Source organism: Vicugna pacos, chromosome 5 (assembly GCF_048564905.1).
Source record: "Vicugna pacos chromosome 5, VicPac4, whole genome shotgun sequence".
Classification (NCBI taxonomy): domain Eukaryota; kingdom Metazoa; phylum Chordata; class Mammalia; order Artiodactyla; family Camelidae; genus Vicugna; species Vicugna pacos.
In genome coordinates this window covers 72,724,980-73,254,776 of record NC_132991.1, presented here as the reverse complement: position 1 = coordinate 73,254,776, position 529,797 = coordinate 72,724,980, and the positions used below count along the sequence as shown (strand labels likewise).

The following is a 529,797-nucleotide window of genomic DNA, read 5'->3' as shown; positions in this document are numbered from 1 at the left end:
AATCTGATTATCAAATTAAAGAAGAAAAACTATGATTATCCTAACACCACTTGACAAAATTCAACGTCTAGTCACAATAAAAACTCTCAACAAACTACAAATGGAAGAAAAATTCTTTAATTTGATAGAGAACAACTATAAAAAACCTACAACTAAAATCAAACTTAATGGGAGCAAGGCAAAGATAATCTCCTTTCACCATCCTTACCTCCACATCATAGTGAAAGTCCTAGCTAGTGCAACAAGATGTGAAAAATAAAGTCGTTTCAGATTGTAAGGGGGGAAAAAATTCTATTTGAAGGTAACAAGATTTTTTACATAGAAAATCCCAAAGAATATAGTAAGACAAAGTTCCTAAAAATACTAAGTGAATTTAGCAAAGTCACAGGTAAGAGATTGAAATATAAAAATCAATTACATTTCTATATTCTAACTTGGATTTAAAATTTTTAAGATAATATTATTTATAATCGCACCAAAAGATGAAAACATAGATATAAATCTAACAAACTTTGTATAGGATCTACATGCTGAAGACTACAAAACACTGATTAAATCAAAGAAGACCTAAATAAGTGAAGAGCTATATCATGCTTATGGACTGACAGACTCAACAATGTTAATACTCATTCTCTCCAATCTGATGTATAGATTCAGCATATTACCAATCAAAATCTTACCAGAATTATTTTTATAAATGTCAACAATACCTACAAATTTCTACAGAAAGGCAAAGGAACTAGAATAGCCAAAATAAATTTGTAAAAGAAGGACAAATTTGGAGGACTACACTTCCTGATTTCAAGAATTACTACTATAAACGACACCAGCCAAACACAGCGCAGCACTGGTAGAGACATATAGATCACTGGATCAGTATGGAGAGCCCAGAAATAGGCTCACACAAAAAAGTGCAAAACAATTCAATAGAGAAAGAATGGATAATCTTTCCAACAATAGTGCTAGAATAATTGGATGTCCATAAGCAAAAAAACAAAAAACAAACAAAAATCCTAAAAATCCAATCTATACGTCATACCTTATAAAAAAAACCTTTAATTAGATCATAAACCTCAAGATAAAATATAAAGTGATACAACTTCTAGAAGAAATCATAAGAAAAAATCTGCATGACCTAGGGTTAGGCAAGGAGTTTTTAGGTATGACATCTAAAGTACAACCCATAAAAGAAAAAACGGGTAAGATGGATTCTATCAAAATTAAAAACTTTTGTCTGCAAAACACTGTTCAGAGAGTGAAAAGACAAGCCACAGAATAGGGGAAAATGTTGTCAAATCACATGTTGATAAAGGACTTGTATCTCCAAAAATTCATCAGGAAGAAAACAAACCACCCAATTTTATTATTGGGCAAAAAGTATAAACAGACATGTTCTTATAAAAGATACATTCATGTCAAATAAGCATATAAAAATATGTTCAATGTCATTAGCCACTAAGGTGATGTGAATTAAGCCACAAGATGCCACTGCACACTTACTAGAATGGCTAAAGAAAAAAAAAATACTGACACTATCAAGTGTGGACAAGGGCGAGAAGTAACTGGGAATGCCACACGGCATTGATGTATATGCAAGACGGCAGAGCCACTTTGGAAAGCAATTTGGCAGTTTCTTACAGATTTAAACATACACCTACTATATAATCCAGCAATCCCATTACAGGTATTTATCCAAGAGAAGTGAAAAATTTATTTTTCCACAAAAACTTCTATGCAAATATTTATACCAGCTTTATTAGTGATTGCTCCAAACTGGAAACGACCGAGATGTCCTTCAACCAGTGAATAAATAAGCAAACTGTGATATATCCATGCAGTAGAATGCTAGTCAGCTACAAAAATGAATTACTGATTCACACCACAACATGGGTGAAACTTAAACGCATTTGCTAAATGAAAGAGGTCAGAAACAAAAGAGTATGACTCTATTAATATGAAGTTTTGGAAAAGCAAAGTTATGGGTACGGAAAACATATCAATGGTTGCTGGCGACTGGGAGGTGGGGTAGGGGGTTTATCATAAAGGGGAAACATGATGGAATCTGGAGGGTGAGGAAACTTCTGTACACAACTGTGGTGGGAGACAGAAGACTCTAATAATTTGTTGAAACCCACTGAACTCTACACCACAAAAAGTGAATTTTACAATACGGAAATAAAATAAAATCAAGCAGGATGTGGGCAGAACACAAGTTGGAATACAGACTAGGACACATGAATCTAAGTGTATTATAAATATATCAAAGGAGGTGAAGGAGAAAGGACTAACCAAGTAACTCTGGAAAATGGTGTTTGGACTGGATGCTGCTAAGTCTAAAGACAAAAAAGTCCTGTGCCCAAGCAGCATGCTCTACTTTTAAATGTGTTTCTATCCAGTATGGATTAGCAAGTTTTAAAACTGCTTTTTATGTGTACTAGAACCGAACAGACAAGCAGATATATTATAGATAATGAGAGCCCAGTTTCCCACAGTCACAGAAAAAAGTTAAAAGGGCAAAAGTTAGAACAAACTGGTGCTGGATTTGAGTGGGAATATTAGTATGAACTCATGTTTTGTTTATTTATATATCCACACATTTAAATATATGTAGGTAGATACAGAAATATAGATATACGTATGTATACACATGAGGTGGTATTTATACATATATTTCCTATCTCCTGAGAGGAATCAGAAGCAGTGATACCCTAGCATTCAGATTTTAAATTCCATTCTTTAATAAAAAGAAACAGGGCTCGTTGGAGAAGTGGCTGAATCCAGGGCTTCCCAAGAAAATCCAGATGAGCCTGGACACATGTCTATGCACAGAGGTGAATAGAAAAAGACTGGGACAAACAGAAAGTGAAGAATACTTAATTCCAGAAAGGGGAAAGAAGAGAGGATAGAGTATAATGGTCAAATGGCCATTATACTCAAAATGTTTTAATGTATCCCAAAAGAGTTTACCTATACTTTGTGTAATACTTTTAATAATAAAATTTTTGTAATGCCAAAAAAAAAAAAAAAGATGAGCCTGGAAATCTTGCCATGACAGAAGTAGGGAACTGCTAAAAGAAAGAAAAAAAAAAAGGAACATAGTAGCTCCTTAATAGTCTCTGAATGGCCAAAGCTGGAACAATGTGAACAATAAAAGAATAATAGTATTGAACTATAACCCAAAGAATAAAATAAATACCCATAAGCTCACACTGATATAAATAACTGAATAAATAAATAAATGGGAGAAAACATGCAACTCCTTTCTACAAAAGAACTCCCAACTGGTGAATGAGGAAAATACAAAGCTAAAGGTAAAGCAAAAGGTAAAGCAGCTAAATGTAGTGGGTGAAAGTTTAAGGAGAAACAGAATATTTGCATAGTCTCAAAGTATCTCTCCCCAAATACGTATTAGTTGCAGACAGGAACATAATAAGATCAGTGGAGAAATCTAATAGACATCACTTTAAGCAATCGATGAATGTTAACCAGTAATAAGACAGACATGATGTACCTCCGGATATGAGGCTTCAAGAAACACACAGTATCTCTTCCGTGGTATTCTTCCCAAAATGCATAACCACGATATAGTCATGAGAAATCATGACAAATCCCAATTGAGGGACATCTTACAACATAACTGACCAGAAGTCTTCAAAAATCCCGAGGTCATGAAAGACAAAGACTGAGGAAGGAGACAGGACAAGTAAGTGCAATGTAGGATCCTGGACTGCATTCTGAAACAGAAAAAAGACATTAGTGAGCGAACTGATCACCCTCAAATGAAGTTTGTTGATTAGTTAGTTGTATTGTACCCATTTTAGTTTGTTTTGATCATTGTACCATGATTATGTAAGAGATTAATATTAGTGGAAGCTGGGTGAAGAGTATATAGGAGCTCTGTGCTGTTTTTGCAACTCTTCTGTGAATCTAAAATTACCTCATAATACAGTTTGTAAAATTTATCTTGGTTAGGATGAAAAATTACATAATCACCCTTTTACTTTTATTGGGTTCTCATGCGTACTCCCAGTTCATACAAATATAAAATTCTTACCCCCTCTATATTCCCACAACACCTTGTTTTCTTCACTTAATATATATCCTGGAGACTTTCCATATAAGTACATGGAGAGATTCTTCATTTCCCTTTCCAGTTTTTGATTATGTAAAATTTTTAATATAGAAAACTGATAACAATGGTACAGACACCCACATACCACCACCTGTATTTCCTCTTCTTCTTTTATTAAGCATATGATATTCCACTGTATGGTGTTAACTCATGTATTTCTCATCTCATAGTTAGAGGCTGAAATTTCTGTCTTGACCCACTGCTGTCAGAATGGAGTGGAAAATGGGTAGGAGATGAAATCAAATTGAAAAGCATGGGCTTTGAAGTCAGATAGACCCAAGTCCAGATAACCATTCTGTCACTGGCTGTATGGCCCTAGGCAAGTTCCTTAACTTCTTCAAATCTCAATTGCCTCCTCAGTAAAATGGGATTAGAACTACTACATGTTAAAGCTACAGCCAGGATCTTACGAGGCGCTATACAGTCAGCCCTCCGTATCTATGGGCTCCATCTCCGAGAAGTCAACCAACCTCAGGTCAAAAATTTTCAGAAAAAGAAATTCCAGGAGACTCCAAAATGCAAAAATTTGCTGTGGTGGACAACTAAGAGTGCCAGGCAGCTAAGAGTAAGACACAGCCTCTGTCAGCAGAAGTATTGCAAATTTATTCATTAATTCACTCACTCATGTATTTATGTAACATTTACATTGTATTAGGTATTATAAGTAATCTAAAGATGATTTAAAGTACCCAGGAGGATGTGCATAGGTTTTACCCTTGGATTTTGGTATCCTTCCCCCACAGATGGGGACAACTGTATATAAAACAGCCAGCACAGTAGATGAGATTTGATAGATGATACACACTGTTACTATTATTTAATCAGAAAAATTTCAGAAATATATGGCAGCTGACCTGTGTAAACTAATCTAAAGAACACCCACGTTCCTTCCTTTCGCTGATTATGTGTCATCCTATTAAGACCAAAAGAATACTCTAATTTTCGGGAAGATAAAACAGCTGGAGCAACACTGCCATAACCTTGATCTTGTCCTTAAGTTTGGTCAATAGAATAATATGAAAATCTACTTAACCACAAAGTTTAGTTGGTAAAGCTAAGTGACAGAGACCTTATAGGAAGCACTGTTACTCTAGACTGATTCAACTAACATTCATCTTTTCAGCCCTGGGCTGATTCACCAGTTTGGTAAAAAGTCGGATGCCTTCAAATTTTAATCTCTATATCCAGAGTCAATACTTGACCAAAGGTCCAGACTGCCCACATCAGGTGAGGAACCAGTTAGTGAATTTGCCATTCTCATTCCTCCACTGTACCAACAACATATGAACACTTTTTTGTGTGTGTCTGCATTTCTTTATCCACAGAATATATTTCCAACTCCAAGGGGAACCAGGTACAGGTAATTCTGCTGTTATTTGTGTAACTGCAATGTCAAATCATTGCCAGCTCTGGAAGAAAGCAGATACCTTTTCCTGGCCTACAGAGTCTCTAGTGAAGACAGTGAGACAGTCTCTGCCAGTAGAAGCATTCCAAATTTATTCATTATTTCATTTACTTAATAAGGATTTACCAAGCCTCTACTGTCTGCCAGGCATTGTGCTTACTGTTGAAAATTTTAAAAGATCAAAATAAAAAGAACAAAGCTCTTATCCTGGAGCAGCTTATAACCTGATCAAGAGCAGTTAACACATACTAACAATTATAATACTGTACAGCAAGTACTTTGGGAGGGAACAGAATAGCTTTACAGAAAAGGTTAAATTTCTGTTGAGTTCACCAGATTGACAAGAAAGAGGACTTGCCCAGCAAACAGCACAGAGCCTGTAAGCACAAAAACATGCCAGCAGACCTGAATTCAAGGTTCCCTTGGGGAACCAGGTGCAGATGAGACCGGTGGATTAGGCTGAAGCCATTACCAGCTTGAGCTTCATCCTGTTCAATGAAAAACTACAAGTTTCCAAATGGGAAACTAATAAATGTTTTTAAGCAACAGACTGACATAATCAGATTTACTTCCTCAAAAGATCATTTTAGTAGCTATATAAAGGATGTTTTGGGAAGAGTGATAAGAAAACCAGAGAGAAGGCTATTATAGTATTATTATTATTATTATTATAGTATTGTTGTGAGAGACCGGTCCTCATGGAATCCCTAGGAATTCCGTTGCTGTCAAGACCTTGTTTTTTGAATGTGGTCAATAAGTATGAAAATTATTTATTAATAGAAAATCAAGAGGGAAATCAGAAAAAAATGTTTAGGCACTTAAAAGAATAAAAACAGACTTTTATTACAATGAATTCTCAGGTGACCAGAAACTGGTTCTCTAGCAGATGAATTAATTTACTGAAAACTTCAGATTCTTAACTTTGTAATTGCTTGACTTAAGTTCTTGTGTAGTTTGCCAGGTGGTAGACAGAGGAAAATAAATTAAAAACACTAAATTAATCAGTTTGGCTCCCTGACTGCTGCTTAATACGGAGATTGAAGAAGGTAAAAACTCTCATTACACTTAAGTGTGTAGATTATCTGTGGAGTGCATACACATATCCCTCATCTCCACCGATAAATCAGAGGTCATCGCAAGAGGAAATGTACGTACTGAGAAAGTAATTGGCTCTTTGAATTGACGCTCTGAAATACTCTCCCAGTTTTCATATTAAAAGCTTGTTTGGTCCCTTCACCTGAATAATGTATGCGATGCTGATTTATCTTTGACCGGATGGGCTCACAGTTTGATGAATATGTCTTACAGCTGTGGCTTGATGGACAATCTCTCCTTTCACGATGAGGCTCGGCTATCAGTAGAATGAGAATAGCCAGATCAATTCAACCAGCCACTTGCTAAGCACACGAGGACTCATCTCAGGTCCTACTGCAATCATTTGTGGGCTTAAATTATTCTCAGCTGCGCCCCCAGGGAAACAAGACGAACGCTTTAATTGCCCTGGTGGTGGTAAAAGGCGTTCTGAGCAGCGACCTAAGGCAAAGCCGTGCTGTCTTTTCACTGTAGGAGACTTCGCAAGTGTGAATTCCGGCTCTTACAGCAAAACAACTCAGAAACGACTGCAGTTTTATTTTCAGTGCTCTCTCGTTTCTTTGCTACTCACAGTCTAATTTAGAAACACCTAGTCACTTACCTGTAGACAAGGCAAGAAACAGATTATGCTGAAGAGACAAAAGAGGAGAGCAGATTCCATATGTTTTACTCTCAGTCTGGCCATCGTGAACGAGGATGAAGAGGGGCTGGGTTTTTTCCTTTAAAGAGAAGAATGAGCTTGGTATTTTTACCATTTTTTTATGCTCCTTAACAAAATCTTACTTTCCTATCGTTCAGAAGTTACTTGACACTTTCGTCCTTTTAAAACTAAATATGTCTTCTAATCTTGGACTCTGGCCTGCTGTCAGGTGAGCGTTTGTCAATTTATCCGAACGCCGCAGGGTCACCCAGATGGGACTAACTCGGCAAAGCGGACGCCGTAGGACCTCCGGGGAGCAGTGGGCGGAAACTACCTATCCCGGCATGCCCCGCTCGCGAGCACAATGGAGCCGTGTCGTCATCCGGGTCACGGGGCCGCGCGTTCCGTGCGCGCCGCTGGATTCCGGCCTGGGTCCCGCCCCGGGCGGAGGGCCCTCCAGGGCCGGGAAAACTGCGCTTCCCGGCATGCCCTGCCACGGCTGCGCCTGCGTACGGGAGCTACCGCGCCGGGGAGCGGGTTGGTTTAAAGCGCTGTCTTAGTTCCATGGAAACCAGCACGCCTGCTGCAGGACAGAGCCACAGGCGGACAGGCGGACTGTGGGGTGAGGCTGCCGGGCCCCGGGGGAGAGTCGGCGGCTCAGATAAGCCCGGGGTCACCTCTCTCTGCCGCCTTCTCCGCTCGCTGGCGGAGTTTAGTCTCGCCCTCTGGATCCCGGGTCCTGATTTAGGGCGTGTCTGCACTGGTTGCCGGTGAAACCGTTTTGGAGCGAGGTTTGCATTGGCCTCCAGCGGAAGGAGGAAGGCTAGCCGCCGGCGATGGTCTTCAGATAAGTCTCCATCCAACTTTTCCTTATTTATGTTAGGTTGGAGGTTATAGTTTCCTGGGAAAGCCATTTCGACGTTAATAGTTGTTGGTTGGTTGGTTGGTTTGCTACCAATTAATCTCTGTGGCCTGTTTATTAGAATGCAGCTGTCAGGAATTAACATTCGTTCAAATTATGCTAGAACATTAAGTTTTTGTTGAACTATTCCCCTGTTTGTTAGCCACTCGTAATGTTCCACGTACTGTGCAAGTCTCTAAAGATACAAGATGATTAAGAATCTGACCTGAGGCGAAGCTCTGGTTAGTCTGGCTTGAACACACAGACACTCCTTATGTTCCTGACTCGTTAATCCTGGAGCGCCCAGGACTAGGTCTCTGAATCGTTTCTGTTCTCTACTAACTAGCCTCCGTGGCTTTAAAAGCCATATATATTTTGACAGCTTCAGAACTTAACGTCTCCAGTCCACCTTTTCCCCCTACTTCCAGATCTACAAGTTCAATCATGTATTGGCATCTTTCCTAATTTAAATTTAACATTTCCAAAACGACTCTAAATCTTCCCACCTGAAACTAGTTCTTCCTAACAGGCTTCCATTGTCTCAATTAATGGCAACACCATCCTTCCAATGCTTCCTTTCTCATCTAATCTGTCAGCCAAACAAACCTATCTTTAGAATATGTCTGGGTTCTGACCACTTCTTGCTGTTCCATTGCTGTCACCCTGATCCTAGCTGGCGGCATCTTACCTGGATTCTTGTAGTAGCTTTCCAACAGGTCTTCCAGCTTCTGCGATTGTCCTTCCACCATCTTGGTCCAGCTACTATCTAACCAGAGTGATTCAGTTAAAAGGTAAGTTAGATCACAGCACTCCTTGGCTCTAAACCCTCCATTGGCTTACTGAGAGGGAAATGGCCTTTAAGGCTCCATGTAGCCTGGTCCTGTTATTACCCTCTGACTTCGTCTCCCACTGTTCTCTCCTTCACTTTGTCCCCTCTAGTCAAACTGACCTCCTTTCTGCTTGTGGATCCATCAGGCATTCTGACTTAGGGCCTTTGCACACTGTGTCACTCTTTCTGGACCTCTCTGTACCCCATATATCTGCATGTCTCACTCCTGCACCTCCTTCACAGGTCTTTGCTTAAATGCCATCATAGTGAGGCCTTCTTTGCCCATTGTTTAAAATGGAAGCCTGCTCCACAGCTTCCATCCCATTCTCTTTCCTACTTTTTCTCCATTGCACTTATCACCAGCAGGGGTATGAGTAAACTGCAGTGAAAATGAGAATCTCTCCTGACTCTGAACCCCAACTCAGTAGAGTCATTACTTTACTCTTCCTTTAGCAGGCTCCCAGGTTCTCACACTTCCTGGTGGGTAGGGAGGCTGCCCTGCTCTTGCTGCTGGGCCACCCTTGCTTCCTTCTTTGTTTCTGAGGACTCTCCTGACCTTAACATTGTTTGTTTTTTCCTCATGTGCAGAGGTGTTGGGGAAGAAGAGTTTTCAGCTAACCCTGAGACCTGTTTTTAGTAAATCCTCAAAGGGTAGATTGGCTTGTTTAGTTTTTGAATTGACTTGATGACTTGAACCTCAGTGATTGACTGAGAGGGTATTTCAAGGACAACACCATGAATTTCACTCAAAAAGCTCTGTCCCCTGCCCACCATCAATCAGTGTCCCAGGCACCTCCTCTCTCCTTCGTGAGGGTGAATTTTGTATAAACCTCCTCCCCCTCAGAGGCTGGGGGCCAAGATTGTTATTCCTTTTTGTCTGAGTGTATTTTTCTCTCCAGAAGCCTGAGAAGCACCATTATAGATCAGGTTCAGGTGGGCATAAGTGATGATGCAAACCAAATTCTTACCCACACATTTATAGGCTTTCTTTTTTAAATAAATGAAGCAATTTGACTTGAATCGTTTTTCATCTTGTTTTTATGGCTGAATGCACACACACACACCCTGTAAAGTAATGTAAGCATTTTATGCATATTATAGGTACCTTAGGGAAATATTGACAAAACTATGACATTTCAACAATTACATGAAAACATTTTAGGTGGGAATCTGCAACTTATTAAAAACATACGGGAAACTTGTACTCCATTTTCTGTATTTTTTTCCCCAAATGGACTTTGATATATGTGTTAGTATTATGTGTCAGACTTCTGACATAGATCAATAGAGACAATCCTTTAAATCATAACCAGCTTCCTGGGCCTAACAGGTTGTCACAAAAATTGCCCTCCCCTCTCCCCTCTGGCACTGCTTGTCATTTCCTCTACCTCCTTCTGGTTTCTGTACCAATGGTTGCTTGGGACTACAGTGTACCAGGAATGCTTTTGTTGCAACAGGAAAGAGTGACTAAACTAAAGTTTATTGTTTCTCACATAAGCAAAGTTTGGAGGTAACTGGTTTTGGTGGGGGGAGGGTTAATCTAAGCTTCCTTGGCCTTTTTCCTTGTTTCTCAGGTGCTGGTGATCCCTGGTTCTTTGTTTATATTTAAAAGTGAGGCGCTGCATGGCTGACTTAAAGAGAGCCCTTAGAGCTGTGGGCATCATACAGGGAAGGAAAGGAGAGGTGCTATCATTTCTGTTCTTTTTATCAGACAAAAAGAAGTCTTCCCAGAAGCTTCTTACAAACTTCTGCCTAAAGTCTCATTTTCATGGGGGCATGCCAGCTGTAAGAGAGGGTGCAGACGTGAACTTTCAGCGTCTCTTGGAGAGAGGACAAAGGAGCCAGCTGTCTGTCGCAAACCCCACTGAACGCCGTTTCTGCACTTTTTGTCCCGATCCCAGGCCTGGTTTACTTCTGTGTTGAGATTAGCCAGACAGCAGGTGACAGAAAATGGGATGGAGGGTAAACCCATGTGGTGTCTCTCCATTGTTACCCCTCCGTTTTCTCCCCACCCCCTACAATTGGTGTTTCACCCACCTGAGCCCTGGTTTCATGGCAGCAGAACCAGCCTTAGGATCGGCCTTAGAGGCTCTTCTTCCTCTTACCTGAGGAACACTGTCCTGGCCCATGTAGTAACTTGAGCAAGAATCTCCAAACCTGGCTTTTTTCAGAAATGTAGATGAACCTTATTTCAAATCTTTGTGCATCCAAAGGTTCTTTTAACATTTGCGTGTGCCTTTGTCTTTCTCTTCAACAATGAATTGAAAACATGAAAAGGAATTAATAGAAGATAACTTCTTTAACCCATGTCCTTAAGCTGATTGCTAACAAAATCTGTTAAAGAATTCGAAAAGATTGAGTGTGTCAGAAATGCATTCTATTTTATAGAGGCGCATAAAGGAGAAAAATCTTGGCCAGAAGCATTAAAATAAGAATAAAAAAAATTTGTACCCTTTGTACAATCATTTGTACCATCATTCCATTTGCCCCTCCACCCAGGCCCTGGCAACCACCATTCTTTTATTCTGTTTCTATGAAATCAGATTTTTGTTTGGTTTTTAGATTCCATACATAAGTGGTACATTACACAATTTTTCTTTCTCTGTGCAGCTCATTTCACTTAGCATAAAGCCCTCCAGATTCATCCTGCCATTGGCAGGATTTCCTTTTGTGTGGCTGATTAACATTCCATTTATACGTAAATCACAACTTTATCCATTCATCCACTGAAGGACATTTAGGTTGTTTCCATATCTTGGCTATTGTGACTAATGATGCAGTGAACATGGGTATGCAGATATCTCCTCAAGATACTGATTTCAGTTTCTTTGGATATATTCCCAGGAGTGGGATTGCTGGATCACATGGTAATTCAATTTTTAACTTTTGGAGGAACTTCTGTACTGTCGTCTGTCTTGACTGTAGCATTTTATATTCCCGCCAACAGTATGTGAGTGATACCTTTTCTCAACATCCTTGCCAACATTTGTAATTTGTGGTCTTTTTGATAATAGCTATTCTAACAGATGTGAGCTGATATCTGTGACTTCGATTTGCATTTCCCTGATGATTAGTGATGTTGAGCCCTTTTCATGTACCTGTTGGACATCTGTATATCTTGTTTAGAAAAATGTCTGTTCAGACCTTCTGCCCATTTTTTAATTGGATTGTTTCTTTTATTGCTTCTGACTTGTATGAGTTCTTTATATAATTTGGATATTAACCCTTTATCAGTTGTATGGTTTGCAAATATTTTCTCCCATTCTGTAGGTTGCCTTTTCAAATAAGACATTTCTGAGGATGTAATGTATAACATAGTGACTGTAGTTAATAATATGGTATTGTATACTTGAAAACTGCTAAGAGTAGATCTTTAAGCATTCTTACCACACACAAAAAAGTTAACTATGTTAACTATGTGACATTGTTAATTATGTAAATGTGTTAATTATTTTGATCTTGGTAACCATTCTACAAGGTATATGTGTATCAAATCATCATGTTGTGCACTTTAAACATATACAGTTATATTTGTCAACTATTCCTCAAAAAAATTTTTTTAATATAAAGAGAGAAATAGAAAGACCATTCTTTGGGACTGTGGGGGAAAGACAGAATGTGATTGAAGAGCCATTTCAGAATGAAGAAATGTCCTCAGTGGCTGTAGCAGTGTTATATTGGCAAGAAGCTCAGCCTCTCCACAACCCCTAGTCATGCTTCTTGCCCCCTTAAATCCTGCCACCAGTTTTGACTTCTTTAATCCCTTCCCTGGGGCTCTAGGGACCACCTTCAGTGACTTGAACATGAGGGATTCCCTACTCCCATTGCCTGGGAGGGAGGGGGGAGGAGAGATACCTGATTACACAGCATGTGGGGGAGAAGGGTTTGTTACTAATATCCCAAGTGGGGCCTTTGTGAGCACATTACCATAGGTAAACTATTGCTAGTGATGGTTAAAGTTTACAGTTGGATTAGTGTAGAAATGTCCACAAGATAGAATTGCAGGAAAATATCCTTAAGGTTTCCACCAACGATCTTGTCATTGAACTTTAGGCACATGATTCATTTAAATTCTGGGACTACCTATAAGCTAATTCTGCTTCTGTCGCTAATACCTAAACAAGTAGTCTCCCTATTCCCATTTATTCTCATATAGTCTTGGGGGAAGAGTCAGGAAATTTGATGTCAGTAGCTATAGAAGAGTCTTTGCTATGAAGTTAAGTCTGGAAATCATTTTTAAAAGTAACTGCTTCAAGGTAGTTGGTAAATTATTTTATGACAGCTGCTCAGAGATCCAAGTACTATAGAGCCCCCTCCCCCCAGAAATGTTGGATGGGAATATGTTAAAATGAAAATGGCTGGTAATGAAAGAGGTAATAACTCCCTCAGCCAAGTCATAGGTGCAAGGGTATGTCTAATAGTAGCAGACAGGATAGGCTGCATTGTGATGCAATAACAAACTACCAAACAATCTGTGGCTTGTAACAACATAAGTTTCTTGCTCGCTCACATTGTATGTCATGGATGTGTCATGACTCTGCTCATGTCATCTTTACTCTGGGATCTTGGCACATGGAGCAGGCCCTATCTGGGATGTTGCTCATCTCATGGAGAAGGGAAAAAAGAAAGATGATGAATGACAAGTTGGCTCTTAAGGCTTCTATCCGCATTTAATTGACCAGAGCAGAATACATGGCCATTTCCAAGCTCAACAGGACAGGGGTGTATAATCCTCCACATGAAGGAGCAGTGACTATTTTGAACAGTAATAGAACCTACTACACTAATATTGTGACTTTAATCTCAGGTGCAAATGGAAACTACAATGTCCAGACCAGTCCTCTCTCCAACCCACATCAATGCTACAGCTTCTGAAACATTCACGGTACTTCAGCAAAGGATGAGAATAGTTGAGGAACAGACCAGTTCTCTGAGGGATGACCTAATAATGTTGGACTTTGGTGAAAAAAGGTAACAAATGAAAAATGAATAACATCTTTGTAAGTTGAAGAATTTTGCTTCGTTGGTTACCAATAAGGAGTCACAATGTGGGTGGTTTGGCAGATGAAATAGATATTTAGAAAAGAATTGAGATATGTTTCCATTAGAATATTAATTAGAAAATACATGCAAGTTAAAGAGTTGTCCTTCTGTATTACAGCTACTACCACTGTTATTCTAAGCAGATACTTACAGTGTGTTAATTAGATGCACACACTTTGATATCCCACTCATCCTTAATACTTGATTAAAAACAAAATATAATTTTTTACATAATTAGAAAAAATTTGGTCCTTTTTTAAAAATCAAAAACAAACTTTGATATTAGTTAAGGTGAACATCTAAACTTGATTCATGCCAATAATGTCTGTATTTTCTTTCTCCAGATTTATTGTAAATTAAAAGAGAGGTGTTAAGTCTTAAAAAAATTCATAATTTAGAATGTGGTACTCAAAAAAAGAACTGTGTTTTTTTATTTGTGCTGCTGAGGAAGGTTTTGCAATTAAAAGTTAGATTATCAATGGCCTGAGGAATCTGGGTGGTTAAGCAGCCAACATTGAGTTTACTGGTGTGATTTTCTTTAAAATTACATATATGTTTCCTGAATGTCCCTTATGAAGATCTAAAATTTGTATAGTTAGTATTATAGCACCCATAGAATAATAACTCTTCAGTTTAAAGATTAAGTTTGCGACATTGTTCATGTTAGAACAAAATAGGAATGTTTATTGTGACCTTGTTTAAAAATTTTCTAAAAAGCATGTGAATATATTGTCTTCATGCTAAGTTTAATTCTCAGTTCACTATTACAGAATTAGCATTTAACATGTATATATCACTTGTTTTTACATACAAAATAAGTTTACAAAAAATTTAAATTAAAATAACCATTAAAAAGTCAGTGATCTTTACTCACCCCATGTTGGTCTCATCCTCTTTACCTAATAGTGCTCTCTATATTTAAATTTGGAGGTGGTAACATACTTATTAACTAAAGAATCTAATTTTTATTCTCAGTAGAAATGTTACATTGACTTGATGATTGGGATTACCATGTAATATTATTATATCGGGATCTTTGTCCAGAGGCCAGTTGGAAACTGCAAAATATGTGGAAGAGCCTATGAGCCAGAACATCATTAGTCCTATCCAGAATGAAATAATTTGTTCAGGAAAAACAGATATTTTATGGAAGAACTGTGAATTTCTGGTAAATCGAATGTGCCGTCTAGAAGGCCTCATCCAGTCCTTGAAGATGAACATCTTTCGTCTGCAGACTGAAAAGGATTTGAATCCACAGAAAACAGGTATGGAGAGGAGAGAATCATCAGAAATTTGGTCCTGTGTGGGTGCTTGATGAGCTTATGATTCTTTTCCTTTCCTGACCTCCTCTCAACTGCTCGATGACCCTCCTGTGCTGTCTGGTAGCTTTTCTGAAGGATCGACTGAATTCAATACAGGAGGAGCACTCCAAGGACCTGAAGCTACTGCAGCTGGAAGTGATGAACTTGCGCCAGCAACTGCGAGATGTGAAAGAGGAAGAAGACAGGGCCCAAGACGAGGTGCAAAGGTTGACCGCCACTCTGGAGCTTGCCTCAGAGACCAAGGTTAGAGTCCAGGGTTCTGAAATACAAATTCATTGTTTTGTGTTGGCTGGAGGAGGCAACAGGCCCATAAAACTGACTTTTCAAAATAGGTGATGTTGATTTGAGGATTTTTGACATTTGAAATTTATCTACTTCCATAACCTACAACATTGTGTGCTATCAGTAATTGGGTATTTATAGATTCCTTACCCTTTACATGTGACTGAGGGTCCAGGGATATGAAGGGGTCTGTGCTCTTCAGGAGCTCATATACTAGCTGGGAAAACAAGGCATAGCAGGAAAAACTAAAGAGAAAAAATAAGGTTATAAGAAGTGTTAAAGGACGGTATAGGACAATAAGTGAATATTGCCAACTAAGTGTTTTGTGTTCAGGGGGTTTGAGAAGTTAAATGTGTCCTGTTGAGAGAAGGTACATGTGTCCTGTCTAGAATAGATTGGCTAGGCTTCAAGAAAGAGACAGGACTTGAGCAGAACCTTTAGAAGCCAAAGAAGAGAGATGAGAACTTTTCAGAGAACACACACACAGGCAGCAAAAAATAAAGACTAAGGAAAGAAACTAATGAATCTGTTTTCTCTCCAGGCCAGGCACTATAATAGATGTTATGTTGTTTAAAATATGTTATTTTGTTTAATCTCTGCAAAACCTCAAGGGACGAATATTATGGTCCCTATTTTAATGATGAGAGTACTGGGGCCCAGAGAGAAGTCACTTCTCCAAGATAACACTTCCCTGTCTTCTTCCAGTAACTCAGATTTGAACCTAGATCTTTCCACTAGGTGCAGTTCGGGGGAAGGGCATAAAGTAGCCTCACAGAATAAGGCTTTGATTGTGTGAAATAAGTTGTAAACTAACTCAGGATAACATCACAGAGGATCTCAGAATCAAGAATAGTCAGTAGCTGGGCCTGATCCTACAAGGAGTGATTAAGATTTTTGATAAGGAAGTGACATAATGAAAACAGGAAAAAATAATCCAGTAGCAGTATAGAGCATCAATTACAGAAGAGGCTGGAGAGAGGAAAACCAGTTAGGAGTCCATCACATTATTTGAGGCATAAACCTTATTAGGTCTTAGCTGTGGTTGTGGCATTTTGAAAGGAATGAGGGCTCTTCTGTGAAGAAATATACTAGAATATGGTCCTGAACAGGGGCTGAAGGGAGGGAAGAAGGTAAAGACAGCTGAGGTTTTACATCCGAAGTTGTGGTGCCACATTAATGATAATATAAAAGAATAAATAGTGAAAGCTGTGTTTTTTCATCCTCAACTCCTAAGCACAGGTAATATTTGAGGCTAGAAGAAATAGTATAGTTTAAAAAAATAGGAATATACCCTGTAAGAAAAATGTCTAGCAATTACCAGGTTTTCCTCTGATTATTGAATTTTACATAGGAGGTACTTGTGATTAATCTTTTTTTAATGATCTAAAAGGGGAAATGATAGAAGTCATGAATCAAAGTAATAAAATAACTTTAAATAGCTCATTGTAATAATTACTCCAGACTCGGTCAGAAGTGTTTATAACCATAGTCAGAGTAGCCTTTATAGGTTGCCCCAAAAAAGTCTAGATTTGAACTGATATACCTATAGACAGCTTCTTCTTATTATTTCAGATTATTTAGTACCTTTTCTCCTATTTTTAGAAGAATTCAGCCATTATTGAAGAGGAACTGAAGACCACAAAACGTAAAATGAACCTTAAGATTCAGGAGGTAAGGTTAAAGAGGATGCTGGAGGGGAGGATTACAGTTGCAGAGGGGAAGTCAAGAAGGTAGACAGAATGAAAAGAAACCATAGAAGAAAAGATGTGACTGTTCATTAGGAAGATTTTTAACATATGTCACACGAAGTTACACCTGCCCTTACGTGACATTAAGACTTCCTTTCACCTCAGAACTGCCGTGTAACCAGAAATAAAAAATAAATGCCCTCTGAGCCAGGGGGGAAGTAGTTACCACAAAACTCATGCGGTTGCCCACATACCAGGGTTAAGTGGACGCCTTCATACAAAGACCTTTTACACTAAAGTTGTTTAGAATAAAAAGCTTTTAACAAATCTGCTTGTCTAATTTTACCTTGAAACTTTTGTTTCAGCCTAAATTTAAGTAGATAACAGATTGGGAATTATGAAGTAGGTGGCTGCCAAAATTTGTTGGGCTAAAAATTTGAGCTGAAAACAGTGAAAGAGTTGGAAGAATCACTAAATCAGTATACCTGACAATGGCCTGAAAACTTCAATATTCCTTGACAGAATCCAATTATATCTAAAATAATCTATTATACAAAACAGAGAAATAGATATACTTTTTAGGAAAATTCTCATGCAAAACTATTTCAAAAATTTTAAATTTCAGTGTTTTTGAGGTGGTAACTATCTGGAATATTCTCTTATGTAGAGTACTTTATTCGCCAGTAATTACTGATAAAAGCATGATTGTTCGTTGTCGGTTGGAATATATTAAGTTTAGCACTTTTTAAAAAGTATTTGGGATGTTTTAATAGACTCTTTTTAGAGCTATTTTAAGTTTTTAGAAAAATTGCACCGAAGCAGAGTGCATATTCCTTCTTTCCACTGCTAGAGTTCCCTCTGTTAGTAAAATCTTGTATTATTCTGGTACATTTGTTACATTTGATGAGCCAGTATTGATATATTCTCACTAAATCCACAGTTTACATTAAGTTTCACTTTTTGATCATTACAATATTGTACAGAATGGTTCCACTGCCCTAAAAATGCCCTGTATTCTGTATACTCATACCCTCCCTTCCCCTGACCCCCTGACAACCCTGGTCTTTTCACTGTATCTATAGTTCTGTTATAGTTGGAAACACACAGTATGTAGCCTTTTTGGACTGCCTTCTTTCACTTAGAATATGCATTTAAATCCTCCACATCTTTTCATGATTTGAGAGCTCATTTCTTTTTATCACTGAATAATAGTCCGTTATATGTATTGATAAACTATACCATGGTTTATCCATGTACCTACCATAGGTCATCTTGTTTGCTTCCAAGTTTTGGCAATTATGAATAAAGCTGCCATAAACATTTATATGCAGAGTTTTGTATGGACGTAAATTTTCAACTCATTTGGATAAATACCTAGGAGCATGATTAATGGATCATATGGTAAGCTTATGTTTAGCTTTCTAAGAAACTGCTAACCTGTCTTACAGTGGCTGTACCACGTTGCATTCCCACCAGCAATGAATGAATGAGAGTTCCTGTTGTTCCACACCCTCACCAGCATTCGGTGTTGGCAGTGTATTGAATCTTTGCCATTCTAATAGGTGTATGTATAGTGGCATTTTGTTTTAATTTGCAGTTCTGTAATGACATGTAATATTGAGCATCTTTTCATATGCTTATTTGCCATCTGTATATCTTATTTGATGAGGTATCTTAGATCATTTGCCCGTTTTGTAACTGGATTTTTTTCTTATTGATGAGTTTTAGGAGTTTCTTTTTATTATACTTTGAATACCAGTCCTTTATCCGATATGTGTTTTACAAATGTTTTCTCCCAATATGTAGATTTTCTTTTCATTCTCTTAACATTGTCTTTTGCAGAGCAAAAGCTTTTAATTTTAATGAAGTTCAACTTATTTGTTTTTTGCATGGATTGTACTTTTGGTGTTATATCTAAAATGTCATTGCCAAACCCTAGGTCACCTAGATTTTTCTGCTGTGTTATCTTTTAGAAGTTTTATACTTTAGCATTTTACATTTAGGTTTTGCGTTTTTTGTTTGTGTGAAAGGTGTGAGGTTTGTATCTAGATTTTTCATGTGAGTGTGTGTATATGTATGTCCATTTGTTCCAGCACCATTTGTTGAAAAGACTGTCCTCTCTCCAATGGATTGCCACTTGTCATTATTTTTTTTATTGGGAAAGCCTCGTTTCTTGGTGCTGTGGTGAAATCTTGAATTTTTGTTGAACTCAGCAAGGACCTGCAGAAGGACCTGTCATTGTCAAACAGGGACGTTTTGAGAGTATGTGGAGCAGGGATGGCATATTAGTCAGCTGGGGCTGCCATACAAAGTACCACAGACTTGGTAGCTTAAACAAAGGAAATTTATGTCTCACCATTAGGAGGTAAAAAGTCCAAGATCAAGGTATTGGCAGGTTTGTTTTCTTCCTGAGTCTTTTCTCCTTGGTTTGAGGGTAGCTGCCTTTTTGTTGTGTCCTCACATGGTCTTTTCTCTGCACACATCTCTGGTGTCTCTTTGTGTACAAATCTCCTCTTCTTTTAAGGACTCCAGTCACATTGGGTTAGAGCCCACCCCAGTGGCCTCATAACTTAAATAGCTCTTTAAAAGCCCTATCTCCAAATACAGTCACATTTTGAGATACTGGGAGTTGGGGCTTCAGTGTATGAATTTTGGGGGGATACAATTCAACCCAAAACAGAAGGCTATGCAAAAGTAGAGTAAATGCAGTATTTAGCTTTCTAAGAGATGAAGAATATGTATGTATATATGTACACATCATGTGTATGTATATATAATATTAAAAAGTATGATTCTGATGAACATGAAATAGATTGATTGCCCTTAATAATGCCTTAAGAATGAATATCTCAGCAGTATAATTATCAAATAAAGATTCCCTTTATAAAGCACTTAAATTATATATTGAGCAAATTATACTATATAGTTTGATCCAGAGCTTAGAAAAGTGTATGATATTACTTTAAATTTAAAATGATTGTAATCTGATATTAAAATAAAACCTGAGAAATACAGCCAAAACCAAAAACTATGGCTCATTCTTAAAAAAGATTATTTGACTGATCATTGGATAAGGAAGGAATTTCTAAGCTTGAAAAGAAGGAATAGGATTATAAAAAGCTCAGTAGGCTTGACCATACAAAAATTAAAATCTTATACATGTTAAAAAACCCAAAAAGCAAAACTAATATAACAAAATTAGAATTAATAATCTTCCCTTTTAAAGATCTTAAATTGACTTAAAAGGAAAACCCAAAACAGAGGGCAAAGGATAAGAACTAATAATTCAGAAAATATATAAAGAACTAATAACATATGAGACACTGTTTAATCTGAGAACTAAATAAATGAAAAAATATTAAGATGTTCTTTTTCATTTATTAAATTAGCAAAGACTTAAAAGTGTTGATCCATAGGGCTGATGAGATTTAGTCAAATACTACTGGTAAGAAAGTAAAATTGGAAGGAAAATTACACATGTATCAAAAGTCTAAAACATGTTTATACCTTTAACCTAGTGATTCCTTTTGTAGGAATTTATCCCAAGGAAATAATCAGGAATTCAATGAAAAATTTATTCACAAGCACTTTCAGCAGAACATTATTTAGAATAGTGAAAAACTGGAAATACCCAAACGTTCAGCATTAGGGGTATGATTAAGAAAATCATAGAACATTTCTAAAATGAGGTATCTTTTAACAGTTTCATGCCAGCACATTCTTCATCTTTTTTCAATTTTTAAAAAGTTTAAAAATCTTTAAATGTCATCCTTTGAGAAAACATAAAATATGTATGTACAATGTAGAGAAGTGTTATAAAGTGTGCCTTATGTCATCTTTAATGAGGTTTAAACATAGAATTTCTTTCAATTTAACATCACTTTATAAAAGGAATAGCATATTTTAATACCCATTTAAGTTGAAAAGGATTTCTTTACCTCATGATAAAAGAAACTCTTAACCTTCTTTATATTTTTATCTGACTCATTTTATAGTCATTTATTGGTAGAAATAAGGACAGTGTACCCAAATTCCTGAGTATCAGTTTTGTCTGCTACTTAACAATTACTTCATTATTTGTTTTGACCTTTAAATTCTGATACAAAATTGAAACAGCTTTCAGAGGAAAGTTTATAATACTGAGGGATAAAAAATAGAGATAGATAGATAAAGAAATCAAAATATAGAAAAATAAGAATTAAAAAATAAAGTCAGAAAATACATATACTAAGATGTATTAGCATTTTTCAGACTTTTTTTTTGGCAGCAATCCATTGTATGACATATTTTACACTGCAACATTATACACACATACATATGCACAAACATTTCGTCAAGCAGTACTTACCCTTCCTTCCTTACTATTTGCTATATGCACTGATATTTTCTATTCTTTTTTTTTTTCCTTTTTCAAGTGCTGCTTGCAATTTACTAATGAGTCTTGACCCACAATTTGGAAAACAGACTTATACTTAAGGAAGTGAGGGTAACAAATTTGACTCTGCATTTCTTACAATGTTACCCATTAGGGAGAAACAAAGGCATGTTTCTGAGTAGTCATAAATGAATGAAGAATGGGGGTGAGAGGGCATGTCTGGTAAACTTTTCATGGTGACTTTGATCTTTATTAAACTGCTGTGAAGTTCCCTTGGTCTCATCTAACTGCAGTGTTGCTCTGTAGCTAAGGAGACAGCTGTCTCAGGAGAAGCACCTAAGGGAATCTCTTGAGAAATCCGGATCAGCCATGCTACTCAAAATACAAGAAATGGGATCAACAGTGGAGGTGGAACGGAAGCAGGTAGAGAGATTGTCTCTCCTTGTTTATGTTGAGAAAGTGAAGCCAAAAGAGAAAAGCTGATGTTTTACCTATAAACCTATAGTTTCACTGAGTTCCTCCAGATTTATAAAATTCTTTGCTTTTCTTTATTAATCTTCTGTTAATATTCTTACTACAATTTTTAAAATTTTAGTGCAGAATAAGAAAGGACTCTAATGCCATTCAGTCCAACAGTCTGAATTTATGAATAAGGGAGCTAAGGACAGAGAGGTTATTTTGCCTCAGGCTTTAGAGAGGTGAACTCTTCGCTCCTGGGAAGGAATCCTTCCCCCTGCACCATACAATCTCTGTTTCAAGAATTGATTTTGGAGGGCATTGCCCTAATCTCATGTTATAGGTATGTGACATGGGTAGAAAAGAAAGATTAAGCTGAGGTAACATTTGCAGCAAAGAACACCAATAAGTAAAATAATCAGGAATGCATTTTTACTACTGTTTTCAATTCTCCTTATTTATTTTAGCTTAATATTTTTGTCTTCATCAAAGTTGTTATTTGAAGTACCTACATGTAATTTAGAATATTTAAATTCTAAGTATCTAAGGCAATTAGTAGTTTCAAATCCTAATATCTGTAATTAGATCACATAATCTTTATTATTTTAACCAATGCTGTCCTTTACAGTGGAATTATTAAAAGGATTCTACTTAAGGAATTTGCAGATGATCCTTTATTTCTATAGCTTATACTTCCAGTGTAGTAGCCACTAGTCACATGTGACTATTTAAGTTTAAATTAGTTAAAATTAAATAAAACTAAAGATTCAGTTCCTAACTCACTCTGACCACATTTCGAGTGCTCAGCAGTCACCTGTGGCTGGTGACTGCTGTGTTGAAGAGTGCACAGAAAGTTCCTCTGGATCTCTGTTGAGATCTTTAACTGGAACATATAAACTCCCCTTCTTCCTCCAGTAACATTAATATTGGAAAAATCTGCCTTACACATGTGCTGTAAGGTAATCTATTAGAAATCTTTACCTTACAGAAAAGGAGTTTTTCTTACACAATTTCAGGTGCAAATTTTGCAGCAAAACTGCATTGCCCTACGCAGTTCTATTCAGACCACCCAAGAAGTCCTGGCCCAGGAACAACAACAAAAAGGGGAGTTGGAGACTGCTACCTCACAGCTCAAGTCTGATCTAGGTATGAAAATAGATGCTAGAAATTACACTTTGTTAGTCTTTTGAGATTTCATGCAAAAGCTCTGAAGGTGCCAAATGCTCGAAGTGGCCAGTGTTAACTGATACTTCCTACAGACCTGAATATAAAAAATTGCTGACTTCCCTTCTATCTGGCACTGAGACAAAAAAGAGAATGTTGGTAATAAAATAGGATTTTACCCTCTTAATTATAAACTAATTATTTAGATTTTTTTCAGGTTTATTTAAATGTTTGTAGACTTTGGAACATTTGGATTCTAGAACTCTAGACTGAATATTGGTAATAGAATGCTAATAAGGAATTGAGACCATGGGTCCTTGCTCACCTACTGATTCTAACCATTTGTCATGTCAAACTATCTCTCCATTCGTCAGGTTATCAATCTATTTTGGTTAACTTGTATTTGTAGAAACCGATGGTTGTAGGGTACCATTAGAGAGAGTTTAGATTAACTCGTCATTTTACAGATAAGTAAATGTCTGTTTAAAAAAAAAAAAAGTCCTTAAAGGTGATTGAGTAGGAAATGGAAGAGTCTAGACTTGATCCCAGGCTGTTCAGAGTTGTGCTTCTTCCAATCCAACAGTCCTTATCAGTCTACTATTTGTTAATGCATACTTGTAAAGCAGTTTTCAGTTAGATCTCATCATAGAGATCACACAGAGTTACAGTGCAGTACCTCACACGTGAATAACACTTCAGGGTTTACATAGAACTTTCACATAAATTATCTCCTGTAAAAAACAAAACTATCTGCACTTCCCAAAGTTACAAAATGAATAAATGGCGAAGTGAGGCCTGAACCTGGATCTTCTAACTTGGACCCAGTGTTCTTGCCAGTATGGCTTCTCTGCTCTGTGACTGTAATGGGGGCAAGGGGATACCAAAAGGGAAATGAAAATTATGAAGGAAAAAAAAAAGCATGGAGCAAAGAGTAATTCGTTCAATGTTTTGACTTACTGCTTTTATCAGAAAGTACTTATTTTCCTTATAGTTGTTGAGTAGTGAATTAGTCTGTGAAGTTCTCACTGATAATGCCCCAAGATAATTCTCTGTCTTCCTGTGATTGCATGCCTCCAAAAATACACATTATGTTTTATGGTACTGACACATTATCCCATTTGAGCCTTAAAACAAACTTGGGAGAAAGATAAGAAAATATACCCCATTCTACCGAAGAATAAAAAGATCTGTATCAAAGGACCCACAGTAAATAGGATAGCTGGGACTAAAACACAGATCTTTCTGTGATAATTAATTGTCCTTCTGACTAAGTGGTTTTTTGAAATGTTACTTTCTTAAAGGATTAATGCTGTATTTTTTAATTTATAATAACATATGGAAGACTATTACAAAATTAAGGTTAGAACAGCAGTAATTCAGACTAACATGAGGAAAAAGAAGCCTGTCTAAATACCAACTGTATGCTTCATATTGAATAAGAGATTCTTTACATGCATGCAATTTTATTAAAGTACAAATAGTTATTCTAAGTAGATTAATAAAAGGAATGCCTTTAGATATTTGCTTCAATGAATTTTAAAATGCAATTGTTTATTAACAATTGTTTATTGTATTTATTAGCAATAAGCATATGCATATATGCATATATATATATATATATATACACACACACACACTAAAGCGATTAAACTGTTCTAAATAAACACTCCCCTTTCATTCTTTCTTTGATTAGTGGAATTTTCAAATAGATCATATAATTTATCTTTTTGATCCTTCACATGTTTTAAATTAGAATTTATTTAAAATGAGTCTTGAACTCATGTTCAAGAAGTACAGTTTTTCTGAGTATATCATAACATAAAATGTGAGGTTTTTGTGTGTCTTATAATTTTCTGGCTTTAGAATATTTAGTGAAACAAAACTGATAGATCTTTATGAATTTCCTAGGAAGCCAAAAACATTAGTCTCAGAAAAGTTTGTATCTTTTGGCTACTAGTATACAGTGACAAACTGTTCCCCTATTTCTGTCTTTGGTTTAATTTCCCTGTGTACACATACTCTCTGAGCGGTTTTAAATCTTTTTTTCCTGCCATGTCATCCTCTTGAGCTCCAGACGGTGTCTTACTGCCAACTAAACATCTGCCTTTGGATGCCTTGCAGGAACCTCAAAACACACGATGAAAGCCTGAGTGCCACAGTCACTCTCACTCATCTGCCCCCAGACCTGCTCCTCGCCCCCAGTTCCCTGCTGAGTCAAAGTCCGCCATCCACCCCACTGTCCAGGTCTGCACACTAGGTATTTCCCTTGGCTCATCCGTTGCCTTTACCCACCAGTCAGCCACCAAGTCCTGACAGTTCTCCCAGCTTGCTTTTCACAAGTCTTTTTCTTCTGCATCCCTATGGTCATTACCTTGGAGCCTGTTCTCATCGTTTTACACTTTGGTTACTGCAACAGCTACTAAACTGGTCTCCCTGTCTTTATCGAGCCTCTGTTAGAGTAATCTCTCTAGCAAAAGGCTTTTGATTGTGTGCCTCCCCAGCTTGAAATCCCTTAGAAACCCATCATCATCTGTGCGTGGAGTAAGATGTGACCTCGTTTACCATTGCATGTGACCGTGGACTAGTTTCTTGATAATTCAGTGATTTAGTTTACGGTCTATGAAAATATAATAGGAATACTTGTGTTCCCCTTATTTTTGAAAAATAGAGGCTAGAAAAAAAATTTTTTTAAATCAAATCTCAGGAAAAAAAAATTCCGTGTAATTTCAATGTAGTTGGAGTAAGTTATTATCATAGTTACGTGGACTTTTTTGTTTTTAGTTTCTAGAGATGACCTCATTTCCAAGTTGGTTGAAGAAAATAAGGTAAGTTTTGAGGTTTAGTTTACTGAGGTGTTCTTTCTTCTCTTCTATATTCCCTCACTCATGTTGATTTACAGTCCTTCTTAGTCTCCTAAAATCTTTATTAAAAAAAGTTTCAGTGTAAATGAGTTGTATATTCAGAACTGTTGTCAACTGGATATTAGGAAATAAATCACTTCATACAGATTATTATAGTTTGAAAAAGATGAATTGGCAAAAATGAGACTTATTTGTATTTTATACCTATTGCAAATGAAATGTTAAAGTAACTTTTTTATGAAATGTAAGAAATTTAACTATTTTTGGTGATGGTTGCACAACAAGTTGAATGTATGTGCTTAATACCACTGAACTTAAACTTAACCCTTAAATATTTTTAAGTGAACTGTATGCTTAAGGATAGTTAAAATGATAAATTTTGTTGTGTATTTTACCACACTTAAAATAAAAATAAATATTACTACTTTTATATCTTAATACATTTCTAAATCAGTCTCATGGTGTAGATGTTATGTGATGTTTACTTTTCCTGAGATACTTCTGGAAAAATAGAAGACTGGTTCCTTCCCTATTTGTACCTGTCAGGTACAACCCAGCACACAGCTCACATCCTTATCATCTTTCTCTCATCTCAGAGAACATTTGTTTTCACAGACCAAAGGTACTTTCTTCTGTTCTACCCCCCGGGTATTCCTTGATGATAATATCTTCACCTGTTTTAATTTTAAAAGATCCTTGAATGTGTTTCTTTGAAATCACAAGATCTTGCTCATTGGAAGAAATGTGTATATAAAATAAGCTAACAAATATTTCATCTTAGTAGAACCTTTTTGAAATAAGGATGTGAGGTAAATATCTAGGTTATGGTTTTAGGCAAATTCTGGAACCCCAATATAAGACTATTTTTAATAGTTTTGATAAATAATTTTTAAATAAAGAGAATTTTGGGAGTTGAAGATATCAAAAAATTTTTTTTAATTCTTTGTAAGACACTTACCTATGTATATCATTAGAACCTGAACTGGTACTGGCCACAATAGAATTAAGTATTTTGATAGAGACACATGTAATAGCTCTTATGTGTAGAAAAAGAGAGATTCTTTTTTTTTTTCTCCTATAGAATTTGCAGGTGTCTTTCAACAAAGAACATGAAGAAAATGCATATTTGAGATCTGAAATAATATCCCTTCATGAAGCATCAGAAAAAGCACAAGTAAATCTTCTCGTTCATCTAGTGTTTAGATGTTAATTTTGTTCAATTAAAGAACCAAGATTAATCCTAGTTACATAAATTCATACCATTGCCATCATCCAAAATTTTTATTTCCATAAGATTTATTTCACTTATAAAACATCATCAAATTAATCACATTTCCCGTTTCACTCTCTTAAGTTCCCGTGACACATAGGTATATGGGATATACTGCTAAGTCATGTGCTAGTTCGCACTCTGCCTTTGTTTGCTTTCCAATTTACTCATTAAATATATATCTTTATATATGCTTCCCTAAGAACTTCTATTTCGAGGGCTATGTCTTACACTTTCTTTGTATCTTCTATAGCAAAGCACAGTAGGAACCTAATAAACACTTGCTGGATTTTGAAGTTAAATGTAATCATTTTCTGTGATATAGTGATTCCCAAATTCAGCTGATGTTTAATGTATATGCATGTATATGGATAAGAGTCACCAAATATGCAGGCAGCTGTGTTATTTCTCATAATAATTCAATGAAATACTATTGATCACTTAAAAAAATGTTTTGTTAGTACAATTTGATTACTTCAGTGTTAGGATCATAGTGTTGCTATGCTCTCTTTATGATTAAAAAAATACAAAATGTGTCCTTTCATAAAGTAATAACAGTAACTACTTCTACTCTTACTATAAGTAATAGTTGGCATTTACTGAACCCATTCTACATTCTAGGCACAATTCTAAGCACCTTGTGTTACTAACGAATTGTAATTCTCTCAATAACACTGCTATAGAAACTCTTATTATTGCCATTTTAAAGATAAGACAGTTGATACACAGAGAGGTTTAATAACATAGCTAGTAAGTTACAGGGTTGCAGTTTTAGCCCAGGCAATTTCACTCCAAAGAAAATTAGCTATTTCTTTTCAAGGAGCAAGGGTTCTCTGTTTTACCCCCAAGTATTAAAGTGCCCCAGAATGTGTTCCTAACTACTGTGCTGTACATACCACTTATGATACTGACCAGATAATCTTATACATTTCTTTCTTGTTACTATTTTTTGAGTGTTTTTTCTATTAATCCTCCAGAGTTGTTTGCCCCATCCTTAAAATGGCAGTCATCTTTATTTTGCTTTTATGAATATTATAATTGGTGATGAAGGAGCTTAGATATTTTGTGTTATCAGCCAAACAATTCTGAAAGCTCATCATCTAATTTTGGGAATGGATTTCTATAATATTGACCATGAATCTACTGTGTAAGTTTCATTCTGTAGATGTCTTGCTCTAATTGACCAGCATTCAAAATTGTGAGGAGTAGAAGACTGGCAAACTGCCAAATTCTTCAGTTGCTCCACCAAATCAACAAATTTCCCTTTTAATTTAGAATTATTTAGGGTGGTGGCTCCAGACATTTGAAAGTATTTTATAATTAGTGAAATATCAATTGAGATTAGGTTAAATCAACTAAGTTCACATATATAGTGAAATACTATGAGATCATTAAAAATAATGATACATAAGTAAAAATTATTTATTGGAGAGATCTATGATTTGCTATATATATTGTCTTAGGTTGTGAATGACCAGCTAACTAGAAAATGTTCAGAGCTGAACAGCATGCTTCAGACTGTTAGAATGGAAAATACCAGAATCATTGCTGACCATCAAGCCATTCTTCAGGTATTCATATTTAACACTAGTTAATTTCTGGGAGAGTCAGCAGGAAGCCTCCTTAGCTAAGAGGTCAGGAAACATAAATAACAAACTGGGTAAATAAAATATTCTAGCAATTAATTTCCGTGATTTTTCTGAATTATTTTATTTTTTGATTAGTTGTTTTCAGATTTCATCAGAGGAGTCATTTGGCCTTACGCTCAGTGCTTTCTTGATGGTTTCTTCTCAGATAACATTACTTTAGGAAAAGAAATTACCTGTCCCAGTATTGACAGAATTATGGAGAATACTTATGACTGATCCTAGGTATTTACTTTTCCCCAGACACCTGTGCTGTTCTATTTTGCTTGTGCCATTCCCTCTGATGAGAATGGTCGTTACTTCATTTTCAACTATTTGAAATTCTAGTCATTCTTTAAAAGTTACACTCATCAAGAAGTTTGATCACTCCAACCAGAAAGGATAAATTTTGTCTTTCAATTTCTACTCTAGACACTAAACAAACAGACTGTAATAATGAAGCTCTCATTTTTTTTTCAGCATACTTATTATATACCAAGCGAGGTGCTAAGGATTTTACATACATTACCACCTGTAATCCTAGCATCTGTTATATAAAGGGATGTTTGTTATCCTCATTTTACAGATAAGAAAAATAAGGTTTAGAGAAGTTAATCAGCTTACCCAAAATCACCTAGCTAGTAAGGAGTGGAGCTAGAGTCAGTGGTTTTAATCATGTTATGCTGCCTCTCTATTCTGCGTTCTGTGGTAGTAATTTATGTACATGGCTCATTTCCTGTATTACATTGTGAACTTCCTGAGACGTTGTCTTATATATCTTGGTTGTTACCCATATTGCTAAGCATATTTTGCACATAACAGGTACTCAATAAGTATTTTCATTAATTCAACAAATATTTAGTGTTTACTCCGTTGGAAGTATGATGCTAGATCTAGATAGAATTATGGCAGTGAACAAGACAAAATCTCTACTTTCATGGAACTTACAATTTAGTAGACTGAATAATGTGTCTTATGTATATAACACTTTCACAAACATTTTAAAACTTTGGAATAAGACACAAATGAGATCTCATTTTACTAAGTGTGAAGGTGTGAAGGTTTGCTTTAAATCAAATATTGTTCAAATAAAAGTGCTTTAAAATATGTTGGCAAAAGTAACTGTTGATATGTACTATATTTACAAAAGCTTTATAAACTGTAGGTAGGGAAGGTGTGTATAAAAATGCTATGTTTTGATAATTTCAAAATGGTGAGCCAGAGAAAATTAATTGTGCAAAACAGTTATAGCACTTATGCTGTAACAGTATCTGAGTGCAATTTCAGATGCTGTCGAAAGAATTTAAACTGTGATTGCCCCTGGAGAGTGGAATTATTTGGAAGAGGTGGGGGAAGATAGAAGTGGAGTGATTTTTCACTTTATATACATTGATATTATTTTACTTTTTAAAATATAGTATCATATTGAAATTTTAAAGTACCCAAAATATACTTAATATAGTTTTATATCTTAAAAATTTGTTCATGTTAGGAGTTTAATAAATTTTGCAGCAAACTAAGTAAATAATGCATCTTGATTATTGACTGGAAGAGCTATAAAATGATAGAATTGTGGCCAAGTCAGGGTAGGGACAAAGAGAGAGCTGGACATTAAATTTTTTAAAAGAGTTTTACTTACATAAATAAAATTTGTCTTTTGTAAGCTAATTCAGTATCCTTGATCAGTTATTTAGAATTAATACCCTATCAAGAGACTTCTGGCATCTCAACTTTTAATATTACTTCTAACACTCAGGAAGAACAGAAAATGATGACACAGACATTTCAAGAACAAAACTTACTGCTAGATGCAGCCCATGCCAGTATCACAAGTGAGCTACAGACTGTTCAGAATGAGAAAACACAACTCCAAGTGCATCTGTAAGTAAATTGTGGGCAACTTCTGCATCTTTTGTTTTTGCATTTGTCTTCCTTATCTTCAATGAAAACATTTAATACTAGATTTGCTGGGCCAGCCACAAAAATCAAATAAAGCCTCTGCCCTTAAGAAACTAGTTTTGTTAGAACTTTTTTGTAACTGCTCTTAGGCGAGAGGTATGTTTTATAAGGACATTTAGCCTTTCTGTTAAAGAAGAACTCTCACTTAGCTTTCGTATCTCCTTGTTCTCTTCCTGCAGAGACCATTTAATCCTTGAGCATAACCAGTGTATCCAGAAAGCACAGGATATTGAGAAGAGGACAGCTGTGCAAAAAGAGCTGCTGGAATCAACAATCACAAGATTGCGAGGTGAACTGGAAGCATCAATGCAAGAGAAGAAGTCTCTGCTAGATGAGAAAGACAGACTTCAGAGAGAGGTAGGTAGAGGCAGATTTATGTTACCTCTTGGTTGTGACCTTGTTTTAAAATTGTATTTTAAGTGCAAAAGAGAAGAAATACAACCCTGATGCAGTTGTCTGAGTTACCCATTAAAGAAATCTTTAGGTGGCTAATCTGTGTCTTTTAGCACATGCATAGTCTGTGCCAAATAGACCCTTATACAGCGTTAGTGAATGTTAACAGTTCACACATCCTCATGTTAGTTAAGGGGTCATATTTTTTAAAATCGATTTCCCCTGTAGGAGTGGGACAGTGTAAGGGAAACAATGTAAGGGGAAACAGCCCTGTCTTCCTAGTTAGGAAAGAACCAGTAGAGTCTGACATGCAGACGTGTCTTTCTAATTTCAGGGCTATTTGTGAAGTCTGCTCTGCCTCAGAGACTCCCCGAGTGGCCCCTTTTCTGAGAGGATGTGCTATCTCTGCAGTGTAGGTATTAATTGACATGCAGGGTATGTCTGCTATAATAGAGTCTGTAAGCTATTTTAAAACTGACCCATTTCTTCTTTTTACTCCTTTTTGGGCAGGTTACTAAAACAGAGAAAGAAATAGCACAAGAAAAATGCAATTTGGAAAAGGAATTAGCTAAAACCAAGGTATTCTACTTTTTTGTTGTGTCATTGTATCTTATTTCCTTCTGTTTTGCTGCCTCCTGTATCAGCTTATCTTACTGAGGAGATAGGTTATTTTGTTGAAGACCAACATGCAGGAGAAAAGAGAAGCCACAAAGTTGGATACAGCTCAGAGCACTCCAGTCACTTCAGCATAAGGCTGCTTCTGGGGAATGTTTGCTTGTTGAGCATCTGGTATTTGCCAGTGAATCATCACTGCCTCTGACCCCCGTGTTCACCAAGTAGTTTAGCCAGGACGTCCCCTGAGTGTGAGCTCATGGGCCTGTGGGAGGCAAAGGGATGATTTCTGACAATGCTGTTTAAAAAAGAAAAACAAACAAAAATAATTTAGGCTTCCTAACATGTTAACACTTGCCACTTTATTTGCAAGGTTCCCTTTTCTGGGTTCTATGAAGGTAGAATAGCTAGAGAAACAAATACAATCCTTTAAAAATGAAACAAAATTTTTTAAAACATTATTGTTTGCGTTTCAAAATTTGAAGAGAGTAAATATGATGTATCACTGTCATGTACAGAATGTATGTGGAGCATCAAGGACTACTAACCCGCCCCATGCAACAAACCCAGCAACAGTTGTCGCATGAAATTGTCGAGCCTTGACTGTTTCTTGGCTTCTGGCTCAACTAAATAGCATATGTATTACCACATGTGGGGACTTTTAACTTAAGAAAAGCAGAGAGAAGAAAAGCTAAATTCTGAGCCCAAGCTCAAAGACAGTTCACCAAGCCGGCAGGCACCTTCTGTGATTCAGTCCACTCATATCTAGTGATTTGAATACAGTCCACCCTAAAAATCTTCAAAGCTGAATTCCCATGGATTGATATATGCTTCATATATGCTTTTTAAAATTTAGAAAATTGATGGATAATATTAAATTCATTAATACTTTTTGCTTGAAAATATTTCATGGCTAAGGCAAATGCCATTTGTGATTAAAACATGGCATTATTATTTTGCTTATCTGATTTCCTTTATCTTAATGTAGACTAAGGGTATGTTCATGGGGCTGAAAGATACTTGTTCGTTAGAGAGGTTGTATTAGGCCAAATGATAATGCTTATACAGAGTACATTTTTGTCCAACTTGATATTTTTTACATGTGTTTTCATTATAAAGCTATGTTTTCTTAAAGTAATGCTTGTTGTTATAATTTACAGAGTGAAATTCACCCTTTTTTTAGTGTACCACTCTATGAGCTTTGATGAACACAAGCATGTAACCACCACCACAATCAAAATACAACATTTTTATCACCCCAGAAAGTTCCCTTGTGCCTTTTCATACTCAACCCCTTCCTTTGTCCCCATCCCCTGGCAACCACTGGTCTGTTTTCTATCCCTATAGTTATATCTTTTCCAGAGTATCATATAAATGGAATCATATAATATGTAGCATTTTAAGTCTGGCTTCTTTTATTTCACATAAAGCATCTGAGGTTTGAGATTCATCCATGTTGCATGTATCAGTAGTTTATGTTCCATCATATAGATAGATCACAGTTTCTTTACTTGTTTGCCAATTGAAGAACATTTGGGTTGTTACTAGATTTTGGCAATTATGAAAAAAGCCTGTATAAATATTCATATTTAAGTATATATTTTCGTTTCTCTTGGATAAATATCAGGAGATAGATTTCTGGACCATACAGAATAAATGTTCAACTATTTTCCAAAGGATGTATGCCGTCTTGCATTCCTGTTAGTAATATATGAGTTCCAGTCTCTCCAGATTCTCACCAGCACTTGGTATTGTTGATTCTTTTAGTTTAAGCCATTCTAAGTATGTAGTGGCATAGCATCATGGCTGTAATTTGCTTTTCTAGTAATGGGTATCTCTCCATTTGCTTTTTTGCCATTGACAACTTTAAAGTAGTTCTTCAAATCTTTTAACCATTTTAAATTCAGTTGTTTGTTTTCTTACTATTGATTTTTCAGAAATTTAATAATAGCCATTAATTCTTATGTGAAAAATTCTTACTATTTGTATATAAGCAAATTTTATATGTACTTTATGTATTTTTCTTCTATTTTATGCTTTGTCTTTTCATACTCTTTAAAAAAGAGCAGAAGTTTTATATTTTGATTAAGTCCAGTTTATCTATTTTTAAAATTTTATGGATGATAGTTTTTGTGTCATATCTAAGAAGTTTTTGCCTAATATAAGAACACAGAGATTTTTTCCTTTGTTCTGCTCTAGTTTTTTGAATTTAGGTTTTACAGTAGGTCTGTGATCCACTTCAAGTTAATTTTTGTATATCATAAAAGATATAGTCCAAGGTTCATTTATTTTTCAGATGAATCATCTGATTATTCTAGTACCTTTTATTATTGATATAATTAATATACCATAAATGTACCTTCTTAAAATATGCAACATAGTGGTTTCTTAGTATGTTCACAGGTTTGTGCAAACACCACTACTATCTTACTCTAGAACATTTTTATCACCCCAGAAAAACCCCAGTACCCATTAGGAATCACTCCTTATTGCTCCTGTCCCTGGCCCTGGTAACTACTATTCTTCTCTCTATCTCATTGGATTTGTCTATTCTGGACATTGCATGTAAAAAGGATCAAACAGTATGTGGCTTTTTGGGTCTGGCTTCTTTATTTAGCATATTGTTTCAAGGTTTGCCCATATTATAGTGTATATAAGGACTTCATTCTTTTTTATGGCTGAATGACATTGTATGAATATACCACATTTTGTTTATCCATTTATCAGTTGATAGACATTCAGACTGTTTCCACTTTTTGGCTGTTAAGAATAGTGCTATGAACATTTGTGTACAGTTTTTTTTATGAGCATGTATTTTCATTTCCCCAGGAATAAAACTACTGGGTCATCTGAAAATTCTGTTTATCACTTTGAGAAACTGCCAAACTGTTCTACAAGGTAGCTGCACCATTTTATAATCCCACTAGCAATATATGATTCCACTATCTCCATGTCCTCGTCGACAATTGTTATTGTCCACTTAAAAAAAAACTATACCCATCCTGATAGGTGTAAAGTATCTCATTGTGTTTTTTTTTCTAATTGAAGTGAAATTCACACACTACAAAATCAGCCATTTTAAAGTGAACAGTTCATTGGCATTTAGTACATTCAAAATATTGTGCAACCACCACCTTTGTCTAGTTCCAAAATGTTTTCATCACTGCAAAAGGAAACCCAATACCCATTAACCCAATACCCACTAAGCAATCACTCCCCATTCCCTCCTTCCCTCAGCCCCTGACAACCAGAGATCTGCACTTTATCTATATGGATTTACCTATTTATGGATACTTCACATAAATATAATCATACAATATATGATCTTTTGTATCTGGCTTCTTTCACTTAGCATAATATTTTTATGGCTGAGTAATATTCATTGTGTTTGTATGTCTATATATACACAAAATTTATCTGTTGATGGATATTTGCACTGTTTCTATCTTTAAGCTGTTCTGATTAGTGCTGCTATAAACATTTGTGTAAGTACCTGTTTTCAGGTCTTTGGGATATATATCTAGGAGTGGAATTGCTGGGTCATATAGTAATATTATGTTTAACTTATTGAAGAACCACCAGACTGTTTTCCACAGTACTGAACAGTTTTACCTTCCCATCAGCAATTTTCAAGGGCTCCCGTTTCACCACATCCTCACCAACACATGTTATTTTCCACTTTTTTAGAATAGCCATCCCAGTAGGTGTGAAAGTGGTACTTCGTTTTGGTTTTTATTTGCATTTCACTAATGACTAATGATGTTGGGCATCTTTTTATGTGCTTATAGGCCATTTGTGTATCTTCTTTGGAGAAATGTCTATTCGGATCCTTTACCAGTGTTTAAACTGGGTTATTTAATGTCTTTTAATTGTTGAATTGTAAGAGTCCTTTATATATTCTGGATAGTAGACCCTTATCAGATATGTGATTTGCAGATATTTTTCTCCCTTTCTGTGGGCTCTCTTTAAATTTTTATGAAGTCCAGTATAGCAGTTTTTTTCTTTGATTGCCTGTGCTTTAGATGTTACATTTGAGAAACTGTTGCCTAATCCAAGATCACAAGATTTACACCTGTTTTTATTCTAAGAATTTTATAGCTTTACAGATTATATTTAGGTCTTTGATCCATTTTGGGTCAAATTATATATGTGATATGAGGTAGAGGTTCAACTTCCTTATCTCGCCTAGGGATATCTAGTTACCCCAGCACTATTTGTTGGAAGACTGTTTTTTCTATTGAGTAATCTTGGTTCCCTTGTCAAAATCCAGCTAACCGTAGATGCATGAGTTTACCTCTGGACTCTCAGTTCCACTGCATTGACCTGTATGACTGTCCTTATCCTAGTACTACATGCTTTTGATTACTTTAGCTTTGTAGTAAGTTTTTAAATTGAGATGTGTGAGTCCTCCAACTTTTTTTTTTTTTTTTTTGAGATTGTTCCGGCTATTCTGGATCCTTGCATTTCTATATGAATTTCAGGATCAGATTTTCCACTTCTGGGGAAAAAAAGCAGCTGGAATTTTGATAGGGTTTGTATTAAATCTGTAGATCAATTTGGGGAGTATTGCAATCTTAACACAATATATATTTTCTCTGTATAAGATTGTGCCATCTGCAAGTAGAAATAGTTTTATTTCTTCCTTTCCAATTTTGCTGCCTTTTATTTCTTTTTCCTGTGTAATTACCTTGGCTGGAATCTCCAGTATAATGTTGGACAGAAGCAATGAGAGCAGGTATCTTCGTCTTGTTCCTGATCTTAGAGGGAAACCTTTTAGTTTGTCACTACTAAGTATGATGCTAGCTGTGTGCTTTTCCTAAATGCCCATCATCAGGATGAGGAAATTAGTCTCTATTCCTAGTTTGTTGAGAATTTTTATCATGAAAATGTGTTGAATTCTGTCAGTTGATTTTTCTATATTTATTGGAATAATCTTGTGGATTTTGTCTTTTATTCTGTTGCTAAGGTATAGTACATTGATTTCAGATACTGAACTAAGCTTTCATTTGAGCAATAAATTTCACTTGGTTATAGTGAAAGGTCATAATTTTTTTAGATGTTCTTTGATTTAGCTTGGTAGTATTTTGTTGAGGATTTTAAAATATATATTAATAAGGGATATTCTGCAGTTTTTTTCCCCTTGTGATGTCTTTGGTTTTGGTATCGAGGTAGTATTGCCTCTTAAAATGATTTGTAAGTGTTCCCTCCCCTTCTATTTTGAGGAGAGTTTGCAAGGGATTGGTTTTAATTCTTGTAAGTGTTTTGTAGAATTCACCAGTAAAGCCCTCTGGTTCTTGGTTTTTTATTGTGGAGAGTGTTCTGTTTGTTTATTATTGTTGTTATTATAATGAATTTAATCTCTTTCCTTGATATAATTCAATTCAGATTTTCTACTTTTTTCTTTTTGAGTCAGTTTTGGTCATTTGGGTCTTTCTAGGAATTTGTCCATTTCATCTAGGCTGTCTAATTTATTGGCACACAGTACTTCATAGTAGCTGCTTTTTTATTTCTGGAAATTCAGTATCTTGTCCCTTCTTTCTAATTTTAGTAATTTGTGTATTCTTTATTTTTTTCTTGGTTAATACAGCTAACAGTGTCAGATTTGTTGATCTTTTCAGAGAACTGACTCTTGGCTTTACTGATTTTCTCCAGTGTTTTTCTCTTCTCTGTTTTATTCTATCCTTATTTTCTACCTTTTCCTTGCTTTGGGTTTAATTTCTTCTTTTTTCTATTTCTTAAGATGGAACCTTAGGTTGTTGGTTTGAGATAGTTCTCCTTTTTTAATATAGGTTCATACAGCCATAAATTTCCCTCTAAGCATCACTTTCACTGCATAGGATACATTTTGTTCACCATGTTTTCATTTCCTTTGTATTTTCTATGTCCGTGAGTCTGCTTTTGTTTCATAAATAGAATTTGTATCATTTTTTTTTTAGATTACACGTAAAAGTGATATCATATTTGTCTTTCTCTGCTTGACTTACTTCATTCAATATGATAATCTCTGGGTCCATCCATGTTGCTGCAAAATGGCAAAACTTCATTCTTTTTATGGCTAATATTCCATTGTGTGTGTGTGTGTGTGTGTATACCACATCTTTATCCATTCATCTGTTGATAGACATTTAGATTGTTTCCATGTCTTGGCTATTGTGAATAATGCTGCTGTGAACACTGGGGTACATGTGTCTTTTTGAATTATAATTTTCTTCAGATATATGTCCAGGAGTAAGATTGCTGGGTCATATGGCAAATCTATTTTTAGTTTTTTCAGAAATATCCATAGTTTTCTACAAAGGCTATCCCAATTTGTATTCCCACCAACAGAATAGGAGGGTTCCTTTTTCTCCACAAATTCTCCAACATTTATTATTTATAGACTTTTGAATGATGGCCATTCCAAGTGGTGTGAGGTAATACCTCATTATAGTTTTGATTTGCATTTCTGTAATAATTAGTGATATTGAGCACCTTTTCATGCACCTGTTGGCCATCTGGATGTCTTTGGAGTTGTATCTACTTAGGTCTTATGCCCATTTTTTTTATTGGGTTGTTGCTTTTTTTTTTTCAATTAAGCTGTGTGAGCTGTTTGCATATTTTGGGCATTAGTCCTTTGTCAGTCTTGTCATTTGCAAATATTTTCTCCCATTCTTTAGGTTGTCTTTTCATTTTTTGGTTTCCTTTGCTGTGCAAAAAAAGCTTTTAAGTGTAATTAGGCCCCATTGTTTATTTTTGCTTTTATTTCCATTACTCTAGGAGCTGATTCAGAAAAATATTACTGAAATGTATGTCAAAGAGTGTTCTGCCTATGTTTTCCTCTAGGAGTTGTATAGTATCCAGTCTTATATTTAGATCTTTAATCCACTTTGAGTTTATTTTTGTCTATCGTGTTAGAGAATGTTCTAGTTTCAGTCTTACATGTAGCCGTCCAGTTTTCCCAGCACCATGTATTGAAGAGGCCATCTTTTCTCAGTTGTGTATTCTTACCTCCTTTGTTGTAGATTGATTGACCATAAGTGCGTGGGTTCATATCTGGACTTTCTATCCTGTTTCGTTGATCTATATGTCTGTTTTTGTGTCAGTACCAAACTGTTTTGGTTACTGTAGCATTGTAGTATAGTCTGAAGTCAGGGAGCATGATTCCCCCCAGCTCTGTTCTTCTTTCTCAAGATTGTTTTGGCTATTCAGGGTCTTTTGTGTTTCCATAGAAATTTTAACACTGTTTTTGTTCCAGTTCTGTGAAAAATGTCATTGGCAATTTGACAGGGATTGTACTGAATCTGTATATCACCTTGTGTAGGATGGCCATTTTAACAATATTGAGTCTTCCAATCCAAGACATGGGATATCTATCCATCTGTTTGTGACGTCTTCAGTTTCTTCCATCAGTGTCTTACAGTTTTTGGAGTTCAGGTACTTTGCCTCCTTAGGTAGGTTTATTCCTAGATACTTTATTCTTTAGTGTGATGGTAATGGGATTGCGTCCTTAATTTCTTTTTCTGCTATTCTGTTATTAGTGTATAGATATGCAACTGATTTCTGTATATTAATTTTGTATCCTGCAACTTTACAGAATTTATTGATGAGCTGTAGTCATTTTCTGGTAGCCTTTTTAGGATTTTCTATATATAGTAGCATGTCATCTGCAGACAGTGACCATTTTACTTCATCTTTTCCAATTTGGATTCCTTTTATTTCTTTTTCTTCTCCAATTGCTGTGACTAGGACTTCCAAAACTATATTGAATAGAAGTGGCCAGAGTGTACATCCTTGTCTTGTTCCTGATCTTAGAGAAAATTCTTTCAGCTTTTCACCATTGAGAATGTTAGCTGTGGGTTTCTTGTATATGGCCTTTATTATGTTGAGGTATATTTCCTCTGCCCACTTTCTGGAGAGTTTTTATCATAAATGGATGTTGAACTTTATCAAAAGCTTTTTCTACATCTATTGAGATGACCATATGGGTTTTATTCTTCAGTTTGTTACTGTGGTGTATCACATTGATTGATCTGCAGACAGTGAAGAATCCTTGCACCCCTGGGATAAATCCCACTTGATCATGGTGTATAATCTTTTTTAATGTATTGTTGGAGTCAATTTGCTAGTATCATTGAGGATTTTTGCATCTGTATTCATAAATGATATTGGCCTGTAATTTTTTTTGTCATATCTTTGTCTGGTATCAGGGTGATAGTGGCCTCATAGAATGAATTTGGAAGTGTTCCTTCCTCTATAATTTTTTGGAACAGTTTCAGAAGGATAGGTGTTAACTCTTCTCTAAATATTTGGTAGAATTTGCCTGTGAAGCCATTTGATCCTGAACTTTTGTTTGCTGAGTTTTTAAATTAGTGACTCAATTTCAGCATTGGTAATTGGTCTGTTTATATTTCCTATTTCTTCCTGATTCAGTCTTGGGAGATTGTACCTTTCTAAGAAGTTGTCCATTTCTTCTAGGTTGTCCATTTTGTTAGCGTATAGTTGCTCATAGTAGTCTCATGATCCTTTGTGTTTCTGTGGTGTTGGTTGTAACTTCTTTTTCATTTCTGATTTTAATTTGGGCTCTCTTTTTTTCTTGATGAGTCTGACTAAAGGTTTATCAATTTTGCTTATCTTTTCAAAGAACTAGCTTTTAGTTTCATTGATTCTTTCTATTAGTTTTTTAAGTCTCTGTTTCATTTATTTCTGCTCTAATCTTTATGATTTCTTTCCTTGGGTTTTGTTTGTTCTTCTTTCTCTAGTTGCTTTAGGTGTAAAGTTAAGTTGTTTGAGATTTTGTTTCCTGAGGTTAGCTTGTAATGCTATAAGCTTCCCTCTGAGAATTGCTTTTGCTGTGTCCCATAGGTTTTGGATCATCATGTTTTTATTTTCATTTGTCTCTAAGTATTTTTTGATTTCCTCTTTGATTTCTTCAGTGATCCATTGGTTGTTTGGTAGAGTATTGTTTAGCCTCCACATGTGTGTGGTTTCTGCAGTTTTTTTCTCTGTCATTGATTTCTAATCTCATAGCATTGTGGTCAGAATAGATGCTCAATATGATTTCAACTTTCTTAAATTTACCAAGGCTTGCTTTGTGGGCCAACATGTGATCTCTCCTGGAGAATGTTCCAAGTGCGCTTGAGAAGAATGTGTATTCTGCTGCTTTTGGATGGAATGCTCTATAAATATCAGTTAAGCCTATCTAGTCTAACGTGTCATTTAAGGCCTATGTTTCCTTATTAATTTTCTTTCTGTATGATCTGTCCATTAATGTAAGTGGGGTGTCAAGGCCCCCCACTATTATTGTGTTACTGTTGATTTCTTCTTTTATGTCTTCTAACAGTTGTCTTATTTATTGAGGTGCTTCTATTTTGGGTGCATACATATTACATCTTTTTGGACTGATCACTTGAGAATTATATGTACCCTTATAAATACTATCTTCTTAATGGGTTGATACTTTTTTCAATATATAATGACCTTCTTTATTTCAAAGATTTTTGTCTTAATGTCTACTTGGTCTAATGTTAATGTAGCAGCTTCAACTCTTTTCAGGTTACATTTACATCATGTATCTTTTTCTATCCTTTTATTTTCAACCCATTTATGTCTTTGTATTTAATATGTGTCTCTTATAAACAACATTCAGTTGGGTCTTTTAAAAAATTCATTTTGCCTATCTGCTTTTTAATTGGAGTGTTTAATCCATTTATATTTCACATAATTACCCATAGGTAGAATTTACATCTGCCCACTTTACTTTTTTTTTTTTTTTTGATGTATCATATGCTTTTTGTTTCTCCATTACTGCCTTCTTTTGTGTGAAGTAGATATTTCTAGGGCACTGTTTTAATTCCCTTAACCTTTCTTTTATTATATATTTTTGATTTACTGGTAACAAAGAGAGTTACAAACAAAAATACATAGTTATATATATTTTTCCATGTACCTGTGTTGCTACATTTTCTTGTATCCCTTATTTATTTACATGGATTCCAGTCATTATCTAATGCCCTTTTATTTCAGCCTGAAGAGCTCCCTTTAGTGTTTCTTAAGGCCATTTTTCCTAGACTCACAGTCCAGACTCCACCAAAGGGTGTACACTGGTAAATTACTCTGCACATTTACAGTTGGAATTAGAAAGTTGACATCTTAGCAATATTGAATCTTCTAATACAGGAACACATTATGTCTCTCCATTTTATTTAGGTTTTTGATTTATCTTGTTAGCATTTTGCAATTTTCAGCATGTCAAATATTGGACATGTTGTTTTAGATTTGTATCTAAGAATTTCATGAGTTTTTGTACTGTTATAAATATTACTTTTAAGAAATACTGATTTCCAGTTGTTCGTTGCTAATATATAAAAATGCAATTGATTTGAACTTGCATCCTTCAACCTTCCTAAACTCATTATTCTAGTATCTTTTCCGTAGATTCTTTTGAGATTTCCTATGTAGACAATCATGTCTGTTATAAGTAGAGGCAGTTTTATTTCTCCCTTTCCAATCTCTATGCCTTTTTCACTTTTTCTTACCTTACTGCACCAGCTAAGGCCTCCTGTATGATATTGAATAGGAATGGTGAGGGCATATATCCTTGCCTTTTCCTCAGTCTTAGGGGAAAACATTCATATTTCACTAATATTGATATTAGTTGTAGGTTTTTTATAGATATAGCTTATCACATAGAGATGGTTCCCCTTCATATCTGAGTTACTGGATTTTTATCACAAATTAATGTTAAATTTTGTAACATTCTTTTTCTGCGTCAATTGAGATGGGTCATATGGTTTTTCTTCTAGAGTTTATCGATGTGGTCAGTTATACTAATTGATTTTAAGTGTTGAACAAGCTTTGTATTAAGGGGATAAACTTCACTTAGTCCTGATTTGTTAGCCTTTTCTATATTGCTGGATTCATTTTGCTAATATTTTGTGAAGGATTTTTCATCTATATATATAAGCTTGAGTTAATATTTAAACAAATACCAAGTACTAGAGGGACTTCCGCTACTAGTAAATGTTCACTGTGTAATTTGTAATAACCCTCCTGCTGAAGAGAACTAGAAAAGCAGGGGAACATGTTCATAAGATACCATCTATTTTACAGTTAAAGATACTGTTTTAAAAACAAAATAATATTTTTGGTTCTTGGATTTCTTTTCTCCATTTGTTTTTCAAAGGTAGACATAAATGCATTAACTCACAGCCTGCATACTGCAGAGGAAAAGAATAAGCAACTGGCAGATCAGATGGCTTCCATAGAACTTCAGCAAGCAACTTCTGATTACCATTGGGTGGGTATAAAAAGGTCAGTCTGAAGGAGTCAGTTAATGACTAGTGAGTTTTAAAAAATCAAAAGTCAGGAGATAAGTTTTCTTCATTTGTTCATGTTTTGATAATTAGCACAAGTCCTGAATAACTCAGGCTAAATATGTCAGAGAGCTACATATTCAAACAGTATTCAAACAGTAGAGAATTTAAGAAAATAAGAATTTAAGGCAGCTATTAAATATCTGCCTACACAGATGATCTATAATGCTGAAAAGCACAAATATTTCTAATGTTTTAGAGTATTTCCTCTTTCATAAATTGTGAAGAAGAAACTTGTATTTTTTCCCCTTTCTGACAGTTCCCTCCATTAGGAAATCAGTAGTAAGTCTGATTTCTAAAAGCTATTTGGTAAGTCAAGGCATTACAAACAAATGGTAGAATTCTTAAAGCATCTCCAAGTGAAGGGGATTTAAAGACATGATTGATCTGTTAACCAGCTAATAAGTTTTTTGTATGCTTTTGAATATTTGAAAAAGAATTAGTTATGGCTTCTGTCACATGCAAATCATCTTTTAAAATTCCGTAGAGGGCCCTGATGTGAGTCTTTCTTAATCTGAGCTAAATTCTTTCAATTTCTGTCCTAAGCTGCTCGTTACTTCAGCTATGAAAAATTGCAGACACTAAATCTAAATCCTCTTACATTTTCATGGCTTTAGAGCCAGACTACCTATGTTTCAGTTTTGACTGTGACCTTGAGTATTATCCTTAACCTCTCTGAGCCTCAGTTTCTTAATCTGTCAAAATAGGGATAATAATGCTATGATTAGGAGGTTGTTAAGATTAAGTTATTACATGCAAAGCATGTAGCAGATAGCTGACATTTATTGAATTCTTTATATCCCAGCTGTCCCAGGATGAACCTATAAGTTCGTATCAGAGCAACAAGGTACATTAGCTCCAATTTCTGGTACTCTCAAACTAGCCCTCCCTCCCCCAAGATTAAAGATTCATCCGTGTCCTTTGTTGTTGTCCAGGCCTCAACTGGGCTTATCTGGAAGACCTCGTGTCAGTCTGTGTGATTCTTTCATGCCCCCACTGCCAGTGAGCAGGCCTGTGGCCCTACTTTATTAGTGACTTTGACAGATCTTGCAAGTGATTTGGTCAGTGTTGATTCTTGTCTGCTCACCACACCTCTTGACTAAGGTCTCCAGTGATTACCCACACCTCACTTCCAGTTTGCAGTTCTGTGTCTCTGCGTAGTATCTTCTCTGACCAAGCCTGCCTGGAAGTGCTTCATTTGGTTGTGAGAGTCTTGAGCAAAGAGGTTGAGATTTCAGGACTTTTTTTTTAATCTGAGCAATATCATTAACCTATTGCTATTCAGTGCTGGCAGTGTATTTTTGTTTTTTGAGAATTAACACTTGGAATTCTCAATAAAAACTACCCTCTCATAAAACTTCTTAATGAATTTTAGAGATATACATATGAGTGTGTATTGTGTATACCACACCACAGATTTAAACTCAGACCTGGTTTTAGTCCTTGGCTTCATTTACTGTGTGTGACCTGGTCAGATTCTTAACCTCTCTGGCCTTCAGTGCCAAGGGACTCTCCCCTAACTGTGGGGTTCCCACAGCATACTGTTCATACCTATATCAAAATAATTACTACATAAATTAGAAATTGACCTGTTTCTGCATCTACCTTCACTCTCTTCTAATGCTAGAAGAGTAGTTACTCATCTTTATACTCCCTTGCCTGGCATGTATTATGCCAAATACGTAATATCTGTTTAAGAAACACTGATTGGGTAGAACACAAAGGTAAGGTCCTGTTTACTGCCAGGCAGTGAGAATTAAATGGCATATTGTGTGTAAAGTGTCCATCATACGGCCAGCATACTGTATCCATGTATAAATATCATTCTCTTTTTTTCCTCACAGTTTCTAATTTTAGGTTTATTTTTGCCATTTCAGGCTTTAATGATGGTGTAATTTAAGTCCATTACCACAGGCAGTCATTTGGGGAACCACACTGAGAAATAATCCTAATGTGGAAAGATAACTGTTTCTTGATTCAAGTTAAATAACTATCTATCTTCCCACTTTTCTTTTGTATTTTAAACATATATTTTCAAATGGTAGCACCAGACAGAAATAGAATTAGTTCCATGCACAACTAGGGCTTTAATGACTTGAAATTAAACAATAAATTAAGTGCAATATTTCTTAAAACTAGGATGACATCCAGTCAGTGTACACTTTGTAGGGGTGTCAGTTGATTCCATTTGCCGGGGCGCAGGTAATACTGATTGTTAAATATTTTGAATAAAATTCCTACTTAACAATCTGCTTAAATTATGAAATATCTTTACCAAGATGCCATTCTCTTTTAGTTTTATATATTCTTCTAACAGCTTCTGCTAATTTTTACAGCTTAGCCAGATTTTTTTAATGATTTTAGAAGTCATTTTGTGGCTTACTATTGATCCTTGTCAGTCTGCCTTTCGTATCTTAAGGTAATTCTGTGTTAGCTTCCTGCTTTTCCAAAGACTGATATTTTTGTGTTTGAGTTAAATTGTATATTCTAACCATTAGCATTTCTTTGTATGCTGTTTCTCAGGTGATTCTCCAGTTTGTTATGCTCTGCATATTAATAATCTTTGTAGTATATTGTCAAGATTATTTAAACAAAGGTTAATCTGAGTTCTGCATTCCACAACTCAGAACCTGAGATACTCACTCATTAAGTGGTCTCTCTCTAATTTCTAGTGTTCCATTGATTTTCTTAAATACAAGTCCTATTTAAATAATCTGAAAACAGTCATTTAAGTTACTGCCTTAATATCTACTTTCCTTTAGCAACTGGAACAATTTCTTTTTGTTTGTCATAAATTTAAATAAGTTATCCTGTGTCAAATATTAGCACGTTTTGATTTTGCTTAGAGAGTTTTCACTTATCAGTGCATTAGTGTTCCCTTTAGTGGCAAAAAAAGGGGAATTTATTTTAAAAGTGTACTTGAAAGATTAGTAGAATTCTTTATACCTTTGCCTAAAAGAGGGAATTTTATTGAGACAAAAAGTGCCATTATTTTAAAAATTCCTTGACACCTTTTGTAAGAGATTCAGACCATCTAAGTGACTCCAAAACAAACAAAAAAAAGCCTTTCCACATTCCAAGAAGGCAAGCAAAGTTATTTTTGATTATTTTTATTTGTAATAGCTAGCATATTTTAGGTTAAGTCTAGCTCTTGATTTTTTATAAGCTATATCTATACTTTGCAACACATTGGGCATCTCAGTTTATAGGACTTGGAACTGAATTTTAAATTTTAAATAATTAAGCTTTTATAGATATTGTGTAGCTTTGTTTTTGCAGCATTATTGGCCATCTTTGTAATATATTTTCTGCTGAAGGCTTAATCAAAACATAATCCCAAATGTTGCATTCATGGGATGATTTTACATCATAGTTCCCAAAATGGAATATACTTTGGCAAAGGGGGACTGTATATCTTCCACAGACAGAAAACTAACTGACGACTCATATTATGATAATATTTTACTAGCCTCCTATTTATTGATAGTCTACATTTCCCTTAGGTTATTTTGAAACCAATATTTTATTGTTCTGAATGCTTTAAATATATATATATATATTTATACATATATATATATAATCATCCTTTCTTTGCCTTAGTGAGAGCAACACACAGTGATTGAAAGTGAAACTTTAAAAAACTGAATGTACGAATATGTATTAATAAGTATGAGATAAATATTGGTCTAATAGGACAAATACCTAGATCGCCATAGTAGTTAATAACCCACTGATGCCTAATACTGAGTATAAATTCTCTATTGAATGTGTGTAACTTCAGGGAGAACTAATCACTATTTACAGTTTTTCCCTAGATTTTGATCAAGTCTAGAAGGTCCAAAGTGGCTTAATAGCCAAGGCACCTATGAAGGAGAAAGCAAGGCTCCAGACTAGTGTGGTCTCTCACAGAACATATGGTATCAGGAAAACATTTTGAACAGAAGGAAAAATGAGTTACATATTATATAGAAATCTAGTTTGGAATGTGTTTTTGCTTTTATCTGGAAAATATTCACAATATTTTAAATGAAATAAAGTGCACTACAAAGTGACGACTGAAGAGTAGCTCTAACTATGTCAGAGATAGTGAAGAACGTCTCTTGTGTAAATTAATATCCCTACATGTATGGTTTCATCTTTACAAACTTGGCTAAAGTTGAACATAAAACAAAAGTCTAAATTCTTTAGCTTTAAATGTTGAAAAGGGCCCTTGTTCTATTATTCACAGATTAAGCAAATGTAAACCAGAAATAGTGATTATGTCAATGTAGGACATTTGCCAACATTAATAAGACTTTGAACTCAGGATTTACTGCAAATGATCCATTGTGCAGCTAGTAGGCCTGTGTGATTAAGAATTTGTATTCTCAGTCACATTTGCTTCTGTATTACCCCAACAGTGGATTTATGATGATTTTGACATATGGCAAATATCAGTATTTCCTGTTAAGATATAACACTGAAATTGATTATGGAAGGTGAAAATTTCCATTTTCAATCACTAGTAGTGTTCCTAAAGTACCAGTAAGGCCCAGAATTTAATCAAGAGAGAACTATTTTATACTTATTTCTTCTGACAAAGTCTGAGGAAAAAGACATACGGAAAAAAATAACTGTCATTATTAACGGCTGTTTGAGTGATTTGGTATGTAATTTCATGACATACAGAGACCTCAGTAATGTTTATCCCAGATAACACTGTTTTGAGTACTTGATCAAACAGTGTTGGTGTTTCCAACAAAAGTTTCTTGGTTGTTGTTTTTTTTTTAAACTGCCTTTTACTATGGTAACTGAAGTGTCTCCTATTGTCAAAGTAGAGTGATCATTTGCAGCTCCTATTTTCTAAAAGAACTACAATCATCCCTCAGTATCCATGGGGGATTTGTTCAGGACCCCATAGACATCAAAATACGTGAATACTCAAGTTCCTTAAATAAAATAGTGTAGTATTCGCACATAACCTTTGCACATCCTCCCATATACTTTAAATCATTTTTAGATTACTTATAATACCTAACACAATGTAAATTCTATGTAAATAGTTGCCAATTGCCAGTGGAAAATTCAAGTTTTGCCTTTTGAAACTTATGGGAAATTATTTTTCTCCTGAATATTTTCATTCCATGGTTGGTTGAACCCATGGATGCAGAAGCCGTGGATATAGAGGGCCGACTCTATACAATCTTCAAACACTATGTTTGCAACCGCTGATGAAACCACCCCACGCCTGGGTTAGATTGCACCTACAAAGAAATAATTGATGTAACAAAAATAGGATTAATAAAGAACAACCAGCTCTGGGACTCTTGAGGCACTCAGACTCCCCTTAGCATGTTGTGTATTAGCAGTATGACCAGCTACCTAAAGAAAGGCTAAGAGGTAGAAGTAGCAAATAAATATGAATCCTAGATTCATTACTGTAGAAATACTAAGAGTATAAGTACTTGTTTAAAGAGGAAAATGATTATTCATTCTCTGCCTAAAGATATGATACCTGTGTTTGCTTTATCAGCTTGCCCAACAGCAGGTGGAAAATGTCTTGGGAAAAATTACTGAGAGTAAAAATAAACTGGCCTATGAAAAAGGAAAACTCCAGGTATGAGATTTCATTTTCTGATTTTTGTTGTCTAATTCTTAATGTCAGTTGTCAAGCTAAATATCACTGGATTTTGAGAGGACCTAGCTCTGTCATTTACTAATTCTGTAACTTTGGACAGGTCTTTCGACCTCCCTAGGTTTGTTCCCTCATTCAAATCCAGGTGACTTCTGCTTGCACGCCTGTAACATGATGCTGAAACCTAGAATTGTGAAGTCAGACTCATTCTGTGACACAATCAAGCTTTATTAAAATTATTTTATGCATGGTGATTTGCTGCCAATGTAGAGAGCCCATGTTCTGTCTCTTTTTATTGAAGTATAGTTGATTTACAATACTATATTTGTTTCAGGTGTACAACAGAGTAATTCAATATTTTTATAGATTATACTCCATTTAAAATTATTGTAAAACATTGGCTATGTTCTCTGTGCTGAACAATAGATCCATGTAGCTTATTTATTTTATACATAGTGGTTTATATCTCTTAATCCCCTGCTCCTATCTTGCCCCTCCCTTTCCCCTACTGATAACCACTAGTTTGTTCTCTGTATCTGTGGGTCTGTCTGTTTGTTATTTTCATTCCTTTGTTATACTCTTCAGATTCCACATAAGTGATAACATACAGTATTTGTCTTTGTCTGACTTATTTCACTGAGCATAATTCCCTCCAGGTTCATCCATGTTGTTGCTAAATTTCATTTTATGGTTAAGTAATATTTGAGAGTGTGTGTGTGTGTGTGTATGGATGGATGTATATGCATATACTACATCTTTATCCATTCATCTATTGATGACACTTAGGACACTAAGGTTGCTTCTGTATCTTGGCTATTGTAAATAATGCTGCTGTGAACTTTGGGGTGCTTGTATCTTTTTGAATTACTATTTTCATTTTCTTCAGATATATACTTGGGGGTGAAATTGCTGGATCATATAGTAGTTCTGTTTTTAGTTTTTTGAGGAACCTCCATACTGTTTTCCATAGTGGCTGCACTAATTTACATTCGCACCACCAGTGCACTAGAGCTCCCTTTTCTCTCCATTCTTGCTAATACTTGCTATTTGTGCTCTTTTTTATAATAGCCATTTTGACAGCTGTGAGATCATATTTCATTGTGGTTTTGACTTGCATTTCCCTGATTATAAGCAATGTTGAACATCTTTTCGTGTGCTTTTTGGCCTTCTGTATGTTTTCTTCCCCATGTTTTAATTGGGGTTTTTTTGATACTGAGTTGTGTTAACTGTTTATAGTTTGGGTATTAACCCCTTATCAGTTTTATCATTTGCAAACATTTTCTCCCATTCAGTCTTTTCCTTTTGTCAGTAGTTTGCTTTCCTGTTCAAAAGCTTAGATTCCATTTGTTTATTTTTTATTTTGTTTCCTTTGCCTTAGGAGACAGATCCAAAGAAATATTGCTACAGTATATGTCAAAGAGGGTTTTGTCTATGTTTCTTCTAGGAATTTTATGGTTTCAGGTTTTAACATTCAAGTCTGTAACCCATTTTGAGTTAATTTTTGTAAATGCTCTAAGATAATGGTCTAGTTTCTTTCTTTTGCAAGTGGCTGTCAAGTTTCCCCAACACCGTTTATTGAAGAGAAAGTCTTTTTCCCATTGTATATTCTTGTTCCTTTGTTGTAAAATAATTGACCATATATGCATGGGTTTATTTGTGAACTCTCTATTCTGTTCCATTGATCTATGTGTTTCTTTTTATGCCAGTATCATACTGTTTGGATTACTGTAGCTTTGTAGTATGCTCTGGAATCAGGGAGCATGATACCTCCAGCTTTGTGTGTTTTTCTCTGAAAGACAACAATTTCTGTTGGCTGTTTAGTGTCTTTTGTGGTTCCATATACATTTTATGATTATTCTAGTTCTGTGAAAAATGTCATTGCATTAAATCTGTAACTTGTTTTGGTAGCATGGACATTTAACAGTATTAATTCTTCCAGTCCATGAGCATGGGATATCTTTCCATTTCTTTGTATCATCTTCACTTTTCTTCATCATGTTTTATAGTTTTCAGAGTATAGGTCTTTCACCCCCTTGGATAAGTTCATGCCTAGGTATTTTATTCTTTTTGGTGCAATTTTAAATGGAATTGATTTCTTGCTTTCTCTTTCCGATAGTTCATTATAGTGTATGGAAAAGCAACAGATTTGTGTATATTAATCTTGTATCTTGCAGCTTTACTGAATTCATTTATTCTTTTTTTTTTTTTGGTGGAGACTTAGGATTTTCTATGTAAAGTATCATATCATCTGCAAATAGTAAGTTTTACTTCTTTCCCTCCAATTTGGATGCCTTTTATTTCTTTTTCTTGCCTGATTACTGTGGCTAGGACTGCCAAAACTATGTTGAATAAAAGTGGCCAGAGTGTATATCCTTGTCTTGTTCCTGCTCTTAGAGGAGAAGCTTTCAGCTTTCACCATTGAGTATGATAGTAGATGTGTCTTTGTCACAATGGCTTTTACTATATTGTGATATGTCCCTTCTGTTCCATCTTTATTTAGAGTTTTTATCATGAATGGATGTGTGTAGCTACACATAGACTCACCTCGGGAATTTTCTAAACTCCTCATGGGGGGAAGCATATGATGTCTGCCATTTACTTGGAAGTGAATCATTAAAAAAGAAAAAAATAGTTTCCCCCCCCCCCACAGAGGGAAACAAGAAAAGATACTGACAGAGGGAAAAGTTAATTTAAATAAAAAATTTGGATGCTATTTTTCCTGATTCAGGAATAGGTTCAGTAATGTTAGTTGTTGATTTGTAATGAGAGAGTTGGAAATAAGAGGAAGCCCATGTCCAAAACATACAATTTGGAGATTTGTTAGTAAATATTAATGATTTTATTCTCCCAAATGATCATTTGCTTTAAAGCAAAAGATGTGAATAGTCATCTTTATGAGTTAGTTTTCAAATATACTTCAGCATGTTCTGTTAATTCAACTTTTGTAATTCTCTGTTGGTGAAACACAAGACTCTATGTTTCCTTCTTACACATTGGCAGCTATCCATATTCAAAAAGGCTTTTGAATGCTAGATACCACAATTCCTATAAAAGTGAAGTATATTACCCATGAAGTCTCATTCTTATATTCACAAGTCATGTTAATTTGGAGTTTCCATGAACAATAGAAGCCAAATGAGTTATCTCAGTACATATAAATGGCCATAGCCTACTTTTAGTTGTTAAAATAACTATTTTAGTTGAAATAGCTTTCTTTGCAACATTAGAAAAACTTAGGATTGCTTTTTACAAGTTTTAAGAATTTTCTGTGATTTTTCTGCAAAACTCGTAACATCTTTATATAAATATATATTTCATTAATGAGGATTCTTTTATTATTCTTCTGTCTTTCTTCTAGATAAAAGTTAAGCAGCTTGAAGAACAACTACATTCTTTTACTGAAACCAGTTCACAGAATGACCATCTACGCAAGTTGAATAAGGCACTAGAGGGCAAATATGCTCAGGTGTGTTTAAGAGCTACAAAACAGATTGCTCTTATTATCGTTTTAATTACCTTCTAAGAAATCTCTGCCTTTCTCCCCACCTCACCATACTAGCGCAGAAAGATGAATATTCTCTCACTTAAGTTAACAAACATTTTTTAAACATCCACTATGTGCAAGTTTCCACTCAGCCATAGAGGAATTTCTAAAGATGCCTAAAGCAGGACTGGGACCTTCAACTTGCTTATGCTATAACTGGCAAATTAGGAATGTAGTCAGTAAACTTTATTCTGAGTAGAAGGTGATGCCTTTCAGAAACAAGCATAGATTGTGTATGAGCATCCATAGGGAGCATCATTATGATGGAAGTGTCAAAAATTGCTTTCATTGAGAATGTGGTTTTTCATTTTGAGCCTTAAAACTTTTGGCCAATGTGAAGAACAAGTATCTTTGGTTTTTGAATTATAGGCAAATGCATAACTCAGTGCCAACAAGAAACACCTGCAGCAGTCAGCACACTTGACAGAGGGCTTACTTGTCAGCATGGTGGCTATTGAGACTGAAAATCTTTTGTAGATCACATAACATTTTAACAGATGAACAAGATACATAAAATATTTAGTGAAGAAAATAATCCAGGAATGTTTCTAAAAGAACATGATTCCAATGATTTACAAATTTACTGTTATTTATTTTTTAACACTCAGTATAAGCGTGTGTAACTTCTGTGTCTATAACATTTATGTATGTGTATGCCTGGTAACCAAGGAACTAGAATGTGTCTTCAAATAGAATACTGCTAGGGTTCTAACCATCTGGCTGTACTGGTAAAGGGTGCCTCATTAGATGGGCTTTGTTTCTTCACTAGGACGTACTTTACACTGATATTTTCTTCATTCGGAAGGCAAAGGAACACATTTTTAAGTATTTTTCCATCACAGCTTCATTTAGAATACTGTGTTGTTTCTTGTAGTAAAAGGGGCACTCATTGAAAAGTAACTCTAGGTTTAGGTGATTTCATTTCTTTTTAATTGATGATGCCTCCTAGAAGAAGGAAATCTCCAGAGAGGCCTGTACCTTCAAAATTCCTTGAAAGCTATAGGCCCCATGTAAACAATGTAAGGGAACGAACTTCAGTTGGTTTGCCCAGTGTTTCTCCAAACCCTGTGCGCCGTGTGACCTTTGCACCTAACCTGACTTCTGTGAGATCTTCTCAGGAGGTTGGAGACTCTAGGATCTCTCTAAGGACTCTCTTGAATGCCATTAAAACCATGGAGGGAAAACTGGAAGGTAAAATAGACATTCTTGCCTCAAGACCATTATTAAGTGATGAGTCACCAAATTTTCTTAAACGGGATTCGGTAAGTGAAGATGACAAATTAGATCATACGGATTTTTCCAATTTTTACAACAATAAAGAGAAGTAATAACAATCCAGAAAGATAATGTTTGGAGGTGTGGAAACAGGAAAATTAGGTTCTTTACAAATAGGAGAACCTAATGTAGATCAAAACCATCATTCTGGCTATTGCAAACTTAATTTTTATTTTGGCCACAGAAATAACAGATTTCATTTAACAGTAACTGCTGAGATTTTTTTAAGTCTAATTTTCATTTCTTAAAAGTCAATGTTAGTAATCTTAACATTTATTGTAAAATGTTTGGGTAAAGTCTGATTTCAAAATAGAAATACATAAATAGAAGCTCTAAGAACTTGAACACTGGAAAATGTTTTCCAAAGAAAACTTACTGGAGTATTCATCTTTGTTTGATATTTAAAAATAGAAAGTAATATAGCTTGTCTTCTGGAGTTGACTACTATTTAGACCCTTTCTGTAAGCACTTTTGCTAGTTGCCTCTTCATATTTATATATATCTTATAAAACTGATAAAATTTTAAAAACTGTTCTTTCTAATGTACTTCTCTAGAATAAAATCTAGTAGGTTCTCAAAAACCTGTAAATTGGCATCCTTTGTACTATCTTTTTATCCTTACAGAAAAAGTTTTTTAACAGTTATAAGGAAACATTGAGGAAGATGTGGGGAAAAGGCATTCTTCATTGTTGCTGTTGGGAGTGTAAAATGGTACATCTTCCTGTAGAGTGCAATTTGGCAATATTTATCACTTTACCCCAACAGTTGTCTTCTAGGACTTTATCCTACAGATGTACTAACTTGTATATAAGAAATGTTTATAAGATTACTTTCTGAAGTATCGTTTGTTAATGGTGAAAGACTAGAAACAACAAAAATTCATCAGTAAGAGACTAGCTAAATAAATCATGGTATATCCATGGTTTGGAATACTTTTTGAAGATATATATATATTTTAATAATATACATATATATTATTAGGTTAAAACAATCAAGGTTCAGAAAAGTATATGTAGTATTTTACTATTTATGTGCAAAGGGGGTGGGAGGATGAAGACTATATACATATGTCTTCACTTGTAATGCATAGAATATCTCTAAACTGAATCATAATGAATTGACATTATTTTTGAGGGAGGAAATTGAGTGGGAGACTTTTCACTTAAGACTTTTGTACCTTAAGAATAATCTGAATGTGCTACCTATTAAGAATAGTTTTATGAACATTTTATTTTCAGCAAAAGTAGAGAAAGGATGATCTTTTCAACAAATGGTGCTAAAGCATTTGGATATCCACATGCAAAAACAAAAACAAAATACCTTTGGTCCATACTCCTCACCATATATAAAAATTAACTCAAAATGGATCAGAGCCCTAAATGTAAAACCTAAACCTGTAAAACTTCTAGAAGAAAACATAGGAATAAATCTGTGTGATCTTGGATTACAAAAAGATTTCTTAGATTTGACATCAAAAGCATGATCCATAAAGGGAAAAAAAAGAGAAATTGACAGGTTATGCTCTTGAAAGACATTAAGAAAATGAAGAGATAAGTTACAAGCTGGAGATAAAAATTGCAAATCACATATCTGATAAAAGCCTTGTCTCCAGAATTTATTAAAAAGTGTCAAAACTTACTAAGAAGGAAACAATCTAATAAAAAGAATAGGCAAAGTATTTGAACAGATATTTCACCAAAAAAGATATACGGATGATAAGTAAACACTTGAAAAGATGTTAAACATCCGTCAGTAGGTTTAATGCAAATTAAAACCACAAGGAGATACTACCACACACTATTAGAATGTTTCAAGGTGAAAAACTGATCATACCAAATGTTAGTGAGGATGTGGAGCAACTGGAACTGTCCTGCACTGTGGAAAGGAATGTAAAATTATACAACCACTTTGCAAGATCGTTTAGTAGTTTCTTTAAAAGTGAAACATGCAACAAACAACCCAGTCCCAAAACGGGCAGAAGACTTAAACAAGCAATTCTCCAATGAAGATGTACAGGTGGCCAATAGGCACATGAAAAAATGTTCAATATCACTAATTATCAGAGAAGTGCAAATTAAAACTACAATGAGGTATCACCTCACATCAGTCAGGATGGCCATCATTAAAAATGATAAATTATCCACAAATGATATAAATGCTAGAGAGGGTGTGGAGAAAGGGAGCCCTCTAACACTACTGGTGGGAATGCATTTTGTGCAGCCACTGTGGAAAACAGTATGGAGATTCCTCAAAACACTAAAAATAGACTTACCATATGATCCCATGATCCCACTCAAATGTCCAGAGGGTACTCTAATTCGAAAAGATACAAGCACCCAATGTTCATAGCAGCACTATATTACAATAGCCGAGACCTGTAAACAACCTAAATGTCCATCGACAGATGACTGGATAAAGAAGTTGTGGTATATTTGTACAATGGAATACCAAGCTGTAAAAAAAGAATAAAATAATGCCATTTGCAGCAACATGGATGGACCTGGAGATTGTCATTATAAGTGAAGTAAGCCAGAAAGAGAAAGAAAAATACCATATATCACTCATATGTGGAATCTTTAAAAAAAAAAAAAGACAGAAATGAACTTATTTACAAAACAAACAGAATCACAGATATAGAAAACAAATTTACGGTAACCAGGGAGGGAAGAGGGTGGGAAGGGATAAATTGGGAGTTTGAGATTTGTAGATACTAACTTCTATATATAAAATAGATAAACAACATGTTTCTTCTGTATAGCACAGGGAACTATATTCAATGTCTTGTAGTAACCTACAATGAAAATATGAAAAAGAATATATGTATGTATATGTATGAATGAAACATTAGGCTGTACACCAGAAATTGACATATTATAAACTGACTATACTTCAATTAAAAGAAGTGAAGAATGCTCCTACTGTATAACCCAGCCATTCCACTCCTAAGTACTTACCAAAGATGAATGGAAGCATATGTCTACACAAAGATTTGTACACAACTGTTCAGAGCAGCTCTATCTGTAATAGCTTAAAACTGGAACAACTCAGGAATCCAGCAGGTAACTGTATAATAGAATACTGTTCAGCAACAGAAAGGACTGAATTGTTGATAGATGCAGAAGACTGAATTTCAAAGTAATTGTGTTGCATGAAAGAAACCATACAAAAATAAGTACGTAAAATATGATTTCACTTATATAAAATTGTAGAAAATAAGTTTATTTTGACAGAAAACAGATCAGTGTTTGCATTGGCTGGATGTGTAGAAACGGAAAGGGAGATTACGAAGGAGCATGAGGGAATTTTGGGGATGATGGAAATGTTTATTATTTTGATTATGGTTTCAAGAATTTGTATATCAAAATTGTATACTTTCAATATACACAGCTGCTTATATGTCAATTATACCTCAGTAATGCTGTTTAAAAAATAATGTGAATGTATTGTATAAAAATTAATTGTATTAAATGTTTAAAGTAGCATTCTTGACAAAAGCAATGGAGTTTACTATTTCATGGTTGCCAAGGCTTTACGGGGAAGGGTGTGAACACAAAGAAGTAGCACAGGTGAATTCTGTGGAAATGAGGCAGTTCTGTGTCTTGATTGTAGTGGTGTTCACAGGAATACGTAGATGGGATCAAACTGCTTAGAGCTGTGTGCATATGTGCATATACAGATGAATGCAGGTTTTTTAAGTGCTGAAACTGTGAATTCCATAATCCAGTTAATCTAACAGTCACGTACCAAAGTCAATTTCCTGGTTTTGATGTTAAACTACAGTAATATAAGATGTCACCATTAGAAGCAGAGTGAAGAGTACAGGGACTACACACTAATTTTGTAACATCTTGTGAGTCTATAATTATTTCAAAATAAAATGTTTTTAAAAGGTAGTTTTTAAAACAGTATGTCATCTGAAGTGATTGTGTAGATATACTTTTTAGTATAACACTTTGTGTTTCAGGGATATAAAATTGTACTTCTCATTAGGATTCATTTTTCTGCGATACTATTTAGTACTTATTCATCTCTGCTTTTATTAATTTGTACATTTACGTTATATTTTCAAATCCCAAATATGACAATCATGTGATAATCATGATAATCAGTTTCTCCCCCATTTTCCTCTTACCTTCATGGTCTTATCTCCCATCTCCCTCATTCTCTGCTTCATGGAGATTGACATATATTAGAGATTTGCCCATGTTTATTCACACGGATTTTTTTTTTGCAAGTTTTCTTTAAGAGGAAAAACAGCTGAAGCTGGTTTTATTTATAATAGTGGATAAGCATATTTAATTAAACATTTTAAGTTTGATTTCTAAATTGCTATGTCCTACTCTGCTGATTTATTGTGCTTTGAAAAGTCATTTATCATTTCTTTCTCTCTCCTAAGGTGAAATCCATTCTTGAAAAGAATGAAGAGGAGCTCTCACGAGCAGTGAAGGGTCGTGATGCAGCGCTGAAAGAGAGTCAGAAGTTGAAAGGGGACCTCGAGGCTTTGGAGGACAGGGAGAACAAGAAGGCACGGCATCAGTCCTTCCTGCAGTCAGTTACTGAGATGAAGCGCTTCCAAACCTCCACGAGCCATGTTCTCTCTTTTCTTGTTTACTTTAGTTAAAAAGAATGAGGACGAATCAGAGGAAGATTTTTTTTTCCTAAAGAAAAAACTTTAGAAGAGCTTTAAAATATTTCCCTTAAAAATGCATAATTTAACTTTTTTTCTTATTGTTTTAAAATAACCAAAAGAAAAAGTCCTGATTTTTTCTGTTGAAATACATCTGATCTTGGTGATAACCACCACCTACTTATGTTTTATTAATGTGGTATAAGACTGCCATGATTTTATGTTAAATCACCAAATGCTTTCTGCTTAACAGTGTGTGTGCTTGGTGGTAAGGGAGGTCACATCCCAAACTTCTACAGCAGGTGCTAAATTTTGCCTCTGAAGAGGGCTGTGAGTTGCATCATTCGTCAGCAGCTTCCGCTTTCTCTTATGGCCTTTTTCCCTGAGATAATTCTGATGGGCTTCAGATGTGTTACCTTCTTCTGACCCTACCATAAGGTAGCTGAGCAGGGCCGGCCTGGGAACACTCTAGACCCAAGCAGCTGTCGATCCCGATGTCTCTGGTTAACATATGTGCTGGGACATGGCAAGAGTTAGGAAGCACTGCAGAGTCCTAGGATCCAGGGTCTAGTGTTCTTTTTCTCAAAGACATAATAACTTAAAATAGAAAGAAAATATACTTTAATTATTCTTCTTAGCTTTCTACCAGACGGGGTTTCCATGCTCTTTCCTAGAAGTAACGGGATTCAGCAGCAGCAGCAGGATAACCAGAAAGGATCAAATATCTTTGTCTTGTTTCATTTTCTATTAGGTGGGGAACTTTCAGCGACAACTGGCAGAGGCTAAAGAAGACAACTGCAAAGTTACAATCATGTTGGAGAATGTGTTGGCGTCTCACAGTAAGATGCAAGGTGCTCTGGAAAAAGTGCAAATAGAGCTTGGACGGAGGGATTCAGAGATTGCAGGCCTCAAGAAAGAAAGGTACCAGAGATGATTTTTTTTCTGTCTTTGTACTTGTATTTTTCTGCTGCATTGCAGCGAGGAACGGGGTGCAGTGAAGAAACAGTCACTTTATATTGCTCTCTCTGGAAAAATTAGTCAAATGGTATTTAAAGAACTAGCATTGTGGGGAAAATCTGTAGTGATGTAAATAAATGAGTGTGCATTCTAGAAATTCATGTATATTGCTGTTTTATCCTTATACCATTTAAACCTGCCCTTGGGTCTACAGAATGATAATTGTTGAGATAATTGAAGCTAAGTGTGTACTTTAGTTTGAATTAATTATCTATTTATTAGTATCCTATTTAAAGATTAGTAATTATTTTAGATGAATCATCCTTTATAAGTAAATTCTTTTGAATGTTTCAAAAACTTCATAAAAGTTTCCCTTTTAGGCTAATTTTAATAAGTCCTCTGAGATATACTATAATGCATGGATTGGTGGTGCATACTGCCTCTATGTTATGACAGAACAAGTGACTTTTACTCTTCATTCTGCTTATTTTTCACATTACGTATGTGGATTACCTTTGAACTTAAAAGTCAGTGGGATGGTATTAAAAATAGTTTATTATTCACAATAAAATTCTAGGTAAACAGTAAAAATCTCAATAGCAAACCAGTCTTCTTAGAGGTGTGATATATTTTTGTACTAGTGATAAATATACAGTATAAAATTACTAGTCCAGAAGTTAGTCATTAACATATATGATAGTTTAATTATTTAGCCAAATTAAATCATAGCTAGGACAAATTTCTAATCCCTAGGAGCCTTAGTTTCTTAACCTGAAGCTGTGGCTAATTGTCACCTACCAACTCCCAGATATTCTGAGCATCTGTAACCCACTCACTACACGTGCCATTTGAGCTTCATGGAAGAAGGACACCCTGTATCTCCCAATGGTATCATTCCTAGATGGTTCTTTCCTGTCGTTCTCTGTGCTTTCTGTTTGTAGGGCTCTAAATCAACAGCGGGTGCAGAAGCTGGAAGCAGAAGTGGACCAGTGGCAGGCCAGGATGCTTGTCATAGATGCTCAGCACAACAGTGAGGTAGAGGCTGGGATTTTTTTCCTTGGGGGCGGGGGGGGGCTTAATTAGGTTATTTATTTATTTTAATGGAGGTACTGGGGATTGAACCCAGCACGCATTCTATGACGGAGCTGTACCCTCCCCCTGCATCTGGTTTTTATATACGATAATGTTATTTTTTATTTTATTGGGATAGTGCTGTTTTGGAAAAATGGAGTAAAACAATCAGGTAAATTTCCTTTCCATTTAAGTCTGAGTTTTGGACAGTCCAAAATTTTGGACATATTTACAAATGGGAGATGGGTCTACAGTCTTACAATGAGTCATTGACTGGCAAACTAGGACCACAGTTACGCCTAATTCTCTTTGTCTTATATGGTCTATATTCTTTTCATGTATTAATGCATAAATGATTACAGAAGTTAAGGGGCTTAGAGAGTAACGTATAACTTCAGTCAGAAGTAGCTAGACTGACCCCACTAAATAGGGAGACACATCCTCACAGGTGTATGCACACAGGATCATGTATCTGCACATAGGCACATGTATAAAATACAAGGGCTATTTCATATGAGTAAGCTTTTTCAGGAAGGATATACAAGGGACACTTGCCTGTTCTTACCACTCTAGGCGGTGAGACCAGAGGGTGACAGAATCAGGAAAGGGAATTTAACTAGTTTAAAATTTTAGAGCCAAATGCATTCATCCTATTTTCTATTTCCCAAAGTGGTCTAGTGACCAATGGAGCATACCCTTCCCGTCACTTTCTAAGAGTCTCCTCAGCACTGTGTGTAGTAAGTTCTCACATATAAAGAGTGATATACAGTGTTTGTGGACTTCTTGCATCTGTTACAGTGGAATTAAACTCTGCTTTCTTCTTTCTTTCAGATGGAGCCTCTACAGAAAGCTCTAGATGTAGCTAGAGAAGACAACAGGAAACTGGCTATGAGCCTGGAGCAAGCTCTCCAGACAAATAATCATCTGCAAACAAAGCTTGATCATGTTCAAGAGAAATTGGAAGGCAAAGAACTCGAGAGACAGAATTTGGAAACTTTCAGGTAAGGGCAGTATAGTCACAGTGAGATTAGAAGAGAACCTCTGGGAGAGTGAGTCTGGCTTAGTCACAGAAACCAGTTCAGCCCTTTTCCCTACTTTGCACTGGTGCTCCTAGCAGAGCCGTGTGAAGGAAGCCGGCTGGGGTACACGCGCTCATCTGGATCTCTTTTTAAGCTCTTCCCTCATCTAATGTCAATCTCCTTCTGTACGTGAAAGTGAAACCAAGTTGGGACACTTGCTTTTAAAGTGCACATAAATTTTTGATAGAAAAGTTTTGGCAGAAACATGTATGATTTGGAAAAGGTAACAGCAGCCTGGATGGGAGTTACCCCTTCAGGAGTGGGATGATTCCATCTAACCAGATGCTGAATCATCATTCATTGTTTTCAGTTTTGGCCTGAGATGAGTTAGGTCAGACCCATCAAGTTCAGGTCGAGCCACTAAAGTGTTTCCTTAAACTGTATCTAGGTAAATACGATTTAGGTATTAATAACATTCCATGAAAATTTATACCCAAGGGAAATGCGTCATGCACATGGATCTTTTTTCAGGTGGTGAGCACATTGATACAGCAGACAGGTAAAAGCTAAAGCAGAGAACATATTTTTCATATTTTCGATCTGTACACGTTTTATGTTCTGGTGAAACGTTGCTGGCTCAAGGCTACTCAATATTGGTTAAGGCAAGAGTGTGTGTTTCACTCTTTCTGTTTTTTAATGCTATAGGCAAATGCTTATATTTTCTTCTGTTAATGACTTCCAGATCAGTGAGTTCACCTGGTGACTGATCTGCTCTCATTTATAAATCACACAGCTTTGGACAGTTTGCCTTTCTTACCTCCTAAGATTATTTCTAAAGGTGATTTATCGTCTTTTTCAAAACAGAGAACGGATGAATGAAGAATCCAAAATGGAAGCCGAGTTGCATGCTGAACGCATAGATGCTCTAAGAAAGCAGTTTCAAACTGAGAGAGAAACTGCAAAGAAAGCAGCACAACGGGAAATGACTGAGGTATGGAGGCAAGTGGCAAAGACGTCTCTCTCTAGGTGAATGCCTTTGGAGAGGAGAACCAGTTACGGAATTTCTGAGAATGGCTATGGTTGTTCTTTGGCTCTTCCAATCCTCCCCCTTCCCCAACAAGCCAGATGCATCTCTCTGCTATCTGTAAATCAACACACAAAAAAATTTCTGATACACAGTTATCTGCCCAGCAAAGGAAGAGACTGCCGTCTGATAGATACCAAATCATCTGTCTCCTTAGTTCACGTAGCTAGCATCCATCCTGCCTCTGCCTTCTCCTGCGAGGCACGTGTAAAAGCAGCAATAGCGGTACTATTTATGTAATAGTTGTAAATTGCAAGTCTGACCCAGTAAAATTACCCCAGTAATTACAATTGCAAATTTTGTAAAATTTTGTAAATTGCAAAATCACTATATAAATCTTAGCAAGATTATAAAAACATTCTGTGGGAAACAAAAAGGTACACTGAAGCTAAAGGTACCTGCAGTCAGACTTGTTCAGAATATTTAAAGTTTAAATCCTTTTAACAAGGATCAGTGAAAATTGTGAACTTGTGCAGGAGACCAAGGGAATAGTAAGTGATGTTTTAAGCAGCTAGCAACAGGGTGGGCTCACGGTGCACTAGGAGTCCCAGTTCTGCCTCTTACTAGTGCAGTGCCAAGGCTAAGCCCGCACAAGGGCTGAGCAGTTTAGAAAGAAGGAGAAAGGCAAGAGGGGGGACTCACCCACCAGTGGCTTGTACCTGCCATCACAGTTGGAGACAGGAGACTCAGCTGATGTTGCTGAAGCATCCTGGTCTCAGAGGCAGGCTCAGGAGAAAGGAGATACAAAACAAGTCTGCAAGTTAGGATTGACATAGAGACCAGAGAGAGCAGGAGGAGCGTGCTGCTTGGGGGCAGGACTTTCTAGCGCTTTTACCGGCTGAACTGGCCTCTCCCTCTTACTGTCTGGGTCTAATCAGGAGACAGGGTCCTGGGTGTCTCAAAGTACCAGATGACCAGTCCTTATGTGTGCCTTCCCCGGTGAGATGCATAGTCCCCCTGACCCAGGGACAACATATGTGGTAGCATGGAGTCAAAGGCTAGAGGTATTTAGAAGAAGAGATGCTCCACGTGTGCGTTCACCACTCCAGGCCAGGGCATCATTCTCCTTTGTCAGACCGAATTTCAGAGCCCACTGAGAGTGGCCCAGCCAGAGTTCCTCAATCCTCGGCAAGAATTAGGAGAAGTCCCAAATGCTAGGGAGTGGCAGAAAAGTGTGAGAGAGAACAAAGCAGGAAGGGGAAGAGGGAAGCCTTCCCTGACAGACGATGATCTGACCTCCTGAAAGGAGCATCCGATCAAGCCAAGGGGAGCGGCTCCCCTAGGAAGGGGAGGGGAGAGAGAGAAAGGCAGTGAGAGAAAGGGAGATCCACCCAAAGGGCTCCCCTTACTTTGGGGGTCCCCCTATGTTTTGGAGTCCCCTACAGGCCACCAAATGTTGGGGGACACAGAGGCAGAACTTACCAAAGGTACACCGCTGGAGGCAACAGCGGCCACACAGACGAGAAGAGCCTATGTGAGCCCCGAGTGTGAACGTACAGGGTCTTTTATTGAGGAAGGGGCTGTGAGCACAAAGGGATAGGAAAGCAGAGTTTTTGATTGGCTGTAAGTGAGGGAAGGGGCTTTGGTATGCGGGAGGATAGTGGATTTATGACTCCAGTAAGACAGAGACATGAGCGACAAAGCACAGCAGTGGGATTTATGACTCCGATGAGGAGATGTGGGCTGTGACAAGTCGGCCTGAGCTATGGTAAGGCCAGTCTTACTGTATTAATTAACAGGGCTGTTAATTCTGCTAAGGCAAACACCTGTCAGGACTTCGTCTTCTGAAGAGGAGCAAGTGGATGCCTAAGGGCTGGAAGTTTGGGGGCCACAGGGCATCGGCAGGCACCAGCTGGCCCTGTGTTTAGCAGTGTGTTAATTTACTGTCTACGCACATGACTAAACTTCTGAGTCAGTTTCCTCAGTCCTAAAATGGAGATCATCACAATGTTTCAGGGTTGTTTTGAGGGTTAAATTGGAAAATATATGTAAAGTAATTATCATAGTGCATAAACATAAGTACAAAGTAAGTTTTTTTAGGGCTTACACAGTTTTGACAAAGCTGTGATTGAGGTAACAGTGGAATATCTCAGAGGAAGTTAGCTGAGTAGTAATGAAAGGCTGACCCTGTAGAGTGTGGTGTTAGGATCTGAAGGAATGAGCTAATGTAGAGAAAAGAGGTACAAATCATTTGGACCTTTTTCTTTGACATGTTAAACACTTACCAGCCATAGAGAATGCCACTTTCCTGTCTTCTCCATTTTCAGCTGCCTCTTCTTCCTAAAAATTAAGTGGCACTGATTTAAGGGCACATGCGGAGAAGTGGAACCCTGTAAGGTGATTTAAGTAATGTTAAAAGATAAACTGAGGAATATTAAAATTTTAAGTTTATTTGAACAAAAATCAATTTGAATTGGGCAGTATGCAGTTCATTCCAGATAGAAAGGAGCTTCAAGGAGCCTTACAAAATGGAAGGCTTTCTATAAGGCAGAACAAAGAAGTTACACTAGGCAAAAAAACGGATTAGTTATTGCCAGCTTACTTCCTCTAGGGGATGACAGGTCAGCCAGGCAGATTATCCAATGCATGCTGATCAGTCAGGCAATTCCTGATTAACTGGTTCAAGAGTCCATTTCTGGGAGAGCCAAAACTAATTTTACAGTTTCAGTTTGGTTGACAGAAAATTGTGAAAATCACTTAATGATTCTCCACAAATCTATTTATTGCCTCACTTACCCTCCTTTTTAAAAGAAAGGTCCAAAAAGAATGAAATACAGGGACCGAGCTAAACATAAGCTTCTCTGAGTGGAAGGTAAAAATGCTCTGATGTTCCCTCTGTGTTCCACAGCTGAAGAAAGCCCTTGATGAAGCCAACTTCAGATCAGTGGAAGTGTCCCGGACCAACCGAGAGCTGCGGCAGAAACTCACAGAGCTGGAAAAGATGCTGAACAGCAGCAAGGAGAAAATAAAGACTCAAAAGGCCCAAATTAAGCTCCACTTGTCGGCTAAGGCGAATAATGCTCAGAATATAGAGAGGATGAAGGTTGTATGAGAAACCCCAAGCCTCCCCTCACTCCCCTGGTATCTGATGAGGATCCTGGCAGGCAGTGGTGTCCGGGGAATATGGTTTCAGAGCACTAACACTACCGTGTGTTCCCTGGGAATTTCAGCCACACCTGGGAAGTGGGCAGATAGCCTTGGTGGGGCAGGGTAGGGGGGAATGCTGTTTTTCCAGCAGAGATACTGCTGCGTCAATGTTGTCTTTCTCATTAGCTGCCAGTGTCACATTCTGGCTCCCCATCTGTCTCTTCCACAGTGACTGTACAGGGCTTTGCTCTTTCAGGGTCAGTGGGCTGGAAGTCGAGAACCCAGCAAGAACTGATAACTCGGTCTTGTGTGGGATTCTTTCTGTCATCCTTCCCGTCATTCTGCAGGCAAAAAAGCAAGTCAGTTTTTCCACTGATCATCTTTCTATGTTATTTCCACATTTACTTTCAGCAAATAGAAACAGAATTGAGGCAAATGGAGATCATTAAGGATCAATATCAGAAGAAAAACTGTGAACAGGTAGATGATTTCCACACACGCTGTTTACCGTTTGCATAAAATTCCAACCTTGGACAGGTTCACCCACTGTCTCCCTCCTTGTGCCCTATCAGTCCCTGAGTATCCAGAAATTTGTATCTGAAATGACTAACCTCCAGAAGGAGATGCAGCTGTTGGCCAAGAGCCAGTATGACACCTCAGCACGGAATAAACAGCAAGAGCTGCGCCTCGAGGCAGAGCGGAAAGTACGGCAGGAGCTGGAGAACCGGTGCCAGGTACGGGCCTTCCTCAGCTTCATCTCAGGCTGTCAGCAGGTGCCATGTGCAGAACCCAGCATGAGGGCACCCAGGTTTTCCAGGTTCTGTAGAAGAAAACCAGTTTACAAGTTGTTCATCTTAGCTGAGCCCTTAGGGTCATGTCTGGGAAGAAGCCTGTAGTTTTGAATGTGGTGCATCATCTTCACTTTCAATTTAAAAATGAGTATCATCCTTATTGAAGAGCAGCTAAATCTCACATATGCAGAATACTAACGAAGTGAGACTCAGAATACTAGGTGAGACTTCTGAATTTCACAGTCTTTCAGTCTTTTATACCCCTTGGTTCTTCCCTGTAGCTCATAAACATCTGTTGTCATTACAAGATTTTTAGCTATTCCCAACCTAATGAAAAGCACATTTTATCACTGAAAAGGGACTTCAAGAAATCGAGTTCTTGCCTTTCAACAGAGATTGTCTGCTACAAAAGGTACCCCCTTAATCTGGAAAGAGATGTGAATCACCTTGAGTCAGGAGAATCCATAAGTCAAAGTCAAAGTCAAAATCAAAATCTGTAACTGTATACACATATGTATACTGTAGGTTAAACTCAAAGTAAGTTTTTATCTTGTAGTTTGGTAGCACCTGGAGTTAGAAACTACCCCATCAGATTTTCATAATTCGGTTGCTCATTTATTACAATGTTGAGACTCTTTGTTCCATATGTAATGTACAGAGTTTGTAAAAAATCATTTTCAGGAATTGGAAGAAACTGTCAGACACCTGAAGAAATGTAAAGAGGCAACAGAGAATAAACTGAAAGAAGCCAGTGTGGAATCAGAACAGGTAAGTCAGACTCATGGACATAAGGACTTAGACAAGCTTCCTCAGACACAACAACCCTGAACCACAAAAGTCAGGGTACAATCTTCATTAACACGGTTGTCAGGAGTACAAAGGGCAAGAACCAATAACCTACTCAGCATGGCCTCCGTTATAAAGAACAGATAGTTTTACATCAAGATTTTGTGTCTTGATGAGAGATCACGGAAGCTGAAGTACTGATTAACCCTGGTGTCCAGGTCCCTACCACTAAATACAAGAAGGGAAGACCAGCAGGTGCGTGCGTTTTAATGCATTATTGTTTGATATGACCTAAGAAAAGTGGGACTCTGTTCCATTAATAACCAGAAGTATAAAGTAGGCCCTATCAATGAATTTGATTTCTCTGTTCTAATATCTTAAATTGGCCTTTTTGAAGGTATTTAAAATGATAAATTTTTAGAGTTAGAAAAGATCTTTGAAATTATCGGTCTATCACAACCAGCCCTTATTAGCCAGATAAGAAAACAGATCCTTAGGCTAAAGGCATCACAGTGACATTGCTGCCGGTTTGTCCCTTTTATAGCCATTAAATTATATTAACAATATGACTGTCAGAATGGTATATTTAAAGGAATTTGGACTCTGACAAACATGAGTTTGCCAACTGTGACCTTAAGGAACATTTACTTTAACTTACCAGTTCCCACATTCATAAATCAGGAAGCTGTTACCTCCTGTTTTCTGAAAGATGGCTCAGAATTTCAATGAACGTTAGTTCCCTTCTCGTTCACCATACAAGATGAGACATGACGTACAATGCCACTTCAGGCACCTTTCCCTCCACTTTTGACAGGGTGCTGGAGGAAAGTGGGGCTTGGTTTAGGAGGGTGGGAGTGTCTCTGTCATCAGGATGCACAAACAAATTATTTTAGCTTTGTAGCTTTCTAAAAGGTAAATGGCAAGGGTAGTGCTATTTTCTTATCTCACTATTTGGTACCCACGCCATGACCTGGTTTCTACGGGACAAGGACATAGTAGCACAGATTTATTAAGGACCAGTTATACGGCAGGCGCCGTACTGGGTAATGGAGATACAAGGCGAACAAGGCAGGTGAAGCCTCTGCTCTCACTCTTGCCTTCTCCCAGGCAAGAGAGAGATACCAACACGCTCAGACCTCAGTGTCAAAACACAAAAATGCTGTCCAAGAAACAAGCAGAGGAAATAGTCATTTTACTTTTTATTCTAGAAGATACGTTCTAGAGCTGTTTTGAAGCAACCTTTCTATAAAATAAAAACCTGTTGGCTCTACCTCCAAAATAGCAAAGTATCCCTAATACTTAGAGAAGTGCCAGGCATATGTAGGCACTCCATAAATATTTGTCAAGTAAGTGAATACTAATTCCAGACCATCTTCAAAGGCAGACTGTTAGAGGGACTTGCAGCTTGTTTTCAAGTTTAACAAAGGGGATTTGAAAGTTTGTGTTTGAGCTAAAATATAAGATATTTTGATAAAGGAAATAAAAATACAACTTACACTAAACTGGTCCAGTTTTTTTTTTTTTTTTTTTTTTTTTTTTTTTTTTTTTTTTTTTTTTACTAATTCATTCTCTTACTGTCACAGCACAAGAGAAAAATCTAGCCTTTATACAGTTTAGGAACTTTGGAGGAGTCGTCTTAGAGAACATAAATCAACATATGGTTAAGTCTACCTCGTTCATTTTCAGTGCCATCTTGTACTTTCATTCCTCTCTCACCTCAGTTCACATCCAGGAAATATTAACAAATGCATGAAAAGCAACAGGCTTGCATGCATTCATAAACTCCCCATTCAGAAATTATTCTCTCATCTGTAGGATGTGTATTATGCAAATAGTTTGCAAAGACCATGCAGTCAGAATCTGAGTCTTAACATCAGAGTAAAAAGTCTCTTGAACTAATACACAGAAAACTTATAACTGTTTCTTTGTTGTAATTTAATGACAACGCATACACGTTAGATAACAGCTAACCTGGAAGAAGCTCACCGCTGGTTCAAGTGCAGGTTCGATGGCCTACAGCTGGAGCTGACAAAAAACCGGCTGCAGAGGCTTCCCCGGGAGGACAGGTGGCGGGAAGAGGTAGAGTATTTGACCATCTTAAGCAATTCTGGATTCCTTCCTTCTCAGACTTCTAATTACACAAGTCCCATCTTCTTCCAGCTACTCTCTCCTAATCTGTAGATTTCTTTAAAACTTCTGCTTAGAAAACCAATTTACTGAATTTCTTTCTTAAAAGTTCTAACTCTCCCAAGCTGTCTAGATTAGAACCACCTACCTTGATAAAAAAAAAAAGATTCATAAAGGCAATATAAGTCCTCAGCTCCACAGTTAGTTTTGAACAGTTTGGGGTGTGTTTTCTTTCCAGCAGGACCAAGATAAAAGGCACGATGGCATGTCCAGCCAGTCTGCTCTACATCGATGGGAGAATAAACAGAATCTTAGACTTGTGCCCAAGAAGTGTCACTCTGAACTAGAGAGAAAGTGATGTCCTTGACAGGGGAGCTTTTTCACTTTCAACAGCGACATCACCAGGATTCCCCAAGCCCAGCAACCAGCACTGGCCTGTGTCCACAGTCCTCAGAACATGAAGTCTTTGATGTGGGCTGAAGGTTTTGGACCTGAGTTTATCCTTTTATGAACTGTTTGATTTCAGTACAGAACCACCCCATCTTTTTTGTCCCTTTCCCCATTTTTCCACCCAATAAATTTATATTAATGTGTTATATGATAGGAGACAGTGTTGCATGATACTTGGCTATTTTTCTAGGTAATTCTTATCAAAAAGCATTTAGTGAGGTACTGGCTGATATGGCAGCTAAATGATATGTTGCTTTATTTCAGAGAAATGTCCTGGTCTAACATCTTGCAGATAATCCCTGGAAATACAGTCACCTGGAAAATGGTAAAACCTCTCCCACTGTCTTGTAAACAAACATACACCCTTCTTTGCTCAGTAACTACCAGCACACCTTTAGTAAGACCTTCTCTCTGTTCTTACATAAGGTATCTCAGAGACTGTGTGTGCAGCTTCCTTGGACATTTACAAAGAAGTTCACTGACCTCTGCTCCGGGAGATTATGCCTGACCAGTTATGCCCCCCTTACTATATAGTCAGCAATAAATTCAGCTCTGTCTTTTAAGATACTGAGTGGTGGATTATGTAATTCAGACTTTATGTAAACATAATACCTGGCTTAACTGAACTGAAGCTGATGACAGTATTAGGACCTAAGTCAAGTGAGCAATTATGAAGTTGGAGTAAATATCAAATATAAGACTCTAGAGGTTGATGAGCCCACCACTCAATATTCGATTTAAAAAAAAAACACACAGCTGAATTCATTGCTTGCTGTGGTAGGCGAGCGCTTTGTTGGTCAGAGTCCTCCCTGATCAGAGCAAACTGCTCGTCTTCTGAGGAAGCCTGGAGTTCCAGTATTGGGAGACTTTCATGGGCTTAAGTGGATTGACGACATCTGTAGACATGTACTTACCTGGGTCAGACTTGTGTGGATTCGCTGGCATTCAGAAGCAAATTTACTAGTGTGTCCACTTCTGTATGTCTGACTTTCAAGAGTGAGGGACTTACTTTTTGGCAGGCTGGTAAAAGCCTCCTTAAGTTATCTAAACCCTATAGTACTTACCCTTTGGACTCTTTATAAGGAAGTATAGTCAATTTGAGGGTACCAGGGAGTCATAATCTTAAAACAGCCCAACCATGAGCCCCAAAGAACAATCAGCCTTGATTCTGGGATGGCACTGAAAACCTTGGACCTGAATTCTGCATGGGAAAAAAGACCCCAGGTACCACACAGGAGAGATGATCAACCCCAATGGATTGTAAGTATATTGTCCCTGAGTGTTGTCATAGAAACAGTCACAGCTACATGCCAAGAATATTTATGTCATCATCATGCAGAACTAGGGCTTTTTTTCCACTTATATATTGTCCTCAAAGGGTATCATTATTGATAGTTAGTGTAACGTGCGTTTATATAATTTTTTAGATTGGCTATAGTAAGCATTAGCCTAGGAGAAGTGAATTACAGAGTTAGATATGATCATTGCTAGTAAAGCTTAGTTAGAACAGCCTATAGTGCAAGTTGCTGAAGTATTTCTATGATACTTTAAGTGTTTCTATGATACTTTTATAGTGTCTAGCATATACACTAGCATATAGTGGGCCTGTACATTCTGAAACAACAAAAAAAATGGAAAATATGAAACAGTGGTTTTAAGAGGATAACATCATGCAACAAAAAACAGTAATCCATGAAAGGGAACACATGATGAGCCCTACGTTGCCCCAGCTTACAGCCCTGAGGGGGTCCAGGCTACAATGCAAGGAGTAGAAATCAAGGTGAGTTCCCTGAGTTAAGGAATGAAAATTGAGAATCCAGGGAGACACAGGTTGCTAGGGTTCCAGGACAGAGTATGGGAGAGAAGACAGCTGCACAAAGGGAGAACTTCAGAGCTGTCTGAGGGGCCCTCTGAGTATTGCACTGAGTACTGGTCAGCATGTGCATGTGAGGAAACTACCTGAGGCTGGAGAGGAAGCATCCAAAAAGGTTCACGGTGACAGTGTCCAGCACACACACACAGTACCAGTTCCCACCAGCCAGAATCAGAACCCTTCTGATTCATGGGGCGCTGGGGAGAATATACAACAGGGTCTTGTCTCAGTAGCAGAGAACGATTAGCCCCAGAATCAGCACTGCTCTGGTCCTAACTAATCTTAAAGCAAGATGACCCATTTCCAGGTAGCTGCATACCCAATAGAGCTTAAGGATGTTCAGAGGAATACAAAAACACACAGCACCCAACAAAGAAAAAAATCACAATTTCTGGCATCTAAAGTTATCAGGCATGCAAAGAAGGAGGAAGGTACAACCCATAATGAGAAATTAATCAAATCTGACATAAAACTAACACAGATGTCAGAACTGGCAGGCAAGGATGTTGAAACAGCTAGTGTAACTATTCCATACGTTCAAAGAATAACACCAGTAGATGGTGATATGAGAGAAAGCGACAGTAGTTTACTTAACCAGTAGGAAAATGATGGGTGATTTCCTTTAGTAAAAGATATTTACCACGTGGTCACGTCGGATTTAAAGGTGATCCTAATATAAGACCTGAAGCTGCTTTGACTAATTGTTTGAGGACTAACTATTCTTACGCAAGGAGACTAAGCCGTAAGTACTAAATTAAGGGACAGACAATGATTCTTCCATGTGGGCCATGTTGCCAACACCCCTAGAGTCTGGCCTAACCTTTTGCATGTTAGTACAAAAAGATGCATGAAAATCTGGGAAGAATTAATCTGGACTCTAATTGGCTTTGCTCCAGTTAACCTGTCTGTGAAGGCTTTTGCCCTCAGGGATTCTGAGACCACAGCTATTTGCTAATTTTTTCGGTCAGCTTTATTGAGGTATAATTGACAAAACTAAACTGTATATTTAAAGCGTGCATCGTAATGATTTGATAAACACTGGAAAGATTCCTTTCATCTAGTTGTCACCTCACATTTAAAAAACCTTTGGTGAGAACATTTAATTTCTACTCTTAGCAAATTTTAGTTATACAATACAATGTTACCAATCATAATCACCATGTTACACATCATTCGTCTTACAACTAAAAGTTAGTACCCTTTTCCCAACAGTTCCCTATTTTCCTTACCTCCCAAACACTAGTAATCACTTTTCTACTCCCTGTTTCTATGAGTTTGATCTTTTTTTGGCGGGGGTACGGGGGTGGTATTCCACATTTAAGATTCTTTGGTAATTTCTTGAGTGCTTTTCTTTTAGTTCTAATAAGAGATCCAGGATTGAGTCTCATTGGATGGACTGGTCACATGCCCACTCTCAACCAATCAGTGTGACTTGGAAGATGGATTATACACTGACTGGTTAGGTCTGTATGTGAGATGTGTCCATCTCTGAAACTGAGCGGTTTCCCAAAGGAAATCTAAGTGACATTCCCAGAAGAAAGCAGAAATGGAGGTGGGTCAGATCAAAACCACGGTGTCTATCACAACAGTCAGGACTGTAAGCTGAGAACATACACCAAGGTCACTACTGAAATGCATCCACACCAGAGAGCTCTGAGCAGGTGCTAGGTTCCACTTACACTGACACTCCTTTTCCTCCAGAGCATTTACTTAAGGCAGCCGGGGCTTTCAGATAGCTAAAGACAATGGCAGCTGCTTAGCTAGCTACCTCCTAGTACTTCCTTGACAAGCAATCAGAAATAAGAAAGGAAAAGTAAATCTACACAAAACCACACTCTGTAACTTGAAGAGAGACTATGTCAAATCTTTAAAATAACTGAGTAAATGAGAAAAAAAAAATCACCGAATCCCCACCTGAACTTTCTCACACTTCTACGCCAGCTTCCTCACTGAAAGGTTTGTGGCAGACAGAGCAAACCAAAAAAACTGCCACAAAGACAGAAAAAGGAAACTAGGGAAGGAGTCTAAGGTCGCTCTGGAACACAGAGACTAAATGCACCCTAATCTGGAAGTACTAAAAAGCATCCAGGCAGATCAGAGCATGAACTGCAGGAAAGGAACCTCAAAGTAGACATGATTTAAAAGGTTCAGGCGTGAGTTAAGGAGGCACTCTTCAAAATGCAGCGCTTCTGGAGGAGGTTAAAAAAAGGCAAAAGGAAGTGAGAAGCCCCCTTTTGAAACTGTTAAGGGGAAAGAAAAAAGGAACTGAAAATTCCAGGGACAGTAAGAAAAAAGAGAAGTATAATATTGAAGGACTCATGGCCTTTCCCACAACCACCAAATCATCCCAGAATAAGTACCTGGACTTTGCTGTAAGGACAGAAGAAGGTATGATAAATTTGAAATACTTCAAAACAACACAATACCATAAATGTGAACAAGAGGAAAGTTCTACTGCAGAAATTCAAGAAATTAAATTCCCTATATCCCAACTAAGTAAAATTTCCCCCAATAAACATTCATGAAGGAGAAGACACAAAGTGAACATTCCAAACAAATATATTTCAGGTAAACTTTTGAAGATATGGGAAATCACTGTGAAGCAAATTGAAAAACTAAGGCTGGAAATGGACAAATATTAGAAATAAAAGGAGAGTTGTTTAAACTCAGGAAAGAAATGGAAGAAAAAGACAAAACTATCTCCGAAATGAAGAATAAGTTACAAGATGCCCGAGGGAGAACAGATTTGGCTGAAAATAAGTCATTGAAGAATAGCAGAAAACAACCAAGAAAATGAAAAATGGCACAAATAAGTTAAAAAGATCAGAGAAAAAGTAATGGAATGGAAGCCAGGTAAAGAAGGAATAATATTCATGTTACTGGAGCCAAGCCCCTGAAGAAGAAAAAACAGTAGAACAGAAGTAATATTTAAAACTACAGCCCAAGAACACTTTACAAAAATAGAAGAAAATTTATATCTGAATCTATGTATTAAAAGGACTCAGTACTGGGGGAAAACTGATCAATTTTGAGACATATTCTAATAAAACTATCAAGACTATAAAGACAAAATATTATCAAAGTCTATAGGCAAAAAGATCAAATAACCCAAAAGGCAAAAGAAAGTGGCATAAGACATTTAAAAACCAACATGCTAAGCAAGGCGACAATGGAGCCGTGTGTCAGGCCCCGAGATGCTTGTCCTCTGGTAGGCATGCCTACTCCATCCCTGGGACTGTGACAATGACAATCTTACCCCCATGATTACATTATATGTCACAATTGACTTTAAGAAAGAGAGATTATCCTGGCCTAATTGCCTGAGTCTTTTAAATACTGCTTTTTCTCCACTTCGTTACAGAAGGGAGAAGTCAGATTTGAAGCACAAGATGTCATGTGCCCTTGTTGGCTTGAAGATGGAGGAGGAGCTCAGAGCAGCCCCTGGCTGAAAGCCAGCAAGGAAATGCAGGCCTCGGTCCACAAACTACAAATAACTGAATCCTGCCAACAACCAGAATGAGCTTCAAAGGAAACTTTCCCAGACCTCCAGAAAGGAGCACAGCCCTGCTAATACCTTAATTTTGGCCTGTGAAACCCTGAGACTTTTAGCCTCATTGTGTCTGGATTCGTGACACACAGAAACTATGAGATAAGTTCGTAAGAATGTGGGTTTTGTTCATCGTGGGTTTTGTCCAGCAAAAATCCCACCACAGAAGAACGAAATTATTCAAGACTTTATCAGATCAAGAGAGTGAGAGGGAGCTGGAGACCAACTCTCCGAGCTCCTCCAAAGCTCTTGTACTCACTGAGAATAGTCAAAGAGTCAAAGTGAAATACATCATAGGAATGAATAAAGGGCGTGGTATACACGCAGGGATGCAGGTCAGCAGTATCAGTTCGTGAAAAACAGAAACATTATAATCTTAATTTAAATTTAGAGAGAAGGTTACTATATTGATGGTACAAATAGTTATTTTAAGCCTCAATCATGAACAAGTTTACAGTGTTCCGAACAATTGATAATGAAAACCCAGACCACCAGGGTCTCCATACAATGATCAGAAATCACCTAAGCATGCAAAGCAGCCCAGATGTTCCCACCTAAGGGCTAAGGCAGTCTTCTCTGAGCAAGAGCAGCCTGCACTTTCCGCCTACACCTGATAAGCGAAGCCTTAGTCAAACAACTTCTATTAAAGTTGAGCCTTATCCAGGAACCAAGTGGTAACTGGGCAAATTTCAGGCAAAGGACTGATGGGGTGTTTAAAAATGTATAAATGTATATAGCAGTATATGAAGCAAAGGTCAGAATGAGAGTGGGAAACTGATGTACAAATGTTACATATTATGACAAAGAAGAAATGCCACTACAAAAATGGCAAAGCAGAGAGGGAAACACAAAAGCAGAATACCACTATTGCTGTACAGGCCACGGGGGGGGGGGCATTAAAAGATAAAACAAAAACTTAAGAAGCCAGCTTGTCAAAGGTTAAATATGTAAATCGGATTAAGCTTTTTAAAAGTATAAGTGAGGGCTGCAGTTCAAGAGGATGATGTAGGAAGATTCTGACCTCACCTCCTCCCAGGGACACACTGAATCACACTGAATGGAACAATTTTCTCTCAAAAAGACCTGAAAACTAGCTGAGCATCTCCTTTCACATCAGGAAAATGAGAAAAAGGCCACAGGACCCAGCACAGAGGCAGCCATTTGAAAAGCACCCAAACTTCACATGAAAGAGATTCAGCTTCCAATCTTAAAGCATCCCTGAGAGGGGTGGGGTGTCCTGGAATACTCTCCAGGGACGGAGGCTGCTGGGCACCATCTTCACACTCTCTCTGCCTTGCTGAAGCCAGGGGGTGCCATATTTTCCCACCCCTCAGCAGGTGTCATCTCTACCCTCCCACCAGGGACGCTAAAACTTTAACTTCGCTAAACCCAGTGGCTGCCCCCTTTTTCTCCACTCTAGACTTCTTTTGTTCTCTTCTCGGTGGGCGCCACCTTTGTGCTCTCCCTCTGCTGTTCTCCAGAGCCCCAGGATCTCCCAGAGAGGAGCTTTTATATACATCTGGTGCCCTGGTTTTTGTGGCTGCTGCCCACAGGATGCCCCTTGATCCCTTGGCAATGGAGGCTGGGAGGGGCTTGCATTTCTGGGTTCCAGGGGACTGTAACAATCAGAGGCAGTTCTTGGCAGACTGCTATCCCCGGGACACTGCATAGATGGCCAACTGAGACACACCCACAGTCCTCCTGAGAAAGAAGTCCATTTGCTTGTCCGGGAGCTCTGGCCTGACGGGCAGGCTTCTGGTCTGGCACACTTCTGGGGGGCGTCTCAGGGAAAAGAGCCCAGCAGGCACAGTCTGTGTGCTCTCCCTCTGCCTTACTCCAGCTTCCTGGTATCTCCCGAAAAGAGTTTATACCCTTGTCTGGTGCCCCAGTTTTTGCAGCTGCCACCAGAGAATACCTCTACATTGCCTGCCTCTGGTGGCCAGCAGGGCTGACACTTCTGGGTCCCACAGGAGTAGAACCAATGGAGAAAGAGCTTTGAAACAGCTACAGCAACAGGCAACAGACCCGGAGCACAGTCTTCCTGTGGAAGAGGCCCAGTAGCTTGCCATCATTGCTGCAGCATGAGGGGCAAGGCTTCTAATTAAAATCACATCTAAGGGCTGACTGTGAACCTTTCTGGAGACTGCAGAGGGCAGGCACTGTTCCACGCTCTCCAAAGTGCCAGCATCGCTTGGAGAGGAGCTCTTACGTGTGTCCAGCGCCCCTGTTTTTGTGGCTACCACTCAGAGAACACCCCTCGATCACCTGGCTCTGGGAGCCGGGGGGCTCACGTTCCTGGAGTCCGTGAGACTGTAACAGTGGAAGAGACAATTCTTGGCAGACTCCTACCCCCAGGGCACTGCACAGATAGCAGTACCCCATCTTTCTATGAAAGGGGCATTTACTTGTCTGGAACCTGACCCGAGCGGCAGGACTCCCGTGCAGCACACATCTAGAGGCCCGCGGGGGTGCTCTCAGGGAGGGCAGGCAAGAGGGCGCCGTCCCTGCGCTCTCCCTCCACCTCACTACTGCTCACTGGTCTCTCCCAGACAGGAACTTATAAACTCCTCCAGAGCCCCAAGTTTTACAACTGTGGCCCAGGGGAGACCTCCAGACCACCTGGCTCTGGGGGCCAGTGGGGCTTATGCTTGTAGTCCCACTGGACTATATATATTTGCATACCTTAAAAGCTGCTGCCTGAAAGTCTGGCTTCTAAATCTGCCTGAATCTAGGTGCTGACTGAAATATCCCCCTTTGGAGCATTGACAGGTTCTTGGCACACCCTCAACTACTGGGAACTATTTAAAACATAATGGGCTGCTTGGACGATCACAAAGATTTGAGAGACAAGAGCTAGGGCAGGGCTACACGAGGCCACTGCTTCAAAACTGAGAGGTGACTGTTTCATCTACTGTATAGAAACCAACACAGAGAGTCAAGTAAAATGAAGGAACTGAGCAATATGTTCCAGCTACTCTTAAAACAAAGACTGTAATAAGAGGCAATGATAAAGGGGTCAATCCAGCAAAAGGCTATACCATGTGTAAATATTTATGTTCCCCTTTTGCATCACTGAAGCTCTTATGCCTTTAAATCTCCCTTAATCCAATCTAGTGTCACATTACTGCAAATAAAATTGTGCTAATCCAGCAAAGACAAGCAAAATCACTCCCTGCACTGGCCAAAAGGAAGTACTTCAGGAGAAGAAGGAGAGGCAGGCAGCCGAAGTGAAAAAAATCATAGTTGGTTTCCTTAGCACTGGTATGGAGTTTGGTGAATTAAGGATTTATCAAATGTTTATTAAATGAAAGATTAATGAAAATATGGTCATAATTCCTTGTGATCCTATTGTCTCCATGCCTGAAATGAAGAGTGGGCCCTAAAGTAAAATAATAAAGTAATGCCAGAAAGAAAAAAAATTGTATGTTCCCAACATAGGAGCCACCTACATATATAGAGCAAATATTAACATACCAAAAAGGAGAAATAGCAACCCAGTAACAGTAGAGGACTACAATATTACACTTACATCAGTGGAGAGATCATCCAGACAGAAAAGCAATAAGGAGACATAAGCCTCAAATGACACATCAGCTCATAGAGACTTAACAGATACATACAGACCCTTCCAAGCAAAAGGAGAATACACTCTCTTCTCAGGTGCACTTGGAACACTCTCTAGGATAGATCATATGTTACGCCACAAAATAAGTCTTAATAAATATAAGACTGACATTATATTAAGCATCTTTTACAATGATATAAAACTAGAAATTAATTATAAGAAGAAAACTGGAAAACTCAGCTGAATAGTTTTACAACTTGCAGCTCTATCAAAGCTTTACACCTCATCAGAACCTAGAAGGTGGTAAAATTGTCTCATGACAGCCTCCTTGGTAGAAGCAAAAGCAAGTGAAGAATGGCTTTGTAGCAGTTTTTCATTAGCATCCCCAAGACTCAGAGCAACTGTGTTCAGTGAATCAAGTTCCCATCTCAAAAAACAAACAAAAAACTAGAGAACAAAGTCAACCAAAAGAAAATACAAATAAGGGAGTAATAAAGATAAAAGAAGGATTGATAGGGAAAAAAGAAGATCTAGTAAATAAATTAAATTCAATTTTGAAAAATTAAACAAATATAAAAACCACTAGCTAATTTGATCATTAAAAAGAGAGAAGGCATAAATATTTTTTAAATGACAAGGTGGAAATAATCATTGCAACAGAAGAAATTTTAAGTCAAAAGGGACCACTTTGCACATCTCCCTGCAAAGAAATCTGAAAACTTAGATGAAGGGGATAATTTCCTTGGGAAATATAGATGACCAAAATTGACCCCCTCAGGTAACAGAAAGCTTAAATAGACTGATTTCCATAGAAGAAATAGAGAAAGTTATTAACAGAAAGAAAGTTATTACCTAACATAAACACACTAGGCCAATATGCTTTCACAAAGGAATTCTACCAAACCTTCAAAGACTGGTACCCAGATGCTTCATCATTATCCCAGAGCAATGAAAGGAAGGAAAACTTTCTAATTCCTTTTATAAGGCAAGTGTAACACTGATACCTAACCCTGCTAGAGAAGATGCAAAGAAAATTACAGGGCAATATCACTCATGAATGTCCATGCAAAAATACGAACATATCAGCTAACAGAATCCAACATCATGTCAAGAAAATAACATACCATAACCAAGTGGGATGCAAACGCAAAGCTGGCTCAATATTAGGGTATCTGTTAATATCATATACAATATTAAAACCTAAAAGGAAAAATATTTTAAAATCTATGGTAAAAATCATAATTATTTCCATAAATGCTGCAAAAGCCTTCAGTAAAGATCAATACCCACTGAAGATAAAAATACTCAAGAAAATAGAAATTGAGTTTTTAACAGGAGAAAATATATATAAAATATAGATTTCATTTTATTTACATATAAATAAATATATGATATATTTATAAATATAAATATATAAATATTTATATAAATAAAATGAAATCTATATTGACCCTTGAACAGCACAGGTTTGAACTTCACAGGTTCATTCATATGTGAATTTTTTTTCAATAAATGTAGTACGTGTATTTTCATTTTGCAAATCTAAGTGTGGGGAAAAGTTTGTGTTCAATTAGAGATCACAATATGTGAAATTAAAAAAAAAACAGGGTTTGAGCCCTGATTCCTGTTTCAGCTTCCTGCCCTTGGGTGAGTCATCTAACAATTCGTTTGTTTTTGAGATAGCAGTCACATGGATTTTCAACTGCAGTTTTGGAGTGGGGTCAACTGTATACACATATAAATTATAATCTTATTCCTGGAGCCAAGGCAAGGATGCCCTCTATCTCCATTACTACTCAACGTTGTACTAACAGAAGTATTAAACAGTGCAATTAGAAAAATCAGAGGTATAAGAACGCATAAAGAAAAAGTAAAATTATCTCGAACCTTTCCACAAGTACTGAGCATGTAGTCGGTGCCAGGCGCTGTTCTAGATGCAGGGAATAATGCCATTGGCAAGCCAAGGCTCTTGTGGAACTTGCATTCTAGTGGGAGAGAAGAGACAGACTACAACCACGTAAACAAAAATTTCAGGAAGTGATATAAAGCCGGGAATGGGGTGACTTTAGAGCTGGTATGTGGGGGCGAGCCGGGGCGGGTGGACAGCCCTTCCAAGCAGAAAGGAAATTAGCCATAAGCTCGGAGGTGGGAATGGCCTGGCATGTTCCAGAAACAATGAAAGGCCAGTGCGGCTGAGTGTAGTCAGCTGGCCAGACAGCCGTGGTAGTTAGGCTGGGAGAGAGGTGGGTGGGGAAGAGATCAGATCCTATGGAGGCTTATAGGCTGTTATAAGACCAACACAAAGCCATGGGAGGGTGAGAGGAGGAATGACTGCATCTGATTTACGTTTTAAAAGGTTAGTCTTGTGAATGTGTGAAATACACAACAGGGAAGCACGGATGTCCACAGGGAGACCACTAAGGAGGCTGCCTGTGGTAGCCTGGGCTCGGCTTTGCATTGAAACGGATTTGGCAGAGGGTGTGAAGGAACAGAAAGATCGTGGATAATTCTTAGGTTCAGGGCCTAAACGATGGGTAAATGGTGGTACTATTCAGTAAGAGGGAGAAGGCCTAAGGAGGAGAAAATATGGGGTCGGGGGAATCAGGAATTCTGTTTTGTACATGTTACATAAGGTACTTGTTCTACATCCGAGTGGACATGTTGAGTAAACAGTTGGATATATGGGTCTGAAGATATGAATTTGGGAGTCATCACCACATAGCTGGTTTTAAGCCTTAGGTCCACATAAATTCACTTAGGAGGGAGAGTAGCTGGAGGCGAGTACGAAGATGAACTCCAACATTTGGAGATTTCGTAAAAGAGAAGGAGCTACCAGCCGATGCTTTCGTATCCGAAGCCCTGCTGCCCCCGGCTGCACTGCCTGAACAAACTGCATTCTGAACAAGCAAAAGCCGGGGCCCAGGACACTGCTGACAAGACCTCAGAAATGCACAGTCCAATCCTCTTGCCCAGTTTTCTTTTCTCTTATGCCAAGAGTATTGCCTGTAAAGGCATTTGGATTTCTGGCCGCCTCAGTGACCACGCTGGACACTCCTTCTTCCCTCCACCAATTTTGAGAGAGAAAAATATCCCTAACAAATAACCAATGACCAATTAATTCTAAGCATTTGGGGGACTCAGGGTTCTGCTGTTCCCCTGCTCCTTATCACATTTCATAAAAACCAACAATTTAGTCTGGCCATATTTGGAGGAAACTCTAATACAAAAAGATATATGCACCCCAATGATCATAGCAGCACTATTTACAAGAGCCAAGACATGGAAGCAACTTAAATGTCCATCGACAGATGACTGAATAAAGAATAAAGAATACACACACACACACACATACACAATAGAATACTACTCAGCCATAAAAAAAGAACAAAATAGTGCCATTTACAGCAACACGGACGGACCTGGATATTGTTATACTAAGTGAAGTAAGCTAGAAAGAGAAAGAAAAATACAATATCACTTATATGCAGAATCTAAAAAAATGAGACAAATGAACTTACAAAACAGAAACAGACTCCCAGATATAGAAAACAAATTTGTGGTTACCAGAGGGGAAAGGAGAGGTGGAGGGATAAATTGGGAGTTTGGGATTTGCAGACACTAAGTACTATATATAAGATAGATAAGCAGTCAGGTCCTACTGTATAGCACAGGGAACTGTATTCAATACCTTGTAATATCCTATAATGAAAAAGAATATGAAAAGGAATACATATGTAGGTATAACTGAATCACTATGCTGTACACCAGAAATTAAAACAACGCTGTAAACCAACTGTATGTCAATTAAAAAAAAGTATTAAAAAAGTAAAATTATCCCTTTTTGTAGGTGATATGATAGTATACCTGGAAAACCTCAGGGAATAAATGATAAAACCAACTCAAACTGTAAAAGAATTAAGCAAACTAGTAGGATATGAAAGGAACATACAAAAATCAATATCCTATATATAGGTTTAATTAGGAAAGAAGAAAGCTGTATTAAATAAGGACTAAGACCTCACACAATGTAGGAGCAGGGAGGGAAGCAAAGGTCCAGAAGGAGCTGGAGGATCAGAGCACCCATCCCTCAGCCTTCCTGAAGCCCCAGTGTGGTTTGCAAGGGAATCTGGAAAGTCAGTCGGGAAAACAGGCTGGTCAGTGGGCCTTTCAGTAGAACACAGGTGAGTTTCCACCTCACCTTACCCCAGTACAAAGCCTTGATATTCAGGCGGATTATACATTTAAAGGGGAAGAACACCACTTCTAGGTAGATACCAAAAAGAATAGAAAGAAGGAACTTGCACAGAAACTTGTACACCAATGATCATCGCATTATTCACAGTAGCCAAGCCAAATGCCTGTTAATGAGTGAATGGATAAACAACATATGGTATATAATAGAATGGAGTACTGTTCAGGCTTTAAAAGGAAGGAAATTCTGACACATGCTACAAACGTGGATGAACCTTGAAGACATTATGTTAAGTGAAATAAGGCAGTCACAAAGGACAAAAATTGTATGATTCCACTCAGATAAGCAGTCAAATTCAAGTTCATAGACAGAAAGCAGAATGGTAGTTGCCTGGGGCTGGGGGAGAGGGACTAGAGAGCTATTGTTTAATGGGTACAGTATTTCAGTTGAGAAAGATGTAAAAGTTCTGGAGATGGTGGTGAGTCACAAAAATGTGACTGTACTTAATGCCAAATGGCTTAAATGGTCAATTTTATGTCATGTATATTTAACTACATTTTTAAAATGTGGGGAACAAAACCATGAAAGTATGATATTGTATGAGTGGAAAGTTTTGTCATCTTGTGGAGAGAAAGGCATTTCTAAGAATGACATCGAAAAAAGAAAATCTAAAGGAAAAAAGACTAGGTAAAAAAAGAGAGTCCTCTCTTTTATAAACAAAATTAACAAGCAAAAAACATACCCACTGAGTGTTCTCCTCCTCATCTACCTTCCTGTGTCTTGCACCTGTGGCCCACCTGGTACAGGGACGAGGTCCTGCTCCAGGCCATCAGCCAGCACCCCACACTTCAGTCTACACCTCACAGAGGATTCACAAGGCCTCCTCACTGTCAGATGAGCAACCATGGCAAATACCGCAGCTCTCTTTCCCCCAAATCCTCCTGAAATAAAATAGCGTGTGATATGCAAGACTTTGGGGGGTTTGCAAAGGCTCCAGTGGAACTGGCCTTGCTCCTTAGCCACAGCACAGGTGCTCTGTCCTCTTTCTAGGTCTGGGAGAGGTCCACATGCTGCCCAGTGACTTTTGAGTCCAATTCATGACTGGCTGGTGATTTCAGGACTGTCTCTGACAAACCACCTATTATTCTCATTAAACTCAAAACATACACTTAGTTCTTAGCAGCTGGTGGACCAGGGAAGGAATCTATTTGAATTCAATGTTTATTAAAAATGATGTGTTTCACATACTTCTCTGAAGCACAACAGAAATGCTTTTCAAGTGACGGAGCATTCCCTCCTTATTTCCTATAGGAGAGCCACCACTTCGGGGATTTGTTTCTCATGCTCTTCCAAAGCCCTTTCAACATCACTGAATTGTTACTCATACTAGCACCACCATCTAGTTTGTATCCCAACCACTCAGCAGCCAAAAGACAGCTGGGTGTCCAGTGATGCCCTGTACTGGCAAATGCTGTCTTTCTTCTTCACCATGAGCATCTCATAAATATCATTCCTAGCATGCTAGTTCCCAGTTAGCAGCTAAGGACATCAACTCAGGGCACAGTGAACTGATCAACCTAAGTTCGTTTATTCAGTGACCTGAAATTCATATACAGCCTCCAGCTCTTGGGAACTAGTTAAAATGCATAAGAACATTAAAATTCAGATATAATGGCATTAATTAAGAATTCCTTAATATGGTCCCTCAAATCCAATATGGCAGCTAACAAGGCTATTTCAATTTTAATTTACATTAAAATTAAGTATAACTTAAAACTCAGTTCCTCGGTTGCACTAGCCACATTTCAAGGGCTCAACAGCCCCCTATGGCTAGTGCCCACTTGTTTACATCACAGGAATTTCTATTGGATAGCACAACCTTAAATCATGGATCTCTGACCAAACTCTTTCCAACATTCACCAGATGTCTGTGCTTCTGTCATTCCCAGGTGTAGCAAGACAGCATGCCTTGACTGCAGCCTTCGGTTTCCGTATTAACCTTCTTTCCTTTTGTAGATTGGGTACTGGGGGAGCACAAAGCACTATCCTGTTCTTAATATCCTGACCTCACTCCTCCCAGGAATTCTGGGGAACACTGAAGGGCTGAAATATACAAAGGGTACATAAGCATATGTGTGTGACATCTTTCTCAGCTGACTGCCAACACTAGAGAATTCTAGGTGCTGGCTGGAACCAGCTCACCTATTGCTGTGAGCCCAGGGATCCGCGGCCCAGCAATACAGCACATCTACAACGTCTCTTACCTCGATAACATGCTCTGGGAACTAACGGGCTCATCACAGGATATCCCAAGTATTAGTGACTTTCTGTTTTCAAGCCACAGAGACCTTATAAATATCAGCTTATAGAATGAACAATAGAACATAATTATTTGGGACCAGCAACTCTTGGCATGGCTCCCCTTGTGACCCAGCTTCCACCACCCCTCCAGTCTAGAAATAGGCCAGGAGTTGCTTTATGGCCTGGAGCCACGTAGAGATTGAGGTGAATGCTAGGTGAGCCTGGACCCCTAGTCCATCCCTAACAGCCCCTCAACACTTCTGTACCTTTTCCAGGACCAAGGGAGGGTGCCTTTGGGCAGGTAGACTCTGCCACAGGTAATAAGACTCCCACCAAAGACGACGCCATGATCTCAAGTGGGAGGACTCTTGGGGACCGGTGAGGCTTATAAGTTTCTAAGTCCAACTACCTTTAGAGCAGGTGCCAACATTTCTGCTCACATTTGCAAGGCCACTTCTGCCTCAACTGCTCTAAGGTGTTGTATGAGCTGATTAAGAGCTGCCTTATCTTGTTTTCTGATTCCCTACAGTCCCAGCTTTCCCTCTTTCCATCAGGATTAACAATAAAAAGACTCTCACGAGTTTCTTTTGCTTCTTAAGATGCCTGAGTTGGCCCACAGGTGCCAGCACTCCTCCTCATCTCTGCTGCCTTTAAAAACATATGTAAGTTCTTAATTTGTCCTAGAGACGACTTCTGACTTCGTGATGAGACTAGAATCATTTTTGTAAGGCAAAACCAAATCTTGCTAGAAAGCCCTTCAGCAGTCAAGCACCTGGGCCAGGTACCCTCTCTGCGTCTTTAATTCTTACATCTCCTTCAGGCGGGCCTGGTAAATCCTTCAAAACCCACCTCTGCCTCTTCGTCTCTGAGAAGTCTAGCCATATTTCCATAGATGCCTCTTCCTGCCCCCCACCCCAGCACCCACTTTCTTTCCAGAACCTGCTAGCTTCCCATCCAGGCTATTTCACGACCCTACTGTTTGTTCTCCACTTCCCATCAGTCCAGATAGAGGTGGGGCTGGTCTGCCTTCTACTGGGAGCTTCCTAAGAACTCCACTTTATCATTCAGGATGTTCCTTACTTTCCCAAACACAATACACCTTTCTTTTGAAGTTTTGTGTTGGCCATAAAAGGGAAAAAAATGATCAATTTGATTATACAAAAATTTAAAACTTCAGTTTTACAAAAGACACCATAAAATGAAAAGAAACAAGTGAAAGACAAAAACTTAATTTCAGATTAAGTGAAGAATGCCTACAATTTAATAAGAAAAACAGAACGCAATTTTTTTAAAATGGGCAAAGGATATGACAAAGCAATTCAGAGAAGAAAAAAAAATCTAAAAGGTTTATAAACATTAGATGGTAGATTTCAATCTTGCTAGAAAGCAAATGCAACAACCATTTCTCATCTATCAACTGGGGGAAAAAAATCAAACGTGAAGTGGGCATGGGAGACAGGTAACCTCATACATCAGCACAGCCACCTGGGAGGGCAACTCGGTCATAAATTAAAAAGCGTGCACCCTACCATCCTGCATTTCTGACTATACACAGACAGGCAAGCACAGTTTTCTTTTTCCCCTGGAAGAGTTAAATCAGTTCCTACAATTTCTTTGCATTCTCAGAGGAAAACTTAAGGTCTTTCCACATAAATCATCTGTAAGACCAACAGACCTTTATGTTGGTAATACTGGGCTCAGCAGAACTTCAATGTGTCAACGGGCTAACAGGGTCTGTCTCTTTTTTCAGGCTTTACCAGAGACCCTCCAGAAAAGAGTGAGGATGGGGGGAGAAGAGATCAAGGAGAGAAGAAAGAGCCGCCCTGTCATTTAACACTGCTGAAATTGTCAGAATGTTTTTGGATTTTTGATAATCTCCTAGAAATAAAAAGTCAATATGAATTGTTCCTTACTCACCCAAAGCTGGTTTTAATCTGCGCCTCGAGAATGACTCGAAAGTAGTGCTTTCCAACCTTTCCCACGTTGTGGCACGGATAGGAGGCAGAATTCATAGGGCACCCAGGCGGCTCCAGCACTTGCTGGCCCCGCTCAGGGCCGGATGAGGTATGGGCGCCGCTCCCTCCCGGAAGCCTTCCCGCGGCTGTGAAGGACTGTGAGCGAGTATCACGCTCCCTCTAGTGGTCACCTTTCTCTTCCTTCATCGGCACAGAAGAGGAACACCTGAGACGGGGCGGCTGCGGTAGCGTGCCTCACCCACGCACAAACTTAACAAGCATCTCTGCCAAACAAGAGAGAACAAATTCTGCAAAGCATGTTACTAGAAAAATACCTCTTTCAACTGCCTGTAGTTGTGCTTAAATAAGAAACATTCAAACCCCTCTGAAACTAGAATCTGAAATTAGTCTACAACACTAAGCAGCTTTAGAAAGAGGCAACAAACAACGGACACCCTTAGGACTGGCTATCCCAGGACTGGCTTCCTCCTGCCCTCTTGACGCAGCTGGGGTCGCTGATTCAGACGACTTCATCTGTTTTCTCCTTCCTCTCTTCGCTTGCTTGACCCCTCTTTTCTGAATACAAACACCTGATTGTCTTTACTAAAGTGGCGAGTGATCTTGCTAATTCTCACTCTGATCTTAGCTTGCTTATCTTGAGACCAAGAACAGGGTAAATTTCGAGTCCGATCTTCAAGGTGTGAAAAAAAACCTTTTTGTGCAGGATGTAGGTAACTTGGTAGCTGCTAGACTTTTTTTTTTTTTTTTTTGCTCAAGGCCAAAAAATGTGCAGCAAGAAACACGTTAGGGTTCCAGCTGTCCTCTTGCTGATGGAGAGCAGTGCAAGACAGTAGCTTTGGGGATATGGTTGCCCAAATGTGGAGAGAGAGAGATTGAAATGTTTTATCTTTAAATTTAAAAAGTTAAGCTTATTTTTTTGGAAAATGTTAAAAGCTGGCATAACTGTATTGACAATGAAATGATGAAGTACAATTCTAAGTTTATAGAATGTCCTACCTCCTACTGCATATAAAACAGATCATTGCAGGAGTTTGTTCCTCCCACTGGAATTATTTATAATCAAGCCATCAACGCCTTGAAATAGAAATGAATTTATAAGATATAGTAACTGCCACAAAGAACTTGTAATTTAGACTGTTTTGTCAACTTTAATTTTCTTATCTGAAATTTTTTCATCTCTTCAATGTTCCATTTCATCTTTGTTTAATTCTATTTTCCCCCACCCTTTCTTTGAATGAATTCTGGCAGTTACATTTTCAATTTCATAAAGCTCTCTTTTATTCTTTGAGTATCCCTTTTTACAGCATTTCTTCTCATGTATACAGTATTTTCTCATCTGGGAATATTAATTATATTTTCTTTATTTTCCTGCTTCCTGCACTAGACCTGTTCCGAGTTCCCCCACCCCCGTCACTTACTTATATGGGTCCCTGTCATTCCAGAGGCTTTCCTCAAACTCTGATGATCATTAGCTGCCTGTTCAGACGAGCGGCAAGGTGCCTCCGAACTGACTGGGTCTCAGTGGCAGTGAGAGGGGTTTGTCCACGGGCAGGCTTCCAGAAGGACCAGGGGTTTCACTGGGAAGCTCTCAACTGTCAGTACCTACAGGTCTGTTTCCTTGGGCCACGTTGTCCTCTGAGAGGAATCCTTGGATCTCCTGCTTGGAGGTTATTAGCTTGGCTGTCAGTTTTCTGGAAGTTCAATAGGAGAAGGAAGCTGAGATTGTCGTTTAGTGTAGACTTTGACTTAATCCTCTGCTTTTGGTGTAACCTCTGCCTTCAGCTCAGCCTGGTATTCCCGAATCCAGAGGCCTTGAATCTAAAGCTCCAGAGAATAAACCATCGGCGTTCTGCAGGGCAGGGGTGAAGTAGTGACCTGCTCTATATGAATAGGGTAACTAGGAGGACCTCACAGCTTCTTAACAGACTTTCAACTGCTCCATCCATTTCTAGCCCCACCTCACTTACCTTTGGAAGCGCCTAATGTTTTTAATGCATGAGCCTCTCAGGGCTTGAATCAGCCTGCTTCCAGCTGCCTCCCCACCACCTCCTGTGGGCACTTAGCTTTCATTTTTCTCTGGCTTGTTAAGTTGGTTACCAACTGCCCATTTGCTTTTTACTTTCCAAAATGATTTCACTTGCTTGTCTTTTATTCTCTGTAGTCTTGAGTTTCTTCTGTATTTTTTGTTTGGTTTGCTTTTGTCTTTGGGGGGGTTTTGGTCTTGAAACCTCTGGGGTGTCTCTGTAGACCAGAGGTGTAGCTAGTTGATGGTCTTCAGCTCTTAACGACTTCAAGCTGTGCCTCAGCTTCTGAGCCAAGGTCATGCTCTTCTCAGTCTGGCAAATGACTGAGCAAGGTGGAGGTAAATAACCCAGATTGTGCTCTTCTCTGGGGACTTCAAAGGCAGTGACCAAGCAAGAGGCTGGAATACAAGGGCCTACTCATATCCACTATTAGGGGACCCTTCCAAGAGGCAACCTGGGGGGCGCCCGGCTGAGCTGGCTCAGCCTGCGTCAAGTCTGCATCGAAGTCTGATGGCTCCCTCGCCTGCCCAAGGCTGCGCCTCCTTTCCTCACAAGTGTCACTCATCAGTACACCTTCGTACTCCTCAACACCTGCTTCCTGGAGAACCCGATGGGCACGCTGACTTATGTAAGGAAGAGAACCTCCTGGAAAGATACAGTTAACTCAGAGAATCAAATGAAGAATTGACTTGTGATGGAAGCACTCCAGTAGCCTCAGCAGCAGGGCTCTGCCAGCCTTTTTCTTAATGTATTGTGCTGGTGTAATTTAGTTCTAAAGACACTCAATGTAGCCATCATCTCTCAAGGCTAAGCTTCAAAATATCAGAAGAGAATATGATTGGCCCAACTTGGGTCAAGTTGAATTAGGAGTGGCCAGGACTTCGTCTTTATTGAGGGCCATTTCCAGAGGAGGAGGAGGTGTGAGCTAGTTGTCATCCAAAAAGACCTCAGTGCCGGACAGAAGATGCCAAACTGCCAGTGATTATACAGGTGATAAATGGGGGACAATATTACAGAAATGTCTTATTATCTAGACTAAGAAAAAAGGAAATGCCATTTATTCTGGGTTACCCAGAGTAAGAGTAATCACTATCCTGCATGTCTTCCACTTACTATTTGAAAAGAATCATCACGTTCCCTTTTGGATCTTCTATATTCTAGGCTAGGCATCTTAATTTCCTTCTAGAGTTCTCCATCTATTATTTTTTAAAGAACCCTCACTTTCATTTGTTATTTTCTGGAGAGGTTTTATGTAAGTGGAATCTGACCAGAATGAAGGAGACTCTTACTTTCAATGAGCTACCAGTAAACTAGCCACTATCTGCATTTTTAAAATTGATGTTATTGAATTTAAGTGCATGTTTTTTTCCCCTAAACTGTTATTGGTAGCTTAGTTGTCATTCTTGATTCATTAATATGGGTAGTTACTGTTTTAGTTTTTTCACATGTAAATTTGACAACCTCTTATTATCTTCATCTAAATTGTTGATGTTAAGGAACCTGGTGGCATATCATTTGTGATTTCTCTCCAGTTGACATTAGTCTATCAAGATTCTTTCTTTGGTTTTGATCACTCTGCTGGCTGAAGGTCAACCAGCCACGTTTCTCCATTCAATCCACAAGAATATCACAACAGGCTTCCTCAAATACTGTTAAAATCCAGATACAGTGAACCTATAATAGTCCCCTCAGCCATCAAGTCCCCTTCCAAGGAAAGGGAGCATATCTACTGAAGAACATCTCCTACGTGCACACAAATTGGCTAGAATCATGTCAAGATCAGTATCATGCTCAAGTGGTTTCTAGTATCTTTTGCCTGCTTCAAAAAATTCAGTTTATTTGATTTTCTTTAGTATGCCTCAAAAACTACAACTTGCAATTTCTTAGCATAGCAGCAATTGGTTTGGGACTATGGGCCTGGAGATGAACTCACTGATGGTTATCCCTTATCATATATCCCTCAGCTACTTGGGCATTAACCCCTTCTTTTTCATGCTTTTCTACCTTGATGACTATTATGCTTCTTATAGAATTAACTACTGTAAGAAGCATAGTGATCGAACAACTCCATGGTCTTACTGACTTTACACCACCAGACAGTAGGCACATTTCTACTGTTCCTGCTCTGATATTTTTAGAAGTCCCTCTATTGTGGACTAGACTTCATAACACTACTTATAATTCAGCAACATCGTCCCTGGTTGCTACAAACTTCCTTCTTGTGAAAAAAGTTAAAAAGCATGAGTGCTAAATGAAAAGGAAGCTGGAGTATTCACAGATCAGTCAGGACTTTGGGGCACAAATAAAGAGAAAAATTCAAGCTAGTGTAAACTTTAAAGTGAAATTTGTTACAGAATAGGGGATATCTTGTAGAAAGAACCCGAGGGAAAGAAGAGTCTTAGAAAGGATGGGAATGGAAAACGGGGAAATCCCCGGGGACCCCGGGAGTGCTCTCTCCATCCCTCATCTCTGCTTCTCTCAGTGCACAGGCGTTTTCTCAACGCAATGGGTTAACTGCTAGTTGGGCCACAAGGGAAGGCAGAAAAAGTTCTCATAGCTCTCAAGTTCCAGTCCCACAGAAAGGCTTCATCTCAATTCTAAAATTCCCGGAGAAGGAGGGTGCAAACTCTTGATTGGCCCAGCTTAATTCAGGAACAGGTTCCCTGCTGAATCAACTGAGACCAGAAGAAAAGAACCTCATGGCTTTAACAAAGCAGGTGTCAGGACCCCACGGATGGAAGGATGTGAATTATCATCTTTTTAAAAGACACCCCAATAGATGTTTTCTACAAGGGCTTTTAATAGGTGGAAGGCCTGAAAATACAAACAACTGCTCATCTCCTTTTTCTTTAAACTTAATGCTCAATTTTTATGTGGTTACTCTAAACTGGAGCAAGTGTATTCCTCCAAAGGAATATCTCTGAGCAAGGAGTAGCTTGCTAGTGATCTCGAACATGCTATTTAATCTTTCGTTAATAAGATGGGGATGATAGCAACAACAGTAACACTTACCTCGCAGGTGATTCTCTGAGAAAATCAGAGATAATGTATCTAAAACATCTGGCATTGTACTCAGCACGTAGTAGCACAGGAAACACTGAGCTAATGGCAGCTTTGATCTTAAATGTTAAAAAAACTCATGCCATTACCAACTTTTTCTCTTAGAAGACTGCCAGAGAGATTTATTGTGTCCTCTAAGACTATTTAGCAGATACTGGAGTTACAGCCCAGTGAGTTTAATTCAAGAGAGAAACTCTGAACACAGAATACTCAGTTCCACAGGATTCCAAGACACAAATCTATCTTATTACTCCAGCGGTTAGCTTTATCAATACCTGCAAATGGCATGAAATAAAATACATATAAGCATATGAAATGACTGATTTAATTATAAAAAATGAAATTTATTTAAATTCTATATAAGCACATATGTACACACACATACATACAGAGTACACTATACATTTACTTACTTACTACGAACACATTCTGCTTCTCTCAGCTACAAAGTTATGGGTTAAGTGTAAATAGTGGTCAGAATGCCTACAAAGCCCCACTGTACTTCTTTGATCCAAAGTCTCGTATTTGTCTTCCTCCCACAGTTGGACTGGGTCTTATAATCTACATGCACATTTATTATAGCATTTGTTAAAAAGAAACTCTAAAAAGCTCTTATTAAACCAACAGTGTATCTAACACGTACTGTTACCTTATACTCAAGAATACACAACATCTGAGGTAAGTAAAGGGTTTTTATCCTTTTTCACTTTGTCGGCAACACTTCCCTCCACACATACAATTCCCCAGTGTTCTATCAGGGCGCATTACTGCACAGAGTGCTCTTCTCTATTTTTCTGTCAGAAAGCCAAACACTGATGATGAGTTTTTTTTATTTGCCTCAGAGCAGGGTGTTTGGAGTTAAGCCCAGCATCTCAGGTCTCAGTCTATATAGCTAAGATACATGTAGGTAAAAAGTAAAAGATTAACTCCATTACCTGTCTCCCCACCACATAACCACTTAAAATAATTTTAAAGGAGGTAATTAAGTTACACAATTGTGTTGAGATCAGAAAGAGTCCCAATCTGTCTTTCCTTTACTAAGCAACCCTCTCTTCTATGTATTTGAAAAACTGCCCAGGTGACAGGGCACTAAGAAATGGATGACTGACAACAATGGTGTACATAAAAATGTACCAACATTTCTTTCAAATAAATATATGCTCCAGGTCTGTATCTGAAGAATTGCACTGGAAGGTAACTATCTTACTATTGTATTCCAAACATCTATCACAGTACCTGGAACATAGCAGGTGTCTGATATATAGTATTAAATACCCAGATAAATAAACGATGTGAGAAAAACTTAGTGTATTCAACTTCATGCTGGCTCAATGGCTAATATCATCCACTTCAGTTTGAGGGACAACTTACCAAAAAATGGTAAAGGAAAATGACAAAACAATGTAAAAGTTCTTGTAGAAATTATAGTTTTGTTTATCTACCAAAAGATCATTATCACATATTAAAAATGAAATAGGTAATTCTGAAATTATCATTTCCATTTTGGGTTAATAGTAAGTCCTGAGACAGAAAATACTGGTCCATGCACACAGCTGCCCAAGGCTCCTTTCCCAGCAGAGGGCTTTATATAGAACAGTAAGTGTATAAAAGCTTTTGAGCCATCCCAACATTCCCACTGCTCTGATAGATGAGAGACAAGTTGTAGGCAATATCTCTTCGTAAGTCTAACTGGTCAGCTTCTATACCCTGGGGGAAAAATACATGAGTTATATTTCAAACTGACAACCAGGACAATTTTACAGCAAATAAACAGTTTCATAAGTGTTCAAAATTTATTAACAATTTTCATTATACTAAAAAAAATTATAAAACTAGACATATACCTTGGATCTAAATTTTTATCAGACAATGTTGAGTCAGTTCATCACTATAGTAATTGTATCATCAACTATTTCAAAATGTCTAATCAGTAAGTTGAAAAGTCTCTCCCACAAGCCATGGCAGAATAAACTCCAGATGAATTAGGATTTAGGAGTAAAAAAATGAAACCGTAAAAGAAAAAACAATACATCGTTGAATAATAATATAATCTTGGGTAGGAAAGGTCTTTCTAAGTATAATAGCAAAATAGAAACTATAAAGAGAAAGGTTGGGGGTAGGGAGTATAGCTCAGTGGTAAGAGCACGTGCTTACCATGCACAAGGCCCTAGCTTCAATCCCCAGTACCCCATTTAAAAAAGAAAAAAAGAAAGATTGATACGACTTCACAGAAAATGTAAGACTTCTGAATGTTAAAAAAAAAAAGAAAAATCATAACAAATGACCAGATCAGCAAAAAATACCTGTACTATATAACAGAAAGGCATATACAAGAATAGGTCTAGGAAGGCAAACACCAAATTGATTATAATGCTTACTTTATGAATGGTATTACCTTTTTTCCTACTTAAATAACAAGGCAATGAACTCAATGGAGTAGATTAGATCTATGTTTCTAATTTTCCCCAAACAAAATTTTGGACAACTGAAAAAAACATCTGTAAGAATGAAAAATGATACCTGTAAAACTTAAGGAGCAATACATAAAGGTATTTATGAAATAAAGAACACAAAAGTGTATATATTTCATCAGAATAACTATAAAATATGTATGCATTTGCTTATTGAACAAGAATAATAGAAAACAGTTGTGAGAGAATGTGGTAATTATGAGTGCAACTCAAAAAAATAATATACACTTTCTTTCAGAAATTAAAGTAAAAATTAGACTTTAAACAGATTATCATAGCATTGGCAACACTTCACCTATATTACATTAGCTTAAACTAAACTACATTAAATTACTGGTTTCTCATCTTTATGAAGAAATGTTTGTTACACTTGAGCTTGAAAATGAATAATGGCTATTTTCTCAATACTCAGACTTCCTGTCTAGCAGCTCACACCTGTAAACCACAGGGACTATTTAGGAAACTGAAATGGTCATAACCACAAGTTACACGTGTCCACATGGTTGCTGATCAGATTACACGGTCAGGATGTCAAGGAACTACTTGTTGCCGAACATAATTACATAACTGCATTCAATAAGGGAAAAGTACATTTTAATATATAAGCTATAATTAGTTTCACTATCTGGACCACAACCCGGAGCTAACAGCACTTATCTATAGATGAAATGAAGTGACTCCTCACTTTTTAAGGTAAATCATACATACCTCTGCCACAAGTGGAGGGAGCCCCAGGGCCTTCTGATAATAGTGAATTGCAAGATGAATCAACCCCAGCTGGTGAAGGCCACGGCCCAAATTATAGAATGATTCCTGGCAAGGCCCACGTAGACTGAGGTATCGATTAAGAAAGGAAAAGCCCTGCCAAAAAGAGCAAGATAAATAATTCAATATTCACTCATTTGATAAGTTTCTGCCAAGTGGTAGAAATAAAAATATTTTTTAAAACACATAGTCCCAACCTAAAAGAACATATGTCTGTAATGTAGTGTCCTATCATTGTGTAGTCCAGATCTCTTTCAAAGGTGTGAAGAGGAGATGTTTATACACTGAGGACAAAGGAATTCACAGAAAATAAAGCTAACTATTACAACTAGCTGTTAAGGTCCATAATCTGTAAGCAAGTAGGATATATCTTTTTATGGTTTCAAGTTGGCTTTTGTGGCATTAGGAGCCAAGTAACCTTTTTGGTTTGAGATGCATGTCTGAAAGCTTGAACAAAATATAAAATCCAAGCCCTTATAATGATAATTTAGAAAGTTTCCTCCTCAGGAGCAAATTCACTTGAGTAAATCTAACCTTTCTGGGTAAATGCTACCTTTCATATACCTCTCAGAACCTTAACAGCCCCTTAACCTAAAAACACTTGATCTTTTGTCCCCCTGAAAGCTTCTGACTCAAAGGCTTTATGGAGAAGCTGATTACTTCAGAGCATAGCTGTGATGATTCAGGCTCCCTGTGTGTCACAGAGTCCAAAAAGCAATTTGCTTCTTTGCCTCTTCCTGTATTCACTTCGCCCTTAATGCAGTTTCAACTTTTATCATGCATAGAAAGCTATAAATTGCAAAGTGCAAGTATTTTATGCAAGTAATTAAATAAATACATTACCTAAGAATTAAGAGTACATCAATTAATTTGTGTGTATAGAAAATAAAATGCAGTTATTCCCTGGATGATCTGCTATGTAATAAATGGCCATAAATTTTGCTTCATAAATAAAATTAATAAAAAATAAGAAATTCCTCAGAATTAATGAATTTTAGGAATAAAGATAATTATGTTCAATAAACAAATCATACTTCCTGCATAATAAAAAAACTCATTTGTGTACATGAATATGAATTCTACTCCACTGAAAAACATAATTCTGTTAAGTAACAGCAGACAAACTGTTAATCTCAGAGAAATATCAAATCTTCATATTTAAAAATGAAACATTTAAAGATAAAAATCTGAGAAAGAAAGAGTATTGCCACAACCCAAAGGAAATTGTAGGTCTTCTGATACAATAATAGGAGTTACCTGCAGCATCTTATGAAATTTTTAACAAATTTAGGAGGGTAATATCCCTCACGACTGAAAGACTATTCAAATATTTAGTGAATAAAGTACTAGGTAACGTGGGCAGCTGTTTTATTCTTAGGTACTATGAATCATCAAATATAAAAAATTACCCAAAAAATGACCAAAAAAAAGTTACATGTTTTTGTTACAATAACATGTTAATGTTACAATTCAAACATTTTTATCATATTAATCATTAAAAGGCCCAAGTATATAATGCCTAAATAATACTAAATAAAGGTAGAAGTAAGGAGACATGATTTTACTCCTGTGGTATGATATAAAGGTAGGAAGACAGTAAAACATATGAAACTAGTTTTTTTTTAAGCTGTGCAAAAGAAAACTAATTATAGTCCTATAGCATGAATAGACTCATAAGAAATTAAAACAATCCAAGAATCATGCTATTTATAATAAAACTTGCTTTTTAGAAACAGTTTTTAGTGGAAAATGTTTAATACACACAAAAACAGAGATTAGTACAACAAACTGCCACCTACATGAACTAAGAAAACTTTAAAAGAACAGTTCTCTGTGATGATGTAAGTCACACAGGCACACAGGCACATATTCATATATTACTGTATGTATAACATAATGTTGTATTTTTAAAAACTAGTTTAAAAATCTTCAGGACCTAGAAGGCTCCACAGTATAAGGAAGCCTGCACAGGATTCAAGGGTCTGCCTGTGTCTTCCCCTCTTATGATCTGGCTGTCTACCCTTTCTATATGCTGTGTAAATCTGAGCCACGAGCCCCACTGGATGTTGATCCACGAGTGCTGAACACAGGGTAGGTGTCGGACACTCCCAACATGTGTACTAAGCAGGTATTACTTTTGAAGCAGGATAACAAAAGCATTAAGTATTTTTAAGGAACATAAAATCAAGTAATGAGAAATCCAAGGAAATTACCTGCACAATAAGAGCATGTCTCTTTAATACATACTTCTGAGATGCCATATGAATAAAAGTTAGGCCTATACAGAGGCTATAGAGAGGTTCATGGGGATGAGTGCGAAAGGCTTGCACATACTGTCCTGAAAAATGAGCAGTGATGTCAGATGGTGTGGCAATAACATTGTCCCTTATTTCTTCAACACTTACTCAAATATATTTTCAAGCTAAACAAATATTACTGTTATTTTAACATATGCAAGGTGTACATTCTAAAATACCCACCAGATGCACATTCATTTGAATTTATAATAATGTATAACAAATAACAAAATTAGGAAGATTTACCTGTGAAAGTATCTTGACCATGAGATTAAATATAAGTAACTAAAAGTAACTTTCTTTTAGACACAGCCATTTCCATGTAGAGTAATACTTCCAAAAAAAACAATATATCAATTGTGATCATGTATCTATCTTATGATCTTAAATCTATTTAAAAACCAACAGGGAAATGTGTCTTCTGGTAAATTCTTTTGTAAAATTAATTGACCTGTCATATAAATTCAACTGTGACAGATCATGTAGGTAAAAAAATATAGTTTTATTTTGTTTTTCAGATTATGGTGTTATTTTCTGAATTCTAGCAACTACTTTGTTTTTCCTGAGAAGAGCTAAATGTATCTAATAATAAAATAAGAGTTCAGGGTTTTGTGAATTCCATGTATTCTATATATGTAATTATCTCATGTCTAAAGCCTAACCATATGAGATAGGGGAGTTTAAGCAAATATTTCTTATAAAGGAGTGATCTATATCTTAAAAAAAAACTTCTATTCCAGAAGGCACAGCACTGCAAAATCTCTTTAGTAGCACAGATGGTAGACTGCCATTTATTTTTGCCTTGTATAAAATTTCTAAATATAGGAAAATAAAATAAAATTTCTATTTTATATTTTCTTAATATAAGCTAACAATTCAAGAAGCACACACAGTGAAGGAAAGTTTCAACACCTGATGTTCAAGATTACTAGCTGAACAATTATAAAAACAGCAGCCATACACAAAAAAAACCCATTAAATAGTTTTAGTATTAAATAGGTAAATCACAGTATATCCAGAAGTGAATTTAGCAATACTAGCTCTTAAGCAGTAGGAGATCCGTGCCTCATTTTAAGTTTAAACATTTGGTTAGGTATTTTTGTACTTGTTTGCTTCTGATATTACAGAAATTTCCTATAAATGATCAATGAGTTTTCCCTACATTTAATTAGACTTAGTAAGAACTATGCAAATAAATCTTGATATAAAGACTTATCTCCTAAAGGTGAACTATCAGCAAATTTTAAGTCCCTTTTTGTTACTACAGCAAATTAAAATCAGGTAGCATAGCATCCATAATTAATGAAATTATTTTAAAAACAAACAAGTCTTAGCAGGGAGAATTATTGACATGTAAAGTGAATTACAAGACTTATTTTAGCCTTTTGAAACCAAAGCATCATAAGAAAAATAAATATTAATTATTACCATTATTGCAAACACAGCAACTTATTATATTTGCCAGGCATTATTTTAAGTATTTTATATTACCTCATTTAATTTTCACAAATTTCTACAAGGTAGGTCCAATTATTATCTCCATTTTAGAGATAATGAAATTGAGGCAGAGGGAGGTAGACAAAGTCATGTGCCAAGACACTTACCAAGGGCATGCTTAAAACTACCAGATACAAATGCATTGTGTCCATTTAAGACACACAGGGCATGATTATCTGGGTTTTTCAGCATTAAACGGAGACAAAAGCGATGATGCCTTACATCTTGGGAGTGCATGGTAACTTGATTGAAAATGTTCCAGAGCTGGGGTTTATTGACATGTTCCATTACCATTATCCTAAAATTGCAGAAAGACAGTGAGGATAAAAAATAATGAAAAAATGAATCTTCCTGACTTTTAAGATTGAAACCCTTCAGTGCTGTCCTACCAACATTGAAATGTACCATGCCTCAACAAGGGTAGAGATCTATTTCTACATCTTGTTTCTGCTTTTCAACAAAATTTTTAAACCAAAAAAACAGAATCAAGTGGTTTAAGTTTCACCTTTTTTCTCCCTGCCCAATACAGCTGCAGTACAATGAACATTGAATAACAACAATAATGTGTACCAGACATTGTTAAAAGGCATTATACATAATAACTCACTTTACCCTAACAACAATCCTTTAGGGTGGTGGTATGATGATGTTAGTTTTATCAAAATAAGTGGGGAGACTGAGGCACATAGGTTAAGTACATGAGAATACATGCTCTCATATATTGCCTCTGAGAACCACCAATGACCTGAATTAATCAGTAAGCAACAGGAGAGTTAAAATAAACAGTTTACTGATTCTTCAGAATGGGAGACTAAGTCAAAATAAATATACATGCTTTATCAAAGAATCTAATCAAAATAAGTTACTGGAAAATCACCTGATATAGTTGTATGCCTTTCTGAAATTTTTGTCCAGAATTGCAGCAGAGAGACCAAAGTATTCTAGCTCTTTGCGTTTTTGCCTGTCATCATAAAATGAATAATATTCCAATGAAGAATCGACAAGTAACTCAGCCTCTTGAAATCGGGACAGGTCACATAAGGAGTATATGGCCTTCAACAGAAGGTTCCACCAGTCATCTTTTGTCAAGACACTCGTGAGTACAGCAAATATTGCTAAAATGAGACCAATGAAAACCAGTTAGACAGTTCATTTCCAGAAATAGCAGTATTAGAAAGAAAAATTCACATGAAAGTAAACTAAAAACCATACTCCTGATGGGATTAAATTCTTGCCAACATCCTTCTGGCAATGAAGAGAAGGAGGCAGCTGCTTGTTTACATCCCTCAAAGTCACCACCTTCTGCTCTGTCTGCCTAACAATCTGCAGTCCCAGGTAATTCTTACTTCTGATCTCTTCTCTATAAAGGCCAGCTACCTCACTTGTGTTTCTCAGTGTTAGCTAGGAGTACACGCTCCTCCAGGGCAGGATGAGCATGCTTTCCATGACTGAGGTCAGATCCAAGGCATTCAAATGTTTGTTCAGCAAAGGACTTCAAATTCATGCTTTGAGATTCAAATTGTTCTTGATCTTCTTATAATCGTAATTTTCTTCTCTCTGCCTCAGAATTTCTCTCTTGCTTTAACAATCTTCTCTTCCTTATTTGTTTGTAAGAAACCTCCTTTTTATAGCCCTTGAGAAATATCAAAAGCCAGAAATTTTTTTTTACTGTCTTCAACCCAGTTACTCTCTTTCTGGGAATCTATCCTAAACAACTAGTCAAAAATATGAATAAATCTATAGACATGAACATGCTCACTACAGTATTATTTATAAAAGAAAATTATTGGCACCAACTATATAATCAAAAAATAACAATGACTAAATAAATTATGGAACTGCTATCCAAAGAAATAGCACACATTCTTTAACTATAAGAGCTACAAACGGAACAAAACATGAGAGAATGTTAAGTGAAACAATCAGAGTACTGAGATGCATGTGACATAAAGAGGCCTGGATTATGTTATGATGCACCAGTGTAATGTGATCCCCACCATAATGAAACTAACAAACAAAACCAAACCTTATGAGCCTAAGAAAAACCTACAATGGACCTGAAATGAGGAAATACTGAAAGAGAAAACAGGCAGCATCAGATGAAGAAAAAAACACAACCTAAGGAAACATAGTCCAAAATACATATTTGCAGGCAGAAGCCATTGGGATAAAGCCCAGAACAAGTGAACTGGAGAGATGGTAGGGCTCTAAGCAGCTGAGACCCCGTAACTTTCCTCTGATTCTCTTCCCCCACAACACTTGGCTTATCTTATGTCCTTACATTGTGCTTACAGAGATTTCAGCTCTTCTGGATTTTAAAACCCTGTCCATTGCACACGGCCGTGCCTGTAACAATGATTTAATTAATATCTGTGGAATTAATTAACAATGAAATAATTTTCTGCCAGACTGACTTCTCCAGTTTATAGCCTAGGTCTTTTCCAAAGTTCTCTGAGTAACAACGTTACCCGAACATACCTGATCCTTTTCCAGCTAAAAATAGATGGCTTTTAAAGTCATATGACTTGAGATAGAGTCAAAGCAACTTATTTTCAGAGTTTCCATGACTATTCCTACATTTGTCAAAAATGAATTTAACAGAGGATAGAATATGTGTAATTGAAGTGACCAGACAAATAAAGCAATCTGTATTGTCATCTAATCTTCACAAATTTCTTAAAGTAGGGTATATTTTCTTCTTAAAATGTCAAAATTTAAAGTTTTAGTTTTTTTCACAGAAAGATCTAAGCAGATGCCTGCTGTTTAATTTTTTAAAACTAAAGTAATTACATACAGCTTTTCTTTCTTTCATTTTTAGAAATACCAAATGCATTTATTTTACTTGAGGGATTTAGAAAATATCATTTTATTTAAAAAGAGTATATTTTCAACTAGATCACTGTCAGGTGTTACTTCATGTCTTTTTTCAACTTAGTCAAGTTTTATGCAATAAAGCATATGAAATGAAATGAAAGAAATTAATTACCTTTTGCATCACAATTTGCTGTCTCCTGATCACTGCTGTCTGATATTTTGTCTCTCGACACTTTAATAAGGTAGAGATGCCTCTCTCCAGATTTGGAACTGGATATCAAACAGACTTGGGCTCTATTCATTGCTACCTGAATTAAAGATGATAATCTGAGATTCAGTACATACTTTATTAAAGAAAATCTATGGGACACAAGTACCACCAGTGCACTTGAAAGCTGCTTTAGTAAAGAAAAAAGACCAAATCATTGTGCATATAAACACCTAAAAGAGAATAAATACACTTATTTTTCTCTTACCAAAGGAATTTGGGTCACATTACTTACCTTAATAAGAAAAAGGAAGGCAATTCACATTAAATTTATAACACATACACACACACTCACACACAACCACCTCCCTGCAAAAAAAGCCAGACTCAGAAAGGATGTCATACCTGGAAAACATGTTTGCAAAGTGAACAATTTTGGCACATAGTAGTGTCCACCAGGCCAATAACTGATACAACGGTTCTCACTTTTCTAAATATGTACCAGCAAAGATTTTATTTTATCATCTTATAGTCCATTATACAGTTTCATGTAGAACTTTCAATTACATACTGTTAATTTCTAAGTGTTTTGTCTTTATCTGACATTCACTTTAAAAGTCTGACTTTAACAGAGTAAAAGAGAGTTACAAAATAGCTATAATCTATGTTTAAACCAAATTCTAAACATTTAAAAAGTCAACAAGGCTAATAAAAAGAAAGATCATTACCCACCTTCAAAAGCATGGCTAACATGGTAAGTAAGGTATCCACATAACCATACATCTTGCCTTGTGAAAACAACAGAGTAGAACGATGAAGCAGTAACTTCAGTTCCTAAGTAAAGAAGCACATGATAATGAGCATGACAAGATTACTTTGTTGTAAATTGTTTTGTCTGCATAGAAAAGTTCCGTCCTAGAAACCAAACCTTAAGAACATTTGCTTTATGCTCTCTCACAATAATTAAAATCCAGTGTTTTAGGAACAATGAATTACAATGTCTAATGAGTTCCTGTAACTTAAGATTCAAAATCATTTTTCAAAAACACTGAATTTAATAGACTAAAATAAAACTTGGATATAAGCTGTAGAGCCATCCTTAACTGAAGAAGAAGTTCTAAAATACAGAAGAGAAAAACGTCCTTCTGTGTCACCCAGCCTACCTGCTGTGCTGCGTTTGCGTCTTGTGCTAAAGTATCTGGATCATACATTGGTTCCAGGGCTTCCAGAGCTCTCTCAGGGCGGCCCAGCTGCTGCTGGAGGGTGGAAAGCGAAATTCTCGCATCCAAATGAAGAGGGGCCAGGTCAACTACCTTGCCATAGCTTTCCGCTGCACGCTCCATGTAGCCTAAGGCCTTTAAGCACTCTGAGAGGACGTTAAAACAAAGCATTAATACGAACTACAGATGTGTGAGCTGGCCAAAATTATTTCTCCGTTTTAAAAGAAATATTACAGCAATTTTAAAAACTATAACAAAAAAGAATGTATGCATATTTCCAGTATCTTAAAACAATTATCCCTTCTAATCTCTAACTACTGATTAATCAATCTTAATTCAAATTGCTACAAGGATGTAATCAGTACATATATAAAAGTTGGGGTTCTGTCTTATTCATTTAGGATTATACTTTCAACATTTTCCCATGTCATCACTGGCATTTTGAATGGTTACAATACTCAATTAAATTATTTACTTAACCATACTATTTGACATTTAGCTTATTTCCAAATTTTTATACAAACAAATAACACTGCATTAAACACCTTTATGTATATAAGCCAGAGTTCACAAACTGGTAGACCAATTTAACCCACACCTTTGCTTTGTTAGGCCACAGTTCTGTTAAAAACAATAAACTGTCTATATATTAAAGAATTAGGATTTTTATGAAATCCAGCTATTGAATTCTTTTGAAAAATCTGGATTTGGCAACAGTGGGTCCCCCATTTCCACACGGTGCACAGCCATGCTGAGAAACAGCAGCACCCTTTAGACGGGGCTCTCCAGTGCTCACCCGACCCCAGGCCTCGTACTTGTCCACTTTGCTCACTTTTGTTAACTGTAAGGCTCCTAAGTTTCATGATCTCCAATACAGACTACCTCCTCTCACCTCACTCAACTCTTTCCTAAAGATAAGTTTTCAGAAGCGAGGCTACTGGGCCCTGTTCCTCACACTTTATGCCAATCAGCCATTAAGTCTTATCATCTGAACTTGAAGATGAATTCCTGCAAGATTTCTCTTTCCACCCTAAGACCCCAGCGCTAGTCTACGCCCTTTCACCTCTTTCCTTTTTCACTGCCATGATCTCCTAAGACGGTATTTTACCTCCAACTGTCTTCTCAAATCTCAAATTTCTCAAATATCTCCTGACCATCATCTTTAGGTTAACTTTGGTAATCAGAAGATGATTCTGAGGTTTTACCTTCCACTCATCTCAAGCTGCACAGGCTCAAAACGGAAGAAGCCTTCATCAGCATCACGTTCACAATTAAAGAGGATTTATATAATATCTACTATTAGTAACAGGAGCACTTTCACACCACAGCTTTATGGAAGGCAATAAAAACTCCAACTCCTTGTTCGTGTCTTTAAAATGCAAATACTACAAATAGTGTGACTTTTTACGATGGCATTACATTTGAATTTATGTTTACTCATCCTAACAGTAAAGTGTTACCTTAATCATTAAGTGCTCTCTTTGACATTTCGTATCTGTGATATGTCCCAAAATATCCCAAAATGTCAATTAATGCTCCTCTAGTTATAGAGAACTTTCTGCCACTGTGTAATAGTTTAACTATTAGAACTTTCTGCCACCATCCAATATTTTAAACAAGATTATTCAAATTTCAATGCATCTCTTATGTTGATTCAATAAAAAATCCTATCATATGATTTTTGGCTTTCATACATTTCTGTAAGAGATTTAGTTTTTCTTAAGCTGCTACTTCTACACTAAATGATTTATTTCATATTACTGTGGATTTAGACGCAATGAAATAAAATTACAGATAAAACCCAATCTTAAACATATTTTCAGCTCAAAGGAAACTGAAAATACATTAACTTTTTTCTCAAAATAACAAATATAAACCCATAAAAACTCTTCAAAAATTAGATTGCACCCTAAGTCTGACAGTCTACTACCAGGAACCAGAGCCCATGGTTAAGAGACAGGTAAAAGACAGGTAATTATGGTATTTTTAAACTGGAACATATTAGTCCTTCTACTTCACTCTGGTACCATTATGTGAATCATTCTTCCAAAGCATTAGTGAGGGAAAATCACTTAGTGGTGAACCAAGACAATTTAAAATACTGACTTTCAAAAAACTACTCTGAAATCAGAAATACTTTCACTAAGACATTAGTATTTTATAATAATTATTACCATCTTAAGGAAGCAAGTTTTTGCCTGCTTATGTGATTAAAACTTCTTCCCACAAAAAGGATTACCTGCGTGTCGAAGCCAAACCACTGCAAGGTTGTATCTTTCAGAGCAGACGAGTGCGCTAAGGAGGGGAAGCGCAGAGTTATATTCACCAACATCCAGGAAAGCTTCAGCAACATCTAGATAGAGGTCCCCCATGTCTTCAGGATTCTGCTCCACAAGTGTCGTCAAGAGAGGCTGGACCCCAAAATAACAGCCTGAAGTCAAACATTCATTACGAGGACACACATCTACTTATATTTCTTTCAACTTATATACAAGTCATCTAAGGCAAGTCTAAAAGGAGCAAGGCTTCATAAAAACAGCTTTAAATAATAATTGTTAATTCATTTCTGTATCACTACTAAAAGAAACTCATACTGCCATCATTCACTCATTCAGCACATGACTTCTGAAGGCCGGTTACAAGGCAGGCCTTGCCGGAGCTAGGACAAGCTGACCCCTGTGCTCTTCCTCTGACAAGTCTACCACACCCATGCCTCCGGGCCTCTGTGCCGGCTGGTGTCTCTGGAAAGCTATTCCCTCAGGTACCTGCTGGGCTCGCTTCCTCACAACCTTCAAGTCATTATTCAAATGTCATTTCGGGGGGAGGCTTTTCCTGACCACTCTACTTAAAGTGGCAACTCCTCCCACATCCTATATTCTCTAGTCGTCTCGGTTTTTCTCCAGAGCACTTATCACCAACTAACATCCTGTACTTTACATACTTATTTTATTTATTATCTACCTAGTCCCGTTAGACCAAAAGATCCATGAGGACAGGGATTTGTGTATTTTGGTCAATATTTTATCCTAAGGTCTGCAAAGTCAATGCCAAACACATTTTTTTTATTCAATGAAATACTTAGACCAAAGTCTACAAAAGAGAATAGCTGTCAGAAATTGTCAATTGTCTAAAAGGCCCAATCTCAAATTCTGATCTCTGGATTATTCTCATTTTAAAAGAAAAGCAAACTATTACAAGCCCAGTTCCAAACAGTTTTAGCTTTTATAACACATGCACACAAAGATAATTTGACTTATTGTGATGTCCTGGTTATGAAGAAATGTAAAATCTAGGGTCAACTTATAATTTCTTGTCATCTCAAGAAAACACTGTGGATTTGGTCTGAAGTATCTCCAGTACAGATCTTAATGTTACTTACATTAAGTGGTTCGAGGATGTTGAGATGTACAAGGCAGACCATCAGCTTCACCGTGATGTCTATTGGCACACCATCAGGTATAGTGCAGGTAACATTCTCACCAGCTGTGGATTAGACACAGACAAAAAGTTTCCATATGTAATCTTAAAAGGTGGGGCAAATGAAGCACACTGTCTCTTCTATGTAAGATTTCACTTATTTCACTCAAAGCAAGTGATTCTACTGTCAATTCTAAGCTTGGCCAGCTCTAGCCCTAGGTTCTTACACTCCCTTCAGCTTGCGCTTCGATAGAAATTGTCCTTCCTATTCTTTTCCTACTACCTTATCCACTTATTCCAAACCGACATAAACTCCCACACCTATCAAAACTGCAAAGAACTTAAAGGACAAAAATGACAAATGAGGATACATGAACTTTCTCTTTTTTCTTCTTGAGTTCCAAAGCCTCTTTTTAGTCTTCACTACAAGGGGCTGAGAAAGGGATAAAGTAATAGTGTGCTTAAGTCTGTAAATGCTTAAGTTTGAAGTAGAATTTTAGTTTTTCAATGCTTAAGTTTGAAATAAACTAGTAAAGAGCATTTTAAGCCCTTTTTGAAAAGTAAAATGCTGTAGTTCTAAATTTTTTGATAAGCTGCTCAGTAACTCATTCTTTTTTCACACAGCACTAAAGAAACCGTGGGTCAGTTACAAATGCCAAGTTCAAAGGGATGCACTGGAAAATAAAATGGACTGAAAAAAATTTTTTAAAGATTATCTGTGAGTGAATATTCACAAGAAAAAGACATGAAATCTCTCTAAGAAAAAAATGCTTCTTGGGATAACTTGTCATGAGAAAATTAACCATCAATTTCAAGATGCCACATTATGAAAAAGCGATGATTATGCACTCTCCTGTGCAGAGGAAACTACAACCTTTATTCTCTTTTGAAGTGCCTTCTTCTGTAGTTTTTTTTTCCAGCACAATTCCAGAAAAATCTGTAATTACCTAAAAGAATAGGGTGGGGGGAGGAAATAATACAATAGGTATGTATGAAAAACCTCTTCACAATGCAAAGATTTGAACAGTTAATTCAGATAATCCTTACAACATATAAATGAGCTATAAAAAGCAACATCTTGTCTCTTTAAAATAAGGAGCCACGGTAACATTAATTAATGTTTTTATATCACATTAACTAATGCTCAGCTGAAGATATACAATTTCTCTGTATCAAACCAATCTAATTTTCCCAAAAGATTAAGAAATGAATCATAGCAAGTAGACTGGCTGCTGAGTCCTGCGACCTTGAAGGGCAGATCTACCACCTGTGATGACGGCAACAGCTTTTCTCATGTGGCAACTACATTTTTTACTTCATATGGGATTACTAGAGAATCTAAATCTGTTTTCACATGGACCTTAAGTATACAATTTAGAATATAAGTAATGTAATATATATAACGAAAATAAGGAATTGTCGAGGAATTTCTAGAACACAGAAACATGCTCAAAACCTAACAGAGAAACACGCAAGTGTTCCTACCTCCAAAGCTTTGTCATATTGTTTGTTAGAAATGTACAGTTCAGCTGCTATGTTAACATCTTCCATAGAGACTAGGCCCTGGTGCTTTGAGAACGCTTCTTCAATTATATTAATGGCTGAAGTAACATCATTGGCTTCATAGTAACTCCTAAAAAAATAAATGACAAAATGGACGAGTGTTTACTTACGTTAATCACAAAATTCATTTTCTTACTTAGACTCTCTAACGATTAACTATGATTTTCATTTTCTTAAAGTTTGAGAGGAGGAAAAACTTTTAAAATCATAATCAGAGCTAATCCAGAGGAAAACGTGCCATGTCATTATAACAACATCATAACATCTCCCTCTCCCAACACTACCTCACACATTCTAGCTCACTCCCTCTGTAAGCCAATACCAACAACTCTTCTGCTTCAATGGGATCCACTAAGCATTGATCCTACCACTTTTTCACTGTCCCTGCACCCTTCCTGTCCTCTCTTTCCTCCTTCTCCATGACCCAGCATTACAATTTCTGTCTTGTCTGGAGAATGTCATTCTAAGTGAAGTAAGCCAGAAAGAGAAAGAAAAATACCATATGAGATTGCTCATATGTGGAATCTACAAAAAAAACAAAACAAAAAAACCCCAACAATACAATTACTGTCTTGTGCATCTCAGTTCTCCTGCCCCTCTCTCCCTCTATCAAAATCATCTGATGAAACTCCAACCTTGGGTAATCCAAGTATGCCTTCACCTCCACCTGCCCAGCTGACCATGCTGATGAAACTCACTCTAAATTAATGACCATTACCCTCAAGTGAGCCCATGGTGCTGATCACCAATCTTACTACAGTTACCTAGCCCAGTACTTCTCCAACTTGAATGTGCATACAAATCAATGTGAATCTTATAAAAAGGCATATTCTGATCCAGTAGCGCTTGGGCAGAGTTGAGATTCTACACTTGTGACAGGCTCCCAGGTGATGCACATGCTTCCGGTCTGTGGGGCAGCAAGGTCTCAAGGACCTAGACAACTATTTCACATCTTCTCCTCTCCAAACCTCCAGCACTCTCCCGTCCTCACTCTTTGATAAACTCGTTTCTTATTTTACAAAGAGAATCAAATCAGACATTCCACATATTCCCAACACATCTATCTACTTACCCATACCCATGGCCATATCTTCCACCTTCTCCTTTTATCGTAAGGCCAGTCCCCAACTAGATCCCACTCCCTCCAATCTATTCAAGGTTACTGATCAAGGAACTGTCCCTTCTCTTATGAATCTTCAGTATCTCCCCTGGTTGTGGATCATTCCCACCTGAATATAAATATACTATAATCTTCTCCAACTTAAAAATCATCTCTTACTCCTACAATCCATTCCAATTACCTCCCCATTCATCTGCACCCCTAAAAAATTTCTCCAAAGAGCTGCCTATCCCCCAGGACTCCACCCTCTACACCCATCTCCAGTGTTAATACTTGGTCCTCATTTTGTGACCTATCTGCAGTATTTCACACAGATGGCCATCCCTCCTCCTTGATGGGCTTTCTTTAGTAAAATTCTAGAATATCGTTTTCTCTTAGTTTCCTCCTACTTCACTATCCATTTCCTTACAGTCTCCCTGCTGTTTCCTCCTCATCTTCCTGACTTCTAAACACTAGTTCCTCAGGGTTTAATTCTCAGAACTCTTTCCTTCTCTGTTTCTACTCCTTCATGGGCCAACCCCCCTTCCCCATCTCTCTCTCTCTCTCTCTCTCTCTCTCACACACACACACACACACACACACACACACACTTATATCCAACACATCAGAAAATTCTGAGAGCTCAGCCTTCAAAATACATCCCGAATCTGATTATTTCTCACCACCTCCTGCTGCTTCTCCCCTGGTCCAAGCTACCTCACCCCTTCCATAGATTACTGCAATAATTTCCTGACTATTCTCTCAGCTTCTATCCTTACCATTACTTAATCTATTCTCGAAAGAGCAGCCAGAATTGATGCATCTAAAATTTAAGTAAGATCAAACCACTCTTCCAATGGCTTCCAAACTCATTCAGATTAAATGCCAGAGCCTTTACAATGACCCACAAGGACCAAGGAATCTTTTCCTGATCCCTCTCTAACATTGCCCCCTGCTATCCTTCCCTTAAACCTCAGCATCCATGCTGTTTCCTGGACACTTTTTACCTTTGCACTTGCCATTTCCTTTGCCTACAACAGTCTTCCCTAATATCTACTCCCGTATCTCCTTCCGTTCACATCCAGATCAGTATGACCATAACACAAAGAGTTAAGTCCTTCTCTAAACGCCCAATTTAAAATAACACACTCCTAGTCCTCAACTCACCTCCCTCCCCTGCTTCATTTTTCTTAATATCACTTATCAACATCTAATATACTACATACTTAGTTGTTTATTTGCTTATTGCCTGTCTCTCCCATCTAGAATGAAAGCTCCACAAGGGCAGAGAATTTAAAAACTCATTCAATCCTGAATCTCCTGGTGCCCTGTACAGTGTCTAGCACATAACTTACATTCAATAACTATTTCTAGAGCAAAAGTAGGGAATGAGAGAAGGTTTAATCAATCAGAAGTTACAGTAACAGAATTCAATGCAGGAAAGACTTCTGCAGCAGTGGCAGAACTGTTCATCACCACCCTTTCCCAACAAGATTATAAGTAATGCAAGTAGAAAACAAATGTACTATCACAGGCCATCTAACAGTTCATAAAGCAGAAGCCTGTGGGCAAACCAGCATGACAGTGAGAGATATGACTAAAAGCAAGAAACCTGGGAAGATCCTCAATGCTCATCATACACAACAAGGATCAATTTAGGGTTGCTGCTCCTCAACAAATTTCCTATAAATGCTTCCAGTATTCCTACATAACCCATCCTTGGGAATACAATGGGTGGTTTCACAGCTAAGCATCTTCATGACAATGGCCATGGAATAGGGTTAACCTAAGATATCCAGATCAAGATGGTTAATCTTAGGCTGAAATACTGTAATAAGAGATATCCCAGAAGAGAAAGATACCACAAGGAATTTTATAGCCAAAATGTTCCCTGCTTTGTTTCACTGTACAGCATAACAGAGAAGAGAATGCATTTGGGCATAATATTTTAGAATAAAATATATACCATAGCTGGTAGCATGTGCCAACTCTAAAGAAAAATTTTCATCTTAAAATGTTACTGTAGCATAGGCTAAAGATAAAATGATTACAGAAGATCTCCAATCACAAACGTTTCATTAGTATATTTGCAGTAAATAATTTACTGCAAGTGGACATAACTTCAACTAAGTTACAGAAACCTGGGAACCTAGTCATCCTTTCAGAACATGCTCCATTTTTAAACTTCTGAGCATGTGAAAGGTAACTGTATATTCAAAAATTTTAAAACAGTCACACAGCTGACTTGGAAACAGAAAAGTAATGGGGGAAAAAACCCTCTATATTTAAGCACAAAATAAAACAAAGGAAGTAAAACACTTCCTCGAACCTCAATGAAACGTATATTCTACTTCAAATATATGCTTTGATTTCTAAGATGATTAATAAGAATATTTCTATATGGTATTTCACTTCAAACTTACTTTGCCATATCTCTAGCCAACTGCATAAATCGTTCTCCATCAGATGGAGACAAAAAGTTTAAAATACGCCTATAACCATCCATTGCCATCTTGTGATCTCCCATCTGCTCATAAAGGCTTGATCGTTCCCACAGATAACGGACATTAGTAGGTTCATATTTAAGTGCTAAAAAGAAAAAAAGGAATATAAATTATACATTTATCATAAAAAGGGGTTCATGGTATCTGGGTGTGACCCATTTTTTAGAAAATCTATTAAACACTCTAAACCAATTCTCCAATGCAACCAAGTGGGTTATTATGGAATAAATCTACCTTCACAGGAACTGTAAGCTAGGACAGACCCAAGACCAAATAGAACCCGAATCTCAATATTAACCTTCATTTGGTCACTGTAGTGTTAACATTAACCCTCAAGGAACAGCTTAGAACCAACCCTGATCTCAGTGGGAAACTGAAGGTCCTACCAACTTTTTGTTCTACCAACTTTTTGCTGTATTAGCTCACAATTAAATAAAGTTGCTGATAAACATGAAAATAGAGGGACCCCAAACACTTACTTCTGGTATAACAGAATATAAGGAGTAAATATATTTCAATAAACATCACCCCAGAATAGCAAGTACAATCATCAAAAAACCTATTATATAACATCTTATCAAACAAAATGAGAAAAACATTTTAATTACCTTTTGTATAGCAAAATATAGCCTGCTTAATATTGTCTTGTTCCAGGGACATTTCTGCCAATCTAACCCATTCTTCAGTGTCACTGGGATTTAAATGTGCAGCAATCAACTCAAACTGCAGTGATTTCTCCATGTCACCTTGGTCCTCATATATCATAGCAAGAGTAGAGAATGGCTCATAAGCCAAAGGAGCTATAACAAATATAAAGAAACAAATTGCATTGGTTGAGGGAAGAGGCTTAAGCTGATGTCAATTCCATGGTTCAAACTATGGATCCTTTCTCTCATACTTCTTTCTAAGTAAATTTAGCAAAATTATACAAACCACTTAATGGAATTTAGAATACACAGTAGATTATACTTGCTTTAGTATATTTTCATATATTTTTGGCATTTTTAAAAGCATTCTTTTCTCTAAGCAAGTGTAATTTCATGAAAAACCCTACTCTCTACCATGCCCTCCTCATGAAAATCTCCCTCTGCTAAGGCTAAACATGGCTCACTAACTCAGTAAGTTCATCCCACTGAGCACCAGCTACACCAGTGGGGATAAAGCTTCATGACCCAGCTCCCACCCCGAGGAGTATAGAATGAATGGACAGAGGATACCAAGTGCACCTAAACCCAAGATTACCAAAGTGAGCATTTAATTCACATTCCTGAAATAATGTTTCTGAAATGAGGTTCTAAGATTACAAGGTATTAAAATCAAAGGTAATTAACAATTTGTTTAATTATAAACTGAAATAAAAGAACAGATAATACTGAAAAGTAGAACAAAACAAAATACCCTAAAGGAAAAAGTCTGTTAATTTAATTTCTGATGGGGTGAAAAAGCACTGTCTTCAAATTGTTCTTATGCATAATCCAGGAAATTTATAACAAGATTTCTAAAAGGACCTTAGTCTAAATGAAAGGAAATGCGAAAATAGTGAAAAGAAAAATTTAAAGTTCACCGTAGTACAACTACCCAAACCATTATGCAGGGAATCCCTCGGCAACAATCAGGAAAGCAAAATAATGTAAGTGATTAGTCAAAAAGTCAGTTCTGCAGCTATCCTTCGATATGCCCACGATTGCAGTTTAATGGAAAGATGACAAGTATAAATTGTATCTTTTACCAAAAAGTAGATTATAATAATCTAACACTGTCTGATTTCAAAAATGGAAGAAAAAGAATACTCTTCAAACGGTTTTAACATGTGTTTGCCACATTTTAAAAAGACTAATACTACAAAAGCCTAAAACCCCTAAAATGAAACATTAAAAAACAAACAAATAAAAACAAAAAAGAAGCCTTTATGAGTTCAATAAATATTAATGATATTTCACTGACTCATACTCTGTTATTTTCATTTTCTTGGTAATGACTCCTACTCAGTGTGAAAAGTGGCAAATCACTGTGATCACAATCACCTCCAAGCTTCTGAATATATTTTCCAAATAGCACAGTGAGGTGCTCCTCCATTTGTTTTAAGTCAGATCACTAAACTGCTACTGTCAGTAATCCCCACGGAAAACACCTTGTCTTATGATTTCCATGCACATCAGTATCGCCTCTTCACGTTCTCCCCGCGCGAAGCGGATGTTGGCTTCACCCATGAGACCTCGCAGAGCTCTGGGAAGTTTACTCCGAGGCCTTTTCTCCTGTACAGAACAAAAATTGACATTTAGAGTAAAATAAAAACAAACCAAAAATCTTTTCTACAGTAGAAAGTTCAAAGCACAGCACAATATTTATTAAAGAAAGCAAAAATTAAACTGGTCAGGAATTACTAAATTACTAATTAGAACAAATTAGATCTGGGTGCTGCAAAATGGATTTATATGCCAGGAGATTTATGATGCAATCTACTGAAGATTCTCACTCTTTCAAATTTATTTACTCAGAATGAACTTGGTTAAAACAGTATCAAGTTACAATCGGAACTTATAATAGCAAAACCATCATACATTTTGACACACACAATAATTAAGGTTTTACATTTAAACAATCTTCAAAATGAAACATAAGAAACCAGTAATAGCAGCTGTCTCATAGAATATCCTTTCTTATTGTTTGATTATTTCAGGATATATGTATAATTTAAAGATTCTTTTTCTATTTCTATGTCACATTTTTACATTCTGTTTATAAACAACAAAATAAGAAGAATTTACTTTCATCATTTTCTTGGTTTCACGATTGAGAACCATCTCCAGTACAAACACGTCGCCTGCAGTGGGTTGCTCAGGTGTTTCCTCCTCTTCCTCTTCCTCTTCTTCTTCTTCCTCCTCATCGTCTTCATTCTCTCCAAGCATGGAAGCAAAGACCTTGTGAACTGACTTACTGACTCCATCTGACGTCTCTCCTAAAGAAAGAGACATTGAGGTTGAAAAAAAAAAGCTTTAGCACATTCAGCAGTCGAAAGAAAAAACAAATAGTATTTTCTAGAATATAAATTTCTACCCCAGCAATACCATATTTGAAAGTAAAACACAGACAAATGAACATTCCCAAAAGCAAACCAAAGAAGAGGCTATCACTACAGTAAAATAATTTTTCATAATGATTATCTTTCACAATGATGATCAAAAAAGGTTAGTCAATTTCTGTTAAAGAAGAGACATGTAACATATTTTAGGAAAGCTACAACAAAAACTCTTAAGCTTATTACTTGTGAAATACCTCAAACCTCAGAGATGCTAGATAAGTGAGATAGTCAATATATTTATGGAAGAAAAGAATGAAAAAAAGCCCCACACATTCTGAGCAACAAATAAGTAATTATTATTATGAAATCAACAAAATGATCATCTTCAGGAATTCTAAACACCCAAAATAAACATGAAAAGAAATGTATAAAATAAAACACTATCAATCAGTAAAATTTATTACAGTAACAAAAAAAGGAGAAAAGTCATGTGATCATCTTGATAGATACAGAGAAGCATTTGATAAAATCCAACACCTATTCCTAATAAAAATATTTAGCCAACTAGAAATGGAAGGGAATACCTTTAATTTGATAGAGAGCCTACAAAAAGTTTTCCACAAACACAGTCAATGATCAGTCATTCAAAGTCACTAGGAATGAGACAAGTATGCCTATTATCACCACTCATTTCAATATTTTACTGGTGGTCTTAGTTAACGTAATAAGGGAAGAGAAATAAAAGGCATAGAGATGATAAGGAAGAAATAAAATTGTCATTATTCACAGATGATATGTAGAAGAGCCAAAAGACTCTATGTACAAAAACTATCAGAATTCGTGAATTTAACAAGGTTCCTAGATACAAAGTCAATACACAAAAATTAACTGGAGTTTTTATATCAGCAACAATGAACTGAAAATGAAATTAAAAGAAGTCCCCATTTGTCTAGTATGTAGGAAAGGTGCTCAAGAATAAGAATTTGGCAGTGGAATTCATCAGTGTACAGGAGGAAAAAGACAATGACTCCAGTGGCCTTATATTCCAATCAGCAGACTTTGCCAAAGCTTCTTCAAAACTGACCCCTTCTGCACTGAATACATGTTCCACTCACCAGAAATCTTGGTAAAGTTCTGGGACAATCCTTCCTGGGAAATCAGGAACTTTATATCTTAAAAGAACTGATGGGATTATCTGAGCTGAGGCCATCTAGTCCTTGGATGCCTGACTGCTCATGGTGAGCTAGAATTGGATTTAACTAACCCTCCTTTTATGGAGGGCCTAATGGCCACCTCTTAGGGTCAGTTTTAGGTAAGAGAACTGGCATGCACCCCATGGTGCCTGTTACTACAGTTGCACCTCAAAGACTTGACTATAGAAGAGCAACTCCTTCCCTGAGCAGCTAAGGAAGCCTAGGTTTTAGAACAACCTCACCCCCCTTTTCTACCCTACTTGCCTGGCAAAGTAAGAAACTGTAACCCCAATTTCTTTCCTCTTTGCCCTTTCTTCCCTACTTGTTCCAAGGGGGCAGGAATAAAGCTTGTTTGTTTTCTTTCCCCCCTACTAGTGTGTTTTGTGTGTAAAGGCTTATTTGTTTAAAGGGGGAAAAGACCAGCCTCTATTTCTGCCGTCTTGGACTAGGAAGTTTAATTTAGTTCTCAATCAGACCTCACACCCTAAACTGAATTCTAATTGATAGTTTAGCATCCCAGGTTACTTGACATGTGTAAATGGATTCCATGAACTATTATCAGTATTCTGATCACCGGAAAAGTATATTGATCACTAGAAATTAACAAACTTGCATAACAGTTCATCAGTTAGGCTGTCATGAGTTTAATTAGTCTGGGTGCACTAATCAAATTTAATACGTGGTCATATAGAGCTGATGACTGGATCCTGGAATTAGGTAACATACCAAGATACCTATGCTGTGTGTGAGGTCCCTTGTGGACAGCCAACTGGCCATCCACTCTGACATTTCTATCTTATCTCTCACAATTAAAAAATGCAAGTGATTTGGAAGCCACATTGTAGAGAAGGATAAGTCATTACAATTTGGGGGAGGATAGTTTAGAAGAATTAGTAACCAACTGAGAGGGTCAATTTAAGAAAAAATGATTCTAAAAGGCTCTCAAACAAACACTGATGTCAATTTGAAACACTTCTTCATGAAAATAACCCACTAAATTAACCATCATCATATTCAATAATTGAACAAATATTTACTAAGCATCTAGTCAAGCACTATGCTCCTAATAAAACAGGCAATCAACAACAGAATACCACTGCAATAAAAAAAATAATGTTTTCACTAAACTATTAGGCATCCTTAACATTTAATGCAGGTAGCAAGTGATCCTAACATACCTTCCTGGACATCTTTGTCCTGAGATTTAGTAGAGTCAATTCCTGATGATGATGGGACTTCAGAGTCATTTGGATTTTCTTCAGTTGATGCCTTTCCTTTTTCCTGAAGATTCTGTGATTGAAAATTAATTAATGAGTCCAAAAACGAATGCACATTTAGCTCTCTCCAGTTGAGAACAGAACATCGGCCTCATTTTCTATTCCTATAAAACTTGAGCTCTGAACACATATGTAGTATGTGAAATCTAAATTTAAATATTCTCAAAGCATTTCAGAGTACTTAGGTCTCATCCTTCAATCTGAATCAGTCAATAGTAAAAAAAAATTTTTTTTTAAATCTTGACAATTTCATTCATCTACACATGTTATCCTTTTTTTTTTTTTCAAATAAAAAGAGATGGGGCACTATCAGTTGTATGATTTAGGAAAGAACCCACCAGCTAATTTCAAAATCTGTAATTGCTTTTCTTTTCCCTCGGACAGACAAGAAAGTTCACCTTTTTCTGTGGAAGATTACATCACACCATTGGTAAATTCCTCAAAAATGGAAGCTCAAATCGCTCCGTCCAGAAACAGAAACTAAGGCCTAAAGAAGAGAGGTGAGCTGTTCCCCCAAAGTCACAAAAAGTGCCAAAGCTAGGACTACAGCCAGACACTGACTCCAAACTCTACTTCCCACGCCCCTCATTTAACCCACGCCCCCCATTTAACCTACTAGCGGTAAGTTACTCTCAAGTCAAAAAATGTACTATTTGGCAATATAAAGAGAAGTGGTTATCATCGAGGCAAAAGCTTTCTGGTGGGGGAAATGTTTTAAAGAGGAGCTTAGCACAAGGATGAGGTGAGAACGGAAGTTTCCCTAAAGAGGGGAAGAGACCGCTGGAAGTACTCGGCCCGCCCCATCAAAGCGAATGGAGTGAAAAGACAGTGGGGAGCATCCTGGCCTAGCATCTCCTCACTTTCTTCTCACGCGTTTTTCTCTCTTCTCTCCGCCTTTCGAACTCCTCAAAAGAGATCTTCCCTTCCAGATAGTCGATGAGCTCTGGGCTGAACCCCGACATGTCTGCGGGGTTCTGATACGCAGTTTCAGGAACGGGGACAAACAAACGGAAGAGCACCGCCTCCCAGACTCTACCCCTCGCCGGGGCGCTCTGAAGAAGGACCCAGCGTCCGCCCGGGAAACCGGCCCGGCCTGCGCTGCAGCCGCCGCTCTCGGGTTCCGCCGGAGCGTCTGGCCCCGCCTCCTTCCTGGAGGGATGAGCGTGGACAGGGTCGTGGACGGGGCGGGCGGGGGGCGGAACCCTCTCCGCGCGCCCTCCTAGCGCCCGGATCCATCGTTTGCTGCTGGGCTCAGCCCTCCAGCTTAAGTTTATTAAGGAATTGGAAAAAAAAATTGCTTAAAGGAAATTCTCGTCATCTGCATCATTTCCCTCAATTCTCCTTTAAAACTCTCTCTCAATACATTTCTTTTTTCAATGTTTGCTCTGCCATGGGAATGTTCCACTTTGCAGTTCTGCCCTGCCACGGAAAGCTGAAGTCCTCCTCCAATTTATGCACAATCTCATCTCCACCGATCAGTGGCACCATCAGTGTTCCGTCTTCCACAAATTCTGACTCTCCCCTTCCACAGGCTCCTTCTCAGTCTGTAAATAAGTTTATCTAGATTTCATGTTCCACCTCTAACTCCTATCCAAGTTTTTTTCTTTTTGTAACAGTCAGACTTTAATTTTAGAATCAAATGTTTGCCATGATTAGCATATACTGTTGCCCATTTACTATCTAGGTCATGTACTGTCTTATGCATACTACATAATTATCTCAAAATAATCCTTAAAAATGGATTGTATTTATTTTGTTATTTTATCTTGTTATTCCTAATGCCAGCGTCCCATATCTAATAAATAGTAGAGCTAGAATTTGAACCCTGCTCTATCTGACTCCAAATCCCATGCTTGGAGTTAATATGATATACTAGCCTCTCCTCAGTGGAACTGTTCTTCACCTCCTACACACTCCTGTGGTTTATATTTTACCTTGTATTGTAACTATCTCTCTGCTATCCTCTTCTAGAGACACTGGCTGTCAACATCTAGAGAACAGCTCTACCAGATGCATCCTTGTGAACTCTCTTTTGTAGCCTAGTAATCTGTGCTGAAAACACATTTATGAATTAAATTGGATGGAACTGAATGCCTTGGAAATGGGCAAAGGAGTAGGGGCATGGAGTATGCAGTTCCATATGAACTGAGGTTAGGGACAAGTTACAGGGAGCCTATCACTTGAGTTGGCCATTGGTGGTGCTTTATATGATTATCCAGATGAGAAAAAACAACGGTTTGATGGCAGATCATGGGCCAGGGCCTGCAAAAGGGGGACTTCTAGGTGAAGAAAAATTATCTTACAGCTAGAAGTCATTCCTTCTGGTGATAAAGGATCCTCAGGGCCTTATCTGGGTATAAAATATGGAACACCAGCAGGTTGGGTTAAGGTAGTCCACAGAAATCACTTATAGGAAAATTCCCCCCTGAATTTCTCCAGGCTGTCAGGAAAGTACATTTGAGATGAGGTCAAGAGTCTCTATCCTAATGAGACAAGAGGGAAGGAGGTAGGACACAACCATTTAAAGAATAACACAGCAATTGAAGATAGGACATAAACTGGTCAGAACTCACTAGGGCCAAGATGGTGGAAGACTTGACTTCCAACAGACCTTGAGCCTCATACGCTTATTGTAATGTATAAGCATGGTAAATGGTCTATCCATAGGCACCATGACAGTTCTGAAGTTAACCATAAAAGGCCAAAAAGTGGGCAATGGCTCAATTCCTGGAAATCCCCACCCCTTCCCCAAGTAATTGGAATAATCCTCCCACTAGTTAGCATATTAAATTATCAAGCCCATAGAAACTAATCACCCCTGCACCCCAGGACCTCTCACCTCTTGAGATGGCCTGTATTCTGCCTATGGAATGTATATCTCCTAAGCCATTCTCACTTTCCGAGATGACCCCATCTCCCGGGGCCTCTCGCCTTCTGAGATGACCCACACTCTGTCTATGGAGTGTGTATCTCCTTAAATAAATCTAACTTCACTTTACTATGGCTCACTCTTGAATTCTTTTCTGCAGGACGCCAAGGACCCTCACGTGGCAGGGTGTTCCCAGGGACTTGCCCAAGACTGAGGACATGACCATCGTCTTATGCCCCATTTTCTCGCAACACTAACTCTCCTAGGGGAAAAGAAGGAAATCAAAGGGAGGAAAGATGGTCACCTGGTGAAAAGAATGCTCTCCTAAGACCCAGATGCCTTAAACTAGCTTGTTTTCATATTGGCTGCCTGGAATATGGGGATAACAACTGTGAAGATGTAGATTCATGTTGTGGAGAATTGGAGCAGATGGAAGGATTCATTTTCTGCTGTGAACACTTTGACAAGACAGTTCTTGTACAGGTCAGAATGTAGCAACATGTCTTGAAATTGTAATCTTTCTGTTTTTCTTTCCCCTACTTCCTGGTAAGTGCTGTGTCCCCTGGTGAGTCAGAGGTATCCACATTACCCTGAGATGAAGTGGAATTGTTACAACAGTAATGAAAACAGCAAGAAGAAAAGTTTCAGACTTTTAGGCTGATTTTTGAGAATCAAAAGGTAATGTCTAAAGAAAGCGGAACAATTGAATTTGTACCATGATGATAGCATTGAGTACACAGGGAGGCTATGACACCATCCTTTCTCTCCGTCAAAGGAAAGAGCCAGAACAGGGTGTGGCGCTTTGGGGGAGACAATTTTTCCATGGTTCTCTCACTTTTCTGCCGAGGCTTGTGACAGCTTTCATTCTGGACTGTCTTTTCAAGGATGTCTGGAGCATGAACAGCCTTAACAGACAGAGGTTTTGTCTCCTTCTGGGGCAGAAGGCAGATATATTTTCCAACCAGTATAATAAAGATAATGTTTCCCTCTGGGGCAAAGGTTGGACATGTTTGGGCATGTAGCCCCCTGTAAGAGTTGGGGTTTCCTAAGTTTGGGGTTCCTCAGCTGTGGCACAAACCAACTTGAGTGCAGCAAACACCTGGCCCCACCTCCATGCAGCCTCCATGATACTTGGAGGACGAGGAGAACAAATGTAAATGTAAAGCTCATGCTGCCTGCTGCATCATGGATAAAAAGTCCATGGCCTCAGACCCAGGAATTTCAGTCCTCCACCAGGATCTGCGAAACTAGCAGCCAGCGTGTAGCTTGCAAGTCGGGTAACACCTCACACCCTTCATAGTTCTTGATCACACTAGATCTGAGCTAGGGAACAACAGACCATGTCCTGGGGATGGGGATTGGGGTGCTCATCAAAGAGGAGCAGAGTCAGTGTCGAGAGGCTGTCAAGGACCTATACAGAGAAGGAAGAAGGGCCCCTTGGGATTCCCAGATCGCCTACAGAATACTTCTTTTCATTGCAGGAAACACGACACTTCTGCTGTTTTCCTAACAACAGTTCTCGGCCAAGAGCAAAATCACTTCCCCAGTGAGCTGTTAGAAATGCGTGGAGGGAGGTTTTGGTTGTCCAAATAATAAGGTAGGGGTAGAGAAACCACTAGTATGCCATGACACAGTGTCTGGGGACCAGGTACGCTAAATGGTCACCGTGAAGACTTGTCCTTCCCCAGCTGACAGTAGCGTCACAGTTAAGAAACTCTAGTCTAGCGGAGTGTAGGCCTTCCATCAACAGCTACCTGCCCTCTGGGAGGAATTTTCCAGCAGGAGGACGCGTGCTCCTGCCTGAATCTTCGCATGCTCAGGGCTAAAAGCCCCCTGTGGATGCCCTTCCTTTTTGAAGGCCCTGAAGCAGATAAGCACGCCCCATGTGGAGGTCTTGACAACAGGGCAGGAGTTGGGGAAGGGAGCGGGAAAGCCAGTCCCGGGACTTGAGTGGACTGCACAGTGCTGAAACCCTCCCTACCACGCTACCATTTATCCGAATGGGCTATATTTTTATGAGAAGTAGCTCATCAGTAATAACTTGTATCTTTTATTTATTCATTTTTTGATGGCGGCACTGGGGATTGAACCCAAAACTTCATGCACGCTAAGCACTACCACTTAGTGTACTGAGCTCTACCCATCCATCCTCCCAACTTAACATCTTTTAAATGGTAAGCCAAAAACGTCTTGACATTAACTAGAAGCAGCTTCCGTTACTGTGTAAAAAATAGCAAAATAGCACACATTCACTTCAATTCAACAAGTGTTTATCGAGCGCTTGCTACATGTTCGTCATTGTACTAGGCGCCAGAGAAATAAAAATGGCTTAGGTATGAACTCAGCTCACAAAGATCTCACAATCCTCCAGGAAAAACAGACACTTATACAACTAATTACAACAGAACATATTGAACAAGACACCGAATCTGTTCTTGCATAAATATTTTATTCTTGATATTCAATATTAATCAGCCACAGAAAGCTATTTTGGAATGTATGGATGTATGTTATTAGGACACCAATGGTTGCTTTTAATACAATGTGCTTTTTGTAGGAATCAGAGGAAAAATGTGCAGCTCCATAAAGAAAAGTAGTTATTTCAAATAAGAATGTAAGAAAAGAATAATTCAGCCTGGGGTTGGGTGAAGGGCAGGGGAAGAAGGTTGGTTATAAAAGAAGGGAAATCCACCCATTTCTTCTCTCCCTTCTTGAGGTTCACTGAGGTGTGGTTAGGGCATTTGTGTAGCCCAGCGTTCCCCCCGAACATCGCGACAGAGAACATCACCCAGAGGCCTGAGCACCTTCTAAAATCCCACGTTGCTTTGCCTTCCGTTTCAAATTAATTGTGTCTATTCAGCTCTTACTCTTCCTCGAAATGAAACGAAGACTGTGAGGTCCTTCACTAGCATCTGCTGACAGTAGGAATGCACCTTCTTTTTAGGCAAAAGATAAATTTTAAACCCAAATTCTGGTTACATATAATAAACTAAAGTAAAAATGAGCAATGTCCCTTTCAAATAAAAATACTGATTGACAAAAGGTAATAAACATAGAAGATAAGATTAAAGGAAACATGAAACGTAGAAGATCCTCATTTCTTTTGACTTTATGGTGTTTTGCAAATATATCCAGTGCTCTATATTGGTATCTATGGTTACTGAATGGGAAAAAAAAATACATCAGTCACATATGTCCCAAAGCTCAAGCTATTTATTTGTAAATCTGGAAATGTAAAATAAAAGCACTACAAACTGACAAAAATGAAGGGGAGGAAAACATGCAAAATTTAGCCATGACCATGATTGAATTTTTTCATGAGAAGCTTCATCTTTAGTTTTAAAACAGCCAGACACCTGAAAAAACAAGAAAATGTTACAATGAAATAGAAAATGAAAATGATAAAAATGATACAAATCAATGCAAAGACCCAAAGGTGAACAGATTTTATTGAAAACTCTTTTTGTCTTCATTTTCTAATCAGAGTTGTTAGGAAAGAAGAGCTTACAATTATGAAATATTCTTCAAATCAGAAGCTTTGCTTCCTTCACAAAGCTGAATATTTCTTATTATATTCAATACCTCTAACTGGGTGCTTTCTCTGTTCCCCGCCCTCAAACATTATCTCATTTCATGCTCACGTGAAAGTATGTATTTGATGTTTTTTCTGGTACTTTCTATGAGTTAGAGTTTAGCATCTGCAATTTATGACTGAATAAACCAAGGCTTACAAGTAACTTGTATGCAATACTGTCTCAAACTGAAATAGGTACTTTATAGCAGTAATTATTCTCTGTTTTAGCGTCTGGCATCCTGAACCTGAGTGTGAAAAATAGTCTTTTAGACTAACAATGATTATTTTAAAAAAATCACACATTTTTTAAAAAAATCATCGCATTTAAAAGAAGTAATAATCAAAATCCTTTCACAATAATAATGAAATACAACAGTGGTTTGCTTCCTCACAATTTCACCTATATGCTCAGGACAGAATGGGGGTAGATTTTAATTATGATCCGGTTTCCTTCATTACTCAGTCAAACAAAAAACTAATTGACTAGAATCATAATATATTTTCTTGGACTGCACCATGCCTGTTCCTTTTTAAATGGTAGGTATTTATTTGATAGGAATGCTAAAGTAGTAAGAATTTTAAAATTCAAGCCTTACACACAAATAAATTTCTAATAATTTTCCTATGAGAAAAATGCCATTTTTATTAGTCTATCTTTTTTTTTTCTCTCTAGGTGAGGAAGTTCAAGCTCAACTATATGCTTAATACTTTCTTCCCCAAAGAATCATTCTTTTAACTTCTACTTTCCATTTAATCAAACTGTGCAATTCAATATATTTCTTTATATGTGATTTTCCACATAACTTATCTCTATGATCTGGTCTGGAAAAAGATGTATGTAAAAGTGTGTGGTATTTTTATTATGTTTCATAATTCTATTAAGAATGATAATTCTCCTATTTTAATATATCTCTCCCCAGAAAGTTATGCTTAAAAAATCATAACTGTCATTTCTTTTTAAAACCAGACTGAAATATCTGAACCAAATTAGAATGTTAACAATGATGAGCATCATCAGAATTGAGCACTTATTTATATGAGGAAATAAAATCATTTTTCAAATAAATACTCTCAAAATCTCTTTATGACTTTATGACTGAGTTGTATGTTTAGATAGATCCTGGGAGTAAGGGGATGAGTTATACCTGCACTCAGAAGACACACTCAGTCTTTGTTAATTGGGAAGGAGTTTTTCTGTTCAAAATCTGCAAATGCAGAAGCAATAAGCTCTGACTGGAAAGAGAGAGGTCTGGGATTCTCACTCACAGAAAAAGTATTTGAAAATCTCCCAAGATCAAGATCTCTTCCCTTAAAATATGCTTGAAGGGTTCTGAAAAACTGAAGAGAGAAAGAAAATGTTCAATGACATATATAAACTATACACCGAAAATATTTAAAGATGAATATTTTCCCCCTCTCATTTCCCTCCCTTAATTGACTTTAGGGCTAATCTAGGAGGCAGGAGGTGGAAAACCCAGAAATAGATATACAAGCTATAGTTCTGTTTCCCCTCCTCTCTCCACTGTCCTCCACTGGGCCTTCTGTCTGACATTTCAGTCCTACACAAGATAATTCACTGGTTTTGGTGGAAATCAAGAAAGGAATATCAATTCTTTAATAGCACCCCAGTCAGAAGATGCACTGCCCATCTCTGAGTGCCAAAGATATGGTTTTAAAACAGCAACCATTCATCACAGAGGATGAATCTCTCTGACGAATGATGAAATAGATCCCAGTCATTTTAGACATGGAGTTTCCAGTTGTCCTTTAGAAAATGAATACACAGAAGCTGTGCAAAGTGTATTTTGACTGTTTTAATCCCATATTGTTACATTTCACATCATTTTCTTTAGAAAAACTATATTTTGAAATCATGTCAGTATGTTTAGTGTATTTATATTTTTAAAAGAGAATTTTTTTACTGATCTTTTGAATTCTATTTCCTAGACAACTTTATGATAAAAATAATGCCTAGCAAATTGACAAGAATGTGGGTCAACTTTTCAGTTTTTGCAATTGAGCTTTGCAAGTACTGATTATGTGAGAAACTGTTTTGTTATCAGTTCAACCTAAGCTGTGCAAAATGCTATTCCTTATTATGCTCTTGATTTTGTTTATATGTATTAGAAATCAAAGCTATAAAGTTAATGTATATAAAAGATCATTTACAAGTGTAAGGTGCTATGTGCATATAAGATCATTTCTAAATATAAATTTGTTTATCCTTACAGAAACAAATGTAAATTGACCAGAGAAGCAGTAGAATGCTAGCCACTAGGCTAGCAAAATTCTTCTCTGGTCCTGTTGGGGAATCTTCTCAGCCCTTGGTCACCCCCTCTCCACTATGCTCTAACAGAGTGCAATGTGTATAAATCCAGGGGAGTGCCAAGTTCACCTTGCAGCCCAGCATGTCTCAGTGGCTGTTCTTACCAGATCCCGGTTCCTAGGATTGTTGAGTGGCTTCCATTTTTCTTTGTTTCTCAAAATAGCTCCATGCACAAGCCCAAGGAACACCAAGGCAACACACAGCAGCAGGAATGCTCTGAGCATGGTGAAATGAAACTGAGTAAAAGGAAGGATCAGGGAAGTGTTGATGACCAGAAAGAGAGAAAGATTGAAGGAGAGAGAGGGAAGGGAGGACAAAAGTAGAAAAGAGAAAGAGGAAATATTTTTAAAGGGAGACATGAAGAAGAAAATAGTATATTGGTTCACTTGAATTTCTCTAGATTTATTTTTTCCAGCCCTCTTTTTTCCAGATTTATTTGCTGATGAGACCCCCGCACCAGCCAGTTGATTAGTAATAAAGGAGTTCATGATAAGGAGAATGTTATACAATGATAAACAAAGCAAATATGAATACAACCTAGAAAGTCTGAGCATGACTTTTCATCTGAAAAAAATATACTTTGTTATCTCCAAAGAAAGTGCAATTCTTAACAATGACAACAAAAAGCAACCAACCTTAAATTACTTTTAGTGTCAAGACAGCAGTCTCAAAAAAAAAGAAAAAGAAAAAGGAAAAGAAAGAAAGAAAAGAAAAGAAAAGAAAAGAAAAGAAAAGAAAAGAAAAGAAAAGAAAAGAAAATATATCCTAGACTGAGAAATGCATCTTACACACAGGTCTGAGACAGATGAACACTACAGCAGTGTAAGTCGAGATTGCCTCCCACCCCGAGGTGTGAAATGGAAATGAAACACACAGAAAGAGCTAACAAAGCTTACCAGAAGGTTGGCTTTGGCTGGCCCTGGTTGGTTACCCTGCCTACAATCTGCAAGGCAATTCATGGCTACTTATAACCAGTGGATCGGCTGCTGGTGGGAGTCATTGACGTGAGCAGGGGGAGTTCAAAAATAATGATTCCATTTTCATTCATGGCACAAAGACCCTTGAGAATCACATCTTCAAGCTTCTTCAGGGCTAACAGTGAATCTATTTGTTCTCAATACAGCAGACTCTCCTCCAACCAGTGAGCATTTATTTGGATTTTATAAAACACACAAGGCACTTCCACACAGCAAAGTGGCTTTCTCCTTTTCCACTTGTAAGAGAAGGAATATACACAGCAGCTGGGAATACAATGATGATTATCCCACCTAATAGAATGCCCTTTTGGAGCTATCAGCCTCTCAAATTAACAGTGCTTTTTAAACAGAAAATTCTATTGCAAGAGACAAAATTGCTCTTTGTGACCTGTACTTTATACTTCTTCTGAAAATCTCAAGAAGCTTTATGAGTTTTAAATAGTCTCATGGTTTATCATAATACCCCTTCAAAACAGAGCACAAAGATAGAGTGAGTTTTGTGGAAGAAAAGAAAAATTACTATACCTGCTGCATCCACTTGCTGAATAAATCTGATCTGCAGATGGTGGGGTTGAGAAATTGGGCATGATGAGTTGTGAAGTTGCTTTGGGTCCAGTAATTCAGAACAATCCAGGACAAGCTTTTCGTTGTGGAGGCTAGTAATCTGGACTAGAAATTAGAATACCTGGTTATGATCTCAGTTTTGCCATTTTGACCTTGGGTAACTCACTATGACCTTCATTTATTCATGCCTTTGTTCAGTCACTCACCAAACTTTTATTGAGTGCCTACTATGTGCCAGGCACTGCACAATGCTTTGGGGTAAGAATGGTAAAATGGTAAGAATAGAGTCCCTGCCCTTTTGAATTAACAGGTTAGTGGGGGGAGGGAGGGTATAAGCTCAGTGGTAGAGTGCATGTCTAGCATGCACGAGGTCCTGGGTTCAATCCCCAGTACCTCCATTAAATAAATAAATAAATAAAACATAATTACCCCCTCCCTCCCCCAGAAAAAAACAAACAGAAAAAGGTAAAATAAAATAAAATAGTTGGACAAAATATTTTTTTAAAACAGATTAATGGGCAAGACAGAACCATCATACAATAAAATATATAAATGATGATAATTTCTATAGAGATTATGGTGCTATGAGAGTGTAGAGCAGGTGGATTTGATGCAGTCCCAGGGATCACAGAAGGCTCTGTGAAGAAGTGACCTTACATTTAATAGATGAGTAGGAGTTACCGAGGCAAGCTAGGGAGGACAGATGGAGAAGAGTTTCAAGCAAGGTGAACAACTATGCCAGACCTTCTGACTGAAATGAACATGGCACATTAAAAGCAACTGAAATTCAGTTAGTATTTGAGGACTAGAGGAAACAAGGTGAAGGGCTGATGCAATATGGGCCTTAAGAGGTAGTCAGATTACGATCTTTCTGCTGCAAACAATGGTAAGTGATTGAAAAGCTCTAAGAATCCAGTGGCTTGATCAGACTTACAATTTTAAAAAGCTATTCTGGTTGCAGTGAGGAGGACAGATTGAGCTAGAAAAGAAGAATGTGGGAGACCAGTTAGGTGGCTAGTGCAATAGTCCAAGCAAGACAAGACCTTAACTTAGATTAGGGCAGCATCACAGATGCAGAGCTGTGGGGGTATTTAAGAGAGATTTAGAAGGTATGGGTTATGTGTTGGATACTCTGGGAGGCAGAGCTAAGGGGAAGAGAGCTACAAGACCAATCCCTAGGTCTCAGGATTATGCAGCTGAGTGGACTACAATGCCGTTTGCTCACATACCAAATACTGGCATGAAGAGGTGAGGACCATGAGTTCCATTTGGGATGTGTTGAGTTTGAGGAGCCCTGCAGATCTCCCAGTGGGGATGGAGAGTACACAACTGGATACATGGGCCTGAAGCTCAGAGTGGAAGTCCTGGAAGGAAATGGAACTATGGGGATTGTTGGCATATTAAGGATGAGACTACCTCAGTGAAGATTAGGGAAATGAGTAGAAAGGGTGGCCGAGGACTTGAGCTTCAAGAAATTTTAATAGGAACCAGACTTATACAGGAATCTACATGAAGGAGACCCTGGAGGTAGGAGGAAACCTGGAGAGTATGGGAGAAGGGGTAAATTGGGTAAAATGAGTACTGAAAAGCGTCCATGGAACATTAGAGATGTTTTGGTAGATGGAGGTGAAACTCAGATTAGAAGTGATGGAGAGGAAGGAGAGAATGAGTTTACCAAGGTGTAGAGAAATTTAGCCATGAAAAGAGAAAGAGAGAAGGCAGTAACTGGAGGGGGACACGGAGCCAAGGGAAGTTATGGTTGTCATAGGTTTTAATGCAAGATTTGAATCTGTTTAAATGTCAGTGGTCGAGTGAGTAAATGAGTACCCTGGAATTTCATTACTTCAGCTGTTGTTAAAACTCCAGGATTTTGAAGTTAAAGCACCTAATGGTATTGAAGTATTAAAGGGTTAATAAGATTATGAACATTGTGAACTCCTTGAACAATGCTCACCCTTACCTTCCCCCAATACCAGCAGGTGAGCCCAACACATAGACAATGAACTTTTTAAATGAGAAAGCATGAATAAAGTAGAATAGTTTTGCGTATCTATTTATCTATGAATAATTTCTAACTTTAGTTCCATTCATATAAAAACACAATTCACTTATTTCTCCTTTCAATAGTTCCCCATTTAAGAAATAATTTAGTTTCAGAAAGGAGCAATGGACTAAAAGCAACATAAACATATTACCACCTTGTTCACCAAGACTGGAGTTTTCCTGATTGTTAAAAGAAATTATATGTTTAAATAAAACTATTATTTTTAATTCCTTTAATTATTTCTCAATTTCAAATCTCTGTTTTAAAAAGTAGAATATTATTGATAAAGCTGATGACATTTTCTTTGGAATGTATCAACACAGCACTAAGGAGATATTTTGCAGTTATTTGGTTAAGTTCAATCAAAAGAGAGAGAAAAAAAACAGGATAGTTTAGTTTAGTTTCACCAACCATTAATTTTTAGTCTAAATTATCCCATTTGGCCTCTTCATTAAATATATAAGCAGCAGTTGGGATATTCGGCCTTCTGCACCTAGAGACATATGAATGAAGGACTTTGCTGGTAACCAGAAATTGAGAGGAAAACAGAGTACTCAGCAAAGGACTACCGCATAAAGGAAACAATAAACACAGGTTGACTGAATCACAAACTTAATTAGAGTATAAATTTAGAAAATAATGGTAAAGTTGAGGAGAGGACACTAAATGAAGAGGATATTGTGGGAGGCACAGAGAAAATTGAAAACTATTGGACTTTTGGAGTATCTAACCTATTTAAATCCTGCCTGTCTTTATTAAGGAGAAAAAGCACTGATGTAGCCCTGTATCATGAACAGGGATGATAATTTAATGTCCTCTTTCTTCCCCCTGGTCTGAGTTAAGGAAAGGGAAAATTACTGTTGATAGAATGCTTCCTCAGTGATGATGAGAACTTCAATGACAGCGGTAAGGTTACTCACATGATTAACCTAGTATACCACGCAGCCTTCTGCTCACAGCACTTGTACTGCTTTTCGTGGCAGTGGGCCTATTTCAGTTCGAAAATAGGTTAAGGAGAAGATGGGAGAAGAAGGATAAGCCCCTTGCCAAGCACAGAACAGAAGCAAAGAGGACCCACCGTGACTGCGATGGATGGCAGAGGCGGACCCCTCCTATCTGGGGACCACACAAAGCTTCCAGATTCTGGGAGACCCTGAGGAGGCGAGGAAAGGCTCAGAACCCACTGAAACTGGATTTCTGCTCCCCAACCCCATTCAGAAAAGGCTTAGAGTCAGACAAGTTGGTTTTTTTTAAAAAAAATAAGTGACATTCTCAAACACCTCTACAACATGGCTGAGCATTTGTTCCCTTCGGCAGTATTGGTGTGGTGTGAGGGCCTCTGATTGCAGAGGGCTGATCCTCAGAATCCTCTAGCCATTCACTATGGAGAAATCCATTCTAGTCTTTGCTATCCTTGGCTTTGTTTAATAAAAAATTTAAAGAGGTGTTTTGAAGAGGAAAAAAGTTCTTCCTCCAAAGACATGTTATAGCTGTTTTTACCTCTTAGGGACAGGATGTGAGCCAATTCTAGAAGCCTGGGCCCATAAAGGAAGGAGAACAAGGACTCATTGGGGTGGCCATCCTTTCCTAAGAGCGTTTGCCCTTAAGTCCAGCCAGTCTCTGCCCTCGTCGGGTCTTCCTTTCTCCCAAGGTCCCTTCTCTGGTTGGTCTTCCTCCCTGCCACCAGCCTTCCTGAAACACAAATGCCGTGATTTGGGCAAGTCAGAGAGGGACAGCCAGCATGTATGTTTAAAGCCACCCTCAGTTCAAGGTAGTACTACTAAAACTAAGATGAAGGAGGAGAGGCAACAAAAGGTAAAAATGATGGTAATCATGCTAGATCTGAAGCCAGGTCGGAGACCCAGAGCAAGAAAATGGACATCTAGATTCTCAAGGTGACTGAAATATAAATGAAACTCTCTCAGTCTGGATTTGAGAACCAGGTCCCAGCACCCCATCACCTCAGGCCATGTGGGTATCTTCAAAGTCACAATAAATGTGTAAAGAATGCTTCCTAAAATCTAGAAGGCTAAATTATTTCTTAGGACTTTGCAAACAGCCTTTCAGCAGGCAGTCTGCTTCTGCAGAAGAGGACCTGAAGTGGCTGGTAATGGGTTTAGCTTTGCAACTGACCCTGGAGCAGAGACAACAGAAAAACAAGGTCACATGGCACAGAAAAAGCTTCCTAGCATCACATCCAGCTCTAGTGACTTTGGGATGCCCGTAAGATAAAGTTTAAGTTCTTGACCGTGATGTAAAGACCCCTCAGTATGACCCATCCTACCATTCCAGCCATTTGACCTCTCCAGTGAACACCATCCACACTTATCCCTTGGTGCTACTAAACATGCTGTTGCTTCTGCCTGGAATGACTTCTCTAACCCTTGTCTCTTCTCAGAACTTCTCCCTGTCCTTTGAGGCTCGCCTCAAATGTCACGTCTTCTGAGGAAAAAAAAAAATTTAGTCACTTCAACTACTTTTACTTTGTTGAATTTGGATGATTATTTTGGCTTCCATGTCTCATTGTTCTAAGGTTAGCTCCTTAAAGTTGGCACCATGTCTTTTTTATTATTGACTCTTCAGAGCTTGGCTTAATGCCTGGCAGAGAAAAGGCTGGCATGTCACAAATAATTATGGAATTAATCATTCTTTAGGTAAAACTTGAGCTTAGATTCTTATCATGTTCTTTTGAAATTTGAACCTTGCTACATTTCTATTCCATATTGTCCATTTAAGATTTACATAATGCCTTATTTTAATAAAGAGGGAAGAGATAATTGTAGGTAGCAGATAAATATTTGTTGATTTGACCTGAGTATTCAATGGACTAGTAAAGTTTAAGTTAACATTCAATCTAGCTGTTACACACAAACCAGTGGAGACTGGGGGAGTGTGTCAATTTTATGATCACACACATCTTTCTACTTAAATTCTTTTAGAGGTGAGGCCACAAGTCAAGGAATGTGGGCAGCCACCAGATGCTGGAGGAGGTAAGGAATAGATTACGTCAAGGTGTCAGGCCAACCGCAAAAGAGAAGGACCCACACTCACCGCAACTGCTTTAGCTTCTCCCGAGTAACTTGTACCACAGGCAGACCTAGAAGCTGGATCTACAATCTTTATTCCCTTTTGAGAAAGGCAGAGCTTCTTCTGTCATCCAATTCACAAAATAAAATGGACTTGTGTTGAAACATCTATTATGAATCTGAGGTTTTACATGAGTAAAATTATCCTTTAAAATGTCTTTTTGATACAAAAGGGATGAGAAAAGCTTCTATTTTAGACTATTAGATAAGACACAATCTCAGAATCATATAATTTTGTAATGGCCCACATATTTTAAGTCACTGATAAAATTATTCAAATATCTGGAAGAAACACCATTCTTAAAATAATACCTAAATTTCCAGGCATATATTTTGTATAATAAAGGAAGTAGTTTCAGAAAAGGGAAAAATTGAATACAATTCAGATGGGCATTTCTTTGGATATTTTTGGGTATAATGGATAAATGAGTCTCTTTCCTAGTGCTATTCATCAATTGTGAGCTCTGAATAGAGCCAGTGAGCTTTTATCCAAAAAAAAAAAAAAAATCAACAAACCCTCTCCCAAAAAGGAAATAAAACATAGCACTCCTAAAATCAATGGTTAGTTCCTAGTATTCTGGGAGCTCTTTAGTTCTCTAGATGCATAAAGTATTATACAATTATTTTAAATAGAATAGATAGCAAACCCTTACCTTCTCGCTTCAAAAATGCATTCTGTAAGTCTGGCCCTAGGAAAATTCTCAAGGAATCTCAGTAGCAGAGATGATGTCATCGTAATCCTCCAGGAATAATGTGCTCCCAAATGGCAGTGGGGACATTCTGATTTCTGCCAAAAAATTACCTCCTGACTTCCATTTTTTTCAAATTCCACTTCTAAAAATTGAGCTGTTTGAAGTTCTATGATTGAGTTGAAGTATTTTATATATTCTGAAAACAAATCCTTTGTCAGAAATGTTTCTCTGTCTCTGGTTTGCCTCTATTGTTTTCTTAATGTTGTCTTTTGATGAACAGAAGTCTCCAATAGTGATGAACTATAACTTACCAATTTTAAAATTGTTGCTTTATTTCTATCTATGCACCTTTTCCTACCATCACATCTCAGTTTTCTTCTATATTTTTTTCTAGAAGCTTTATAGTTTAGCTTTTACATTTAGATTTAAGGTTCATCTCATTAGTTTTGTGTATGATGTGAGGTAGGGTCTAGGTTTATTTACTTTTTCCCCCATATGACTATCCATTTATTCCAGAACTGTATGTTGAAAAGACTTTTCTTTCCCCATTGGAGTATTTTGGCCCGTGTCAAAAACCAGTTGACCATAAACACGTGGGTCTATTTCTGAACGCTTTGTTTTCTTTCATTGCTGCACCTATCCATCCATTTGTCAGTACCACACCGTCTTGATTACTGTAGCTTTATAGTAAGTCTTGAAATCAAGTACTGGCAGGATTCTTTTCCAAAGCTGTTGTGACTATTCCAAAGAAATTATTTGCCTTTCTGTATAAAGTTTAGAATCAGCTTGTAGATTTTTTTAAAAAAATAGCCTGCTGGGGGTTTTATTGAGATTGCATTTAATGTACATATTATTTTGGAGAGAAATGACATCCTAAAAATAGTGAGTCTTCCAATCAATGAATATTCTTAGGACTTTAAACCTTTCTCTAAGCAGTATTTTTAGTTTTTGGTGGAGAGGTCTTGTACATATTTTTACTTATTCCTAAGTATCTTATATTTGTGATAATATAAATGGCATTTTACAAAATTATTTTATGATTATTTGATGTTTGTATATAAAAAATTATTTTTATATTAACCTTAAATTGTGACCTTACTGTATTAAATGACCAGTCCTAGTAGTTGATTTGTACATTCCTGTAGACTTTTATGTATTGCTGGATTTGATTTGCTAGTATTTTGTTAGGGATTTTCACATTTATATTAACAAGGAGTGTCGGTCAGTAATGGTTTTTGTAATTGCCTTGTCATGCTTTGGAATTAGGTAGAGTAATTGAAAAAAAAAAGCTTTTCTTTTTTTCAATTATTTCTGAAAGGTTTTCTAAATGTATTAATATACTTAGTAAATATAATACCTGGACCATAATTAAAATGTCTTTGTTATCTAAAACTCCAGTACATACAAAAGTAAAGAGAACAAGATAATGTGAGGCCATGTACTTATCACTCAGCTTCAACAATTATCAACACAAAGGCAATTTTGTTACTGACATAATTTGTTGTTGTTCTTAAATCAGGATTTTGAATTATCTTGGATCACTTTTATAATTACTCACCTGAAAAACATTTAACAAATTTCTACCATGTAAAATATGCATTGCTAAGCATTGCTAAGCATGGGAATACAAAGGGGTGTATGAAAAGGGACCTGATCGCTGACCTACAGAATTGTGAGTAAATAAAAAACACACACTGATGAAGTGGGAATTGAAAAAAGAAAAACTAGCAGGAAAGTCCTATGAGGACTTCATGCTGTTCACTCCAGGGCCTCCATACTGGACTGATTTCAAGATGCTTCTCTAAGTATCCAAGGAAAAGGTTTAAGCTTCTAGTTGCATATTTCTCATCTTTAAAAATTTTCTCTTTGGGGTATATTTAATAATAATATATACAATGTTAACACATGCGGATAACTTATAAATGTTCATCTATTTAGGGATGCTGGTTAAAATAATTTAGAAAACATTATTCTAATCAATGTGTAAGAAAACACTCATCCCTCAAAAGATGCCCTACCCCCTTTTCCTCCGCTCATCCGTTATAATAAAGTTGAGATCTATACTGAATCATCAAACTATGTGGTCTCTTTTGGCATCTTGTAATTCTAAAGACAATTGTTCTAGTTGCTTCTAAGAGCCCTAACAAACTAAATTTTATTCACTAAAGCAATGTTTGAGAATTACTCTTTGAGGCACTTGTTAAAACAGAATCCCAGGTCTCCTCCCTACAAGATCAAATTTACTAGTTCTAGGATGATCAGGGAATCTGTTTACAAAAAATGTCCAAATCATTCTCATGTAATTTGGAAAATGGAGGTATCCAAGAATATATATCAAGTTAGCATAAAGAAAGTGGAAGTTTGGTCTCTGGGAGAAACATTAACTATACAATTCCTTAAAGTAGAATGTGAACCATAAAATGTCCATGAAAATGCATGTGAGAAGCTACAAAATACCAAGTTGGGAAATACTAGAATTTGTCTTGCTTCCAATACTTACCTGTGATATATCATGCCCCATGCTTGAACTTCTGAAATGCCAGACACGCTGTAAAGAAATGATTTTTAAGGGTTCTTCCTGAGATGGTACTGTGGAGTACGTGAACTGGTAAGCAATTTTGCATCACATGTTCTTGTTCACCAAATTTATTGACCATTCAGAACACCAGATTATGACATTAAAAAGAAAGCACCAAAAATTGCTACACATTAATACCTGAGCAGAGACTGAAGGCAAATATTCATCTATTAAACCCGACACCATGTTGAAACACAGATTAAAAACAATCACAACACCCTACAGAATACAATAAATAGCACTTTTTGTGAATTACAACCAGTTAAATGTAATAATGTTAATTATACCATACAAAAAATGTGCACAAAATTACACATAAATGTATTTAGTACATCACACACTATACAAAGTACTGGAGAAGATCATGCATGTTTAAATCGAAAAATCTGCAAGGTGACAATCATTTTTCAGTATATATTATAGGACAAGTTCCTTTGCACTGTTAAGTATTGTTACTATGCACTGCATTTTTTTGGATGAGAACAAAATTATCAATTTGCAAATAAATGATTACTGAGTCTATCTCAGCATAACACATAGTTTGTCCTCTATAAACTTTTAACTATAATATAGAAACTGATGCAGGTTGACAGCCATGAATTTTATTTTATTACATACCCTTGCCCAAACTATTTCCATCTCAATTTGACCATGTTTTAAGGAAAGACATGTTTTCTTTCTACACACTTTTAGAGAAACCTGTATTTTTGTCTTTGATGGGAGATAGTGGAGGTGAAATGAGAAGAAAGAAATGTGTTGAGTTTATGTTAAAAACTGAAATTGAAAAATTCACAAAAAATTCTGAGTACACAGAGATGTGGGCATCTTTTAACAAAGACCATGAATGTCCTAGGAATGGAATAATCTGTTTTAATAGAAATTATATCCATCATTTTAAATAAGCAGAGTAAATATGCAAGTCTTTACATTAAAACAAAACAAAACTGGAGCCAGTTCTCTCTTGATACCTTAAAAATAGGAAGGGAAAAGTAAAAGGGAAAATAATGTTTAAACATATACAACATGAATCTGAGTTTCTATGTAATTACTGAAAAATCATTATTGACTAAACTAACTTTATTTGATATACAAATACAAGCCTCAATAATCTAGGGGAAAATAAGTATAGCTCTTAGGGAAGAATTCATTATTCATTAAAAGACAAAAAAATTATTTTTTAAGATTAACTTTTCCATGTGTAACAAGTTCAGAAGTGCCACCACCTTCTCATAAAATAAATTTATTTTCCAAAATGTTAGCTAAACTTTCATTTTCTACATCTATGAAGTGTAAGTCAATTTTAATTCAAAATGGGAACTCTGGAAATTAAGGGAGACCTCCAGAGCAATAGTTCAGCAAACATTAAGAGAAATACTGACTAACTTTTATTTTACCAACCTCAAAGAAAAGGATTTGGGGCTGATTTGGGGCTTGAGAAGACCACCCATAATAAGTATGCAGTTATAAAATTGCAGGGCACCCCTTCATTATTTTAAGGCACAGTCTGTTTTATCCCAAATGACTATAAGTTCAAGGTCACAGTGATAATATGCATTCAATTTTGGTCTGGTTTCTCACGGGTATGTTGCTACATTTACAGTCAGTCGTAAGTTTAAGAAATGGTAATACAATCACTTCAAAATTATATATTGAAGTCACTTTTATATTTTAAAAAATGTAAATATACACTACAACTTCCTAATTTATATACACTAAAATACTGGGTATTTTCCCCCTCTATAGCGGTAGACTATTTCTACCAATATTTCAACAAAAACGTATTTGATTATGTAAAAGCTTGGTTATGTTAAACACAGGCATCTCCTACTTAGGATAAACTTATTCAAAACAAACAATTCATTCCAAAAATGATGTTCGCTGATATGTAGGTCTTGTATATCATCTTTTTAGCAATATCACCCCCACCCCCACCAGATAATTGGATAAACTGTAACTAAATCAAGGTCAAGCATTTTAATATTTGGCTTTCTCTGCTGCCTCTTTACTTCCAAGGCTACTTATGCAAATTGCATCAACATTACTGGGCAGAAAAAGTTAAGTGACATTAAATGATAGGGAAAACTTTAACATGAGGGACTGAAATTTCCTGTGAAGATTTCTATAGGAGAAATGAAAGAATTTCAACCAGATAAACACCAGAGGTTCTGAGTCTATTGTATTTCTGCTTTTCTTTCATGAGTGCACTACCATATCAATGTTAACACTATAGCACTTACGTTCTGATTGTTTTTATATTTTCCTTTAAGATGCATTTTACAATGTTTACTTTGTTATGTTTACCTCATTGTACTATGCTAGGTTCTAGGGGATAATTCTCCCCTGTGAAACATGATTGTATAAAGGGACTGAACGGAAATGCACTGAAAACAAAAAAATTCCACAGTAAACTCTGTATTACATAAATGAGAGACACTTGTACTAAAAATGATCTGGGCAACAGAATTTAAAGTTTTACAGAATCAATTGGAAGCAAGATTACTTAAGTGATTTCTTCAACTAATTACTGAAAGGTCATTATTGGGTAAACTAAATTTCACCCAATAAAGCCAGAAAACATTATTCCAGAAATTAGCCAAAACAGAATATACTATAAGCCTTATATATTTTCAAAGAAAAATTAGGGTATGGAATATAAGTTTTGATGATTTACGTATTTAATATGTCTTAGATGAAAAATACTGAAAAAACTATTTTTGTTTTAATCCCAATATGGTAAGAAAAGTTCATTGGCACAAATATCTGGAGGTATTTTACAGTTTCATTTAGCTTTGGTGGCAAAGTGTGTTTTGCTAACCATATAAATACAGTTCTATTTTCCAATGTAGAGTTTTACGCTAAAAAATTCAAACGTGTCTTTTTTCCTGAAAAAAGGGATGTAAAAAGTCCAGTATGAGACAAAACAAGTGCAGCATGAAATACAAAATATGCCTATCACTTAGGCTTTCGAACAGTTAATAGTTCTATGCTTTGTCTATAAATCTTTTACTAGTAACATTTCTACTGTATAAATACTAAAAACCAAAATAACACTAAAAATAAGAGCATATGAACTTTACAAAAATGGCTACTTTTAGACCTCCTAAAGTAAGATTAGAATTCAAATATGCAAACAAATTTACACTAATCAAAATATATCAACAGATGCAGTTTTTCCTAAGTGTTCAAAGTTACAATGTACAGAATGAGCGCAGACTAAATCTGACTCACATGTATCAAGTCCTATACAAAGTCATCAGAAATCAACTGGTTACTTGGTATTTCAAAACACATTTTTGACAGTATAACATGCCGAACACTTTTAGAAAGTACTGTACTTGATTTAAAATTTTTCAACTATAGCAACGTAATCAAGATGGAGCTTAGAATATAATCTAACTTTTGAAAGTGGTATTGCCAGTTCAGGTGTACTGTTATATTTCTACTATAAATGAAATTAGCAGTCTATTCTCATAATTCCCAAATTTTATTCCATTCTTAAAACTAAGTTATTAATATATATAATTCAGTCATCATGTATTGATGATATAATTTATCAAAAAAAATGTTATTTCTTGAGCATTTACAGTACACATATTTTGATTTGGACTACTGACCTGACTTTTCTTTCCTATCATCCTTATTAAAAGTAAAGAAGGCGAGTAGCCTTACAATCTTTCTATTTCCACAGGCTGTTAAAATACATTGTGAAAGAACGCGTAAGTAACATATATAAGTAAGAGTTCAGTACAGAACTTGAAATGTCCATTATACAAAAACACTGGGATAAAATTTTAGCTTTCAATCATCTTACTATTTCGTAAAAGTATCTTCTACATTTACCTTATGTGGCAAGAAGTTTTCTATCTGAGTTTAATTTCATAATACAAAGATAATTTTATTGCTTCCTTTATCCTGGAGAGTGCCATGCTCTCCAAATTGACTTTTCCCCCAAAACTTCCCAAGGTATGTTGTTTCCTATGGTATATAAGTTCACAAAACTAAACTACAGAGAAAACAAAAAGTGATGATAAAAAATAATCAACAAATGCCTTAGTCATAGTCTCAAAACATTTTTTTATTTTTCCCAACTGAGTTTAATAGTTACTAAAATTGCAAATGCAACAATGTAATGTTCTGCACTAAATCTCATAATAAAGCAAGATAATTACATTAATTCAGACCTAATGCTTAAGGTGAAAATAGAGGCCAACTGAAATGTCTGGGAATTCGGGGATCAACAACCCTAGTTTCTCTCATTATCTTTGTGTTTTCCCCATTTTTCCCAGAGCTTTCAAGAACTAAACTGAAAATTGAGTTTTATCTTTAATTAAGTTTATTTCCCTTGACTACCTTCTGTAAGAGGGGCTAATGAGTAGTGAGGTGAAAAGAATACACTATGCTGTAAGTGAAAAGACTAAAGAGTTAAGAAAAAGATAATGATAAAGATAACCTCACGTAAGAATGTGTGTTTAGGGGAGATGTGTACCATCTGCATGAGTGATAGGATAATCACAACAAACATTTACTAGACCTACTAGTTGTTTCTTCTTCCTAATTGTATAATCATGTAGATAGTATAGTAATTCAAACAAGAAAACATACTCCATCACAGACATTTGAATTTACCTGATCAAAATATGAAAAAAATTGAAGATTAAGCAATACATGATCAATACATATTGAAGAGACTTAAAATGAATGTTAATTAGGCACAGATTTTTTTTTTTAGGACTACTGTTTAAAATATTTCCATTCTGGTGACAACCAAGAAAAGAGCTACCAGAACCTTTGTAATTTTTGGCATGAAAAAGATGCTGAAAAAAAGAGCATTAATGATTTTTATCATATTATCTGTTCCAAATTATAACAGCAATAACTCCAGAGGAGTCTTTAGAAACACTGAAAGTACTCAGGGTTTGTCCCTGTCCAGTCCATATTTATCTAGTAATAGAGTCCAGGAGTAATTTTTTATAAGTACAAAACTTACTCTAAACTCAAAAAATTCTAAATAACAATGTTATAACAGTAGAGCTCAGAAGTTTGTTAAATTAGATAACCCTTAACTGCCTATAAACAAATTTATTTTTAGTAACATTGCGAATAAACCTGTGCTGTTTTGCCAGCTAATAATATAGGTTGCAAGCATGGTAGAAATAATGTGTAATTTAAAGACAAAGTATTTTCCTTTTCCCAAGCGACAGAAACATCAGTTTTGCTAATCTTCAGACAGAGGCTACTTTCTCATCTCTGTAGTTGAGTTTAAAGTGCAGTAGGACTTGATGAAGACCCTGTCAAAATATGTGTCTGTATTTTATATATACAAAACCCCTAAACACTGTTGTTTATAGTATGTTTAATTAGAACGCTTTTTGTAGTCCTAAAATGAACATTTTGTTGAAATAAATAAGACTTTGGAACTTCATGATAACTACACTCACATGAAAATATTTTTGTGAAAATTAGGGTGCCTAGTCTGCTGCTTTAAAAAGCTAACGTACTACTCACAAATGAGAAATTTAAGCTTGTTACATTTTATTCAGCAATGACTAAACAAGGAGACTTAGGTCAAATACACGTAATGATTATGGCTGTCAACAGAAGATTCAAATTAATGAATTTTCTTAAGTTCTTTCAGTGTATGGACCTAAATTCAATTTCAGAAATAAATGACACATTTAACCTGTAACTTGAAATACAACTATAACAGGGGTGAAAAAAATAGGACACCTATACACAAAAGTTGTTTATGAGTGTCCGTACAGCTAAACCTAGGCAGATGCGTCCTTACTTAACTATATATGTGGTACGTCATGGGAAAGTATATAATCCAATAAATTCTCTTTCCATTTAGATATTGAACACACAGGCATTCTGTATTTTATGCCTTTTGCCACTTCCCTCAAACAAACAAGAGCTTAGTATGCTTGCCATGTCTATTATGAGGCTACCACTTTCCTTTAATGACCTCAGTAAGTGAAAATACCAATACTGAACACGAATTGGGAACGACAACAATGGAATCAAACTTACAACCCACAGAGATGACAGCAAGACCCTCTTCAACTGATGCCAAAACAGCAAGGACCTGAGGAACAACTGAGAAAAGAAGTGAGGTAACCTGCTACAGGTAGTAAAGCAGGGGTGACCCTCTAGTAGGCAGTAACAGCTGAGAGGCTGTAATGGAAGCCAGATGCAACAGCAGGTAAATGAACCTGGTACTCCAGGACACCCCGGGTACTAACAGGGACACAAGTTCCAGGTGCAACTGTGGAGTTACTGGGATTTAAGGACTGTTCTTCAGAGGTTCGGGGTATTCACAGCACACACATGTAAAGGAAGGGCTCTGTCACCTAGGTACCCCCCAGCCTGAGTTTATTCCACCTTAAAGCGAAGATACCTTGCTCCATTACCTACCTCCTCCTTTATAGCTAAAAGTGAGCTGAAATCTGAACTAAAATAGAAATATTACTCTCTTATCAAACAGTAATCACTTTGGCAAATTAAGATTCTACTGTTAAACCTAGTGGCTAAACCCTCCAATCTGTTTAGGTATATTGTTTATACTTATGCTATTAATGCGGTAACAGTCTGTCCATCGTTCTTCCGTTAATAGTATAATATTATACATTGACCGTGGCACTGCATTTGATCATACTGATTTCTTCCACAGTGGATAAAACTGCGTATCTAGAGTTTTTTCTGACCACTGGAATTTAATTATTTTAACAATCCCTCATGACCCGAGGCACTTTTGGCAACCATGGGGTCAATGAATTAAAGAAAATGGTATAGAGACTGAACAACCGAACTGCTCCAATGCCAGTAAGTAGTATCTATGAGAATTTTCTTTACATTTAGCAATTGATCTTTTCAATAGTCTCCTGATACTCACTAAGTATACAAAGTAAGATTCTTATTTGAGAAGTAACAAGAAAATTTCACTAAGTTTTGAGTTTGAATTATGTTTCTATTCATCAATCTTGCTTGGTTACCAAGAAAACATGTCTCCTTAGAATTGAAAGTTCTATTTTCATAGATGTAAGAAAACAAAATGTCTACTTTGTTCACTGCAGCTGTCAAAAAGTAACTATAGACTGTAGCTATTTCATTTTTGAGAAACCAAACAGTTGTAAATTTCATTAACCTTTTAAGACTTTTTTTTTTCCCAATGTGTATACTGTAGCAAATACAAACTAACCCACTTTTCAGAAGAGAGTTTGATGAAATGAGCAGAATGCTTGAGGTGAGAATACAAATGTTACATTTACTGAGTATTTAGAAAACCCCTGGCATGGCCAGTCAAGCAGACTAGCTAATACACAGAGGAGTCCTCAAAGACAGTGGCCACCTTATCTTTTTTACTAATTTTTCAAAAATGACTAGTACACAGATGTCACATCACAAAACAAAACCATGCATCAACTACTTTCCTCAAGCATTACAAAACTAATTTCCTATTTTCAATATTGTAAAAATAGACTTGTCTTCTCCAAAGGATCTTGCTGTCTACATTGATGATCTGTACGTTCCCACTTATTACTGGCCCTAAAGACAAAAATCATCTTTATCATTCCTTAAATCCAATCTTACATAAAGTTGCATAATGCATGGAGTAAAAGTGGAATGAAGACAAAGCATGGAACCCTGTATAAGTGTGCCGACCCAAAAGCAATCACACCAACAGCCAGAGGAAGTGGAAACTGTGAAGTAGTCTTCAACAATTTACTGTAAAGAGACAGAGAAATACATTATAACGTGATCTACACTGTGAGCAAAAACTGAATATGTCAATCTTTTATAGTTTTGAGAAAGTGTTCTAAGTGATTTTAGATAAAGTAATTTTTCATATAATGAGTTTAATTGTCTGTAATTTTACAAAGATCAATACAATTTTGGCCACAAAAGAGAAAAATATTTCTATTAAGTAAATAACCAGTTTTATTCAGTCTTTTAAATTTTAACAACAGAAAAATACTAGTTGGACTATTACTCAGCAATTCTACCTCTAGAGATTTATCCTAACAACAACAATGACAAAATCAATAATGTTTACTATGACGCAGCTATAGAAATATTTATTTTCACCATAATTAATAACAGCAAAAAACCTCAAGCAAATAAGGAACCATCCTTAATTCCTAACAGGAGCATAAGACAAGACACTAAACATTTTTAAAAGACAAATACTACCAGAAAAGACTATCATCTTTTTAAATAGAGAAACTAAGGGGTTAAGAAACTTACCTAAGGATACAGAGCCCTAGATTTAAACCCCATGTCTGCCTGATTTTAGAGTATCTGCAACTATCTGCCAGAATCAACTGAAAAAAGCTCCCAGAGCAAATAACCAGTCAATGAAAAGTAAAGTTTTATTATGAAAAATTAAAAACATAAGTACATTAATAGTGTAATAAACCTCATATGTACCCATTACCCAGCTTCAAAAATTGTCAAGTCATGGCCAGTCTTACTTCACCTATATTACTACCCACTTCCACTTCTGTAGTTTTGGGAAACAACCTTTAGATATCATATCTTTAAAGGGTTAACTTAAAAAAATATTAAATCCTAACAAATAAAACTCATAATTAAGAAAACAAATATATGTACACATAAACTATATTTGCATATGAACTATAATTACTATTATGGCTTTACCTTTAGGAACAGTCCAAGTAATTAGGAACAAAGAGCATGTTTCAGGTATAAAAGAATGATAAAAACTAGGAATAGACGTGAGAAAAAGTTCAAAATATTATACCTTGATTTTATTGAAACAGTGTAAGTATTTCCAAGAAGTGCCATAGTTGGAATAAGGATAAATGCCAAAGGTTTGCATGGATCAGGACTAAGTTTAAAGTAATACCTATGTCAAAAAGAAAGAAAAAAATAACACACAAATCAACAAAGCATACCCAATCATTTAAAATTATCAGTTAAATCAAATAAATTCCAAACATTCCAGTAGCAATATGGATATAAGAGAGCTCTCAACAGCTCAAGAAATCCTTGATAAATAAATTTTGCTCTACATCACCTTTATTCTCTAGGTTTTATATGGAGAATTATGTTCAGGAGCTAAAGGAAATAAAAATATCCAATATGAAAGCACTTTCTTTTTATAATAGGTATACACCTAAAAGAGTCATTTATAAATAATATATTTATAAAACAAATTACTTAAAATATATTTAGGCTGGTCTATTTTAAAAAGACGAAAAAGATGAAGGTTTACACAAAGTAATTGTCCCATATCTTTTTAAAATCCAAATTCTTAATTCTTGCATTAACAGTGAGATAGCTACAGCCTTTCAGAATCATAAATTTGTGCTCCTCAAGTAATTTTCTCCCCAAATCTGTGAACAAAAATCTGGACCGTGATTAAAATAAGGGACAAAGGAAGGATATTAACCTCTGGTAACCTGTGATTTAATTTATTGAACTTGTTTTGATTTTTGTCAACTGTTCAAAAAAAATTTCAATATTTAGATAATCAGAAAGTTTTACATCATTTCTAAAAACTATATTGAGCAGGGGTTAACTATTAACTATATGAGGTGGCTTTAAAAAAAAAACAATTAACCAATAACTAAATATTCTAGAAATAATCTTGGAGGACATTTTTAGGTTCTCATTTAACCTAGTACATTTACCAGGTAGCAAAGCAAATGAGAGTTTTCAGTAGTAAAACAGCTGATTATTTATTTTAGTTCAATGTATAGGACACATTAGAACAGGACACACTTCCTTCTTTCTAATATTTTGAATGTAAGCATTTTTCTTCCCCCCAAATTTAAGAAAAAATAAAACTGATCATGAATTGAAAAATGCATAAAGCACTATCATTGTGAATACCTTAAGTCAGCAAAATAAAGCACATTTTCACATTATTTCTAGACTCAAAGATGGTTAAAGGTAAATTGAATAAAATACAATTCCTTATTTTGGGGGCAGGTTTTGAGAGAGTCTATATTCTCATAGAAAAGAAGAAATATGAAGATGCTGAAAATAAATTTCAGGTGACAGCTCCTTGTTCTTGAGAAAGGTTTATGAATGATTAGGAATCTAGGAAGTCTCTAGTTACAGTTATTGTTTGAACTAAATAAAGTATGATTATATAAATAAAACACACCTAAGGTTCTTTAACCAGTAAATTAAAGATGGCATGCTGAGTAACACAGTCCATGTCAGTAAGTTAATCACAGTGCTGTGCATGCGAAGACTGTCTTCAGCATCACTGGCAGATAAACGAAGAGGATGTGCTGTGGAGTCTTTATGGTGATTGGACTTTTTTTCACTTCTTCTAGAGTGTTTGGGATTCTATAAAGCAATAAAGTAAAAACAGCAAGATAGTAAGCAAAATTAAAGATTTTTTTTTTTAGAATCATACTCAGTTACACCTAACAGCTAAGTAAATACATTTTTCCATTACCAAATTGATGTAAAATACTGAAATTATCTTGTTTAAAAGTATTTTAAAGCCATTATCAGTTATAAAACTTTTATTCCTTTGATTTGCTATTTCCACTGCTGAGAATATATACTCTAATCACTTTTAAACAAAATTTAAAAGCTAATTTGTAATAACAAAAATAAGTACTGACAAAGATCAAGTTAAACTTAATGTATTTTAATATTCATTGGGTTCACTTTTCTTAAAGTTATTTAAATTCACAATACCTTTTAAACACTATAAAATCCTAACCTTTTATTTAAAAAAATGCCCAAACTTTTATATTTTCCCCATGTTCTTTCATACTACAGTGATGTACAGTTTTGAAAATAAAACTTACCACAGTCTGGCTATTTTTAAAAATTGTTAGGCTGGCTTGCAAGTGAACAACCTATGAAAAAGAAATGACCTTAATTTTACTTTTATTTTGGAACAAAAGAATAATCATTTTTATTGAAATTGAGAAGCACTGTAATTTGCAATTTAAAAAAAACATAAAAAAATTTTTTTTGGTAAATAAACATTCATTTAAACACATCCTTTTAGAAAAGATATATAATAACTACATGTGCTTGATATCATGGATTACAAAATAGAAACAAAAATAATGCATACTTCCAGAGTACACCAGGGCCGGATATAATGCTATATACCTTCTACAATGTGTAAACCTATGTTTGCATGGTGCCTTGCTAATGCAACTTAAAGTGTCATGTGAGTCAAAAATTTGATCATATTCAGCATAATATAAAGAGTTTAACATGTTTTATATATTCTAAATCTTTGAAAATCTGAACTCAGTTATATAAGGTGGTAAAATGTTTGTAAGAAACTGAGAAAGTCTATACATTTATCAGATTTTCTTAAGTATTTGAGAAAGTCTTGCTGATTGCACCAATTGTCTGAAATACCCATTTAAAAAAACTAAAAATATAGTATTTATAAATCAAATTATATTTATAAATCAAAGTAGATCTAAATAGTTTTTATCTGATGGACTTATTTTTCTTTTGAAAACTGAAGTAATCTATAATGTGTATGTATTAGTGTTAAATGCAGGTGTAAACAAACCTTTGTTAAAAAAGGAAAAAATATATAAACAAGGTCCTACTGTATAGCACAGGAAACTCTATTAAATACCTTGTAATGGCCTATAACGAAAAAGAATATGAAAAGGAATATAAATGAATCACTATGCTGTACACTAGAAATTAACACAACATTGTAAATCAATTATATTTCAATTAAAAAAAAGAAAGACCAAATGGTAAAAAAAACGAAACAGTTTAAAAAAAAAAAGGAAAAGATTATTATCTTTTCTGGTATCAACTGCCTCTACATAAGATTAATGTGGAGAATGGCAGCTGTATAACCTAGATCTTCTGACAAAACTGTCAGCCTTCTTTGGAAGTGTTTTTCATTTCCTCAGTGAAATTATCAGCTTAATTATTTTTATCTCTGTCTTGTGATTCTTCAGCAAATTTGCAGCATTCTACATCATCTCAACATGACTGACAGCTTGATCCCACTGACATAACTTTTTGTTTTGTCTATTATCCATATTCAAAGGCAGATGTGAATAAAAACTGTTCTAGTAAAACGTTTTTTAAAAAGTTAACATTACCTGCCAGAGCATGAAGCAACCTGAAACAGATTATATCTCCTCCCTTCCCTTTAACTAAGAAACCCAACTCAGATTAATAACTTCAGTTCTTCAGGTAACTATATATATTTGAAATAGTTAAGATGTTAAAACACCTTTACACTTAAACTTGTTATATAACAGGTTACTGCAGCAGTAATCACAAAAAATTTTAATACCTATGCCTGCCTGATACAAAGCTCAGCCCATCTGCCATTATTGATTTGACATACCTTACACACATAGTAAAGATAAGTAAGAAGTATGGCAAATGCTCCACAAGTTGTCCAACTAACTATGATTAGAACAACTGTCAAAATGGGCAAGTCTGGTGATATTATCTTGATATCTTTAGGAAGTTCAGAAGGCCTGGAATAACAAAAGTAAAGCTTTCAAAAGCATTTGACAGTTATTTATAGTTACATATAAGAAGAAAATACTACAGTCCTCTGCCAGTCTTTCTTATTAATATGCAAGTATTACTATAAGGTAAACAATAAGATTTTTTAAAATACAGGTGAGGGGAGACACATACTTGTAAATTTTATACTACACTGGATAGCTCCTCTCTCATTTAGACACACTATGGGTGATTGTACAAAGGAAGAAACAACACTGTTAAAGATAATCAGTAATTATAGGTCCCCATGTCATACATTCCTGATCTTGATAGGAAAGGAACCGTTTCTCTATTTCTTAAAGTCTCGAGGCCACTCAGCAATGTGATGGTGTTAATGCCAGAAGCACCTCAGAAGGGTAGAGGAAGCAGCATCACACCACAGTCCCCTCTGTGACAGGAAGTTACGTAACGTGTGTGGCAAGGAGAGGTAAAGGGAACTAGATCACTGGTTTACCAGAAAAGCCTACCAGTAACTTCAAACTGTGTCTTTGCACATATGATAAAACTCTAGGCAATGTTTTTTTTGAGCTCTTACATATTTCATCTAATCTGATCCTTGACTGGAGTCTCTTGCCCTCGGGTCTGATTGAAAATCAGCATATAAAAGCATTGCCAGAGAAACACTGTACCCTTGGAAAGAGTTACAAGAGTGAAATTTAAAAACACTTGTGTAATCTGTCAGACCTTTTGGATTAACTCTTGAGCACTAAGGTCAAAATCAAATGTAGCATTTAACTTGAAATAAATGATCATCTATGACAGAAACATAACTTTGAGCACTAATACCATGTTTTGCTAGGCACACATTTTCCCTTAGAAATTATAGTTTAATTACAGTGAAAGCAAATTAAATTTTAAGGTTCCCTATCAGATTACATTTTTTTCTTACTTAAGAGCAATAAGAAAGCTTTTAGTCATTCATCCTTTACCTTTTCAAAGCTAGCCACAATGAAGAAAGGAGTCTCACAGATGTAGAAGAGAGAAGGCCACCCCAGTAGGCAGTACATGTTCCAAACAGAAAGAGAATCAAGGACACAAGGGGGAAACACATACTCTGACTAGTTAAAACGATGGCATCTAATTCTGGTAACAATAGCACATCCCATAATTCTTTAAACCATTTATATCTGTGGATAAAAGAAAACATAAAAAAAAGCAAACAATACAATAAAAGCAAAAAAACCCAGCAATTGTCATTCAAGGATTTATTATTTGAGGTGTTTGACCATTCAATCATTAGAGCCCCTAAAGTCCCATGATATTTAATTTATAATTATACTAAAAAAAGAAACTTCAGTTCCTTGTAGGGAACAAGTGAGTCTGCTGATCTTCAAAGATCTGAGTCCTAAGTCTCAATGAAGCTTTACCACTCTCTATTGACCCTTGAAATGAAGTAATAAGTGCCCTTTTTTTAAGTTAGAAAGCCAATAGCTAGTTGTAGACAGAGGGAAAGACATCTAAATAATCTCTTAACCAAAAAACCCCCCCAAAACCAAAAACCAAAACAAAACAAAAAAACCACCCAAAAACAATAAATTAAGAATGCAATGTTAAGTAGGGTAGAGAGATCTAAAATATACTTTGTATGGAAAGTAAGAAAAAGTGTTCTGAGGCACTGTTTCATCTATATCCTATAACGTTTTGTGTCCATAAATCCGGGATACCCAAAGATCATGGACCACATACATTCCTTTGCAAATGTTAAAGGTATTTAACTGGTATAATGACAGCATAAGTTTAGACTGATAAGTAAGTTCAGTAGTTACTTTTAACATGGTTAAACTACTGAAGTAAATGCTGATATTCCTATCAGGCTTTTGCCTAAGAGAACAATTTCATTTAGTAAAACAAGTTTATTGCCATATTCATCTGAAAATTTATATTCCATATTGAAACCAAAAATACTATTTTATATATAAAACAAAATTAAAATCATTATCATAGATAATAAAACTTACCCCAACAGAAACTTAATCATAATTACAAAAGGATCAACTTTGTATGGTTTGGCTTCTTTATCCAACATAGTAGCATATTCTAAGCAATGACCTAGTGATTTAAAAACATTACATGTAATACAGAATTCACAGTAATTAAGTACAAGACATGTTATATCCTGCATTGTTTGTAAGAGCAACATATTTCATGTCAGACAGAAAGCAAGGATCTTCATTATATCACAGAGACTCTTCTCAAAAGATTAAAAATTATTCTAATTCAGTGGTTCTCATACAAGAGTACACATTCAACCATTTGTGAAACAAATTCAGGAAGCTAAGGCTGAAGTTTCATCATCTGTACTTTTACAAAGCTCCATGGGTTATTCTGTAAAAAACAGTTTTACTGAGATATAATTCTCCTATCTAAAAATTCACCCACTTAAAGTGTATGGAATTTGCTGGTTTTTAATATATTCACAAAGTGTGCATTAACCACCACAATTCAGTCTTAAAACATTTTCATTACTCACAAAAGAAACTGTTCCTCTTAATTGTCACCTCCAATGCCTCCCCATTCCTAATCAACCATTAATCTACTTTCTGTCTCTGTAGACTTGCTCTGAACATTTCATAAAAAAGGAATTGTATAATATGTGGTCCTTTGTGACTGGCTCTTATTACTTGGCATACTTCCAAGATGCATCTGTTGTAGCATATATCAGCACATTTATTCATTTATCAGTTAATGGACATTTTGGTTTTTTCTACTTCTGGCTATTATGAATAGTGCTCCTCTGAACATCAATGTATAAGTTTAGTGTGGATGTATGTTTTCATTTCTCTTGGGTCTACACCCAGACTGCTTTCAAAGGAGCTATGCCATTTTACATTCCTATTACCAGCTGACAAAGGTTCCAATTTCCCCACGTCCTCATTAACACTTGTTATCATCTATCTTTATTTATTATAGCCATTCTAGTGAGCATGATCTACAAGTGACTTCTGATAAGCACCTTTGGTTCAGAACCAATTTTTTTTTAACTTTTTAAATTGAGTTACAGTCATTTTACAATGTTATGTCAAATTCCAGTGTAAAGCACAATTTTTCAGTTATACATGAACATACATATGTTCATTGTCATATTTTTTTTGCTGTGAGCTATCACAAGATCTTGTATATATTTCCCTGTGCTATACAGTATAATCTTGTTTATTATTCTGCATATGCCTGCCAATATCTACAAATCTTGAGCTCCCAGTCTGTCCCTTCCCACCCCCCTCCCTTGGCAACCACAAGTTTGTATTCTATGTCTATGAGTCTGTTTCTTTTTACATTTTTGTTCTTTTTTTTTTAGATTCCACATACGATATTTTTCTTTCTCTTTCTGGCTTACTTTACTTAGAATTACATTCCCCAGGAACATCCATGTTGTTACAAATGGCGTTATGTTGTCATTTTTTATGGCTGAGTAGCACAGAACCAATTCTTTAATAAATTTGAGACATAATCCCATACTTAAATCCTCTAGATTAACCAATATCATACATCCCTGTGGTTTCTGTGGACTATCTAGACATAAATTCTAAATGTCTGAAAATCAATTATTGTCACTTGAAACTAAGAAGAATGAGGCATCTTTCAAACTTGGAAAAAAATTATATTCAAGTATAGTTGATGTCATATTGTCAGAATAATCTTTTAAAAGATTGGATCTGAGCAGATCACACTGAATGTTGCTTCCTTCTTCCTGGAATATAGGTTAAATCAGGTTAAAATGAACACTAAAGGCAGACTTAAACTGCAGAAAGTCATTGAAAGGAAATGAGGAACTGTGGAAGGATTTGACAAGATGGGAATGGTAGAGGGGATTTCTGGACTGCTTTTACCTGCTTTGGCCCACTCTCTTTTCCTATCTGTTGTCTCCTCTTGCCAAGCCCAGCAAGCATGTGAGGCTCGCTGTTCTAATTGCTACACTCTAGAGAGGGCTTTGTCCAATGTACAACATAGTCTCCATTTTCTTCTCCAGATCCATTCTCTACCCTTTACTTTGCTCTGAATTCTGGGAGGCTGACTTATGGACTGGCTTCTGGTTGGGTTCAGTAAGTGAGAGGCAATGGCAGATAGAGGACAGGAGGAAATCAAGTTAGTGTGTTTATCTCCCTGCCTTCTCCCTGCTGAGCCACAGGCTGGCAGTGGCTGTAGCACTCCTGGACCCAAGGCTCAGCTGCAGTACTGCTGCCTCTCCTACAGCTCTTTAGGTTTGCTCCCTCCCTTACCCTATCACCTAGGAGGACTAGATGGCTCTGCTGCTAATCTGGTACTTCATCGTTTCTTCCTGGTTTCCCTTAACCCTACACATACCTTTGAAACAGTCCCTCCGTGTAAACTCTTGATAAACTAAATGATACAGCTGATAGAGCCCAAATATTACACTGAACGCCTACTCTGTGCTTGGCCTATGTTAGGCACTGGGAGTAGAATGGTGTGGAGAACAAGATCCCCAACAAGCTTCTACCCCTTAAGAGAGCCTCAGCACAGAGGGAAGGAACTTTAGACACAAGGGTATAAAATGGAGAAAACAAGTAAGGAATTTTCTTGGGAATTTCTTAAAACTTTGAGGATCTCAAATCCCTGTAAACTTGAGAGAGAAGGGTCGGGAATTTTCAAGAAATTGATGTGTCTTTATCAGCCAGATGTAGGATAAAGAAGTAGTAATGAAGCACTGAGGAAGGAAGGGAGGGAGGGAGGGAGGAACAGGAACATTCTTACCTGCTGAGAAAAGAGAGTACAGCTGTCCTCCATAAGCAAGAAGGATACTAGATATAACGTAAGCAGGAAGCGCTCCACCATGAAACCTGACTACCTAGAAAACAGGCACATCAACGGGCAACTTCTGAATATTCATTTTAATGAAATAAATGTACTTTCACATGAAATAAAAATGTTGTTCTTCACTTCATACATTTCCTGACTAGCCACAAAGACATCTCCAGTAATGGGTATCAAAATTCTAAGTAAAATAAATGCTAAGAATATATGGCCTATTAGAATCATGTTATCTGAATTTTTCATCAAAGGCATATTATAGACAATATATAATTGTGTAGCATATGCTACAAATTCTTTTACAAGGTGCATTTTTGAGCATTTGGTATGTTCCAGGTATGACACTAAACATCTTATATGCATTACCTCACGTTCTCCTCCCAAATATCCTTTCATGAAGTTCTTATCCCTATTTTACAGAGAAATTCAGGCACAGGGAGCCCAAGTAACTTGCACAATTAAAAACATAATAGACAAGCAAGTTAGTTACTTGTTACCTCTCTTTGTTCTCATGAGTAAAACAGGGACAATAATAGTGCTTACCTTTTAGATGGTTTTAAGGATTAAACATGTTCATTGGTGTAAAGCATTTAGAATATTAAACTCGAATGTGATAAGCTATCGAATATCAGCTGCTGTTATTAGGCTTTTATGTCCTTCACTGTCTTTGGAAATCTTGTAAAATGGGACTTAACTCAGACCCTACGTTTATGACCATTATGTATTAGCACCTCAAGTCATTCTATGAGGTGATCCAATCTCTGTAAAAAACATACATACAACAAAAACATAGTGTTAAGTTCTTGTTTTAATGTTGAGGTTTAAAAAGGAAATTACTTTAAAGTATGTTCTCTGATCCACAGAATGTTTTAGAAAACGTACAGACTCCTCTGTCAATCTGATGAAAGCTATGAAAACACATGCTTACACAAAATGTTATGTAAGATTTCAACAAGTTTACAGTCTCCATGAAGCTCCTCTGGATTTCCAGATTAGAACTGAGGTGAAAGACTCAAAAAACTTAAAGCTCATACTCATGATTTATATTTTGTAGCTTTGAGTGGAGGGAGAGAAGAGTTGAGTAAAAGAGAAAAGGTTATTTTCTACCTATTACTGAATGGTACTGCTTGCTAATGACATGCTAGGAAATACACAGCATAGAGTATCAGAAGAGTTAAGTAGCGTAACAGGCTCAGACCCAGGGTTCAGGCTATGCCTCTCACTAGCTCTTTGCCCTTGGACAAGTTACTTTACCCCTCCTCCCTAGGCCTTTATCACTAAAATGGAGACAAACAGCACTTATCTCACAGGAAGCTTAAGGCTTAAGTGTGTCCATTTTTGTAAAGCATTTAGAGCAGTAACTGGCACAAGCAGGTGATCAGAAAATATTTACTGTTATTATTAACCTTTAATACCCTTCACTGTCTTCAGAAATCTTGTAAGAGGTCCTACACAGAGCATGATGAACATAGAATTTCTCTTTAATATTGTCACTGTTATGAGTATTAAGTATTATACTGGCCATAGATACAAAAGTCAATTATAATCTGGCCTCCATGGGTCATATTCAAAAGGCAGACATGCTTCATTTGGTTTAGTATTTGGCATTAATATTTCTTTACATTTTAAATTAGATGTCAACTTGAAAAACTAAAATATTTTATCTAAAAATCCAGACTTCCAGTTTCTCTTAAAATCTAAAAATTGAGCAATACTGGACTACATTCCTATACAGACATGATTTATTAGAGTTTAAATAATTCTCTTGAGAAAGTAACTTTCAGTTTATTTTTTGTCCTCTTTTTCATAAAAATAGACAGACTAAAGAATATGTAAACATATTTTTCTCTTTTCTTTCTCTGAAAAAATATTAATTTTATGAAAAATTATCTAATCAAAGGATAAAGATTCTCTCAAGTGGTTTCTCTTTATTACTCTTCCCAGTCTTCTTTGACTGAATTGGTGACATTGAAAATACATACCATTTTTAAAAGACAGATAAGATACATAAAACTTAATTCATTCTCTTACTGTTCTCAACCTAAATTTTTAAATAAATACAAAGGGAGAGCATCTTATTATCTTTCCAATAATTTGAGGACTTAACTCAGTTGCCACAAATTCTTTAACATTTAAAAAAAAGGATCACCTATGATCTTTTAACACTCACACATCCTCATTTTTTTAGAAAAAAAATTCCATGTCCAACAGTATTAGTCTGTTTTTTTCTGGTTACATATAATTAAACCTGACTGTAGAGTATCAAGCTAACTTGCCTTTTCTTGTCACTAATCTGAATTATGAGCCCAGGGATGATACGGATGAGAGAGCATGTTATATCCACAGCCGTAACACCATGTATGGCCAAATGTCTTTTGGACAAACTAAAAATACCATAGCATGAATTCTTCACCTTTATTCCAAGAAATAAGTTTTCTTAATAATTGATCCCTTAACATTTTAGAGTATTTATTAAACTATCCATGATGGTATTTTCCAACTTATACTAACATTTAATCTTCTCTTTCTAATGTAGCACAAAATTTTTACAAATTAACTTAGAATTTTCTAATGTTCACAAATTTAATGATAATAACAATCTATTTCTCACCAGGTTGTTGTGAGGATTAAATGAGATAATGCATATAAAATTTTTTATTTAATTTTAATTTGTGAGTTTCATCATAATTATAGAATTAAATGACTTAAAAATCCTGTTATGTCTAGATTACAAAACATAACAGACCAAAAAAAATAAAAGTGAATGTAATAAAAGGCAACAGAATTTTTAGTGAATTTTAAAATTATTTCTCTGATTAGTCAATATCATCTATTTATGTCCAGATTGTACAATTCTACAAATTATAATGATGTTGAATAACAACATAACATAGTAGGACTATGAAAATTATTTTTGTAACATTATTTGCCTATGAATCATAGATACTCCCCAAGTGAACTTAAACTATTTCAACATATTTTTAATATAATTTACTTTTACCTTTTACAAATTGAGTTCCTTGAAAATATTCATTTACATGACAGAGACTACAGATTTTATTGGACTATAAATTTTAGTAGCATATGAGGAATATAAAATCTTAATATGACATCCATTTAGCCAAAAATATTAATTTGCTTGACAATCAGGAATCATCTCTCATTTCTAGAAAGTATCCAACATGAAAGCAGCACCTTAAAGCCAAGGGTGGACAACTACAGCCTGTGTCCTGAGAATGGTTTTCAGATTTTATTGAAGTGGGAAAAAGAAGAAAAAAAAGAAGAAAGAAGCAGTAGTGGCAGGAACAGCAAAAGACCATATACATAGTCTGCTGAAATATTTATTATCTGGCCCTTTACAGAAAAAGGTTGCAACCCTTGCCTTACAGTATCTGTTCACAAAGCAATAAATAATCAACAAGGAGTCTCTCTTACCTGTCCAAGTATCTGTGAAAAGGAAGTCTTAACTGTCACCTAGTTTAAAACAATCATTAAACAAATGTTATTTTCCCTAAACTCGAGTTCACATTTTATTAAACTGAGCATTCTGCATATCTCTAAGCATAATCATTAATATTTTTATAATGATGCACCTAAAGATATCAAGATCTTAAAAGAATTCTCTGAACCACGAACATACAATTTGTATCAAATGCAGTTTATATATTCAGTTTAGTATATTTTCCTACAATCTAATTCTTTGACAACTAGAATATTTAATTAACCAGAATATCTTATTATCATATCATACAAGAGAAAGGAATTTATTGACTGGGCAATGGGCAGGATGGACTTGCTGGGTACGGGTAGCACAGGCAATGCTAGGACAGGATTACGGAAACACAAAACCCCTGTGTTGTGATGGTGGGCTTCATAAGCAGAAATCCACATAAATTGTGATATTTACATTCCTTTAAGCCATGAACATGTAAAAACAAACTGCTCATAGCCATCTTAGGAATTCAAAAAGAATTTTGAATGAACGTCGATATTTTGGGTTTTATGTATTTTATATCAAGTGTTGCTTTTTAATAAATTTTTTAAAATATAGAAAGCATTGTTTTAGTTGTCAAGGCACCAGCAGGACATTTTGGGGATCTGAAATGTGATTTTTTTGGAATCTGTATTATCTACTTAACATTTCAGGCTGTATTTAGTATAATAAATAGGTATTTGCCATTGTGACAAAAAAAAGAAACTATACATATACGTTTGCTGAAAAATTAAGCACAAATTAATCAACTTACTATATAACTCGTACTTTAAAATCTTAAACCTGTAATTGTATGGTACTAAATATAGTTAAGCTAAACCACTTCTGAGTCAATTCCATAAAAACAGGTTTTACATGATATAATACCAGGAACAAATAAGAGTACATTTAGTAAAATCTGAGCCAAGACAATATTTTAAAAAGAAATTAGTCATTAATTATTTCTGCCATAAATATACCTCTTTGGATATCAGGAAGTCTGAGAAAAGGAAATATATCTTTCATAGAGAAGTTGTAACATGACTATATTTTGCCAAAATACGGACTTTTTTTTGAAAATATAAAGTATTTGCAAAAACATGGATATTTTGAGAGTGTGCAGTATTTTGGGCCAAATTATTAATGCAATTCTTACTATGTCTATAGTATTAGAAACATGAAGGTACAAGATGAAAACTGTTACAGCCTTGAAAATCCTTCAATGTTAGAAACAGAAAGCAAGATATCAAAGCATTAATGAATTCTATGAAATCTAAAATAACTCATAGTTCAAACTGAAGCTTGGCTGTAGGACAGATTCTATTCTCTTGAGCTATCAATTCTAGTTTACCCTAAGAAAGTTAGTTCTAATAAAAAACCAGTATTTAAAATTAGTTTAAAGTAGTCGAGTAGAAATAAGATATTTTATATAAACCAAAACAACCACTGAAATGTATACCTAAACCACTTAAATCTGGAATCTTTAGAAGCTGGCATGTTCTGATACAGAGAGGGGTCTTTTAGTTCATGAATCCATATGCAAATAAAATATTACTCTCGAGTCTACTTCTCTTAGTGCAAAGAGATCTACTGTGCCTGTAAAACAAACACAACAGGCACTAAATTGCACATTTTAATGACTAACAGAACTTCAAATAATGAGTGAAAAGAAGACCCTTAAACTTATCCAGTAGTGGCTGGAAAATAACACACGTTAGCTACTGCAGTAAAGCCACATCAGCTGATTTCATGACGTTCTTCAACTTATGGAGGATTCTGGACTTTGGGCTTCCAAATTTAGAAGGTTCATCTACAGTCTCAATTTTTATCTTATTTTCTATTACTTATTAAGATGTATACTTTCAATGGTCCAGCTAAGGAAATACCGAGGTGGTGCTAATAGGCAAAATGGAGGCTGAAGTATCATTAAGTATCTATTTCTTACATTAATTGGCTTTCACATCACCATATATCTGAGGCTAATATAAAAATGTATCTTCAGTTTACTCTATAATTAAATCTTAGCTAAGCAAACATACAACTTACCTCATACTGACAGTCTGATGACGTGTACATTTTTAATAATGCTACGTGGCTGTCATTTTCTGGTTGAGCAATATGGAGTTTCACAGAAATTTCTGTGGTAGATGGAACCCTGAAAAGATAAGTATCACTTCTCAAATACAAAATCCTGTGAAATAGCCATGGCTAAGTCAATCCCCAGCACAACACAATGAAACAATGTAAGGAAGCTAGATGCCACACACGTTATTATAGATCGACACTTTCCAGTTGTAGCACGGCTGCCTGAATGCTCCTTGTAGGACACAGGAGCTGGGCGAGAGGGTGAAAAGCAGTTCATGTTTGAAGCAAGTAAGGTTTAAATTCTAGATCATTTAAACAAGAATACTGTATTTTATCTTACAATCTTACCTTATGGGCACAATGCTACCTACATAAAGGATACCTACATTTTACTAAGAGGCACTGTAATAATTTCATTAAAATTTTACTACGATTCAAATAAACGAACTAAGTAGAATATGTATTATTCAAAAACACCAAAGTTTAGGGTAAATTCTTTCATATACTTACTGTGCAATGGTTAATGAATCTTCATAAGACCAGGGAATATGAAGTTTATAAATACTAGTAATTTCTTCTGTGAAAACATAGATGAAATATTTATTACCAACTTTATGTTACTAAATGTTATATAAGCTACTATAATACCTGACTATTTACATAACTATCCATTTCATTGAAAATAATCAGTGAGAGTTATACCACATAATGAGAAGTTATGGAGAATTATTTAATAATAATGTTTAATTAGACTTACAAAAAATATATTAGAGCATATGGGAAGTACTAAGAAACTGGAAAAACATTAAACAGCTAAATCTCAGTTACTACTACGATAAGACAGGAAGATATGCAGTATTTTTAAAATGTGGATATTTAAACTGAAATAGATGAAGATGCTTACTGTTAAGAAAAGGTCTATGTTAAATCCATTGGAAATATGAACAGCTTTCTATTATCATGTATTTAATTTTAACTTACTTGAAGTATATGGAAAAATAAGTATTACAGAAAAATTCGAGAAGACCTAATGATTCTTCAAATGACAATATTATTTATCCAGAAATTACACTTACCTTTGACTCCTGAGCACTTGCTTACCACGTTGATTTTAAAAGCCTGGTATATCTAATAGAGTTTGACCACAAAAATTAAAAAAAAAAGTTTGTAAGTTTAATTAAACAGTAAAGTAAAATCAAATCCTTGTTACTGTCAAGATAATTAGTTACCTGTCCAAAGTTCAGAAGCTCTATATTATAAAACAGGCCGCTTGTATTTAATATCACTTTCCTTGAAGATAATCCTGTTGAATTAAAAGTACTCTATTACTTAGAATACCAAATAAATTTTCTAAAAAGTATAAAAGTATTGACTGCTTAAACAACGTCTAAATAACGACAACATATTTTTAATATTGAAAGTTTATAGGTTCTCGCTTCTGGCATGGATGAGTGAACTCCTAAAATTCTGATCCTCCAATAAATTCTGGACAAAACATAATATTTATAATGACTTTCAATCACATTTGTGTGTGTTAAAAAATCACTACTTATTTCCAATTTCAAAATTCTTGATTTCTTCTTGATCTCTTTTTAAAATTATGTTAATCAACTTAAAAAAAAAACACCCACTTGGATACAAATGCCTTTGGATAAGAATATGCAAGTGTTCAGATGCTTCTTTGAAAAGAGAAAACAATAGGATAAGCACCACTGTGTAACAGACAGAGATGGTTTGAAATATTTACCAAGTATATCACTGACATTCTATCAGTTAAAAAATAAATACCATATGATGTAAGATTCTGTCAGGCACATTTTGTACCAGTTCAAACACATAACTATTTTTTCATAATGCTGCATTATCATAAATATTTTGTAAGATCAATAACTGGATTTAAGAAAAAGACTTAAGAAATTTTATCAACATGTAAATAAATTTGCTAAATACAAGGTGTACCATAAATCTGCAATTAATAAATCACTTTTTAAAACACAATGCTAAGTTAGACATTCAACTACAAACCATTTTAATGACTACCTATAGTAACCAATATTTTTAAAATACAGCACTGAATTTAAGGCAACTCAAAATGAACAATGGGAGAAAAACTAGTAAATATGAAGTGACCTTTACATTCTACTTAATCTAATTTAAAATACCATTTATTGTGTTCATTTTTCACAAGAAAGATGTCTAACTTCTGGCTATTTTTAAAAAAAATCTAACAGGAGGTAAGAAATAATTTAAAATTTTGCTTTCTACATTGGCAAATAGGAAACTAGAAGTTGAACATTGTACCTAATTAAAAAACTTTTTAAGTCTGACTCACATCCTAAAGATTTTAGATAGAACATCTTCATTATTAAAATGCTGATAGGTCTGTTTAGGAGACTGTTTTAACATAAGCTTAAACACATCAACAAATTAAACACAAGCACTTATTTGTGTTGTAATTTAAAATGAGACATTCACCAATGATCAAATCATAAATTTCCCTGAATATTTTCACTTTTGAAACAGTTAAAGTCTTAATTTATTATTAAATCTGAGATATCAAAAGTATTGGAGGAGGTCAGTTACATAATATCGGCAGAATATTTTTTAGCAATGATAAAAATTTCATTTTTGTCAAATGCTCAATATCACTAATTATCAGAGAAACACAAATCAAAACTACAAAGAGGTATCACCTCATGCCAGTTAGAATGGCCATCATTCAAAAGTCCACAAATGACAAATGCTGGAGAGGCTGTGGAGAAAAGGGAACCCTCCTACACTGCTGGTGGGAATGCAGTTTGGTGCAGCCACTGTGGAAAACAGTATGGAGATTCCTCAAAAGACTAGGAATGGACTTACCATATGACCCAGGAATCCCGCTCCTGGGCATATATCCAGAAGGAACCCTACTTCAAAATGACACCTGCACCCAATGTTCATAGCAGCACTATTTACAATAGCCAAGACATGGAAACAGCCTAAATGTCCATCAACAGATGACTGGATAAAGAAGATGTGGTATATTTATACAATGGAATACTATTCAGCTGTAAGAACCGACAACGTAACACCATTTGCAGCAACATGGATGTTACTGGAGAATGTCATTCTAAGTGAAGTAGGCCAGAAAGAGAAAGAAAAATACCATATGAGATCGCTCATATGTGGAATCTAAAAAAGAAAAAGAAAGAAAGAATGAAACAAAGAAAGAAAGAAAGGGAAAGAAGGAAAAGGACAAATGAACACAAATACAAAACAGAAACAGACTCACAGACACAATACAAACTTGTGGTTGCCAGGAGGCAGGAGGGTAGGAAGGGACAGACTGGGAGTTCGAAATTTGTAGATACTGACAGGCATATGTAGAATAGATAAACAAGATTATACTGTATAGCACAAGGAAATATACACAAGATCTTGTGAGCTCACAGTGAAAAAGAATGCGACAATGAATATATGCATGTTCATGTATAACTGAAAAATTGTGCTCTACACTGGAAACTGACATAACATTGTAAACTGACTATAACTCAATAAAAAAATTTTTTTTAAAATTTCATTTTGTCACCTGGAAAAGTCAAGATCCATTTCTCTTTTAATAGGTTAACTTTAAAATTAATTGTTTAACATATTCCAGAAGCACCTACATCCACTGTGTCTAGGAGCCCAGCATTAATCAGTTCAGCTGAGCATAAATTAAAATAAGGAGAACTGCCCACTAGGCTCTCTTGCAGTTAAAATATTAAGCCCAAATCTTTGCCTCTATGAAGATGGAACTGCATATGGTATGTATAAACATGGAGTCACAACTATAAAAATTTGGGCTAGGGAGGGTAGATCTCTTATTTTACGAGCTTGCTATCTTTAATGAGATAGGAGATTCAGAGTTGTCTTTTCTGTATTGTTCTGTGTATTCTTCTATCAAAAAAAAAAGGTGGTGGATGGATAAAAATCTTAAAGGAAGTTTCCTCTCTCAAGTAACACAGATTCTTTTCATGAACTGAATATTAAAAAAATATAGTAAAAGAATAGGTCATGCCAAAACGGCACAGGAGCCAACCTAAAAGAACTCCCTATGTCCAAAGCTGGAGCAATTTAAGCAAAAAAAAGGAAAAAAGAAAAAAAAGGTAACAAAAGTACTGAATTATAACCCAGTCAAAAAATAAGTATCCATGAGTCCAAACTAACATAAATAAAAACTGAATAAGGGAATAAATGGGGGAGAAGAGACAACTTTCCTTTAGGAAAAGTTCCAATAAATATAGAACACCAGTAATAATTGCTTCAGACTAGACAAATCAATGGATGCTAAAATTAGTGGATTATTTGAAAGAAAAACAGGATACTTACACATTCTCAAAGTATTTTTCTCAAGATATTTATTAATCATAAAAAGGAAAGCAGTAACTTTACAGTGGACAAACCTGGCAGATTCCACCTTAACCAAGTGATTAAGGTTACGACCACCAGTAATTAGACATCATGTATTTTCGGACATGACACACTGAGAAGTACACATTGCTTGATATTCTTGCCCAAAATGTATAACCTCAATATGATCATAAGAAAGCATTAGACAAAGCCAAATACAGGGATATTCTACAAAATAACTGACCAGTACTATTTAAGGATGTCAAAGTCATGAAAGACAAGGAAAGACTGAGGAACTATCAAAGATCAGAGGAGATATGACAACTAAATGCAATACGGAAACCTGGAGAACACTGGTGGAAAAACCAATGAAAACCAAATGAAGCCTGTAGTTTAGTTACCAATATTGTACCAGTGCTAATTTGTTAGTTTCAACAATCACGTTAAGGTAAATGAGAGATACAAAGGAACTCTATAGTCTTTCTGTGATTTTTCTGTAAGTCTAAAATTATTTCAAAATAAAATTTAAAGGAATATTAGTTACGTGTGCTTTATCACAATAAAAAAAAATTGGGAAAAAGTATTTAGAGAAATCCTAAAACCTTCATATGGCAGATAGCAATTTATATCTCATAATAAACCTCTTATAAAAAGGGTCAATACATAGTATAAGTTCACGTGAACACACACACACTCAACTACCTGTAAATGTATACAATCATAGGTAAGTTCCTTTTAAAGTTCACTTCTCAGAAGATGACTGGTGGCCCAGTATTAAATAAGAATCAAACCACTGAGCCATATCATATGGTTATTCTAAGAACTACACTTGAGATACATAATGTACAAGGCTCTATTTTATTGCAACTAACTGGCAAAATAAATCAGCACTCTAAAATTAAAAGCAATTCTTAAAATTTCCAAAATCGAAATACTTACCAAAGGAAAAAAGATGAGTTACAGGAAGTTGTATGGATCTTGTCTCTTTTTTAAAGAATTCACAATCTACAACAAACTGGAATATAAAATATTGATTTATTAGGAAAAAATAGAGTTAAATTTATAGTAAAAGATCTTCACTTGATGTTTGAGTAGAAAATAAAGATCTATAAGCTCCAGTTTTGGAGAAGGTATTATCTATCACACTCTAACTATGGCTAAACTTTGGTAGCATGAGTTCCTTAAGGAGAGATGCGAAGGTAAGAAAATTTGGTGAACAAGCTTAATTTAATAAATTATTACAGGGTCATTTCTGTAACAAAAGAGGTACAGCAAAGTTTTCTTATAGTTACTTTTAGGTGTTTGTAGAAGAGGGGCCATAAAGGATAGATCAAAGCATTAAGAGCTAAGGTTAACTCGAGATTAATTAGTAATTTAAATAATGTATCTCTGAATATTTTCATAGTCAAAAGGAAATGTAATTTTGTTACCTTTTTTAATCCCATATATATTACTATCTGATTAGACTACAAAAAACTTTTGGAGACATACTGCCATTCATCTACAGATGGCTAATGTTATTCAAATAAGATTATTTCAGGCTAAGCAGTGATTATAGTAAATGTGAAAAAGGTTCACTACGTATAAAGAAAAAGAAATGCTCTCTCAAAAAACGTAAACCTAAAATGTGACATCTGCATCATTATAATTTCTGTAATGACATTTCTTGTCTAATAACATTTCCATAGCAGCATAAGGAACTTTGTTCTCAGCTGTCTGCAAGAAGTTTCATTAAAATCATCTCCATAATGATCTACAGGAGCTGAGGAAGAAATCAGTCTGATGCCTAACTGTAACTAGCAAGTAGTCAGCTGTCTACAGAAAGCAGAAAACCAGTGGGGTCTATCCTACGCTTTTCCATTAACTACGCCTTGGACTGTGGTTAACGCTGTTACTTTGTTTGCCTCCTGGGTGGAATTCTGAATGTTTTTGAAAGTGAGAAACAGATGAGGGAAAATGCTATTAGAAAGTACATGGACATGAAGGAATGAAAGAAAAAACTTGTTAAGGGACTCCGCTTTTATTTTTCTCTATTTACTTAGAAGGCAAAGAATACTGTCAGATATTACAAAAAACAGCTGTTATGAGATTAAAGTAATCACATATTGAACAGGATTATGCATTATATTTTTACAAAGTATTTTTTGGGTGAGACATTGCCTGAGACAGGGAAGCAGTTTTAAATCACCTTGAACAGATATTTAAAATATTACAATTTTTATTACTGCTAGAAAATTTGGCTGTTCCTTTATAGAATAAACCCTTACCTAAGAAAGAAAGAATGCAAGGGTCTGTCTCTGAGACATCCAAGGTAAGTACATTTCTAATGGACTTAACTATTTTGTTTTCTGTCATCAAAAATTGTAGGTAATTTCATATTATATTTGGAAAACTCTACTATCAGTGGACTCAAAAAATTTTTAAACTGCCCATTCAAATATATGTATCTTTCTGATGATGAGTTATTAACAGACATGTAGAAATTATGAAAGGCCTAAATTACCTTGTGAGATTGGGTGTGAAACACTAGAGTCAGCAGTGTTACTTTCCAAAGAGCACTGAGACATATTAAGTATTTATTAGGCTGCTAAGACTGACTATTTGCAAAAGGCTCATTAATTTCTTGGAATAACCAGAGAAGGCCTTTCCAAGCTTGGGAAAGATGTTAAATTCATTCAAAACCAACTTACCTGAAAGAAAAACCCTTAAAGAGAGCTTTTAGTATTGAAGATGCTGAATTACCTCTCACTTGAGCTAAGCAAAACAAAACAATGAATCCATTATAAGGTACTTGTGAGACTCGATCTTTGAGGTGACTCCCAACTACATCCCCCTTTTCTTTTCCTTTAAATTCTCCTAATGATTTTGGCCCCAAATCTTATCAACTTTCTCATTCAAAAGACATTTTTTTGAGCATTTACGAGGTCGTCACTAAAGGTTGAAGATGCAAAGTAGGATAACACCTATCTGGTCTTTAATCTCAGCGAAGTCATACTATGATGATGGCAATGAAGACATAAATAAATTATAATTTAGTATGAGAAATTCCTCAAAGAAGTCATAAAGTATCATGGGAATAAGAGGACGTTACCAGAGCTATCTGGAAAAGGAAACTAGGGGACACTTAAGCTGGGTCTTAAAGAGTGAGAGTGTTGGATGAAATGTGTTCCTCTTCCATCTTCTTTCCTCTCCTGTTTCTCTCAAAAATCAACATCCTTCTTTCTATTTCTACTCCCACTTCACTAGTACAAGCCTTGTTAACCCCGTATGAGATGCCTGGTCTCAATGTTTCTAATCTATACCACACCATAAATAGACTCACTTTCTGAAATAAATAGCTCCCATTACTACTATGGCAAAAAAAAAAAATCTTTTGGCTCCCTACTGACTGAATTATATGAAGTCCTGAATCTTCCATTCAAGGCCTTCCACAATGTGGCAATGAACTACTCTTCCAGTCTTTTCTTCCACTACTGTTCTATCAACGGTTGCCACCCTTTTACAATCACTAATAACTTATTCACTATTTTCCAAATACATCCCATACCTTCCATGTTTGGATCTCACTATTTCTTTGTCTCAACAGTGCTGTTCATTAGAACTTTCTGCAATGTAACTATTGAGCACTGCAATGCAACTAAGGAACGGAATTTTTACTTTAATTTTAATCAATTTAAACTGAAATAGCCACATGTGCTAGTGGTTCTCATATTGGATACCCCAGGTCTAGAATGTTCATATAAAAACTCCAACTATCCTTTAAGATAATTTTAAATATCATCTCATAATAAAGCCTTTATTGGTCTCATCAATCAGAGATACCTTTCCCTTTAACACTTTTCATGTATTTGCTAAATTCTGATTTGTATTACACATTTTTGGGGACCTCTGTAATTCTCACTCTTCCACTGGCTACCAGATACATTTCTCTCACCCTACCCGACAGTATGTAGCTTTTTGAGAACAGGTACATGTCTTCTCTGTCTGTGTGCCTCGTGTAATTCCTGGCAGAGTCTTACACAAAAAAGCATACTCAATAATTAAAAGATTTTGAAAGACTGTTAGATAAAGTAGAATTAATTCTCACTTGAAATAATGAGACTTGGATTTATTCTGCTTAGTTCAAGTTAGAGTAGATGATTCTAATGATTTGTACAGTCTTAGGAGGATCCCCAAACTGGCCACTGGTTTAGATTAGCCCTAAGATGAAGAATTCATCAAAAAGCAACTCAAATATTTAGCATGAGTATCCCCAAAATATTCTGATAACAACCTTAATTTATTACCTTGCTTCCATGAATAGATGGTACATAAACAACAAGATGAGACAGAGATGGATAGTCTTGAAGTCTTAATGTCAGAGACTAAAAAAAGATGGGAAAAAAAGCTGATTTATTTCTTTATATACAGATTAAAGCATACTAAAAGATAAATTAGAAGCACTTATTTCTTACTTAATAAGTTATGAAAAAACTGATTTCAAACTTTATGTTCAGTAATTCATAAAATGCCCATGTTTACAATTTCAGGTCAATGATCCTTCTAAGTCAAATTCCTAATAATTATGTAAATATGGACTGCCAGAAATATTCCTTGAGCTGTATCAACCCTTCATGTAAAACAAACGACATTCAACACTAAATTTAATTATTTTACATAATTATTGCCAGGTATCTTCTACAATTTGTCTATTTGTTTTGTATACTTTTGCAGTATGATTTCTATATTTTGGTAGTATATGACAAAGAGCACTCAAGAGCTAATGAATGAATGGATGCTCAAAATGATGGAAGAATTGCAACTTAATCTCAAATGATTCTGATCTAGCCCAAGTAATAAACAGTTGCTGGCTCATGACGTGTAAGAACATCATCCCCTGGAACTTACTCAGTAAATAACATGAAGATGCAATAAATCTAATAATGCACCTCACTAAATGTACATCTATTCCCTTGTCAAAATTAAGACCATATTTTATAGTCTACATTTTGAAGAATGAGCAGATAGGAGACTGGTCTGTTTAATGAAAAGCCAGGCCACCAAATACAGTTTTCAAGTTGGTTTTTCTTCTGAAAGTAGATGTGGGGGTAGGAGTGGTTATATGCTGTAACAATCTATATGCATTAAGAAACTTCTGCACTTAACACTCCATTGTTCTTCAGAAGCACCAATGCGGGCAAGTTGGACAGAGGTTCTGAAGTTAAAGAACTGTCAACTAGTGGCCGTCGAACAACCTGAACAGATTTACCTGGGAGTGCTTGTTAAGCTTCTGGGCTGCACCTCAATTTACTCAGCAGAGTCTCTGTAGTGGACTTACATGTTCTCATGTAAATGAAAGGGTCTTAGAAGGGCCACACAAACCAAAGCTACAGGGAACTGAAACCAACCAGACAGTCAACAGCATGAAAGATTAGTTAGAAAGAACCATGGTTACTCTGTGTGGCTACCCACTATTAGAGCTGTTGTTATTTATTCTCAATAATAATTTCTTAGGGAGGGTATTGCTCAGTGGTAAAGTGTGTGCTTAGCATGCATGAGGTCCTGGGTTCAATTCCCAGTACCTCCATTAAGAAATAAATAAATAAACTTAATTCCTCCCCACTGAAAAAAAAAAAAAAAGAAGAATTTCTTTTCTCAAGATTTTTTTTTTAGGATCAGAATACTTTAATAAGATAACAGTGTCAAAATACATTTCCTTATAAAGTTAAGTTCCCAGATAGTTATAATGTCAGCAGGAATTTGGCAATATCATATTCATGAAATTGTTATGTTGGCAGGTAAGGTTAATACGAAGTTTGGAAATTTTTCAGTGTTTTAAGGATAAAATGGCCTTAATAATGAGGCAACACACACAGGAAATCAAACACCAGTGTGTGGATGTCAGAAACCCTTCAAGTTCTGCTGCTGTGCATAGGGCAAAGCTGTGGTGCTTAAGTATGATTTAGGCAAAATAGTGACCAGGTAGTTTTTCTCACATAACTTAAGATTTCTTTTCAAAATTAATTGTTTGTTTGTTGCTAGCAGTAAGTCCATTTGGGCTCACCAAATTCTTGTCCTGCTGTGGTGTATGTGTGTCTTAGAACCTTCTTTCCTGCGCCATGACAGAAGAGTTCCATGTGACCAGCGCTGTGAAGGCCCTGAAGTGCTTTGCTGCAGGACTCCAGCTACTGACAGTTCAGTCAGCAGAGCCGCCAAAAGTGGTGTGACTCTCATCCGACAGGACTTTTGTTGAGATGATATAAATATGAATAAAACCCACAAAATGTTTGCTTTAATCTTTCGTTTCCCTTCAACTTCATGGCAAGATAATTTTGTGTGCTTTTTATAAAAGGCTAATAAACACATATATATAATTTTGATTTTCATTAGAATGGAAAAGTATCTGCACTTTGGCCCTCTCGTCTGGTATCCGCTATAAAAAGTAAGCAGCCGGAATGACTTGTTCTCCTACTGCTCAGTAGCTGTTTCTTGCATTTAGAACAAACAACACAGGGGCCTAGAACTATTTGAATACACTGCTTAATCTTTGAGATTAAAAAAATATATATAAGGATTTTATAATTTAAGAAATAACTTTTTAAAAAATAGTAGCAAAGTAACAGTTTATCAGGTTTTTAATCATTTATTTCTTTCCAACTCTTAAACTACACACTGGATAGAATACCCAAACTGGAAACTCAAGGAAATATTTAATACACCTTATGAATGCTTGATCAGTAAGTATATCCTAATTCTTTTGTTTGCTTTGCTTCTGCTTAGATAGTTAGGATAGAACCAGCGAGAGACCTTAACAAATGTTTATATAAGTCAAATCACTTATTTTGTCTCATAAATACAAAGCCACATGAATGAATAAGCACAAAATAAGACAAAATAAATAAAACTGTAGTTGAATTTAAAAAAAGAAAGAACATATTCTATAATGCCGTTAGGCTCAAGTATTTTTTTCACCTGGATATTAACATTCTAAAAGCCATAACTTACCTTAATTGTTGGCAGCAGCTCAGCTTTCCATGATAAATCAACCCCTTGCCGGCTTTGAAATAAACATGAAAATATAATTAAAGAACAAATATATTAAAGTATTATAACCAAGCTTTAGAAGTAAAAAACAACTACAGAACCATCTACAGAACTATCAGAGTGAGTTCTAATGAACTGAAGTCTAATAAGTCTAATTCAATATTCTTTATCCAAATACTCCCTTTGAGAACAAAAAATTGTTTTTCCTAGCAACCAACTATCAGTGTTTGCAAATATTAGTATGTTAATTTTCTTCATTTTTAATTTTAAAATCAATATTATAATTTAGTATAGTAGCAAAATGACCTTATTTAAGAATGTCTGAAGCTATTCTGAAGGTGTGATTTGAATATTATTTTAGATTGAGAAAAATCAACAAAGGAAGGCGTTGTTCAAAACACTTACCACATAGAAGTGCTGTTTATGCAGCCAAAAATCCAACTATTTGTATCCTATTGAGTAACAACAAAAAACAAAGCACACTAAATATCATAGGAAATAATTATATAAAATAGGCATCTTCAACATTTCACTATTACATGATAGGGTCAGTAGGCACAATGCAAACATAAAACAGCAACTTGTTATTTAGAACTGTTTTCAAGATGTTCTCAAAAGTCAAATAGGTCAAGGCTGGGCAAAGAAGTCTAATGTCAACACAGAAAGGTAAGCAAGTAACCTGGAGCAGCAGTATGAGAAAGAGTGACCTGACAGGTTACCTCTCCACAGCATACTGCTAAGCAGAATTTCTGAACCGACACTTTCATAGTTTGACAATGTCCACACATTAATTAGGGAGTTACATTGAGGGTAACCTACATTTTAACAAAAATAGAATAATGAACAACTAGAGGTGGGCTTTCATACGAACTAACAACAAAAAAATCCAGAGCCAAGTAATTAAAAATAACAATTAAGCTAAGCACATCTTTTTAGTATATCATTTGAGTTCTCATTTGATTACTAGGGAGATAACTTCTACGCAACTGAGAATGTACTTGGATTGAAGCACAATCCCAGGGGTTCAAGACTAAAGTTAGTTATTGCTTTATTAGCACAGCCTGGGAGTGCCACAGAGATGGTTGTGGTACTTTAACAATACTGTAAAAATGATGAATCAGGCAGACAAAGCCTCTGCCCTTACCAAACTTAAAGAAAATTTAAAGACATTATTCAAGAATAGAGAAAAGCAAGCTGAAAGAAAACAAACAGAAACAATGTGGTGTTTCTCTGCTCTCCAAAGCTGGCAAAATACTTGTGTGACTTCTTTATTAGTGACCTGTGCATCCCAGAACAATAACATGACATTATGAAGAAAGGCAACAGAACAGATCTGCACAGCCTAAACAAAGAAAAGCTAGCAAGCTCTCAAAATGCAACCTACTTCTGTAATGGGTTCTTGTAGCTATTAAGGGAGGCTGTCCTCAAAGACAGCCCTTATTATGAAAACTGCCAATATTCCAAACTGTTTACTTTGGTGTATAGGGATCTGATTCATTCATCAACAGATTGAGTAAAGTATTATTCAAACCCACTCTAAACCACTGTGTTGTTATAATCTAGGTGTTGAAAGAACAATTTCAGGTCATCTAGTAAATATCCCCAACTCAACTAATTATAAAAATTGACTGAAAATCTTAGAAGAAGTCACACAGGATTTGCTAACTCCTGAAGTATACAGGAAAGTAAATGCTACTTGATCATAAAATTTGTAAATCTGTAACAAATCTATCTACAGTAAAAAATGATGTCCTCAGTGGCTGCTAAAATCCCCAGGTGAAGACTGGTTGGGAACTTTGTCATGGGTGGGTCATGCTGATACCATCTGAGACGACTGATAAGCCTTTGTCACTAAAAGTGGGACAACCAGATATTATATACTTCCTGATGTGGTAAGTACGCAGCTCTACTTGTAAAACATTCTTACCAAAGGATTAATCTGAATGTAATCAGTATTCTAGATCTAACTACCAGTTTACAGACAATATAATGGATATGTTAAAAGAACAATTAACTAAACCCAGAACAAATAAATGGCATGGGGTGGGGGACGAAGGGGGCGGTTATAAAAGAGATGTAAGATCTGTGAATCAAATGCAATGTATGTACTTTTTGGATTCTGATTCAAATAAACCAACAGATTAACAGAGAAAAACTAGACATAGACTGGATACCACATGATATTAAAAAATTAGTAAGTAATTTTGTTGAATAAAACAGTATTAAAGTAAACTGTAAAATTCTTATGTGTTAGAAAAAGATATAGAAGTATTTTGGATAAAGTGGTAAAATGCCTGGATCTTGCTCTAGAAATGCATCAGTCAGAAAAAGTGAGTAAGGAATAAATGAAGTAGGAGTGGTAGAGTGTTGATAACTGTTAAAGCTGTATAATGGTTATATGAGAATTCATTATTGTAGTCTCTCTACTTTTATATGTTTGAAAACTTCTATGATAAAATTGATGATTTAAAAAAATTCACCACACGACCTTGTGTTAGTTAATACCCACGGACTTAACTTACATAAAGGGATTCTCCAGTAAGCCAAATGGATAATTTGTATTTTGGCAAGGATTTTTCTCAATGTAATACTGACATTATCATGTGGAATTTAGTATAAGTGAGTGCGGATATTTTAAGCCATCACTCTCAGGGCCAGATTTCTTTGATATAAACCCATCCTGATTTTAGGCTGAGAGATGGTAGTCTCCCTGAGAGATATAAAACTGTGGTAATTCCTCTAAATTAGTATTCATTAGCATGTACCATATAGTGCCTGCCTACCATCTTTTCTAAAGACTTTACTGTGTATCAAATGGCAGTATCAACCAACTAAGTGATATATTAGATCCTAGTCCTAAAAAATACAAATAATACAACAAAAGGGAGATGAGGGAACTTAATCGTGAAAGATACAAATATAAAGTGGAAGAATCCAAGGACATGACAAAAAAAAAATCAGAATAGAAAGAAAAGAACCCAAATTGGGAAACAAATTCCTGAAAGTAAAAAGTGTTGATAAAATAATTAAACATTCCTAAAAAAACATGCTAAAGGATATAAGATATTTCTAGCATACATAGTAGACATTCATTAAAAAGAAATACAAAAACAAAATCATCACACTGATAGATAACAGTCTAACAGAAAGTTACTATACTATTTTAGAGAACATTTGGTATAAAAATTACTGCAAATTTTAGTATGGAAGCCAATGAAAAACAGGATTTACTTCATAAAACTCTTACAGAACAGCTGTGCTTAAATATACCTATTCTCTAAAGTACTGATAGAATTTTAGAATTAGAGCTCTGCAGTGAATTCCTTCATCCTAAACATAGTGAAAAACTAAGGTAGAAAGACAGGACTGACGACCTAAACTAGAGGCAAAGGTACAAATTAATAGTATATTATCAGTTACAGAAGCATTCTGATTAGTACTTTTTAATCAAAACGCTGTTCCAGAAAAATGTTTTTCAATTCATTAGATTTATTAATAGTTCATAGCTAAAGATAAAATCTACCAGATATTAGTTGAATCTTAAAGAATAGCTAGCCTTTTAAATTTACATAAAATGTACCAGTTATCTTACCAGCATGGTGCTCTGACAATAGACATGAGTGTAGATTTTTCTATGATTTGCAAGGGGAAATGTAAAATATATCTTATCAGATTCCTAAAAAAAGAGGGAAAACACAATAAAACTATCATAAGAATAGATAATTTCATCATTAAAAAATTCAGATAAAGCAATGAGTAATTATTCTAATTAATTCTAATTAAGTATTTTAATTCTATCATTCTTGCTGTTGCTGAGAACCAATATTCTGGGAATGGGAAGAAGATACAGACACAAGTACTGAATTGGACTTGGAAGTATCAGTATGAATGTATGTTTTTGTTTGGGTTTGGTTTTTGACCTCATGAGCAAGATAAAATACATTTCTTTCTTAGCTCTGTTCACTGAAAAGCCTAGATACTCTAACTCACTAGCTATAAACATCCCTAGTGCCTAAATTACGGTTTTTAGACACTGTTTCCCCAATAATAGGAAGAGATCCTTAGAGAAAAAGCAGATTCAAGGTCTGGGACTGCAAATGTCACACAGTGAGCTAAAATACGTTCTCATACTAGACAGCGAGGAGAATACCAAAGACAACTAAAGAGCATCTACATCAAAAAGAGTCAGGAGCCTACCTTGCAATGGCTTCCACTGGTCAAAGACAGAACAATTTTAGTATCAATTTTAGTATCAAAGATAGAACAATTTTAGTATTTTAGTTTAGACAGAAACACAAGTATGTCTAAGTTCATCATAATACTGGAGGAAAATCCCCCCAAACATTCTATGGTCACTGATGGAGGACGCTTGTGAGCCAACTCACTACTCTGAAAACCAGTAAATATAAGATCCTAAGATCCAAACAGTGATCATTTTTTCCCTTTGTAATCTGTTCCATTTTTGATAAATTTAGTAGGTGAGAAGTTTTTCTACAGAGTTCCAGTTAAAAAATGAGGAAGGAATAATCAGAATACCATTCCTTTTGCATCCCCCAAATGAATTAGTCACTCCAGGCCTTCTTTACCAACAGCTGCTAGCATCACAAAAAGAGAGAGAGAGAGTCTAGCAAAAACAAAAACTAAACAAAAACCTGAATCTGATGAAGCACCTAGATAGAACTACTAAGTCACAGGAAAAGAATAGGCAAAGGAATATACTGAACGACACTACAGGAGTGCAATCAGCAAAATCAAGACTGTGAAACTCTATAGGACAAATGCCTCGGTTTCTTCAACAAAAGTGCAGGGAAAACAAGACAGGTGGAAAAAGTATTAAAAGAGGAACAAAAGACATATCAACAAATAGTATGTAGACCTTTTTTGCAGCTTGACTTAAAAAACAAAGAAACAACAAAAAATTTGACAGTTATGATAAAACTGAAAAATTGAACACTGACTAGATATTTATTATTAAGGAATTATTATTAAATTGATTTAATATGGGAAAATGACATGGCTATCTTCTTAAAAGAATGTAACTTTGAAAGATAAATACTAAAACATTAAAAAAAAAATTTAAATCCATTGGTGGTATACTTACATTGTAAGCCACATAGGTCCATTTGGAAACTTTTACTGGAACCCACATAGATGTCCCTAAGGTAGAAGAAATTAACTTATTTGGCCTTTTTTTAATATTAAATGATTTCTTTTACTGAATACTTCTCAATCATAACAGGATTTGAAGAAGAAGCAGTTTCCTGAACACTGGCTATTTTAAAACAGAAAATCTCGTGAGATGTTCTCGACATGTTCATTGTCAACTAGCATTCACACCGAGTAAAGTATTTAAAATCTATTTGGTGTCTAACTGTAGGAAGAATCAACAGAAGGAAACACAGATTTCATTTTCCAAACTATGTAAAGTATGACAGATACATTTAAAAGCAAAATTTACCAGCAAAAGATATGCTGTTAAACCAAAAGACTGAAGAATGATACTAAGAAACTAAATCAAGAATATAGCATTTTATTTTATTTTACCTGGCTGTTATGAAAACAGAGACATTTAACTCTTCAAATTTTTCTACTGTCATGTTACTTTCAGTACAAAATTTTTATCAGCAACATCTTACAAATGGCTTTTTTACTTTTTCCCTCCTTAGCCAAGAACCTCATAAGAAACCACCATAGAGAAATTAATAAAATATAATAGGATTATTAAACATGAAGCACGGCAGCTTTAAAGACTGTCTGCTAAAAACAAATTTACCTAAAAATAATAATCAAAACTCCACTTAAAATTAAAATATATTTATACCACCAACCTGTTAAGTCAGAAATTATTGATGGATTTTCCTCAAAGTGTTTTGCTGGGTGTCTTATAAAGTGGTGATTCAACACCGACAATTTCTTCTTGGGATTTTGAGTTATCTAGAAAGAACATTGATACATTCTGTATCCTTTTATAACCACTGTGATGACTTAATGAAACTTGGTTTCAAGTAATAATGATAAGAGCCAACAGTTACTTATGCTGGACGAGGCACTATTCTAAGTGCTCAACATGTTATTAACTCAATTACCACCAGAACACTAGGAGATGATAATCTTTTAACAGCATTTTAAATATGATGAAATTAAAACATGAGAAATGAAGGAAAGTACACAAGATCAAAGAGTCTATGCCAGGATTCAAACTCAGGCAGCCTGGATCCAGAGCCCATATCGTTAACCACCATGCAATAGTGCCCCTCAAGTACCAGTTAAAAATAAAAACATAAAGATGTATAAAATCAGAAGAGAACTTAAGAGATCCTCTGGTCTAGTGATTCCAATATTCTAGTTTCCAAACTCAAATCAGTGCCAATCTCGTAACACAGAATTCACTGGCCATTAGAGAAAATATGAATTGCCAACTGCCTCTTCTTGGAAACTACTTTGCTTTACTCTGTCCCACTTACTTTCTCTGCATCAAAACATCCTTTCTTTCATGAAATGAAAATGAGGATAGACAACTGAATTTTTCTGTTGTCTGTTTTTAAACAATCTAACATAATAAACGTTGTCAACTTTTTATCAATCCCTCCCTTAAAAGAAAATGCACTGGAGTATAAAATCCATTTAAAATCTACCACTATTCAATATTCTAATTTAAGTTTTGAAGCCCTGACAGGTAAGTGATTTTCTTAATAACAATACAGCAAGAGAATGACAAAGAAATGACAGTGAGGACTCAGGTCCACTAATCATTTCAATTCCTTAGGAAGTCATCCAGCATTTGCTTGAACATTCCTAACTTGCTACTTTGTAAGACAGGACATTTCAATTTTAAGAATTCTTACAAGGAGAGTGTTCTGCCCTATTCAGAGCAAATATCTGACTCCCTGTTACTTTGATGTATTAGTTCAGGGGATAGCTCTTCAAAAATTAAAGACCGTTATAATATCCCCCATCCAAATGAAACATCTCTTCTACAGATCAAACAACTTAAAAAATATTAACTGTTTTTCATAGGACTGTTTCAAACCCTTCACTACTCTGCCTCCCAGGATAAACTGAAGCTTGTTGATGTCCCTCTTAAAATACAACATACTAAACAGAATACAGTTCTGTAGATATTGTATAACTAGAGTGGAGAAGAGTGTAATTTTATCTTCACTGATGCAAGTCCTATACTCTAATCAACTCAGTCTAACACAAAATTAGTTTTTTGGGTTTTTTTTAAGCAGCCACATCTGTTTTGTAAACAATTAAAATCATAGGTGTCTCTACCAAAAGTTCAGTTAAGTCAGACTCTCCCTTTCTTATTGACTTTCTAGGGAATCCACCCATTCACAAGTTTTCAGCTCTGACTTTTACGCTGATAACCATCAAAAACTACTCTCTAGTTCTGATTTCTTAGTACCACATGTTTGAGACTAATTACACTTTGAGTTATAGTTTCCTAGTATATATGCTTGCTTTTCCTCTTAAACTATGTGCTTCTTGAGGAGTAGGAATCATATCCTAATATTTGATTATCTAGTATTTAGCCTATCATAAACAGTGAGTTGTGAAATAGAACTTAGTTTCATAATATTTTGATTCTTGGCAGAATTATCAAAAATTTTGCATCTGTCTCTTAAAATGTGTCTGTAAAATACTTATCCATTCAGAATTATAATTTATTACATGTGAGTACTAGTTTTGTCATCTTAGAATTTAACAGAAAACAAGATTTGATTTATTATAATCAGTTTTATGTACAATTTTTAAAAATATATCTGAGATGCACTTGTTCTTCATTGTTTCAAATGGGTTTTTTCCTAAACCTACTGAATGTCATTTCAAATACAAACTGGTCAAATACAAATTCTAAGTGATCCTATTATGGTATCTAGTCAAACAGACTAAAAAGATTTGCCATAGTTAAGACTCATAATTAAAACAAGGTTGAACACCTGCAAAATGTTTGCATTCATGACAACATGATTCCACAGTGTTAACTCTATGAAGCTGATTTACTTTAATAAATATACTAACTTAAATATAGTATCTGGTGGTTTAAAATGTGGTGAAAGAACAATTTGGGTCTTTTATTGCATTCTTCAAGAAAGAGCTAAGTATCTATTATTGTCTCTAATAATTGTTATGTAGCTTCACGAAGGGTTAAGGAAAAAAATGCAGATAGTACCCCACTCCCAAAAGAGAATGCTACAGGAGCAAGGTTAAGACAAAGGATAAGGAGAGCATTACCTAGAGATCTACTGAGAAAGAAACCACACATAATAAACAGTCTCAAAGAACTGAAGCCTTCAGGGGAAAGAATTAAAAAATATCTGGGCTGCAATACTTTGCCATAATGGAAAAAAATTACCTAAAACACAAAGAATTTTTTCCCTAAAACGGGAAGCCAGAGCCATAGTCATCAAAACATACTTCCACGGCACAGTGATGCACTGCAAAATGACCTGAGGTGAGGTGAAAGGCTTCATACGATGAATAATGGCCATCTGTTCTCAATTCACAGAAAAAAAAGTTAATAGAGTTAAGTTAATAGAATTCTCAAAATTTTGCTGAAATCCTTGATGCCCATTACTGTTTATCTGCTAGCAGACAAGAAAGAGATGAAAGAAGAATATGATTTCCAGGTGTCCTGCTAACTGAACAACTCAGAAAATCACTGGTTTGGAGAGTTTATATGTAAAATCTCAATACAGAAAGTTGACTCTAGAAGTACATAATTTAAGTTCTGATGAGCTTGTGTTATTCAATGAATGTAGATATTTTGATCCTATTGCATAAGGATACTTGCAGTAAGTATTTCCCTTAAGGTAAAAAAGTTAGAAGGACACATACCAAATTTTAAACAGCATAGGGAAGGGACTGGGGGAAGATTTAAGGTATCCTTTCACTTTTTCACTTTTATTGCAGTCTTAATTATTAACAGTGATCAAAGTATTATCAGATAAAATTATTTCCATTCTGAAACCAAGTTCAGTCAATATAAAGTATAGACTCCTATTTTCATCAAAGTAAAAAAAAGTATTAAATCTATCACTGCTCCAACAAAAGCTTTTACTTCACTGAAGTAATTTTTAGTTTAAAAATACATACTTGTTTAGTATCAGCATCAATAAGATCAAAGAATGCTCGAATTGTGGTCAACTGCAATTGTTTACACCTGAAGAATAAAATAAGTGTTACAAACAAAACTTTAAAAATATACTTTTGATACAAACATGAACAATTTTATCATTTAATGGAATATATGACTTTCTCTTAATGCTGTGAACTCAAATTATTTAAGAGATCATTATTTTTAAGCATGTATTTCAAAAGTTGAAACATATAAAAATAAAGTAAATTAAATCTTCCTGGATGTTTGAGAGCAAAAGTGTCAGGGCCCTCTCTGTCTTCCCTAAACCTCTGTGCCCACCCCAGCTATAAACATATTGTCTATCCCATCTTCACATGTCTGAACTGTTGTGGTTCTTGCAGACACCACTGCACACAGTCAGAGGAAGGTGAAAAGAGAATCTTTAAGCCAAAATATATAGAGATAAGATACTAGGTTCTATGTATCTCTTGACCCCTCTTTAATCTATTTTTTTACTTATATTAAGGGACTTGGTTTCCCATGTGCTGCTCTAGAATGGTCAGTGCCACATTATTCAAGTCCCTGAGTCTGGTGACTGGCCAAGAGCTCAGAAAGTCCTACCACAAGTGCCTTTGATTCTGCCCAACTATGACAAAGTCTAAAATTTTGATATTTGACACTACTTTCATTTAAGACTGACACTACTTGGTTCTTCAGGAGATGATTTTATAGGTTGTCAAGGGCACCTTGGTCAAACTGAGTCAAGAACAAAGGCTGGAGTTTTAAGCTCCTAAATTAATATTTTTCCTAAATCTCTGTTTACAGCTAAAGCTCTGAGAAAGCTAACAAAACAATTCATTAATGAGAAAAAGAGGACCACCAAAAATTACCAAAATAAGTTATATTAACTTACCACACAATGGACAGGTGGTCTGTTGAGACCCAGGTCTTAGGCACTGCTGAACTCTAAAAGAAAAGGAAAAAAAAAAATCATACTTAAGAAAAGCTTTGTTATTCTCCAAAAGGTCTGAAATTCTTATAAGCTAACATTAAAAACATGTAACATTAACTTCACTATTTTATGATGCATAGATATTTTTAAATGATGCATTCTTATAAAAAGGTGATCCAAAAATATTAAGATATTTCCTGCATAAAATAATCCTGTTTGTCATTACTGGTTAGTCAAGCTTAAATTAACCTTTAAAAGATTATTAAAGCATTCACAGATAAGTTACTAAAGTTTAATGTCTAACTTTTCATTATTCTAATAAGATGTCAAGTTTGATTCTTTAACGAATCATACTGCATGTATAAATTACAGTATTTTAGTAATTTTAGTTCTGACTATACTATCACTTGATAAACTCTAAAATGTTAATTCTAACCAGGGTATGCCTGAGAAATACCTAAGCCTGGGGAGACTTTTCAAAATAAATACGCCTGATCACAAAACTACCAAATCAGACTCTCGTAAGTGAGGTCCAGGCTTACATAGTTTGAAGAAAAAAAACTCCCTAGATGATTAGGATACATACTACTGGTTAGAGACCAATGGTAAAAGCACACTAAAACACATAACTACTTGCAGAAGGCTTCCCAACAATGGTACAGCACCCTCCAAGCACTAGAAACTCCCTTTCGTGCCAGGTAACGACATCCCTGTGAAAAGCATCTTACACACAGCAGGGGAACATTAAATAAATCTGATACTATTTTTCACAGCATCTCTCTCTGCACTGTCAAAGGCACAATGAGATGCCCTTGCTAGAACTGTTAAAACAAAATGAAAATAGGAAATATCAGCCCTATATGCAAGAAATTTTACAGAGGCTTAACATTCTCTTTAGATTAAAAAAAAGGATTTGTAACTTTAAAAAGGTGGTATCTATAACTTCTAAGGAGTCATCGAGTCATTGTCACCCTTATACTCTGCAAACAACAATGTGTATTTGGACTCCACACACACTAAAGTTGGAAGAATCTATAGCTTACTTAATGAACTTATAAACATTAGCTACCTTACTTAGGAATTACTGCTGACAACTTAATTTAAAAATTGAGACAACCAGAGTTCACTGTGGTTCTAAGGTTATATTAGATGCTCAGTAGAGTAAGAACGCCAGTAGACAGTATCCACCATTAACAAGAACATAAAACTGGTTTTCTTTCATTCAGTGTAATGAATGCATCTGCACTACAGCTGAAAAAAAGGAAAGTCAACACAAATAATAAAGGCTGTTGCTCGTGATCTTTGTGGTAAAGACTGCTGAATGTCCGCCAGAAACTTCTCTCTTTCCTGCGCACTTGGCTAGACTGCACGTCTCAGCCTCTCTTACCCTAAGGTGTGACTAGGTTTTCTCTAAGGTATGTGAGCAAGAGTGACGCGTGCCCTTCCCAGGCCTGACTGCTCCCCTCAATGCTCCTCCCCACTTCCTGTGGGTTGAAACAGTGATGATTAGAGCAATCTTAGAAGTAAAGCACTGAAGAAGAGGGAGCACTGTCAGCCTGGGTCCCTTCACGAGACCCCTTCAAAAACCACCCACCATTTAAAAGCACATCTAGGGCAATCATGAATAAAACGTTAAATTCTATTGTGTTTAAGTGCTGCTACCTGTGTAAGGGAATATTACAGCAGTTCAGCCTACCCTTCTGATACATCTAAAGTGTCTAACTTCAACAATTTCTCCAGCCCCAATGGATGTGAATGTCATTGAACCATTCTTGAGATAATCATCAAAAAATTACTTCTTAATAATTGTTTTTTTAAGAAGAACATACATGTAGATATATAAAAGACTAGATTATTTAGGGACTAAAAATTAAATATTTAAAAGCTAAATAAAACTCAAATTATCCAATAGCCAGCTTTGAGAAAGTTCCATGAGTAAAACATATTTTCATCAGAGATTCAATACATAAGCTGCCTCGAACACAATACATTATCAAACGGATTAGAATAGAGGGAAGCGTGCACACGCACTCACACACACACCATTAAAAAGATCAAATTCTTTTAAAGCTGCAGGACATGGTGTCAATGCAGCATCAGGTTCCAGACCAAATCTAGGAAATAAGTTACATCCAGTTTTATATGACTAAAAACATCTATGTTTACTAAGGAGTTCACATTTAGAGTTTTGAGAACTTCTAGCAAATATCTGCCAAAAATAAACAGCATCAAATAACAAGATTCATACTAATAATGAGGTATGAGAGATTAACCACTTTAGTTCCAAAGCTATTATGGTTATATTGCAGCTCCTTCAGTTATAAGCAAATGGTGGGTAAGAGCAGAATAGCTTAATAATTTTAGCCCTATGTATGGCAAGCATTCAGTATGAACATCAGTGTAAGGTAGGGCGACAGTACATGAGCTGAGCAGAGGAGCATGTACGAAGACAACACTATGAAACAAAGAACTGTCACCTCAAAAGCAAAGGAAATGCTATGAATTTTCTTTTTAGAAATTAAGTTATATTTGAAGATGACATGTATACTGAGTTAAAAAAGTTAAGATCTTAACTGAAGGCTTCAAGGTTAAAAATACAATAAATAAGTCCTAAAAGGAGTATGTATGAAATGCAGGAGAAGTATGAAATGTTTGATCTTCCACTCCTATTGTATATAGAATACCACTGAGATATAACAAGGGGCCCTTGGACTTTAGTCCACATTTTCTCATACTTAACCTCTAACCAACAGACAGGCACTTATTTTGAACAAGAAACAATCACTCCTCATAAATAAGAGTTATTTTCACAAAGCTTCTAAGATCATGTTCACTTTCTATGGATGTAAGTATCTATGCTTCTGCCTTCCCCAAATATTCATATTCATTTCTTCATATTCTCTCTCTCTTACATAGACACAACACACACATGCACAACACAGCATGCTACAACAACTCAGCAATCATTTCCAAGCAACTACATATTACTTCTCCTTTCATGCCCCACTGTGTCCATCATGTAACTATTTCAGTAGAATCTTAAAAAAGATTACCACAACAGATAAGGCACTGGTATGATGGCTTAATTTTGGTAGAAAAGTCAGTCCTGAACGAACTTGGTAATCCCGGAATCCTCCAGCTACAGAAAGCGTGGTTAAATTTATTTGTCTAGCATTTAGAATCCAATAATTGTTTACAGTCATATAAAAATCTGGTAGGAAACAAAGAAGACATATATTAAAAATTAGTAATCATTCCCTGCAACAACAACATATCTTTAACACTAATATTAAACTGAATTTCTGATTAAGTCATCTGAACTGTCTATAAGCAATGTCACCCACATTTCTCTATTTTGAATAAAATCAGTATCTTTACACATATTCTACTTTCCCCATTAAATCAGAGTACAAATACTAAGAGTTAGTAAAGGTATCAATAAAGAAAAAAGATACCCAAATTTTATCAGGTTTGACAAGCCCATATGCAAACACGTCTCTACATTCCACAAGGATGCTACCTGTTCATGGGCCACACAGATAGAAAGAAACCCCTGAAATTCTTCCAAAGATATGAGTTTGCCATGCTAAGAAGTTGTAGATCTTCCTAATCATGGCAGTGTCCCCGCTTATGAGGGCTTAGCAGTTCTCTTCTGCAGCCACGGTAGTCCTGGTGATCATGCAAAGTTAAATAAAATATAAGTTCTTAAAATATAATCTGCCAGGACAATGACATTCACATTAGTCATGTAACTCTATGCTGTGGGAAATCTGATATTTAAGAAGGTTCTATCCATTTAGTATAACAAGTTGTTCAAAGGGAAGAACCTGCAGACAATTTTTCCACTTTATCTACGGAAGATGAGAAAAATTTAGTGTCAAACATTTGAGGTCAGGACAGGGAGTTCTCATTTCCTGCTCTGATTATCAAAACTTAATGCGTTTTTATCCTCGCATTTGATCCCACTGATGGCTTTTAACATTCTGGAACAGCAAACTCCTCCCATTAAATATCTCAGCAGGATTCATTTAGACTGAGACCAAGCAGACCCGTTCTTAACATCTCCAGGTCCTGGGATAAGAGTACCAACGGGGTATACATGCCATATATCTAAATATTTAAAAGTCAAAATTCCAGCTAACAAACTATTAAGTCAAATATATTTCCTCTGCCTACCTTGACAAACATATCATTGAAATAACCCGGAAGGCCAGGTTCAAATTAAGAATTCTAGGACACCTCAGAGTTGGACACTGCATTATGGCAGCACAGGGAGAGCAGATCACTGTGCTGGCTTCCTTTTCTTCCCACCCCAACTCCATCCTGCATCACATGGTCTTTCTGTGCACATCCAAGCTCTATCTGTACTTCATGCAGAGCCATTTCCTGGCCACAATTCAAGCTTAGGGCTGTATATAACTTCCCTGAGGACAGATCCAGGAAAGAGGTCCACATAGGATGAGGATGTGGGCTTGGAGCATAGACACAAGAAAAGTCTGGAAGATTGGTTACCTGGATCATGGTCCAGAAGTAAAGGTACAGACTCCTAAGTGGGGAAGCTGTGGGAATGGCAACATGACAGCAGGGCCTTCTAAAGCACAGAGCCCAGTGCAAGTTTACTTTCCCCTGTTTAAGGATGGTGTTTCCACCAAGTATAAACAGGGAATCTACTTCTGGAGGTCACACGGATCTCCTAAAAACGTAAAATCCACCACCTGTTGAACTTTAAGTTTTTTTAAATTCTAATTCTGACTTAATGAAATAAAAAATAAATATGGAACAAATGGGGACAGAGGTTTGCTAATTACTGGAAAGGTACCCTGACCCTAAGAATCACCTTCAGCCTAAGCCTTTTAGAGACAGACCATCACTATCCTTCAAAAACAATAAAACCTGAGTCTCTTGAAAGTTCCTTTCTCAAAGAGATTTTTAAAATGCATTTTGAGTAATTCTAATTCAACCTGCATGGCTCACCTACATATTCCATATAAAATGCAGTAACAGAATAAGAGTTTTCAATTGTAATGACAAGTATTATGACTTGTCTATGCCTTTAATTTTTTCTAAACCTATTAAAAATAATAATTTCTAATTATTTAATAGTAAAGCAGATTTAAACAACTTCAATAATAAAACTGAAAATTTTTACTACAAGATTTCCATAGGCAAAGTTTTAAATGACGTAAGGGGAAAAAATCAAACTTCTCTGTAAGTACTGCTGTACCACATAGACCAGCAAGTTTGGCAATGTTATGTTACGATGGGTGCTTTGGAGAACTACTTTGGTTTGGAGTTACTTGGGTGTATTTCTCACTTATCTATAAACAAAACTTTCATCACAATTAAGATAATGCAAATTCTGATAGGGTAAGAAGTATAAATTTACTGAACAGGAAAATACTTATTTCTAAAGATTTTCTTCTACTCATACAATATTCCAATAAGCAGTGAAGATAATACTTGGCTTTCTTTAATAAAAAGTTGAAATACTAGGCATTTAACTCTTATTCTGTGACATTATTGCTATTTAACAAGACAACAGCAATCATAAACTCCTACTGTTCACTCAAAATTCCCTGCAACATAATTTTACTTTCTCTGTTAACATAATGTGCCTCAATTCAGAGACGGCATGTACAAAGGTTAAGAGCACAGGCCCAGGAACAAGCTTTCTAGGGTCAAATACTGGCTCCATTATGTTCCTGCCATGTGACTTGGGGCAAGAACTTTATCTTGGCCTCTTTCTACTATCCATGAACACGGGGATAACAATGGTGCCTACCTCAAAGGACTGCTGTAAGGATCAAATGACATAATGATCATGTAAAATTCTTACCACAATACCCGAAATACAGTAAGACCTCTATAATTAGCAAATCTACCTCACCATATAAAGTGTTAGCAGACCTATTTATTTTCTTACTTTTTAAATGGAAGTACTGGGGATTGAACCCAGGACCTAGCAGACCTATTTATTTAAAAATAAGCCCTTGAAATTCAAATTCAAGACAGCTATGACTGAAAAGATCTATTAAGGAACACAGTGAAATGATGAAATGTATTTCAGTAATGAAAACATTTGTGTGGTGCATTAAAACATACACATTTTGTTCTAGATTCTGCATTTAATATTTACTGCAACACCACAAATAAAGCGTAATAACTAAATCAAAAATCAAATAAAAACAAGGCATTTCTACTATTTACTTAAATACAAGCTTGTTTTGAATATAGTACTCAGAACAGTTAACACCGTTAACGAAACACAGGAAGTTTAAACACATTTTGAGATAGAGGAGTCATCCTCCAGAATAACTAAACTGAAGCCCAAATACCTAGAGACTCTGAGACACGTGCCCTCCATGTTAAGATGCTACAGAGGAGAAAACTAACAGCAGTTTCAATTATGAGCCTAAGTTGAAAGTCACAAAAAGAGAGATACTCAAAATTAGCAGTGCCAGTGTAAAGCAAAGCGGCTTCACACATGGATAAACCTGCAGCGTATTCTAAAGGGAGCAGCTGCAAGGATTTGTCTGCCCTCAGTAACAGTGGGGGAGTCAGTCAGTGTTTATGTAACAGCACTCACCTGTAATGAAACGGTCTAACGGCATCACAGGAGCAACATGAGGTGTGGCTTGGGTAATAAGAAGATTGATCAGATCTTGTTTAAAATTTTTCAGTGTAAGCAATGCTCTTGCAACAAGGCCACCCATAGAATGACCAATTATTGCCACACTTTTTGGAGCAAATTCTTGACCCTATTGAAAAAAAATCACCAAGGCATGGATTAAGGATTAGTATCAAAATAGATACACTAAATACTTCTCTATACATATGAACAATTTTATAGACAAAAATTAAATGATTTATATAACTCCCCATCATAAGATAATAGAAATACACTTTCATATACTCGTAACTAGTATATATACCATTTTGTGGTTTGCATTTTTAACAGCTAGGCTTCGGTTTTCTGAACAAAAACAGGACACCTTGTCTAGCAAATCATGTTTTTACCATTTCTTATATTGGATATAAGAGGTGCAACTGTATTTGGCATATACAAGAATATTAGATTTTATATGATATATGAAGTCAGATCATTTATTTGAAATTGGAAATATCACAAAACCACCAGAACAATTATGGTTGCCATAGCAATATACTCCCCATCATACTGATGTATCTTATCACATTACCTTGTGCACCTGGGTTTAAAAAGAAACCAGCATTCCATTTATTCATTGACAATTACATGTATTATTTTAAAAATATTGCTTTTTAAAAAATCTTTTGTCTCCACACAGTATCCTCAGTCTCATTACCAAACTTTTGCTTATCACCCTCCAAACTGATCCTTCCTCTCCTCTTACTATGAATAAATTGGACCTTGTGCAGAAAAGAGTCAACAGAACAGGCCTGAGATTGCTATCCTTAGAGTGGACTGCATATAAGGTTGGCTCTGGGCTGCAGTCTGAGACCTTAGATTTTGGGAGGTTTCCCATCATTTCCTAAATGGTAAGAATGGCTCATTTTGCTGAAATTGTATTGCAAACAATATGGTTTATGCTCAACACCTTCATCCTTTGGTTGGGATTCTAGTACATGGAAAGCACAGAGGCACACGATGTCTACATGACCAGCCCCCAGTATAAACCTTGGCCACGGAATCTCTAATAGGACTCTCTCATGGACAACATTTCATACATGTCACGCTCACTGCTGTAGGAATTAAATGCATCTGGTGTGACTCTCCTGCAAGAGGGCACTGGGAAGAATGCACCTGGCTTCTCTGGACTTCACACCATGCATTTTTTCTCTGTGCTGATTTTGTATCCTTTCACTGTAATAAATCATAGCTATGAGAACAACTATATGCTGAGTCTTGTGAGTTCTCCTGGAGAATTATGGAGCCTGAGGATGGTTTTGGTGATCCCCAATACATATCTGATTTTAGCAAAAGCCAAACCCTACATATGTGCTCTGAAATCTATCGCCTTGGCCTTTTAAAGTACATCACTCCAGCAGTTCTCACTTTCTTCTTACAATAGTTTTCCCCTCTCTACTACATCATTCTCACTAGTGTATAAATATACTGTTATTCTCCCTTAAAAAATAAAAACAACTCTTTTTACTTCTAATTTTCCTTAGCGACCACATCTATATGTTTCTTTACAGCAAAATTCTTTTAAAACAGTTGTCTACATAAAACTTGATGTCTCCAATTTCTCAACTCCCATACATCCTTAAATCCACTCTGATCAGCCTTTCACCCAGCACATCTTTAAAACTGTTCTTGTCAGGTCACCAAGGAATCTAATGACCAATCCTCAATCCTCATTGTACTTGACCTATCAAAGGCATCTAACAGAGTTGATCACTTCTTCCTCTTTGAAATGCTTTGCTTCGTTTCCTTGACAACATACTCTCCTGGTTCTCCTCTTACCTCACCAGCTGCTCCTTTTTAGTCTCTTTCTAGTTCCTTATCTCTTCTCATCTCTTAATACAGGAGTAACTCGGGACTCAGTCCTCAGATCTCTTCTTTCATATCTTGAATCCATTAGTGATCTCATCCAGTTTCATGGCTTTAAATACATCTACATGCTATTCATCCTTCAGTTCTTATCTCCACACTAGACCGCTTCTCCTGAAGTCTAAACATAAACTCCAGCTGCATCCTAGCTGTATCTAGGATGTCTAAGGTGCAACTTAAATCAAACCTGTCTAGACTTGTACTCTTAATATCCTTCCAATCTATTCCTCCCACATTTTCCCCCACCTTAGTTAATGGTATTTCAGTTCTTCTTGTTTTCCTAGTTTGGGTCGTCCTTAATTCTTTTTCTCTCACATTGTCCCTCCCTACCTGAACTGCCAGTAAATCATGTTGCCTTTACGATTTACACCAATCTGGCCATTTCTTATCACCTCCATTAACTAGATCCAAACCACCATTATTTCTTGCCTGAATTACTGCAATAGCCTCCTAATGGGTCTCTCTGCTTCCACCCTTGTGTCCCTTCAGTGTATTCTCCAAAGTATCCAGAATGGTATTGTTAAAACCTAAAATAGAACATGTCGCTTCTCTGTTCAAAGACCTCTGCAGTGGCTTTCCATATAATTTCAAATAAAAGACAAAATTCTAAAAACTGCCGACAAGACTCTATAATCTGCCTTCCCCCTCAACTCTCCTTCTAACTCTGTCTGTTCCAGCTATACCAGTGATTTCCTCAAACACAGTATGCATGTGCTTGCCTCACAAATTTGTTTCTTCTGTCTAGAGTACTCTTTCCTAGATATCTAAATGGGCTACTCGCTCATGTCCTTTATTTGTATTGAATTGCTTCTCAAAAGAGGTCTTCACTGGGCACCCTGTTTATAATTGTAGTCCTCTACCCTCAACTCCCTATTTCCCTTTCCTGTTTTATTTTTCTTCCTGGCATTTATCACCATATAAGATGATACATATTTTTCTTATGATGTTTAGTGTCTGCCTCTCCTTATAGGAACATAAAGTCCATGAGACTTTGGATTTGTTATATTCATTCTTATATATGCATGCAGACTCATATGATGAATGAATGAGGTTTTCTCCATCTAAAATGTCCTCTCACTTGCCCACATCCAAATTGTATCCATTCAACATGAGTCACTGTCTCTAACCCCTAGGAGACTAACTTGTAGTAGAAATCTTACTCTCTACAAGCATCAATTTAAAAGAAAGTTTTTTTAGTTCTATTATAAATTTAGTATATATTCATTAGAGAAAATATGACAACAATAAAGAGAAGGAAAAAAACTGCCTAGCATGTAACATTAAAGACACAATTGTGTATTGTGAATGACATTTATTTCCATAAATGGAAATAATGTCATCTCATAATCACATCTTATTTTTCTTACCCAATAAACATCAGATATATAAAAGGTCCTGTATCTAATATGGCTTGTTTCATCCTATAATAAGCATAGATTTAAGCTCAAAAAATACTTGCTGTTGAAATAATTTTAAAATGCTGGCTTATGCAAAGATTCACAGTATCTAGATTTCATTTTCAAGATGTACAGGAATACCAATGCCTGGATTACTACAGCTTCACAGTTAAGTGTTGAACTCAGGCAGTGCAGGTCCTCCAACTTTGTTCTTTTTCAAGATTGGCTTTTTTGATTCTTTGCTTTCTTTCTACATAAGCTTTTGTCAATTAAAAAAAAAAAACTGCCGGTAACTGATTTGTATTGCATTAAATCTAATGGTCTCTTGGGGGAGAATTTAATCTTAATTTTGAATCATCTAACCCATAAACTTGGCCTGTCATTGTATTTTTGGATTTCTTTCAGCAAGGTTTGCAGTTTTCAGTAAATAGATCTTGCATCTTTCATTAAATGTATCCATAAGAATTTATTTTTTATACTACTATAAATGCATTTAAAAATTTCACCCTCCATTTGTTTACTGATTTTTGAATACTGACCATTTTTCTGTGACTTTTCTAAATTCATTTATGAGCTCTAAACATTTCTGTAAATTCCTTTAAATGTTCCTGTATATTATGTCACCTGTGATTACAGATAGTTTTAATTCCTCCTTTTAAATCCTTATTAATTTTATTTCTTTTTCTGGCCTTATTGCACTAGCTAGACTTCTGTACAATGCTGAAGAGGTATGGTAAAAGGAAACCGGAGATGAAAAATGGGGAAAAAAAAAAACTACCTGTATACAACATTAAAGACATCTGATTTATTGTGAATAACACTTCTGGTATCTCACTTGGTGATCACATCTTATCTTATCCAGTAAGTATCTTATCAGATACATAAATGGTCCTTAACATGGCTTGTCTCCTCCCATAATACTATGCATAATACTCATTTATAATCCCTCAAGTTGAAGAAGTTTGCTCCATTCAACTGTGCTGAGTTTTGTGGGGTTTTTTCCTTAAATTATGAATAGGTGCTAAATGTAGTCAAATGAGTTTTCTCCATTTAGATAATCCTATGATAAATTATATCGACTGATAGTTGAATATTAAACCAACTTTGCATTCTTGGGATAAATCCTATCTGGTCATAATGTATTACACATTAAAATATTGCTGGATTTAATAGCCTAATTCTTTGTTGAGAATTTTATATATATGTTCATGGGGATACTAAGTCTTTAATCTCTTTTCAAATAATGTCATTCATTATCTATGATATGATAATCAGGATTTGGTTTCTTAAAATGAACTATTATCTATTTTCAGAGTTTGTGTAAGATGGGTATTATTTTGTCTTTAAATGTTTGAAGAATTGACCTCTGAAGCCATTTAGCTCTAGATTTTTCTTGGCAGTAAAATTTTTAACTACAAATTAAAAAAATTTTAAACAGATATAGGGCTAGTTGAAGATTTTGTTTCTTTTTATGTCTGTTTTGTAATTTATGTTTCAAGGGATTTGTGCATTTCATCCAAGTTGTCAAATGTATTGGCATAAAGTTGTTCATAACTTTCCTGTTAGCTTCTTGGTATCTGTAGGCCCTGTAGACACGTCCCCTCTTTCACTCCTGATATTATTTGTGTCCCTCTCCTTTCTTAATCAGTCTACCTATGGGTTTATCAATTTTATACACCTTTTCAAAGAATCAGCCATTGGCACCAAGTTTTTCTGTACTGTTCTCTATTTAGCTGACTTCCATTTTCATCTTTATTGTTTCCTAACTTCTACTTACTTTTAGTTTACTTTGTTCCTCTTTCTCTAGCTTCTTAAGTTGGGAGGTCAGATGACTGCGTTTAAACCTTGTTCTTTTCTAAGATAAGCATTTAAAGCTATTTCTTCTAATCACTACTTTAATCTTAAACCTGATGATGTGTTTTCATTTTAATTCAGTTGGAAACATTCTCAAACTGCACCTGTGATTTACTCTTTGACCTCTGGGTTACCTAGACATAATTTCCAAATACTTGAGGATTTTCTAGATACCTTTTTGTTGTTGTTGTTGTTATTGATTTCTAATTCTGCTATGTTCAGAAAGTAAACCGTGTGATTTCAATCTTTCAAAACTTACTGAGAGTTGTTTTATGGCCTAGCATATGGCATATCTCAGTAAATGTTCCATGTGCATTTAAAGCAATTATAGTTTCTACAGCTGTTGGATGAGTTCTGTAAATATCAATAGGTAAAGCCAGTTAATAGTGTTCAAATCGTCTATCTTGATTTCCTATTTATTTCATCAATTACTGAGAGAGGACTGTTGAAATCGCCAACTCTTAACTGTGGATTTACCGATTTCTCCTTTTAGTTCTGTTCGATTCTGCTTCGTGAATTTGGAAGCTCTGCTGTTAGGTGTATACTCACTTGAATTCTTTTGCCTTCTTGATCAGCTGACTCTTTTATTATTATGAAATGTCCCTCTTTATCCTTGTAATATCCTTTGTCCTAGAATCTATTTAACTGATACTTACTTATATATATTTAACAAGATAGTCATGCCAGCTTTCATATGATCTGTGTTTGTACATATATTTTTTCCATTCTTTTACTTTCAATCTATCAGGATCTTTAAAGTGGCTTTAGCTTTCTAACACTCAGATTAGCATATAGTTGGGTGGGTCTTGCTTTTTTTTATCGAGTCTGACAAGCTCTTCCTTTTCATTCAAGTGTTAATCCATCTACAATTAATGCAATTACTGACACAGCTGGGTTTAGCTCTGTCATCTTGCCATTTGCTTTGTTTGTCCCATCTGTCTTTCTGTTCTTTCCTCTTGTCAGACCAAGTACAAGAATACCTCATTTTACTGTGCTTCATAGATACTGTGTTTTTTACAAATTGAAGGTTCAACCCTGTGTTGAACAAGTCGATCAGCACCATTTTCCAACAGTATCTGCTCACTTTGTCACTTCGTCACATTTTGGTAATTCTCACAGTATTTCAAATTTTTCCATCATTATTTTACTTGTTATGGTGATCTGTGATCAGTGATCTCTGATGTTACTACCATGACTTGAAGGCTCAGATAGTGGGCAGCATTTTTAAGCAATTTTAAAAATTAAGCTATGTACATTGTTTTTTAAGACATAATGCTATTGCAGTTAATTGACTCCAGTATAGTGTAAACATAACTTTTATATGCACTGGGAAACCAAAAAATTCATGTGACTCGCTTTATCATGATATTTGCCTTATTCTAGTGGTCTGGAACTGAACCCATGATATCTCTGAGGTATAATTGTATTTCTCCTCCATTTGCTCTTTAGCTACATCTTTTTTGTTGTTGTTACTCCATAAATTATAATATGTAACCTTATCAGTCTTGTAACCTTAACTTACCAGTCTATCATGAATTAGTATGTTTCTTACTACAGTGGAATAGTTCTATTTATTCCTCTTCTCATCTTCTTCACCATTACTATGTATTTTCCTTCTAAATGAATTATAAACCTCAATGCATTTTTTTACTGTAAATAAATTCTTTAACCTTGTAACTTTGAACCAGAGAAAAGTTGTAAAATAGCACAGAAAGTTCCATAAACCTCTCCCCTAATTTCCTCTGATGTTAACACTTTCTATAACCATATTACAATTATCAAAATCAAGACATTAACATTGGTGCAACAGTATTAACTGCAAACCTAACTTAAGTCTCACTAGTTTTCCCCCTAATGTACTTTTTCTAATTCAGGATTCTACCCAGCATCCCACCTTGCCTTCATTGTTATTTCTCCTTAGTCTCCTCTAATCTGTGATAGTTCTTCAGTCTTTCCTCATTTTTTTATGAACTTGTTACTTTTGAAGAATACTGGTTAGTCATGTTGTAGCACATCTCTCAATTTGGGTTTGTCTGAAGTTTTCTCATGATTAGAATGAGGTTATACATTTTTGACAGCAATGCCACAGAAATTATGTTGCATCATGTCAAGGGGATTCATGATATCAAAAGGTCCTATTACTGGTAATGTTAGCCTCAGTTAAGATGATGTCTGCCAGGTTTCTTCATTGTGAAGTTCTTTCCCTTTGTAGTTGATAAATATTTTAGAAAAGATACTGTGAAACCATGTGAATATCCTTTTCTCCTCAAACTTTCATCCACTGATTTTAGCATTTGATGGATGAATCTTACCTCAGGCAATTATTACTATGTTGCTCACCTAATGGTAATTTTTTATTTCCCTCTCCCTTCTACTAATCACAAAACTGCCACTTTTGTTACTCTGACAATGTCTTTATTTTGCCACAGTTTTGAAGGATATTTTTGCTGGGTATGTAATTGTAGGTCAAGAGTTTACTTCCACCCCACCTGCTCCAAAGACCTTTAAGATGGTCTTCTGTTGTTTCTGGCTTTCATTATTTCTGATGGAAAACAGTGGTAATTTTTATTGTTTTCCCTGTAGGTAAAGAGTCTTTTTTTCTCTGGCTGCTTTAAGATTTTTCTCTTTACTTTGGTTTTGAATAATTTGACTCTGATAAACTTCAGTGATTTTGTGTTTATCCTGCTTGACATTCATTGACCTTCCTGATCTGTGGGTTGAAATTTTTTACTCAAAATTGGAAAATTTGGGACCATAGGTTCTTTGAATATTTTTTCCTCCCATTTCTCTCTTCTCCCAGGGTTCCAATCACACACGTTAGACCACTTAGCACTGTCCCACAGGCTCCTATGGCCCTATCCTTCCCATCCTTTCATTCTCTGTGCTTCACTGTGGACAGTTTTTAATTGTCCTGTCTTCAAATTCAGTATCTTGTTCTGTAGTGTTCAATCTGCTGAAACTCTAGCAGCTGAATTTTTCTTTTCTGATATGTATTGTTTCACTTCTAGATTTTTCCCTTTTTGTTCTTTTTAGAAATAGTTTCCATGTCTCTGCTGAGATTCCCTATCTGTTCCTTTGCTGTAGGCACCTTTTACTCTAAATCGTTAACTTCAAAGTTTTTGAGGCTTACATGTAAGCACTAATAAAGTAGATCCCAGAGTAGCTCTTACTTTAGGGATAGAGTAGTCCTTTCCCTAAATCATAACCTTTCTGGGGTCTCAAATGAATGTTCAGATAGGTCTTTCTGAAGTAGCTGGTCAGAACTCCTGTTTCCCAGCACCATGTGGCCTCTGAAATATCAATTCAGCTCATAATTTCCCACTGTGTTTTGCCAGGACTTGAGCAGTGGCGTACCAAGGGAGAAAGTGACTCACGCCAGCCGGGAGTAGTATTTTATCTCTGACACTGTTTAGAATAGCTGGCACAGAATGATTTTTAGTCTGTTTCAGTGCTCTTTTAAATTTCTCTAAACATTTATCTCCCCTTATTCCTTGTACCTAAAGTACCCACACCTCACCATTTCTTCCCTGGTATGCCCTCGTCTTGTAGCTTCTTGCCCTGTGCATATGCAGTGCAGCACTGTAGCAAAGATGGAAAAATGCAAATTTCTAGGGCTCCTATCTCTGTCTAGTTCTCTTCTTTCTCATACCCTGACCACAAGCCTAGCCATTTCAGTAGCCCCAAAGTCCAGTCTCCGCCTTCTCCAATTTAGTGCTATCAGTGTGCTCTGCTAGATCTCTAAGGTTTACCCCACAGTGTGGAAAAGGCTTCCAGGTAGAAGGCGAGGGCACCTGTGTAGCTCACTTGACACGTTCTCCTTCTTTCGGGGATCACAGTCCTCTACTGTTTGCTTGTTCAACACCTGAAAGCAGGTGCTTCAGATGCCTTAGCTAGTTTTTGAGTCGTTTACGTATGGAAATGGTCTGTTCTAGTACCAGTTATTTAGCCAAAACTCAAAGCAGAAATCCATACCAATGGTATTTAGGAAAGGCACTGCAGTCCTATTTTATACATAAAGTTAAAATAATTCTTTTTCCAAAATTCACCACAAGAAAGAATTCTTGTAAATTCAACTTGAACTTCAAAACCTACCAGAGTTCAAAACAGGCTCCCAGACACACAAAAACTTTGTGCCATCTTTTTGCTTCATAAATAGACAAATGATTTAAAATAGGCTGAGTCCCTTCAACAGTAACAAAAAAAGTGATGCTAACAGGTTGATCACCGTTGACCTGCATGATTATCTCATACCTTGTAGAGTTTGAGAATTGTTTTAATGCATTCATGTACAAACTTGGTCTGCTTCTGAAGACTTCCACCATACAGTGCCACTAGTTCTTCATTGAAATTCACACTGAAGAAGTCAAAGTGGTACTTGAAGTCAATGTCTTCTGCTTTTCTAAGTGCAATAGAGCCAATAGAACGAACTGCAGAGGAAAAGGGCAAAGTGCACATTAAGCAAAAATTTTTAAAGCTTCATCTATTTTTGCACATTCTGAATATAAACAGCCTATTTCAGGGTGACATCCTTAATAACATTAATCAGAAGAACCAACTAACTTAGCAGTTGTATGTCTTGTCTTTAAATAAATAAAATTTAATGGTTCATTCATTTTCTAGCTGCTTCTCCTTCAGTAGGGGCAAACAATAGCTAAAAGGGAGGGGAAGGATTCCTAGAAGAAGCTGGAATTTTGTCACACTTCAGGATTTTAAGAATGAGAAAATTCCTACAAGAAATGTCTGCTCATCACAGTGGTTCAGATACTCACGCTTAATTTGTCTCTCTTCCTTACTCATGATGTCCAATCATCAGTAAATCCTGTCATGCTCTCCCTTCTAAATATATCCCCAATCAGGGCTTCTCACTATTTCCACCACCACCTTCCTATCCCAAGCACCACCATCTCTCGCCTGAACTACTCTCACAGTTTCCTAAATGGTCTCCCTGCTTCCACTGTTTTACGTTCTGCTTTGTAAACCCTTTCACAGATTTGTGAATTGATTATATTATCTGGCACACTAAAAGTTGCAGTATATGCTTTAGTAAACAAAATGTTTGTCATTCCATTTTTTAACATATGTAATTCGTGTACTATACAATTCATCATATAAAGTGTACAATTCAATGATATTTTGTATAGTCACAGAACTGTACAATCATTTCTGCAATCTAACTTTTGATATTTTTAATCATCCCATAAAGAAAACCCTGTACTCACTAGCAGTCACTCTACATTCCTATTCTCCTCCTAATCCCTGGAAAGCACTAATATGCTTTTGGTCCCTATGTATTTGCCTATTCTGGACATTTCTATAAATGGGATCAAATAACACATAGTCTTTTATGATTGGCTTCTTTTACTTATAATGTTTTCAAGGTTAGCCACACCATAGCATGCAATTCATGTATCAGTAATTCACTCCTTTGTATTGCTGAATAATATTCCATTACATGGATATATCACATTTTATTCATCCATTCATCAGTTGATGGGCATTTGGATTGTTGCTACCTTTTAGCTCTTATGATTAGTGGTGATATGAACATTGTATACAAGTTTTTGTATGGATGTACGTTTTCATTTTTCTTGGGTAGATACCTATAGTGGAATTACTGGGTCATATAACTGTGTTTAATATTCTGAGGAACAGTCAAACTTTTCCAAAGTGGCAATATCATTTTATATTCCTACCAGCAATGTATGAGAATTTCAATTTCTTCACATTCTCAACAACACTTGTGATTACCTTTTAGATTACAGTTACCCTAATGGGTATGAAATAGTATCTTATTGTGCTTTTGACTTGCATTTCCTTGATGATAAATGATGTTTAGCATCTTTCCAGCTTCTACTCTTGCCCCTTTATAGCATATTCTCTACACAGCAAAGCCAGAATGATCATCTGTCAAAAATAAATCACACTTACCAGACTGGTTAAAATCTTTAAATCTGGCAATTCTAATATTGTCAAGGATATGGAACAAAGGAAAGTATAACGAATGTATTGTTTCTAGGAGCATAAGTTAACATAACCAGTAAAAATAAAAGGATACATATAAACTGTGACATGGATTTGTGCTCCTAATGTATATATCTTGCAGAAACATGGGCTTATGTGCTCCAAGGTAAGGAGAATGTTCATTATCGTAACTGCCAATAAATGTAAACAACACAAACGTCCAAAGACAGAATGTTTAAACTACGGCATAGTCATACAACAGAATAATACAGAGTCAGGAAAATGAATTAATCACAACTCACAACAACTTGGATGAATTTTAAAAACAATGTTAAGTGGAATAAGCCAGACACAAAACAAAACATGCTAAATGACTGTATTTATACTGCAAAGTTCAAAAATAGCCCCACATAAGCAGACTGACTTGAGATGCAGACTTAGATGCTAGAACTATAAAGAAAGTCAAGAAAATTATTATCTGAAAGTTAGAATTGTGGTTCCATCTAGAAAGAAGGGAGAGAATTTTAATCAGGAAGGGGCACAGATGTGGTTTCCAGGGTGCTGATAATCTTCTATTTCTTGATTTGAGTTTTGGGTGTTCACTTTTATAGTAATTTTTAACTGAATATGTTTGATGTCTGCACTCCTCTCTATATGTGTGTTATATTCCAAACACAACGATTAATAATAAACAAAAAAAATTAGAATACACCATTTCCTACCCAAACCCTGTAACAGTTTCCTATCACACCTAGATCAAAATTCTAAGTCTCTTCCACAGTTTTTGTGATGTAGCCTGTGGCAACTTTGCCATTCTGATCTCTTTCCAATTTCTCTAGTCTCAGTGGCCTTGAATGCCCCAAGCATGTTCACACCTTAGTCCCCGGCTACATTCAAGCCTCTATGCAAATGTCATTTCCTCATACTGGCCTTTCCTGGCCACTTCATCTACACTAGCCTCCTCTTGATCCCGTTTATCCTTTATCCCTTATGCTGGCTTATTTCTTTCTCCTGACAGTACTGGTATACTTACTTGATAGCTGTCTTCCCAACAAGAAAGCAAGTTTGATGAAGCGAGGAACTCACTCTGGCTTGGTCTGTTTCGGATCCCTAAGATCTAGAATACCGCCTGATCATGGCAGGTAAATAATATTTGTTAGCTAAATAAACATGTGAGTAATAATACTACATGTCGAAATAATTCTCTTCTCATTATATAGAAGAATATAACATTTAATAACAAAAAAGGGAGATTTATCTGAAATTACTTCCACATCACTCGACTATTTCACCAGAAAATAACTGCTGTATCTCCAAGCCAATATTCAGTCTGGAATCTGTACATCTAACTTCCCTACCTGACCTTTCAGAGTTCCCTTCAGTATTTCTAGATCTAATTTAAGTAGTTCCAAAAGAAAGAAACCAATCTCTTCTCTTGTTCAGCATAACATAAACCACTGATTTACTACTCTAATCAATGCCTTAGGCTGTTTTCTGTACCCTCTGTTTCTAACATAAACCTCTTTCGTCTGACTCCTGAATCCCTGTGTCATCCACTTATTCCACCCCACTCCATCTTATTCTTTTTCCCTACTTACTCTTTGCGAGGTGGTCTTCAACTATCCTATGTGTTCTCACAGGCATTTCTCTCAGACAGAACGTCGCATCTGTCTCTCAGTATGCCCAGTGTAGTACTTAACACAGAGTATGTGTCTGATAAATTCTTCAATTGAGTTTTACAGCTTTCAAATTTTACTTTTGATACTTACCTTGCTTATAACTTCCAGCATTACCAGGAAGGAAGAGAACAGGAATACCCGTCAAAGGGAGAATTTTGTGCTCTTCAGCATAGGATCCTTCCCCATAAAGATATAATTCATATGCGGGATAGCGTTTTGCCAGTTTCTTTGGAAGTTCTATTTTCTACAGGAAAAAAAAAAGCAATTTCACTTTAGTCAGTTTTATTAATACAATTCAGTCTCACTGTACCCAATTTTAAATCATACAAATTTGAAATAGTGCAATATAAAAATACTAGATGAAAAAACTACATGTAATGCACAATTTCTACTTTTAGTTTATATATATGAAGCATTAGTCTTGAATTACGTGAGTTTTGAACCACATAGTCTTCAGAAAAGCCTAAAATGGCACTACCTAAAATTCTAAATAATACAAATTACTCAAAATAGCCACTAACAAGAGAAAAATACTGGTATATGTTAGCAAGTTCCATGTTAATGTAATTGGAAATGCATTTAACTTAGTACCTGTTATCAATTATACTTAGAAATGATAAAAGCTTTCCATTAACAAATCAATTCTTTTTTTGCTATTTTAAACTGTTTTTTAATGTTTCTCCTTTTACTGGAATATATACCGAACTATATATTCCAGATGTTATATCATTCAAAGGAAAGTTAGTTTTTTATAATGCAGCTTTCTTAGTATGCTTTGACCTACAATGTGCTTAACAAATTAATTTGAACCTATAGCCACGTCTTGATCAAGAGAAGTACATTCTTCTCACCAAAAACATTCCAATGAACTAACATCTGTTTCAGTTTTCATGGAGCAGGTGCATGGTTTGTCAGTAAGCCTGAAATTACTCTGAAATTCATATTATTGTATACCAAATGAGCCAGTAATTCACATTATATTTTTTCAGCAAATATAAATTAAATCTTAAAGTCATTCCCAAAAGGTAGGCATCTATAAAAGTGGTAGTAAACTATGAGCTCTTCTTCTGCTCCTTTTTTTTAAGGACAGAAACGATTAAAAATGAAACCAGTTACATTGAACAGATTTTACTTAAGCTGACATCAATAGATTTAATGATCTGTCAGAAATGCACAAAAGCTTGATAAAAATTTTAACTACTGAATGAATTTTGAAAACTGTAAATGGTAATGACTACTGATAAAAATCACTGTTCTAAAAAGTAGAATTATGATCATTCATGCAAATTCCTGAATATTCCTTTGAGGATATTATCATAAACAATCTGTGCCAGTAACACCATGAAAATATCTTGAGACTGAGAGCTTATTGTTTAAGATACTAGAATCTTTATCTCCTCAAGTACTCAAAATACGGATATACCAACATCACTATACTTAATATGTGTGCATGTATTTCAACTCACATTAGTCCCAATATTAATTACACACAGTATACAATAAAAAATAATGTGGTATTTTGTTTCTCTAGGTACAAATTAAGCAAAGAGAAAATGTGAGAGAACAAGGAAACAGTTATCTTAACTCCTCTCAATTTAGTATACCACTTGATATAACGGTACAAGCATATTAGATTTTTTTTTTTTTAGGACAGTAACTAAACAAAGTTCTGAACTAGTTGAAAATTAACTCAGAAGAATAATAATTATCAAACATATCAAAAAAGAAATAGTTAATTCTTTGGAAACAGAAAAACAAAGGAATATATTTGATGTATTTCATATATACTATTATTAAAGCAATTTCATAGTGAGAAAGTATACATTTAAAAAAATGTGAATGCATATAACATGGAGTAGAAAAAAGTATAAAGATGGAAAAAAAGAATAGAACAAAAATAAAAGGTGGGAATTGTAGTCAATGGCAAAACTTGCATTTCCAACAGAATTCAAGTTGGGAGTGACTGGCCTGAAAAGACAGGAAGAGTATTGGCTAGACTGAGGACAGAAAAGATGGAGGCATATAAAAAGGATGCTGATGAAAAAAAAAAAAAAAGCAGCAGCAGCAGCAGCAGCAGCGAGTCAAGGGATTTAAAAAGAAAGCATTTATAATAATAGACTCCAATATATTTTAAATTGATTATTTTATACTGATTATTTTTTAAATGAGCACCCTCCCCACGAAAAGACTTCCAACAGCTCACAGTCCACACTGCTATCAAGAAATAACCTTGTTTAAAACGTATACCTTATTTGTTTTCTCACTGCACACACAGATGATAAAAGAGAGGCCCTTTCAAACCTGAATGTAATTATTCTCAGCTGCTTCCTTATTATTTATACACGCCATCTTTTTAATTTTGTAATATGTTCCAAAATTTAAGATTCAATAGGGTTTATCTTGAAAAGGCTCTCTCCTACCCTCGGTCTTTTAGCCTTCCAGTTTCCTACCCAGAAGGCAACCAATGTTAGTCTGTGGTTCCAGAAATATTTTACATGTACACAAATACAAGCAAATGTGTTTATAGGTTATTTTCTCCTTTTCTATCTCCATAAATGATAACATACTATACACACTGCTTATGCAATGTGTCCTGGTGCCTTCTCACCTTCACAAAAGCTATTCTTTATTCCTACAATTTTCTTGTTCCTGCACTTTATGAACTATATACGTATCCTCAACTGCCCAACACATAACCTCTTCTCTGTAGCTTTGACTACCCAAGACGAACATGGCTGCTCTCTTCTGTAAAGAGCCTTGTACACAGTCCTATAGTAAAATTATGACATTTAGCACATTATATTTTAACTATCCATCTCATTCCTGTCTCCCCTATTGTATTCTAAGAACATAAATTTAAAGGCACAAGGTCTGGTTCATCTCTAATTCCCATTCACCTGTACCAGTATCTAGAATATATATGACAGAGTAGTCATTAAATAAATGATATGCCAAATAAACATCACACTTAGCACAATACCTGATTAAATTTTCCAATATCAACGCTTCCTTTCAGAGTGCAATTGCCAGGTCATATAGCCAAAGAGAGCCGAACAAATTACTGTATGAAAAAATATAACACAGGTGTTTTCTTCTTGAATTCTACAATTTGCCTAAAACTGTTTGCTATCAAATAAAAGCTTTGCCTTGGTGTCATAAGGCAACAGCTGTAAAGGATAATGTATATTTTGCCTGGTAGGTTGGTGAGATGTTCAGTTAACTCTGAATAAGTGAACTAGGAAAATCAAAGGTAGACGATTAATAAAGACAATCAAACAATTTTCAATCCAAAACTTAAATTTTACAAAGTTTCAAGTTCCTGTCCCACATTTTGTTTTTGAAATGGAGAATAAAATTAAGCGTGTTTCAACTACCTCTCAATGCCTTTAGAAGTCAGCTAATGACTATGCAAATGAGCAGTACGAAAGAAGAAAGGCATCAAGAACAAGAAGAAAATCCAGCTAGGACATCCCATATGCTGGATATCAACCTGTGAACAATTAGAGCATACTACATACTATAATTAAAAGTAAGCAATATATAAAATATGTTTAGAACATTTTAAACAAGACTATTGGTTCTTAATAGAATGATCCCGATTGTCCAGAAATCTCACGAATCATATTCAAAATGACTCATCTCCGTGGCCAGGTTTTTACTGTATTTGTAAAATAACATGACCCATTGCGTACAATAAAAGGACTAAGAGTCAAATATAAATACTGCAGTGAATAAACACTTCTTACACCACAAAAATAAAAGTCCACTAAAATTGTGTATCAAACAGTCCAGCCACTGTAGTTATCACCACACTAACATATTAACAGAAGTGTAAAACCTCAACAAAAAAAACCCAAAATAACTAAATACAGACTATTCAACAACAAAAAAGCAAAATAGCTCTTCTGCATTAGCTACACTAATTTTCTGTGTTTTTCCAGTCAATTTTATGAGGCATGAAGTGCATCTGTGTGAGGTCCATATGCTCTGTAATTTCTACGACTGCAAATATTAAAATAGCTTCAATAATAGTGGGCAATCTAAAAATAAATGCGAATTAGTACTGTATTGTTCCAAAATGATTTTATTTTAGCCAAACTTCTCAATGCTGTACAAAACCAAAATGACCTACTTTAATCTATTGGGAGTTGCCTAATTACTAAGCCATAGAAAAATGAAAGATTATAAGGCTTCTATTTTCAGTTTGAAAAAAATCTAAACTAAAAGACCACAACTTTAACCATATACAGCTACCGATAAACATAAACCAACATACTCAATTAGATATTAAGAAACAATAGTAACATTAAAATCTGCTTTCAATAGCATTTAATAGCAAATGCTTCCACTTCCTTACAAGCATGAATACAAAACCAAGGTAAGGATCTCAAAACAAATGAAATCTAAACGCGAATTTTGCCCATGGGAAAGGATGCTCTTCAGCAATTTAAATCGTAAATAGTGTTAAGACCTAAATAACTGCATAATCAAATAATAGGCTCCTCCATAAGGACCTGTACACAGGAGCACTCAAGTTCTGCATCCTGCACCTTAAAGACAAAATGTGCTACGGTTTTAAATGCATTTTATCAATATGTATTATAGTACATATACTTTTTAAGGTAGGAAGTTACCACTACAATATGTATTCCATAATTAGGAGATGCATTTGGAAAGAAAAGAATCTTTCGGGAGAAATTTCTTCGGAGGGCTGTGTAATTTGTCACCTCCGCCTTACAGCTGGCCATGAATGAAATTCTAGAGTCTACTATGCTTAACTGATAAAGCGATTGTGATTGAAAATAACTCAAAATGGAACGAAGAGGGTGGGCAGAAAGATGGAGAGAAACAAGGGCCAGGTCTCTCTTAAGTTGCAAACACGGTGAGAAAACAAAAATAACACCATGAAACAGATTTTGTATGCAACTGGTAAGAGGCGACATGCATAAACACAGGCATGCCTGTACACGCACGGACCCATGAGCTACAAACAGGAGGCTCCGCAAAACCTTCACAGGAGGGAACTGCACTAGTTTCCATGTAATTATTCATAGGTTAGCCTTTCACACAGGTAAAACCCTTTAATCTCCAAGGCAGTCTTGGGAACTCTCGGGCCAATACACGCTCTGCAGAACCTCGGTTCCCTTCTAGAAAAGCCAGAGCCGATGCGCAAATCACTGGGCGGGAGGGGAAGTATCTCGGCGCGTGGGAAGCAAAGGAGGGCCGGGGTACCTGTTAGGGCAGGAAGGCGGGGAGGATGGGGTCTGGGTTTCGGGAGAGGGGCTGGGATTGCGTCTCTGCGGATGAGGGACATTGGGCCCGCCGATTCTCAAAGAGCCAGGGCCACGAGAGGGGCGGAGGGGCAGGGGAGCGACCTCGAAGAGGGAGGGGAGAATGCTCGGGGAACCATCTATCAAACACCCCACCGTGAAGAGAGGACACAAAGGGCAGGTGAAGGGGGCCGCGGGGGGCTGCGGAGTCTTCCGGGACGGAGAAAGCAACGAGACGAGGTTAGGAGAAGGCGGCGGGAGAGGCGCAGGGAAAGCCACAGAACAGCCAGGCAGAAAGGGCCCGAGCCTGGGAGCGCCCAGGTGGAGAGAGGGCGGAACCTCACCTGGTACTCCGGGTACTCAAACATGTAGCTCATACTGCACTTGTTCTCCTCGAAACCGAAGAAGACGTCCCACAGCCCCAGGGTGGCCATGAAGACCATGAGGGCATAAAACGCCAGGTTCCAGAGATTGACGGAGTGGAGGAACATGGTGCCGCCGCCGCCGCGGGGTCGCGAGCCCGGACCGAGAGCCGAAGAACGCCCGGCTGCCGGCGCCGGAGCGAAGCCCGAGCAGCGCGCGCCTGCGTGGACGCCCCCCTTGTCCGCGCGCCCGCCGCTCAGTGCGCCTGCGCGCAGCTTGTCCGCTCGCCTCCCGCGCAGCGCCTAGCTGGGAGAGCGGAGGCGGCGTCTGCAGCGAGAGCGCGAATCCGAGGGCTGGGAGGGAAGAAAGCGGAGTCGGGTGGGCTGGAGGGTGCGGGGAGAGAGGGGAGGGCGCGAGGAAAAGGAAAGGGAGGGAAGGGCAATGAGAGGCAGGCTGGGAAAGAAGAGGTGGGCGACTGGGGGAGGGGGGGCGGATGTCGCGGAGGCGAGGGGAGGGGAGGGCTGGCGGTGGGTGTCGGGTGGGCTAACCTGTGGAGGGAAGCGATTAATGATGGTGAGCGGACCGGGCGGCGGCGGGGGGCGGGGGGAGACACACACCAGAGCCCGGAGACCATCGGCTGTCACGTCGCAAACACCTTTCCTTGTGCAGTTTACAAACCCTAGCGATTCAATTTCGAAACGCCTCAGGCCTCCTCAATTTCGGTTCTCCCAGCAGTGGTAGAGCACATTCACAGTTCTTTGGACCAGTTAGCTTGAGGAGGGAACAAATGGCTTTTTCTCCCCTCCCTGACCGCCGACGTCGACCCAGTAGGAAACATCGCTTAAAAGCACCGGCTCATGAAAAGCAACCAGCAGGTCGACAAGATTCTGGTCTTGGTATAACATTAAAGCCCGAATCACAGAAAGCATCGTTAGTCTTTAAGTAATGTTACCAAATTTTTCCGTTGACGCTGACGCCCCCAGTAGGTATCTTCGTGATCAGTTTGTCTCTGACTTGCCTTGTTCCCCTAGAACCTCCACCTCTTAGGAAATTGGTTCCACACTAACATTAACGTGTGAAGGCAAATTCGCTCAAGCTTCCACTCAGACTCTCAAGTGACTTAATTCATTTGGAAGAATTTCGGTTTGGTTTTGCATGGGGAGGGGAGGGTGGTGAAAAGCAGCTGAAAAACCATTCATATCACGTATTCAAAATACTGAAATGTTAGGAGTTACAAAGACACGGTAGGCACCCTTTAGAGCTGACCCAGCAGTGGATGGTGTGTGTTTGTGTCTCACTGCAAAATTCTTAGATTATTGGCACTGACTGAATTTCATTTCACTTGGGCTCCAGTTTTTGGTTTCCGTTTTTGTTTTTGTTTTACTATGCAGGGGAAGTTGGGCTATGACACATAAAATCAAATAATTTTAAAACTAAAAGGAAGCTTATGATTTATCGTATACAACACCCTTACATTCAGATAGGAGAGCACCTGGGGTATGGAGTGGAATTAGGGAGGAGTTAGTTTGGAAGATGGCAAATCATTTGGGAAAGGATTTAAATTATACATAAAAAGGGAGCATACACTGAGTCTGGGAGCTGGAGAACACCACAGGCAAGATATCTGCTCCTTGTTTCTCCTAGCGTATCATGACCAGCACAAATAAACCGAAGGTGAATCTATATTCTCTCATCTGTTTATCCCAGTGCTTCTTAAATTCAGGGTACATACAAGTTACTTGGAGATTCTATTTTAAAAAAAAAGGCAGATTCTGATTCAGTACTTCTGGAGTGGAACCCAAGATTCTGCCTTTCTAATAAGTTCTGGGATGATGCCAGTGATGCTGGTCAGCGGACTGCAAATTCAGTTGGGAAGATCCATCCTTCCCGATGACTCTGCTACGTGGAGAAAAACCTGAACCTGAAGATGACAGTGTTTACTCTTCTGGTGGCTTTCATGAGCTCCGGCAACCTGTTGCCTTGATTGTCCACCAGGAGTGGAAGAGAGAGTAATGGATTCTATGTCTGTAATCGTTCTATTCCTTTTCACTTCCTTGTTTCCTATCTACCATTATCCCTCTCCTGGCTTTACTTTATTTTATGTCTAACCCAACCCTACTGAGCATCACTTAACCACCCTCTGCCAGTGCTGTCAACTTCCTGAACTCTTGTCTTTCAATCCCACTCTGCTTATAAACTTCTAACCTTGGGTTGATAATAGCCTGGCTCTGAGCTCCGACACCAGTGTATCTGAGCACTATTGGAGAAAACGACACAATCATTTGAATTACTTTTCGGAAATACCTTTATACATTTCTGGTCAACTTCCTCTCCTGTCTTCAAACCATCTCTTTTTAGGCTGTCTACACTAGCTTGTCTTTCTCTTTTAGCAGATTATCAGTACATAATTTTATCTTCATATTCATATTCACAGAGATAATTTTGATTTTTAGGTGCACATTCTTTCAACTCTTCATTCCCAAGTTCATCATCTCTATCCGGTCCTAATTCAGTTATTACATCTGAAGTGCTTGGAACAATGCCTGGCATGTAGTAAGCATTATTATTGTTATTACGATGTCATTAGAGGACATCAAAAGCAAATCCCTCTAGTTATGTTTTAGTTCCCATTCCTTCTTTTCTCTTCAGGAAATTAGTTCTATCAAAATAAAATCTCTGTCAGTCTCTCTGATTCTGTTCTCTCTCCCCTGAAACATATAAATATGCTTAGGTCTTATTAGTTTTATTTTTTCTTCCAATTTTATTGAGATATGTTTGATGCAGCAATTTTAAGTTTAAGGTGTACAGCATAATTATTTAACTTAGATATATCATGAAATGATATCTACAGTAAGTTTAGTGACCATCCATCACCTCATATAGATACAAAATTAAAGAAATAGGAAAAAAAGTTTCCCTGTAATGAGAACTCTTAGGATTTACTCTCTTAACAACTTTCATACATTAACATACAGCAGTGTTAATTATATTTTTCAGGTGTACATCACATCCCTAGTACCTTATTTATAATCGGAAGTTTGTACCTTTTGACTACCTTTGTCCAATTCTCCCTCCCCCAACCTCTGCCTCTGATAACCATAAATCTAGTCTCTTTGTCTATGGGTTGGTTGGTTGGTTTGTTTTTGAAGTACAATTGACCAACACTATGTTAGTCCCAAGTGTACAATATAGTGATTCAGTATTTCTATACATTTCAAAATGATCACCATCTGTCACCAAAGACATTACATTATTATTGACTATATTCCCCACACTGTACGTTTCATACCTGTGACATTTATTTTATAACTGGGAGTTTGTACCTCTTAATTTCTTCTATTTCCCTCATCTCCCCATTCCCCTCCCTCTGACAACCACCTGTTTGTTCTCTATATCAATGACTCTATGCTTTGTTATGTTTGTTCATTATTTTAGATTCTGCATGTAAGTGAAATCATACAGTCTTTGTCTTTGTCTGTCTTATTTCACTTAGCATAATACCCTCCAGGTCCACCCATGTTGTTGCAAATGGCAAGATTTCATTCTTTTTTATGGCTGAGCAATATTCCTGTGTGTGTGTGTGTGTGTGTGTATCACAACTTCTTTATGAAATCATCTATCGATGAGAACTTAGGTTGCTTTCATATCTTGACTATTGTAAATAATGCTGTAATGAACATAGGGGTGCATATATATTTTTTGAATTAGTATTTTCGTTTTCTTTGGATAAATACCCAGGAATGGAATTGCTGGATCATAGAGTAGTTCTATTTTTAGTTTTTTGAGGAACTGTTTCCCATAGTGGTTGCACCAATTTACATTCCTACCAGCAATACATGAGGGTTCCCTTTTCTCCACATCCTCACCAACACTTGTTAGTTGTCTTTTTGATAATAGCCATTCTGATAGATGTGAGGTGATGTCTCATTGTGGTTTTGATTTGCCTTAGATCTTATTAAAATAAAAAGAAAAATATTTCCTGCAACTATCACCTGTAGCTCTTGGCCTCCCATCTCACTCAGGGTTCTTAAAGGTTTGGCTTTTTAAACTTAAAGTAATGCAAACTTTTATTAAGGACAAGACCATATTATAATCATTTGACAATCACCCTTAACTGAAATATTTAATATCAGTATTTTAGAAAACCTTTTAGATTTGCTTAAGCTCCCCTTAGTTTTTTTCTGTTTTATTTACTGGAGGCAAAAACTGTCCTCTCAACACATAGTAACCACTCGCATATTGCCTCATTTTGAATACAGGAAGAAAGAATCATGCTGTTTGGTGTGGGAATTGATTTGTTTTCTAAAATTAATTTCAATAAATTATACTGGTCTCAATGTACCACCCTCACACTACTGGTTTTAAAATAAGCTTTATTTCCTCTTCTTCTTAAAAAAAAACTATATAATTGGCTCTTAGAAACTAAAATTTATTCCATTCACTTGGTTTAAAGCTTTTTCTCAAACTTGTTAGTTTTACCTCCTAGTACTTTATATGTAATAGGCATTCAATAAATATTTGTTTTTATTTACTTGAAAATAAGTCAGATTTTAAAGATTACAGTCATAAAACCTCACCTTTTCCTTGATGCTTCAAAGCTTAGAAAGAAAACATAATGCCAGCAACTCTGTGGCTGCCAGCTGTGTTTCCAAGGAAACAGAGAATAGATCATCAAAAACAAAATAAGGATTTTCAACCTGATTACCCTTTTTTCATCAGTTCAGTCTCCATTGCTGCAAAATGAAAGGCAATATAACCTCAGCTTTGCAATCCAGATTTTTAATTCTGTTAGTGCTCTCTCTCACTATTAAAACCAGGCAAAAAATTTAATCTCTGGATTGTATGCTGGTTTTCTCATAGAGAGTTAAACTCGTTCAAAAGGCTGAAGAATGCCTTTTGACTATAAAGCACTATGTACATTTGCTGAATAACGTAATATGTTTTAACCTCAAAGCTCTGAAATGTTTAAATTATTGAATCTCAGATTTACCATCTCTTGGGAATAATATAAGTAAGTAATGAGAATTTATAAGAAAAGGATAAAGACTTCTAGAATGAAATGTTTTATTTAAAGAAATAAGAGAGAAAGGACAGAATGAAAAAATGATAGGAGACAAGGGAAAATAATTGGATTTCTGTTCAATAGAGCAAAATACCACTATAACATTGTTCTTTGTTCCACAGATTTGCATCTACTGTGGATAAAATCATGATCCGGAAAAACACAGATGGCAATAGATAACAACAGTGTGGTTTAGCATTATTATTTTACCTAGTGGTTCTGTGTATTTTATAAAAGCAGTATTTCTCTCAAAACAACACATTTTACACCTTGAGCTTACACAATGTTATGTATTAATTATGTCTCAATAAAGCTGGGGGGTGGGGAGGGGAAGCAGTATTCCTCTGTTTAAAAAATTTAGTTAAAGCCAGAGGATTCTCTTCAGGGTGAAGTGTACAATAGAAACCTGCTTTAATGGAAGCACAGTTTACGAGGCTTTAGATGGCATATTAATATTTTCAGATAATGAATACTGAAATTCAAATTAATGGGAAAGAATGATTAATGTAATCAGTGTTTGGGTCAGTTTTCTGGTTTTATGTATTTCCCCCAAAGGATTACAGCTTTTCAAAGGCATGGGCTCCACGAGGGTCTTGGTCATTTTTAATACCTATGCTCAGTACACAGCCTAGTAATTAGAGGTTTTCTTCCATAAGCATTTTTGAATAAATTTTTCTTTTATATTTACTAATACCTTATATTTTAAATAAGGGCTTTAGCTACATTTGGGGCTTTTACTGTGAAATGCAAAATTTGTGGTATTCCAACACATTTTGATTGTAAACACTAATAGCCAAAGTAGACTACTTATTGTAAAACAACTCAATATTTGGAAAAGTTTATGAAAAAGACTTGGAGAGTAAAATATTAATTCAAAATTTTAGCTTAGCTAACAGAAAAGACTTTATATTAAAAGAGAATATAGCACCAACATGTAAAACGAATGTGTACTTAACTTGAGAATAGTAAGGCACATAAGAAAAGATGGTGAGTTTTGGCTAAAGGACATGTTCATGTATTTAAGCAAAATATGGAAATTGGTAAGACCTATGGAAATATTAGCAAAGGATCTGGAAATGTGTCCTCTTCTGTATTTTGAGGAGGTTGGACTAAGTCAAGAATCAGAAGACTTTCTGTAAAAGGCCAAATAATAAATATAACTGGTTAGTTGTATAAGTTCACAACTAACAGAACTTAAGGACCATCATCTTTCTATCTGTCAAAGAGGCTAACATGATGTATGGCACCAAATGGACACTCAGAAATATTGACTTAAAAGAACTGAGGAAATCCTTAAAAGAAGAGATGAGTATACTTTACTTACTACCTTTTAGTATTTTCAGGAACTAGGGAGTCCCTCCAAGGGAAGCACATTTCAGTGAAGGCAGTTTCTGTGGGTTGACTTTGAACCCCTGTCACACCTGTGGTCCAGAGCAGCTAACCCGCAGATGTCTGTTTTTCTGTTTAGTGGTTCTTCCTAAAGCTATGTGACACTGTACCCCTCTGCTACTGCAAGGCTTACTGCAAACCTACAGCTGCTGCCACGCTTCTTAAGTCCTCTCTCCCGGGCAGCTGCCTGCTGCTAAAGCCCTGCTTCAAAGACCCCAAGAAATGAAACACATGGAAAGAGTCTAGGCTCATTTGCTAGATGTTGCAGAGACCAACGCTGAGGTGGGTACACAGAAAGGTCCCTGTTTCTGCTGTTCTCAAAACCCTCAATTCAGTGAGTCACATTATAAAGGCTCTAGGAGATCCCCTCTGAGACATTCTGTGTGACTAATACCCATTTGATGCTTTAAGCAGAGCCAGAGCCAGCAGAGAGTCTGTCTGGGCGGGGTTAGCCTAACTTTCAATCTGTTATTTCTTTTCTTGTATCTCGTGGGTGGGTCACATGCCAGGGGTTTTGGGCTGACAGGTATGTACTGGTGCCCATGTCTGCTCAGGCAAAGCCAACAGCTCCTACACTCCAGTGCTCCTGACTTACCCTGACACCTTGCCCGATGGAATATGACAGATCTCCCTTCCTCATAACTGGTGCTGAGATATGTCCCTTCAAGCAGTCTGTGAAAAGAATCTAAAAAGTAGGGGCAAGGCTGAGGTCAGAAATTGAGGAGGTGACACGTTGCCAAAGTGTAGTCAACAAAAGCAGAGTGAGGAGCAGAACAAAGTCAAGGAACCAAGACAACAACCAGAGGCTTCAAGTCTGAACAGAAGAAAAGGAAAGAACAAGAGTCTAAGGAGCAAGATGAAGATGACTGCCAGTGGGTGCCGGCAGAGAGACAAGAGCGTGGAACAGAAAATATACTTGTAGTCAAGTTGACTATAGAACATTCCAATGTAGTCAGACACCAGCATGTTCTGGAAGCCCTAGATATGCCTCTGTGGGCCTGGCTGCTACCATTCCTCATCCATATCTATCTCTCCATTCTAAACATAGGGAACACTTGTGGATTAATGGTGCTAATATCATGTGTAAAAGTGGGTGATGATCCTCAAACAGATATGTATACACTCTTGTTCATAGCAGCATTATTCACGGCAACAAAAAGTAGAAGCAACCAAGTGTCCACTGATAGATGAATGGATAAACAAGATATGCTCTGTGTATGTGTGTATAAGTGTATACACAATGGAATATAATTCAGCCTTAAAAAGTAAAGAAATTCTGACACCTGCTACAACATAGATGAACCTTGAGGACATTGTGCCAAGTGAAATAAGCCAGCCACAAAAAGATAAATACCATCTGATTCTACTCATATGAGGTTCCTAGAGTAGTCAAATTCCTAGAAATAGAAAGTGGAATGTGGTTAGCAGGGGTTGGGAGGAGGGAAGAGTGGGGAGTTATTTTTAATGAGTACAAAGTTTCAGTTTTGCAAGATAAGAAGAGTTCTGGAGATGAATGGTGGCTGTGGTTGCATAACAATGTAAATGTATTTAATACTACTGAACTATACACTAAAAAATGGTTAAGGTAGTAAATTTTATATTATATGTATTTTAATTTTTTAAAAAAGGGTGATTGCTTTCGAAGATTATCACTTTTCATAGCAATGGGTAACTGGTATGAATTATACATAAATTCTGTCCTTAAAGCATTTTCAGTTTGAGTGAGAAATCTAATGATTCTTGTTCTCAGGAAAGAGATAGTACAGAAAGATATTTTTAGGAATTTTTAGAATTGCTTACAAATGGAAGTGTCTTCCTTTTGGCACCACCAGGAATTCAGTACTTTTCTCCCAAAACGATAGTTTCCTGAGGAGTAATTAATAGCCCATCCTACTCTGAGAGAATGCGGGAGAGGAAGAGGAGGCAGATTAGGGCAGTGTGTCACAGAGAACGCAGTGTGCTCAGGAAAAATCGGAAAAGAAAAATAGAAAAAAGGGGGAAATGGAGATAACGGTCATGAAAAGTAGAAAGCAACATAAAATCTGAAGAAAAGAAGAAAATGGAGCAGCAGCTCTCTACTGAAGTCTATCAACCCCCAGCAGCAAGCATCGCAACAGGGACAGTGAAACTCTAAGGCACGATGATCTGACAGCAGAAGAGCTGGATGGAGAAGGCACTGTGGGAGCAAAACTGTGCATGGACCTCAGCCCCCCTCGACGCATGAGCTGCTGTAATCCTCTGTAGGAGATAGGACACCTAGCAACATCCATATAATTTCTCTAGAAAAGTGCTCCTTTAACTTTTGCATGCATCAGGATCCCCGGGAAGGCTCGTAAAGATAGAGAATGCTGTGCCCACACCCAGAGGTTGTTCTTTAGTAGATCTTGGTTGGGAACTGAACTTTTGCATTTCTAACAAGTTCCCAGGTGATGCCAGATGCTATGGGTTTGGGGCCCACCCTATAAGAACCACAGCTCTAGAATTAAAAAGGTATAGGATATTAGTGATTGGTTGCATAAGTTTGGGGTTTTTTTCCCTAAATGCTTAAAAAGGAAGGCCCAAAGCAAGAACTGTAGTAAGAGACTGTACTGAAAATATTTAAATCCAGGTAGGTAGTCTCTGTCCACCATTTGGTCTCTTGATGCAGTGGTTAGGAGTGTGAACTCTTGAGTCAGACAGACTTGGACTATGTCACTTTCAAGTAGCATGCCTTTGGGCAAGTCTCTTAACTTTTACAACACCCTATTTTATCTCTAAAATTAGGATAATAGAGCACCAACCCAATGGAGTTGTAGCAAGATTAAATCATTGATGCATTTACAAGGACTCAGCATGGTACCATGGCACATGGTAAATGTAGTAGGCATTTGTTCTCAGTGACCCCACATCCCTCTCTGCTATGTTTGTACTTGTCCCAATTACCTCTTTGCTATTGTGTATTGCCTTTTGAAATCTGAATCTTAGGAACAAAGCCAAGACAATAACCTACTGCACTGATCCTCCCAATTTACCATGGAAACCGCTTCATCCTGTGGCAGGTAATTGATAGGAGAACATATAACGATATATAGTGTCTTTATAGAAATGTTTAATCCTTGAGTATTCCCTCCAGTGATTACTTAGAGAAGGAGAAAGATAACTCCAGGGGTTTCCTGAGTGAATTAATTGGTTTTCAATTGCAATATTATTCAGTATCTTGCATTCATAGTACTGTGTTAGAATTGTTGCAAGGGAAGCAAAGGGTTTTCGTCCTTTAATTTGTGATGAAAAGCTGAAGCCAGCTGACAGTATGAAATGCAATTTTTAAAAATTATCTGTAAACTCAATAAAGATTATTAATTTAGGAAGATAATAATTTTAATTTCAATAAAACAATGACCAATTTTAGTTCTCTTCTGTCGAGGATGTACTTACAATAGTTAATGACTGGGTTAATCAATTCTCTTACATATGCAGTCCTCCCTTGTTATGCGTGGGGGATAAATTCCAGGGTGCCCTAGGGATACCAAATTCTGTGATGCTCAAGTCCCTTATAGCCAGCAGCCTTGTGATTGGTTGAATTTGTGGATTCAAAATTCGTGGATAAGGAGCGCCAACTGTATCATGAGGGAATACTCTGGACTATGACTCAAGGCTAGTTTATATGCTATAACCTCTTAGGGGAATGCAAATCTTTGCCCCCTACAGCTGCCCCTTAATCCCTTAAGAAAACAAACTCTGATATGGTTCTATTACATAAGCACACTCCCCAGGAACATACAAGAGGGCTATGTGCTCTAAGTGTTGGAATTTGGGGGTGGTTTTGTTTGTTTTCTAAGCTTTGCGGGGGGAAGGTAATTGGGTTGGTTTGTTTGTTTTAACAGAGGTACTGGGGATTGAACCCAGGACCTTGTGCATGCTAAGCACACACTCTACCACTGAGCTGTACCCTCCCCCTTGTTTGTTTTTTAATGGCTCCTCTTACTATCTTTTGGATGGCTTCATGTAGCAGACAGCTTTAGTTGCTACCTGTAGTCCTCTCCTTCTTGCCTTAGGAACTGTCCTTTCTCTTGCACATAGCCCTATGCTTCAGGGAGGCCAAACTCAGTTCCAGCTCTGTGAAGGGAAGGGCAGGGGTGGTATTTCTTCCTAGATTGGCATGTGACAAGGGCTTGTGAAGGTATGTGAAATGCGGGCAAGTTTCCCAGACATATGGGAAACTCTCACTCTCAAAAGGGGCACATAAGAATGAAGTGAGGTCTTCTTCTGCTGGGCTTCTTCATATCTGCATCTGAACTGGGAGAAGGGGCAGCAATCAAGTAAGTAGGAAGGGAGCTAGCCTAAAAGATGGAAGGCTAGAAGGATATAAAAATCCCAAGAGCATGGTGATGCTGCTGAGCTGCTAAATTCAGTAGCCCGAGAAGAACCCTTCCTCAGGACTCTGCTAAATAAGATAGTAAAATTTCCCTATTGTTTGACCTGTTTTAAGTTAGATTTTTTTGTTACTTGCACACATTATCCTAAGTCATCTGTATGATACCAGTCCTTGACTGAGTGAAGTATTCAAAGAGACTGCTGTTCTCAAACCCATCATGGTGGTCACCTTTGTTTGCTCCATGAGAAAACTAACTCCAGAGGTTTCCTGAGTGAATTAATTGGTTTTCAATTACAGACGGAAACTGACATACCATTTTGCTTACTGATAAAGCAGATACTAGAGAATGTGGCTTATGTCTGTGAGAAAAACTGAATCCCAGAATTAGACTGACACCTCACTCAGGCATGGACAATCACTGGCTGCCTACATAGGGGCTGGTCTTGTAGCACTGCGGCTTGGAGACACGAGTGCTTCCCGTGGGCAGATGGCCCTCAGGAGGAGGAGGGCAGAGTGGAAGCTCTGATTGCTCAATTCCTGCTCCCAAATTCATGGATAGGTCACTTCTCCTTCTAGGGCAGAGTATAGGAATGGAAAGAATTACACCAATTGATGTCCTTCCAACTGGAAGAAAACATCAGGAGCGGGGAATAAATGATTCCGCTAAAGATAGCCATTTTTAAGTTAAAGAAAATAAATTACCCCCACAGTGGTATAGTCATTTTTACAGAGAGGGGTGTCTGGCTTATAGAGTAATTTCTACTGCAATAAGGTGAGGCTTTGCTGGCTTAAGTGACATGGGATGGAATGTGGCAACAGGTGAATCTGGAGGCTCCAGACCATCAAGAATGTATACACTACTGCCTGGCATTTTAGCCCATCCATCACAATCTTCCAGAAACCTATTTTTTTTAATTATTAGCAATTCTTATTCCTATTACTGTTTTTTAAAAAATCTTTATAATCTTGTTAATAATTCAAACAAAATGCTATAACTTGAAAAGCCATAGTTACTCTCTCCACCTCCATACCAAATCACTTAGTCCTACTCACCTGTGGAATTTTTTTTCATTAATGGAATATATTATAAGACTATCTCAGCAATACATACAGGTATCAACATTTCCTTTCAAATTTATTTGAGGTCTGTAAAATCAGAAACAGATCTGTCTTATATCCTTGGAAATCTGGTATTTGTTTTCTAGTGTGTGCATATTTATAAATGCACACACATATATAATTCAAACAAGTCATTTATCAGTTATGGAGACTGGTGTTTTAAAAAATCTTATTTCATAGAATTTTTCAGACCTATACAAAAATGGAGAAAATAATGTAGTGAATTTCTGTATTCTGATCATCCAGCCACAACAATTAGTAATGTTTTCCCTTCTTAATTCTACACTCTCCCTTTTTCCCCAGAGTTTTAAACAAACCCTGAATGTATATTATTTCACTAACAAATACTTCAACTTATATCTTTCACAGATAAGTATTTTTAATATATTCACAATGCCATTATCATACAAAGGAAAATGAACACTTCCTTAATACCATAAATATTTATTCTGTGTGTAATTTTTCTCCATTATCTCGAAAATGTCTTTTACTTTGATTTGTTTGAATTAGGATTCAAGTAAGATCTACATATTGCATTGATCTGAGACACAACTGGTAATATTTATTTAATTTCTATCTCTTAAAAAAATGTCTATCATCACTTGCATCTATTTCGGATTTGCTTCCCATTTCCATGGTCTTTCTGTCTAATCATGTACCAATATAACATTGCTTTAATTATGCAGATTTATAATATGTTTTTAATATTTAATAGTACCTTTCCCCCCCTCAATTCTTTTCTTGGGGCTTTCTGACACTACTTTTTGTACTTTCAGATACACTTTGTGTAGTCAACTCATCTAGATTAAAAAATAAAATCTAGAAATTAACTTAGGGAGAACTTAATCTTTGTGATGTAAGTCTTCCTGTCCAAGAATACAATGTATCTTTTAATTTTTTAAAATCTATTTTTGTGTCATCAGGAGTGTTCATAGTTTTTCTTTGTCTTCTTCTGACTTTTAGTAATGTTTTCCCTTAAGTAAGAAGCTGGCTTGTGGGCTAAACTATCCCCCAATTCCTATTTAACTGAGTATTTTTAACATGAAAGGATGTTGAATTTATCACACGTTTTTATGGCATTTATGAAGATATTATGATCTGACTTTTCTCATTGCCTTTATTAATTTGATGAATCATATTAATTAATGTCCTACTATGGAAAAACTCTCATGTTCTTGGAATACAATTTGCAAGTATATTATTTTAAAATACACTGTTGGTTCTCTTTGCTAATGTTTAAGATTATTTGATCTCATAAGTGGGATTAGTTTTCTTTCTTTTCTGTGCTCTGGACTGGGTCAAACAGCATTGAAATAATCTCATCTTCTACGGTTTGATAGCACTCCCCCTGGGCATTTATCTGTTTTGTTTTTTACACACATTCCTTGGCTCTGTCTCTGTTCTACAGTGTGGGTCCCAGAAAAAAACTGAAAGCTCTCCCTTCCCACCCTTACTCTGGTGATACTCATCCATAGATTTTGCATTTTGGGACCACCATAGGATATGTGGATGCTAATTTTTTTAAAAAATGAATACAATATTAACACCTAACCTGACAAAAATCACATACAAAGAAAATTATAGATCAATCTCATTCATTTTGTGAATATACTAAAAACCACTGAATTTTATGCAATTTAAATTGATGAACTTACTGTTATGTGAATTATATCTCAATAAAGTTGTTTTTAAAAGAAAGATTACTACAGCATAATTCCTAGATATATCACTTAGGGGACTGAATGGATAGTGGTGTAAGTTACCAACACTGAGAGCAAAGGAAGACAAATAGGTTTGGAAGGAAAGCTACTGAATTCAGCTTCAGACAGGCCATAAATAGGAATTAAAGCTACAGAAGGGGATAAAATTACATAAGATGAAGAGAAGCACATAAAATTGTAGAATCAAAGGCATATTCACCCTCTAGCGTATTTCCTGAAATTCTATATGAAAATAAATCGAGCTTTCAAGTTATTAAAAGCAAGCTGAAATTTCCCTTTATTTTCCATTTTGTCGTTAAAAAGATGTATTAGTTTATCACAAGCAATAATCAATGGCATACTCTTTTTTTTTTTTTGGTTTATCTTTTTAATAGAGATACTAGGGATCGAACCCAGAACCTCAAGCATGCTAAACATGCACTCTACCACTAAGCTATACCCACCCTCCTGGAATATTCATCTGAACTCAACATCATGGTCATTATCAAGTACTAAAAGAATAGCAAAGTTTAAGTATATTAAAAACCTTTATCTGGAAGTTAATGTTAAAAATAATCACCTTCTGGCAGCAATGAGAGGAAAAAACATCTCTATGACAGGCTTCCCTCTGAAGGTTTATGGAAGTATGACCTATTTGTAGGAGAATGGCTGTGATCATTCAGAGGGTACATTAATTAAGATGAATGAGTTTAAAATTAAGTCAGGTTAAAACCCCAACTTCACAATGCATCAGGCAAACAATGGAGGATAACTTGTTTCATGGAGCTGAAGCATTTGTTATATATATATATATATATATATTTGTTATATATATACACACATATATATATATATATATATTTTTTTTTTTGGTTAAGGCTTTAAATTGACTTCTCACAAGGAGGCTGCAAGCAGATTCTCTAGCAAATTGGCATCCTGGGGAGAGCCAGGTACTTTGAAAATTTCTAATTAGGAGAAGTTAAAGGTTATATAAGCCCAGCTGCCAAACTGACTGCCTGACCTTAAAAGCCAAACAGAATATACCTTCTTTTCCTTCCTTCTCCTCCTTCTCCAAGACCTGGTCTGGAAATAAATTTTAAAATGCAAACACAAAGTTCTGTGATAAATCAGATCTGAGAATTAGAAGGGAGCTTGTTACAGTTTAACAGACTCCGGTTATTTATTCAAAGTCTTTACATCCAAGCACTCCTAGTCCTAACTAGTCCCACATTTGGCTTCAGTTTCAACTAATCAAGAGAGAGGATGAAAACATTCAGCAAGTTGTATTATTTCCACAGAACTTTTGTCCCTTAAGCATATTTACTACATTTTTTGACAGTAGGATAATTTTAGTCTAAAGTTACAGATCCTATTGCCTATAGAAAACCAAAGACCACTCAAAGGACACTAGCCAATTTTATAAATGATGCTATTCCTGAAAAAAAAAAAAAGCCTGAAGATCATCTATTTAATAAAAGTTATTTTAAAAACTGTGGTTTAGAAAATATTCCTAACTCAATTTTCTCTTGTCTTTACCAGCCTGTAGATATAAATGTGGTCACACTGTAGCCATGCATAAATTATAGTGGATCCAAATTCCATCCTCTTTGGACAGGAGCTATTTTTCCCTCAAAATGATCCTAGTTATATCTGGAAGTCCCCAAACAAGTGACTTCCCCATATTCAAAAACCAGTCATTTAGTTTTCATCACTATATTCAGTCATTCAATTAGCATGTACTGAGGACCTACCATGTGTGAGGGGACATAGCAGAATCATACAGGCATCTCTGCCCTGGTCCTCTTGGGTCATCAATATTACTGCTCCTGGCCTGCTCAGTTCTCAGTTGTCAACATTCATTGAGGACAATCAGCTGGAAGAAATCTTTATCACTTCTTCTGCTAAGGAAATCCACCATGAAACACTTGGCCAAGAATGCGCCAAGAATGCTGTCTTCCAATGTCCCCAAAGCCTTCAATCCCATGTGCCAGAACAATACTGGATTCCATGAGGAGAAAGAGGCCCTCCTCAATTTGGTGCCATTCCTTGACATCTGGGCCCCAAAGCAGGGCTGCTTCTTCACGAAGAGAAATTTTCTGTACCAGCCCAAGGAGCTCAGTGTCATGTTTTCACTTCCATCATCCTCATTACCCCTCTCTCCTGCTCTCACCTGTTACCAAACTAAAGCACTCAGGCATGTCAATGAGCGTAAACACATACCAGGTGTTGGTGGCTGTGTCTTTATTAGGAGTGTCTGGACCCCACCTGAAATGGCCTGTTGCATTATGCAGCATACTTCAAAAGCTTGGCCAGCAGTCTAGCATATAAACTGCAACCACTTAAAGATTTTGCCTAGAGCTATGGCAAAAAAAAGCACATAACAGCTCAGTGAACTTTGTCCATTCTTCAGCCTGCCTGAAGTGCAAGCTGATATGGCCAGATTTGGGCATAGATTGCTTTAATTACTTGGAGGTACATATGAATAGCAGGGACCTTGCGGTTGTCTAGAGCTGGGTGTGTTTCTAGGTTGAAAGTGGCAACTGATTCTCAGGGGAATTGAAAACAGCTTGCTATGGTTACCTTTAGAAGGTCCAAGCAAAATGGGAAATGTGGTCAAGAAAAGGATTCAGCCCTGGGCTATTGAGTAATCATGTTGTCAGGCAGAGTATGCAGCAACTTCTAAGGACAACCAAAGCAAACCAAACCAAACCAAACCAAACCAAACCAAGACAAACAAAATGAACAAAAACCAGACACCAGACCAATCAGAAACTGTTACTGAGAGGTTTGCTCTGGGAAGGTTAAGTATAATAACCAAAATAAATCCACCAACACCAAGTCTTGCCTGTCATGTGAATATCCACTGTCACCCTGTATATTTAAAGAATGGTCTAATTCAAAAGTTTCTGAACTATTGTAAAAAAAGAATCCAACACCAAGGCTGTGATGTCTACAAACCTGGCACCAGAAACTATTATGGTATGTAGATCAGGTAGCTCAAATTTTGAAATTTCTGGTATTTTGCTCAGTGGTGTTCCTTCCATCATTTAAATTACCTCAGAAGGAAATATTCACAATCATAAAAGCTTTCTAAAAGACCCAAGAATAGGTAACTTCTCAGTCTAGGACTTGAAAAAGTAGCAATTACTGCTTTTACTTTTAAAATGTTTATGTAAAGGGTAATAAATATTTGCTAAAAATACTTTTTAAAATATAGAAGTAACTACATAAGAGTAAAAAAGATGTCTTCCACCCCTACTCCGATCCCCACTCCCCAGAGGCAGCCACTGTCAAATCTGCAGAATATCCTGTCTTTCTCCTATGCATATACATCTTCTTTCTAGAATGTGGAGTCATACTATGTAAACTGTTCTACAATTTGGCTTTCACCACTAAATAATTTAAATTGGATATCTTTGCACGTCAGTAAATAAAGAGCTATATCCTTTTTTAAATGTCCTGTATCATATTCTGCTATATTGATGTAACATTATTTATTTATCCAATCCCATACTGATGGACATTTGGATTATCTCCAGTTTTTGATTATTACAAATAGTGCTTCAATTAACATTCTTATACATTCATACCTATGCACTTATGCAAGCATTCTGGGAGATAAATCCCTGGAAATGGAATTGCTTGGTCAGATGGTATATGCATTTAGAATTTTGATAAATAATCCTAAAATCATCTCTAAAATGGTTGTGCCACTTTGCAATGACGACTAACAGTGCCTGTTTCCCCACCTGCTCCCCACGCTGTGTACCTATGCACTGACTAGTGAAAATGGAGACTGTGTCTCTCTTCAAAAAGACATGGTCATAACAGCCTTGCCACATGGTCTTATTTTCTTTTATTTTCTCTTTACTTTTCAAAACTGAGGTTTAGTCCCAAGAAAGGAAAAGAAGAATATGTTTCTTTGGTTTTCAGGATGTTTCCCAAAGACACAGGCATTCTCCAAGTTACGAACACCTATCTTACAAGCACCTACATGGTACAAAGTGCTCACCTAGGTGTAAAACGTAACCTCCCTGAGGCAGGAAGATGCTCCCTTTCCGATCCTAGGTATGGAAAAATACATTCCCCACGTGCTCTCCTTATGACTACGCATTCACTCACTTATTCATTCATGGATACACGAATCCATGTATTAGTCCCTGCATTCATGCATTCATCCGATATTTACTCTAAGTCTGCTGAGCTCTGGGTACCACACTAGTCATTGTGGCTGTAGGGATGAAATACAGTCTGCTGTCACGGAGATCACAGTGCAGCCTAATGGAAAAGATAGAAAAGGAAACCAACAGTTAGACTAGAGCGGGAAAGCGGAGCTTTCACGTTAGCGCAGGGCACCTCGGGAACGATGGAGTAGGGTGTGCGCTCAGCTCCGGGGGAGGGCTGCAGGGACGACCAGGAATGCGGCTCTGGGAGGGCCCAGGCAACGACCACATCTAACCCAGTCAGGGAGGGGGGGAGGAAAAGGCCAGCACCGGGCACCGTGGAGGCTGATCTCTGGCTAGGAGTTCTGTTAGCAGCTGAAACTTACATTTTGTACATACAGTTGTGTTTTCTCTTAGTTTTTAAATGGAAATTCTGGAGCAAACAAAACAAAAACTCAACCTTACCTTTGGTGAACAGAGAGAGGATGGAGAAGGTAAGATTATTACCTATTAAAACTGGCAAGAGGCTCAGTGCCTCTGTGTCGCTGTGGGTAGGCAGCGGAACTGTTTCGCCTTGTTGACCTACACGAACCCTAGGGAGATGGGGGTGGGTCTAGGGAGCCTAGAGGGTGAGAGTCAGAATCAGCTCTCTCATTAACAGTAATCCCATTGCGTGGTATTTATCCTAAGTATGAAATTTACCCTAAGTCAAAGCTGTGGACAAATATGTTAAATTGATAATTTACCACAATCAGACTTGGAAACAACTTAAATGTCTGCCCATGGGAGATATATTAAATAATCCATGATGGTAAATCCAGGAAATGGAATAATACACAGCCATTATTGTACTGGACTATATTGTATCATATTGTATTAAAATCATAATTTCAAAAACTGTATTGTAAGCTGGGAAAATTTTTATAATAAACTGTATATATACATATATATATGTATATAGTGTAAACCACCTTCATAATAAAAATGAATTTTATGTATTTGTGTATATTTTTCTCTCTGTGCATTTATGTACACATACATGCAGGTGTCTATTTATCTTTTCTGTCAGTGCAGGTAAGCTAATTTATGCTTCAGTAACAACCTGCTTATAAACAAATAAATAAACAAAGTTTATTTCTCCCTCATGCTGCCTATCCTTCCCAGGTCACCAAGGTTGCTGTATTTTTCACAGACACTCTGGAACCCATAAAGATGACAGAGGCTCTATCTTCAGACAAGCTTCCATGATTGCAAAAACATGAGTAAACTCTTAAACCTTCTGCCCAGAAGTGACACACGTCATTTCTGCTCATATTTCATTGGCTGAAGGAATATGGCCTCATCTGAGATCCAGAAACCAGGAAAAGACACCAAGTACCTGTGAACACTATTACAGCCCACCACATCTAAGTATCCAAACATTAAGGGAGGCCATGGGGCTGGGAAGGAAATTCACTGAAAGAAGTGGTTATCACAAGATGGTGAGAATATAAACAATTTGATTTTTTCCATATGCTTTTCAATATTTCCCACTTTTATAAACAAACATATATTACTGCTACTTTTTGCTTTCTTTATTTGCCTAAGTAATACATGAATATATTCTGGAAATAACTGAGACACTCTAGAAATACAGAGTGAACTGAAACTCCCCATTCATTTCACCTCTCTCTAATCCCTCCCCCGCCCCACTGCCAGAAGTAATAATTGTTTACAGTTTGGTGTCTCCTTCCAAATTGTCTTCATATATGCATTCACAAACATAAATACGAATCTACATGAACTGTCTTTATGAGAGAAAAAAAATTCAAATAGCATATAAATTAATCAATCTGCATACTATTTAAATAAACTATTTTCTCATAGTAAACGCACAATTCAGCCACATCAGTGTCCTTAACCCCTCCCTCCCAACTCGTGAACTTATCCATGCTGTCTACTTCTCAGTACTTCCTTCCCTTCTAGTTTTCTTTCAGCTTTCTGCCTCTGCCCTCCACTGCCTGCCTCGCCCTCCACTGCTGACTTTTCACATTGGAGCTTCTGTGGACTCCATAGTTTTACTTCCTTGGCTCCCTCGCAGGGACTGGGGGCAAGGGCCTCATCGCCCTGATTTACTTGTTGGCTTACAGTGTCCAGCCAGCACTGCCTGCTCACAGCCCTGGCTCCAACGTCACCAGCCCAGCAGCTCACCCACCTGGGAGAAGTGTGCAGGGAGCTTGTTGGACTTAACTGATAAGACCACAAACTATGTGGAAGCTCAGCTATCTATGCTCAAGGAAGCTTGTAGTAATGACTCTCACGGTGGGGTATTGGAATTTGACAGTTTGAAAAATCATATTTAATACTATGATTTTAGCTTGGAAAATAATAACCATATTGAATTTCATAACATATTGTTTTACATTAAAAGTAAAGCTTTCAGACAAGTGTACCAAAGTGATGTTAAGAATAGGGAAAGTTGGGCATGAGGTATACAGGAACTCCCTGTAACTCTTGTAAGTTTTCTGTGAGTCTCGAATTATTCAAAAATAAAAGTTTATTTAAAAAACACTAAAGCTTACAATATCTTATTGACTGGTGGTGATTCTAAGAAGTCACAGAGACTCCTAATCAGGAATACAGTCTCTGTGATTCCCTGCAGGAAAGCCAAGTACATAACCTGAATGCAAATATTACACAGACTCACAGACTCAAAATTCAAAAATAGAAGAGAAAACTAATTTGAACTGGAATATACACCAATAGGGGGGAAATTCCAGGTGTGAAATAGCAAAGGAATGGAATTTAGATTCAGATGGTGGGTTTCAGGAGGAAGGTATAGCTCAGAGGTGAAGTGTGTTGCTCAGTGTACACAAGGTCTTGGGTTCAATCCCCAGTACCTCCATTAAAAATAAACAAACAAATACACCTAGTTACCTCTGTCCCCCCAAAAACAAAACAGATGAAATTTTCTACAATTTCATATATTATTTATATACACTTGCTTCCAAAAGAGGTACAAAATTTGCTTATAAAACAAAGCCTTATACAGTGGAATAGTTAAAATAAAAACATTGGAAAAGGGCATAACAGCATTTTCATAGAATGGGAATAGGTGTTATATGAAAAATTTCTGTGTTCAAATAAGCTGGAGAGATGCTTAAACAAAATGAAGCAGTATTTCCTCCTTTCAGAACTTTGCAGAACCTTCAGATGCTGGTGAACATGGTGAATGAGCAAGAGGAGGAGGGTGTCTGCAAACCTTCCGCAGGGCCCTTTCTACTATGATGAAAATGTTCTGTAATCTGCTGACCACATCTGGCTGTTGAGCACTTAAAATGTGGCCAGTGTGACTGAGGAACAAAATTTCAAATTTTATTTAATTTAAATTTAAACAACCATGTGATACCATACCACTGGCTACCATATTGGGTAGCGCAGAATTAGAGCATCTCCAAGGCCAGCCTGCCCAAGAGCACACTTTGGGAAGCATTTACATAAAGAAGCTGTTTTCAAACTTCTGGTCTCAGGATCTCTGGATACTCTTAAAACCCAGTAAGGAACCGGAATAGTTTTGTCTGTGTGGGTTGTATCTATTGATGTTAACCATATTAGAAAAGTAACACAGAGATTTTTAAAATATGTATTCATTAATTCATTTAAACACTTTGTCAGTCATTTCTCTTGAAGTGACAGGCTCGCTTCATTCATTTGCAAGATAATTACTGCCCAACACCCACGTCTGGGTAACCATGGTTGATCTCATCAGTTGCACTTTCAAGTGAAAATGGTTTTCCATGAAAAAGCAGCTAATTCAGTTAGTACCTCCAACAATCACACAGTGCTTAAATCATCATACTTCATTATGCAGCCCAAGTGCCGTATGCCTACATTCATTTCTTCAAGTACTAAGGTTTAATAAAATTGATAATTTTTACTGCATCATTATTTTTTTTCCGGCAAGCATGTGACAGTGTAGAATATAGTGACAACCAATACAGCCCCATTACACTGTCATTTGTGCTAAGACACCAGCAGTTGTACTAACTATAAATCTTGCTTTTGGCACCGTCAGTGAAGAAGGAAGTTATAATTATTATGAAAAAAGACTTTTCATCTCATGATTCCCTTGGAAGGGTCCCTGGGATGCCAAGGATCAGCAGACCACGTTTGGAGAAGAGCTGATAGAGAGTAAGGGGAGGAAGGGGGAGTTTGACTAGGAGGAGATATAATTTAGGAACCTGGGCCTTTAACTGAGACGGATAAGAAAACTGGTGAGAGCATCTGAACTGTTTATTACACAAACTTAGGGACACGGAGGGTCATGGAGAGCTCTCAACAGAATCCATCTCTGGAAGCAGGTAGTTGTAGCAAATAAAAAGGTGGTACCAAACATTATATGCCCACAAATGTGACTGTCATTAGTTATTCATTTAAGGTCAATTTCATAGTATAAACCAGCTAACAGGGGTTTCCAGAGCTAATTCTTTACAGATGACATAACCTAGATAATGAAATGGGAGAGAACCCCATTTTTCCCTAGCATTGGTCTGCAATGTGTGGTACTAGCTTAGAGACTAATTCAAAATAAAACCACATTCTTTCCCACATTTCTTTCTGGAGTTTCCACTTTCTGATTTCCCACATTCATTCTTGAGTTTCCACTTTCCAAGTCAGGACAGGATTTATTTTTTTCTTCCCACACTAGTGGACCTCATTTTCAAGAGGCATGTCTTTTTTTTTTTTTTCTTCCCCCAGTTAAAGTATAATCAGTTACAGTATGTCAATCAGGCACATCTTTTTGTCTCCATACCACACTTGGTTTCTCCCCTCCCTTTCAGTATGAGCTTTGGGGCTTCCATTTTGATCTTTTTTTCCTACCTCTCCATCCACCCTCTCCCCCTTCACTTTTTGTCCAGCCAGCAGCATACATAATCTGTGACAGGAAATGGGGGACAAAAGTAATAGAATCAGAGACTGATTTCTGCATGCCTTTGACTCCTCCCCCATGGCAAATTTCTTTCATTACTCAGTGATTAACAGCATTGAGCCTTTTAATAAAAAAGGCTATGTTTGGAGAGTTATTGATGATAGGAACATAATTTAACAATAAAAGAAATAACTTGTGTTCTTATTACACTTACCCTGAAAGAATCCCAAAGTGCTCCAGAAATACTACCCAGTTCTCATTCCCACAGCAAGCACCCTTGTCTTCTATTTTATGAGTAGAAGAGGAATTTCCAGTACCTTGCTCCAAGATAAAGGGTGAGTGTTCCCAGGCATAGAAGGGCCAGGAAACCCGCTCCCTTCTCCCACTGCGGCCGCAGGGGCTTGTGCAGTGTGTAACCCTTTGCATTCCATGGCTGGGAGAAAGCACACTCTGATTCATAACTAGTCCCTCAGGGCTCCTGTTCTGCAGCTGACCCATGTTCTTGGATCCTGAAGGGTTAACAGCTGTTTAAAAGATGAAAGAAAGAAAAAAAAAAGAAAAGGTGAAATTATGTTAATTTTCTCAAAATGGGGTGTGGGGAACGCTCGAATAAGAAAAATATGTACAGAAACATGATACCAGTGCTTGATTTAAATTGATACAAACCAATTTTTTAAAAACTAAGTATACAAATAATTGCATGCAATAAACAATATAGAACTCAGTTTTAATGGCAACAAAAACTGAGCCTGCAACAGAATTATCTATATTGAAAAAGAAATTCAATAGATTAAGAGTACTAAAATTAAGAATCTGAAAAATAATTCTCACGGCTTTATGTTGTTTCCTGTATCAAGGCAATAGCAATTTAAAACACTTACCCCAAGAGGAAAAGTAACTAATGAAAGAATAGATAAGATCAAATGTGGAAATGGAGTTGGTTGACTGAGAATATTTGATTTCTTCAAGGATCCTGCTGAAATCAGTTCCAGAAACTGGCCCCATGAAGGGCCATTGGCTGGAAAAGTGGAAAACCAGGGGGTTCGTTTCTTATTTCAGAGATAACTTTTACTGTATCATCTTTTTTTCCCCCGTGCAAGTGTGTGGTGACACTGTAGAATCCAGTGACAACCAGTATTACACCAGTATACTGACATGGGGCACCAGAGGTCTAACGCACTATAAAACTTGCCTTGGGTACCCTGGACTGCCCTGACGGCTTGTCCTTCCATCTTGAGCTTTCACTCAGGCCCCTCTGCCTATGTTCCAACTGGTGAGCAGTCTTCTCATCTGCTGGCCTGGCCTCAAGGACCACTTGTGTTTGAGCATTCAGCAAAGTGACACCATCTGGACATGTTCATTATTGCTAATTTGAAAATCTGAGGTGTTTTCTTGGAAGGGCCAGAGATAACGTATGCATACACAGGTGCCACTGATTCATCCACTTACTAAGTCATTCAAGCACTGCCTTAGGTACTGAAATAAACATGGAGTAGAATAAGAGGCAACAGATGTATGTAACTCAATGAAACGCTAGGGCTCCATGTGGCTTAGTCTCTGTGTAGGAAGCATACTCCAGTTTCCAAGAAGTAATTAAAACTATATTTCAATATTTATTTATGTTTCTCAAAGAATATTAAAGTGGCCTCAATTCAATTCCCCTTACTTATAGACTTTGATTACCCAGAGCCTCTCATATGATGAATCCTCCCAAATCCCTTCTAGCCCTGATGGCAACAGCACCTTTCTCTGGACTCTTTGTTTATTGATAGATTTAGCTGCTTTCTCTAGGCTCCTAGGTTTTCCTCCTCCCTTTTCATTCCTGTTTTTCAACCACTCCTTGTTCTTTCACCCAGAAAAGATCCAAACTATCCTTTGGCGTGTGGTAGGGAGGAGATGTGGAGGAGGAGCATAGACACACGAATATTTTGTTTTCATCACACATACAATCATAGTTATAGTGGAAAGTAATATGATCAGCACTGCTATTGGCATGTTCAGGGGGCCTTGGAAACACAGAGGAAGAAATAATTATTTTTGCCTTTTGTTTGTAGATGAAAGTTCAGGAAACACTTGAGAAAAGAGAAAAATTGAGTTCAACAGGCATAAAAGGGGAGGCATATTCTCCGTAGAAGGACTAACACAAGTGGAGACAGGAACATATGAAAGAAGAGGACCTCAGTCCTTCCCAAATGTCTAAAGTGACAGGAAATGAAGATGAAGAGACGGGGCAGATGCTTCTTCAGGTTAAAGAGCTTGAACTATATAAATAGATAGAGATTTGGCAGCAATTTTGAAAAGAGATTGAAGAAGGGCAAGACCAAAGGCAAAGAGATTAGTTAGGATATTCTAGCAGTATCCTACAATGAGGGTCTGTAATAGGATAAAGACATGAGGTAATTGGTTCAAAAGACATTTGGAAGACACAGAAGGAAGAGGACTTCCTAATCAATTGGACAAGGAGAGCAAAGGAGAGGAGTCTAGGATGTCTGTCTGGTTTTCAGCTTGGGGACACAGCATGAATTTTGATGCTACTGAATATGATAGCTAATATAGGTTATTCAAGGGAAAGAAGACACATGTTTGAATATCTATGGAACAACAGACTGGTGGAGACGGCTGTGTATGTGGCGTTTGAAGGGTTCTAAGCTATGGAGCACTTTGGCCATCTGACATCTAACACCATCCTGGATTGATGAGTGACCACCTTGATTCTGAAAGTCTCTAGTGAAGGGGCTTTACAATCAGTCTTGTATTAACCAGGTCTTCACTTGCTACATATTTTTCGCATAGCTTCTCATGATCTAGTTAAAGACCACTGATTTTCTTGCTCAGAGGGGACAGGGCACATCTCGTTAATCTTTTCAGTCTGATAGAAATTCTTCTTCTGGTAGAAGGACTATTAGTGCAGTCAGCCTTTAACCATGTTTATTCCCAAGCATATGCATATGCTTAGTTTACAGCTTCAGATGCTGTAGGTAGTTCGCAGTTACTCTATTGACTAACGGATCTAATCTAAGAATTTAAAGTCAGAGCTGGAAGGATATGAGAAATTACTGACTCAAAGCTCCATATTTTACAGTTGAGGAAACCGTTAAGCTGTTTAAATTCATTCCTTTTACTCTTCCTAAAAGGATGTAGTCTTCAATTCTTAATGTATCTGGTTTTTATTGGAACATCTCCAAGTTTTCTTCATTCCTCTTTAACCGTGGGGCTTGGAGCTGGTTCTAACGAACAGAATTAACTCAGCACCAATTAGAATGACCGATTTACCTTCTGGTTCTTATCTATGCATTCCAGTCTCTTTTCTTTTTAAAAACTTTATTGCAAAAACAATAAGCAACATAAATTCAGAGCAAAAGTTGCCCACAATTCTGTCACTTAATTAAATCAATGTTTTGTCTCTGTTACTTTCTAGTTTTCGCTCATAAACAATTGCTCATAATCAGTTCTTACCTATTTTTGTGATATAAAATAATTTTATATTCTACATTTCATATTTTCATAATCTAATATTATGTCTTGTACACTTTCACATTTATCTGCCATTTAATCCCTTCCTTATGCCCCCCTGCTTTAACATTGTAGGGTTAAGTCCTGCCATAGCTTTGTCCATGATCATATAACCAACAGACACCTAGAAACATACATATGAATTTTAACAGATGTCCTCTGCTTTGCACCACTCAAGTCACTATCAGATCATGAGGCTGGCAGCAAGGAAGATGAGGATGGATCATTAATATACACTAGAAAATATGTTCTTATCTTGAAGAAATATTATTACCATCCTGAAAGGCTTTTTTTCAGTACCTGAAATATATTATGCAAAATTAATTAGTTCTCTCAATCTAATTTCTAGTGTCAGCTGTGACATCACAAAGCAAGCTCCCAGATGGCACCAACTGAACCCTTTATCAGCTTTTCTTGCACCGATGCCAAAATGAAATGGGCCCAGCAGCCTAATCAAAATGTACATGCTGATGGGTAGACCCTTGCAGATGAAGTTAAGCAGAAAATCAATCAATTATCAGGTAACGTTCCTCTAACAAAGTTCTTATAGACTTTAAGAAATAAAAAAATAGCAAGGAATAAATCTCAGGCCTAAAGAACATCAAACATGGCAAGTAACATAAGAACATGGCACGGACTGAGAAATGGAGAAATCGTATCTGAAAAAAGAAATTCAAAAGGGAATTATAAACCCAAGTTAGCTTTCTATTTTTTTTTTGTTAAAAATTGAGATTTCAGGATAAGTTAATATTTTAAAGCAAATTCAGTTTTCCCTTAAAGAGCAATACAGAATTCCAGTGATTTTAGTCTTTTGTCCTCCGTGGAAGGCCCACTGGGAAATATTCAATTTTTCATTGTTATCACTAAGATGTTTGTCTGCCCCAGACCACACACTCCTTTTGTTCACTCTGCAGCTCTTAGCCATCTGTCCTGTTTTCTGGAGAGTCTCATAAACACATTTAGGTTAAACCATATGGTCATAAAACTTGTCATTGTATTACAGTCAAGGTCTGGGTGGGTTTTTTTTTTCTTTTTTTTTTCTTTTTAACAGAAATGCACTTGACCATTCCTACTTCTTTAAAAGCTTCATCTTAATCCTGGAACCAAACATCAGTCTGATAATAAGTCAGCTCTGAGTGTGCATTTTAAAGTAAAATACCTGAATAATAGATGTTCTGAAGTGGCCAAATTTTCTCATCAGCTCCTCTCAAATGCTATGTTAAATGGCTTTTGAGTGATTCATTATGTGGGCCTCCTCAGTTCTTACTTCCTCACCTCCAATGCTTTTTTCCTTCAGTCATCCTCAGCCCCACTCCTGTCGTTATATTCTTTACTTTGTCAATATCAAAACTGTACTACCTCACAACATTTTAAAATTATTATAAATCAATAAAAAATGTTAAATAAATAAATAAATAAATAAATAAATAAATAAATAAAATTAGTAGCAATAAAAAAAAAAAAAGAACACAAAACCAAAACTGTACCACCTCTAAAATCTTTACTTTAAAAACCCCATGTTTAGCTCACCAACTCAGGAGCGACAGCTCAGCAATTTTTCCATCTTACCAAGACCTTCAGCCGAGTGACTGGGCCACTTTTTCACTATCTACCACCTCCCTCCTGTCTTCATTTCCCTCCTTACCCAGATTGGAATCCATGATGTATATAATCATGTCTACCGAGTGCACCATACTTCCATAGCTTCCCTTGGACGCATCTGGCAAAGCTCTATCCCTGTTTAAGTCACACTGTGCCTGTACCAACACTAATGAAGAAACTCACCAGGAGTACTGGTGTCGTTTTAATCCATGGTCATAAATCTCAAGTGTATTAAGCCCTACTCAGCAACCCTCCCCTGCTGCTCTAAGATGTTCTTTCTAAAAGTGCCCTCCCACCCCTTCTGCCTGCTCACTCCCAGACGTTCCCCTCAGTATCAACATGCTGCAGCATCTCCCATCTTAAAAAACAAACAGCCTCTCTGGTCTCCTCATCCTCCTCCAAATACCACATTTTTCTTCTTCCCTCACCTCCTCCCCTTTCTTTCTCTCTTTAAACCATCCTCTTTGGATTGTCACCCCACCACTCTGATGCCTCTGTTCTTGCAAAAGTCCCCAATAAACTCTAAGTTGCCAAATCCAAAGGTCACCTTCTTCATATCGTATTTGACCTCCTGGAAACAAACGAGGCAGTAGACACAACCGACACTGCTTCCTCCATATTTCTTTCCCAGGTTTTGGGGACATAGTCTCTTGCTTTTCCTCCTGCCTCACTAGCCACTCCCTTTTGGTCATCTCTGCTAGATCTTCTCTTCATGACAACTAAATGTTGGAGTGCCCACACTTAGAGCTCATCTCTCTCTACATTTACTCCCAAGGCAATCTCCTCTGGTCATCTATAATTTCATATGACCTCAACCCCAGCCTCTCCAGACTGTTTGCTTGACATAAAACCACTAACAAGGTCAACCATTCTGCCTTCAAGAGTACTCAAATTGTACCTCCTTCTATTTCCCTTGTTCCCATACCAATCTGAGCCACCATGTTTTCACTCATCTAGACCACTGCACTAGCCACCCAATCAATCACTAGGGTTCCTCTCTTGCCTCTCTACAGCAGTCAGAGTGAGCTTTTAAAAATGAAGTAGTAACTACTACATATAAAAATAGGTAAACAAATTTCTTCTGTACAGCACAGGGAACTATGTTCAATATCTTGTAATAACCTTTAATAAAGAATATGAGAACAAACATATGTATGTATGTATGACTGGGACATTGTGCTGAACATTAGAAATTGACATATTGTAATTGACTACACTTCAGTATAAAAAAAAGTGACATAGGACCACAACCATTTTTCTATTTAGATTTCTCCAGTGCATTTTTATCACATTATGAATAAAACAGAAACTTCTTCTCCTGGCTCAAAAAATTTTACAAGACCTGGCCTTAGACTGCTCATGATCTCATCTCATACCACCCTCCCTACCCCACAAGTCTCCAGCCACACCGGCCCCATCTCTGTTCCTGGAACACGCTACGCTCATTCCTGCCTTCGGCTGTTGGCACTGGCTGTTCCCTTTCCCTCTTTTCTCCTCTTTATATGTCTGACAACTTCTAGCCATTCAGATTGGAGCTTGGATGTTTGTAAGTCTTAAGAAACCCAACTATAAGGAACATGAATTATTTAAGTTTTCAAATTTGCTGGGTGCTTTAGCTCGTGAACATAAACACAGGTAAGACTTTTGTGCTCTAAGTACTGCTTCAACATTTTTTACTTTTGAAAATTATAAAATTCCTCTAGATGTCAAGAATACTTCATACAATTAAGGCAGAAAATAGTATTCTAGAAACTTTGTTGACCAGTGCCTAGAGAACCACATGAGTCAATAGTGCTGTGTTGCCAGATCTTGCTATGGGACTGTGGGCCAAGTGTCTCTGTCTTTAAGAGCAGGGTTTCCCCACCTGTAAAGTAGATGCAATCATCCTTTGCCTCAGGCAAGAAATATACATGTGCAGACATGCGTTTATATATTTAATAACAAAGGAATTAAATATTTATCTCAAATCTTTTCCACTCACCTGCATGCGATCTCTCTTGGGAAAATACACAACCAGGGAACATGTGCTCAGCATTGCCTTCTGAAGTTCTTTCTCTTAAGCTTGTGAGTGCTCTTTGGGAGGGGATGTATATTGGAGCCTTTTTATGCAATTCTCTGTGAAAACAGATTTACAAATATGGCTGGCTTCACAAGTAATAAATGAATGGAGAAATGAATCAGCAAAAAGGAGAGCAAGTAGACGAGCAGGTAGGTGGGGGTGCACTGGCATTGGGGTGGGGTAGTGGCACACAGGGCTGGGTGGGACATTTGGTGTCCCTGGTCCAGCAAATGCTAGTACAATACGTGCTAGTAGGAAGCCCTCCCACTGCCCAGTCATTGTGCCAACCACAAATGCCCACACATGTCCAATCACCCTCTGGAAAGCTTGAAAAGTAACGAATGGCACAGCCATTATCTCTGCTGCCTTATATTTTATAGCGTATGAAACTTCACTATGAAATTTGCTAAAGAGAAAATTCATATTCATATGGTACTTTCACCCACAATATTTTTATGTTGTGTTAATAGCCTTTTAGCTTAATGCCTCTGTGCCTTTCAAGCTAATTCTGGGACACGTTAAGTGCGTTAAGTGAGGGATAGACATACAGTGATCTAAACCTACTGGATAGAATTAGAGAGAGAAATCCTTTACAAGCCGTTTGGGGACGAAGTACCACATCAATGTCCAACAATGTAATTACTGCAGTGGAGACCATTATCCCCTTTCTGCTTGCTTATGAGAGCACAAGGGATATTAGTGAATCCTTATGTATTTCTTAAAAGGGTGAATTTAGGAAGTCAAGAGAACACTTTCTTTACCAACGACTGACAAAACATTATCCTAGTGTCAATGTACTCTCTTGAAGGACCCAATGGGTAAGCAGCTTCCAAAATGGCTCCCAGTGATTCCTGCCTCCTGGTCTTCACACCTTTTGGTGGGATGTGACCTTACATGTGGAATGGACTTAGTGACTTGCTTCTAATGAATAGACTATGGGAAAATCAATAAATGTCACTTCAGGGTTCAGTTATAATCCTGTGAGCTCTGTCTTGCTCTCTCTCTCTGGCTTTTCTCATCTTGCTCACTATCACGAGGCATGCACCATACTGTGAGCTGTCGTATGGAAAGGCCCATTTAGCAAGGAACTGAGGGCAGCCAACAGCCATCCAGGGACTGACATCCTCAATCCAACAATCCATGAAGCATCTTGCCAATAAGCATATGTATGAACTTAGAAACAGAGGTTCTAGCTAACACTGTGATTACGGCCTCCAAGGGACCCTGTGGTGGAAGACCCAACTAAACCAGGCTGGGGTCACCAACTCACAGACACTATTAGATGACAAACATTTGTTGTTTTAAGTCACAAAGTTTTAAAGTAATTTGTTATGCAGCATTAGATAACTAACATACCCAGTCTGCTACAAACTATAGGAAATACTCACCTGTAGTACAATTCATGCTTTAGTCTTCAAGACTGAAAGATACTCAGCTTTGTATACTTGAATAAGGAGTGAGGCAAGGCAGAGTGCAAACCCCCCTGAACATCTCTAGCAGAAAACAAAAACCAAAAAACACCTCTACAAAACACTGCATGGCAGGACAGCATTGAAGACAGAACATCTGTCAGTACAAATGTGTGTTTAGATCACTAATCACACAGATTTGAGCAAATTACATAACTTCTCTGGGATCTGGTGTCTTCATGACAAAGATGGTAACGAGGCTGGGCTGGACTGTAAGAACTGCTAACATTCTAGGACACTGTGATTTGAGGAACTCAGGAAGCCCTCCATCCCCCAAAATCTTTCATCACCTGGAAACTCCATAGTTAGGAATCTTCCTGCTTCTAGGGACTGTCGCTTAAGTTACTACTCAAGGGGAGACATTTCAAATGGTGAGATAGATGGAGAGGAAATTCTGTGGATGCCTTTAGGGAAGTGCTGAGAAGCAGGTTCTTGTGTTGCCATGAAGCAGTTGATGAGTGGGGGTGGCAGCAACAGAGATAAGCATGGTTGATTTCACAGTTTTAAGGACCTCTTTTCTGATATATGTGATCCAAATAATTAATTACAGTTCCTCTCTTACTTTGGCTGTAGGGAAGCTTGGAGCAAACTCAAGTTCGGGCGGAGGGTACAGCTCAGTGATAAGTGTGTGTGTTTAACATGTACAAGGTCCTGGGTTCAAGCCCCAGTACCTCCATTTAAACAAACAAACAAACAAACAAACTTAATTATCTCTCCCTCCCTGAAAACAACAACAATAAATTTAGAAAAGAAAAAAAAAAAGAGATCTCAAGTTCAGTTATAATCACTGTGTTAAATCGTATGATTCCCATGTTTGTTTGTATCCTTTTTCCTCATCCTAATTTTGCTACTTCTAGTTTATCACATGTCTTTTGTTGCAAGCCAGCTCAAATCCTCTATGGAAAAAGTTGGAGGCATCAATAGATAAACATAAATACATGTTTAAAATTTTTTGCTCTAATTGTGATGATACAAACAGAAATAGCAAATATGGAGATACACTTCTATCTTGATTATTTTCACATTTTAAGGTTAATTTTGCTTCGGTGGCAGACAAAGATTTAAGTTAGCAAAATAACTGGTAAAATGATCATAAATCAGAAAAATTAAAGACAACACAAGTTGCAACAATATTTGTACCGCTTTTATTTGTAAAAATAACCATCTGAATGCATTTCCATAGTATATTACAATTAAGTACTTCATTACATTATTGGCATTCAGTAGTTGAAAAAGTATTAAACTGTGCTTGAGAAGATTCAGACTGGTTCAAAGTCATTCACTGAACTAAAAGTCATTTCCTCATTTTTACAGTCATGACATTTACCAGAGTCATTCAACTCCAATTTACATAAGAAAACATTACAGACAACATCCCACTGAAATCATCAAACAATATTTTATGCCGTTACAAATATGTTATGCAAAATATAACACTGGCACTAGATTTGTATCATCGCGCTCTGCAAAGATATATTGCACATGCTGAAGCATAAAATATATAGACAAAACTACCAAACAAAAGATATTTGCATTGAGTTTTTAGATCACTGCATAAGAAACGCATAGAATTACATTTTATACGCACACTCAGATTGTCACTATCTTAAAACACTTTTCTCTGATAACACTGACCTATGGTTTACAGTTTTTGTAAGAAGAAAGCATTTCAGCACTGCAAATTCAAACATAATTCCCATAGAAAACGTCGGGCATCTTCATTTTCATTTCAAAGCAGGTAAAAGGGGAAAGAGGAAAAAAAGACACTTTACACACTCAAAGAAAGGCTGAAATGAAAACTCACTGGTATTATATTGCTCTGATAACACTCAAATGAAAATAATACAAAACATTCCACAGAACGTTTTCAGAATATACAAATATAAAAAGGCACTCTAACTTCATATTACAAGACCAAAAAAAAAAAAGGGATGAGTTCTTTAACCAACACAACAGATAAGCAAACCTAGTTGCTCAACAGTACAAAGAATTACTAGTGCAGCAAATCCATTTGATGTTCTTGTTCTAATTTAATAATAAAATAATAAATCAAGCAGCTGTTTACTGCCTAAAGTACCAAAACATACTATGGTGCCCTTTTAGTAGTGATAAATAGAAATCCCCTGAGCTATTTACTGTAGAATCATAGCAGATTTTAGGCAATTTGGAGATAGTAACGTATTTACCAAGGATAGGCAGGCACGGCGAACAGTTAAGTGCAATGAAACATGATCCCTGTGGCTGTGGTTAAAACAGTCTAAAAATAACACATTTAGGTAAAAGCAAGAAACAACCAAGGCTCGATTAGAAGCACAATGTTTTCTGTTTTTGTTTTTCTTAGAAAGCTATGTGGCAAATCTAGATAGATTTCTAAGAGATGTATGTGAAAAACACAGAACTCATAGTTTTTAAAGTCATTTCTTAAAGGAAAAAATTGGGTCTTGGAAAAGAGAGAGTGGGGGAGAGAGACTGATTCAGTGAACAATGCTTCATTGCATGATTTCATTTTGTTCCTTTGTCCTCCTTTCTGTCGGGGAAAGGGTGGGGAGAAGCCAGATGCAGCTCCATGGAGATAATGTCGCAGGGCTGTCACTGCTCTGCTGCTGTGTTTCTTGTTCTCTGCGCTACGCTACAGGGAAAAAAAGGTGAACGCTGCTTCGCTGCTAAAGCGGGCGTCGCCCTTCCTGCTTTAAATGCCAACTGAGCAAGATTTCCATTCACTTCTAGAAAAAGACACCGCAGTATATCACACTTCTTCAGTGATGGAGCGCCCTTATTTTCAGTGTTTTGGTAAAGATAAGGTCATTATTTCTCATTAGCAATTTATCTACTTTTCAAAAATTCATCTTCTCGAAACAAACAAAAAGGACAAAGGAGGGGAACCCAACATCAAGAATTAAATAAACAGTGTTCGTGGTGTCACAAATTTACCAATTCTTCTAAGTCCTTTGAACAAGTTCTGATTTGTGAAGAACCCAAGAGTTTTTACTTAAATCCAGTATATTAAAGAGTAAGGTTAACATCTTTTACAGTTAGATTAAAAGTATAATATAGTTTCTGTATTTGATCCAGATATGATAGAACACTGTTTTAAAAATATCTCATATACATTATAAAATAGAAACTTCCAGGGTGAAAATGGAATTGATTATAAAATGCTGGAGAGCAATGCCCTAATGCAACACATTTCTTCCCTGTCTCTTCCTCAAGCGGAAAATAGCACTTGAGCTGGTGATGTTTATTCCTCTTCTTGGTACACGTGCCCACACACTGACACAGTTTCCCATTAGGTTACTGGGACCATGTGAGATTTTCAGCGATACAGAATAATTTCTGTATCTCTCTTTGGGCCACACTTGTGTATATGACCCACTACACACTTCAGTTTTTACCTTGCAGAAGAGCATAAGGACTGCAGTATCTTCTAAGCTCTGAGCTGGCTACACGCTGGGGCTGAGCCATGGCTGCTGTACCCCTTTCCAGCCAACGTGGAAGAACCTGAGGGTCGGCTGGAAACCTTAGCGGTGGAAATGCCGGGTTTGGTCCCAGGGCCACTGGCCAACCCAGGGAGACGCCTGTGTGTTTTCCTGCTTTTTCGTTATTCCAAGTAAGACATATAGCAATTAAAACAGAGAACAAACATAGATGTTTCCTCGGCATTTGTTTCATTTCAAATAAATATAAACACATTCACACCAAAAGTATATGAACATTTTCTCCGGTTTGGCCCCAAAAAAAAAAGCTGTGGTCAATACATTATCAGTTACAAAATGTTAAGCCATCAACTAGAAATCTGTGTCGTAAGAAATATAAAACACAATAAAGATGGTGATGCAAAAAAATTACTTTTTAACTTCATAGAAAAGCTATTTCAGTTCTCACTTCCATTTTGAAGGAAAACAATTTAAATCTTCCATTTTAGACTGAAGCATTTTGGTCCTCATGTATAGCTGGTTGATGAATTACAGACATATATATGTACACATATGTGTGCTTGTGTGTGTGCATAATTTAAAGAGTCTCATTCTTCTTTTTGTACAGCTATTCCAGGTGCGGGACGGGGTCCATTTGACCTAGAAGCTTTGGCAGAGGGAGCAGACACAGGATTCACTATGTTGATTTCAGCATCAAGCAACTGTCAATTGACTTTAATTTCCACATCACCTATTTCTACCTCATGCTTTCACTTTCTTTGTTCCCTTCTGGAGTCACACTTCCACTCACTGGGCATGACTTTGACCGAAAAGCTCATTTAATCTTTTGTTCATACTACTGATGAACAATGCTGATGGTTCTGATGTTTTTATAAAGTTAGTATTTTAATTTACAGATGTATTAATAAAGGGTAGTCTCATATTAAAATTGCATATGTCTCCAAGTTTGGGTGCAATACAATTTTCACCTGAAACGTTATTAGATAGATTTGATTTCAATCACTCAGGTGAAAATGAGTCACAGGCTTGTTACGGGGAGCACTGGGTGCTGTATTTGTGTTAAGTGAAAAAAAAGCAAGTTAAATTTTCAATGAATTTTCCCTTTCATCTGGCAACTTTAGCAAAAATCCTCAAAAAGAAGTTCTGGATATTTAAGTGCTTACTTTACAGAGGATATGAATCATTGGACTCCCTTAAAAAGATTATTAAAGGCATTATTTCTGAAGATGAACACCTTTACCTTTGGCTTCTAGTGAGGAAGTAAACATCAAAGTGAGAAGAGGTTTGAGGCATTTCCTATCCACCCCTTTCCTCCCCTCCTGGGGGACATGAATGTCACATTGATATAATTCTGAGAACTCACTGCCGAGTGAGTGCATGAAAAAAATTTCTTTGTACAGAACAGCTCCCTCTCAGTTGCATTATCCCCAAAGAAAAAGAATTAAATGCATTTTTTATTTCTTACTTAAAATGAGAGGTAGACTTTCACAGAAGTATCTTAGATCTAAGGAAAACATGAAAAAAATAAAACTCGAGGCCCAGCGGTGTGAGTGCTTTGCCCTACAGCCTCGCTGTCTTTCCTGGGTTTGACAGATTCCTTCTCTACTGGCTTCTGGAAGCTCGGGCCCATAGTAATACTTGAACACATCAATCTGGAATTCAAGCTTCTTTCCTCTCCTCCAACATGGGTGATCAAGGAAAGGCTTCTACAGTCCAAAGTCAAAATGTTTCTGAATCAGAATCATTTTCATTGTACCCATCCTCCGAGCCTACGTTGTTACTGCATAGGCTAACCATGCTACCCAGGTTGGAGAGGGTCGTCCTGCTCAAACTGTCTTTCTTAAAACAAACGAAGTTGACAGCCGTCATTGTACTGGAAGGAGAAAAAGTCATCATGGTAGCCAGAATGAGGGCCAGGCAGTCAGCCACGTCTTTGTTAGGAGCGCAAGCCAGGGCCGGGGTATGACCTGGGCGTAAATGCAGACAAGGCAGTGGTTAGTCCGGGCAATCCAGAGGCGGCGTGAGCATTCCACAGTACATCTCGAACGACCTCACACTCAGAGATGCATGTTGAGTTAGAAACCATGCCAGGCAAGAGGAGTTACTTCCCACAAGTCATGCTTGGGGTGAGGCTGGAGGGGACCAGAAAGGGGAGACACTTGATGGAGGGTTTTGGGTTTTTTTTTTTTTCCCAGCTTACATGACAACAACAAGCACTATATTATCCAAAGTTAAGCAGAATTCCGTCTTCATCTAGTGAACAGAAACACGAGGGGGTAGGGGCGGGACACATTTCCACAAAAAACAGCCACAGGACAACCAGAGGGGTGTTTCCACTTGAGGGCACCCGCACACACCATGCACCTCGGGCTGGGGCCAGAGCACTCTCATTCTGAGAACAATGACTTTTCCACTGTAGCTAATCGTGTGTCAGGTTAGAAAGGATGTCGAGAATCAGATGTCTGTAAAAGTCAGTAACATCGTTTCGTCACTTTACACGTACTTTAGATAGAGCACACACCAGGTAACTGGTTCTAGAGAAACTGAATCATTTGGGTAGATCAGACACAGGAAAGTATTGGTTGTTGGTGATGAAATGTACTGTCATTTAAAAGAAACTTGAACAGAATAAAAAAAAAAAAAGCAACACCACTAGCCAAAGTCCCAAATCCTAAATGTAACAGATGTGGGGAAATTGCAGTGTGCCCTAGAGTCGTGTCATTCTCTACCGGACTTGATGGGTCCCAGTCTAGAAGAGAAAATGATCTCAATGCATGAAGCGGGTGCCACAGGGAGGCAGAGATAGTCTTTGACTCAGTCCACCCTTATTCAACCTTTATTCTACTGGCAGGAAAGGGCCAGCCTGTCCTCTCTGCAGGCTACAGTTCCTCCTCGCCACTCATTTATTCAGAGGCACTGGCTCAGTAAAACTTAGTTTTTTGTTGTTTTGTTTATCGGCACTTGACTTGATTTCTACCCTTTCCGCCCTACTCCTGAACAGATTATTCCTCTCTCTAATATGAAAATAAACAAGGATGGACAGATATGTTAACATTCCATTCCACAAAGGTACATGGTAAGTAAAGGAACCATGATTGCAGTGCTGTAGAAAACTGCCCCAAACGTTCCCAGGCCTTTGCGGTGCAGCTAAGCTGACACAGGCTGCCATTCTACCGGCCCAGGGCTCTTATTCCAACAAAGGTTTCTATGGGCTGGACAAGCCTCAGATACAGCAGGCTGAGATACCGGAGAAAGGCAAAGCTAATTACTCTGGTCTCTGGTCATTTTGGAGAAAAACTGTGGGCCTCTGCACACCCACCCTAAGGTATAAAAATAGTGGTGATTAGAAGGTGACAGAAGGTGAGGCGGGAAGACCAAGGAGATGGAGTAAAAGAGAAGTTTCTGCACCTCCTACATGAGTCAGGTTGGGGACAGAGCAGGGTACATGCTAGGATGAATGGGGCTGCAAAACCAAAACTAATAGGAGTTAGCTAAGGATGTCATATAGCTGCTTACTTCTGAGAAATAGGGATGAGCTGCTAATTCCAATACCTGTAATAAGCAGTTAATTGAGTTATGTTAATACATTTTATAATACCTTCATTAAATGCCACAATTAATGCCACATTCAAAAAAATTCTTAATTCCTCAATATCCAGAAGTTCCTCTCTTGCTCCCCAAGGTTAAAAAGCATGGGAGTTTAATACAATTTTACTATTAATTCATTAGCTTTCAGAGTTTCTTAGGAAGCAGAGTAGAAAGCTTCTGTTAAGAGTTAGTTCATTTAGAAAAGGACTGTGATATATAGATCAGGAGGAGCTTTCAAGGCTAGATGTTAATTTAAAATTTTTACTCATGTTCCCCAAATATCCATATTGGAAATATGAGTTCTGTTCTTTAAAATACAATGAAAATAATAGTTTTGATCTCAGAATGAACTGAAATAAAAGAATTTATTTTAATTTGAGCCCATGAGCATGCACGAATGACATGTGTGCTCTCTAACTCCTCAGCATCTGCAGTTGGAAGGTCCGGGTACCAAGGTGGAAGTTGTTCAGGGCGTCTAAAACATTTTAACCACCACGCTGAGGAGTTGGAGACCAGCTGCTGACATTACATGCAAATGGAAGGCACTGGGGTGGGGGGCTGCAGGTCGACTATGTGTTTTACAAAGACAGACAGGACAAATCACCCTTGTTTGATTGCTCACACACAGGGAACTTCCAAGGGGGAGAGAGTTCTTACTGCCTTTTTAACTAGCTCCTGTCTCTCTCATTTTCCTCTGGCTTCACAGCATGTGGATGGTACCTACAGTCACTGTTTACTTTTTCCACTTACCATTTTCATCTACAGCAAGCACACAAGCCCCTTTGGCCAGCAGCTCCTCGACCACCACCTTCAAGCCATTGCGCGCGGCAACGTGGAGGGGCCTGAAGAAAGAACACTGAGTGTCAACTGTGATATGTATTTGTGTGAGAATGTGCCATTTTGGGTAGTCTGCATGGCTAAAAGGAAGAAAGTACTTACAATGTATAAACAGTCCATGAATATTTTTACCTTTTTATTTATTTATTTTTTAACATTTTTTATTGATTTATAATCATTTTACAATGTTGTGTCAAATTCCGGTGTTCAGCACAATTTTTCAGTCATTCATGGACTTATACACACTCATTGTCACCTTTTTTCTCTGTGAGTTATCATAACATTTTGTGTATATTTCCCTGTGCTATACAGTGTAATCTTGTTTATCTATGCTACAATTTTGAAATCCCAGTCTATCCCTTCCCACCCTCCACCCCCCTGGCAACCACAAGTCTGTATTCTCTGTCTGTGAGTCTATTTCTGTCCTGTATTTATGCTTTGTTTTTGTTTGTTTGTTTGTTTTTGTTATTTTTACCTTTTAAAAAAAAGATATTTGTTCACCAGTCCTTTTCCAGGTGTTAATGATCTAACTCTTCTTCCCCATTGGCCCAGATTTCTCTACAGACATTACAAATTCTCTGTACTTCAAACCACCTCAGTGACAGTTTATAGGAAGTCAGAGGGAGAACTCAAGCTCTGTGTTTTCTAGAAGGTTCCTTACCCGTTGCTTTCTGCTCCAGCATCTGAATCACTGTTTTGCACAGTTCACCAATATGGCTGGTATTAATATCACCCCTATATATAATCTTAAACCTCCAGTTTTTACTAACTGCACTAAATGGTATTTTACTGAATTTAGAATACCTTAAAGAATAATGTTAAGCCCAGTATACTCTGCTATATGCTGCTTAAGAAAAAAAAAAACAAATATCCTTTGCCCTTAAAACAAATGCACAGGTAATTTCCTAAAATGGAAAATGAAGTAGCTTTTAAGTCTTTCACTCTAAGGATTACACTGAATTATATTAAAATATAATTAAGACAAATAGCGTAGAAATGCATCAAATGTATTCTGGGAACCTGATTTATAAAACTCATTTTCTACTAAGAATACATAATGCTAACACACTTATACAAATAGTTTCCCCAAACATGGTAGCTCATAAGATTTTCTAATAGTCCACTAAATTCATAGTATTACCATAGAAATATCAGGACAGAAAAACAGACCTCACAAAACTCCATGAAGGCATACCGAAAGAAAGGTCCTAACTAAAAATGTCTGCCTTTCTCAACGTTGCAGATACAGGACCGTAAACTTTAGGAAAAAGAAACCAGGTCTGTGTCTCTCACCACCGTGTTTCCCAGCTCTAGCCTGGCAAACAGCAAATTCTTATTATTTCTTGAATAAACAACTAGGAATCTGGAACTTGGTCAAATTTCAGTAGTCACACTTACGTCTGCAGTGCATTGTTTTTTGCATTAATAAGGCTCTCATCTTGTATCTTGTCAAGTATTAACAAGGCACATTTTTCATGACCCTAATGAAGGAAAAAAAAAGATAAGAAACATGAAACAGAGACACAGACACACTTTATTACGCTTTAAATTTAAAATGAATGTCCTGCCTAACAACATTTTATAAGGCTATTTTCGGAGTAAATTTTTTCTAAAAGTAAATAGTTAAAGAGTCCTAGATCTTCAAGGATTCTCAATAAGGCCTATTAGGACTTGATTCATATAAAACTGATCTAAAATGTTATTATTTCTATGATAACTTTTAGAATTAATGTCCAGAGAGCTGAAGTAGACACCAGTTCAGTTAGGTCAGCTGATAAACAGAAAGTAGAGTTAGGACTGTCCTTTAAATCCTTCAACTTTGCTTTTTAAACACAAGTCAAGTGCCATCTCCTTCCTCAAGCCTTCAAACACCACCTCAGCGCCCCCATCTATCCTTGGAATTCCCATTGTACCTACTGTCCGTATCATTCATCGACACTCGCTGCCTTCTACTGTGAAGAGAATCTTTCAGCAAAGGTCATTCTTTTCTTCCTCATCCAGGGGAATGTATTTCTGTATCTAATGATGGTTGATAATATTTTAAAAAATCAACCAATAAGTCAGAGACCCGTTCACACTTTCAGGCTGGTGCCATGTTAAGCGGTCACGCTCCCTAAACCCCTGATACCCAATATGTGGCCCACACTCTGGCAGCGTCAGCATCACCTGGGAGGTAGAAATGCTGACCCTCAGACTCCACTCCAGACTTACTAAGTCAGAATCTGCATTTGAACCAGATCCTCAGGGGATTTGTTTACACAATAAAGCTTGTAAAGCACTGCACTTATAGTCACGAGAAAAACTGTACATTGAAATGAACTTCATAACCTGAGTACTTTCTGTGGTTTCTATGGGCTTCTCAGAGCACGAAGTAAGAAGATGCAAAACCAATGAATGGAACAGCTCAGACTTCTGGTGCCACTGAGTACAGATAACACCGTTAATACTGGAACTATAAGGAAACAAACCACCATCACTGGTGGCAACTGGCATCGTATTAGGACGCTTTACAAGGGAGACACCTACATATAATTTTAGAAGTATCCATGGAGTTTTAATTCTGATGCACTGCTGATGGAGTGTAAATGGCTGTGACCTTATTACAGGGCAATTTGGCCTTAAAAATGTTCTTAGCCTTAGACTCAGTAATTTCACGTTTAGGAATTTATTTAGATGACTATATCTACAATTGGCATTATTTATAGTAGCACATATCTGAAAACAAGTAAATGTCTAACAATAGGGTTTGGGGTAAATAAAGGACAGCACAGCCCTAAGGCAGAAAACCACACACCTTCCACAATACTGCAAGATGTGATGTCCAAAAGAAAGATACTTACAATATATGGTTCAGTAACAAAAGCAGGTTCTCAACTATCTTTTACAGAAGCAGGAACCTTGAGCTATATGTGAACACAACGCTATTTAAAAAAAAATACCCCAAACCAACACATTATTTATACTGAAAAGAAGTGGGAGAGAACAGAAATGCACACGAACACATTTATTTGTTTCATAGGAGAGTATGGACAGTTCCTTGGCTGTGTTATTACAATGTCTTCAAGTGGAATAAAATGAAAACATGTGGGACTGCGTGTATTTTAGAAGCCCTGTAACTAAGGTCCTAACCTGTGTTTAATGCCAAAATGGGGTACCACCACCATGAAGACAGATACAGTGGTCGCATCAACACAGACTGTGGCAAGAATGCAAGTGGCCGATGCCATGAAAGGCATACCTCATCAACTCCCGCACGGGTCTGCCCTTTGCTTCCCCCCTTCCATCCCACTGAGAGTGATAACATCCCAGGAAATCATACAGGAAATCATACGTGTTAATTAAGAGCCATGATACACACTTACAAGGTAGATAGATTTAAGTATTATTATTATTATCATTATTATTATACTAGGCAACAATGTTTCAAATTCAACTACATACTTTACTACTAGCCAAATGTAAGGGTGTGTTCAAGTCCTTATCCTTTACAGTCAGGTCAGCCTGGGCACTGTTCACCAAAATATCTGCAGAAAAAGCCAAAGGAAAGTTACTTAGTCTACATGCTAATTACATGCCTTTTGAAGAAGTTACTACCAAAACAATAACACATTTAAATTTCTACAGCTATACTCTGGTTTCTCTTTAGACCATATGAATCTTTCACATTTTAAATTTGTACAGCTCACATGATCATATTTAATATTTTTTAAGAAAAAAGGAGCCACTTATTCTCATTGTTGTTCTATCCAAATCCAAGGTCTACAGGCATTCATTTCAATTGTCTTTACAGTTTTGTTATTTCCAGGTAAAGTGATTCTGTTGTTCTGTTTGGAGGCTACATGCTGAGAGATTTCACTGCAGAAGGTTGGTTCACTTTGACAAGGTCTACCAGTAATCAAGTAGCAGGGGACTGAAGATGATTAGCAAGTAGATCGGGTGGCTTAAATTAAATGTTGGTCTTTCATCATATGTATACACCAAGAGGCTGGCCAGTTTTACGTTCCTTTGGTTTGGGATAGGCATAAACTCAGGGTCCACAAGTCCAGCACATACCCACAGCGCCGGCCTGCCCGTTCTCAGCAGCCATCATCAGTGCTGTTTTCCCTGCATTGTCTGCTGCATTCACTTGAGCATTGTGTCTCAGCAGAAGCTGCAAGCACTCCACGTGATCAGCAAATGCAGCTGCATGAAGTGGTGTTCTAATGATACAAAACAAGCATGATTTTAACTTCCTGTAAACGTAACACACTCTTCTTCTATAAATGCCTGAGAAACATATGCATGGTGTCATCTTAGGGGTTTGAGACTTAGTTTACAGAGATACTGATCAGGTTCCCTCAAAGGCCATGCAGGGTGGACACTGAAGTGTCAGCTTTGTGAATGGCACCCCCTAGATTTGGGGAGTGGGGTGTAGGTAGTGACGCTGACAATAAAATTAGCATCTTCACTGACCCTTTAATCCTGAGTTCCAATGACTTCTCTCTCATCTTTGTTAAAGATACTTTTAAAATTAAGTAAGCCTTAAATTTGTAGATAATTGGTTATTTTAAAACGCCTACATTATCTAGTATGAATAGTTGATTTCTTTGGGAGGACAATCTGACATTATTTATCGAAATTTGACACTATGATGTTTTAATCAAGAAATTCTACTTCTAGGACTTCGTCTCCCAGATACACTTGCTCATGTGAACAGACACGTGTATTAGACCGTTCACTGTACAGCTCTCTAAAATACCACAATACTGAAACAACCTAAATATCCTTCAGAGGAGGGCAGGCTAGTTAAATTATAATGTATCCAGTTAATGAGATAACATCAAGCTTTAAAAAGAACATGATGAATCTATATGTTCTGATATGGAAAGATCTCTGAGATATACTGAAAGCAGAGCATTGCTATAGAACATTCTTACTTGCATGATAGGAACATAAGCATATATATTTTATATATTTTTATAGGTATGTATAGAAAATATTTGGGAGAATATAAAAATTACGGAAAAACAGTTTAATGTGGCTTTCTCAGTGGGGGCTCCTGGGCTAAGAGGGTAATTTCTTTTAATTATATACCCTTTATTGTACTTAATTTTTTAAAACTGTGCTTATATATTACTTTCTCAATTACACAAAACATAGATATCTGGCTACTCTACAATCACAAAGCAGAGGCTAAGATTCATCAGGACAAGAGGCATGCCATCTTAGGATCACTTACCTGCCTTTGTCATCTCTACAATCGACAATACTGGAATCTATGGCCCCGAGTAGCAGTGATGCACAATTCTCATGATCATTTATTCTAAAATGAAAATATATTTCAAATTTTAAAATCTTGCTGTCTAAAAAATTATATATCCCGTCCCTACCCCATCTTCCTATGCACTGTAGAACAATCAGATACATTAAAACAATCTGATGCAAATATCTGGTCTGCATTTAATTTATGATTAGAGAAGACAATTTAGGGCATACGAATAAACTTTATCTAACACCTCATGAAGTGGGCAGTCTCCACTCTCAAGAGTTCTGAGGACCACTTGCTTTATGGAGTGTTAAGTAAACTTTTTATCACCTAAGTTGTCTTCTTTAATCATTTCAACACTTTTGGCAATAAGGATGACTACAAATCACCGGCAGAATAAGACACAAGGCAAGGCACCTTCTGAACCCTTTGAGTGCACTGTTCCTCTCATCATTACCAAGGATCCATCTGTAAGTCACTCTTGGATTTCAGCTCTGTTCCCTCGTGTGCAGCTCCCCAATTCAAACAAACTTTATCCAAACATTTTTAAAGAAAGGGGTTTCATTAAAGTTCCCAGAAAGTTCTGGGATCCTGGCAACGTTCTGGGACAGTTATTTTAGGAATCCAGAGCAGATGGCAGCAGCCAAAGGACTAACATGGATGGACCTTGAGGTAAGTCCACAGCAGAAACCACTGGGGCACTTGGGGCAATAAATTAAGACAAGAGATTCAGACTGTTTTGACCAGTGGCATATCAAAGTCTAAGTGGGCATAAGTCGGACCATTAAAAGCCATTAGGGCATCTGCCACTATAAAGAAGTCTTCATATGAAAAGAGCGAGAGATTTATTGTTAATGAGAATCTCAGAAACCAAAGCTGCAAAATTGGCAGGCATGGATTGAGCACCTAAAAGCTGTTAGAGTGCTTGTACCTACATCTAAGACTCCTGTGTTAGGATAAGTTGGTCATGGAGTGGTTTAGATTGACACTATGTCACCCAACAACCTCAAGAAAATTTCTGTGCCACGAGGTGCACTGTAAAACACCACAAAACCCCCAGCCCAGAAGCACATCTCCTAAGGATTAATTTGGCTCCAAGAAGCTCAGGCTTAGCTAAAGAAATAGGACCCTCAAGTTTCAAACAATTGAGCTTTCTACCTTCTGGCACAGCTGTTTATTTTATATGTGGTCCTGAATGCTAGAGATATTTACTAAGATAGCAAAATCTTACAAGACAATCCAGAATTATAATGGCCATTACAGGGAATGTTCCAATTACACAAGATCATTCATTCAAGAAGTGCACTGAAAGCAAGCGTTCCCAAATCACCAGAGTGGGATACCTATTTTAATTGGTATGCAAAGCTCCCCAAAGGCTTCAAGTTTCCATAAAAAGCCTTATTGAAAGATTCATTGCAAAAGGCTAATAAAAAATTAAAGATACAGAGGTACCTAAAACAACAGACTGTAAGAGGGCTGTGACTCCTCCTCCCTTCTGTCCTCCTTCACCTGAGTACTCATGGGCTCTAATCCTCCACCTGAACTGCCTTTCCATTCTGAAGAGGCCTCAAGACCATAAGCAAAAGTCTTCTCAAAGACTGCAACAGCTCCAAGGCCAAAACCAAAAACCTAAAACAATAGCCGGGCCTCCCCCATTGCACAGTCATTAAAACACTGGCCCAGAAATTGGTGTCTCATTTACAATAAACAGGGACACTGGAAAAAAGACTGTCCCAGGTTTTATTCAAATTCTTGGTTTAATTAAAACAGGCATGTCATCAGAGTTACCAGCATTAAAAGAAAAGGCAGACATACAACTTTTATTCGACCTAGGTTTACTAAAAGTCAGATTAGCTCATGTTATCTCCGTTACAGAATTTGCCACCAAAAAAACAACTTATGATGATGGTTAGCTGTTTAATGTCTCCTAAAATTTTCATGAGTAATCTAAACATAGTTGTTAAGAACAGCAAATTAAATAGACATAAGTAAGATAAAAGTTTATAAATGAACTTTTCAACAAGTATGCTTTATGGTATGTCTACTTTAATAAAATAGTTCCCAAAATGTTTTTGGTAACTTAAACCGTAAAGCTACAATGAGATAATAGATAAATGATAGATATTCATTGACTATCTAGATCATTTCCAAATAAGATAAAATACTGAAACTTAATTACTCAACATAACTTTATTCACTTTTGGCTTCCTTTCACAGAGGAACTAAAAACTTTAGTTCTATTAGTAAACATGTTTTGTGTCATGCTGAAAATTTACTATGAGGAAAAATATACTTCTAAAAACTATGAAATGTATTTATAAATTTGTCAAACCACAGAGTGCTAGTGTAACACAGCCCACAATTGCTTATTTCTTAGTTTTAAGATTTAGAATGAAGGATTCTAAGGGCTAATAATTTCAATCAATTAAAACTACTTAGAAATAATAAGGTTGAAAGAAAACAACTGTTTATGAAAAGTAGGCAAGAAAAGTAGTTCACCTTTTTTTGGATAAGGAAATGTATGAAGGACTTATTGTTTGTTTGTTCATTTTATTTTGTTTTGGTAAGGAAAAAGAAAAAGCAATTTTGTCCCAAAGTAAAATGACTGGTTATTCTAGAATGAGAAAGAGGGGGAAAAACAGGACAAAATCTGAATGGATGTAAGAAAGCTGTAGAAGATTTATGGAATAGGCATCTTGGAAGAGGAATTTTACGTGTGGTCAAGCTGGCTAAGATTAGAATGGATTTATTTAAATTTTTAGAAAATGAGTTTTAATATCAAAATACAGTAATGTAAAATTAGAATTTAGTTTTCTCTCTCTGTCTTAAGATTATTCACCTGCTCTTAATAAGAAATTATAAACAAAGGTTTTTCTTTACCTTTTAAGTAAACTGTCTGGAAAGCAAAGATTTGGTGTTTCACCAAAAATAATTTACTGGGCTTCACACTGTCTTCATCAGGTTTTTGCTTACTTAAGAAAAACCAGTCTTCTCAATATTAAAAGAACTAAGCGCTTTTACTTGTTTGTTTCTTTTTGTTTTTTAATGACTATGTAATGTTCTGTATTTGCCTTTGCAGTCTTTGTCATTTTGGTTAAATGGATAACTAAGCATTATTTCACAGTGACCTATGATTCTATTTGATCAAATGTTTTAAAATCTTTTGATATTTTGAAAAACTTCCCCAAAATCAAATTCTAAATAAAGTCCTGAACTTCATTCAACTTTGGGATTTTTCCACCAGGCCCCTGGAACATCTCAAAAGATTTGTTCTTTTTCCTTATAAAAAGAGGAATGTTGAACTAATTAGGCTTATTTGACATGTTAAATTACATAGGAAGCATTGCCAAATAAGAAGTGACGTTTAACCTTTTTAGGTTATATTTATATAAGTGTTGTAGCAATTGTATAAGATTCCTAAAAAATCTGCAATGCCCTGGTATAACGTTATCAGTCATAATTCCAGTTATCCAGTTATCCCAGTTAAATGTTGTACGTGACAGGAATAACCAAATTTTCCTGTCAATTCCATTATAACGAACTCTTATCAGATCTTTAATCATAGGCATTTTAAAGTCTTTTGTCATTTGTAGACAGTTATTGTTTACTCAGACGCTTTTGCAAAAGTGAGATTCACGGAAAGGACCCTATTGAATACTTGGGAACACCGACATGGCTACTAAATTACTGTTGAATCTTGAGTGCGTATTTCACCACTAAAGATGGCTCCACCTAATGTCTAGTCCTGTGCAAATGCCAGAGACCTCAAAATCAAAGTGACCAGAAGTAGCTGATATTAAAGTAGACTGCTTACTCCAAAGATGTTGGATCAAGAACATTTCTTTCCATTTCTCTTTCCCTCTCTGGCCATCATTTTCCTAACTGTTACACCACGGAGGTCTTTATGACTTTTTTGTCCACCATTTGCCTTTCCCTTGCCTGGAAAGATGTCATTGTTCACATATGTCAGGCCATTGCAAAGGGGGGTAATCTAATCTCTAACCTGTTGAATTTGCTACAATGCTGATGATCCTGTAGTTGTGCCCGTCACAAATTTTCCCTGATTGCTAATGCCTCAGTTTCTCTGGAACACACTCACTGAATGAATAATTCTGAGGAAATGGAGACAGAGTTACAAGAAATACATATACAGACCAACTGGCTTAAAGAAGTATGTTCACCTTTGGGATCATATCTTGACTTATTTGATTCTAGCTGGTTTGGTTCATGGGGACCCTAGTTCAGGACTGCTTTGAAAACCTTAGGAATATGTTTACTATTATTAATAATAATCATCTCCCTGTCTATTGCGTTCTCTCAAGGGCTTCAGGTGAGCATACATAGCTATCAGCCAGCCAACAAATGGTCTTCCTCCAACTGGAATGATGAATCTGGACATTGTTCCCTGTGAAATATATACTGGAACCCAAAAAGGCAATGGTAATTGAGAATAACTTACAACACTATCTTTCCTCAAACCTCTTTCCTCAGTAGGCCAGGTGCCACTGATCCTGGGAAACCATGTCAGCAAAACAAAACTTAACTTGTAGTTTTCATGTTCTTGTAAATGTTCCATCTGCCTAGAGGTCAGATCATCCAGGTAACCAATCCAAGTTACATGGGTGATTATCTTTTCCTATGATACTTCACCTAAAGCCAGATATGTAACCCCAGCCAATCAGATATTTTCATTCCTGCTCTTCCTTGTTCCCTACTCTTTATTCTGTAAAAGCTTCCTGACTCCTGTCCCACTTTGCAGCTCTCTGAACTCTTGAGAGTGGAGAATGCCTGCCTTATGAAGTGTAAAATAAAGTTTGCATCACTTCAGTTGTCTTCTTTAATAACTTCAACAGTTCTAATGGCACACACTCTGTTACCCCTAGCATTTCTTCAGCCCCTCTACTTCCAGGAAGGAGTTCACTGAATACCACTTACATCATGTTAGGTGTTTTGGGGATACCAAAGTGAAAAAGACATGTTTCTTCAGATTTAAAATCACTCTTACTCGTAATCTCTTATTGCTTCTTTATTGACCCACTTTATACCTCCAATATCTTTCAAATCAAATGACCCAGCTTCATGTGAAGCCCAGAGACAATGTAAAGACAAAGCACTCCCAAGTCTTGGGTCCCTAGGCTGTTCATCGTTGCCCAGGTGAACATGGACCTCCCAGGTAAACACAGGCCCCAGGTGACCTGTTTCTCCAAGGTGGCCATGGAAGTCTGTCTTAAAGTCACTGGATTCTCTGAATAATAGTTCATATTATGAGACTGGAGCAAAAATTACATTTATCAAAAAAATTTACAGCACTATGAAGAACGGAGAGTTACCATGTATGAAAAGTCTTCCTGGCATAGAAGGTCTTTCTGAAGTCCACAGGCATTACAGGCATATTGTTGTTAACCCTAGTTTATTCTCAGAACTCGGCAGACAGATGTGCGGTGTATCTGAAGAGCTCTTCACACAGGGTGTAACCTATTTTTCAGTCCACCCTTTACACAGTTTCCTAAGGTGGTCTGTGAGCCACCTTGGAACCATGAGACTCCACTAAAAGCTCCTGGATAATCATTAACATTAGAGACTGCACTTTGTTATCAAACCTATTTGCCTTTGGCAGCAAAATGGAATATATTGGTCTTATCTGTAATCTAAAAGCTTTTTCCTTTATCCAAAGACAATTTCTCTATGTGTAGTTAAAAGAATTAAAGCAACACCAGTCACTTCCAGCATTTCTACTTACATTGCACAGTGCAGGGGAGTGAAGGGATTACCAACAAATTTTCGAAAACATTTTTGCTCCAAAAGTACTTCTATACAGTTTTCATTACCTGCAAGGAATTGGAAGAGTTTAGGGAGTTTCCAAGAAAGCAACTTTGTTCAATACAATCTAGTTTTCTGATTAAGTATTGAATTCTGGCCTATGATCTATTCTGATTTGGCTGAATTGTTCATTATCCATGGAATAAAATTCACAAAATGCCAAAGTGTTCTTAACTATGCTCACATGTGTTCTGAAACATAATGAATAAGTAAAACAGTGAGAGCCATATGGTCTGGTGGAGAGAAAGAGGAAGAGACCTCATTTGTAAGCAGAATAGATTCTATGTTACACTCAGCTCTTGACAGATAGATGCCTGACACAGGTATGAATCAGTTTGCCCATATTTACAACAGAAAATTTCCCTGTCACCCACTTACAATTATACACCCGGTGGAAGGGAAGATGTGAGTGACAGAAAATAGCATTTGAGATAAAATGTGTGAAAGGGCTTTGACTGTAAAACACTACACAGGATTTAAAATACACCAAAATAGTATGCACTCAAAAAGTACTTTTAAAATAAATAGATGAATAGATTATTTTCAACAAAATGACAGGCAGTTTTTCAAATCAATTGAATTTAAGTGAAGTAAGGCCCCAGCTCTGTCAGCTTATTTGTTATGTGACCTGTGAGCGTCAGCTTCCTACATATAAAAAATCAGAGTAGGAACTAGTGATGTCACAGGAGGGTGAGAACTTCACTTGACAAAGGACCTAAATGAAGTTTGTGAAGTGATGTACAATTAAGGCAAGAAGGTAAAGCTGTTTTGCTTTGGAATACAGTCCTGGAACCTCTTCTTGGCTGACTTCAGTGCTAAATTAGAGGTCTCATTTTTTTGTGGGGGTGTGGTGGAGAGGTAATTAGGTTTGTTTATTTTTTTTTGTAATGGAGGTTCTGGGGATTGAAACCAGGACCTCATGCATGCTAAGCATGCACTCTATCAATGAGCTATACCCTCCCCCTAGAATTTTCTTATGATCTACCTAACAATGATGTAGATTGGACAACTTTAAGTATTAAAATAAAGTCAAACCTTTCTTGTGCCTATTAAGAGAAAAAGTGAAATTGCTTTTAGGAGGATTGAGAAGCATATAAGTAATGAATATAAAAACTCCCTAACTTCACGTAAATTATACTGTTTAGCTTTCCAACTATATCCAACTGTCACTCAAATAGTCCCAGACAGTTCAACCCCTCTGTTAGTACAAATTTCCACAAAGGACCTAGCTCAGGGCAGCACCTACACATACCATTTCTTGGAGACTACATGAATCCCAATCTAAAGGTCTATGTAGGCAGGACTGCGGATCCTGGAATGACTTTCAGTACTCAAAGGCTCAGTGAAGGGGATTCTGGGAGGAGGGGAGCTTGAACCTTGGACCTGGAAGATTGCACTGAAAGGCTGATCTGTTTAGGAGAGGACTGCTCCCCTCCCCTGCTTGTAACTGGAGAGGCCAAAGAACAGAGAGATCTGCCATCCTCACCCCCACCCAGCTCTAGGGGAGAAATTGTGGTCTGTGGCAGGTTTGCTACCTGCCATTATAACACTCTTACTGCATCCTCCCCTTTCTGTAGGTTTTCCAGTGTCAGACAGATCTCACAGCTTAATTCAGATGAGGGTTAGGGAGTCCTTACCCATTAGTATGTAAATTAAATTAAAAAAATTACAACCTTCCAATGGCAGAGAGGGAACAAAACCAAGTTTTACAAGCAGAAAATCTGACTCTTATTGAGATCAGAACTAATGAAAAAGGAGGAATATAGTAAAAACACAATGAAAGTTCTTGAATTGAAATAGAGGACCATAAAACCTTTGTGGACGTAATAATCATAGTTTCTGAGTGAAAATTTTAATAGAAGAAAATGAAAAAATAAAACAACAGAAGCAGAGTAAGAAATATATCGGAAAATATCCATGTAAGCTTAGAGGTGGGAGACCTTCTTAAGCAAGACTGGAAACCTCTGTATCATTAAAGAAAAATCTGACAGATTCAACTATATGAAAGTTCAAAACTCTGCATGGAAAAAGACATCACCAACAAAGAGCAAAGACAAATGGTAAACTGAGAGCAAACATTTGCAACACACATAACACACAGAGGATTCATATCTCTGAGACAAGGTGCTCTTACAAACGTAGAAGAAAAGATAACCGAATACGGGGAAAATGAGCAAGAGATGGAAAAGGTAATTTCCAGAAGAGGAAATGCAAATACATAAGTCAATATGCTATTAGACAGGGAAACACAAATGAGAACAATTAAATACCCTTTTTTTGCCCTTCAAGTTGACAACAATTAAAAAGATCATATCATCTTGGGCTGGTAAAAGTTTGGGAAAAATAGTAAGTTCTATATTCATGTTTAATGGAGTAACAAATTATGATATACTAAAGTATTATGGTATAATTCATTTAAATTAAAAAAGATACATGCCCTCTTATCAATTATTTCACTTCTGGAAATTTATCTGACAGAATTTAAGGTACCATAATATGAACACACACACACTGCAGCACTGTTTGTAATAGGAAAAAATCTGAAAACAATCTGAATGTTCACCAACTGGGATCTGGTTGAATAAATAAAATCTGGTATACACACTCATACTCACACATTTATATCTATTTATCCATCTATCTACTATAAAATATAAAATATAAAATATACTAAAAAACCCAATGTATATTCATATATATTGACTTGTACCGATATCTGCAATAGAATGTAGAATACACACAAACAAAAAAGTTATAGAATGATATTTGTTATATGATTCTAGTTCTAAAGAACAGATGCACATACATCTGTATTTATTTATATTCTCAAGGGAAAATAATGAAAGATACACACCACATTACATGAGAAAGTGAGTTTAGAAATGGAGACTTAATTTTACTTCAGATGCTTCAGTATTTTTGAAATGTAACAATTAGCATGCATTTTCTTTTCTACTCAAATAAATGAAACACAAATTTTTAAATCTCCTAAATAGCAAGTGTAACTAAATAAATGGGGAATATGAGACATAAAAAGGAAATGCTGAAAAGTAAACCATGCATCTACCAGTAGTCAATTGTGACAGATTATTACATCATTTTATGTTTGTTTGTTTTTAGCTATATTATTTTAATTCCTTACAGGATCCCTGGTTATCTCATAAAGATAAGAAACCCTGATTAGGACTGGTTATTTCAGTTCACCAGAAGTTCTGAATAGGAGTAATATGTAACTGATTAACAAAAAGAGGGAAAGTGAATTTTTACTCCACTAAGGCATCATGGTAGCCATGGAGGGGAAAATATTAAAAAAAAAAAAAAAGGTATCTTGGATACAGAAAGATTGGAAACCATGGTTTACAGCTTGACACTATGCTCTCACCTCCTTTGAGATCACAGTGGTATTGCGGTAGGAAGTCTACTGGAATCAGCGCAATGACAAGAACTCACCATTGTAACAAGCCCAGTGCAGTGGCGTGTAGCCTTGGTTATCTTTGAAAGAACAGTCTTCCTCGGAAAGCGCCATCTGGAGCAGCTCGCTCAGCCACGTGGCGTGGCCACGAGCAGCCGCATAGTGCAAAGGTGTTCTCCCTCTGGAATCTTTACAGAGAATCGACACTTCTTGTTCCAGCAGCATTTGCACACACTCCTCGTGTCCCGTCATAATCTGATATGTCATAATCAAAAACACAAGACAAATCTCAGAAGGGCAGAAGACTCAGGAAGCAAAAGGGGTGGCTGAGAGAGGCTGGGCTCAGAGTAAGTGGATGTCCGCCTGGGTCTTCAGGAAACAGACTCTATCCTACTTCAGGGAAGAGAAGCAGGACAACCCCAGAAAGATTCATAACAGAAAGGTCTGTGTGAGCACCAGCACTTTAGAAGCATCTCTTGACTCTCCAGCATAACCATGAAAGGTATCATGATACAGTAGAAACCATCAGCTTTAGAATCAGGAAGACGTGAGTTGAATTCTGGCTCCCCCTTATAAAACCTGGACAAGTCAATGTGCCTCTTTCAGCCTCACTTTATCCATCTGTAAATGGGAAGACTAATATTATGAGTTCAAAGTTCCCAGCCTGCTTCATGGCTCGTAGGAAGTACCCAAGAAATCAGATCCATGATTATGACATTAACCACTGAGAGCTGCTCCTCTTTTCATTGGTCATGGTGGTCAGCACCATCTTCAAGGAGCAATTTGCTGATTTCTGCTTTTGTTTCATTTAGATTATCTGATATACTAAAAAAAAAACAGTTTAACAGATGTGTATGAAGAATTACCCACATATTTCACCAGGAGACATATTTCAGGTGTGGAACAGGCCTACATTTGTCATAAACAACGATTAAAAACAGCATGGCTACTCAAAACTAGGTAATCATTGGGATAAATTATGACACCTGCACACAATGGAGGATTAAAAATGATAGGGCAGAAAAATATTTAGCGATATGGAAAAAGGTAACTGATATACCATGAGAAAAAAAGGCAGGTTCCAAATCGCATCTTCAGTATTCTCTCTTTTTAAAATTTAAAATGAATCTACATATAGAAAAAAAGATTGGTGATGTATACACCAAAAAGGTTATCTCCAGGAGTGGGGATGACAAGTGATTGTGATTTTCTCAGTTGTCCTAAAAAAAATATTTTGTAAGTTTCCTATGATTTGTATGTAATCAGAAAGCAGAACCAATCCTACCAACAGTACGTGTTCATGCATCTATTATCACAATGAAACGCGACATCTCAAGAGCAGGACCTAAGAGTACCTGCCGTTATTTTCACCTTCGCAAAAGATTTTGTAATTTCTTTTTGGCTGATTGAGGTTAACTGGTTATCTTAGGAAACAATCTTCTTACTAAAAATTCCTATGGGGAAGAAAAAGAAGAAACAGGCTCACTACAAAATTGTTCGACTAAAGCTGAGGGAGAATATACACACCCCTCTGTGTAAAGCTGTGCAGCCCATGATGTCAACAGCATCTACATTTGCTTCCTTTTCAAGTAACAATGAAACGGCATCAATGTGTCCATATGCTACTGCAAGCATCAGCGGGGTTCTAGGGAAAGAGAGAAATTAGCCTTTAAAAAAAAGATTAAAAAAATACTTATCACTTCCAGTGGGAGGATCTCCCTCTCTGTGTTTCTGTCTCTTTGTCTCTGTCTCTCAGTCTCTCTGTCTCTCTGTCTTCTTGACAATTGCTTAATATTTTCTGAGTCCCCAGTTTGCTATCTGCTACTTGGAACAGGCGATCTGCCTCTGGTCTCTAACGGCCACGTGGAAGGATGTCAGTGGAATGATCAATACGAGTTGGGTAGAGGAAGGTTCCTCCTCAAATGTTCATTTGAATCCCTAAATATTTTATTTATTTTCTGTTTGTTTGAGGGGGGCGGTAGTTAAGTTTATTTATTTACTTACATATTTTAATAGAGGTACTAGGGATTGAATCCAGGACCTCATGCATTCCTAGCATGTGCTCTACCATTGAGCTACACCCTCCCCTATAAATTCTATCATTTTAAAAACCATGTAGCATTTACCAAATATCAATTGAGTGGAGAGTGTGTGTATGTAGGTGGCAGGCGACCCTCTTGCTTCTATCAGAACAGCTCTGCTCCCATAGTTTTCTATGTGGGATTTCGTTCAGCATTTCATTGGAATAAAGCTTCACTGCCTTAAAGAAAAGCTGGACGAGTGCAGAGGAAGGAACCGAGTGCTGGGACCCAGGAGGTGAGCTCCGGTTCTGGCTCTGACACGGGCTCCTAGATCTGGGGCGAATAATAGCTTCATTGCTCTGCATTTCCTATTCCTACGAGAAGACTGAGTGGGAGAACGGGCTAACAGGTGGAAACAGTTGGGAAAAACAAATTCAGGAAGAATAAATTGTGAAAGATTTATAGGATGGTGATAACTTCTTGCAGTCTGGCCTATTTCATTATTAATTTTAAAAATGAGACTGCAGCAGCTTCAGAAGCAGGAACAAAGAAGGACTATTTTTAAAAGGCCAGAGCCCATGGCTACAGACATCAAAAGTTGGCTCTTCTCATCAGGATACACACACACACACACACACACGTTTTTCTTGGATATATACTCTAGCACAAAGCCACCTCATTGTTCTAGGACCTTCATTCATGAATTTCACCCGAATATACATACTCCCAACCTAGACTTCAGCAGCCAGCCCTCCGAGCTGTCTAACAAACCAACCAGTCACCTGCTGTGACTGAAATGCCAACCCCAAGCGTGAGAACACTTACTGTCCTTTGGCATCTTTCACGTCAACCGCTTCCGGGTTGTCTGCAATTTCTAGTAAGAGCCGCAAACACAGTGTGTGACCATTAATTACTGAAAAAGAAAATGATGGACATTCCTTTAACAAACCACACATATCCCTCCCAAGTGAAATGTATTTGGACTTCAAGTGGGTTCCAGTTTTGCTGACAGACAGCCCCAGGCTTCCAGGCTGTGCCACCTGCTGGGCACAGCACACCCCATGCCTGTGTTACCAACCCGGCTTCCCCTTTCTTCCCATCAGGGCACATTGGTCCTCACCTGACATTGTTTCTGGTTGCTGTATAGAGGCTTTTTTCCTTAAACAGGACATCCTTTCTTATCTCCTTGTATGGGACAGATCATTCCTCCCCACTTTCCAGTTATCCTCTCTGTTCCTCTGAGAGTCTCCCAATTCTAAATAATCATCCTGTGTCCAGCCTGCCTCCAGCCCTTTTGAACAAGGAGGGAGGGGAAGGGGAGCAGGAATAGGATGGGAGGAGGAGGGAGGGGAGGGGGTGAAGGAGGGGAGGGGCAGAAGGGAAGAGGAGGGGAGGGCAGAGCAGAGGAGGGGAGGGCAGGAGCCAGGAACAGATCTTGCCTCTTTTCCCCGTCATTTCACATTCTGAGGTAGACATCGGAGCAGTAGTTCTAATTGACTAGTGGTGGCTTAAAGCAAAACCTCAAGCCAGCAAGGTGTACATGAGCCATCAGCTCCACTGCTGACTGCCTGGTACTCTCAGGAGACTCACAGGTGGGCCCCCTGTGGCTGGATGACTCCTCTGTCTGAATTCCTCAAATCAGAGTCCTCGCTGCTCTGCCTCCAGCTCTCTAGTGGCCTCCCACCCTCCATTGCCTCTGCTTCTTCCCTGCCAAGCTCTGACTAGGGCGCCCTCCCCGCCCAGCTTCCAGGGTGGGGGCTGGGAGGGCAGGAAGTGCAGCCCCAACATGGGGTTGGCCTTGCTGGGCTGGGGCGGAACACACAGACGCGCCCTGTGAGCACCAGGCAAGATGCTTCGTTTAGAAACGGCACTGCCACAGGGCACAGAAGCAAACCTCCAGGACTGGTAAGTACTTTCCCCCAGCTTTACAAAAGACACGGCTTTCCACTCAGGGAGTAGGATGTGAACAAATACGTTTAAAATTCCAAACGTGACCTTCTCTCCTCTCTGAACAATGAGAACACCACAAAATACATGGCATTAACCTCATATGGGCGCGAAGAGAGAAGGGAACAGAAGCAGCGATGTTAGGCTGATAAAGGCTCTTCCAGGAGCTGCGTTTTACAGCCCCTTTGACGCATGCCAGTCATGAGAATGCTAATTTAACAACGCCACATTTTTCAGGGACAATACGTATTAGAATTAGCTCACATTCATTGACACCATTCAAATTAACTGCAGAATAACACCCAGATTTTGCAGACCATTGCATTCAGCTCATTCTCAGCAACAGTCCATTTATGTATCTCAGGAGGGAATTCTGTGGAGATATTGTTGTGGCTGTTGTTTTGCTTTTGTTTTGCAAGTCACATTGTCCGTTCCCACTGGTGAAACACGCAGTGAGTTTAATGTATGCTTTAAAAGGAAGTAATTAGCAGAGGACGGCCAGCTAAATACCACAGGTGGTGGTATTTTATATACTCAAGAAATGGAGGAAGCAGGGTACTTTTATAGATCCCGCTTTTTATATCAATTTGATATTCTTTCAATCTCATAATCATAATAGTTGTAAGAATTTTGATTTTTGCCTAAACAGAAAAATCACCTAACTTCATATCATTCACCCAGTATGCTGGAGAGCAAACCAGTTCCTACAGTGGTGCTTTTTTGGGGCAGGGAGGCAAAGAGGTAGGTGGGGGTGAGTACAGTAGCTTTTCGAACTTAGCTAACAGTCCTCAGGTAAATATAATTTCTCTTTATTATGAAAGTGCTGCTACACTAGAATTCTTGTTAGCTTCCCACACACTACATTTTCCCCAATTGCCTTCTAGCAAAAAGATGCAAACATCTCCTTCAGCAGTGCCCTGCCAAGTCCAGCTTTGTCTCAGACGGGCTCAGCCTCTCCCTGACCAAGAGCGACAGCCATTTTTCCTGCTGCTCAAAAGCCACAACTGTCATTACAACTGTCTGTGCCAAAGCCTCTAAAATCCATCTTGACTCCTGCTCCTCACTCTACTCTCAGGATTTGAGACAAAAAAACTGGCCTCTCAAATGAGCTGGAAGAGATTCTGGAAAAGCAGATTCTCAAAGCACAGGCTAAAGCTTCTGCACAGCGGACATCTTGTGGAGAACAGAGTCAAATGACAGCCGGTGTCTTTTTTAAATGAATGACATAAGGGAAATCCAAAAGGAGCGAGTCTTCTTGACCAGGAGGGGGCTCCATTGGACCACAACCTATAGCATGGTGGCAAATGAGAAACGATTATTCTTCGCTGTTGACCTGTTCACAAGGGCGATTTTCCACAATCAAAATAGGCCCTTTGTGATTGTCAGGAAGTACATAGTAACTAAAGCAGGATGCTTGCCTTAATAATAGGCAACTAATCTTCAGAAAGAAGAACTGAATGTAAACTTTACAATAATACCAAGAATGCCTAGAATACCAAACTTTATTATACTTATACATACCAAAAATACCAAAAAGACTAAATGTGATGAGAAAGAAGAATTAATAATTTAACCATGTCAACCACTGCTGACCTCATGGCTAAAGTTTTTTCCAGAAACAATCATTTCCAGATAATTAGGCAACACCACATTTTTTTCAATCTCCGTATCATTTTTCTTCAGTGGTTTGGAAATTCAAGGATGTAGATGAAAATACTTTCACAAGGTCTAACACTCCGAGAAAATGTTCCCAAGGACGAGAATCACAAAGTCTCCCAAAAAACTGTTTACTCCTTTGCTTCCTCAATACATCCATTATTTCACAGTGTAAGACAGTTATGTCTCTTTGTAAGACAGTATCTACTGATAACATCCACCATCCTGATCAAGGCCGACAGCACTGAATTCCTGACCCCAAAGGAATTTATGCCTTAGCTGAGCTAGAGACTCTTCCAAGTTACCTTTACATCTGGGCAAATGTCTGGAAGTGTCTGGACACAGTTTTATTTTGTGTATAACCCCAGAAGAGGCAAGTTACTTACTTTTTGATAAATATATGCACTTTTTAAGGGTCTCTACTTTTACATCTGATGCATCACGAGTCAGAGAATAAGTTAAGAAGTATCATGTAAGCTGTTGGAATGATGCATGGATTAGATTGCTGCCTGAAAACTCCTTTCATGAAGTAGTCCTGAAACATCACTAATTCTGTACTTTGAAATGCTGTCTGATTTTGTTCTATGTGATCTACGAAGATCACAATACCCTTTGCCTTTTCTAGAGAAATTTTTGCGATACCGTTGCCAAAAGTTCTGAATTCTTTTTTGAGTTAAGAAGGCCAGAGGCAACACAGGGGATTTTCAGGGCAGAATTTACAGTATCGTATTCCGTATGTACATGGATTCATATCATTATACATTTGTTCAAGTTCATAAAATGTACACGACCAGGAGTGGACCCCATTGTAAACTACAGACTTTGGATGATTTTGATGTCTCAATGCAGGTTCATCCATTGTAACAAATGGACCACTCTGGTGAGATGTTGATAACAAGGGAGGCCATGTACATGTCGGGGACAGGGGTATGTGGGAAATCTTTGTACCTTCTTTTCAATTTTTCTGTGAACCTAAAACTGCTCTAAAAAAATAGTCTTTGAAGAAGAAGGCCAGAGCCTCTCTGGCCAGAGAGAGACCACCAGTCATCTCCAAATGGGCAGTAAGCTAAAAGTATCCTGGAAGAGCATAGGTATGTTTGATGCAGAAAGAAAGTAGATATAAAAATTGGGATGAAAGAAGATGCTCCATCCTTTTATTCAGACTTACAAGTGGGCCAGAAAACCAGGGTAACAAGACTCCTGACAAGACCCACCTGAGGCATGAAGCGGGGTTCTTCTGGTTACATTGTCCTTCACAAAGATGGACGCGCCCTGATTGATGAGTGCTTCCACACATTCTGTGTGCCCCTTAAAGGCAGCCAGATCCAGAGCAGTGCGGCCTTTCTCATCCCTGATGTCCAGGTCCACCAGCGACTGCAGGAGGACTTCCAAGGCCTGATGGTGCCCATTGTAAGCCTGCAACAAAGAAACCAATGACTCAAATGCTCACTCCGCCCAAGTCCCAAAATAATCCATGTGAGGGTGGAGTCTCCCAGGTCACAGATGGAGACCACTCCAAAGCACACATCAGGAAAATGCTTGGATGGTTATTGAAACAGGGAGAACCAGAGTTAGATGAGAAAATATAATGCCCAGACCTCACCATTACATATGAATTTCTTCCTGTTCTTTCTCTTTGGTCCAATAATTTGCTCCAAAAGAACTACATGTATTCATATACTCTTATATTTATATCTATCGATCTAATAATCTAATACAGACTAGTAGCTGAATAAATGAATATATTCTTTTATCTCTCAGTTCAGTTCCAAACATATTGACATAATCAGAATATTTTTTTCAGGAGACTTTTCTGTTAAACCTCGAGGGAAAAAGTCACTAAAAACACTGTGGACTTTGTCACTCAACAGAGGCATACTGATCTTCTGTTACAGTCCAGCATTTTAATGTCAACCATGTGATCCTGGGTGAGTTTCCTAATTTCACTTAGAGTTTGTTTGCTCAACTATAAAATGAGAGCAGTAAAAGCTGCCTTCCAGGGAAGATGAGACGATGTAAAATTATACTGGGTTTGCATAGTAACTTATACACAGTTGATGCTTCCTCTTCTCTCCTTTGTATCTTCCATTGATCATAATGAAAACATAAAAACAATTATGGAAGTATATTCCACAGATCAGTGCCAAGTTCAGACCTATTGTGAGGTCCTATGCTATGTTAAAGTTAGGAGGCTTCATCCTGCTAAAACACAAAACTAGAAGTCTGACAGGTGATTTTTACTAAGTCTGTAGTGGTAAAAAAGAAAAAAAAAATATATATGCACACACAAGGCAAAGGACACTGAAAAGAAAGAAAGAAAACAGGTAAGGATATGGTGGGGGCGGGGGTTTGTGGAGGGGAGTAAAGAAGAAGACAGAGGAAGAGCACTGTCCCCAGCGTCTTCAGCAGCCAAAGTCCCCTGTAAAGTCTCCTGCACTTTTTGTTTTTCCACCACAGCAATTATTCAGGGTACAACTTATTTGAAAAAAGGCTTGGCACAGACAAAAGACTAGTTTCCTTAATACTCAAAGAGCTTATGAAGATCATTTTAAAAACTAGGAAAATGTGTAAAGGGCATGAAAAGGCAGCTCACAGAAAAAGAAATATTAAAGGTCAATAAACATACCTTGAAAACATGTAAAATGTTAAAGTACTATTTCTCACTACCAAATGGCAATGGTTGTGCTGCACGTCCAGTATTAAGACATAGTAACAAAAACAATCTATGCTCTGTAGGTGGGAGGGTAGGCTGGTGTGACATTTGCGGAATACGATTTGATAAAATTATCAAAAAATTTTAAAAATCCCTAAGTTACAAATAATACATATAACAATGTTATAAAAAGAAAATAAATCCACATATCTATGAATATTTCTATATTCATAGAAAATTTTAGAAGGATACAAAGGAAACTGTTAATGGTGGTTACCTCTAGGAATGGGAGGCAAAGTCATGAATGTATGGACTTATTCACCTTAGTTTTTCAAAAATCATTTGAATTTTCCCCAAGCATGTGTCAACAACAACAATACCAAAAACTAGATTAAAAGGACCCAGAGGATTTAAAAGTACTGATAGGAATTGTTTTTAAAACTTTCTCATTACAGTTTTTGTGAATGGCTACAGTTATTATGTTACATATTAAACATGTATATTATATATGTAGTATAATAACTCATATATAGATAAGCCCAAATTTATATCCCAGTTCTAACTTCTTCTTTCACTTTGTAAGACTTGTATATTCAACTCCCTGTTGATATTTCCACTTGTATAGCTAATGTGCATCTCAAACTTAACATGCTCCAAACCAAGTTCTTAATTTCCCTCCCCAAATTTGCTCCATCCACAGCCTTTGCTAAATGGCATTTTTATTCTTCTAGGTGCTCAGGCCTCAAATTTTGGAGTCATCTTTATCTTCCTTCTCAAATCCAAGGTTGTAGCCCTGTACAAGGGCTCTGGGATGTTAAGGCAAGTGGGTGCTAAAAAGTCGCTTCCCCACAATCCCTCCTCACCCCTCCCCACTGCCTTGCCACACCCTAGAACAGGGGTGTGTCTGCTGAGAGGAAGGGACACTTTCTGCTGACCACACAGAGGTGTGATCAGGTCCTCAGGCATCCGGCAGGAAATATCTATCCATGTCCCCATTAAAATTCACACACATGTGCTGTGTGTCTAGTAGCAGCCCTCAATGCTATCATCATCTCTACTCTTTCTTTAAAATACACCCAGAATCTATCCAGTTCTCACTATACCACATCATCTGTTGCCAGGATTATGGCAAAAGCTTCCCTTCCCATCCTTGCCCCTCTACAAACCACCAGATGAAATCTTTTAAAACCCAAGTTGAATATATCACTCCTTGATGAAAACTCATTGATAATTCCCTTCTTAATAATAAAATCCAAAACTTCCTGTAACCATTCAGGCTCCTGGGATCTGGCCTCCTTTGACCCTGATCATTGGCATGTTCCTTCAGTCACTCTGTTCCAACCACATTTGTCTCCTCATCCCCTGAGATTAAATAATGCATGTCCTGCTCTGAGCCACAGCATCTGTACTTTCTGTTCACCTGCCTGGAAAGCTCTTTCCCCCCACCAAAGGGCCACATGGCTTTCTTGGTAATTCTGCTTCAAACATCACCTTATCTGGAGTTTTCCCTGAGCCCATATAAAATAGCCCATCACAGTCCAGACACTCTACACCCCACTTCTCCTGCTTTATGTTATCTTCACGGCATTTATTATCACTTGGTATCTGTTACGTATCTACTGATTGGTTTGTTATCTAAGATTGAAGGCACTTTATGTGTCTTGTTCACTGCTGTATCCTAGACTCGTGCATGGCACAGACACTCAATCATTTGCTGAATGAATGAATGAATATAATGACTTATTATCATTTATTAGTATTAGTGATAAGAATATATCTTTTTAAAATAGCAACTATTTACTGGGGGCACTGTGTTGAGCTCTAATCCTTGCAAACATCCCTTTTATAGATGAAAAAAACCAAAACAGGCAATGTTAACTAATTCACCCAAGATCACTTAGCTAGTAAGTGACAAAGTCAGGATTTGAAACCCAGAATCTGTGACCACTAGAATCTATGCTTTAAGGCAATGTCCTATAATTTTTCCCAGTAATTCCACTTAATTGACTTTCAAACAAAATCTTTTTGTGTCTATACATGTAACGGCTCAGAGAGCTGAATAACAAATATTGAATCAGAAACCTGGGATCGAAAGCCTTTGGCCTAACCGACGTGCTGAAGCAACAGCTAAGTCCCTGAGCGCTCGCTGTGTGTCAGGCAGCACTGGACATGCAGCAGCTTATTTAACTGTTACAGCAACCCATGGCTTGGATGCTATTGTTATACTCATTCTACCGACAAGGACACAGAAGGGTAGAGACGATACTCAGCCCTCCCCTGGTTACACAGCCTTACAGGGTGGAGCTGGAATTCAAAGGCAGATCAGCCAGACCCCAGAGCCTGAGCTGTGGGCTTCTTATGAGCGCCTCCGGAAAGCAAGCAACACGGCCATATGGTATATATTTCCTTAACTTTTTATTATAGGAAGTATTTCAAACTTCTACGAAGAAGAGAGGATAGCATCATGAATTCCCAAATACCTACTCCTAGTCCGAGTCATTATCAACCCACACCATCAGCGATTTTAAGCCAACTTGGGAGCACCTGTCCTCTCGTAAAGCGCTGTGAGAGCAGGCACACCCACATCGGGGGGTCAGTCAGTCTATTTCCCTTGACGCTGGGCTTCAGTCTGTGGCTCATTTGGACTTGATTTTGCATAAGACCTTTTCTCATTTTAAGTTGTAATGGTAGTGACTGATTCAGCTTGTGTGGCAATCGTGACTTTACACCAAAGGGAATGAGTCCACGTAGGTAAAACAGGTACTAGGTGCTATTTGCAAATGCTAGTTCCTTCAGTGTCTCTTACCACGAGGACAAAGACTGAAAACATTTTTAATTTCTGTCACTTTGACTTAGCCTAGGAAAATAGAATCAGGAACTTATAAACTGCATGGAGATCTGCAAAACACAATGGAGAACACATTTAGATTTAGTAAAGAGGAGACACAGGGGAAGAGAAAAGTATGCAGGAAGGAAATGGATGTGGAGGAACCAGCACCGTTCAGAACAGCACAATCATATCACAGGGCACTTAAAGTTAGGTGCAGACTTAAGAACTTACCTCCTATAAGAGACCCCCTTGCACTTTCTGCTTTAATTCTCCATTATCATGTGTTAAAGTGAAAGAAGCTTAATGTTAAAATAAAATGGAGTGAACCCTGCTGGTACTTAGGAAAGCTTCGGAATTTCAATCAATACTTTCTTCTATATCAGGCACCTGAACATTCTCTTAAAGACAGAATGACTGAAAGGCCAGATCTATGTATAGAATTCCTCTTGTTTCTTCCTTTCGTCTAGCTTGCAGCTTTTGAATTTTAGTATGCAAAAGCATTATTGTACGGAATTGAAGACAGAAAACTACGTATACTAAACTTCTAATGCTATTTAAGGGGAATAATAGAGGTAACTTTGGTAACACAAGAACTTTCACATACCTTCACACTTCAGAGCTTAACCCTAAAAACAAATGACCACATAATATGGAATTCTATTCCATGGTTAAATGCATGATTCTGTCTTCAGGCAGTTACATGGTTCTTAGACTCTATGAAATAAAGGAAAGATTTAAACTCTCCAAAAGACACTCAAGTAGTCAGGAAAACAGACCTTTCTCATGTCAGTAGTACATGAAGAAAATTGTCCTATTTTTCTTTCTGTTCCCATCCTAAGTCAGGTGGTTAGTACGTAATTGCCACAAATGATTTCTAAAATAACTCAGGGAGGAAGTAATTGCACAAAAGAACAAAGATACTGGCTCAAAAAACACAAAATATTTTTGACTTTTAGTAGACAACCTGGTTTAAGTCTTCACTAGAGGTAGCAATCAAACATTTCAAATTTGCTTTACAAAATACTTGTAAAAACCTCATTAAGAAACTTAAATACTTCTTACACATAATTAATTTCTTTGAACTTTATAGATTGGAACTGAGGGCAGTGAGGAGAAAGAATCTGGGATCTCCAAAGAATCCATGAAACAATGGGTCCATCTGGAAACCTCAACAGCTGGAGCCCTGCATTTGCACAGCCTTGTTTCTTGGTTTAATTTTTTCAAGTGGATGAAATGCTCACGAAATTCACTGGGCTGATAACCCTGGAGACTTGAATCATTCAGCCAGGAAATAGTAACTCAAGGCAGGCCGGGTTCCTGGCGGGCAGTCAAGATTTGAGGGCATCTGGCCTTCTTTCATTATAGAATGCTTCCAAAGAAGAAAGGATGTGTCTTGGGTTTTTATTAAGTTAACTGCTACAGAGGCCCCTGGAGAGGTGATGGGCACACTTGTGGGGTTCTTGGAGCAAACAGAATTTTTTTTTAAGTGTTAGCCTTTAGAGGGAAAGAATAAAAGATTTTTAGGATTAACGCTCTGCTATTACCCTGGTTAGAGGCATCATCATCCTCTCCTGCCTGGTTGTCTTGCTTCTGTTTTTGCTCCCTGACAATTTAAATTCAACACAGAAGCTAAAGCGATCCTTTTAAATCGAAAATCACATCACATCATCTGTCTCCTCAAAACCCTCCAAATGGTTTCCTACTTTGCTCAGAGAAAAAGTCAAAGTACCCACTGGAGTCTGAGGCCCTCCCCTGACTCCTCGCCCCTCCACAACATGTGGGACCTCGCCCCCCACACTCTCCCCTCACACTCTCTCCAGCCACGGTGGCCTCCTTCTATTCTGGGAACACGCCAAGCAGGCTCTTACCCAAGGGACTCTGCACTTCTGCCCGGAACACTCTTCCATCAGAGACCAAACGGTAGCTGTTCAAGTCTCTGTTCTAATGAGAGATGCTGTGCTGCGGGAAATGGCGCCCCATCTGCCACCTTGGTGCTCTCTTGCTCACTGATCCCTTTTGTAGCACACACGGCACTTTTTACCATCTGCCATGTTGTGTATCTACTTGCTATGGTCTCTCCTAGACTGGACACTCTACGAGGACAGGAGCTGGCTTTTGTTTCCCGCAGTCTGTCCAGCTCCAGCTCCTGGAACAGGGCTTAGCACATGCACGGTCAGTATAGCTCAAAGGAAAGAATGGTGTTAATGTTACTGAGAATGAGAATGAAGCTAGCTGATTGCACGTAAGTGCCAGGCATGGCACTTCACATGTATTAAGTCATGTCATCCCCACAGTGGTCCGAAGACAGACAGAGGTACTGCTATTCTCCCCGTAGTGTGGGTGGGGAAACGGAGACACAAGAGGTTAGGTACTTGGCCGAGATCGTACAAGAAATAGTCAAATAAATTAACAAAGTGGAAAGGGTTTCGGGATCCTTATCTAACTCTCTCCTTTTAGTTTACAGATGGAAAATCATGTCCGAGTGAGTTGCTAATGAGAGGACTGGTGGCTCCTCTGTGTGTCCTTCCTGGGCCCCTGCCAGGGGCAGAGCGACCAAAGGCCACTCTCTCCAGTGATACCACACCCCGTGTCTTGATGCAGCCAGGAACCTGTAACCCTCAGCAGAGCACCTGGCACAGAGTAAGCATTCAACAGTGACTTTTGGGGGGAAAAAAAAAGAATGAAAGATGATAGAATTTTTGGAAGCTAAGGAAGTCTCTTCTCAGATTACTAGCAGGCTTGGCAATGCAATCAACCCCACTTTCAAAGGGCATGAGATTTCCATCGAGATAAGATTTCAAAGGGGCCTCTCTAGGGGCAGCTAGGGCTGCTTGTGAACTCTTGGCTTTCAGGTAACTTCCCAGGCACAGCAGAGAGCTGGGCAGAGATTCTTGAGAGCAACCTGTCCTAAGCATGGTACACCTGTACTAAGGTGTGAAGTTTTATACACTCTCCATCCACCTTTTCTACTTTAAGCCCAAGCCTGGAAGAAAGACTAATGGACATTTCTGCCTAATTTCACTGGACTCACCGTGTGTGTGTGTGTGTGTGTGTGGTGGATGTGTTGGTAGATGTGGCAGAGGGTGGTCAGGGGGATGTCAGCAGAAGTGTTGATGAGGATATGGGGAGACCGGCAATGAAGAGATCAGTTCATCCCAATCCATATGGGACGGTCTCATCCCTTCTTACTTTGCCTGAATGCTTATGCAAACTCATTAATGAAACACTCTTCTCTGCTCTCCAAAATCTCCACCGCAATTTTTCATTAGAACAAAACTACAGAACTGCTTATGTGTGGATGGTACTAAGCGAAATGTCGTAACAGTTAAACATAGAGACTCAGGCCCTGCTTACTCTTCCCCGTATCCAGCCTCTGCGTTCACCCAAACACCACCTTTGAGGCCTCACAACACAGCAGCACCTGGCGCAGGTGAGCTGGCAGTTGCTGGGTGTGGCTGCCAATCAGAGAGGTTCTCTGGGAACAGCTGCTGATTATCCACGGTTAGCAAGACACTATCTGAGGTTCAGCGGTGATGAGCTTCCCGGCTCAGTCACCCCCCCACCCGGGAGAGTCTGGGATCCTCACTCTGAGCTGTTGCATTTCTGTTCAGTTATCTGGATGTGGAAAGGAAGTTCCCTTCCCTCCTAGATCTTACCACCCAGTACAAGGATCAGAGTCTGACCCCTCCGAGACCCTGACTCGAAGCCCAGGCAGAAGGAGCAGCGTTGCAATTACACAGATGCTCATCTTGCTCGCACAGGCTGCACTTAAACATCTCACAAGTCGTTAATTGTGGAATTCCATTATCTGCAGGTGCAGTACTTGTCTATAATCAAATCTCTAAAACCAAAAGAAAACATTTTCTCCGTTTATTGATTTAACTAATGGATAAGAATAATTTGAAAGACCGTTAGAACTGATAACAATCATAAGGCTCTGTGATAAGGGCTTTATGCATATTATCTCCTTTCCCTTGCCTTCCTTTTACAGATGGGGAAACCGAGGCTCAGACAGGGTAGGTAAGCAATGTGTCTGAGGTCACTGGTGGGTGAAGCTGGGACTGGAATTTGAGTTGGGCTTTCTCTCCGCAGCCTGCGCCTTTCCCCTGGTACTGTTTTCATCATGAGTTATTATTGCATTGCTATGCTTTCCTTTTAAGAGCAGCCTAGTTTTAGGAACACTTGGTTCCTTCTGTCTCAGGGGAAGCTGCCCACAGCATCTCACTTACAGCTAAGTGCAGCGGACTCTTGGTAGCAACGGAATCTGATTCTTCAAAACCACCGTTGGTTCTTTCCAGAAGCTGTGGAGATGGAAAAAAAAAAATAGCACGTGAGTAGAGTTTTGCAGGACTCCTACTTTATGGATACTAACGTTGACATAAATGAGAAAGGAAGCTTCAGAAATTTAAGAAATCATGCAACTTATGAGAAATATAAGAAATCTGATATAGCATATCCAAAACAAATGTGCTAACTGAATATTTCAACTTCTAGATCATCTTAACATTTGCTAGTCAAAAAAGGCTTTTGTACTTGAAAAGTCAGTTGCTCAGCCTGGCCTCACCAATCCAGAAAAATAACTCATAGTAAATCCACTTCTCACCCAGCAGATAGTCATAAAGAAAAAATTACAATACTCAGGGCCTGTTCCATCATTAAACACACATTTACTGGAGACAGTGCTGAAAAAGACCTGTTGTGGAGCTCCTGTTTTCACGGAGCTCATGTTCTAGAGATGGAAAGCACAGACAAACAAATAAATATACAAATAAGAAAATATCAGGTAGTGATACACGCTATGATGGAAATAAAGTAGAGTGATGTGACGTGGAGTGACTGGTAAGTTACTTGACGGCTGATGCCCAAGGGAGGCCTCTCCAAGGAGGTGACAATTAAAGTGAGACCTAAGCAAGAACAAGAATGAAGCCAAGCAAAGGTATGGCAGGAGGGAATTCTGGGAGGAGAGAGTAGTCAGTGCAAATGTATCCAGTGGGGACAAACGCGGTGGGTTCAAGGAGCGGGAAGGATAGTGTGACCATGGCATGATGTTGGTGAGGGTATCAGAAAATAGACACTCTCCTTGACTCTTGCTGGGAGAACAACTTGTTAAAACTTTTCTGGAAAATTTTGTGCATATCATTGACCCTAGGAATTAACTTGCAAGAAATAATTAGACAAGTGCACAAGGACATAGGTATAAAGAAATGTATTCATTCAACGAATACTTGATGAATGACTACCAGTGTGCCCAGACACTGTTCCACACACCGAGGATTCAATAATAAATAACATATTTAAAAATCCATTTTCTTCTGGGAGGTGGGGCATGCAACAAAAGAAATAAGTTAGGTAGTTAATTAGAAAGCCGTAGGTGCTTTGGAGAAAAATGAAACACAAAAGGAGAGTTTGGAAGGCTGGAGGAGAGGTCAGTTTGCAACATTAAACACAGAGATCAGGAAAGGACTTACTGAGCAAATGATGACCAAGCACAGTCTTGAGGGCGCTGAGAGAGCCCTGTGGCCATCCGGGGGAAGAGCATTTCAAGCAGAGGGGCCAGTAATTGCCAAGTCCTTTAAGGATCAAGGTGCTTAAGAACATCAAGGGGGCTGGAGCAAGGTGAGCAAGAATGAGCATGACAGGAAGGGAGATGAGACAGATGGTGGCAGTGGGGGTGGTAGTATCACAGGAGCCTTCTGGGTTGTTATAAGGAGTTTGACTTTTATCCTGAGTGAGATGGAATTTCGCTGGAGTGCTTTGAGCAGAGCGGTGACATGTTCTAACCTTTAGACTCTAGCAGGGGACACAGAGCCCATTGAAGAGCTGGAGCAAAAGTCCAAGAGAGAAAAAACAGTGGCACGGACCAGCGGGAAGCAGTAGGGATGGAGAAAAGTGTTGGACTGTGGATATTTTTGGAGGCAGAATCAGCAGGATTTTCTGATGGGTTAAACGTGAACGTAAGAGAAAGAGAGAAGTAAAGGCTGACTCCCAGGGTTTTGCTGTAAGCAAATCAAAAGATGGAGGTTCCACAAACTGAAATGGGGGAATGAGTGGAATAGATGTTGGGGAAAAGCATTAGTTCGATTTGGGAAATATTACGTTTGAGATGTTTTTTAAAGCATCTAAAAGTACACATTAACCAGGAAACTGTTGTATACATGGGGTGGTCAGGGTATTGAAAGCCACAAGATTGGGCTTGATGGGACAAGCCAGGGAGTAAACAGAGAACGGGACTGAATCCTGGGGCCTCCAACATAAAGAGTTGGAGAGATGAGGAGCAATCAGCAAGGAGATGCAGACCGAGCAGGTGAGCTAGAAAGAACATCAGGAGAGCATGAGAGTCTGGAAACCAAGTGAAGAGTTCCAGTGAGAGAATGCGTAACCATGTCAAAGGTCCTGAAAGGCCAAGTAAAATGAGGCCCGAGACTTGCCCATTGGGTTTAGGAACTTGGAGGCTATTAATGATTCTGCTAAGAGCAGTTTATCAAGATGCTGTTCGTATGAGAAAACAGAAAACAAGTAAACAACAGTAGGGATGGCTTAAATAAATTGTGGTGGTACCTATCACCCCTTCTGATAAACTATCCCTCTTTATATTGCCATTAAGTTCTTTGCATAGCAATCCAAAGGGACAAAAGCCCGACACCCAAAGCCTCGAGACGTGGTAAACGTGGGGGTTCTCAGCGGCCACCCCAGCCTCCAGACTGGTGGGCTTGGGCTGCCCTATGCTGTAGGGACCGGACAGCTCAAACCTACATTTCCTAGACTTCCTAGAACTAGGATTCCAGATGTGATTTAGGCTCTGCCAATTAGAGGCACTCCTCTGAAATTTTAAAGTCAGAAGTGAGCCGAGGAAATCTCTGATTTCTGATGGTGAGCAGAATCACACAGGCTTTTGTCTTTTAGCTTCCTGTGTACAGTTTACTAGATTAATGAGGGTAGAGATGCAATTCACAGGGATACAGGCATACTTTTTTTTTTTTTTAAATCACTGTGGATCAAGCAGATGCTGTGTGGCTCTAGGGCTAACAGTGGTGGCAGTGACAAGACTGTCCCTGTCTGTCAGCTAGGGTGATGTGTCTACGGAGCTGCCATTCCAGAGGCTGCTTTCCTTTTTTTTTTTTTTCCTTTTAAATTGAAGTACAGTTGATTTACAGTGTTGTGTTAGTTTCTGGTGTACAGCATAGTGATATATATATATATCACTTTTCATATTCTTTTTCATTATACGCCATTACAAGGTATTGAATATAGTTCCCCGTGCTACACAGTAGGACCATGTTATCTGTTTTATATATAACACAGAGGCTGCTTTCTGATTCCCCGTCTCCCTGATCATGAGGAAGGGCACCACTCTGGCAGTCCGAGTTCATCAGTTTAGCCTTTTTTCTGGAGGATCAGCCTAGAGTTTCCTCTTCCAGACCTCCCAACAATATTGTAAACCCCTATTTTTAAAAAACCAAACGTTTTTCTGCTTAAAACGGCTAGCATGCTTTCCATTTCCTTCAAATTAACTGACTGAGTCAAAGACTAATACAAAGTATTATAGAAGTTTTCTTAATGGGGATGTTGAAATCACACCACTCAGTACACTAGAAAGCAGAACTTCCTAATACGCACTTTACCCATTTTTACCTATTTTTCTTCCCGAAATTTCCAAACTTGTCAAGTAGAAGAACACATTTTAAAGCCGTATGTGTGAAGTGATACCATTTTCATTAAAAAAAGATCTGTATTGATATGACTATATATGCAGAAAAAAGGGCTAGAAGCATACACCCTAAAACGTTTAACATGGTAACCTAAAACTGGGAATATAAATAATTTTAAAATTTTTATTTATTTAATTTTATTGAAGCATAGTTGATTTACAGTGTTGTGTTAGTTTCCGGTGTACGGCAAACTGATAGAGTTATACATATATGTATTCTTTTTTAGATGATTTTTATTTTCTTCTTTATATTTCTTGATTTTTTTTTGCTGTGAATGTGTGTTATTTTTATAATCAAAAAACTACTAAAGTTATTTCTGTTTGGAATAAAAGTGAGTAGCCTTCCTTTTCACTTAACAGAATGATGTCCACAGACCCCTAGGTAGGTCCGGAACTCCTTTCTGTTCAATGCATGTGAAAAAAAAAGTTTGGATTCTCTGGTAGATCTAATAACAGTGCAAAATTTACCATCTAAAAGCACACAATTGCAAGTTTTCAAGTAATACAATATAAAAAATTATATTGGAAGTATGAGATATTTTATGTTTGTTTTTATTAGTGTGAGAATAGAATTTGGAACTTAAACAGTCTAGGATACATTAGAATAATGAGAGTAAATTTCATTTTAACTTCAAAGCAAATAACTTTGAAACCAATGTGCCTTACATAATTGAAATAAAAGTAGCCTCAACTTCTTGAAAAGGCTAGAAAACAGCTGTTCTTTGCTTTGTTTTACAACATTATCACCTGCAAGACTTCCTGGAATTGACAGTGTGTCCCAACTCCAAATCCTGTCCTTGAATGAACTTGTAATCAAAGGAACCCAGAATCATTTCCACCATTATCACAAACACGATGGACAGAGGCAAGAAGACAACATACTTTTTATAGTCACAAATTAGATATGTTCCCAGAAAATTTATTGTGGAGTAAGAGTTTTCCAGACATGTACTTTGATCATTCTCATTGCATGTGATGCTTTACTTCAACTATTCACTAAATGCTTGCTGAATGTCATCATCACTGTGCAGGACCCTGGGCTGGCACCAGGATTCAACTGTGCAGCGAGCAGACGTGGTCACTGACCTGAGAGAGCTTAGAGGCTGGGGGGAAACCCACAGAAGTTAACAGGTAACAAAAACAGTGAGGCAAGGGCTAGGATGCAGGATGTTCTGGGAACACAAAAGGTACCTGACATCACCCTAGGGGTCAGAGAAGACTCCTCTGTAAAGGAAGCTCTCGCCTGAGACCTGGACGCTAAGAGTCAGCCAGGCAAAGAGGGAAGGGAACTTCCATGCAGAAGGAAGACTACGTGAGAGCAGTGAGTATAACAAATATGAAAAACTTTAAGTTCAGTATGACTAGATAGCATATAGGGATGAGGAAAAAATGAGGAGCCACGAGGCTGGAAACATGAAGCAGACAATAGAATAGATTAGGTATAGGGTGATCATATTATTACTGTCTCATCAAGGGCATTTTTGAGATTGATAATTGTGCCAGGATAAGAGATGTAAATCAGGACATCAAATCAGGATAATTATTCAGTCATTGAAGTGCTTTAAGCAGGGAAGAGGCATGATCATGATCAGATTACTGAGTTTTTTTTTTTCTTCCCATAAAATCCCTCTGGCTGCAGTGTGGAAAATGTAGTGGTGCTGGGGGTGGGGACTGCAACCCTAGAATCAGGGAAATCAGTTAGGATATTTCCACTACAGGATTTCTAAACTGTGAATTCTTAAGCTGGTGAGAACTGATGGTGGCCTGCACTGCAGAAGGGGCAGTGGGAATCAAAGGAAGTAGGTACATTCAGAAGTTTCATTCACTCTTTATTCATTCATTCAATAATTGTTGATTGAGTACTATGCTAGGCACTGAGATTTCCAGTCCTAAAATGGTCCCTACCCACATGAAGCTTAGAGTATAGAAAGTGTGATGGACACCATTCATCGACTGAATGACACAGGAAGGGGAAAGGGCAGAGTCAAGAAACACACCCAGTTTTCTAGCCTCAGCAACAGGGTGAATGGCGATGAATTCTTCAAGATAAGAAACAAAGAGAAGACACAGATCAGGGAAGGGAAAATGTGTTGAGTTTTGGTTTGAAGTGCTACTGGGACATACAAGGGAGATGTCTAGCGGATAGATGGATATAATGTTTGAGACTAAGAAGAGAGATCTGGGCTAGAGTGATGGATTTGGGAATCATCAGCAATGGCTGATACACGAAGCCCCCACCGTGGATGAGATCGCCAGGGAGGATGTGTAGTGAGAGGATGTAAGCCTCGGGAATCCCAGTATTTAGAGTTTGGAAGAGGAAGAGAGTCTGCAAAATGGGCTGTGAGGAGGCTACAGAGAGGCAGGAGGAAACCCAGGAGAGTGAGATGATGGTGGTGGTGGTGGCGGCTGTGGCAGTGGTGGAGGCAGTAATTAGCATGACATGAAAATGGTGGTGGTGAAGTGATGATGATGAAGACGCTCACTGATGACAACCAAAAATCACTCAGCATTTATTATGAGCTAAGCATTCCACTAAGGGTCTTACATTGATCACTTCAATCTATGCTCAAGTAATCCATTAAGTTCACACAGCCTTTAAAAACAGATCAGGGCACTGAACCCAATTCTAACTCAAAACCCATGTTGTTTACCCCACATAACAATGCCCTCCTATCAACTAATAAGCTGAAAGTTTTCTCTGATATATCAAAAAAAGGAGCAGGGATGAGGGTAGGAAACAGAAGAGTGTGTGTGAGTGTGTGAGTGTGTGAGTGTGTGAGTGTGTGTGTGTGTCTGTGTATTTTAAGTATGTGGGTCTTTTTGTGTTTCTAACTTCAATAATTCCCTTTGATCTTGGAGATTTTCCTCTTCATTTCCTAAGGAGTGGTAAGTACTCATCTTAGTTACACGGCAATCACAGGGGACGCTAATTGGAATTTAGCTCCTCTACATATGCTTCTTCCTCTAGTGATTTTTCTCTGTTAGTTGCAAAGGCAATGGGAAAAAAATAAGGATAAGAACAATTTTTTGAATTGAAGTAGTCAGTTTACAATGCTGTGACAATTTATGGTATGCAGCATAATGTTTCAGTCATGTATATACAGGCATATGTTCATAGTCTTTTTCATTATAGGTGACTGCAAGATACTGAATATAGTTCCCTGTGCTATACAGTATAAATGTGTTGTTTATCTATTTCATATATAGGTAGTTAGTATCTGCAAATCCCGAACTCCCAATTTATCCCTTCCTTACCTCCTTTCCCCCTTGGTTACTATAAGTTTGTTTTCTATGTCTGTGAATCTGTTTCTGTCTTGTAAATAAGTTCATTTGTGTCTTTTTTTAAAGAGTCTACATATAAGTGATATCATACGGTATTTTTCTTTCTCTTTCTGGCTTCCTTCACTTAAAATGATGATCTCCAGGTCCATCCATGTTACTGCAAATGGCATTATTTTATTCTTTTTTATGGCTGAGTAGTATTTCATTGTATAAATATACCACAGCTTTTTTATCCAGTCATCTGTTGATGGCATTTAGGTTGTTTCCATGTCTTGGCTATTGTAAATAGCGCTGCTGTGAACACTGGCGTACACATATCTTTCTGAATTAGAGCTCTCTCCAGATATACGCCCAGGAGTGGGATTGCTGGATCATATGGTAAGTCTATTTTTAGTTTTTTGAGGAATCTCCATACTGTTTTCCATAATGCAGCACCAAACTGCATTCCTACCAACAGTGTAGGAGGGTCCCCGGGGAGAAAAGCAATTTGCAAGTCATTCAAAACTGACATTTATGTTTAGACTTAAGTTTTCTTCCTAATTTAAAATTGATTCTAAACATATCAAATCCAAGGGATGTGGCAGATACACAGCAATGCTCAGAGACTCTACTCTGCATAAATGTCTCAGGGGAGGAATGTGGGGGCTGGAGAGAGACAGAGAGCTCCTACCATGACTCATTATACAAACCCATACTTCAGCCTGTGGTTTGCAATGTAACTGGAAAATAACATTGTTCTACAGAGATCACCCTCAACCTACCATGTCAAAAGCAGAAATGGAATGGCTCTTTTGAAACACAGTTATAGCTAAGACTACATGCCAAAGGAGCAGCATCATAAAAAGCAATGAGTTCTGCACATAAAACTTGTAGTTATAAATCAAAGAATATAACTTTATATGTATAATACAAAGCAAACGAGTTATAATTTTCTTTCTTTTAAGACTACTTCCACTTAATATATCCTCAGGCTTATCATCAACATTTACACAATCCACGTGTTCACATGCCCATTTTCACGCTGAATTACACTCATAAATCCAATGTACACGTCCAATATGTCACCATAGATTTCTACTGGCACAATAAAAAATTTACACTCATTCCAAGGATGGACTTGGTCCTTGGCCTAAATAATCTATCAAAATGGCTGACTTAATAAGGCCTTTATCAGGACTACTTAATCTTACTGCTTGTCATTCTCTAAAATCCCAGGATTGCTCCTTTTCTTGTGATTCTCAGGACTGATGAATCATTTATGAAGCTGGTGTGTAGGGTCAGCACTGCCTGACCCCACCTCTTCTCCCCCAGGCTCCTCAGACCACCTTGCTTTTGCCAAGACTCTCATGGCTGAAAAAACCAGAAGGTTTGGGAATTTAAGCCACTTCTAACCCCTAACCAAGAAGTAAAGATGGGCACCTAAAGTGAAAATTGAGAGAAAGAAGCTAGGATGAGAGCAAGCAGAGTTTTCAAACATCTTATTTGTGAAACATGAACTCTGATTTAACTGGGGAATGACTGGGATGCTTTACAATTTGGGGTGGGGGGTGCTGAGAAAACTACTGTATTTGAGATTATAACAATCCATAGGACATGTTCTGAATCCAGAGGGTGTTTCCATGGGACTGGATGGCCCACACAAAGAACCTCTCAACATCTTGGATTTAAAAACAGCAGCAGTGATAGACAGCCAAGTTTAAGCCTCTTTCTTTGCAAAGTGAATCCATGATATCAAAATCAAGAATAAATATAGTAAGCCAACTGGCCGCTGGGTTGACAAAACAGTAATCTTATCCAAAATTGTGAGGAAACACATAAATATTACACTTGGGCTGGAAATCCAAGCTTTCTAAGTAGTATAGCTTGTGACTGGCTATTTGAAAACATGGCAGGAAAACATTCAGGGATCTCAAGAGACCTCAAGCTGAACTAAACCAGTTTCTAAATGTGCTATTAGAGAAAGCAGAAAGCAAGCATGGCTCAGACTGTAAAAACAGACACGGGCAGCCACTGGGGCTGGGAGGTGCCCCTCTCTCTTGTTGGTTCTGGTTAGACTCGGACTGCATAACTAGGGACAGGAGGAGCTAAGAAACCCATCAGAAAATATCCATGAGGCCCATGTAAAGGAGGTGCTTTGAGGAAAGTTTTCAAAAATGGATTTATTTATCTTTTATAGCAGTGAGGACTGAGGGGACATTTATGAGTCCTCAAGTCTGTAAAGGCCTGGAAACAGGCCCCTGGAAAGTTGGCATCTCTGTCCGAAATTCTATTTCACATTCCACTTGTCCGTGCTTGAGAATGAAGTGCTATTTGGGCAACCTCGAGGCCCCTCCTGCGTTAGCTGTGCTGTGACCTGGCCCTGGCTCCATCCTGAAGAGGGGGCTGGTCTGCAGAAGTTTCAGACCACCCAGCCTGTGTCAATACACTCTATTCAGAGGATCGCAGGGGCCCAGGATAGAACACAGGGGACCCCACAGATCTTTCAGCCTCAGAATTAATATGATGTTCCAGGCCATTCTAGACCTCAGTGGACCCCAGGCCTTTGGGCTCAGCCCAAAATAAACCAGCTTCTTCATGACAGCACATCAGTAACAGCAGTGACTATCGGTTTCTCAGGATTCTGCTCACACCTCTTCGCAGCTATTAGAAAAAGCTGTGTTGCTTGAAATTGTTATTAACAACAATTACTGGAAACTCAGTGGTTTCTAGAAATGTATGCATCTAATCTAATTTCTGCCTCCTCCACTCAGTTCCATCAGTAAGGAACCATTAACTTGCTATACTCCTGTAAGTCAAGGTCTCGGGAACTTCAAAAAGAGATAACACAAATTAAGGAGCTGCTACTAGAAGCTTAGCTAGATTAAGTTTCCATTGCTTCTTGGAGCAGCTTTTGATTACTCTCCTTATCTTCTCCCTCCAGTGTGTATTCAGTTCCTGGTGATTTCCTTACCAATTAAAAGGCAGAAGAGCCTGGTGTATGTGTAAGGAAGGCTAATGAAACCTGCTGTGAAGATAAAGCCAAATGCAAGACATAAATGCCTGGTGTTCAAAAACTATCTTGCAAGAGCCTTAAAAATGTTCATACACTTGGGCCCATAAACCTTCTCCAAACTTTATCCTGAGAAAGTTTTAAGCCCAAAGCCACTGAGTAGTGAAATAGTGTAAATAACCTAAATAGTAGAAGAATGTCTAAGTTATAACTGATCCAATAATGGAAAGTTATTTGGCTTAAAAAATGTTTACTAAGAGTTTTTAATAGCATTGAGAAAGGATTGTGTCATAGTATTTTATGTTAAAAAAAATCAATGCACAGAATTGCATATTACGAAATATTATAAAATTTAATATTACCTCATATATGTAAAAAGATAAAATTATGTGAGAAGGAGGCTGGTAGGAAACAAACCAAGAGGGTAATAATAACTGCTTTGTAGTGGAGGGACTTTGGGTGTTTGATTTCTTCTGTCCACTTTTCTTCATATTCTAAACTTTCTCCAACAAATATAGATTACTCTAAGGGGGTCGATGTTTTCATGATCACGACTGCTGTATCTTTATTAAAATAATAGTACCATTCTGGCCAGTACTACTGCTGGCTGAGTGCATCCCTTCATGGCCATTAAACTGCAAATTCCTTAGGGGCAGGGACCACCTATATGCCATGTGATAGCCATCCAAGAAATGTTTTTTGAGTTTAATTTAAATCTGATAAGTTAAGGAGAGAGCATTAGTGGAATTAATTACAGGGTGATTACCTATTTGCTTGTTTGTTTTGACACTGCAGAACTATCAAACCCATTACTGGTATCTTATATTTTGAGTGAATTTTTTTCCCTTTATAAAAACAAGTTGAATCGCATACTTATCACTACATTTAAGAAATCAATCAACCATCGAAACAAATAAACAAACTTGACCTTTCATAGAACATGATCTTGTAACTGAAAAATGCTCTAGGCTAAGTGTGTCTTTCTAAACCACAATGTCAGTTTGCTGTTACCAGGCAGTGGTCTAACTCATCCTGAGGTTACCCTCTGCTCTTCTATCATAAGAAAGAAGACTAACATCAAATTAAATTTTGATATGACTGATGGACCAAAACTATGAAGAAGGGAAGATACTAGTACAAGAATTCCGAACACATTTTCTGTTTGTAAATACCTAAATCAGTCTAGAGAAAGCCAGATAATGTGTTTTCGAAACAATGAAACAGTAGGATTCTTTTCAGCTTGCCATAGGCATTCCAGATAAGGAAGGATATTAAGAGTAACTCGTAAGAAATGTCACTCTTTTTAGGGCTAAGATATCATGGTTCCTGAAAACACAAGGACTTTACCCAAGGTTGAAGCCAAAACTGATTATGGAGGGAACAAGGGTTTTAACTAACCGAAGGAGCTGCAAAAGAATCACTGCAGAAGCCATCCCAAATGTGAAAAAAAAAAAAGATCAAAACGCTCCCTTGTTATTTTGAAGGTTCCACGGCAGCTTTGGATTTAAATGACTTAACTAATGCTCAAAATTCCTAAATTCATCTTTTCCCAAGCAGAATAAAAATGTGAAATGAGTATATCTGGGTTAAGCAAAATCAGAAGGCATAGTTCACGTTGATAAAGAACCTGTTCTTTTGGTGCCATAGTTTCCTATAACTGACTCTGGTTTGTGGGGGCAGTAAGCCAAAAGGGGGAAGTAATGTTGAAGTCTTGGAGACAGGATAGAAAAGAGAGATAGCTGAAGAGTGTCCCTATGAAAATCTCTGAGGGAACAGCCACCAGCAAATTCCAGAAGCACCAACCTCAGAGAAAGTGTATGCCTTGGTTGCTGATATCAGCAAAATATGCCTTGGGGGCATCCTTAACATATCTGCAAGGGACGTGATAATGAGTGCAGGAAATCCTCTTGAATCTGGCAATAATTATTGCAAGGAATTTTCTGTACAACAAAAAAACTTGGGCTATTCCCTTGATGTTCACAGTAATTAGCCTAGACCATTTCTACTACCTCCTGAACTTTGCAGAGTAATTCAAAAGTAAGTCCCCCCTTCTATATCAGCAGCGAGTCCAACATATTAGTGTATTCAATCAGTGAAAAAGTCACCTGATTCTCTTTTACACTCTATTTCTTTGGATGCCAGCATTACGTGTGTGTTGTGATGATGGTGGGGTGTGTGTGTGTGTGAAGGGGCAGCTGGGAGGAAGAAAAAAGCAAAAGGTCTGTGTTAATCAACCATCATTGTACATACGTAACATGAATTTAGGAAAAAGAGTAAGAGGGGTAAACATCAAGAGGTACTTGATAGATTCCTCTTGTTAAGAAAAATGATCCAAAACTTATAAACAAAGCCAAGAGGATAATTTCATATCCTTTCAAAATCATACTGAGGCATTGTTTTAACAGGTCCACCCAAGGATTAGTTTTTTGTAAAATGTTAATAAGGGCTCAGTCTCTGCAAAGTTATATGGTACCAGCAACCAAGGTAACTTGTAGATCTGTTTCCAGAAGAAATGCACATTATTTCTGTGTGGTAGAAAAGAAAACTCCAGAAATTTTAGCTTATTGCTCTTTGGGATATTAATCATTTTTGCATCTAATCTAGTAATCTTATTCTAATGTTATTTTAATAAACTGTCTATAAATGCTCTGTTCCTCAAATGCTCCTTGAATAAGCTTTAGCATTTACTGAATGACATTTTAAAAAAATCTCTAACACGTGTTCCTTTTCTCCTTTTATGAAAACCTCACTTTAAATTTTTTGAGAAGTACACTTTGACACCACCCATCAGCTCCAATCTTAATACAAGACCTCAAAAGTCTTACTAACCTTTGGAAATGCCCATCACAATCTCCTCCCCTCAGTGTTTCACAGTAGACTCTTCATGGGAGCTCAAAGAGCTTGAGAAGACACCTTCCTCTCCTTCCAAAGGAACTTGTGCAGATAGAGGGCAGGCAGAGCTAGGCTGTCCCATGGTCAGAAAATCAGTCCCGCTGAATTTCCAATGAGTCTCCTCAGGCTCTGAGCCCGAGGGCTCATGGGCTCCCTGCACCTCTCCAAGGATCTACTTTATCCAAAGCATCGTGGGAGTGGCCAAGAACTCTTCATTTGGGCTGAAGGCCTAATGGCCTGCACTTGCTCGTTTCTCTCCCAGGAACCAACAGGATTTGCCAGATACCAACACTACCCATCTTCTCACCCCCATTCTAAGAGAGGAGGTTGCCTTAGAGGACTAAGTTCCTTCAGCACACTTCTGGGGGAACTCAAAGAGCTCTTCTCTCTTTCTGGCCAACTTTCCTCCTTAGAGTCCTTAGCAGAACTGCCGGGAACCACACTCCTGGCAGATGCCTACAGGACTTAAATCTCAGATCGCTTACAGCCCAAGAGGCAGACTCCTCTCTCCTCCTCCATCTCACCTCTTTAAAAGATAAATCTCTCTGCAGAAGAAAATGAAATACACAACACAGGGCAGATCATTTACAACTGAGCGAGAACACACTAATTTTATTTAAGCTAAATAAGATAATTCAAAGAGTTGTTTCTCTCAGAGCTCATAAAATTTCAATTCATTAAATCATGTTTTCATTTATATAAGATGTCTGTTCTGCCATGGTACAGGAATTGTGAAAATATAAGAAAATTATGGTTTTAAATTTATGGAAGATAAAACATACACAAAAATCACAACAGAGTTCTATTTTCTTTAGTATAATGAAATTATGATGCTCTACAGGCTGGTTTCTTGTGTGTGTCAATTTTAAAAATGGTTTCTTCTGTGGGTCTCTCTGCTGTGACCCTCTCAGCCACATATTCTACCCCTGATAATTATGCCTCTCCTTAATTGAAAAAGTTACTGGGAGCCAGCTTTTAGGCTGGATTTTGGCAAATCTAGCTGCCTGGATTCTCTTTTTGAGGAGTCAGGCCATCCACCCATCTGAGCCTGACTCCTGTAATCTCGCCCTTTGGCTATCACTGAACAAGAAATACTGACCCCTTCCTTCCAGAGCAGCCAGCATTCTTGGAAGAGAAGGAAGGACACTGTCCATTGGACTTAATTCCTATTCGTTCCAATTTCATCCTCCAATTCCTCAGTTTCCCCCTCCACTACCAAAACCAAAACGAAAACGCAAACCCCTTTCCAGTTTCCAAGGCACCTATGTAAATAACCACCAGTCTCCTGGAGAACACGTGCACTGGCTCCCTACTCCCCACCGCAACACAGAATATAATTTGCCATCAAACCCGAGAGAGCCCATGGATAACTCATGAATTTTAATGAGTTTTAAAATCAGGTCCTAAGCTATTTTATCTCCCTTTTAGTTTCACAATCCCAGCAATTCTAGAAAATCAGTCAATGTTCAGCTGATGGCGAGAATGAGGCATCTTCAGCAAACAGCGTCCATCATTTAAAACACACTAGAATTTGTAAATTTGAGCCACCAGGAATACAAAGAGAGCCATTTCACCAATTTGGGAGTGTCTGTGCCTCCTTTCCCATCTGTTATTTGTCTTTTCTTTCTAGCTGTTAATTAACTCTTTGAACAGAGGTGTGAGAGACAGGGACATTCAATAAAGTCTATCACTAAGGTCCTCATTTCTAACAGGGACCCTTCTCACTGCTTGCTAATACTTTCAGTAAAGGGATTAAGAAGAAAAGTGAAGCTATTGATTAAAATTATGTTTCTGTATCACGCATGCACTTGTCCTACTACCTCATCCCTGTTAACGAAAGAAAACCTTAGAATGTTGTGCAACTTTATGTCACTCCGACAAGCAATTTAAAAGAAATCTACACTCTCGTAAAGCTTTTTCTTTTTTGCTCCCAATTATCTATCAGAATGACTTTGCTCTGGTTTTAACAAGGCTTTATTTAAAGAGTCTCATTAAAAAAAAAAACCACTTCATAGGCACTCTCTAAAAACTATGGGAAAATCTAATTTGGATGCAGTTCTGTTTTAATTTTTCAAAATGTAGAATTTCAAACATGTCACTGTGCAGCTGAAAGGCAGCTGAAAAAAATTCAGAATTCCATTTAAAAAACAGGTACTGATGCTGTTAGCTCCTCACAGTTTAAACTAAGCTACCTTCATTTTCTGTGCAAGAGTACAGTTGTCAAATCTGGACCCTATTTTTTTCCCTTAGAGGACACACACTGTATCATGGATTCTTTAATTACTGTATGGATTTGGTTAGGAACACATTTGAAACTAAAAGCATTAATTAATTCACTTATGATGACCATGTTCATGAGATTGCTGAAAGTTAGATCAGAATGATCTGTTCACAAAATCTGGTGCCAAATATAAAAGTAACTGTAAGAGAAGTGTGTTTTCATTTTCTGATTTCTTTTCTTCTAAAGTCAAGGGATCAGTGATCAAAAGATGAAAATCAAGAAAGTATGTCTTACAAGAACAAAAATCACAACTTGCAGGATATTTTCTTTTTTGTTTACTCACTATATTCTTTAGAGTTTTGGTTACTAACTAATAAAAACAGCAGTGAATATAATAGCGTAAAAATTTGGGGGAGACTTCTCTATATGCTATCACAATAAAAAAGATGTTTGTTTTTTTTTTCAGAATTTCTCTTGAATACCAAATTGTTCTAAAATTGCCTGAATGGTTTAATAAACACAATGAGTGCTGAACTGCACACCAATTCCTGCCCCTTCCACTTGCATATTCCAGTTTTAAAGTCTGGCCCATAATGAATGTTTTCCTTGGGAAGATGCTTTATATTTATTTATGATGATCAATTTTTAAGTATCTGCCTGAAAAGTGACATGATCCTGATAAACGCCCAAACACATCAAAGCAAAGACTGAGATTTCACCTGGTCCTTAAATATTAAAGTAAGCCATCAATTTGTAAATAGTTTATGCAGATTCCTAGCTCTGCCATAAAAGAGGTATAAAAAGGAAGTTTTACGTCTAAGCAAAAAAAATTAAATATAGCTCAATTTTAACTTTATGTGCTGAAACAGCTTTGAAAAAAGTTTCCAAGGTGGTGCTCAGGGAGAGTGCTGGCTTGGAAAGACTAGCTCAAAATTACTAAAATTAAATATTAATGGTGGATTTTATTAAAATGCCAAAAGAATTATCAAAGGTTCTAATAATTCCACAATCACTTGGATTTTTTTTTTTCTTTTCTTTTTCCTTTTCTGCTTTTACACTTAGGCAATAACAAGGCAGAGCAACTCCATCGGTGGGGCTCTCCAAGCTTGTCCTCTGCTGCTTTCCCAGCCATCTTCTCTTTACTCTGCTGAGTAGACAGGAGCTCTTCTTTTTATCCTTCTACCTGCTGATAATATTGCCTTCATTTTACTCTCCTTCCTCCATTGCAGGAAAGAAGTTGAACTGTTGTGCTTTCTCTGCTATGATAACAAGGTCAAGGTTTCTGCAATCGACAATGCTGTGAAGGTATTTTATTTTTAACAGGATCCAACCCTTAACAACAGAGACTTAAAATCCTCCTCCACATCTATGAGATAATCCCACCGGTAGTGCCGGGTTTAGTTTATTTCCACCCGTGTTCACTACCCTGGCTGGCAGCCTGAAAGCATCCTCAGGAGGAAGAAGGGATGGGCAAAGACCTGGACGTTCAGGTCTCTGTTATCTCTCCTCTGTCTAGAGACTGGCCTGGAAGTTTACTCTTCTAAACTGATGAACGGAATTTTCCTTTAAAGTGAACTTTTACGTTTTGAGAATTTTTTTCCGTTGACTTTTAAACTATAATTTTTAAATAAGATACTCAGGAAGGCATGCATTAGTTAACATAGTCCATGACTCTAGAATAATGTCTGGGCCAGAGAAGGTATTCAATAAATTTTTTATGCATAAATTTTAAAAATAAAAGAACTGTAAACTAATCTTTAAAATACAGATCAAAAAACCACATACAAACACACACACACAAAACAACAAAAACCCCCAAAACGTTGTCCGTAAGCAATAATGGCAACAGCCAGAGATAAACAGTTAACATTTTTGTATGTGTCCTCTTAGTCATATAACAGCCTGTAAATACACATAAATCATGATGTATGTATTATTTTATAAATTTCCTTTTTGCACTTAATATGTAGTGAATATTTACACACACATTATATATTCTTTTGTGGAATGGCTACACGGCATTCCAGTAAATCAGTGCAATAATGCCTCAATAATTTCACTTTCTTCCCTATTTTTGAACTTTCAGGTTATCCCCTTCTTGGTATTATTATTATTATTGTTGTTGTTGTTGTTGTTGTTATTAACAGCTAATGAACATTTGTGTGGCTGAATCTTTATGGATGTTCATGACGATTTCCTGATTATAAATTGCAAGAAGCAGAATATTAAGGATTTTAATTTGTAATTGGCAGTATCTTTTTGGTAATTTAAATCAACTTTTGTGGTGCCTTGAGGCACAGTGCCTATGGCTATGCTTTGCTGGGTCTTAGTTCATCATTTCCAATACTATTTACCCCTAGCTTTGCTTTTACATTTTCAAGGCTCATCAAAGCAGTCATTCTCCAAGGAGCCAGTTACTGAACCCTTAAAGAGAGCAGGAAACTTGTTTCTCTTTCATTAAAAATAGCTCCATGGGTATTTCCAGCTGTTCTTTCATGCCCAGCTGGAGTAGTGTAATGTCTTTCAATTCTTTTTCTGGTAGCAATTCTAAAATGAATTTTTTACTCTTAACAACTTTTCAGATCTTAACCGTGTTCATCCTTAAGTGAAGTGAAATGTGAATTTATTTTATGCTTAAACTAAAACAAACAAAACCTGATCTTTTCCACTAGCTTAATAAAAATGAATTTCAACTTGTAATAAAGAAATTAATAAAAAGATAGTCTTTCTTTAAAAAAGCATTTATAGTTATTTATGAATAACTGTCTCTAGAAGAGTATTAAAATTTTCTTTAAACATTCATCTTCAGCTGGTAAAGTATTTAGAACTGCTATTTTAAGATGATTACCAAAATGCAATCCTTTACAAACATGAGTGGATACAAAATAATGTATCTAACTGGCCACTTGGATTTAAAAATTTAGCCTTAACTATTCTTGGAAAATATACAGCATTGAGCTCAGGGTGATCACTTACGTACTTCAATGGTTTATTCATTTTATTAATAATCACTGTAAATTAAAGAAGAGAGAATTTCTCATAGGACTAGTATCACAATGTTTCTAGTACTAACAGAGATACTCAGCATGCTTTAGAAGAACTTAGCAGAGAAGGACTTGAAACGTTTTCTGGAAGGAGAGGGTAGGTTAAGATGGTAAGAGGTAAAAATTTAAGAGCAATCTCTGAATTTTTTAAATGCCTGTAACAAGTGCCCTCTGGAACTAAAAATACATGATTCTAAGAGGGAAAAAAAAAGACACTCATCTACAATTTCTTTGTTTACATATATTTAGCTACTCCTTTAAGAACTTAAATCTTAAAACTTACTTTTAGCTATATGAATAAATATTTTTTATATGAATTTCCTGCAAATCATGAGATGATTTCTTCTTTACATTGTGCTTTCTTTTTTTTTTTTTCCCCTGTCCTATCCAGTTACATGGAAATTTTTCTTGTAGCTCCACTTGTATAAGATCTTCTGCCAGAGTTCAGCAGGTATTCTGTGAGAACTGTTCCACATGTAGATGTATTTTTGATGCATTTGTGGGAGAGGGTGAGCTCTGCGTCCTTCTATTCTGCCATCTTGAAGCCCCGCCACACTCTTCTCAATAGATCTATTTTCATGTATCCAATCATTAGAGATTTTTTCATCTTCTAAAAATTTCTGTGCAAAGAATTTTTCTATAATCTTTACAAGTTCACAGGACACCACTATGGAAGGTATCTGGGGACTTCTAAATATGTGCATGACAGCAAGCAATCTTTGTTTTACCCTCCTGTAACATCCACACAACCAGACACTAATATTTCAATTCTATGCTGTGAAGGAATATTCTCATTGTTTAACTTCTGTTTTCATGTCAAGTATGCTTCTAATGTTCTTGCTTCATATATACCTTAGGATAACCAGATCCTCTTCTGGATTCCTACTTTAAGAACTTGACATGAGCAGTGATTTTACTCAAGGAAAGAAAGAAGATTCCTGGGGCACTTTTTCTATTTTAACATACATTACTCTTCCTTCTAAATTAATCCACTGGCCTCTCTCTGTATCTAGGCCAAGACAACCCTTGACCACCACTAACAAAGCATTCTACTCTTCTTCATTTCAAATTCACAATATCCTTTGTTGCAGTTAAAAATCTTTCTCCCCAGATAATTAGTTGCTTTGGGCCAATTAAACTTGAGCTTCCTTCTGTTGGCAAACCACCAGGTTATTTTTTGAAAGTTCTTGCCTACAGAAAGTCATATAAATAAACCTTGGTTATTCCTAGTTGGGCTTGGGCTCTGTGAGAGCAAGGCACTCTATGAAGCAGAGCTGAGCCCCTGGGATGAGCACACTACATGTGAAATTACTCATATGCCTTCTTTCTTATCCTCAAAGTGCTAAAGTTCACAAACAGTAGGACCCAACCTTTTCAAAACTATAAGCTTCTACCAAATCCAGCTACGAGGAGGCACCAGCTTGGTTAAATCAGAAAATGTGTTCAGTCAACTGCTCTCCACATGTGCCTTCTGAATTATTTAACAGTAACTTTGTTGAAGAGATGCATTCATCTCTTCACAGAACTTGCCTGGAATCCCAGCTAAGATCTACTTTAACTTACTGTAACCACTGAGATGTGAACACTATTCTATAAGCCAGAAGTTTCAACAAGGCTGACGGTAACCTCTAAGGGACATCTGGCAATGTCTGGGGACATTTCTGATTGTCAAAAATTAGAGGGGGCATTGGTTGCTACTGGCATCCAGTGGGTAGAAGCCAGGGATGCTAAAGACATCCTACAATGCACAGGACAGCCCCCCAAAACAAAGAGTTATGCTGTTCAAAATGTCAAGAGTGCTGAGGCTGAGAAATCCTGCTTTAAGGAAATGAAATAAAAGCAGGTAAAAGAGAAGTATTCCCTTTGAACCTTTGGAAAGGGTTACCACCCAGGCAGTATAGAGATCTGACTTAGAACTTCATGATAGGAAGACAAGATTCTAAACAGAAGCCCTACGATAGGAGTGCCCTAATATATTCTTATAAAGGAGTTTAGTAAACACGATCCATTGGTATATAGACCACATTCCAGAGAGAGTGTAATCATTAACTTGATTGTGTTCACAGCGAGTAAGAAACCCACCCTTCACATTTAATTTGACTGCATAGAAAATTTGTGAGTTGAATGAAGAAAAATAAAATAAAAAAGAGGCTAGCTGAACCATCTAAATGACTTTTGGTCTAGCCTTTTATCTTTTTTTTGCAAGAGTATTAAGCCACTTTAATGATGAAAATATATAGTAAAAGACATCAGATTATCAATGAGCATTTACAGTGTGTAGCTATTGTCTTTTTTGATCCATTTAAAATCTTTTCTTATTTGGGGACGTGTTGGGTTTGGGGGATGGGGTATAAATAAGTATCTTCAGTGGTGACACACGAGAAAACCTCCAGCCATTTTCAGATTTTAATCATCTTACCCACATTACAGATGCAGGCTGTTTGGCAGATGCTCAGAGGAAAGGGCCTTATCGGTCCTCAGTATCTAATTACTTATCTTAGAAAAAATTAGGCAAGATTCCAGATCTACAGAAGATGCACATTCTGTCGGGAGTTATTAATTACAAGCAGACTTAAGAAGCATTAATTTGTTTTGGTAATCATGCCAGAGTGTGGACAGCTCTGCCAAATAGCATGGGAAGTGGAGACCGGGGAGAAGGTGAGCTACTCGGCTTAACTGGTAAATGGGAGATTAAAACCAGATGGACCCAATTTGTCTCCTTTAGCCAAGTTTCAAACAAAGTATTCCTTTTGCTGAAGTTCAAGTCAAATGGATGCCTGACTGCCCCACTGCTAAGTAAGAATCTAAATCAATTCCTTCTTTTCTTGGTGATTTCCTGTTCTGTTGTTATTGTTGTTTGAAGACCTTGAGATAGTTAAAACACCACAAACACACACACACCCACATTTGCATACACGTAGGAGAAAAAGACTGGGAAAAAATAAGTCAAAGTTGAAACAGAGGCTATCCCTGGATGGTGCGCTTAACCAGGGGATTTCAAGTTTTCTTTTCATGTTTCTATGCTGTTTCTAAAATTTCTACAATTAAACACATTATTTTTATCATCAGAAAACAACCTGGAATAGGGTGGTTAATTACACCCCTCTGTACTTCTGTTCCATTCCCTAATTACAATCCAGTTCTACCTCTACCGCTATCCTTTAAATACTGACATGAGTACTCATGCTGAAAAAGGGTAAATAACTATAGATACTAATCAAACCAAAATCTCACCCACTATTACCTACTTCTAGAGCTGGCTGTATAATATGTTGCTAATGGGTAACACGTTAACATGTTACTCAAGAACTAATTTATCAAAGGACTTCTCAAATTCTATCTTCCATAGTATGCATACCCTTATATTCTGGTAAATATACAGTTAGAAGGAAAGGATGAAGGAGAATAGAATATAGAGTCACAACCAGGCCAGTTATAGGAGGCTCAAATCTTGAAAAGGATCTGAAATGTAATTATGTTTTAGCTCAATGTCCAAAGTTGCATTCAATGTATACATTCAGTGAAATTCTTTGACAGATTGATAACATAAGGTAACTGACATTGACCTAAGAAAAGCACAAAAAACCCTACAATATAAAACATAGATTTACCTAAATTTCATGGTCAACAAAGAACTGAGAGAAGGTATTTGTTTTGTTATCATCCTAAAAAAACTCTAATGACTGAATTTATATACATCAAAGTAAGATTGACAATTCCACCTCAGAAAAAGAAAGTCAGCAACCATTTAAGGTTCAAAGGCAGAGTCACTTCAAACATTAACAGGTACTACCGTTGAAAAGAAACACATCCTCTTAAAGTCTAGATAGTTAAGCAAAAGATAATGAAATTCCTATACAAGAACAAACTGAAGAAATTCCCTGTGCCTACTACTCAGTTAATGATGCTGTCTTGATACAAATCGGTAAGTGAGAAATAAACTATGGCCCACAATGATCCTGGAAGCAGATAAGTGATCTTGTCCACTAGCTACTTCTAGTTCATGGTGTTAACACTGGGAAATTCCTGTTTTATGACAGTTTCCTCATGAGTACAAGGCCATATGGATATTCCCAGAGCTCCTTTAAAATAACAGTCCTAGTAACTCCGTGGTTAAAGCATCACTTACAGAATACCTTCTGTACAGATACTATGGTGATAGATGTTTTGAGACCACAGAATATGGAAAAGACATGACCCTGGGTGGCATCAACCTGAGGCAGATGTGGGAAAACAGGCAGTTCTATGGTCAAATAGTCCCTTATCCACTCAATGCTCTTGTGCTGGCCTTTGGCTGCCAAAGTCTCCCTCACAGAGAAAAATTAATCTGTCCTATTTCTTCTCTCAAACTTTTGCTTTCAGAGATAAGATGTCAGCAGGTAGTAATATGTCCCCTTCTAGGACATTAATTTTCCATTTATCTTGACCAGTAACAAGAATTCTATGCAATCAGCACACAGATAAACATAACATTACTACGATTCAGAAGTCCTTCTCATGCCCACCTTGCAATCGCTAATTCCTTCCAAGAGTAACCACTATTTTGATCTCTAACACCATTGTTTTTGAGCTCCTTTTAAACAGCATCATCAAGAATGTATTCTTTTATATATGGCTTCTTTTGCTCAACATTACGCATGTGGGATTAATCCATGTTGTAATGTGCAGTTGTAAATCACTCATTCTCTACTTGCTTTATAGTATCTCACTGTAAATACACCATGACATATTCTACCATTCTACTGTGGAAGAGCATTGGGTAATTTCCAGTTCGGGGTTGTTACGAACAGTGCTTCATGAACATTGCTTGAGTGTCTTTTGGTAGTCAGATTTACACATTTCTATTGGGGGTATAGCTGTTTGGTCATCAGGAATGCATAGCTTCAGCTTTAACAGATTCTGTCAAACAATTTTCTAAAGTGATTTCATCATTCTGCTTCCACTTAGGATTTTGAAAACCACAAAAGGACATTGCTCCTATCCTAACAATGAGAAAAAAGATAGTCTACCTAATCATAACTTTTCTTGAGCTCCTCAGAGAGCTGAGGTCACAAGGCAACTAAGTAAATTAATTCCAAAGAATAATAAGCCCATCCAAGGAAAGAGAGGACACATGAACTGTTTCACCCACGGCAGAGCTTGGGTGAAGGTAGTAACTGTCATAAAAAAGCAGGTAAAAAGAAATCAACTCAAAATTTTAATGAATTCTTAAAGTTCAAGCTGTCTTTTAGAATGGTTGGGAATCTTAGATACAAGGGCAGTTTGCACTCAACTTGAAATTTCTCTACCATGGGTCTCTACTGGGTGCTCATGAGCAAGACTGGGGGCTGAAAGGTGAGAATGAAGCAGAAACACTGGGAAAAACCTTTTGGTACCTCAGCTTTCACTTTCAGCTCAAGGAAGCAGTAGCCCGTTCCAGAGAAATTTCAAGTCTCTGATGTACTGAAGGTAATAATGGCAACAACACAACTCAAACCAGCTCATCTCCTGACTAGACTGAAGCACGCCCACACTGACACTGCGACAAAGAGGCTAATCCATTTCCAGCTGTGAATTATTTACCTCAGTCTCTACTGTTCTTCCACATACAACAATCTTTCATTTTAAAATTATGAGAGATACAAAAAAGCAAAACAAAAACAAAACAACCTATTTTCGAGAGATAAAGCAATACAGAATCAGACTCAAAGATGGATGACCTAGGTGGTGAAATTGTCAGGCACAGACTTTAAAATGCCTAAATTAACTAATGTTAAAGAATTCAGTGAAAAATGTAGAAAATATTATAAACACATGGGTAATTTCAGCAGAGAGATGAAAATTATAAAAAGAATTAAATAGAAATACTAGACAAAAATTCATGATATCTGAGATGAAGACTTTCTTCTAAGATTCACTGCAGACTAAATACGTACCATGGAAGAAGAAATTAGTGAACTTGAAGACAGGTCAAGAGGAATGATCCAAACATTTGAAACAGAAAAAAAAAAGAGCAAATGAGAAAATAACAATGTATTGATAGATGTGGAACTATATCAAACAGTCTAACATATGTGTAATTGGAGTCCCAGAAGATGAAGAGAGAATAAGTCAGTTAAATATTTAAAGAATTTTCCAAAATTGGAAAAACAACAACAACAACAAACCATAGGTCAAAGAAGCCCAGAGAGCTTTAAGCTGGATAAACAGCAAAGAAGGAGAAACACACCTGCACATATGCTAGTTGAACTGCTGAAAACTACAGAGAAAGAAAATCTTGAAGGCAACCAGAGGAAAAAAAGATATGTTACATCCAGAGGAACAAAGAACAAAGAATTATAGCAGATTTCTCATCAGAAATTTTGCAAGCCACAACCACAGAGTGACACTAGTAAAGTACTGAAACAAAAAGTTGTCAGTACAGCTTCCTATAACCAGTGAAAATCTCTTTCAAAATAAAAGGGGGAAAAAGGCTTTGTAAGACAAAGCAGTTTTCTCTTAACAGCAGTGTATGAGTTATACCTGTTCCATATCCTTACCAATACTTTGTATTTTCCTGTCCAGTGGTCATTCTGGTGGGTGTGAAGTTGTAAGCATATTGTAGGCATAATAATGGCCCCCTGAAGATGTCCACATTTTAATTCCCAGAACACGTGTATATATTACCTTACGTGGCAAAAGAGACTATACAGAGATGATTAAGGTTATGGACCTTGAGATTTAAAGATTAGTGCAGATTATTTGGGTGAGCCTAATCTAATCACAGAAGACTTTAAAAGTAGAGAAACTTTCCCAGCTGTGGTCACAGACAGATATGATGATGGGAGAAGAGTCAGAGAGATGTAGCATTGCTGGTTACAATGTGGAAGAAGCGGGCAGAGCCAGGAATGAAGGCAGCCTCTACAAGCTGAAAAGGGAAAGAAATGGATTCTTCCCTAGAGCCTCCAGAAAGGAACGCAGTGATATTGACACTCTGATTTTAGTGCAGTCAGATCTGTCTTGGAATTCTAACTTACAGAACTCTAAAATAATAAATTTGTGTTGTCTTAAGCCACTGAATTTGTGGTAATTTGTTACAGTAACAATAGAACACTAATACATACATTGTGGTTCTAATTTACATTTCCTTAATGACTAATAGAGTTGAACAACTTTTAATATGTTTATTAGCTATTCTCTTTTCTGAAGTGTCTGTTCAAACCTTTTCCTCATTTTTCTCCTGGGTTGCCTATCTTTCTCCTGGTGGTTTTTAAGCCTTCTTTATGTATTCTGTGAGAGTTTTATATATATTCTGGACACACGGCCTTTTTCATATTGCACTCTGGAGCTTGCCTTTATGTTCTCTTAGTGGTGTCCTTTAATGAACAAAATTTTAATGTTAATATATTTCAGTATATGCAGTTTTTCTTTGTGGTTTATTATTTCTGTGTCTTATTTAAGAAATCTTTTCCTCTGAGTCATGAAGATGTTCTATGCTTTCTTCTAAAAGCTTTATTGTTGTAACTTTCACATCTAGATTTGCAATTCATCTTGAATTAAGTTTAGTATAAGGTTAAAAAAATTCATTTTTTTCCCCAAGTGAATATTCAATTAACATAGCACCATTAGTAAAAAGACCCCTTTGCCACCTTTAGCATACTTGAGGATACCATATATAACACGCAGATGTAAGTGCGAATCTATTTTTCAACTCTCCATTCTGTTTCACTGGTTAGTTATCTATCTTTGCTCCAATACCATACTGTTTTCATCACTATCGCTTTACAACAAACTTTGAGATCTGGAAGTATAAGACCCCAGGTTTTTCTTTTTCAAGACTGCCTTGTATATTCTTTGCCTTTTGCATTTCCATATAACATTTTAAATCAGCTTTTCAATTTACACATATACAGAAAACTTACAGGGAGTTTGATGAGTCTATCTCAGTGTGGGGAGAGTTGTTATCTTTACAGTATTGGGTCTTTTAATCATTGGAAATAGCATATTTCTCCATTTAAGCAGAGTTAACTTTTCTCCATAGTATATTGTAGTTTTATGGTATGGGCAGTTAATATTTTTACACTATTAAAAATTATAATATTTTAAAGTGGTATCTTGTAAAATTTCATTTTCTGTTTGTTGTAATTGGGATATAGGAAAGGAATTGATTTTTAACATATTAATTTTGTATCTGGTATGATAAGGGTACTTATTTAGGTCCTCTTTACCTTTCCTAAATAATGTTTTGTAGTTTTTATGGAAAGAGGATTTTACATACTATTTTTACACTATTGCAAATGAAAATGTTTTTATAAATGATATCTTTTAAAAATTATTCCCTATTTGTTTTGTTGCTGGTATAATAGACATATAATTGCTTTTTGTATGTTGACTTTATACTCTTTTCAATCCATCTTGAATTGAGTTTTGTATGTGGTGTGAGGTAGAATTAAATATTAATTTTTCCCTATTGGCATATTCAATTAACCTGCCACCTATCTTAATATCTATAACATAATAGCATCTGCAAGTCTCTTTTGCCATGTAAGGTGACATATTCATAGGTTCCAAGAATTAGGGTGTGAACATCACTGGAGGGCCATTCTGTCCACCACACTTTTATTTCCTTTTCTTCTCTTATTTTGCCAGCTAGGACTTCTAGTCCAATGTTGAATAAAAGGGGAGACAGCAAGCATATTTGTCTTGTTCCCACTGTAAAGAAAAAAGCTTTCAATATTTCACTATTAAGTATGATGTGTGCCATAGATTTTTTTGCAGATAATCTTTATCAGATTATTGAAGTTCCTTCCTTTTCCTCATTTGCTAAGAATTTTAAAATAATAAATGGGCACTGAATTTTACCAAGTATTTTTACTACATTGATTGAGGTTATTTGATATTTTCCTCTTTTTTTCTGCTAATATGGTAAATTACTTTGATTAATTTTCTAATGTTAAATTACTTTTGTATTCCTAGAATACTCCCACTCAACTGCGAGGTAAGTATTATCTTATTTAGTACATTGTTGCATTTAATTTGTCAATATTTTGCTTAGGAGTGTCAATTTTAAATGGATGTTTTCAGTCTAAAAAATATTTAGCCTAAAAAAATCAATCTTAAGCAATACAAGAACTGTGTACAACATTAAAAAAAAGAGTAGATCCTTATCCTCCACCACTTAATATTATTCTGAATCTTGTGTCCAATGATCCAATCACATTAACAGTTCTTTTTGCTTCTAAATTTTTTTTATGAGTTTTCAATCTAAATGAAATGAAACATGCTGGGGGGTGAGATAAGACAACGAATCTTATAGAAACCACCTATTCCCAATGGAAAAATTCTTTCATTTATTTCTTGCATTTTTAGCAGTTCACAATATATGCTTAGTCCATCAGAATGGAGCTGGGTCCACTTTAGGGTGAGCAATACTTGGTACAGTATATGTTCTTAATAAATATGTAGTGAATTGAAAATAGAACCACCAGATGGTGCCACTGTAGGTGATAGTTCAACTTACCATGCAACGGCAAAGAATGTTTTCTTTTTAAGAACTATCTGGAAAAATTTATTGGGATTGTACTTATGCACATACTAATAATTATCTACTCCCTCATCCCACTCTTGACATTGCAGGTCTCCAAGTCATCAATTATTTAAATCAACATGGCTTAAAATTGACAGAGAAAAGCACTAGAGTTGAATTGGAGGATTCAAAGACATATTCTCTCTGCCTTTAGACTGTGAATCTTTGTAGTTTTTCTCAGCATTGAATTGTTATTGCCCTGTGTTCTGCAAATTAAAGCCTTTTAAACAGAGAAGGCATATCAGATAAGATGATAATAATGAATAATTTAAATGAAAAATTAAAGTAGACTAGATTTTGTTAGTTGGCTTAATTTTCCACCTCCAAAGCCATTATCAGTTCATTGATAAAATGTGAATGGTAGCTACAAAGGCTTGATTATTAGAGAGTCTTCATATAACTCTGGGGTCTAATCACCACCTTAAGTTGGCATCTAAAACAAAAAGACAACAGGTCTCCTGTATTTCATACTATTTAAAATGTATTCAGTCCCCTAACCATTATCCACCTATCCATCAACAAAAGTACTCATCTGAGAGCTAATTCATTTGAAGTTCTGCACTGCAAAACACTTGATTGTGTTAAGTGATAGACATTGAGATGGTGACAAGTAGTCAACCCTGTAAAACATTCAGGGTCATGGGTGTTAGAACAATTCCACTTACTGAGCATATACAGTTCTTTGTATATTTCCAGGAGAAACAATACTGTCCTCATGTTTCCATGGTGACTTTAAAGAGCAATTCTTAAGTGTAAGAGTTACCTCTTTTTATCAACTATAATTTTTATCCAGACGGTATTATTAGGTTACCCTGAATTACATTATCATTGTGTTAATTTACTTTCTGCCTCGGCACAAGGTGAAATTTATCTGCTTAGGGCAAGAGAGGTTTTATTTGAGAGGCAGGGGTAGGTTGGAGAGGAATGTAGAATCTGAGGGACATGGTAATATTATTTTTAAAAATTGCAGAAAAAAGAACAAAGGAAATACTAGATTTGAATAAAAATTAGTTTTTTAAAAATTAAAAAATTATGCAATAGTAAAAGTGTCCTGCTTCAGAAAGGCATTTTGCTTACCTGGTCTCAGTTCCCATAAAAGCTGTGTAAACCAACATAAATGTCTCTTCAGACACCATTTTTAATGTTAAATTACAGTATAAATTTCCCACTCTAAGCATCAATTAACATTTTAGTGATTCTAGCTCAGTCATTAAAATATACAGCTTTAAAGAAAATTTCTACTGATTCAATTAAAGCTAATCTTGGTGGGATTCTAAAAACCCTAGCTAAACATCACAGACTACTTCTGGCTAATGAATATTAAAAGAATCAGCACAGATTCAAGTAAGTGGGTAAAGAAAGCTGTTATTATTTTAAGCAAAATTAAAACAGATGGGAGAGACTGACACACACATATGCAGATGTGTGCCTGCCTCACGTTTAATCTTTATGAATGGCTGATCCCAGATGGTGATGGGATTCAGGAGCACAATTTGAGATACAGCATCCATTTCCCTTTTACTCCCATGTATGATGTCAGTTACAATTTTTCCACTTAGTGGATGATGCAAATATCACCAAAAGGGAAAAACCATCAGGAAAACAAGTTCTCTGATATTCTGAAAATGACATGTTGGTCAATTCACCCACATTCTTCATCATTCAATTCCTTTCAGGTTTAGTGCTACTATCTTGCCTTTATACAAATGGTGGGGTGAGGAGACAAGAAATCTAAAGAGACAAACACATTATGTTGACAAGTGTCAGTGAGTCAATCTCTCATTAACCACTGAGCCCAGAATGGGTTGTGCCCTCCCCTGAGTTCTCACAGCATGGCCCCTGGACCTCTTCTGGAAGATCACATTTTACTTTGGACAATGATAAGAATAACAGAAATACAAAATTCTAACAGACCAACTAAACAGTTGATCCTTGAACAACATGAATTTGAACTGTGCAGGTCCACTTACATGTGGATTTTTTCACTAAATACATCATACAGGATTACATGACCCATGGTTGGTCAAATCCTCAAATTCAGAACCACAGGTACAGAGGGTCAACTATAAAGTTATATGCGGATTTTTGACTGCACGGAAGGTTGGAGCCCCAACCCACACATTGTTCAAGGGTCAACTGTGGTTCTTGATCACAGTTACTTATTTATATGCTGATTCCCATCACTGAACAGTAACTCCCAGATAGAGCATCTTCTTCATCTTTTCGGACCTGGCATACAGCACAATGCCTGACAGATGTGGGGAATTAAGACACATTAAATGAGTACATAATAACAGCAGCTACTTGTACCTATCACACCAAGCACTGTGCTAGACACTTTACTTACATTATTCCATTTAATCCTCAGAATGACCTAATGCCTATTTGACAGATTAAGCAAGAGATGGAGGCTCAAAGAAATAAAGTAAAATGACCTTGAAGGTTGGTAATGACAGTGCTGGCATTCCAACCCAGGCCTGTATGATGCCAAAGTCCTTGAACTTTCAACCACACCACACTGCTTGTGCTCTGGTCCAGCTCCCACAGGTTCAGGCCTGAGATGTCGGGTAGGAGGTCTAAGGAATTGGTGAGTGGCATTGCAAGAGATGGTTGAGCACAGGCTCCACACACTGGGCACAGCCACTGGCAGCCTCTGCACTGCCATTGGTGCGCAGCAATGGGAGCAGTGTCTTTTACATCTGTGACCAAAAGGCTCTCTGGATGCTAAGAGTAATGGAAGATACCACTATAGCAAGCAAGAACAGAAGAAAAGGGAAATAGTGAGCATCCTGCGGTTAACTAAGAGAAGCGCAGAGAGCACACGGGAAACACGCCAAAAGCACTTCAGAGGGAATCGGAGCCAACGCTTTCACAGAAGAGGAGGGGACAGGCCAGAGAAATCATTTGAACACGGTTATTATAATCCTATTATTACCCTATGGGGAACTAGGAAATGTGAGTAACATTTTGAGCCAATATTTATATGTTTTACCTCCCATACTAGATCATAATCTCCTTGAGAGTGAAATCCATGTCTAACACGGATACAACCACGTCCACCACAGTTCCTAGCACGCTGCCCTATAATTTATTCTGCATCTCCAGAAAGCAGCTTTCCTAAAGGTAGCTCATGTAAGAGAAGTCACACTCTGGAAGTTGTCGCCATGGACTAGCAGGTCGGTTTCCATGGAGTCTAGGAAGAACAGCACCACTGGTGAGGGCTCCTCCAGCCCTGTCCAGGGGGAGAATGCCTGGACAGGTTGCCAAGGGTATTCTGGCAGACGAGGCACTGGGCCCTGAAGAGGAGAGGACACATGAGGTCTCCAGAGCTTGAGCTCACTGCCTTTTACTCAATAACTTTGGTTTTCATTCTGCATTCAAGGAAAAACCTCTGATCTTTACTCAGTTTATGAAACTAGATCTCCTACTTGTAAGGGAGCATAGCTACAGCAAATGACATGAATCCCCCGGACCTCTTAGCAGTTCGACTTTTCACTGTAAGTTCATAAAAGATGTTCTTGCTTATCTGACTCATATGACTTATAAAGAGGACTAATTAAGTTTATGAAGTTGTAAAGCTGACATGTTGACCCTGATCTCCAACCCCACCATCTACTAGTACCAGTAAAGCCTTAAAAAGATCAGTACGTAGGAGATACCATCATCTTTATTCTAATATTCCTTTCACTTTAAGATATATATTTAAAGAGAGAATGACACCAAAAACATATGGCTTCTGTGAAATTATTGCTTTGGGTTATTTCTTACTACAACTTGTCTTATATCAAAGTGAGGAATTTGAGACCCAAAGAAAATTACTATAAACTAAGAAATCTTTATGAAATTTTAAAAATATGTATTTTTTCTGTGAATATATCAACGTTTGGAAAACTATAAATTTTCCTAGAGAAAAAAATGCCATGATATGGCACAGGGAACTATATTAAACATCTTGTAATAACCTATAATGAAAAAGCATAAGAAAACAAACAAATGTATGTATATGTATGACTGAAACATTATGCTGTACACTAGAAATTGACACAACATTGTAAACTTCAATTTTAAAAAATGCCATGACGTTTTCACTCTATATTAAATTGCCTTCCCAGCGATCAGGTGAATGATATTTCTTACTATTAACAAAACTACTTTTCCAAGTGCAGAATAGTCCACAGAATTTAAATCCAGTGATATTACCATTTAAGTCATAGGGATCTACTCATAAGAAACTAAATCTCAGTTATCGCTGAGTGATTTGGTTTTTCCAACTATCCCTTTCAGCTGTTAACAGATGTCTGAGCCGCTACCCTTCTTTGGAACCTTAGAAGGACTCTTTGTTCTTTGAGAATATCATAACCCCATGGCCTGGAGGCACAGGTGTGTATGTAGCTCTCAGTCTGATTTAACAATGCTCAGGACTATACATGTTCTGTTACTGAGCAAAGATCAAGAAGGGAAGTGATTATCAGAGGGACCCGGTCTAGACTTCAGAAGTGAGGAGTCTTCGGCAGCTGCCAAGGATAAAGCATCTTTGGAGAAACAATCTTGCTGGGAAGTCACACCCCCTTGCCCCGACTCGCTCCACCCCCAGCTGGAAAGGGTCATCCCTGGCAGCTGTCATCACAAGGAGAGTCAGGCCAAGCTGATAGCAGCTGTTACAAAGACACTGAACAGAGATTTCAGGAGGAAGGCTGGGCCCAAGTAAAAGTGCTTTTATAAAAATACTTACTGAAGTCCAGGGGTTAGCACTGCAGATTTCCAACACTGGGATGTACTTGGAAACTGTAGCTGGGGTGGTTTTACCCCTCATAGGGTGGGGAACGCTATAAGGTGGTTCTGTTCTCATGACAGAAAAAGAAAATGCAGACAGCTAGCCAAGATGAGGCTTTCCAGAGAATGGATGACACAGACATAACTGTTACTGGCATCCTCTTGAGTCCTCCAGCTTCCCTTTGACAAAGCCCGAAGACTGTTCATCTCAGGGGTATCTTGGTATGACATTACTGTCTTGGTTGATGTGAATTCAGATGCTCTAAAAGAGCTTTGTCTCTTATTAAAGTCTGGAGTTTCCCAGTCCTCCAGACAGTAAAGCATATGGTTAAAAGCTTGGAATTTAGAGTAAGATAAACACGGGTTTGAGTCCTGCTTCTCTGCCACACTAGCTGTAAGACCCAGGGCAGGTTACTCAATTTCTTTGTGCTTTTGGATACACACGTGTGAAATACGGGTTTAAAAGTTATTTCACAGTGTTGTTGTGAGAATTAAGGGCGATGATGCAGGCATAGGGCCTAGCCCAATGTGCTTGTAATAAATGTTCACTATTCTGACTTTATTAAAAAATAAGCATGGTTGTATGTCTCAAGCATTTAGAATGGCACTTGGCACGTGGTAGGCACTCAGCTATTTGTTGTTAAATGAAAGCCCTTGTTTCCTATATGATGGAATAGAGATATTTAGGAGTTAGGGAACTTCCTGTATCACATAAATAGCCTTAAGCAAGAGCGGCACATAAAACTACCAGGTGAATGTAGATACAATGGAAGGAGTAGTAATTACCAGAGGGGAAGGGGTGGGTGGGGAGAGCAAATGAATAAAAGGAATCAACTGTATGGTGATGAGTGGAAACTAAATTTTGGTGGTGAGCACACTGTGGGGCATACAGAAGTAGAAATGTAACGTACATGTGGAACTGACATGATGTTATAAGCCACTGTTACCTCAATAAAAGCAAATCTAAAAGAATAATAATAAGCATGGTTGTTAAACTTGTCCCCCACAAGAAAAGGCTTTTAAAGAGAATTAGGGTTTTGTTTTGCATGAGGAATTGATTCTTTTAAGGACTAAGGATCTGAAGACCTTAAATTGTTAGTCAAAGTTCCATGAAATTTGGTGCCATAACGTTTAGAACCCCAAGGACCTCTGGATGGAGGTATCTACCTGGCCACTGATAGATGAGCCTGGACCTTGGAGAGGACTGAGGTTAGAGATACAGATTCGAAAGCTTCCTCCAGGGGAATGAGTTAAGAGATCAGCTTCCAGAGTCCATCCTGGAGCAGACACTACTTGAGTGTACGGTTGTGTGGGCCGGGCTGTGTACCAGAGCCATGTTTACTGAGTTCTGAATAGGGTGGTCATTCTAAGAGCTGGTGTAGTTTAGATGTCAAACAACTTACATTCAAGGTGGTAGTGGTTAAAGCTGACTCTTAGATCACACACATAGATAACTGAACTAGGGGCTTATTCAAAGACAGTATCTCCTTCACTTAGTATGATAATCTCTAGGTCCATCCATGTTGCTGCAAATGGCATTATTTTATTCTTTATTATGGCCGGGTAGTATTCCACTGTATATATATATATATATATATATATATATATACACACACACACACATACACACACACACCACATCTCCTTTATCCAGTTATCTGTCAATGGACATTTAGGTTGCTTCCATGTCTTGGCTATTGTAAATAGTGCTGCTATGAACATTGGGGTGCATGTATCTTTTTGAATTGGAGTTTTCTCTGGATATGCCCAGAAGTGGCATTGCTGGATCATATGGTAAGTCTATTTTTAGTTTTTTAAGGAATCTCCATGCTGTTTTCCATAGTGGCTGCACCAAGCTACCTTCTCACCAACAGGGTAGGAGGGTTCCCTCTTCTCCACATCCTCTCCAGCATTTATCATTTGTGGACTTTTCAATGATGGCCATTCTGACCAGTGTGAGGTGATACCCCACTGTAGTTTTGATTTGCATTTCTCTGATAATTAGTGATACTGAGCATCATACTAAATGAGGTCAGTCAGATAAAGACAAATATATGATACCACTCGTATGTGGAATCTAAAAAAATGGCACAAATGGACTTATTTACAAAACAGAAACAGACTCATAGACAGAAAACAAACTTATGGTTACCAAAGAGAAAGCAGGGGATAAATTAGGAGTGTGGGATTTGCAGATACAAACTACTATGTATAAATTGGTAAAAAACAAGGTCCTACTGTATAGCACAGGAAACTATATTCAGTATCTTGTGATAACCTATAATGAAAAAGAATACATATGTATAACTGAATTACTAGGCTATACACAAAAAACTAGCATAACATTGTAAATCAACTATACTTCACTAAAAATAAAATTAAAAATTAAAAAATTAAAAAACTTTTAAAAAGAGAGCAAGAAAAAACCCAAAGACAAGATTTAACCCAAGGCTGGTTTCATCACCTTGGTGGTCCTAATACTTCTTGCCTGCTTCTTCCCGTTGCTGCTTATGTTTGAGGAATGCAAACTGATTTTAATATCAGAAACATAAAATAATCAAAAGCTAAATTTTTTGCAGAAAAAGTGTTATATATTTTAAGCTGCACAGTTATATCTTTATGTTAACCCACTACAGTAAACAAACACAGAGTGCCTACTGAATGCTGAACACGGATTTAGATACTAGGGGTGCAAAGACATTAAGTTAACGGCTTACTACATGCTAGGCACTATTCTAGGCACGTTACATGTACTCAACTATCAAATCCTCAGAACAACCCTGTAGGGTGGATACTATCATTACTGCACATTTTACAGATGAGGGAACTAAGGCACAGAGAGATCATCCAAGGTCACAACGTTAGTAAAAAGCAGAATCAGAATTTGGTCTGGTTCTAGGGACTGCACACCATGCCACTCTGCTGGACTACAGAAAAGGTGAGTGGGGATGTCTTTATTCTCAAAGAGCACACAGTCTAATAGCAAAAGTAGAACATTCTGACATAATTTTCCACCGGGATTTCCATAGCAGGTCTTCATTAAAGCAATCAAGCTGAGGGTAAATCAGCTTCACTTACAAGATTTCCATTTTCTTCTAAAAAGGTTGAGTTATCCTTAGATACACAAATGAACTACTTATTATTTATAACTTAGATGACTGATTTGCTGAATATGTGTAAGCACATTTGATTGTCCTTTATGATTGGATTACCGCATTCTGTTGATTCTTATTTTGTGGTTGGCTTTATTCCCTTGATAACTATATAAGTTTAAAAAGCTAAGTTCGTAGAAACGATGATCAGTACATACATGTAAACTAAAAACAAATGTGCAGTATATTGTGTATACATGTTTCCATGCAATATAATGTATATATAATGTATATGTGTAGTCAAACTGTAATAATTCTACCTAATAAAACTGAAAAAGGAAAAAAAATTGAACTTATCTTTGAGGTAATTGTCGATTCATGTGCAACTGTAAGATCCATGTGGATCCCTCATGTCGCCCTTTTATAGCCACACCCACTTTCCTCCCACCTCTACCCTCTCCTTATCTCTTAAGTGGCAAGCACTAATCTGTATTCCATTTCTCTAATTCTGTCATTTCAGTAACATTATGTAAATGGAATCATACAGTGGGCAACTTTGGGATTGACTTTCTTCACTCAGCATAACTGGAGATTATGCAGGAGATTTATCCAGGTTGTTGCATGTATCAGTAATTTGTTCCTTTATTGCTGTAGGGTATTCCACGGTATGGATGTACTGCAGTTTGTTTTACCATTTTCCCACTGGAAGACATCTAGGTTTTTCCAGTTTTTAGCTATTACAAATAAAGCTGCTATAAACATCTGTGTACAGGTTTCTAAGTAACATGAGTTTTCATTTCTCTAGGATAAATGCCCAGGAGTGTAACTGCTGGATCATATGTTGGCGGCATATTTAGCTTTCTAAGAAACTGTCAAACTGCTTTGCAGAATGACTGTACCATTTTACATTGCCACTGGCGATACACGAATGATCTATTTTCTCTACAGCCTCACCAGAATTTGGTGTCGTCATTGCTTTTTTATTTCAGCCATTCTGATAGCTATCTCACTGTGGTTTTAATTATTCACGTTTTCCTAATGGCTCATGATATTGAACATCTTTTCACGAGCTTATTTTCCATTTGTATACCTTCTTTAGTGAAATACTTGTTAATGTCTTTTGCTCACTTTCTAATGGGATTATTTACCTGCCAAGTTTTGAGAATTCTTTCTATATTGCCCCTTTGTGGTTTGCAAATATTTTCTCCCAGTCTGTACCTTGTTTTTCATTCTCTTAAGAGTCTTTCACAAAAGTTTTTAATTTTTATGAAGTCCAATTTATCAATCTTTTTTTTAAAAAACATTGGTCTCAAAAACTCTTTGCCTGGTCTTAGATCCTGAAGATTTTTTCCTATGTTTTATGTTTTACCTTTAACCATTTTTGTTTGCCTATGCTGTCCAATTGCTCTAGCACTCTTTGTTGAAAACTCTACATTTCCTCTGTTGAATGGCTTTTGCACCTTTGTCAAAAATCAATTGGGTGTATTTGTGTGGGTCTACATCTGGGTTAGCTGTTAGGTTCCACAGATCTATGTATCTATCCCTCTGCCAACACCTCACAGTCTTGATTATTGTAGCTATACAATAAGTCTTGAAATTGGGTAAACTAAATTTTCCCACTTTGTTTTACCTATTCTAGTTTCTTTGCCATCTCATACAAATTTTAGAAAAATATACCTCTAGTATAAAAAATCTTTGCTGTTATTTTGAAAGGAATTTCATTAAATCTACAGATTACTTTAGGGAGAACTAACACCTTTATTACGCTAAGGCTTCCAATCCATGAACACAGTCTCTCCATTTCTTTTAGATCTTCTCTGATTTCTTTCATCAGTATTTTGCAGTTTTCAGCATACATGTTCAATATTTCATTTTGGGGCAGTTGTAAATAATACTGTATTTTTAATTTGATGTCCATATATTCATTTCTAGTATACTGAAATGCAGTTGATTTTGGTATGTTTATCTTGCATCCTGTGACCTTGCTGAAATCATTTATAATTTCTAGGATCTTTTTCTTGTTTCCTTATAATTTTCTATATAGACAATCATGTCATCAGCAAAAATGAAAAGTTTTATTTTTTGCTTTCTGATCTTTATGCCTTTTCTTGTCTTACTGCTATAGCTAGAACTTCTAGCACAATATCAAATAAGAGTAGTGAAAGCAGATATCCTTGCCTTATTCCTGGATTAAGGGGAAAGTATTTAGTCTTTTACCATTAAGAACGTTAGCTGTTCTTTATCAAGTTGTTAAATGTTCCTTACCAAGTTGAAGAAGTTCCCCTCCATTCCTTTTTTCTGAGGGTTTTTAAAAAAATTATAAATGGGTATTGAATTTTGTCAAATACTTTTTCTGCATTGTTTGATACAATCATGTGATTTTTCTTCTTTAGCCTGTTAATATGATGAATTACACTGACTGATGTTCAAATATCAGTGTAGGCTTTTCCTGACATAAATTCCACTTGGTTATAGTATGTAATTCTTCATATATATTACTGAATTCTACTTGTTAATACTGAAGGATTTTCGCATATATATATATATATGCAATATATATATGTATATATATATACACACACGTATATATTTCTCCTTTTTTGGTATTACATTTGTTTGGCTTTGATATCAGGGTATTAGCTTCACATATGAATTAAAAAGCATTTCCTCCTTTTCTATTTTTCAAAAAAGATTGTATAGAATTGGTATTAATTTTTCCTTAAATATTTGGTAGAATTCTCCAGTGAAATCATCTGCACCTGGAGATTTCTTTTGGGAGAGTTTTTAAATTCAGTTTTTTAAATAGTTATAAGCTATTCAAATGATCAGTACTTAAGATTGGTAAGTTGTAGGTTTTTGATGAATTAAACCATTTCATTGAAGCTGTCAAATTTATGTGCGTAGAGTTCCTCATAATATTTCTTTATTATTTTTTAACATCTACAAGTTCTGTAGTAATATACCCTGCTTCATTTCTGATGTTGGTACTTTGTCCTTCCACTCCCTCCCTACTCACCCCTACTCAGTCTTTTGGAAGTTCGTCAATTTGTTGATTTTTTTCAAAGAACAAGATCTTTGTTTCATTGATTTTCTCCATTGTTTTCTCTTTTCTGTTTTATTCATTGATGTTCCTATCTCTATTATTTCCCTTTTATGCTTATTTTGAGTTTATTTTGCTCTGCTTTTTCTAGTCTCTTAAGGTGGAAATTTAGATTATTGACTTGAGACTTTTCCTCTTTTCTAATGTAAGCATTCAGAGCTATTAATTTTTTCCAGCACTAATTTGTGTCCCCAAATTTTGATTTGTTGTATTTTCATTTCCATTCAGTTCAGTGTAGTTTTGGAGATTTCCCTGAGATGTTCTCTTTGACCTGTGGGTTATTTAGAAGTCTGTTGTTTCATTTCCAAGTATTGGAGATTTTCCTGGTATCTTTCTGTTTTGGTTTCTAGTTTTATTTCATTGATGAGGAAGAACACACTCTATATGATTCCAATTCTTTCACTTTTGTTGAGGTTTGTTTTATGGTTCAGGATATCATGGACACTTGAAAAAATATGCATTATGTTGTTGGGTGAAATGTCCTATAAATGTTGATTGGATCCCTCAGTTGATGTTATTATTGAGTTTTTCTATTTGCTTGATGATTTTCTGCCTAGTTATTCTATCAATTGTTGAGAGAGAAGTGCTAAAGTCTCTAACTGTAATAGTGGATTTCTCTATCTTTCATTAGTTTTTGTTTCATGTATATTACAGCTCTGTTGTTTAGTGCATACACATCTAGGACCCTCTCCTTGCTTTCCTGACATCTTTCTCATTGGGCTCCAGCTCCAACTGGACTGCTTTCCTACCCTGTTCAGGCCTGCCTAGTCGGCCTATAACTGAGTAGGAGGAAAGGAAGGAAGGAAGGAAAGAGGAGGAGGAAAAGAAGGCGGGAAGAAAAGGCCAGATTAACCTTTTTTTTTAAACTAACATTTAAGTTATATTCTCTTTAAAAAAGCTTCCTTTCTGCTACGTCATGGAGTCCTTAGAAGCTCCCACATCAGGAGCAATGATTCCTCTTCTTTGAACTCCTTAGTGCTGACTAGCCATCTAAAGAAATTATAGAAAATGTGTGTGTGTAACTTTAATTCTGTAGATGTCTCCATACCAATTTGACACATTGGTACAGCTTTTCAGATCTTGAAGAAGAGAAAAAATACAGAAGCAGTTGCAATAAAATTTGGAGTTGGTACTGGGAAGTAATCAAATCTAACGAAAACGCCAAACACAGAAAAGTACACTTTCATTTTCTCTCTCACCTGTGGATTCTATGAAATCCCTTCCTAACATAAAATCACAATACTTATAAACTAGCACTTAAGTCTTATTTCTAGGTCAAGCTTAATCACTCATAAATGTAACTCATTTGTTCAACAATTTCTGGAACCTGATAAGTGCTTGGCATTACTTGAACCTATGTTTTAAGAAGCTGATATTTAAATTCATGTGTATTGAAAGGATGATAGGTTCTTTTTCTTTACAGTTGATTGTTAATGTTTCCTAAAACAATGACTTTAAGCGTGTGACTTTGTGTTGAACCAGTGAGTCACGGTGTATACCCAAGCAATAACTTTATTCTTTCTTTCCTTTACTCCTCTAATCTTTATGAGGCTACTTCTTTTCCTGCCCTCTCAGATAAAATCTCCAGCTAAAAATAAAAGTTCTCTGAGCACTCAGTCACAAACATAACTTCATTTTAGTAACTAAAATGTCTGTTCCAGCAGAGTAACGCAAACTCTGAATGCTACTGAATGTTGAAGCTTCTCTCCCACCACTCCTCAAGTGGGGAAGGAGACAAGGCTGACTTCTCTCTTCCCCAGACTACGGCTTCTCCTCTTTTCCCCTCTTGGCTGCCTCTGCCTTCCCCAGGACTGAAGAGAAGAGGGGAAAGGAGGACACAAAAGGGGCAGGGACAATGGTTTACTCCCTGGCACCCTTCTGGGTGTGATCCTCCGATCGGCTCAGATGTTTAAAACTGTCTCTTAGATGCTTATTCAAGGTTCTCCAACAACTTCTCATAGCTGGGGCCTCTTGTCTGAAGTTCCTTTCCTGGGTGGACGTCCTGCGTCTCCCCACTCTCCCAGGCAGGCCCTCTTGAATAGCATCCAAGAGAACCCCAGGCTATCATTAGCCCTTAGCTCACATTTGCACATTAGGAAACATAGACTCTTGATCTATCATTGGTGGGGGTAGAGTATTTCTCAATCACAGCCCTCTGTTTGTTTAACTTCCTGGCAAGCAAGCTCAAATCAGAGCGATTGTTTTTAGATTTATCACATGCCAGTCCATTCAGCCTTCTAAAGTGTGTGGGACACGTATTAGATATCCAAGCAATCTCCTTGAAATTTCTCTCACTGGACTTGGGATCAGGAGAAAGCGTCCTTTCTCCCCTGCTATAGGGGCAGTGGAGAGATGGTGGGATTTGAAGCAGAACCATATCCAAAGAAATCTGCTCTCTGCTCTCCAACTTCGTAAATGGACAAGGGGGTCACAGGTTGAAAACTAGTATCTGATTTTGAAATGTGGGGGCAATGGCCCCATTGTCCTGGGCCCTTGACTGAAGGCAAAACTGAAATTGCTTATTTTAATACATCCTATTGAATGGTTCTTTTATCAGCTGCCAAATTCACTCATGTTAAAGACAAAAAAAATCTTTTTTGCTCATTAAAAAGAAACAAATGGGACATTTTGTCACATATTAGTCTATTTCAATGTCCTGAACATAGGCTCACATCCGAATTCTGGTTCAAAGTTTGTGGGCTTATATTTTTATTCATAGCAGTGAGTAGGCTGCCAGCAACATCAACATATCTGAACTCTCTCCATTAATGAAGAGTTCCCCATAAGATTTTATGTTTCTCTTTAACTGAATTAACTAGAATAAAAATAAGACTAGCATTGTTGCAGTTACCACTGCCCACTGGAAGTCGGCCCATGGGGAGGTCATGTACACCCCCCTGGTCCATCCCTTAGCTGCACCTCCGAGGACAGAAAAAGGCCATCAGAGACTTGTTTGGGGCTGGGGTTCAAGTTTGCTGGGTTTTAATCTTGTCCTCAGCTGACTGCTTAGTAGCTCTCCTTTTTTCAAACCCCTCTTCTATACCTTGCTTCCTTAGTCTTGAGACGCTTAATTAGACATTGCCAATGTAAGCACATCTAAAACAGAGCCAGGTGATAACAGCTACCTAAAGTCCTGTGCTAAACACAAGAAGCCTTTAAAAGCAGCAAAATTTCAGTGCTCAGTTGCCCAAGATACAGTTGTCTTCAGAGAATCCCAGAAACTCATAAAATATACACACAGAGGCCTTTGTCACCCTCATATACTCTCGCAGTTGAAGTTCAAGTTAGCTCATAACAGTGAAAGGGGGAGAATGTCCCAGGGAAGCTGCCAAATTCCAAGTGATTTGGCATGGTCAAATCTTGGACTGAATTGAATCAGAGGCCTAGAGTTTTCAAACAATTTCCTTAAACTTCTGTAGGCAATTTACATAATGATATTGGCACATACATGTTTCCATTTCAATAACGAAGCCACAAATATCTTTCTTTCATGGACAGATTTTTAATGTTAGAAAAGAAAAAGGAGTATGCTCATATAAACTCACAAATTCCAAATAGGGGCATGATTCTCTGATTTTTCTCCTCAGAGTCAGTAAGAATGCCTTCCAGATATAGGGAAAAGGGAGGCACAGAGCTCTCCTTGGCCAGCTGCCTTCCTGCATGCAAACATAAGTTTTATTCAGACATAAGATGCTTTATTAGCCAAGTCTCCTCCATTCCACTTTGATATTTTGATCCCAATTGAACATGACTGATCACAGCTCTCAGCATATATCTGTGGGCAGAATTTCGTCTGCACACACAGTATATACATCTTTGATCAACACTGGCCTAAGTGGGCAGATTTGGCAGAATTCTGAACCTTGGCTAGTCTGTCAAGGCCAAGGGGTTCATCCCACCTTCTAGAAGTTTTTTTGCTCCTGGAATGTTTTCAATAGAACTTTATATAAGGGAAACAGAGTTTAAAAAACACTCAATTTCCGTTCCATTTTGATTATAGCAAAATAGAACACAAAGTATGGTTTACAAATTCTAAGCTTATGACCACAGACAGGAGCCATAAACCATGAATGCCAAGTAAACACACACTAAGTTAAGTGTCAGAGTCGAATAAAATATGCATCAAAATTAATGATACATATTTAAGTATATGCATCATCACAGTAATTGCTCTCTGGGAAGAGAAACAAAAGACAAATTTTACCAACTTCACAAATCCCCTGGCACTGATGGCCACCCATCCTCTTTAATCTTACTCCAACTCCCAGAGGGCAAAGGCCTTGTTCTGCGAGGGAAGGCCTGGGGGCCACAAATACTCTTTTCCCCTCTCCATTTCTTCCATAGGCCAGAAACATAGGTTAGGAAATGTGTTATCAACAAAGGTCTCACTGAGTAATTCCTGTTCACAGGCTCAAGTAAGCCATTCAGAGCTACCAGAAACACGTCTTCCATTGTCATAATTCTAGTACTGAGCAGAGAATCAGGGACAATTTGTTAAAAGGATAACCCCTAGGAGGACTGGAGTGTTTGTGTCATGAGGTGGGGGCGAAGATTGCTTTGGAGGTCGTGAGTCTTAAGAAATGTACCTCCTGGTGCCTATTGGTTAATTGGTTTAGTTTCCTAGCATCAAGCACCCAAAGAAATGGGAGTTTTAAGGAATATGAGGGCATTGTGGTCCTAGTGAGAGAGAGAGTTTAAATTGGAAAAGGTGCCCCTCAGAAAACCTCACCTCTGCTATCAAGAACAGGCCTTATTCTCATTACAAGGTAAAAAACATTTGTTTTTCTTTCTTTGTTTCCTTTTTTTTGTATCTGTAGGAGATGGCAGATGTTAACTAAACTTACTGTGGTATTCATTTCACAATATATGTAAGACAAGTGACTATGCTGTATACCTTAAAATCATACAGTGCTGTATGTCGAGCATATCTCAATAAAGCTGGAAGAAAAAATAATTAAATGGCATGATGCATGCCAAATTCCCAGCATGTGCTGAACACACAATAAACATAATTGATGGTGGTCCCATCCACTCCCGAATCCATTCACAGCTGGGTGAGCCAGCTATGGGGATAAGACACCTACAGTGGTCTGGCTCTGTGGTGCCACTCTTCAGAGAGAATCCAGGATTACGTTTTGTTTTGATTGGAAGGGAGCAGGGTACAAGAATGTTTATAGACTGCTTAGGGTCTTTGCTTAGTTGAATGACACCCAAGAGGAATTTCAGGATGCATTTCAAAATGGAGACACAAAAAACTTTCTATCCAACTATAATCATTCAAGAAAATGAGAGAATTTCCAGCCCATCTATGTTATAAATGACTCGCTGAGGTTCTTTCCTAAAAGCAAACAATGGTGACATTTCTACCAATTTATATGAATCATCTGGTCCTTTTCAGCTGCCAGTGCAAATTAAGACTAATTAATACTTCCCCCTACCTGCTTTTGAATGTTTTATATTTGCCAAGAATCATCATCTCTGTAAATCACACAGGGCAAGTGTTGATCTAATCAAAGGGGGGTAATCTCATTGGACAGAACTTGTGAAACCTTCTGTAGACAGAAAACCTTTTCATTGGATAACAAAAATAATGGCCCTGAAATGGCTTCCCTGAAAAATTAAAATAAGGTGCAATATATTATTTACATAGAAAGGAGATGTTACAGGATAATCATTCACAGAGTTACTATACAAAGTATTTTAAAATAGTACATGTTATCAAGACTTTAATAAAGAAAACTTTGAAATAAAAGTTTGTATGTCCAATTATGACATATGCTTTTATGGAGAAAACCAATTAAAGACAACTATCTCTTAAGTATACTTTGGAACACAGGCTCATATGGGTAGTTGCAGTTGTTAAAATAAAACTTCACTCTGCCACTGAGTGATTAATACACACACATACACACAAAGACACACACATACTTTGTGAGGAGCCTTCCTTTGTGGGATCTAAACACAAATCCTATTTGCTGATAGGTCCAGATCAATTTCCATGACTGCTGCTAGAAGGCAGAAGAGACATTGCCTCATACCTTAACCAAGTCCTATCAAGCTTTTGCTCTATGTTGAAAAGCCTTGGGTGGTGGTAGAGCTTTGACCTACGATAGAAGGCAGCATGGTGTGCTAAAAATTTTTTTTTGAAATCAGGAATCCTGACTTATGGTCCCACTTCTTCCACTGACCAGAGCTATGGCTTGGACAACCCAGTGAATGCGCCTGCGGTTTATTTTGCTCATCTGTATGAGAAGACACTGCCCCTTGGTCATTTGTGATTCTACGTTAAAACCCATCTTATAGAAGGCTATGAAATCACTGTCTTCCTACATCTTCCTGTGGAACTGGGTGGTTTTAAAATATGTCCATGAATCCCTTGATGTGCCTCCCTTTGGAAGGTGGAGTCTAATTCACCTCTCTGGATTTTGTGGCTGTTGCAATGAATAGATGCAGCCGAAGTGTGAACTTCAAGGCTAAATCATTAAAAGTAATAAGACTTCTTTCTTTCACTTGCTCTCACATCCATTCTCTCCCAGTCTCTCCCAGGGCAGGTGCCTTTGGCTGCCTGAGCCACCATGCAAGATTTCCAGCTATTCTCAAAATGCCACACTAGAGAAAACCACATAGAGATAGAGAGGTCCAAGGAATGTCAGAGATTTAAATCTTCCAAGCCAGGTGATTGACATATGAGTGAAGAAGACTTTGAGATTTTGCCAGCCCCAGACACTGTCTGTAATCTCACAGGACATTAACTAGAAATTCTCAGCTAAGCCACTCCTGAATTCCTGATCCGCAGAAACAGTGAGAGATGATACATGATAACTGTTGTTTTAGCTTTTAGGGTAATTTGTTATGCAGCCACGGTAACTGAAAGAGGAACCATGATGGAATTAAAACTAGAGGGAAAACAACAAGGTCCTACTGTACAGCACAGGGAACTATATTCAATATCTTGTAATAGCCTATAATGAAAAAGAATATGAAAAGGAATATATACATATGTATAACTGAATCACTATACTGTACCCCAGAAATTAACACAACATTGTAAAGTGACTATACTTCAATTAAAAAAAAAAGAGAGAGAGATTAGTTGCCTCTCCCTCACCAAAAAAACCCCAAAAAACAAAAAACCAAAAAAAACTAGAGGGAAAAAAAAATGCCATCCCCAAGGTCAAGCAAGGAAATCTTTACAGCATCCACAGGAACCTTAGGAAAAGAAGACTTGGACATCTTCAAGAATGATAAATACAGGTATAATTCAAAAATAAATGCCCCCCCCCCCCACACACACACACAAAACACCGCGAGAATAATCACCTTTTAATTTCCAAACTGTTTAAAGAAATTCATAGTTAAAAGAAATATAGTCAGAATGACCCTAAGTGGAACTATTTAAAACCAGCAGCAAGGCCAACGGTAAAGGAACTTGCTGGGGCAACACTGTCATTGCCAGTAGGTGCGGACACCCACAGCTCTTGGGCTTTCTCCTCATGCATTTCTCAAAAACCTGTGCAGCTGATGAGGTGCAAGTGTTTCCCCAAACACACCTAAATGCCTCTGAAAAGTAGGACTTCTCCTTTAAAAGGACAAGGAAAAGAGCTGGAGTGCAGTAAGGAAGGTGGCGCCCACCACTGGACCAGACAGTCAGTCTGGGATACCCTGTGTGTGCGGAGGAAGCCGAACCAAGGACGAGGCTCAAGAGATGCCAAGTGGCAGCCTGCAGGCAGCATTCATCCATGAACCAATATATTTTCTTCCTAGTCCACCCAGTGTTTTCAAAACAAGAAATTTTACATTAAAAAAACTAGACTTCTAGTTTCTCTTAAAACACTGGAGTTCTAGCAAACCTAAGTATGCAGTACCACCTGGTCTTAATCAGCTAGAGCTGACCAGCTGTTTCTTCCCTAGACAAACACATCCTCTCTGTTTGCCACAATCCCCACCACTCCCTATCATTCTATACTTGGCCTCACTTCACTTGTTTATATTTCTGTCCCTCTGGACATTTGAGTTTGCGTCTGGTAACCTCTACCAACAGAGGAGTTCTCTCTAAAACTCCAAACCCCCAGGTGTTTCTTGATCACTTGAGGTTTAAATTTTTGGGGTGGTTTAGAAATTTCAGTACATTCTGCTGCTATGCCCTTGCCAACTGCTTTCCCTAAACTACAAATGTGGGACCATGACAAACCCATATGCCTAATGGTTATGTAAGTCATCTTATGACACTGTTATTGGCTACTGGGGTGCTAAGCGTGGCTCTGGCGATATACACTAAGCTGATCTGATACAGCCAAATTATCTTCAAAATACAAACTGTCCACACAGGGGTCTAAAATTCCTAGTCCAAGTTAATGTGGAAAAAACCAATTGTTAGCTCTGAGATTAGGATGGACATAAATGGAACAAAGAGATCTACATATTGTGAAGAGAAACAATTTAATCACTCACCACAGAGTATCTTCCAAGTGATTTCTAGCAGGAACTTAATTAGGCAGTGAGGGCCGTCGCTAAGGGATTAAGACCAGCATTTCCAGGTTTGGGGGTATGTGTGTGTGTTAGAGAAAACAAAACAAGACAAAGCAGCTCACCAATTCCAGACACTGTCTGTGGCCATAGGCAGCAGCATAGTGTATGCTATTGTAACCCTCCTTGTCCCGGATAGACGGATCTGCATCATTTTGAAGCAGAAACTCTAGACACCTGTAAGTACAAAGATAAGACGTTATTTTAGAAAACATCTCTGGACCAAAAGGGATAATTAATGTAAATGTTCTCTTATTACAAATGTTCTGTCAAAGCATCTTGTGAGTCTAAGTGTTTCTTTAAAATTCCTACAGCAATGAGGTTTTACGGACCAGATGCTTTATGTGTGTTATCTGTAGCTGTCTTTACTTGAGCTTAAAATAGCCATCCTAGGATTCAGTAAAGGCTTTAGGAACTAGAGGGCAATTAAGATTTTTTCCCTTCTCATCTTAAGGTGCAGAACCTGCCTGTCATCAAGATTACTGGATAATACGTTTTCGAGCTCCACGTTCAAAAGGCAAGTTCGCAGCGTAATAAAGAAGTGGTCAGGGCATCACCAACAGGACAAATCTCAAGAGAGGGAGTTTGTTTTTAACCTTGCTAATGGAGACTCTGAAATCAAAAGGTTGGAAAATGAAAGTTAGAAAGAGTGAGAAAACGACAATGGAAAAGAAGCTAAGAACAGCCTAAACAATGAGAAGATTAAAGGAACGCAGCAACGTTTAAAATAAAAGATTAATTCAGAAACCACCTCTGAAGGAAGAGGCTCCCATCGCACCATTAGGACTACAGACTAGAACAAAATAATAAATAATAAGTTTTAAAAGGTTTTTCTGACAGTGTTGTAATTTTTCTGAAAAAACAAAAACAAAACAAAACAAAACAAAAACACAGTCTTTGCAATCCATGAGAGGAAGGGGCGTGGCTCCACCTTTGCTGAAGAGGCCCAGACCCCAAGACCCAAGTATTCAGGGACGTAATGCATTCTGTTCAGGGCCTGTTGCAAATGGCACAATCCTGTGGGTCAAAGAGGGAGTAACTAGATGGGGAGCACCACTCCATAATTTCAGTTTTATTTCTGTGACAGTGGGACAAACACGTCCTTTACAAGGCCAACCTGATTCAATTTCATATTCAAATCAAAACTGTAAGAGTCTGGAGGGAGGTTATAGCTCAGTGGCAGGGTGTGTGCTTAGCATGCATGAGGCCCTGGGTTCAATCCCCAGTACCTCCATTAAAAAATAAAAATATAAATAAATAAACCTAATTACTTCTCCCCCTTAAAAAATTATGAGTCTCATTATAAGCCTGTACATTAAATAAGACCTTCCAATGGAAAATTTCCATAGTTTACTCAAAAACCTTAAAATGACATTTACCTATCTTTTGGCATAAGGCAAAAGGAGTAAATAAATCATACATAGAGATAGATAAGAAAACACATTTTAATTCCTAGAAAAGCTGATGAAAGGCCAATTTTTTAAAGCAAATACCGACAAGTCACATGATTTATCCATAAGATGCTCCGTAATAAATCAAACTATGATTGGAGTCCTGATATTTCATGCTACCTTGGTGAACTGAACCTTAAAAGGAAGTCTTTTTTCATTTTCGTAATTAAATGCCCATGGACTGAATCCCAGGTGTGACTCATTTCAAACTGAATTTGGCTCTTGCAATAAGAATCACTCAACAGGAATAGCATACCAGTGGACACACAATCTCCAGCCTCTGAAAGGATTATATTCGAAAAATCAGTTAATACATTTAATATGTAATTTGGAAAACACCGGGAATTGCTCCCAAAGAGCTATTTAACACAGAACACAGCTGAACTATGTAACTGTCAACAGCACTATTAGAAATAACAAAACTGTAGAATCTGAATACTCCCCATGTTGTTTCTAAGGGAAGCTGAATTCCAGTGTTAACTGGGAATGCTTATCTCTTCTCCTCCCAGGGTCCCGACTAGCAATTTCGACACCTAAGCTGCAAAAGCAAGAGAGGCACATGAGGTCAGGGGTGCATTTGCACAAGGGAAGTAGCCTCTCTTTGCAGGAAAGAGCTCTGGGGCAGGCTGGTCCCCGCCTTCCCCGCCTCTCCTCCTCCTTCCCTCTCCATCAGCTGCAAGAGGGCTGCTCTGGCCCAGGGCAAGCTTGCACATCACTGGATAAGGGAGCATTTGCTGAAATGACTTAAAATTCTACAGTCTTTAAATATCATTATCTGAATTTTGGAGTATTAGGGCAAAACCTTGGTCACTCTGTTCTGCTCACAGCTGTGGTTCCTGTCCCCATCCTGGTGACAGTCCAAGTTATGTCCCCACAATCTGCACCGGGACCTCATTCTCGAACCACACCCTCCCACAGTGGTCTGGACATGGAAGGAGGTCCCAGTGGGTGGTGGGGAGACCCTAGAGTGGACACAGCATTCAAGTCACAGAGAAACGGATTCCTGGGACAATAGGAGAGGAGAATGAAGCCGTCAAGGACTGTGTGTGTGCAGACCCTCAGAGCATTACATCCACTGGGTCTCCCGGGGGCAGGACACAAAGTGTGGGCATCCTTCATTCATGTGCTCATTTATTCGGCAAACAGTTACTGAACACCCATGATATGCTGGGCACTGCACTGGGCAGAGCACAGCCTTCTCACTGCGGCTTCCAGAGCAGGAAGGACTTTCAGAGGATGGAACATTAGAGCTTCCCATGTACCAACAGCCCGAGGGGTGGCAGTCACTCCAGCTCCACCACCGTAATGGCTAAGGCTCTGTCAGATGCCAGGTGGAGCAGGAGCAGCTTTTGCAGGGAGCAGGGGGCTGTCTGTAAATGATGGCTGTGTGTTGGGGAGGGAGAGGAGAGTGCAACTGGTGTATTTCACACCGAAATCTTGAACCATTTACTTATAGAATCTGCTAGATAGTCATCCTCAGGTCACAAAAGGAGAGCCTAAGATCCTGAGAGGAGGCTTAAAATGTGTCCTGAGGCATGTGATACATGGCAGAGTCAGAAATGATATTTAAAACATCTAGTCCTAAAACCTGCTGACCAATCACCGCGATGGTAACGGCAAAGGTTTCAATTTTAGAGTTTGTTGCGTGAAAATAGCATAACTGAAGGATATACTTTAAAAGAACAGTTTCTTCTTCACTAAAAGCAAGCCCACATCACTTCCTCAAGACCCCAGATGAAACGCCCAGATAGTCAGGTTGGCCCCCGTGGCAACCCAGAGCAGCAAAGCATCAGTAACTGCACCTCGTGCTTAAGCTGAGCAGAAACTTACAATGCAGCTTCCTTTTCCTTTAGCTCTCGGGCTCTTTCAAGTTCTTCTGAATTTTCGTGGGCGTTTCCTAAGAGGGTCTTACTTCTCAGCATAAGGGAAAGAAAAAAATTACAATTAATGGCAATGTTGCTAATGATTCTGGGGCAATTTATAGCTTAACAATTCCCCTCCAACCCCCCAAAAAAGTAAGCACTACTGATTCTTCACAGAGGATATACATGGTTCTCTCCAAAGCCATTCAGTAAATCTGTTCTCTCCCAAGGATTCCAACTGAGAATGTGACTTTCCTACAACTTCTACCCAGGTATCAGCAATTAAAACAACAATTATGTTGCCCACCCTTCCATAAATATCCTAAACTCCCCATGTAAAGAGGAAGTGATTCAGCTTAAACTTCTCTGACTCCTACCACATTCCTTGCTGTCTCCTTGTCAGTTCAGCATCTCATTTATCCAGGAATGGGTTCCTAGTCACCCCTCATCTACCAGAGCTCTTCTTCACCATCCAGGATTCCTTTTCCAGCTCTTAACTGATGAAGTATCCTCATTCCCCATTCTATTCCAAATGAACAGGATAGAGCCTGGCACATAATAGATGCTCAATAAATGTTGGTTGAATTTTAACACTGTGTGGCTGTGGGATTCTGAGTGCGACATCGGACTTGCCAGCATTACAGGAATATGAAGGAAAAAAGCAGCAGTGCTTTCCAAACTGTTGAAATATGAATCATAATCTATTACTGAATTGTGAAATCAATTTAGTGGGTTGAGTCAGTAGCTTTTTTTTTTCAATGAATTGAGAGAGAAAATATCAAAATATACCACACATAGTAAAAGTAAATATGGTTTCAGGAAATCTTTGTTTCCATGTTTCATGTATATATACATATATATATAGAAAACATCCATAGGTGAGTGTGTGCACAGGGTCATGGTGTAAAATGTGTAAAACGTATCATCTGGTGTGGGTCACTGTCCAAAATGTATGAAAGCCATTGCTTTACAAGAAAAGGAGTGGACACTGACCCAGAACCATCTCCACAGCCCAGGGCAGCAACTAACTCAATAGTTCTCCCTACAGAGCCACCAAAAAGTATTCCTACAAAGGAGACCCTGGTCCTCAAGTCTTTAGGAACAATCTCATAAATTGTGGGCACCTCTCCCAGCTCTTTCCCCCTGCACTGGTTGACTTACTTCTGCTATCCATTCCTAGCCACCTAGAATCCAAATGTGATGAGGGCAACTTCTCCTCCAGCCCCTGAAAGAGCATTCACGCCCAGGTTTGGAACAATAGGGCCCGTTTTACAAATACTGATGCTGTACTTGAAGGCCACTGGGATCGTGCATAGATGGATGTTTCTGACACATGACATATTAGCAAACGTATGTTTTACAGCAGATGAAGCATCTAAATGGTGATGATGAAAACTGCAGTAGACAACAAACTAAATTACAGCAGATTTTGAATGAGCTGAAAGCCTGGGCTTGACAGCTCCACTTGGCGTTCAACCCAGAGAACAGAGAAGAGAAGCAATTGTGCAGTGACACATGGTAATCCAACATAAAGAGAGCGGAATGGGAGCCCAGGGCTAGGGAGGAAGCAATTCTAACTCCTTTGGGCCTGGAGGAGAGAGGTTCTTCATTCCCAGTTTCTGTGAGGCGGTATGATGAAAACTTAGCAAACTCTCCCTCTCTCTCTCCTCCCCCGCTACCCAGAAAGGAAACAGGAGCAAGGCTGTTTTTACTTTCTGTCCATGTCTGATGCAGCAGCATAGTGCAAGGCGGTGCGGCCCCAGTCATCTGTTTCATTGACGCTGGCCCCTGTGGTCACTAATGTCTCAATACAGTGGAAATGACAATTTGCAGCTGCATAGTGCAGAGGGGTCCTGAAAAACAAACAGCAATTTCTTACATCATTCAGTCTGAAAAACAGAGCCCCGTCGTCACACCCGTGCCAACAGCGATATTCCTAGGGGTGTGGAAAGCTCTTCGTCTCTCACAGTGTGGAGGACAAGGGACACACTTTTCTCTGACCTGGTAAGCTGGCACTGAGGCTACACAGACAGTGGCTTCGGACAAGGCCACTCACCTTTCCAGCCCAAGTGCCCATCCTAGTTCAGGCCTACCTTACTGCTCCCCTGGACTCTTGCAATCCCATCCCGATTCCACTCCTTTGCTCTCATCAAGCTTTCACCTAACTCCTGGTTGGCATGAATGAAGAACTGAATTTTCCAAGGTTCAATACCTACATATGACAATCCTGTCCTAAAACCTTCAGTCTTCCTCAGCGAACAAAGTCTTGATTTTTTAGTTTGGAATTGAAGACCTTCCCACACTGGTCCTGGTCTACCTTTACGCGGTATCTCTGTCTTCCCTAGATGAGCCCAATGCTGTATCCAAATGCAATGACCTGAGGTTTTCTGCATCATGCTCTCACTTCCTCTACCTTTCCCCACATTGTTTCCTTTCCTGAACCAGCCAGTATTCCGGCATGACTTACCTATGCAAAGGACAATTGAGGTAAGAAAAGTTCTATGACCCATCCTAATAGCCAAAGGGCCTATTGGTAGTATACGTGTGTGTGTGTTTAATGTTTTAAGTGTATCTAAAGATTTATCCCAAAGTGAAATGTTCAGTAAATATAATAAAATGCTCCAGATCTTGTGACTAAATTCTGGGTTGGATGGGCTAAAGTGTTCTACTTTAGAGTCTGCTACAAACAGAATTTTCTAAACTATAACCATGTAGGATATTACATATTTTAATAGATATAAAACATATACTATGTTATCTCCCACATGGAGATAGTTCTATATACACACACATATATATAGGAAGGAGAAGAGAGACAACTGGCACTTCTAAACAGAAGCTGGGAGAGGAGAGGCTGTCCTTGTGGCTGGCGCCTGCTTTCTTGGGGTTTCATTTCACTACGAGAAGGGATTTCCTTCTGAGGATGGAATCTCCCAGCTGCTTCCCTGTTCACCATTTCCACATAACATGACTTCCGGACAAACTGCTTCCCATTCCTCTTATTTGGGCACTTGAAGCAGAGTTCCCTGTTTACATACCTCCCACACTTGTCCTTTTTATGGAAATCTGCTCCACTGCTCTGCAAGAGTTTTATACATTCCACATTACTAGAAAGACAGGGAAAACATCATTAAGATGGGAGAGGTCAACTGCTGGGCTGTCTTCAGAAAGCTGTTTTCTGCAGAGTGTAGGCCCCGATGAAATGTGAGCTCTTGCTTTAAATTCTGCTAACACAAAAATAACCTGAATGTATTACAGTAATGCTATATGGTTAGGATCTAAAGTTCCTCCAATGTCTTTTTCAAAGCTAATAAATCAACACATGAAAGAACTTGATGGAACATTTTCAATTCCATGACTAAGAAACTTAAAGATTATTACATGATTAAAGCTTTCCGTGATGGTTTCATCATTTACCCTAAAATTCTCTTTCAAAACCATCAAGAATTTATGAAACAACCCCTCAAACCTGTAATAATTTCATGTCACCTTTAAACAATGAGCCAGAATGGGTGAGCATTACCTTTTATCACAGCAGAATGAATTCACTACGATAACCATTTTCGACCCATACTTTTCTTAATGGAAAATAAAACAGCTGCATTTCCCTGTCTTGGTAATCTAGGTAAATGAATGTGCAGAACCAAGGCTGAAAATGATGTAATGGAGCATAGTGATCTTCCAAAGCTTCCTTGTCATTTGCAGAAGCAATAAATCGTGTTTAGTAGAGAGAAAAGGACTCATTGAAGTGAATTTTCCTATTGAAGGGCATGTAGCTAAATATTAATCCTAATAGGAGTTTCAGATATGAATCCAGAATGATCTGTTGCCACTCTCTGTACAGGTCTGGGATTTTTTTTTAAACGGGGGCATACAAAGAGACACTCATCCATCACTTTTCTAAACTAGGGATGCTAAGAAGTGGCCTAGGATTTATTTTTTATTATCGTTGAAACAAGAAAAAGCTCATTCATGATAAATGTGAGCAGGGCTCTCCCCACCCGACAGCCACCCTTTTTAGCCACCTTTCTCAGAGAACTAGCTGTTTCAGTCATAAAAGATTACAACTTTTTAAGACCCTTATGTATTGGTGTAACACGTCGGTTGATATAAAGCACCTGTCTCTTACTGAATGAGGCCAAAGGATCAAAGGCAGAGACAGATCCAAGTTGTGTGGCTCAGGAAGCTCATATGATTTGAAGGGATGTGGGGATGAGGTGAGGAAAAAGTTTTGTTTTGTTTCACAATTTTGTGAATGCAAAACTAGATACAAGACTTTAGAAGGGGCCCATGCAAATAAGGGGCCCTAAAGCTTCAGAGTCAATCCACCTCAGCTACATAGGTAATGTCTCTGGTCAAACACGATGACAGATAGTGAAGCACTGCTGTCCCTTAAGGACTAGGAAACTGATTAAGAACCAGCACCTTACCCAAACAAGGCCATCCAAGAGAAGCCATGACTGGTCAATGTGTGATCATGTATCAACAATACAATCATCAGAGCCTTAATCTAATCACTAATATGAAAGAGAGTGTCTGATGAAAAATTCTCTTTACAACTTAAAAGAAAAAGGCAAGGATTAAATCATTTCTTTCCCATCCTTTGGGTGTTCTTGGCTTTTGTTTACACTTAATCATTATAAGGACTTAAAAATCAGTTTTGAAATGAGAACCAAAATGTCTGTAAATGAACTTGAATCATCTCAATCTTGGATTCCCTTGATCATCACCCACCTTCCAGAAACAAAAGTGGGAAAACTTAGGAACAAATCTCAAATTATTTTCATTTGGTGGAGGGGGTACCAAGTAGGTAACTATTTTATAGGCTGAAGACCTAAAGTTTAAAATAAGAAAAAGAAAAAAGAGAGTGGGAGAAGAGAAAAGAGATGGGCTAACAATTTTTCTTTGAAAAAACAAACACACGAGTAATCTGGAAATTCAAGATTGCGATATTTGGTATTGGTAGAAACAGTTCTTACCCATTTTACTAAAGAAGTTGCTTTGATCCACAGACAATGTAAGTCAATTAAGATGAATTAGTAATTAGGCTGTGAGATAACAACTAAAATCGCTAACTACTCACCCTCCTGCAGCAGCAGCATGAAGGCACGTTCTTCCAAATTTATCTGGGGTGTCTATTTCAAAGCCTGCAGACAGCACGTGCTCATTACTAAACAAGGATACTATGCTATACTTTTGTCCTAGTTAAACCACAAGAAACATTGCAGAGACAGAAAAATCAGTTAGTAGAAAAACCAGACCGCAAGCAACTGTAGTCAGAAAGAGGTTGTCATGGAAACGAATGGTAACTGCTCAAGCTTAGCAATTTTATAGGAAGAACCATGAAGTCAAGAAGAATTTATTTTCACATTCAGCCCTGGGTGAACTACAGACCCATCTTTCCATCCCAGGATAGAAATTTATGAAACCAATTTGAGATCAGTAGGGCAGACAGGCAGACAGAACACATGGAGAAAACATGGAAGGCAAAGGGGTAATCTTAGCATGCTGGAAGAGATATTTTCTTAAGTATATGATTAGCTTTCAGTTGGTTTAAGATTTGGGAAACATGCTTTCATGCGGGGATTATTTTTAAACATGCCCAAAGCAGTGAAAGCAGAATCAACCATAGGTAAAGAACTTAAAGGAAAAAAAAAAATGCCTCCGGGATATCTGCTGAATTAATTCGTAAACAATCTTTGCCTTGCAGACCTCTATCACCTTTGAGAGCCAGGAACTTCTTAATACATGGAGGTTGGCAGAAGCAGTGATAAGAAAGATTAGCAAAGCTCCAAACCAGAAAGAATTTCTTGGTTCCAATAGGCCCGCATTAAAAAATAAAAATGAAACCTAGTTGGAGGGGTATCAACCACAGTACTTTTCAGAGCCCATGGAGTGGGATGATAATATGACATTTTTTTCCCATTAAAATGTGGGGGATATGGACTTTTTCCTTTGTTGAAAAATATGAAATTGTACGCTACCAATTTAAGCCTCCAAGATGTTTTCTCCTTCTATGACAAACTTCCTATAAATGATGGCCATCCATGCCTGCCTCTCACCTTGGATTACCCAAGCTTTAACTTGATAAACAGACAAGACTCTCATTCTGGGGCAGGAATCCTGACATTTAAACAGCTTCAATACCACAGACTGCTGGGAGCTGTCACATGCAGTGAGCTGTGGACACAGCTCATTCTGCCAAGTCAGGTGACGGATGACACGAAGCACAGGCAGCCACTCACTCTGACCAGACACCTGAAGCCACATGGCTCATTTACACGACACATTAAGCCTCATCTGCGGTAATGGAGTTACTTACCCGATGACAGTAACTTTCTGCAGCAGTCAGAGTGAGCATTGAGGGCAGCTAAATGTAAGGGGAACATGCTATGAATTCCACACCTAAGGAGGGAAAAAACACAGAGTAGCTCATGGTAACAGATCACAAGATACACACAGAAGGGAGATGACCTTTCTAGAAGTTCTCTGATGAAAACTAAATCCAGGACACCATGCTTAGGGACTCCTGGCTAAAATAATTGTGCAATCATTTCTATCTTAAAATAATAAAATCCTGGACCTAAACCACAATGAAAAAATCCATAACAATACAAATGTGTATTTTTAAGAAAACATTTCATATCAACAGTGACTCTTAGTTTAAAATTAACCGCTTTTTTCTTTCACCTTAGCAGTTTTACGTCTCATTCATTCATTCACTCATTCATTCATCTATTCAACACTTTATAAGCGGCAGATACTATGCTAAGTGCTGGAGACAAGACAAGAAGTTGACAAACTCTCAACTTTGAAAAGCAACCTGTCTTAGTCCTTAAGTTTATAGTTTATTATTGACATTCTGTGCCAAGCACTTTGCTAAGAGTTAATAATGACTATATTATTGAAAATAAAATTTTGGATGAGAATAAAAATTAATGTTTACCCTTGGCAAGTGAAACTTCATCTTCTTAATAGCCTTTTATATTGTACATTAACCCACATAAGAGTAACAGTCAAAAAATAACAATAAAAAATAAAAATGAAAAAATAAAAGAATGATTGGATCCATTCCTCTAATTAATTATTAAAAACATAGTAACAGTCAAAAATAATTAACACTATCTTGCATATATTTCACAAATCTGGAATATTTTCCCTAACAGTAGTACAGACAGAATCTAGAATAGGACTTTTTAGACTGACCCCTGTCATAACACAGGCCCTGGAATGATCCCTTAAAGGACAGGCAGCCTTCTGACGGGAGCGCTTTTTGCCTTCAGAATTAAATCCTCCTCCTCTTGCCCACGACCCTTCCTCAAACAAGGACCCAAAGTCATATGCTGAATTGTAGTTCATAACAAACGTCCTCAGGAAGTTCCTGTGTACTTATAAGCATTTATAATGTTAGTGATCATTTCTCACAACATCCCATTATATATATATTTATATATGTTTCAGGTTTTGTAAGTCTTCTGTGTAACATAAGCATGAGACTATATATATTTGTAACATAAGCATGAGGGTATATATATTTACACCTGCAGCATGAATTACCTAAGTTTCTTTCCTGGCAAAAGTGGCCCGTTTCCAGATTCTATGCTGCACAAAAAAACACATATGACTTGAATTTGTTAACTTCAGATACATGAATTTCACTATCTCAAAAGTTATGATGTGTGTGAGTGTATGAAAGTATATACATATTCACAGATAATTCATGGTATTCAGTGTTCTACAAAATTCGAGTCTGCCAGCAATTAACTACTTCTCCCTTCCCACAAAGACTTCCATTTGTTGGTGTTTTTGTTCAGTCTTCCCTCTGCTCGTTTTCCTTTCCCTATATGGAGATTTCCAACCCAGTGTATGTAATAGCTGGCATCCATCAAGGGAGGCAATTTGCCCGTCTTCCGGGCAGTGTCATGTGGAGGAGAACTGCTTGTAATTGCCTCCCTCACCATCTACGAAAAAATTCTGAAAAGCAATTGCATCAGTGACAACCTTGATGCTCATGAAAAGGAAGAGGGGGATGGGGGATGGGGGAGAAGCTTTTTTATTTATGCTACATTGTCCCTCTTGATGCCAATGAAACATACTAATTTTTTTTGATGAATAATATGTTTCAAAAGCTCTTTACTAAATGGAACTTTAAGTAAATAAGATTTTACCTAACCATTTCATTTGTTTTAGGGAGTTAAGGCAAAAATATATGATTAAATATCTCTGGACATTTGCAAGAAGAAAACAGACAGAATATTTTCTAGGATGGTTTTTGAGTTCCTGTAAGAACATGCCTAAATCAAGGATCAGATTTTTCAAGATTTCTTTGAGTCTTCCTCATTCTTTAAATGTATATTTTTATATATATGCATAAATACATATATACACCAATTATATCTGTAAAAATATAAATATTTTGAAATTTACATGTAGTGTATTATATGTTTTCTACACATATACACATACCTACAAATACACACATATATACACTCAGTATTTGTGATAAATTTTATAAAGATACGTAAAACATGTATCTTCATATTCAATCATACAAGCAAATGAATTAGAGAAAATAGCATCAAACTCTATAAGAAAACAATTAAGAAAAACATAAAAAGTGTAAGAGATAGTTTAACAGCCCCAGTATTATAACATATTCCATAAACTTCATTATTAATACTTCAACCTTACCATTTAAAACCATTGTCTTTAGATAATTTGTCACATTCTATATTAGCTAATCATTTCATATTTTTCCCCAGCGGCTACTTATAAACCTGGGAAGGTAAAGGAAGTAGAACTCTAAAAGACCTAACAAAAATTCTGTTTGATATATATTTGTTTATTCCATAGTTAATAAAAAGTCACTATCTCAACATAGGTTTTGAAAACATATTAATTTAGACTCAAGCACTACTGGCATTTGAACTTGAATACAATGATATGGTTCAAATAGAAAAACTAAATATCAGGCCAAGATTAGAAAGAAAATAAAAGTAGAATTCAGAATCTCCAAATCACTTCAGGAATGACTCGTGCATTTCAAAATAAAATTTCTCCTTTATTGTTATAAAATAATAAGACTGCTTACAAAGGAATGATTGGAAAACCTTTAGAAGGAAAACTAGGATTTGGCCTTCTTAGTTAAGGAAGAAGCACCACCCTTACTGCATCAGGTACACATCCAGGAAGATCAAGAAATAAAGATGTCAGATAACAGTAAACTTAACAATGCATATAAATTACAGGAAAGGGAAGACCAATTCCAGTTAATTTGCTGCATTTATCTGACTAGTCATAAAATTAATGGAACACATTTGTATTAGCTATTTCTAATTTAGCTGTTAGCTGGTGTCTCCTACCCAGTTATTTCAGAATAAATGAGGTCAGAATAAATTGTAGCAAGTCATCAGAGGTGAGGAAAGGGCTTTTGTGCCATTAGAGTATCAGTCCTTTTAAGTTTTCCCTTTGGCATCAGGGGTACATGGCTGTCCCTTTCCACATCGGGTCTTTTCTAGAACTTCTCTTAGGCCATGTGGTTAAGAAAAACACTGTGGTTAAGGTGATGGGGTCAGAATCTTTGGGTTTCAGTCCTAGTTTTGCCATATGCTAGCTATTTGATCTTTGGCAAGTACATAATGGCTCCCTCACCTGGAAAATAAAGATAATAACAGTGTCACTCTTACAGAGCAATTATAAGGCCTAATTGAGAGAATGTACATCAAGTGCTAAGCAGAGCATCTGGCCCACAGTTAAGCCTTCACCGTACATTGAGTGGTATTCTTGCCCTTGGAATTATTAGCTTTGTTGGATAACCACCAGTCTGTGAGTCCTGAAGTTGTACTTCCTGAAAATCAGGAGTGTGATTCCTCAAAAGCCAAGAATGAAGTTATGATTACCTAGCATTTCTGTTAACTTTCCATGTTTCAAAATCCTTTACAATACTTCTCTCTCAACTCTCCCAGAGAAGGTGGGATTGGTTTCATTTGCCCACCAAATGGATGAGACAAAAAAATCTGATAATTTTCAATCATCAAATGATTTTATGACTCTTACTCAACTGATCAAACCAAATCACAAAATAAATTTGTTATTAATTTTATCTATGTCATTCCAAGTATTTAGGACGCATGCCTAAGTTATAGGCATTTGGTATAACTGACAACAACGAGGCCTGGTTACTGCTGTTTGCAACCTACAGACATTTTCAGTGGTTCCTTTGGAATCAAGTCCAAACACTCAAAGTGGCTTACAAGGCCCCTTCTGCATCTGACTGTTACTTTATCTATGTGTATTCTAGAATTTCTGTGAACTTCTGTCATTCCTTCTGGAGGAGCCAGGCTCTGTCCAGCCTTAGGCCTTTGCACATGTGGGTCCCTCCACCTGAGACTCTGATCATTCTCCCCTGCTTCTTGGAGTGTTTCTAAAACCACTCAGTGCATCTCTGGGGGTTGCTGGAAACATCTTTGGGCTTTCAAGAGTTCTCTGTGAGAACTTTTTAATTGTCTTTTCCTTTTGATGACAATCTAAAACAACTGGCATAAAAGCATATTTTAGCTCAGCTGAATGGCCACCTTGCCACCTTACACCTCTGCCAAATTTCAGTCCTCACGTTTGGGTTTAGGATCACACTGGTGCTGCGTAGTACTACTGTAATTGGCAGGGACCGATGAGAAAAGAATAAAGGTGGGCTTAATAGAAAATGAAATGTCTGTACCTAGGGAGGGCCAATGATAATGGAGCACACTGAGCCTTCTGTATACACGAAATCTGGCAGTCATTTGAATCAAAGTCTCTGTGCTGTGTGATGACTCTACAGTCCCGCCATTTTGTTTAAGCCACTGCAAAACTTCCACTCCCACAGTGTGCACTGAAGTCTGAAGATTCAGTACCTTAGCCACTAGGACCAAATTTCCATACAAAACATGAGTTATCACATCCATTACACAGAGAGGCAGCAAGCCTCCTGCCCAGGAGCTGAGTCTCCAGATCCAGAGATAACATTATAATAGAAATAATTTAGCTTGACACTTGGGAATGGAAAGACTTCCAATGACATAACCAATTGCTACTCATCCTACAGGTTAAAATCCCCCTTCCTGGAAGCCCCTGGCCCTGCTATGGTCCAGATATGTTCTCCCGTATTCCAGGGGCACCCGGCAATTATTCACACTTAGCATGCATGATTGTCATTGCTTGTTTAATTCTTGCTCCCACCCCCACAGACTATAAATTCCTTGGCAGGGAGCTCTGTCATCCCAGAACCTGACACAGTGAGTGACACATAACAAGCCATCAACAGATACTTAGTGAACATAAGAATGTCAGAACCAGTTACCTGCAAAACTCCAATACCCCTAATTCTGCTGCAACTGAGGCAGAAAAAACAATGGGAGCATGACTGGTGAGGTGGAAGACAAATTAAAATCCCAGAGACAAGGGCCCCATACCTAACCAAGTTAAAGAAGAAAAAACCCAAGGCCTTTGACACCACCTAAAGTTGCTTGAGCCCTGAGTCACGCTGCAGAAAGTGCTCTCACTTAAAGTTCAGAGAAACAGAAAGAATAACAATGTCCAATCAAGGCCTGAGAACAAGGTGCAAATAAATTCATCAGAAAGTCATGACCATGAAACTTGTCACAGAGAGATCTTCAAAAATACACTGGCCATGTTGTTTATGGATGAAGATGGGTTATTTTCATACAAGATATTTGTTTACTTATTTGCAGAAGGAAAGGCCTATTTCTCTCCTCTTTCATGAGTTATCTTGCATAAATCTCCAAGGAGCACAGGGAACAGCGACTTCCTGGGGGGTCCTTAGCAAATGCAATCTCCCCCAACTCTCCTCCCCCTCATTTTGCTGTTTTCTCCTTAGGTGACTCCCCCCCACACACACACTCTACACATTCAGACACACACAGACACACACCCACAATCACTGCCTTAATGAGCCACTCTTCCTGAAGGGAGCATGTCTTATCCCCAGATACGCTGTGACAAAAGAAAGCAGATGTGGCTCTTTGAGCCTGAGACAATGCTTTCCTCATCAGTGTCCCCAGGACACAGCGCAGTCCCTGGAAGGAAAGGCTACCTGAACAACAATGTCATTCCTAAGGTATTTTTGCCACATGTGTTTGTGTTTGCATAAAATGAAGGTAAAATAATTACAAGGAAGTAGACTTTGTGCTTATTGAGTTAAACGTGTTTTTTTTTTTTTTGTAAGTATTGGGACAGTTTATCTTTATCCCTCAAACAAGTTCAAATGTGAACAAAAGTCAGAAATTCGTAGTTCTTTGGCTAAACCTCCCCAAGTAACCCAGGGCTGAAGGAAAAGTATCATTAAAAATTTTAACACATCACAGGTGAGGTGGGCTTGTGCCTAAATATTTCACTTCTGTTTAATTGACACTGAACATTTTTGACCTCTGGCTCTGGGCAGCCATGATGTGCTTGGGAACTCTAGAACCTGGTAAAAGCCTCCTGAATCCTAGTGCACTGCTCTTTCCAGGAAACTGATCTGCCGCTTTTGATTTGCAACCTCCCCATCAAAAAGGTCCTTTGGCTTGAAGCAGATTCCTTTCTCTTCTGAAAGGAGACAGCCCACTGTTCTTGCTGCTTGTCAGCCTGCCCCTACTCTGCCCGCCCTCAGTCTTGTCCTTAGCCCAAGCCCTCATCTTTTCTTCTCTAGACATTTGCAAGAGGCTGCCAAGTGTTTCTAGTCTGGACCACCTCCAAAACGTCTGGACTGCTATTAGAGTGATCTTTCTTACACACAAATGCGGTCATTAGACACAACCTACCCTACGCCCACTTATAATTCTTTAACAGCTTCCGAATGCCTCAGAATGGAATCCAACTCCGCAGCAAGACACACGAGGTCCTCTGAAATGCGGCTCTTCCTGCCCTTCCACCTCATTTCTTTCCACTCCCCATAATACATTAGATAACCCAGCCGTGGGAATCTGCTTTCAACATATTTACATGTTTGTGCCTTTATAAATACTGTTTCCTCTTCCTGAATGTCCTTCCTTGATTTCTCCCTCTGTCTTTTTTATCTCACACAATTCTGTCCACCTGGCAAACTCCTATCCATCCTTTCTTTTGCTTAAATGTCACCTCCTCTATGGAAGCCAGAGTCAGTGCTTCCTTGGTCCAAACCTCCATGATAACACACCTCATGATGCTGCAGTCTCTGCTCTTGACCTGCTCTCCACCACTAACTGAGGATCCAGATGGCGACTGGAACCCACCACATCTTCCCTGGACCATTTACATTTTGGCCCATTCTCTACCAAGATTTTCAATCCCATTGTGCAACTCTTGACAAATAAATTAGAATTCCTCACGTAACACTGCCCTCCTATTTTTCTTTTCCTAAAGATTGAGTTATTTTTACTCACCAGTTCCTATAACCAAAGCCAAACTCTTTATTTAAGCATTTAAGGCCCTCTTTAATTTGGTTCTACTGCATATATATAATAAAATTATAGTTAGCATTTATTGACAGCTTACTATGTGCAAGGCACTATTCAGAGAGCTTTTAACATGGATTATCTTGTTGAATAACCTGAGCAGATGTATTGATATAACTTACAGTCTCACCGATCTTCACATACACCAGAGAGTTTTACTAGTAATTAACTAGGTACTAGTATTACTCCCATCTTTCCAATGAGGAAATCAAAGCACGGCTGAGCAACAGGCTCAAGGCAAACAGCTCACAGGGGAGGTGGCTTGGCCTGGAGCCCAGCTAGTGCCCAGGACTGCCCGGGCTCCCAACCATGATTCGATACTGCCCCCGGCCTGGCACAGCCCCATCACACACCCTCAACCCCGTCCGGCCCAGCTCTTCCTGGAGCTGTATTTCTTCCTGCTTGCCTCCCTGGCTAGGATGTCAGCCACTCTCTGCTCTACTCACATAATTCTCACCCTTCAAAGCCTACCTACAACTCACCTTCTCCTTGAATACTGTGGCCACTTTTGAGCTCTCTCCTGTCTACACTCAGTGGCGTATACTGTCTACACCAAACATTTTGCCATTAAAGTCCTGTTTCATTGAACTTCATTACATACTGTCTTGCATGGTTCTTTGTCTCAAGTGGGCCTTGGGCCTACAACAAAATTAGGAGCTCCTAGAAGGCACCAATCAGGTAACTTATTTCTGAAATTTCCCATAGCGCCCAGCATGGTGACAGACTCATATACATGCCTTATATCCTTTTGTTGATTGAAGTACAAAATGCAGTCAGGTCCCCGGTTCCTACGTAGCAGATTTACTCAATTGTGCCTTAACCATAGCATTAATATGGGTTATTAATATGCAAAACAGCACCCTGAATAAATTCTGAGTTTGCCCAATTACACTTTATATTTCCTGCTTAATTAACACTAAACATTGGGAAAAAACAGAAGAATATTAAAGAGCAGAGTTAGGAATAAAGTTCATGTTTCCTTAATTAAAGTCACTAGAATAGGCCTCTTTATGATATAGCTAAAAAATAAAATTGGTTCTTCCTGCAACTGTCATTAAAAGTCACTTACTTTAGTTCAAATTTAATTTGTGTTTAGTATAATGGTGCAGATCTACCTTAACCTGGATAAATGAGAACCCTCTGCGGCACGGCAGAATCCTTTGGCAGTGTTCCCACATGTGGCAATTATTCCCCAGTGTTTGCAGTAACCTACTTGGCTGTGTCGGCTCCACTGGTTATTAAGGTGTTAATCAAAAGCTCATGACCGTATCTCGCAGCCACATGGAGGGGAGTGTTGCCATCCTTATCCACACAGTCTATTTCACCTCCTGAAAGAGACATTTTAATACAGAATAGCATAAGGATTCAGATGCTACATTTTATGCTAGTCACTCATGTTGACCAAATGTTGATTTTGTTTCTACTCTGTACACCTCTGCTCTCTGGGACAAGAATGCTTTTTAAGGGGACAAGTCACCGTCTGAAGTAGTGGTGTTATTAAATCTGCATAGAGGGAGGTCTATTAGGAACGCTTTAAAGTAATCTTTCCACATTGCCCTTTTCAAGGATCTAAAATATTACAATTAGAGTCCCTCTATGAATAAACAATGTAATCAAATCCCTCAAAATGTAACTCTGAAGATGCATTCAATTTTCATTTTATTTGCTGAATTAAAGACCTACGTAAACCTTATGCTAAAGCATAAGAACCAACAAGAATAGAGAGATTAGGAAAGGATTTTATGTACTTTTATTATCTAGTTTACAATATGATGAGTAAAAGCATAAACGATAAACTGAAAATAACTGTATTTATTAAAATTATCACCTTAATCACCTGTGGAAACAGCAGTTTCACTTTTTGTTTCATTTTTCCTTCTTTCCCCCCAGATTTTTATTTTACTACATTTCTTTCTTTCTTTCCCTCTTTCCTATGCATATGAAAAGTTATACATATCATATATAACATATGTAAATATAATTAGCCTATTTATTCATTTATTTGAGGAACCATTTAGAAATAAGCTAGACATCATGCTATTTCACCCCTAAGAACAAAGACATTCTCCTACATAACCACAATTCCATCACCATATTCAAGAACTTTAACATTGATACCATAATTTTATGTAATATACAGTGTGTATTTCAGTTTCTCCAACGGTCTCCAAAAATGTGCTTTGGAGCTGTTTTTTTAAAATCCAGGATCCAATCAAAGATTCTGATGGCATCTGGTTGTCATGTCTCTTTTGTTTTCTTTCATCTAAAACAATCCTCCTGACTTTTATGTAAGTATGTATTTATTTATTTTTCTCTCAGATCACTGATACTTTTGGAGAGCAAGGAGTCGTGTAGGATATGCTGCATTCTGGAGTTGTCCAATTATTTCCTCATTATTACAGTCAGGCTAAATATTTTGGCAAGAATACCCCAGAGCTGATATGCACTTTCCATCACATCACAGCACACATGCAAGGTCAACTTAAAAGTCTAGCAAAAATGTCCAGTAAGGCCGGAAGTCTTCAAGTCCACAAGGATGGCTTTTGGACACATCAAAGTAGCCAGCAGCCCCTCCAGACTGTTGGAAGCACACTAGCATGACACAGGGGAGATGGGTCATGGCCTTGGTTCAAAGGAGATGGCTAGTATGGTCTGGCCCACAGGATAGACTGGTAGGAAGGTAATGCTTACAAGGTGAAAAATTGCTTTTTCTCTAATCTGGCAACTAATGCTTGAAATTGCTTGAAGAGGGAACAATGCTTTTTAATGCCACAGAGCTAGGGCCCAGTGATTACATTCACAGTACATTTTTTTAAAAATAGATACCAAATATCTCCAAGTGTTGTTTATTTTTAAAGCTGTGGACATATTTTCTGAAAAACAGTTGAGAAATACAATGGGAGGAGGAAAATGTGCAGAGAAGAGATGCTAGGGTCCCCCCTCACAACCCCTCATTTACTCTGAGCGAAACAAAACAACTAAAGTGGCCCTTTCAATGACGTGAATGTCAAGGGCATACCACGTATTTCAAACTAGAATTACTGAGTGTTGTGCAGTTAGTTTGCACTTACCTGTGTCTGCTCACTGCAAACTTGCTGGGACTTCTTTTCTTCTATAGGTTCACTGAAATGCTTACAAATTTCCTTTGCTTTGCTCCAGATATTTTGCTTCCTATGTATAATTTCCCTGGCTGATCTTCCATCTAAATGTCAAATGACTTTCTGGTTTTATGATTTGAGTGACTGAGACATAACTTAGTACCTCTAACAATTCAGATGTGTGTCATCCAAACTTCTCACAGATGAGAAAAAGATAAGTCTAAAAAAACCGACTAATGCCAGAATTTTGAGAACTAAAAATGTAGTCAACTAAAGATAGTTTAGGAACTGCTGAATTCCCTGGAATGTCAGCATAAAACCTGGACTAAGCCTGTTTTTTTTTAACTGTCTCTAAGACTTGCTACAGTCAAGGTCAGTCCACTCACAGAGTCTGGCCATGGCTCTCTAATAGTAAGGTGAACCATGCTATGAAGACACTCCCTTGTACTTTGGCTGCAGAGACAACCCAATGGTTCAAACACACCTTCATTGTAAGCCTCGAAAATTACTAGATTATGTGACTTTCCAAGGTCTCTATCAAGCCTGTGAGTTTAAGATCCTGCATGTCACGTGTGTAGCTGCTTTTCCTCTGAGTCACCTCATTTTTCTTACCTTTGCCCAAGTAGCTCGACGAGTTTTAACTTCTGGAACTATGGTGATTTCAAAGATTTAAAAATAATTCAAATTTGCTGCTAGAAAATGTCTGATACTTATTTTCATTAGTTTCAGAGTAAAAATAGTAGGATCTTAAGCCTATATAGGTGTATCATTTCCAGTTTCAAAACACATGTTCTTTGACTGACTAGGACTTGACTGTGAAATTAGTGGCTCTCCATTCTCACTCCTAAGCTGGATGGTGATGATGTGTCTGATAAAGAGCTTTTAGCAAAGTTCATCAAAGGATGGTATAACTCCAAGTTTAACAGACTCTAAAACAGGGCATCATATTTCATGTTCGGATGACTGACGGCCAAACTCAGTCACCCCAGGAAACTGTTCAAAGGATGGCACTGTGGAAGAATCTCTCTTACCATTCTGAATGAGGGTTTGTGACCGTGTGAACCTTCCATGGACAGCTGTCATGTGCAGTGGACTTTTACCATCTTTACTCTAAAAAATGAGAGAGAGAGAGAGAAACGAAAAGGGCCAATGACGTCAATCTGAAACATTCCTATGGTCATAGCCAGTAATGCTCAGTAAAGTGTGTGTGATATCTCAAGTTACCACATAACATCACATGTCAAAGAAGCTTTGAGAAGTGGAAATTATTCTAAAGAAGAAATGCAAACTTTTTAGTGACACTGATAATTTTTAAACCACGCTGGTTTAAACTGAGAAAGTTATCTAAAACATCTTTTCATCTCCTGTGATCTACTGATGAAGGTTTCCCTCAAGGTGTTTTTTTAAACTTTTGTCTATAAGACATGAGAAAAGGCAAATGATGTGTTAACTTGCTGGCCCTGTTTGACCTGAAGATGACTAAACTGCTATAAATCACTGCAATTCTCAAAACTGACCTGAAATCTTCCACCATTCCCTACATTCTAATTCCACACAAAAACCCACTTTCAATTATTCTGAAAGAGAAACGGTTGTTCCACTTAACTCGCTAGAAATCATAGGATTAAGATATGCAATGGTTTAGCAAATTGACATTTTAATGATCACTCGGAAATATGTGCTGAATTTATATACCTCTTTATCATTCAAGATATAAATGATGAAATTCTCTGATATAGATTAAGCTAAAACATGGAAAATGCACAGAATCTATGTACTAGTCATCATTATACCAAATACCAGAGTCCTACATATTTAATTAAGAAATGGCCATTTACACTACAGAATTTCTTCTAAAAATAGCAATACCTAAACGAAAATATTATTTTTATTTTAGACCCAAAGTATCCCCCATAAAGAGAATGTATTATGTATTCTTTCATTCAGGCATTATTTTAAAAAAGAAAAGAAAGAAATTTACATAACCATTATTTATCTAAGTCTCAGAAGAAACACTTTCCTAAGCCTGAGGTTAAAATATGAAATTTCAAAACCACAAATTCACTTTTGTGATGAAACTCATATACCTGTGCTTTAAAATGATTCTTTTAAAAACTCTACAGTGGTGGGGAGGGTACAGCTCAAGCTTAGCATGTGCAAGGTCCTGGGTTCAATCCCTAGTACCTCCTCCAAAAATAAGTAAACAGTCCTAATTACCTCCCCACACCCCCGCAAAGAACCCTAAACAAACAAACAAACGAAAACAACTCTACAATGGAAAACAAATAATCTTAAGTAAGTATCTCTCAGAGTGAACCACAGATCACCTGTGTCTGAATCACTCGGGGTTTTTCTTAGAAGTGTGAACTCTGTGCCCTTACCCAGACCTACCAAGTCAGAACTTACGTAAAGGAATCCCCATGTCTAATTTTCCCAGCACACTAAAGTTTAGGAGCCATTGCTTTTGACTGTGGGCTGGAATAGCTTATAAAACGGCAAGGTTTAACAGAAGAATTTGTATTATATCCTATAAGTCTATTCCTTAGAAAGGAAGAAAGGACTTACGCACAATCTGTGCCAAGGGACGGGTTAGTCAAAGTGGTAACTGCCTTTTGATTGAAATTAATAATCATTATAGTGAAAGGTTCTCAGGTCGATGGGGAAAAAAAAAGAAATAGGATCTTCTTCTCCATCTTAATCTTATAGGATTATAAAATGAATTAAAGAAGATTGAGAAAGGAAAGGGAGATGAAAGTAAGCCTGAAACTTTACTGAAATGATATTTTTTTAGGGAAAAGAAGCAGCAATCAAGAAAATGAGGACAGAAAGCCATTGCTGCCAATAAGACACACAAGGGAGGAGAACTCCTAAAAGCTATCTGATTCCAGAGCCTGGGCCTCAGCTGGCAGAAATGCAGGCAATTTTGAAAGGGCTAAAAAGTCTGGGAATCACTTACAAATAAGGATTTAAAACATACTGCCTTCAACAAAAATGTGAAGACAGTCCTAGACTCCTAAGGAGAGAGAAAAGAGAAAGTGCAGAGCTGACATTAATTTGTCCCTAGGTGGTGCTATTTCTTTAAATTTTGCTCCAATATTTTCTCTTAAATTTAATATGAAAACATAACTAATTAGCATTTAGTTAAATACATACAAGGCCGTAAACATTACAGTGTTTAGACAATATCTTTATAAATATTTAACTAAGCATGCCTAGAAAAGAGCTGAATGACTAGGAGAAACCACCAACCTGGTGGTCACTACCTAAAATTACAGCCAGGGAGCCAAAGCAGAAGTCACTGGTTTCTACAGTGCATAGTTTACAAAGCCAGTCCCATTTCAGGGAAGCAAACACCATACCCTTTTTCTTCCTTGGAGTGAGTGTGCCTTTGGTAAAGGGACACACAGAGATGACCAAGGGTAGGTAAAGTGAAAAGGATGGCTATGTGGTCAGTGGGTGATACTTGCTTCAGCTCTGCCCTTGCAGATCTTTGCCTGAGTTCATCTACCACTGAGGCCAGGCCTTAGCTGATTTTTTTTTCTTAATAGGGATATGGGTAGCAGGAGGCTGGGGAAGTGGGGACAGGAAGCATTAAGAGTATCATGGGAGTCATTTTGGGGCAGCTTTGTTTATATGGTATGAATGTAAAGGGAATTCACTGTTTCAAAAAGCCACTGAAAACCAGTGAAGGTCAAAAGACTAGTCCTTTTTTTTTTAAGCCTTTACAAGTGAGAATATTCAGGTTGAGACCGGGGATCCTACTGATCCACCTCTTCATTATCTGCCTGAGAAATTTTTCACACAGTGGGGACTGGCCATTGCTGCTGCTGTTCCTAGAATGTCTGACAGATACAAAACATTCCTTGAATTCTCATAGGAGAAGAAATGTTCAATTCTCCACTTATTCAAAGCTTTGCTTTTAGAAAAAAATGTTTCTTCATTTCTAGTCTCCTTCCAAATTCTAGGTGCATCTTCCCATCAGATTTGGGGCTCAGAAAATTTTGTTATTTTGAGACTTTGTTTAATGAAACAAGAAGTTCTTCTATTGACTTGACTTCTGGTTCAGCCATAAGTCATGGAGGAAAACTAATGAGGATTAAGAATATTTTATGACAAATATCAGAAACTCTTTGTAGGCAGAATTCTCCATTGTCCAAGGAAGATTAATCCTTGTACTAATGGAGTGTTTTAAATTTCCTGACCACCTTTCTCCTTAGAAATTCATTCATTCTTTTCTTCTACTTCTAATGCCTTCTGTCCTCATCCTCCCACAAACCTTCTCTCAACTTGGTTGCTCTCCAGGAGCACAGTCACTCCCCAGGAACCTGAAGGCATTGTGTTCTCTGTGGCATGGTGCCCCCTGGCGTCACGCAGCTCAGTGGCCCTGGCAGAGGGCAATAAAGCCCCTAGAGGATAGCACTAAGGCCAGCTGGGGGAGGGGCATCAGATATAGTCAGAAACCCAAAAAAGCTTCCTAATTCAATGGGAGAGCAATCTAAATACCCTGTTTTGCAAAAGCCATACATAGTCCAATTTTTTTTTAATGGTTCTAAAGGCTGGAGATGGTATGTGGTTTGCTCAGACGCCCCTGCTTTCTTCACTTCCTCTCCTAAGTTCCAAGGGCCATGTTGCTAATACTGCTTATGCTTACCTATTCCAGTTTCATCTTCAACCTCGGCAATGCAATTACAGAGCATCAGTTGGTCCTAGTACACAGAAAGAAGGGAGCTGGTCCACCTCAGTAAACGTGTGACGGGTTTCAGCTCCAGTCTCTGAGAGCTAAGTGGTCTAAGTGATCTAAGGGCCCACCGACAGAAAAGAACTGAGACCGTGGGCAGGCAGAATGTTCGTGACCAGAAGGTAGGCAACCTGGCAATGGTCATTTCTGAATCTATTTTTCTAAGTCCTACCCAGTATGGCCATGTGTTTACTGTCTTCTTTAATGCTTAGTTTGAGTGCTTCCCCAAAAAGCCTTGAGATGCTACAGAAATTACAATATGGTCTCAAATGGAGAAGAGAAATTATTCATATTTTCTCATGTTCTTCCTACTTGCAAAGTAAAAGTAAACCCTCAACAGATTATTGTATAAAGTACTGTGCCTCTATTATTTCATAAGAATTAAGGGAGGAGGGTATAGCTCAGTGGTAGAGTGTGTGCTTAGTATGCATGAGGTCCTGGGTTCAATCCCCCATACTTCCATTAAAATAAATAAATAAACCTAATTACGTCCCCTGGCCCTGCCCAATAAAATAAAATAAATAAATAATTTTTTAAAAAATTAAACTTTGTGGTATCACAATATTAAAAGCCAAAGACAGGAAAAAGTCAATCTAAGCAAAATGAGGGACTGCAAAATGCATGCAGGACACACTTCCTTCCTCCCCTCTCCATCACCCTGCAATTGCTCATGAAGACATCACTTGTAGAGTTTTGTGAGGACAGGAAAACAAAATGAACATGTGGGTAGGTATTGGCTACCTTTCAATATGCTGTCTTCTTCAAACTTTTGAAAATATAAACAAATACAAATTGCCTTATGATCTACAAACACTTTCACAATCCAAGGGCAATGTGATACAGAGAGATAACAGCCTCCGGTCAGACTGAATGGCTCCACAGAAATGTCAGATGATCCTGCATCTAGAGTGGAATAACCAGGAGGATTCAAGGGAGTCAGGAAACCGGAGGATGCAGACAGCGTAGATGAAGGCTGACTGAGGGAGAAGGCTACATTTGATTCAAAAATCCCATTTACACAAATGAGATAATACCTAAACCCAAGTCTCAGATTTTTTTAAGTGCTGCTTCTTATACTCTATTAATAATTGGTAGTCTATAGGGAAAAAATAAATATCAAAATTAAGAAGCTATGCTTTCCATGTCCATGTTGAGGAGAGAAGAAAAGGCTGCCATAAACCAAGGCACCATAGGTAGTTGAAGCCCCTTATCCAATCTGAACTGACCACTAGCCAGTTACCTGGGAGAAGCAGGTAGGTGTGCCAGGAAGTGGTCTTCTAGCCTCGGTATCAGGCACACTGAAAGCACCCATTGGCATGTTTCACAGAGGTAATGGAGAGCATCAGACAACCCCACGAGTTACTGAAGTGGAGGCTAGTGAGGAGATCTACTTTAACTTTAATAATTTTCCTTCCTTTGGAGGATCCACAGGATGTCCCCCAGACACCAGGATGGCAGGAGAAGTGTCACAAGTCTTGGGGACACTGGAGGTTTGGCCACCTGCTAGCCTCCTGCCCTCTCACCACCATCCTCTGACTTTAACCCCACTTGCTGGCTCTTTTCCTATCTTGGTCTCTTTGATGCTCCCAAAGATCTTTGTCTTACATCTATTAGCACCTTGGATGGGGTCCCCTTACAAGACCTAGAACTCTGAAATTCTCTTCACCTAGTCTACTTTTTCATTTCTGCCTGCTTTCTACCTTCATGAAGACACTACATCCCCTCTTTCCTTCTTATCTTCTCAAACTCTTCTTTTTTCATCCCTTTCTCTGGCTCATCTGCCTCCTCCTGATTCTAAGAGTCAGGGGTTACTGGATGAAGAGGCCTCCATCCCCCTCTCCACTCATACTATGATGGGCTCTCTCCACGGGTGATCTCATCCTTTTCTCCCCATCAATCACCTCTATGTGAATGAAGAAAGCTCAATTTTTTCCTCTATCCTACTGCTCTCCCATGATAGAGAATCATATCTTCCACTCTTGGTTTTCTCAGACTGGCTGTATCAAAGAGTCAAAATTAGCTTCTCAAGAACTAAACTCACCAGTTTTACCTCCTAAGCCTACTCTTTCTCCTGACATCCCTCTAAATAAAAATAATCACTTATCGAGTACATACCAAATGGCAGGCATGGTCCTAAGTAATTTATGTGAGATGACTTGTTTAATGAATTGTTTCATGAAGAAGATACTATTGTTTCCCTAATTTTACAGATAAACAAACGGAGACAAACAGGTTGTTTATGGTTCTATAATTACTAAAAGCAGGAGCTAGAATTCGAATCTATTCAGTCTAGCCCAGGACTGAACACTGAATCACTATGCTGCACAACCTCTCCTTAGCTAGATTTCTGTTCTTATACTTGTCTTCAACTCCTCCATCTCTTGTCCTACCAACTCCCATTGATTTTCTCTGCGAAGCCGCTCCTCTTGTTGGCTGTCCCCATCCCTCTGTCCTCATTACCTTTTATCTAGGCCAGTTTCATTGACTTCTGATTTTCTTCTACTTGTCCCCTCCCTAGATCTACTATATTTGAATTTTCTTTTTATAAAAATGAAAAATAGGGTTTTTTGGATATAAAATATATTTTTGGATTATATATTTTGGATATAAAAATAATACATATTCATTGCATCGAAATTAAAAGATTAAAACAAATATATTGAAAAGAAACTAAAAACCCAAATCATAATTTTGCTCTCTGGAATAATAACTCTTGCTAGGATATTGATAGATATTCCAGATATTTTTCTCTTTCTATGCACATACATAGACACATATCTTTTAAAAAGATCATATCTACTTGTTGCATTTTAATTTTTATTTTATTACATTGGATATTATTAGTCTTTTTGATATTTCCCCATCTTAAAAGCAAATATCAATGTATTTGTGTTATAAAAGTATTAGTCTGCATTACTCTAATGACTAGTGACACTGAATGTTCTTTCATAGGTTTAATGGGTATTATAGCCTCTCTCTTGTGATCCACCTTTGCCTATATTATCTAGTAAATTATTAGACTTACTGATTTTTATGAGCTCTTTTTATATTAAATATATTAACTTTTCACTTACCATGTATATTGCAGAAAAACTTCCCTGAGGTATTCCTTTTTTAACTTCATGGTAAGGTTTTTGGTTTTCTTCCTTTTTTGTTATTTTGTTTTGTTATATAAAAGTTTCAAGTTTTTGTGTAGTCATATATACATTTTTTTCCTTTATGTTTTCTGTCTCTGGCACTCTGTGGCCAGATTACTGTTTCTAATGTTCAGTTCTGCTCATGTGGCCTCTGTAATGATTAGCAGCCCCCACGGCCTATGGAAGCCCAAACTCCTTAACCACCTTTCTCCTTAGAAATTCACATTTCAGCTTGTTCCTGGCTCCTTTCTTTCATATAATTTATACTCCATCCAATCATAATGAATTGCTACTCTGCAAATTTGTCCCATTATTCCCCCACTATTATAAATTATAAGAAAAAATGTAAAAGGATTTTAATAGTGAATAGAGAAGGTCATTAAACTAGATTGCTCCAATAGTCTTGAAATTAAATCTTGGAAATAACAATTTTTCAAAAGCAGAGACAGAATACACTGGGACCCTGCTTTGGGATTCCTGTGTGCTTGGGAAAAGGAAGCTGAGGCTGACTACAAGGTCACTTGCTGTAGGTCAGCATATTCTGCTACAATCTAAATGCATCCGAGTGATGTAACCTGGATCATGAAGGCTACCGGCAGCAGTTCTGCTGGTTATCTGTTACAGTGAGCTGACTAGTTATCTAAAGTTTATCTGTCAAGACCTCTCAACCCCTTTGCTTGCGCCATTCTTTCGCTCTCAAATTCCTCTATCCCTCTTCATCACAACTGAGAGCAATCTTCCAAGTTTCAACTTCAAAGCAATCTGTATTTTTGATGCCCAAGCAAAATGCAAGTCAACACTTGCTTCTCACAGTTTGTGGCACTTTATTAACCTCTGGTGCCACACATCACATTCTCTCCTGCCTCATGATTATCTGAGTACATTATCTCTTTACCATACTGCAGATTCCTTGAGGGCACCGAGGAGTACACACCCAGTCCCAAACATAGGACATTAGCTAATCCTTAGTAAGCTTGCTGAATGAAGGAATCACCATTAAAAACGGGTTAGTATCATATTGAAGCCACTCCCTGGGGTTTTCCACAGGAAGGCATCTGAGAAACTCCTCAGGGGGCCATGTGGGTTGGGAACAGATCTGAGATCAGTAGATTAGGCTTCCTTCTCACTCTCAGTAGCTCTGCCCTATCAACTCCACATTCACCTCTGTATTAGAATCTGGGCCAAGTCAACATCCCTGAGACATAGTATTTGCTCTGGTACATTCACTAAGCTACCAAGGGCACGTGGCTAGAACCTCAGTGCAGTCCAGCGGTACCACCACTCCTGCAGAAGTTTCCACAGCATGCTAGTATAGGATAAGGCTGTGAGAGTCAGGATGCTCAGAGTCACAACTCACTAAAACAGGGTGTAATTTACAGCAGCTGATTCTGCTCAAAGGCTCAACACAAAGGTATTTAATAGTGAGAGAGAGACTGAGAGGGTCATACCTGGATATTAACATCTGCCCCATTGTTCACTAACAGTTCAAGACACAAAGCACCGTGTGTGGAGGCAGCAGCAAAATGCAACGGGGTGAACCCGCTGTTGTTGGGCTGGTTCACATTAGCACCGTAGTCGGTCAGCTCGTTGACTACAGCATCCTGCCCGTTGTAGCAGGCCAGGTGGAGGGCCGTGTTCCCGTAGACGTTGATTTCATCGATCTGCGAATGAGTCCAACACAGGCGATTAAAATCACCAGAGCTAATTTACTCCATTTCCCACCAAGAGCCTAATGGCTGCGCCGGAGAAAGGAAATATCCATCGTCAACGAGATCATTCCGAGCTTACTCTTGCCCCAGCGTGGTCGTCCCAGGAAGGCTTGCTGCCCAGATGTCAAAGTGACAAAAAGCAAACTGGGAGGAAGACTTAGAGTTTTCAACTTGTGGGAAGATATTTTTCAGCCAGGGAAGGGATAAGAAGTGAAAGGCAAAGCTGCTTCAAAACTCCAGAGGAGAACTGAATCCGGGGAGCACAAAAAGAGCTGGAAATTCAACAGAGAACAGACAAGGAGAGGGTGGGAGATGGTCAGGGAGGTGCTGTGGGGCCTGAGCCCTCACAGGGTACATTCTAGTGGCCAGCTGTGGCTCTGCCTTGGGTATTCAGCCCTCGGCTCCCTCCTGCTTTCCTGGACCTGCCCCGACTCCGGGGTTTCACCATCACCATCTCAGTATTGCAGCTCGGTTTTCCTTTGCTTCAGGACAGCCACACCGCTGCTTCGGTTCTTCTGCAGAAGGAGAACGCGGTGGGGCCAACTTCTCCAGCTCAGCATGTTTGTCCCTGCTGTTCATTCATGCATTTCTGCTTGCAAACCATGACTTCGAAGGCTAGATTCTGAAGGCAGGATGAGGAACCCAAGCCAGTCTTTTAAAAGTGACTGGTCGATGTGTATCATATATCATATATGTTTAAATATTTTTCTATCTCCATTGATAGAGAAAGTTAGTCTCTTTCTGGTTTTCTACTGCTTAGCATATGCCCCCATTGCCCTTCATCAGTTGCCCATGCAAACTCCAAAACATAGGATGCTCAAAAATGAGGGGTTTTTTCTCCTCTTGAGTTAAAATGCAAAGATTTAACTTCAGAATAACAGAAAACCCACAAACACGCAGGGTTCATTTCAGAACAACAGAAAATCCACAAATACAGCCTGAAATGATGCCTGAATCACAGCTCACCTCCACCCCCAGATTCAGGAGATGTTTGACCACGTTGATCTGCCCGTTGGAGGCTGCGGCGTGCAGAGGGGTGTAGCCTTTCTTATCCTTACATGTCACTTCTGCACCGTGGTTAACGAGCAACGCCACAACGTCCAGGTGGCCTTTACAAACAAAGCAGTGGGAAACATCATTAATCTTTATTGGACAATTTGACGACTCATTCCACCTAAATTATCACTATTAGCTTTTGCTACCACCAGCATTTTGCTAAGTTATTTATAAAAAGCTGGTTCATGGCAAATGTTCAACAAATATTTAATGAGTACTTACTGTGTGTCAGGTATCATGGGGAGAGAAAGATGGTTCTTATGTGAGCCTTCTCTATAAGGAGATGTATGCCTGTTCACAAATAATGATTAGGTCCTCCCAGAGCCTGAGGGGAGGGTATAGCTCAGTGGCAGAGTATGTGCTTAGCATGCACAAGGTCCTGGGTTCAACCCCCAGTACCTCCATTAAAGATAAATAAATAAAAACTTAGTTACCTCCCCCACAAAATTAATTAATAAATAAATAGAACCAGAGCCTGAAAAAAAATTGTTAAAATGAACAATGCTTTTGAAATCAATTGCCATCCCTCACTGAAAAGTCTAACAATGACAAATTGGTTGAGAAAAACTAAAGAAAGAAAACAAATTAATCAGAATGACCCTGGATTACTGTTAAATCATATGAAACTGCTGCTGTTTGATCTTTTTTTGACTTACAAAAATGGCAATTTCATATGTTTCAATTTCCACGTGTTCTCATGAATTACTGGCTAAACAGAAAACTCTTCTGTTGGCATATTTTTGAGAATATTTTCTTTTGTCTTCTATCTCACTACATATACTATGATAAGTGTATTTGACCTTTATCTCATGACTAAAGACTGTTCAATACTTCAGGACCATTGTGCTCAACATGGCTGATAACTGAAGGGCAGAAGATGAGAAGCGAATGAAGGACCTAAAGTGTGTGTGTGTGTAGTTTTATGAAGACTTATATATAGAAAAAACTATTCTGAATTACTAGCAGTGCTATCTTAAGCTATTTGTCCTGGTTTGGTCCTTTAGTCCCTAAAAATAGTCATTTGTTTTCCTATTTGTATCCTGATGACACACAAAAATATAACATTACTTCTTTAAAGCAGTTCGACACAAATATTTTAGCTAAACACCAGCACAGAACAAACATGATGCCCCGGGTTCTCTGAGCCCCAGCGCACACCAGCTTGGTGTGTGCTCTGCCTAAATGTCCATCCGGCAAGTGTTTGCTGGCTCCAGTCCTGCAGGTGCCGTGCACACACCCAACCCGCTACAACCAACTCAAACGGCCATGTCACCTTTTAAAAAATGATAATGCTTGCAAAATCTTAAGATTCTGTTTTTTTAATCCCAAGGATTCACTCAGCCCCATCTATAACTTATATCATCCCTGCCCCAACTCACTCTCTTTTTCTCTCCATGATTAACATTACTGTTTTTATGATGAAAGATCTGTATGCTGGTTTAAAAGGATTCAAAAAAGGCAAAGAGGTGTTAAAAGGAAATCAAAATCATCTATCACTACCAATACCTTGAAATAATCAGTTAACAGTTCCGAGCATAATACATCCCAGATTGTTTTTATTTTATAGGTTTTCTTTGCAAAAAAATGAGGACTGTATTGTGTTGTGATCTGCTTTCACTTACCATATCAGAGAATCTTTCTGTGTTAAAAGGATACTAATGACAGCATCACTGTGGTTACTGGATAGTGTCCCACTGTGTAGCTCTACCATCATTTACCAGCACAATCTCCTGTGTTGTGATGGGCATTCAGGTTGGTCATAACTTGGTGGTGATAGAATCCTGTCTGCTTTTCTAATTGCAGGATGTTCTCCAATTAGAAACACAAAGGAAGGATCTGAGTGCTTCACTTCCCAAAAGTCTACACTGAGAAGAGACTCTAGGAGGGCTCCCATAGGTCAATGGTATTTATGCCAACGAAAGTGAAAAGGAAAAGCGTAGGAACGTAATGTCTTCCTTCGTCTCCCGCACCTGAGTGGGCAGAAGCTAGGAGCAGGCCCAGCTCCATGGGCCGTGGAGTAGTGGAATCATCCACGGTAACTCTGGTCACCTCCACCTACACGATGCTGTTCTTTCTTCCTTCCTTTTTGTTTCTTTTTAAAAATATTTATAAATTAAAAGATAAATGGAATTTACACCCTTGCTTTTCTAGCCAGTCCTCTTTCTTTGTAAAACCTTATTTTGCTGCCATAACAAGTTAAAATAAGCACAGTTTGTGTAGCTTTTCAACACAGATTGAAACACATTCAACGAAGCTCATGCCATGATTCGTCCCTCCCACCCTTTGTAGGATAAATAAATCTTTAAGAAAGCAACTGCCCAACTAACGTGCTCTACGCACACCAGTAAAAGGGATCAAACCTTAATTCAATTGAATCCCAAGCTTGAAAAGAAGTCAGACTTGCCCAAGAGAAAACCTCCATGGTCAATGAGAGACCCGTGGCATCTTTAGTTCAGGTTATCTGCACTTTGCTCTCCATTCATGAAATCCTTACCCATATATGCTGCCCAGTGCAGAGCACGCCGATCCTTCTTGTCGAATGCATTGATGTTTGCCCCTTTGGCCAAGAGTAAATTGACCATCTGAAAGATAACCAACAATGAAATCGAGTATATATACACTCTAATGGTGGGGGCTCCTCACCACCAGCAGGTGATCTGACCCAAATTAATGTCAAATCTAAAGGCAAGTCAATAAGTAAGTAAGTAAGTAAATAAAGGCAGGTCAGAGATCTGGAGTTCAAAGTAGGAAGATATCATAGCCAACCCTGCAGCACATGTGTCAGAGGAAAAGACTTGAGGTGTCTGCTGCTCTTTCAATTCACGGTGGCTCTAAACTTAAAAATAGGCATAGTTACCTAAAGTTTGGTGTCCAAATGTTATTGTCACATTTGCTAAAAGCCTCAGCACTGAGATTATGTTCCACCTGGAGCTAACAGTGTTTGTAGTGAGAATTCTTGTCCCCAGTGATGAGGATGCCTACCTCCACATGGCCGTTCAGAGCGGCATGGTGCAAGGCAGTGCGCCCGCCTCGGTCAGAGACGTTGACGCTGCTCAGCAGGGGAATGATGACTTCTGCACACTTGACAGCCTTATTGGCTGCTGCCACGTGGAGGGGGGTCTGCCAGTTCTTGTCCCTCGCGTTGACATCAGCCGAGTGCTTAATCAATACTTGCACTGCTTCCTACAACAAAAGCAGAATTGGCAGGGGTCACTGACAAATGCTCAGTCCATCCTTATGGGGTGTACGATGCTTCACCAGACCCTGGAGCTACAGGAAGGGAAGGCTCTCTGCCCTCACTGGGTGGCTCAAGAGAGATGTTCTCCAGAGACAAGCAAGGTCATATGGGATGAAGATCAAAAGAGTGGCACAGATTAAAACAGAATCACTCTACCTTTCTTTGTTGGGCCAAGAGCCCTGGCACAACTCCAAACCCAAATCAACCTTCTGAGTACAAGGTTTTCTTATAAAGTGTGAGGTATCCTTATGCCACATGAGAGCTCTCATGTACAAGTGGATCAAAGGGCCTCCAAAGACCATCTAAGGTCAGAGGTGTGTGTGAATAAGCCTCCATCTTCCAAATCCAAAGGCCCCAAACCCTCCATTCTTGAATCAATTTATAAATCTTTGGTTCTCTCAGCAAATATCTTAACCCTCCCTGTGTGATCAAGAAGCAGTCAAACGAAGAGGATGTCTGTTGCCACCTCCACCTGAAGCTACAAAATTGTTCCTTCTCTCCCCAAACATTTCTATGTTAATATGGGGTAACTTCTTCCCTACTGTCGAGTTCCTTCACCCTCAATGAGCCTCCGACTTCTGATTTTCCTCCTATTGACCCAATCAGCTCTTTTGCCTGTTGAACTGTAACTCTCCACTTTGGCTGAGCAATGGAATCAACTGGGGGCTCTTAACAATACAGATGCCCAGTCCCGCTCCAGAGAGTCTAACTGGCCTCAGAAGGTCTGGAAAGCTCCCTGGGGACTGTTGCGCAGCCAGGATTGAGGATACTCTTCAGTTAAATGAATAATGGAGCTTCTCTCCACAAGGGAATGGCTGCCGGTTAGTTCTCTTTCTGTCTAGAGACATCCCTGAGACCAGTGGTGGGGCTGCTTCATGGATGTCCTGTCAGTGTGGTATCAACAGACCAATGAAAGGCATCAGTACCACACTCCTGCCACCCTTCATGGCCAAAGAACTTACCCTTGTCCACGTTAATCCCCACAGACCAAGACTGCCCATCAACTTTCTCATGCAGGTATATATCAGTGCCCTCAGAGAGTAGATGATTTGAACTCTCAAAATTAAATCAGGGACATAAATGATGAAATAGAAAGAATGTTCCATGAATCAGTAGCAGTAACATACTGAGATGAATGGCTAACCTGAACAGTAGAATGAGAGCAGAAAGAAATTAACTTTGCAAATGAGAGAATGCACTTCATAAACAAACAGTGTGACTCCATTTAGATGTTATAAATAAAGGCAATAAGCTGATAGGGCCCAAGCAAACCATCAATTTGTTAATATCACCAAAAAGGAAAAAAAATAAGATATATGCCACCCATCCTCAGCAAGACTGACAATAATGACTATTAAATATTCCTTGAGCCCATTTTAGAGTGAACACGTGTACATGTATTATGAATGCTCACTTACTATGCGTAAAACACTGCTAGAACTATGGAAGAACTATAGTCAGGCTCTATCCTAAAAACCAGCTGGGGGAAAAAGAAAGAAAAGCTAGATCACAATGTAAGTGCTAAGATCTAAATAAGAGAAAAATTGTATTTTAATCAATTTTCATCTCATAAATTGTAAGGTTTAGATAGATGTACAGTCAATTTTGATATGGGAAGAAAATACTGAAACCTCCATTTATCTTTTATTTATTTAAAAAGGAAAGTAGGGGGAGGGTATGGCTCGTGATGGAGTATGTGCTTAGCGTGCACAAAGTCCTGGGTTCAATATTCTGTACCCAGTTTAATCCTCCATTAAAAAAAAAGATACATATTTATCATTTCTTTTATGTAATGCAGTATGAACATAACTGGGACACTTAAATGATCGCCTCAAGCAATATTGATTCTGTAAACATGAGAATAAAGTTTAAAAAAAAAAAAGGAAAGCATTTCAGCTGGTATTTAACTTCTGAGTTGGAGACCTGGCCTGGGTCCACTCCACAGTATTCAAGAGGTCCTCAGGGAAGAGTGGGGCTTCCACAAGGCTGAGGGGGTAGGACCTGCCCTCTCCATTCATTCGCTGAGAGTGCACTGAAATATACAGTGATGGGCCTGTCAAGTCCATTTACAGATTGTAATATGTACCCTAAAACTAAAAACACCCTAAAGTGGGCAAGATTTATGCAAGGAACCCACATCTAAAAGATGATCAAAATACCAGTACAAGTATAAATAATATGGAATTCCCAGAGATGACACTTCTACTCTTAGTAAAAGCTTTCTATCTCCCACATTACAAGGTAATAGTAATGACAAATTTAATCAGATTTGATAGGAGCTTGACCAAAACTGAGAAATCACCAGAGGTCTATTACCTATATGGTTATTTAAGATTATGACAAATGAAAAACCTCACCCTGAATATATTGTGTCTTGAAATATTAGCTAATGATAGCACTTCCTCTATATAATTTATAATAAATGAGATACATATTCTGAAGATGCATACTGAAAAAGTTTTGTAGATGCATGGCCCAAAGGGTTGGAAATCACCATCTCAAAGCAATACTACAAAAAATGGTATATATCCTTTTCACACATTCACAGCAAAATAACAATACATATTGTTACTTTAAGACTTTTTGCCTTATATATTATTTTACTGTATTTGTACAGATTCTTACTTTGCATTAAATATCATGTAAATTCAGGATAGACTAACAAAACAGAAAGTATACGAGAACACTTCACAAATTTATACTATTTGGAGATAAGGCCAATGAATTCATGAGACATTTATTTTTTAAGTAACAGAATATGATTACTTTTAGAGTAACTCCAGCTAGGTGAATGAGACATTACCCAGGAGAGGCCCCACTTTTAAGTGAATATTTAGGAATGATTTGCATTGCACACACAGCTACGAGTTAAGCAAATAAAATATATATTTAAATGCCAGTTCTAGTTTATATTTAAGTAAGTGCTTCGAGTTTGCGGGGGGGAAACTGTATTCTTAAATAGACATTTCTAAAAATATTTTAATCACAGATAAATTTTGGTCTGTTTTTATAAATAAAGTTTTATTGGAACACAGCTTCATTCATCTGTATACAAATCATCTATGGGTGCTTTCGAATTATAATAGCAGAATTCAGTATTTGTGACAGAGACCATATGCAGCCATTAAAGCCTAAAATCCATCTGGCCCTTCATGGAGAAAGTCTACAGACCCCCTGGTCTAGCTCCCTGTTTGAATTACCACAAACTACAAATGATCAAATCTGATTAAAGTAAAATTTTGTTATTTATCAGCATGAAAAAAATACTGTTTTAAGTCCAAATAGTCTTTGGTGGGGGGGCAGTTACTGGAGATTGAACCTAGAACCTTGTGCACGCTAAGCATGAGCAAGCAGTATAAAATGATCATGGAATAAAATTCACAGAGCTACAGTATCTTTGGAGTAGAAAAGATCTCAGGAATCATCTGGCCTGACCCCTTCATCTGATAGGCAGCTTCATTTTATAGGCAAGATGACCGAAGTCAAGGGCCATGATTTGCCAACCTGGCTGTGTTAAGGGCTCATGCATTTTCTCCTAGACCAGAGTTTTCTCAGTGGACAGTATTAGCCAGGCACCTGGACATAAATACTTTTAAATGTTAATTCTCCTTAGTTATTTACATTTTGAAACTCAAGTATTAAAGCCTGCCAAACTGGCTTCATACATTGCATAGAAATATAATACTTTGGTAAAATGAAGCTTTGGTTTAAAAAGACTGCAGTTTCCTTTCTGAAAATTGCATTTCTCTTTCAAAATTTTGATCTTAAAAGCACTTTACCTTGGTTTTAAGAGGAAGTAATTCTATGGCAATTTAGAGAATTAATCATTTTTGTAATCAAAGGAAGTCTCTCTTTTCCTGTATCACACATTGGCTAAAAAATTAGCTAGCATACAGGAGTTTGCTCTGACAAACTTACAAGGTAGAAAAGAAGCTAATGTCAGGGGATGGAAGTGGAGAACCTTCTGAATCCAGAAAAAAATTCTCAAATAGTACTTCTCAAACTATTTGTAGTGAAGGACCAGTTTTTTAAAAAGAATCTTATTATTTCAAATTCATCATGAGTAATTAGTAGAATAATAAAATGGAAAAAGACAAAGACATGCAAATTATAAACTCAATTATTTCATTATTGAATTTAGCAGCCATGAAATTACTCTACCACATTTCTCTAAAAGTTTCTGAATGCTAACTCATGTCACAATCCTGAAACAAAAATTCAGACGAGTCACATGACACACTGTGAGTAGTGCTGCCCCAGAACGTTGGTTTCTTGTTTAATGAACGAGCATGTGTGAGGGGATTCTGGCATTTCTCCTGAGCGGAGAGCTCAGCCTAGTTAGCATTCAGCCTTGGATTACCCTCCATATAGGCTGTCCTATATGAGACACAGAAATAATGGAGGGAGGAACTGTCACAGGATGTCACACAGGAGGGAATTGGAAATGGCATCTGCAGTCATTTATTTCTACTTTTTACGACTTTCTCTATTTACAAAAGGTCACTCCAACCCTGCATGAGAGGTAGAAACATACACTGTGGCACATGGAAAAGATGAGAAGAAATAGGATGCCTGTGCCTTAAAAACTGTCATCTCTAATATTTGTTTTTCTATACTCAAAGGTGGATTGCATTTAAGTGGTCATAAATTGCTCATGGAAAGGTAATTCTTTATGACTATGCAGAGTCCTTGCAGGCATAAACAATGTCAAATTTTATAAACTGTACTTCGCTTTAGACCAGGGTCTGAGTCTTAGACAATTTTCTACATCCTCCACAAAGCCTGGCAGGTGTCTGGCATCCAGTGTATCTTCAATAAATTTGGGTAGAAAACATACATTGGTATAATCATTAGCAAACTCTCTGAGTAATAATATGCAAGAATTAACAAGACATTTAAGTGGGCTGACATCCCTGAGGCTGCACTCAAGTCCTGAAGGCATTCGCTCTATTACTGCAAAATAATAATCATTTGGGGCTTTTATCCTTTACTGATTATATAGCAATTTCATATTCTGTAAGAACTGTATAACTGGTGCCCGACTAATTTGTTTAGGTTAATCAGATTATTCTTCTAAAAGGATCCATCATTAAACTAAACTTGTATTTTATTATTATAATTATTATTAGAGGACAATTACTCTACGAACTAGTATTACCAACGGGAAACTTGGGGATAGGAAAGAATTCAAACTATTCAAGAAGCACTGGCTTTAAACACTGGGAAGGCCAGATACTAAAGTATTCCCAGTCTTCAAACTCAGCTCTTAAAGTGTGGTGCCTAGACCACATGCATCAGACCCTTCTTTTTCAAATGCAGATTTCCAGGCCCAGTTACAGGCTTCATCAGAATCACTGGGGGTGAGGTGTTGAACAGGTACTTTTAACAAGCACCACAGATGATCTGAATGGACACTAAATCTGAGGACCACTCCTCTGCATCCTAACTAATGGGTTACAAAACTCTTACTTTCTTCCCATTCCAAGTACAACCTAAGTTCTACTACGTGATTATAATTTTATCACCATCATGATAATTTACAGAAAGCAGTAAGATTCTAGTCTCCCATAAAATTTTTCCAATTCTCCTGTCTACTAGTGTTAGCTCACAATAATGACAGTGTTTTTCCGAGGAAAAGGAAAAACGTGATTTTTAAAATTAAAGCTGTAAAATAAAATGCTTTTCCTGGTCAGGTCTGGGAAATGTCTTTACACCTGTCGGACTTCGGTCTGCACAGACACAAAAACAGACCCATTCTGTTAGCTGGACCAGTATCCCTAAGAAGGGCGCCTTTGTGATGTAAGGGCAGCAGAGGAGCAGGGTGGTTAAGAGAGCAGGTCCCCTATTACATTCTCCTCCACTCGCTGACCGCGGTGTCTTAAGCTTGACACTTAACTTCTCTGCAATTATGTTTCCTAAATCAGGATTCATAACAGTGTCAACCCCAAAGGGTGGCTCAGAGGGTAAAAGGGAATGATGTGCAGAAAGTGCTCAGTGCACTGCCTGACGCACAGTTAGTGCTCAACGAATGCTCGTCATGACAGGACGCATTTGAACACAACATCCTCAATTCTACACCCCAAGGACAGGAAACAACCACTGTAAACATTTCTAACCAAAAAGCACCCTCCAGAACAGAAAAGTGACAAGGTCAACAATTCTCCTTTGGTGCTACTCTCAGGTCATTAAAGAAGAAAAGGTGTGTGTGAAAGGCCAGCACATCTGGCCACAGGAGGCTCTCGGCCTGGCTGTCTGCCCTCAACCCTGTGTCCCAGGAGGGACACTTCGTACCCCTCAGGGCCCACACTTAACGGCGCCTGCCAGCGCGGTGGGAGGGCGGGGGCGGGCTTCAGTAAACGTGTGAAACCCTCCTGGTTTCTATGCACTTGTATGCCTTTCATTCCTTTCCCCTACAGCTGCCCTTTTCCAAAAAAGAAAAACAAAAAAGCAACAAGAATAAGCCAAACAGGGGAAACAAAATGAAATAATTTACAACACTTCAGATAATTCTCTGGCAGCCCCAAATCCTGCTCACCTATGTTATCTAGAATTGCAAAATCTGTTTCCCTAATACTTTGGTAAGAGACTCTCTCTACTTCTCCTCTGCCGTGGGAGGAGTCAGAGAAAGGGGGGATGGGCGGAGCCCTCGGGGAGTCAGTAAGAAGATGATGCTGTTCAGCCCCAATTATCTATTTTGGTGTCTCCTTCCTGGGAATCCCAGGGTTGGGGGTGGGGGGAGGTGGGAGGAGGAGGGGAATTGGGCCAAAAGGGAGCACACATCACAGCCTGGTCAGTACCAAGTGAGACTGAAAGATTCATCTCCACAACCCAATGTACTTTGGACAGTTTTCAAGGGATACGACCATGTCTTGATCTACTTGCTTGTCTGGAGAGAAGCTTTATAATATCAGGCGTGGGTGGGTGTTTAATCAATATTATGATCTGATACTCCTATTGCTATAACAGGCTTAGAAAATGAATTTAGTGAATGAACATTACTTTTTTAGGCATAGAAATCCAAACATGAAATTTGCCTGATGGAAAGAAGGCTCAGAAATGTTGACTGATACTGCTATCTTTGACTTACACTGCTATCTGTGTTGCATGCAATTTTTAAAACTCGTTCTGGTTTTGCAGGATCTAGTGGCTTAACTTGCTTTTAGTGCCACACTCCCATAAACAAGCTTCAAGTTAGATTACCTTCCACACTTGAAAGATTACCCACAGCATTCTCTGCTGTATACTAGCTCCATCAGGGTTACAGAGAATCAGGTTAACACAACTTAAGCAGAAAACCCAGTCTTTAAGGAATCACTCAAAAAACAATAGTTTCCTGAGCAGACGAGATGCTAGACATACAATGACAAGCAATCGACATGCCACTCATTTCAAAGAACTTACTGTCTAGAAGATCTTTTTAAGTAACAGAATAACAATGTCAATGGTAGTTTTGTACTGTGCCCAGTTACCCAAGCTGAGCTACATTTTATGGAATTCCCTCCCCTGTACTGTTCCATCTAGGGTTTGGCCGCAGGAGAAATCTGTGTGAGATTTGGAAGGTGTGCATGAAACCACCGCCTGGCTGATGTGTTGGGTGTCGAGTGCAGTTATAACTTGTGCATGTGTCTCTGTTCAGCTGGATAACAGTGTTAGCACACAGTAGTACCGGACTGATGCTTCTCCAGATTCTGCCATATCTGCTTCAGTTTCTCCCATCCCTGGACCAGGTGCATGAGAGCTCAGAGGTGAAGCATGCAGCTCTTTCTGCAAGGCACCCCCATTTGTGACGTTCAGGCAGTGAGAGACAGGGAGGGGTTCCAGTTTGTCTCTGTTCGCCTCCATTGCATGTCTAGCTCTTCTTTTCAACAGCAGGCCCTGCTGGCCTACAGTGACTTTAGGACCAACAGAAACCAAGGTGATAGCCCTACATAGACTTCTTCAGCAGCTCCACAATTGTGTAAGGTCTAGTTCTTTTAATAAATATCTTGTCTATATTTCTCATGGTGGTTCTGCTTCCCTGACTGAACCCTGAACCTTGAATTACCCATGTTTTAGAAGCAAAGGAACTTTGGAGACAATATAGAGCTTATAAACCTTTCAATGAAGAAATGGTTTTTAGTATTTGTGTAAGTAATATCAGGGCTTCACAATCTAAGTGATAGGCAGACGTGCCAGCTCTCTCGCTGAATACACACATCTTCTGTGGCAAGTGCTCACAGAAAAACTCCAAAAGATCAGTCCAAACCTTCTCTGTTCTTCCCTCCTCAAGCATGCTTCTCTTTCTCCAGTAATTATTCAGGGGAGGCATACAGTAATGGCTATAGGATCAAATTCAAAAAGGGGAGGGGCAGTGAGATGTAGCCAAGATGGTAGAATAGGAAGACCCTGAACTCACCTCCTCCCATAGGCACAATAAAATTGTAATTACTTACAGAGCAATTACCTATGAGAAAGACCTGAAGATGAGCAGAAAACATTTGCCACAACTGAAGATATAAAGAAGGAACTACAATGAGATGGCTAGAAGGGGCCGAGATGCAGTATACTCAAGACCCACACATCAGCAACTCACAAATCAGAAGAATATCGCAATCACAGAGGTCCTCCCCAAAGAGCAAGGGGTCCAAGCCCCACACTGAGCCCCTCAGCCCAGGATCCTACATTAGGAAGATGGACCCCCTCAGAATTTCTGCTTTGAAAACCAGTGGGGCTTATGCTCCAGAAAGCCAGAGAGCTGCAGGAAACAGTCTGCTCTTAAAGAGCATGTGCAAAATCTCACACACTCCAAGTCCCAGTGCAGAGGCAGCAGTTTGAAAGAAGCCTGGTTCAGACCCACTTGCTGTTCTTGGATAGTCTCTCAGAGAGCAGAAGGCAACTGGGATTCCACCTGCGGATGAAGACACTGGTGGCAGCCACTTTGTGGAGTTCTTTCCACCGTGATGTCAGCACTGGCAAGTGCCGTTCTGGAATCCTTCCACTAGCCCATTAGTGTTGAGGCCTACCTGTCCATCAGCACCGGCCCCATACTCCCTAGTCAACTGCATGGGGAACCTACCCCACCCTACAGTGGGCCCACAGCCACTGCATGAGGCAGAATCTCACAGCCAACCAAGCTGGAAGCTATCCTTGCCTCCCAGCAAACACACAGTCACTGGCCCAACCCAACAGAAAGGAGCCTGCAGCCCACATGGGGCACCCCTAGAGCATATAGCTCTGGTGACCAGAGGAGAGTGTGCTGCTGGAACCCCTGGGACATCTCCCACATAAAGCTACTTCTCTAAGATCAAGAAATTTAACTGACCTACTTAATAATAGACATAAACAGAGAATTAGTCAAAATGAGGAGACAGAGGAATATGTTCCAAATGAAGAAGCAAGACAAAACTTCAGCAAAAGAACTAAACAAAGTAGAGACAAGCAAATTGCACAAGAAAGAGTTCAAGGTAATAATCATAAAGATGCTCAATGAACTCAAGAAAAGGATGGGTAAACACAGTGGGAATTTCAACAAAGAGTTAGAAAATATAAAGAAGAACTAAGCAAAGCTGAAGAATACAATACCTGAATTTTTTTTTTTGAAATACACAAGAAGGAATCAACAGCAGATCAGGTGATACAGAGGAATGGATCAGCAATCTGTTAGACAGAGTAGTGGAAATCACCCAAGTTGAACAGAAAAAAGAGAAAAAAGAACTAAAAGAAATGAGGATAATTTAAGAGACTTCTGGGACAACATCAAGCATCCTAACATTTGCATTATAGGAGTCCCAGAAGGAGAAGAGAAACAGAAAGCGGCAAAAAATTTATTTGAAGAAATAATAGTGGAAAACTTCCCTAACCTGGGGAAAGAAACAAGACATCCAGGTCCAGGAATCACAAAGAATCCCAAATAAGATGAACCCAAAGAGGGCCACACGAAGACATATTGTAATTAAAATTGGAAAAATTAAAGAAAAAAAAAAGAGAATCTTAAAAGCAGCAAGAGAGTTACATACAGGGGATATGACAATCATCTGACTTTCAGCAAAAACTCTGCAGGCCAGGAGGGAGTGGCATGATACGTTCAAAGTGATGAAAGTCAAAAACCTACAACTGAGAATACCAGGCAAGGTTATCACTCAGATGTGAAGGAGAGATGAAGAATTTTACAGACAAGCAAAAGCTAAGAGCTCACCACTAAATCAGCTTTACAGGAAATGTTAAAGGGACTTCTCTCAATGGAAAAGAAAAGGCCTTAAGAAGAAATTTGAAAATTATGAAAGGAAAAAATCTCCTTGGTAAAGACAAGCATACAATAAAGGTAGTAGACCAACCCCTTATAAAGCTAGTAGAAAGGTTAAAAGACAAAAGTAGTAAAATCATCTACATTCACAATAAGTAGTTAAGGGATACACAAAACAAAAAGATGTAAAATATGATATCAAAAACATTAAACATAGTGGGGAGTAAAAATGCAGGGTTGTTGGAATGCACTCAAATTTAAGAGATCATCAACATATATATATGGTAACCACAACCAAAAACCTATACTAGATACACATAAAAAAGTAGAAAAGAATCTAAACATAACATAGAAAAGAATCTAAACATAGTCATCAAACCACAAGAGAGCAAAAGAAGGAAAAAACAAGAAAGAGCTACAGAACAACCAGAAAACAATTAATGGAATGGCAATAAGTACATATCTATCAATAACTACTTTAAATGTAAATGGACAAAATGATCCAATCAAAAGACAGAGTGGATGAGTGGATTACAAAAAAAATAAGACCCATACATATATGCTGCCTACAAAAGACTCACTTCAGGTCTAAGGACACACAGACTGAAAGTGAGGGAACGTGAAAAGGTACTCCATGTAGACAGAAACAAAAAGAAAGCTGGGGTAGCAATACTTACATCAGACAAATAGACTTTAAAACAAAGACTGTAACAAGAAGTAAGGAAAGACATTAAACAATGATCAAGGGATCAACCCAATAAGAAGATAAAATAAATATAAATCTATGTATACCTAAGAGCACCTAAATATATAAAGAAAATACTAACAAACATAAAAGGAGAAATTGACAGTAATACAATACTGTTGTTGGGGGACGTTAACACCCAGTTACGTCAATGGACAGATCATCTAGATGGAAAATCAGTAAGGAAACACTAATCATATATAACACATTAGACCATATAGACCACACAGACCACACAGAATTAATAGATAGACACAAAACATTCCATCCAAAAACAGCAGAATACACATTCTTTTCAAGTGTACATGGAACATTCTCTAGGATAGATGATACACACCAGGCCACAAAACAAGATTCAGTAAATTTAAGAAAATTGAAATCATATTAAAATGAGGGAAATCTGAATTTAGGACTTGCAAAAAATAGAAACACACTTTAAGTTAAAATGCCCACAGTCAGTTCTAATGGTTACATAGAGTCCAATTTTCCATAGAAACTTTTCAACCGACAGACATTAATATGAAGACATCCTCTTTTGTAAGCTTTTATATGACCCTAATTATTTAAAACTCAGGGTCTCTTTGCATTAATTTCTTCCTGGTAAGAGTCAAGTGCAAGTGATTTTTCTTTCCCAGCACACCTCCAGAGGGAGATGGTTTCTTATAAAGCAACAAATGCCTTTCTCAGATGTAGAGGTCAATCCATCATTGGGTTGACTGAATTCTAACACACTAAAGATATGTAAAGAAGGTAAGCTGATGATTGATGGAATATGGATGTTTTGAGGATTGAAGCCTTTGCAGCAAGTTGAGCTAACAAAGGTCAAGATCACTTGGAAGAGGTCACATTACTGAAATCATCTGGTTTTATGTCTTTCTGTTCCACTGACTTAATGCTTCCTAAGATAGGGGCCATGTATCTTATTTGTCTTTGTAGCTCCATCAGCAAACACAGTCCCTGGCACATAGGAAGTGCTTAGTAAATTTTTTTTTTAACTAAAAAGACCTGGTTCTTGTTCAAAGAGGAGAGAAACCATATTTTTCTTAAGATACTTAAAGGAAATTGACTAAAGATCAAATGGTTCTAAAAGACCAGGAAATACTCCTCTGTGAAGGAGCCGGCCTCATGAAGCTGGTCGTATGAATTCACGTAGCCCATTGCACCTGCTTTTCTAGGTAAAACAGAAATGAAATATGGGACCATAAGAAGACTTTCAAGTCCCCAGGGTCTGAGCCAGGCAACAGGATTATTCCCCTCCTTCATTCTGTGTGGGCTATTTGGAAAGAGAACACAACCAACCTCTTATTAAAACAAAAAATGAAATCACATAGCACAGCAAGGAAGACTATGAGCCCTAAGCTAACTGTCATCTGCCAAGCATAGTGCAAAATTTCCAGACAGTTGCCAAAGAGCTGACACGGATGATGGCCATCAACATCTGAAACATTGGTGTATACACTCTCAGCAACACCTCTTGCTCCTAATAAGACCATCACCTTCTCCATTAGCAGAGGAGAAGCTTCATGAAGTTTGAGCCTCTGTATCTCTGGATGGAAGGCATCCCCTCTGACCAGGCTTCAAGACTCATATTCACCAGAGTTTGCTGCCACCCTACCCCGACACAATGGCCTTCTCTTCTTGTCCCTTATACTTTCCCTGAACCAGCCGATCCATTTGACAGGATTTCAATGACATCCCCTCTGTTCCTAAGCTCTAGACCTGTATAAACAATGGCAATCTATTAGCCATCCTCACCTGAATTTCCAGCATTCAAAATAAATTCTTTCCTGGGTACCTACGATGCACCAGACTTGGGATACATCAGAAAACAAAACACAGATCCTTGTGGTCATAGTGCTTACGTTCCAGTGACATGTTTGCCAAACTCAGCATGTTCAAACAGAACTTATTAGCTTCCCTGAGCCCTGCTCCTCTGCCTCTGCCTTCCCAGTTAACGGTGTCACCATCCACCCAGTGGCTTCTTTTCCACCTCACTCTCACAAGTTCTGAATCCTACCGTTTTCGCATTTTTCTCTGCTGTCAGCACTCCCCAGTGCTCAGAGGACAGCCAGCCCTCTGCCATGTGACCCAGCTTCCACCATCAGGCTTATCTTCCACCACACCTTGTGTTCCGGCTACACCCAACCAACCCCGCCATTCATTCACTCCCATGACCCTTGTCCTGTAGCATGTTTCTCCTCCTGCCTCAGCCCTCCCTCCTTCTCCTGGCCTGGTTAAGTCCCTACTCATCCTCTACGGACTAGCTCAGTTGACATCTCTTCTTGGAAGACTTCCCCTATTCAGGAAGACAGTTATTTGCTTCCTCCTCCAATTCAACTACAATATTGTACTGATCTGCTTACCTGTTTGCATCCGCCTCCAGACTGAAAACTCACTGAAGTCCAGGATCTCATCGTCCATCTTGGACCACCCCAGTCACCCCGTTAGCACCATGCCTGGCATGCAGCAGGTGCTCAAATAAATAGCTGTTCAATTTTGGTAACCCTGTTGCATTAGAAGTAAAAGCTTTCTGCTCACCAGTGGGAATGCCTAATTCAGCAGAAAGCATTTTTCTCTTTCTAGGGACTGCAGGCGCTAGATTAAGTAAGATAACCACTCACTTCACTTCTGGAGGCAACAGCCCGGTGCAGCGGGGTCAGCCACATGTTGTCCTTGGCATTCACACGTGCTCCTGGAACCAAAGAGCACAGGTTAGAGGCATCATGCAGGCAGGGGGAGTTCTGCTGATGTGAATCAGATGCTGTATCTCGTGCTCTCACTTGCCCAGTACAACCACCACATTTTGTTTTGTTTTTCCTTCATATCAGTCATATGCTTTCTAGTCACCAGACAGGAGGAGACACCCAGTGCAGTAGAAGGAGCCAGATCAAGAGCTGAGAATGTCACAAGAACTGGGTAAAGACTAGATGAGAAATAACAGTGTCTCACTGGGTAGAAGATGCAGATATAAGAAAGCTGAGGTTCTCTGAGACTATAGAAATGTAGATTCTGAAGAATGAAGAACTTTTCAGGGATGTGTGTGTGTGCATATCCTGAATATAATATTTATTCCTGCATATAAAGTATACAATCATATACATTATTTTATTTTTAGTCATTAAGCATATTTATCTCACAGGGCGCACACTATCCTTTTGGCAAACTGTTAAGGATGAGCAGCCTTCCAACAAATGTATCCTAGAGGCCAGTGAGGTTTCAAACAAATCTGTAAAGTTGAGTTCTACTGAGATTTGACCCGGCTGAGGGGGTTAGTAGAAACCCATTGATCCAAGAATTCCAGTGATTTCTCTGGGACTAGCCAGGTGCTTCGGCAGGAAGAAGCCAGCTTCCGTGGAGCTTCCGGACAGGCACAACATGAAGCCCACGTTGGTTGCTCACAGCCCCCTCACACTCTGGGGGAGGCATGGAGGCTCATACACGAGCCTGAGCCGGGTCACATTCAGGGACGTGCCTTATGCTCGGCTCCCTAGGGCCACAGCACCATCGTGGGGCAGAAGCTCCACACGAGTGGATTCCCAGACAGCAGAGTACGCCCTCCTTCCATGATGCCCTCACAATCCTCCACGCGTGCGAGCCCACCGAGTCTACAGCTGAACCACTACAACACCCCACGTGCCCTTCCTTTTATGGGGAGCCGGATTTCAGTCTTCTGGTCAGAGATGGAAAGTCTTACAAAAAGGCTTCAAAAGAAAAGAAGGAGAAACTATGATATCTTTGCAGATGCAATGGGAGGAGCCTGTCTGAGCCTGAGGACAACAAGGAAGGAAGCTTGTGAGGATGAAGGATGGACAGATGAAGCAGAGAAACTAGAAAGTAAGGCAGAGGAGGGGAGTGCAAAGGAGGCCGCTTGGGGACAAGGGCCGAGAAAGTGAGTCAAGTGTAAGCAGAGGCTGACTAATCTCTGTGAGGCCAAGGCCAGCCGACAGCTGAAAAACAGGAACCATGCTTAGAAAAACACAAATAAAAAGACAGCAGGAGACTTTCATTGGTAAAAGTGAGCTAGGAATTTAACGGAAGGCACCAGCTAAAATAAAATAACAAATCATAGCATTTACACCATTTTTCTCTTTAACTGAAGAATAAATACCATCAACAGTATGAATTACAAAATCAACTATACTTCAATAAAAATAACAATAAAAATAAAATATAAGATAAAATAACAGAAAGCTTGCTGATATAAAGGTATCAATCACAGAACACAAGAATGTAATCATCCCTAAAACAAAGAGAGAGAGTAATCTCCTCTCCACCCCTTTGATTTCACTGGTTCGTGACGGGACCAGGCAGAAGTGTTTTTCAAAAGGTCTTCAGGACCCCAGGTTATTGTAATAAGCTGTCTAGATTGACAGCTACTGAAATGTTGTGGCTTAGTTTATCAAGCTTAAAATTATTTGATTCCTAATTCTCCTACTCCATCCAGGCAGCTTACCTGAAAAGGTTCAAGCCCCTTATATCAGTAAGAACCAAGCAAATCAGTCTGAGGGTAATAAGAATCCAAGGCAGCAGGCATCTCCTTCCCCAATAGTAGGAAGCCCTGGGCTAAATGCTCTGAAGCAAAATGAGGCCTGGGAGGGCAGTGGGACTCACAGTCAGAAGACCCAGATTTGAGTTCTGATTACAGCACCTACTGGCCCAGCAACCACTACTGTGTAAAATGAGGCCAATGACACAATCATGACACTTCTCAACCCGCCTCATGAGGTGGTTGGGAGAATCAAAGGAATTTGAAGGCGGTTTGTAAATTGCAAAGCACCCGAAAAATACCAGCAGGTCTTATTTCCCAATCCTCCTTGATGTGTCATTTACTTCTAAATCTGTGACTCAGGCTTTCAAGGAAGTGAGAGGCATAGTCTTTGCCCGGCAAAGGAAGGGGAAGTCAAATAGATGGATTTAAGAACACAAAGAACCATCACCCAGAGATTGCACACACAGGTATCTTTTGAGATTAAAAGACACTCAAGTGCTAGGAAATGCCGGAGAGGAGGAAATCCAGATGTAATTAAGAGCAGGAAAAAAAAGGATTTTAAAACAAAGTTTTTACTACCAAAAACAAAGCTTTTCTCTGCTAATCTCAGTTTCGACAGAGCTCCAATGACTGTTACACTGCCTGCCTTTCTGCTCTTACTCTTCTTTTTCTCATGCTTTCCTCTCTCCACAATCACCAGAGCTGGTCCCAAAGGCAGACTCCCCAGCTGTCGTACAGAGGCAAGGTCAGCACACCCAGTGCAGGCAGGACCTCAGAAGTCTGTGCCTACCCAAAGATGGGAGGGAGAGCTCTAGAATCTTAGGGACTGCTTTACTGTCTTTCCAACCATTTTATCACCATATTTTGAATCTAAGCATCTCATCCTCATAGCTTCCTCACCAGCCAAATCACCAGGATACCAATGAGGGCAGAGGACATGGGTGTAGTGCATGCCCACCTGTGTCCACCTGCTTTTGCCACTGCGAGTCTGAATTTTACCTTCAACCCCCCTCTTTTTCTTCTCCCCACCCCACTCCCTGCTCCCCACCTCCCCTTTTCCCTCCCCCACCTCCTCCCTCCTCCCTCTCCCTCCTTCACACAATCTATTTCTGTCTTTGTGTGTGTGCATTAGAATGCTCTACCTAAAAGAAATAACTATGGGTGAAATTTAAGACGAATCTTTAAGGCTGATTTATGAAAGCTTGGTCATAAAATACTAGAAACAACTTTGGCATTAGACAAAGGTGAGTGGGTTAAATAAATTACTGTACAGCCATGTGATGTAGATGTGATGCTTTATAAGAATGCTAAATAATGTGGGAAGATGCCCAAAATATGGTTATGTGAAAAAAAAGAGCAAGTACTAAAACATTACCTATGGAATGAGCCCATTTTTGTAAAAACATTGAACATTCTAGAAGGATATACCACAAGAGCCCTGAGATCACTTCCTGGCAGATGGTAAACACAATTTAATCATTTGCTAACTATTATTGCAGAAGAGTCAGGGAAGTAAGGGATATAGACTGGGGGTCTCTGCCATTGGCACAGTTCCACGCCCAGGGCCGACCTTAGTTAATAGCTGCCAAGTGAAGGATGCTTTCTGGTTAAAAGAGAGATCCAGCAATGTCTCGTCAACTGAACTGGCTTGAACTAGAACTATGAATATTTGTCTACCACCATGAACAGCAACAGACTTATTTTACTTCATGTTTTGATCATATGAATAACACAAGAATGTAATCTTCTTTTAAAAATAGATTGTTACAGATTTCAGTAAAGTCCCTTTGAGAATCATCCCCAATGCTGGACTCTCTCCACTCCCTAAAGAAAACTACTGCTCCGAGTTTGGTACGTGAGGTTTCTTTTACATCTTCAAGTGCAAATATATGCACGCATGGAAAAATCAGAAAACTAAGCTGAGTGGCCAATACAACATTCTCTTTGTATATTTAAAATATTACACAATAATTTTTTAAAATCTATAGCACTGTTTCACAGTATGCTTTTATGTATATTGTGTCATATGCTAATAACACTCTGAATGTCCTTGATTCACTCAATAATACATTTTTTTCAGATCTATCAATGTTGATACTTAAGAGAATGAGTCCATTCTCTTTAACTGCCACATGTATTCCAACATATAAACACACCACATTTTTTAGACATTCTCTCTATTGTTGGGCATTTCAATTGTTTCCAGTATTTCACTAGTCAAACCATGGTGCTATGAACATTCGTAAAATGACTCCTTATGCAAATGTGCAAGTATTTGTCCAGGATAGATAATTAGAAATGGACTTTCTCTGTCATTGGTCATGCACATTTTTGGTTTTAATAGATGGTCCGAACACTCCAAAGTGAACCAATTTACACCTTCACAGTGTATGATTGCTTAATTCCTCCACATTCTCAGCAACACTTGATATCTTCAGTAATTTAAAATATTGCAAATCTGATTGGAAGAAAATGGTATCGTGTTTTTGTGTTTTCCTGTTTAAAAGTAAGCTTGGGCATCTTCTAATAGATTTGTTTACTGGCCACTTGTAATTCATTCTCTGAAAACCACTTATTCATATTCTTTGCCTATTTTCCCTAGTTTTCTATTATCACTTTTTTCTCATATTTTATATTTATACATTTTTGTTGTATTGTTATTACTATGATTGTTTATGTACTCCCAAAACTTTCAGTTTTATGCAGATCCAAATGTGGCTTTTAATATTAAAATTCTTTCAAGAAGAAAAATGACCCTGAGTTTGCTGGGCAGCATAAAGCAACACATGTCCCATGAATAACAAACAACACCAGCACTGTTTTTGTGCAGCTTCCGAGTCACTTGAGGAATTGACATATAATTAGAAATCTAGGAAGTGGCTTCTTTCAGTCACTGCTGAAGCCCTCCACCCCTCCACTAATCCTCCTACGCCAGGTTGAACAGGCAGCTGCCAGGGAAACCTCCTCTGCCCCAACAACAAAACTATTATGACAAAAGCAGAGTTATCTAAATGCGGACTGAGCAGTATTTCATCAGTGTCAACTCGTGCCACTGGCTTCCTCATCCTCTTCCTAAGAACGCATCCTTCCCAGAGTCTTGTTTACATGTCAGAGGGAGCCATCAGTTGGTTTTGAGTTGAATATTTATAACTGATTTTTCTAAAGGAAGCTTCATGTTATTTACCTGTCTGTCAGGCACCATTGTGCACTGAAGGACACAGAGTCTGCATGTCTAATAACTTAAAGGCAAATGTTTTTTACCCAAGGACATTTTAAAGCTCTTATAATTTTTTTTTTATGAAAGCACAAGGGTGTACTGACTCTTCAGAAACAAAGACCCAGCTAGAAGTGATCAGGCATAAACTCTAATTACAAATTAAGTATATTTTTTATCTGATCGCTATAACCACTTGATTTTACTGTCACAGGTATCACGAGCAATGCGAACTCTGAGCCTCTTTTCCAGAGGCAGTATTTCTGATCTCTGAGCCCCGCCATCTAGGAAGAAGTAGAACAAAGAAAAAAGATTAACTCAGTGATCGAGAATCTTACAGACCAGAGAGAACAACTGATTCTTAAGGCTAGCTTAGCCAACACTTGGCTTTCAATTATAGAAATGAACAAGTATGAAAGAAAGACCATATGAAATATGATTATATGATAGTGAGATCAGCTTGCTATTGATTTTTTTTTAACAGACCAAATCTTCTTACAGCCCAGGAGCACTGTTCTTTGAAGCAATGATCTTGGGAGAGTACATAATGATTCCATGTATGTGACAATTGCTTTTGAAGCCACTTTCTACACCCACCAGCAAAGGGCCCGTTACTTTGCAATCGCACCACACTGGGGGCCAAAATCAGCATTGCCTCATTTAATCACACCTCCTGCACCACACCAAATAAAAAAAAAAAATCAACTCCAACCTCAAAGGATGGATATTTGTTATGCATGAGAGAATTCAAAAGAATGACCTGCCACCTGCTCTGGAGGCAATCTGCATTGGGAATGACGATTACATTCTGAAAAATCACAGAACATAGTTTTACAGGAATACCACTTGTTCGGTGGCCTCCGTTCTAACCAGTGTATTATTTTTAATTAGTAGTTACAACTCACAAACACTCCTGTGTTAGAGGGTAGATACTTATGGTTTTCTTCCTTCGGCCCAGAACTCTCTAACCCTTGTGTGTCCCAGGAGTTGCCCTGCAGGGTACTGTTCCTGTGGCCGTCTTCCTGGGCGCTCTGCTTCCTCCGTCTCAACCTAGTCTCTTAACTCTTAGCCACCAATTGGTTCCCACTGACCTCACTCATACATCTCTGGGCAAATGATTGAGCAAGCTCCGGAGCTTCTCTCTGCCTTAATCCTGACTTGGCCAGTTCCAAAACAGAAGCTGGAGGCAGGTGGGGGAAATAAAGCCAGAACGTGGACTGGCAGTAATAAGAAGAGGAAATCTGCAAGGCCTGAATTCCTCCCTGTCTGCTCACAGGCATTCAGAGTTCCATCTGCCTAGCTAATAGGAGATAATGTCTGTAGGAATTTAGTGGGCTTGGGTTACACTATGCTCTGTAAGCTAATACAACAATGGAGAACACAGCTGTAATGGGCAATTCTGGCAAAATCAAATTATTGGTCCAACATGGGAATCATTAGCACCTCATTCGTTATTAAACTGGAAAACAGTTTGGTTGGATTCCCAAAAGGGTCAGCTGCCAGATGCAAGCTCAGAGATGAAATCACTGCTCTTGCAGTGATATTTCTTTAGGAATATAATATACAAATTGAATAAAGGACCTTTTAGGAAAATTAAAACCATGTGAATCCCAAGAGTTTGCCTAAGCTTTCACAGTTGAGTAGACTGTCTAAAGAACTTTCCCAATGCTCTCTCATACCCTAAGTCTTCCTAATTTGATGAGGGAAAGGGGAACAATCCCATAGCCTGTGCCACCCAAAATTACACTAGAGACATTAACAACTCAGTGATTCTTCCTAGATTCTAGCTTCCTAGGCTAAGAGAACAGGTGTACAGATCACGATATATGGAAAAGTTTCTCCTGGCTCTACTGAATGAACCCCATTTAGAAGAGGCTGGTGGACCCCATGTCCACGTGAAGGTGATGTGAAGCCAAGTTTCTCAATCACTATCCCTCAGATGCCTAAATAAATAGATGGTCAATTTCATGCTGCAGAATTAAAACCTTCATTTTCAGATGTAGAAAAATATACAAAAAATTTAAAAACCAAAGCTGGAGGTCTAAGATAAAGTTTTGAATATTCATGAACCAAATAGTCCTCTGAGCTGTCTCTTAATACATTTAAGTAGCGCTGGCTGGGACCGCTAGCTGTCACACCCCAAACTCTTTATTTTTCACCCCCACTGACTCTGCCTACAATTTTCCATAGGCCAAATTTCTGCTGCTGAGGCAACCAGCCAGGTGTGAGCTGGCTCTTAGCCATAGACTGTGCCAGCACCAAACAATACATGTTTGTTTGGAACACAGGACTGAAACATCTTTAGAATTATCAGAAGGAAGGCCTGTTCTCAAGAGCACAAGGAATACCGCACAAAATCTAACCTGAGCTCCACGAGACTGTCAGGAACACTGCTAAGGCCCAGAATACTTGTTTCCTGGGAAAACCCACCTCAGGAACATGAACACAACAAAAATAAGGCAATGTGAATTTTCTTTGCATATCACAGCACGATTCTTGTTTCTTTTCACAATGTTCTCCACATCTGCTTGAACACCATGTCAGTTCCTCCCTCTGCAGAGCTGACTCTGGAATTCTACCATTTCCCTTTACTACTGCAAACACAGGCAAAACCTTATGATAGGCCTTTGCATAGACTGTGGGCAGAGTCATTTCCTCCAGATTTGAATCTGCCCCAAACCAAAAGAAGGAGGAAGAAGGCCAGCCGGTCTGCATACAGTCCACAGTGAGATACCTGCACGTGCTCAGATTCATCCCGGGGATTAGTCTAGCAAATATTCAAGGGAGAAAGCACATACATACTGGTTTTGGAAACCTGTTTGGTGAGAAGTACCAAGCACACAGGTTTCCAAAAATCAAAGCACTGGAATTTTAAAATCTGATGAAATATTTAAAATAAATAGAAAAACAAGGAAAATACATCACAAAAACCAGTACACCCACAAACTACATTTAACATGTTGGCCATATTTGCTTCCAATTTTTAAAAAATAAAACATTTTACAGAGTTGAAGACATCTCCCCTCTCACTCGATCTGCCTCTTCAAAGAGAACCACACTATCCAGAAATTGATGTGTTTCCTTTCCTTTCATATTTTTATGCTTTGATTACATCATTGTAAGACATGTATCTGTAAACAAAACAGTACTGTTTTGCAGTGCAATCTAAATACATGTAAATATACATACACATTTATGTGTATTCATGTAGATTTGAAGGAACCAGTTTTCTTTTTTGTTCTTTTTTTTAACAATGAAAAAAAAATTAAAAGATATCCAGATGAACTGAATTCTTCTATAATACTGGGCCTGATTAGACAGTCAGGAATCAGACTTTCAAAGCAATATAAAAGTTTTACTGGAGAAGTCATTTCTCAATAAGAAGAATGTCTTGCATTGTCTTTCGTCTACTGATAAAATCGCTGATCAAATAAACACCCATGAGCACAATAAAGAAGTTCCGTTTGGGTTCATTGTAGTATCCAACCCAGTAAATCTGTCATTTAAATTGTGATCTGCAGTTGATTTTTAAGTACAGCTGGTATTTACCTGACAGAATCAGGAGTTCAATGATCTCTGCATCTCCCAGAAACGCGGCCACGTGAAGCGGGGTTCGTTTCTCAGAGTCCTGAAACAATGGCAAAGATAAACAAGTCAGTGGCAGTCAGAGGTGCCTTTTGTAAATACAGTAAGATGTGTCCTTTACATGAGGTTAACGCTTGTGGGAGAGTGTGAAGGCCAAACACCTTCTCAGCTGAGATCTGGTTACACATGTCTCTCAGCATTTCCCACAGTCCCATGTACAAAAGACCTCATTTTCCGTGTCTGTGTGTTCTATTTGCCTCCCTGCTCATTTTATTGAAGGCTAGTTCAGGCCAAGGATGGACCATCATGCACTGGATGATAAAATTCAACTTATTTAAAAAACTTCAGTATGGTTGAAAAAAAAATACAAAGCTTTTTATCTACTTCACCACATAGTTCAAAGCTTTCAATGATTTTTTTTTCTAAGGGAACATAGTGGACATTAAGGACATTAAGCATAAGTATAGTCATTCCCCCCTTTCTGTCCACATTAATTGTTGCCCAGACCACTGTCCATTCTTGTAATACTTACTGAATGCCTACCATGTGCCAGGAACCAGATTATGCGGACAAGGGGGTGCCTATGACAAGGCCCAATCCCTGCCTTTGTGAAACTTACAATCAAGGCAGGGGTGGCAGACAATAGTCATGTAAACCAATGACACACGAGAGCCTTTCCAATGGTGATTAAGGCTATAACAAAATTAAAACAGGATAATGAGATCAAGTGACTGGGGAGATGGGAGTAGATTCCTTAGAGTGGTCAAGGAAGGCCTTTCTGAGGATATTGACATTGAAGCCGAGAGCTGAGGTAGTTACTACTAACTCTGTTTTATAGATGAGAAAATTGTGGCTCCAAGAAATTAAGAAATGTCCTCAAGACCCCATAGGTATATAGCAGAGTCAAGATTAGACCTTCGCCTGTGGACTCCTGTGTAAGTCCTTGGCAAAGCATTTAACATATTGTGCAGAGAGGCAAAATGATAACGGGCAGGGAAAAAAATATTGCTTCCCCATCTGCAAATTGGAGATAATCATATCTCGCTAGAGAACTGATAAGAACATTCAAGATAATGTAAGTAAATAAGTTCTAGGCAGGCATGAGGCTTGGCCCAAGCACAGCAAGTGCTCCATGCATAGGCAGTGCTGTCCCAGCATAGATAGTTGTGTGATGTTGTAAGGGGGAAGGACCCTATGGGGTTTTCTTGGGACAGATGCTCCCCGCAACCCAACCATGTGCTCTGTCTGCCTTTTATTTGTAGAAAAGCGTTAGCCTCCTAGGCCTTCCCTGAGTTCCAAAGAACAAATTTAATCAAGGAAGTGAGAAAATGCAGAAACAAAGGAAAACACTCAAGCAAGACAAAATAAAAACTGTTCAGCCATTAAACAAAGTCAAGGACCTTCAGTTCCTCTTCAAGGCCAACAGTTAAAATCCTGAGCCATATTCTTGAGTTCTTTTGCAGATACTGAAACCCCCACCAGGTGGAAGAAGCTGCCTACATGCTGACCACAAGCATGTGGGCCCCAGACCAGAAGGTGATGATGCTGATGCCTAATTACCTCATCACCAACCAGTCAGAAGAATGTCCAAGCTGATCATGTACCCCCACAACCCTATCCCTCACCTTGTCTTTAAAAACCTTTCACTGAAAGCCATCAGGGAGTTCAGGCCTTTTGAGCATTAGCCGCCCATACTCCTTGCTTGGCCTTGCAATAAACAGTGCACTTTCCTTCACTACAATTCAGCATCAGTAAATTGGCTTTGCTGCGCACCGATAAGCAAACCCAAGTCTGGTTTGGTAACATCTCCCTCCAAGACTGAGTGCTCCCACAGGGTAAAGAACAGGCCTTACTCCCCTTTCTCCCCACAGTAGCAGCATACTAGGTGCTCAGCATACATTGGCCAAACTGAACTAGTCTATGTGCATGGCGTCTTCCACAAACCTCCATCAATTGTTCCATAACAATGGTAGCCAAAGCCTAGATGCTGTCTTTGAGGAGTCTCCTGAAACTAGCATGCATTTTTAGTTCTGAGATTTGTAAATTCACTATTGATTTTAATCATTGTTCCTTTTCTCACCTGGTTAGACAATCTACCTAATAGCCCTTGTAGCCCAAGGATATTATTTTGTTTTCTGACAGTTCAGGCTCTCTGCTCTTAGCCTCTTTAAGACTATTGCTTTTAGGCATTTCATGACTCACTAATACCCAAAACAGATGGCAGGCAGGGAACATGACAAGAACTGATCTTCAAGCCAATCTATTTGTTGGAAGAGATGATAAATAGGTTTTATGAAGGGATGAACTAACTTTTCAGTGGATAAAAAGAGGGGTTTGAATTAGCTGGAGATTTAGGTTGTCCACGCATGCTGCAGGCAATCACTACAGATAAGAGGAAATAGGATAATCATGTTACTATTCCATTATTAAATTATAATAACTTGGAAAGTTCAGTAAGATATACAACCATGGTTAACCCTCCTATTGCTATGTCACCCTTTCTATGAAAATAAAGATTCAACATTTGAAAACATGTCTGCTTATTTGAGAATCAAGTGTACTAATTTATGCAATGAAGTATACAAATAGCTGAGACCAGACTTTCACAAATGTCTTCTTTTCTGTTTCTTCTACTGATGTTTTTATAAGTACTTTCCTTTTTAGCTTCATGTTCCCTTTGAATCACCACTTTATCAATTGAAAATTTTCTTTTGGTTCTTGGGATAAAAGTTATATAATTATATGTTCTTTCATGAATTGAACTGGTTCCAGGGTTTGGGTCAACAAATTAAACCTTACCTAAGTAATTTAAGCAAGGACTAACCCAACCCAAATTATGATTTGAATTTGACCTGAAGCAAAGTCAACGCTCTGTGTGAGAACTTGGCCTCAAATAAAAAGCCATACCAATATCCAAATCTGGTTGGCCTGTCATTATATAACTGGCTGAGTCTGTGGCCCCTTTTTATGACATGACTTGTTCAAATTGAAGTTTTTATAACATAAATAGGTGTGTTATGTGAGATCACATTGTAAAAATTCTTTGATTGGAAATCCCAGTGTTGTGCTCACTTCAGCAGCACATATACTAAAATTGGAAATCCTAGTGTTTCTTTTAATATGCATTTAAAGGTTTCCTGTAGCTTCCTGAACATCTATGCCAATCAATACTCTCCTTCAGTGACAAGCCATAGACAGATAACTGCAGAGAAAATCTATATTTAGAGCTGTAGTCCTTTGGTTCACTGAAGCAGCAGAATCATAAGAACAATTTCATGTGCTATTAAGGCCTTGCCCAAAGTAACAATGCATTCCTCCTATTGACCAAGGGTTGCCGACACCTGCTCTCTAGCAAGGAACCTGAGTACAGGATAATGAGTCGAGGGGTGAATAACAGAGCCACATTTATCACCATACTCAGAGAGGTAAAATTATCCAGGAAGTTGCAGTTCATCTTCTGCCTAAGTTAAGACCGCTCTACTCACTATAAGCTAAATAAATGGAGTAGGAGATGCAATGATAGAAGAGGTGGGGAAAGGCTCTGGGGAAAAGAGAATACTAGTAATACTATGAGTAAAAATAGGTACTAAGCTCAAAACTGTACCAAAGGGGAAAGGGCAGTGGAGGGATAAATTTGGAGTTTGGGATTAACAGATACACATTACTATATATAAAATAGATAAACAATAAGGACCTACTGTATATCATGGGAAACTATATTCAATTCAATTCAATTCAATTCAAAAAATCTAAAAGAGATATATATATATGTATGTATCTATATAACTGAATCACTCTGCTGCATACTTGAAACAAATATTATAAATAAATTACACTTCAATGAAACAAAAATGAAAACAAAAAATAAAAAAAACAACCAAATAAAAATAGGTCCTAGGCCAATGATACCCCTAGAGCATCTAAAAGAAGAAACAAAATCTAGCTGGTAATTACAGAGTGTTTTTAATTTTTTTTTCAAAATGCATTTTCATCTCTTCTATTATTTGAATCTTATAACATCCGTGTCAGGGAGACACACCTTTCAGAACAGTGTTATAAGTCTTGTTATTTAAAAGACAGGGAATCAGAGCCCTTGGATATGTTGTATGACTTACCCGATATAGCAAACAGATGTCAAAGAATTAGGTGTCCTGGCTCCCAACCTGAAACTTTTTTCTTTATAAAAATGGAAACAAGAACATGATCTTAGAAGTTGCCTTGATAGTCTAAAGAACCTTTCCATTTATAATCCCTAAGAAATTCTGGGGAAAATGTGACAGACAGTAAACACCCACTTAAATGAGCTTACAATAAATTAAATAGTCTGGGGCCAGAAATAAGAGTAAACTGAGAACCAAAGCTGTAAGCACATGACCTTATGCTGTAGAGAGAATCCACACACCAGGGGCTTGGGACTGCACACTTGCTCAGGGATGGGAGATGAGGAGGAGAACTAGAACTAGAAGACCTGGGAAGAGGGCTTGAAGAAAGATTCTTGAAGCACAATGGTGGGTTCAAGAAAAAGCTAAACACTCCACAGGGAGATAGCACAGCGAAGCCTTGTCCTAGATTCTTGGTGGGGAAATAAAAGTGTCTGCACTGAGCATCTGTACCCCCAGAGTCTGCCCTCATGTTGTTTGGGTTTTTTGTTTTAATTGTAGTATAGTCAGTTTACAATGTTGTGTCAATTTCTGGTGTACAGCATAATGTTCCAGCTATACATATATATACATATATTCATTTTCATATTCTTTTTTATTATAGGTTACTATAAGATATTGAATATAGTTCCCTGTGCTATACAGAAGCAACTTGCTGTTTATCTATTTTATATACAATAGTTAGCATCTGCAAATCTCAAATTCCCAATTTATCCCTTGGTTTTAAATTCACAATGCCTGTATAGTCTAGAAGCTTTCAAGCTGGGAAATAAGCATAAAAATTGGTTCTAGGCCAAGGATACCCCTACAACGCCAAGAAGAAGAAACAAAATCTATCTGGAGAAATGTGCCCTCAATCCAAGCAGCCCAGGAATTCCCACATATTAAACCTCCACTAAAGATGAGCTCACAAGCCTAAACCACAGACCCATGTGGAAACAATTAATTCCCCATAAGCCAGAGTCAGCAGGCATAACAACCAGCAAGAATTTGAGATAAGAGAAGAATCAAGCAGAGATACAAATAATGTATAAAATCATTTAAACACAAAGGAATAATGTATAAAATCATTTAAACACAAACGACAAAGCCCAAGGGAGAAAACAAGACAGTATTTTTTTTTAATGAATAAAATTTGAGGGAAGAGGTATGAAGGAAGAGTTACAGGAAGCAGTACAAACAAATGATGCTAGAAATCATCTAAGACTTTGGTCTAAGAGAGATGAAAACAGAAGAGTAAAAACAAAATAGGGGAAGGATAAAATAAGTACAGGACTTTGGGATATGTTTTACAACCATTTATTCAGCCATATTTTCTAGGCATAGACATTTATCAAAAAGGAATTATCTCCCAGACATTGTGGTACATGTTGGGAATACAAAATTTAAAACTTCCAGTCCTTACCCTAAAGACCCTTCCAGTCCAGTTACCAGTTTACAAATTTAGGACATCAAAATAGAAACAAAAATAGGGATGTGGTAATTAGTGATATTTGTGATGTTAAATGATTTGTGGAATATATATATGTTCATGTATAACTGAAAAATTGTGCTCCACACTGGAATTTGACACAACATTGTAAAATGATTATAAATCAATAAAAAATGTTAAAAAAAAAAAAGAGCAGTAACAAAAATGAAAAAAAAATGATTTGTGAAAATTACCAAATGCAACAAGACAAATGTAGTAAACATCGCCCCAAAATGTGTCTAATTCTGGCCTACCCTGGGCAGGAGATCTAAACTGACAAGAAAAAAAATTCTCTTCTGAATTGGGAAAAAATACATCTTGCTTTCTCCGTAGAGGCCCTATTGGCTCCAGCTTATCTGGGAACTTCGGAATACCTGGGCTAGACTCCTAGGTTAGTCACAGAGTCCGGCCTATATCTTATAGACAGACTTAGGAATAGTTTCTGGATCAAAATTAGAATACAAGACCAGGCCAGGACCAGAGCAGCCTTCAGGCCCAGTGGCCGAGGTACATGTTTTGCAACATTTGCATTCCTTTCCATCTGTCGCCCACGTGGACCCTCCGTGACAACCAACAGCTGATGAATGGTCGTAGGTCTTTACAACACCCAGGAATACAAGAGAAGAAAACAGTTCATAAGTGAGCACAGTAAGATCAACACACATTACAAATAACTCATTAATGTAGTTTTTAAAAGGATTGTTCAAGTACCACAAAAAGCCAGACCTTTTTCCATTACCCTGTAGCTCCAACCCCAAATAGCCACTGGCAAACAGATTCGGACCCATAAAAAAAAAAATTCAAGTTTCTTCAGAAGGAAGGAAGGTAAACCCTCCCTTTCTATGAATAGCCAAAGGCACACACAGCCAGCTGGCGTCTGAGCTAAATTTGCAGTATGTCATAGAGAGATCAGGCAGAGGAAGTTTCTGTCGTCTGTTTACAAAGAAGCAGATGAAAGAAAATAGGGAACTTGAAGTATGTACACATAAAGTGAGCTTGACATGGGCAGAGAGTCCGTTCAGGCAGCTAAAAATACTGTGTAGACAGGCTGACTGAGGGGGCAACCCAAGCCTCTCTTTTGAAGAGTAAGAATTGTTGATTATATACTTTGGAAATTCTCAGCTAGAAGTGTATGATCTAATTTTCATCATAAGTATCTGTCATACACTGAAACAAACATCTCTCCCTACACAGAAATAGCTTACATACCAAGACGGGCAGATGGTGTAATATTAAAAGAACAAGCCCTACAAAGCTTTCCTAACATGAAATACAAAGGTTCAGTTCCAGTCATCAACTCAAACTCCCACTAATATCAAAGAAGCAGGGAAATAACTGACAACTTAGGCCCAACCAGCTTCATATGATGTTGAACAGAGACCACCAGGAGCAAGCAAGATGTCTAAAGAAATTCCGAACACAAAATATGTACCTTGGAAACACTTCAAATCATGTGAGGAAAAGAGCCAAAGACACGCTAAAGATTTAAATCAAACAAGACGCAAAATGGGAAAGATGTTCGGTCTGAAAGTGGGGAATTAAAAGCAATTTGTAAAGAAGAAAGCAAAAGAGAGAAACAAAGATCATGCTTCTTTTTTAACATTTTCGTGTTTACTTTCAAGTTTTAACATCTCACAAATATAGAGAAATATAGAAAATACCAGATCTACATGTTCCCACAAGCAAAATCAAACATGTTAACATTTTTCTCTACCTGCTTCAGACTTGTTTTTAAAAAACGGCTTTAGGGGTAAAATGTTATGCGTATTGTGACTTATAAATGGTTCAGAAAATAGCTGTGTGTGTGTGTGTGTGTGTGTGACAGAGAGAGAGTGTGTGTTTTCAATCTTTACTACTACAAATGGTGTTGCAGTGTACATCTGGTACATGTCTCTCTGGGCATATGTATGAGAATTTCTCTAGAGCAGATACCAAGAAACAGAAGGGTTGGATCTTAGGGCGTATTCATATTTAACTCTATTAGGTGTTGCCAAGTAGCTTTAAAAATAGCTTGACCAATTTATGCTCCCACCAGCCACATGTTAATTCCTTTTCCCGACATCCAATATTTGCTGTTATCATCCTTATTACTCTTTGCCAACATGATGTATTTAACATGGCATTTCATTGTGGCTTTGATTTGTATTTCACTACATACAAGTGAGGTTAAGATTCTTTTCTTATATTTACTAAAAATTCTGGCTTATTCAACTGCAAACTGCCTGTACTTATTCTTTATCCATTTCAAAATTCAGTTATTGGTCTTTTCTTATGCTGTATGGAGGGTTTTTGTTTAATATTGCTTAATTCAACTGCAATGAAAACTCAGGTTATGCCTTCACCTAGACACAGCATGGACAGATCAACATCTACCCCAACTCACTATAAAAGATAAATTCAGATTTATAATCACTATTCGTCTTCCATGCACGTGTGATCCCACGGAGCCGGATTTTCCTTGGCTGGAATTTTCTATGTTTCAAAAGGGACAGCAAATCTCTGCCCCTATACACCCACACCATGGAACAACTTCATTCAACCATCACTCTGTTGGTATTTTAACCCATCCATCTGAATGTAACATAGATGTATGAGAAATACTAGTACATTTTGCTATATCTAAAAATGTTCAAATTGTACATTCAAACCTCAAAAGTATTCCTAATTCTTAAAACTAAACAAGAATCACTCAAAAGACTTCAAAATGAAGATAATAAGAGTAATGAGAACGTCAAAGACATTTTGATTATATTTGCCTTAGGTGACTAAAGACTGGATATTTTAATTGTTTTAATTTATTAAGTAAAAAATGTATCAGATTTTTACATTTTCTAATTTGTTCCTTAAAACACACTGTGAGGTAAATTTTTTTATTGAAGTATAGTTGATTTACAATGTTTCAGGTGTATAGCAAAGTGATTCAGTTTTTTATATATATATATACACACACACATATATGTACTCTTTTTCAGGTTCTTTCCCATTGTAATTTATTATAAGGTATTAAATAGTTCCCTGTTCTGTACAGTAGGTGCTTGTTGTTTATCAATTTTATATATAGTACTGTGTGTCTGTTAATCCCAAATTCCAAATTTATCCCTCCTCCTGACTTTCCTCTTTGGTAACCATAAGTTTGTTTTCTATGTGTGTGAGTCTATTTCTGTTTTGTAAATAAGTTCATTTGCACCATTATTTTAGATTTCACATATAAGTGATATCATATGATATTTGTCTTTCTCTAACTTACTTCATTTAATACGATAATCTCCAGGTCCATCCCTGTTGCTGCAAATGGCATTGTTTCATCCTTTTTATGGCTGAGTAGTATTCCTGTGTGTGTGTGTGTGTGTATACCATATCCTCTTTATCCATTCATCTGTCAACAGACACTTAGGCTGATTCCATATCTTGGCTATTGTATTTATTGCTATGTGCTGCTATGAACACTGGGGTGCATGTATCCTTTTGAATTAGAGTTTTCTCCAGATACATGCCCAGGAGTGGGATTGCTGGATCATACGGTAACCCTATTTTTAATTTTTAAGGAGCCCCCATACTGTTCTCTATAGTGGCCGCACTGTGAGATAAATTTGATCATCCCCATTTTACAGTTGAGGAGCCTGAGACTTCGTGGTGATAAGTAACTTAACCCGAGTCACACAGCTAGTTAGTGGCAGAATCTGGATTCAGATCTGATTCCACTATTCATGCTCTTGCTGACTCTCTGAATAGTTATAAGCCTTAAACAAAGTGAAAGTCATTGCTCATTATAATTAGTACTCCTGTCCTAATAATCTAGACCCAAGGACAAAATTCTCCCAAGTACTAAGTACTAGCAGGCAAGAAGAATAAAGTTGGAAATTTGCTTAAACATTCTCTATTATTGTCCATATAGCTTGCTTCTAACTTTTTGGCCATTAAAACAATGTTTTGGTAAAAAAAAAAAAAGAGTAAAGTTGGAGAATAAACACTACCTGATTTTGAAACTTACCATAAAGCTCCAGTAATCAAAACAATTCAGTATTGGTGCAAAGCAATATACAGACAATACATATGATTTCCAAAGAAGGTACAAAGGATATTCACTGATAAAAGGACAGCTTTGTCAACAAATGGCACTGAAACAATTAGATATCATAAAGCAAAGAACAAAAACAAAAAGCAAAAAACTTTGATCCATACCTTGTATCCTAGACAAAATTAAATCCAGACAGAACATAGAACAAAATATAAAATTTAAAATTCCAAAGGAAACATAGGAGAAATCCCTTGTGACTTTAGGTTACACAAAGATTTCTTAGATATGCCAAAGCATGACTCATAAAAGAACAAATTGATAAACTGTATTTCATCAAAAATAATAACTTCTGCTCTTCAAAACGCAGTTGAGAGAATAAAAAGACATGCCATAGAGTGAAAGAAAATATCTTAAAGTATACATTAGATAAAGGACTTCTATCTAGAATATACTAAAAAAAAAGAACCCAAAACTCACTAATATGAAAACAAACAATCCAATCAAAAAGTAGGCAAAAGATGTGAACAGATATTTCACCAAATAAGATATACAGAAGGCAAACAAGCACATGAAATAATGCTCAATAACACTGATCATTAGAGAAATGTAAATCAAAATCACATCACATACTTATTAAAATGGCTAAAATTAAAAGGACTGATGATATCAAGTGTTGGTGAGGATGCAGAGAAACTGAAACATTCATACACCACTGGTGGGAATGCAAAATGGTACAACCACGTCACAAAACAGCTTGGCAATTTCTTAAAAAGTTAGATACAGACCTGTATGATCCAGATATTCTACTCTCCGGTATCTACTAAGAGAAAGGAAAGCATACGTGCACACAAAGACCTGTACGTGAATACTCAGAACAGCTTTAGTAGCCCAAATGGAAACAATCCATATTTCATATTCAGATGAATGGATGAACAAACTGTGGTATTTCCACATAATGGAACACTACTTGGCAATTAAAAGGAAAGAACTATTACTATATATTACAACTTGGATGAATTAAAAGAATTATGTTGTGTGATGGGAGACAGGCAAAGAGTATGTACTGTATGAATACATTTACATATGCATAAAATTCTAGGAAAGGCAAACTAATATACAGTGAAGAAAACAGATCAGTGGTTGCCTGAGGAGGCTGGAGGCGAAGATTGGAAGGCGTGAGAGCAAGGGATTACCTTGCACAAGGCACAAGGCACAAGGCAGCTTTTGGGGGTGATGGAGATATTCATTATCTTGATTGCAGTGATGGGTTTCGTGGGTTTAAACATGTCAAAACTTTGCAAATTTTTGTTTATTGTATGTCTGGTTTACTGTATGTCAATTATATCTCAATAAAGCTGCTTTAAAAATATACAAGCAGGCAAATATAACATATTCTCTCTTACGTAACACAGAGAAGGGCATATATAAGAGTTTAAAAAAAGATACATACCTAGGCGACAATTCATTTAAGAGGGAAAAAGAAATGGCGAGGTCATGGAAGGAAATGAGGCAACTCATGTTATTTCTTGTTCACGTACAGACATAAAAGTGAAGCTCTGGCAAAAGCCTGGGTGTTGGATTAAAGTCTACATGCTTTAAAAATAGGCACAAGCAAGATTTCTCTTCAAAATCCCTTAGGACATTTACATCTCCTAAAGGAAACCTTTGACTAATATGTAGTGGGTAAGGATGTAGAAAATAAATCTAGAAAATTAAGTACAAGTATGACAGTGAATGGTTTATGCCTAACCTACGGGTACACTGCAGCATGTCAGCAGTAGATCACCAGAGGACACCTGGGATCTTATCACAGTGCCCAGAAATTCCCAAGGGACAGAAGTCCTTTTAGAGCAGACTTTGCCTGGAGAAGTTAATGGGACACCAACTATTTGCTCTGTTGCCCTGATTTCATTTGGCCAGAAATATTTCTTGAGAGTCATTGGAAACAGAACATGGAAAGTGTTCTGGTCCTCTAGTCCGACAGGGGGGTTTGTTGACAGCAATATACATCCACCCACTGCAAAGGCAATCATCAGGAGTCTCTGATGAAACCAAAGCAGGTCTTCACAGCACCACCTTCCCCTGCATCTTAAAAGCTAACAAAGCTCACAGTTGCTCTCTGCAGCATCCCAAGTATAAAAAGAAGGAGTGCCTTTAAATTTAATACATCTGGTAAATAATTTTTCATGGAGAAACCATAATTCTTGCATACATGACGGGAATGTTTTACTGCTAAGGTTATTTAAGGGAGCCCCAATTTGGAACTGCCCTTGGTTCCAATGAGCTAACCCACAAGGTGGGAAGTCTAGTTTCAGTTACAGCCCCACCCTAGGCTCCCTGTCTCTTTTAATTAGTCCATTAACCAATTCCTTCCACAAACAGAGATGTCTAATAGGAAACGCAGATAACGAAGAAAAAAGCTTAATCAGTTGGGAAAATTATCTCCTGTTGATGAAAGGATGAAGAGAAGGCAGCTGCTAGCTTTCCACCCCTTTAAGGGGACAGCAATGGTGAAAGTCTGTCATCAGGTAAAAGAACACACAGGGTCAGAAGCAAAATCTCAGGAGAGAAGAAGCCTAAGATTAGAAAGTATTTTACCTGGGAGGGTATTAGAGACATCCGGAGAGTTTAATGGACTGGCTCAAAAGTCACACAGCTATGAATGGCAGTGGTGGACCCCTTCATTCATAAAAATGACACAATATTTACTGGGGTCTACTACATGCCGGGCAGGGTGCTCAGCCTAGGATGCAGCAGTGTTCAAAGAATCTCTTTCTTGGCTCCAGGCTATTTATGACAGAGGGCTATTTACTACAGTAGACTTATATTAATCACAGCAGTCAGCAAAGAGCAGACACACACACACGCAGAGTTAGAAAATGCCAACAGAAAGAAGGAGACAATGTTCAAAGGCAGCTACTCTGGGTACATCAATAACTCTTAGTTACCAGGTTTGTTTCTCTCTCTCTCTCTTTTATTTGGGGGCGGGGAGGGGAATTAAAAGCAAAAGCTTACAAAGACAGTTTCTGTGGTTCACAGAAAATCATCTTAACTGAAATGTTTAGTATCTCTTTACAATTTTTTTCAGCCTCCAGGTGAATATTAGAGAAACAGAGTTTATATGTAACACTGACAATAAAAATCACCAGTGCAGTTATCAGGACCTAAGATACCACATCAGCTCAAGACACCAAGACAGTGTGTTTTTCACTTTCTTCTTTCTTTGCCTGTATTTCAAGACTTGCATGCAACTCAATTTAGAAACAAACAAACAAACCAAAATCCCTTTTGTAAATAAGACTTTCCTATTAAAACAAAACAGATCAAAACAAAACAGGTCTGCTCTAACAAGAGCTAGTTGTAAGAATTAAATATAAAGCTCTGGACATTATTTCCTGCCCAAACCCCTCATTATCTTGCAGAAGGTTGTAAAATACTTGATACATGAATGTGTTTCTTTGCACATGACACATTACATTTATGACAAAACTTGGGAAAACTGTACTTTGTATAATGCTGCAGAGAGTTGCCAAAGCCTCATCCCACACAATGCATCCTCTGATTTTTACGAAAAGTCAGGGACACTGATCAAGTCGGTATTGTCATCCCCATTTTACAGGACAGGAATCAAGGCCAACTCGGAGAGTTAAACGACTTGCCCAAAGTCATACACCAATTTTTGGTGAGTCTGGGTTTCTTGATTCCACGTTCTCTGTGTTCTCTCACGATACTGTATGGGTCTTACTAGCCGGTACAAATTCCTCTCCAAGGAAGAACCTGCTTCCACCCTCCTCATGGCACTTTGGAGGCCTCTGGTCCTACTCTGACCTTTCCTGTCAAGGGACCTGAAGGATGGGGAGTACACACACTTTCATTAAAGGCATCCTAGTGTGACCAAAAGAACACAGACTCTGGAGTCAGAGTGACCTGACTTTGAATCCCTCCTCTGCCACTTAGGAGCTGGATGACTTTGGACAAATAAATCAGTCTCTCTCAGACTCATTTCTCTTTTCTGTAAAGCGAAAATAGGACCATCATCCTTGCATGCACAAACTAGATGTCCAGTGAATATGAGCCATCCTATTATTATTACTATTAACATCTTTGTGGCTTATCCTAAATTTTTAAAAATTTATTATTTATTTATTTGTATTTTTAATGGAGGTACTGGGGACTGAACCCAGGTCCTTGTGCATGCTAAGCACATACTCTACCACTGAGCTATACCCCTTCCCCACTTCAGCCTAATTTCTTTTTAGTTCCCCTTGGTGTTTAGGCTAAGTAAGGAAATTCAGAACAGTTTCTAGAGAAGCAATTTTACTGTTAAGAGATATTCGTTTACCAGTACAAGGGCTGACATTGCCTGCTCTTAGTTGGCCAATAGCATTGCTTTGCCTGCCTCCCCTCCCACCTAAAGCAGTCAACCTCAGTGGGCTTGGCCACTGTATCCTGTCCCTCCTCAACCCAAAGGTAACCGAAGCTTCCCGCAGACTCCAAAGTTGAGCCTCGCATGATTCATCCTTCATCTCGCGGGACCCAGAGTGGAGTCTTTTCCTCTCATAGACCCACTCAAAACACCTACCTCTCAGCATCTCGAACCCTTCACTTAGAATATATCCCTGCTGCCATGAAGGCCTTTCTCATCCAGTCTCGGTATCTCAGGAGTCAGATCCAGGTGCAACCTGGACAGATGGGAGCTGCCCTTGGAGGGTGGATGCTGCACCCTTTCTCTCCTCCTCCAAAGCCAAGAACCTTCGAACCAGGCATCCCCGAGCTAGAACACCCTTACTAAATCTTTCTGACACGTGACAGGAGAGTTTTACCACCTATGCCACCAATGAACGTCTCCCTTATTAACAACGTATTAGAAGTAAAACCACCACAGAATCATTAAAGATCCACAAGAAGATAAACAGGGGGCCACTTTCTACATCAACAAGCAAGGAAGCTTTCATGTATGCCTCTTCTAAACTGAGTCAGTGTGTCAGAAAGCCAAACACACTGCAATGATTCCGTACAGAGCATTCTGCTTAGCGAGGGCAGACTGCAAAATGGCAGGCCCCCAAGCCCTCTAATTGCAGTCTGAAGTGAGTGATTCCAGAACTTGGAGATGGTATCTAACGCTTCTCAGTCCCTCAAGATTCTCCCAGAAGGATGGATTTCCCCAAAAGACTAAGGTATGCTGGGGGTGGGGCATATCCCGGTACAGCCATGTCACCCTGCGAGGACTGGAGTTCCTAGGGAAATTTTACTCAGGGGTGAGAAACGACTTGATTTCCAACCTGGCTGAGCCGGGACTTTCTACATTCCTCAGTCACTGGAGGTCCGGCCTCAGGTGCTACCAGCGGTGCCTGGGTATCAGCACCCTCCCGGCAGCACGAGGTCAAGGGTGTGGGGAAGAGGGAAGGAAGCAGCTGTGGTGTTCCTGAAGTTCCCAGGCCGGCCTGACAAAGGAAGCGCTTTCCCTCTGTTCTCCGGGGCCACACTGTGGGCTCAGGCAGGTCATGCACTTCCTCCAGCTGAAGAGCAGCTCTCCGGAGAGCCCTCCCCACAGCGCGGTCCGCGGTGGGAGAAGGGGGGCGGGCTTTGCCTCCGCACTGGAGCATGCGCGATGATGAAGCCCGCCCTCCGTCTGCGGGGAGGCCGCTTTCTAAGGCAGGGTGGGCGGGGTGGCGGGTGAAGGTCACCCTGCAACAGGATGTTCCCAGCTCCTTTTTCTCTCCTCCCTGCAGCCTGCCCCGACCCCCATACCTCTCATCCCCACCCTCTGGCCAAAGGACCCTTCCCAGCCTCGAAGCTTTCCTGGCACCAGACCTCTGCTCAGTTAGGCCGGCCTCTTAACCAGAACCGCCTTCCTCCACCCTTAAGATGTCTTACTTTAGAGGGCCAGCCCTCAGTCTCTTCCAGGCCCTCCCAGCAACATCTCTCAAAAGCAGTAGTTCCCCCGCTCCCCGGTCCATGAAATTTAATTGCACTTAGATGACTCTCCCTGGGATTTTAGCTGCAACAGTGCGCTGTGGAAGTAGAAGGACCGGGTTCAAATCCTGGCCCTGACACCTCGAGCCATGTGACCTTAGGCAAATTACCTACTCTCTTCTGAGCCTCCGTTGCTTTCTCTGTAAAATGGGGATTTGTGAGATGGAACGAAAAGATGCTAATAAAGCACAGTTCCTAGTATATGGTTAGCACTCAGTAAATGTTGCCTGTATTATTTATTCCATGTTTTCACTCTTTCCCCCAACATGCCCATTCTGGCTGGGTGATGGAAAGAGAGAAAGAAGACAGGGTGGGACAGAGGTGGGGATGGATAAGGTGTCCCACCCATTCTCACCTAAATTCCAGGGAAATCACGATGTCCAAGGACCAGATAAGACCTCTCTAGTAGGTCTTGTGACTGAAGATGTACAAGATCAGATGAAGGAAATCAAAATAAATCTCAACATTATTGGAAGTGTCACCTGATAGATGAGCTGACCAGACAAGCCTTTCATCCTTGAACAGAATCTGATTGCTGCCAGAGCCACTTGTAATTACTAGGGTGACAGAAAGTTGGAATAAACACCAACCACAGTGAGCAAGTCACATGATGCAACTCATTTCTGTGAGTGAGTACCTGTGAGCTAGGTGAGCTATGAATAGAGTGGTAATCAGGAGGCCATATATAAGAGCCCCACATACTAGAGAAGCTCAGGAAATGCAGTTCTGGCTCTAAAAGACACCTGTCTTGTCTGATATTTCATATCCTAAGATAAATTACTTTGTCAAAGAATAAAAGCATAACATGTATAAATGATAGGTCTAGTTTTCAAGCTATTGGAAATTAATAAATTTGGCTTTGGTTTATAAATTGTTCTCTTGTGAGCTTAGTGTGAATCAGTTCCCCAAATTCTAATCACTCTTGCTCTGATCTGAAAAAAATCAGGTTTCTTTGGGTGGTGTATATGCACAATAAAGTTTGAAAAGCATTAGCTACAAGGTATAAATGTGTCAAACATGCCTTTAAGCAGTGCTCCATCAGCAAAAAACTCTCTGAGCACAAACAAAATAATTTTTCAAACTGGTCAATCATAAATTTCATATACACATTATACACATATACACATATTTACATTTTTAATATTCTATAAGATTCACAAAAATATACATTGATTTTTTTTAAGAAATAGAAGTAGATATTCCATTGCCCTCAAGAGATCATCCTGTACACTTTCTGGGATGCCTATTCTCCCGTTTTGGAATCTACTGCCTTAGATGAAGGATATTGGGGCAGACCAGCCAACTCAGACTGGTGTCTTCCAGTCATCAAAGGCTACCCGAGATCCATATTGAGAATAATTTCTTAAGGAAGCATTTGCATTACTACTTCATGGATGAAGGTCACCAGAGTGGATCTAAGAATAGAGGTCTTAGGAAATCTGTGTCCAGGTAATGTTTTTAAATAATTCAAACCCATTCTTATACGTCCTAATTTATAAACATCCTCTTATCTGATAAGCATGAACTATGCTTGGTTGCTTCATCTCTGAGGGCTGGGCAAGTGGAAGAGGCTGGAAAAATACTTGTTTATCACATGACTGGCTCACAGCCAAAGTAGAATATCCTTGTCATCTGGTTTAATATAAAACAGCCAGCTCTTCCTCTTCCCTGAGCTTTTCTTCCCTAGAGCCAAATTCTCCCCCAGGCAGGAAACTGAGCACAGTCATTTCTTTCTTATCCACCATTCTATTAGGCAGAACACAATTCAGCTACCTGGTCCCTGTAATTAGAGATTCAAGATCTTTGCAACGATGACCTGCCTTTAGAGCCCTGAGCTGCCACATCAGCAGTTCACCTACCCTGTAGATGCCCTGCTATGAGGCCCCAGCCACGTGGAGAGCCCACGTGGAGTTGCTCAGACTAGCAGCCAACATCAACCACCAGGCACATGAGTGAAGACATCTCCAGATGATTCCAGCCCCCATCCATCAAGTCCCCCCTGCTGACAAGTCTTTCCAGCTGAACCCAGACACCATGGAACAGAGAAAAGCTATCCCACTGTGCTCTGTCTGAATTTCTAACCCACAAAATCCATGGGCATAATAAAACAGATGTTTTATGCCACTGAATTGTGGGGCGGTTTGTTACACAGCAATAGTAACAGTCTCTGTGAGGTTCTGAAGTGTTCTCTGAATTATTAGAGAAAGACAACATTATGTGTAGTGTTAAATGGCCTTATTTGTCTTCTGATTCAGAGCAACCAGGCAACATTGATATACAATATATAGAGCAACTCTCTAATAAGACTATTTATTAAATCCCAGTATCATGTCTTTTGTGTACCAGCAAACAGTTACTATATTTGCAAAATAATGCTGGCTATGGTCCATTCACTGTTCCCTGGAAAGTAACTGTTTAGTTCCATCCCCTCTCACAGACATGAACTGACCCCTCTTCCTCCTCCTCCAGCTCTTCCTCGTCTCTGTTGCTCAAGCGAGAAGCCCAGGAGTCATTCTTGGCAGCTCTCTCTTCCTTGTCACTCACATTTAACCCATCATCAAGGCCTACAGGATCTACCTCTACCATATTCGTGGAAGCCATCCACATCCCTCCACCTCTAGTGGCCACAGGTAATCCATGTGAGTAGCGCCCCCTAGAGCTCACTAATGAGTGGCAGCCGGACCACACCTACCGCCCTCCGCCGGGCACATCATTTCTACCCTGACTCCAGCTATGGTCTTCTTGCTGGTCTCACAGCTTCTGCTCTTCCTCCTCGCAATCCTTCCCTCACCCATATTTTAAATATTTAAAAAGTATTCATCAGAACCTTTTGCATTTAGAATAAAACCCAAACTCTCTTTCAGCTCTGATGACCTGGCCCTTCCTTGTCTCCTCTTTTCTTCTGCTCTCTCTAACTCACTGTCCTCCAGCCAAACTGGCCTTCAGAACTTGCCACTCTCCCCTCGACCCCTCATGGTTTTATCCAGACTGAAACATTATCCCCATCTTCCCATGGGCCCCAGTTTCTCACGGCCAGTCTCAGCTGAAATGTCCCTCCTGCCTGAGAGAGATCTTTCCCGACCGCCTTTTATTCAGCATCATAGCACATCCACCGCTGGCTTCCTTCACAGGAGTCTTCTCAATTTATATGGACCTATGACTCATTCTCTTACCCTGTTGCCTACCCACTCTCCACTACACTGTAGACTCCTGAATGCAAGGACCAGGCTTGTGTCCACCACCAATGCGTCCCCAGCACCTAGCATGGTGCCTGACATACAGGGTATGTTGAATGAGGATACTGCACAGCAGCGCACCTGTGGTACCACCCCCACCCCTCGTAACTTGGTTTTCCTTCTAGTTTGAGCATGACTACTGGTTCTTAAAGTGTGGTCCCTGACTGGCAGCATCAGCATCATCCAGGAACTCATTAGAAAAAGAGATTCTCAAGCCACACCTGGGACCTCCCAAATCAGAAACTATGGGGGTGGGGCCTGGCACCCTGTATTTTAACACATGCTCCAGGATTCTGATGTGCACTCAAGTTCAAGCACCACTGCCACAGACTGTTCCAGAGACTCTCATTCTACAATAGTATATCCCAAAGTGTTAGTATATTCCACTGGTTCTGAGAATCGGTCCCAGGTGTTAAGGTTAAAATTAAAAAAAAAAAAAGTAGGCATTTCAAGTCAAATCAATTTGAAAAATACTGTGTTGAAGAAAGTTAAACAGGTTTCCTTACGGCAGGAATTCCGAGAGCCTTTGATATGGCAATATATATTGTAAATCACTAAAACACTAGGAAATTTACAGTAGAAGTACTTCCCAATTTTATTTATCCACAAAACTTCTTTTTTGCCCCTTTCAAACACTAGTCAGATTTGTTCTGGACTCTGAGAAACACATTTTGGAAAACGTCATAATGTGTTCTTCCCCAGGGAAAATCTTTCTAACACCATTCCAATTCCTTGGGCTCACAGTGATATTCATAATGTCTGAATCACTGGCGGCAATTGCTTTAAGCTTTGTGCATCTTTATCTCTTTCGCTCTTTCTGAGATTTGAAAATAAAAGTTTAATATTAAACACATCTTCCTACATATTTTTTAATATCAGTAAAAAGAAATCTGATCTTTGTTAAAGCCTGCGATGTTTATAAAGGTAAATATGGAGGGCTAGAAAATGGTGGCAATTCCAAGTTGAATTAGAAAGAGGAGCAGCATTTAGTCTCCTGTCCTGCCCTGGAACAGGCGGCAATGAGAGTCACTACTTAAACTGCAAGAGAGAAGTCTTCTAATGAGCATCAGAGAGCCAGCTTCGTATCCGGGGCTCTGGGGGAGCCTTAGTTCTCTTCCTCGTTTACACAGGGGTGGTAGTAGGGTTTCTCTGATGATGGAGTGGAAAACTGCACAGGTGACTGAAAAATGATTGGTCCCAGCTGACACTCAGTAACCTTGAGACGGCTGATCCAGCTTGGAAATTGGAAGTTAAAATATTCATGCCAAACATCCAGTGTTTACTTAATCAAGGCTAATAATTAGCTTCTCAGTGAAATTTTACAAGCTCAGTTGAACACAGAAAACACGTGCTTCCCTAAAAGCAAACAGGTCTGTTTGTACTGTAATCAGAAGTCTGGAGCACAAGAGACACCCCAACCCTCAGGAGTACAAAGGTGATTCTATTTGGAGATTTCCGACCTTTCTATAAAGACGAGGGTGGTCAAGGTGTGTTGGGAGAGGGAGCATGGTGACCAAAGAGTTGGCAGTCAACACATCTACCACAGTCATTGGTTCTAAAACTGCAGAATTTATGCCACAGACCATGACATAAACTGCTGGCATTTGTGCTAAATACAGCAGCTCTCAAATGGAGGCGCTGATGGCTAAAGGAGCTAACATACTCAGGGTGATGGGCTTGGGAGGGCTTTGGTGTGACAGTCTAGCTGGAGCCCTTCTTGCATTTCAGGTCAACCGTTCTTACTTAGGTTACAGGTAAAGTTCAATAAAGCAGAGGCCGGGAGGGATGAACAGGCAGAGCGCAGAGGATTTTTAGGGCAGTGGATCTATTCTATACGCTACAACTGCAGATACATGTCCTTATACATTTATCAAAACCTGCAAAATGTACAACAGTAAATCTTAAACTGTGGACTTTGAGGGGAAATGACATGTCAATGTAAGGTCACAGATCATAATGAATGTACCACTTGGTCTGGGGACGTTGATAGTGGAGGAGAGGTTGTGCATACATGACAGAGGGTATCCTCTGCTCAATTTTGCTGTGAACCTAAAACTGCTACTAAACATAAAGTCTATTTTTCAATTCAATAAAACAAAAGTTTCTAAAGATGTTTTTAGTCCTACTTTATACAAGACTGAGAAAACATCAACTGCCCAAATCAAAAATTACTATTATTATCATTGTTGTTATTGGCAACATGGAGAAGGAAGTTGAAGATGGTGGGTGGGTTTAAAAGCTGGTGGGAGCATCAGCGCCACCTCTGCACCTCCCCATGCACTTCCTGACACTGTTGCTGAGAGCAGTAATTTCTTGCTCCCAGAGTCCTTCCTAGCCACACAAGGAGCGTGCAGTGACAGGATGGTTCGACTTCTGTTGCAGCATTGGCCATTTCCTTTGATAACTTGGACAAATATCTCAGTCACCTGATTATGTGATCCAGGAGGACCGGAACCCTGATCTATTCATCTTCCAGTCCCAGCCCCTGGTACAGTGGTGGGAATATGGTAGATGTTCAATAAACTGAACTGAAGTGAAACAGCCATGATGAGATAGTTAATTTAACTGCCAGATGAGTCTTAAATATTATTGTTAAATATTCATGTTTAGTAGGGTTCAGGGAACTGTACCAATCAAATTTAGGAAATGCAGTAACAGGAACTGTTTTGAAATTGGTAAGTAGCTAAACAAATCTGACTTTATCTCTAGGAACAAGATACCCATTGGGTAGCCCAGATGCATTCTTAGGAGTAAAATGAAAAGCAGGGTCAATCACGTAATCTTTCTAGAATAGTTTCACATTTAGCCAAGGACTACTCAGTCATTATTTAAAATTATGGGTGATAAATCTTCCTTAATTATTCCAATCATGTCTACAATTATATCTGCAAAGCCTTTTATAAATAGTCTTGTCCTCTAACAGGTATTCTTTCAAATAGGAAGCTTGGAAAGAGGATATTGAAATGTGTCCTAAAGAAAACCCAGGCTCTGCAGTTAATCTGTACCCACGTGTGAAGTCAAGTTGTCACACTTTAGCAAAGACAGACTTCTCTGACATTTAGAATCTTATCAGAGGCCAAGAATTTTGAACATTACTTTGGGGCAATTCAATATATTTGTTCTCAAGTTTTCTCTCCTTAAGAGAAAAGCCATTAGAGGTTCTCTAATATGGGAGAACTATACACTGAAATACATGACTTAGCTCTGAAGGAATTATATTTTCTCCTTTTTTCAGCTTTATTAGTATATAATTGGCAAAAATTTAGATATTTAAAATGTACAGTGTGATGACTTGATATACATATACATTGTGAAAAGATTCCCCCATCAGGTTAACACGTCTATCACCTCACATAGTCCGCTTTTTTTTTTTAAGATTCCACATGAAAGTGATACCATGTCATATTTGTCTTTCTCTGTCTGGTTTACTTCATTTAGCATAACATCCTCCAGGTTCATCCATGTTGTTGTAAATGACAGGATTTCCTTCTTTTTTAAGGCTGATTAATATTCCAATGTGTGTGTGTGTGTGTGTGTGTGTGTATTTGCTTTAGCCATTTGCTTTAGCCATCCATCCATCTACATTGCTTTAGCCAGCCATCCATCCACAGACACTTAGTTTGTTTTCCACACCTTGGCTATTGTAAATAATGCTGCTAGTAACATGGGAGTGCAGATGTCTCTTCAAGACAACGATTTCTTTTCCTCTGGATATATATCCAGAAGTGGGATTGCTGGATTACATGGTAGTTCCATTTTTAATTTTTTGAGGAGCCACCATACTGTTTTCCATAGAGGGTGTACCAATTTATATTCCCACTAACAGTGTAGAAGAGTTGGTTCCCTTTTCTCCACATCCTCACCAGCATTTGTTATCTCCTGTCCTTTTGATAATAGTAATTCTAACAGGTGTAAGGTGGATATCTTACTGTGGTTTTGATTTTCATTTCTCTGATTAGTAATGTTGACCATCTTTTCATGAACTTGTTGGTCATCTGTATGTCTTCTTTGAGGAAATTCTAGTTTTGAAGGTACAAAGAATAAAATCCAATTCTTTGAAAAGGAAAACTTTATAGTTAAATGTATCCAATGGTGAGTAAAATTAAGTCTCTAAAAATACCATTAACAATGATTTTACTTTGGTGCTGGGTAAACTTGTCAGCTACATGTAAAAGGATGAAATTAGAACATTCCCTAACACCACATACAAAAATAAACTCCAAATGGATTAAAGACTGAAATATAAGACCAGATACCATAAAATTCCTAGAGGAAAACACAGGCAGAACACTCTTTGACATAAATCATAGCAATTTGGGGGGGTCTGTCTCCTAAAACAAAGGAAATAAGAGCAAAAATAAACAAATGGAACCTAATTAAACTTAAAAGCTTTTGCACAGCAAAGGAAACCATCTACAACCTACTGAATGGGAGAAAATATTTGCAAATGATACGACTGGTAAGGAGTTAATATCCAGCATATATAAACAGCTCATACAACTCAACATCAAAAAACAAACAACTCGATTTTAAAATGACCAGAAGAACTGAATAGACATTTTTTGAAGGAGGAAATGCAACAAGCACATGAAAAGATGCTCAACATCAGTAACATCAGGGAAATGCAAATCAAAACCACAATGAGATATCACCTCACACCTGTCAGAATGGCTATCATCAAAAAGAACACAAATAACAAATGTTGGTGAGCATATAGAGAAAAGGGAACCCTCGTTCACTGTTACTGGGAATGTAAATTGATGCAGCCACCATGGAAAACGGTATGAAGGTTTCCTAAAAAACCAAGAATAGAACTACCATATGACCCAGCAATTCCACTCCTGGGTACATATCCAAAAAAAACGAAAACATTAATTTGAAAAGATACACACACCTCAATGTTCATAGCAGCACTATTTACAATTGCCAAGATATAGAAGCAACTTGCAACTTAAGCGTCCAATAGCAAATGAATGGATAAAGAAGATGTGGTATATATATATATACACACAATGAAATATTACTTAACCATACAAAGAATGAAATTTTGCCATTTGCAGCAACATGGATGGATTTGGAGGGCAGTATGCTAAGTGATATAAGTCAGACAGAGAAAGACAAATACTGTATGATATTACTTATATGTGGAATCTAAAAAATACAACAAAGTAGTGAATATAACAAAAAAGAAGAAGACTCACAGATATAGACAGTAAATTTCTGGTTACTGGTAGGGAGAGGGAAGGGGCAATACAGGGGGTTAAGAGGTACAAACTATTAGGTATAAAATAAGATATAGGATATATTGTACAACATGGGGAATATAGCCAATATTTTATAATAACTATAAATGGAGTATAACCTTTAAAATTTGTGAATCACTATATTTTACACCTGTAATTTAATGTAGTATTGTACGCAACTCTACTTCAACTTTTAAAAAACAGTAATTTTACTTTACAAAGAGTACAAGCCTTATTGTTCCCCCTTCTACCTTATTTTTTTCCAAGTGTACAATTTGTTAAGTCTAAAAATTTTTTTCAGTGGTGGCAAAATACACATAACATAAAATTTACCATCTTAATTTTTAACCCATTTCTAGGATGGATACAATTGTTACCACAGATCAGACTCAGAAAGTACCTGACAAAAGAATGATACAGCCATTATTAAAAGGCTCTGGCCAAGAATGAATCCGCTGTGACAGAATCCCAGAAGGAATATTGCAGGAATATGAAATATATGAAGTAAGTTCTTGTGGGCGTGTATCCATATAGATAAATCTCAAACACATGAAAAAGCAAGTTACAGAGGATATAAACAGTGGGCATCTGTAATGTTTTTAAAGATACACAACACCACGTATTGTTTCGTGGACACAAAGATTTAAAAGTATAAACAAAATTAGAGCATATAAAGACAAGGATGGGAAGGACATTTAAACTTCAGAACAGTGGTTTCCCCTGGGGAGAAAGGCAGGGAGGGAGGTGATGGGTCATGAAGCTTAAAAGAGGCTTCAGCTCTGTTCACCCGTTCCTAGTTTGTACCAGATGAGGGTGATTCAATGGGAACAAAGCCATGTCCCATCTCTCATGGAGCTGACATGCTAGTGGAGGGAGACAGAACACGAGCAGATAAATGCACTGTATATGTCAGGCAGGGAAAGTGCAAGCAAGAGGAGGTTAGAGCTGATGGAGAGGGTCTGTTTACATATGAAGTTCGGGGATGGTGGCTCCGATAAGGTGGTGTTAAATGCAAAGACACGAATGACACAGAAGTGTGTTTATATGGGGAAAAGCTCTACAGCTATAAAATTTCCTGTTTTTTCAAGTAAATATGGCAGAATAATAACATCTGTTCCATTTCAGTAGTGGGCTCATCATGGTTGTATTCTGAATGCTTGAAAATCTGCATAATAAAACAAACAAGAAAAATTTTTTAAGAAAGAAAGCCCATTCCATCAATTCTTGGAAGATTAGAAGGATGTCAGACATCTCCAGATCCCTTCCAAATGGAATATCTTGAATTTGTGTCTACAGATCCTATTTTCTTACGGGTTCTGCACACACTGGGGCCCGCAAAAAACAGTAATAACCCCAGTACTGGACAGCGCTGCCCGACCGTTAGGTTACGTGTGCTCGCTTGTTTATCCATCCACCCACCTGCCCACTGGTCTATCTATCCACCTATCTTTGCTTCCCAAATAAAACACATGCCTTTTCAAACAGTGAGTATTCCCTGTTTGAATGGGAGAGGGCAGATGATGAAGAGACAATCCAGTATGGGAAAGGCATATGTGCAAAGTAAGGGAGGACACAAGATATAAATCAACATGAGGCACTGACGACAAAAGACAGGCCCTCTGTGAGCTGGAGGGAAACACAGTGTCTGTACTGCAGGGAGCTGCCATGCACAACATGCTCCAGTGTCACCCTTCTCCTTCCTCCCAAAGAAAGGGGTGTGGTATCGTAGTGATGTTACATTCATGCACAGCAAAGCAGGGGCACTGGGAGAATCATAGCCACATGGATCCCCAAATGCTTTTTTGGAGATAAGGCAAATTGACTAAGAAAATATGAGGACATATATGGGCTATCAGCTCTAGAACTGCACCTCTAGCAGGTATTTAATAAATACTTGGTGAATAGATGAATGCATATGGGTCGCCTCATGGCAATATTACATAAGTGATATATATATATATATATATATATATATATATATATATACACACACACACACACACATATATATAGTACTAAGAGCATTTCCTAAGTCACAAAATTCTTGCAAAGGTCATAGCAAAGTCTGTTGGTTTGCCCCAACATCTCTTTCTTTCATAATAGACAATGATTTTCAGCTGAGTACATGGCCATCTGATGCAGTTCTAGATAATATACAGGCAGTGGTTCCTTAGTGGAAGTGTCCGTAAAGGGGGTGGGGGTGGTAATACACTTCTTCTACCTTCCTCCTTCCTACTACCTGGAATTTGGATGTGATGGTTGGAGCTCAAGCAGACATTTTGGACAACGAGATGGAAGCCACCTACTAAGAATGGCAGCACAAAAGGAGACAAAGCCTGGCTCCTACCATCATCAAGTACAGGCATACCTCATTTTATTGCACTTTTCAGATACTGACGTTTTTGCAGATTGAAGGTTTGTGGCAACCCTGAGTCAAGCAAGTCTTTTAGTGCCACTTTTCCAACAGCATTTGCCCACTTCATGTCTCTGTATCACATTTAGGCAATACTCACAATATTTTAAACTTTGCCATTATTATTGTATTTGTAATGGTGATCTGTAATCTTTGATGTTACTACTGCAAAAAGATTCTGACTCGCTGAAGGTTCAGATGATGGTTAAGCATTTTTTAGCAGTAAAGAATTTTAAATTATGTGCATTGCTTTTAAGACATTATGCTACTGCACGCTTAATAGACTATAGTATAATGTAAATATAATTTTCATATGCACTGGGAAACCAAAATCTCATGTGACTTGCTTTATTGTGATACTCGCTGTATTGCAGTGGTCTGGAACCAAACCTGCAAAGCCTCCGAAGTATGCCTGTATCATGCTAGTCCCGGACAGCTTATCTCTGGACTTGTCGTACAGAAATAAATGTCTTATCTGGGAAATAAATAAACTTCTATTTTATTCAAAACCATTAAATTTTAGTAAAATAAGCCTGTATTTACTACAAGCTACCACTTTACAGTTATTGGTTTTCTCTGTAATGCAGCCAAATCTAACCCAAAAAGATATACATGTATCATATCACCTCTCCAACCAAAACCTTATAAAAAGTTTGTTATAATGCTCATTTTATAGACAGGGAACTGAGCCCAGAGTAGATTAAATGGCTCAAAGATACACAGAACCCAAGGCTTCTGCCTCTGAGCTGAACTCAGTGCTTTGTTTCCTACACTATAGCTGCATTCTGGTGCAACTGATCTGCATTGTGTACCAACCAATGAAGTATATATACCAAGCAGAGACATGTAAGGTTTGGTTTTGAAGGAGTTAAATCAAAAATTTGGATTAGGTGCATGTGGGAGTAAGAAAGCCAGGAAAGAGTTTAGGAAGGGGGCTAAAGGAGAAGGAAAAGGTAGCCTGTGTTACACTTGGGATGACTTCAGAAAGTACACCACAAGAAACTCACAACTGCCCCAGACGGACTGCCAGGAACATCCCTTTAAGGAGGAAGTTGGCAAATGACAGGACTACAACCAGCTATACCACCTCCTGGGGAAAAAAATCCTACCCACCTCGTAGGCTTCCACCCTAATTAAAGAACATATATATTTAAGCTTTTTGTATTTCTTTCTTTTTTTTAAGTCAGCTGTAATAATAATACATCTATAAAACTATAACTGGAAAGTCTTCTGGCTGTCATAATTATATAGTTATTAACATTTGAAACCAAAAGCAATATATCCTTGGTAAAAATTAGGGCTGGCACAACAAATTTATCTAAAATATACATTATATCCTTTTAATTTGAGCATCTTTTAAGAATAATTGGAGTAAGTGGTTGTCTTTGCCCAATTCATTTTAAATATGTGTTCTCTCTTTTTAACAAAGCTTAAATTTTTTTTGATTACAAGTATATTCTCACGATATATCAGAAAATAAAGAATCCAAAAGGTACCTGAAAACTTTACTTGATTTTTACCCTAATCGGAACTAACAATAATGATTTTTCCATAATTTATAGTATGAAATGCAGTTCATATACCTAAGTAAAAAGATGTGAAATTTTATTTTATTTTACTGTCATCTAGAATCTCATCTGTACACATTTTCAGTCTTCAATATGAATGAAGGAGGTTCCTTCTGAAATTCCTCCAAAGAGGGGAAGCACAATGGTAGAAGAAAAGGACCCGACTGAGATGGGAACATCTCCCACCGCCACGACAAAGGCCCCTGTAATGTCATAAAAGGGGGGAACACCTCTCTGCCTTTCCCTCTGGGCAGTAAGTACCACACCACTGAAGTGTGCTCCATACTCATCCAAACAGACACAAGTGCATTTTAAAAGTCATATCCTTACACTAAATATGAGCCACTCTGGAATCTGGTTTGTTGGCTTTCTTGTGCGTGTGGGGTTTTTTATATAAATGTGTTGGTCTTTATCATTTATCAACACAATACTTGGTCAATGTAAAAAATATTAACAACACATAAAACAAACAAACAAAAAAGCAGAAATCCTACTACCCAGATTCAAACATAATTAACCTTTTGGACTTCTTTTTATGCATACATGATATATGCTGTCTGGTAACTGGATGTTTCACTCAAATACAGATCTTAAAGATCTTACCTATCTATAAATACATGTAATGGGGTAAAAACTGATAAAAATCACCCTTTGTAAAATAGCATGATATTATCACACACAGATACATTGTAACACATTCAAGAAGTAAACTACTGGTGATTTCTAATCTCTTGTTATTATAAACTGCATAGCAACAACCATTTTTTGTTATATAGTTGTCCAGTGATTTCCCTTAGGGTAAATTCCCCAGTGTGGTATTGCTCTGTCAAGGCGCGGGACTCTGCTGAATGCTGATACAGATGCCAAACTGCCCTCCAAAGGTGAGTACAGTTACACTCTCCCCAAAAAGGCATCCAAGCCCTCCTGAAGGTCTTATTTTCATCTTTGCTGATTTGACAAGTAAAGAACGGCACCATCTGGCTGTCTTAAAAGAATTCTCAGCTCTCAGGTGAGGTTAAGACTGGACACCCTTTCATATACATTTCAGCCATTTGGAGTTTTCTTGATGAGTGGCCTCTGAATAGTCTTTGCCCATTTCTGTATTTGGGTGTTTATCTCTTTCCAAATAATTTGCAGAAGTTCTTTATATATATTAGGAACATTAACACTTTTCACATATATTGTACATATCTTCAGTTTATCTTTTAACCTTGTTTATAGAGATTCAGTATACAGAAGTTTATGGTTTTTATATATTCAAAGGTATCCACCTTTTCCATTATGGTTTTTATCTTTGCTATTATGCTTAGAAAGTCCTTCATACCAAGATTGAAAAATTATTTCATTTCTTCCCCACCCCACCCCCGTATTCCATCACTTTCATTGCTTTATTTCCTACCTCTAGAATTTATCTTGGTACAAGAAATTATGGAAAGGTTCAGATTTTTTACCAACCTGTTGTCTCAACACCATTTATTAAATAATCCTTCTCATCCCAGTGGTTTCAAATGGTTCCTTTATCTTATACCAAATGTCCATATACACTTGAGTCTAATTCTGGACTCACTAAATCTGTTCCACTAATTTGTTTGCTTATTCTTATGCCAGTAACACACTGTTTCAATTGCTATACTTTTATAATTTGTTCTAATATATTTGGTGATACTCTCCCCTCAAAGATTTTCTTTTTCAAGAGTTTCTTCACATATTTATTCCTTTGGATAAAGTTTAGAATGATCTTGTCAAGTTTCCCCAATCCAAGTCCTACCCCCAACGCCACTGCACTGAATTCACATATTAATTTCAAACCAGCTGAGTCTTCTTTCCATTTAAGAATGATGTAGCTCATCTATTCCCACTTTCACGCTCTCCCCAAACTTAACAGCTAATGTGGAAAAAAGAGCCATAACCTTTTACCCTAGAGACGTTCACATTCTTGAGCTATTTACAAAGCACATCTTTTAACTGCAAGACTTTTCTTTGTGCTGTAAAAATGTCTAGCAACTGAGAAATGATACTAATGCCATTATACTCAGAATGTTTCCAGAGCTCCAAATACCCATCTCTACTCTCTGGAGGGTGCACAGCGTATAGCCTTGAAAGATTTCTCTTTCACAGAGGCTGGCCTTCCGGCCTCCAGGTCCAGTGCTAGAGAAACGAGGCCTCACGCTGCTGAGCATCCCCTGGAGGACAATTAGGAATGATGCTAACCAGACCTGCCTTCACACATCGTAAATGGCCATGAAGTCACATCGCTGCAGCCTGCTCAGTGCCGTCTGGAGTTCATGAATCACTCTCTACAGGACACAGGTCATGGCTTCCAAACCACAGCCCAACATCCTGGGCAGTGGTCCAACAAGGAGCAGAGGATGTGACAGTATTGCCAATCACATGCTAAGAGATGGGCATATACCCCCAGGACAAAAAGCATCCCTCTCAGAGCTACAAAGGGACCGCCACACTCCCCACAGGCCAGGAAGCCAGAAGTGCGGTCTGTGCTCACAGAACCCAGGCCACTGCTCTCCCCGGAACACTGGGTCCTCCGCTTCAGGACCACGCTTTAGATTTCCACTTGAAGGTGGCCAAAGAAACCTTAACTGCTAAATATTTGCTGAGCTCATCCACAGTGAGCAAAACGGTGGCCTGCAAACCAGATTTGGCCCACAGATATGTTTTCTTTGGCCTGAACGACGTTGGATCAATTTTTTTTGGAACCAACGTTGAACAATTTTAAGATTTCCTGTATTTTCTCTTAAAAACTTAAAAAGTCTGGGCCACACCGTGCCTGCATTCCTGTGTAGCAACATTCAGTGAGGGCTGAGTGGGTCATCACACCACCACCAGCAACAGTGTGCGCGATTATTTATGGGATCAGATAATGCCCATTACATGCCCCAAGTAATATACCACCCCTGCTGGCAGCCGCCTGACTCCCAGCAGTTTCTGACTGAGGTCTAATTTAGAGGGTGCACAGGTCTCTCAGCTAACAAAACATCTCAGGTCTCTTATTCCCATATCAAATTCGTTTTTAAAGAAGAAGAAAGATATATGTAGGGGAGGGAAAATACACAAAAATCTAGAAGCTTAAAAGCCTGTGCTTTATAGTTTGTATTTCTGGTGTTCTCAGGAATTGATGTGACAGAATGAAGCTGAGAAAAGTTTACCTTTCCACCCTTCTTGGTGGATTCAAAAAATATATTCTATTTTTAAAAGAAATAGTACAAATGACCAGTTACAAAATAAATAACACGGGAATGTAATGTACAGCCTGGTGGCTATAGTGGCTAATAATACCATATTGAACATTTGAATGTTTCCATAGCTCCAAATACCCGTCTCTACTATGTGGAGGGTGCACAAAGATTTCTCTTTGGGATCTTACACGGATTTGAAAGTTGCTAAGAAAATATATCTTAAATTAAAAGTTCTCATCACACACAAAAAAATTTATAATTATGTATGGTGACAAATGTTAAATAGAATGTTATTATGGTGATCATTTTGCAATATATTTAGATTTTATATATATATATATATGCAACGCACCTACACACACACACACACAAGAGCAAATTATAAGTTTACTGCTGTTTATTTGTTTTGTTTATGGAAAAAACACTCATCATACAATGTTGATACTGTTTCTTTCTTCTCCCTTGGATCTTGAGACTAGCAGGCTACCATCCCCTGAATTAATGCCCACAGTCAAGAACCATAGCTTTGACGGTTTTCTCCCCCTTTTTTTTATTCTAAGTACTTCACCAACATAAGCTTAGCTTTCACCTCAAGATTTATTCTAGTATATTCACATATCCTCCCTTCCCATCCTGGAACTGAAGAAAGTAAGCAAAATACACTGATATACTTGGTCCAAATCTTATTAAGGTAAATAATAAACATTAACTGCTTGGCAAAATCATTTGTTGTATAAAATAGATACATTAAAATAATCAGCACGGGGACAACCCAACCATAAAAAGACACTTTTGAAACTATTGGAACAAATAAAACTGAATACGCACTAGATACTAGGTGATAGTGAGGAATTACTGTGGATTTTATTTGACCATGGTTGTGTGTGTGTGTGTGTGTGTGCACATGCACATGCACATGGGTATGATATCTGTTAATGATACTTTGAAAAAGAAATAAAGTTCATGGGTTTGCTATCACATGGGACTTGCAAATCTTAAAACTGTAGTCTTTCACAGTTTTAAGAGACTTTAGACATCACCTAGTCCAGGCATGGGAAGAAGATTCCAACTTATAGGCCAATTCCAATTTTTTTTAAATTGAAGTATAGTTGATTTACAATGTGTTAGTTTCAGGTGTACAGCAAAGTGATTTAGTTATATATAGATACATAGATACTTAGTTATATATAGATATATAGATATATTTTTTCTTTTTCTTTTTCAGAGTCTTTTCCATTATTACAAGATATTGAATACAGTTCCCTGTGCTATACAGTAGATCCTTATTGTTTTTTTATATAATAAAAAATATATAGCAGTGTGTATATGTTAATCCCAAACTCCTAATTTATCCCTCCCCCACCCCCAGGCCAATTCCAATTTAACAGTACTGTCTTGAGAAGAAATTTTGGTCTTTAAGACTGAAAGAAAAATTTTAAAAGTCATGAACCATGAGCAATGCGGGCCGAGAGCACAAGACAGGAGAGTGGGGCCACGTGCGTCACTATCAGTTACCTTTAGAACCTCCAGTCTAGTGGTTTTCAGGGAGCTTATTACTTGTCCAGTCAACTCATTACTTCTTTACACAGCTCTATTAAGTTATTTCTTATATTTTGAGCTGAACTTTCATTTTCTGTAGCGTACAACCACGTGACAGCATGATAAAAATAGTTCCGTTTTAATCTGACAGCGTATGAACTATTTGGGACAGTCCTCCTGTCCTTCCCAAGTCTGAAACATCACCGGCTTCTTCAACCACTCTTCCCATGGCATGGTTCCCTCCCTGTCTTCACCACACGCCACAGAAAGGCACCAGTTTATCTTTGTCCCTGTTTCAGCGTAGTGCGAACAGTCTGCTGATGTCACACTGTCATCGCATAACCCCCAGAAAGCCTTTATGGAGTTCAAACTCTGGTTTTCAGAATTCCTGCATTCATTTGGAATTCAGATGCTCCACCTCCACCTCAGTTTAGTTAGTCTGACAAGGCTTCTAAATCTTTCCAGTTATCAGCCTCATCTGAGTCAACTTCAATAGATTTCTCACTGCTGTATCACTGGCACCGAGCACAGGGTCTGAACTCAGTTAAGTGTTGAATGAACAAGACACTGCACAGAAAAGTAAGGGTTACCACTTGAATTCCCTAGAAATCTCTAAGACCAAAAATTGGTGTGGCCAAGATTGCCGACTCTTCACCAAAGCCCCTGTTCTCTGACTCTTTAGGGACACAGCTGCACTAATTTCTCAACTTCCCCCGAGTTAAGTGTGGCATGTGACTGAGTTCTGGTGAATGGGACATGGGTGGCCACGATCAGGCCGCTTCCAAGCCGGCCCATAAAAATCCTCCCATGCTTTGCCTCCGTGCTCTTTCTTGCCTTCTGGCTGGACTGGTGACAAACCCTTGAGGGACCTGAGAAGCTGCATGTTGGTACCTGGGACTCTACGTGGAAGAGAGCCACCCCTCTAATCTGCTCAGAGGACTAAACTTCTCTTGTGTTTGAGTCATTGTACTCTTAGGAGTCTATGTGTTACAGCAGTTAACCTCTTGACAAACTCAGTTACACAGTCAGGCCAGAAGTCAAGCTAAGCCCTCTGAATCTTTACCAGCCAGCAACTATCTGTCACCTTCCTGAGGAGAAGTAAAGGCCGTTCAGAGGGAAGGACAGTCCTTCTTGGTATGTGTGCTTGAACACAAGTCTTGTGTGTTCACGGTCCTCAGGAAGAGACTGTACCCTTGCCTTGGGCTTGCCTGGGCGTGGACCCAGCCACAAAACAGGCCAGACAAATGCGGTGATGTCAGAACACCGGACGGTCAGCTGGCCCGCCTCGCCTCCTCTCAGAAGCACAGGCCTCGCAGGCCCTGGACCAGTGCCCAACTGCCTTCTCAAGGAGTCCGGCCCTGGCCTCATCTGTGCTTACCTTGCAAAAATGGCACCACACAGTGCTCCCTTGTTTTCAGTGCCAGCTGGGGAGGAGCTGCCAAAAGCTTTTTCCAAAAGCCACACTTACATCAACGTGCACTGCCACGGAGCTCGGCAGCACCAAAGGACTCGCCTTCTGAGTAAAGCGTTCAGCCGACGTGACAGAGATACAGCCTCAGACAATCCCGCTCCCCGTGGCGAAGCTCTCCGCACCTGCGGGAGCGTCTGAGTCTTCCTGTTGTTTCTACCGCACGCTAGAGGCTTCGAAGAGAACTGCTCTCCCTGGCGGATTGGAGTGTTTAGGTAATTGGGTTACATTAAGAGAATTAGTACCATGTACTGGACATAATTGCCTGTTCAGTTTAGGTCTAGGAAACCATTAAAAGGGTAAATTATTGACTAACTCTTTTCACCTTTCTTCATCGCAGGTCTGTTTATTTCAGGAACTTCCAGATCCAGTGGTTCTTAGTCTTTGAGGGGAGAGGGGGTCATAGACCCTTTAAAGAGTTTGATGAAATGCCTCTTTGACTCTTTCAAAAAAATAATAATGTTCACAAGTCCACACACATATTACATGTGATTTCAGGGTGCACACAGGATGCCAAGTTCACCCATTGATCCCAGGTTCATGGACCCTCTAGAACAGAGGGCAGCAAACTTTCCCTCCAGAGGGCCAGAGAGTAAATATTTTTGGCTTTTTGGGCCACCATACTGTCTACATCACAACTACTCAACTCTACTGCTGGGGGCAAAAGCAGCCCTGGCCGTTTTCCAATAAAACTTTATTTGTAGACATGGAAATTTGAATATCATAGAGTTTTCCTGTGTCACAAAATATCACTCTTTTTTTCAGCCATGTGAAAAATAAAGACCATTCTTAGCCAGTAGCCCGTACCAAAACAGGTGTCAGATCACGATTTGTCAACCCCTGCTACAGGGCACAGGCTCTAGATGTACACATGTGACATCTTTATTTTCATTAATTTATCACAGAAACATCCCCTTTCTCATTATGAATGCAGGCAGCACACCTCAGTAGTGTCAGCAGAAGTCACAGGTGTGTCCACAGCACTCTAGAGTGGTAGCAGGTAACGTGAAATACTGATCAGGCTCATCACTGTGTTTAAATTACGGTCATTATTAGATCTCCTACCATACCTTGCTATTTAAATGCACTGATAAACACATATATTATTAAATCACAAATCTGATTTTTAATATTTTGATAATTGTATTTCAGTATCATTGATATCCATTCAAACTCTATATGTTTTATTTCACGGCTTTAAAAATCTGAGAAGCAGTCAAGGATCTATCAGACACCAGAGAGGCCCATGGCACAGGAAAGGCTAAGAGGGACTGAGCATCTCCTACCAGAGCATTCACATCCTCTGTTTTGTGGATGAGCATCCGTATTTCCTCTGGATCACCGCTGAAGATTGCTTGGACCAGTGGTGGCTGTAAACACAGGAAAATTTGAATTAGAAGAATAATTAGATAATTGGATTGCATTCAGATGCAGATGGCTAGCCAATTTGTTCCCCAAAAGTTTATTCAACAATTATCAACTGGCAGACAAAGATGAATATGGCTCAGGTCCACCCCGACTAGAGGTCTAGTGGGGGAGGTATTTGCGTAAAGAAATAACTATAATACGATTTGAAAGCTATGATAAGACAGTCACATCTAACCTGGGGGCTAGGAATATAACATGAAAATCACCTCTAGTTGAAGATGTCCTTGAAAAGCCCTTCAATTACCCACCAAGGAAATGACCAAATCTATGGTTTTGTACAGGGTCCCCCCTCATTCCCCCACCTCTCATTAGACAAGGTTCCCTGATACCTTTAAACAACTCTGTTCCTAGGGGATGTCAACGGCCACGTTTCTGGTCTCCTGAGCATTTTTGTCAATGTTCGGGAAAACCTTGTAATCATTCCTGAACGCTTCCCATAGCTTTAGCCGACAAGCACTGAGCGTTTAAGACATGATTACATCCCATCCATTCAAAGTAAGCAGTATAATGGCAGGGTGGGGAGGAGGAAGTGAGGGCATCACTGAGTACTTATTACTGAACTCATCTCCATTAAACAAGACCCAGCACATAGCAGGAGGATTTACAAGGTGTGATGGCAACCACAGCTGAAAGAGAAACCAGCTCTGCTTGGGTGGTAGGAAGGGTGAGAAGAGTGTACCCAGAAAAGCTTCGTGGAAGGCACCTTGATGAATGCATGTGAGTCTGCAGACAGAGAAGGGAGGGCATTTAGGCAGAGGGATCAGAGTGTGCAGAGGTGTGGACACGCAGAGAACCTGATATGTTAGAAATGCTGCCATCAACCTAGTGACCAGAGTACAGGGTAAAAGAGGAAAAGGGCTGGGCTCTGGGGCTCGTGCTGGGCTTGCCCCCATGGTAAGGGATCCTGTTCAAAGCCACCTCCACCACTCGCCAGCTACATGCTGAGCCCACTTCCCATGTGTAATCTGGGGGTGAACATGACCTTTGCTGCTTAACCCCATAGGATTGTTATCAGGAACAAATGAGATAATATATGGAAAAACCCTCCATAACTATACAACCCCTCCACACACACAAACAAATGTGTTCACTGAGAAATGTTTATGATACCAATATGGAATATTTGACAATTTTTTTCAAACTTTAAAAACCCTGGCAATAATACACACACACGCACAAACTTACTTTCAACTTTTTGAAACACTTTCATCCTAGCAGGAAATTAGATGATGGTCGTTTCCCAAACTTGTCTGACCATACAAATCACCCTAAGAATCATGTTTAACATGCCTGTGAAAACAATATTCCCGGATCTCCTCCCTGGAGATTCTAGGGTGGGGGTCTGAGAACCTAGGTTTTTAAACGCCCACTTAATTCTTGGGAAGTGGTAAACACCCGCCCAAGATGAAATTATTAGCGTCACCTGCCTCACTTTCTCCCTGTGCTGTCTGCAAGGGACTCCAAGCCCTGACTTTCCCTATAAACTTTCACTTCTCTTTTTTACCTTCTTGTTGCCTTACTGACAGGCTTTGATGATGTTTCTTGTTATTTGGGGGGAGCAATATAAGTACTGTCAGTAGGATATAGTAAGATTCCTGGAGGAAACAACATGTAAAGAATGTTCAATTGCAGATAAATATTTCCATATGCCAGGAATTTGTCTATCATTTTCTCCCAGCCATAGAAGTTTCCAGCAAGTGGACAGATGTATCGCTTTTTTGCCCCCAATACCCTGTTAATCCCACTCTCCTGCCAAGGTGTATGATTCAAAGATAGTTTCTCAAATTGCCAACAATTAAGTAGCAGGAAAGAAGTCCTGAATGGAATGCCAGTTTGCCTAGTTCAGTGTAGCTGGAGCTCTGCTCCAAGACAAGTTTCTTCCACGTGCTTGCTAACTGCCTACTGCCTACGTCTCCGGGTTATCTGCCCCGTGATGAAGACCACATTTCGTACAACACAGTCACACAAAGTCAAGATTTCAACAAAAATACTGAATCTTGTCTATCAGTTTCATAATTCTCTGTCTGCTGTGCTGGTGGCAAAATACTTTTCTGCCTTTTTGAACCTTAAGAGAAAGCAAATAACAAATCCCAAGAACCAGAGGATGACAAAGCAGAGGCAGGGTCTGACAAGATTTCAGTGTTCCAACAGCAGCAATCAATCAACAGTTGAGAAGTTAAGATTCTGAGACACAAACCCATCCCAGTTTAACGCACTAATAGTCACTTTAAGGAAACCCAGCTAGGTAAGCAAAGCCTCTCTTCGCTCATGAGTGTAAGGAATGCGTACAGATATTCTGTTGCATTCAGTCCTCATACTCCTCGAGAAAGACAAGGGTTCCAAGCTATGGCTGGAATGTTCCCCCAGGAGAGCCGTCCTGGCAAAGCCAGCCCTTCAGCAGGGGGTGGTGCCTGGAATTCCCGAACACCTCCAGGCCCAGCCCAGGTCCAGTCCCTGAGGCTGTTCGAAGGGTATGATCAATGCACAGAATTCCCAGCAGAGAATGGTAGGCACGCTTCCTGAAGAGCTCCGGACCTTGCTCTGCTAAAAGCTGCTTTGGAGAGTATGGTCAATGCACAGAATTGCTAGCATCCCCCGGGAAGTTGCTGAGCCACCGTTGTAACTCTTCCAAAGCTGCAGTCACATATATACGCAAATATACCCACACGTACATGCCTACGTTTGCACATGTACACACACATCTGCATCTACACACATGCACGTATACACAGAGGTACATGCTGATTCACACCCAAATGCCTCACATTCCTTGTGGAACAGAAACGTGCCAGCCCCCCAAAGCCCAAAGTCTTGCTAAATGGACATCTCTACCCAAGCTGGGCCACGTGGCTGCTGTGACATCACTGTCTTCACTCCAGCATTCTGAGATTCCAAACCAGGACTTCACAGATACGTGCTTTGCTCGAACGGAAGTTGTGTTTGTGTGGACACAATTCTTGGACTAAATGACTGTGGCTCTTGAGAAAGTGGTATTTTTTTTTTTTGAAAAACAGTACAGGTGTTTCTTTTTTCCTCCACACTCCCAAATAAAATATGCCCAAAGAACACTTTGGCATTCCCTTTTACTGGGATTTCAATCAGATCCTGCTGTCTTACTTTTCCCTAAGGAAACACTTGCCCTGAGTAGGAGTATTTGGAAAAAGATACATCTAAGTACTGTCTCTATTACATGATTTTAAGAAAGGGGGAATATTCTAATTACAACGTTCTTGCTCATATCAAGTGCTTACACTCTGTTGACGATTAACTTGGCAACAACTATATCTCTTGCACCTTTCGCCTTGACCTTGATAAGGTCTTACCTGCAAAAGAGCAGGGTCCTACGCCTTGTGACATTCAGGTGTTTCTTTTAGGAGTTTCAGACATTTCAACCCTAACATATACAAAATAGGAGGGCTTTGTGTGCAAATTTGGACAAATGTAAATTAATAACAAGGGTCGAAGTTGTGAAAAACAAAGTGTGGCAGGAAAAAAAAGAGCTTCTGATGCTATGAAACCATTGGTTATCACTCCCTAAAGAAATTTAAATTCTTAAAAGAGATATGCATTTTAAAAGGACTTCACCCGATTAATACTCTGCTTCAACCCGCTCTTCTATTATTCATTATACATTGTTTTCAAACCCTCTTTCTCCCTTCTTTTAAAAATCTTTCTCTCTCTCACTTATTCTTTTCTCTTTTCTTTTTTTTCTTTTTTCTTTTTTTTCCTAAGTTCTATTCCTAAATAGGCATTAGATAGATAAAATCCTTAAGATCCAAAATAGACAACTGATACTCCATAAACCACAGTGCCAGAGAGGTATGAGCAAGATGAAGAAGCAGAGAAACCTTTCCCAATTAAAAGAACAAGAGGAATCCCCTGAAAGAAAGCTCAATGAAATAGACATCGATAGCCTAATAGATCAAGATTTCAAAAAAGGAGTGATCAAATTGCTGAAGGAATTAAAAGAGATAATGCTTAGAGAAATAAAATATGTCAAAAATGAAATTGAAGCTATAAAGAAGAGCCAAGCGAAATGGGAAAACTCAATGACAGAGATGAGAAATGATCTAACAGCTGTGCAAAGCCGACTAGTTAATGCAGAGGAACGAATTAGTGATCTAGAAGACAGGGCAACAGAAAGCACCCATTCAGAAGAACTACAAGATAAGCAAATAAAAAATAATGATAATAGCATAAGGGACCTATGGGATAATATAAAGCGTCCCAATCTTCGCATAATAGGGGTCCCAGAAGGGGAAGAAGGATCAAAGAGAATTGAAAAGGTTTTTGAAGAAATCATGACTGAAAACTTCCCAAACTTAAAGAAGGAATCAGATATACAAGTACAGGAAGCTCAGAGGGTCCCAAACAGGAAGAACCCAAATAGACCCACACCAAGACATATCATAATCAAGATGGCCAGAGTCAAGGATAAAGAAATGATTCTAAAGGCAGCAAGAGAAAAGCAAAGAGTGAACTACAAGGGAACCCCCATAAGGCTCTCAGCTGATTTCTCTACACAAACACTACAGGCCAGAAGGGAGTGGCAAGATATATTCAAAGCCCTGAATGAAAAAAAGATGCAGCCTAGGATACTTTATCCAGCAAGGCTATCCTTTAGGATAGAAGGAGAAATAAAGAGTTTCACAGACAAAAAAAAAGCTGCAGGAGTTTAGCAACACTAAACCCATGCTAAAAGAAATATTGAAAGGGCTATTCTAAATAGAAAAGCAGCAGGATGCTACAGAAATGAGAAACGTACAACTGGAAAGGTGATAACTCATGAATTACAAATAAAGAAAACACGAAATTATAAAAGAAGACATACAAATCACTGAGAGTGGGAGAGGGAGGCAGGGAAATATAGAATTTTTTTTCTTTCTTTTTTAAATTTTTTTAACAGTAGGATGGGTTTGAGATCATGTTATTATCAGTTTATTAAAAACGGGTATAGGTTAATAGATTTACAAAAAAGGGTAACCACAAGTCAAAAATTTACAAGGGAGTCACAAAAATTAAATAAAATCCATGATAATACAAAGGAAAATGACCAAACCACAAAAGGAAGAAGAAAGGAACAAAGAGGATATACCAATTCAACTGCAAAGATAAGTTCAAAATGGCAATAAACACACATCTATCATTAATTACTGTAAATGTTAATGGACTAAATGCTCCAGTCAAAAGACATAGAGTGGCAGAGTGGATAATAAAGCAAGAACCTTCAATATGCTGCATACAAGAGACCCACTTTAGGGAGAAGGACACATATAGATTGAGAGTGAAAGGATGGAAAAGGATATTCCATGCAAATGGAAAAGCCAAAAAAGCAGGTGTTGCAGTACTGATTGCAGACAAAATAGACTTTAAAACAAAGGCCATAAAGAAAGATAAAGAAGGACATTTTATAATGATTAAAGGAGTGATACAAGATGAAGATATTACACTCGTTAATATATATGCACCCAATATAGGAGCACCTAAGTACATACAAGAATTACTAACAGAGATAAAGGGGGATATTGATGGGAATACAATCATAGTTGGAGATTTTAACACTGCATTAACATCACTAGACAGATCTTCCAGACAGAAAATAAACAAGGCAACAGAGAAATTAAATACTACAATAGAAAAACTAGATTTGGTGGATATTTTCAGAGCTTTACACCCCCCAAAAATAGAATATACATTCTTTTCAAGTGCACATGGAACATTTTCCAGGATCGATCATGTACTTGGACACAAAAGAAACCTCAACAAATTTAAGAAGATAGAAATTATCTCAAGCATCTTTACTGACCACAATGCCATGAAACTGGAAATCAACAACAGAGAAACAAAGGAGAAAAAAAGAAAAGCATGGAGATTAAACAATATGTTATTGAAAAAACAATGGATCAATGAGGAAATCAAAGCTGAAATTAAAAAATACCTTGAGACAAATGATAATGAAAGCACAACCACTCAAAACCTATGGGACACAGCAAAGGCAGTGCTAAGAGGGAAGTTTATAGCGATACAGGCCTTTCTCAAAAAAGAAGAACAATCTCAAATAAACAAGTTAACCCACCACCTAAATCAATTAGAAAAAGAAGAACAAAAAGCCCCAAAAAGCAGCAGAAGGAAGGAAATAATAAAGATCAGAGAGGAATTAAATACAATAGAGATTAACAAGACCATAGAAAAAATCAACCAAACCAAAAGTTGGTTTTTTGAAAAAGTAAATAAAATTGACAAACCTCTGGCCAAACTCACAAAGAAGAAAAAGGAGAGAGCACAAATTAGCAAAATAAGAAAGGAAAATGGAGAAATTACAACAAACAAAATAGAAATACAGAATATCATACGAGAATATTATGAAAAACTATATGGAACCAAACTGGATAACCTAGAGGAGATGGACAAGTTTCTGGAAACATACTGTCCACCAAAACTGAATCAAGAAGAAACTGAACACTTGAACAACCCGATCACTAGAAAGGAAATAGAAATAGCAATTAAAAACCTCCCTACAAATAAAAGTCCAGGACCGGACGGCTTCACCGGGGAATTCTACCAAACATACAAAGAAGAACTCATACCAGTCCTTCTCAAACTCTTCCAGACGATTGCAAAGGAGGGAATACTCCCAAACTCTTTCTATGAAGCCACCATCACCCTGATACCAAAACCAGGCAAAGACACTACAAAAAAAGAGAATTATAGGCCAATATCACTGATGAACATAGACGCCAAAATCCTCACCAAAATTTTAGCAAATAGAATCCAACAACACATAAAAAAGATTATACATCATGACCAAGTGGGGTTCATCCCAGGGACACAAGGCTGGTTCAACATACGCAAATCAATCAATGTAATACATCACATCAACAAGAGAAAGGACAAAAACCACATGATCATCTCAATCGATGCAGAAAAAGCATTTGATAAAACTCAACACCCATTTATGATAAAAACTCTCGCCAAAGTGGGTATAGAGGGAACATATCTCAACATAATAAAAGCTATATATGACAAACCTATAGCCAGCATAGTTCTCAACGGTGAAAAACTCAAAAGCTTCCCACTAAAATCTGGGACAAGACAAGGATGCCCACTATCACCACTCCCATTCAATATAGTCCTGGAAGTCCTAGCCACAGCAATCAGGCAAGAGAAAGAAATAAAAGGGATCCAAATTGGAAAAGAAGAGGTAAAAGTGTCATTATATGCTGACGACATGTTACTATATATAGAAAACCCTAAAAGGTCCACAAAAAAGCTACTAGAGCTGATCGAAGAATTCAGCAAGGTAGCAGGTTACAAAATTAATGTTCAAAAATCAGTTGCATTTCTTTACACTAACGATAAATCAACAGAGAAAGAAAGTAAAGAAACAATCCCCTTTAAAATAGCACCCAAAGTAATAAAATATCTGGGAATAAATCTAACCAAGGAGGCGAAAGAATTATACACAGAAAACTATAAACCATTGATGAAGGAAATTAAAGAAGACTTTAAAAAATGGAAAGATATTCCATGCTCTTGGATTGGAAGAATCAATATTGTTAAAATGGTCACACTGCCCAAGGCAATCTACAGATTTAATGCAATCCCTATCCAATTACCCAGGACATATTTCACAGAACTAGAACAAATCATAATAAAATTTATATGGAACCATCAAAGACCTACAATTGCTAAAGCATTACTGAAGAGAAAGAAAGAGGCTGGAGGAATAACTCTCCCAGACTTCAGACAATACTATAGAGCTACAGTCATCAAGACAGCATGGTATTGGTACCAAAACAGACATATAGACCAATGGAACAGAATAGAGAGCCCAGAAATGAACCCACAAACTTTTGGTCAACTCGTCTTCAACAAAGGAGGCAAGAATATACAATGGAATAAAGACAGTCTCTTCAGCAAATGGTGTTGGGAAAACTGGACAGCAGCATGTAAAACAATGAAGCTAGAACACACCCTTACACCATATACAAAAATCAACTCAAAATGGATTAAAGACTTAAACATAAGACAAGATACAATAAACCTCCTAGAGGAAAACATAGGCAAAACATTATCTGACATACATTTCAAAAATTTTCTCCTAGAAGAAATAAAAGCAAGAATAAACAAATGGGACCTAATGAAACTTACAAGCTTCTGCAGAGCAAAGGAAACCAGAAATAAAACAAGAAGAAAACCTACGGAATGGGAGAAAATTTTTGCAAGTGAAACCGACAAAGGCTTGATCTCCAAAATATATAAGCAGCTCATACGACTCAATAAGAAAAAAACAAACAACCCAATCCAAAAATGGGCAGAAGACCTAAACAAGCAATTCTCGAAGGAAGACATACAAATGATCAAAAAACACATGAAAAAATGTTCAATATCACTAATTATCAGAGAAATGCAAATCAAAACTACAGTGAGGTATCACCTCACACCAGTCAGAATGGCCGTCATTCAAAAATCCACAAATGACAAATGCTGGAGAGGCTGTGGAGAAAGGGGAACCCTCCTACACTGCTGGTGGGAATGCAGTTTGGTGCAGCCACTATGGAAAACAGTGTGGCGATTCCTCAAAAGACTAGGAATAGACTTACCATATGACCCAGGAATCCCACTCCTGGGCTTGTACCCAGAAGGAAATCTACTTCAGGATGACACCTGCACCCCAATGTTCATAGCAGCACTATTTACAATAGCCAAAACATGGAAACAACCTAAATGTCCATCAACAGGTGACTGGATAAAGAAGATGTGGTATATTTACACAATGGAATACTACTCAGCCATAAAAACCGACAACATAATGCCATTTGCAGCAACATGGATGCTCCTAGAGAATGTCATTCTAAGTGAAGTAAGCCAGAAAGAGAAAGAAAAATACCATATGAGATCGCTCATATGTGGAATCTAAAAAACAAAAACAAAGCATAAATACAGGACAGAAATAGACTCATGGACAGAGAATACAGACTTGTGGTTACCGGGGGGGGGGGGGGCGGGGTAGAGGGTGGGAAGGGATAGACTGGGATTTCAAAATTGTAGAACAGATAAACAAGATTACACTGTATAGCACAGGGAAATATACACAAAATGTTATGATAAATCACAGAGAAAAAAATGTGACAATGAGTGTGTATATGTCCATGTATGACTGAAAAATTGTACTGAACACTGGAATTTGACACAACACTGTAAAATGATTATGAATCAATAAAAATGTAAAAAAAAAAGAGATATGCAGTCACTTCAGCTTCAATTACTGGAATTTTCTTAGCAGCTGTAAACTGGAGATGATTGTCATGTGCTGTGGATACTGTCACAGTCCCTCACATAAATGCAGAAGGCAGAGGATGCTTCCTGGGCCCACATGACCAATGGGACAAGTGGGAGTCAATATGCAGATGGAACCTGTTCTTGACTTTCAGTATCACCAACTCTCAGCACGTCACCATCTTTGCCAAGAGTGTTAATATAGGTGCCTTCTAGAGGTGACTGTCAGCCAGGCTGATGACATTTGAACCACCTAAGACAGAGGTGCAAAGCAGAGGCCCCTGAGTTTGGCAGCCATTACAAATTATGTAGCTAACCTTGCTAACACTAGGAACTGAAAATTTAACTGCAAAAAGCCACTTTCGCTACCCAGATCCCCTATCAGCCACCCAGTGCAATAGTTTCTTATTCTTAGTCTTTGAAAACAGATTAGGAAAATACCTGATTTCCAAAAATAAGATGCTAAATCTAATATGTACAGATAACAGTAGTCTCAAACTTGGAGGTAGAGTCACAATTCCACTAGGGGGAGCAAGATGGTAATGTGTTACCTGGGAGACAAGAGTAAATGTTCAGGTTGTGTAATTAAGAGAAGTAAGGTAGGTGGAGGATCCACTTTATTAAAGACATAAAAGAACTCAAGATTCTGAGTTCTTAGTAATAAGTAAACACACATTATTACATACCAAAACAAAAATCAAAATAATTTCCCATTGATCCCTGAGGATCCAGGTTTTTAGGAAATGAAAGTAAAGCTATTTAAAACTCAAGTGTTAAAAAATTATTTTCATCATGTGCAAAACCCAATTCAATTATTCCCTCGATTCCATTTTTAAAAAGTGCTACTAGTGGCAGCAGATACACCACTGGTTTAGGTACAAAGCCCATCATGGGTTCTATGGAGAAAGCACAGCTGGTTGAGCGTCTCTGTTTCTGGACAATAGACTCTTGTCTTACTCAGGGAAGAATTCAAGACTAAGGCACAGTAAGTGAAAGCAAGCACACTCCATAAATAGAGTGCGGTCCCTCACGAAAGGCGAGAGGGAGCCAGACCGAGAGGTATAGGGATGTTTAGTTTAAAGTAAAAGCAAATATATCCTCCTTAGACAGAGTGCAGGCATCTCAGAAGGCAAGACAGAGAGCGACCACAAGGCAGCATGGGGTTGTTAGTTTTTATGGGCTCAGGAATTTCCTATGCTAACAAGAAGGAGGATTATTCTGACCATGCTGAGAAAGGAGTGGGAATTTCCAGGAATTGGCCACTGCCCACTTTTAAACCTTTTATGGTCAGCCTAGGAACTGTCATGGGGCCTGTGGGTGCACCATGAGGCTCAAGGTCTACTGGAAGCGGAATCTTCTGCCATCATGGTTCTACCTAGTTTGTGCTGTCCTCAATTGCTGTGTCACATGCCTTCAATGGTTGTGTCCTGCTCCCTTCCCTCTTGTCTCATATCCACTCCATCCCATCTTGCAATGAGGTCATGGGTGCCCTCTCCAAAATCCCCTAATGAAACCATCAATTTGATTTTGGCTAAAACCACTGTAGAGTGCCCTTCACTGTCCCTTCGTCAGAGCTGCGTGTTCTTTACTAACACGTGTTGGCTTTGGAAGATGAGCAGGGTGACAGAGGCTGTCACTGAGCATCTGGGACTACAGTCAATGGTAAGAAGTCCAAAAAGATGCTCCGGCATCACAGTCCAAACTCTGGGTATGTTGCTTGTCCTTTTCTCTTTAGATTGGGTTACTAAAGACTCCAAGTCTAACATAAAACCTCTTGCATTCTAATCAGGAGTGAGTGTAGGGAATCAATCAATAGCCAAGAGGAAAAAATAATATTCCTGCACATCTGTCCATACAAGAGTATTCTGAGTGCAGTATGTCATTAAAGCAGGACGGGATCACATTATTAGTAGCTAATAGCTGATGCAGCAATAATCTGGCTGTATGAAACCATCAACTTACATGAACATGCTGAAACACTTCATTAGGTAACAACTGGTTTTTGTGTGAGGCAGTGCTTGCATTTTCACAAAAGGATAATAAAAATCTGTTCGAGTCACTAGATTTAATGGACAGAACTTGTTAGCACTATTCATGTGGGTCCTGCTGTGTGATCCACTGAAAGGATGTCACTGAGTGCTTCCTGAATATAGATCACTCTTTACTTGGGGAGAAGATCACTCCATCACAGAAAGATAATGATGATCATAAAAACCAAAATCTGTTTCTGTTAATAACTGTACAAAATACACCGAGTCCTCATAAACATTTTTAATGCAGGTCTGCATGTCTGAAAATGTTTCCTACAAACTACGCTGCAAAGTGTCTATAGTATTTCCAATTATTATTAAAAACAGAAAACGCATAAAATACCAGTGTCAGTCATACCCTCTTTATATGTAGCTATGTATTAGCCTTATACTTAAACATTGTGAAAGAACTATAGTTAATCAGAAAATGGGAACATTAATCTATTATCCAACTTTTTCCAAAATGAAGACATAACACACAGGCATTGACTATGATATAGTTATTCAAGGACCAGTCATTCTGTTTTTGGGATTTTCACCTCCCTTGTCGCACCTTCCTTTCCCAAGGTCCTCCTTGGCTGTTTCTCTGCTAAGACTACACGTTAGCACCTTTACTGGAGGAGAGTGAGCCAGAGGAAGACAAATGAAACTGAGGCACGTCAACGTTGCTGCCAGTTACTCAGAAAAGGTCAGGTAAGAGGAAATGATGAAACAACAGTATCCGTTAGATTAAAATCTGGAGGCAACGTTGATTTTTACAGACCTGAGATCTCTCTCTCTTTTTCTGCCACAATAGGGAGACTCATGTACGGTATCAGACTGACTTGGGATGAAATCTTAGCCATGCTTTCCCCATCTATAAAACAAAGTTACTGTAGCCGTTTTATAAGATGTGTTTAAAAAAATAACATAATATATGCAGTGCCTCCTGTACAAGGCCAGATGCCTAATGGACACTCAATAAAAATAGTGATTAGTGTTGACTTGGAGGTGACAAGCTCAAAAACTTTCATAGACAAGTGCATTTATGTCCATCCATCCTACAGTCAGAAAAATAAGAAATCCAGGGAGATTTCCTTAAAAACTACAGAGCAAATAAATCAAGTTAGGATTATAACCCACTCAACACCACCAGCAAAGCAGAGGGGCCCATCACACTGGGAAGGAAGGGTTTATATACAGGCAAGGGAGTGGAAATCACACTGAGCCTGACTTGGTCATTGTGACACTGGGCAGCCTCAAATGAGTTGCAAAACGCTCTATACTGAAGGGTCTAGTCTATAAAACCAAAATAACAGCAACTCACTTGAATAACACGTCATCTCTCCTGACTGTTCCGTGACCATATTTATGTCCACTGGGACATGAAATCATAATTTTACTTTTTAAGGTTATTATAAACAGGTATGGTTATACTTTTCTCCTTTATGATCTCCTGATGGTCATAAAGGATATTAATTCCCTGTCTGGAGCTGTGAGGGGTCAAGTGATTTGCCTGTTAGTGGCCAAGTTGAGACTAGAATTTAGTTTTCCTGATTCCCCCAGTTCAGTACTTCCTCTCTCTCACATGTCATGTGAATACAATACATTACAACTAATATAGCATAAACACATATATAGCTCCTGATCAGGAACTCACCCTCAGTTTCAATGAACTTTCCATGAAGAAGTATTTTACACTTTATAACTCATGAAGGAAAAAAATGTCACCACATCTATTCTCTCTGTATATGTGTATACATTTACTCCATATAGTGACTATATTTGTGCATATTTTTCCAGACATAGTTACTCTCAACAAAATAACTAACAATAAAACAATCTTGGCAAAAGTTAGAAAACAAAGAACTACAACTTTTGAAAGTAGGGGGCTTAGTGTGGATGGAGTTATCAGAAAGAAGGAGAAGGCAGATAGTAAGCTGGGCCTTGAATGAGACTGTGGAATACATCTTTCACCTTGGAGAAAAGATGATGAGATTGGAAAAAAAAAAAATAACTGGGTGAGGGGAGCACCATGCCAGCAGAGAGTTATAACCTAATCTTCTGAGCAAACAGGAACTGGAGGTCTTGAGCAAGAAAACGGCACAAAGTTTTTGCAAACATTTAATCTGGCCACAGTGTGCACTGAGCCTCGGAGGAGGACAGAGTGGAGACAGAGAGTCCAGTTAGACTCTGCCACAATCCAAGGCATCGCAGGAGGGAACATTCCCATCTTTATTTATCTCAGGCTCCCCAACTGCTACTTCCAGGGATGCATAGAAACAACAGATACTGTTTTTAGTTCTTTGATGTTGCTCTATTCCTGGATGAAATTTGGCTCAGCGTCTTGGCCGCTCTCCTTCACTCTTCATATACAGCCCAAATCTCCTGACCCCAAGACACTAGTGTTTCCAGGTGAAATCGGGGTTACTTCCTTCAGTTCCTGGAACACTTCCACCTTTCCCCCAGCAGAACCGCTGCAGAAATAAGTTCTGTTTTGTCAGAACTTGATCGCTGAATTTAGATCGTAGCATTTCAAAAATAGGCCACATCCATAAAGAGAAAAGCAAAGCAAAACAAGGCAGACAGACTTTGCCAAATGCCATATTTTTATTGGGATCACCTGCCAACTACCCACATCTTTTTTCACTCTGTCTAGTTTCAAATGGCTTGAGATCAAATCTACACTTTAGCTAAGTTAATTAAATAGTGTTTGGGAGTTAATGTTTAGAGAAAGTTAATTTAAGCAAGAGCACAATGGATCCAAGAGGTTAGTTTATGCGGCATATTTAAATCACTGTAATTTTTAGCGAAACTAAAAGAACGATATACTTCTACAACAGTTTCCTGTTTTGAGAAATTGTTTAAGAGGTTTTCTTTCCTACCTTAGTTTTGTTTACATTCTTTGTATAACTGTGTCTTACAGTATACTGAATTCATGTGGTTTCAAATGCAAATGGTGATTTAACAGTGCTAATCCATGTAAGTCATTTGAGTGATCCTTATGGGGAAAAATACCATATATGGCCAGATGATGACTTTCAGGGTAATAAATGTATTCAGTGCAATTTCTTTGTTCAGATACAACGTTGCCTCCAGATTTTAATCCAACTGATACTGTTGCTTCATCATTGCCTCTTACCTGACCTTTTAGGATGCATTTTACAAACACGACTTTTTACTGCTATCTGGTATGTACATCCCTTATCGTGATAAGGACAATGTTAAAATAGTATTTCTAAAGAAAAAATATGACAGAAAGTTAATTATAGTACTATTTCTCTTGTAATGTACAGTAATTATAACTTTTGAGAATTACTGGAAATTGGAAGCTAACTAAGGCAATTCAAGTGTTCTTTAAAAACAAATCCGATGTGTAGAAATCAAAGGCATTCATCAGGAAGGTGGCAATTTTTTGTTATATTTGAGAGGGATGGAATGACTACATGTGAGATATAGGAATTAACCCAGTCACATTAAGTCATTCATGATTCAGGCAAACCCCAAATTAGATTTGTCTAATTTGTTAGAACCTGGATCCTCTCAGAAAAGGGGGAAACAGGAAGGGTTAAGAAGTCAAGGTGGTGTCTGCAGAGGAGGCAGGACTTGACTCAAGCCACCTTTTGCCCAATCAAGTCTTTCCAAAGCCCATGAGAATTTCCCTTTAAGCTTTCTCCTTCCTCTCTGTAGTCCTTTGAGTCCCATATGCATTCCTAGGAAAGGAGTTAAACTCTCACCACCTCTCCACGGGAAGCCAGGGGGGGATTAGGGATATGTGCAAAACGGAGTCACCTTCCTGGCCCCCGCTGTTCAAACCACTCTCAAATCTAAGGCAGTAGGCTGACCAGAACCTCAAGTAGTCTCTGCCTGAGATGCCTAGAGGGTCCCCTGCTGCCCACAAAACCAGGAAAGTCACAAAGAATGCAAATCTATCAGAGATCCTCTCAGTGGTCTTCAGCAAAGCATCTTCCCAATTCCCCCATCCAATGTCACAGCAAGGGCATTCAGTGGCAGATCTCAAAGAGAAATGATAAGGCAGCAAGAAGAGAGGAGTCCAAGAGACTAAAACACATTAGATAATATAAAATGGGAACTTTTGCAAAAAAGGACAGTCACATTATATTTCGTTGCAGAGACAACAACCCAGTTCATATTTCCTTTATTTCTCTGCATAGCACCCCACCAAGAAATGAAAAATACATTTTTAAAAAATTAATCTGGTACACTTCAGGTAACAACCACATTCCATTCAACAAAGATTGATTAAATGTAAGAAATTCACTAAGGGTAAGAAATTTGGACACTGAGATGTAATAATCAGTCTCTCCCTTGATGATGTTACTAAGGTGTAAGAGGAAGTCTACAAAGTTGTGTACGAATATACGCGACTTGAGCGCAAGGTAAATACCAGAGACATACGTGAAGATGGGAGACTGATCGCATCTGGCTCCCTGAAAGATGAAGCCTTTGAAATGAATTGGAGAGGATTTAAACAGGTAGAGATGGACAAAATGGAAAGGAAGCACTCCTACTTCAGAAGAATGTGAGCAGAAGACTCATTACACACAGAGAAGAGGTACATTTGGTTGGAGCCCAAGTGAAGTGAGGGAAGCTGAGAAGTAGTCGGGGATCCTACTACTGAAGGCTTTGAATGCCAGGCTTAAAAAATTTGGACTCTCATATAACTGGGGAGCCATGCATGGTTTTTGAGCAGAAGAGTTACCTAAGAGTTGTGCTTTAGAACGATCTCTCCGGAAATGATGGACTGGAATTAAAAAATCAGAGTGGTTCAACAAGTTAGGAGACCACAAGCAACAACGGTCTAGGCGAGAGGTCCTGGAGCAGAAGCCCTCAGATGTTAGGGTCTAAAAGGTAAAAGAGCAAGAGCTAGCTGACTCAGGCATGGCCGTCTCCATGCAGAAAGACTCTCACCAGCTTCCTGGGCAAGATGCAGGGCTCTCGGGAGCAGAGCTGCCCCGACCACTGGCAGAGGAGCACCGGAAGTTCTGCAGCACCCACTTTCTTTACTTTTCCACTTGTGCAAGCATCTCCAGTTGCCTGCTCTGTTCTGTTCAGCTCTGGGACAGGAAGTTCCTGGGGCTCTGAAGTCAGTTAGCATCCTGCATCTGTACAAGCTGCCACTGCTCTCCCCAGTCCACCACAGAAACCAGAGCAACAGGCTTTGGGTTTGGGCGCTACCTTCATAATTTAGGTTTTGATGAAAAGAAAACTTATCTTCATGTCATGAGCTCAAAAAACAAACAAACAAAAAAACCCAATCCAAGTATAATGCTGTCATTATTTCTTAATTCTAAAATTCAGTCAAAGAATAAAACTCTTTTTTTTCAAGCATGCAAAGTATGAAAATAGAAGTATTATGTGAAAGGGACTTTCTGATACATAAAAACCTCTATGCATTTTCTCTTTCTCTTATATTTGCTGGTATGTAATCTTAGTAGTTTCCCTGTTGCAACAATACAAAGACAAGGTAAAGAAAAAATGTAATAACCTTTCCCATCACCTAATGTGTATCCTTCCACATCTTCCCCCAAGTCCCTGCTGATACATCAAAATATAGATACAGATACAGAAGGTTACACTGATTGTTATCTCAGAAGTGGAAATTCACTACTTCCCTTTCTTGCTATTGGCAAGAACAGTAACATATTGAGGCTATCCTCCAGGTGGCTAGCTAGAGGATTACCTCATTTCTTTTCATAGCTATATAACACTCCACAAAATGGATAGATCACAATCTGTTTAGTTATTTCCCTATGGCTGGGTACTCAGGTTGTTTCTAGTTTGCCCCACAACAAACAGCCTCTGTCGATGTCTATCCTGACCAGTGCACTTCACGGAAAAGGGCTACCAGAGCTGAAAGCATTTTCTGAGAACCTACTACAGGCTATTTTTCTGACATATGCCAAAGAAATGTGTGACATAGTCCCTTCCTCAGAGAATGCCAAATATAGCTGGGGAAACAGCCTAACCCACACAGAACAATTAAGCCATGTAAGACGGGACCGAACCACGTTCTACAGACTTTACGCAAGTGGATGTGGGGTTTTCCTCCAGTACAATGACAGCTCACAGGTCCCTTTCGCCCTAACATTCTAAGAACCTTCTCTGATGCAGAAAAGGGGGAAACAGGAAGGGTTAAGAAGTCAAGGCGGTGTCTGAGGAGGAGGCAGGACTTGACTGAAGCCTGAGAATAGTTTAGATGGATGGAGAAACAGAAATTGTATCTCGGAGAGACAAATGAGCTGGGGTCCAGCACTGACATGAGTCCCATATACATTCAGGAGGGTGACAATACGCAGGCCCTTCTCCAGGTCACTGCATTTCCAAACACCCCACCTCATTCTCCTTCACCCCCACTCAGCCTCTGCTTTAAAGGCATAAAAGAACCCCAAGTTCAGCTGCCACAGAGCATTACACTAAAAACTGATTCAAATGCACTACTTCCAGCCAGTGTAAGCTTGAAAACACCCCTCAGATCTCCTCTCCCATCCTCCTCCTGCCCCTCCCCAGCCCTGCCAGCACACACACAAACACACGCCCACACACGTACACAGACACACACACACCTGTACACACACACACACACACACCCCACCTTGTTCTGTGCTCTTCAGACAATAGCTGTTGCTTAAATTGTTCCTGTCCATCTGGAAAATAACATAAGTAACATGGAAGAAAGTAATAATGAAGTTTAAGTGATTGTGATTTAACCCCAAAACTAAGTTCTTTTGAAAATCAAAAACTCAGTTAAAAATGCTGATATCGATAATCTGACCACTATACTGTTCGTCTTTCACTCCACGCTGCAATGCTATGTTTGCAACCTACCAAGTCCATTTAAATATAAAACATATTTAATAACATGTCTTCAACTTTACCACATTGGTAAATAGGATTTGAGAGTTCAGGGTACATGCCAGATATATATTAAGCCTTGATGCTGACTTTAAGTGGCTCTGTGACAAAGTTCTGAAAATGAATTGGACATAAGTAAATTAATGTGCTTTTTATCTCCAAGTCTTGAGATTTAAAAGTTGCAATGCAATTTTTAACTGAGGTGGCGCCACAGGGAAGTCTGTGGTTCTCTTTCTTTTCACTACCCTTCCCGGTCTAAAATTAGCTTTCAACATATTTTTTTAAACTTTAGGAAAACAAGATTTACTCCCAGGATGTTAACTTGAAAGCCAAATTCAAAGGCATAATCTAGACAATCATACTGCAGAAAATAAGGGCTTTTAATAAGGACAGAGTTACTGAGTTTAAATAAAACCTAATTTGCTATGTGTTTCTACCTAGCAGTAGGAAAAGAAAGCCCTCAACCTCCACTGTCCCAGCCCAACCACAGAGGCAACTGAGGTCTGAGCCTGGGTACCAGGGAGGCAGCCAGTGTCCCGACGCCTCCTGTGGCCTGACTGACCATAATTGACGTGCCACCTTTCTTGGTGGCTCCAAAGCCCCTTCTCCTCACCAACACTCTCCCTGACGTTGGCTCTAAATGGCTTGGAGACCTCACTAGCGTCCTCGCAGGGTAAATCCAGATTCGGTAATCTGCACGACACATCTAACATCCAAACCCTTAGCAACTGTTACCCAGTTACCACACAACACTTCAGTGGTTCCACACACACAATGTGGTCACCGTTCTTTAGAGATCACGGTCCCGTTGTCCCAACTGAGGGGGACTTCCGGCTGCCCTTCCTCCTCCCAGGGACAGAACTGGGCTTGCCCAAGGCAGTAAAACCAGGGTCTCGTGTGACGGACACGGCCTGCCCGGGCGTGTTGAGGCCTGTTCCCTCTTTTAGAGACTCTGAGTACATCCGGCATGTGCGAGTACATTCTGCTTCTTGAATCATGACCAATCAAAAATGCCACAACGAGGCCACCGAGGGAAGGAGAGAGAAATGATCTGAGAAGCCAGAGGCCTGGGTTTATGCCAGCTTCGGCGAGGAGGTGTTACATGACTAGGGACGGTCACAGTGTTAACAGAAACCTGCTTCCTCGCCAGAAAAGATGGGGTCAAAACAATCAACTCCCCAAGAACCAGAAAGGGAAGACCAGACCTCATGAGGGAAGAATCCACTGAGGGTCCAGGTGATGGTCAGCTCACTCTGTGACAACAGCAGGGTCACGGGCCATACTGGTCACAGCAGGGGAAGTAGCAGAACCAGTCTGTTCAGAACTGGTCAGAGGACTGGGACAATCAAGAAAGCGCAGTTCTCAAGGGCCTCTTTTTTCTTTTTTTCTTTCTTTCTTTCTTTTTTTTTTTTAAGACCTACATGGGTGCAGAAGACATTTGGCTAATGATTCACAGCTGGGCTGCATATCAGACTCTCCTGGGAAATTGGGTCACACCCCAATGAGCCTGGTGCGTAAGTCAGAAATGGAAATCCCAGCAAGGCACTTGAAAAGGCCTTCCAGGCAACTTGCATGTGCTCCTCAAACATGCAGTACTGAATCAAACCCTTCATACCAACGCCTTAGAAATAGTGCACTTTGACCCCATGACCCCACATCCAGGAAGCCACCCTAAAGAAATAACTAGATATGCACACAGTTTTTATATAGAGATGTTCATAACACCAGTACTCACGATCGCAAACATTAGAAAAGAACCAGCGTCGAAGCTAGGAAAATTATTAAATAAGTTACAATACACAAATAAAAAAAAAAGATATACAGATGGCCACCAGGTACCTGAAAAGATGTTCAACATTATTAGTCTTTAGAGAAATGCAGATAAACACCATAATGAGATACTACTTCAGACACACTAGGATCGTGAAAACAAAACAAAAAATAAGTGTTGGTGAGAATGTGGAGAAACGGGAACACAGCTCTTGGGAGTATGAAATGGCACAGCCACTGTGGAAAACAGTCTGGAGGCTCCTCAGTAAGTTAAAACGGAATTCCTAGATGACTCAGAAACTCCAAAAAAATTGAAAATGGGCGTCCAAATAAAAACTTGTACACAAATGTCCATGGCGGCACTATTCCAAGAGCCAAAAGGTGGAAACTACCCAAATGTTCATCAACTGATGAGGAGACAGAATGCGGTACGGTCATAAAATGGAATATCCCTCAACCACAAAAAGGAACGACATACAGTGATGGGTGTTACAACATGGACAGACCTTGGAAACATTATACTAAGCGCAGGAAGCCATGAAGGTCACAAAAAGGCCACTCGTACAATTCCACTTATATTAAATATCCAGATTAAGCAAATTCACAGAGACAGTAAGCAGATTAGTGACTACTAGAGGCTGGGAGGAGGAGGAGACAGGACGTGACTGCTTAATGGACATGGGGTTTCTTTTTGGAGTGATGAAAATCTTCCGGAACTTGGTTGTGGTGGTAGCTGCACAATATCGTAAACGTACGAAATGCCACTGAACTGTACACTTTAAAAATGGTTAAAATGGTCAATCTTATTCATGTGATACGTATCTTACCACAATCCCCAAAAAGGAGCACCATACATGAAACAGAATATTCTAGTTATTAAAATTGATCTTTTGAGGGAATTTAATGAGATGTGGAAAAAGCAATCTATAAAACTATTTCCAGCGTGATCTGAGCTTCATGATACATAAATATGCCCAGGAAAACAAGGCCTGAAGGAAATTTATAAAAGTGCCAAATAGGATGCTGACAGATACATTTTCTCTTACATTTTACTGTGATTTCCCAAATTTTCTATAACATCATTTTTACTGTTAAATATCATTGCCGTTAAACAGTGTTCTTTATAATCATAAAAATAAAGAACTTTTTTTAAAAGATGAGACCACCTGACACTCTGAAGCACAGATCGAAAAACATAGCAAGAGTAATGACAGGTCTGAAAAACCAGGTGGTGTCATGATTTTATTGGCGGGAGTGAGACAGTATTATGGAGTGTCTGAGACCGCAGTAGTCTGGAGAATTTGTGTCTCAATCCAGAGCTGGAATTGTGACTCCAGACTTTTTGCGTTTTTCAAGAGATGATGCTGGAGCTCCAGACTTTTCAGCAAAATGCCCTGATTTTTTAATGTTGGCAACTTACTCAATATTTTTCAAACACCCCAGGCCAAACAAAACACATCTGTGGACCGGATGTAGCCCACAGGCGCCAGCTAGCAAATTTCAGTTTATAGGAACAGGAATGTTTAGCCTGGAAAAGAAAAACCTTCGAAGGGACATAGTAGTCGCTTCCAATATCTGAAGAATGGTTGCGGGGAGACATGTGAACTTAATCCGTTTGTCTCAAGAGGGCAGAACCAGAACTAAGGGGCTGGATGTCTCTCGGAAGCAGAATCGGGCCCCCCAAGATAGGGAGGGTTTTTCACGTTAGAGCAGATGCCCAACAACAAACAGAGCAAGTGCAACAAGCCACCCGTCCCCTAGGTGTCCAGCAAGGGCTACACAAGCAGGATTCCTGTGACGGGTCAGAAGCTGGATTAGGTCAAAGGCTCCCAATTATGGCTGTGCATCAGAAACTTGGAAAAAACACAGATTCCTGGATCCCATCCCAGAACCCCGGGGTGAGGTCCAGGAATCTGTATTTTTTAAAGTGTCTCAGCTGCCTGGCAGATGGTTTAGAACCACTGCCATGAACCTGACTCTGCTGCTGGAAGTCTGTGACTCTAATCCATGGTGTGACCTAGCTGGCAGGGGAGGGTAGGGGGGACGGGAGAAAGGAAGGACACCTTATTGGAGCTTATCATGGAGCAGGCTCTGTGCTCAATGCTTTCCCTATGTCATCCCATGAAATTTTCACCACAGCTGCTTGAGGTCAGAAATGATGTCCTCCATCCCAGAGAGAGAGACACTAATGCTTGGGGAGTTCGTGTGACCCAAGGTTACTGCCAGTTACTGAGATCTTTCTGGCTCCAAATCACGTACTAGTTCAACTCCACCCCATTGCCCTCTCCAGCTCGTTCAACAAACATCTCTCAAGCATCCATGGGGAGCCAGGCAAGGCACTCGGTGGTGGAGGGGATTCAGCAGTGATTAAAACAGTCTGCAGCCTCAGGCAGCTTTGGAATCTAGTGAGGAAACCAGAAAAGTAAGCAATGGCATCCCAGTGTGAACTAGGGGGCCACCCAACCCAGCCTTGGCTTATCACGGAAGACTTCCAGGAGGAGGTAACATCAAACCCAGGGCCCTAAAGTAACAAGAGAAAAGGGATTCCAGGCTGAGGCTGCAACATCTACATAGGCCCAGAGGCCAGCGGGAGCCTAACACATGTGGTTTAATACGAGCGGTTCAGGGCAGCTGGAGCACAGGACACAAGGAGTGAAGTGGCCAGATGTGGGGCTGCAGGTGGGCAGGGCAGAGCCCGAGCATTCATGTGTCTTACTAAGATTTTGTCATTTACCTCCAGAGAAACAGGAAGGGTTGAGGCTTAACACAAAGGAGTGACATTTTTCAGACTCATGTTTTTACTGAAGATCAGACTGGCTGTGAGATGGAAATGGATTGGCAGGGCAGGGTTGACCAGAGTGGGGGACACCACATGGAAGGCTGGGGCAGTAATGTCAGATCAGAGGTGATGGTCACCCTCGCAAAAATGGTGGCAGGGCAGATGCTGTAAAGCCGAGAGAGGAACTGTGCCCTTTCCTTCAGTAAACAATATTACAGAGCCCTGGCTCCCTCCTGGCCTCTCTGCCAAAACTAGGCATACAAGGATGTCTTGCTGTCATGGAGTTCACCCTTTGTTAGGAAATGTTTGTGGAAGAATTTTCAAAAGTATTAAATAATATACAAAACGTAGGCTGGTTAATTACGTTATCAGTAACAACACAGTAGTTAAAGGATGTTAGGGGCTGGCTCCTCCCTCCTGCATCAGCAATTCTGAAAGAGCCATTGAGCATAAGGGCCCCACAAGGTAAGTCTGAAAAGTTATATCCTCATAAGGCTGGTCCTCTTCAGAATTACGTTTCTAATATTTATCTACGAGAATATAGAACAGATTGCCTCGGTGTTACGTCATCCGTAGAAAGTAAGAAGAATTTATCTACATTTTAATACACCATTCCCTGAATAGAAACGATCAACTTTAAAAATGGGAATGGCATATTAAATTAATAAATTAGAAGAATTAACAATTTATTAAATGTGGCCTCATACTAAATTAAATGAAAACACTTCTTGCCGTATACAAGAGAGATTCAGGGAACAAGTTTGGATTTATCCGAAAATGGACCACAGAGCAAGCAGCCAGAGAGAATCAGGACTCGGAAGGCAGGGAGCAGGAGTCTGGAGGAGGCTCCCTGCTCAGGGTTTTGTAGCAGATCTGGAGGAGGCTCCCCGCGCTCTGACCCACTGTCTCCAGAAGTCTGCACGTTCTCTTTCCTGAGTAACTCCATTCAGTCTCAGTCCTGGGTCACTGGTGAAGCTGGAACTTTCTTACCAGAGCCCCTGTATTTTAAGTCACAGCCACATTCTTTTCATTCCTTTCCTTGACTCCAGCAGAGGAATCATCCTCGATTAAACAGCTGTGCTTGTGGATGGCACATTAAGTTGCTTCTCTTTTAGAGGTGACTGTAATTGTTTTGTAGCTTCTCAGATGTCTCCTCTGATCTCTTATCATTCCAGCATCTTAATGTCCAGGAAGCAAAAGAGTATGTTAGCAAATGAATGTGTTCCATGCCAAGTCACTGAGAAAGCCCTCCTGTAGTTTCTTTTTTTGCCATGATGATGTTTCCTGACTGAGTTATATACCTTTCCCTGGTCCACCAGCAAAGGAGGCATATACTATTGGTTGGCGGTACTAAGTCAAAAATCTGCTTTCCTAAAAATGTTATAGAAAGAAAGAAATCATGCCCCATATAGATGAATAATCCTTACCTTTGCATTTGGCAAATCGGAGAAAAAACAGAAATGAGGAAGAGGTATCCATTCCCTGGGTTCTTATGAGCCAGCCTCCAAACAGAATCAGCTTTTAAAAATGTATCAGATTCCTAAAAGCAAAATTTTAAAGTCCCCCTCCCCTCCTTCATAAACTGCGCAGCTGGGACAGAAGGAGAGCAGACGCCACATGGTGATGGGGCTTTTGTTGCTATTCCTGGGTTACGGTTTTACAGTAGTCTTGGATAGTTCTGATGAACTATTAAAAATTACTTTCCTCAAACATTCTAAATACGTATTTTATTCTGGGTGTTCGAAGAGATCCTTGAGATTTGTTAAGTATTTTAGAGATTTCCTAAGTAACTTCACAGAAGACCCTGAAAACCAAGGTATGACCTAAGCCTGCCCACAGGTGCCCAAGTGGAGAACACTTGGTACCAATAACCACCACACACATGCCAACAGTGCAGAACCAAATGGAGGTCAGAGAGAGAGCTGGCCAGCTTCTCCTAAATTCTCGGAAGAAGTTATCTGAGTATCCATCCCACCTCTCCTCCCACCCTGGAGAAGCATGGAGGATAAATGACACATGAGGGAGGAGCTGTTAGCCCTTCAACTTCCAGCATCCAAAGGCTAGTTCGCTTTTCCGGTGGGAGAGGTGAGTGGGCAAAGCTAAGCCACGCCACATACCAGATGCCTATTTTTCAAGAATGGCTTTCATTTTAATGTTTTCAAATGGGTTCTAATGGTAACCTTAGAGAAGAACAACCCGAAACCCCATGTAAGTGACCCATTTTCTCCAGGCTGTTTTTCTCCCTCTCTCAGAACATAGTGTGATTCATCCATTAGGCTATCTGGAAAATAGGCATTTAGAATAAAAGCAAAGGGGCTACAACAGCCAGTACCATTAGAGGCAGCTCTTTGGTTCGCTTTGTGCTGTTCAAGTGATTCATGAATGCAATTCATTTCCTTGCCTGCGGTTCGCATGCTCACGGCTCTTTCGCGATGAAAAGGCAAGATGTTCCAAGCAGTTTCTTTGAATGGACCAAATCCTGGTGCTGTTTATGAACCCCAGATTCAAACCCCTGACTTCATAACAGCTCTTCATTATTCATGTGAATGGACCCCAAGAAGGGGACAAATACGAAATCTACAGAAAATAAGTTTTAGTTGGCATCCTGCTTCAGCCCTGCTAAATCATTTACCAGAGAAAACCTGGCTTGAGAACACCTTCTTCGGTACCCCGACCGCTCTCAAGTGGGAGAGCAAATGAAGAGAGAAATGATAAAATGACTAACGGCTAGAGAGCTGGAGAAAGGATGACAGGTCGCAGAGTCAGAGCTGCGCCTCCCTTCCCGGGCCTCTAGCAGACATCGCTAACCGAGCACGGCATGCTTCTCCATCTCAAAGACACAACCGCAGAAGCTTTCTCAGCACTCCAGTACTTCAGGCCATGGTTACCCACCAAGAACAGTTGGCCCACTTACCACTCTGGTTTAAGAGAAAGCTAGATGAGCCATTGGTGATTTACAAAAGTAAAAAGTAGATCAGTCTTTCATTTAGCTATTTTATTTATTTCCCGCTAAGAACTGGAATAGTTTACAGAAATCACCGTGAAAAGCTAGAAAGGTTTAAGCACTAAAACAGTTGCTTCTGATTTCTGTAAGATGGACAGATACGCAAGCTGCTGCCACACACAGCACGAGATGCCTACGGATCAGGAGAAGAAAGAACCAGGGCGAGAGTTTTAGTCCAAGACGGAGGGAACCAGGGCTGCAGCTGGCAGGTGAGGGTTGCCGAGGAGAGACGGCACTTTGGGGGCCTCACCTGGGGGAACGTGGGCAAAGCAGGAAATTGTTCAGGAACCACGGGAACCCACTCCTCCTTCCTGGAAGACTTCTCTTTGTAACAAAAGTTCCTTTGAGTGAAAGGTTCCCCTTCAGGCTGAAATCACCCGAGAGAGTTAGAAGAATATCACTTAGTCACTCTTATGCGGAATTATTTAGTTGTTTTTTTTTTCCCTTGACTCCTAAATAAAGGTCAGCAGCAAAAGGAGGATAGGTATTTTCAAGAGAGACAAGGAAAGAAAAGAAACATGATTTGGAGCCTCCTGAGAAGGGCCACCCAGGATCCAATATTGGGCTCAGGGACAGCAGAGCATCCTTGAGGGGCATTTTTGATTGGCTACTTCACACTAAGTACTTTGCACACATTATCTTGCTTCCTCCTCATCACTAACAGTGAATTATTATTAACAGCATCCTTTTGCAGATAAGGAAAACAAGGCTCAGAAACTGAAGTCATCCGACCAGTGACAGAAAAGTAGCAAAGGACTGAGGCTGGATCCAGGTCCAGATCTGTGTGGTTCCAGAGCTGGAGCCCTTCCCAGCACGCTGAGCTGGATCCCTTGGACAGGCATCAAAGACACACTTGGCACATTCAAAAATTTTCCTTAAGGCGGATGCCCGTCTTTATTGCATCACATTCTTTCAGAGTTTACGAAGGAAGCAAATTCTCCTCTTGCAAGATAGGTCTTAAAAGAGTAGGACTGCTCCACCTGTTGGAACACCTTGTCTTGGAGAGATTAGGGGGCTGGGAGGTCATGTGGACTGGAACGGCATGTGTCTGCTTCCTGCGGCTCAGATATCATTGCTCCCTCGTGGAGAGATGCAGCTTCAAAGGAGGTCAGAAACAGAAGCCGAGCGTGGCCTGAGCTCCACGCAGAGAAGAGTGAAAGACTAGAGGGGCAAATGCCCTCCTGCAGCCTCCGATGAAGCAGAAAGCATCCAGGGTGGAATCTGCTCCAATCTGTGTAGCAGCCTGTGAGCAAATCCTATCCTGCTCCATCAGTGGCTTCACCTAGGGACTACAGACACCCTCTCCCATCCGGGAGGCTCTACTGTGCACCTTATGCCAAGAGAGGGTGTCAGACCAGGGGGCTCCCTTCTCTAAGGGAGGCACATGCCTCCCGCTCTGACTCTATAAAGCCAGCTGCAGCCACTCTCCATCACTCTCCACACTCCTCACTCACGTGCTATTCACCCTCAGGATTCTGACGGGCCCCAGGCTCTGCCCTTGGAGCAGGTCCAGGGAAACCCAGGATTAATGTCCGCAGCACTTGTGGGCTGGGCAGTCACACTCGAGGGGTGACGTGCGGAGCAGAGCGCCTCCTGCATGAGTGATAAGATGGGGTGGCTGGGGGGAGTGGCGAGAGGGAGGGAAGGGAACCAGCATGCAGCACACGCTTCCCACACCTCAGATAACTTCACCAAGGAGCCAGGATGCAGCCACACCTGTTTAAACTCTTGCCCCAAAGTCCTTGTAACAGAAGAGAGGAGGGAATGTGTCCCTCTAGATACCTGCCTCAAAAATAATTTAACTTCATGTACATTTTGCAGTCTGTGCCTTAAGATAGTCGTGTTTAATTCAATGTGACAATAATGCTTTTAGATGACTGACAGGAAAAATCAACTGTCTGGGAAATAAATCATGTTAATCCTGTGAATTACGTGGACCCTGACATACCTTGAGGCATCTGCCCTGGCATCCAGCTCCAGGGGCATGGGAATCTCAGACCAAGTCAGGGCCATATGGTCCTGCCGCCCCATCCCACCACGAGATTCTCCTTCGTTACCTACGTTGCAGGTTCCAGGCGCTCCTTAAGAAAGGCAGGAGATTATAAACCATAACTCAGACAAGAGGAATAGTGACAGCAAGCAGGAGACGACACAGCACAAGGAAGCCCCACGAAAGGGCAATAGGTCAAGACCAAGAAAGCCAAAGGAACACACAGTGGGGACCCAGCCCCTCTGCCCTCTTCTCCAGGTTTGCCATCATCACTCTAATGATGAAGATGAGAAGACCAAAAGTCTCATGCACAGGGATGTGCTTTGTTGAGTCTCTCTCTCTCTTTCACACACACACACACACACACACACACACACACACACACACATGTGCACGCATCCCAGGACCACACTGGGAGAAGCACAGGAGGTATTACAGGCATGCAGATCCTGAGGATGAGAAACTGAGCGAGAAGGTGCTGGTGCCGGTAGATACAGAAGACGTCGGACATCAGGCAGTATTTAAGCCAAAGGTGGACCAGGTAAATGTGACCCAGTGAGGGCACACCAGCATCAGACAGGAGGTCAACTGGCCTCTAAGGCTGGTTATGATAAGCCAGTAGGTGTGTGAGCTGAGACAATGGATCGTCCTCAAAGAAACCATTTCATTCTCTAGTTCCAAATCCAGAACCACAAGTAAGCATTGTCTGCGGCAAATATTTAAGTCCTCATGGGTATACTGATCATCTAGTTAGTCCAATGTTACCGAGGCAAAGGCAAATTCTCAAGGATGTACGAAGACCAGATATTCCAGAAGAGTAGGGATGGTCACCCTGTGTCCCTAACTCCTGGCCCACAGGAGGCTCTCAGTAAGTCTCTGCTCACTGGATGTAGGGAAAGGAAAGAGTATTATTATAGGTTGGTTTCAAAAAAACGCATTCCTTCACCCTGCCTCTTCTACTCTGCTTTCAAAGTGTGTGCTAACCAACAAGGTCACCGTAGGGTCTCAAAGAAGAACTTCTCCCAGGTAAAAATTCCACATCACAGCAACTGCGGTGGTGTCACGTCACCATGCTTTCTCTGAGAAGAATTCAGTAACACCCACCATGAAGGAGGGAGGCAGAGACCTGCACACGTGCACACGCACTAGCCATCCCACTCAAGACCTCGCACCCCAGGGTGAAGGAGAGGAGAGACGGGAACATCACTCCTCAGCGCCCTCCAGCAGTCTCATGTCAGCGAGCTCCTCCCAGTGTGAACATCTCACAGACTCAAGTGCGATTCTAGTGTTTAAAGAAACATATTTTTCATACAAGTTGGCCCCTACACCCAAGCCAATTGCTTATCTGGTGTTCAGAGAAACAGCAATCCGTTCCAACTCTGCAGGCAAAACCTATAATAGGTTGGCCTCTCTGAGAGGCAGCGTATGGGCCTCCAGGGTGGGGCCTTCCAAAGAGACTCCCGGGGGTAACTCTGACTCTATAGGACTTCTGCCTCATACACACACTTACATATCTAGCCACTTGGTATGCACAGTCTGGTGCATCACCCACAACAAGATTAGGCTCCAAAGGAGAGGACTGTATACCTGCTTCTACAAGTGGTCTGCAAAAGAAGTGTCCTCAACATAAACAATGCTACTAGGGGCATGCATTAGGATTCAGTCTATTTTCTTCCAACCAGCTTTCTGGTGTTTCTAAGATGAACCAAAATTATATCTACATAGTGATTATCCCACAGAAAGCCTGCTTGGAAATTTTTCTGCATTTCTTCTAATTGATTTCAGCACATGTTATTTTAAGACATCTATTAAATACATTAAACATATTTAACCTTAGCTAAAATAAATCTGGCTAATTAAATGATATAAAGAACAGCTCATTAGCAGAGCACTGGTAAATGTTTCTCTACTCCAGCTAAGCAAGGCTTATTATACACTTGAGCACTAGGCAGTCTTAACACGCCATATCAGCCTTATACGTTAAGCCAAAGCATAAAAATCTGTTACTGAGCAAATAAAGGAATTGGACTCATCCTTTGCTAAGCTTTTGGCAACTGGTTCACACAATCTTTTAATGACCAATTTAAACTAACTATAAGTTTTCATAAACACAATTCCAACACTTTTAATGATCTGTTTTATTGGACTTTTTGAGTAAGCAAGCTTAGAACTCTTTCATTCCTTGTTAGAAAGATACGTATCTCAACCACAGCCACTTAAAGAGATAATATCTTTGGGAGTATAGAGTCTTTCCTAAAACATGTTTTAGGTTTCTTTAATGCTATGTAAGTTTTAGGATAACTTTAAAGCAATCCAGTCACGTTAGGGGATGAAGAATCGTAGAATAAGATGCAGGTTGCAGCTGAACGATACACTTGAAGGCGCTATACGTACTTCCACATTCTTTATTCCTGTAATTCTTGTGGGAAATTGCCCTAAGGAAACAATTAGGGATGAGTACAAAGGTTTCTGTTTAAGATGTTTATTGGGGTGTTGTTTATGGTAGAAAATAATTGGAATCTTCTTAATAATGTTAGGGATATCATGACAGAAAGTACGGCACACATCCAAATGGTAGAATATTATACAACTATCAAAAATAATACTCCAAGGGTATGAGGTATAGCTCAAGTGGTAGAGTGCATGCTTAGCATACACGAGGTCCTGGGTTCAATCCCCAGTAACTCCATTAGAAAAAAATAAAGTGTTCATTATTTTTTTAAAAAATTAGCTTGGGTCAGCTCAAGAAAGAAGCAATTCTGTGGCAGATATATTAATGATTTTCTCTCCTTCAGGGTTGGAAAGGAGTGGGGCCCCCCAAAAAATAATAACTCAAGGAATTTTTAAAGACTTGGAGAAATGTTTGTTATATAAGATTGAGTAGGGAAAAAAGTAAACAAAACCATATCCAAGGCCTGGCAAACAGCAGATGTGTAAAAAAAAAAACTGTCACATTAAGTAGCATATACAATGAGATAGCAAGTCCATATTTTAAGTATATATACACATAAATACATATAAAGAAAACAGAGGAAAAATATCAACCAGTCAATAGTATCTCTCTCTTAGTGATTATAGGTGAGTTAGTTTCCCCTTTTCTCATGTGTATATTTCAAATTTACAGTTAATATCCATCACTGACATATTTGGAAGAGAAAAGAAACATTATAAAAACCAAATATGAAAACAGATGTTAAATGAAATTGCATTTTAAATGGAATCTTTGAAGAAGGACTAGCACACAGAAGTCTGGTGATATCAGTCAGACCAAAGGTCACAGCTGCTTCTCTCCTGATAGATGTTCCAAGTCAGGCCAAACCAGAATTCAGGGACTAGAAGAACCAACAGCTGTATTTAAAAAGCAAGTTTATTCTTCATTCTTAGTTTTGCATCAGAATTTTCTATGTTGGGATGATGTATTAAATCTAAGGAAAATGTGAGAGCTTATTTCATTCTGTTCACTGAAAAACACTAAGAAGTAAATAACCAGCTCCAATTTTTCAACTGAAGCTTTTTCTCGCTTTTGAGTGAGAAAAGGCCATTTTGTGTGGCATTGGCTGGGCTACAGAAACCCAAGGTTCTGGCAGCATGAGGGTCTCTCGGTGCAGGGGGTTAAACCAATACCAGTTTAACACTTAAAATAAGAAAGTGTGAGGCAGTGAATCCATAGTTTCCAACTTAACTCATCCTTAAAACCACAGATGAGAGAACATCTCCCCACTTTTGATGGCCCTAAATGGCTTCCATCAACTAAAACAAACATTTCTATATATTATTAATCAGGAAGAAACATAATCTTGGTTGGCCAAGTATCTGAAAAAATATCTAGTATTTTAAAAGATATCTATTAGGCTCTGTCACCAAGTAGCCATTTAATCAAAGTAAATCCTGCTGGCAAGGGGCATGCAGTTTCAGAAATCGGCCTGCAATTAGGTCTTTGGTCCTAATTATATGGCAACAAACAGAGAGATCCTAAGAGCCAAGACATATTGGAGGTCTTTAAAAGCCTTAAACTTTTGCGTCAGGATTTACGAGGCTGTTTCCTCCTCATTTCCGTCTCAATTTGTACTCAAGTTCACAATCTTGATTAATAGCAGCACCTGCCGGGTCTCTGCCAAGCGGCTGGGGTGTAGATGAAAGAACACAAAAAGTCACCCAGATTTGGGTTCAAGGATTTGCTCTGCCCCTTACCACCTGGGAAACTTCACCCCTCGGTGCCTGTTTCCTTATTCGTAAAACCAAGAGGGAATCACCTATCTCTTCTGGCTTTAACGCACGTGAAAGTATCGAGCACAAAATCATCAATCAAAATACAGTGTGTCTAGTGTGGCTTTCAAAAATTATTGTCCTGATGTGGAAGTAATCTACAAGAACCATACTTCTATTCAATAGAGGAGATGAGTTGATACTTTGCCCTGAAAGTCTCTCCCTTGGGGAGAACAGCAATATTTCCCTGGCTCATCCAACAAGTGATCCAACCAACCGCTTTGGTGTACCTCATGTGAACTCTTCCATGCCCTCCAGAGGATCAAAGTCACTGCAGGGAAAATCTGGGACTTTTTAGTCTGTCCTAACTCCACTTTAGGAACTGTCCCTCCTACATCCCTGTAATTCAGATGAAATCATTCATCAAAACACTTCCCTCGGCAGTCCTCACCACCAGGGTGGGCACATGACGCAGGCTGACCAGTCAGAGTTCTTTGTTGGAAATTGATTTGGATCGTGGGGGGAGAGCAAGGATGACCTCTCTCCAAGACACCGAGTAAAGGCATGTTTCACTATCCTCCTCTTGCCCTTCTCTAACTGGAAGAGAGTAGACTTTTCATTCTGCCTAACATCATCCCACACAAAACTACCTTTTCTTGCCTTTTTCCAGCAGAAAAAGATTTCTGCCCACACAGACATCAACTTCTAGGAAACACTACCTTACTGCCCCGAAATAGCACGAAACCTAAAGCAGCCAGTGGCTGGCTTGTGAGCAAGCACATTAATAGAAAAACAAACAACCAAAATCACTCCTTGACCACATACATATACACAAAAAGACAACCCTCATCACAAATAAAAAGCAGCACCGGCTGATCTGTAAAGACTCCCAAGCAAAATCACCAGCTGAGAAGAGGCGCAAAAGACAAAGAAGGAGTTGTGGCTATTTTCTTATCACTGTTTGCCAACTGAGCCTGGTTTTGCTGATGAATAGAGATCATTTCATTTTCTTTCCACCTTTTTCATGGCCCAATTATCTTCCACATTACTAGGTTAGCTAAACAGTCACAATTACCTCCTGTTTCCTGACTGATTCATGTGCTTTTCGGTGAAAACCCATAAAGAAACAGAGAAAAGTCCAGGGCGTCAGATATAATGTAAATACTACTAGGACTTCAACAAAAGGCTCTGAAATCATCAAGAGATTCAGATTCTCACTAAGGCTGTACAGCTCCCGAAACAGATTTCAGTGGGGGGACACGTCAGTGTTCTTTAATACAGAAAATGATAGTATCATAGCCCACCACAATTCAAGTGATTCAACCAGAGAAAACTAGCACTCACCTGGATGATACAACAGACTCTCCTGCAGGGAGGTAGCAAATATAGCACACCCCACCCTGTATCTCAAAGATACTTGAAACTGTTGTGTAAAACAACTGAGAAATTAAGCAACAGGAAAATAGCTGGGTAGCAAGTCCAGGAGAGCTTATTTTCCACTTTGAGATGAGCAGTAATGGCTCTGAATCACTCATCTGCCCTTCTGCGAGGTGCACCCTGGAGATTTGTATCCTTTGAAGTAATAAACATATGATAGGATTATTTAACCATTGTGGGATCCAGTTTTCTCATCTGTTAAATGAGTGGGTTGGATGACTTGTTTGGGGTCCTTTTTTTTTAGGTCCTTTCCGGATCTAAAAAGTCTACAGTTCAGCTCAGAACACAACTCCTACAGAGTTTCCAGAAAAACACTTGAGTAATTGGCCCCAGAGGAAAGAATATTTAGCAACAAAGCCCTTCATTCCTAGACTCCCATGTTCCCTCATCTTCCTATGGCTGGATAAAACAAGACTGGCAATAGCTTGAGGGTTTAGGTGGTAAATAAGAAAGTTTACAGGCAGAGTTAAAACACTAGAATGAAGTAGATGGAAAGAGTAATTATTGAGATCAGGACACTGGAACAGAATGGATTCTTATTTGCCTGAGGTACTTTAAGAGAGGTCCTGTAAAATGGCCGAAAGATGGGGAAACGATCCTGTAAATGAAAGGATTAAAAAAAAAGATTTGAATAGAAAGAATGAAAAACGTTTACTGAGATGATTCTTCTCCAACACACCTTCTCCTGAAAAATCCCCCAGAGCAGAAGTCTTTGCCTTCTTAGTCTGAGGACACCATCCCGATCCTCACGTCCGCCCTTCATCCCCCGGGATGTCTGTAATACCAGTGGGACTCGCTGCTCTCACCAGCCACCTTTCCTGAGCTGAGCTGTACCACATCCCTTCACTCTGAACACACGGTCCCGGGCATTCCAGAGCCAAAGTGGACTATTTTCTTGCATTCCCATCTTCACACCTTTGCTCAAGCTGATCCCTTTACTTTGAGAACTTTTCTTTTAACTGCTCCCAAGCCAATAACCACATTTCAATAGCCAGCTTCTCCATGAAGCCACCTGTGAGCCATCCCCCAGTGCACTCCCACCTCCCACATGTACCTGTCACATACTGAAGGAAACTTGTACTTCTGAAGCTCAAAAAAGTGATGAGTAGTTAAACACTGGATGCCCAAGGAACAGAGAAAAAAGAGTTTCCCAAAGCCCCTTTAGACTTCCCAGTATAGGAGGGACCCACAAAGTCATTTTTTTAAGCATACAGTTCTGTGGCACTAAGTACATCCGCACTGTTGTACAACCATCACCACTGTCCATCTCTAAAACATAACGTCATTTTTGTTTAAACTAGTTTGAGAAGGATTTGTCACTTGCATCCAACAAAATCCTAACAGATAAATTCATAGCGATCAACAAATACAAGAATTCATAAAGGATATGAGGGCTGTTTTTAAAACAGCATAAAGCAAAATTTTCTGATACTGTGAAAACAAAGGGGACCCTGACTTGAGGTTCTTGAGAACGACCAGAGTCTGGGAAGGCCAGAGGTAATTAACCAAACGGATCATGTAGTGTAAATCACTGAGAAAGGATTCTCTGCTTTTGTATCTGTAGCAAGAGAAAGCACTAACACAGAAAGGAAGCTGGTGTCTCATCTCCCAAGGGAGGACATTCTGCAGAGGAAACCAGCATCAGGCCAAACAGACAAGTCTCCTAAGGCAGGGAAAAGCCTCAGAGAATACGGAAGGAAGTAGCGAAAGAGAGTGAAAGCTTAGCAGAAGATTCCCTTTGTTTTAACAAGCCTTAGGAGGCTGCCTTATTGTCCCTACCGATACAAATAATTTATTAAAAGCGTAACAGAGGAATATTCCAGGAGCACGTCTTTCATGTCAGCAGAAAAGTCCGTGCAGTGTAAATTACCTTGAAATCTATCTAGAAAAATTACATATGACTGAAATTATATGATACTTTAAATGGAGAAAAAACAAGAAATTAGTCACGCATAATCCTTTTTTACAGCAGGCCTTAGTTCCCTCACAGCTCTTATTTCTTCTCCTTAACCATGTATTTAAATTTGAATTACACTGTATTTCCATTTTCTCCAGGGATAAAATTTTCTGTCATTAACATGCTTAAATAATAGATTGTAAATCCTACCATGTTGTGATCCAGCAAGGAGTTAGATTAGCCACTATTATATCCTTGGTATCATGTTTGTTAGCCTAGAAAATGGGTTCTCAATATATTGAGTTTTACTTATTTCTCTGCTTTTTCCTCCATTCATTGAAGTATTGTCAGTGTGCATTTTGAGACAAGGAATACGCCCTAGAGAAAGAAACGTGACGGAGAGCTGTCGTAGGTGGACGTTATCAATTTCCTCAGTGGCCAGATTCAATCGCAGGTACCCTTCACCCTGGCAGGGAGGCTCGAGATGGATGCTTCAATAAATTGTTGTGTCAGCTGAATAGATTGCTGGGCGAGGGGAAGGAGATGGGGAGGTGGGAAGGATTCCCAGCTAAAGAATTTAGCTGGCCCACAGCCATCAGTCTCCAAGTATCTGGCCTTAAAAATTTACCTGTTAATACAAATCAGCACTAAAACCTCTGAGGCCTTTAACAGCCTTTATCAAACGGACATTCAGGAGCCCTTGACTTTGCATAGCGGGTGGCCTTACAACTGATCATTCGCCTTTGAGATACATCATGTGACATGAAAGTTATTTTTACAAAAACAACTGGGAGAAGCACTTCTCCTAAATTTACATAATTTGAGGGCCTGCAAAACATAACTGCTAGCTAAGGAAACCCTTTTTAACAGGAGAGTCTGGTTATTCTTTGACTAGCAGGCCTGACCTCAAACTCCCGCTGTGGCAGCTACTCCAGAGGAAGGTCACTCCCAGTGAGGAACGTGTAACTCAGACTGCCTCAACCCCGCACCTCCTCCAGGGAACATTCCCTAAGGATATCAAGCCGCCAAGAGAGGGCCTCAGGATAAACGCATTTATTTTCATCATCATCCGTGTTATCTTGTGCTCGTTTTGAAAATCATTAGCAAAGAGACAACTTAAGATGTTATGTCTCTTTTCACTGGAAGTAACTTGAAAAAGTTAAAGGCAGGACACAGGGGGAAAAGTTACATTAGTTCAGCCCGTTGACAACGACTAAAAAGCAAGATGGGCTCAAAGAGGCAACCTGGCCCAACAGAGACTCTGACCTGGACGGACGGGAGTGCCAGGTTCTAGGCTTGCTCCACCACCTCTTGGGCCAAACTGCTTGGCATGTGTCAGGATCTTGCTTTTGCCATCAGTAAAATGAGAACACCGCACTGCATGTCTCAGAGCTCTTCCCGTACTAAAATCCCCGGATTAGGATACTTCCTGGACTAAAATCCTCTATTTGGTGACTCTGCTCCTGCTGAGAATGGCACCCAGAGCAAGACAGAATAAATAAAGGTTTCTAGTGCAAGAGATTGGTTTTCTGAGGTGGACAATACCAGGCTGCCGATCCTAACATTGGATGCGGTCATTACCTACCAGGATCTGCTTTGTACTTTTATTTCTCTTCATCCCTCAGAAGTACCTGTCGCTGTCCTGAGAGCAGACACAGGAAGAAGACAAAGATGGCAGGGAAGGAGGTTCCTCAACTTCTACCATAGCTGGAAAGCTCTAAGACAGGAGACAAAAAGAAACAAGAAAAAACCTACCCTACCAAGAATGGTGAGTAATGAGAATGAAACATTTTCTCTAAGGATCAGAAACTTCCATGAAGATGAAAGTTTTATTTAAGCCTTGAGATGCCTATCACCTGTGGGTGGTGTGGCTTTAAAAATATCAGAGGGGTGGGTATTATCCAGTGGTAGAGTCCATGCTTAGCATGCAAGAAGTCCTGGGTTCAATCCCCAATACCAACACTTAAAAAAAAAAATTATACTCTCTCATTCTTCTAGAAGATTTAGAACCCTTCTCTCTCCCAAGGGCACATCCTCTTCCCTTTACTTTCTCCTCCTTGGTCTTTCACTAGGTTATGAAGTCATGAAATAAATAAGGGGTCAGGAGAAGTTTAGAAGAAAGGTCATCCTCCTGGCCACCCAGATCTCTGCTCACTCTGTGTTTGCTTTCCATGGCTTTCCTTGAGCAAAGTGGCCATTTCGTGTTATTACATTGGATTTCTTTCTCTTTAGTCCTGATTTTTTTGCTGTTGTTATTTGATAAAACTACAACAGGGTTTCAAGATACTTGCTTTCTTTTCTATTCTTAAACTGTGAAATACTTAAAACATACAAAACAATTTAGATAATAATATTACAGACACCCATGTACCTCCTGCCCAGTTTAAGACGTGAAACATCACCAATGTAAGGAAAGCCCCTCGCCTATCACCCATCCTTCCCCTCCACAGTAAGCCACTACCCTGATATCAGTAGTTACCAATCTCATACATGTTCCTAAATATTTACTGGGTGTGTTTATAACCATGAACAATACAACATTTTAAAGATTTATATGAATGGAATCATAGTGTCCATATCCTTCTGAAACTTGCCTTTTCTATTCCACATTATGTTTTGGGGGTTTATTTACATTGGTGCATATAATTCTAGTTAATTCATTTTACTCCTGTATAGTATTCCATTACATGAACAGTAACCACTTTATTTCTCCATTTCAGCTAGGTTTGTTTCCAGTTTGTTTGTTTTTCACTATAAACAATGCTGTGATGAACATTACTGTAGTTGTTTCCTTAAACACAGGTGCAAGGGTTTCCCATGGGTACAAACCCAGCAAGTTGTGGGGTGTACACAGCTTCAATTTGACTATCTCCAAATTACTCTCCAAATGGTTATAACAATTTCTGCTCCTAGGAGCAGTGTGTCAGAGTTTCTGTGCACCTAAATCTTCTCCAACATTTGTTGTTTTCCAATTTTAATTCTTGTAAATCTGATGGTTATACCTATTTGTTGGTGCTTTCATTTATTGCTTATGCAGTAAAGTTTTTGAATGCAAAAAAAAAACCACTTTTAAAGAAAAAAGTTTGTTGAATTAATAAATATATGGTACCACAGATGTGTAAGCAAGCCCCCCAAAGCGGTAAAGGTACCTCTACATGTGTAACAGAATGCATTTAGGATAAAAAATTTCCATCTGTATTTACGAAATGTTGGCTTCCAAGATGTTGAACTGTCCCTTGAGCACATTCTGCATTCTCAAAGGCAACTCATGTCCTAGGCTTCATGAGGCAGACTACAAAAACACCACCACCACCATCAGTACTCTCCATGGCTTAAGTCTTGACTATAGTTTAAAGAGACTCAGGAAAAATAAATAAATAAATAAAACAAATTAAAAAGGGAGAACAAATAGGGAAATCAGTTTTAATAAACTGTATCCACCATTGGCATTTTCCTCCTTGTAAACATAATTTTAATCTGAAATATTATATAAAACTGCATAATCTTTCCTGTACTAAAATCAAATTCTGCTTTTCTGAGCTGATCCCAAAGGGTAGTCCTGAATAAGGAGTAGAAGGAGATGGTCTTAAGGATGCGTTCTTCAGAACTTTAGATAATAATTTTCAATTTTCATAGCAGTCTAGTTACTTAGCAAGAGTAGTTATAACTTTTTACAGTTTAAGCCCCAAACATTCTGTGATAAAGCGGCACAGAGAAATGGTTTATGAGCTGGGACGTGGAAGCCAAGTTGTTCAAATCCCAGCCCTGCTGCATATTAACCATGACCTTGAGTAAATTATGTAGCATCTTTTCTCATTTTTAAAGTGAGCATAATAATAGTATTTACCTTTTAACAGTTGTTAGAGAATTAGAAGTTAGTACAGGAACTGGCACATGAGTGGTCAAAAAAAAAAAACCAACAAAAATTTATTACATTTAGCCTCATTTTTTATACTAAAAAAAGTTCTCTATTAAAAGTAGATATCTAAGGAGTAGTCTTTTGTGCCCTTTTTGGACATTTGAGTTTCTAATGTTTTCAGGATTACCTGGGTGACGAATTTGGGGTCATTTTTGTTTCCTTCATTATGCTTTTCTGTACTTAAAACACTAACACCCAATATTTTTTAAGCCTTGGAATTTTCAAATACAAACTTGATTTTCTTTCCCTTTTCAGGAAAAGGAGTCAAGGGCTGGTAATGAGCAGAAACACTGGTTGTTTTAAAAAGCACCTTTTATCTAATGATATCTGCTCCCACCCGATGCCTCAGGAGATCATTTAGAGAATTGACAGAATCTCTTTCCTGGCACAGAACTGATACCGATCGTGGGCTCTAAATTCAGAACACATGTGGAATTTATCATGGCTATAGATGGTGCCTTCCCGTTTGGAAGAAACAATGGTTCTGAACCTTACTTAGATTCTTCTGACACAAAAGAGGATTACACAGCCAGAGCTTTTCATGTGCCTGGTGGGGAGGGAGGGAGGTGACCTTGGGCTTTGGATTCCCTACCCGCTTATGTGGCCGATGATAAACACCTTGGGGATCTGAGGGACAAAAGGCTTGAACAGAAAGTACTTCTGAGGGAATCTTCGGTATCAAATTTTATGCCACACTTCTTAATTTTTCTTTGGATATCCAAGTATAAACTGTAAAACCATTCAGCCCAATTCCTGCATGGTTAATAATTTGAAACTAAGTAAATAAAAGGAATGTTCAATTAATCTTATGTTTTCCAGTGCATTACATTTAAAAATACATCTGGTTTAAGGAAATGTGATTCCCAAGGAAGGGTAATATGCTTTAAAAGCACAAGGCCTGGAATTTTGACGCAAAAACAGACCTAATAATTTGGCGTTTATAAAAATATGATTTTCTGCCTAGGGACTTAAAAGGCGGTATGGGTTAGAAATTATTGTGCTTACCTTAAAAATAGTTCGCAACCCAAACATTCTCTTCTAGGCCTATGAACCAATTCTTCCAGTATAAACTTCGGAGGCAAAACAGTTTCAGTTGCCTAAAAACAATTCCGCCTTTTTGGCTATATTACACTCTCTTTTTCCTCTCCTCCATGCCTCACAGAAGAAATCTGTGGCTTCCCCTGGAGAATCATCTTACAAATCAATGACATAGCTTCAATAACTTCTTAATAACTTTTCTATGTCTTCCAAGACAAAAATGATCAGTGTTCTTTATTATAGTAACCCCATTTACAAGCTGTTGTGTGGTTTATAAATCTCTTGGTAAGAGACCAACTACATATATTTTTAAATGACTGTTACAGTCTATTTAGAGGGAATTTTAGAGTTGATCCAACTGGGCTGTACATTTGAATTCCCTTTAGAAATACCAATGCCGGGTGTACCTCACACCAATTAAATCACAGTCTCCATGGATGGGGCCCAGTTACTGTACTTTTTTAGGAGCTCCTCGGGTGATTCAGCTGCACAGTGAGGGTCAAGTACTACAGATCTGGTCCAACCACCTCACTCTACAGGTAAGGAAACTGAGGCCCATAGCCGTTAAGTGACATTCCTAACATCACATAGGTAATTAGTCACCTAGCTGGAGTTCAAAACCATGTCTCCAAATTCTTTCTTCTCTATTACATTACCTTCTCTCATAACTCTATGTCTCCTTATGAAATTAGATCTCAGAATCTGATTTTAAAAAGGGACCACAAGAGGGGAGGTTATAGCTCAGTGGTAGAGCACATGCTTCAACCCCCAGTATCACCACTTTAAAATAAATAAATAAATAAATAAATAAATAAATAAATAAATAAATAAATAAATAAATAAAATCTATCTAATTACCTCCCCCCACCCAAAAAACAGGGACCACAATTGGGAACCAATTCTGAGAGCTACCAGAGACCAGCTACACAATAGTGGGTCTAACTGCTGCCTGTAGGCTCAGCCATTTGCTGCTGTTGTAACAACTCCATCATCCTGTGAGCTGGAAAACACCCCCCTCCAGCCCTCTTCAGCAGGAAACAGCAGCCTAATTCACAATCTCTTTTAATGGTTTTCTTTATTGCTTCCACCAAACCCTGATACTTCTCTTTAAAATAGTAACAACCTCCTCTAAAAAACTTCATTCGTAGGTAAATTGAATTTCTAGTGTAGGGATGAACTAAGAGGTTTCATATAAAGAAATGGCTTCAGGGCAACTTCTTGAAAAAGAAATTATTTGCTGATGGGTGGTCTGAAGCTATGCTTTCAGGGAGAGCTGAACACAGGACTGTAAAAATAGCCCAGGGAGCCAGAACGGCCAGGCTCCTCAAGCATCGGGGTGTCGTGTTGCATCGCTGGCCTCCTTCCAGACTCTGGAAAGCAAGAAGCACAGCGGGCCCCCCGGGGCTTACTGAACCCCTCCTGTCTGACACAACTGCAGGTGTGAAAATGCCCAAAAGGCCGTCTCCTCTGCTTGTCCTGCCCGATCCCATGGGCAAGTCCCAATCCTGCTGAACTATTAAAAATAACCAAGAAAATGTTTTTGTTTTAACAAAAAGCAATCATCTTGGGGCAGGAAGAAGACAGCTGACCTGTGAGGGAGAGGTGTCAGAACCTTGGCAGAATGGAATGAGAACTAGCCCAGGGGTCTGGAGACCTCAGTTCCAGCCCTGCTCCTGACACTTACCGGCCGCATGTGTTGGGGCAAGTCCACGTCTCATGGCTTCATCTTTCTCATGGACAAAGCTGGGATAACACCTGTCCTGACTGCTCCATTGGTTAGTTATGAAAACCAAACAGATAATTTAACAGAGATAATTTATATAAAAGATCCTTAAAGAACCATACATAAATGTGGTATCACTGGGAAGAACAATGGCAGTGAAAAGAAACTTCTACCAGCAGATAAAAAGATAAAACATTCAGAAGGACTAAATTCCTAAAAAAGGATCTGACTATAAGCTGTTCAGCAGTATGTCATGATTAACAACTGTGACTGTGGAGTCGGACTTGGGGTCAGATCTTAGCTCAGTCAAGTCACCTCTCTGAGCCTCAGTGTTCTCATCTATACAATGGGCATCACGATGGCATAACCTCTCGAAGGTTTGACAAGGTTGACACGAGATAATCAAGTAAAGGCAGCTCAGTGGCTGGCTCGTGGTAAGTGACAAATGTTAGCTGTTGGTTGTTCTTATGAGAGTAATTATTGTCACTGTCGTGACTTCCCCTACCTCACAGGGTTGTAGTGAATACTAGGGATCAAATGTGCTCAATGGCAGTACAACGGAAATTGTCAAAAAATGGTGGTCATTACCCTACTTCAGTGACCAGCTCTCCCTCTTGATAGAACCAGGATTGTTGTCGAAGGCCACGTTTTTAAATTTCTTCTTTTCTCACCAAGATATTTCTTTTTGACCTTGTCCACTACTCTACAGCCTTTGAGTAAAGCAAGAAGACCGCGAGAGTTCCAGTTAACCACTGGCACGTTTCAGTCACAGGTGTACTGCTCATCTCTACGGCCCCAGGGGTTAAGTGTGTTTTTTGAGATAAAAACAAAAAGCCGTCCCTTGGTATCAGCTCCGTGTCCTACAGCTATTTGATCCTACAGCCAGATCAGGGTGGCTGGCAGGAATCTAGCTAATTACCAGAATTATCAGAGTTAATGGGCAAAGGAAACAAACGAAGGAACGAAAGCTACTTGAAGAGAAATTCCATGAAATGCGCAGCTATGTTCTGGAAGTCTCTGTGAGTGGCGATTTGTGTCATTGATCCCACCAGTGCTTCACTCAAATCGGGAGAACATACAAGGAAAATCACGAAAAAGGCAAAAAAATTCACTGAATGTAAAATTTCATATAAGTCACATGTAAGTATAATACAAAAAACATTCTCTTCGGAAATGCCAAAAATACTAGTTGAGCCCCTTGTTCTTTTAAACTCTACAAGTAACATAGGCTCACGTGTAGAGATTTAGAAAACGCAAATGAGATAATTTTAAATGAATTAAGATCATCCATAATCAACCTCCCAGATATGACGCTATTAACATTTTAGAATACATTCTTTCATACTTTTTCCTATCTGTGTATATATAAACTCAGAAAAATTTCCCAAAACTGAGTTGTAATAACTCTAGCTAATTGAGTCCTTAAAAAGCACAAAGGAGAATGACTGAAAAATTGTGCTGAACACTGGAATTTGACACAACATTGTAAAATGATTATATATCAATAAAAAATGTTAAAAAAAACAAAAACAAAAACAAAATCACAAAGGAGGTTTAAAGACCTAATGAATTAAATAATGATAACTGGTTTCTCCTCCTGATTACCATGTGCTTAAAATATATGAAAAATATACAGCATGGCAATTAGTAACACTGGTAGGTAACATTTACATTGTGCCAGGCACACACCTAAAATCCATATACATATTAACCCCTTTAGTTCTCATAATAGCTCCATGAAGTGGGTACAATTATTGCTCCTGAAAGCAAGGCACAGTGAAGTCAAGCAACTTGCCCCAAGGTCACACAGTAGGTCAAATGCTGAATTGGGATTAGAACCCAGGCCGTAGGGCGCTAGAGTGCATGTTCTAACCACCTTGCTATGCCGCCTCTAAAATAGAGGTACAGTATTATCACTGTAGAGTCAGAAAAGAAAAACTCCCTTACACATATCTATTACTTGGCAGCGAATGATATATAGTGCAGTAATTTGCTGAGCTAATCATAAAACTGCCTAACATGCTGAACATCATAACACACCCAGATAATCCAGGAAACAAATACTGATTACAATAAATGAAACAACTTGCATTTCACAAGCCAAGATGGAAGGATGGTCTTGGAGGAGGGATATTGGTGACAAATGCAACCTATACAAGCTTTCTTTAAGGATGCACTGCCTGTGTTTAGGTTTATGACTTAAAAGGTTAGCCTGCCAAGAATTTTTAAACAGGTTGATGCATCTGTGGCTGAATTTCCCCAGAGCACCATAACCCGCAGGCTTGCCAAAATTAAATAAAAGGATTGACTGTCCTCTTTCTTCCTCTGCCTGAAGAATGTCACCATTTGAACTGTGTGGGGAATAAAGCTACTATGAACTCAGCATTCAGGAAGAATTTTCTGGTTGGATTGTAACCAAAAGTCCTTGTTCCATGACCAGGCCCCAGTAGTCTCAAAGGGCAGCTAAAGGCAGATCTACTCATCCTTCCAAGGAAGATTTTGAAAAGGAAAATCATGTGAGCTAGGAAGGTGTATGATTGATTGCATCATAGATACTGCTAAGGCAGGGCTGAAGCCTAGGTTATGACACACAGGTCACCAGAATGACCAAAGAGAAGGAACATTAAGTAGTATTTTTATGACAAGTGAAGGTGCCCAATAGAGAAGAAGGAACAGTGGAGAATATATTAGTTAGGAAGGCTAACTACTAAACCAAACAGCCCCCAAATCTCGGTGGTGCTGCACGTTTGGAGTTTCTCTCTTTCTAGTGTTCCAGTCCAGTGCAGATCAGGAAAGGGCTGGGCTCCATGGGACCATTCAGTGTCTCATCCCTCTTCCTCCGGTGGTTCCATCACTTCTCAGGACCTTAAGGTCCTCTTCTGGATTCTGTGCTTACAGTCAACAAAGCAGGAGAGACAAAGTAAAGGATCGTGTGGGAGGTTTCACAGGGACGAGGCCAGAAAGTGGCCACATTCCATTAGCCAGAACTCAGTCATCTGTTTCCACCCAACTGAAAGGAGGGCTGGAAAATGAGCCCAGAAGGAAAAGGATACAGGGTTTGATGGAATATAGTGTCATCTCCGCCGTGAGGAGGAGGAAAACAAACAATCCAGATTTGGACAAAAATAAACAGAGGTGCCTTTACCAAAGCCATTATCAGAAGCCATACTTCTTGGGAATAAACTGAGCTGAACTTGAATTATCAATCCATTAAGAGTGTCCCAGCCTGCATACCCTTCCCTAGCCCTGCCAGGCATGGTAGGGTAGTCTCGTGTTCCTCAAGGTCAGTGCCCAGTCAAGAGACACCTGGCAAAGCCTAAAGATATTGTTGGTTGTCTCAGCTGGGTGAGAGTGCCACAGACATCCAACAGGTAGAGGCTAGGGATACGGCTAAACATCCTACAGAGCGCAAGTCAGTCCCCCTACCAGAGAATTACCTGGCCCAAAACGTCAACGGCACCATAGTTCAGAAGCTCGGCTCTAGGCCTTGAATCTGGGGCCCTGCCCATACAGCTACTACAACACTTCCATTCAGGGCCCGTTTCGGAGTACTTACCACGTGCCCAGTGTCTGACCCAGCACACTGTCATGGAACAGGTATGTCTACGCTTCTTTTTCCCCTTCCCCACCAGATTATGAGTTGTAGGGCAAGAACAGGGCTGGTTTTTGTATCCATCACCATCGTCCAATGTCCAGTAATACCAGGCACATAACACATGTTGCATAAGGGGATGGATGACTCTGTCCCCTAAAACACTGTGTCCCACACTCTGACCTTCTGGCTAGATGAAGGTATTTGATTCTCAAGACTGCCCATTTTGAAACCTAACAAAGCAACAAGGTGGTGATAATCCAGTCTGCCCTTAAGAGCAAAGGAGCACATGACCTTAGAGGCTGGTAGTGAAGCACACAGCCTCACCTTCATAGGTTAGCTCTTCACAAACCCTTATCTGAGGGGTAGGTATGGGTCAGTGGTAGAGCATGTGCTCAGCATGCACAAGGTCCTGGGTTCAATCCCCAGTACCTCCATCATAAGATAAACAAATAAACCTAATAACCAACCCCCCCAAAAAACGTAATAAAGTTAAAAAAAAAGAGGAAAAGTTTTTCTTAAAAAACCTTTCATCCAGACCCAAAGGAAACTGTACCCATGTGGCAGCTGCATGGTGACCTTCATTTGACCTGAGCCCTATATATTCATCTACTATCCCAGCTCCAGTAACATGGCCCATGGGGATGGGCACAATGACAAAAATGTTTGTCATTCAAAATCTGTCCACACAAGAGAAGAGGAGCCCCTTAATGTCTGGAATAGGGACCACTTCCTCCTAGAAAGTAGCTTCTCTTAGTGGCAGTGAGTCCATTCTCATCCACGTGAGATGGAAGTCAGTTCCCAAGATTCCTTTCCTGGCCCTCTTCCTTTAACCCTCTTCTTTCTCTGCATCAGCAGTTTGTTTTTTGTTTTTTTAATGGAGGTACTAGGGATTGAACCCAGGACCTCATGCATGCTAGGCATGTGCTCTACCATTAAGCTATTTCCCTCCCCTCTGCATCAGCTTTTGAATCTAAAAGAGAGCCGAGCTCTCAGGCACTTCTCACAAGCATGCCAAGGGAAGATGGAGCATGTTGCTATATCAACGATCACCAAACACTGCCTCACATTTGGGAAATGTTTTCCAAGAAAGTGCTTTCAATTTTGTTATTTTATTTGACCCTCATCCTCTTCCTTCAAGCCTAATATTCTCTTAACACTTTTCAATGGTTTGAGGCTTCATTGGCACAAAATATGATCCCATACATTTTACCCAGGGAAGCTCTGCTCTGGTGCACACCCTCATGCCGGGTAGAAAGAGAACAAAATGTGAAATCAGAGAGCCTGGCTCCATCCAATTCCTGACCCTGTCACTTACCAGCTCTGTGGCTCAATTTACACCATCATTTTCTCTAGGACCGTTTCCTCCTATATGAGGCAGAACCCATGCTGCCTGCGTGGCTTCACCCATTGCTCTTAAAAAGGATCCAATGGGATAAAACATGCAAAAGCATTTTGTAATGTGCGTCCTAGCTTCTTCCCAGAAATGATTGATTTGCCTCTTAGCCACAGAATGTCTCTAACCAAGGGCAAACTGCTAGAAGATACAAATTAGATTACTTAGATGATATTATTAAACTAAGTGCTGGACTTTTTTCTTCAACCAGTATCTGACGACTTCTAAATTGACTGAACAAAGGGAATACACAGAAACTGCTTATATTCTCTCTCCTATCACAGCTTCTCGCTGTTTAGCAATAACTCAAGTGTAAGTACACTCACCTTTGGCCAAGAAAAATGATGCAGTGAAACAATTCAAACTACACAGTGTTCAATTCAGCTTTGTCTCATAAGACACCACAAAACTGGAATGACACAGGAATGTTGAGGGATCACTGGCTGTGTTTTTTACATAACCAAGTAATATATAAACATTTTCTCAATTTAAAAGTCTCAAACAATACAAAAATAGAGAGTAAACCAAAAAAGCCCACCCATCTTCACTCCCCAGAGGTAATCAACCATCCATCTGTCTGATATGTGTCCTGCCAGGCTTCTTCCTGCAAATGGACTAAGTGTGGGTATACACAGAAATCTCTTGTCCTGTCTTGTTATATAACTGAGACCCCACTTTGAAAACTGTACTACAACTTGCTTTTTTGACTTTCTGTAGATTTTCCCACGTCATGCATGCCTCTCCACCTCGTTCTTTTTATTAGTGTATGGTTCTGTTAGGTAAATAGATACCCCACACTTTACTTAACCCTACTGATGGAAATTTAAGTTCTCAATTTCTAAAATTACAAAGATTTGCTAAACTTTAAAACCTTTATATCTCCATTTGATGGCCCCTTCCTAATTTCACCTGAAAACCACTTTTAGTAAAGTTCTGACTTTCCCTTCTTCCCAGTGATGAGAAATAGAAGGCTCTTTTTTGAAAGTAGTAATGTGAATTCAATACAGTCTTTCTAAGGAAAGGCTAAAGAGAGGGACAGCAGTCTATACTTAGGCCAAGTCTTTCAAACTGTGGTCCTTATTCATTGCTAATAGCATTTATTCAATCAGCCCTATGTTTTACCTGCAGAGAGAATGGGCCTCTACCTATGGGCTTTCCACGTGAAGTTAAGCATTACCAACTTCAGCCTCAACACACACACACACACACACACACACACACACACACACACTCACAATGCTAAGACCAAAGAAAGACTTGCATGTGAAAATCTTAGCAAACTGTAAGAAACTGTCTATCCAGTTAAGCATGGTCTTGAGTTCTATTACCAAAAAAAAACTAACTAGAATGATATTGCTAGAATCTTCTACAAGAACAAAACTATCTTTACTTGGAATTCCCAAATTCAAATATTTGTTGATTGCCTACCACGTGCTGAGAGGGGCTCAAAGGTAGTATGAGATGCAACCTCTGCCTTCCAGAGGCTGTAAGACAGTTGGGGCGGTGAGGGTTATGTGACTAAAACAAGTAATTAACAATTAAAGCAGCTGATGACTGAGTGAGCAAGGATCTTTCAGGCAACAGAGCTCTAGGAGGGGCTCTCAGGGGCAATGACACCAAGCAAGTCAGCACCGCAGTGAGGGCCTAAAACGTGGAGTCAGTTGAGGGGGCCTATTTGTTATATGACCATCAAATAGTAATTCTGACTGTAAGACTCCTGGGCAAATGAATCCAAGTGTAAGTGCGCAGCGGGTAGAAATAGCACATAATAATGCTCCAAGAGGTGAAAACCCAAAAGATGTCACATGGAGGCTCAACACAGACCCACAGCTAGATCCAGAATCCCACACCCCCCACCCCTTCTGCAGGTCAAACAGGCTGCAAAGCCTTCTTGGTGGGATCAAAATTTAAGCCTTAGGCACTTTTCCTCTCCTGAAGGCTGACTATGTGTAAATACATTCAAAAAGATCACTAAGCATCTACTGTGTGCCTGCTACCTTCGTTAAGAGCAGGCTGAGATACAGGGTTCGTACCTTGAAAGTGTTCGTGAGAGTCTGAACAACTGAACCCTCCTCCCCAGCTAGTCAATGGTAGAGCCTGAACTCATTTTAAAAAAGGAACAGGAGAACATATGCAAAGCGTATTTCTGTAGGCCAGTAAAAGAGAGGATATTATAAAAAGTATTTCACGGTCACTTATTCTTACAATGTTGCCACTTGGTATAGTCTACAGGGCCTAGCAGTTTCTTTCCACTCTCTGGTTAGAAGTGTTGCCTATAGAGGGGAGGGTATAGCTCAGTGGTAGAGGGCATGCTTAGCATGCACAAGGTCCTGGGTTCAGTCCCCAGCACCTCCATTTAAAAACAAAAGTGTTGTGTATATATCCCTCTTTTGGAGTTTTTAAACATGTTTCAACTTTCTTTCTCCATTTATCACAAAAATAGTCTCCGTGTAAGCCCCAAATTGCCAATCTTTCCCCTCAACAAACAAAAAAAATAAAGGAAGAAGGGACGGAAGGAAGGAAGGACAAAAAAGAAAGGAAGAAAAAATTTTACAATAGCTATGAGAAAAAGAGAATCGCTGTGCCATGTCAGGTCCGAGTCCATATAAAGCACATGGTGAAAGGAAGGTCTGAACACTACCCTGTCTTTTAAAAACTCCTACAGAAGCAGCAAAGGCACAGCAGCATTCAGAAATACTAGAGGGAAATCGGGAGAAGCAAGCCACTGCTGCCTGCCTCTCGCTAGAAGTCAAGAACACAGGCGAAACAAAGTGTCCTTTGATGCCTTGGCAGAGGCAGAGATGGCCGCGGCGCAGAACGGAGCAGATGAGAGGCAGCACAGACTCGTTTTTTTGGGCAAACTCAACTCCTTTAAGTCGCTTGCCATCAATTGTGGGTCTCGTATAATAGCTGATTTTTCCCCCTAAGAATAGACCTTTGTTCTCACATAGTACTGCACTCTTGAATGTTTCAGTACTCGTTACTATGCTTAAGGAAGGCACAGAACACTATATTTGTTCAAAACAGAGGAGGAATCAATTATTAAATCATCTTTTCTAAGAACTCACCAATCTATCAGTGAAATGTGTTTGGAAAACAAATCTTTTGCTGCCTCTGCTGTTTTTACTTTCAGCAGCCTTAACTTAAAAGGTACCATTTCAGCAATATTTTTCTCAGAAGCAAACGAGACTCACTAACTCACTTGCCTTCTATCTACTCTGCTCCACTCCTTTCCTTAGGACTGAAGTTCTGCTCAAGGGAGCACGTGCTCGTTAGAAATCTTTCACAGCATTAACGTGCTCACTAGAAGCTTCAGTGTGTGTGATGACTTTGATGGTCCATTTGTGCTGTTCACCTGTGTGAATGTCTAAATGACGGCTGATATCCCATATGTAAATCACTGCAAAAGAGAATCTCACAGAAAAACCTGGAACTTAATTACACGTCCCAGAGCATCACCTCTAAAGACACAAAAGGTCTGACTCTTCTATCTATTTTGTGATAGATTTGGAATTAAACGATCAGATTCTCTACAATAATACTGTAATAAAAGATACTACTTAATTCCTTACAAAAGTGACATCCTTTTCAAACAAGTTCAGTTTATTCCCACTGCTTTCCCTTGTTTACTGGGCACCAGGAATGCACAAGGATGCAATGGTCACTTTTTCTACTCCTGAAAGGCACAAGCCTCCTGCCTTCTCACAGCTCCGGCACAGACAAGTTCCTCTGTCTAGAACATTCTATACACTCTTCCTCACCTAGTTAAATCCAATTCACCTTCCAGATCTCAATTCAAAAATCCCTTGTCCAGAACAGCCTTCCATCACTAGCCCTCCCACTGCCTCACCTAGAGGAGATTTCCCTGTTACGTAGGTTCTTATAACTTTCTGTGCGTTTCCCTTAAAGCACTTATCAGTTTGTAGACTAATTATATAACTGTCTGTGTTCTCTGATTAACATCCATCTTCTTCACCAGACAACAAGCCCCATCAGGACATAGACTATGGCTATTTTGCTCTCACTAGATTCTCGGAGCGTAACACAATGCCTGGAATATACATAAAATAGGCACAAGAAGTTTATTCTGCATAGCACAGGGACCTAGATTCAATATCTTGTAGTAACCTAAAATGAAAAAGAATATGAAAAGAATATATGTATGTACATGTATGACTGAACTATTATGCTGTACACTAGAAATTGACACAACATTGTAAACTGACTTCAATTTAATACTTCAATTGAAAAAAAAAGAAAGTTAAGAAAAAGAATCCCAGTTTTTACTTTTTACTTGGTGATGAAACTGGTTGTTCTTATATTTCAGGAAAAAAATGATTTTTTAACCTTCATATATAGAAGGAAAAATAACTGCTGTGAACCTTCAAAAGTTAATAGAAATGAAATCATTTGAATAGAGAGCATTTAAATTTCTGCATTTCACAGTGACCCACTTACACAGCATCCTCAGCCTAGACTGCATAAGAAAAAATATATGTGGTGAAATGTTGGGAGAAAATAAAAAAAAAACAAATACAACCAGTTCTTCCCAAATGGCTTCAGTGTGGGTTTTCAGTCAGATGGAGGGCTGTTCATTTTTCTGCTGATCTCTCAAACACACTCCCTTTTAATATATACATCTGGGGTCATATGACCTGTACATTTCTTAAAATACCTACATTTCCTAAAATTCAATGGTAGAATTGTTAGTTATAGAAGAAAACTTATATAGAAATATATACTCAAGAGGTAAGTCAAACCACATTGGCACCTTCTTTAAAAAAAAAAAAAGAATTGTTCAGACTTCAACTACTAAGCTCAAGGTATTTCAGAAATTAAGAGGAAGAGCTGGCTGAGAAGCAGGATGGGAATCCCCGAAGCTGTTCTATAAACAGCAATCTAGTGACACTAGTGACAGCTGCTAGAAGTGTAAAGGAAAGCTCTACAAAATTGCTGGAGATGTGACCTCACTTGTTTCTAGCAAATCTTTCTCTGAGGGTGAGAGAGAAACTTGTGCCCAGTTTAGATTTAGTGTGGCTACAGCAGTCTTAGAGCAAGTTTTTTTGATTAACCACAGCAGCATGTGGTAATGTTTTACTGTGGACAAATGTCATCTTAGAAAGACAGATCCGAGGACATGGTACACTGCATAATAACCGAACCTCACAATTTTCTGGCCCATTCTTACATCCCCCACCCACCAGAACACACACCCATCCTCTCTTAAAAGTAATTGTCTGCTCTTTGCAGTCAGGAAATTCTACAACAAGCCAGCCTGTGATCAAAGCCCTCTCCATCAGCTTTCCCCAGATACATAATCTACAGCTGGCAAAGACTCAGAAACATCCTACTGACCATGAATAAATTTGATTTTTTGGACTGGAGGTATTCAAAATCTCGTTATATAGCCCACAATGATCATGATTTTGAAGATTACTTCTCCCTCTCATGACAAATTTTCTCTTTCTGGATCTTGGTCCTGTTTCTGAGGTGTACCAAGACATGAGGCCTGAAAAATTAAAGGGGAATTTCCCACAGCCAGGGCAGACTGTCAGAAAAGCTCACGACTTAAAAGGAGAAAAGGAAAATAGAATTAAATATGTCAAAGCGTGAAGATGCATTACACACACACACACACACACACACACACACACACACACACACACCCATGCACAAAGTGCTAGGAGTAAAATAAGCTTAGGAAGCACTACCTGAAAAATGAAAAGGGTTTCTCTCCTGCAGGCCTCCTCAGAGCCTTTAATATTGCCAACATACGTTATGGATCTCCAAAAGGAGCACAGTTGACAGATTTCCTGCTTCATCTCTGGTTCATCTTATACGGCAAATGCTCTGTAGGATATACGTGGCAAAATGCTAGAGTGAAAAGAAATGTATGAAGATTAAACAAGGCTATCCCTGGGTATTAAAGTTTACAGGTAATTTTAATTCTCTACATCTCTAAATTATCTATAATGAGTTTTTACTGCTTTTATAATCTAAAAAAAAGTTAAGGATGAAATAAGAAAAAATAACACTTGAACCTATATTATTTTAATATTTTTAAAAATCAGAAGTAACTGAAGGTGAGATTTTTCTTTCTGGCAAGAAATAGAGGTGCTTACTGTTCTTTAAGATCTATTGTATGCCTCCAATATGCCAGGTTCTGATATAGGAACAATAAAAAGGAAAAATTTATTTTGATGATTCACTACGGAGTGCCAGTGGCCTCAAAGAGGAAAAGAAACTCTTTAAAGATTTCCCCACTACATACTAATAAATAAAGCCTGCAAACAGAATAAAAATACTCGTATAATATTAATCTTAAAAATATTTATTTACACTATTGTTTTTTCCCCCTAGTCAATTAAAAGATCTCCTTTTAGGTTTGACTTCTTCATTTATCTTTCAATAGTACCCTATATAAAAACTTGCACTGGAAGTAAAACTTTATCAATAGACCTTTAAATTTCATCATTCTGTTTTTTAATGGAGGTCCTGGGGATTGAACCCAGGACCTCCTACATTCTAAGCAAATGCTCCACCACTGAGTTATACCCTCCCTGCAATCATTCATTTTTATCAAGTTATTGAATGCCTATTATGTGCTAGGAAAAATGTGGTTATTCTTGGAGAATCCTTCTTCATGACAAGTTATTTCAGCAGGTAGTTATCTAAATAAATGTAATATTACTTATAAAATTATAAAGAGAAAACTTAGCATAAAGAAACTAAAATTATAACACATCTATGTAGCAAATATTTTAGGATATGGTGTGTTGCTCTGTCTTATTTTCAGTTTGATACTCATAGTAACTTGGACTATTCATAAAAGTAAAACCAAATTTTAATTCTGGCCAAAAGAAAAAAATTTCAGTAAGCTTGATCCTATGGCTTCCTACATTTCCAGTTATACCAGGTTTCTCAAAAGAGACAGGAGGAAGCAGGCTTCAAAGTCCACCTTTAGAAATTCTACAAACCACTTTCTTGCTAAGGCATTTCTGGCCCCAATTACAACAACAGTGACTAGATGAAACTGGCGAGGCCACCATTCCCGGTCCACCATGCACAAAAGAATTCTTCTTCCAACCCACCAGGCTGTTCTCCCCATGGAATATTTTCAGACAGCTCTGGGAATGACTCCCTTTCTCTCAGCTGGAAGGAAGGTCAAGAATGGTCAACAGGACACTCAAATATAGGCAGAGCTTGGGATTTGGTTCACCTATCAAGGGGGGCAAAGGGCACGCTTCTGTTTACACCTCGACTCCCAAGATGAGACCAGCAAATCTCAGAGTAGTCTCCCTGCAACTCAAAGGGGAGAAACACATGGAAATGATGGGGCTGAAAGCCCCGGTGTGGGCCTTCTCAGCCCACCAGACTGACCACAGCCAGAGGTAAGGGCCACGAATAGGTACAAGTTCCTTTGCTTCCAGAGCTAAGTAAAGAGGCCTAAATTTTGTGACTAGCAGCAAACTTATTTGCTTAGGGAAATTATATTGCCCTGCTCTGAATTACAGCTCTGCTGGAACTAAGTTTCTAGAAAGTGTTGAGATTTCCTTCAATTTCACTGGGCAAGAGTTCGAATGACTAAAGTGAACCCATAAAAACTGTATTAGGAAAGCCATTTAGAGGAATAAAATTCCACAAAACAAACCAAAGCAAAACAAAATAAACACAAGTCTACCATTTTTGAGTGTTTATCATACACATATGTTTACCAAGTATGCAATATGTTTCTAGTTCACACTGCTGAATGTGTCTTAAGATGTCACTATTCCAACCAACAGCAGCAAGAAAGACTGTAAGACTAGCTCAGAAGGATTCTCAGGGAGCCTATGAGACAAGCAACCCAGTGCCACAAAAGGATAGCTTTATTTTGACAAAAAAAAATTGTCTTATAAGTAAGAGAAACTTGGGCCTGAACTCTAAATTTGTGTTAATAAGTTCAAGCTAGTTGGGTCTTTCTAAAACTAACATGTTAAATAAATGAAGGCTAAGAAAACATACAAAGAGGAAATATTGGTGAGCCCAAAGCAAGGGAGTTAAGAAATCAAACAGTATTATGAATGAGCACAGAACTACCGTTGCACCACCCATGAACACAGACATGAAGTGACCTACGTATAAGACTTAGCAAGCAGCCATTGACACTGTATTCCAAGACAAAAATACCGAAATAACCAAATGTTTCTCACACATGGGAGCCACACCTCAAAAACGCACAGAAATTCAAACCAACTTAGGTGGCTATAAATGACAGAGGAGGCAGCCGCTGTTCAAGTTTCAAGTTTCTTAACAGCTCATGTCAGCAGCCACGCAAGAGGACAGGGCAATTTTTTAAAGGCTTGGACAAGACTCTCTGAAGCAACTACTCATGGTGTGACAGGAAAATTGAGATAAATGTGTACATCGAGGAGAACAGTGGCATTAGGGAAAAATTGCTTCCCACTCTCCTATTAATTTAGCAAATAAGAAAAATGTATCAGCTTCAGACTGGTCAGTGTCTAAGTAGCAGGCAGTAGTTTTCGCTTACTCCCCTGTCTTTCTGAAGGATGTAGAATGCCTCTAATATTATTTGCTAATAATAATTTCTACTTATTGCCACCAAGCAGACGCTGGATAGAGCTGAGACAAAATGCCATGTGTGTCTCATATCTGTTGAAACCGTTGCTGAGGAGAGAGGAAAGCAGAAGATGGGGAAATGACAATGTTTACAAAAGACTATTTATTATTCACTTTCTATCCTCAACAAATCTAACTAATGCCAAGCTTTGATTTGACCTTTTTTTTTTCCAATTTCTGGTGTACAGCAGAATGTTTCAGTCATTCATATACATATATATATTTCTTTTCATATGCTTTTTTATCATAGGTTACTACAAGATATTAAGTATAGTTCCCTGTGCTATACAGAAGAAACTTGTTGTTTATCTATTTTATATATAGTAGTTAGTTATCTGCAAATCTCAAACTCCCAATTTATGGTTTGACAATTTTGTAAAGAGAGCCCATTTGGAGAGAGGGTATAGCTCACTGGTAGAGTGCATGCTTAGCATGCACGAGGTCCTGGGTTCAATCCCCAGTATGTATATATGTATGTATGTATGTATAGATAGATAGATAGATAGATAGATAGATAGATAGATAGATAGATAGAGCTAACTACCTCTCTCCTCCAAAAAAAGAAAAAAATAAATAAACAGAGCCAATTCTACACCTCAAGCAGTGATGCTAATTGTCTCATTAGCCATCCCTTTGCCCAAGATGATCGATCACTCCATTCCTGGTAAAAATATATGGATAAGTGGGTGACACTGTGAGAAACCAATCTTGAATTCTGGCTACGTGCAGGTTCGGTACATACATGTCTTGTTTTACGAAAGCATATGAAAATTTCCCTTTACAAAGCAGCTTAACTCAAGGGTGCTCATTTACCATACAAAATAAAGCGGCCGTTTGCAATAGTTTTTATCAGGTGAAGGGGAAGAGGAGACTTGAGCAAAGTAGTTTGTGGGTTATTTGTTGCAACAGTGGTAGAAACTGCTGGACTGTCCCGCGAGCATCACCGTGATGACCCTGCGCACATCACACGATCAGGAGGCAGCTGGAGCCATTGCCTCTGACTGTGACTCCCACGGACACTGGAATGTCTTTACATCCACAGAAAATGAAAAGCATTGAGGCTGATCAAGTCAAAGTTAGACCTAAAATCTCCCATAAACATTTTAAAAACTAAGAAGGCAAGAGAAATAAAATCTATTCCCTAATACAGTGCTCAGATACCATGCAACCTCCTTTATCTCACTGAGGTGAAAACAGAAAACAGACAGCAAAAAAGCAGGGAGAGAGAGGAGTATTTTGGATTCTTTCCCAGTGCTAACGTTCCATTCTGTCCCCGAGAAAATGACATCAGGTACATGAGCACAATAGGGTCACAGGAGTCCTCACGAAGACCACGCTTCGATGAAGGGAAAAGAAGGAAGAGACGAGGCCCATGAGTAACCATGCCCGCCACGCAAAACCCTGATGTTCTTAAACCACTCCACCCAGCCAGCCCTACAAAGGCGGCCGGAATTCCCAGGCCCCTGGTGCTGCCAAGTATCCTGCTCTCAATGGAATAGTCCCCACCACCGCCACCCTTTTCAGTCCCTCCCACTGTAGCACCTCACCCTGGTGTTGCTGTCACATCTGCTTCCGGACACACATTTTCTACAGCAGCTCCCCAGGGTCAGGCACTATTCTAAGTGGCTTTTGTGCATCCTCTCACTTCATCCTCACTACAGTGCTATGAGGTCTGTACCATATTATCCTTTCCATTTCACAGATGAGGAAACTGAGGCACAGAGCAGTTTAGTAATTTACCCAAAATTTCACAGCTAAGATATAGCAGAACACTCACAACTCCTATGTTTTAACATCAACAGGATAAAATCCAAACTCTCCAGCCAAACCATCAAGAATCTCTGTGTCACTCATGGACACAGAAAACAAACTACAGTTACCAAAGGGGAAAGGGCAAGGTGGGATAAGTTAGGGATTGGGGATTAACAGACACACACATTACTATACATTATATATACATATATTATACAATAGGTAAAAAACAAGGACCTGCTGTATAGCACAGGGAACCATATTCAATTTCTTGTAATAACATATGATAGAAAAAGAATCTGAAAAGATAATTTGTGTATGTATGTATATGTATAACTGAATCATTTTGCTCTACACCTGAAGCTAACATTGTAAATCAACTACACTTCCATAAATATTTTAAAAAATTTTTTTAGAAAAAGAATCTCTTTCCAGTCTTATCGCCCTCTCTTCCCCTTCGCTCCTTCCTTACTGCCTGGCACAGCACCCTTCATAATGCAGTCCTCAAAGTGAATACATGTTGATTGAATGACTGTCCAAGCTAATGAATGAACAGTCAGTTTTTATTTCATTCAAGCACAGTCCTTATTTCAATGCCATCGGGAAAAAAATTCTTTCAGCTTCTGCCCAGGAAGTCTAATCTCTGAACATGACACCAGGCAACAAAGAAATCACACAGGAACAAGTTAGGTTAATTATTCATCTCCTCACTGTCAGCGACGGCTTCCAAGCAAGGCAGCAGTAACAGATCTGCACCCAGTATGTTACAAGTCACTGCAGGGTGGGGCATAGGTTGTTGAAATATGGGTCCTCAATCCAGGAAGCAGACTCCTTACAATATACCCTTTTGTTCCTTGAAAGAAAATTTGGCAAATCTATCATACGGCAACCACACTGGCAGTAGTCCTGAGTACCTGGAGCAAAATCGATGGCTGTATATAAACTAGGTTTTGTCTGGTGGCAACAAGTAGGTTAAAGCAAAAACCCAACACTAATTCACATAGTGCTTTACAGGGTACAAGTCACTCACACATAACCTCTGACAAATCCCCACAGCAGCGTTCTGAGGCCTTATTTTTCTCCTCATTTGGCTGAGCAGGAAACCGAGGTGCAAAGATGATGAGTAATGTACCCAAAACCATACAACAGACAAAAAACAAGTCTCTCTCCAAGTCCAGCCCAGGACCCCAGGTGTGACGAGCAGTTATCTTCTCACAGACTCATCCCCCTACATACAGCCGCTTCCATGGTAGAGAAAGGTTCTGCCCAACTCAGACCAAGAGTCCAGGCTGAGGAGCAGAGGTTCCCAAAAGAACAAGGAAACAGCTGCCAACCAGGCCCCTTGTCAAGGTTTCTGCGGGCTTAAGACCTTCACTCCATCAACTGTGCACAGTAAGTAATGGCTCTGGACAGAGCCCCTTCCTCCTCATCACTGCCCTTCCTCTTCCCGCTCCACCCCCCAACCAACCAACCCAGAAGCAGAAAAGAAAGTCGCAACACCCACACGTGTCCCTCCTGGCTTCCTGCCCAATGTTGCAATAAAGACAGAGGGCAGAGCCTAGTTACCCTTAACCTGGGGGGTGGTGCTGGGATGGTTAATTCTATATGTCAGCTTGGAGGATGTTTTTGGATATTAATGCTTAAATGGGTGAACCCTAGGTAAACCATATTGCCCTCCCTAATGCTGATGGGCCTCACCCAATCAACTGAAGGCCTGAATAGAACAAAAAGACCAGCCTTCCCAAGCAAGGGGTAATTCTGCAGCAGACCGCCTTGGACTGGAGCTGCACCCATTCCAGTGAGAGCTGCATCAGCTCTCCTGGGTCTCCAGCCTGCTGGTTCACACTGCAGATTCTGGACTTCCTATAATCATGTGAACCAATTACTTAAAAAAAATACTGTCTATCTATATATATAGAGAGAGAGATAGACAGATAGTATTTTTATAAGTAATTGTATTTTTAATAATTTCTTGACATGGTAAAAGAATTTTAAGTTACAATCCGAGGATGGTAGGGTGAGGAGGAGGGGCAGTGGAACAATCCAACAAACAAGAAGGGAAACTGAGAAATACACAGTGGGAGGAGGGAAGGGGTTTAGTTGGAAGGGGTCTGGAGGATGGGTAGGGGCACCGCCCAACTAAAATGCAATCGGTTTGTTACTGAGCACTAATCATGGGAAGACGGCAGCCTAACTCCTTCTCTACAGTATATTGGGAGTAAAAATGAAGCATCCAGGTGGAAATGTGATTGTGGGCTGGAAGACAGAGATGGGGGAAGAATGAAAGTCAGAAACAGACACTGAGAGGGTCACTGGCAGACTCTCCAGTAGTGGTAGAATAAAAAAGTGGGGGTCGATGAGGGTTAACACAAAAGCTGTAACAAGAGAGATCGATCAATCGATCGATCGCACATTGGTTCTGCTTCTCTGCTTCTCTGAGAACCCTAGCACAGGGACCAACTGGCAATGGTGGAAAGTTGTGGGAGCAGATCTTTGCTACGGATGAAGAAGGGTCTCTAGGGAGAAGAGGAGGGACTCAGAGCAGAGGTAGCAGGTGGTGTCCACGTGGAGGAAGTACTGAATATGTGTACTTTGAGAAAAGACGGCGGGGGTGCTGGAGCTGAGAAAAAACTTTGCTGAGGAGAACTAACATGTTCAGCTATGCACGGAGAAAGAGTTTATTATTCTTGAAAATTATATAATATGTAAGAAAAATGTGATAGAAAGCTCACTTCAGTTATGAAAATCCCACTAGTAAACACATCTGACAAGTAATCGTAGTCAATTTAACCTTCTTGAAATAGGGCAAGAGTCACATTATGAAAGAGGAAGAACGTCCCGATTTTGCTTTATGTGTGGAAGAATCTGGTGGCCACCAACACATTTTTATTCAAACAGAACACTGGGGAGCAAAAAAGGTTTTATGACAGAGCAAAGGAAAAGTACAACTTCCTATTTGTTTCAGATATGTGATTTCAGCAAACACATGCATTAAAACACATAATCTCTTCATCAGCTGCACTGAGGTTTATTTTTAAACAGATATTCAAAATATTTAAGCCATAATCCTATCACAGCTGCAGCTGGATCATCAATTGTTGAGTTACAAGTTTACATTCATTCTCACCAAAATCTCTACATCACTACAGAATTTATTTTGAGAATATTTTTCATGTGGGCAATTAAAAGCATACAAGCCCATGTACATTTCATTTTTATTTTCAAAGTAGTTTTCAAAGATGTTTCTAGGCCCAAAATACACAATAGTATTAACTAAGGTTAAATTCTAAAATTATTCCTTCTATAATGAAAATCTTACATCTATGACAAAAGACTAGTAGGAGAGTTCTGAAATTTTAATCAACTTTCAGAAATTTTCACCAACTCGTGAAAAACAATTTCTTTTGGTGGCATATTTTTTTTTAGTTAGGTCCTTTTTTTTTTTTTTGAAGTATAATCAGTTTACAATGTTGTATCAGTTTCTGGTGTACAGCATGTTTCAGTCATATATAAACATATATATATTCATTTTCATATTCTTTTTCATTATAGATTACTACAAGATATTAAATATAGTTCCCTGTGCTATATAGAAGAAACTTGTTTATCTATTTTATATATAGTAGTTAGTATCTGCAAATCTCAAACTCCGAACTCTCAATTTATCCCTTCCCCTCTGCCTGGTAACCATAAGTTTGTTTTCTGTGTCTGTGAGTCTAATTCTGTTTTGTAGATAAGTTCATTTGTGTCTTTTTTTTAATTCCATATATGAGTGATATGATATGGTTATTTTTCTTTCTCTTTCTGGCTTACTTCACTTAGAATGATGATCTCCAGGTCCATCCATGTTGCTACAAATGGCATTATTTTATTCTTTTTTATGGCTGAGTAGTATTCCATTGTACAAATATACCACAATTTCTTTATCCAGTCACCTGTTGATGGACATTTAGGTTGCTTCTATATCTTGCCTATTGTAAACAGTGCTGCTGTGAACATTGGGGTGCATGTATCTTTTTGAATTAGAGTTCCCTCTGGACATTTGAGTGGGATTGCTGGATCATATGGTAAGTCTATTTTTAGTGTTTTGAGGAATCTCCATACTGTTTTCCATAATGGCTGCACCACACTACATTCTGGTGGCATAATTTTCAATTATTATGTTAGCCAATAGCATTCAGAATTAACCTTATCTATCAGCTAGGATATTTTCAGATGCAAACATCAGAAAAGACAGCTAAAATTGGCTTATGCAATCTGGGCATTTATATCTCCCTTAACAAAATCTGTTAAGGTAGGTGGTTCTAGCCTGAGTAGATCATGTCATCACAGAACCAGGCTCCCTGAATCTTTCTGCTCTGCCATCTTTGGTAGTAGGTGATTACCCCACTTATGACTGCAAAATGGTGGCAAAAGCTCCAAACAACACATCATCACACAAGAATGTCCGAAGTAGGAAAGCTGTGGGCAGGGAGAGGTGAGGAGTACATATCTTTCTGACCCTCTCTCTTTTTTAATAAGGAAGGTGTATCTTTCCCAGAAGCCTCCAGCTGACTTTCCAGCAAGTCTCCTGAACCAGAATGAAGTCACGTGACCACATCTAAATCAATTTGCACCAAACGGGAATAGGATTGCCATGATTAGCTAAGAAGTCTTCATTCATCCCCTGGGGCTAGGCACACTTCAGCTGGCTATCTGAACAAAATTAGGATTCTGTTAACAAGGAAGAAAGCATGATGGGCAGTCAAGATGGGTAAAGAATAACAGCTTATATTACTGAGTGCTTTTGGTACCAAGCACCTTATTATGCACTTTTTTTGCATTATATCATTTAATTCTCACCAGTCAGAGGCCATTATTATCTCCATTTTCCAGATGAGGAAACCAAGGTGCAGAATGATCATATAGTTTCCCCAGATAAGTGATAGAAATAGGATTGAAATTCAAACAGTCTGTCCCCACAGTCAGCAAAGATTTGGCTTGAGTGGCTGCAAAAATTTAAAAGCAGAAAAGACAACTGGAGTGGCTATAAAATTCATTTTCAGAGGTAAACTAGTTTTAAAAAAAAAAGGAAAGTTTTAAAGTCCCTCAAATTTTCAAATAAAAAACATCTTTTTCACCCATTTTTACTGCATTATGCTATGAAGAAAGAAAAATTACTCCAGATATAACAAACTTTATAATGCTCCTTTTATTTTTTTAAGTATATTTTTATTGAAGTATAGTCAGTCTACAATGTTGTGTCAATTTCTGGTGTACAGCACACTGCTTTAGTCATACATAAACATACATACCTTAATTTTCTTTTTCACCATTACTTACTACAAGATATTGAATATAGGTCCCTGTGCTATGTAGTATGAAATTGTTGTTTACCTATTTTATATATAGTAGTTAGAATCTACAAATCTCGAATGCTCCTTTTAAAATAGTTTTTATTGCTAAAATTTTTATTTTAAAATTTACATTCATTGCCAACACCATAATAAGATTGTTTATTTCTCAACAATCTTTTTACATATTTTATTACAGTGTATTAAATATATACATTTTACTTAGCTTTCTTCCAAATCTTTTTCATTTCCACAGTCTTCCTGAATATCAATTGCAAGAGCTAAAAAAATACTCCAATTTTATTTCTCCATTGTTGGCCATCTACATTCTTTCTAATTTTTCACTATCAGAAATAACAATACAATAGGGGGAGGGTACAGCTCAGTGGTAGAGTGTGTGCTTAGCATGCACAAGGTCCTAGATTCAATCCTCAGTACCTCTGCTAAAAAATAAATAAATAAATAAACCTAATTACTTACTCCCCCCCAAATAACAATACAATAAATGTCTTTTTTTTTTTTTGGTAGCTTTTTCCTTTTCTAGTAGTTTGTCTTTAGAACAGATTCCAAGGAGTAGGATGGCTGGGTCAAAGGGTCTGACCATTTGCATGACTTTTTACATCCACTGCCAACTTGCTTCCAAAAGAGCTGAGCTATAAACATTGCTGCCAGAAATGTCAGAATTTTCTGAGGTCACATCAGTTTTATTTATATTTGTATTCATTAAATAGCCATAAAATGGTTTCTTATTATTTTTTGATTTCCATATCTTTGATTTGGAGTGCAGCATTTCTCCATAGGCATTTTTGCAAGTATTTCCTCCTGTGAAAAAATCTGCTCCTATTCTTTGCCCATTAATCTTTCTAGGTCTCAGTGCTATTGTGATTCACATATTTCAAAATAAAGTTGGCTTGATTTCATTTCTGCAAACTGTATGCAGACTAAATGACGGGTTTGTCTAGACTTACACTTGGGTGGACCCAAATTCCAGCTTGTTTCCCAAAACTTCTAGACTTCAACAGCTGACGCATAACTGTCCGTCTTGGTGATGAAAATATGAATGTTTCCAGAGCTTCAATTTTTCCCCAGAATATAAGTTAAGATCACTATACTCAAAAATTCTAAGCGTAATGTTAACATTTATACATCAGTCCTTATTTTCATCGCCAACTACACTCTGCAGATAAAGGATTATTCTTTCACTATGGGGTAATAGCCATTATAAGATTTCTTTTGTGCTTTTATCCTGAAATTGGTAGATAGGTGCAAAATCTGAGGGGGGAAACAACAATATCTTCAGATTTTGTGTTCCTTAAGTAGGGAGAAAAAAAAAAAAGAAAAAAAACCTCCTCAAAACAACATATCCAATAAACTCTCCAATCTTTTAGCAAAAAAGAAAAGGCACAAGGCACATTGTTATAAACACTTTTTTTTAGACTCCACCTCTCTGCCTCTTTTCTCCTTTTGTTACCTAAATATTTATTCTCAAACCAGAATTCCTAACAGAGCATTTTAAAAATATAGATTCCTGCCCCATGCCCCAGGTCTAACAAACCAAAATCTTTGAGGTTACAGCCTAATAATATATGCTTTTAAAAAATTCCCCAAGTTTTCAAATAGTTTAGCTGCAAAATTCTCATTTTAAACTAAATCTTAACAAGAATCATAAAGCTAATGTTTAAATTGATTTTAAACACTGTTAGGCAAAAGACCTGTATTTACTAATGCAGTGCTTTGAAAAGAGCTCTTGAAGGACAACTGACACTCTTAATCTTTTCCCTAAGAAACAGCAGAGGCCAGAGACAAACATTTTTGACTCTTGGCCCTTTGCAGGGTAAGGTAGGGACCACGTGGCATCCAGGATCAACACTGGTACCAAGCTACCCTCGGAGTGCTTCCAGAAGGAAGTATTCAGGAGTCCCTAGAGCTGTTCAAAAGGTTTGTTATTGTTGTCTGTCTGTCTGCATGCTTCAAAATGACCAAAATCAGCTTGGATGAGGGTGGCACGACTATGAGTCATTTTCTATCTTCAGACTTTTCCTTAATGTTTTCAGGAAGTTGTTTTTCTGCTTCAGAAGAAATTAAAAGGGGATTCATTAAAAAACTTACCTGGCATTCTCCATTTATCTACTGATTGCTTTTGAATTTCTTTCACTGTCAGGCATTATTAGAATCTTATTCCAAGATGTCAAAGAGCACATGGAGAGTTGATTAATGTCTTCAATTATGCTGATCTCTGCATTGTTTTAGTAATATGAGTTATTCTATATGTATGTATTCCATGTGTGTAATATGTAGAAAGAGAAACTTGGATGAACTTGAAAACCAGAAGGATATTAACCTAGAAGCCTTCATGAGTCAATTCTTTACTAAACCCTCAGGGCATTTCCACAGAAGTATTTAAATCACAGAAAAGCACTTCAGCTGCAGCCTCTGCTGAGTGGAGAGGAGACCCTGTGGTCAGAGTTTTATCTTCTTCCCATGGCCAAGCAGCAGAAAGTCACACAATGTGACGAGGACCCTGAGGAGACACAGGCAACCCTGTGTGGTCCTGCAGTCACCAAGTAAAAGGGTGGACCGTTTACAAGTACGCTGTGCCTCCAGAACTGGCCAAGTCTTCCTACTCAGCCTCATTCTAGAAACGATATTAATAATCCATCTGCGTTCCTTGAAAGATGACATTAATGTTTCCGCGCTCAGCCACCCCCAGTGGGAGTATTCTCTACCCAACACTGTAGTACATAGGCTGCAAATCTTCTGGCCTCACTGAACTGAAACAGGCAATAGCATTCAATGTCTTACTACATGGTTCATGGTAAGCTTCCAGCTCCGGCCTGTAATTGGCCAGAAATGTTGGTGCTCCCTGAACCATCCCACTGCAGTATCCTAACAGCAGGGAGCATATCCCAAACACAGAATGAAATTACCTTCCCTAGAGGTTTGCTTAAAAATTCTTGTGTATGTTCCACCTCAGCCCCTGTTACATTCATGCATTTGCTTTCATACCCAGGGCAGGTGCACGCCTATCAGGTCGTCTGCCTTATTCAAAAGGCTCCCCTTCCCAATGGCAAACCACATCCATATAGCAAGTTCCTGAGAGCCATTTGTGCAATATGTTGCCCTAGGCAATCCCCGGCTCCCCCCAGCCCCCACCCCTACCCCCGCCACGTTAACTGAACCAGAAGGCCCCAGTTCAGGGGGACTTGGGGTTTCTGCATCCAGGGAACATGAGCAGATGGAGAGTGAGACATTTCTCTCTTTGGCTGAACCTGTAGCCACGTGCTCCCCTACATAATCCCAGGAGTCATGAAAGGTGGTCTTCAGAAAAGGAGTAAATGAAGAAGATACTCAGAGAGAAGCAGAGATGGAAGGTAGGAGGGAAATGCCGCCTGGGCCCCAGAGATGACCAGTCGGTGGTGGGTGGGGAGCGTCCTTGCTAGAGCTGGGCTCCATCCTTTTGGAAGCTCAGCTCTCACAGTAGTTAACCCCAGCACACAGCAGGGAACTCCAGTTTCAGAAACATGAGCCAAGTGGTTTTTAAAAAGGCAACCCAGGGCTTCGTTCACCATAAGGTGCATCACTTCTGCTTAGAGTGCAAGCTCGCTCCAACAGCTCTGAGATAAAAAATTTTAAAAAGACACAAGGCAGCAAAACCAAATTAGTAACGGGCAGGCTCCTATTTGGCTATAAATTAGGTATTTCTCCTTACTTAGCTAGAAGGAACCAATTTAACCCCGCCTCACCTTAAACCATCATAGTTTTGGAATTGATAACCCATAAATTATAAGTTTCGGTTCAAAAAAAAAAAAAAGAGGAAGCAGCAGCACAGGCCTGTCTTCAGCAGCACCATCAACTTCCCTTTTCTCCAGGTTGTTCCATGCTCTGCTGTCGTCACCGTGGACGGTGTGGAAAGAGGCTACCCCACCACAGCCAGCCACACGGCCACCACACAAGCAAGACAGAGAAAGGAAGGCCAGAGCGCTGACAGAGTGACAGTGCATCTCCAGTCACATCACAGAAACCAGAGCAGGACACCGCGCTTAATGCAAGGATGCCCACCAAAGAAAGAAAGGCTTCATCACGCATCCGGGCTACACACGCAGGAGGCCTCTCACAGGGGTAGTGACCAAGTGCAGCTTAAACATAATAAGGAATCGAATCCATCTGTTCTAAATCAAGAATGATCGAAGGAAATTCTTATTATATTCTGAATTTATATTTTTTTAATAGGGCTGTCTTTTGTCTATGGTTTGAAAGAAAATGTATGGATGACCTGTCATTTGAACCCATTTTCAAAGCTAAGATTGAGTGTCTGAATTCATACCACTTTCACTTACTGCTCTAGGTGGCAGAAAATAAGACAAATGGGGCAAGTAATTTTTAAAAAGAGGGATTTCAGATGAAGAATGAGTTTCTAACAAATGTCCAACAGTGGACCAGGTTGGTTTCCAAATCACTAGGTATATGAACCTAAAACAGTTAGGACTAGCCCCCTGACAGGAACGTTAGTAGAAAAAATCCTTATCTTTCTAATATGGGTAAGCCCTTGTGATGAATATATTAAATAAATATATTTGGGGGTTTAAAAAAATAAAACTGTGTGCCTCTAAAAGACCTTTTAACTTTCAGCCTCCAAAATTTAGATATTCTCCACATACTGGCAGCTTTACAAAAGGTACTGTAGGCACAGAGGAGCCAAGACAATTTGAACCCAACGATCGACATCAAAATAAAACCAAAATGCATTATAATCATTACATTAGGAAATAAATCAACCTGGGGAAGATAAAGGGTAAATTATATATATATCAAAAGTTAAAAACCTACCTTCCAGGCTCAAGGTTTTGTTTTCTTTTAAATACACTTTAAAATTCATTCTAAAGAAGACATCATTAATCTCCTGTAGAATGGATTGAAAGCAAAGGCCTAGGTGTTTCAGAAAATGGCGCAGAAAAAAAAAAAAGAAAAAGAAAATGACACAGGAAAATAAGGGGGGATAAAGACTCTGTACATAAGCACAAGTTGAGAAGCTCATATTCTAACTATTTCCTATGAAATTTGAGCATTTGAGCACATGACCTGAGTCCAAGACTTCCACGTACCCCCAGTGCATAGTGAACTGTGCTGTGAAGGGCTTCAGCCTTCTCACAGATTAAATACAAAGTCTTTCCAAAGAGGGGAAGGAAAAAAAATTGGACTCCTGCCGTGGGTGCCTCAGGAGGTGCAGGGAAGAGAGAAGTCAGCAGATGTCTCCACATCTCTAAAAGCAGCCTGCCTTCACAAAAATGGAGAAACAGGTGAAAACATTAATCCAAACCCTAAGAAGCAGGCACACTGCTTCGACAGATTTAGGGTTTAAAATGCAGGCGCCTGAGCTTAAGCAGATTCGGGGTCTCTCTTGGAGGCGGCCGCCATCACTGGGTGAGATTTCTTTACAGTTGAGGCAATCAGCTTTCACTGGGTCATTGTGCAAAGCAAGTCAGCTGGCCAAACGTGCATGCCATGTAGACCCACCTAGGGAAGCTGGGCATTTGCCAATTCCACATGATGTACAGTAGTCTTGAGAAGTATTCTTAAAACAAAAACAAAAAATTAAAACCACACAAAGAAGATTTTTACTTGCTAAAACTTAGAATCCATGCATAGTACTAATCAGATTTTTACTGATGATTATTAATCTTTGGGGAAAAACAGTCATGACTTTCTTCAGTTCCATTTTCCCTCTCTCTCTTTTGTTAGTATCTTAAGACAATTTGTTTGCACAAATCTTTTTTTATTGGGGTAAAATATACATAACATAAACTTTACCAGTTGAACCATTTTCAGGTGTACAATTCAGCAGGATTAACGACATTGTTATGCAACCATCACCACTACCTACATTTTTTTTTTCATCACCTTATACGGAAACTCAGTATGTTTTAAACAATAACTGCTCCCCCTACGCCCTGGTAACCACTATTCTACTTTCTGTTTCTATGAATGTGACTACTCTAGGTATCTCGTAAGTGGGATGTTACAATATTTGTCCCTTTTTGTCTGGCTTATTTCACTTAGCATAATATCCTCAAGATTCACCCATATTGTAGCATGTATCAGAAATTCATTCCTTTTTAAGGATGAATAATATCCCATTGTTACGTGCTACCTTTTGTTTAGCCGTTCACCTGTCGATGGACATTTGGGCTGTGTCCGTCTTCTGGCTATGTGAATAACACTGCTGTGATCATTGGCGTACAACTATCTGTTCAAGTCTCTGCTTTCAATTATATTGGATATATACCCAGAAGTGGAATTTTTGGATCAAACAGTAATTCTACGTTATGTTTTTTGAGGAACTGCCTTGCTGTTTTCCACAGCAGCTGTATCATTTTACATTCCAACTAACAATGCACAAGGGCTTCAACTTCTCCTTGACCTAATCAATACTTAGTGTTTTCTGTTTGTTTGACAACAGCCATCTTAGTGGGTGTGAAGGGGTATCTCGTTGTGGTTTTCAGCTGCATTTCCCTAATGATCAGCGGTCGTTCCACTTTCTTTTACATGGTGTTTCAAAATATGTCTTTTTGTTTTGTTTCAGTGTCACTTTCTGTATGATAGAAATGTAATCACTGCTCTAAGTAGACAATAATGAAATACTCTGGGAGCTCTGAAATCATTGCTGTAAGTAGACAATAACGAAATGCTCTGGGAGTTCTGAAAAACTTCCAACACACTAAAACTAAGAAGCCAAAGTTTCCATTATCTAGATCTCAACCAGCTGCCAAAACCTTGGAGCCTGGATGTAAAAGATATCTTCGAAAGTTTCCTTCCAGGCTTTTAAAGATTAGGTAAAGCAGCCTTAGACACAGTCCTCCTATATTGTCAACGTCTCTGTTGTCAAGGAAATTAACTAGCTTACTGAGTGGAAAGCAGGATGGTCCCAGGGCTCTGGGGTCATGAGGCTGGTCCACTGAGTCAGACGTCGCCGCTCCTGCCAGAGGCCTTAATTGATCAGCTCCTGCTCACATGTGCACACATGCATGTTCACATCAACACACATGCAATCCCCCAGAGCTACACACTGACAACGCCACACAGCAGTCGATTCAACCTCCTCGTAATAAAAATGATTTCATAAACCTGGGAGCAAAGACAAAACACAGGCACTTAAAAGATCCCAGAGTTAAAAGTCCAGCTGTGAGATAACTCCTTGCTAGATTCTCCAGATCTGGGTTCCCCTGGGTCTAGCTCACCATGGTCTCCCAAGTCCTATAAATAATCTCTCTTTCCCTTTTCCATCTAAGCTAACCCAACCCTCTCTAGGCTGCCTGAGAAAACCTCCCTTTCAAAGCTTTTCCTTTTTCTTTATTAAACTATCCTCAAATTCACAGTCATTAATTCAACAGGCACCAAGCATCAGACTCCTGTGTGCCAGGGGGCTGAGCCTGGCGCTGGAAGCACCACGATGCATGCCAGAAGGACTCACCGTGGAGGGAGTCTGCCTTCTCTGGGTTCTTTATCTAAAATCCTGAAGTATCTCCTGGGGCTTATAACCACCCTTTGTTCATCTATAAACAGAGGGTCACTTGCTATAACTTACTGAAAAACATGCGGTGCAATAAAGAGAAAAGACCATAGAGCCTTATAGGACCTTGAGCAAAATCACTCATCTCGGTGGCCTCACCGGAAAAACGGTCATAATAACCTTTCCTGGAAGCGGAGATCTGAACCAGTCTTTCAAAGGGAAATTCATCAAAGGCTTTCTTGGTAAGAACAACAGTCAAAAATAAATAGTCTTTTCTAATAAATTTCACCCTTAGTCTTTCTGCTAAAGTTGAAGCTTGGATGACAGCTGACACCCTGTCTGTCCTGTAGTAGCTGTCACGACTCCCAAGTCTCCTGAAGAAGGCTGAAGGTGGAGTGACCACGAGGGACCTCAAGACTCCGAGACTTCACTGCCAAACGAAAGACCAGAACAAGGCTGGAGACACACTCTGTATTACTACTAAGCCAGCAAGAACATTGGCCTCAGATTAAACAAGAGGCAAGCCCTGCTAACTCTTCAGAGACGGCCGGAAGAGAGGGCCTGCGAGTCCAACCCACCCTTATGAGGAAAACAGGAAGGATCTGAAAAAGCTCAGATGTCAGAATCACCTTTGCTGGATGTGATGGAACAAGAGAAAACTTATGGGCAAGATGCAAACACACTAGCCACTATATATAAAAATAGATTTAAAAAAAAGTTGCTGTATAGCACAGGGAACTATGTTCAATATCTTGTAATAACCTCTAATGAAATATGAAATGAATATACATCTATGCATGACTGGGACATTGTGCTGTACACAAAAAAACTGACACATTGTAACTGACTGTCCTTCAATAAAAATAAATAAATAAATAAGATAAAAATACACACACAACTAGAAATCTCAACTAAAAGTCTATCACGGATGGTGTGCACCAGGCTGTGGTATCAGCCACAGCTCACTCCCCACCGACCAGAACAAAATATTCACATACTTTTTTTATACAAACGAACCTTCCTGGCCACACGGTAAGTCCCCCTGATAGAGCATTCTGGGCAGAGAGCAGTAAACAAAAATCCAGACAGGACGTAGCCAGGAAGAATAAATGGGAGAAACAAGAGACATCACTCTTACATTTTAACAAAATTATTTTAGAACCCAGATCCTAAAATTACTTATTAACATGGTTACTCATGGGGTGGGGGAGCTATAAATCGGTTTGTAATGTTTTGGCTCCAGTCCTAGAATCTGCATCATCAAGGCAGCCCTAATTACCAACCACTGACAACTGCAGAATCAAATTCCCATCCAGGATGAAATACTCTGACCTGCTCCCTAGAGGCTGCCCTTTCTGAAGTCTTTTCTCATTTTGATGCTCATGGAAATTCTGTGTGAAAATACCAACTTGCCAAAATGAGTCCATTCTTCCCACAAAAGAATGTTTAAAAAAAGTACAATCACTTTTAACTTAAAGAATGACAATACATTCGAAATTTACTTCTCTAACATGGATGTCTGAGCAATACATTAAGTGAGATATCAACATTGCATGATATGTTCCGGGGCTGTTTGTGAATTAGAATTATCCCTCTTTAAGCTTGTAGTGTCAAGCTTGAATTTGCCTAAAAGCTACAGTTGTACAGCAACACTGAAGAATATATGCTACTATTCTTGCGTGGCAGAAGCTCCTAGTTGTCTCCCCCGACACCCATTCTCCCCTTCCTCTACAGAAATAGAAGGCTTAGTGGGGAGGGTATAGCTCAGGGGTAGAGCGTGTGCTTAGCATGGGCTCAATCCCCAGTGCCTCTACTGAATAAATAAATAAACCTAATTACCTCCTGCCCCCCGCAAAAAAATTTTTTAAAGAAAAACTTTTAGAAAGAAGGAAGGAAGGAAGGAAGGAAGGAAAGAGAAAGAGAGAAAGAGAGAAAGAGAAAGAAAGAAAGAAAGAAAGAAAGAAAGAAAGAAAGAAAGAAAGAAAGAAAGAAAGAGAAAGAAAGAAAGAAAGAAAGAAGAGAAAAAAGAGAAAAGAAAAGAAAAAAGAATAGAAAAGAAAAAAGAAAAGGAAGGAAGGAAAAGGCTTATTAGCAGGGCACATGGCTGCTCACCTGAAGATCACACTTCTTTGCCTCCCTTGCTGAGAGAGAGGTAGTCATGTGACTGGTTCTGGGCAATGGGATGTGAGCCACCTGATGTTTGCCACCTCTAGGTCATTTTATTAAAAGAAAAGGAGACTGTCCTCCCCTCTCCTACTCCCTTTGGCCACAGTGATAGAAACTGAAGCAACCACCTTAGCTATAAGATGGAAGATGCAGGGTAGAGATGGCAAAGTAATAAGAGAGAAAGAATCTTTATCCCCAACATCATGGAGCCGTCTTCTCAGTCTTAGGACTTATGCTCTTACTAGTATAAATGAGAGTGAAATAAACTCTGTGTTGCTATTTTGACCAAACCATCATCCTAACTAATGCATCTCTTGAAACACTCTGAATTCAACAACTATCTTTTGATATCTGTTCCTTAAACAGAAAGCACCCTGGGGGCAGGGGATAATAGCTCAGTGCTAGAGCACATGCTTAGCATGCACAAGATCCTGGGTTCAATCCCCAGTACCTCCTTAAAAAAAAACACATACACACACACACACAGAAAGCACCCTGGGTTTCTTGAAGGAAACTTCTCACCATGCTGTATGTTTTTAGCATCCATTGTCAATGTTTGATGTGAGTTTGATGTTAACATCAATCTTTTTGTATGGTTAGTATCAATTTTCAAAATCCCTGAAGTCAAGATCTGTAATAAGTAATCCATAATAAGAAGTAGCTTTCTGATGGCATCCATACAGAAGGAGCAAGTCTTGTCTTCCACCCAGCATCCATCTCATCCATCTAAGATGGATCTCATTTTGTCCTCATCCCTCCATCGAGGGAACTTCTTTCATATCTTTTATAAAGTGAGAGCTTTATCTTAACTTCTCCCAGACCCCTGAAGGTGAAGAGAAAAATCACACTTTTATAGTTCAGGAAATCAAAATCCATGGCCCCAGATAACCAGACAAAATACTTAGGATGAAGTTATCAGGCTAGATTTCATAGGTTCTTCAAAAATAAAAATTCATCATAATGTCAATGTAGAGTCATCAGTTGTAAGAAATGTGCCCCTTGGTAGGAGATGTTGATAATGGGGGCTGTGCGTGTGTCAGGACAGGGGTTATGTGAGAAGCCTTTTCAAATTTGCTGTGAACCTAATTGCTCCGTAAAAAAAAAAAAAAAAAAGTCTCTTTTTTTTTAAATACACAAGCTGCTTTATAAGAACTAAGCTTTCTCAGTTTTGTAAGAGTCATACCACTTACAGAACGAAAATGATGGTTGGCTTAATGACAAGAATAGTCAAAGAGTCAGCAGCCAAAAACGCTGAGAAAACCCAGCAAGACTCCTGCAGAACTGACTCCTCCCAGAACTACCCTGTCCTTTATCAACTCCTCATCTCACTCCAGCCAAAAACCCAAATAAGAGTAAACACACCATTAACCCATTCTACCTGCCAAGTAGCTTTTTTTAAAAATTTTAGTCCCAGAAACACAAATGCAATTCCTTAAGTAGAAGCTTTTTAAAAATGAAAGCCTCTTTTTTTTTATTTACTGCCTCTGCCTTGTCTAATAAAAATGACTGAGTGTTTTGTTTTGTGTTTCTTTAACTCCTACATGTGGAATTTCTCATATGTAGAGAATATTGCAAAGCAGACCATTTGCAAACAGAGCATATTAAATGTTGCCATGAAATTACCACAAACCAATAGGTATCGCTTTCCTGTAACACTTGAAAGGGCACATCATTCCATGATATTAAAAAGAAAGACAATATTGTACAATAAAGGGAATATAGCCAATATTTTATAGTAACTATAAATGGAGCATAATACTTCAAAATTGTGATTCAATATACTGGTCACCTGTAATTTATATAATAGTGTATATCAACTATATTTCAATTTAAAAATGCAAAAAAGATTTTTACTTTATTACATTTTTATCCTTTGGCTTTATTAGCAGCATAACATAAGAGTTCTAATCTGAACCACCTATGATTTCACAAATTGAATTCCAGTAGTGAAAGTATTTTATCACACCCTCCAAGAGCTAAAATTTAAAGCATATTTGGTTTGCGGTAATTAAAAATCCATCTAGAATTTATGCTCCATAAGGCATATGACATACTCCTGTATAAAAATGGGGCTCAGTGAAGAAATAAGAAATCAAATGCTCACTCTCCAAATAGAAAGTCACCAACTGGATGGTGGCCAGGGAGCAATGGCACGTAAAGGCTGCAAAGTGACTGACTGCTCAGGCAGATGGAACCTATCTGAGGGGTGGTGGCTGCCTGGTCAGGCTGAAACCACAGTCTTCCAGGGGACCAACCAGAGGTGACCATCTAAAGAATTTTCCACCAACCACCGTTTACAGCCCTTTCTGATTAAGGACCAAAATAAAAACTGCAGTAGTGGTTTCATTTTGATCATTCAGAAAGCCCCAAATAACAGCTAAGAGCTCTTTACAAGAATGCCAGAGGGAAGGAGGAAAAAGGAAAATTACAGTTGAAATTATAGCCTTTAGAGAGTCAGTTAAGCCACTAATATACAAGCAGGTCTCCAGTCTGCTATCTGACCCAGAAAGCCTGGGTGAGGAATTCATTTTAGGACTGATTACACAAACATTAAAATCACTCCACTTTTAATGTATAATATATAAATTTTATAATTTAAAATTATATTATTATAATTTTATTTTTATTTTTATTTTTAAGATTTGGACTTTTTCCTCCCTTTTTCTTTACGTAACTGTACAATGGTCCCAATCCAGGGACTTGAGCTTGAAAGTGGGAAATCTTCCAGTCTGGGCATTGAAGAATGTTCCTAGCCCCTGCATGACCTCAGGCAAGTCATTACATTTCTCCATTTTGTCATTTCCCCACCTGCAAAAAAAAAAAAAAAAAAAAAAAACCACACACACACTTCCTACTTCCTTTTTTGATGAAAAATAAAATAACTAGGGTAAGTCAAGCTCCAAAAAGACTTTCAACGTAGTATATGGCATTCCTACAGCCAGCTTTGAAAGTCATAGAAATAATCTCTTCTATTTCACCTATTTGCAACATAGAAAAAGTTACAATCTATTAAAAATAATCCTATAACCTATTAAAAATAATAAAGAAAAAAAGCTTGAACCTCTCAAGTCATGGAGAATTATTTGCCCTGTATCGCCTAGTCTTCTAGATTAATCTCCAAGAGGGCAGGGATTTTGTGTTTGGCTTTGTAATGTATCTTCAGCACCCAGAACAGTGCCTGGCACATAATAGGTGCTCATTATATATTAGATGAAAAAAATGAATAAAGTTTAGTCCTCAGACATGTGGGAATGTTTTTTATTTTAGCCACTTCAGGTGAAAATGTCCTTAAAATGTGCAGTAGCACCCTCTCATACCTTCTTGAAAAGATTATAAAGACTGTAATCGCACACTTTACCAACAGTGAAGGGTCACTGCTGTGTATGTCCTGTATTTCAAAGATGCTCTGAGCAGGCTTTAAAACACCAAACCACTCCAGAATTTTTTATGCAATTGTTCAGCTCTTTTAGGCTTTTATCATTTTTCCTACCCTTATTTTTCTGTTGTCGTTTCTCCCTATTATAAACAGCCTAAAATTGGCTGTTTCTGATTTACTGTGCACTTAAAGACAGCTGAAAAAGAAAAAGAAAAAAAGTTTAAAAAGTTAGTAATCTCCTACCTCACCTTCAGATCCTGTGTATTATAAACAGACTGATATGTATCTTTTTATATCCCGATTGTTAAAACAAGTAAAATGTAAAAAAGAAAAAAAAAAAGCCAATTGACCACAACTTATCAGCAGGGTGTCTCAACTAAGAAAGAGTACAAGGCTCTAAGTGAGGGCCTAGGGCCTTCTCCTGGGAATAAAGAATGTCATCCTTGAACCTTGCAACATCTAGATTTTCCTGATCACAAGCTCTGTTTTTCAGACTACTCTCTGATTCTCCACCTTATTCTAGATAGGTAAGGGGCCAGACAGCCAAGATCCAAAAGGGATATTTTAAATGAACTCATGCTATTTCAGTGTGACATTTCCAGGGGCTAAGAGGTGACTGTTCCACTAGGTGGGGTATCTGGAAATTATAGCCCCAGATAGCTGATGATTTTCTAAGTAAGTAGCTGGTCTAAGGCTAGAGTTGGGGTGTCCAAAACAAAGCCCCTGGAGCGCAGGGAAGTCCTTCTATAGGGAGTAGAAAGCCCACTCTCGACCCTGGGGTTCTGAAGCAGGAAGTCATCCCATAGGAGCTGGGGTGAGGACAGCACCGAGGGAGGAGCTGGGGGAGAGTTGTCAGAATCAGGGGCGAGGTAGAAATCACAACTTGGGAACAAAACCAAAGCCCAATTTTCCAACATGGAAGACAAAGGCAGAGCTAGACTTGAGTAGACACAGAGTCCCGGAGTTCAGTTGGAACTCCTTAAATCTTCAAAGCCAAATGCAAGTGGACCTCCAGGTAGGGGTCAAATGTCTCAGACTGTGGCAAAGCTGAGGAACTCAGCAGCTTATAACAGGAAAAGAGGGGCAGAGGGCTGCCAACTACCCCTTTCTCCATGGCATCACCTTTGCCAGGGCCCAACGGCAAAGTGGCCTCTGTGTTTGAAATGCCCAAATGGCCGACCAATGAGAGGGTGCTGCCACTGGGTGATGCAGAGGCAGGAAAACCTAAGGCACACCAAAGGGACAATGGCTAGCTTGGGGGAGGCTGCACATGTCTCCTAAACATCTGTATTGGTCCCACTCTCTTTATGTCACTCAAACACTTCTCCACATGAATTACAGTGTGGTCAACACATTTATTGCCTGAAATAACACAGTTCTCAACATGGCAATTATGAATGATAAGCCGGAGGCTCTAAGGCCTTATAATATCCTTCTATGCCAGGGTTTAGCATACGTACCATGAAAATTTATTGATCTTTTTGAGATGGAAACAGCAATGGTAGAAGTAGTGGATCAGAAAGAATCTGGAGGGACAAGCATTGGAGATGAACTAGGGCAGAGGAAACAGGAACAAAGAGATCACATAGGTGATGACAGTTATCCAGGAATAATGTGATGAAAGCTCTGACAATTTTCAACTTTGGGTGAGAACAGAGAGGAAACTATCGCTTATTTCTGTGAACCAAGCACAACACTGGTGTGTTTCACAGTCATTATCTCATTTACTCTTTATGTTAAGTCTGCAAGAGGAGTATATTATTCCCATTTTACAGATGAGGAAATTGAGATCAGAGAGGCTGAAAGGTATTGTCACACAGTGTGAGTGACAGGTGGGATTCATTCCAGAATGATCCGATTCCAAAATCCCACTTGCACTGATACACAGGAAACGTGATGAAATGAAAGAGAGAGAGAGAGAGGGAGGAAGAGAGAGAGAGAGAGAGAAAGGAAGGAAGGAAGGAAGGAAGGAAGGAAGGAAGAAAAGAAAGAAAGAAAGAGAGAAAGAAAGAAAAGGGAGGGAAAGATGGAGGAATGCAGTGAGGAGAGGGGACTCCATGTGTGTATGCATCCGCTTCATGCGTATCAGCCTGGACTGAGGGATCAGTTCGAGCTGAGGTCTTCCTAGTACTTGCTGCTTTCAAACAACAGAGTGAGGCCATCAGACCGGAGCAGCAGATCCACAGGGAACCTCCCTAATGCTGGGGAACTAGCATTTTAAATGGTATTTTAAATAGGAAGGAGCTAAAGCTCCCTATCTAACCTGTGGGTTGATTGCTCAGGGATCTTAAATCAGGCCCCATCTTATAGGATCCTAGATTAATGTTGGTTTGGGAAAGAAATGTGATTCTATTATTATTACTGAAGTATAGTTAGTTTACAATGTTGTGTCAATTTCTGGTGTACAGCATAATGTTTCAGTTATACATACGCATACATATGTAATGTGATTCTTAAAATAAGAAGTGCACATTAGAAAAAAATCTAACAGTTCCATGAAAAATCATTACGCATTGAGGTGCTATTTCTTGATCTGGGTGTGTTCATGGAGATATACATTTAGTACATGTGTTCTCTTCTGTATGTGTAGTATGCTTCAGTAAAAAGTGTTAAAATGCCAGAGCAGAGTCATATTTTATCCTTCCTTGCCCTATTTTAATGTAAACTGGCCTTTTATAAGCCATACAGCAGGGAAAGTTTGAATATGGAGACAGAAGCCTTAAGACTCCTCTCTTCTAATGGAGATCCACTAAGAGAAGCACTCTACTTGCAACCAGAAGGCTGTTGCCTTGGAAACAAGAGCTGTAACTACTGCAATCACACCTCGGGAGCAAAGATGGCCAAGATCTATTTCAATTCTTAGATGCCTCGAGGAACCGCAGATGACTAACTATGGAAGACAGCCAATCTGTAGTAATGAAGAAGTGCATGCCAGAGTTAGAAAGGCTGCAATTGAGAAAGGAAAAAAGAGGGAGAGAGGTGGGGAAGGAGGAAGAAGACAAAATTCAAAGGCAGCTTGCAAAGCCCAACGTCCGAACTGCACGGGAGACAAGGCTATGGGTTCCATTCATTTCAGCCATTCCGCCCTCTTCATTGTAAACCTATGGCAGCCCCCACCAGCACCACGTGGGGCATAGGAACTACAAAGCTGGGTAAGACCGGCCCTTTTGCAGTGAAGGACATGCTCAGAGAAGTGCTTCACTGGAGGTACAAGCACCCTGGAACAAAGTTGGGGAACCGATTACCCTCAGTGTGAGACAGGCACAGGAGGCTTCAGAGAGATGGTGACTTTTTTTTTAACTGGAATTCAAAGAGTATATATGAGTTCTCCAGGTGGAGGTCGAGGAGGGGGCGTCTCAGGCCAAGGGACAGCAGGTACAAAGGACAGAAGCATGAAACAGCACCATTCTGTTTCTCAGCAGGGTGGCTACTGTAATTCCTGGAGGGACAATTCCCCTTTGAGAGAATGTCCCACACACTGCAGGGTATTTGCCATCGCTGACCCCACCCACTAATCGCTGGCAGCAACTCCCAACCATTATGATAACTCATGTAATGCCCTCCACATTTCCGAATGAACCGGGGAGTGAGGGTGTGCTACTGCACACAGTAGAGAAGCCCAAGAACCTAGGGGAACGGATATGTGGCTGGCACAGGGGCTGGTGGGGCAGGGTGGGAGCTGAGGGTGAGAAGCAGGTGAGGACCAGAAGGGAGGGTCTGGCATCCCTGCCAAGGAGTCAGTCTCTCTGCCAGACTTGGAGGGGACACAACAGACCCAGCAGATCCGTAGGAGGCCGAGCCGACAAGACTCGGCAGCTCACGGGCTACGAAGAGGTGGAAAAGAAAGAAGAATGGAATAAAGAATAACCCCCACAGTTTCAAGCTTGGTCAACTGAGTAAACAGTAGTGGCACTAACCAAAGTGATGAATTACAGGAGTCCCAGGGGTTGGAGGGAGACAGGAAGGTGGAGGGGAAAATGAGTGAGAAACACGTAAGGGACATCAGGTAGAAGCAATGTCTAAGAAATGATAAAGACGACGGCTGAGGAGAGACATCTGGGTTGGATGGAAGTAAGAGAAACCTTACTCAGCATTTAATTGTGGGCAGTGTCCAAGCCATTCTTCAAAGGGCTCCCAGGAGGGGTGTTGCCCAGTTTGCTAAAGATTCCAGGAAGAAGGACAACTGGAGATGCAAAAGCTGAGTTCCTGGAGCCGGGCATAAGCGCGTGGGCAACACAGCAGAAACCAGGCCCAGGCAGGCAGGACAGAGAAAGTGGAGCTGGCTGGCAAGGTAAGGGTGAGCAGACCAGAGAAGGAGTGACTGAAGGCAGATGGTTTGGAACCAGCTCCCCACCACTGAGTGTCCACAGCCAATCAGGTGACTCTCAGCACACATTAGAACAGTGGCTTTCAAACTTACTTGCCTGTGACTCACAGCAAGAAAATAATTTTACATCTCAACCCAGGCCAGACACATAACATCCACTCCAGGCCTGGCTTCATGGGCATCCAAGCTGGGCACCTGCACCGGGCCCCACACTCTGAAGGGCCCCACTCTTGGTTAAGTGCTCTGCTGTTGCCATCCTGAAATTCCCAGGAATTTTTAGCAAGAGGTCCCGAATTTCCATTTTGCACTGGATCCCGCAAATTCTGAGGTCAGTCTTGACACATACAAATACCTTTAACAAAAGGTTATTTATTTATTTATTTATGAGGGGAGGTAATTAGGTTTCTTTACTATTTATTTATTCTTGGAGGAAGTAGTGGGGATTGAACCCTGGACCTCATGCATGCTAAGCATTCACCCTACCAGTTGAGCTATACCCTCTCCTGCAAATACCTTTAACAAAAGTTTTATGAAACAGTATCTACCTTACCACACGTGACATAAAATTTTATTTCCTGTTCTATTTTATTTTTTTACATGTACTCCCAGACTATCACATGCACAAGCCACTAACGGGTTGCAAATGACAGTTTTAAAATACTCTCTTGGGTTAAGTCAATACCAAAGGTTTGTTTTGTTTGTGGCAGTGGAAGGCGTGTGCAGATTCTTTTGAAAATTTATACTCTTTTTCCTCCACAAAGAATTCGAGGCAGTATACAGAAAACAGCGAAGCTCGCTGAAGACAAAGGAATCGCTGGGATTCGCCAAGAGAAGAGAGTCAGGGAAGGATTCATGAGGCAACAACACTGAGCAAGGAGGTGAGGGACTGAGGAGGAATGGTCAGAAAGGTAAAAGGAAAACTAAGGAAAAAATAGGCAAAATCAAGGAAGCCAAGGAGCTTCCAGAAGGAAGTAGCCAACGAGGTCAAGAGCCCCAGGGAACATCAGGCTAAGGTGAGAGCTGCACCCTGAGGCCATGCAGAAGGAGTTGGATCGGTCCCTGGCCAAGCGGGGGATGCGTGAGTGCAGAACGCCAAGAGAGGCCAGGGAGCAGAGACAGCAAAGATAGCACCCAAAGAGGAGAGATGGAGGAATCTGGAGGGAAAGCAGAACGAAGGAAATGGTTTTTGTTTTTGTTTTTTTTCCCCAAAATTCTGGGAGATTGGAGGGTGGCATAAAATCTTTAAAAACCCCACCCTCCACAACATTAAACATGCAAAAATATGCCCACCTCCCACACTAAATATACATTATGTTTATTTGGGTCCTAACTCTGTATTAGTTGAGTTGCAAGTGACTAGTTGACATAAATGTTATGTTTCATAGGCATTTTATTAAATACATGTTACTTTTGATTTTACAGTTTTAAGATTCAAGAAGCTAACAAAAACTTTTCTTTTTTTTCCTGATTTTGGACATATTTTAGGCTTGAAAAGCTCAGAGGCCCAAGCCCCACGCCCATGATTCCTAAGGATTAGCGAAGGCTGTGTCTCTCTGGGGCTTAAGGAAGAGTCTCAGTAGTGGGGAGACCGAAGAAAGATGAAGAGAAAAATAAGTCAGGAAATATGAGAGGCAACAGACTCTGTCAGACAAAGAGCTGCTACAAAATGGTCAGAAGAGGCTGGATAACCCAATTTTTATTTTCTTAATGGCAAAGTCAATGAACAGGCAATTCAAGGAAGAGAAATGAGAAGGTCAATGAACATATAAAAAGCTGTCTAACCTCCTCAGTACTCAGGGAAATTTCTATTTTTCACAAACTGGTCTCACAAAATTTTGAAAGGCTAATCACACCTAACGCAGAGGAGGGTGTGGAGAGCAGGACCTCCGAGACGCTGCTGGGCGGAGTGTGAGTCGAGAGGACTTTTGCAGGAGGTTATCTGGCCAACTCCAGTCACGAATGACCGACCCCAGGACACAAATCTAACCTCCCCCACCTGCACCACCCTTCCTGCAGGGCTGTCTCCCCTGTCCCGTGGTCTCAGCATAAAACCACCTCCTGAGAGAGGTCCTCCCTCTAACACAGGATCTTGCTTTATTTCACTCAGAGCCCGTATCTCTATCTGCTGTTTTCCATTTAGGAATTGCTCCACCTATTCTGCACAGCTTCCCCCACCACAGTGTCAACTTCTAGACAGCAGGGAGCTCTCAGCTCCTTTACCTCCCTGCTCTCAGCTCCCCGGCGCTTGCAGAAGCACTATTAGGGCTAACGATTTTTATTTCAGCATTGCTTTAATCACAAAAATGGGAAGCAATCTGAAAACCCATCAGTGGGGGAAGTGGTTAAATAAATCATGTTACATCTGCAGCACGGAATGTTATGTAGCTAGATACTGACCTGGGGTGGGAGGGATGTCTGTAATATATCGTTTTGTGGATAAAGCAATTTATAAAATACATAAGATCATATTTTTATTAATAAGGAAGAGGAAGAAACCATGTGGGTGAGTATGGTTGCACCTGTTTGAATAAGCACAGAGAAAGGCAGGGAGGAAACACAGTGTTAATGCTTATGACCTGGAAGGGATGACGGCATTGGAGGGGGCAGGAGATTTCATGGCTACAGTGAGCATATGTTTTGTAATTTTTAAAAATTCAACTATTTTAAAAGAATTCTGGCCTCAAAACTATTAAACTATCATGCATTGTGTTTATTTCACCCGTTGGAGTTAATGAGGCTCACGATTCTAAGGGTTCACTGGACTTGCCTATGGCCCACCCCATAGCCTCGTCATTTCCCACTTGATTTGTTAAAAAGCCAAAATTATTCCAACACACTGTAACAGAAATGCCTTGCCTTTGATTAAAGGCGGTAGGTCCCTCTGAGGGACCTGGAAATGATCTGAAAGTCTTTTCAATGGGCCACTGAAAGCCCCAGCTGAAGCTGCCCAGCACAGACAGGGGAAGGGGGCGCCAGGCCGAGGACCCAGGCCAGTGTGCCTGGTGGCACGTGCCTCCCGGGCGTGCGTGTCAGGTTCTCGAGGTGGCTGCCAAAAGGGTGTTTCTCCCACAGACTCCACTTGACCGGAGCCTCGGAAGTGATATCTGGAAGGCCCAGGGCACTCTTTTCTAGAGGCCCTAAATCAAATGTCCTTGTGTACGCCAGCAACGACCTATAAGGAAAATCTTATCACAAAACAAGCAGCTCTCAGGCATGTCAGGGATTTTTCTAATTAATTCCTTAAACTGATCAGGTGATAAAAGCGGAAATTAAAAGGACTCAGATATTTCTTCCTCACTGTGCTAATCTACCTGTAAGCTACTCAACCACCCATGAAAGAAACAGTATGAATGGGACAAGCTTAGCAGCTCAGCTGTCCCACACAGCATGGGAGCACAGCACTGCACACCAGCCAGATGAATGGGAGTGAATAAATGAACAAACAAATGAATGGATGAGTGAATGATAATTATCGAGCCCATGTGGACATCACTGAGGGGATGTGATGTTTGGAAGGCCTGGAGTCCAGTCCTCGCTGAGACACCAATTAGGTACTTAAACCAGGGAGATTAGTGAAAATTCTCTAAGCCTCAGTCTCCTCATCTATGAAATGAGAATGATAAATATGCCTCTCTCCTAGGTTTACTGGGAGGCACAAGTGAGGATATGCATGGAAGCCTGTGGGAGACCTGAGGTGAGCTGTCCAGATTTCCTCCTTCACAGAGGGACTCGCCACTCTGCTGCGGGAGTGTGGTCAGCACAAGGCCTTCAGCCACCTGTTCCTTCAGGGTCTGCCTCGGGGGCAGAGAGACGCTTCCCTAAGATCATGTCCTTCCTGCTGGTCCTGAGACAATTATCAGCAACTAGAGGCCCAGCAATTCTGGCCCAACGCACGACACCATGACTGCAAGTACTCACTCCAGGGCTTCCCACCAGGTTGGCTGAGGCCATTTCAACTTCCTCCTCTGCCCAATCCTGCTTCCTTCCTCTCCTGGGTACCAGTCTCTAATGAGCATCTTGCACCCCAGAGTCCATGCATCTGCTTCCAGAGAACCCGACCTGCAACCAAACCCTTTGGCTGTTTCAGGCACCCCAGGGCTTCCATAATGTGTCAAAGAGCAGAGGCCAGTTCTGGTTTGGAAGAGACAAGAAATCGTGCTCATAAACTTTTTTTTTTTTTTGCATATGTACCACTTATTTCAAGTATCCAAAGCCTGATAATTCATTTTCACCAAATATGTACAGAACATCATGTCCTAGGAGCAACCTGCTGGGGGCCACAGGGCTCTGCAATGATTATAGTTTAGAGCTGATGTCTGTCTCCTTGGCTGTGGCTCTCGTGGCTCTTGGTGGGGTGGCACTGTCCCTAGAGGCTGCGGAGCTGGGTAAGCAGCTTTCAGTTGTTACACTGATTGCAGGGCTCTACTGGCATGTGGGAAGGAGGGGCAGAAATGCTAAACTCCTAAAATGCTCCAGAAAGCCCCTCTTGATGATGGATTGCCCCATGTCCCACACCACTTTCATAAAAAAGAGAACAAAATTCTATATAATTATCTGAGTCTAGATCTTAGCTCTGCATCTCATAAAAATATTTTGTTGCATTTTAAATACACTGAATTTTCTAAGAATTCAATTATCCTGTAAATCAAGGGAAACGTGTACTTTATTCTATTCAGAACTTTGCCAAGAATTTTTTTTTAACATCTCCAAAAATCATGACAGTTTCAAGAATGTTATTCATGACTACTGAGTCACCTCTCACACACCTGTATGGTCTACCTGTATAGCTATCTTGGTCTTAGTGATAAAGATTATTTAGCCCCTATTTCTAAGGTTTTATATATTAAGATTACTGATAATAATCAATTGAATTAGTTCTTAAATTCAAACTAAATTCTTACAAGAGCAAATATCTGTCTCATTATGTCTCCTAACATAGCTGTGCACATACTGAAATACAGCTATTTTATTATAAATTATTTTCATGTTGCTTCTCCTTTATATTATAGTTAGAGTCTTACGTTGCTGTTATTTAATATTGTGTGTAAGTGAGGTCTATTATCTGTGAGTTTCATTTCAGGAAGTAAAGAGGATATTACAAAATACATAAAAGGGGACGTTGGGTTTGATGACTTAAAGAATTGATTCTAAGGGGGTCTGAGGCCCACTCCCAACAGAAACATCTGTGGCATTCATAAAAAATCAGTTCCTAGGTTCCAACCCAGACTCATTAGAATGTTCTCTGGGGCAAGAACCCCCAAATTTGTATTTTTCAAAGCTCCTCAGGTGACCCTGATGCTCATTGGGCTTGGCAGCCACTCTGGAGGAGAAAGGGGGCACCAAGCGGTCGCCTGGAGATGGAACCACAATGTTAGGCAATAATCATCAAACGCAGATAGCGACACCAACGCAGTGCTGTGGGAACTGAAGAAAGGGAGCCGCTAGCCTGGAGGAGGCGTCTGGAAGAGGGCACAGTGGAGTGGGGATCTGAAAGACAGCGACTGCAGGAGCCTCATCTCTGGGCAGCATGACTGCAGCAGCCCTTTACATACGATACCTCCACCAAAACTCAGAGCTACCCTCCAGGGTGAAACCATTCCTGACCAGGTCTTTCAGAAGACAATACTGAGACCCAGAGAACTCAAGTAATTTCAGCTTTCACACTCAGTTCCTGCAGCCCCAGAGGACAGGGGCTAACACTTGGGACCCTGCCCCGGGAGGGGGAAGGGGGTGGGGTGAGTATGCAAGAGGGCTGAGGGAGTTTCAAGAAGTATGATTTCTATCCAAAAGCTGCATTTCCATCTTGCTGTTCGCCTTGTCACCAACATTCAGGATGACAACAGGATACCATCATAATGAGGGATTCTGCCCGTACATCATTCACACATAGCTGGAAAGACTCTAGGAGAACAGGCATTCAGGAGTCACCAACGCTAATGAACCACAAATCATAGAAAAGTAACTTAACTGAGGCAACAGCAAAATGGAAGGAGGTTTGGAATTAGAAGCTCTCTCATTGCTTCCCCTGATCTAGCAAAGGCACAAAGCAGCTTCTGCTTAATCAATTCCCACCTAATCAGAGAGCCATCTTAACGCTGTCTCCCAGGGCAGCAAATTAGCCTAATAGTGAGTGACTGCAGCAATCAGGAGAGTATTGGTGGGGAGGGTGGGGATGGAACCGAGCTCAGAGGAAAAGCAATTGGCTAGTGCTAAGGGGTTAAGTGGTGTTTAACTAGCTGTTAAATTGCAAAGTGCTGAGCTTCCCCATTCTTAATACAGAAATTGTCAACAATGAATAGGAATGAAGATGAAAGGCATCAGGTTCCGTTTTTATTCTTGCATCCTAGATGTGCATCGTGGTAGATACAAAATTTACTTTTAACACTAAAAAGAAAGATCAAGGCTCTTCAAAGCCAAGTGTTTCTCAAACTCAGACACTCGGAATTTCACATGCATTAGAATCACTTAGGGGACTTGTTAAAACACAGGTGGCTGGGCCACCCGCCAGAGTTTCCCACTCAGTAGATCCTAGGTGGGGCTCTAAAATTTACCTTTTTAACAATTTTGCAGGAGTTGCTGATTCTGCTGACCTGGGGGCTACACTTTGAGAACCGCAGCTCAGAATATCTCAAGAGCCATTTGGAAGTGGGATGGGGGGACGAAGGAGCAGCTGAAGGTAGATAAGGAGTGAGGTAATCTCAGTAAGCAACAGAAGGTCCCCTTAATAACACAGGGAAGCCTCCATGTAGGCTCTAAACCAGTCATTTGTTGTATCATTTAAGAATAAAGAGTCTGTAACTATAAGCAATTTTGTAATGGCTGCCACATGTCCGTGGAGATGGACGAAATGGCAAGGAAAACAGTGGAGGCCTGTACTTTTCACAGATGTGAAATGAGATTGGCTAATCACAGGGGAAGTCAGAATATGTCACAAGGGACAAGATGTCCCAGGTCAGAGACAGCTGAGTGGCTACTTCTCTGTCTGCAGGACCTAAGGAAAATTCACTGATTCTACATTGCTCCTTCCCTCTGTCTACCTGAATTTGTTCCCACCATGACTGATAACCCCAGGTCCACAGCTGGAAGAGGACCATGTTTCTGCAAGGAAGGAAATCTTGGTCTGACCACCCACATTCAGCACCCATTGGTAACCAGTCAAAACCAAACCTCAGGTTCTCTTGGACCTGCCTCACACCGACCTGGCAGAGGAAGGCAGGACCAACTATCCCATGCATCACATGAGCAATGAAATGTCTTCTGCTGAGCTGGAGCAAGACTGACGCCAGCATATCACACCCCATTCCTACAGCTCCCCCTACTTCCAGGTGCCTTACCGGAAGACCAGCCACTTCCGGAGGATGATTTCCAATCAAAGCCCTGCTTTGCGGCCCCAGCTCTTATTAACCAAAAAGACCAAAGGTCCTCTGCTCATCATCTCTTCTTTCCATCCTTTTGCCTTCTTTTAGGAAGGGCGTTCAGGTCAGGAGCCAACAAGTGCCTCAAAGCTCCAAGGCAGGGACCTTTGGCCTTGGAAACATTTGGAGCAGAAACAGGTGGTGTGCTCTGGAGCCAACATTCAAGAGAAGGAAATACCCAGAGTAAGAGAAGAATTGCCTCCACATGGAATTCTCATTTACATTTCGTGCAGTCAGCAGTTCTCCAGTTTTTCCATATCACTTCAAAGACTAGATTCTCATAGCATGTGTTGTGAGTAGGTCAGACTAAGAGGGTTTTTTTCTCATGGTTTCAGGCTGGATAATATTTCATAACCACATGATTGCAGGGCTGAGCTCAGCAGTGTATTTAAGAGTCTATCGCATATCCATCGTTCAGCCCACATTTCAAAGACTGATAACATATTGCCTCCTTGGATTTAAGAGAAGCTGGTAATAAAACATTCTCCTCTCCTAACTAACAAGACTACGACGGTCAGTTCCTGATGCGATGCCAGGGGGCCCGCCTGCAGACAATCAAAATGCATTTCTAACTGGAAGGTGGCTTCAGAAACAGTATCACATAGCCAGGCAGTGAACAAGCCATCGATGTTCTACATCGCAATTAGATGATTTGTCTTAAAGAACTACTTTGCACACATCACAACCCCTGATCAAGTCTTCTGTGGCTCCCCATGGAACCCCAACTCCTTAGCAGCTTTTCTGGGGCCCATTCTCTCCCATCCATCTCCCACCATTGCCTGTGTAAACCCTCTGCTCCAGTCAACTGCTGGCGTCACTGCTCCTGGAAACCCAGCGCAGAGCTTCCTTTTTCTCTCTTGCTTTGCTGACCCCTGCCCCAAATGCCCCCTTCCTCCTTCTCCCCAGTTTGTCAAACTCCTACCATGAGGCATTTAAAAACCAGCTCAAATCTCATATCCTCCACAAGGCTGCCTTTCAGGAAACGTCCTGCCCTGGATGCTCTCTCTCCCTGAGCTGCCCTGATGGCAATCAGCTGGCACTGCATGTGCCTGCGTTGTGGATTTTTATTCCCTTATCCCCAAACTTGCCCCAGGAAGACTGCGCAGCTCCCAGCCACAGCCTCTCGTACCGACTTCCCTAGTATCTCGCCTCCTCCCCGTGCATGGTGGATGCTCACAGAAGGTTTGCTGCCATCACTCCTCAGCCATCTCCACTATCAGAATTTGGTCCTCCCTGGGACTTACAGTTTAAGAGATACTTCTGTCTTTAAATCATCTTATTTCTCTTTCCTGCTGTCCAATCACTGCCCTCTCTTTTAGCCTGAGCGTGTGACTGGACTGCCGATTCACTGTGTCCCAAGGGCTGTCAAATAGCTTAATGAATGTTTAACAAAAGAATCCTAAGAGGCGACTGCTAGGTCAGAAAATCACCCTGGTCCCACAGGGCCCAGCTCGGTCTGCAGGCAGGAAACAGGCAACAGGAGAAGGAGATCAGCATAAAGAAAAAGTAGGTTACGGCTCCCTCCACCTCTGTCAGCAACCCCTCTCAGAAACAAAAAAGAAAGCACGTGGACAGAATGCAGGCACATATTGCTGAGACTGGAAGACTGCACGAAACAAAAGCACAAAGGGTTGGGGAGACACAGATTTCGCTCCCCACCCCCATCACCAGAAACTCAGTAAGAAAACTAGCAGTTTTCACTCAGCACATCTGTTTTCAGTTACCTGTGCCTGAACCACAAACTTAATAGAGAAATGGAGAGATTTCAGACTGACTCCATGGTTTCAGGTCTGTCGGGGTGGAATGCGGAGGCCTTGAGCAAGGGCTGGGCTACCTTCACAGTCCCGAGAAGCCTCACTGAAGACCTTCTGGTGGACTAGGAGCAGCTGTGATGTTGACTTGATGGCTGCAAGGCAACAGCTGCTAAGAGGTGCTATCATTATTTGACAAACACAGGTACCCACGTCAGTCGATCACTAATTGAGAGATTAATCTTACCAACTAACAGTCACATGTTACCAATCAATAGCTAACATAGTTAGACTTTTCTCCTCCATCACAGTAGTTCCCCTACCAGCGGCTTTAGTTCCCTAAGGTCAACCACGGTCAGAAGATACTAAATGGAAAATTCCAGAAATAAACAACATGTAAGTTTGAAGTTGAGCACCATTCTGAGTAGTGTGATGACATCTAGTTCTGTCCGGCCTGGGATGTGGGGCATCCCTTTTTCCAGGTATCCTTCCAACAAGTCACTTAGGAGCCATCTGGGTTATCAGCCTGTCCACTAACACAGCACTTGTGTTCAAGTAACCCTTACTTTACTTAATGGCCCCAGAGCACAGGGACAGTGATGCTAGCAATTCAGATATTTTCTTACTGTGCTTCACTCATAACTGAGCCTTTATCACAGGTATGTATGCATGTACAAGAGAAAACATAGTCGGAACTAGCCAAGAGTTCAGGCATTCAAGGGGGTGTTGGGATGTTTCCCGTCCCTCCCCAGATAAGGGGGGACCACTGCACTTTATCTTGTTACTATCTTCCTAAACTTCTCCAGCTAAGAGTTTGTTTTTCTTTATTTAAAAAAGTCTTAAATTTTTTTTAATTTTTAAAAAGGCTACTAGAATGTTCTTTACATTAACAGTCTTAAGCCTTAGTTCTGTTCACAATACTGTTTCGCTAGGCTTATAAAAATATTTCCAAGAATAGTATTCCCTTCCTTTTAGTGACTTGAGAATACAGAGTATTGTCCATCCCATCAAGATATGTGGCAAAAGGAAAAAGAGTAATTGACAGGGCTCCTCCTTCAATAAAACCCCTCCACATCTGGTGCCCAGTTAAGTATGAGAATTGATATCAGTGAGCTACTCTTTGAAACAGTTCAATATTGGAAATCTCTCCACATCAAAATCCAAACCCCTCCCTTACCAGACAGCATCCTGACCTGCTCCAGCCTGATACAGTGTCCAAGCCTGACCTTCTCCGCCCCCTGCTGATTCCTCCTTTATTGCTGTAAAAATGGTTGCAAGAGGGAAATGTAATTTTAAAAGTCTACTTTGGTAATAGAGATTTCAATGACAGTCATTGTTACATTAAACTTTTTTGAGAAATCATTCCTGTAAGTTGTTAAAATATTACTACATAAGATATTAAAGCATATATTTATTTGGTAATTATTGTCATCCAGGTGTTTAGTTTGTTCTTTCAATAGTGAGGTTTCTATGAAGAACAGGACGGTTTTGTATCCACTTCATCACGCTAGCAATTGTTTCACTGTCAATTTTTACTTGAATTGCTTTATATGTTAACATGGAAATTAATACTGAAATTTCAATAGAACAAGTATTGAAAGACATATCCAGGGGCTCTTGCCCAGAGACTAGCATGAAGTTTTACAGGACTCAGTAAGTATTTACTGGTGGAAAAATGAATTGTATTCCATTTTGTTGGTTCCTAGGGGAATTCATCAGGATTGGCTTTTTTGATTTAAGAAGTATCACTGTAAGAAAATCTCACTAGTGCAGTTTGGTATCACTTGGGCCATAGCAGAGAAGGGTAACGAACAGAGATCAACAACTTTTCTCACCAGTCTCCACGTGCTGGCAAGAGAAATTAACCGATCTTGTGGGTAGTGGCTAATCTAAGTGAAGTTAGATTACAGAAAAATACACTTCTATAAAAGTATTCCTATGAGGTTTCTGTCTCTGAAAAAAAAACATCTACAAGGGACTTTTCTAAAGGAAGTATAGAATAAAAGCTTCTAAACAGATACAGAATACCACTAGTTAATGTGCCAAGTAAAAATCTGGAAGCTGCTATGTTTTTAATTCATAAAAGCAGAGACCTATGGTGTATTCTCTGGCTACAGAAGCAGTTGGCCCTTTCGTTGATCATCCATCTGGCTTTTCCTCCTCTTGGAGAACTCACCCACATCCACAGTTTTAACCACATCTATTTCACTCATCGTTCATTCCATTTCAAATATTTCATCTTCATCCTCCCTAAAGGTAAAGAAGGTAGAGAGCTGGGCTCAAACACTTTCCTCCCAGCCTTCCAAAATCCTAACATCATGCCTCCTCTCTGCTTCATCTCTCAACCTCCCATGGTGGCCCTGACATCTGTTAGGCACGCCCAGAACCTCATCCTACCGCGTCCTACCGCATCAAAACCACTCCAACAGCCCCAGCTGGAACGCTCTAAGTTAAACTACCTGTCACCAAATGCCAGACTCATCCTCAAACTCTTAAACACACACTGTCACACACCCCTTGCCAGCCTAATCCTATAAACTGCCAAGGTTAGCAGTCAAGATACACACACACCATCAGCAACTGCCCCTCACGACAGCCTCTTCAGTCCTCTTTCTCTAAGGCCTGCCAGTAAAAAAAATTTCATTGGAAAACATGGTAGACATTGCAGTTTCCATATTCATTTCAGAATCATTTTAGAAGGTTTTAGACAGAACACTGATTTAGAAGTAGCACCTACCACCAAGTCTCAGAAGATAGAATATACTGTGGATTTAAACAACTTAAACTTCCCTTCCATTGCTGAGAAGAAAATGAGGGAAAGTTAGAAGCAAGCAAGTAGCAGTTTCAAATTCCCAGGAGGCTTTTAGAGTACTATAGACATTTTAAGTTCCAAGGAAAAAAGTTTGCCTCCATTCTCTTAGTAGAGAAAACACCAGGCAAGCTACACCCCATTACAGTATACAGTTTTAGCAAGCCAGCAGCAACATTTCCTCATTTTCCAAACACATCTGCTGCTAGATTCATCAAAAGAGGTGCTTTACATCCTATTGCTGGCTTTGGAAATTAGCAGCCTCAAAAGAAATTTGATGTCAGTTCCCTAGGGGCTGGTGCCTCCTACCAGGGCTACTAGTGGTTTTCCAGTTTTAATTAAGTGAAGCAATTGTTGGTTGGCCAAGTGGAAGAAAATGAAGAGAAAGGTGGACAACTATTTCCCAAAAAGGTTGAGGACACTGTCTCTTTGCTGGATTGACGGTTACAGGGAAACGAAAGTGAAAATGCTTAATAGAATTTACAGTCTTGAAATATCTACATTTTCTTCTGGAGAAAATAAAGCATCAGACCTCACACAAACAGGCATGTAACAGGTTCACTTGCTAGAAGATCATCTCCCAAAGTACCTCCAAAGATGGACAGACATCTACACCTAGTGACATTAAGACAGGGAACTCACTTTAGTGAGATCCCTTTGCAAACAACATCAAACTGCACAAGAAGAATGAACGAGGGTCCCTCAGGCCTCTGAGAAGCTACCAGAATTCCTCTGAGTTTTCCCTGCATTTTGGTCCAGAGGTTTCCAACTACTGACCCCCAGGATATTCATGTTCTATCATCAGGTCAAAGTTGCCTCACCATGAAAATCAAACTCTGCCCAATCCTTAGAAGGGAAAAAATAATAATAATATAGAGTGACCTATAGATATACGATATTTATTCTTTTTTAGTTTTTCCATTAATTTCTCTAAAACCTTAGCACATACCACCACATGATCTAACAGGAAATGAAGGCAACATATATTCAAAAACCATGTGCATGTGTTTAAACTGAATTCTAGAAATATGAATTCCTTAAACAATTTTAAATTGTCAAACTTTAACTACTTACAAGAGAAACCTTGTTTTCTTCTAGGTAAGCAGGGCCTTTTTCATATGACAGAAGCAGTGACATTGCAACTTTGTGCACTCTGAGCGTTGGGTACCTTGAAGCCCAGCCAGGAGCTTTAGCCCCTGAGCAAGTACAAGCATCACTCACTGGTCTCTAGTCAAATCGCTAAGCCTGCCAACAAACACTCTGCAGGAAGTGACGGGAAGTCAGGGAGTTTGAGTTGTAAAAGGCTGGTGGGTTCCATTGCAAAATGCCCACCAACACGTTCCACAAACCCTCCTGCTGCAGGACTGTGGCTGGAACCACGGAGGCCAAGAGTCAGTCAGTGGAGCATGTGTGATTCCATAAAATGCTACCCACTCCTCTTCTCGGCAGTGATCCGGACACAGTAGCCTTTCTGTGATGGAGCAGCTGGAGGACCAGGCTCAAAGGGAGGGAAGCCAAGGGTTAAAGTGACTTGCCAAACTATGGGGACTATTCCAGTTGGATGCTGGAGCTTTAAGGCTTGCCTCTAATGGGGTAATGACCCTTACTCCTTTCTCATAAACATGCTAAGTAGATTTTTACTTTCTCAAGAAACTAAATCCTTCTGTGACTTTATGACTTACTTCCATAACCCACAGCCTGTTAAACTATAAAAGCATCACGTCACAGCCCTAAAGACTTGGCCTGTTTGTTAGTCTCAGGCATGCCCCCTCAACATAAGCTCCTGCAAAGTAAACCCTGGTTAAAGAGACTACAGAAAAACAAAAAGGAAAGAAAACAAAACTCCATTTGTGGCTGACATAGAACCTGTGCAGAGTTTTAAAAAGTGGATAAAATGATACAGTATCAGGCTCTAAAAAAAAAAATAAGAAGCGATTTCAATGTGGTCGCCTCTGGGGCAGAATCAAGGCTGCCAGTTTTATCACTGAGCGCTGGTGGAAGCCATTCAACAATCCCATCTCCCACACAAAAGGCCTGAGCCCCAGAGCTGCTTCTGGGTGAGTCTCATAGCACTACCACCCAATTTACAAAGTAAAGGGGCAAACTGGCCAATCTGGCACAAGGAAGAGAACGACTTCATTTGGCTATTGTAGCTGGTTGGCCAACGCAGTCATTTGCTGCTCTACAAGAGTTCTCCGTGACACTATTAAAGCACATTGTCCTTTCCAAACATCTTTTGCCTCAATAGATTCCATTTCCACCTTGCAATAAAATTGAGCATACTTCTATTTAATATTAGTTCTCCCGATCTGAAAGCAATCTCTTTTTATTTAATTCAAAGATGGCCCAAAATGCTATCAAAATGGCAACAAAAGTTGGTTTAAGAATACTTCAAGGAGTTCCTAAGGACAGAAAGAATTTCTTCCTACTTCTTCCACCTTGACTCTTTTAAAATGCTTCTCCTTACTTCTCCCAGAAATGTTTTTTATTTAATTTATTTTTTTTTAATTGAAGTACAGTCAATTACAACATGTCAATCTCTGGTGTACAGCACAATGTCCCAGTCTTGCATATACATACATACATCTCCCAGAAATATTTAACTTGATTCTAAACAATGTAAAGTATCTTTTTACCTGTGAAGTGCAACAGGTTGGTTTTTATTCAAGCTGTTAAATAGGTAAATTTGGTAAGCATGAAAAAGCCACAGAATGGAAACTAAGATCCCTTTAAGTTCCAAAAATCTCTTACCCAATTATATACCTCTTAAAAAGAATCTATCCAACTATATGACATTCCAGAAAAAGCAAAACTATGGAGACAATAAAAAGACCAGTGGTTGCCAGGAGTTAAAGAAGAAGAATGAATGGGCAGAGCACAGAGGATTTTTAGGGCAGTGAAACTACTCTGCATGGTACTATAATGGCAGATACATGTCATTAAATATTTGTCAAAACCCATAGAATGTACAACACCCAGAGTGAACCCTAATGTAAACTACGGACTTTGGATGATAATGAAGTCAATCCAGATTCAGGGAGTGTAAAAAGTCTATCACTCTGGTTCCAGATGTTGAGAGTGGGTGAGGTTGTGTGCGTAAGGGGCCGGGAGTATAAGGGAACTCTGTACTTTCTGCTCAGTTTTGCTGTGAACCCAAAACTGCTCTAAAAAATAAAATCTATTTTTTAATAGAGTTAACACTACTAAATATCCTAGGTAATATAATAGTATATATGCTCCAACTGAAAAAAAAAATGGGTAGAATAGTCAAGGAAGAGGTTAAATCTCCTGCAGCCAGAAAAGGAAAAGTGTAAGGAAAAGCTGCTGTGCTGTAGGGCCTGCCTTGTGACATCACAGAATACTTGGCAGAGAGGATGCGTGTTTCTGTTTGGTCTAGAGATGAGCCAGAGAAGAACCAGCAACACTCGTCATCGGATGTCAGCATTCTCTTTAAAGAACCATTTTTGATGTTGTTGAAACACTGCATAGAAAAGCCAGACAAATCCATTCAATAGACACATACAACCATACATCATTTTGAGTTTTATGTCTAGATATATCACCTCATTTTTGGTAACTGCCCAGATATAATATCTATTTTCAATTTAGGGAAACAGGGGACTTGTTAGCTAATTCTGGAATTGACAAACCAACCAAAGTAGCTGTCAGATGTACTTCCACAAGCAACTAGTTTGCCCAAAATCAGTTATAAAAGCAGGATCTGGGTCTTTAAGTATAAGAAATTAGCTTTCAAAGACACCAAATTCTAATAAAATTTTTTTTAGTAATTTTTTATTGAAGTGTAGTTGATTTACAATGTTAGTTTCAGGTATAAAACAAAGTGATTCAGGTATACATATACATTTTTTTTTCTTTTTATGTTTTTGTTGTTTTTTTGTTTGTTTGTTTGGGGAGGGGTAGGTAATTTGATTGACTGATTTTTTTTTTTTAATGGAGGTACTGGGGATTGAACCCAGGACCTCAGCATGCTAAGCATGCACTCTACCACTGAGCTATACCTTCCCCCCACCTTTTAAATCTATTGTTATTTTCTTTTAAATTTTAAAATTTAATGAGAAACACCATTGCTAACAAGCTGCTATTATTATTGCACAGACTGGAATATGAGGGGCACACAGACACCAGATTCAACACACTTGACAGGAAGTCTCCTGAGCATCCATAAAGCTTCATAAGTTGGAGAGATAAGTTGTCCGTACATACAAAACCAGCTTTTCATCAAGGACCTACTTACTGGAATTCTCTTTCAGAAACAAAGAGATCATGAAAGAAGTGTCATTGGACTTAGTAAGTTTTAAATATTTTTTAAGTAAGAATATATGTAAAGCCCTATTACATATCCCTCTACCTTACCTTCAAAAGTTAAAGTTTTGTAGGGAGGGTATAGCTCAGGGGTAGAGTGTGTGTTCAGCATGCACAAGGTCCTGGGTTCAATCCCCAGTACCTCCATTAAGCAAATCAATCAATCAATAAACCTAATTACTTCCACCACCACCCCCAAAAAAAATCACAAATGGAGGATTTTTTTTAATTGTGAGATCTCAAAAAAAAGAAAGAAAAGAAAAAATGTTTAAAAATGTAAGTTAAAGTTTTAAGCTAACATACGAGCCTGGTTTTTCAAAACTGCAAGCACAAGCTTTCAAAGCTCTGTATTGCCAACGAGAGTTGACCGATGTGTCTGTCACTCACACTTGAGGTGACCTGGTGACCCAGTTGGCCCAGGAATGCAGGTCGCCCCCATGATGACATCAGCTCTTCCACGGTGGCCTGTCTAGAGCAGCGGCTGCACGCGGGGCCCCGCGGCCCTGAAGCACAGGAAGATTCCGTGCGAGGTTTGCAGGCACAGGCTGTTTGCGGGAATCGCGGGAATCACGACCCACTTCCTCGGCTTCCGGACGTCCGCACTCCTCCACCGCATCTGCGCGCGGTTCGTGGCTCGGGAGGCCCGCGGCTGCTTTCCTCACACATCCCTCCGAGGATCTTCCTTCTCCCATGTGACAAAAGGGAGCCTTACCTCTCACCCGCTGATTCTGACCAAGGGAACTGTCCTCAAGGTGCTCAACGCCCTGGTGCCAACGAAAGGGCACATTCAAAATGCTGCAGCTCAGGAGAACTTTCTTTAAAGACACCCTGTATCACCCCAGCAATGTTATGCTCTCCACAAACACACGAACCAACTTAAAACAAGAAAAGAAAGCCTCATCCAGAGATTTAAGAAAGGCATTTCAAACAAGGTTTTACTTTGCATGTTTTATTAATAACTTATCAAACTTTGTAATATATTTATGTTTCAACAGATTGCTAATAATTATTATACAGATAAACTCAATCCAGAAATGTGTTTAATCCTTACCACCTTAGGATCATATTTTAACTGCAAAGTATTATTGTATAATCAGGGTTTTTAACATATTATATTTGGGTAAAATTCCTTGTGAGGAAGGGGAATGGAAGTACGAATTCAAGGAGGAAAAGGAACAATGTAAAAGTTCAGACTATTGAAGAGCTTGCTCATGTTTTTGTTTTGGGGGGTTTTTTTTAGAACCCACTTAATTTTTTTTTCGGAGGTACTAGGTTTGTATTTATTTATTCACTTACATAATAGAGGTACTGGGGATTGAACCCAGGACCTCGTGCATGCTAGGCGTGCACTCTACACTGAGCTGTACACTCCCCTCTGCTCGTGTATTTTTAAGTGATGATGGGGCATATCAAATCCCAATAGTGTTTAAATTCCATTCAATACATTTTAAACAGTGATGTAACTTTTTCATTTTAAAAGTCAATATTTACATTATTCCAGGAATCACATCCTTTGTATTTTTCAAACTTTATGATGAAAAACTTTCGATGTCAACCTAAAAAAAGATGTGCAGGGGAAGACATAGTTGTAAAAATCTTTTGCAAGTGAAAGCTGAGGGTTAAAATGTTGCAGGGCTGTTTGTGAGCATTATTAGATGGCCTGGCGTGGCCCCCACTTTGGTCCATCCAAGATCAGTGGTGAGAATCATATTCTGCCTCCTTTGGGCCCAAATTAGCTTGGGACTTTAAACCAAGCACCCACATCAGCAGCGACTTCCTGTGCAAGTCTTTAAAGAGCCGTCTCAGTTAAAGCCTGTCTAAAATCTTGCAAATATTGAAAAAAAAAATGATAACCAAACATTTCTTCCTATACTATTTCCTTGACTGGGGGTGGTGGGTGGAGCTGTTTCAGATCTGTTCAGGTCATGACATATCAGTCACACAATTCTTAATTATACATATTTAACAGGGAACCAAGAAAAAAATCCACCCAAAAACTTGGCAATATTTTCCACCAGCAATCCTTCTACTAGGGCTATTTATATAACAAAAAATTAATCATGTCCTATCCTTCCTGGCTTCATTTTAATGATTTCAGGAGGAGGAAAGAAAGTAAACAGTAAGGAGCTGGAAAGGATGGTGGGGAAGGAGAAAACACAGCGGCAGAAACCAGCACTAGACCATTCATTCTATTCACAGTTACTGATAACCTATTACCAGGTTCCCCAGAGCCCTGCATACCAAAAAGCGGGGCTGCAGACACTTTCCTCCAGAAGTGAAGAGCAAATAAAGGGCTTAGCTCCTACTTTCCCAAGCCACACACTAATCAAGGAGCTAAAAATGGCTTAAAACCAGAAGTGAGAGGCTCAACCAAGAAACCCGCCCCCTTCCATGTAAGAAGGAAAATGAAAGTGCTCGTTTAGTACATCTGTATTTAGACACATCTAAGGATTAAGCAGTTCTGTGACAAACACTGCCTTCAGATGGCAATGCCAGAAATTTCTCATGAAATCCTAAAAAACAAAACAAAGCACGAGGTGGAGGTATATGGGGGGTGAGGGTGTGGGAAAGCCTTCGTATTTCAGCACTATGCCCAGTTACAAGCGTTTTCAAGCAAGAATGGGGTTCCAGGGCCTTCTGTGTATCAAAGAGTTTTCACCCAAAGGGGAACCAGGAGGCAACATCCTTTTGTCCCTATACACAATGGGCTCCCTCTTCTAGACCAATTTAGAAGTGGGTGATACAGTTCTAATCTGGATAACGCAGATGATGTGATACTAGAGCCATGTAATAATTAGCAGGCGGCAGACGTCCGTCCTCTATCACAGCGTGTTTATACAGTGTTTCGAGCTGTATCCTAAATATAACTGTAGAAATGACACATGATTTTACAAGCGCTGTTTAAGAACAGGGCAGGCAAATGAAATGCACCTCAAACAAAGCCCAGAAAAACAAGAGCTCTACCCACACTGAGAGGCAGTAAGCCAAGAACAGCTGCCGGCCTCAGCTTTTCCCTCTGAAAAATGGGGATTTTAGCCCTCCCATCTCCTCTAGATAATTTATAATGTTCAGAAAATGTTGGAGGTCTTCAGGTACCTTAGGTACAGAGTCATGTCAGTGTTTTCTAAAGTTATACAAGAGTTTCTTTACAAATCTTTATCAACAAGTCTTTTCAGTCTTAATTCTTTCTCTCTGTAAAATGAGAGAAAAATGAAACTTTTATAAGATGACATGTGTTGACTGACCTCCCTTCTGCTCCTCACTAACCAGTTCAAGGTGTCCATCTTCTTCCAGCATGAAAAAGAACTCCCAGCCTAGGAGGAGTTTTAGAATAATTCAAACGATTCTGGAAGTGCAAGAGTGCAAGGCACATTCTCTTTATAATTATAATGCTGTGAATACTGGAAACCACACACACATACACACACACATACACGGCCTCACAGCCTCATACTCACCCAAACTCATAACTCATGCAGAAACAACCAGACTAGCTTAAGAGAGAACTTTCTAGAATAATCAGAAACATTAGATAAGTAGATACGATTGATATTTCTTTCTTAATTTTGTATTTTCCTTTTGTAATAATTAAGTGTGCCTTTTAAATGTATTTAATTGTTTAAACTGGCTCTCCATTAAATTAAAACTATTTTCATGCGCACATTAGTCTGGAATCTCTACTCAAAGAAACTAAGAATAGCATTTTTAGTACACAATGGGAAATAGAAAATATTAAGACTTCTGTTTCACTCTCAAATATAAGAAGTAAAAATCTACTCCCCCATCTTGGCTCTTTGAGAGCATCAACTGTACATTTTAACTGTTTCTGAGTCCACATCTGGAGTTTTAAAAATCCAGTTTAAAAGGCAAATGATTTAAAATATAAACACATGGCTTCCTTTTCTACAGTGATTCCTAGAGGGAAAAAAAAAAATCTGAGTACAAACAATTGTTTTAAAGAGGATTTTTTTTTTAATTAAAAGCATACCAAGAAAGCTAACTAAGCTTCTACTTTCTCCTGGAGAAAATAAAGATAAGAATCTCCCATCTTAATCTAATTAAATCTAGATCAAAGTTCAGTTTAGGTAATACTAAGGCTGTAAGAGTGCAGCCCCTTGCAGGTAATAACTACTATATATAAAATAGATGAACAGGTTTTCTTCTGTGTAGCCCAGGGAGCTATCTTCAATATCTTGTAGTAACCTATAATGAAAAAGAATGTATGTATGTGTTTGTATGTCTGAAACATTATGCTGTGCACCAGAAACTGACACCTTGTAAACTGACTATACTTCAATTTAAACAAACAAACAAACAAAAGAGTGCAGCTCTCAATATCCAAAAGGCATGGTCTCAAGTGTGTGTTCGGGTTAGAGTAGAGGTTGCAGACTTTCCTGTAAAAAGCCAGATAGTAACTATTTTCGACTTTGCAGGCCACGTAGGCTCTGTCACGGCAACCCACTCCCTGCTCATGGCCCGACAGCAGCCACAGACAGCACACAAGCAAATGAGGGAGGCTGTGCTCTGCTTTATTTATGGACACCAAAATTTGAATGTCACAGAATTTTCATGTGTGTCAAAATATTATGCTTTTGATCCTGAAACATGTGAAAACAGGCATATCAACAGGCTGGATTTGGCCTGTGGACAGTGAGTGGTCGGCCAGCCTCTGGGTCAAAGCCAGAGAAGGCTGGAGTCGCTGGCAGCCATCGCAGCCACTGTCCTCATCACTTAGAGGAGACTGAGACCCAGGGAGGTGTCATGACCGCCAGCGTCTCCCAGCCAGTTCCCAGCTGAAATGGAGATACCAGTTCGATCTCTGGATGGGCTAACTGAAAAGGTAAAGCTGTGATGAAGAAATGTCCCTCTTGAGTTCAACTCACACGGATGGGCAGTGGGTGCCTAACACCAGAGACGTCACGGTTCACTAGTCACTACTCACAGGAGCCTTCAATAGCTGCCTTCCCACTGTGGGAAACACTTGATTCTCTGCCGGCCACTGCGCTGTTTCCACAGTTCGGTGTCAGCAGTGAGGATCCAAAGGAGGAGCCAGATCACCCATCAGTGTAATTCTTTCTAGTCTCTGGGCACATAGCTCTGGTCATTTCTCCCGCAGCTTAAGTAGCAACCTCCACTCCAGCTATTCTGATCCTAGAACTTCACGAAGTGAATGTCAGTGTGGCTGAAGAGCAGAGATCAGTGTTAAAAAAAAAAATTATTTAGAAGAGCAGAGGAGAGCAGGGATGACCAAGTCAGCCTACATTCGACAGCATCTCCGACGTTCACCTCAGGAAGTAACACAGGCAACTCCCCTCCCATTCCTACTTCCTTCTCTCTTTTAAAAATTGTTTCTCTCCTCCTATTTATCTTTCTTTACTCTTGCTTTTTTTTCTTTTCTTCTTTTTTGGTACCAATTCTCATTTTTGTTTTACCCTACACCTTAACTGGGGTATAAACTCAAACTGAAAGACACTTTAAAATTAAAATACACACAAGTATCCAATGATGTTTAACTTACCTCCCCTTTAAATAACATTATATATTTTTGAGAGAAAAAAAAAGACTCCAAATTAAAGTGACTTTTTACAAAGGATCCACCATCTGAGTTTTTTAATCACATTTTTTTCCAGAGAAATTTATGGCTTTCCATCCTGTTTTATATTCATTCAAAGTTTGAAGTTTTACACCAGTGTTTTGCAGAAATTCCACCATGATGATTTCTTACGAAGACTGCTCTATCAACTAATTTGTTCTTACACACTTCCGCAAAAAGATACCGTGTTATACTTCTGTGAAGAGGAAGTGGCATTCATATAAGTAATGTTCAGTTCTTTTTGACAGCTTACATCAAGAATGACTGTAAACATCTCAGAATTTTTTCAACATAGTTATTCTCTTAAAGCTATCTAAAATAAGATTTTTCAGTCAAGTAAACTGTCAATTGATTTGTTAAAAATTAAATGAAAGAAAAATACACCTCCTAAAGTTGTGGGGGAACCAAAATGCGACAGTTCATACCTAAGGATGGAGATTTCACACAAAAATAAAACAAACAAAAACACTTTCTACCAATGTTCTTTAAGTTAGAGAAAAGGGGAATCATATAAATGGACATAAATGTCAAAAATAATTAAAATCATATTCTCTTAGAGCTGAAATTACTCTAGAGGACTAGGCCCTTTAATTTGACAAATAAGGGACCAACTAGAAATTCAAGGACTATTTACTGAGTTCCTACCATGAGCCACTTGCTGGACAATGACTTTTCCCACTTGATTATCACGACTTTCCCATAAAACAAGTATGATTAGACTCATTTTATAATTAAGGAAAGTTGTGTCACAGGAAGACTGACACAGCTAGTTAGGAGCGGGGCTGTGCCTACCGCCCAGATCTCCAGACATCAAATTCAGTGTTCTCTTAACTACACCACTCCCATGTAATATTTTTGGAAATTGTTTGGTGAGATGCCACTATATTTTAAAACATTATAAATACCGTAATAGAGTATCCTAGAACTTTGATGTAGGACTCTTTGCTAAAAAGCAAAGCTCTTCCAAACAAGATTATTTCTTCTTGGCTGCTAAGAAAAGGAGCATTAGCACCTAAATGTTACACTTGCCTCCTGGGCCCCAGGACATAATTGTACTGGGGCTCCAAGGCCCCTAAAACCCTACTGACTTGGCTTCTAAATTACTCATGACAATGTCGTTTACTCAGCTTGCCAGCTGGCCATTTCTCAAGCTTATAGTCTATTCTCAAATCTGGACTCCATTAAGAAGGACACAGGGAGATTTCCACACTTGAAGGAATAAATGAAGATATTTCAGCATACCTAAAGCAACTCTGAAATCCCTGAGGGCAATGACCAACACCCACTTCCTGTTCAGGTGAAAAACAGAGGCCAGGCGGCAGGGTGATTAAGATTGAGGCCTTACAATTGGTGACTGTCTTTAGAGCTACCCAGGTTAAACAGAAACAGGGTTCAAAAGTTAACGTAACAAAACGATTTGGCGCAACTCTAGTATCTAGATTCCCCTGAAAAAACCTAACCCTAACATATTCTACCAGGACAGCCAAAGCCAGGTCTTCCTCACACACACAAGATGTGATTTTAAGGCAGATACTCAAATATCTGACTTGAGTTATGAAGCTACTTAAGACTAAGTTGACAGGTGGGTGAACCTCAAAGCTCAGAAGTGTATTTCTTCAGGCAACAAAACTGGCAGACTTGTGTGCTTTTCTGACAATCATCAAAAAGGATTCTAAAAACTCTACTGATGAAGTTAATATCAAGGGAGAGGGAAGGGCTCAAAAAGGGCACAAAAGAAGCAGAAAGGAATAAGAGGAAAGAGAAAGCGTTTCCAAAAAGAATGAATCACTAAAATATTTAGGTGCCCTGAGCAAGTGTGAAGATTTTGTGGGGGGCTTTTCTTGTTTTGTAAGATAAGGACTCTCTTTTTAATCATAACCACAATCCCATGTTCATACTTTAAAATCATCAAATAGCCAGTCAGTATCCAAGTTTCTCCAGCTGCTTCACAGCAGTGTGTTTTTTAAGTTTTGCTTGCATGAGAATCCAGTAAGTCGTAATTCTTTTTTAATCTATGTATTTCCCTTCATCCTTTTCTTGCAATTGATTTTCTTAATTTTTTTTTGCATTCTTTTTTATTGAAGTATATCAGTTTACAATGTTGTATCAATTTCTGGTGCACAGCGTAATGTTTCAGTCATACATACACATACATATGTTTTCATATTCTTTTTCATTATAGGTTACTACAAGATATTGAATATAGTTCCCTGTGGTGTTAGATTTTTTTTTTAAAGAAATGGGATTTTTTTGGTAGAATCTCCATAGTCTGGATTTAAGTAATTTTTTTACTTTAAAAATTTTATAAGGTTAAAAACAGGCCATCTTCAGACCTACCACATTATTCCATCAATGTCCTGCACTATGAAGACCATCCTGCCTCCTTCAGTGAAGTCCATGCTACTCCAGGATACATGTTTGTCCACAAAATGTTGCCATGACAAGTAACAGAAGCAACATTCTATTCAAGTAGAAGGTGTCACGGAGACAGAAGGACCCATAAGGTAACACCTTACCTTGTGCTTTAGTACTTTGGGGAAGGAGGTGGGGTACACATTAATTTTTAAAAGATCATGTCTAAGCAACAAATGGAAACAATGAGCTTTGTCCAGACACAAACTCATTCATTTACGTCTCCAGGAGAGGACACAGAGTACCTATCAGAAGAACTCAAGTGAGTTAATATACAAGCACCTCTCCTACCAAGTCTGCATGTTAACTATGTCTTCCTTTTGCTCTTCTGCCTTCCTAGCATGAACTCTATGCTTCAGTAAGTTCACAGTTCTCAGGTTACCTAACAGGTTCATGGCACGTCACTCACCTGAGATACATTCCACCCACGTCTGCTGCCTAAATCACTCCCTTCTTCAGGGATCACTTGGACTCCCTCCAACGTCCCAAAGCCCTTCTTAACTCTGCCCATCTCTGGATTCCTGCAGCCCCTAGTCAGTACCCCAAAATGTAGTCTAAACCTGTGCTCTCTATTGCTGGTTTGAGAGCAGTTTCATACACCATATGTATTCAATTGAGTTGAGGAGGACCTTCCATGTACAAGGCATTCAAGACCATCTCTACCAAGACCATGAGCTCCATGAGGAAAAGGGTTCCTTGCAATGCTACACCTGTCTCAGGAGGCCACAAGCACAATGGCTAAGAATGTGCACCTTGGAGTCAAGCTTGCCCAGATGGGAATCCCAGAGTCATATGACCCTGAATAAATGACTTAATCTCTCAGGTCTCATTTTCATCACCTGTGAAATGGAATGATAATAGCCGCTCTTTCATAGAAAGGTTGTTAGGATTAAATCACACAGCTAAAGCATAAGTATTGTCTTAGTCTCCTCATTACCAATTCTCTGTCTGGTCCCTAACTATTTTATTGTACCTGTTCTTACCTGTTCTTATCCTTTGTAGAAAGAGGGGGATTAGGGGACTCCAGCAAGGTCACTGCCATGGAGATGGAGTTCATTAAAAATTCCTTGAGTGCTTGAATACACAGAAATTCCACTTTGCCATGGGTATGTCACTTCCCATAATATTTAGGGTCACTTTTCCTGGAGTCACCCTGATACTTCCCCTGTAAAGAAATGGAACTTGCACAGAACTAACTACAGTGTTAACCCATCTCTACCACCCAAAGCCCAATTTAAAAAGAGGGGAAATGACCAGAAATTTAAAAAGACAAAAATTGGTCTTTTATCTTTTGATGGGGCAGAAAATCTCCAGATTTTGTTTGAATGGAAATCCTATATCCCAGTGTACAGATGGAAGCTCTGTTGACAGTTTTTCTGAATTTTTTTCTTTGAGCACCTCAAGAGTAAAAACATGTGAACACATACATATAAACATATACACATACATATTTAGTTCATTCACTTAACAAATGTTTACTGAGCATTCACTATGTGCCTTACCCTGTTCTAAGTGTTGAAGATACAGAAGGGAATGAACCAAAAAAAAAAAAGTCTTGGCCCTGTTACTTGTGGCTCTCCTACACAAGTTTTTATTTAAAATTTAAAAAAAAAAGATAAAATGTATGGCATAAAGGATATTTACAAAACATAGAGCAAATAAAGAAAAGGGGACAAGAAATGTGTGCAGTGGGACATAAGTAGAGTAGCCAGAAAAGGACTCACTGAGAAGGTAATACTCAAGTAAAGACCCAAGAGAGGTGAGGGTGGACCACGCAGACACCCGGGGAAGAGCTACACAGGAAGCAGGAAGCAAGGGGCCCGAGGCAGGAGTGCACCTAGGACGTCCACTGATAAGTGTGCTGGGGACAAGAGCCAGGGAGAGACCGGAAGAGACATGCTGGACAGGTGAGTGGAAGGGCTGAGCGGAGGGGGCCCGGTGGGCCACTCTATGATGACAGCATTTACTTTGGTTGAGACAGGAGGGCTTTGAGTAGAGGAGCAACCTGACCTGAGCTCCATCACTGATAGCTACGTTGAAGAGAGTGTAGGGGCCAAGGTTGGATGTGGGGAGGGTGGTAGAGTGTGTTCTTAGCATGCACGAGGTCCTAGGTTCAATCCCCAGTACCTCCATCAAATAAATACATAAATAAATAAACCTAATTACCTCCCCACTCCAAAAAATAATAACAATTTTTAAAAATAATAATCCAAGTGGTGGTTTGGCCAAGTGGTATAAAGTAGAAAGCAAGCAGAGCTAAGAGGGTTTTATAGTCCTAGCATATAATATATACTAAAAAATACTCAAAAACAAAAAATTAAAACATTAATTCTAATATTTTCTTTCCTAAACTCAATAAACCATCTTTTTTGCCCCTGGTGCAGAGGTACCCCCTCTGTTGGAGGCCACCGTTGAACAATAATCAGTTGGCAGATTTGTCTCAGCTGACCTGAGTTTTACCTGGCTTTTTCTTTTTCTTTCTTTTTTTTTTAATTGAAGTACAGTCAGTTGTTATGTGTCATTTTCTGGCGCACAGCATGATGTTTCAGTCACACATTTACATAACGTATATTCTCGCCTGGCTTTCTGCTGTGACACTTGTCCTGTGCTCTCCTCCCATCTTCCTCTTCATCTTGCCAGCCTAAGATACCAAAACAAGTTTCCTCCACAGACTGAGTGTATCTCCACATACAGAGGCTGCTGCTTGCAGGGAGGAATCCCCTCCTTGTGAAATTCTGTGGTCACTATGTCCACTGCACCCGATCTCTGGGGCCAAAGGTTGGGAAACAGACCCAGATGTTATGGCGGAGTCCAACAAAACAGGACTGAGAGCAGAGCGCAGGCTGTTTTCTACAGCAGCCCCTCTGAAGAAGGCTGAGGTGGGTCCCCGCTCACCACAGCTCTCAAAAGACAAGCATGGGTCTGCAAATTTGCTCCCCATCCCCTGAAAAAGGCTCAAGGGGGTCTCAAAGGTCACACTGAGAAAAGCCCCAGGGGTTCTGTGTCCCCCAAAACCAAGCTTCTGGAGATCCTAGAAGATGGCATTTGGGGGGAAGGGACCCCTGACCCTTAGACATAACTGTGGGTGTGTTTCTTAGGCTTTTTCAACCCTAAAGCTGCTACCACCATCCTGGGGGTGGGGTGGAATCAGAAGTTCATGGACACCAGATACTGTGTGAATCCAGATTCCATGAGTTGAGAAGAGGTTGACACTGAAATACCCCGAGTGCTCTCTGAGAATGTTAGAAAGGTGAAAGAATTTGGAGGACTCTCCACCCACCCACTCCCATTTTACAAAGAAACTAAGGCCAGGACTTGCCCAAAGCTCCACAACTATTAGAAAAATAACCATGAGTAGAATCCATATCTTCAGTTTCCCAATCAAGTGTTATTTTTAAAATAAATAAAAGCAAATCCTAAGCAATTTAACCTAGAAACCTTTAGAGACAGGTTAGAACTGTGATAAAATGTTGCATGTCCGGGCCTTAGATGTTTCTGCAAATCTCTCTTATTTTAGTAGGAGCTCAGGAGGCTCCCTTGGGGCAAAAATCATCTCCAGGTATTAAATACACCTTGGAAAGTCACCCTGGGATGCTTATGACTCATGAGGGTGTGATTGAGGGGATTATAGACAAATGAAAACTCAGAAATACGAAAACAGTGGCTTAGTAAAGCCTGAAATAGCCCAAAAGTGGACTACATGCTCATTTGCTTGGCCCAATTAATAGAGGACTAACATATTTTCAGTTTTCAAAAGGGGAGACAAGATCCTTAAAAATGATGACTGTCATAAAAAACCAGAGTCATGAATCATTAATTTCAGCCTCTTGGGCTATCAGCTTTTTCTTTTTCTTAACAAGCATGAGCATTGATAAGAAGAAACACATGCTCTCCTAACATCTGACGGCAGGCAGAGGGTGGACGTGATGTTGGCAAAAGGGCAGTAACGGAATAATCAATAAAACTTATAGACCATAAAATAAAATAAAATGAAAAAGGGGAGGATATAGGGCAGGGATCAGTTCTTAAATCATTGACATTGATTACAACCCTCTTCTGGGACCAGAAGTTACCTGTCTGACTTGGTTACCTGGGGAGCTAAGGTAGAAGGCATCTGCAAATCCACCCTCCACAGCCACTACAGCTCCACCAACCTGCGAGGAGCAGGGCCCTCCGAGGGATGGGCTGAGTCACAGGGGAAGAGGGTGGAGCCCGGGCCCTGGAAAGGCATCCAGTCCAACCTCTTCATTTTACAAAAAGGAGCCTGATGCAGGACACGTGAATCTGATCAGCAAGCGTTGGCTAAGGCACAATATATGCCCCCTCTCCCTTAGCTTACACTCATAGCAAACACGGGCATCAATCATCACATTTTACCCCCATCCTCGGCTGCAACAGCCACGACACTTCTGATACGTTGCTCCCGAAATTCCCCCACAACTGGTCAGAGCTGATGTCGGGCAGAAGCCACTTTCCAACTCTGGCCTTGCATCAGGGCAGAAAACCACCTGTGTAATACCTGTTCCAGTACAAACCCGTCTGGAAAGAGAGTGACTAGTCTACTAGTCAGACTAGGTCACTGTTACTGTCCAGCCTGAGGCGGGAAAACATGGTCTATGTGGTCTGACTGTATGTCCAGGTTTACCTGGAGCAGTCCTGGTTTACACCTGTTACCCCAACTTCATATATAAAGGTCCCTCCTCTCATTCTCAAATATGTCCCAGTTTGGATAAAAATGATACAGTCATCCAAATTCTATGTAACTCCTAATCATCTACAAACACTTAGAAATGTTTATTTGTTAGATTTCTGAGTACATGGTGTGTCAGAGAGGGAAAAAAAAAAACACTGACCTAGTCACCAGCAGTTTTACAAAGGGGCTTTCAAATACTACTAAACCCAAATAATCTTTGAAAGGGCCTCAGGGACCATGACTCTCAACAACCTCTTTTATATATTGAGCTTCAATATGGAATTTTCCTTGGAAAAATCAAAAAGGAGAGCCCTAGCTTATGCAAGTTGGGAAACCACAGGATTATCAGATCTCTGTAGCTTCCACTATATTTTAGCCTAAAATTTTTTTAGTAAAAAGTAAAAATCATGTAATCACTACCCAGGTCAAGAAATAGAACATTGCTGCTGTTTCATGGCAGAGACCTAATAGTAGTTCTCATTATTGTGATCTTATTGTGTGCTGGGCCCTTGCCATGAATCATCTGTGTGAATCCTCACAGCCACGCTGGGAGGTTATTATTTTGTGCTATATTTTAGCCTAAAAGTGTAAAAATTCAAATTATATTGTTGAAATAGAAATCCTTTTAAAGAATGTTTCAGTCCTGTTTCTGACACAAACAAGTGTGTCTTTTTGAGTTTATATTTACTCTCTGTTTAGAGGCAAAGAGGAAGTAAAAGTTGAAATCTCTAAAAAAAAAAAAAAATAGTTTCAATCATTCCAGGGCTAGACCTTACGTGCCACAGCTGGATCTACACTAAAGGAGCCAACTGTTTTTCGAGAAGCATAAATTCAGTTTATTTGGAAAAGTCTTTGGTCTAGCCATAAGTATCACCTTTACGCTCAAAAGAAAGATACTGATATTATCATATAGAAAGTTTAACATTTTTGCCTGGCTACCTAGACAGAAGACTAGAAGGAAATAATATCAAGAGTAGCCCTTTCTGACTCTATATAAAAAATGTTAAAAGGCAGAACCACAATGTATGTTTAGTGATGCAAACATAAGGGGTAAAACCATTAAAAAAAAAAAAAAGAAAAGCTAGGAAGTGGTTATCACTAGAGTCAGGGGGTGTGTGGGGGGGGGTTGTGATCTGGATGGGGTACATGGCAGGGCAGGTGGGTGCTTCGAGGGTCCTAGAAATGTTCTATTTCTTGACCTGGGTAGTGATTACATGATTTTTACTTTTTATTTATTTGTTAAACTGCACATTTACGTTTCATTGACTTTTCTTACATGTTACATTTCACAATAAAAATGTTTAAAAAAAAAAGAGTAGCTCTCTCTGAGTACAGAGACCTCAGGTGGTTTTAACTATTTTTCTTTTTGCTTACCTAGCTTTCTAATTTTTCGACAATGATCATAGTCTGTTTGTTAATGACCACGAGAAATACCAACCAACACATCCTTCTCCAGGGGAAGTGGAGAGGTTACCAGGCTCAGCCAGGCACAAGTCCGGCAGGAGCAGAAGCCTCAGAGCAGCTCCTAACTCTGCCAGAATTGGATCTGGCCCCCGAGACAGAAGTGCAGGAAGGTGGCTCACCCAATGGCTTCCCAGTAAACAAGAGCAGGCATTCGTGAGTCCTACGGGCGGCACTGCCCTTCCAACTAATAAAAGTAAAGCCCCGTGGTTAGAGCCTACCTGTGCAGTCAGCCGGCCAGGGCAGTTCACTGCGCTCCGTCACTTACTGGGTGTGTGGCCTTGAATTAGCCTCTTTATTCCTGTTTCCTCATCTGCAAAGTAGGAATCACACCACCACCTACCTCCCAGCGTGGCTGTGAGGATTCACACAGATGATTCATGGCAAGGGCCCAGCACACAATAAGATCACAATAATGAGAACTATTATTAGGTCTCTGCCATGAAACAGCAGCCCTCAAGTGCACTCCCCCAGCCACGTGACTAAATCCCAAAACCACCAGAGAAGGGTCCAAAGAATAATGCCTTTCTTTTCCCTTCTTCTCTGCTAAAGGCAGAACTGGACAGAGATTGCTGTAAGCCCAGCGCTGCAGGGAGCCACGGAAGGACAAGGGCAACCCAGGAAAATACGTAACATGTCCCAAGGCCCCACGCGATGGGCTCGAAATGCTGCTTTCAAAGTTACAGGATTTCTAGTTTCTTGCCGCTGCCACAGCTGCCAGCCACTGCCTTTGGCAAGGAGATGGGGTGACTCAAGTGTGAGCTTGGACTTGGCAAGAGGACACCAAACCAGAAGGCCTCCAGGCAGGAAGCTCCAAAAAGGGCCACCTGCAGAAACTGTTTGTCTACAGGCAGCCCTTGAGATGGAGATAACAGTCTGCTGTCTCCAGCAAATTCAGAGAATAGTGACCATTTCAAAGGTCCAACAGAACTTAACATTCTGCTTCAGAACTTTGAAAATCTTTGGGGGGGGGAGGCTGAAGATATGACCACATACTTAAAATCACTGCAGTGTCTTCACTATATGACATGAAGAGCAGCCCCCACACCCCTCCAAGTTCAGTATCAAATCAAATTGCAAAGAATTTCATGTCTGTCTCAAACCAAAATGTATTCCATTTGGATGTAATGGAAGTTTCTTTCCCAAACTTAAAATTACCTCACTTTACCAAAGATATAAATAAATCTCCTAATGTCTATCTAGGAGGAAATAATTCCATTATTATGTTAATTACATAGGTGAATGTGTTCTCTGTTTTCTAGGGTGACCAACCTGTCCTGGTTTGCCCAGAACTTCCCAGTTTTGGGATCAAAAGTCCCACATCCTCGAAAACCTCTCAGTCCTTGCCAAATCAGGTTGATTGGTCGCTGCAAGAAAAATGCTGTGTGTTGTGTGAAGAGGAAAACAGAAGAGACACAGCTACAAATGCAGAAGTGCTCAACACCAAGTTTGTTTGTAGCAACAGCTCCCAGTTCCTTTTCATAGTAAGAAAGAAAAAAAAAAAGAAGAAAAAACTAAGAACCACACTTGCCTCTCCCTTCCCCTTTCTTCTTACTCTCCCAAAACAGAGTTATGAAAAGACATTTTTCCTCCTCTTGCATGACTGAGATGTCAGCACAGGACTGACTTGACATGGTGGTCGCCATCACCCAGCAAGCTGCCGCACCCAGCTTCGACAGACAGGAAACGCCGTCTCCTCTCACGTACACGTGGAACTTATGTAACATTATAAATCAACGTTCCCTCAATATTTTAAAAAAATAATAATAAAATAAAACTCAAGACAACAAGCAGTAAGCAATAAAACCAACCAAAAAACCAAGACAACTAGAAAGCCAGGTCATCAACAGCAAGAATATGTCCTCAAACTAAAAGTCCAAGAGCCCTGGCAAAAACAAGACCTGCCTTGCAAATTGGGCCTTAAACAAATGAAGGGGAATTAACAAGTGATTGCTTTACAAACATCTGAGTTCTACAAACTCAGGGCAAGAAACAAAGCAGGTATCTCCCAGACCCATAAACGTGTAGCAAAACTCTTGCAGCAGGGGTTTAAGCAAAGGATTTTTAAGTCTCTGGTGAGATTAAGAACCAGCTTCTAAGAATTTCGAGTTTCAAACTGAAAGGTAAGACTATATAAGGCAGGAAAGACGACACACTTCCTGGACCTAAAGACTCACAGAAACCATCACTGCTTACCACTCAACTCCACCCCACCCAGACCACCTCCTCACCCAGCCTCCCTCCAACTTTGCCTCAAGATAGGCTGACAATTTTTAGATGCTCTTGAATCTTACAACTCCTTAGATCCCTTTTGTGCACCAGGAGATGCAACCAAACGAAGGTTATACAACTCTTTCTCTCCACAGCAATACTTGTTTGTTGGGGGGGGAAGGGGGATGTACTCAAAAAACACTTTAAAAGAAACATCTTGAAAAGTCCTAATCTGAAAGGACTGGAGAATAGCCTCCTTTCTAAGACCAAGTAATACACTTTTCACAGGGTTGATCTTGATTTAGGAGAGGATGCCTTCTTGTCAGCTTTTCACACATCCAGTGACAAGACAGAGGTGTCTTACAACCTCTAGCAGAAAGCACAGGAGCCTGTAAGGTGAGAGACAGAAGGGCATCTCCACCCTCCAGGTCAGCTGCTGGGTCCTTGAGGAAGACATGCTCCCCTCTCTAGACCTCAGTTTCTTCATCTAAAATATGAAGGATTTGGGTGAAGATCATCATTGGCATACCTTCCAGCTCTAAAATTCTGTGTGAATTCTTCTGTGTATATGATAATGACAGTAATTTTTTTTGTACCTTGAAAATTTAGAACTTAACAGGGAAGTACTGGCAAAGATCACAAGACCAAAGCAGACTAAAATTGTAAGATTTAAAACAAGCAAATATCTAACAGTTTTCGAAGTATGCGACCAAAAGTTGGGGGGAAGCCTAAACTAATATCAACTTACACTTTTAAATGCTCTGGTATCAAGGGGAACAAGTGGATTTTTCACATTACCAGCTGCTCGTCTTGCTAAATTTAACGATAATGTGAATTTTAATTCAATGATTCCCCCCCAAAAGGGGGGGAAACTGTAAATACTTATGAAAAACAAAGCAAAACTTTGAATCTAAAGGCAGGAGAACAAATCATTGTGACTGATTGCATTTAAATCCCAGGATGTAGTGTCTGGATACTAACTGGGGACAGCGAGGCACCAGACGCAAGCCACTTGAGAAGTATGAGATGTTGAACACCAAGGACTGACATGTTTGTTGCGTATGTCAAAGTCAAGACTGCCTCTCCGCCTACCAGGACCGCAAAACATTGTTCACTTCACTATCCATGAATAAACGACAGAAGGAAAGAAGCAAGCGGTTTCCTTTTTTCGTGGAAGGAGCTGCAGAGTTTTGTCACGCAACTTGGTTGGGCGCCTGTGAGTGCAAACGTCCTCAGAGCAACAGTCCGCAAAGGTAGGGTGTTTCCATTCCACAGACCTGTAGCATGGACTGTCAACCGAATCAGCAAATAACCCCACCTCTCCGAGCCAGGACCCCAGGGTTGCCGTGTGCGGTGTCTCAGCTGGAGCAACAAAGCTGATGAACACAGGCAGAGGGTAGCCCAACGTCTGTGAGTGGGGTCCCGGGCCGGACTTCACCTCCTCCTGGGAGCGCCAGGCCAGAGCCGAGAGCGCCGTCTCCAAGGGTCCCCCTCGCGCACCACACACACACACAGCCCCTGGGCTACTAAAGAGGAAGTCAGGATGTCATGTCAAAAGGATAAAGACAGCCCGACCACACAAGAGCCGCGGTCTGGGCCGGTGTCCGGCGTGGCTTGGGAAAGGGATTCCTTCTCCCTCTCCATCCACCGTCCTCCTTCTGGCGGCGCGGACCAGCCTCCCCTCGGCCCGCACGGGCTGGCGGAGCCCACGCTGCGCGGCGCCGTAGGAGCCCGAGGAGCACCTCGAGCCTCCCCTCCCCCGGCCCAGCCCCGGCAGGCGGACAACCCACCCCCCGCGCACCCCGGCACGCCAGCCAGCGCCTGCCGCCCCTACCCCAGCCCCCGGGGCGCCCCGGGCGCCGAGCCGAGCGCGCAGTTCCGACGGCCCAGGGCGGGGACCGCGCCGGGGAGCAGAGCCGCAGCCGCCGGCTTCCCGGGCAGCCGGCGGCCGCACACACTCCTCCCCTTCGCCGCGAGTAAACAGCTCGCCCGCGCGCTCCGCGCCGCGCCCCCATCCCCCCGCCGGGGCCCCGCGCCTCCCCGCGCCCGCGCGTCCCGCCCGCCGGCGCCGCCGCCCCCTACCTGGTCGGTGAGTTTGAGCACTGCCATTCTTCCGCTCCTTCGCGCGCACACACATACAGGTCCCCGGCCCGCAGATGTCACGCCAGGAGCCGGGGAAGCGGAAGGGATTGCCAGGGGAAGGGAAAAAATCTGGCTCCCGAATTTGACAGCCCTCCCCCTGCTCTTCCTCCGCCGCCTCCTCCTCCCGCCGAGAGGCTGACACTGGCTAGTAGGGTTTGCAGCCGAGCCCGCCCGCCTTTATACAGGAAGTACCGGCTGCTGCCAGCCGGGCCGCCACTGACATCACCGCGCGCTGTCTCGCTCGCCGCCGCGCCGCCTGGGCCGACGCTGCCTCCTGCCGCCCGTGGCCGCGCCTCACAGCCCGTGGCCCCCGGCGCTCGCCCGCGCCCGCACCCGGCGCGCCGCCGTGGGGCCAGACTGCCGCCTGCTTTCTGCACCTGCACACTGCGCCCTGGCGAAGGCACACGGCCCCAGGGCTGCCCCAGCTGCCCCCAGGCTCCAGGGTTTGCACGGTGAGAGGCATCCCGGGGGCCAATCGTGAGCCTCCCTCGCCCCGTCTCACACACACAGACACACACGGATACAACCTGATGAGCAAGCCCCGCGGACACACCCGGAGGAGCAAGAAAGGCTGCACTCACACACCGTCAACTTTAACCCGGAGACTGGGTCACACGCCTTCCTCTACACCTCTCCCCCTAGTCCAGAATCAGATTGCCCAACACTTCAAATTATCCCATCTGGGTCAGGGACCACAGTGCTGATGCGCTCTTTGTTTAATGCGGGGAGGCCCTGACGCTAGTTCTTTAGCGGGTGCTTGTCAAATCCTTGGGAGGTGGGGACAAGGGCTCCGGCCCTTTCACCTTGTTCAGCTGTCTCCCATCTAGACACACACTGAACCCCACTGTTAAGTTCAAACACTGAGTTTTGATTTGGAGAGGAAGGAGGTGGAGTCGAGTTACTGAGAAGAAAAGAGGTCCTAGATTACCGGATTCGTGGGGCTTCCGAGTGTTTCCACAAGTTCTGACTCATTCATTACTACAAACTCCAGTTACCACGCTCTTCAACGGCTAGAGGACCCAGTTCTCAGACAGCATGGGATACACAGGGGATACACAACGGTAATACTCATAATCGTAGTAAGTGTTGATACTTCTGAAATTAGGAGCAAACGCTTATTCATTCAACAGTTATGTACTGAGTGCCAACTTTGTGCCAGATACTGGCTGGGCACAGTAAGAAAGGCGGAGCAAAGACATCCAAGACACCCAGTCTCAGGATGTATCTGCCATAAATCAAATAGTCACCACTAATTAATGTAATTACAGACTGAGATAAGAGATCACAGGGGAAAGAAATAGTTGTGAAGGGATCCATGACAGATAAATCAGATCAGACTGGTAGGTGAGGATAGGCTTCCCTGAGAAAGTGACAAGAGTTGAGATTCTGCAAGAGGAAGGGTTAGGTAGACAAGTGGATGAGATGCTGCACCCAGTTAGCCCCACATGCCCCTGGCATGCCATGGAACAAACCCTCATTGAACAGCAAGCCAGAACCACAGTTTCTGGGTCAAGACCAAATAGCTACCCTTCACAAACAAAATGTGGACTCTTCCTCCGCACTTCCAGAGCCTTCCCA

The 529,797-nt window shown here is 38.7% G+C and overlaps 5 protein-coding genes and 1 long non-coding RNA gene across 25 annotated transcripts; 1 reads left to right on the top strand and 5 right to left on the bottom strand.

Annotated features, from left to right (window-relative positions):
- Positions 1-7,698: 7,698 nt before the first annotated feature.
- On the top strand, positions 7,699-69,985 carry CCDC150 (coiled-coil domain containing 150). Of its 8 annotated transcripts, none has more exons than XM_072961533.1 (27): positions 7,699-7,806; positions 13,807-13,970; positions 15,087-15,307; positions 15,429-15,607; positions 17,249-17,317; positions 22,016-22,132; positions 23,182-23,311; positions 26,111-26,154; positions 27,272-27,364; positions 28,924-29,031; positions 30,842-30,966; positions 31,224-31,401; positions 31,948-32,016; positions 43,211-43,324; positions 48,913-48,996; positions 52,373-52,480; positions 58,230-58,358; positions 59,212-59,381; positions 60,359-60,452; positions 61,320-61,489; positions 62,372-62,498; positions 65,440-65,634; positions 66,090-66,158; positions 66,251-66,412; positions 67,151-67,237; positions 69,215-69,334; positions 69,621-69,985. In XM_072961533.1, exons 2-27 carry the CDS (start codon positions 13,813-13,815, stop codon positions 69,738-69,740), a joined length of 3,240 nt encoding a protein of 1,079 aa, XP_072817634.1. In that variant the 5' UTR covers positions 7,699-7,806; positions 13,807-13,812; the 3' UTR covers positions 69,741-69,985. The 8 variants fall into 8 exon arrangements, 7 of the variants coding, with proteins under 7 accessions (XP_072817634.1, XP_072817633.1, XP_015104799.1 ...); XM_072961532.1 differs by having other exon boundaries at positions 7,718-7,891; positions 17,252-17,317; XM_015249313.3 differs by having other exon boundaries at positions 7,718-7,891; positions 69,624-69,985.
- Positions 66,362-90,255, bottom strand: LOC140696458 (uncharacterized). The gene is made up of 3 exons (XR_012072831.1): positions 88,705-90,255; positions 87,228-87,549; positions 66,362-66,498 (listed from the first exon to the last, which is right to left on the bottom strand). It is a non-coding gene; the product is annotated as an uncharacterized lncRNA (long non-coding RNA).
- A 2,424-nt stretch (positions 90,256-92,679) lies between these two features.
- GTF3C3 (general transcription factor IIIC subunit 3) lies at positions 92,680-118,760 on the bottom strand. The gene is made up of 18 exons (XM_006215993.4): positions 118,578-118,760; positions 117,619-117,730; positions 114,994-115,184; positions 114,357-114,480; positions 112,834-113,025; positions 112,145-112,310; positions 108,545-108,692; positions 107,934-108,006; positions 107,022-107,125; positions 105,882-106,053; positions 103,586-103,788; positions 103,155-103,256; positions 102,387-102,522; positions 100,278-100,515; positions 99,508-99,698; positions 97,820-97,944; positions 95,550-95,702; positions 92,680-94,077 (listed from the first exon to the last, which is right to left on the bottom strand). Exons 1-18 carry the CDS (start codon positions 118,677-118,679, stop codon positions 93,955-93,957), a joined length of 2,655 nt encoding a protein of 884 aa, XP_006216055.1. The 5' UTR covers positions 118,680-118,760; the 3' UTR covers positions 92,680-93,954.
- Positions 118,761-125,324: 6,564 nt separating this feature from the next.
- On the bottom strand, positions 125,325-126,710 carry C5H2orf66 (chromosome 5 C2orf66 homolog). Its single transcript, XM_031677747.2, has 2 exons — positions 126,591-126,710; positions 125,325-125,498 (listed from the first exon to the last, which is right to left on the bottom strand). The coding sequence occupies exons 1-2, from the start codon at positions 126,708-126,710 to the stop codon at positions 125,325-125,327; spliced, it is 294 nt and encodes a 97-aa protein (XP_031533607.2).
- A 9,769-nt stretch (positions 126,711-136,479) lies between these two features.
- Positions 136,480-205,971, bottom strand: PGAP1 (post-GPI attachment to proteins inositol deacylase 1). Of its 2 annotated transcripts, XM_006215994.4 has the most exons (27): positions 205,713-205,971; positions 200,189-200,342; positions 196,710-196,885; positions 187,261-187,432; positions 183,728-183,885; positions 180,636-180,688; positions 179,740-179,806; positions 176,469-176,574; positions 175,742-175,797; positions 174,233-174,316; positions 171,046-171,092; positions 170,602-170,653; positions 167,904-167,981; positions 164,557-164,632; positions 160,476-160,549; positions 160,323-160,374; positions 159,757-159,823; positions 159,208-159,316; positions 157,125-157,163; positions 153,633-153,726; positions 150,881-150,971; positions 149,852-150,049; positions 148,756-148,891; positions 147,221-147,271; positions 146,560-146,747; positions 145,189-145,293; positions 136,480-144,152 (listed from the first exon to the last, which is right to left on the bottom strand). In XM_006215994.4, the coding sequence occupies exons 1-27, from the start codon at positions 205,857-205,859 to the stop codon at positions 144,014-144,016; spliced, it is 2,769 nt and encodes a 922-aa protein (XP_006216056.1). In that variant the 5' UTR covers positions 205,860-205,971; the 3' UTR covers positions 136,480-144,013. The 2 variants fall into 2 exon arrangements, 1 of the variants encoding a protein (XP_006216056.1); XR_012072828.1 differs by lacking the exons at positions 136,480-144,152; positions 145,189-145,293; positions 146,560-146,747 and having other exon boundaries at positions 149,976-150,049.
- A 32,229-nt stretch (positions 205,972-238,200) lies between these two features.
- Positions 238,201-528,453, bottom strand: ANKRD44 (ankyrin repeat domain 44). 12 transcript variants are annotated; one of them, XM_072961548.1, is made up of 30 exons: positions 517,638-517,733; positions 481,548-481,605; positions 466,041-466,203; positions 413,273-413,356; positions 377,665-377,743; positions 369,034-369,104; positions 355,190-355,390; positions 354,702-354,789; positions 352,118-352,260; positions 350,891-351,103; positions 342,599-342,677; positions 339,683-339,797; positions 331,320-331,402; positions 330,081-330,198; positions 328,036-328,104; positions 326,710-326,850; positions 324,966-325,049; positions 321,750-321,861; positions 274,743-274,814; positions 266,245-266,446; positions 262,253-262,340; positions 260,934-261,051; positions 259,445-259,661; positions 255,915-256,002; positions 250,148-250,231; positions 248,983-249,128; positions 248,371-248,453; positions 246,328-246,410; positions 244,843-244,934; positions 238,201-242,471 (listed from the first exon to the last, which is right to left on the bottom strand). In XM_072961548.1, exons 3-30 carry the CDS (start codon positions 466,149-466,151, stop codon positions 242,224-242,226), a joined length of 3,312 nt encoding a protein of 1,103 aa, XP_072817649.1. In that variant the 5' UTR covers positions 466,152-466,203; positions 481,548-481,605; positions 517,638-517,733; the 3' UTR covers positions 238,201-242,223. The 12 variants fall into 12 exon arrangements, with proteins under 12 accessions (XP_072817649.1, XP_072817648.1, XP_072817650.1 ...); XM_072961547.1 differs by lacking the exon at positions 481,548-481,605 and having other exon boundaries at positions 517,638-517,728; XM_072961549.1 differs by lacking the exon at positions 481,548-481,605 and having other exon boundaries at positions 324,966-325,046; positions 517,638-517,727.
- Positions 528,454-529,797: the final 1,344 nt, after the last annotated feature.

Bases quoted from the DNA above. Each gene is read 5' to 3' on its own strand.
- CCDC150 (XM_072961533.1), top strand. From the start codon at position 13,813: ATGGAAACTACAATGTCCAGACCAGTCCTCTCTCCAACCCACATCAAT. The intron at 66,159-66,250 runs GTAGATGATTTC...GTGCCCTATCAG, and splicing joins AGAAGAAAAACTGTGAACAG to TCCCTGAGTATCCAGAAATT. The intron at 69,335-69,620 runs GTAGAGTATTTG...TTTTCTTTCCAG, and splicing joins AGGACAGGTGGCGGGAAGAG to CAGGACCAAGATAAAAGGCA.
- GTF3C3 (XM_006215993.4), bottom strand. From the start codon at position 118,679: ATGTCGGGGTTCAGCCCAGAGCTCATCGACTATCTGGAAGGGAAGATC. The intron at 114,481-114,993 runs GTAAATTCTTCT...TGTTCTGTACAG, and splicing joins AAACCAAGAAAATGATGAAA to GAGAAAAGGCCTCGGAGTAA. The intron at 95,703-97,819 runs GTAATTTCCTTG...TCTTTTTGGCAG, and splicing joins GACATGCTCTTATTGTGCAG to GGCTTTTCCTTTCTTAATCG.
- ANKRD44 (XM_072961548.1), bottom strand. From the start codon at position 466,151: ATGAAGCAGGAAATCTGTCAACTGTGCTCCTTTTGGAGATCCATAACG. The intron at 330,199-331,319 runs GTAAGTAACTCC...TGGTTTAACTAG, and splicing joins CAGAAAGTTACTGTCATCGG to GACAAAAGTATAGCATAGTA. The intron at 261,052-262,252 runs GTAAGTGTTCTC...CTCTTTCCCTAG, and splicing joins GTGAAAGATGCCAAAGGACA to AACCCCGCTGATGCTTGCAG.
- C5H2orf66 (XM_031677747.2), bottom strand. From the start codon at position 126,710: ATGCTCAGAGCATTCCTGCTGCTGTGTGTTGCCTTGGTGTTCCTTGGG. The intron at 125,499-126,590 runs GTAAGAACAGCC...TTCTCTCTTCAG, and splicing joins ATCCTAGGAACCGGGATCTG to TTTTTCAGAACCCTTCAAGC.
- PGAP1 (XM_006215994.4), bottom strand. From the start codon at position 205,859: ATGTTCCTCCACTCCGTCAATCTCTGGAACCTGGCGTTTTATGCCCTC. The intron at 200,343-205,712 runs GTGAGGTTCCGC...TTTTTCCTGTAG, and splicing joins TTGAGTACCCGGAGTACCAG to AAAATAGAACTTCCAAAGAA. The intron at 187,433-196,709 runs GTATGAGATAAT...TTTTTTCAATAG, and splicing joins CAATTCTCAAACTCTACAAG to GGTCAAGAATTTGCTCCAAA.